The sequence below is a fragment of the Cetorhinus maximus genome, chromosome 8 (assembly GCF_964194155.1).
Source record: "Cetorhinus maximus chromosome 8, sCetMax3.hap1.1, whole genome shotgun sequence".
Lineage (NCBI taxonomy): Eukaryota > Metazoa > Chordata > Chondrichthyes > Lamniformes > Cetorhinidae > Cetorhinus > Cetorhinus maximus.
In genome coordinates, this window is record NC_135886.1 from 55,782,614 (window position 1) to 56,298,925 (window position 516,312).

General features: G+C 45.5%; 4 protein-coding genes and 1 long non-coding RNA gene across 11 annotated transcripts; 2 read left to right on the forward strand and 3 right to left on the reverse strand.

Moving 5' to 3' along the window:
- Positions 1-39,112: 39,112 nt before the first annotated feature.
- On the reverse strand, positions 39,113-94,427 carry LOC144683648 (uncharacterized). Of its 2 annotated transcripts, none has more exons than XR_013577309.1 (4): positions 93,874-94,427; positions 45,616-45,704; positions 43,849-44,035; positions 39,113-39,282 (listed from the first exon to the last, which is right to left on the reverse strand). It is a non-coding gene; the product is annotated as an uncharacterized LOC144683648 (long non-coding RNA). The 2 variants fall into 2 exon arrangements; XR_013577308.1 differs by lacking the exon at positions 93,874-94,427 and adding an exon at positions 59,550-59,735.
- LOC144683645 (DENN domain-containing protein 2D-like) lies at positions 53,040-172,651 on the forward strand. 5 transcript variants are annotated; one of them, XM_078546891.1, is made up of 13 exons: positions 53,040-53,142; positions 79,037-79,170; positions 95,920-96,071; positions 113,587-113,699; positions 124,472-124,541; positions 127,172-127,249; positions 128,805-128,945; positions 130,930-131,078; positions 152,687-152,864; positions 164,134-164,175; positions 164,948-165,032; positions 169,751-169,987; positions 170,439-172,651. In XM_078546891.1, the coding sequence occupies exons 2-13, from the start codon at positions 79,053-79,055 to the stop codon at positions 170,492-170,494; spliced, it is 1,419 nt and encodes a 472-aa protein (XP_078403017.1). In that variant the 5' UTR covers positions 53,040-53,142; positions 79,037-79,052; the 3' UTR covers positions 170,495-172,651. The 5 variants fall into 5 exon arrangements, with proteins under 5 accessions (XP_078403017.1, XP_078403015.1, XP_078403014.1 ...); XM_078546889.1 differs by lacking the exon at positions 53,040-53,142 and adding an exon at positions 59,316-59,541; XM_078546888.1 differs by lacking the exon at positions 53,040-53,142 and adding an exon at positions 59,316-59,537.
- Positions 172,652-186,716: 14,065 nt separating this feature from the next.
- Positions 186,717-288,185, reverse strand: dram2b (DNA-damage regulated autophagy modulator 2b). Of its 2 annotated transcripts, XM_078546897.1 has the most exons (8): positions 288,050-288,185; positions 264,226-264,427; positions 252,714-252,781; positions 234,053-234,195; positions 213,160-213,337; positions 204,765-204,847; positions 198,899-198,991; positions 186,717-187,577 (listed from the first exon to the last, which is right to left on the reverse strand). In XM_078546897.1, exons 2-8 carry the CDS (start codon positions 264,354-264,356, stop codon positions 187,467-187,469), a joined length of 807 nt encoding a protein of 268 aa, XP_078403023.1. In that variant the 5' UTR covers positions 264,357-264,427; positions 288,050-288,185; the 3' UTR covers positions 186,717-187,466. The 2 variants fall into 2 exon arrangements, with proteins under 2 accessions (XP_078403023.1, XP_078403024.1); XM_078546898.1 differs by lacking the exon at positions 198,899-198,991.
- Positions 288,186-324,925: 36,740 nt separating this feature from the next.
- Positions 324,926-470,034, forward strand: sycp3 (synaptonemal complex protein 3). Its single transcript, XM_078546899.1, has 9 exons — positions 324,926-325,097; positions 351,796-351,935; positions 360,307-360,394; positions 410,034-410,068; positions 412,607-412,724; positions 421,187-421,286; positions 433,859-433,957; positions 434,639-434,743; positions 466,539-470,034. Exons 2-9 carry the CDS (start codon positions 351,809-351,811, stop codon positions 466,590-466,592), a joined length of 726 nt encoding a protein of 241 aa, XP_078403025.1. The 5' UTR covers positions 324,926-325,097; positions 351,796-351,808; the 3' UTR covers positions 466,593-470,034.
- Positions 470,035-471,718: 1,684 nt separating this feature from the next.
- On the reverse strand, positions 471,719-503,202 carry LOC144683180 (choline/ethanolaminephosphotransferase 1-like). The gene is made up of 9 exons (XM_078546143.1): positions 503,176-503,202; positions 498,239-498,386; positions 493,289-493,430; positions 492,571-492,655; positions 483,969-484,034; positions 482,035-482,166; positions 481,014-481,172; positions 479,960-480,085; positions 471,719-471,856 (listed from the first exon to the last, which is right to left on the reverse strand). The coding sequence occupies exons 1-9, from the start codon at positions 503,200-503,202 to the stop codon at positions 471,719-471,721; spliced, it is 1,023 nt and encodes a 340-aa protein (XP_078402269.1).
- Positions 503,203-516,312: the final 13,110 nt, after the last annotated feature.

Below are 516,312 nucleotides of genomic sequence, written 5' to 3' on the forward strand. Positions count from 1 at the left end.
CACATCCCCAACCTCTCCATTTCCCCTTCATGTCCCCAACCCCTCCATTTCACCCTCATATCCCCAACCCTTCCATTTCTCTCTCGTATTGCATCACCTCTATTTCCCCCTCATATCCCCAACCCCTCCAATTCCCCCTCATATCCCCAACCTATCCATTTCCCTCTCATATCCCAACCCCTCCATTTCCCCGTCATATCCCCAACCCTCCATTTCCCCCTCATATCCCCAACCCCCCATTTCACCCCTCATATCACAAGCTCTCCATTTCCCATACATATCTGCAACCCCTCCATTTCACCCTCATATATTCAACCCTCCATTTCCTCCTCTTATCCCCAACACCTCCATTTCCCCCACATACACCCAACCTCTCCATTCCTCCCTCATACCCCCAACCCCTCCATTTCCCCCTCATCTCCCCAACCCCTGCATTTCCCTTTCATATCCCCAACCCCTCCATTTCCCTCTCACATCCCCAGCCTCTCCATTTCCCCCTCATACCCCCAACCTCTCCATTTCCCTGTCATATCCCCAACCCCTCCATTCCTCTCTCATATCCCCAAACCCTCCATTTCCCCTCATATCCCCAACCCTCCATTCCCCCCTCATGCCGCCAACCCCTCCATTTCCATCTCATATCCCAACCCCTCCATTCCTCTCTCATATCACCAACCCCTCCATTTCCCTCCTCATATCGCCAACCCCTCCATTTCCCCCTCATTTCCCCAACCCCTCCATTTCCCCCTCATATCCCCAACCCTTCCATTTCCCTCTCATATTCCATCATCTCCATTTCCCCCTCATATCCCCAACCCTTCCATTTCACTCTCATATCCCCAGCCCCTCCATTTCCCCCTCATATCCCCAACCCTTCCATTTCCTTCTCATATCCCCACCCTCCATTTCCCCCTCATATTCCATCACCTCCATTCCCCCTCAAGCTCCAAACCCCTCCATTTCCCCATCATATCCCCAACCCTCCATTTTCCCCTCATGTCCCCAACCCCTCCATCTCTGTTCGATGGGTTCAATGTTCCAATATACCTTGATGTTGAGGAACATTTTGTGCCTCTGGTGTGAATTGTAAATGATAATATCGCAAGTGGCTGCCATATCCAGAGGGCAGCAGAATGCCGTGTGGTTTCTGATACACTGTGCTAACAGGCAAGGCTGCTGACTGCCAGTGTGAGCCGGGCACGGTAAGGGGAGGCGATGGCATAGTGGTATTGTCCCTGGACTAGTAATCCAGAGACCCAGACTAATGCTCTGGGGACCCAGGTTTGAATCACACCACGCAGATGGTGGAATTAAAATTCTAATGATGACCATAAAACCATTGTTTTTTGTTGTAAAATCCCATCTGCTGTCCTTACCTGGTCTGGCCTACATGCGACTCCAAGCCCACAGCATTGTGTTTTGACTCTTAAGTGCCTTCTGAAAGGACCTAGCAAGCCACACAGTTGTATGAAACCACTACAAAACCTCAAAAAAAGATATGAAACCAGACAGACCACCTGGCACCAATCGTGGAAACGACAATGGCAAAATCAGCCCTGTCGACCCTGTAAAGTGCTGTCGAGCAGCACTTGCTTAACAATAACCTGCTCACTGATGCCCAACTTGGGTTCCACTGGGGCCACTCAGCTCCTGACCTCATTACAGCCTTGGTCCAGAAGTGGACAAAAGAGCTGGACTCCCGAGGTGAGGTGAGGGTGACAGCCCTTGACATTGAGGCTGCATTCGACTGAGTGTGACATCAAGGAGCCCTAGCAAAACTGGAGCCAATGGGAATCAGGGGGAAAACTCTCTATTGGATGGAAAGTCATACCAAGCACAAAGGAAGATGGTTGTGGTTGTTAGTGTAGTGGAGATGTTCGCTGATGATTGCACGATGTTCAGCACCACTCGCAACTCCTCAGATACTGAAGCAGTCCATGTTCAAATGCAGCAAGACCTGGACAATTTGCAGGCTTGGGCTGACAAGTGGCAAGTAACATTCACACCACACAAGTGCCAGGCAATGAAAATCTCCAAAAAGAGAGAATCTAACCATCACGCCTTGATGTTCAATGGCATTACCAATACTGAATACCCCACTATCAACATCCTGGGGGTTACCATGACCAGAAACTGAACTGGACTAGCCATATAAATATTGTGACTACAAGAGCAGATCAGAGGCTAAGAATCCTGGGATGAGTAACTCACCTCCTGACTCCCCAAAGCCTGTCCAACATCTACAAGGCACAAGTCAGGAGTTTGATGGAATACTGCCCACTTTCCTGGATGAGTACAGCTCTCACAACATCCAAGAAGCTTGTCACCATCCAGGACAAAGCAGCCCGCTTGATTGGCACCACATCCACAAACATTCACTCCCTCCACCATCAACGCACAGTGACAGCAGTGTGTACCATATGCAAGATGCACTGCAGGAATTCACCAAGGCTCCTTATACAGCACCTTCCAAACCCACGACCACTACCATCTAGAAGGACAAGGGCAGCAGATAGATGGGAACAGCACCACCTGCAAGTTCCCCTCCAAGCCACGCACCTTCCTGACTTGGAAAAATACCACTGTTCCTTCACTGTCACTGGGTCAAAACCCTGGAACTCCCTCCCTAACAGCACTGTGGGTGTACCTACAGCACATGGACTGCAGCCATTCAAAAAGGCAGCTCAGCACCACCTTCTCAAGGGCAACTAGGGATGGGCAATAAATGCTGGCCCAGCCAGCGAAGCCCACATCCCATGAATGAATAATAAAAAACACACATCCCAATATGTGAGGTAAAGCATGCCCAGACCCCCTGCAGGTCATCAATGCCTGTGCTTCTTGATCAGCCTCCCATGCTGAGGGAGTGCTGCACTGTTGGAGGTGCTGTCCTTTGTATCAGACACTAAGTCTGGTCCACCCTCTCACATAGGTATGGAAGAGCAGGAGAGTTCTCCTTGGTGTCCTGGGCCAATCCCTCAAACACCGCCTCTGAAAACGCATTTTTGAGCCATTATCACATGCAGTTTGTGGAATCTTGCTGTGCATGACTTATCTAAGACGTGTTTGACATTACAAAAAGCATTTTTTGGCTGTGAAGCTCTTTAGAAAGACCTGGGGTGGCGAAAGGTGCTATAGAAATGCAGTTCTTCCTTGTTCTTTAACTTTCTGATGGTTCCTTTTGCCCCAGTTTCTTCCAGGTCAGTTTCATTCAGGTCAGTTTAGTCCAGGTCAGTTTCATTCAGGTCTGTCCCACGAGTTCAGATGTGTTATATCCAGCTGGAAACAGCTGCAGCCACCTATACCATAAGAAAGGTGTGAGAGAGGAATCAGTGCTGGGGCTCTCACTGGAGACCCTGACCAGCTTCAGAATAGAAGATGCTTTGGTTTGGAAGGCCACCCAAGATGCCTTTTACCAGATTATTTCTGCTAGCATCCTGCTGCCAGATGCTAACCCCAGTCATTCATTAGCAGCTTATGAACTTTGTTGGTAGAATAACAATTGACTTTTTACGTGATGTGTGGTCCAATATTTGGGGGCTATTCCTGGCCAGCTCTATGTCTTGGAAGCATCTCACATACAAGACCAGTTCACTCCAGTTGCTAACCCATTACAATCTGGCCCAGACCAGACATACACTAGCCCTGACAGAATAGCCAAAGGCTACGTTTTACTAATGCAAGTGTTTGTGGAATACTCAGATACATTCTGCAGGTTTTGAAAGCAGCAAGTGTCTTTGATTTGAGAACAATTTTGCATGTAGGATGCGTCTCCATAATAAAAAGCTGAAGTGGATTTAATAAACAACATCTGGAACTGACAGACATATCTTGAGGTTTTGGAAAACAATGTTAAAATGATTTAAAAGTGGAACACTATAATAAACAGAGAATTTCAGAGTTACTGCCATATCTGCCAGGTCCTATCTGTGTGAGTTCTATGAACTTATGAATGCTCAAGCTGTGCATTCTCTGAGATCAGGACTTGCACCTGGTGTGAATTCACTAAGTTTGAGAATGTGAATTCAGTGTGAATTCACTGAACTCGGGAGGGTGAACATTATGTGAATTCACTGAACTCGGGAGGGTGAATGCTGTGTGAATTCACTCAACTTGTGAGTGTAAATGCTGTGTGAATTCACTAAACCCGGGTGTGTGAACGCTGTGGTAGTTCACTGAATTCTGAAGTGTAAATTCTAGGTGAATTCACTGAACTTGGAAGTGTAGCACAGAACCACAGAATCACACAGTGCAGAAGAGGCCCTTCGGCCCATCAGGTCTGCACCGACATGTGAGAAACACCTAACCTACCTAATCCCCTTTACCAGCACTTGGCCCATAGCCTTGAATTTTATGATGTGCCAAGTGCTCATCCAGGTACTTTTTAAAGGATGTGAGGCAACTCACCTCCAACACCCTCCCAGGCAGTGCATTCCAGACCATCACCACCCTCTGGGTAAAAATGTCTTTCCTCACATCCCACCTAAACCTCTTGCCCTTCACCATTAACTTATGTCCCCTTGTGACTGACCCTTCAACTAAGGGGAACAGCTGCTCCCTATCCATCCTGCCCATGCCCCTCATATTCTTGTACACCTCGATCAGGTCGCCCCTCAGTTTTCTCTGCTCCAATAAAAACAACCCAAGTCTATCCAACTTCTCTTCATAACTTAAATATTTCATTCCAGGCAGCATCCTGGTGAATCTCCTCTGTACCCCCTCCAGTGCAATCACATCCTTCCTATAATGTGGTGACCAGAACTACACACAGTACTTCAGCTGTGGCCTCACCAAGGTTCTATACAACTCCAACATGACCTCCCTACTTTTGTAATCTATGCCTCAATTGATAAAGGCAAGTGTCCCATATGCCTTTTTCATCACCCCACTAACATGCCCCTCCGCCTTCAGAGATCTATGGACACACACGCCAAGGTCCCTTTGTTCCTCAGAACTTCCTAGTGTCATACCATTCATTGAATACTTTCTGTGAATTTCACTGAACAGAGGTGTCTGAATGCTGTGTGAATTCACAGAACTTGGGACTGTGAACATTGTGTTAAATCACTGAACACTATCTGAATTCACTGAACTAAGGAGTGTGAATACTGTGTGAATTAATTGAACTCGGGACTGTGAATCCCATGTGTATGCACTCAACTCTGGCATGTGAAGGCTGTGTGAATTCACTGAACTCTGGAGTGTGAACACCGTGTGCATTCACTGAACTCAGGAGTGTGATCATTGTGTGAATTCACTGAACTCAGGAGTGTGAATGCTGTGTGAATTCACTAAACTTGGGAGTGTGAACATTGCTAATTCACTGAACTTGGGTGTATGAATGCTGTGTGAATTAACTGAACTCAGGAGTGTGAACAATGTATGAATTCAAGATTGTGAATTCTGTATGAATTCACTGAACTCAGGTGTTTGAACTCTGTGTGAATTCACTGAACTCAGGAGAGTGAATGCTGTGTGAATTCACTGAACTCGGCAGTGAAAACACTGCGTGTTTTTACTGAACTCGGGAGTGTGAACGCTGTGTGAATTCTCTGAAATTGAGACAGTGAATGCTCTGTAAATTGACTGAACTCAGGAGCATGAACACAGTGTCAATTCACTGAAATCAGGACAGTGAATAATGCTGTGTTACTTCATAGAACACATGAGTATGAAAGCTAACTGAATTCACTGAAGTTGGGAGGGTGAACACTATGTGAATTCACAGAACTCAGGAGTGTGAATGTTGTGTAATTTCACTGATTTTGGGAGTGTGAAGGCTGTGTGAATTCACTGAACCCAGGTGTTTGAATGCTATGTGAATTCACTGAACTCAGGAATGTGAACACTGTGAATTCACTGGATTCAGGTGTGTGAAAGCCATGTGAATTCATTGAACTTGGGCATGTGAAAACTGTGTTAAATTACTGAACCTTGGCTGTGAAAACTTTGTAAATTGACTAAGCTTGGGAGTGCGAATTTTTTAAAAATTCGTTCTCAGGATGTGGGCTTCGCTGGCTGGGCCAGCATTTGTTGCCTATGCCTAGTTGCCCTTGAGAAGGTGGAGATAGGCTGCCTTCTTGAACCGGTGCAGTCCATGTAGTGTAGGTACACCCACAGTGCTGTTAGGGAGGGAGTTCAAGGATTTTGACGCAGTGACAGTGAAGGAACGGTGATATATTTCCAAGTCAGGATGGTGAGTGGCTTGGAGGGGAACTTCCAGGTAGTAGTGTTCCCATCTACCTGCTGCACTTGTCCTCCTAGATGGTAGAGGTCATTGGTTTGGAAGGTGCAGCCTAAGGAGCCTTGGTGAATTCCTGCAGTGCATCTTGTAGATGGTAAACATTGCTGCTACTGGGTGTTGGTGCTGGTGGAAGTGGATCATGGGATGTGGTGCCAATCAAGCGGGGCTGCTTTGCCCTGGATGGTGTCAAGCTTCTTGAGTGTTGTGGGAGCTGCACTCATCCAGGCAAGTGGGGAGTATTCCATCACACTCCTGACTTGTGCCTTGTAGATAGTGGACAAGCTCTGGGGAGTCAGGAGGTGAGTTACTCGTCCCAGGATTCCTAGCCTGTGACTTGCTTTTGTAGCCACAGTACTTATATGGCTAGTCCAGTTCAGTTTCTGGTCAAGGGTAAACCCCAGGATGTTGATAGTGGCGGAGTCAGTGATCGTAATGCCAATGAACATCAAGGGTTGATGGTTGGATTCTCTCTTGTTGGAAATGGTCATTGCCTGGCACTTGTGTGGAGTGAATGTTACTTGCCACTTGTCAGCCCAAGCCTGGATATTGTCGAGGTCTTGTTGCATTTGGACATGGACTGCTTCAGTATCTGAGGTGTCGCGAATGGTGCTGAACATTGTGCAATCATCAGTGAACATCCCCACTCCTGACCTTATGATGGAAGGAAGGTCATTGATGAAGCAGCTGAAGATGTTTTAGCCAAGGGCACTATCCTGAGGATGACCCGCAGTGATGTCCTGAAGCTGAGATGACTGACCTCCAAAACCATCTACCTTTGTGCTAGATATGACTCCAATCAGCAGAGAGTTTCCCCCTGATTCCCAATTACTGCAGTTTTGCTAGGACTCCTTGATGCCACACTCGGTCAAATGCTGCCTTGATGTCAAGGGCAGTCACTCTCACCTCACGTCGGGAGTTCAGCTCTTTTGCCCATGTTTGAACGAAGGCTGTAATAAGGTCAGCAGCTATGGACCCTGGTAGAACCCAAATGGGCATCAATGAGCAGGTTATTGGTCAGCAAGTGCCACTTGATAGCACTGTTGATGACCCCTTCCATTACTTTATTAATGATTGAGAGTAGACTGCTGGGGCAGTAATTGGCTGGGTTAGATTTGCCTTGCTTTTTGTGTACAGGACATACCTGGGCAATTTTCCACATAGCCGGGTAGATGCGTGTTGTAGCTGTACTGGAACATCTTGGCTAGGGGCATGGCATGTTTTGGAGCACAAGTCTCCAGTACTATTGCCAGAATATTGTCAGGGCCCATAGCCTTTGCAGTATCCAATGCCTTCCGCTGTTTCTTGCTAACATGTGGAGTCAATTGAATTGGTTGAAGACTGGCATCTGTGATGCTGGGGACCTCCGGAGGGGACTGAGATGGATCATCCACTCTACACTCCTAGCTGAAGATTGTTGCAAATGTTTCAGCCTTACCTTTTGCACTCATGTACTGGGCTCCTCCATCATTGAGGATGGGGTTATTTGTGAAACCTCCTCCTCCAGTGAGTTGTTTAATTGTCCACCACCATTCACAACTGAATGTGGCAGGTCTGCAGAGCTCAGATCCGATCCTTTGGTCGTGAGATCACTTAGCTCTGTCTATCACTTGCTACTTATGTTTTTTGGCACACAAGTAGTCCTGTGTTATAGCTTCACCAGGTTGACACCTCATTTTTAGGTATGCCTGGTGCTGAGGGGCTGAATTGCCTACCCCTGCTCCAAGTTCTTATGTTCTTATGTCCTTTTGAAGGCTGTGTAAAATCACTAATGTCGGGAATGTGAAGGCTGTGTGAATTCACTGAACTCTGGAGCATGAATGTTGTGTGAATTCACTGAATGTGGGAGTATGAATGCTGTGTTAATTCACTGAACTTGGGGCAGTGAATGCTGTGTGAACTCAGGAAATCGGGAGTGTGAACACTAACTGAATACGTTGAAGTCCAGAGTGTGAATGCCGTGCTAATTCATGGAACTCACCACCATGAATGCTGCATGAAATCACTGATGTGGGGTATGTGAAGGCTGTGTGAATTTTCTGATATCGGCTTTGTGACCACGGTTTGAATTCACTGAACACAGAAGTGTGAACGCGGCGTGAATTCACTGAACTCAGGAGTGTGAACACTGCATGAATTCACTCTTCCCAAGAGTGTGAAAGCTGCATGAATTTATTCAACTCTGGCGAGCAAATGCTCTGTGAATTCACTAAACACAGGAGTGTGATCACTGGGTCAATTCACTGAACGCAGGAGTGTTTACACTGTATGAATTCACTTAGCTCTGGAGCATGAATAGTTTGTGAATTCACTGAATTCGGGAGTGTGACTGCCATGTGAATTCACAGAACTTGGGGCAATGAACGCTGTATAAATTCAGGAAATCTGGACTGTGAACACTAACGGAATACACTGACGTGTGAATTCATGGATCTCAGGAACATGAATGCTGAGTGAAATCAATTATGTCGGGATTGTGAAGGCTGTGTGAATTTCCTGAAATCGGGTGTGTGAACACTGTGTGAATTTACTCAAATCGGGAGGGTGTACGCCTTGTGAATTCACTGAACTAAGTAGTGTGAATGCTGTGCATATTCACTGAACCCAGAACGTGAACGTGAGTGCCGTATTAGTTCACTGAAATCAGGTGTACAATCACTGTGTGAATTCACTGAATGTGAGTGTGAATGTTTGTGAATTCAATGAACTCAGGAGTGTGAATGCTGTGTGAATTCACTGAACCCGGCAGTGTGAACGTTGTGTGAATTCACTGAATTCGGGACAGTGAGCGCTGTGTGAATTCATGTAATCGGGAGTATGAACACTAATGGAATATACTGACATCTAGAGTGTGAATTATATGTGAATTCATGGATCTCAGGACCATGAATGCTGTGTCAAATCGCTAATGTCAGGAGTGTGAAGGCTGCAATAAACTTCTGAAATCTGGAGTGTGAACGCTATCTGAATTCACTGAACTTGGGAGGGTGAGTGCTGTATGAATTCTCTGAACTCAGGAGTGTGAATGCTGTGTGAATTCATTGCACTCGGGAGCTTGAATGTTATGTGAATTCACTGAACTTGGGAGTGTGAATGCTTTGTGAATTCATTGAACTCAGTATTGTGAACACTGGGTGAATTCAGATGTTCTCGAGAGTGTGAACGCTGCATGAATGCATAGAGCTTTGGCGTGTGAATGCTCTGTGGATTCACTGAACTCAGGAGCATGAGCACTGTGGAAATTCACTGATCTCAGGAGGATGAACACTTTGAGAATTCATTGAAATTGGGAATGTGAATGCTGTGTTAATTCACTGAACTCGGATGTCCAATTGCTGTGTGAATTCATTGAATGGTGAGCATGAACACTTTGTGAATTCATTGAACCCTGGAGCGTGAACACTGTGTGAATTCATTGAGCTCAGGACAGTGAATGCTGTGTCAATTCAGGAAATCGGGAATATGAACACTAACTGAATGCACTGAAGTCTGGAGTGTGAATGCTGTGTGAATTCAAGGAACTCAGGACCATGAATGCTGTGTGAAATCACAGATGTCAGGAGTGTGAATTTACTGAAATCGACAATGTGATTGCAGTGTGAATTAACTGAACCTGGGAGTGTGAACGCTGTGTGAATTCACTGAACCCGGGTGCGTGAATGCTGTGTGAATTCAGTGAACTCGGGAGTGTGAATGCTGTGTAAATTCACTGAACTTGGGAATGTGAACACTGCCTGAATTCTTCCCTCCCAGGCGTTTGAAAGCTGCATGAATTCATTCAACTCTGGCATGTGAATACTCCGTGAATTCACCGAACTCTGTAGCATAAATACTTTGTGAATTCACTGAACTCAGAGTGTGACTGCTGTGCAAATTCACTGAAATTGGGGCAATGAACGCAGTGTGAATTCTGGAATTCGGGAGTGTGAATACTAATGGAATACACTGATGTCCAAAGTGTGAATGCTGCGTGAATTCATGGGTCTCAGAACCATGAATGCTGTGTGAAATCACTGATGTTGGGAGTGTGAAGGCTGTGTGAATTTACTGAAAATGAGAGTGCGAACACTGTGAATTCATTGAACTCGGGTGTGTGAATGCTTTGTGAATTCACAGAACTCGGGGCAGTGAATGCTGTGTGAATTCAGGAGACCGGGAGTGTGAACATTAATGCAAAACACTGAAGCCGGAGTGTGAATGCTGTGTGAATTCATGGAACTCAGGACCATGAATCCTCTTTGAAATCACTGATGTTGGGAGTGTGAAGGCTGTGCAAATTTACAGAAATCAGGAGTGTAAACGCTGTGAGAACTTACTGAATGCTGGAGTGTGAACATTGCATGAATTCACTCTTCCCAGGAGTGTGAAATCTGCATGAATTCATTCAACTCTGACATGCCAATGCGCTGTGAATTCACTGCACTCAGGAGTGTGATCACTGGGTGAATTTACTGAACACAGGAGCGTTTGCACTGTGTGAATTCACTCAACTCTGGAGCATGAATACTTTGTGAATACACTGAATTCAGGAGTGTGGCTGCTGTGTGAATTCACTGACCTTGGGGCAATCAACATTGTGTGAATTCAGGAAATTGGGAGTGTGAATCCTAATGGAATACACTGAAGTCCAGGGTGTGAATGCTGTGTGAATTCATGGATCTCAGGACCATGAAAGCTGTGTAAAATCACCGATGTTGGGAATGTGAAGGCTTTGTGAATTCAATGAAATCTGGAGCATAAATACTTTGTGAATTCACTGAAATTGGGACTCTGAATGCCATGTGAATTCACTGAAGTCAGGAGTGTAAATGTTGTATGAATTTACTGAAGTCGGGAATGAGAACACTGTGTGAATTAACTGAACTCGGGAGTGAACGCCATATTTGTTCACTGAACTCGGGTGTGCAATCATTGTGTGAATTCACTGCATGGCGAGTATGAACATTTTGTGAATTTATTGAATTGGAGGGTGTGAATGCTATGTGAATTCACTGAACCTGGGAGCCTGCATCCTGTGTGAATTCACTGAACTTGGGGCAATGAATGCTGTGAGAATCCGGGAAATCAGGAGAGTGAACACTAACTGTATACACTGAAGTCTGAAGTGTGAATGCTGTGAGTATTCATGGAACTCAGGAGTGTGAATGTTCGGTGAATTCACTCTTCTCGGGAGTGTGAACACTACATAACTGCACTCAACTCTGGCATGTCAATGTTCTGTGAATTCACTGAACTCAAGACTGTGATTACTGTGTGAATTCACTGAACTCAGGCGCATTAAAACTGTGTGAATTCACTTAACTCTGGAGCATCAATACTTTGTGAATTCACTGAACTTGAGGCAATGAATGCTGTGTGAATTCCATAAATAGGGAGTGTGAACACATACAGAATACACTGGTGTCCGGCGTGTCAATGCTGCATGATTTCATGGTTCTCAGCACCATGAATGCTATGTGTAATCACTGATGTTGGGAGTTTGAAGGCTGTATGAATTTACTGAAATCAGGAGTGTGAACACTGTGTGAATTTATTGAAAATGGGAGTGTGAATGCTGTGTGAATTCACTGAGCTTAGGACATTGAAGACTGTGTCAATTCAGGATATCAGGAGTGGGGACACTAGCAGAATGTACTGAAGTCCGGAGTGTGAATGCTGTGTGAATTCATGGATCTCAGGACCATGAATGCTGTGTGAAATCACTGATGTCGGGAGAGTGAAAGCTGTGTAAACTTACTGACATCAGGAGTGTAAACGCTGTGAGAATTAATTGAACTTGGTTGTGTGAATGCTGTGTGAATTCACTGAGCTTAGGACAGTGAAGACTGTGTCAATTCTGAATATCGGGATTGGGAACACTAACAGAATACACTGAAGCCTCATGTGCAAATGTTGTGTGAATTCACGTAACTCAGGACCATGAATGCTGTGTGAAATCACTGATGTTGAGAGTGTGAAGGCTGTGCAAATTTACGGAAATTGGTAATGTGAACACTGTGCGAATTCACTGAACCCAGGACAGTGAATGTTTCATGAACTCAGGAAATCTAGAATGTGAACACTAATGGAATACACCAAAGTCTGGAGTGTGAATGGTGTGAGAATTCATGGAACTCAGGACCATGAATGCTATGTGAAATCACTGAAGTCTGTAGTGTGAAGGCTGTGTGATTTTAATGAAAACAGGAATGTGAATTCTGTGTGAATTAACTGAACTCGGGAGTGTGAATGTTTTGTGAATTCACTCTTCTCGGGAGTGTGAACACTGCATACTTGCACTCAACTCTGGCATGTCAATGCTCTGTGAATTCACTGAACTCAAGTGTGTGAACGGTCTGTGTATTTACTGAACTCGAGAGTGTGAACACTGCATGAATTCCCTCTTCCACGAGTGTGAAAGCTGCATGAATTCATTTAACTCTGGCATGTGAATGTTCTGTCAATTCACTGAGCTCAGGAGTGTGATTACTGTGTGAATTCACTGAATTCAGGAGTGTTAAAAGTGTGAATTCACTGAACTCTGGAGCATGAATACTTTGTGAATTCACTGAACACGGGAATGTGAACACTGTGTGAATTCACTGAACATGGGAGTGTGAATGCTGTGTGAATTCACTGAGCTTAGGACAGTCTTCACTTCAATTCAGGATATCGGGACTGGGAACATTAGCAGAATACACTGAAGGCCAGTGTATAAATGCTGTGCGACTTCATGGAACTCAGGAACATAAATGCTGTGTGAAATCACTGATGTCGGGAGAGTGAAGGCTGTGTAAACTTACTGAAATCAGGAGTGTGAACGGTGTGAGAATTCATTGAAATTGGTTGTGTGAATGCTTTGTGAATTCAATGAAGTCAGGAGTGTGAACACTGTGTGGATTAACTGAACTTGGGAGTGAGAATGCCATGTTAGATTACCGAACTCGGGTGTGCAATCACTGTGAGAATTCACTGCATGGTGAGTGTGAACAATTTGTGAATACACTGAACTAGAGAGTGTGAATGCTGTGTGAATTCACTGAGCCTAGGAGCCTGAATGCTGTATGAATTCACTGAACTTGGGCCAATGAATGCTGTGAGAATTCGAGAAATCGGGACAGTGAACACTAGTTGAATACACTGAAGTCTGGAGTGTGAATGCTGTGAGAATTCATGGAACTCAGGACCATGATTGCTATGTGAAATCACTGAAGTCTGTGTGATTTTACCGAAAACAGGAGTGTGAATGCTGTGTGAATTAACTGAACTTGGGAGTGTGAATGTTCGGTGAATTAACTCTCCTTGGGAGTGTGAACACTGTATAATTGCACTGAACTCTGGCACATCAATGCTCTGTGGATTCACTGAACTCAGAAGTGTGATTACTGTGTGAATTCACTGAACTCACTGGCGTCAATACTTTGTGAGTTCACTGAACTTGTTGCTATGAATGCTGTGTGAATTCTGTAAATTGGGAGTGTGAACAAAAACAGAACACACTGATGTCCGGTGTGTGAATGCTGTGTGAATTCATTGATCTCAGGACCATGAATGCTGTGTGTAATCACTGATGTCGGGAGTTTGAAGGCTGTGTGAATTTACTGCGATCAGAACTGTGAACACTGTGTGAATTTACTGAACACGGGAGTGTGAATGCTGCGTGAATTCACTGAACTTTGGACAGTGAGCACTTTGTCAGTTCAGGAAGTCATGAGGGGGAACACTAACAGAATACACTGAAGTCCCATGTGCAAATGTTGTGTGAATTCACAGAACTCAGGACCATGAATGCTGTGTGAAATCACTGATGTTGAGAGTGTGAAAGCTGTGCAAATAAACAGAAATTGGGAGTGTGAACGCTGTGCGAATTCACTGAACTCAGGGCAGTGAATGCTTTGTTAATTCAGGAAATCGGGAAAGTGAACGCTAATGGAATACACCAAAATCCGGAGTGTGAATGCTATGTAAATTCATGGAACTCAAGACCATGAAGGCAGTGTAAAATCACCGATGTCAGGAATGTGAAGGCTGTGTGAATTCAATGAGCTCTGGAGCATAATTACTTTCTGAATTCACTGAAATTGGGACCCTGAATGCTGTGTGAATTCACTGAAGTCAGGAGTGTGAATACTGTATGACTTAACTGAACTCAGGAGTGAGAATGCCATATTAGTTCACTGAACTCGGTTGTACAATCGCTGTGTGAATTCACTGCATGGCGAGTGTGAATGCTGTGTGAATTCACTGAACCCGGGCGCCTGAATGCTGTATGAATTCACTGAACTCGGGAGTGTGCCTGCTGTGTGAATTCACTGAACTTGGGGCAATGAACACTGAGAATTCAGGAAATCGGGAGTGTGAACACTAACTGAATGCGCTGAAGTCTGGAGTGTGAAGTCTGTGTAATTTTACTGAAAGCAGGAGTGTGAATGCTGTGTGAATTAACTGAACTCAAGAGTGTGAATGTTCGGTGAATTCACTCTTCCCCAGAGTGTGAACACTGCATAATTGCACTCAATGCTGGACTGTCAATGCTCTGTGAATTCATTGAACTCAAGAGCGCAAATATTGTGTGAATTCACTGAACTTGGGAGTGTGAACACTACATGAATTCCCTCTTCCCAGGAGTGTGAAAGCTGCATAAATTCATTCAACTCTGGCATGTGAATGATCTGTCAATTCACTGACATCAGGAGTGTGATCACTGTGTGAATTCACTGAACTCTGGAGAACGAATACTTTGTGAATTCACTGAACATGGGAGTGTGAATGCTGTGTGAATTCACTGAGCTTAGGACAGTGAAGACTGTGTCAATTCAGGATATTGGGACTGGGAATACTAGCAGAATACACTGAAGGCCGGTGTATAAATGCTTTGCGAATTCATGGAACTGAGGACCATGAATGCTGTGTGAAATTACTGATGTTGGGAGTGTGAAGGCTGTATAAACTTACTGAAATGGGAGTGTGAATGCTGTGAGAATTCATTGAACTTGTTTGTGTGAACGCCGTGTGAATTCAATGAAGTCAGGAGTGTGAACACTTTCTGAATTCGCAGAATCTGGGGCATTGAACACTGCATGAATTCAGGAAGCCGGGAGTGTGAACATGAATGGAATACACTGAAGTCTGGAGTGTGAATGCTGTGTGAATTCATGGAACTCAAGACCATGAATGCTGTGTTAAATCATTGATGTTGGGAGCGTGAAGGCTGTGCAAATTTACAGAAATTGGGAGTGTGAATGCTGTGCAAATTCATTGAACTTGGGACAGTGAATGCTTTGCAAATTTAGGAAATCGGGAATGTGAACACTAATGGAATGCACCAAAGGCTGGTGTGTGAATGCTGTGTAAATTCATGGAACTCAGGACTTAGTTATGATGGATTGGGAAATGTTACTTAAAGGGATGATGGTTGATAGGCAATACCAAATGTTCAAAGAGCGCATTGGTGAACTGCAACAATTGTTTACTCCTGTCTGGAACAAAGGAAAAATAGGAAAGGTGGCCAAATTATGGCTTACAAGGGAAATTAGCGATAGTATTAAATCCAAGGAAGAGGCATAGAAATTGGCCAGAAAAATTAACAGACCTGAGGATTGGGAGCAATTTAGAATTCAGCAAAGGAGGATCAGGGGATTTATTAAGAAGGGGAAAATAGGGTACTAGAGTAAGCTTGCTGGAAACATAAATCTGTAACTGTTTCTATAGGTATGTGAAGAGAAAAAGATTGGTGAAGACAAATGTAGGTCCCTTACAGTCAGAAACAGAGGGATTTATATTGGGGAACAAAGAAATCGTTGACCAACTAAATACATACTTTGGTTCTGTCTTCACAAAGGAGGACACAAATAACATACCAGAAATGTTGGGCAACACAGGGTTTAGTGAGAGGGAGAAACTGAAAGAAATCAGTATTAGTAGGGAAATGGTGTTGGAGAAATTGATGGGATTGAAGGCCGATAAATCCCCAGGGCTTGATAATCTACATCCCAGAGTACTTAAGGAAATGGGCCTAGAAATAGTGGATGCATTGGTGGTCATCTTCCGAGATTCTTTAGACTCTTTTACAGTCCCTACAAATTGGAGGATAGCTAATGTAATCCTACTATTTGAAAAGGGAGGTAGAGAGAAAACAGAATTATAGACCAGTCAGCCTGACGTCGGTAGTGGGAAAAATTCTAGAGTCTATTATAAAAGATTTAATAGCTGACCACTTGGAAAACAGTGGCAGAAGTGGACAGGGTCAGCATGGACTTACGCAAGAGAAATCATGCTTGACAAATCTACTGGAATTTTTCGAGAATGTAAATGGTAGAGTTGATGAGGGGGGAGTCAGTGGATGTGATTTATTTGGACTTTCAGAAGGCTTTCGACAAAGTCCCACATAAGAGATTAAAGTGTAAAATTAAAGTGCATGGGATTGGAGATAGTGTATTGAGATGGATAGAAAACTGGTTGGCAGACAGGAAACAAAGAATAGGAATAAATGGGTCTTTTTCCAAATGACAAGCAGTGACTAGTAGGGCCCCACAGGGATCGGTTTTGGGGCCCCAGCTATTCACAATATATATTAATGATTTAGATGAGGGAAGTAAATGTAATATCTCCAAATTTGCAGATGACACAAAGCTGGGTGGGAGGGTGAGCTGTGAGGAGGATGTAGAGATGCTTCAGTGTGATTTGGACAGCTGAGTGAGTGGGCAAATGCATGGCAGATGCAGTATGATGTGGATAAATGTAAGGTTATCTACTTTGGTAGCAAAAACAGGAAGGCAGATTATTATCTGAATGGCTTTAAATTGAGAGAGGGGAATATGCAACGAGACGTGGGTGTCATCATACACCAGTCACTGAAGGTAAGCATGCAGGTGCAGCAGGTGGTAAAGAAGGCAAATGGTATGTTGGCCTTCATATGGAGAGGATTTGAGTACAGGAGCAGGGATGTCTTGCTGCAATTATACAGGGCCTTGGAGAGACCACACTGGGAATATTGTGTGCAGTTTTGGTCTCCTTATCTGAGGAAGGATGTTCTTGCTATAGAGGGAGTGCAGCGAAGGCTTACCAGACTGATTCCTGGGATGGCGGGACTGACATATGAGGAGGAATTGAGTCGGTTAGGATTATATTCATTGGAGTTCAGAAGAATGAGGGGAGATCTCATAGAACCCTATAAAATTCTAACACGACTAGACAGGGTAGATGCAGGAAGGATGTTCCCGATGGTGAGGGAATCCAGAACCAGGGGTCACAGTCTGAGGATATGAGGTAGACCATTTAGGACTGAGATGAGGAGAAATTTCTTCACCCAGAGAGTGGTGAGCCTGTGGAATTCTATACCACAGAAAGTAGTTGAGGCCAAAACATTGTATGTTTTCAAGAAGGAGTTAGATATAGCTCTTGGGGCGAAAGGGATCAAAGGATATGGGGAGAAAGCGGGAGAAAGCCGGAGCAGGCTTTGAGTTAGATGATCAGCCATGATCATAATGAATGGTGGAGCAGGCTTGAAGGGCCGAATGGCCTCTCATGCTCCTATTTTCTATGTTTCTATGAAGGCTCTGTTAAATCGCTGGTGTCGGGAATGTGAAGGTTGTGTGAATTCAATGAACTCTGGAGCATAAATACTTTGTGAATTCACTGAAATTGGGACTCTGAATGCTGTGTGAATTCACTGAAGTCAGGAGTGTATGGCTGTGTGAATTCACTGAAGTCAGGAGTGTGAACACTGTATGAATTAACTGAACTTGGGAGTGAGAATGCCACATTAGTTCACTGAACCCGGGTGTGCAATCGCTGTGTGAATTCACTGCATGATGAATGTGAACACTTTGTGAATTCATTGAACTAGGGAGTGTGAATGCTATGTAAATTCACTGAACCCGGAAGCCTGAATGCTGTATGAATTCACTGAACTCGGGAGTGTGACTGCTGTGTGAATTCACTAAACTTGGGGCAATGAACGCTGTGAGAATTCAGGAAATCGGGAGAATGAACACTAACTGAATGCACTGAAGTCCAAAGTGTGAATTCTGCGTGAATTCAAGGAACTCAGGACCATGAATGCCGAATACCATGAAATCACTGATGTCAGGAGTGTGAAGGCTGTGTAGATTTACTGAAATCTGGAGTGTAAACACTCTATTAATTCACTAAACTCGGGAGTGTGGCTGATGTGTGAATTCACTGAACTTGGGGAAGTGAATGCTGTGTGAATTCAGAAAATCAGGAGTGTGAACACTAATTGAATATGCTGAATTCCAGAGTATGAATGCTGTGTGAGTTCATGGATCTCAGGACCATGAATGCTGTGTGTTACCACTGTTGTCAGGAGTTTGAAGGCTGTGTGAATTTACTGAAATCAGGGGTGTGAACACTATGTCAATTTACTGTGCACAGGATTTTTACTGCAGTGTGAATTCACTGTACCTGGGGCAATGAACGCTGTGAGAATTGAGGAAATAAGGAGGGTGAACACTAATTGAATGCACTGAAGCCTGGAATGTAAATGCTGTGAGAAGTCATGGAACTCAAGACCATGAATGCCGTGTGAAATCACTGAAGTCGGTAGTGTGAAGGGGGTGTGATTTGACTAAAAGCGGGAGTATGAATGCTGTGTGAATTCATTGAACTTGGAAGTGTGAATTTTTGGTGAATTCACTGTTCTCGGGAGTGTGAACACTGCATAATTGCACTCAACTCTGGCATGTCAATGCTCTGTGAATTCACTGAATTCAGGAGCATGATCACTGTGTGAATTCAATGAATTCAGGAGCATGAACACTTTGTGAATTCACAGAAATTGGGACTGTGAATGCTGTGTGAATTGACTGAATTAAAGAGCAAGAATGCTGTGGGAATTCACTGAAATTCGGAGTGTGAATGCTGTGAGAATTCACTGATCTTGGGTGTGTGAATACTTTGTGAATTCAATGAACTCAGGAGTGTGAACATTGTGTGAAATCACTGAACTCAGGAGCATGAAAGCTGTGTGAATTCACTGAACTTGGGAGTGTGAACATTATGTGAATTCACTGAACTGGGGAGCGTGAATGCCGTGTTAATTCACAGAACTCAGGTGTGCAATTGCTATGTGAATTCACAGAATGGCGAATGTGAACACTGTATGAATTCACTGAACTCAGAAGTGAGAACGCTGGCTCAATTCACTCTTCTTGGGAGTGTGAACGCTGCATGGATTCACTCAACTCTGGTATGTGAATGCTCTCTAAATTCACTGAACTCAGGAGCGTGATCACTGTGTGAATTCACTGAACTCAGGAGCTTGAACGCTGTGTGAATTCAATGAATTCAGGAGCATGAACACTTTGTGAGTGCACTGAAATTGGGTTTGTGAACACTTTGTGAATTGACTGAACTCAGCTGTGAAAACACTGCGTATTATCGGGATTGTGAATGTTGTGTGAATTAATCAAACTTGGGTGTCAACATTGTGTGAAATCACTGTATCTGAAGCTGTTACCTCATTGTAATTTCATTGAAGCCAGAAGTGTGAATGCTGTGTGAGTTCACTGAACTCGGAGTGTGAACACTGTGAATTCGCTGAACTAAGGAGTGTGGATGCTGTATTAATTCAGTGAACAGAAGTTTGCCTTTGCTGTTAGAATTCACTGAATGCAGAGTGTGAACGCCACATGAATTCACTTAAATCAGGAGCATGAATACTGTGTGAATTCGCTGAACTTGGGACAGTGAACGCTGGGTCAATTCAGGAAAAAGAGAGTGTGAACACTAACTGAATACGCTGAAGTCTGGAGTGTGAATACTGTGTGAATTCATGGAACTCAAGACCATGAATGCTGTGTGAAATCAGTGATGTTGGGACTGTGAAGGCGTTGTGAATTTACTGAAACTGAGAGTGTGAATGCTGTGTGAATTCATTGAACTCAGGAGCATAAGCACTGTGTGAATTCACTGTATTCAGGAGCATGAATACTTTGTGCATTCACTGAAATTGGGACTGTGAACACTGTGAATTTACTGAACTCGACTGTGAAAATGCTAACTGAATGCACTGAACTCTGGAGTGTGAATGTTGTGCGAATTCATGGAACTCAGGACCATAAGTGCTGTGTGCAATCAAAGATGTTGGGAGTTTGAATGCTGTGGGAATTCACTGAAATTGGGAGTGTGAATGCTGTCAGAATTCATTGAGCTTGGGTGTGTGAGTGCTCTGTGAAATCAATGAGCTCAGGACTGGGAAGTCTGTGTGAATTCACTGCATCTGGGAGTGTGAATGCTGTGTCAATTCACTGCAGTTGGGAGTGTGAATGCTGTGTGAATTCATGGAACTCAGGACCATGAATTCTGGGTGAAATCACTGATATTGGGAGTGTGAAGGACGTGTGAATTACTGAAATTGGGAATGTGAACCCTATGTGAATTTGCTGAACCTGCATCTGTGAATGCTGTGTGAATTCACTGAACTCAGGAGTGTAAACATTGTGTGAATCCACTGAATTCAGGAGCATGAACACTTTGTGCATTCACTGAAATTGGGACTGTGAAAATGCTAACTGAATGCACTGAACTCTGTAGTGTGAATGCTGTGTGAATTCATTAAACTCAGGACCATTAATGCTGTGTGCAATCAATGATGTTGAGAGTTTGAACACTGTGGGAATTCACTGAAATCGGGAGTGTACATGCTATAAGAATTCACTGAGCTTGGTTGTGAAAATGCTCTGTGAAATCAATGAACTCAGGACTGTGAAGTCTGTGTCAATTCACTGAAGTCAGGAGTGTGAACGCCTTGTGAATTCACTAAACTTGGAAGAGTGAATGCTGTGTAAATTCACTGAAATTGGGGGTGTGAACATTGTATTAATTCATTAAACATGGGTGTGAAATCGCTTTGTGAGTTCACTGAATGGCGAGTGTGAATGCTTTGTGAATTTATTGAGCTCAGGAGCGCGATCACTGTGGGAATTCACTGAATGGTGAGTGTTAACGCTGTGAGAGTTCATTCACCTTGGGGCAGTGAACGTTTTGTGAATTCTGGAAATCGGGAGTGTGAACACTAATTGAATACACTGAAGTCTGGAGTGTGAATGCTGTGTGAATTGAAGGAACTCAGGACCATGATTGCTATGTGAAATCATTGATGTCGGTAGTGTGAAGGGTGTGTGAATTTACTGAAATCAGAAGTGTAAATGCTGTTTGACGTCACTGAACTCAGAAGTGTGAACACTGGATGAATTCCCTGTTCTCGAAATTCTGAACGCTGCACGAATTTGCCCAACTCTGGCATGTGAAGGCTCTGTAAATTCACTGAACTCAGGAGTGTGAACGCTGTATTAATTCACTGCACTCGGGAGCATGAACACTGTGGTAAGTCACTGAATGTGGGAGTGTGAATGCTGGGTGAATTCACTCATTTTGGGAGTATGAAAGCTGCATGAATTCACTGAACACTGGCGTGTTAAAGCTTTGTGAATTCACTGATCTCAGAAATTGTGAACACTTTATTAATTCAGTGAACACAGGTGTGCGATCACTGTGTGAACTCATCGAATGGGAGGTGTGAATGCTGCATGAACGTACTGAACACTGGAGCATGAAATTCATGGAAATCAGAAATGTGAGTGCAGTAAGAATTCACTGCGCTTGGGTGTGTGAATTAACTGAACTCAGGAGTGTGAAAGCTGTGTGAATTCAGTGAACTTGGCATTGTGAAGTCTGTATCAATTCACTGAAGTTAGGAGTGTGAACGTCTTGTGAATTCACTAAACTTGGAAGAGTGAATGCTGTGTAAATTCACTGAAATTGGGGATGTAAACGCTGTATTAATTCATTAAACATGGGTGTGAAATCACTTTGTGAGTTCACTGAATGGCGAGTGTGAATGCTTTGTGAAGTTATTGAGCTCAGGAGTGCGATCACTGTGGGAATTCACTGAATGGTGAGTGTTAACGCTGTGAGAGTTCATTCACCTTGGGGCAGTGAACGTTTTGTGAATTCTGGAAATCGGGAGTGTGACCACTAATTGAATACACTGAAGTCCGGAGTGTGAATGCTGTGTGAATTGAAGGAACTCAGGACCATGATTGCTATGTGAAATCATTGATGTCAGTAGTGTGAAGGGTGTGTGAATTTACTGAAACCAGAAGTGTGAATGCTGTTTGACATCCCTGAACTCGGGAGTGTGAATACTGGATGAATTCACTGTTCTCAGAATTCTGAACGCTGCACGAATTTGCCCAACTCTGGCATGTGAAGGCTCTGTAAATTCACTGAACTCAGAAGTGTGAACGCTGTATTAATTCACTGCACTCTGGAGCATGAACACTGTGGTAAGTCACTGAATGTGGTAATGTGAATGCTGGGTGAATTCACTCATTTTGGGAGTATGAAAGCTGCATGAATTCACTGAACACTGGCGTGTTAAAGCTTTGTGAATTCACTGATCTCAGAAATTGTGAACACTTTATTAATTCAGTGAACACAGGTGTGCGATCACTGTGTGAACTCATCGAATGGGAGGTGTGAATGCTGCATGAATGTACTGAACACTGGAGCATGAAATTCATGGAAATCAGAAGTGTGAGTACAGTAAGAATTCACTGAGCTTGGGTGTGTGAATTAACTGAACTCAGGAGTGTGAAAGCTGTGTGAATTCAGTGAACTTGGCATTGTGAATGCTGTGTTAATTCACTGAAGTCAGGAGTGTGAACACTGTGCGAATTCATGGACCTCAGGACCATGATTGCTGTGTGAAATCACTGATGTTGGAACTGTGAAGGCGATGTGCATTTACTGAAATTGGGCATGTGAACACTGTGTGAATTCACTGAACTCAGGAGCATGAACACTTTGTGCGTTCACTGAAATTGGGACCGTGAACTCTCTTTTATTTCACTGAACCCGACTGTGAAAATGCTAACTGAATGCACTGAACTCTGTAGTGTGAATGCTGTGTGAATTTATGAAACTCAGGACCATTAATGCTGTGTGCAATCAATGATGTTGAGAGTTTGAACACTGTGGGAATTCACTGAAATCGGGAGTGTATATGCTATAAGAATTCACTGAGCTTGGTTGTGAAAATGCTCTGTGAAATCAATGAACTCAGGACTGTGAAGTCTGTGTCAATTCACTGAAGTCAGGAGTGTGAACGCCTTGTGAATTCACTAAACTTGGAAGAGTGAATGCTGTGTAAATTCACTGAAATTGGGGGTGTGAACGCTGTATTAATTCATTAAACATGGGTGTGAAATCGCTTTGTGAGTTCACTGAATGGCGAGTGTGAATGCTTTGTGAATTTATTGAGCTCGGGAGTGCGATCACTGTGGGAATTCACTGAATGGTGAGTGTTAACGCTGTGCGAGTTTATTCACCTTGGGGCAGATAACATTTTGTGAATTCTGGAAATCGGGAGTGTGAACACTAATTGAATACACTGAAGTCCGGAGTGTGAATGCTGTGTGAATTGATGGAACTCAGGGCCATGAATGCAGTGTGAAATGACTGATGTCGGGAGTGTGAAGGCTGTGTGAGTTCACTGTACCCTGGAGTTTGAATGCTGTATTAATTCAATGAACACAGGTGTGCGATCACTGTGTGAATTCATCAAATGGGGAATGTGAACGCTGCATGAATTCACTGAAATTAGAAGCATGAACACTGTGGGAATTCACTGAAATTGGGAGTGTGAATACAATAAGAATTCACTGAGCTGAGTGTGTGAATGCTCTGTGAATTCACTGAACTCAGGAGTGATCACTGTGTGAATACACTGAACTCAGAAGCATGAACAATTTGTGAATTCACTGAAATTGGGACTGTGAATGCTGTGTGAATTAATTGATCTCAGCTGTGAAAACGCTGTGTATTTTCACGCAACTCGGTTTTGTGACCACTGTGTGAAATTATTAAACTTGGGTGTGGCCACATTGTGTGAAATCCCTGTTTCTGTGACGGTGAACACTTTGTAAATTCACTGAAGTCGGAAGTGTGAATGCTGTGTGATTTCACTGAACTTGGGAGTGTGAACACTGTACAAATTTAGTGAACACAGGACTGTGATTGCTGCGTGAATTCACTGAATGGCGATTGTGAATGCTTTGTGAATTCACTGAACTTGGGAGTGCGAACACTAACTGAATACACTGAAGTCCGGAGTGTAAATGCTGTGTGAATTCATGGATCTTAGGAGCATGAATGCTGTTTGAAATCACTGATGTCAGGAGTGTGAATGTTGTGTGAATTCACTGAACTCAGGAGTGTGAACACTGTGTGAATTCAGGAAATCAGGAGTGTGAACAATTACTGAATACATTGAAGTCAGGAGTGTGAATGCTGTGTGAATTCAAGGAACTCAGGACTCTGAATGATCTGTGAAATTCAATGTAATTGGGACTGTGAGTACTCTGTGAATTCACTGAACTTGGGAGTTGAACTGTATGTTAATTCACTGAAGTCGGGTGTATGAATGCTCTTTTGAATTCACTGAAGTCGGGAGTGTGAACATGGGGTGAATTCACTCAACTCAGCTGTGAAAATGATGTGTATTATCACTCAATTTGGGATTGTGAATGCTGTGTTAATTAATTCAAATCAGGCATGCCAATACTGTCTGAAATCTCTGTACCTGGGTCTGTGAACACTTTCAAAATTCACTGTAGTCGGGATTGTGGTTGCTCTGTGAATTCACTGAAGTCCAGAGCATGAACGTTGTGTGAACTCACTGAAATTGAGACAGTGAATACTGTGATTTCACTGAACCCGGGAGAGTGAGCACTAACTGAATTCACTGAAGTCTGGAGTGTGAACTCTGTATGAATTCATGAAACTCAGATGTCTGAATGATGTGTGAAATCACTGATGTCTGGAGTGTGACGGCTGTGTGAATTTACTGAAATCGGGAGTGTGAACACTGTGTGATTTCACTGAATCCGGTAGTGTGAATGCTGTGTGAATTCACTGAACACGGGTTTGCAATCGTTGTGTGAATTCACTGAACTCGGGATTGTTAACACTTTGTGAATTCACTCAGATCCAGAGCAGGAACACTGTATGAATTCACTGAAATCAGGATAGTGAACACTGTGTGAATTCACTGAACTTGGGAGAGTGAACATTGTGTGAATTTACTGAAATCAGGACAGTGAACACTGTGTGAATTCAGTAAACTCAGGAGTGTGAACACTGTGTGGATTCACTGAACTCTGGAGTGTGCAAACTGCTTGAATTCAATGAAGACATGAGTGTGAATGCTGTGCAAATTAATTAAGTTAGGAGTGTGAACGGTGTGCAAATCGACTTAAGTTTGGAGCGTGGTCGATGTGTGAATTCACAGGGCTCGGGAGTGTGAACGCCATGTGAATTCACTGAAATTGGGATCCCAAATGCTCTTATGAATTCACTAGCTTGGGAGTGTGAACAACATGTGAATTCAATGAATGCCAGAGCGTGAATGTTATGTGAATTCACTGATGTTGGGATTGTGTATGCTGTGTTAATCAGTGACCTTTGGCATGTGCATGCTGTGTGAATTCACTGAACTCAGGAGTGTGAATGCTGTGTGAGTTAATTGAACTCAGGTGTGTGAACACTTAGTAAATTAACTGAACTCGGGAGTAAATTAACTAAACTCGGGAGTTTGAACACTATGTGAATTCAATGAACTTGAGGCTGTGAACTCTGTATTAATTCATTGAAGTTGGGAGCATGAAAGCTGAGTGAAATAATTGAAGTTGAGTGTGTGAGCACTGTGCAAATTCACTGAAGTCAGGAGTGTGAAGCTGTGTGAATTCACCGAACTCAGAAGTGTGAGTGCTGTGTGAATTCACTGAAATCTGGAGTGCAAATGCTGTTATAATTCACTGATCTTGGGAGAATGACCACTGTGTAACTACATTGAACTCAGAAGTGTGAATGCTGGGTCCTTTCTCTGAACTCAGGATTGTGAAAACTGTGTGAATTGACTGATTTCCAGAGCATGAGCGCTGTGTGAATTCGATGAAATGGGGACTGTGATCACTGTGAATTCACTGAACACGGGAGAGTGAGAGCTAACTGAATTAACTGAAGTCATGAGTGTGAACGCTGTGTGAATTCATGGAACTCAGGACACTGAATGATGTGGGAAATCGCTGATGTCAGAAGTGTGAATGCTGTGTGAATTTACTGACATTGGGAGTGTGAACACTGTGTGATTTCACTGAACTCGAGCTTGTGAATTCTGCGTGAATCCACCAAAGTTCAGAGCATGGACATTGTGTGAATTGACTGAAATTGGGACAGTGAACACTGTGAATGCACTGAACATGGAGGAGTGAGAGCTAACTAAATTCACTGAAGTCAGGAGTGTGAATGCTGTGTGAATTCATGGAACTCAGGACTCTGAATGATGTGGGGAATCACTGATGTCAGGAGTGTGAACGCTGGGTGAATTTACTGAAATCAGGAATGTGAGCAATGTGTGGTGTTGCTGAACTCGGAATTGTGAACACTGTGTGAATTCACTGAAGATTGGAGTGTGAAATCTGTGTGAAGTCACTGATAACAGGACAATGATTGCTGTGTGAATTCACTGGAATCAGGACAGTGAACACTGTGTCCTCTCATTGAACTTTAATTGTGAACACTGCCTGAATTCACTGAAGTCCAGAGTGTCAACACTGTGTGAGTTCACTGAAATCAGGAATGTGAATACTGTGTGATGTTGCTGAACACGGGAGCATGAATGCTGTGTGAATTCACTGAACTCGGGAGTGTGAACACTGTGCCCTTTCTTTGAAATCGGAATTGTGAACACTGTGAATTCACTGAAGCCTAGAGTGTGAACACTGTGTGAAGTCACTGATATCAGGACAGTGATTGTTTTGTGAATTCACTGAAATCAGGACAGTGAACACTGTGTCCTTTCTTTGAACTTTGATTGTGAACACTGCCTGAATTCACTGAAATCCAGAGTGTGAACACTTTGCGAGTTCACTGAAATCAGGTCAGTGAATGCTGTGTGAATTCACTGAACACAGGATTGTGAACTCCATATTAAATCACTGAACCTGAGACTGTGAACACTTTGTGAATTGAATGAAATTGGGACTGTGAACGCTGTGTGAATTCACTGAACTTGGGAGGGAGAACGCTATATGAGTTCACTGAAATGTGACTGTGAATGCTGAGTGACTTCGCTGATCTCAGGAGCATGAACACCGTGTGAATTCACTGAAGTCTGGAGCATAAACAATGTGTGAATAAACTGAAATCAGGGCAGTCAACGCTGTGTAAATTCACTGAACTCAGGAGTGCAATCGCTGTGTGAATTCACTGATGGGGAGAGTGAACGCTGTGTAAATTCAGTGAACTCAGGAGCGTGAACACTGTATGAATTCACTGAAGTCATGAATGTGAAGGCTGTGCAAATTCATGGAAATTGGGAATGTGAATAGCATGCAAATTCACTTATGTTGTGAGTTTGATCACTGTGTGAATTCCCTGAACTCGGGACTGTGAACACCATGTGAGTTCACTGACATCACGACTGTGAATGCTGTATGAATTCACTGAGCCTGGGAGTGTGAACGCTTCTTAAATTAACTGAACATGGGAGTGATTTAACTGAACTTGGGAGTGTGAATGTGAGTTAATTGAACTCAGGCATTTGAACACTGTGTGACACCATTGAACCTGGGACTGTGAACGCTTTGTGAATTCACTGATGTTGGGAGTGTGAACACTGTGAAAATTCACCAAACTCAGGAGCATGAAAAATTTGTGAATTCACTGAACTCAAGAATGTGAAGGCTGTGTCCTTCCTTCGAGCTCGTGAACACTGTGTGAATTTACTGAAGTCCAGAGTGTGAACACTGTGTAAATTGATTGAAATCAACACTTTGTAAATTAAATGAACTTGGAAGTGTGGATGTTATGTAAGTTAATTGAACTCAGGCATGTGGACGCTGTGTGAAATCACTGAACCTGGGACTGTGGATGCTTTGTGAATTCACTGATGTAGGGAGTATGAACACTATTTGAATTCACTGAAATCCAGAACATGAACACTTTGTGAATTCACTGAAATTGGGAATGTGAACGCTGTGTGACTTCACTGAACTTGGGGGAATGAACACTGTGTGATGTAAGTGAACTCGGGAGGGTGAACATTGTTTGAAGTCACTGAATTGTGACTGTGAATGCAGTGTGACTTCTCTGAACTCAGGCGCATGAACACTGTGTCCTTCCTTTGAGTTCTGGATTGTGAACACTGCGTGAAATCACTAAAGTCATGAATGTGAAGGCTGTGCAAATTCAAGGAAATTGGGAATGTGAATAGTGTGCAAATTCACTTAAGTTGTGAGTTTGATCACTGTGTGAATTCCCTGAACTCGGGACTGTGAACACCATGTGAGTTCACTGACATCAGGATTGTGAATGCTGTATGAATTCACTGAGCCTGGGAGTGTGAACGCTTCTTAAATTAACTAAACATGGGAATGATTAACTGAACATGGGAGTATGAATGTGAGTTAATTAAACTCAGGCATTTGAAAACTGTGTGATACCACTGAACCTGGGACTGTGAACGCTTTGTGAATTCACTGATGTTGGGAGTGTGAACACTGTGAGAATTCACCAAACTCAGGAGCATGAAAAATTTGTGAATTCACTGAACTCAAGAATGTGAAGACTGTGTCCTTCCTTCAAGCTCGTGAACACTGTGTGAATTTACTGAAGTCCAGAGTGTGAACACTGTGTAAATTGACTGAAATCAACACTTTGTAAATTAAATGAACTTGGAAGTGTGGATGTTATGTGAGTTAATTGAACTCAGGCATGTGGACGCTGTGTGAAATCACTGAACCTGGGACTGTGAACACTTTGTGAATTCACTGATGTAGGGAGTATGAACACTATTTGAATTCACTGAAATCCAGAACATGAACACTTTGTGAATTCACTGAAATTGGGAATGTGAAACTGAAATCAGGACAGTGATCGCTGTGTGGATTCACTGAACCCGGGAGTGTGAACTCTTCATGATTTCACTGAAGTCATGAGTGTGAACACTGTGCAAATTCACTGAATTTGGGAGTGTGAATGGTGTGTAAAAACATTTACATTGGGAATGTAATCGTTGTGTGAATACACTGAACTTGGGACTGTGACTGCCACGTGAATTCACTGAAATCAGGAGTGTGAACGTTGTATGAATTCACTGAGCTTGGGAGCATGAATGCTATGTGAATCCAATGAACTCGGGAATGTGAACATTTTATAAATTAACTGAACTCGGGACTGTTAATGCTATGTGAGTTAACTGAACTCGGGCATGTGAACACTGTATGAAATCACTGAACCTGGGACTGTGAACACTTTGTAAATTCACTGATGTCGGGAGTGTGAACACTCAGTGAATTCACTGAAATCAAGAACATGAACACTTTGTGAATTCACTGAAATTGGGATTGTGAATGCTGTGTGAGTACAATAAATTTGGTATGGTGAACACCATATGAGTTCACTGAATTGTGATTGTGAACACTGTGTGACTTCACTGAACTCAATAGTGTGAACTCTGTGCCCTTGCTTTGAACTCGGGATTGTGAACAGTGTGTAAATTTACTGAAGTCCGGAGTGTGAAGGCTGCGTGAATTCACTGAAATCTAAACAGTGAATGCTGTATGAATTCACTGAGCTCGGGAGTGTGAAAACCATGTGAATTCACTGAAGTCATGAGTGTGAATGCTGTGCAAATTCAGTGAAGTTAAGATTGTGAATGGAGTGCAAATTCACTTAAATTGGGATTACGAACACTGTGTGAATTCACTGACATCAGGACTGTGAATGCTGTATGAATTCATGGAGCTTGGGAGTGTGAATGCTTTGTAAATTGCCTGAACTCAGGACTAAATTAGCTGAAGTCGGGAATGTGAATGCGATGTGAGTTAACTGAACTCAGGCATGTCAGCAATGTGTGAAATCACTGAACATGGGACTGTGAACACGTTGTGAATTCACTGATGATGGGAGTATGAACACTGTGTGAATTCACTGAACTCAGGAGCATGAACACTTTGTGAATTCACTGAAATTGGGAATGTGAACGCTGTGTGAATTCACTGAACTTTGGAGAATGAATGCTGTGTGACTTCACTGAAATTGGGAGGGTGAGTGCTGTATAAATTCACTGAATTGTGACTGTGAACATTGTGTGACTTCATTGGACTTGGGAGAATGAACGCTGTGTGACCTCACTGAACTCGGGAGTGTGGATGTTGTGCCCTTGGTTTGAACTCGGAATTGTGAACAGTGTGTGAATTCACTGAAGTCCAGAGCATGAATATTGTGTGAATTAACTGAAATCAGGACAGTGAACACTGTGTAAATTGACCGAGCTCAGGAGTGTGAATGTCGTATTATTTCACAGAATCCGGATGTGTGATTGCTGTGTGAATTCACTTTAATAGGGAGTGTGAATGCTGTGCAAATTCACTGAACTCGGGGGTGTGAACAATGTGTGAATTCACTGAAGTCATGATTGTGAATGCTGCACAAATTCAGGGAAGCTGGGAGGGTGAAAGGTGTGATAATTCACTTATGTCAGGAGTGTGATTGCTGTGTGAATTCACTGAACTCGGGACTGTGAACACCATGTGAATTCACTGACATCAAGAGGGTGAATGTTGCATGAATTCATTGAGCTTGGGAGTGTGAACACTTTGTAAATTGCCTGAACTCGGGAGTAATTAACTGAAGTCAGGATTGTGAAAGCAATATGAGTTAATTGAACTCGGGCATGTGAACACTGAGTGAAATCACTGAACCTAGGACTGTGTACACTTTGCGATTTCACTGATGTCGGAAGTGTGGTCACTGGGTGAACTCACTGAACTCAGGAGCAGGAAAACTTTGTGAATTCACTGAAATCGGGACTGTGAATGATGTGTGAGTTCACTGAACTCGGAAGAATGAATGCTGTGTGAATTCACTGAACTCAGGACCATGAACACTTTGTTAATTCACTGAAATTTGGACTGTGTGAATTCACTGAATTTGGGAGAATGAACACTGTGTGACTTCACTGAAATCGGGAGGCTGAACGCTTTATGAATTCACTGAATTGTGACTGTGAACATTGTGTGACATCACTGAACTTAGCAGAAGGAATGTTGAGTGATTTCCTGAACTCAGGAGGATGAACACTGTATGAATTAACTGAATTGTGACTGTGAACGCTGTGTGAATTCCACTGAACTCAGGAGTGTGAATGCTGTGCCTTTGCTTTGAACTCTGGATTGTGTACAGTGTGTGAATTCACTGAAGTCCGGAGCAAGAATACTGTGAATTAACTGAAATCAGGATAGTGAACACTGTAATTGACTGAACTCAGGAGTGTGAGCCCCTTATTAATTCACTGAACCCAGGTGTGCGATCGTTGCATGGGGAATGTGAATGTTGTGTAAGTTCACTGAACTCGGGAGTGTGAACACCATGTGAATTCACTGTAGTCATGAGCGTGAATGCTGTACAAATTCATGGAAGTTGGGAGTATGAACGGTGTGAAAATTCACTTAAGTCTAGGAGTGTGATCGCTGTGTGAATTCACTAAACTCGGGACTGTGAACACCATGTGAATTCACTGACATCAGGAGTGTGAACACTGTATGAATTCACTGAGCTTGGGAGTGTGAACGCTTTGTAAATTAACTGAACATGGGACTAAACGAACTGAACTTGGGAGTGTGAATGCCATGCGAGTTAATTGAACTTGGGCATTTGGGAAATCACTGAACCTGGTACTTTGGACACTTTTTGAATTCACTGATGTCGGGACTGTGAACATTGGGTGAATTCACTGAACTCAAGAGCATGAACACTTTGTGAAATCACTGAAATTGGGACTGTGAACGCTTTGTGAAATCACTGAAATTGGGACTGTGAACGCTTTGTAAATTCACTGGCGAGTCTGAACACCTTGTGAATTCATTGAACTCCAGAGTGTGACTGCTGTGTGAATTCCCTGAACTTGGGAGCATTAACGCCATATTAATTCACTGAACTTGGGTGTGCAAACACTGTGTTGAATTCAGTGAATGGTGAGTGTGAATTAATTGACCTCGGGAGTGTGGATGCTGTGTGAATTCACTGTACTCGGGAGTGTGAACACTTTGTGGATTCATTGAACTAAGGAGGGTGAATGCTGGGTGAATTCATTGAACTCAGGAGTGTGATCACTATGTAAATTCACTGAACTTAGGGTCGTTAGCACTGTGTGAATTCACTGAATTCAGAAGCATGAACACTTTGTGAATTCACTGAAATTGTGACTGTGAATGCAGTGTGAATTTACTGAACTTGGGAGAGTGAAAGCTGTATGAATTCACTGAATTGTGATTGTGAACGCTGTGTGGCTTCACTGAACGTGAGGGAATAAATGCTGTGTGACTTCACTGAACTCAGGAGGGTGAATGCTGTATGAATTCACCAAATCCTGACTGTGAACACTGTGCGACTTCACTGAACTTGGGGGAATGAACGCTGTGTGGCTTCATTGAACTCGGGAATGTGAACCCTGTGTGAATTCACTGGAAGTCTGGAGCATGAACGCTGTGCGAATTCAGTGAAATCAGGACAGTGAACGCTGTGGGAATTCACTGAACTCGGGAGTGTGAACGCTGTATTAATTTAGTGAACACAGTTGTGTGATTGTTGTGTGAATTCAATGAACTATGGAGCATGAATGCTGTAGGAATTCATTGAATTTGGGAGTGTGAATGCTGTAAGAATTCACTGAGCTTGGGTGTGCGAATGCTCTGTGAATTCAATGAGCTCATGCATGTGAACATTGTGTGATTTTACCAAACTCAGGAATGTGAATTCTGTAAAGTTGGGAGTGTGAACGCTGTGTGAATTTACTGAAGTCAGGAGTGTGAATTCTATGCAAATTCACTGGACTTGGAAGCTTGAAGGCCATATTAATTCACTGATCTTGGGCGTGCAATTATTGTGTGAATTCACTGAATGGCAAGTGTGAATACTTTGTGAATTCATTGAACTCTGGAGTGTGGATGCTGTGTGAATTCAAGAAATCAAGAGTTTGAACATTAACTGAATCCACTGAAGCCATGAGTATGAATGCTGTGCAAAATCATGGAACTCAGTTCCATGAATGTTGTGTGAAATCACTGCAATCGGAGTGTGAAGGCATTGTGAATTTACTGAAATTGGAAGTATGAACCCTGTGTGAATTCACTGAAATCAGGAGTATGAATGCTGTGTGAATGTACTGAACTTGGGAGTTGAATGCTGTGTGAATGTACGGAACTCGGGAATGTGAACGCTGGGTGAATTCACTCATCTCAGGAGTGTGAACACCTCATGAATACACTCAAATCTGGCGTGTGAATGTTCTGTTAATTGATTGAACTCAGGAGTGTGATCACGGTGTAAATTCACTGTATTCAGGAGCGTGAACAACGTGTGAATTCACTGAATTCAGGACCATGAAAACTTTGTGAATTTGCTCAAGTTTGGACTGTGAATGTTGTGTGAATTCACTGAACTCAGCTGTGAAAACACTATCTACTTTCACTCAATTCTGGATTGTGAGCACTGTGTGAATTAATTAAACATGGGCATCTCAACACTTTGTGAAATCACTGTATCTCGGGCTTTGAACACTTTGACAATTCACTGAAGTCAGAAGTATGAATTCTGTGTGAGTTCACTGAACTCTGGGGTGTAAAGACTGTGTGAATTCACTGAACACAGGTGTGCAATCTCTGCGTGAATTCACAGAATGGGGAATGTGAACACTCCATGAATTCACTGAACTAGGAGCATGAATGCTGTGGGAATTCACTGAATTTGGGAGTGTGAATGCTGTAAGAATTCACTGAATTTGGGAGTGTGAATGCTGTAAGAATTCACTGAGTTAGGGTGTGTGAACGTTCTGTGAATTCAATAAACTCAGGACTATGAACATTGTGTGAATTTTCCGAACACAGGACTGTGAACTCTGTGAATTCAGTAAAGTTAAGAGTGTGAACGCTGTGCAAATTCACTGAAGTCAGGAGTGTGAACGCTGTGCAAGTTCACTGAAGTCAGAAGTGTGAATGCTGTGTGAATTTACTGAAGTCAGGAGTGCGAATGCTGTGCAAATTGACTCTACTTTGTGAATTTAGTGAATGGTGAGTGTGAATTGATTGAACTCGGGAATGTGGACACTGTGAATTCACTGAACTCGGGAGTATGAACATCTTGTGAATTCACTGAACAAAGGAGGGTGAATGCTGGGTGAATTCACTGTACACAGGAGTGTGAAAGCTGCATGAATTCATTCAGCTCTAGTGTGTGAATGCTATGTGAAGTCACTGAACTCAGGAGTGTGATCACTGTGTGAATTCACTGAATTTGGGACTGTGAACGCTGTGTGACTTCATTGAACTCGGGGGGGGGGGTGGATGGTGAATGCTGTATGAATTCTCTGAAATGCGACAGTGAACACTGTGTGACTTCAATGAACAAAGAAGTGAGAACACTGTGCCCTTGTTTTGAACTCGGGATTGTGAACACTGTGTGAAATCACTGAAGTCCAGAGCAAATACACTGTGTGAACTCAGTGAAATCAAGACAGTGAATGCAGTGTGAATTCACTGAACTTAGGAGTGTGAATGTTATGTGAATTCATATGAAATCGGAACAGTGAACAATGTGAACTCACTGAACTCGGGAGAGTGAGGGCCAACTAAATTCATTGAAGTCAGGAGTGTGAACGTTATGTGAATTCATGGAACTCAGGACTCTGAATGATGTGTGTAATCATTGATGTCAGGTTTGTGCAGGCTCATTTCAAATTACAGAGCTTCAGTTGAAGGTTTTTTCAAAAATCATTTTTCAAAAACAAAGAGGCACTAAGAGAATGCTTTAGGATGGATAGTTTTGGTTTGTCTGTATTATTGGAAGTGTTGTTGGATAAAATTGTTTTGGAATGGTTTTTTTTGTTGGTGGTTTTTATTTCAGGATTTTGACCAAGAGTACACTGTACTGGAACAGATAGCAGAAAGGGGAGGTGGGAATTAGGGAGCAACTGCGGTGTGGGGATGACACTGCAGGGAATGAAGCCTGAATATTTCATCATGGACAGCCCATCCAGGCATCTCAGATGTTTCCTGTTTTTGCTTCCTCTTCTGCGTGAGGCAGCCTCCAAACACCTGGTGGCAACAGTTGTGCCCACATGATAACAAGATTATGGAGGGTGTAGGAGACCACAGTGAGCTTGGAGACACACTCAGGGAGTAATGGAGGACTCCGCCTGAGCAATCCAAGCTGCAGAACTGTTGCTTCAGGAAGCCAATGGTTTGCTTCACCATGTTCCTTGTAACTTCATAGCTCTTCATTTAGACACAATGTCCTGGCAAGGTCAGGTGACAGTGGGGAGACAGTAGTCAGGTTAGAGCAGCAATCCTTTGTCACTCAGCAACCAGCCTCTAGTACATCATGGCGGGCCAAATTGGCTGGTGGGTACAATTGACTGGCACTGGACGAATGTATCATGGCTGCTGTCAGGTTAGAGGGCATTCATCAAGAGGAGCTCCTGGGCATGGCCATACATCAACTGGGCATTAATAGATAGTAGTCCTTGCAGTTCCTGTACCTCTTCCTGTTAACACATGGCACCCAGAGAACCTTGCGCATGCAATCATTTATACTAGGCTAACATTGTGTATGCCATTGGGAATTCCAGAAAATCCACGCATTTGCTGCTCCTGCTTTTCTCTAATCAGTGAAGTGAAGTGCCCTCCACTTCTATACAGGGCCTCTATTGTTTCATTGAGCTAGTGATGGACAGAAAACTCCACAATGTTGCTCCTGCCAGGAAGGATCCGCTGGCATTGAAATTAGGGCACCGGTGACCTTGACAACTGCTGGCAATGCTGTCTTTGCCCTGCTCTGAGGTTGGCAGTTGGGTTATAGGAGGTGGTACAGTACAGTGAGCATCTCTTTGGTGAAACCTCACACATTGCTCCTGGCTGAGGAGGAACAGGAAAAGTGTTTCCTAAGCTCCTCAGTGGCTGCAGCTTTCTAGAGCCCTCCTCCTCCTCCTCCTCTCTCTGGGCACTGCTTCTCCTCTCTGCTGCCTCTGCTCCATCTCTAGATCATGCTGCAGTCCATGAGGGACTGTAACTATAGCCCCCATTATTGAGGCAGGCTTTCCCCTAACAGACTAAACAACTCATCTGACCACCTTGTCAAGATCCAGCACCATTCCCTTGAAAATCCAAAACTTCACAAAACACCTCCAATAACATGACACACAGTACATCCATTAACAGTCAAAATCCCTTTCAATAATATTAGTGGTGGGTTGGGACGGGGCGGGGCGGGGGGGTGGGGGGGGGGGTGGTGGAGTGGGGGGAGGTGGGGTTGTTGGGGGGGGGGGGGGGGGCGGGGAGGTGGGGTGGTGGGGGCGGGGTCTCCTCATACAGCTGAATGCATATGCAGCTGGCAGTGAATAGGAGTGGGTGTTAAATGGATCTGCCCAAACAGCAAATCAATGTTAGAGGCTGTTTCATGTCATGATCCACACAGTCTGCGTGTTTCCTGCTCACATATGCCACAGTCATGCTGGCACCATGTCAGTCAGGATGTGTCATGTGGGTCGTGCTGCAAGTGATGGGAAGTGTGCCAGCTTCAAGGCTTCTGGTGGTGTCAACAGAGCTCCAAGCTGCAGAGGCGAATATTGCAGCCTCTCAGTTCTGGTATCATTCAATAAATCTTTTTTGCATCTTATAGTGCCACTAGAAAGTTTACTGCACTGATACCTGGATTGGGCGGCTTGTCTACTGAGGAAAGGCTAGACAGATTAGGCTTGTATCCGCTGGAGTTTAGGAGAGTAAGAGGCGACTTGATTGATACCTTTAAGATCCTGAGGTGTCTTGACAGGGTGGATGTGGAGAGGATGTTTCCTCTTGTGAGAGAACCTAGAACTAGTGGCCATTGTTTAAAAATAAGGGGTCGCTCATTTAAGATAAAGATTAGGAGAATTTTTTTCTCAGAGGGTTGTGAGTCTTTGGAACTCGCTTCATCAAAAGTTGGTGGAAGCAGAGTCTTTGAATATTTTTAAGGCAGGCCTAGATAGATTATTGATTAACAAAGGGGTGAAAGATTATCAGGGGTAGGCAGGAATGTGGGGTTGAGGTTACATTCAGATCAGCCATGATCTTATTGAATGGCAGAGCAGGCTCAAGGGGCCAAGTGGCCTACTCCTGCCCCTAAATCTTAAATTTGTATGTTCATATATCCTTTTTAATAATATGGAAACCATAACTGTTCACAGTAAGAGTTTAAAAATGCCCCCTTTTTAAAATGGTACAAACAATAAACTGAATTATCAGTAAAACAAAGTAGCCACTTAAAGTACAATTTAATTCTAGTGTGTGGATGATGCTCTCCAGTCCCTCTGGTGGAGGATCACAAGCATACCAGGAGACACTGCACTTGCTCATTCCAGGGTCAAGTGAACACAGTCATGCCAAATGCCTCCCTCAACCGTACATTGCAGGACCAGAGGGTAACCACCTTTTTCATGCCAGGAACAGCCCTACATGGGGTTTTCCAACCTACCAACTCCACAGCACGAAGTGACCAAGATAAGGAGCCTGAGACTGAAGCGCAGCCAGATGTTGAGGAGAAACATCTTCAATTAGTGCATGAGGGGCTGCAAATTTTCACACTGAAATATCAATGGGGGCTCATCCAGGCCACTGAAAAGGATGAGGATTACTCGGGCAACCAAGAAGAGCCAGACAAATGGCTTTCTCGCCCCCTGGTGTTTGAATGCAGTAAGTGATTTCTCAGTGTCTAATACAGTATAAAGCCGACAGAGAGATCCATTGACACACAAATCCCTCACTGAAACCACAGGTTAATTCTGTTGTTATAGTGTCAGGTGCCTGTGCTTCCCCTGTTTTATCAGCAACTTCCCTCACTCTCAGGCAGAGGTCACAAGAGATCTTTAATTACATGCGACTATAATTGTCAAAGCTGCAGTAAGGGGATGAGCTGTCAATGCATCATCCCATCATATACCCATTGACTTCTATTCACAGTAACAAACTCAAAACACGAGCAGTGTGAAGGGTCAGACATGTTCCACTACAGAACCAGTCAACAAAGGGTCCAACACATTCCCTACTGACCCGGTCAGTATGGAGGGTCCAGATACGTTCCACTACTGACCCGGTCAGTATAGAGGGTCAGATGCATTCCTCTACTGACCCGGTCAGTACAGAGGGTCAGACGTGTTCCTCTACTGACCTGGTCAGTACAGAGGGTCTGACGTGTTCCTCTACTGACCCGGTCAGTAGGGAGGGTCAGACGCATTTGTCTTCTGACCCAGTCAGTACAGAGGGTCAGATGCACTCCCCTACTGACCCAGTCGGTACAGGGGGGTGGGTGTCAGATGCATTCCACTACTGACCCAGTCAGTATGGAGGGCCCAGACACATTCCACTAGTGACCCGATCAGTATGGAGGGTCCAAACACATTCCACTACTGACCCAGTCAGTATGGAGGGTCCAGGCGCATTCCATTACTGACCCAGTCAGTATGGAGGGTCCAGGCATGTTCCACTACTGACCCGGTCAGTACAGGGGATCTGAAACTCTCTGACCACAGCAGGAGGTGATTAAATACAGAACATCTGGGACCATAAGCATTGAATTCTGCCCCTCTGTGTTCGGTATCTTGACAGTAATGATGACTTCATTCTGTGTCCATCCTCAATGCTCCATCTGTCCTATCAGATCAGGACCAATGGTTTGACCAGTAGACGTCACTGTCTCAGTGGATACGGGGACACTGTATTACTCACACACATGGACTGTAGTATCAAATGTCTATCACACAACAAATGTTATTTTAATTTTCAAACATCTATATCAACAGGAACAACATTTTTCTTGAGTGCCTTGTAAGGGATGGTGGTGTGTGTCAGCTTCACCCCTGACTTCTGAGCGGTCCGAATCGCTCCCACTCCCTGGGTTCTAGACCTTGGACTTATTTGAGGGTTGGGACAAAGTGCAGCAGACAACTGGTTTTGGTGCAAGAAAAAAAACTGTGTTTATTGAAGTCACAAATGAACTTATAACGTTAGGATTACACTGAGATTATACAGACCTACAAAGTACACTTAGCTAAGAATGGGGAACAAACGGCATAACGAGGGAAAATCAAGCTACTAATCCCCTTACCCTTGTCCCACCCCCAAAACCTAACTAAATTGAACTAGGAGAGGTCAGGGATCATGCTCACCAACCAGGGTTCCTTGATAGTTTGAAATCCAGCCAGGTAAGCTGGTTGCAGTTTTGGGGTACACTCTTTGTGTCCTCTGGGGCCTGGCATCCCCACGTGGTCCTGGTCTGTGAAATCCGCGCAAGTTCTTCAGTTGGGTGGAGGGCGCGGTTGTGGGTGGTCGATCTTCATGGAGGGCTGCGATTGCGGCCTTGTTGTCTTTGGTTGAGCCTGCCACCCCGTGCCCCTCGCCGTGATGTTGCCTGCGGGCCTGCAAACCTCCAGATCTCCTTCCGCCGCTTGGCTCAGCTACCTTCCCTGCTTAAACTCTGCTTCAACCGCTCCAAAACTGCTCACCCTACAGCTTTTAGTAGTTTAGTAAGATGTTCTGGTAGAGGGGGAATTTCGTAACCGAAATGTGTGACAGAGCTCTGCAGGTTGGTAATGATTTCCCTAACAGTGAGGTGAACAGTGGAGGGTTCAGGAATGGGGACAATCCGCTCCTGGGCCACTAGAACTTCTGCTTCGGGTTTAAAACAAAAACTGCTGTCACTTACCGGACACTGGATGTGCTGTCCAAGCTGGTAGTGGGGCGCACTTGTGGTAACACAATATGTCCCACCCCCTATATATGCTACCTGTGGGGGAACATGGCCTTGTGCCATTACCTCCATGGTACAGTTTATAGGCTGTGCACCAGCAGTTTTAAACCCGCACTGTGGTCTGGAATAGGCGTTCATGTGCTGGGGACACAGTACTACGTGTGCACCCCAGCTCTGGCACCCAGAGAGGTCTGTACCTGTCATCATGTGCTCCCACTTTATGACGTAAGGTGGGACCGCTGCGAAACAGACGTGTGCACCCCCTTGAATGACTCCAATGTTCTCCACCCTATATACCGGTGCAAGTCGGGCTGTCCCACCCATGACCGGCATCCTCACTACTATACCCATGATGGTGTGGTTGGAGCGCCCATAATCTACTGGGACAGGGTAGGCTTCAGGGGCTAGGCAGAACTGACACGAGCTTAGTGAATCCTCAAATGGGTGGAGGGCTGCGAGGTGCTTGTTGCTGATCCAGGAGGGGACTAAACTTTAAATCCTCCAGGTTGCTGCGGCCCTCGCCCAGCAACCATGCCCCATACAGCACGCACACCTCATTCTGTGCAGCCTAGTCTGATGCATTCCTATCCTCTCGAATGAGTGCATTCACTGTTTTGGCGTGCTTTTCCAACTCAGCAATAATCTCCTTTAAATGGACCATCATGGCCTGGTCCTCGTGTAGCTCTGAGCCTATCACTGGGTTCTCCTCTGTTAAGATTTTTCGTAATTGTGTTTTTAAACCGTTTATATGTGTCTGCAATTCTATGACATAGAATATGCTGTGAAAACATCATTCCAGGTTCCCCTTCTTTGTCTCCCTGCATTGCTAAAGTACTCAGTGTGGGTAGTGTTCAGTTCTGTTTTGTCTACATTGGCAAAATCGAACTCGTAGAATTTCCTGAACATTTCTCTTAACAGGGCCTGGTATAGCTGTTCTGTCTCCTTGGGGCACCACTCAGGTAAGTGTACCTCTGTGAGGTTTAGAATCACGGAGGCTACCGTGTAGTGTACCCCCTGGTATAGCACCTTTTCGGTCGGCACTAGTACCAGCCCATTCCCTGGTCCCGTGGTGGTGACAGGGCACTTCTCCATATGTGTCCTTACTGTCAGGGCCGTGGGCAGGGGCTTTTGGGCGCGTGCCACGAGTTCAGTGGCCTTAACTGAGACTGGAGAGGATGGGGTTATGCAAGTGTATAGTTGGGAATCCCATTCCACCCCCTTCCCCTTGCCCAGCCATGCTGCGGAAAAGATAATGGATACGCCCGTGGGGCAGGTCTTCCGCGATCCCCACATGCAGACATAGATTCCCTGTTCCGAATTCCACCACTTGTCCCAGCACACGCTCACCCCCCAATGGTTCCCGGTAATGGTCCGATGGGTGTCATTCCCCAGTCGCTCCCAGTCAGCTGTACCGTCCCCCATGTCTCTGCTCAGCTTCCTGAGCCACCACCACCTTCCCAGGGGAATCTGTCCTCTGCAGGTCAGGCACATGCGTTTCCCCTCAGTGACCCCGACCCGTGTGGCCACAGCCTGTCTGCTGGGGCAGGGGAGGGAGGCCTCCCCGTAGGTGAACCCAGTCTGACTGGAGTATCGGGTGGAGTTAGGTCCCAGCCACCCTGGCCATCTTCCCACATGGGAATAGGTAGTGATCTCCTCCACGTTACCTTCGCTGCCCCTCACAGTCACAACCGGTGCTCTCTCCCCTGAGCACCCAAAAATGTGGGAGTCCTCCACGTCACCTCACCTCCCAGCGGCCATTCCTATCAGGGCGAGTAGGAGTATTCCCCCCATCCTATCGAAATCCTTTCTGTAGGGAGACATAAGAGCATATAGCCAGGTCCCGAACAGATTCGCTGGCTTGGGTAAAGCATAGTCGAGTCTTGCAACCTCGACTCAATACAAACACTCTTAAACAATAATACTTAAACTACCAACCACCTTATTTAAAATTTAACTAAAACACCCAAACTTAACAATCTCAAAATTAAATAACAAAGCTATGTACATCCGCCGCCTGTCCCTGGGTGGCCAGGTTAATCCCTGTTCGGGCTACAGCACACTACTCCCTTCAGTGTGGCCGGCCGGTCCTGTACCTTTGGTCCCTCACAGCCTGCAGCTGCTGGCTGGGTACTCCTGTCCTCAGATCGATCCCTGACTTGAGGGGCTGTCCTTTTAAACTGGGGGGGCCGGTGACCACGGTTTCTTTGGCCGTGGATGTCGTGGGGACCTTCTAGGGACTCTGGCTGGTGGGGGTTTTCTGGCTGGTGGGTCTTCAACCCGAGCCACTGTCCCCTCTTGTGCGGTCTGGGGAATCTCCACTGCCGCTGACTGGGGATTTCTATCCTCAGGTTGTACCTCTTCTAAACCTCTTCTAGCAGCCTGCCAGTGAACCTGTTTAAGGTGTTCAAACAGATTCCTGACAAAGCTGTCCCGGTTCACCTCTCTGAGCTGACCCTCCGTGAGCACTGGGGCTAGCACATGGGTGGGGGTCCGCATAACCCTACCAGTCATGAGCTCGTGTGGGGAATACCCCGTGCTTTTTGACTGGCTGGCTCGGATCCCCATTAGCACCAACGGTAAGACTTCTACCCATTTTCTAGGCGAGTGTCTCTTTCCTCAGCCTTTCTTTCAAGGCTCTGTTCATAAGTAAGGCAGTACTTATAGCCTCCCTGGGCGGTGGGTAGAGGCCCAATGTAATCGACCTGGATCGACTGCCATGGTCCCTCTACCCTCCTGATGTGTCCCATAGGTACCTTCCTTTTGTGCGGGTCAGGGTTGTTAGCAGCACACACCAGACAACTCGCGGACATCATCCCTGAGTCCTGGCCACCATCCTGCCTGTTCCACCCGCTGCCAGGTGGTCTCAGGCCCGGGATGCCCCACTCCTGGACCCTCATGGGCCAGTTGAAGGAATTCCCTCCTGTGCTGCTGCGGTACTACCCATTGCTCTCCCTTAAACAGCATGCCTCCCTTTACAGAGAGGGCTGCTATGCTGTAAAGGCCCTCTACCCTTTCCCCTTCTGCCACTGCACTGAGGATTGCCTTGAGGACGGGGTCTTGGGTTTGGACCGTCTTAAGGTCCGGGGTTAAAGCTACACCTGCACTCCCCCGTGTCCCATTCCTACCCGTGACTGCTGCTATAGGACGGGACCCATATTGGTCCCAGAAAATGCCTGTGCGGGCACCCTCCTTAGCTAGCACGTCGGCCTGCCGGTAGCCCTCACTCCGGGGTTCTGCGGAGGAATGGGCTTTCACCTTATGGATGAAAACCTCCCCTTCCTCCCCCACTGCTGCTAAGATTTTCTCCAGCAAGGGTTTCACTGTGAGGGGTCTCCCGTCAGCGGAGGTGTATCCGCGGTGGGACCAGATGGCCAGGTTCTCCGTACACGAATTGCAGCCTTTAACATTGTAACATAAAGTGGCTGACAAATTTGAAAAGGCCCAGTGCTCTGCATTAAACTTGCAGGAAGAGCTGGAGAAATGGAGAACAGCTTGGGTCAATGTCACTTTTGATGGAGAGGACGTAGTTCAAGTAAAGAAAAGACTGAACAAGGAAAAGAAAATGACCAAGGACCTAGGCCAAGCTGCTGTAAAAACATAGCAGCTGCTGAAGGCCACCCCAGGAACCAGCAGACACCAGACAAACAGCCACAAACAACCTGCATGTGTACCATAGGAAGACCGGGAAGTTATTGCGATTATGGACCTGAACTTGAACAGAGTGGCAATCAGACTCGATTGCCACTCTGCTCCTAGTTTCCTACCTCAAAATCCAGGCGATCCTTTCTCACTCGTCCTTCCAACTCCGGTCATGCAGGAACTGTGTAGAGCAGCACACTCCTGAGGTCTTCAGTCAAGGGCTGCAGAGTGGGATGTAAGGAGGCCATGCCTTTCTTTAACAGCACTGGCTGTCGTCAAGCAGGTATGTTTAAAGGTCCAGCCACTTTCAAGCTAGGGAGAAGGTAGGTTTGTGAGATAAGTGGGTAAGATTGGGGTTGGGGGTTGTCAGGTGACCAGCAGGTTAGGGGTGCGGGTGGGCAGGTGCCGGGTGATCAATGGAGGGGGTGCAGGGGGTGGTCGGTCAGTCATGGGGACGGGTTGGGTGGTCAGTGGCAGGGGGTTCAGATTGTTGGGGGGGTCATGTGGTTGGGGGTGGTCGGTGGTGTGGTGGGGGTCGGGTGGTCAGTGGGGGTGTTGGGTTCGGTTGTTCAGTGGGGAGGGGTCGGGTGATCAGTCGGGTGGTAGGTGGTGAGGTGGTGGTTGGCTGGTCAGGAAGGGTGGTCCGTGGGGTGCGGAGGGGATGGTCAGTGGGAGGTGTCAGGTCGTGGAGGGGAGTCCCATGGTGGGGTGGTTGGGGGGGTTCTGTGTGGGGGTCAGTACTACAGTTACCAAGCAGTTAGAAGTGGTTTTAATTCTTCTAACTTTTCCTGGGTAACTTTACTGTAAGATAGTCAGAACCATCCATACTTATGATTTAAGCCATACTTTCAGATGCTTCCCATTGTAGGCAATTGCTCGACATAAGGTTGAACTTCCTGGGCAGTTGCCAAGCAATCCTTACTTTGGGGCCCCCAGGGGGGATCGGGGCTTCCCCAACACACCCCATCCCACCGCCCCCACACCAACCCCCCACACCCCCACCCCCCCCACCGGTGGATGATGAGGTTCCTCCTACTGTTAACCTCCTTCACCAGCACCTCCAAGGCTGCAAGTGTAAATTGGGGACCCTGGATCATTTAGCTGCCATTTCATTGCTATTCAGAATGAAGCTGGATGTAGCCCAGAGCACCTTCCCTTTAAGAGGTGCTGACTAACATTAACCAACACCATTGACATGTGATTTCCTAACCCTTCCCCCATTAGATGAGCTACTAAGGTTGGCTGACTTGATTTTTTCACTCTAAGGCAGCACGAGAGGCCATTTTATTCACCAAAGTCATATGATCAGAGTTCCAAGTTGGCCTGTCTCTATGCTGTAAAACTCTATTTAACTCTACGTGATTCAAAACACACACTTTTCAAATGGTCATAGGGCCAGAGTTCACAACCAATCATCAATTTGTGTCAGTGTGAATTGCAGTAATTACAGCTCTGATCACAGTGATACACCACAGAAAATTTCTCAAGTGTGAGGAAAAAGGAAGTTGATTGGCAAATAGAATTTCACCAAAAGGAAGTGTCTTTATTCACAGGAAGTGGTTACCTCGCTCAAAATGGTGTAACTGGAGATGTGTTTTCTTTTTTGCTCAGCTTTTGATTGTAAAGTTAGCTGTTACAACACCTCACATTCTGCTATAGGAAGACCATCAGAAACTGATCATTGGGTGATTCAAGATGGCTCCTGAATAGTCAGATCCCTGGGGAGCCCCTTACTATACACCTCAATTCTTGGATATCTACTGCCATCCTTTCTCCCTCAATCTCCTCTCTTCCACTGTTTAAATCCTCCTGACTCTAATAGTGGGTGCATTTCAATCCTAACGACACGTTAAGTTCTAAATTAAACAGTGCCACCCAGACCCATGCCATACCTTCTTTTTGCTTTCCTCAGTTAGGACGGATCTTTGCTCAAATTCAGCTTCCAAGTTCCTGGACTGCTCTGGACATCAAGGCTGCATTTCTGCACTGGACTACCCCATTAGGCACAGCTCCTGTGCCTCTGACCTGCTGTCCCCATTACTTCCATTTTAAAGTAACTTCGCAATCGCTCCTCCACCACTGCTATTCCCTGCTGCTGAGCTTGTAGCTGACCTACTGGTTTCATGGTTTCTCATCTTCAGCTACAATCTGATCCTGGCTAGAAAGTCACCCCCCTGGGCTGAAGGCCATTTCTCCACTGCTTCTAGACCTTATGGTGATCTCCAACATGATCGCCACTTCTTTGTGCTGGCAAATTTCATTGCCATAAAATACCTCCACCAGTGTCAGAATTTTCACATCCTCTCTCCAGCAAATAGCTTCTGGACCTCACTTGTCTGTCACACTTGTCTCCAAACTTGGACCAATCATTCCTCAATACCGCATACTGACTTATGTCAACTTTATCCCCCCACAGGATCTCTGATTTTAAGTCTGTACTCTGTCCTATTACCTCCTCCCTATTTACTACCAGGATATTTATATCCTAAAATTTGCTTTGTAACCAAGGCCTATAAAATTTGAGCTTTTCCTGCGTCCATTCACGTGTGTGTTTTGTACATGCCGCTTCATGTAAGAATTCAGGTAGCCAAAGGGTGAACTGAAACCTAGTCTTTATACAATTATCAGCTCTTATTTAGAGCCACACATTACATATTGTGTGCCTCCAACCCAACTATCACAGTTTTAGCCAGCTCCTATATAAATATATAATACAGGTGAGTCTCAATTAATGTCTACCAGCTAAATACAATTAGCTCCCAATTTGATAAACCTTTAAGAGTCCCTACCCTCTTTAAATAAAACTGAAAATTATGTATACACAGTCACGAATACAAAAAAAAGACTTCCCTAGTCTGTACAAATCAGTACATTGTGAGACAATCCTTCTCCTAACAATGGGCAGAATCATCCCAGATTTACACAAAGTGCAGTAGCGGGCAGGAAAAAGGACGTTTTACCCATCGGCTGCAATGCTGACTTTTTGCGCCATATTGCCCCATTCTCACCTCATTAATTATGCAGCCACAGGTAACACACTGTCTCATTGGTGGGCAGCCTCCGAATCGCCCACCACGCCATTACCTCGCCACTTCCTCATGCAGTTGCCATATTTAAACTGCAGCCAGACGCATACTTCTCAATGCCTGCAGCCCAGGAGGGCACCAGGGAAGACATGGCCCCAAAAGCCAAGAAGAGTGCAGCCCCCCGAGTCAGTGGTGCTTCCCTGGAACACCATCGGGACACTGTGAAGTCCCACCACAATGTCCTCTACCCCTAGTCTGGCCACAGGAGGCCCATCAGGCTCACCATTCCGACTTGGGAGGTGGTGGCAGAGGTGGTCAGTGTCAATGCTGCACACAAAAGGTCAGCATCTAGTGCAGAAAATGGATGAATGATCTCATCCGTGTTGCCAGGGTAAGGTAACCATCTGATCACTCTAAACTCACACACTCACAAGCCCATCACACATTCATTGGCATCTCACTCACTGACAGTACACGGTCAGTACACGTACGGGGGTGAGGGGTGGGGGTGGTGAGGTGGGGGGTGGGGATGTGGGGTAGTGCGGTGGGGGTTTGGGGGGGTGGGCGGGTGCTACAGTTGGGGGGGTGGAGGTTTGGGGGTTGGTGATGTGGGGGTGGGGGGTGGGGGATGGTGAAGTCGGGAGGGTGCAGCAGTGTGGTAGGGGGTGGGGGATGGGGTGGGGTGAGGTAAAATCCCAGCCTGGAAATCTGACAAGAAAAAAGATTGCATTGACACCACCTGGAGTGAGTGAGTATAAAGGTAAGCTTTTAATTCAGTTTAACTTCAATTAAGAACGATAAAGTAAAACTCGATCAAACAATTAATATAAAAATCTAAAGCCATTTAGATAGAACTATAGCACCATAGAAAAGTTACAGCACAGAAGGAGGCCATTCGGCCCATCTTGTCCATGCCAGCCCGAGGACACCCACGTGCCCTTTCTAATCCCACCTTCCTGCACCCGGCCCATAGCCCTGCAGCTTACAGCAGTTTAGGTGCAGATCCAGGTACTTATTAAAAGAGTTTAGAGTTTCTGCCTCTACCACCAACTCGGGCAGCGAATTCCAGACACCCACTACCCTCTGCGTAAAAAAGTTCTTCCTCATGTCCCCTACACCTTCTGCCACTTATCTTGAATCTATGTCCCCTGGTTCTAGAATTCTCCATCAAGGGAAACAATTTTATCCTGTCCACTCTATCTATTCCTCTCATAATTTTGTACACCTCAATCAAGTCACCTCTCAGCCTTCTCTGTTCTGAGGAAAATAACTCCAACCTATCCAATCTCTCCTCGTAGCTACACTTTTCTAACCCTGGCAACATTCTTGTAAACCTCCTCTGCACTCTCTCCAGAGCTATTACATCCTTCCTGTAATGTGGTGACCAGAACTGCACACAATACTCCAGTTGTGGCCTCACCAGTGTTTTATACAATTCCAACATTATGTCTTTACTTTTATATTCTATACCTCTGCCAATGAAGGAGAGCATTCCATATGCCTTCTTCACAACCTTGTCTACTTGAACTGCTGCCTTCATGGACCTGTGTACTTAATAATTAAAATTAGTGTTCAATTAATTAATCAAATCTCATGGGTAAAGTTAAAGTTAAACAACAAGATAGTAAACTAAAGGGTTCTAAATTTTGCAGTAAATTAAAATGAGATAGATATGTGATAAGAGTTAAGTAAAAACATTTAAGTTCCCATAAAATAATGTCAACTCCACCTCCCTATCTCTCTGTCCCTATATGGCCTGTCTGTCCTAATATCTCCTTATGTGGCTCCGTATCAGATTTTGTTGGAGTATTGCTCCTGTGATGTACTTTGGGATGTTTTAAATCGCTATGTAAATACAAGTAGTTGTTGTCAGTGTAGGTAACTATTTTCATCGCTGTTTACTACATTTCCAAGTTTTGCATCATCTGCAAACTTTGTAATGCCTGTATACCTAAGTCCAGATCATTAATGAAAGTCAAAAAGAGCAGTAGTTATAGCACTGACCTTTACAGAATCACAGAATCAGAGAATCACACAGCGCAGAAGAGGCCCTTCAGCCCATCGAGTCTGCACCGACATGTGAGAAACACTGCCTTGGGCACCTTATTGAGCTATAATTGCCATGGTGTGGCAATCACAGTTAGATTGTCACTCCACTCCTATTTACTTAGACTAAAATACAGCCCCAACTTTCTCGCCTGACCTTCTGACTCGGACTGGGTGAGAAATGTGCAGTGCAGCAGATTCCCAAGGCCTTCTGTCCAGTCCAGTAGAGTCAGACAAATGAAGGCGCGCCCCTTTTATACACTATCTGCTGCCATAAAGCAGGTCCAGCTCCTTTGAGAAGCCAGGGAGATGGTAAGTGTGTAAGGTAAGTGGGTAGCGTGGTGGGGGGAGGGCCATGGAGGATGGGGGTGGGGGTGGGGGAGGGGAGGTTTCAGGTGGTAAGTCGAGGGGGTGGGTGTGATCAGTTGGGTGGGGGGGGTGGTTGGTTGAGGGTAGTCAGGGAGTTGGGCGTAGTCGGGGATCTGGGAGGACAGTTTGGGCATGGTAATCGAGGAGGGGGGAGGTGTTGGTGGGGGTGTGGGGCAGTCTGAAGTCCTGTGGGAGGTTGGGAAGGTAGTTGGGGTTTCACGTGGGCGGTTGGGGTTGTCAGTACTATAGTTCCCCAGCAGTTAGATGTGGTTTTAATTCTTCTAACCTTTCCTGGGTAACCATTCCTGTATGACAGTCGAATCATCCAAAGTCTGCAACTTAAATCAGAGAATCGGATCGTTCCCAGTGTAGGGTAAATGCCCAATGGAAGTTTGAGCTCCCCAGGCAATTCCCATGCAATCCTTCCAGGAGGCATGGGGTTCCTCCCCCAACGCATCTTTGGGGTGCCCCTCTAGATATGACGCCTGGAGATCAGAAATTATATAATTATTTCCAGTGAAAAACAATTGTTCACAACTACTCTGTCTCTTAGCCATATCAATGTTAACAATGTCCCTTTAATGCAGTAGCCTCAATTTTGCTAGCCTTACATTAACACTTTACAACTTAGCCACCTTACAATAACAACTTTCAAACACTTTACAGCATCTTATGTTAAGAAACAGAGACAGTTTAAGTAAGTTCTATTGGTATTTGTAGGTGTCAGGAATGAGTTTTAGCTTTAAAGTTTAAGTTTGAATTATATTTCTGTACCTGTGTTTTAAGAACGGTCAAATGGAGTTTTAGTTTTACTTTAAAAAGGTGCTGCATTTCTAATGAGGTTTTTTACGACTGTTGCAGCTAGGTTAAACAAGCAAGAGTAGATGAGTTGGTCTGTTGCCTAGCAACAGGGGCCTGGAGTAGCAGGTCCCTCCCACAGACAAGCACAGAAAAACTATAGAAACAGCAGTTTTAAGTTAAGTTTGAAGCCAGGACCCCAGGGAGACTGGGCAGTGGGGAGGGAGCTGCAGATTTCCCAAAAGAACAAAAAGGTCCCAAGGCCAAAGGAGTGAGACAGAAACAAGGGAAAGTCCCAAGCAGAGCTTCTAGTCAAAAGGGAGGACGGGAACATGGAACAGGTCCTGTTAAGTGAAGTTAAGAGCGAGGGGCAGAGATAAAGACTCCAAGCTTCAGATTTAAAGAGACAAAAGCTGCAGAAAGCAGATGTAAAGTGAGAACAGCTTCAAGAGGCCAGTAGGTCCAAAGAGACAATTGAAGGTCTGTAACTCTTTGCTATGGGCATGTGAATCAGTGGTACTGTTAATGGCTGAGTCAATGAGAGAGAGTACATGGAAGATGGCATGAATGCATGCGGTGACCCAGAGGAGAGGAACATCGGAAGGAGAGTTCGAAACCCTGGAGGTGAACCCTTGTTGAAGGCATCTGAGAGAAAGCGTCGGTTTGGGAGAAGATTCCAAGGCAAGTTCTTGGAGATTGGAAACCTTGTGTGAAAGACAAGTTCAGTGAGACTGACTGACTCACGTGTGACAAGCATCTGGGTAAAGTTGATGAGATAGCATCTCATAGCATCTGTTTGGGGTGGCATCTGTCACTTGCTTTCAGAGTGTGGTGTGTCTGACCACAGGGTGCAATTGGTTTACATTGGCTTTACTTACTGTGAACATTAGAGTATAAGATAGCTTTTGTAACTTGTGCTATCCTTACAAATCTGTATATATCTGTGAAGGTATAATTGTGGGTGAAGGAGTATTGTAATATAGTTCATCTTTCCTTGTTTAATAAATCTTTTATGCTTTTGTTAAAAGTTAATTAGCTGACTCTGTTCAGTAGCGACTCTCCACGCATCTAAACAACAAATAAAAGTTAGGATCTATCAAGCTGGGTTCCACCCAGGGATCAGGCTTGTCCAGGGGTAACCTCAGCTGGGATTGTAACATTTATAGCAACACCCCACAACCGCATTATTCAATTAGGCTTTACAATTACTTAAACAACATCTTATAACAGCACCTTACATTTCAAAAATACTGCAACAACACTTTACAACAAGATTTTGCAAGACCTTCAATAATTATTTATAATAACAGGTTTGAACATTTTACTACAACTTTAACACCTGAAATCACCTTACACTATTAACTCACAGTACAGAAAAATATGTTGGAACAGGAAGAGAAATGGAAGAGAAATATTGAAGAGAGATGAAGTGATTGATAGTCTCAAAGGAAAGAGGATGAGGAGAGACAGCAGAATAAAATCATGACAGGTGTCATTAGTGACTGTGGGCTGAGCATTCACTACAATGATGATCTCATTTCAGTAATGACCTTTACCTCCATGGGTGAAAGGTGGGAGTGAGGGTTTAGAGCTTGCATCTAGGAGTGACATATAGGAGAAGGGGGGTGAGGAAGTGATTAGTGAGAACCCTGTTAGTGAAGATCCTGAAGACCTTGTGGGCCCATGAGATGAAAAGGTCAAGAGGGTGGACAGGTATTTGTGAACAGGAGAATCAATATGTGGAGTGAAGCTGAAGGAGACTGAGAGCAAGGAAGCAGAGAAAGGTATTTCCAAGTGGAGATTAAGAATCACAGAGCAGACCCTGAGGGTATAGAAGAGTGAGCACATTTGCCGGAAAAGGCATTGGGGGAATAATAAATAGGGAGGATCTTGGCGAAGTGTTGGGAGGAATGGTATAAAAGCAAATGTTTAAACATGCAGAGGGAGCCAGAAAAATAAGGGGCTTAGCAGAGATAGCACTCGAGGTGAGTCCCATTTGGTTATCTTAGGAGAGGGACGGGGTAAGGCATGAAGACAATAGGGCAGTATTGACACTGATACCTTTTTTATTTATTATTCATTCATGGGGTATGGCCAGCATTTATTGCCCATCCCTAATTGCCCACGAGAAGGAGGTGGTGAGCTGCCTTCTTGAACTGCTGCAGTCCATGTGGTGTAGGTACACCAACAGTGCTGTTAGGGAGCGAGTTCCAGGATTTTAAACCAGCGACAGTGAAGGAACAGCGATATGTTTCCACATCTGGATGGTCTGTGGCTTGGAGAGGAACTTCCAGGTGGTGGTGTTCCCATGTATCTGCTGCCCTTGTCCTTCTAGATGATACTGGTCATGGGTTTGGAAGGTGCTTTTGAAGGACCCTTGCTGAGTTTCTGCAGTGCATCTTGGAGATGGTACACACTGCTGCCACTGTCAGTCGGTGGTGGAGGGAGTGAATGTTTGTCTGTGAGGATGACTATGTCAGGCTGTTGCTTGACTAGTCTGTGAGACATCTCTCCCAATTTTGGCACTAGCCCCAAGATGTTAGTAAGGAGGACTTTGCAGGGTCGACAGGGCTGGGATTGCCGTTGTCGTTTCTGGTGCCTAGGTTGATGCCGGGTAGTCCATCAACTTTCATTCTTTATATATTTCATAGAGGTTTGATACAACTGACCGGCTTGCTATTTGAGAAAGCAGTTAAGAGTCAGGGAGTCACATGTAGACCAGGCCAGACCAGGTAAGACAGATTTCCTTCCCTAAAGGACATTGGTGACCCAGATGGGTTTTTAACAACATTGGTTTCATGGTCATCATCAGACTTCTAATTCCAGATTTTTATTGGATTAAAATTTCACCATCTGCTGTGGTGGGATTCAAACCCGGGTCCTCAGAGCATTACCCTGGACCTCCGGATTACTTGTCCAATGGCAATACCACTAGGCCGGCCATCACCTCCCCCTGTTTTGGTTTGGGCTCAATGCAGCAACATACGACTTCACAATGAGGACAGAACAGGAAGAGAAACTGGCAGACCGCAATAGCAACTGGAGGAGGGGAGCCGGTTTACTCACAGTTACAAAATATCTCAGACAGCTGCTGGATCCATTTAACATAGCCAATCTAATATAGCCAGCAATCTACTATCTAACATAAGTCTTCAATGAGGAGTTACGATTCATTTTGAGGTAATGATTCTATTATATTTGATTCTCTCTCTCTTTGTAACAACCTCCCCACGTGGTGGCAAAGCTCCGAATTCAGCAGATAGCTGACTTCTTAAATATGTCATCCGGTTTTAGAACAGATGTCAAGAAAAGAGTAAAAACTTACAGTGTATAGATTACAATCCCACGTAACTTTTGTGACAATCTCTGTCTGTCTTTTGTCTCTATATCTCTGAATTAGGATTAATGTTGTGATATGTGGATCAATGCCCAGAGTTTACCATGAGCATTACTCCCTGCATAATCTTTGACATAGCTGACAGACCAGGCTTCTCACCTGCCAGACAGGGTTGAGTTTGAACTCCAGTTCTAGTAGTGAAAGTCTAAAAACTCACTAGGGGTGCAATCCTCCCCTTCCCATCCCAATAGTGTAGTTTACCCTCACTAATAGATGCATTGATGCCACTGAAAGGGAACACTTAGTGTAAAAAGGGGGGGGGGGGTGGGAGGAGGGTCCATTCACCAACAATGGGCACAGACAAAGTCGAGTGAATAACAAAAGTTGGAATGAATCCCACTTGTTACCCTCTCACTCTGGTGCAGAGAAGGTGAAAGGGGTGGTGAAGCAGTTTCACTATTACACAGAAGGGTTGACTTTGGAGTGGCAGGGTTCTGCTGGACCCTCCAGACCATGCCCAGATATTGGTCAAAACAGGACAAGTAAATGTGTTTTGGTTTTGCTCCCAGCACTAATGACATGCCAAAATAAACAAGAGCCAGCATTCCACGGTTGGCAGGAGCCCACCTTCCAGTTCTGAATCTCAATGCTAAGTGTTGTCAACCCTCCAGGAATGTCCTGGAGTCTTCAGCAGTAAAAGATTAATCTCCTGGACACGGGGACGTTCAAAAATGTGTCTGACTTTTTTTCATTTTGCGTCAATTTTTAGTTATAGGAATATAGGAGATGGGATTTTAAAAAGGCTGTTTAACAGACAGTGAAGCATTATCCAGTTGGATAATTAACAGCCTGCTTGTTTTCCCAGGGGCACAGGAAGTGGGCCACTGTGAGAACAAAGGTGGTGGCAGAGTGGGGTGGAACAAGGTGGTGTGGGGTGGAATGGTTGGAGACTGCAGCTCCTGTGAGGAAGCCTCCAGCAAATGTCCAATCTGAGTTAGAACCATAGAAACATTACAGCACAGAAGGAGGCCATTCAGCCCATCTTGTCCATGCCAGCACGAGGACCCCCACGTGCCCTTTCTAATCCCACCTTCTTGCACCCGGCCCATAGCCCTGCAGCTTACAGCACTTAAGGTGCAGGTCCAGGTACTTTTTAAAAGAGTTTAAAGTTTCTGCCTCTACCACCAACTTGGGCAGCGAATTCCAGACACCCACTGCCCTCTGCGTAAAAAAGTTCTTCCTCATGTGCCCCCTACACCTTCTGCCACTTATCTTGAATCTATGTCCCCTGGTTCTAGAATTCTCCACCAAGGGAAACAATTTTATCTTGTCCACTCTATCTATTCCCCTCATAATTTTGTACACCTCAATCAAGTCACCTCTCAGCCTTCTTTGTTCTGAGGAAAATAACTCCAACCTATCCAATCTCTCCTCGTAGCTACACTTTTCTAACCTTGGCAACATTCTTGTAAACGTCCTCTGCACTCTCTCCAGAGCTATTATATCCTTCCTGCAATGTGGTGACCAGAACTTCACACAATACTCCAGTTGTGGCCTCACCAGTGTTTCCAAACCCAAACACCGCAACCAACAGGCTTGGCCTCCGGGTGTGTGGGTGAACAGGCGGAGGCAGATGCCAGGCTGTAAAGACACTGACAGCTAACATGCCACAGAAGGTTGGCACATCCAGGGGCAAAGATGGTGGGCTACAGTCTGAAACTTGTGGGCAAACTGCAGTGTGGACATATAGGACATTATTGTATAGTGGCACAGTGGGTAGCTCTCCTCACAAGTGGCTCATACCAGCTTCAATTCAGAAACTTGCCCCCTCACCTGTCTACAGACAACCGCCTGCATTGAGAATTTCCATGGAAATTCACTGCCACTGCTGTATGGACAAGCCTGTTAATGGACTGAGCTACCCTTTTGAGCTTTTACAAAAGCTTTCGAAATGTTGACTGTCTATTGTGACACTCGGCTTTTATGGGCTACTATGACTTTAAGTGTGACTTACACCCAATCTTCCATCTCCACCTCCAGCATCCTTCCAAGAGCTGTCTGAGTTTGCATACTGCTGTGAATAATTATGCAAATGAGCGTACAGTGGAGAATTCAGGCCGTAAGATATAATACAGGTTGTCATGACATCATGTTGCTTGATACAATGCCACAGAACAGACTTATGAGCAAAGTTATAGCAAAGTTATAAAAGCGACAGTAGCAACATGGATACGGAATTGGCTCTGTGGTTTGAAAGTGTAAAAAGACAGGAAATGGAGCATGGTGGTGAATGGTTGTCTTGTTGGTCTGGAGGAAGGTTCCTCAGGGTTCGGTGTTAGGAGCCCTGCTTTTCCCCATTTATAGTAATGACCCAGACATTGGTGTACAGGGCACAATTTCAAAATTTTTGAATGGCAGAAAACTTGGAAGCATTGTGGTCCGTGAGGAGGACAATGTGGAACATCAAAAGGACAGAGACAGATGGTGGAATGGGCAGGGAATCCTTAGGAGGGATATTATTGCCATAGAGGGAGTACAATGAATGTTCACCAGACTGGTTCCTTCCGAAGGTAAGGGGATAAAAACTGCACATAGTATTCCAGGTGCAGGCTAACCAAGGTTCTCTACCAAGATATTGCTACTCCTGCATTCAAATCCTCTTGTGATAAAGGCCAACATACCTTTTGCCTTCCTAATTGCTTGCTGCACCTGCATGTTATCTTTTAGTGACTTATGAACAAGGACTGCCCTATGAAGAGAGATTGGGGAAACTGGGGCCTGTATTCTCTAGAGATTCGAAGAATGAGAGGTGATTTCATTGAAGCTTACAAAATAATTAAAAGGAAAAACAGGGTAGATGCAGTGAAGATTCTTTGGTTGGGAGTCTAGAGCAAGGGGACACAATTTCAAATAAAGGGGGAAACCACTCAGGACCGAGGTGAGGAGAAATTCTTTTTACTCAAGAGAGTTGTGAATCTTTGGAATTCTCTACCCCAGAGGGCTGTGGAAACTCAGTCATTGAGTATGTTAAAGTTAGAGACTGATAGATTTATAAACAACAATAACAAAGGGATCACAGAATCACACAGTGCAGAAGAGGCCCTTCAGCCCATCGAGTCTGCACTGACATGTGAAAAACACCTGACCTACCAACCTAATCCCATTTACCAGCACTTGGCCCATAGCCTTGAATGTTATGATGTGCCAAGTGCTCATCCAGATAATTTTTAAAGGATGTGAGGCAACCCGCCTCTACCGCCCTCCCAAGCAGCGCATTCCAGACCGTCACCACCCTCTGGGTAAAAAGGCTTTTCCTCACATCCCAACTAAACCTCCTGCCCCTCACCTTGAACCTGTGTCCCCTCGTAACTGACCCTTCAACTAAGGGGAACAGTTACTCCCTATCCACCCTGTCCCTGCCCTTCATAATCTTGTACACCTCGATCAGGTCGCCCCTCAGTCTTCTCTGCTCCAACAAAAACAACCCAAGTCTATGCAACCTCTCTTCATAATTTAAATGTTTTATCCCAGGCAACATTCTGGTGAATCTCCTCTGCATCCCCTCCAGTGCAATCACATCCTTCCTATGATGTGGTGACCAGAACTGCACACAGTACTCCAGCTGTAGCCTCACCAAGGTTCTATACAACTTCAACATGACCTCACTACTTTTGTAATTTATGCCTCGATTGATAAAGGCAAGTGTCCCATATGCCTTTTTCAACACCCCACTAACATGCCCCTCTGCCTTCAGAGATCTATGGACACACACGCCAAGGTCCCTTTGTTCCTCAGAATTTCCTAGTGTCATGCCGTTCATTGAATACTTCCTTGTCAAATTAATCCTTCCAAAGTGTATCACCTCACACTTTTCAGGGTTAAATTCCATCTGCCACTTATCTGCCCATTTGATCATCCCGTCTCTATCTTCCTGTAGCCCAAGACACTCAACCTCACTGTTAACCACCCGGCCAATCTTTGTGTCATCCGCAAACTTACTAATCCTACCCCCCACATAGTCACCTATGTCGTTTATATAAATGACGAATAATAGGGGACCCAGCACAGGTCCCTGTGGTATGCCACTGGACATGGGCTTCCAGTCACTAAAGCAGCCTTCTGTCATCACCCTCTGTCTCCTACAACTAAGCCAATTTTGAATCCACCTTATCAAATTACCCTGTATCCCATTTGCATTTACCTTCTTTATAAGTCTCTCATGTGGGACCTTGTCAAAGGCTTTGCTGAAATCCATATAAACTACATCAACTGCACTACCCTCATCTACACACCTGGTCACCTCCTCAAAAAATTCAATCACATTTGTTAGGCATGACCTTCCTCTGACAAAGCCATGCTGACTATCCCTGATCAAACCTTGTCTCTCCAAGTGGAGATAGATTCTCTCCTTCAGAATTTTCTCAAATAGTTTCCCTACCACTGACGTGAGACTCACTGGTCTGTAGTTCCCTGGCTTATCTCTACAACCCTTCTTAAATAGCAGAACCACATTAACTGTTCTCCAGTCTTCTGGCACCTCCCCCGTGGCCAGAGAGGAATTAAAAATTCGAATCAGAGCCCCTGCGATCTCCTCCCTTGCCTCCCTCAGCAGTCTGGGACACAAATCATCTGGACCTGGAGATTTGTCCAGTTTTAAGCCTGCCAACACCTCCAATACCTGTCTCTCCCTAAATCAATAAGCTCAGGAACTTTGCTGTCTCTCTCCCCGAGTTCCATACCTTGATCCTCATTCTTCTGAGTGAAGTCAAATGTGAAGTATTCATTCAACACTCTACCGATGTCCTCTGGCTCCACCCATAGATTGCCCCCTTGGTCCCTTATGGGCCCTACTCTTACCCTGATTACCCTCTTCCCATTGATATTCTTATAGAATATCTTGCGATTTTCCCTACTTTTACCAGCCAGAGCTTTCTCATAACCCCTCTTTGCTCTCCTAATTGCTTTCTTAAGCTCCACCCTGCACTTTCTGTATTCCACTAATGCCTCTGCTGATTTGCTCCCCTTGTACCTGCTAAAAGCCTCTCTTTTCCTTCTCATCATATCCTGAATATCTCTGGTCATCTATGGTTCTCTGGGCTTGTTACTCCTTCCTATCACCCTAGAGGGAACATGTTGAGCCTGTACCCTCCCCATTTCCTTTTTGAACACCCTCCCACTGCTCCTCTGTAGATTTCCCCACAAGTAGCCGTTCCCAGTCTATCTTGGCCAGACCCTGTCTTATTTTACTAAAATCCGCTCTCCCCCAATCCAAAACATTTTTTTGCAACTTGTCTATTGCTTTGTCCATAACAAGCTTAAATTGTACCATATTGTGGTCGCTATCACTAAAATGCTCCCCCACCACCACCCCAGCCACCTGCCCGGCCTCATTCCCAGAATTAGGTCCAGCACTGGGCCGTCCCTTGTTGGACCCTCTACATATTGACCTGAAAAGTTCTCTTGTACACATTTCAAGAAATCCACTCTATCCAAGCCCTTAACATTATGTCGATCCCAATTAATTTTGGGAAAGTTGAAATCACCTAATATAATTACCCTATTGTTGTTTTCACACATCTCTATGGGGATAGTGTGGGGAAAAAGGTATTGAAGTGGATGATCAGCCATGATCTTATTGAATGGCAGAGCAGGCTCGATGGGTTGAATGGCCTACTCCTGTTCCTATGTTTTGTTCTTTTATCACCTCCTCCTTCCCTGCCTCCATGCTTCCTTAAAACCTGTTACCTCTTTGGCTTTGACTAAAACTTTGACTCTTCTGACGAAAAGGTCATCAACTCTGTTTCACCCTGCAAAGATGCTGCCTGACCTGCTGATTATTACCAGCATTTTCTATCTTTATTTATGATATTGTAGTCTGCTTGGTCTTCAATGTCCTATTTTATAAGTATTATGGTATTGTAGGTTTTCCTGTCTGCAGTGCCCCACATTAATAGGTGTTATGGTACCTACATTTGCCGTGCCTTGGTGTCCCACATTTGCAGGTAATACGATAACCCTGAGAGGTAGAAGTAATGAAGATTTCTGTGGTTTGAAAGTGTGAAAAGAAACTAAAAAGCAGCCTGAAAGAATTGCCCCGGTCAAGGTGAACAGAACTTAAAGCAAGGAGCAGTCTGACCCAGCTCATGGGCAGACTGGAGAGTGACTCCATCAGTCCACAAAAAGTACAAACCTACAAGAGAAATTACTGCAGGCTGCTTGTAATGGCCACTGAAAGACAGTAGGTACTTACATTTCTGTAACGCCTTTCGCAACCTCAGAATGCGCAAAGCACTTTACAGCCAATGAAATACTTTTGAAATGTAGTCGCTGTTGTAGTGGGAAATTAAAGCAAGCCCTCACAAACAGCAGTGTGACAATGACAAGATAAGAGATGTTGATTGAGGGATAAATATCGGCCAGGACAGTCTGCAGAACACACCTGCTCTTCTTTGAATAGTGGCTGTGGGATCTTTAACATCCACCTGAGCAGGCAGGTGGGGCCTCGCTTTAAAAGAAAGCACTCCCTCAGTACTGCACTGGGAGTGTCAGCCTAGATTATAGACTCCAGTCTTTAGAGTGGAGGTGTAAATCCAACAGCTTTCTTTCCTGGTTCTTTCACTCTGCAAGTCACCTGAAAAATTCTGTTGTCTGGAGCTGCCCATGTTTAACAGTGACTGTAGGCAGCTTGTTTTGATTAAGAAATGTTTAAATGTTCTGCTATATCCACTCCACACCTGAGCTAAGTGGTGTGGTGTCCACCAGGAGATCATCAACAGGTTGTGTTTCACATCATTGGTTACAAAGTTTCCCTTTTTAACTGCCTGGCAGGAGTCAAGAGGTTGGGAGAGGGAAACTGCGGGCAAGGGAGGATAGGGAGAGGAGAACCTGCTGGTTGGGGGGAGGGGAAGGAAATCTGGCACGGGGAGGGGAAGGAAATCTGGCATGGGGAGGAGAAGGAAACCTGGCATGGGGAGGGGAAGGAAGCACAATGTGAGGAAGAAGTGTTAGGGATGGCTGGGAATTCAGGAGAGGACAAGGGAGAGAATGAGAGAAGTCTGGGCGCAGGGGAGGCCCAAGGTTTCCTTGTGGAGCCCTCCTACAGCCTTTGACCAACAAGAGAAGCCAAACACTAAATTACCTGAGTTTCCTTGGCCTCTTCCAGGCCTGGATTCATCTGGTGCCACGACAGCCTCCCCACACAGACCTCAGGTTAAATTTACAATCCGGTCCCAATTATGACATGGAGCCTGAACTAAAGGAGGACCCTGCTGCCTTCCTGTGGGTGTCCCTCTCACCTGCTCAAAAACACAGTTTAAAATTGCATTTTGGGGGATCAGAGGGCCAAAATCCCTGTTGTGGCCATTTTAATTCCTTAGAAGTAGTTGTGGGGGGGTGGAGGGGTGAAGGGGTGAGGAGGTGGGGCCTGGAGTTCCAGGCCTTTTGTTTCTAACTCACTTGTACAACCCAGGTTTTTGAGTTGTACATTACATTACACCCAAGCAAGCATTCAGCATTCAATTCCAGCTGTGTCAACCTCTTTCACTTACCAGTTCCTCAATGCAAAAACCCACTTTCGGGACACAAGCAAGTCAGGTGATTGCATGCAATGGCAGTGGAAACCTGGAACTCTCTCCACCTAAAATGGTGTGGACGCTTGAGGCAGGGGTATGGGGGGTGGGGGAATGGAGTGGATCGTGGTCAACTGGAACTTTCGAGACTGAGATCAATAGATTTCTGTTGAGTATCAAGGGATATGGAGAGAAGGCAGGATAACAGTATTGAAGCACAGAGTAGCCATTATCTGATTGAAAGACAGAGCAGGCCATGTGCCTGAATGAACTCCTCCTGATCCTATGTTCAAAGATTGGGTGCACGGCTTTCCATTGGAAACTGTGACCAATTGCTACTCCCATCCCTCCATGGACTCAACTGGCTGAGTTTGCATCCCAAAGAAAGAGGCTAAAAGTGAAGAGTGTAATAATAACTCTAACCTGTGTTCTAACGTTGCTTAGGTTCATCCTGAAGATAAACAGGCTGCAGGACCACAGCTATTTTTAATGTACAGATCTGTAACCAGCTGTAAAACAGTAAGCTGATTGGTTAGGTGCTATCTGTGAACTTTCATTATTAACAGCACAAAGTAACCACATAAGGGAGTTCACATCCGCCACATACATGTGTACACGTTAACAGACTGACCTAGTTTCTACAGAGCTTCGCATGGCCTGCACCAATGCTCCAACCCCTTTGATCTCCTACCACCATTTCCTGTTGCTTGCAATCAGGATCCTAGTCTGGTAAGTCTTTCTAACTCTTGGGATGTCTATTTATAGGTGGGATTTGTCATTTGTCTTCAGTCTGGTTTGCTTCATCGCCTCCTGCGATTTGATTATGTTTTAGAATTCAGAGGAAGTCCAGATTCATCCAAACATTTTGGCAAGTTGTAGCTTGATGCCCCTTGTCGCACTGTCCAGCTGTGTTACCAAGGCAAAGCAGTAACCAGCAAGCCTCCAGACTCTACCAATACTCCCTTTGAGATGGGAGCTAAATGATCAGTAAGAGGCAAGGGGGCCTATGAGGGGGTTATATATGCTCAGAGACACAGGAAAAGGCTAGAATACTCAAATGAGTACTGTGTATTGAGGTTTACTAAAAAGGATGCTGACAAAATGTCAGTGGAAGCAGAGATGGTAGAGGTAATCGATGGATGAAAATTGATAGGCAGGATGTACTGGGAAGGTTGGCTATGCTTAGAGTGGATACATTGCCAGGCCTGGACGGTTTGCATCCAGGTTCCTAAGGAAAGTGGGAGTGAAGATTGCAGGTCTGATCATAATCTCCCCGAGATACAAAGAGGTGCCAGAGGATTGGAGAGTAGCAAATATGAACCCTTGTTCAAGAAAGAATGTAAGGACATTCCGAGTAACTACAGGCCAGTCATTTTGACATCACTGGCGGGTAAGGTTTTAGAAACAATAATCAGAGAAAAATGAACTCACTTGAGACGTTTGACTTAATGGAGGAGAGCCAGCACGGATTTGTAAAGGGCAGATTGTGTTTCACTAATCTAATTGAATTTTTTGAAGTGTCACAGAACCACACAGTCCAAAAGAGGCCCTTGAGCCCATCAAGTCTGCACTGACATGTGAAAAACACCTGACCTACCAACCTAATCCCATTTACCAGCACTTGGCCCACAGCCTTGAATGTTATGACGTGCCAAGTGCTCATCCAGGTACTTTTTAAAGGGCGTGAGGCAACCCGCCTCCACCACCCTCCCAGGCAGTGCATCCCAGACCGTCACCATCCTCTGGGTAAAAAGGTTTTTCCTCACATCCCCCGCTAAACCTCCTGCCCCTCACCTTGAACTTATTTCCCCTTGTGACTGACCCTTCAACTAAGGGGAACAGCTGCTCCTTGTCCACCCTGTCCATGCCCTTCATAATCTTGTACACCTCGATCAGGTCGCCCCTCAGTCTTCTCTGCTCCAATGAAAACAACCCAAGTCTATGCAACCTCTCTTCATAACTTAAATGTTTCATCCCAGGCAACATCCTGGTGAATCTCCTCTGCATCCCCTCCAGTGCAATCACATCCTTCCTATAATGTGGCGACCAGAACTGCACACAGTACTCCAGCTGTGGCCTCACCAAGGTTCTATACAACTCCAACATGACCTCACTACTTTTGTAATCTCTGCCTCGATTGATAAAGGCAAGTGTCCCATATGCCTTTTTCACCACCCCATTAATATGCACCTCCACCTTCAGAGATCTATGTACACACACACCAAGGTCCCTTTGTTCCTCAGAACTTCCTAGTGTCATGCCATTCATTGAATACTTCCTTGTCAAATTACTCCTTCCAAAGTGTATCACCTTACACTTTTCAGGGTTAAATTCCATCTGCCACTTATCTGCCCATTTGACCATCCCGTCCATATCTTCCTGTAGCTCAAGACACTCAACCTCACTGTTAACCACAATCTTTGAGTCATCCGCAAACTTACTAATCCTACCCCCCACATAGTCATCTATGTCATTTATATAAATAACGAATAAAAGGGGATCCAGCACAGATCCCTGTGGTATGCCACTGGACCCAGGCTTCCAGTCACTGAAGCATCCTTCTGTCATCACCCTCTATCTCCTACAACTAAGCATCAGGGGAGGTTGATGAAGGGAATACAGTGGATGTTGTTTATATGGCTTTTAAGGAAGTGTTTGACAAAGCATCACATAAAAGGTTGGTTTACAAAACTGAGGCTCATGGAGGGCAAGTGTCAGCTTGGGTAAAAAAAAATTGGTTTAAGGACAGAAAATAGTGAATCATGGTGAATGTTTATTTTTCAGACTGGAGGATGGTAGACAGTGAATATTTAAATTTGCCAATGATACCAAATTTGGAGGTGTCAGAAGCAGTGTGGATGCAACAAAATATAGATAGGCTAGTAGAATAGACAAACAAGTGGCAGATAGAATTTAATACAGAGAAATGTGAGGTGAATCATTTTGGCAGAAGGGATAGGAAGAGGCAATATATACTTAATGACACAGTTCGAAACTGTGCAGGAAAATGGGTCATGTGTGTTCATGTGCATTGATCTATGAAGGAGGCAGGACATTTTGAGAGTGGTTAGCAAAACCTATGGGGTCTTGGGTTCATAAGTAGAGACATTGAGTGTAAAAGTAGGGAAATTATGCTCAAATAGTAAACGAAAGTGGAAGACAGCAGAAACAAACACCAGCATCAAAGAGTCATGTGGAATAATGTTAAAAAGGCAGAATTAAAGGTGCTCTATCTGAATGCATGCAGCATTCACAAGATAGGTGGATTGATGGCACAAATAGAGGTAAGCGAGTGAGATCTAATTGCCACTATGGAGGAGTGGCTGCAGGGTGACCTTCAAATATTGAAGGATATTCAACATTAGAACTGTCAGGCAAAAAGGAAAGGGAGCTGGGATGGTGCTGATAATAAGGGATGAGATCAGTTCATTTGTGAGGATGCATAATCAGTTTGGGTAGAGCTAAGAAACAGCAAGGGGACAGAAAACATTGGCGGGAGTTGTTTAAAGGCCACCAAATTGTAGTGGTAATGTAGGGCACAGTATAAACCAGGAAATTAGAGATGCATATAATGTGGATAATACAATAATCATGGGGGACTTCAATCTACATACGAACTGGGTAAATCTAATGAGCACTACTGCTGTGGAAGACGAATTCCTGGAATGTGTATGAGATGGTTTTCTGCAGCAGTATGTTGAGGAACCAACGAGGGAACAGGCTATTTTAGATCTAGTATTATGGAATGAGAGACGGCTAATTAATAGTCTTGTTTAAAAAAACCCTAAGGAAGAGTGACCATAATACGATAGAATGTTAAGTTTGAAAACAATGTAGTTTGTCAGCATCTTCACCTTCTTGAGACCCTGCTTCCTCTTGCTGCTCAGACCCTTGCATTTAGTGACGTGTCCTTTACATATTTCCCCCCATCCCAAGGCCAGCAGGCAAGTGCTAAACCCTTCACCTGGCCTCCATCTAGTCATAGTAACCCCACCCCTCCCCTTCCAGGTGAAGGACATCCTGGAGGACCAGAGATGGGTGCACCTCCTGTTCATACATTGCTCTTTGTCTAGGGTGATGAGAGCCATGTGCAAAGTGTTACTCACAATAAGAGGTTGTGGTGGAAGAATTAATCCAGGCTGGTCTTTTGGTTCAAGCTGGTTTATTTTCAAGAGAACTCCTCAATGCTACTGAATTCCAAGTAGCTGCTACAGAAAGTGTTCCAGCTGTATGTTTTTATTGTATTTAGATGGGATAATCAATGCCCATCACCTGCTTAACTAGTAATTGTCTTTGACAAGGTGATTGCTATACAGTGTGATTATTTATACATTGATACAAGGAGCCTCACATGGACACTATTTCGCCTGCCTCTACTACCCTTGAACCTCAATAGAGAGACCAGTGCCTGGGCAGCATAGAAAGACTAACCACATGAGCCCATTGTCAGCCATGACCATGCATCCAGGAGGATGGAGGTTTGGAGGCCAGCTGTGCCCCTTGAAGGCTCCACCTCCCTCCTTCCCTTAACCCCTGCCTCTGACTGCAGCCGATGGCGAATGGCACAGAATGAATGGCAGCTCCAGACCTTGCTGGGATCTCGATGTTATGAGACCCATGAGTCAGGGACAAACCTGCTGCAATGTGGCCTTCACCATAGAGGGAAGAACACAAGTGAGCATCTTTGACATCCAGTTGTCTCATAATTATCAGGGTGCCCCTTTAGTCTGCCACTTGTGCCGACCTTGAACACCACCCAACTGAAAAGACCCTCCTCCCACCTGGACAGATCTCACTACGTGGTCAAGGTCAGTTTGGAAAAATGGTGTGTGTCACCTTCCAAACTTGCTCCACCACCTTTTACCCTTCCCCTGTCACGCACCAACTTACCCCATCACCACAGACCCACCCAATATCACCTTTCCTCTCCCCTCTGCCACCTTTGAACCTCTGGCTGCCACCCTGGACCCTATCACAATCCATCCCCACATGCCTTTCCTCCCCTTAGAGCTGACATCCGTTACCATGCCCATGCCCACCCTGACTCTTTTTTTTAACTATTTGTTCATGGGATGTAGGCATCACAGGCCAGACCAGCATTTATTCCCCATCCCTAGCTGCCATGGTTCAGAGGGCATAAGAGTCAACCACATGGAGTCACATGTAGGCCAAATCAGGTAAGGATGGCAGATTTCCTTCCCAAAGGACATTAGTGAACCAGATGGGTTTTTACATGGTCATTGTTAGAATTTTAATTCCAGATTTTTATTGAATTCAAATTCCACCATCTGCCATGGTGGGATTTGAACCCAGGTCCTCAGAGCATTACCCTGGGTCTCTGGATTACTAGTCCAGCAACAATACCATTATGTTATCACCTCTGCCCCCTTAAGCCACCTGTCTTGTCCCTCTCTGTGACCCACCCAATGAGACCTTCCCACTCTCACCATGGACCTGCCAGCCTACTGCATCTCAGTCCCAACTCTGACTGTGACTGTTCCCTCCTATCACCAGTACCCTGAGTACACCTCCCAGGATCCCTCCGTGGCCTTCTAAGACACTCCCCTGCACCCCACTCCCCGCCCACCACAACTTCCTTGGACACTCTCCCCACCCTTCCCCGCTAAGCCTGCCTCCCCTGTCCAGCCTTCGTTCTACCTATTCAACCTACCCCACCCATCTTCACCTGCCTTCCCGTCCAGCCTTGGTGCTTGCGTTTGCTGACGGCACTTGAGTGAAGTTATGCGAGATCCTCAAGGTGGAGAAAGAAACATCGACGGACCTCAAAGTGGTGGAAGAGGTGAAGCTTGCCAGGTGCATGCCGCTGATATCCAGTCGTAAAACTGAACATTCTAATTCCCTGCTGGCGGGGAACTTAATTTGGAGGGGAAGTTAATTATGCTGAGATGGCCTTTTAATGAGCATGCATGAGATGCTAATACATGCAAATGGGGTTCCCGACATTGCTCGTTGGGAAGCTCAACCCATCTTTGACCCACCTTGAAAGTCGGGAGAACAAAATTCCAACTGTTTATCACCCAGTTGGGAAAGATTTTTTGCTTCCTGCCAAATTTTGTGCCCTGCACAGGAGTGGAAAATTCCACCCTCCATAGATTCTGGAATAGTGCCTGCAGATTGGACGGTTATTTTTGATTTGTTCATGGGATGTGTGCGTCACTGGCTAGTCCAACATTTATTGCCCATCCCTAATTTAAGAATCAATCACATTGCTGTGGATCTGCGTTCACATGTCAGCCAGATTTCCTTACCTAAAGGGCATTAGTGAACCAGATGGATTTTTATGACAATTGGCAATGGTTTCATGATCATTTTCAGATTCCAGATTTTTATTTTAATGAAATGGTGGGATTTGAAGCTGGAGCCCCAGAACATTACCCTGGGTCTCTGGAATACTAGTGTAGTGACAATACCACTATGCCACTGTCTCCCCTTAGGAAGGTTGCAAATGTAACTCTGCTATTTAAGAAAGGAGGGGGAGAGAAAACAGGAAACTACAAACCTGTTAGCCTGACATCAGTAGAGAAAATGCTGGAGCAATTGGGCAGTAACTTCCAAGCTCCCTAGCATCAGATAGGGGGAATACCCCAAGGATGCACTGGGAAATCCCCTTCGGAGGTAAGGTTTGCAAGGCAATTGCCCAGAAGTGAAAACATCCCCTGGACAATTGCCCTGCACTGAGAGCCATCCGAAAATATGATTTAAGTTGCAAACTTCGGTTGGTTCTGACTGGGTTACACCAATAGTTACCCAGAAAAAGTTAGAAGAATTAAAACCTCTTCTAACTTCTGGGTAACTATTGTACAGACCCACACTGACCCCCCGACAGGAATCCCCCACATCCATGAACCCTGCAGGGGTCTCCCTCCACTGCCCCCTGCCGCCAACTTCCCCCACACAGGACTTCTCACCCCCACAGGCACTCTTCCCTAGCCCCTCTGCCAGGCCCGACTCTCACCACCACCGCAGGGATCAGTACTTGGGCCCTGACTGTTCACAATCTATATCAATGATTTGGATGTGGGGACCAAATGTTATATTTCCAAGTTTACAGATGACACAAATGTGAATGTGAGTTGTGAGGAGGATGCAAAGAGATTTCAAGGGGATTTGGACAGGATAAGTGAATGGGCAAGAACAAGGCAGATGGGATATAATGTGGATAAATGTTAAGATCCGCTTTGGTAGGAAAAACAGAAATGCAGAGTATTTCCTAAATGGTGAGAGATTGGGGAGTGTTGATGTCCAAAGAGACCTGGGTGTCCTTGTTCATGAGTCACTGAAAGTTAGCATGCAGGTGCAGCAAGCAATTAGGAAGGCAAATTGTTTGTTGGCCTTACTTCACTCAGTATCCTGGAGTATTGTGTCCAGTTCTTGTCACCTCACTTTAGGAAAGATATGAAGTGCTTGAAGGGGTTTAGAGGGGATTTATCAGGATAGTTATAGGGATGAGGGAATTTAGCTACAAGGCTAGGTTGGAGAAGCTGGGTTTGTTGTCCTTGAATCAATGGATAGTGAGGAAAAATTTGATAGAGCTTTGCAAGTTTATGACAGGTTTAAATAAGGTAGACAAAGCAAAGGTGCTCCCACTAGCAAATGTTACAAGTACTAGGGGATACGTATTTTCGTTTTATGCAAGAGATTCAAGGGGGGAGGTGAGGAAGAACTTCTCTACACAGCGAGCGCGAATGACTTGAAACTCTTTGCCTGTCAGGGTGGTGGGGGCAGAGATGATCAATGATTTCAAAAGGAAGTTGGATAAGCACTTGTGGGAATTAAGCTTGCAGGGATAGAGCTGTGGAATGGGGCTGACTGGGTTGCTCTGATGAATGCCACATAGACTCAATGGGCCAAATGCCCTCCTTGTGTGCTACAGTGACTCTATGAGTACTCCATGGTAAATGTCCACTGGTGGTACTTCCCCTCTATAAGAGACAATACTGGACTCTTACTGGCAATGATGCAGCTCAAATAGAAACCCTTCAAGTGCTCACAACCCTTACTATGATTCTTCTACATCTGCAGTCTTTTGGTATATGTCCTTGAATGTATTGGCATTGATGCTGTAAAAGTAAGTGGGACTGTAATAAACAGAAACTAGCACTAGAACAGTATTAGACACAAAGTGGCACTGAAACCTTCATAGAAACAAGATAACACTAGGGCTGTAATAATCACATTGGTGGGCCTTCTGCTGTACTCACAAACTCTCAAAACCCTTTCTAAATGATCAAACACTCTTTGGATCACTGGAAAAGAATGAGACACTGGAATACCGGCACACTCCTGCCACCCACACCCCCCTGGAATATGGCACACTCCTGCCACCCACACCCCCCTGGAATACCGGCACACTCCTGCCACCCACACCCCCCTGGAATACTGGCACACTCCTGCCACCCACACCCCCCTGGAATACCGGCACACTCCTGCCACCCACACCCCCCTGGAATACTGGCACACTCCTGCCACCCACACCCCCCTGGAATACTGGCACACTCCTGCCACCCACACCCCCCTGGAATACTGGCACACTCCTGCCACCCACACCCCCCTGGAATACCGGCACACTCCTGCCACTCACACCTCCCTGGAATACTGGCACACTCCTGCCACCCACACCCCCCTGGAATACTGGCACACTCCTGCCACCCACACCCCCCTGGAATACTGGCACACTCCTGCCACCTACACCCCCCTGGAATACTGGCACATTCCTGCCACCCACACCCCCCTGGAATATGGCACACTCCTGCCACCCACACCCCCCCTGGAATACTGGCACACTCCTGCCACCCACACCCCCCTGGAATATGGCACACTCCTGCCACCCACACCCCCCTGAAATACTGGCACACTCCTGCTACCACACCCCCCTGCATTTATTCATACCCTCTTGAGGATCCCCTATAAATACTGGCAGCAAACAAGATGATAGAGAGAGGTGAGGTTCACAGAATCACAGAATCTCAGTGCAGGAGAGGCTATTCGGCCCATCGAGTTTGCACCGACATGTGAGAAACACCTGACCTACCTACCTAACCCCATTTACCAGCATTTGGCCCATAACCTTGAGTGTTATGATGTGCCAAGTGCTCATCCAGGTACTTTTTATAGGATGTGAGGCAACCCGCCTCCAACACACTCCCAGGCAGCACATTCCAGACCGTCACCACCCTCTGGGTAAAAAGGCTTTTCATCACATCTCCCCTAAACCTCCTGTCCCTCACCTTGAACTTAGGTCCCCTTGTGACTGACCCTTCAACTAAGGGAAACAGCTGCTCCCTATCCACCCTGTCAATGACCCTCATAATCTTGTACACCTCGATCAGGTCGCCCCTCAGTCTTCTCTGCTCCAACGAAAACAACCCAAGTCTATGCAACCTCTCTTCATAACTTAAATGTTTCATCCCAGGCAACATCCTGGTGAATCTCCTCTGCACCCCCTCCAGTGCAATCACATCCTTCCTATAATGTGGCGACCAGAACTGCACACAGTACTCCAGCTGTGGCCTCACCAAGGTTCTATACAACTCCAACATGACCTCACTACTTTTGTAATCTATGCCTCCATTGATAAAGGCAAGTGTCCCATATGCCTTTTTCAACACCCCACTAACATGCCCCTCTGCCTTCAGAGATCTATGTACACACACACCAAGGTCCCTTTGTTCTTCAGAACTTCCTAGTGCCATGCTGTTCATTGAATACTTCCTTGTCAAATTAATCCTTCCAAAGTGTATCACCTCACACTTTTCAGGGTTAAGTTCCATCTGCAACTTATCTGCCCATTTGATCATCCCGTCTATATCTTCCTGCAGCCCAAGACACTCAACCTCACTGTTAACCACCCGGCCAATCTTTGTGTCATCTGCAAACTTACTAATCCTACCCCCCACATAGTCATCTATGTCATTTATATAAATGACGAATAATAGGGGACCCAGCACAGGTCCCTGTGGTACCCCACTGGACACGGGCTTCCAGTCACTAAAGCCGACTTCTGTCATCACCCTCTGTCTCCTACAACTAAGCCAATTTTGAATCCACCTTATCAAATTACCCTGTATCCCATTTGCATTTGCCTTCTTTATAAGTCTCCCAAGTGGGACCTTGTCAAAGGCTTTGCTGAAATCCATATAAACTACATCAACTGCACTACCCTCATCTACACACCTGGTCACCTCCTCAAAAAATTCAATCAAATTTGTTAGGCATGACCTCCCGCTGACAAAGCCATGCTGACTATCCCTGATCAAACCTTGCCTCTCCAAGTGCAGATAGATTCTCTCCTTCAGAACTTTCTCCAATAGTTTCTCTACCACTGACGTGAGACTCACTGGCCTGTAGTTCCCTGGCTTATCTCTACAACCCTTCTTAAATAGCGGAACCACATTAGCTGTTCTCTAGTCCTCTGGCACCTCCCCCGTGGCCAGAGAGGAATTAAAAATTTGGATCAGAGCCCCTGCGATCTCCTCCCTTGCCTCCCTCAGCAGTCTGGGACACAAATCATCCAGACCTGGAGATTTGTCCACTTTTAAGCCTGCCAACACCTCCAATACCTTGTCACTCCCTATAACAATTTGCTTAAGAACCTCGCAGTCTCTCTCCACGAGTTCAATACCTTCATCCTCATTCTCTTGGGTGAAGACGGACGTGAAGTATTCATTCAACACTCTAGCAATGTCTTCTGGATCCACCCATAGATTGCCCCCTTGGTCCCTAATGGGTCCTACTCTTTCCCTGGTTATCCTCTTCCCATTGATATACTTATAGAATATCTTGGGATTTTCCCTACTTTTACCAGCCAGAGCTTTCTCATAACCCCTCTTTGCTCTCCTAATTGCTTTCTTAAGCTCCACCCTGCACTTTCTGTATTCCACTAATGCCTCTGCTGATTTGCTTCCCTCGTACCTGCTAAAAGCCTCTCTTTTCCTTCTCATCATATCCTGAATATCTCTGGTCATCCATGGTTCTCTGGGCTTGTTACTCCTTCCTATCACCTTAGAGGGAACATGTTGAGTCTGTACCCTCCCCATTTCCTTTTTGATCACCCCCTACTGCTCCTCTGTAGATTTCCCCACAAGTAACTGTTCCCAGTCAACCTTAGCTAGATCCTGCCTTATTTTACTAAAATCCACTCTCCCCCAATCCAAAACATTTTTTTGCAACTTGTCGATTTCTTTGTCCATAACAAACTTAAACTGTACCATAGAGATAAAAACAAAAAACTACTGCGGATGCTGGAAATTCAAAACAAAAACAGAATTCTGCTGAAGGGTCATGAGGACTCGAAACGTCAACTCTTTTCTTCTCCGCCGATGCTGCCAGGCCTGTTGAGTTTTTCCAGGTAATTCTGTTTTTGTTTTAAACTGTACCATGTTGTGGTCGCTATCACTAAAATGCTCGCCCACTACCACCTCAGCCACCTGTCCGTCTTCATTCCCCAGAATTAGGTCCAGCATTGCACCGTCCCTTGTTGAACCCCCTCTACATATTGACCTAAAAATTTCTCCTGTACACATTTCAAGAAATCCACTCTATCCAAGCCCTTAACATTATGTCTATCCCAATTAATGTTGGGAAAGTTCAAATCACCTAATATAATTATCCTATTGTTATTGTTTTTACACACCTCTGCAAATTGTGCACATATTTGCTCCTCAATTTCCTGCTGACTATCTGGGGGTCTATAATAAACAACTAACAATGTGGCTGCCCCTTTTTTATTCCTAAGCTCTACCCACAAAGCTTCATTTGATGCCCCCTCCAAGATATCATCTCTCCTTACTGCAGTAACTGACTCTTTAACTAATGATGCAATGCCTCCTCCTCTTTTACCCCCTCCCCTGTCTCGCCTGAAGATTCTATATCCCAGAATGTTGAGCTGCCAATCCTGCCCTTCCCTCAACCACGTCTCAATGATGGCTACTATATCACAACTCCACGTGTCAATCCTCACCCTTAACTCATCCATTTTACCTGTAATACTCCTGGTATTAAAGTAGAGGCCATCCAGCCTTGCCTCACTCCCTTGAAGCTTATTGCAGCTGCACTTCCTCTGACTTGATTACTTTACTGTATTATGATGTGTCCCTACTCTGCTAACATTCTGTGTCCCCTCCCCCTGCCGAATTAGTTTAAACTCCTCCCAACAGCACTAGCAAACCCACCCGCAAGGATGTTAGTCCCGCTCTGGTTCAGATGTAGACTGTCCTGCTTGTACAGGTCCCACCTTCCCCAGAAACGGTCCCAATGATCCAGGAATCTAAAACCCTCCCTCCTGCACCAACTCTTAAGCCACGTATTCACCTGCGCTATTCTCCTATTATGGTGTAAAGGGAGAGAGAAGGACTCAGTTTGAGGGAGAAGAGATGGAGAGTGCTTCTTTTAAGGGCATACATATTATATACCCTGGGGGTGGTGGTGCCCTCTCCGATACAAGGTGTGCTCAGTACCCACCCTGGGCTAAGCGCCTGTGTCTGTGAAACCCTACCAATCAGCCCTGCCTCAGCAGCAGACTGGTCAGTGTTACTGGTGCAGTTGAGGTGGAGAAGGTGTTAAGCTCTGCAGGGAGCTCTCCTTCTGCCCTGGGTAACTTTTTAACCCCTGCCCCAGTTCCCTCTGCTAAGTTTCTCTGTTTTTCTTTTGTTCTGGCTCTGGTTGTTCATGCAGACATGTTCAGACGAAGCTGAAACAAGACACTGTACCGCACCTGTGCTGGCAGGGCCCCAGGCTCTGGGTTTGGCTCATTTTACAATATTGTGCCTTTACCTGCCAGCAAGGTAAGTGAACTGACAGGGAACGAGGGGGACAATCAATGGAGCTCTCTACCCTCCAACAGACTCCTGCAAACACATAACCATCCCAGACCTCCACTCTCCCACCATTGGGCACAGGGCACATTAATCCTCACATTGCACCATCTTTAGATTCCAATTGGACAGTGACAGACCCTTTATTACCCGATTGGATTATTCCAGACTGTCAATCAAATCGACTTTTCCCCAAATGTCCGATATTTCTGAAAATGTTCAAAGAAAATAAATAAAACACATGTTTTTAAAGTGTCCTTATGATTTTTCTCTTCAGTTGCTTGTAGCAGTGGCCTGGGGTATAAACTTTAATTCACAAGGTGGCAGCACAATCTGGGAGGATTGGCAACTCCACTCCAGAACAAGGGGCCATAAATATAAAATACAACAAATATTTGCATTTATGTAGCACCTTTAACATTGTAAAACATCCCGAGGTGCTTCACAAGCAATAATCAAACAAAATCTGACACTGATTATATAAGGAACTATTAGGGCAGGTGAACATAGGCTGAGTCAGAGGGCTGGAGTCAAGGAGCATGTGAAAGGAGGAGAGAGAGGTGGAGGGAAGAGAGAGGTGGAGAGGCCATCGCTTTGGGCTCAGTCAGATGACTGCACAGTTGCAAATGGTGGATTTACATCAGGGGTGCTTGCGAGCCCAGCATTGGAAGGTTCTAGGGCTGGAGCTACAGAGGCAGGGAGGGTCTACACAATGGGGGATTTTCAAAAAAGGGTATTAAATTTAAGCTAATGTGTTACCCGACCACTAATGGATCAAATAAAGAATTTAACAGGAATGTCTTTCCATTGCGAGTGATGAGAGCTTGGAGCTTGCTACAATGTGGAAGGTGATACCCTGATGGGGAAACTTGATGCATACATGAGAGAGAAGAGAATATGGAATATGGGGGTACAGTTGGAAGAATTCGTTAGTGTGGATGGAGGCTTGTGTAAAGTATAAGCAGTGAAATAGATCTTTATCACATGCGTCACTGAACATGAGCAACAGTAATGATACATTGCACAATAGATAAACACAGTATGAACTTTGCAGTTATAAAATATAAACTCAGATTCAGGGCTGGAGAATGAGAGGCAGGGAGGGGTTGTATTATGCTAGGAATAGGACAGAGTGAATTTGAAGAAGTGACTCTTTCACCCTCCCATCAACTCTCTGTTCCCACACGATGAATTAGTTCAGCCCTTCCGCACCACCTGCCCCCACTCTTGTTCTGGCTCTCTTAGTCCTGGAAACAGATGTGGAACTGTGCCATGCTGCCACAGAAATATTCCCTGACCTGTGGCCTCCCGTCTCAGGCTCATTGAGGCTGGGGGTTGTGGAGGCGGAGGAGGTGACGTTGACGGACCATGTGTAAGAGGCAGAGAGGGAGCGAAGGAAGGAGGGGGAAGGTGGAGGGGAGAGAAAAGGGAAGGGGGGGTAGAGGGAAGGGGAAGAGAATAGAGGGAAGAGGTGAGGAGAGGGAAGTGGAGGGGGGGAAGCTGGAGAACAGGGAGGAGTCAGGAAGGGGAGGGGAGGGAATAGGATGGGGTGAAGAGGGAGATTTGGAGATGGGGGGTAGGAAGAGAGAGTGGAGGAGAGGGACAGGGAACAGACGGGTGGGGAGCCGAGTCCAGAGTACAGTTGCCAACCCTCCATGGTTGTCCTGGTGTTTCCAAGAATTTAAGTTTAATCTCAAAGAGCTGTGAGCAACCCAGGAGAAAATTTAACGGGCCATTAAACACCTTTTTAAAAAATTTTCTTTGAACGCTTTTGTTTATTAATTGTAAGCAGATGGGAAGTGGTTAGACAAGTTGGTGCAGAGGGCCATGTGGTGAAATCTTAATCCCACAGACTGGGATACAAAACTGGATTAAATAGTGGGAGAGAGAGCAGCAAACAAAGAGAGAGAGAGAGAGAGAGAGGGGGGGGGGGCGCGGAAACAGAGGGTCAGAGACACACAGACAGTGAAAAAGAAAGAGACAGAGACAAAGAGAGAGAGAGAGTGAGAAAGACAGTGGAAAAGAGACAAAGGGCTGAATTTTGTCAGCCCATTGGAGACGGGTTTGGAGGTGGGAGGAGCGGCAGTATGGTGGGACAAGGTATCAGGAGGGGAGTCTGATGTCTTCCTGCCACCATGGCATATTGTCAGCAGTGAGAGCCTCAGTGGCACAGCTGCCCACTGTACAGCCTATCAAGGCACTTTCAGGAGGGCCCACCGCCCCATGAGGAACCACCAGGTAAAACCTTGGCGGTCTCCCAGCAGGTTCCTGGGGTTTTGGGGGGTATCTCCTTGATGAGTATTCCATGGACCATGGACCTCTGGTAGCAATGGCCACCCCTGTTCCCAGCCAACATTGGTGCACCATGAATCCCACCACCATCCCCAGTCCATAGTGCCTATCTTACTGGCTATTCTCTTAAGATACTTAATTGGCTGCAAGGGCGGCTGGCTATTGAGACGTCCTCTCGCTGGTGACGCAGCCTCAGCAATGCCACTAGCAATAGTGCTGCCAAGCTTCCAGCTCTCTGATTGGCCCAGCAGCTGTTTGGGGCACCGGCAGTGGCATGTTAATTGGCTACCACCACCAGGGTCCCACTGCCTGCCAGAGCGGAGTTGGCTGGCTTGTGTCTTTGGCAGTGGAACTTTGACAATCAGCAGAAAAAATCAGGTCAAAGCGTATTGGAGAGACAGAGTGAAGGAGATAAAAGAACATATTGAATTGTAGTGCACAGATTGGTTGAGGCACTGTATGGGCAAGGAGAAGAGACATAGAATAGCTGTATTGGGCTGAAGAGGAGGCAGTGAGACCCTGCTGACCTGAAGGGAGCCGTGAACAGACAGTGAACACACCCAAATTTGATGGAACAAAATCCTTAAATTGAGAGAGAAAAAAATATTTGTAGTTTTCCAAAGACTGTGATTGATTGTGTTTCTTGCACACGTCCAAGCTTGATACTAATTTCAGTGCCCAAAACTATATTGATTCACAGAGATTTTTGACATAATTTGTGACTGTCTTTTTTTAAAGAAAGTTAATAATACAGGCTGTTGGCAATGTATATTGTGGATTGTTCCGCTACCTGAATAGCAAACTAGAGATTTCCTCAGTCGATCAGACAAGCTATGTCACAAATCCACAGGCATTCAGCTGACAGCAACAGACAGTTCATGTGCAGCGAACTCGACACTTCCTCGATGGGAGGCAAAATGCAATCAACTCCAACACTAATCCCCATATTCACCAGGTTCACAGATCAGTTGTCAAGAATTCAGCTACAGCAGCAGAGCACTTAAATTCAAAACCATCAAATCAAACAATTTACTTCATTGCAGCCAGTTCTTAAACAACTTCCCGAAATACTTACAACACAGAACCATTGATAACATCATCATGCTAATTCTCTTTGTTTACTGTTCATTTTAAATCACTTTCATCATTATTTCTACAGGAACACTGGGACAGGAGGAGGCCATTCAGCCCCTCAAGCCTGTTCAACATGCAATTAGATCATGGCCGATGTGTACTGTACCTTAATTATGTTTACCTCCTTAATTCTGCATCCCTTGCCTAACAAAAACCTATCAATTTTGGTCTTGAAATGCTTTGAACCCTGGCTTTTGGGGAAGAGTGTTCTAGCATTCCAATATCCACTATTCCACTATGAAGAACTGCTTCCTGACATGACCCAGAACAGCCTATCTTGAATGTTCAAGTTCTGGCCCCTTATTCTGGACCCCATCCACCAGAAAAAATAGTTTCTATTGACAGAATCATCTCACTTAATCATCTTAAAAAAACCTAAATTAGGACACCCTTTCACGTTTTATTCAAAAGAAAAGATACAAATATCCTTTAATCCCGATATCCTGAATTCCTGTATAAACGCTATAAGCACAACTAATTCCCAATATCGTATATTATCACCATTCCCAATATCTGACACACATCATTTTTATTTCTGACACTGCTCCCATTATCCTATCCTGAATCCCAATCCCATTAAATCTTTGTCATCTGAGGTATGGGCACCTCCCACAACTCACCCACCGCTGGAAGACCCGTTTCGCTCTGCCCCCTTTTCCCACCCGTGGGAGACCACTACCCCACTTCCACTCTCTGCTCCCTGGGAGGACCCTGCATCCCCCCTTGCCTCCCCTAACATCCTGGGAGGTCCCTGGCCCCTCCTACACCATCCGCCTGGGAAACCCTATCCCCTCACCAACACCACACCCACTGCAGGGCCATGACTACTGCTTTCCCCTCACCTCACTGCTGGAGGACGCTTCCCCTCACCATCCCTGGGGAAGAATTGGCCCCCTCTGCCCTTCCACCCAGCCCCTGCAGGAACCTACTCATTCCCCCTCCACCCCCCCAGCAGGATCCTGCCCATCCGCACCCCCAATCCCTGCCCGCTCGAACCCCCACAGGGCCCTGCCCATTCCCCCCTCCCCCTACCCCTACCCACAGGCTTCCCTCATTCCTGCCCCTCCCCCTACCCACAGGCCCCTCCCCCCTAGGCTCCCCCTACCCACAGGGCCCCCCCATTCCCTCCCACCCCCTACCCACAGGGACCCTCCCACCCCCTACCCACAGGGACCCTCCCGCCCCCTACCCACAGGGACCCTCCCGCCCCCTACCCACAGGGACACTCCCGCCCCCTACCCACAGGGACCCTCCCGCCCCCTACCCACAGGGACCCTCCCGCCCCCTACCCACAGGGACCCTCCCGCCCCCTACCCACAGGGACCCTCCCGCCCCCTACCCACAGGGACCCTCCCACCCCCTACCCACAGGGACCCTCCCACCCCCTACCCACAGGGACCCTCCCACCCCCTACCCACAGGGACACTCCCACCCCCTACCCACAGGGACCCTCCCGCCCCCTACCCCCTGGGCCCCCCCAATTCCCTCCTTCCCCCTACCCACAGGGCCCCCCCATTCCCTTACCCACAGCTCCCCCCCTCCCCCCACCCAGAGAGGACCCTCCCCAGTTTGGGTTCTGCCGGGGTGGTGTTGGTTTTATTGCCCCTATCGGATCTCTGTGTCCCGGGGCGGGTGGATGCTGATGGACTCCCCGCCTGTCCGCTCCCCGGGGCGGGGCTGCCGGTGAGAAGGAGCCGGAGCCCGAGCCCGGAAATAGGGAGCGGAGAGCCGGGGAGAGTCAGGTGAGGGGATCCGCGGGGGGGCGGTGGGGGAGGAGAGAGAGGAGGCAGCGGGGAAGGTCCGGGCACTGACTCCGGACTGGAGCCGGTTCCCCTGCTCCCGATCTGCTGATGTTTCTTCGCGCTCCCGCTGCCGGTTCCCAGTTCACCCCTGTTTGTGTTGTTTTGCAGAGCCCGAGCTGGCGGCATGAGCGAGTTCACATCGGCTTTCCGGAGGAGCTTCAGGCGGCTCACCTGGCATGGGGGGCTTGGGCGCCCCAGAGCAGGGGGGACACTGGGGGCAAGAGGTCGGGGCACAGAAAAAGGTCAGTAGATTATGGAGAGTGAGACTGAGTGGTCAGTGGAGTGGGATTGAGTGATCAACTGGGATTGGGTGAGACAGTGGAGTGGGATTGAGTGATCAACTGGGATTGGGTGAGACAGTGGAGTGGGATTGAGTGATCAACTGGGATTGGGTGAGACAGTGGAGTGGGATTGAGTGATCAACTGGGATTGGGTGAGTCAATGGAGTGGATTGAGTGATCAACTAGGATTGGGTGAGTCAATGGAGTGGGGATTGAGTGATCAACTGGGATTGGGTGAGTCAGTGGAGTGGGATTGAGTGATCAACTGGGATTGGGTGAGTCAGTGGCGTGGGATTGAATGATCAACTGGGATTAGGTGAGTCAATGGAGTGGGATTGAGTGATCAACTGGGATTGGGTGAGTCAGTGGAGTGGGATTGAGTGATCAACTGGGATTGGGTGAGTCAGTGGAGTGGGATTGAGTGATCAACTGGGATTGGGTGAGTCAGTGGAGTGGGATTGAGTGATCAACTGGGATTGGGTGAGTCAGTGGAGTGGGATTGAATGATCAACTGGGATTGGGTGAGTCAATGGAGTGGGATTGAGTGATCAACTGGGATTGGGTGAGTCAGTGGAGTGGGATTGAGTGATCAACTGGGATTGGGTGAGTTAATGGAGTGAATGAGTGATCAACTGGGATTGGGTGAGTCAATGGAGTGGGGATTGAGTGATCAACTGGGATTGGGTGAGTCAATGGAGTGGGATTGAGTGGTCAACTGGGATTAGGTGAGTCAATGGAGTGGGATTGAGAGATCAACTGGGATTGGGTGGGGCAATGGAGTGGGATTGAGTGATCAACTGGGATTGGTTGGGTCAATGGAGTGGGATTAACTGATCGTCTGGGAATGAGTGGTCAATACAATGGGATTGGGATGATGTATTGAGTAGGATTAGAAGATCTGTGAAGTGATATAGAATGCTGCATGGATTGCAATTGATTGTTGTGCAGAATAGGATGGGTTGGTGCATTGACTGATCTGGAGAGCGGGTTGAGAGGCCTGTAGATTGAGATTGACTCATTTATGGAGTGTGATTCAGTGGTTTAATGTTTGCAATCAATGATTGCTGTACAGAGAGCCAGAATAGTCTCAATGAATGGACTTCTCCTGTGCCACAATTACTCTGTGACAAATGGTGCTTTGGTTCAAAGACAGCACTGACAGTACAGCTGTCCCTCAGTACTGCACTGGAATGTCAAGTTTCTTTAAAGCATGCCATGAACCCATGACCTCTGTCTCAGAGGCGAGTATGCTACCCATTGAGTAAGGGTGACACCTGAAAGAAAATGAGAAGTGAAGCCCCTCACCTCCCTCACACTGGTATGTTGGTATCAGTGTCAGAGGTATACAGGGACCCTATGCTGTGCTGGAGTGTAGAGACCCTCACCACCCCACCCCATATTGTGCTGAGCTGTGTCCGAGGTCCACATGTTGACAACCAGTTGTGAGTATGGAAAGTCCCAGAGATTCCGCAACTTGGAACACCAGTGCTGGGAACATCCTTATTTATGACTGTGGAATGAATGATGCCAGAATACAGAAAGGTTGCTATAGCAATCTGATATTTTCCAGGAACGTGATGTCACTATTCCAACACGACCTTTTTGACCCTTATTTTTTGGCTGTACACAGACTGTCATTGCAGAGTGTGCATTTATCTATATATAGCAATGTAACAACAACTCTCAACTGCTCCTGCCCTATGGAGTTTTGATAAAGTAAATAAGGAGAAACTGCTTCCACTGGCAGGAGGGTCAGTAATCAAGTTGTTCTGATCTAGATATGCTGCCTGAAAGGGTGATGGAAGCAGATTCAAAAAAGAAAAGACAGAAGTTAAATTTATACAGCCTTTCATGACTTCAGGATGTTCCAAAATGCTTCACAGTATTTTTGAAGTGTAGTCACTGTTGTAATGTGGGAAACATAGCAGCCAGTTTGTGCACAGCAAGCTCCCACAAACAGAAATGAAATAATTGACACACAATCTATTTTAGTGATTTGGATTGAGGGATAAATATTGACCAAGACACTTGGGATAATTCCCTTCTTCTGTGAATAGTGCCATGGGACTTTTACATTCATCTGAGAGGGCAACTGGAACCCTGGTCTAACATCTCACCCAAAAGACTACACCTCTGACAGTGCAGCACTCCTTCAGTACTGCACTAGTGGGTCAGCCTGGATTATGGACTTAAACCCTTGAAGTTGAACCCACAACCTTCTTGTTCAGCACTACCACTGAGCCCCAGCAGACATCCACAGATTAAATAAAGTAACCCACTTGGTTGAAATCCAATCCACTACCTTAAAATCTTGCTTGAACAGCCTTATTGAATTTTTTGAAGAGGTAACAGAAAGAATAGAATAGACAATGGTAATGTGGTAGGTGCAATTTATCTGGATTTTTAAAAGACCTTTGATAAAGTGCTGCATAATGTACTAATGGATAAGGTTAGAGAATGTGGAGTTAGGAGACAAGTGGGAGAATGGATTGCTGGCTGGCTTCAAGACATAAAGCAGAGAGTGAGAGTATAGGGTGTCTATTCAGAGCGTCAGAGGGTGGGAAGTGGAGTTCCACAAGGATTACTGCTGGGATCACTGCTGTTCACAATTTACATTAACAATTTGGACTTTGGAATCAGACATACAAATTCAAAATTTGTGGATGGAACCAAATTGGCCGGGGGTGGGGGGGGGGAGCATAGACAATGCAGAGGAGGATAGCAACAGATTACAGGAAGACATTAATAAACATGCAGAATGGGCAAATAATTGGCGAATGAAGTTTAACACAGGTAAATGTGAGGTAGTACATTTTAGTAGGAAGAATAGGGAGGTGACTTATTATTTGGAAAGAGCAAGTCTAGTTGGAATAGAAAGATAAAGGGATCTCAGAGTACAAATACATCAATCACTAAAAATTACACCACAGATTAGCAAGGCCACTATAGGTTTTATTTCTAGAGGGATAGAATTGAAAAGTAGGGAAGTTATGCTAAACCTCAATGGAACCTTGGTTAGACCACACTTACAATACAGCATGCAATTCTGGTTGCCATATTAAAAGGTTTTAGAGGCACTGAAGAGGGTGCAGAGATGATGTCCAAGGATGATATCAGAAATGTGTGGGTATACATATCAGGAAAGGGTCGACAGGCTGGGTCTCTTTTCTCTTGAAAAAAGAAGGCTGAGGGGTGACCTAAAATTATGAAAGGTTTTGATAGAGTGGATACAGAGAGAATGTTTCCTCTTGTGGGGAAGAGCATAACTAGAGGTCGTCAATATAAGATAGTCACCAAGAAATCCAAAAGGAGATTCAGAAAATACTGCTTTACCCAAAGAGTGGTGATATTTTGGAACTCACTACCATAGGAAGTGATTGGAGTGAGTGGTATTGATGTATTTAAGGGGAAACTGGGCAAGCATATGAGGGAGAAGGGAATAGAGGGTTATAATGGTAGATTTCAATGAGAAACAATAGGAGGAGGTTCAAGTGGAGCATAAACACCAGCATGGACTAGTTGGGGAGAATGGCCTGTTTCTGTGCCGTTAATCCTATGTAAAAACCATTTCCTGCAAGTTCCCCTCCAAGCCACTCACCATCCTGACTTGGAACTATCTTGCCGTTCCTTCACTGTTACCATGTCAAAATCCTGGAGCTCCCTCCCTAACACCATATGGACTGCAGCAGCTCAAGAAGGCAGCTCACCACCACCTTCTCAAGGGAAGTTAGGATGGGCAGCAAATGCTGGCCTAGCCAGCGACACTCACATCCCATAAAAAAAAAGTCAAAATGAATTTAGATATATACTTGAAAAGAAAAAATTGCAGGGCTATGTGGAAAAAGGTGAGTGAGACTAATTGAATCTTTCTTTCAAGGAGCTGGCACAGGCTCAATGGGCTGAATGACTTCCTTCTGTGCTGTAACATCCTAAGATTTGATCTGACAAGCTTTTTGCTCAAACTGTTCTTTTAAACCGACAAGTCCAGAGAAGAACAGCTTGTTCAGTGTGTGAAATGGGAAATTGGCAAAAGTTTGGATGGATTTGCGTTCCCCACTCAAATGTCCTGAATGAAAGGAACAGTACCCCTGGGACATCATCTTCCTCCGGGCAGGAAAGAGGGGAGAATGTAGTTCTGGGTGGCACACAGGGTTGAAACATTTATTTAGCTTAGAGGTTCTCCAGGCACATAACAGATTCAGACAAGATGTCAAACTGAGCCCCTGTCTGCCTACTCAGGTGGATGTAAAAGATCCCGCAGCACTATTTAAAGAATAACAGGCAAGGTCTCTCCAAAGCCCTAGCTGATACTTATTCCTCATCCAAAATTGCTAAAATGGATGATCTGGTTATTATCATATTGCTCTGTGTGGGCCCTTCCAATGCACAAACATTTCCTGCATTACAACAGTGTCCTTCAAAAGTACTTCATTGGCTGCAAAGCACTTTGGCTCGTTCTGAGGTTGTGGAAAAGTCACCATAGAGATGTGACTCGAGTGACTCTGGAGACCCATGCAGAATATCTGGGCTTTATGTTGCTATTGGTGAGACCACAGTCCCATTCAGTCACGTGCAACTTCTTATCTGGACTGAATGCTCTCTTATCATTCAATGAGTAGCATGTTTTTCTCAATGTTCCCTCCTCCTCTCTGGAAGGGGCCTATACTTGTAGAGTTGAATCTCCCAGGTGTCGACCACCTTCCTGTACCTCAGCCAAGTGGCCGTTCACCCAAAATCCAATCTTTAGCAGGTATCACTGGATAGCCCGATAGGAGGTAGCAGCCAGGCTGGGTTTTACCCCACCAAATCCTCTCCAGTTCAGGGGTTATAAGTCCTATGGCCGCTCCAGCTGATACCATTGACCAAGAGTTAGTCCAGGACTTTCCACAGTGTCTCTCTTAGCTTAGTGCTGACATTTTACCTATGGGTCAGAAACTGTGGGTTCAAGTCCTACTCCAGAGATGAGCATATTATCCAGTACTGAGGGAGTGCTGCACTGTTGGATAAAACATTAAACTGGGGACCATTTTCCCTCTCAGGTAGATGTTGAAGATGAGCAGGGGAGTTATCCTCGGTGTTTTGGTCAATATTTATCCCTTAACCAACATCACAAAAAAGATTGTGGCCCTGTTTGTGGGATCTCCCTGTGTGTAAATTTACAGCTTTGTTTCCTATACTGAAACAGTGACCATGCAATGAAAGTGTTTCATTGGTTGTAAAGCACTTTGGAAAGTCCTGAGGTTGTGAAAGGTGCTATAGAAATGCAAGTCTTTTGGTTTTTTTCTCAATCTGTGTGACTCTCATGAGGTGTGAGCATCGATGAACACAGGTGCTTAGGGAACTCCCAACACTGTTCATAGTGCAGAATGGAAAAAATCTCTACCATAATTCCCCTAACAATCCCAACACTGCAAGGGAATTGGCAAAGCAGAAAGGAAAGTGAAACAAATTTACAGCATTCTTTCCTCTGATTCAAGCAACAACTTGCTTTTATATAGCACCTCTAACATGGTAAAACTTCCCCATTTGCCAAACAGAAAAGTATTTGAGCCAATTTTGACACCAAGCCACAAAAGGAGATAATAGGACAGGTGACCAAAGGCTTGGTCAAAGAGGTCGGCTTAAGGAATGCCTTCAAGGAGGAGAGGGAGGTGGAGAGACTTAGAAGGAGGCCATTCAGCCCATCAAGACTGTGGCAGCTGTCTGCAGAGCATTCCCATCAGTCCCATTCACCCACTCTGGCCTCGTAGCCCTGCAAGTTTATTTCCCTCAAGTGTCCCGGAACTTTCCTTTCGGAATCATTGATCATCTCTGCTTCCCTTATAGCAGCAAGTTCCAGGTCATTAGCACTCACTGTGTAAAAAAAATCTCCTCCTCATATCCCTCTGATCTCTTGCCCAAAAGCTTAAATCTGTGTCCCCTTAATCCTTGTACCACTAGCTAATGGAAACAGCTTTTCTTTGTCTACATTATCTAAAGGTGTACACAATCTTGTCCACCTCTATCAAAACTCCCCTTAATCTCCTTTGCTCCAAGGAGAACAACCCCAGCTTCTCCAACCTAATCTTGTAACCAAAACCCCTCATCCCTAGAACCATTCTGGCAAATCACCTCTGCACCCTCCCAAGGACCATCACATCCTTCCTAAAGCAGAGTGGCCAGAACTTGATGCAATATTCTAGTTGTGGCCTAACCAGGGCTTCATAGAGGTTCAGCCTGACTTCCCTGCTTTTGTACTCAATAACTCTATTTATGAAACCCAAGATCTGATATTTTCCAGCTACTCTCTTAATATGTCCTGCTCCCTTCTAACATCGATGCACAAGGGCAATTAGGGATGGGCAATAAATACTGGCCTAGCCAGCGATGCCCACATCCCGTAAATGAATTTAAAAAAATTATCTCCCAGGTCTCTCTGTCCCTGCACACCCTTTAGAGCTGTGTCATTAGGTTTATGTAGTATTTTCCTATCCCTTCAGTCAAAATGCATCACCTCACACATCTCTGTATTAAATTCCATCTGCCACTTGTTTTCCCGTTCTGCTAGCCTATCTATGTGCTGTATCATCGTCACTGTGGCTACACCCCCAAGCTTGGTATTATTGGCAAATAAATTTCACTGTCAATAACCCAGTCAATTATACATATCAAAAAAATCAGTCCTCCTATCACTGACTCTCGGGGAGCCACACTGTCTACCATCCTCCAGTCTGAAAAATAACCATTCACTGTTTCTGTTCTTAAGCCAATTTTATACCCAAGCTGACACTAACCATCCTTCTCCATGAGCCTCAATTTTGTTAACCAGCCTTTTACGTGGTACTTTGTCAAACACTTTCTTAAAATACATGCAGACAACATCCACCACATTTCCCACCAACCTTCCCTTTCACTTAATCAAAAAATTCAATTTGTCAAACACAAATCTGCACTGGCTCTCCTTAGTTAACGCAAACTTCTCCAAACATCTGTTCATTTTTTCCCTGAAGATTGTTTCTAAATCCTTACCTACATTTGATGTTAAACTGACCGGTCTGTGGTTACTAGAAAACTGTCCTTATACCCTTTCCTGAACAAGGGTGTCACATTTTCCACTTTCCAATCTCCCAACACCTCCCCAGTATCTAGGGAAGATTGGGAGATTATTGTAAGCCCTTCTGCCATCATCATCCCAACACCCCCACCCCCCTTAACAATCTCGATGCAAACGCTCTGGATCAGACTTTTCCAGTCTAAGCTCGACCAGCCTTTCCAGTACATCCTGCAGTTTTCACCTCATCCATTACCTCTACCATCTCCACTTCTACCAATATTTTATCAGCATCTTCTTCCTCAGTAAACAATGATAAAATGAACTCATTCAGTATTCCAGCCTTCCCTGCGCCTCTAAGCACATATCACCTTCTTTGCCAGTAGCCTCCCCAACCACGTCTCCTCTTACTGCCTGCTTCCTATTTGCACGCTGGTCGAATATTTTTGGGTTCCATTTTATGTTAACCGCCATTTCTAGTCTTATTTTCCTCTTCACTTCCCTTCTCCAATTATTGTATCTGACCTGGTTCTTGCTTGAAGAATTCATCTCGCATGCATCATACCATTTAAAAATTTTTAAAATCATATTCTCTATGCCCCTCGTCATACAAGGAGCCCCGGCTCTGGTTCCCCTAGCTTTCACCCGTGACATGGCAGTTTTTGCTGTCAACCTTTAGTTCAATTTTACACTGGCGAGATTCCCTCCAAATCCATTGTAATTTATCCTTTTCCAATTTAGAAGTCCACCTTTAGATTGTTCCTTGCTCTGCTCCATTGCTAAGCTAAACCTTAAGATACAATGATCACTCTTACCTAAGTGTTCCCCCACAGGCTTGGTCCACTTGGCCTACTCATTCCCCAACACCAGATCCTGCAATGCCTCCTTCCTAGTTGGATTGAGAACATACATTTCAGAAATTCATCCTCCTCCTTACCCTTGACTCTAACATTATCCCAATCAATAATTGACGAATGAAAGTTCCCCTATATCACTAGCCTATAGTCCTTGTACATCTCTGTGATTTCCTCTCTCACTATTTGGAAGCCTAAAGAATACCCTCAGTTATGTGATCATACCTTTCTGCTTCTCAGCTCTAACCAAATGGATTCTGTTCTTGGCCCCTCAAGGACATCCCTTCTTTCCAACACTACAATGTCTTCCCTAATCAATACTGTTACCCTAACTCCCTGTTTTCCATCAATATCTTTTCTGAACACTTTATATCTTTAAATATTAAGCACACAGTCCTCACCATTTTTAAGCCACATTTCTGATATTGCCACTTCATCGTATTCTCACATGGCCATTTGTGCTTGTAGCTCACCAACTTTATTCACCATACTTTGTGTGTTTACCTATATGTATTGTAAACCTGTCTCTGTATCCCTTGGGATCCTTCTTAGTCCGCTCCATTCTAATATGGTACTACTGCCTTGTCCAGTACTGCCCAACACTCTCACTTTAAGCACCTTTTTCCTCTTTTGCACTTCTGCATGCTGGTGCCCACTGCTCACCAATTTATTTTTAACTCTCCCCACCCACATGAGTCAACCTCCCCAAGATGGTATTGGTCCCAGTCCCATTGAGGTGCAACCCGTTCCTTTTGAATAGGTGCTTTCTGCCCCAGATCTGGTCCCAATCACCCAAGAACTTGAGGCCCTCCCTCCTGCACCATGTCTCGAGCCATACGTTGATCCTTGCTATCTTACAAGTTGTACTCTTGCTAGTGGTGGTGCTGGGAGTAATCCAGAGATTCCTACCTTCGAGATCCCACCTTTCAATTTCCTCTCTAGCTGCTGAAAATCTGACCATAGGGCTTCGATAACTGCACTCTTTATCTCCTTGCCTCTTGGAGGCAACACACCATATGGGACTCACCATGACGGCTACGGAAATGCCTGACTGTCTTTACTCTTAACTTTGGAATCCTTCTGGGTATCATCACCCCCAGTCTTCCTGTATTACTGATTTTTACTGAGATTTGACTATTTTGAACTGGTTTTTCCTTCTGAGGAGGTTTGAAAGTGGCACATGCCCCAAATTTCCCTGCACTTGCTGCATCTTCCTACATTTCCGGATGGCCTATCTACTGTGTGGAACTCCCTCTGCCTGTGGGCTGGCCACCTTCTGCAACATCCAGGAAACACAGCTGCCCTGATGTTCCACAGTGACTCCAGCTGCCCCAGCAGTTTAGAAACCCTAAGTTTGAGCTGAAGCAGGTGGAGACATTTCCTACACATGTGGTCCTGCCTGTCCCACATGCTGTCTGATTGTAAACAATAGGTTTCAGCTGCCCATCCATCATGCAAAGAAAAACAAAACCTTTGCTCCCTAATTTAAAATCTAGTTAAACTATTAATTTCAATTAAAAACACTCATTATAAGTTGTTTCTGTAGTGTAGTGGTTATCAAGTTCGTCTTAAGTTTAAGTACCCCCTCATTATCCAGTTTTATTAGAGGAAAATTAATTTCAGAATCCTCATTTCTTCTTTCTCTTTATCTACCACCACTAACACCTCATTTCAAAGTTTTTAAGCATAAGTACATGTCACACCCTCTGCTTCTTTCTTCTATCTGGAGTATTTATTGAATGATTTACTTCACTCAGTTTCTTTTCAGACCCACTAAACTTTGTCTTTAATGATTCATCCAGCATGGGTAACAGAACCAGCACTTTTTCTCCAGCAACAAAATTCCGAGCTGTAGCTTCCTGTCTGCTTTCACTTTCATCACTTGCTGTGATATCTTTAAATGTTCCCTAGCTAACTCACACGCTCTGTCTAATCTCTCTCTGAAGTTTGATATGTAATCTGGGAGAGTAGTTTCTGAATTTTGACCCACCAATTTCTCATAAATCAATTTCAGTAGTCCCCTTACCTCATGACCATAGACATAATTACATGACACACCCTCTGCTTCTTTCTTCTGTTTGGAGTATTTATTAAATGACTTACTTCACTCAGTTTCTTTTCAATCCTGTAAGACCCACTAAACCTTGCCTCTAATGAGTTACCCAGCAATGGGTAACAGAACTAGCACTTTCTCTCCAACAACAAAATTCCAAGTTGTAGCTTCCTGTCTACTTTCACTTTCATCACTTGCTGTGATATATTTACATGTTCCCTAGCTAGCTCACACGCTCTGTCTAATCTCTCTCTGAAGTTTGATACGTAATCCGGGAGAGTAGTTTCTGAATTTTGACCCACCAATTTCTCATAAATCAATTTCAGTGGTCCCCTTACCTCATGACCATAGACTAGTTTGAAAGGACTAAAACCAGTCAATACGTTAGGAGAAAAGCAAACTACTGTGGATTCTGGAAACCTGAAACAAAAACAGAAAATTCTTTAAAAACTCAGCAGGTCTAACAGCATCTGTGGAGAGGAAAAAAAAGAGTTAACATTTTGAGTCCTTATGACTCTTCTTCAGAGCTGAAAGATGCATTGGGAACATCACTAATAACAAATAACAAGAATGGAATTCCTCTATTCCAATCCTGTGGATAATCCTGACCATACACTCTCATCATAGTTTTTTTGGTTGGGCCCATCTTTCCAAAGCCCTATTGTGACTCGGGATGATAAACTGTTGACTTAAATTGTCTCATCACAAACTGTCCATTACTTCCTTAAACAGCTGTGACACAAAGTTTGAACCCTGATTGGATTGTATTTCTTGAGGTAAACCATATCTTGTAAAAAATTTAGTTAACTCTTCACCAATCTTCTTTGTTGTAATGTTTCTCAAAGCTATTGCTTCAGGAAATTAGGTAGACACATCCATTGTTGTCAATAAATACTGATTTCCACTTTTAGTCTTGGGGATTAGTCCTACACAATCAATCACGACCGTAGTAAAAGGTTCTTCAAATGCTGGAATTGGACTTAAAGGTGCTGGCTTAATCACTGCTTGTAGTTTCCCTATCACCTGACATGTGTGACGTGTTCTACAGTATTTGACTACATACCTATGCAATCCAGGCCAATAAAAATGTTCCTGTATCTTCACCTGTGTCTTTTTCATTCCTAAATGTCCCCCATTGGAATTTCATGAGCTATCCTCAGAATTTAATTTCTATACCCTAATGGGATAACAATCTGATGTACCTCCTTCCAGCTTTTCATTTGCTGAAACATGACACAGCCTCCATTTTCTCATTAAAGTATTACCCTTAAGGTAATAACATTCTGGAATACATTTTCCCTCTGTTTCTGACTAAGCTGTCTGATATAAATGTTGTATTTGCAAATCTTTTCTTCTGTAACTCCACTTGAGATAAACACGTCAGATGAATTGTCCTTTAGTCTTACTGAACAATGTTATCAAACACAGTGTCAGCTAATTTAATTTCAACACCTTGTTCCTGCCTTTGAACTGCCTGTCCTTCCTATTTTTCTTATTTTAACCTATCAGCCTGTGATCTCATTATCACACAATCTGGAAACAATCCAAGATGCTCTCTCTCTTAACACTTTTGTTGATGACACCTTACAGATTGCTCAGTTACCATAGGCATCAACCACATTTGTGATCTAGCTATATCATTGCCCAGAATATAGTGAACCCCTGCAATAGGTAATTTTTCCACCACTCCAGCAGTCACTTCGCCTGTTTTCCACTTACTCTTTAAATTTACCTTCCACAATGGAATAGGTTTAGCATCTCCTTGATCCCCACTTATTATCACATGTTCCTGCAATACACACTCTGAACAACAAATATCACCATCCCACCACATTAAGGATTGACTAGCCTCTGTGTCTTTTAACATTTTAATACCTTTACCTACTCTACCCTGTACACATGGAAATACTTTCCCTTCACATACAAAATCTTTAAACATTTCTGAAACCTGCTCCTTGAATTATTTTTGGTAAATTGTAAACACATTTCCACTTCTTTACCTTTCACTGATTCTCCCTGTTTCACCTGCACACAAACCATTGGTTTCTCCTGTGCCAGAACCTCAGAACCCACAGTACTTCTAAATCCAGTACCTTTCTGCACCCCTATAATTCCTACAGATTTTCCCTACAATTTCCAGCATGTGTGTCCAACTTTATTACAATGAAAACACCTCAATTTTCATGTTTTCATGTCACTTCTACCCTCAGCACCTTCCTTCCTATTCTGAGAAAAAACGTCCTGGGAATTTCCACCTACTTCTTTTCCCTGACTACCCACCTTGCTTTCACCTTCCCACTTTCTATCTTTTTCTGATTTAAAAGGGTGACAAAAAGAAGGTTTAACTCCAAGAACTAACTCATAATCACCAGCTATCTTTGCTGCTTGTCTTACAGTTTGAACCTTCTGTTCCACTACATGTGTTCTCATTTCCGAAGGAATTGAATCTTTAAATTCTTACAAAAGAATTACTTCTTTAAGAGCTACATATGTTGTCTTTATTTTTAATGCCCATATCCACCAGTCAAAATTACTTTGTTTTACTCTTTCAAACTCAGTATAAGTTTGCCCAGGCTGTTTTCTCATTTTCCTAAATTTCTGCCTGTGTGCCTCAGGAACCAACTCATATGCACTCAAAATAGCCTTTTGCACCACATCCTAATTCACTGACATTTCTTCTGACAGCGAAGCATAAACCTCATGTGTTCTACCCACCAACCTGGATTATAACAACAATGTCCAGTTTTCCTGTGGCCATTTCATCTGTTTGGCTAACATCTCAAATGAAATAAAGAATGTTTCAACATCTTTTTCCTCAAACTCTAGAAGAGCTTGTACAAATTTAAACACCTCCCCACTGGATTTTAGGTTAAAGGTTTTTTCCTCATCAGAACTTTCCTCAGAATCTGAGCTCTCTTTTTTAACTTCCAGCCTTTTAAGCTGGTATGCCCTTTCTTCTTCCTTCTCTCTTTCCCTTGCCTCACTTTCTTTATCCTTCTCTCTTGCCTGGAATTCCAGTTCCAGATTCCTTTCTTTCTTCGGCCTTTCTGCTTGCTCTCTTTGAAATGCCCTTTCTTTATCTTTTTCTGCCCTTTCCTTTTCTGCTGCCTCTTGCACAAGTTTTTTCATTTCCTTTGCTTGTTCAAATTCAAGTTTCTTCATTTCTAACTGAACTCTCACTACCTCCAGCTGTGACTCACTAGTGTCAGGTATCACTTCCAACTTTAAATGCTGTGCTATACCTTCAATTATATCTGCTGTCTTAGCCCCTGCAGGTAACCTTAATTGTAATTTATCCACCAATTCCATTAACTTAACTTTAGTTACCTTTTGTAAACCAGCCAAAGTTATAACTTCAACTCCCAGGCAAGTCTGAGAAACTGCCAAAGCTATATTGCAGTCTCACCACTTAAAAAAACCTCATATCAACTCCTGAATTCAAAGTGCTTCTCATACTCGTAACCTTAAGATTCACGAACCCCAAAAAAGTGAATGAATTTCAAATATATTCCACAGAGCCCCCAACTATGTTATGACACAGCAGATGGTAAATGCCGAGCTGTTCAAACCCCAGAGGGAAACTTGAAACAACTATCACAACTAATTTTTAATCTGTATAAATTTTGAGATGCTTGTCCTGAATTCAGTAGTAATAAGACCACCAAGACTTATAGGTTTTTATAAAACCAGATTAAACATTTATTGATAAGAGACATGATTTTAAATACATACATAGATCTACATGTTACTACTATGATAACTTCTAAATCCCCCAATCAATCTAACTCTCAGTTACACTTTTGTTAAGGCAACAGTAAGACACTCAGATTTTAAAAGACTCAGTCAAAGAAACATGATACCCTGAACAAGTCAACTTCCGAGTGAGTTTTCTTAACTTCAGTCCATGGAGACGGCAGCTTGAGGCATAGATGTTGAAGGCTTTTCATACTTGTAAGATCTTACAAATGCCTTCCCTTACACACAGCCTTCACTCCTTCTTTATACATATTGTCCTCTTTGAATGCAATTACCCATTGTTTCACTATGGACTTTATTTCCCTGATAATAAAACCCTCATATAGCACTAAGTTTTACCAGTAAACTTTGGGAAAAATAAACACACTGTTTCTGAACTTCACCTGGCGAGGTGACACATTTCACCCCTCCTTTGAAAACAATCTAGCCTGGTTTATTTCAAAGTGCAAATGTTCCCTTGACACCTATGTTTCTAAACTTCCCCATGTTTATCTAATTAACATTGCAAACCTACTCTCTCTTATCAAACCACCCAGACTAGCTGACTCTAATTTAATTAAATCGCACACGCACACACATAGACACATCCCACTATTACTCTATTTTACAATAAATTCCAATAACATTATGAAAATTATTATATCTTTTCGACAGTGATGTCACTGCCCGCCCTCTTCCCACCCCCGCCCTGGCAGCACTGAGCTTTCCAATGAGTATTTCACACTGGCTGGCCGTTAATTGGCCAGCCAGCGTGAAATCGCGGTCGGAGGCCGATCGCAGTCAGTGATCCACTTGCGGACCACTCTCAGGCCTGCTGATCACACACGCCCGCCAACGGAAAAATTCAGGCCTATGACTTCACTTACTTTTATACATCTAGGACTGAATTTTTTTTAAATTTCACACCTCCTAGTTTAGACCAATGCCCTAGTTTGGAGGGAGAAAGAGATCAGAAAAAAAGAGATACTCACCAATGAGTCACTTAGCTGCTTTCCTGTAATGCTAGGCTTTGATTTTTCCAAATGCAGTCCGTCCTCTGCCACCATCCACTCCGGCCCCATTCCTCCTGGTCTCGGGCCTGCTCCAGGCCGCGGCTCTTTTATCCATTCCGGGCTCTCACAGTTCCCACTCCTCCTGGTTTGGGGAGGGAATTCCAGACTTGGGGTCCAGGCAGTAGATGCCACAGTTTGCAATTCTGGAGCAACAAAAGTTGGTGATGTGCATGAGTCCAGAATTGGAGGAATGCAGCTCTCTCCCTGAAGGTTGTAGGGTCCTGGAGGTTGCAGTGATGGGAAGGGGGCGGGGGCGGCAGCAGACCATGGAGGACTTTGTAAACAAGAATGAAAATTTTATGTTCAAGGCATTGCAGCATGAGGAGCAAATGTAGGTCAGCAAGTAGAGGAGTGATGGATGAACAGTGTGATGCAAATATGAGCAGTGGAGCTTCATATCCAAGGACAATGACCCATGGTGGTTATTCATGGATATGTTGCACAGTCCATGAGCCAATTTGCTCCCACTTTGTGTGCTGTGAGCCCAGACCAATGAACATGAGGATGCAGCCTCAGCAACACTCATCCATATTTTGATCTCCCACACCAGCTTCTCTCTGATTGAGACTGCCAATTTAACATTGAATTCTGGATCATCTTACCCTGTCATCCTGTTTTCATTCTGGACTTTTGCTATAATCGATCTCATTCCATCGCTCAGCCAATAGAAAGAGAGAGAGAGAGAGATTCCTGTGTTCCATGCGGGCTGGATTTGAAGTGTGTTTAGTAATTCAGCATCAGTTCCATTTGTAACTGAATATTAAGACTTCAGTAAAGGAATCTAAAAAAAAAACATTCCTATCAAATCCATTAAAAGGCAGCCGGAGTGTAACGGACTGTGGCTGCATCTTCCTGCCTTGGGACTGAGCTGCTAACATCAACTCTCAGCTCTTTTACTCTTGTCCTGTACTGCCCTGTACCCCAGAGCCTTAATCAAAATATCCCAGCTTCCCAGCGCCCTGGATAACAGCGTTCACCAGTGCCGAGTCACAATCAGTTTATGAATCAGGAGGGAGGAGGAGTATTTCTTTGTTAATGTGGGAACGCCCCAAACCTTCTTTACATATAAGAGGAACAGATTCAACATAAGTAATCATTGACGGTGAGAGACGGCACAGGGTTAGAGATCAGTGACTGTCAGACACGGAACAGGGTTAGAGATCAGTGACTGTCACACACGGAACAGGGTTAGAGATCAGTGACTGTCAGACACGGAACAGGGTTAGAGATCAGTGACTGTCAGACACGGAACAGGGTTAGAGATCAGTGACTGTCAGACACGGAACAGGGTTAGAGATCAGTGACTGTCAGACACGGAACAGGGTTAGAGATCAGTGACTGTCACACACGGAACAGGGTTAGAGATCAGTGACTGTCAGACACGGAACAGGGTTAGAGATCAGTGACTGTCAGACACGGAACAGGGTTAGAGATCAGTGACTGTCACACACGGAACAGGGTTAGAGATCAGTGACTGTCAGACACGGAACAGGGTTAGAGATCAGTGACTGTCAGACACGGAACAGGGTTAGAGATCAGTGACTGTCAGACACGGAACAGGGTTAGAGATCAGTGACTGTCAGACACGGAACAGGGTTAGAGATCAGTGACTGTCAGACACGGAACAGGGTTAGAGATCAGTGACTGTCACACACGGAACAGGGTTAGAGATCAGTGACTGTCAGACACGGAACAGGGTTAGAGATCAGTGACTGTCAGACACGGAACAGGGTTAGAGATCAGTGACTGTCACACACGGAACAGGGTTAGAGATCAGTGACTGTCAGACACGGAACAGGGTTAGAGATCAGTGACTGTCACACACGGAACAGGGTTAGAGATCAGTGACTGTCAGACATGGAGCAGGAGAGGAGATCACTGACAATATAAACAGGATGTTGAGATCAACCAGAAGGAATTTAAGACCGAAAGTCAGAAATTGCGTATTCTGTATTTCTAAAACAGGCATCGAGAGAAGCATTTCAGTTGAAGAGAAGACGCCAGAACAAGATGTGTCCCGATATTCAGCACAGTTCTTCTTTGAATATCTAGTGGTTGTTTCTCTAAAGAAGTCCAGTGCAACATACGAGCCACAGATAACCTACCAATTTCCGAAGGTGAGTGAATAATTGTCTTAGTCCTTCATTGTGCAAGAACCTGTCCGTCTGCCTGTACCTTGTATGTGGTAGGAAGTAAGAGATATCATTGAGGAATGCATTTAGTGAAGATCGACAGGGAACTTCCTCATGGCTGTCAATTCCTAATTAATCCATTTCATCCTAGAGGAAATGGTAGAACATCATACAGTGCCAGTTTTGGATGGTCAGTCTGTGTTTCAGACATCCCTGATTTAGTGTAGTCCAGACTGGAGGAGGTGGTTTGGTTGTGCTATTGCCACTGGACTAGTAATGCAGAGACCCAGGGCAGGATTTTTGGGTTGTCGGGCGTGCGCAGCAGGCGGGGCTCGGGTTCCCCGTCCCAGTCCGCTGCCCGCAATGCCCCCTGACCGCGATCTCACGCTGGCTGGCCAATTAACAGGCAGCCAGTGTGAAAGGTGCACTGGAAAGCTCAGCGCTGCCGGGGTGGGGGCAGGAAGAGGGTGAGTGCAAAAGTGTATGCATGCGCGGGGGAGAGCACACTGAAAGTTCCCTGAAGGCAGGGAGCTGCCTGAAGGAGCTGACCTGTTTTAAATTGAAAAATAAAGGTTTTTAAAATCTGAAAAAAATGTCCTGACGTGGGACTAACTCACAATAACACGAACAGAATACAAATTCTGCCCAAAAATGTATATTTATTTTTTATTTAATTGTGGAAACCTCATCCCACCTGTGGATGAGGCTTGCTAAAAAATCAAAAGGCTGCTTGGCCGATTTGCCCACCCGCCAACCATAAGGTTGTACAGGCAGTGAGAAATAGGTTTAAATTCATTGATTAAGGGCTTTAATAGGTCACTTAATTGTCGGCGGGCGTGCTGCCGACTCTCTCGTGTGCCCACCAACTGAAAAATTGTGCGAGTGCGCAATGACATCGGGACACTCGCCCAACGCCCAACGCGCCCGCCCGTGGGATGTAAAACCATGCCTCTAGTATAATTCTCTGGGGAGCTGGGTTCATGCCCGACCATGATGGTGGAATTTGAATTGAATAAAAATCTGGAATTAAGAGTCTAATGATGACAATGAAACCATTGTTGATTGTCGTAAAAACCCATCTGGTTCAGGAATGCCCTTTAGGGAAGGAAATCTGCTGTCCTCACCTGGTCTGGCCTACATGTGACTCCAGGCCCACAACAATGTGGTTGACTCTTAAATGCTCTCTGAAATGGCCTAGCAAGCCACTCAGTTGTATCAAACCACTAAAATGTCTAAAAGGAATGAAACCAGACGGACTACCTGGCATCAACCTAGGCACCAAAAACAACATGTTATGGCCGATGCAGTTGGTAAAGTGGAGTTATTTAAAAATCCCAGAGGGAAACTTTAAACAACTGTCATAACCTATAATTTTAAGTGTTATGTTTGAGATGCGAACTTAAATTCAGGAATCAAACCATCAGTTCTTGAGGCTTTACATTAAACTAAATGAAACATTTTATTAATTTATACAGGTTAAAATATATGTACACATAGCTACAAATTACTACTATCATAACTTTTAATAAATTCCCAAAATAATTTCCATTAAGGCAACAGCAACTCATAGATTTAACCAAACACCAGGCAGAGCATTTTCACCTTACAAATTCAAAATGAGGTTCTTTTCACTGTGGAGCTAGTTGGAGGCTTGCAGCTACCTTTTGATCTTACATTGCCCCTGCCTGCACACCGAAAACTACTGAAGTTATACCTACCACCACTGATTGAATTAAAATTCTCATTGTCTCACCAGTCTTTTTGAACCTTACTTTTTACCAATGAAACCGCATTCACTGTACCAATTTTATTAGTAATCTAAACATATTGCTTGGTAGCTGTTAGAAAGGCATCAAGTTTTCACCCCACTTCTTGAATGTTCTATTCAAAAAATGCAAATGCACACTCTCTCTCTTACATATCAAAACTAGTACATACCAAAGCATCCAGACTAGCTGGCTTCAATCCAATAAAGACATACCCATAGACTAACCTCTATTTTAAAAGAAAAATATTTTCCAAAACATTATATACATTAATAACTTCATGACATCCCCTCCTTATCAAAAAATAAACCGTCATAATTCTAAAAGACCACTTCATTTTAATAACCCATCTCACACCATCTCCTATACTCATTACACTATTATATTACCAGATACATGCATTAACATAAATATATATGCAAGTCCTTGGTGTCAACAGAAATTGCTCCAGTTCTGTGCCCAGGTTTTTTTTTTAAATGTCCCATTTTCCTTTAAGCTTCAAACTCTTGATAACGTATCTGCGAACAGACTTTCTCTTCCAGCAATACGTATAATACGTAGATTAAATGGTTGTAATAATAGACTCCGTTTGAAAAGCCTTGCACTTTTGTCTTGAAATTTGTCCAAAAACGTCAAAGAATTATGGTCTGTATAAACAGTTGTTTCTGATGAATTGTTTGCAACATAAATTTCAAAATGCTGCAATGCTAACGCTCAAATGCTCAAAGTCTCTTTCTCAATCGTTGAATATCTTCTCTGATCTACATTCAGTTTCCAGGAAAAATAACTATTGGTTTTTCAATTCCAGTGTCAGCTTCTTGTAATAGTACAACCCCAATGCCTATATCACTTGCGTCAACAGCCAACTTGAATTGCTTGGCATAATTGGGTACTGCCAACACTGGTGTCATAGTTAATACAGTTTTCAAACTAACAAATGCCTCCTGACACTCCAGTGTCCATTGAAATTTCTTGTTCGTTTTTAATAATTCAGTCAGTGGAGTAACCACTTGTCTAAAGTTTGGTACAAATTTCTGGTAAAACCCACTCATGCCCAGAAATCTCAAAACTTCTCATTTTGCTGTAGGCACTGGGAAATCCATGATAGCCTTGACTTTTGCATCTATGCAAAGTATAATGTCATTGCTGTCACAGAGACATGGTTGAGAAAGGGGCAGGATTGGCAGCTCAATATTCCAGGATATAGGGTCTTCAGGCTATACAGGGAAGGAGGTAAAAGAGGAGGGGGTATCGCAATATTGATCAAGGAATCAAATACAGCAGTAAGGAGGGATGACATCTTAGAAGGCTCCTCAAATGAAGCCATATGGGTAGAACTGAAAAACAAAAAAGGAGCAATCACATTGCTGGGAGTGTACAATAGGCCCCCAAACAATCAGAGAGAAATAGAAGAGCAGATATGTAGGCCAATTTCAGAGAAGTGTAAAAGTAATAGGATAGTAATAGTGGGGGATTTCAACTTCCCCAACATTAACTGGGTTAGTCACAGTGTGATAGGTTTAGAGGGAGCAGAATTCTTAAAATGCATCCAGGAGAGCTTTTTAAGCCAGTACATAGAAAGTCCTACAAGAGAGGGGGCGGTCCTGGACTTAATTTTAGGGAATGAAGCCGGGCAAGTGGTAGAGGTATCAGTGGGGGGGCATTTTGCAGATAGTGATCATAACTCCATTAGATTCGAGGTTGTTATGGAAAAGGACAAGGATGGGCCAGAAGTCAGAGTTCTAAATTAGGGGAAGACCAATTTTAATAAGGTCAGATATGATTTGGCCAGAGTGGACTGGGAGCAGCTACTCTAGGTAAATCTGCGTCAGAGCAGTGGGACTCATTCAAGAAGGAAATAGGGAGAGTACAAGGCCAACATATTCCAGTGAAGACAAAGGGTGGGACCAACAAATCCATGGAACCCTGGATGTCGAGGGATATACAGGATTGGGTAAAGAGATAAAGGGAGGCTTATGGCAGAAACCGAGGGCTCAAAACAGCGGAAGCCTGAGAGCAGTATAGAATGTGTAGGGGGGAACTTAAAAAGGAAATTAGGAGAGCAAAAAGGTGGCATGGACAAGCATTGGCAGGTAAAATAAAGGAAATTCCAAAGTTATTTTACGAGTACATTAAGAGTAAGAGAGTAACTAGGGAAAGAGTAGGGCCCATTAAGGACCATAGTGATAATTTGTGTGTGGAGCCCGAAGACGTAAGTAGGGTTCTAAATGAATACTTTTTGTTGGTGTTCACAAGTGAGAGGGATGACATGGGTATGGAAATCGGGCAGAAGGACTGAGATATATTTCAAGAAATTAGCTTAGAAAGAGAGGAGGCTCTAAGTGGTCTGGCAGGCTTAAAAGTAGATAAATCTCCAGGCCCAGATAAAATGTATCCCAGGCTGTTGAGTGAGGCAAGGGAAGAGATAGCAGGGGCACTGGCAATAATTTTCAATACCCCTCTGGCCACAGGAGAGATGCCAGAGGACTGGAGGACAGCCAATGTGATACTGTTATTCAAGAAGGGAGGAAGGGATAAACCAGGGAATGACAGGCCAGTCAGTCTAACCTCAGTGGTGGGGAAACTAATCTACACTTGGAGACGCAGGGATTAATCAAGGGCAGTCAGCATGGTTTTGTTAAGGGGAGGTCATATCTGACCAATTTGATTGAATTTTCCAAAGAGGTGACCAGGTGTGTAGATTAGGGCAATGCATTTGACATAGTCTACTTGGACTTCAGCAAGGCTTTTGATAAGGTCCCACATGGGAGACTGATAATGAATGTAAGAGCCTATGGGATCCAAGACAATTTGGCAAATTGGATCCAGAATTGGCTGAGTGGCAGGAAGCAGAGGGTGATGGTTGAGAGATGTTTCTGTGACTGGATGCCTGTGTCCAGTGGGGTTCCACAGGGATTGGTGTTGGGTCCCTTGCTTTTTGTGGTATGTATAAACAATTTAGCCTTGAATGTAGCAGGATTGATCAGTAAGTTCGCAGATGACATGAAAATTGGTGGGGTTGTAAATAGTGAGGAGGATAGCCTTAGATTACAGGAGGATATAGACGGGCTGGTCAAATGGGCTGATCAGTGGCAAATGGAATTTAATCCGGATAAGTGTGAGGTGATGCACTTGGGCAGGGCAAACAAGGCACGGTAATACACAATGAATGGTAGGAACCTGGGAAGTACCGAGGATCAGAGGGACCTTGGTGTACATGTCCACCACTCCCTTAAGGTAGCGAGACATGTAGATAAGGTGGTTAAGAAGGCACATGGGATACTTGCCTTTATTAGCCAAGGCATAGAATATAAGAGCAGGGAGGTTATACTGGAACTGTATAAAACATTGGTTAGGCCACAGCTAGAGTATTGCATGCAGTTCTGGAATCCGTATTATAGGAAGGATGTGATTGCACTAGAGAGATTGCAGAGGAGATTTACAAGGATGTTGCCTGGGCTGGAGAGTTTTAGTTATGAGGAGAGATTGGATAGACTGGGGTTATTTTCCCTGGAGCAGAGGAGATTGAGGGGGGTCATGATTGAGATGTATAAAATTATGAGGGGCATAGGTAGGGTAGACAGGAAGGAACTTTTCCCCTTGGTGGAGGGATCAATAACCAGGGGGCTTAGATTTAAGGTAAGGGACAGGAGGTTTAGAGGGGATGTGAGGAAGAATTTTTCATCCAGAGGGTGGTGGGAATCTGGAACTCACTGCCTGAAAGGGTGGTATAGGCAGTAACCCTCATAACATTTAAGAAGTATTTGGATGTGCACTTGCGATGCCACGGCATACAAGGCTATGGGCCTAGTGCTGGAAAATGGGATTAGAATAGCTAGGTACGTGTTTGACCGGTGCAGACTCGATGGGCCGAAGGGCCTTTTTCTGTGTTGTAGACTATGACCCTATGACTATCTATGACTCTATGACTATCTCTCGGAGCCACCTTACCATGTCCAATGGTGTGGCCTAGAAACATAATTTGCACTTTTGCAAATTCACTTTTAGTCAAGTTCATCACCAAATTAGCTTCTTGTAGTCGAGTAAATAATTCTTCCAGATGCTGTAAATGCTCCTCCCACATCTGACTGAAAACAATTAGATCATCAATATAAATCGCATTCACTTTTCAATAGTCCACACACAGTCTTTGTGTTCCATCCAGTTTCGGTACCAGTACAATAGGCGATGGTGTGCCCTGGCGACGTATTTCTTCCGTCAGGTGCACGGCCTGAATTATGACGTGCAGCTCCTGTTTATAGAGCAGAGGGGCCTCGGTGGCTCCTTGCAGGCGTTGCCCGTCTTTTACCAGGACCTGATCAAAGTCTGGAACATGGACGCCCCGCAACGCAGCTCTCCCCCATCAGGAGTAGCAGCTATCGTCAGAGAGCCTCTACTCAGGAATCTGCCCCTCCGTCCTTTTCAGTGGCTGGCGGAGAGGAGGGCTGTGGCTGCGGGGGTGACCAGGATCGGGGACGTGCTTGGTGGCGGAGGATTGGGCTGGATGCTCCCGCAGGAGTTGGCGCGTCTATGAGTGTCCAGCTCGCGGCCGATGCCATCCGCGACCTAAGAACGGTTGTGCTCAGACCCGACATAATTTTAGGTCTCGACGTGGCCCAGGTGCGCAGTGGTCTTCCGCCTGAACGTTCCCCTGTTCGGACGGAATTCCACATTGACCCCAAGCCCTGAACCCTCCCTCAAGTGCCGGTGCCCTGCAATATGAGCCGCCTCGGGGACATGCCCTCCGTGCTATTTGGCATGGCACAGAGGAGCTTTCTGTACGGACTGCTGCTGCACACCTTCCATTTTCTCGCCCTCGTCCGCCGCCCGGACACGCCTTGGTGTGCCTTGTTGCCATCCAGCGGCAGAGGCCCCCGTTGGGAGGCCCTCTACGGAGGTGTCCTCCCGCTTTCTATCGGGGACCTGGGTTGGAGGGTGTTGCACGCAGCAGTCCCCTACAACTGGAGAATGTGTAGGTTCACGGACTCCTGGGACACCTGCCCTTTTTGTGGTCTTGTGGAGTCCGTGGACCATGCTTATATAGGGTGTGATAGGCTGCACTCCCTTTTCAGTTACTTGAAAAACCTTTTATTAATGTTTTGTTTGCACTTCAGCCTCACGCTCCTGATCTACGGACACCCGGTGCGGAGGGGGGCCGGGAAGGAGAAGGACCTCCTCGTGAACCTGCTCCCAGGCCTGGCCAAGTTGGCCATTAACAGGTCCAGGCAGCGGGCAATCGAGGGGGTCATCCTACCAGATTGTTTGGCCTTCTTCCGCGGCTACATTCGCAGCCGGGTGTCCCTGGAGAGGGAGCACACGGTGTCTGTCGGCACTCTCGAGGCCTCCGTGCCCAGTGGGCACTGCGGGGACTGGGGTGTTTTATCGACCCCTTTAATCACATTTTGGTTTAATGTTTGTAAGTTTCCTTTAAACTTTGTCCTTAGTTTTACAGCTGACCTGACTTAGGGGCTGTGTTTATTTTATCCCTCATTTTGTTCATTTTGTTTAATTGGTTGACTCCTAAAAGAGTTACAATAGGCGAACTCCAGTTACTGCAACTAGACTCAATGATATCATTTTGGAGCATGAAGTCAATTTCTTTTTATACTTGTGGTTACTTTGCCAGATTTAATCTATAAGGTTGTTGCCTCAATGAAGATGATATTTCTATACAAACATCATGTGAAGTTAAATGTGTCTTTCTCAGTTTATTTCCACAAATAGGTTTGTGTGACTGCAATAGCTTTTCCAAAGCACTTTGACCTTGCTTGGAAGATAATTCAATATTTCATTTAAATTTTCAAGCACCCCCTCATTATTCAATTTGAATAGAGGAAAATCAATTTCAGGGTCCTGCATTTCTACCTCTTTCTCATCATCCACCACCACTAACACCTCCTTTTGTTCCTTTTTCTTGTCAAAGCACTTTTTAAGCATATTTACATGACACACCCTCTGCTTCTTTCTTCTATCTGGAGTATTTATTAAATAATTTACTTCACTCAATTTCTTTTCAGTCCTGTAAGGCCCACTAAATCTTGCATTTAATGAATCCCCTAGTACTGGTAACAAAACTAATACTTTCCCTCCAGTAACAAAAATGCAACTTTTAGCCTTCTTATCTGCTTTCACTTTAATCAGTTGCTGTGATATCTTTAAATGTCCCCTAGCCAACTGACATGCTTTGCTCAATCGTTCTCTGAAATCTGATACGTAACCCAGGAGAGTAGTTTCTGAATTTCAACCCACCAATTTCTCACGAATCAATTTCAGTGGCCTCCTTACCTCATGACCATAAACTAGTTCAAAAGGGCTAAAACCAGTCGATGCATTAGTAGCGTCTCTAATAGCAAATAACAAACTTGGAATTCCTGTATCCCAATCCTGTGCATAATCCTGACAGTACGCTCTCATCATAGTTTTTAAAGTTTGATGCCATCTTTCCAAAGCTCCTTGTGACTCTGAATGGTAAGCTGTTGACTTAAACTGTTTTGTCCCTAAACTGTTCATTACTTCCTTAAACAGCTGTGACCATGAAATTTGACCCCTGATCTGATTCTATTTCTTTAGGTAAACCATATCTTGTAAAAAAATTAATTAACTCCTCCACAATCTTCTTAGTTGTAATATTTCTTAAAGGTATCGCTTCAGGAAACCTGGTAGACACACCCGTTATTGTGAGTAAGTACTGATTTCCACTTTTAGTCTTAGGGAGGGGGTCTACACAATCAATCATGACCCTGGTAAAAGGTTCTTCAAATGCTGGTATTGGAATTAAAGGCACCGGCTTAATCACTGCTTGTGCTTTTCCTGTTACTTGACATATATGACAGGTTCTACTGAATTTGACTATATCTACAAGTAGAGCTGGATAGAGGGCCAGTGATAGGTGGACATAACCAAAAGATGTCACAGACAAAAGGACAAAGAGGTGTTGAAGGTGGTGATATTATCTAAGGAATGTGAAAATTAAGGGTAGAAAGCAGGACAAGCAAGGTACTCGAAACGTTAACTGTGTTCCTCTCCGCAGATGCTGCCAGACTTGCTGAGTTTTTCCAGGTATTTTTGTTTTTGTTTTGGATTTCAACACTTGACCTTCTTCTTGCCTTTGAACTGCCTCCTTATCTTATTTATTTTGTTCTTCCTGATGAGCCTTTGATCTTGTTATCACACAATCAGGAAACAATCCAGGATGTTCCTTCTATAGCACTTCTGCTGAAAACACTTCTACAGGCTGCTCAACTACCATAGGCATCACACGCATTTGCGATCCAGCTATATCAGAATAAATTGAACTCCTGCAATGGGTAATTTTTCAACCACTCCAATTCTAACCTCACCTATCTTCCATCTACTTTTTAAATTTATCTTCCACAACAGAATAGATTTAGCATCTCCATGAACCCCACTCATTATTACCTTCTCCTGCAACACTCCCTTTGAACAACAAATATCACTATCCCACAACATTAAGGGTTGACTATCCCCTGTGTCTCTTAATATTTTAACATCTTTACCTACTCCACCCTGTGCACATGGAAAGACTTTCCCTTCACATACAAAGTCTTTAAACATTTCTGCAACCTGCTCCTCGGAATTCTCTTGAGTAAACTGTGAACACATCCCCACGTTCTGCTGAAGGGTCATGAGGACTCGAAACGTCAACTATACTCTTCTCCGCCAATGCTGACAGACCTGCTGAGTTTTTCCAGGTATTTTTTATTTTTTGTTTCCCACTTCTTTACCTTTTACTGATTCTCCATATTTCACCTGTACACAAACCACTGGTTTCTCTTGTGTCTGAACCTCAGAACCCACAGTACTTTTACTTCCAGAGCTTATCTGTACTCCAATAATTCCAACAGATTTTTTCTGCAACCTCCAAAACACTAACTTCGTATGCCCCACTTTATTACAGTGAAAACGCCTCCATTTTCAAATGTCACTTCTACCTTCAGCACCTTCTGTTTTATTCTGAGAGAAAACTTCCTGGGAATTTCCAGCTACTCCTTCTCTTCCCTGACTACCTGCCTTCCTTTCACCTTCTCACTTTTTATCCTTTTCCATTTTGAAAGGGCGATGGTAAAAAGGTTTAGTTCTATGAACTAACTCATAATCATCAGCTATCTCTGCTGCTTGTCTTACAGTTTGAACCCTCTGTTCCTCCACATGTGTTCTCACTACCGAAGGAATTGAATCTTTAAATTCTTCCAAACGAATGACTTCCCCAAGCGCTGCATATGTTGTCTCTATTTTTAACGCCCGTGTCCACCGGTCAAAATTACTTTGTTTTACTCTTTCAAACTCAATTTAAGTTTGCCCAGGCTGTTTTCTCATATTCCTAAATTTCTGCCTGTATGCCTCAGGAACCAACTCATCTGCACTCAAAATAGCCTTTATCACCACATCGTAATTCACTGGCATTTCTTCTGAAAACGAAGCATATACCTCAAGCCCCCCTACCTAATAACTTAGACTGTAATAATAATGTCCAGTTCCTGTGGCTATTTCACCTGTTTAGCTAGCTTCTCAAATGAAATAAAGAATGCTTCAATCGCTGTTTGCTCAAACTTTGGAAGAGCTTGTACAAATTTAAGCATATCCCCACTGGGTTCTACTCTGGAGTCAAATCCTTCCTCACCTACTGACGTCTCTTTTCTAACTGCCAACATTTTCAGTTGGAATTCTTTTTCTCTCTCTCTTTCTCTTTCCTCCTTCGCCATCTTCGCAATTTCTAATTCCCTGTTAAAAGCCATTTCTCTGCCTTTCTTCTAATTCAAGCTTTTTCATTTGTAACTGAAGTCTCACTTCCTCCAGCTGTGACTTGCTAATGTCAGGTTTCACTTCCAATTGTCGATGCTGTGCTATTCTTTTAACTATATCAGACTTCCTAATTTCCGCAGGTAACCCCAATTACAGTTGTTTAAAGTTTGTCCGCCATCTCTGTTAACTTACTTTTGGTTATTCTCTCCAACCCAATCAGAGTTATCTCTTCTACTCTCAGACAAGTCTTAGCAATTACCAAAGCCATCTTGCAGTCTCGTCACTTCTAAAATACCTCACCAACTCCTGAATTCAAAGAGCCTCTCGTACTCGTAAGCATTACGATCCACCAATCGAGGAATTAGAAATATAATTTATCCTGGCACAGCCCCCGGTTGTTATGGCCGATGCAGTTGGTAAAGTGGAGTTATTTAAAAATCCCAGAGGTAAACATTAAACAACTGTCATAACCTATAATTTTAAGTGTTATGTTTGAGATGTGACTCTAAGTTCAGGAATCAGACTATCAGTTCTTGAGGTTTTACATTAAACTAACTGAAACATTTTATTATTTTACACAGGTTAAAATATATATACACATGGCTATAAATTACTCCTATCATAACTTTTATCAAATCCCCAAACTAATCTCCATTAAGGCAACAACAACCCATAGACTTAACCAAACACCAGGCAGAGCATTTTCACCTTACAAATTCAGAATGAGGTTCTTTTCACTGTGCAGCCAGTTAGAGGCTTGCAGCTGCCTTTTGATCTTACATTGCCCCTGCCTGCGCACCGAAAACTACTGAAGTTAAACCAACCACCACTGATTGAATTAAAATTCTCATTGTCTCACCAGTCTCTTTGAACTTTACTTTTTACCAATGAAATCCCATTCACTGTACCAATTTTATTAGTAGTACAAACATTTTGCTTGCTAGCTGTTAGAAAGGCGGCAAGTTTTCACCCACTTCTTGAATGCTCTATTCAAAAAAATGCAAATGCATGCTCTCTCTTACATATCAAAACTAGTACATACCAAAGCATCCAGACTAGCTGGCTTCAATCCAGTTAAGACATACCCATAGATTAACCTCTATTTTAAAAGAAAAATGTTTTCCAAAATATTATATACATTAATAGCTTCTTGTTACAACAACAGCAAACCCAGCCCTGCCAACCTTACAAAGTCCTCCTTGCCAACATTTGGGGTCTTGTGCCAAAACCGGGAGAGCTGTCTCACAGACTAGTCAAGCAACAGCCTGACGTAGCCATACTCACAGAATCATACCTTAGAGATCATGTCCCAAACACCAACATCACCATTCCTGGGTATGTCCTGTCCCACCAGCAGGACAGGCCCAGCAGAGGTGGTGGCACAGTGGTATACAGTTGGGAAGGAGTTGCATTGGGAGCCCTCAACGAGCTGGACCTCATGAAGCCTCATGGCATCAGGTCAAACATGGGCAAGGAAACCTCCTGCTGATTACCACGTACCGCCCTCCCTCAGCTGGTGAACCAGTGCTCCTCCATGTTGAACTAGAACGCAGAATGTACTCTGATGGGGGGCCAAAGAGTGGCTCGGTAGCACCACTACTGACCGAGCTGGCGGAATCCTAAAGGACATAGCTGCTAGATTGGGTTTCCAGCAGATGGTGAGGGAACTAAAAAGAGGGAAAAACATACTTGGCTCCATCCTCACCAACCTGCCTGCCGCGGATGCAACTGTCCATGACAGTATCTGTAGGAGTGACCACCGCACAGTCATTGTGGAGACAGAGTCCCACATTCACATTGAGGATACCCTCCATCATAATGTGTGGCACTACCACCGTGCTAAACGGGATAGATTTCAAATAGATCTAGCAACTCAAAATCGGGCAATCATGAGGCGCTATGGACCATCAGCAAAAGCAGAATTGTATTCAACCAAAATCTGTAACCTCATGGCTCAGCATATCCCAGGTTCAATGAAGAGTGCAGGAGGGCATGCCAGGAGCAGCACCAGGCATACCTAAAAATGAGGTGTCAACCTGGTTAAGCTACAGCACAGGACTACTTGCATGCCAAACACCATAAGCAGCAAACAATAGACAGAGCTAAGCGATCCCACAATGAATGGATTAGATGTAAGCTCTGCAGTCCTGCCACATCCTGTCGTGAATGGTGGTGGACATTAAACAACTCACTGGAGGAGGAGACTCCACAAATATCCCCATCCTCAATGATGGGGGAGCCCAGCACATCAGTGCAAAAGATAAGGCTGAAGCATTTGCAACAACCTTCAGCCAGAAGTGCCAAGTGGACGATCCATCTCGTCCTCCTCCAGAGGCCCCCAGCATCACAGATGCCAGTCATCAGCCAATTCGATTCACTCCGTGTGATAGCAAGAAACGGCTGACGGCACTGGATACTGCAATGTTTATGGGTCCTGACAATATTCCGGCAATGCTACTGAAGACTTGTGCTCCAGAACTTGCTGAGCCCCTAGCCTAGCTGTTCCAGTACAGCTAAAACACTGGCATCTACCTGGATGCTATGTGGAAAATTGCCCAGGTTTGTCCTGTCCACAAAAAGCAGGACAAATCCAACCCAGCCAATTACCACCCCATCAGTCCACTCTCGATCATAAGTAAAGTTATGTGAGGGGTCATCAACAGTGCTGTCAAGTGGCATCTGCTTAGCAATAATTTGCTCACTGACACTTAGTTTGGGTTCTGCCAGGGTCACTCAAATCCTGACCTCATTACAGCCTTGTTCAAACATGGATAAAAGAGCTGAACTTCCGAGGTGAGGTGAGAGTGACTGCCCTTGACATCAAGGCCACATTTGACCGAGTGTGGCATCAAGGAGCCCTAGCAAAACTGGAGTCAATGGGAATCAGGGGTAAAACTCTCCGTTGATTGGAGTCATACCTAGCACAAAGGAAGATGGATGTGGTTGTTGGAGGTCAGTCATCTCAGCTCCAGGACATCACTGCAGGAGTTTCTCAGGGTAGTGTCCTAGGCCCAACCATCTTCAGCTGCTTCATCAATGACCTTCCTTCTACCATAAGGTCAGAAGTGGGGATGTTCGCTGATGATTGCACAATGTTCAGCACCATTCGCGACTCCTCAGCTACTGGAGTGCAGCTCCAACCACACTCAACAGCATCCAGGACAAAGCAGTCCGCTTGATTGACACCCCATCCACATAAATTCACTCCCTCCACTACCGACCCACAGTAGCAGCAGTGTGTACCATCTACAAGGTGCACTGCAGGAATTCACCAAGGCTCCTTAGAAGCACCTTCCAAACGCACGACGTCTACCATCTAGAAGGTCAAGGGTAGCAGATAGATGGGAACACCACAACCTGGAAGTTCCCATTCAAGCCACTCACCATCCTGACTTGGAAATATATCACCATTCCTTCACTGTCGCTGGGTCAAAATCCTGGAACCCCCGTCCTAACAGCACTGTGGGTGTACCTACACCACGTGGAGTGCAACGGTTTAAGAAGGCAGCTCACCACCACCCTCTCAAGAGGCAATTAGGGATGGGCAATAAATGCTGGCCTAGACAGCGATGCTCACATCCTATGAATGAATAAATAAAAAAGACAGTGCTTCCAGGATGCGCTATGTGTCTGAGACGATGTGTCAAGTTTCCAGGGCTGGGTTTTGACTGTCTGGGGGGCAGTGTGTCATGGGCCAAGCATACCAGGGACAAAGGTGAGTGTCTGGAGAGGGGGGGGAGAGTTTCCGGGGAGAGGGTGTTGAGTGTCGGGGGAGAGGGTGTTGAGTGTCGGGGGAGAGGGTTTTGAGTGTCGCGGGAGAGGGTGTTAAGTGTAGCGGGAGAGGGGGTTATGTGTTGGTGGAGAGGAGGTTGAGTGTCAGGGGAGAGGGGAGTGAATGTCGGGGGAGTGGGGGTTGAGTGTCAGGGGAGAGGGGGGGTGAATGTCAGGGGAGAGAGGGTTGAGTGTCGGGGGAGAGGGGGTTGAGTGTTGGGGGAGAGGGGTTTGAGTGTTGGGGGAGAGGGGTTTGAGTGTCGGAGGAGAGGGGGTTGAGTGTCGGGGGAGAGGGGGTTGAGTGTCAAGGGAGAGGGGGTTGAGCGCCGGGGAGAGGGGGATGAGTGTCAGGGGAGAGGGGGTTGAGCGCCGGGGAGAGGGGGTTGAGTGTCAGGGATGAGTGTCAGGGTAGAGGGGGGTGAATGTTGGGGGAGAGGGTGTTGGGTGTCGAGGGAGAGGGGATTGAGTGCCCGGAGAGAGAGGGTTGAGTGTCAGGGGAGAGGGGCGTGAGTGTCAGGGAAGAGTGGAGTGAGTGTCCAGGGAGAGTGGCTGTGTCTGGTGAGAGAGGGTCCGATGAGGGCATCCTTGTTTCTAGAATTGTGCTGGGCTATCATGCCTGTTTTTTGGGGCAGGGGATGTGGGGGAAGTGGGCAGGGGGTGAAGGGGAGGGGGTGGGGTGTGTGGGTGGGCAGGGACTGAAGGAGAAAGTGGTAGAGGGTGTGGGGGAGGGGGGGGAGGGGTGTTGGGCATTGGCCTGGATCTGATCTCTGGGGTGGGGAGTGTTGGTCTGGATCTGATCTCTGGGGTGGGGAGTGTTGGTCTGGATCTGATCTCTGGGGTGGGGAGTGTTGGTCTGGATCTGATCTCTGGGGTGGGGAGTGTTGATCTGGATCTGATCTCTGGGGTGGGGACTGTTGGTCTGGATCTGATCTCTGGGGTGGGGAGTGTTGATCTGGATCTGATTTCTGGGGTGGGGAGTGTTGGTCTGAATCTGATCTCTGGGGTGGGGAGTGTTGATCTGGATCTAATCTCTGGGGTGGGGAGTGTTGATCTGGATCTGATCCCTGGGGTGGGGAGTGTTGGCCTGGATCTGATCTCTGGGGTGGGGAGTGTTGATCTGGATCTGATCTCTGGGGTGGGGAGTGTTGGCCTGGATCTGATCTCTGGGGTGGGGAGTGTTGGCCTGGATCTGATCTCTGGGGTGGGGATTGTTGGTCTGGATCTGATCTCTGGGGTGGGGAGTGTTGGTCTGGATCTGATCTCTTGGGTGGGGAGTGTTGGTCTGGATCTGATCTCTGGGGTGGGAAGTGTTGGTCTGGATCTGATCTCTGGGGTGGGGAGTGTTGGTCTGGATCTGATCTCTGGGGTGGGGAGTGTTGGTCCGGATCTGATCTCTGGGGTGGGGAGTGTTGATCTGGATTTGATCTCTGGGGTGGGGACTGTTGGTCTGGATCTGATCTCTGGGGTGGGGAGTGTTGGTCTGGATCTGATCTCTGGGGTGGGGAGTGTTGGTCTGAATCTGATCTCTGGGGTGGGGAGTGTTGATCTGGATCTAATCTCTGGGGTGGGGAGTGTTGATCTGGATCTGATCCCTGGGGTGGGGAGTGTTGGTCTGGATCTGATCTCTGGGGTGGGGAGTGTTGATCTGGATCTGATCTCTGGGGTGGGGAGTGTTGGCCTGGGTCTGATCTCTTGGGTGGGGAGTGTTGGCCTGGATCTGATCTCTGGGGTGGGGAGTGTTGGCCTGGATCTGATCTCTGGGGTGGGGAGTGTTGGTCTGGATCTGATCTCTGGGGTGGGGAGTGTTGGTCTGGATCTGATCTCTTGGGTGGGGAGTGTTGGTCTGGATCTGATCTCTGGGGTGGGAAGTGTTGGCCTGGATCTGATCTCTGGGGTGGGGAGTGTTGGTCTGGATCTGATCTCTAGGGAGGGGAGTGTTGGTCTGGATCTGATCTCTGGGGTGGGGAGTGTTGGTCTGGATCTGATCTCTGGGGTGGGGAGTGTTGGTCTGGATCTGATCTCTGGGGTGGGGAGTGTTGATCTGGATCTGATCTCTGGGGTGGGGAGTGTTGGCCTGGATCTGATCTCTAGGGTGGGGAGTGTTGGCCTGGATCTGATCTCTGGGGTGGGGAGTGTTGGCCTGGATCTGATCTCTGGGGTGGGGAGTGTTGGCCTGGATCTGATCTCTGGGGTGGGGAGTGTTGGTCTGGATCTGATCTCTGGGGTGGGGAGTGTTGGTCTGGATCTGATCTCTGGGGTGGGGAGTGTTGGTCTGGATCTGATCTCTGGGGTGGGGAGTGTTGGTCTGGATCTGATCTCTGGGGTGGGGAGTGTTGATCTGGATCTGATCTCTGGGGTGGGGAGTGTTGATCTGGATCTGATCTCTGGGGTGGGGAGTGTTGGCCTGGATCTGATCTCTGGGGTGGGGAGTGTTGGTCTGGATCTGATCTCTGGGGTGGGGAGTGTTGGTCTGGATCTGATCTCTGGGGTGGGGAGTGTTGGTCTGGATCTGATCTCTGGGGTGGGGAGTGTTGGTCTGGATCTGATCTCTGGGGTGGGGAGTGTTGATCTGGATCTGATCTCTGGGGTGGGGAGTGTTGACCTGGATCTGATCTCTGGGGTGGGGAGTGTTGGCCTGGATCTGATCTCTGGGGTGGGGAGTGTTGGTCTGGATCTGATCTCTGGGGTGGGGAGTGTTGGTCTGGATCTGATCTCTGGGGTGGGGAGTGTTGGTCTGGATCTGATCTCTGGGGTGGGGAGTGTTGGTCTGGATCTGATCTCTTGGGTGGGGAGTGTTGGCCTGGATCTGATCTCTTGTGGGGGATAGTGTTGGCTTGGATCTGATCTCTGGGGTGGGGAGTGTTGGCCTGGATCTGATCTCTTGGGTGGGGAGTGTTGGCCTGGATCTGATTTCTTGGGTGGGCAGTGTTGGCCTGGATCTGATCTCTGGGGTGGGTAGTGTTGGTCTGGATCTGATCTCTGGGGTGGGGAGTGTTGGCCTGGATCTGATCTCTGGGGTGGGGAGTGTTAGTCTGGATCTGATCTCTGGGGTGGGGAGTGTTGGTCTGGATCTGATCTCTGGGGTGGTGAGTGTTGGTCTGGATCTGATCTCTGGGGTGGGGAGTGTTGATCTGGATCTGATCTCTGGGGTGGGGAGTGTTGATCTGGATCTGATCTTTGTGTTTTTCCATTCCTTTCAGAGAGAGAATCTGATGCGTTCCCAGAAGGAGGAAGAGGAAAGTTTACTCAAAGCGATCCCACTATTTTGTTTTCCAGATGGCAACACCTGGGCCCCACTCACTGAATACGAGAGGTTTGTGTCCATCTCGTTTACTCTGCATTGGAATTCTATAACTTATATTTCTTGAGTCCACATTTGAAAGAAAGAGCTTTGTGGCCTTAGAATGTCCCAAAGTGCTTCACAGCCAATTAATTAATTTTAAGGTGTGGTCACTGTTGTAATGTAGGAAAAACTGCAACCAAGTTGTGCACAGCAAGCTCCCACAAACAGCAATGTGATAAAAACCAGGTAATATTTTACTGATCTTGACTGAAGGATATAGTTGGCCAAGGACACCAGGCAGAACTCCCTTGCTCTTCGTCCAATGATGCCATGCAGACAGAGTCTTAGTTTAACCGCTCATCCGAAAGACAGCACTTCCAATCGTGCCGCACCACTTCAGTACTGCACTGAGGGTTCACCCATCAAGCACACACAGGGCAAGTACAGCACAGATTAGATACAAAGTGAAGCTCTGGTAAAGAGAATCCCTGGCCTGTGTTGGGAAATTTTAGGTCTGTGTTCAGATGTTTCGGCTCTCAGGCCCTGATAGAGATAGGGAGCCCCAGGCCTGTGTCAGGCAGCTGTTAGCTGATATTTTTTACGGCTCTTCCCTCAGGCACTGTCTCCTTCAAATTTGTCGCCACCATCCCTCTCCTCAAATAATCCACCCTCCCCTCAAATAACCCACCCTCTCCTGAAATACCCCACCCTCCCCTGAAATAATCCACCCTCCCCTCAAATAACCCACCCTTTCCTCAAATAATTCACCCTCCCCTCAAATAACCCACCCTTTCCTCAAATAATTCACCCTCCCCTCAAATAACCCACCCTCCCCTCAAATAACCCATCCCCTCCTCAAATAACCTACCCCCTCCTCAAATAACCCACCCCCTCCTCAAATAACCCACCCCCTCCTCAAATAACCTACCCTCTCCTCAAATAACCCACCCCCTCCTCAAATAACCCACCCTCTCCTCAAATAACCCACCCCCTCCTCAAATAACCCACCCCCTCCTCAAATAACCCACCCACTCCTCAAATAATCCACCATCTCCTCAAATAACCCACCCTCTCCTCAAATAACCCACCCCCTCCTCAAATAACCCACCCCCTCCTCAAATAACCCACCCTCTCCTCAAATAACCCACCCCCTCCTCAAATAACCCACCCCCTCCTCAAATAACCCACCCTTTCCTCAAATAATTCACCCTCCCCTCAAATAACCCACCCTTTCCTCAAATAATTCACCCTCCCCTCAAATAACCCACCCTCCCCTCAAATAACCCATCCCCTCCTCAAATAACCCACCCTCTCCTCAAATAACCCACCCCCTCCTCAAATAACCCACCCCCTCCTCAAATAACCCACCCACTCCTCAAATAATCCACCATCTCCTCAAATAACCCACCCTCTCCTCAAATAATCCACCCCCTCTTCAAATAACGCACCCTTTCCTCAAATAATCCACCCTCCCCTCAAATAATCCACCCTCCCCTCAAATAACCCACCCTTTCCTCAAATAACCCACCCTTTTCTCATATAACCCACCCTTTCCTCAAATAACCCACCCTTTCCTCAAATAACCCACCCTTTCCTCAAATAACCCAACCTCCCCTCAAATAACCCACCCTTTCCTCAAATAACCCACTCTTTCCTCAAATAACCCACCCTTTCCTCAAATAACCCACCCCCTCCTCAAATAACCCACCCTCTCCTGAAATACCCCACCCTCCTCTCAAATAACCCACCCTCTCCTCAAATAACCCACCCTCTCCTCAAATAACCCACCCCCTCCTCAAATAACCCACCCCCTCCTCAAATAACCCACCCCCCTCCTCAAATACACCACCCTCCCCTCAAATAACCCATCCTCCCCTCAAATAACCTACCCCCTCCTCAAATAACCCACCCCCTCCTCAAATAACCCACTTTTCCCTCAAAAAATCCATCCTCTCTTCGAATAACCAACCCACTCAAAATACCCACCCTTGACTCCTCCATCTTTGCAAACTACTGCCCATCTTCAACCTCCCTTTCCTCTCCAAAGTCTTATGTTTAACAGTATGCAGTTGGTGGGCATTACTGGAAATTCACTTGACCCCTATCAATAAACACAGACTGAACCGTGGTGTTTGCGTTAGAAGGTGCATGCTTGCAATTTGTAACTCTAAATAAATATAGAAGTGTATCGAGACTGGCTCCAGTTCTATCCTTCTCTGGAATAGAACATGGCAGCAGAGTTTGATTACCTAAAGGTTGGACGCCAAGAAAACACAAATCAGACAGAAAGCTGGAATCCTATTAACCATTATGAAAAACGGCAGAAAATAAGTGTAAACTGTCAGGGTATGATTAACTTCCAAGTCTGAACTATCTGACCAGTGGAAGAATTAACTGGATATGTTAACACAGGTTGTGCCCCAACCAGAAAGGAAACAAGGTATGGCCTTGCTATTCTTGCTTCCTGAAAGAAGTAAAATCAGATGTATTTTGTGAGGCGGATGTCCATCATTTGGATACTGATGAAGGTTTGGAACTTTTATTAAAGTCCCTGGATGAAATTTATAAGGAAGATGATCTGTTAAATGTCTAGGAGGTATCACTAAATTTTGATAGATTTCAAAAAACAGATATTAATTCCATTGAGGAACAGATCAAGGATTTTAACAGATTGTATGGAAGATTGATGAAATTCAATTTGGGGATCTCTGGGTCAGTGCTAGCATTTAAATTGCTGGATTGTGCGAAGGTGTCTCAGATGGACAGGCTTCACATTTTAACTGGTATTCAGTTCTTGGAGAGGAGAGCCTGTTGGATCAGATGTCTGCTGCTCTGAACAAAATTCCTGGGGAAATAATTGTTTCCTTCAGCCCTTGTGGGACAATCCAGAGTGGCATAAAGGATAGAGGACTCAATACTTGCCAGATTTTGAAGTTGCCCTGATACTGGACACAGGCATCAATATAATGGAAAGGTTAAAGACAGGTAGAATGAGGATGAAAGTATCTTTAGCAGATCTATCTATTACAGCAGAAGGCAAAATTGGAACAATAATAATAGACAAATGAACCCTAGGAACATGTAATAGTTAATAGATACTGCAGGTGTGACTCCAAGTATCATTTTGCAATGAACTGTCCAAAGCAGAGAGGCAGGGTCTTCGAAATGACATGATACAGAGAATTCTGAGGAAAAGAATGAAAATAATGATGAAGCTGAATGAATTGTACGGCACACAGGAGCTTTTTTATGGGCTGGTTTAACTGTGCTGTGTTAGATAGTACTTGCACTTCGACAATACATGGAACAGATCAATTAAAATGTTACCTTAATTCATTAAATAGTGAGGATCATCACAAAATTGAATAATACAAAAGTACTACTTGTGTTAGGGTTGATGATGACAAAGCCTTAAGATCACTAAAGAGAGTTGTAATTCCATGTAAAATAGTTATAGTAAGCCATTTTATCAGTATTGATATTGTCTCCAGCAAGATACCTATGCTGTTCAGTAAATCTAGAGTCATAGAATAGTTACAGCACAGGAGGAGGCCATTTGGCCCGGTGTGTTTGTGCTGGCGTTCTGAAGAAGCAACTCACCTAGTGCCACATCTCTGTCTTTTCCCCTTTTCAGATAATGAACCAATTCCATTTTGGAAGCCCCGATTGACCCTGTCTCCACCACAGTCTCAGCCAGTACATTCCAGATCCTAACCACTCGCTGCGTGAAAAGGTTTTTCCTCATGTCGCCATTGCTTCTTTTGCAAATTTCTTTAAATCTGTGCCCGCAGCTTCTTGATCCTTGCACTAATGGGAACAGCTCTTTATCTACTCTGTCCAGACCCCTCATGATTTTGAATACCTCTGTCAAATCTCCCCTCAGTCTTCTCTTCTCCAATGAGAATAATTCTAACTTCTCCAGTCTATCTAAGTAACTGAAGTTCCTCATCTCTAGAACCATTCTCAGGAATCTTTTCTGCATTCTCCTGAATGCCTTCACATCCTTCCTAAAGTGTAGTGCCCATAACTGGATGCAATACTCCATTTGAGTCTGAACCAGTGTTTTATACAGGTTTAACATAACTTCCTTGCTTTTGTACTCCATGCCCCTATTGATAAAGCGCAGGATGCCGTGTGCTTTATTAACTGCTGTCTCAATCTGTCCTGCCAACTTCAATGATTTATGCACATATACACCTATATCCCTCTGCTCGTGTATCCCTTTAGAATTGTACCCTTTACTTTATATTGTCTCTCCATGTTCTTCCTACCAAAATAAATCACTTCACATTTCTCTGCATTAAATTTCATCTGCCACCTTTCTGCCCATTCCACCAATTTATCTATGTCCTTTTGAAATTTGACACAATCCTTCTCACAGTTCACAATGCTTCTAAGTTTTGTATCATCTATAAATTTTTTAAATTGTGCTCTGTACACCAATGTCTAGGTTATTAATATATATCAGGAAGAGCAAGGGTCCCAACACTGACCCCTGGGGAACCACACTATATACCTTCTTCCAGTCTGAAAAACATCCATTAACCACTACTGTCTGTTTCCTGTCACTTGCCAATTCTGTATCCATGTTACTACTGTCCCTTTTATTCCTTGAGCTCTAATTTTGCTCACAAGTCTGTTGTGCGGTACTGTGTCAACTGCCTTTTGGAAGTCCATATACATCATGTCAACAGCATTGCCCACATCGACCCTCTCTGTTATCTCATCAAAAAACTCAAGCAAGTTAGTTAAACTCAATTCTTAACAAATCCATGCTGGCTTTCTTTAATTAACCTGCATCTGCCCAAGTTGACTATTAATTTTGTCTCAAATTATTGTCCCTAAAAGCTTCCCCATCACTGAGGTTAAACTGACTGGCCAGTAGGTGCTGGGCTTATTTTTACACTTTTTTGAACAAGGGTGTAATGTTTGCAATTCTCCAATCCTCTGGCACCACCCCTGAGTCTAAGGAAGACTGAAAAATTATGGCCAGAGCCTCCGCAATTTCCACTCTCACTTCCCTCAGTATCCTTAGATGCATCTTATCTGGTCCTGGTGCCTTATCAATGTTAAGTATAGACAGCCTATCCGTTACCAGCTGCTTATCAATTTTACACCCTTCTAGTGTTGGAATGACATCCTCTTTCACCATAGTCTGGGTAGCACCTCTTTCCTTGGTAAAGACAAATGTAAACTATTTATTTAATACCTCAGCTATGCTTCCTGCCTCTATGCGTAAATCCCCTTTTTGGTCCCTAATTGGCCCTAGTGTTCCTTTTACCACCCTTTTACTATTTATATGTCTGTAGAAGACTTTTAGATTCCCTTTTATGTTAATTGCCAGTCTCTTTTCATATTCCTTCTTGCTTCTCTGATTTGCTTTTTCAATTGCCCTCTGAACTTTCTATATTCAGCCAGGTTCTCGGTTGTATTATCCACCTGACATCTGTCATAAGCACACTTTTCCTGCTTCACCTTAATCTCTGTCTGTTTCATCATCCAGGGAGTTCTGGATTTCCCCTTCAGGGGAATATACCTTGACTGTACTTGATCTGTCTCACCTTTAAAGGTGACCTATTGCTCACTTACCATTTCACCTGTTGATAAATGCATGGTAAAGGCACAAATGAAACTTGAAAAATGAAAAATAAGACAATTATTTTTGGAAAGTTAGTGAATTTGCAGTTTACCCATTCTAGGCATTATTGTATCCCTTTAACAAAACCTGATGTTTCTCATCAGTGTTAAACAATGGCATCAGGTGGTAAGAATTAGAGAGAAGAAAAACTAAAATTATCTTACAGTTACATCGACAATTTGCTCCCCCTACTTATCAAAGATTAAAAATCCTGATAAAATGATGTACATGTGGTTAAGGAATTGTATATTAGTGTGTCAGTCGTGGCTCAGTTGGTGACACTCTCACGCCTGAATCATAAGGTTCCAGCTTCAAGTGACACTCCAGGCGGAGCTTGACCCATTGCACTATTTCAAAGAACCAAGAAGTTCTCCTGGTGAATATTTATCCCATGATCAACATCACAAAAACAGATTATCTGGTCATTATCACATAGCCGTTTGTGGGAGCTTGCTGTGCACACATTACCTGTTGTGCTTCCTACATTATAACAATGACTACACTTCAAAAGTACTTCATTGGCTGATGTGGATCGCTCATGCAAAGAATTCACTTTGGATGATTGGAGGGTATGGTCCCTATCGATTGTCCTAGGGAGAACCCAAAATTACCTTCTGTGCTAGACAATTGTCCTCCCTACTCCAGGAGGTATTACAGTTAATTCAATTTCTGCACATTTGAATGCTTTACATGAAAGGAGGCAGGCTTTCATCAAGGCTGAGGTTCTCAGAGAAAATTCAGAGAACTCTGAGGCATCATAAAACCCCATTTGAGTCAGCATTTAATTCATGAGATTTGTTGTATTACAAAAGATGGGCTCATAGGGAATGGAAAGTTCTGGTAAGGTAATAATGATGGTAAGACAGTAATTATCAAGTGTAGCAATTGAAATTGTTGAGGTTTATTTCTGTTATTAACAAAATGGAAACCAGAACTGTGCACAGTACTGCAGGTGTACTCTGAACTAGGCTCTATACAAGTTTAACGTAACATCTCAATTCTAGGCAGAGATAATTCTGATAGAGGTAATGGATGGGGAGAAAATTGATAGCCAGTCTTTCTGATACATTCTGCCTATGTGTAAGAATAGATAATTTGCCTGGTCTGAATGGCTTGCATCCCAGGTAGCTAAAGGAAGTCGGGATAGAGATAGTGGAAGGGCTTGCCATAATCTTCCAATCTTTCTTTGATATGGTATAGGTGCCAAAGTGACAAATGTGACACCCTTATTCAAGAAAGGGTGTAAGGGCAGTCCTAGTAACTACTGACCGGTCAGTTGAACATCAGTGGTGAATAAGGTTTTAGAAAAAATAATCAGGCAAAAAATTAACAAGAACTTGGAGAGATGAGTTAATTAAAGAGGGCCACATGGATTTGTAAAAGACAGATCATATTTAACTAATCTACTTGAACTTTTGGATGAAGTAACAGAGAAGTTTGATGAAAGGAATGTGGTGGATGTTGTTTAAATGGATTTTAAGAAAGTGTTTGACAAAGAATCACACAAAAGGCTGGTTAGCAAAATTGAGGTTCATGGAATAGGAGGGTTAGTGTCAGCTTGGATTAAAATAAAATTGGCTTAAGGACAGAAAACTGAATTATGGTAAATGGTTATTTTTTGGACTGGAGGATGGTAGATAGTGTTTCCCAAGGGTCAATGCTAGGACCATTACTTTCTTTGGTGTATATATAAATGAACGACTTGGATATTGGAATACAGAGTAAAATATCAAAATTTGCCGATGATACCAAACCTGGAAGTGTAGCGAACAGCGAGGATGTTACAAATTGACAGCAACATGACAGACTAGCAGAATGCACAGACAAGTGGCAGATGGGATTTAATATAGAGAAATGAGGTGATGCATTTTAATAGTAGGAATTGGAAGAGGCCATTTTGACGTAATAGCCTAGTTCTAAAGCACGTGCAGGGACAGAGGAATCTAGGGGTTCATGTGCATGAATCTTCAAGACAAATTGGGAGAGTGGTTAGCAAAGCATATAGGATCTTGGACTTCATAACTAGTGGCATTGAGTACAAAAGCAGGGAAATCCACAACTAGAGCATTATATCCAGTTCTGGTCACCGCATATTAGGAAGGATGTGAGGGTTCTTGAAAGGCTGCAGAGGAGATTTACCAGAATAGTTCCAGGGATGAGGGAGTTTAGCTACAAGGTTAAGTTGGAGAAGCTGGGCTTCTTCTCCTTGGAGTTAAGGAGATTGAGGGGAGATTTGATAGAGGTGTCTACGATACTGGCAGGTTTAGATAGTGTAGACGAGGAAAAGCTGTTCCCAAAATGACTAGGGGACACAGATATAAGGTTTTGGGCAAAGGGTATAGGGGATGTGAGGAAGAATTATTTTACGCAGCACCTGGTAGGTGTGTAGGTGGTGGAAGTGGAGATGATGAATGATTTCAAAGGGAAATTGGATGGGCTCTTGAGGGAATTAGCTGACTTGCTCTACCAAGAGCAACATGGTCTCGATAGGCTGAATGGCCTCCTTCTGTGCTGTCTTTTTTTTATTCATTCCCGGGAGGTGGGCTTCGCTGGTTGCGCCAGCATTTATTGCCCATCCCTAATTTCCCTTGAGAAGGTGGTGGTGAGCTGCATTCTTGAACCGCTGCAGTCCATGTGGTGTAGGTACACCCACAGTGCTGTTAGGGAGGGAGTTCCAGGATTTTGACCCGGCGACAGTGAAGGAACGGCGATATATTTCCAAGTCAGGATGGTGAGTGGCTTGGAGGGGAACTTCCAGGTGTTGGCATTCCCATGTATCTGCTGCCCTTGTCCTTCTGGATGGTGACAGTTGTGGGTTTGGAAGGCACTGCCTAAGGAGCCTTGGTGAATTCCAGCAGTGCATCTTATAGATGGTACACACTGTGCATCGGTGGTGGAGGGAGTGAATGTTTGTGGATGTGGTGCCAATCAAGCGGGCTGCTTTGGCCTGGACAGTGTCAAGCTTCTTGAGTGTTGTTAGAGCTGCACTCATCCAGGCAAGTGGTGAGTATTCCATCACACTCCTGACTTGTGCCTTGTAGATGGTGGACAGGCTTTGGGGAGTCAGGAAGTGAGTTACTCATCGCAGGATTCCTAGCCTCTGATCTGCTCTTGTAGCCACAGCATCTATATGGTTAGTCCAGTTCAGCTTCTGGTCAATTGTAACCCCCAGGATGATGATATTGGGGGTTTCAGTGATAGTAATGCCATTGAACGTCAAGGGACGATAGTTAGATTCTCTCTTATTGGATAAAAGCAAAATACTGTGGATGCTGGAAATCTGAAACAAAAACAAAAATAGCTGGAAAAACTCAGCAGGTCTGACAGCATCTGTGGAGAGGAATACAGTTAACGTTTCGAGTCCGTATGACTCTTCTTTAGAACTAAGAAATATAAAAATGAGGTGAAATATAAGCTGGTTGAGGGGGGTGGGACAGGTAGAGCTGAATAGAGGGCCAGTGATAGGTGGAGGCAAAGAAGAGATTGACAAAGGTGCCATAGACAAAAGGACAAAGGGGTGTTGACGGTGGTGATATTAGCTGCGGAATGTGCTAATGGTGACATTAAGGGTAGAAAGCAGGACAAGCAAGTGACAGATAGCCCTAGTGGGGGTGGGGTGGGGGGAAGGGATCAAAATAAGCTAAAAGGTGGAGATGAAACAATGGATGGAAATACATTTAAAAATAATGGAAATAGGTGGGAAAAGAAACATATATATATTTTAAAAATTATAAATTATTGGAAAAGGGGGGATCGGAAAGGGGGTGGGGATGGAGGAGAGAGTTCAGGATCTGAAGTTGTTGAACTCAATATTCAGCCCGGAAGGCTGTAAAGTGCCTAGTCGGAAGATGAGGTGCTGTTCCTCCAGTTTGCGTTGAGCTTCACTGGAAGATTGCAGCAGTCCAAGGACGGACATGTAGGCATGAGAGCAGGGTGGTGTGTTGAAATGGCAAGCGACAGGGAGGTCTGGGTCATGCTTGCAGACAGACCGAAGGTGTTCCACAAAGCAGTCACTCAGTCTGCGTTTGGTCTCTCCAATGTAGAGGAGACCGTATTGGGAGCAGTGAATGCAGTAGACTAAATTGAGGGAAGTGCAAGTGAAGTGCTGCTTCACTTGAAAGGAGTGTTTGGGCCCTTTGACGGTGAGGAGGGGGGAAGTAAAGGGGCAGGTGCTGCACCTTCTGCGGTTGCATGGGAAGGTGCCGTGGGAGGGGTTTGAGGTGTAGGGGGTGATGGAGAAGTGACCAGGGTTCCCCCCCAAGAATCTACCTCGGCCTTAAAAATATTCATTGACCCATCTCCTCCAATTAAATATTGGAAAGACTAAAGCTATTGTCTTCAATACCCGCTACAAACTCTGTTCCCTTGCCATTGATTCCAACGCCCCTCCCTGGCAACTGTCTGAGGCTGAACCAGTGTCTTCGCAACCTTGGTGTCACATTTGACCCTGAGATAGCAACTACATACCTGCGCAACACTAAGACTGTCAACTTCACCCTCCACAACATCACTTGCCTCCAGTTCATCTGCTGCTGAAATACTCATCCATACTTTTGTTAGTTCTAAACTTGACACTCCTGCACACTCCTGACCAGCTTCCAGCTTAATAAACTTGGAAAAACTTCAGCACATTCAAAGTTCTGCTGTCCCTATCCTGACTTGCACCAAACCCCCTTCACATATCCACTGTGCTTAGTGACCAACACTGGCTCCCAGTTCAGCAATGACTCATGTAAAATTCTTATCCTTGCTTTCAAATCCCTGTATGACCTCGTCCCTCCTCATCTCTAATCTCCTTCAGCCCCACAATCCTCCAAGTTAGCTGCACTCATCTGTTTCTGGCCTCTTGAGCATCCTCTATTTTAATCGCTTCACCCTTGGCAGCTGTTCAGCTGCCTGGACTCTTAGCTCTAGAATTCCCTGGCTAACCCTCTCCATCTCTCTCTCTCTCCTCCTTTTAGATGCCCCTTAAACCTACCTCTTTCACCAAGCTTTTGGCCAACTGATCTAATATCTCTGATGTGACTCTGAGTCAAATTTTGTTTAATAACTATCCTGTGACACTCCTTGGCATGTTTTACTACATTAAAAGTACTATATAAATGCAAGCTGTTGTCAGTCTATGGTTATTCTTATACAAAAAATGTTTTTTTGTTTCTTTTAGTGAAACCTTCTCCTTCGTCCTGACCAACATAGATGGCAGCAGGAAGTTTGGCTACTGCAGACGCCTCTTGGTGAGGTCCAGCTTTGTTCTCTAGTTTGCTACTTTCTTTCTCCACATCCCAGTTTCCTCCCACAGGTTGAAAATCATTGCAATGTTTCTCATTGGGTCTCAAAAGCAGGATAGGTTAAATCAGTGTGGTGAAGGGGGAGGGATGGACTGTCTTCATCAGATGTTGTTTAGTCCACACCAAAGCAGCCTTAATCCATGCTGCGAAAGTTGTTGTTCCAGACTTCAGTCCAGGTTTTTCCAGACCATCCTGCACCCAACTCCAATCCAGTGTTGGGATTGAGGGCTTCGGTCCTCCAATAGACAGGATAGGAAAGTGACTGAGACTGGGAGGTTTGCAACAATAATTACAATGCAGCAGATTATCTCCTCCCATGGGGGCATGTCCAAGGTGGAGGGGCTGTCTCTGTTATGTTATTGATTACCGGTGCAGTCAAAATGATTGACAAATGAGTAACTCACATCCTGACTCCCCAAAGGAGTGCAGCTCCCACAACACTCAACACCATCCAGGACAAAGCAGCTCGCTTGATTAGCATCCTATGCAACACCTTAAACACTTGCTCCCTCCACCATCGATGCACAGTAGCAGCAGTGTGTGCCATCTACAAGATGCACTGCAGGAACTCACCAAGGCTCCTTCGACAAGACCTTCCAAACCCACGACCGCTACCATCTAGAAGAACAAGGGCAGCAGATAGATGGGAACACCACCACCTGGAAGTTCCCCTCCAAGTCACTCACCACCCTGACTTGGAAATATATTACCGTTCCTTCACTGTCATTGGATCAAAATCCTGTAACTCCCTCCCTAACAGCACTGTGGGTGTATCTACACCACATGGACTGCAGCGGTTCAAGAAGACAGCTCACCACCACCTTCTCAAGGGCAACTAGAGACAATGTCCACACCCAGCAAGATTTAAAGTAAACAAAACAAACTTTGGAACAAGTGCCAGACTCGCATGTCAGAGTTGAGCTGAGCACCTTGTGTCAGTAGGAGGTTCCTGGTCTGTGTGTGTGACCTGACTGCCTTTCAGATGAGGTGTAACTGCTGCCCCACTAACAGTGTAAGTGCTTCCCCTGTACTGACCCTCTGAAAGAGCTGTTCTCGCTCAGTACTGACCCTCTGACAGTGCAGCACTCTCTCAGTACTGACCCGCTGACAGGGCAGCACTCCCTCAGTACTGACATTCTGACAATGCAGTGTGCCCTCAGTACTGACCCGCTGACAGGGCAGCACTCCCTCAGTACTGACCCTCTGATAGAGCTGCTCTCGCTCAGTACTGACCCTCTGACAATGCAGCGCTCTCTCAGTACTGACCCTCTGACAGTGCAGCACTCCCTCAGTACTGACATTCTGACAGTGCAGTGTGCCCTCAGTACTGACCCGCTGACAGAACCGCCCTCACTCAGCACTGACCCTCTGACAGTGCAGCACTCCCTCAGTACTGACCCTCTGACAGAGCCGCCCTCGCTCAGCACTGACCCTCTGACAGTGCAGCAGTCTCTCAGTACTGACCCTCTGACAGTGCAGCACTCCCTCAGTACTGACCCTCTGACAATGCAGCACTCTCTCAGTACTGACCCTCTGACAGTGCAGCACTCCCTCAGTACTGACATTCTGACAATGCAGTGTGCCCTCAGTACTGACCCTCTGACAGTGCAGCACTCCCTCAGTACTGACATTCTGACAATGCAGTGTGCCCTCAGTACTGACCCTCTGACAGTGCAGCACTCCCTCAGTACTGACCCTTTGACAGTGTGGATCTCCCTCAGTACTGACCCTCTGACAGTGTGGAGCTCCCTCAGTACTGACCCTCTGACAGTGTGGAGCTCCCTCAGTACTGACCCTCTGACAGTGCAGCACTCCCTCAGTACTGACCCTCCAACAGTGCAGCACTCCCTCAGTTCTGATCCCCTGACAGTGCAGCACTCCCTCAGCACTGACCCTCTGACAGTGCAGCACTCCCTTAGTACTGACCCTCTGACAGTGCGGAGCTTCTTCAGTACTGACCCTGTGACAAAGTAGCAGTCCCTCAGTACTGACCCTCTGACAATGTAGTGCTCCCTTGGTACTGCCCCGCTGACAGTGTAGTGCTCCCTCAGTACTTACCCTCTGACAGTATAGTGCTCCCGCAGTACTGACCTTCCGACAGTGCAGCACTCCCTCAGTACTGACCCTTGGACAGAGGAACAGCCACTCAGTACTGACCCTCTGACAGTGCAGCACTCCCTCAGTACTGACCCTTGGACAGAGGAACAGCCACTCAGTACTGACCCTCTGACAGTGCAGCACTCCCTCAGTACTGACCCTCTGACAGTGCGGAGCTCCTCCAGGAATTGCTAAGGAGAGGAAAACCAGCCATGGGTGACCCTGCCACTAATTGTGGCTCAGTGAATGATGACAAAAAGTGCCGGGGGAGTTGATGGTTTTGCATGAGGGGAGCATTAACTTTAATTTAGAGCACAGAAACAGGCCATTTGACCCACCTGGTCTCTGCTTGAGTTTATGCTGCACAGCTTAGGGTCTGAGACAGTCAAGGAGGTGGAAGTGAAGAAAGGAGGGAGGAGCAATGGTTAAAGATGTGCCATGTTTTTCCCGAATAACCGACTAACTCTCCCTGTGTACAGCCACGTGGAGGAGAAGCCCGACTGCCAGAGGTTTTCTGCATCATCAGCTGCCTGGGCTGTTTCGCCCTTTTCTCCAAGGTACGTTCCTTCTGTTTTGCTAGTTACTATTTCACTCTTCACAGAGTCGGTCAGACTGCTGAGGCCTTTTAAAATGGCGGACGGGTCTGGGAAAGGGGGTGGAGCATGGACCGCACAGGCACTTCCCGTGAGCTGCTGGGTCATTTAAAGTCAGGCTGAGTTCAGACAGATCCCATTTTCACTCTTCACCCAGTGTGGCACCCACTAATTTATGGCGGTGACATAAACACTTCTGAAGGCCTGAGATAAGATGTGTATCCCTTGTACAGAGCTCTGAAAAGTAACATTTTAAACACTGAAACCTTACTTCAGAGACAGAGATAGGTGATAGACCACAAGGGAGGGAGGGGCTTTGAACGAGTAAGGGCTGATCTGTGTGACCCTCCGGATTATTTCTTGCTTTGGGCAGCCAATTGGGAGACAGGCCGCCAGGCTCCCTGGGTGAAGAGTGTTGTGAAGGAAGCTGAAAACAATGGCATGGCGCCTTCCCACATCCAGGCGATAGAGAAAAGACAGCGGCAGCAACATATGGTACGACGCCGGGGTACCCGGCCAGGAATTGGCAGAGTCAACACAGAGTGCACAGGAAGGAGGAGGAGATCTTACTCCAAGCGAAGGATGTACCATATATACATGAGAGAGAGGCAGTGGGGGTGAAGGCTCTGAGATGCCTGTGCCATGGTGGATAAAGGCCTCGTGCCACAGTTACTCGAATCCCAGGCCCTGCCTGATGTACTCAAGGTTATGGTGGCCCTCAATTTCTATGCAGCTGACTCCTTCCAGGGGTCTGCCGCGGACCTCTGCAACTTCTCTCAAAAGGTGACCCACTGTCACCAATGCATCCTTTGCTTTGGTGGGGGAACATATCAACCTCCCCACAGATGTGATGTTGCAGATGCAGAGGGAAATGGGCTTCGAATCCATAGCTAGTCTCCAATTTCCCGTAAGTTCAAGGAGCGATAGACTGTATCCACATCACTACGAGAGCACCCAGCAACAGCTGGGCACATTCATGAACAGAAAATTGTTCCATTCCATCAAACGCACAGGTAATCTGCAACCACAGTAAGGCACTCCTGCACATATGTGCAAGGTTCCCGGGCAGCTGTCATGACTCATTCATTCAGAGGCAGTAACACACCACAACTTTTCCAGCCCAGACCCTAGGCCCATGATTGGCCTCTGATACCCATTAAGGAGGTGACTGCTTACTCCCATGAGTTGACCAGAGACTGGACCCCAACATTGATACAACAACAGTCACTTGTAGACAAGAATCATCAAGCAGGCCGATGGCCTGTTAAAGTTGCGGCTCAGGTGCCTTCACTGCTCGCCAGCAGCACTTCAGTTCTCACCTGATGGTGATAGAGTTTTGGGGTGGTGTTACAGGACCGTGTGGGAGGATTGTTTACAGGTCTGTGGGTGGGTGAGTTTGTGGAGGTGGAGAGGATTTTGGGCCCTGTTTACAGATGCTCTTCGCTGACCAGTGTGGCGTGTTGTGTCGAGGGCTTGTCAGTGTGTTCTGGTGATAATTTGAGTTCACTCCTCTCTCCAGATTCTCGATGAGGTTGAGAAGCGGAGGCAGATCTCTTTGGCTGTGATTTACCCCTTCATGCAGGGGCTGCGGGAAGCAGCATTCCCAGCTCCAGGAAAGACTGTCTGTGTGAAAAGCTTCATTCCGGAATCGGGAACAGAGGTAAGTCTTCAGACCAGTGGAGTTATGAGATCTTTCACAAGCCATGTGACATTCATCACAGGATGTGGGCGTTACTGGCCAGGCCAACATTTATTGTCCAACCCTAGTTGCCCTTGAGGAGATGGTGGTGAGCTGCCTTGTTGAACCGCTGCAGTCCATGTGGTGTTAGGGAGGGAGTTCCAGGATTTTGACCCAGTGACAGTGAAAGAACGGCCGATATATTTCCAAGTCAGGATGGTGAGTGACTTGGAGTGGAACTTCCAGGTGGTGGTGTTCCCATCTATCTGCTGCCCTTGTCCTTCTAGGTGGTAGTGGTCATGGGTTTGGAAGGTGCTGTCTAAGGAGCCTTGACGAGTTCCTGCAGTGCATCTTGTAGATGGTACACACTGCTGCTACTGTGCATCAGTGGTGGAGGGAGTGAATGTTTGTAGATGGAGTGCCAATCAAGTGGGCTGCTTAGTCCTGGATGGTGTTGAGCTTCTTGAATGTTGTTAGAGCTGCACTCATCCAGGCAAGTGGGGAGCATTCCATCATACTCCTGACTTGTGCCTTGTAGATGGTGAACAAGCTTTTGGGAGCCAGGAGGTGAGTTACTCACTACAGAATTCCTGTCTGCTCTTGTAGCCAAAGTATTTACCTGACTGGTCCAGTTCCATTTCTGATCAATGGTAACCCTCAGGAAGTTGATAGTAGGGGATTCAGCAATTGTAATGCTGTTGAACATCAAGGGGCAATGGTTAGATTCTCTCTGGTTGGAGATGGTCATTGCCTGGCACTTGTGTGCCACAAGTGTGACTTGTCACTTTCAGCTCAAACCTGAATGTTGTCCAGGTCTTGCTGCATTTGGACACAGACTGCTTCAGCATCTGAGGAGTTGCAAACTAAACACTTTGATCAAAATGACAGCAGTGGGAATTTGATTTTCATTTATCTTAGTGTATTTAACTTTGAACTGTGGCTTGCTGCATTGAATTAGACATTGGCCTTTCACATCCCACACTGGGAAGTTCTAGTCTCCCATCCAGCTGGCTGTAATGTTGGTATGTGAACTGAGTTTGCACAGTCACAAACCTGACACAACTTTGATGCAAAATTGCAACCTCACTCCAGGAGGCCATGAAATTTGTGAAGTTTCAGGAGACCAGCACGACTGTTGACTCACAGAAATCTTCAAATGTTTCAAACACTTCTAACTTGGGCTCCAATGGTTGGAGGGAGCCTCCTTCTCCCACTAACATCCCCGATTTTACATGCCCCAGTGGAAAATTCTTCCAACAAAAGTGGCCAAAACCAGTTTTCAAATGAAACACCTTTTTCCAAAAAAAATTATTCTGCAACATTATGAATAGGAGTACAGAGAAACAGGGAGAGGCCATTCAGCCCTTCAAGCCTGTTACACAGGAACATGAGGAGACCATTCAGCCCCTTGAGCCTATTACACAGGAACAGGAGGAGGTCATTCAGTCCCTCCAGCCTGTTACACAGGAACAGGAGGAAGCCACTCAGCCCCTCGAGCCTGATACATAGGAACAGGAGGCAGCCATTCAGCCCCTTGGTGATACACAGGAAGAGGCCATTGAGCCTCTGGGGGCTGTTACATCAGGATAGGAAGGGACCATGCATGGGAATACAAGCCACACAGAGGCATGATTGAGCTCTGCTCACAGATAGGGGAGGTTCAGAGACCGGGCAGTCAGTAAACTCATTGCCATGGTGAATGAGTGGCCTTCTGTAGACTGTAATGGACTCGTGCTAGTTTCTGATACTTTTTCAATGTTTTCTTGCTCACGATTGAAACCCAGACTTGATCCAACATTTTACAATTCATTGTAAATTAGGCCTTTAATGCAGCCCTAAACACTGCTAATAAAACAGGTTTCAAGCTGTGTGGTAGCAGTGAACAGAGACACTAATGATTGATGAGCTCCAAAAGATTCGGAGGGTAAAGAGTGTGTGAGTTATTCAGCTCGTTTCTCCTCTGCAGATCATCAAGCTGACACGGCCCTCTGACTCCCGTCTAGAACACGTGGACTTCTCCTCTCTCCTCAAATATTTATCTGAGGAAAATGTCATTCACATCTTCGCCTCATTGTTGCTGGAGCGACGAGTGATATTCCTGGCAGAGGAGCTCAGGTACAAGAGAGAAATTAAAATATAGTCGGCAGGACAATGTGAATACACTGGGAGAGGGATGTAATTACACTGGGAAGAGAGAGTTAAATACAATGGGGAGAGGGAGGTAAATACACTGGGGAGAGGGAGGTAAATAGACAGGGGAGAGGGAGGTAAATAGACTGGGGAGAGGGAGGTAAATAGACAGGGGAGAGGGAGGTAAATAGACAGGGGAGAGGGAGGTAAATAGACAGGGGAGAGGGAGGTAAATAGACTGGGGAGAGGGAGGTAAATAGACTGGGGAGAGGGAGGTAAATAGACAAGGGAGAGGGAGGTAAATAGACAGGGGAGAGGGAGGTAAATAGACAGGGGAGAGGGAGGTAAATACACTGGGGAGAGGGAGGTAAATACACTGGGGGGAGGGAGGTAAATACACTGGGGAGAGGGAGGTAAATAGACAGGGGAGAGGGAGGTAAATAGACAGGGGAGAGGGAGGTAAATAGACAGGGGAGAGGGAGGTAAATAGACAGGGGAGAGGGAGGTAAATAGACAGGGGAGAGGGAGGTAAATAGACTGGGGAGAGGGAGGTAAATAGACTGGGGAGAGGGAGGTAAATAGACTGGGGGGAGGGAGGTAAATGCACTGGGGAGTGGGAGGTAAATACACTGGGGAGAGGGAGGTAAATTCACTGGGGTGAAGAGAGGTATATACACTGGGGAGAGGGATAGAAGTGCACAGGGAGAGGGATGAAAATACACCGGGAGTGGGATGAAAATACACCGGGAGTGGGATGAAAATACACTGGGAGTGGGATGAAAATACACTGGGAGTGGGATGAAAATACACTGGGAGTGGGATGAAAATACACTGGGAGTGGGATGAAAATACACCGGGAGTGGGATGAAAATACACTGGGAGTGGGATGAAAATACACTGGGAGTGGGATGAAAATACACCGGGAGTGGGATGGAAATACACTGGGCAAGGGGAATGTAAATACCCTGTGGATAGGGGTGTAAATACACTGGGAGGAACGTGTAAATACACTGGGGAGAGGGCTGTAAATACACTGGGAGAGGGCTGTAAATACACTCGGAGAGGGAGGTAGATACACTGGGGAGAGGGGTGTAAATACACTGGGGAGAGGAGGTAAATACGCCGGGGACAGGGAGATAAGTACACTGGGGAGAGGGAGTTAAATACACTGGGGAGAGGGGTGTAAATACACTGGGGAGAGGAATGTAAATACACTGGGGAGAGGAATGTAAATACACTGGGGAGAGGGATGTAAATACACTGGGGAGGGGGATGTAAATACGCTGGGGAGAGGGATGTAAATACGCTGGGGAGAGGGATGTAAATACGCTGGGGAGTGGGATGTAAATACACTGGGGAGAGGGATGTAAATACGCTGGGGAGAGGGATGTAAATACGCTGGGGAGAGGGATGTAAATACACAGGGGAGAGGGATGCAAATACGCTGGGGAGAGGGATGTAAATACGCTGGGGAGAGGGATGTAAATAGTCTGGGGAGAGGGATGTAAATACACTGGGGAGAGGGATGTAAATACACTGGGGAGAGGGATGTAAATACGCTGGGGAGAGGGATGTAAATACACTGGGGAGAGGGATGTAAATACGCTGGGGAGAGGAATGTAAATACACTGGGGAGTGGGATGTAAATACGCTGGGGTGAGGGAAGTAAATTCACTGGGGAGAGGGATGTAAATACGCTGGGGAGAGGGATGTAAATACACTGGGGAGAGGGAGGTAAATACACTGGGGAGAGGGAGGTAAATACACTGGGGAGAGGGAGGTAAATACACTGGGGAGAGGGAGGTAAATACACTGGGGAGAGGGAGGCAAATACACTGGGGAGAGGGAGGTAAATACATTGGGGAGAGGGAGATAAATACACTGGGGAGAGGGAGGTTAATATACTGGGCAAAAGGTGGTAATTACACTCGGGAGAGGGGTGTAAATACACTGGGGTGAGTGAGGTAAATACATTTGAGAGAGGGAGGTAAATACGTTGGGGAGAGGGGTGTAAATACGTTGGGGAGAGGGAGGCAAATACATTGGGGAGAAGGAGTTATATACACCTGGGGAGAGAGGGGTAAATACACCGGTGAGAGCGGTGTAAATACACTGGGGAGATGCAGGTAAATACACTGGGGTGAGAGGGGTAAATACACTGGGGTGAGAGGGGTAAATACACTGGGGAGAGAGGGGTAAATACACTGGGGAGAGGGAGGTAAATGCATTGGGGAGAGAGAGGTAAATACACTGGGGAGAGGGAGGTAAATACACTGGGGTAAGAGGGGTAAATACACTGGGGAGATGGTTGTAAATACACTGGGGAGAGGGAGGTAACTTCACTGGGGTTAAGAAAGGTATATATATTGGGGAGAGGGATAGATGTGCACAGGGAGAGGGATGAAAATATACCGGAAGAAGGATGTAAGTACACTGGGCAAGGGGAATGTAAATACCCTGTGGATAGGGGTGTAAATACACAGGGAGGAACGTGTAAATACACTGGGGAGAGGGCTGTAAATACACTGGGAGAGGGAGGTAAATACACTGGGGAGAGGGATCTAAATACACTGGTGAGAGGGGTAAATACACTGGGGAGAGAGGGGTAAATACACTGGGGAGAGAGGGGTAAATACACTGGGGAGATGGGTGTAAATACACTGGGGAGATGGGTGTAAATACACTGGGGAGAGGGATGTAAATACACTGGGGAGAGGGATGTAAATACACTGGGGAGAGGGATGTAAATACGCTGGGGAGAGGGATGTAAATACGCTGGGGAGAGGGATGTAAATACGCTGGGGAGAGGGATGTAAATACGCTGGGGAGAGGGATGTAAATACGCTGGGGAGAGGGATGTAAATACACTGGGGAGAGGGATGTAAATACACTGGGGAGATGGGTGTAAATACACTGGGGAGAGGGATGTAAATACACTGGGGAGAGGGATGTAAATACACTGGGGAGAGGGATGTAAATACACTGGGGAGAGGGATGTAAATACACTGGGGAGAGGGAGGTAAATACGCTGGGGAGAGGGATGTAAATACGCTGGGGTGAGGGAGGTAAATACACTGGGGAGAGGGAGGTAAATACACTGGGGAGAGGGAGGTAAATACACTGGGGAGAGGGAGGTAAATACACTGGGGAGAGGGAGGTAAATACATTGGGGAGAGGGAGGTAAATACACTGGGGAGAGGGAGGTTAATACACTGGGGAGAGGGAGGTTAATATACTGGGCAAAAGGTGGTAATTACACTCGGGAGAGGGGTATAAATACACTGGGGCGAGTGAGGTAAATACATTTGAGAGAGGGAGGTAAATACGTTGGGGAGAGGGGTGTAAATACGTTGGGGAGAGGGAGGCAAATACATTGGGGAGAAGGAGTTATATACACCTGGGGAGAGAGGGGTAAATACACCGGTGAGAACGGCGTAAATACACTGGGGAGATGCAGGTAAATACACTGGGGTGAGAGGGGTAAATACACTGGGGTGAGAGGGGTAAATACACTGGGGAGAGAGGGGTAAATACACTGGGGAGAGGGAGGTAAATGCACTGGGGAGAGAGAGGTAAATACACTGGGGAGAGGGATGTAAATACACTGGGGTGAGAGGGGTAAATACACTGGGGAGATGGTTGTAAATACACTGGGGAGAGGGAGGTAACTTCACTGGGGTTAAGAAAGGTATATATATTGGGGAGAGGGATAGATGTGCACAGGGAGAGGGATGAAAATATACCGGAAGAGGGATGTAAGTACACTGGGCAAGGGGAATGTAAATACCCTGTGGATAGGGGTGTAAATACACTGGGAGGAACGTGTAAATACACTGGGGAGAGGGGTGTAAATACACTGGGGAGAGGGCTGTAAATACACTGGGAGAGGGAGGTAAATACACTGGGGAGAGGGATCTAAATACACTGGTGAGAGGGGTAAATACACTGGGGAGAGAGGGGTAAATACACTGGGGAGAGAGGGGTAAATACACTGGGGAGAGGGGTGTAAATACACTGGGGAGAGGGAGGTAAATGCATTGGGGAGAGAGAGGTAAATACATTGGGGAGAGCGAGATATATACTCTGGGGAGTGGGAGATATTTACACTGGGGAGACGGAGGTAAATACACTGGGGAGACGGAGGTACATACACTGGGGAGAGGGAGGTAAATACACTGGGGAGAGGGAGGTAAATACACTGGGGAGAGGGAGGTAAATACACTGGGGAGAGGGAGGTAAATACACTGGGGAGATGGTCGTAAATACACTGGGGAGAGGGAGGTAAATACACTCGGGTTAAGAGAGGTATATACATTGGGAAGAGGGATAGAAGTGCACAGGGAGAGGGATGAAAATACACCGGGAGAGGGATGTAAATACACTCGGCAATGGGAATGTAAATACCCTGTGGATAGGGGTGTAAATACACTGGGAGGAACGTGTAAATACACTGGGGATAGGGGTGTAAATACACTGGGAGGAACGTGTAAATACACTGGGGATAGGGATGTAAATACACTGGGAGGAACATGTAAATACACTGGGAATAGGGGTGTAAATACACTGGGAGGAACATGTAAATACACTGGGGATAGGGGTGTAAATACACTGGGGGGAACGTGTAAATACACTGGGGATAGGAGTGTAAATACACTAGGGGGAACATGTAAATACACTGGGGAAAGGGATGTAAATACAATGGGGGAGAGCAGTAAATAAACTGGTAGAGAGATCTACAAATACTGCAGATAATGATGTGTACGTTTTATGTGTAGGAGGTGTCAACCTCAGAGCTGCTGTCTCTGATGATGGACATGAAAGTGTTCCATCCAAAACACACTGACACTGTTGGCCTGTGGTTTTTACCTACGTAGGGGTTTCGCACGCACAGAGTCCAAACTCTATTGAGAAGGCAAAGCTCATCAGTCCTGCTGCTTTGCGTCATCATTGACATTGCAGGCTTGCAGCCTAATCTGAAAGAATTAAGCTCTTGCAGAGAATTTTTATAGCAAATTGTGACTTTATGGGAAATTGCAGAATATCACCAGTTGCTGGGGAAATGCACTTGATCTTTTGTCATTGATAAAATGAGCCTTTCAAGCTTGTGTCACAAGTGACCCCCCTGAACAAGCTCCAAATCTTAGGTCTTTTTAAAATCATTGTCAGCACCCTTGCTTCTGGTCAGAAAATTGTGGGTCCGAATCTCACCACAGAGGTTAGAGTGCACAATCCTCAGTTCAGAGTTCTTCTGGCCCATGAATACCTTGTTTAATTGTCAAGTTCCTGCAACCTCACGGATCAGTAATCAGGTTTAACGCATTCAATAACTGACATTTATAGAGCACTTCTAACATAGCAAAACTGCCCCCAGGCACTTCACGCACGGATAGGAATAAATAGTCACCAACCTAAAAAACACGTCAGGAGAATGGCCAAATGCTTGGTCGAGAAGTTGGGTTCTAAGGAGGTGGAATGCATTTGGGATGGGATTCCAGAGTGTGAGTCTAGATAGCTGAAGGCATGGCCGCCAGTCAGTGAAAGAATTGCAGACGGGGAGGCATTGGAGGAGCACAGAGGCCAAGCGGGGGGTGTTGTCAGACTGAAGGAGATTCTATTCCCTAAGGCAGTGCTCAATATCGATAACAAAAACAGAATTACCTGGAAAAACTCAGCAGGTCTGGCAGCATTGGTGGAGAAGAAAAGAGTTGACGTTTCGGGACTACACGACCCTTCAACAGAACTGAAGTATAGTTAGGAGAGGGGTGAAATATAAGCTGGTTTAAGGTGGGGGGCGGGGGGAGAGAAGTTGAGGGTGGGGTGGTTGTAGGGACAAGCAAGCAGTGATAGGAGCAGATAATCAAAAGATGTCACAGTCAAAAGGATCAAAGAGGTGTTGAAGATGCTGATATTATCTAAGAAAAGTGCTAATTAAGAATGGATGGCAGGACACTCAAGGTACAGCTCTAGTGGGGGTGGAAAGATTGACAAGGTATTAGTTGTAGATTTAAAAATAATGGAAATAGGTGGGAAAAGAAAAATCTATATAAATTATTGAAAAAAACAAAAGGGAGGGGGAGGAAACGGGGTGGGGATGGGGGGAGGGGGAGTTTAAGATCTAAAGTTGTTGAATTCAATATTCAGCCCGGAAGGCTGTAAAGTGCCTAGTCGGAAGATGAGGTGCTGTTCCTCCAGTTTGCGTTGGGCTTCACTGGAACAATGCAGTAAGCCAAGGACAGACATGTGGGCAAGAGCGCAGGGTGGAGTGTTAAAATGGCAAGCGACAGGGAGGTTTGGGTCTTTCTTGCGGACAGACCGCAGGTGTTCTGCAAAGCGGTCGCACCTAAATGTTCTACAGAGGCTGTCATTGAATTTTTGGAAGAATCTGTGGAACAGAAACAAGGGAGAGCTAGTGTGAAACTGACCAATCACAAACTGATTAAACATTTGTGAAAGTCTAAATGAGTGAAACGCCAGCGAGAAATCCTGGAACTGGATTCAATGCATCTGGAATCCAGGGCATAACTACAACACCTGAATCATGCCTTTCTATCATTTTGACATCTGTTGCTGTGTACTGTTTGCAAAGTTATCAGCCTTGTAATCTCTGCAACCCATGCGGGTTAGGATTGTGCTTGGGGTTTGACAGTTCAATACCACAAGAGTCTCAGGAGCATTGAGCGAGTGCGCAAGAGTTCATGTGACCAGCAAGTGACAGGTCCACACCTTTGTAGACAGGCTGAGCATCGTCAGTACTGTTGAGGGTCCTACCGGAAAGTGGTTGCATTATAGATAGCTCCTAGTACGCCACAATATTCTAGACGCAATCAGCATTTGGCACTGAGCTCACATCAGCAACCCACATGCGAAATCAGTTTACAATGCAGAAACAGCCAATAAATCTTGAGGCTCTTTCTGAGCCTCATCTGTGATAGTCACCAAGACCAGAGCTTGAGGGATAAATGATTAGGACAGGTTGTCATCCCTTGAGCTTAGGCGGTTGAGGAGTGATCTGATCAAGGTGTTGAAACTGATGAAGGATTTCATAGGGTAGGAACTATTTCTTCTAGTGTGGGAATTAAAAACAAAAGGGACATAATCTTAAAATTAGATGTGACTCCAGGATGGAACATTGGTGTCAAGGTCCAGGGTCCTGCAAGCAGATTTGAGTAGAAGAGACAAATTACATATCAGAAATAGAAGAGTAACTAAAGGGCCAATGAGAGTGAGAAAATTAAGGTAATTAGTCTCAGTAGAAAAACTTTAGGAAACTCTCTTATAGGAAGTCATAACAATGCAGTTAGAAAATCATAGTATGATCAGACAGAGCTAACATGGTTTTACAAAAAGGAAATCGAGTATGACAAATAAGTTACAGTTTTTTGAGGAAGTAACTAATAGGATAGATAAAGAAGAACCAGTAGATGTAGTATAAATAGTCCTTTGGTAGTACAGAACTTGAGAATGCTGGAAAAAGAGACAGTCAAAGCTTTTCATCCCGCACTCATCAGGACACTTAGCAAAAATACCAATATAAGGGAAAAACAATAATTTATACTGTATGCGAAGGGAGTGCTGATTGGTTGGCAAGTGGAATCTGATTGGTAGAGGTGTTGCCATGCTTGACCCTGATTGGTAAAGGCTGAGGAACGAACCAGCGAGTGGTTGTCACTTTTTTGTTTAGCTGAAACAGGCACAATGTATGTATATGTTCATTCTGTCTGCAAAAGAACAGGGCCCTGTATATTAATATATGTAGCTTCCAGTACACGCAAATGCACCACATTGTGAGCCCAACTGACAACCTTAAATTGGTCGTCAGTGTAATTGTTAGCACACTGAGAATTATTCAGCAAATGTTGTTGAAGGAATCACATCTAATGATGAGTGCAAGGTGAAAAGCTTTGACATGTCTCTTTTTTCAGTAGATGTAGTATACCTGGATTTCCAAAAAGCATTCAATAAAATGCCACACAAAAGATTAATCTGCAAGATAAGGGCTCATGGAGTTGGGGTGATAATACAGACAGGGATAAATGGGGCATTTTAAAGTTGGTGGGCTGTAACTATTGAAGGGCTGCGCGGATCAGTGCTGGGCCCTCAGCTAGTTAAAATTTAGATTAATAACTTAGATAAAGAGACAGATGTAAGTTTACATAGGTAAGTTTCACAGAGTTACAGAAGGAGGCCATTCTGCCCATTGAGTCTGCACTGGCTGTCCGAAAGAGCATTCTACCTAGTCCCATTCCCCTGCTTTATCCCTGTAACCCTGCATACTCTTTCATTTTAGGTAGAAATCCAATTCCTATTTGAATACCTCGATCGAACCTGCTTTCACCAGCCTTTCAGGAAGTTCATTCCAGACTCAAACCATCCTCTTGATGAAAACATTTTTCCTCACATCACATTTACTCCTTTTGCCAATTATTTTGAAATCTGGGCCCTCTATTTCTTGAAGGTCTCTTGAGTGGGACAGCTTCTCACTATATACCCTGCCCATACCCCTTAGGATCTTGAATGCCTCTGTCAAGTCTCCTCCGAGCCTTCTTTTCTCCAGGGAAAACAGTACCAACCTCTCCAATCTATCCTCATAGCTACAGTCCTTTATCCCTGGAATCATTCGTATTAATCTCCTCTATACTCTCTCCAATGCCTTCACATCCTTCCTCAAGTATAGCAATCAGAACTGGGCGTAGTACTCAGATGAGGCCTAACTAGTGTCTTATACAAGTTCAACATGACCTCCTTACCTTGTACTCAATGCTCCTATTAATAAAGCCTAAGTTACTAAATGCTTTATTAACTTGTCTCTCAACATGCCCTGCCATCTTCCATGACGTATGTACAAATACACCCAGGTCCCTATGTTCCTGCACCTCCTTTAGTTTCTCCCTTTATTTTATACTGGCTGGAATTTTCTGGCCTGTTCGCGTCAGGTGTCATGGCAAATGGGGGGGGCACAATATGACAAGACGGCTAAAAATCAGTTTTACGCAATCGTGAAACTACTTTGCGATCGTCCGCTCCACCCGTCAATGGTGGGCCGCGTTTCCCACCGCCAGACATCGGGAACGTCATTTTAATACATTTACATCTAATTACAAGCCCTGCTCACTGGGATCACCCCCCACCCCACCCCCACATCACATATACCGCTCACGTCTGTGTGACTTCAGAACGGCGTGACTTCACACTGCCTTTAAAAGGCGTGCACCTGATGATCTGAACTTCGAGAGGAACTCGGAGGTGAGTGCACACAACCTTGCACAGCGCTCACAAGCATCACCTGTAGGACATCAAGGTTGAGGCGCTGTGCATTCGCAGGGGTGGGGGAGGCACAGTCAAGTTGCTGTTTCCCGGCTGGCTTTCAGTGTGGTGCTGGGGCAAGGGCTCCAGTGTGGGTCAGACCAGGTGGAGGGTGCTGTGCAAGGCAGCACAGACAGACTTAAGGAAAGACCCAAGCACATGCCGGGGGGAGGTAGGGGGATGGGGGATGAGGGAGCAGCCATGCACTAGGAAAAGTTTGTCAAAAGTGAGCATTCTTCCGCAGCTGAGACCATTCAGCTGCAGTTCCCATCCAAGTCACTCACCATCCTGACTTGGAAATATATCATCGTTCCTTCACTGTCACTGGGTCAAAATCCTGGAACTCCCTCCCTAACAGCACTGTGGGTGTACCTACACCACATGGACTGCAGCGGTTCAAGAAGGCAGCTCACCACCACCTTCTCAAGGGCAATTAGGGATGGGCAATAAATGCTGGCCCAGCCAATGATGCTCACATCCCAGGAAAGAATTTTTAAAAACTCCATCGACATGTTTGGAGTCGGGCCTCTGAAGCTGATCTGCCCACTCAAGCAATGCAAAAGCATGAAAGTGCCACCAAATGCTCCAGAACTTTTCACCCCTCTGGCACAGACTGCAAATTAATGTTTGTTTTATGAGACAGCAGAACAATTGGCCGACTGGGCAAGTTGTAGAATCCCCTTGCTAAAGGTGGCCATGGCACATTCACTGGTGGAGTTGCTCACAGCCCCTTGCAATGTCATCATCCTGGTTTGGACCAGTCTCCCCCATGGTTCAAGCTAACAGTGCAGCCTTGCAGTGCGGGTTAGGAGAATGCCTGTGCCTGAGCTAACAGCACAGCATGCAGTCCAGTGGGCAAAGCTGCTGCCAATCGGTCAGGTGGAGTGGGGCAGAGGAGGGTGGGGTTTCAGACAGCCAAAGTGCACGACAAACTGGCCATCCAAGTAGTGGCCAGCACTCTCCGGCATGTGTGAAGGGGCCTTCAGACTTAACCAAGAGAGGTTCTAAGTACACCCAATGCAAACCTACGCGTCTCTCTCTTTGATCCTGCAGGAGGAGAACATCAGGATCATGGAGCCTGGTGATTTAGTGGTTTGCCTCATGGCCCCTAGGAAGCAGAGAAGAAGAAGGAGAGAGCGGTGGAGGCGTCTGGCTCAGCAAAGGGAGGAGCACTTTCCTCAAGATGAAGACGGCTGGGCCTGCTGCGCACACAGCTGAACATCTATGGAAAGCCGTCTCTCATAGGCACCTCGCTAGACACAGGGCCTGTAGACGGCGCCTTTCATTCATGCAGATGACCAAGACCCAGTGTTGCCAAAGACTCTGCATGTCTAGGAAACTGGTCGAATCTGCCAGCTGCTGTAGGATTTGGCACCACGGGGACATGGAGGGCATCCACTGCCAGTGGCTGTGAAAGTGACCGTGATGCTCAATTTTTACACCAGTGGCTCCTTCCAAGGCTCCAGGGTGACCTGTGTCGGATCTCGGAAGTCTCCAAGCACAAATATATCCAGGAGGTCACGGATGCCATCTTTGCAAAGGCACAGAACTTTGTGCATTTCGCCTGGGATCAGGAAAGCCAGGAAGCAAGAGCGCTGGGACTTGACCAGATCTCAGGTTTCCCACAGGTGCAGGGAGCCATCGACTGCACTCACATGGCGCTTAGATCTCCGTGGTAACAAGTAGTCAACTAGGTCAACCCCAAGGGCTTCCACTCGCTGAATGTTCAGCTGGTGTGTGACCATCACAAACACATCCTACTGGCCTGCGCATAGTTCCCAGGGAGTGTCCATGACTCCTGCATCCTTAGCAGGTCTCAGATCTCTGACATCTTCTAAGGTCCAGAGAGGCTGCAGGGTTGGTTCGTTGGGGACAAAGGCTACCCAGAGAGGATGTGGCTGATGATGCCCGTGTGGCGGCCTCAGACTGTGGCAGAGCGATGGTATAATGAGGCTCATGCCACGAGCTGGACTTTGGTGGAGAAAATGATTGGCATTTTGAAAATGAGGTTCTGGTGCCTCAACAGGTTGGTGGAGAACTGCAATATGGTCCCCAGAGGGTATCGCGCATCATCATCACTTGCTGCGCATTCCACAACCTGACACTGCAAAGGGGGGAGGACCTACCTGAGGAGCAGATGGAGAAGCTGCACGTCTCCTCCGATGAGGTGGATGTCGAAGGGGATGAGGGTGAGGAGGTCCTCGAAGGTGAGGATGCCGGCGATGAGGCCATCGCACTGTCCAGACAAGGCAGGCGCGCTCGGGAGGCCCTCATAGCCTCAAGATTCATGGAGGATGATGACGAAATGTAGTGAGGACAGTCCTGACATCCTCACCTTGCATTTGTGAACGTTTGACCCCTCAGTGCTCAGGCTCATGTCATGGAAACGCAGCGGAGGCCCTAATAGTCACTAGATTCCTGGAGGATGATGACAATGACATACAGTGAGGACACTCCATAGATCTTCACATAGGGCTATGAATGTCTTAGTCCTGTCTGGCTGAGGGCAGCTCATGTAATGTGTACAATAGTGCACATTAAGTACAAGTGATTAACACCCATGCCGAGGCTGTACAACTAGATCTTCTTTAACTTTCTAACCCTGCCGCTACTTCTTGGTGCTCCCTGAACATCCACAGCGGAGGTGGAGGTAGCCTGCTGACAGTGACACCCTGTCTGTGGTGACTTTGTCGGGTGTCCTCTGGAGGGCCGATTCTTGGAGGGCCCCAGCCTGCTTTCGGGATCCTGCTGTGTGGCAGTGACACCCTCCTCAGCCTGTGGAGCTGGAGCTGCAGAGGTCACAGGAAGAGGGAATTTGGATGGACCCCACACTCCTGGGTGGATAGCCCTGGGGTGTGCTCCTGCTGATCCTCCTCCCTATGGGTGCCTGAGGGTCCCTGGCTGACTCCTTGAGGAGAAGGGGTAGCTGGAGTGAGATCGAACTGTTCCGCACCCCTCTCATGTTGAAACTGTTGGAGACCAACTATGGTATCAGCAATGGAGTTAAGCCCGTGCAGCAGTGCCGGACCGATGTCCTGGACCAAGGTCTCCATGGCAGCCACCATCCTACCAGTGTTGGCCTCAGTGTATTGGCAAACTGGTGCTATCACCTCAGCCTGAAGGTGGATGGACTCCTCCGTCATGCTTGCAACCTGAGGAGTGCAGTGGACATCCCTTCCTGATGTTCCTGAGCTTGCCTTTGCAGCTCCAGCAACTGTGATATGACTAAGTCCAGAGGCTCCTCATCTGACTCAGACTCGGCAGATTTCTGGCCTCTAGTAGTCCTCTGAGTGCAGAGAAGTAAGTCCCTGCCTTCACCTGCTGTGGACCAGAAAGTGCGATGTGCTCACCAGATTGTTACTCCAAGGCTACTCTAGAACTCTGTCCCACCGAGGTGTATGTCTGTGCTGGTGAAGGGTGTGGGTGAGGGTGTGGGTGAGCGCTGCGAGGGGTCTTTAGTGACAGTGTCATCAGATTCTTCTTCTGAGGTGCCTTCGGGGCTTGAGTTGACGACCAGGCACATGGACCCCCCTCGGCTGCTTCCCAGATGTGCCTATGAAAGCAAGGAGAGATAATTAGTGCATGGCAGGGGACTGCGGAACAGGGGGACTGACTCACAGCATGGTTGTATGATGGATGTCGCACTGCTGGATCCTCACTTGGTTGAGCACCACCGACCTCACTGTCAGCACAGGAATGGTCCAGATCGTCGCCGGCCAGCAAAGCTTTGTTTTCAAAGTTTGTGAGGACCTTGAGGTCAGGAATTTCTCCACCAGTCTGTGGCCTCTGCCTTTTGTTGTGTGCCAGCTTGTCCTGCATGAATACAGATGGAGATAGTGTAAGCAGGACAACTGCCAGGTCAAATGATAAGAATGCCTGGCATGTGTAGGTGGTGAGTGGTGCCGTGGACGGGATGAGGACACAACCTGCAGGGCAGGTGAAGGTGTGAGTGAGAGATTGGATGGTGATGTCCCTTGAACTGGCAGTGAGTGAGATCCCTGTGGATGTGTGATGGGTTTGTGAGTGTGAGAGTTGAGAGTGATGAGAAGAGTGACTTACCCTGGCGGAACGGAAGAGATCATTCATCCTCTTTCAACACCGGGTGGCTGTTCTCTTTTCCAGAGTGTTGGTGCTGACCACTGCTGCCACTGCCTCCCATGCTGGATTGGTGACCTTGCTTGCTGGTCTTCACCCAGACCGTGGGTAGAGGACTTCACGGTGAACCTCCTCAGTGTCCAGTAGGTGCCCGAGGGTGGAGTCACTAAATTTGGGGGCAGCGTGATTCCTCCCTTTGCCAGCCACGACTTCCAGTAGCTTCCGATGCCTTAGAGAGAGCTAGCTCTCTGCAGGAGTACCCTTTAAATGTGGTGACAGATTACCGAAGGCCTGAGGTAATGGCAGGGCGGGTGAATTAGGGGCGACCCCGCCAGCAATCCGGCGTGTTTCCTAGGAATGCATTATTAATGATGTGCCGAGAATGGAATGATACAGCGCAAAAAGCCATCATTGTGGACAGAGGGTAAAACAATCCTTTTTCCCGCCCACTACTGCATTTTGTGCAGATCTGTGACAATTCTGCCCACTGTCTCACCATATTCTTCCTGCCAAAATGAATCACCTCACACTTCTCTGCATTGAACTTCATCTGCCACTTGTCTGCCAAATTCACCAATATATCTATGTCCTTTTGAAGTTCAAGACTATCCTCATCACAGTTGACAATGTTTCCAATCTTCGTATCATCTGCACATTTTGAAATCATGCCCTGAACACTACAGTCTAGGTCATTAATATATATCAGGAAGAGCAAGGGTCTCAACATTGACCTCTTGGGAACTCCACTATAAACCTTTCTCAAATCTGATAAACAACATTTATCACTACTCTCTCTTTCCTGTTGTTCAACCAATTTCTTATTCAAGTGCCTACTTTCCCCTTTATTCCACAAGCTAGAATTTTGCTCACAAGTCTCTTGTGTTGCACTGTGTCAAATGCCTTTTGAAAATCCATATATACCACATCAATAGCATTGCCCTTATCAACCTTCTCGATTACCTCCTCCAAAAACCCCAGCAAGTTAGTGAAACACAATTTCCCCTTTAGAAATCCATACTGGCTCTTCCATATCAACCCATATTTTTTGAACAAGGGTGTAACATTTGCAATTTTCCAGTCCTCTGGCACCTCCCCTGTGACTAATGAAGACTGGAAGATTATCACTAGTGCCTCTGCAATTTCCACTCTCCCTTCCCTTAGTAACCTTGGATGCATCTCATCTGGTCCTGGTACCATATCTATTTTAAGAAAAGATAGCCTTTCTAACACCTTCTCCTTCTCACTTGTAAATTCTTCCAGTGTACCAGTTACCTCCTCTCTCACCTCGGCCTGGGTAGCATCTTCTTCCTTTGTAAAGACAGATACAAAGTACTCATTTAATACCTCCGCTATTTCTCCTGCCTCCACATGCAAGTCCTCTTTTTATCCCTAATCAGCCCTATTCTTTCTCTTACCACCCTTTTACTACTTACATGCTTTAGCAGACCTTGGAATTTCCTTTTATGTTCGCTGCCAGTCTCTTTGATGCTCTCTCCTTGCTTTTCTTATTAGTTTTTTCACTTCCCCTCTGGTCCTATATTGAGCCTGATTCTCCATTGTATTTTCCCTGACATCTGTCGTACGTGCACTTCTTCCTTTTCATCTTCACCTCTATCTCTCTCATCATCCAGGGTGTTCTGGATTTATTTGTCCTAACTTTCCCCTGCAAGGGAATATACCTTGACATTGCCTGCAAGACCTTTTCTTTGAAGGTGACCCATTATTCAGACACCATCTTTTCTGCCAACATTTGATTCCAACTCACTCGACTCAGATACATTCTCATCCCATCGAAGTTGGCTTTCCCCCAATTAATTATCCCTGCTTTGGATTGTTCTCTGTCCTTTTCCATGATTAACCTAAACCTTATGATACAATGGTCTTTGTCCCATAGAGGCTCTCTCACTGATATTTGATCCACTTGGGCCAACTCATTCCCCAGAACCAAGTCCAACAGTTCCTGCCATCTCATTGGACTGGAAACACACTGCTGCAGAATATTATCTTGAACACATTCCAGGAGGTCACATCCTCTTGACACTTTGCACTATTCCTATCCCAGCCTATATTTGGATAATTGAAGTCCCCCATTATGATTACTCTATAATTCTTGCACCTCTCTGTAATTTCTTTGCAAGTTTGTTTCTCCGCATCCCTTCTACTAGTTGATGATCTATATACTACACCAATCAATGTTATCACACCTTTTTCATTCCTTTCCTCTAGCCAGAGAGATTCCTTCCTAGAACACCCTCTCTCTCCAGTAGTGTAATACCATCTTCAATCAATACTGACACTGCCCCCAACTTTTATCTTTTCCTATCTCTCCTAAACACCTTGTACACAGGAATATTTAACACCCAGTCCTGCTCTTTTTTGAGCCAGGTCTCTGTTATAGCAATAATATCATAATTCCATTTGTCAACCTGTGCCTGTAGTTCACCAATCGTATTAACCACACTCCGTTCATTCACATACATGCACATTAAGCCTGATTGAGGTTTTTTTTTTCACTTTCTGCTTTATTCTGACCCCATCTGATAACTAACTATTGCCTATTCTAATTCTATCAAACTCTCCAAGCATTTTATTTACCTTGATACTACCCTTTGATATATCCTTATTATCAGTTAATACTTCTCTAATTCCAGTTTTTCTCCTCTGCACTCCGAATTTCCCTTCAGGTTCCTATCCCCCTGCCAATCTAGTTTAAACCCTCCCCGACAGCACTAGCAAACCTCCCCTCATGGACATTAGTCCCAGTCCTGTTAAGCTGTAACCCATCCTTCTTGTACAGATCCCACCTGCCCCAAAACCGATCCCAATGTCTCAAGAATCTAAAGCCCTCCCTCCTATTCCATTTCTCCAGACATGTGTTGAACTGATCAATCTTCCTACTCTTATGCTCCCTAACATGTGGCACTGGGAGTAATCCTGAGATTACTGCTCTTGAGGTCCTGCTTGTTAATTCCCTTCCTAACTCCCTGAAATCTGCTTTCAGGACCTCAGCCCTTTTCCTACCTATGTCATTGGTCCCAATGTAGGTCACAATCTCTGGGTGCTCACCCTCCCTGAAATGAATGTCCTGCAGCCACTCTGTGACATCCTTGAGCCTGGCACCAGAGAGGGAACATACCATCCTGGTGTCATGTCTACGGCCACAGAAATGCCTGTATGCCCCCCTAACTATGGAATACCCTACCACTATAGCACTTCTGCTCTTCCTCCTCCCCTCCTATGCAGCTCAGCCAATCGTGCCACGAACTTGGCCCTTACTACAGTCCTCTGAGGAACCATCTTGCTTATCAGTATGCAAAATGGAAAAACGGTTAGAGAGTGAGATAGCCTCAGGGGATTCCTGCACTCCCTGCCTGTTTCTCTTAAATACTCTGCCAGTCACCCATTCCCTCACCGCCTGTGTACTTCTTAGCTGCAGTGTGACCACCTCTCTAAGCATGCTATCCATGTAATCCTCAGCCTTGCTGTAATCCAGATGCACCACAGTGACGCCAGCCGGCACTCGAGTTCCGCAACCCGGACTCACATTTCTGCAGCTGGTGACACTTGCTGCAAATGTAGTCATTGGGGGAACTTTGTGCCTGCATGATTTCCTACATCCTGCAGGATGCACATTCTACATGGTGGAATTGCACTGACATACCTTAAAGTTTAAAGTGTTTACTACAGAATGGTAAAATATAACAACTCACCTGTCACCCACCAATCATCTCCTCTGTGCCGAGTCCAGAAAAGCCTATACTTACCAACCAATGAACTTATAGGACTCCTGCAATATCACTTTTAGATTTTATCTGTAAACTCCCGACTTTCTCTCTCTCTCTCTTTTGCTTTATGGGCTGCTATGACATTCAGTCAGCTTCTGCCCCTGTAGCAAAGTAAGAGCCAGCTACTGGAGACTGAGGAAAGGTAGAAAAAGAAAAGAGCACTTCCTTCCCCTCTTTGCCAAACTCCCTCACTCACCAAACTCCAACTTAAGCACTCTAATGCACCCAAAGCAGCACTCATTTGCTGACGATTCAAAGCTTGGTGGAAATGCAAGTTGGTGAGGACGTAAAAGAGACCGCAAAGAAATATACAGACAGGTTAAGTGAGTAGCCACAAGGTGGCAAATGAACTAATGGGTGGAATCTTGTTGAGGCATCAGGAATCTCGCCTACTGGCTAGAGAGCTGGTGAGAGACCTGAGCTGCTTCTTTTCTGGAAGGCCCGCCAAACCACAAGCCAATCAGGCAGTGGAGAGGCCAAAAGCAGGCCTTCCCCTGGAATCAAGACTTGGGGGTGGAAGTCTCAGCTACTGAGAGATGCCGGCCAATCAGAGGTCAGCAGCTCTTGTGTGCAGCAGCCACCGGGAGGGCTGCTGCCTGAAGGACAGGCTCTGGAGTCCCAGGATCACAGATGACGCAGACCACAGGTAAGTAATGTGAGGGGGGTGGGGGTTACAGGGAGAAGGGTGCAGGGGGCCATCAGCAAGGGCAAGGGATTGCTCTCAGTGCAGCCCTCTTTCTTGATGTGCAGTCTCTCAATCAGGCACTAAGTGTCTTTGATCGAGGGCCCCTTGCTGCCCTGCACCAGGAGGTGACAAGCTGGCCACACTGTTTTAGCTGCTGTGCACTCCGCATGGTGACGGACCCACCTGCAGCTGGGTAAACACCAGCAGCAATAGGATGAGGACCGATCAAAGACACTCAGTGCCCGATCGAGGAACTGGACATCGAGAAAGGGGGTCCCGGTGAGAGCAATCCCTCTGCCCTTGCTGCTACCCCCTGCACCTTTCTCCCTGTGACCCCCACCCCACAAACACCCCCACACTACTTAGCTGTGGCCTGGGTCACTCCACGATCCTGGAGTGTAATGTGGGAAAATGTGAAGTTGTTCAACTTTAGCAGGAAGAATAAAAAAGCATTACTTAAACTGAGAGCGACTGCAGGATTCCAAGGTGCACCGGGATCTGGGTGTTCTCGTGCATGAGTAACAAAAAGTTAGTATGCGGGTACAGCATGTAATAAAGAAGGCTAATGGAATGTTATCCTTTATTACAAGAATAATTGAACATAAAAGGAAGGATGTTATGCTTCAGCTATACAGGGCATTGGTGAGACCGCACCTTGAATACTGTGTGCAGTTTTGGTTTCCTTATTTAAGGAAGGATGTAAATGCGTTGGAGGCGGTTCAAAGGAGGTTTACTAGATTGATATCTGGAATGAGGAAAGGTTGGACAGGCTGGGCTTGTTTCTACTGGAGTTTAGAAGAGATTTAATTAAAGTATATAAGATCCTGAATAGTATTGACAAGGGGGACTTGGAAAGGATGTTTCCTTTTCTGGGTGAGTCCAGAACAAGGGGGCACTGTTTTATTATTAGGGGCCGCCCTTTCAGGACAGGGATGAGGAAAAATATTTTCTTTCAGGAGCTTGTACGACTTTGGAATTCTCTGCTTTAGAAGGCGGTGGAGGTGGGTCATTGAATATTTTTAAGGCAGAGGTAGATAACTTCTTCTTAGGCAAGGGAATCAAAGGCTATCGGAGTTAGATGGGAACGTGGAAATCGAAACACAAGGAGATCAGCCTTTGATTTTTTATTGAATGGCGGAGCAGGCTCAAAGGCTGAATGGTCTACTCCCCCTATTTCTTATGTTGTATGATATGGATCAAAGTTGAATAAATGGAGTTGAGTTCCAGATGAACCATGATCTAATGGGCAAGTTCTGGCGGTTGAGTAGGCCCGCCCAGTTTCTATCAAACTGGTATTCAATGATGTCATCAGTGAGATGCACACAGCATATCATGGGTCCTCAGCCAATCACACTTCCTCCAGTCTAAGAATTTGATGGCTAAGTACCACAAATATCCCAAGAATAGGGCTCAAAAAAATCCAAAAGTCCAGCCCAGTGGAACGGGAAGAGAGTCTCTCCATCTGCAGCTGGGGCAAGTACTTTTCAGGAATTCAACCTAGAAGTCAGTTTGTTTGAGCCCACATAAACACCTACAGGTAGGACTATCCCCCTGACTATACTGTCCCCTACTACCACTGCATTCCTATTTACTGCCCCCCACCCCCCACCTCCCGCTTGCATGACTTCCTATACTATGGTGTCATGGTCAGTTCACTCATCCACCCTGCAGCCCCTGCTTCCACCCCCACAAGCTACATGAACCTCAAACATGTTGGACAATTACAAGGGCAGAGACTCCTCCACTTCTACTTTGTCAATCTCCATACCTGCCTCACTCGCAGTCACACCCTCCTGTCCCTGACATTGACTGAATTAGAAGACCTCCTAAGAGGCGTGACCGCCTCCGGGAACAAAGCGTCCGAGTAACTTTCCCCCTCCCTGATGCATCACAGTGTCTGCAGCTCAGCCTCCGGTTCAACGAATCTGAGCCGAAGCCCCTCAAGCCGCAGACACTTACTGCAGACGTGTTTGCCCTGGATCAACCCAGCATTCAGGAACGCCTATAATTCAGTAGTCGCAACAGATCACCTGCGCTACCATCTTTATTATGTGGCAATTAATTTATTATTATTTTCTTAATTTATAGTTGATGAATCATGCTACTACCAATGAGCTTTGCTACCGCTGGTAAACCTTACCAAACAACTCCCAAACAAAGGAATTGCCATTAATATATCACTTTTTGTAACTTTTGCTTTAACACAAATCAAAACCGACGCAAATTAAACATGAATTAACAGGTGAAGGAAATGTCAAATAAAAAAGTAAATTTTACCTAAACTCACCAGTACAACAAGATACATCTTATAGAACCAGATGCATTCTCCTTCAGCATGTATGCAGTAGATAGCTACACAAATCCACAAGATGCCCTTCTTTATTCACCTAGGATAGTTCAGGAGACCTATCTAACAACAGCTTTCACCTGCCAGTTTTGCAGTTGGATCATCATCAGCAAGGCACACATATGAACGCCTTCTTGCTCGGGTCATGACAGTCTGATGGTGTAGCTTTCCAGAGTAACATCTGGTTTGACCACTTCTGGTAAAACACCCAGCTCTTAGGTATCTCTGAGTTATTCGTCTTGCAGGTTTTAGACAATTTTAGCCCACACAGAGGCTTCCAAGAGCTCTTGCACCTGGGTGCTGATCACCTTCTGCCTCCAGCTTTCCTTTGTATCTGATGGCTGCACGACTTTCATATGTTAACTTCCTTCCTACTGGTACTGCTTCCAGGTCAGGGTTATCTGCAGGTCATATGGATCAGTATTTCTTATTATCGAAGAAAATTACAATTGCACCCTTTCCAATTGATGCAAATTCTAAAAAAATCCCTTTGAGACACTCTTAGCAACAATTGCAGATTCCCTGGACATTTTAAGGAAATTACAAATTTTCCTTACTGTACTGCGTCTGGTCAAACAGCATCATAAGACGGAACTTTACTTTGTATTTAACCCCGTGCTGTACCTGCCCTGGGACTGTTTGATGGTGACAGTGTAGATGGACCCCTACTCTTTATCCAACCCTGTGGCATATCTGCACTGGGAATGTTTGATGGGGACAGTGTAGAGGGAGCTTTACTCTGTATCTAACCCCATACTGTACCTGTCCTGGGAGTGTTTGATGGGGACAGTGTAGAGGGAGCTTTACTCTGCATCTCAGAGTTATATACTCTACCCTCTACCCAACAGTGATTGATGCTGGTGCTGGGTACCTGAAATAGAAAGAGCCTTCAGGAGTCAATATGAACACTTAGGTAGTTGCTACTCAGATGGGAGTCAAAGTAATTACTGGTTGAATTCATAGAGCACAAATCTGAAGTGAGAAGGACAAGGAGAGTGTGCTTTGGATGAGGAATCCGAAAGTGGTTGGTGGGTACGGGGGTAGAGGAGAGCTGGTTTGGTTGTGAGAGGGTCATGAAGAAGGTGGGATATTGTAAATGCAGTGCAGGACAGGATATCATGAGGAGGGGGTAGTTAAGCATCTGTTGACATTGGAGCCCTCTCGAACATTTTGTTACCCTAGATTGAAGCTAATTTCTGTGGCTGGAACACGTTTGAAAGCAGAACGAGGTGACAACATGATTTCAGTAACAAGAAGTAAGATCACAAGTTTCATCACCCACCAATGAATTGCTAGCTTCCTGTTGGGCTATGGTTTAATATCATCTGTTGATGAGCTGTCTCTAACTTTGGGATCTTTCTGCTTCCTCCTCCTCCAGCATCCTGTCTCAGTGTATCCATGGCATTGCTGCCCTGCTCTACCCATTCACCTGGCAGCACACCTACATCCCAGTCCTGCCCAAGGTGATGCTGGACATAGTCTGCTCTCCAACACCTTTTGTAGTGGGAGTCCAGCGACAGTTTCTGGAACAGCTGCAAGAGCTGCCCATCGAGGAGGTAAGTGCAAGGACTGGGCCTTTGACTCACTGCCATAACTTAGACAAAGGTATAAAATTATTGACAAAAACAAAAATACCTGGAAAAACTCAGCAGGTCTGACAGCATCTGCGGAGAGGAACACAGTTAACGTTTTGAGTCCGTATGACTCTTCAACAGAACTAAGGAAAAATAGAAAAGAGGTGAAATATAAGTTGGTTGGGGGGGGTGGGTGGAGGTGTAGGACAAGTAGAGCTGGATAGAGGGCCAGTGATAGGTGGAGATAACCAAGAGATGTCAGACAAAAGGGCAAAGAGGTGTTGAAGCTGGTGATATTATCTAAGGAATGTGATAATTAAGGGTAGAAAGCAGGACGAGCAAGGTACAGATAGCCCTAGTGGGGGTGGGGGGAAGGAATCGAAAAAGGCTAAAAGGTAGAGATAAAACAATGGATGGAAATACATTTAAAAATAATGGAAATAGGTGGGAAAAGAAAAATCTATATAAATTATTGGAAAAAAGGGGGATCGGAAAGGGAGTGGGGATGGAGGAGAGAGTTCATGATCTAAAATTGTTGAACTCAATATTCAGTCCGGAAGGCTGTAAAGTGCCTAGTCGGAAGATGAGGTGCTGTTCCTCCAGTTTGCGTTGAGCTTCACTGGAACAATGCAGCAGGCCAAGGACGGACATGTGGGCATGAGAGCAGGGTGGAGTGTTAAAATGGCAAGCGACAGGGAGGTCTGCGTCATGCTTGCGGACAGACCGAAGGTGTATAAAATTATAGAATGGTTACAGCACAGGAGGCCATTCGGACCATCATATCCCTGCCAGCTCCCTGCAAGAGCAGTTTAACGAGTCCCACTCCTTCACCTTTTCCTCAAAGCCTGTGATTTTTTTTTCAGCTGCTTCTCCAATTCCCTTTCGAAAGCCTGGATGTGTCTGTAGCACCATCTCAGGCAGTGCAATCCCGATCCTAACCACTCACTTGTGTCTTTGGCTCTTTTCCCAATCACTTAAATCTGTCTCCTCTTGCTCTTGACTTTTCTGTCAACAGGAACAATTTCTTCCCATCTTCTCTGTCCAGACCCTCTATTAAATCTCTTCTCAAACCTCCTCTTCTCTAAGGAAAACAGGCCCAGTTTCTCCCATCCATCCACATAACTGAAGTCCATCGTCCCTGGAATCATTCTCGTGAATCTTTTCTGCAACCTTCCTAATGCCTTCACATCCTTCCTAAAGTGTGGTGCCGGAATTGGACACACGGCCCCAGCTGAGGGTGAACCAGTGTTTTATAAAGGTTCATCATCATCACTTCCTTGCTTCTATTTATAACTCCCAGGGATGCCGTATGTTTTATGACCTTACTAACTTCTGTCGCCACTTTTACTGATTTATGGTCTGAATTTTTCAGTCGGTGGGCAGGCTCGGCGGGAGTGGGCAGGGGCAGCCGCGGAGCCAATCACCACCCGCGATCAGTTCCGCGCTGCCATTTTACACGGGCGGGCCAATTGAGGCCCACCCAGCGCACGATGCGAGCCATAGCGCTCGGCAATACCTGTGCGGGCGGGGGGAGGAGGGAGAGTCGGGGCCAGCGCTCTTTCGTGCATGCGCGTGATAGAGCGCTTCAATCCCCCTGAGGCATGGAGCTGTCTCAGGGAGATTGAATCAATAATTAAATAATTAAATAAGTGGAGAAAACAATTTAATTAAACGTGTCTCCTCGTGTGACTGTGTCACATGAGATGGGACATGTTTTTATATCTCAGAATTTTTATTTATTTATTTACTAAAAGCTTTAGGAAACCTCATCCCGCTCGTGGATGAGATTTCCTAAGAAAGGCGAAGGCCACTTGGCCTTTTCACCTGCCCGCCAACTTTAAGGTTGGATGGGCAGCATTAACAATGACATTAATTACTTCCTTCATGGCCTTAATAGGCCGTTTATAAATTGGTGGGCGCCCACTGGAGTCAGCTGCGCGCCCGCCGACCGAAACATTGCAAGACAGTGCGATGATATCGGGACACACGCCTGACGTCATCACGTGTCATTTTGATATTTCATTCGGCGGGCATGTGCCAGAGGCGGCTGCACACCCGCCAAACTGTCAACGGCCTATTAAGGCCATTAATAAAGCAATTAAACTAGTTAAGAACGCTGCCTGTCCAACCTTAAGGCTGGGGGGCAGGCGAAGAGCCCAAGTGGCCTTCGCGTTTTTCAGGAAACCTCATCCACGGGCGGGATGAGTTTTCCTGAACGTTTAACAAAATAATTAAATAAATTTGAAACACATGAGGTCTATTTTCACCTCCCTTGCTGGGTGTTAATGGTCAGTAATCGACCCAATGATGGGGTTGGTGGGCTTCCTGCCCCTGTTAATACAGACAAGCCATTTTGAAAAGGGGCCTGCACTTGATATCCAAAGTGCCCATCTGAACTGGGCAACAGGTTCCTTTGAATGAGGGAATTGTAATGCTGTGTTTGGGCTGGTCACGCCCTGTGCCATGCTCGCTCTGACCAATCACGCGAGCAATGGAATGGAAAAGGTCAAAGGTCAGTGTTCAATTATGGCTCAGGGCCCCAGAAGGACAAAGTGAAAAATGATCTGGGCCATTGCCACCACAGGAACCCCACCTTCCTCCCTAGGGCCTCAACTCTCCACCCTGGGACTCCCACCCTCTACCCTGGGATCCTCCGCCCTTGGACCCCACCCTCCACAAGCAAGATCTCCAAGCTCTACCCTGTGACCTCCACCTTCCAACACTGCAATCCCTTCCCCTTCACTCAGGGACCAAGGTTGCCTGTAAGCTGCGTGTGTGCACATCCATGCAGCAACTCAGAATGTAGTACACAGGCTGCTCCCATGTTGCTATCTTTAAGATAGTGCTTGTGCATGCAGCTGTGCAAGAAAATGTAAAGATACCACACACTCAGATGAACACTCCGCGCACAGGGAAAAACAGAGAAGACATTGCCCTAGACCCCCACCCTTCAATATTGTGACTCCCACCGCCCCCCAATGATGATTGAAGCTCCCTCCCCACTATTACTCATCTTGCGGGCAGCTGCACTGGTCTGATCTTGAGACCGCAATCCAGCAAGCTGTCTATAGTTTGTGGCCACATTTAAGTGAGGCCAGGGCCTCAAAATAACAGGGGAGGGGGCTTCTTCACCTATAGAATGGACCACCAACCAAAGTTCAAAATGGACTGTCCTCATTCAGCTTGTGGGCCTTCTTCTGTTCCCTGACCTTTCTACTCTTACGTTGTCCATCTCTGTTTTATTTCATTTTGTGTTTTATATCCATGTTAATGCTAGGACACTGGCCGGTAACCACATGCTGTTCTATAGCTGAGGGCAGAACGACACAGGCCAACTGACCTTTGACAGCGGTTTGGTTGAGTGCCTTGGTGAGCCTGTGTGATTGAGCCACACTGAGTGAGCTGGACATTCAGTTGGTCCAATATGAGTAACACAATACTGACAGAAAGAAGAAAGAGTTATTTTTGTAATGCATTTCAGAACCTCAGCACTTCCCAAAGCACTTACAGCCAATCAAGTACTTTAAAGTGAAGCCGGCATTGCAATACCGGAAACGCAGCAGCCTTTTTGCACAACAAGATCCCATAAACAGCACTGTAATAATGGCCAGTTGATTTATCTTACTGATGTTGGTTAAGGGATAAATGCTGTCACTGGGAAAAGTCCCCGGCTCTTTTTCAAATTAGTGTCATATCATCTTATCTAAGCTGCTGAGAGGGCAGATGGGACCTTGTTTATGATGCCAAACAGCAGCATCTCCAACATTGCAGCACTCCCTCAGTACTACACTGAGGCATCAGCTTAGATTTTGTGTTCAAGTCTCTGGAGTGGGATCTGAACCATCGACCTTGTGACTTGGAGGTGAGATTGTTAGTCAGTGAGCCACACTAAAACTGTTTTCACTGCCTGCAGGGTCAGTAATCAGAGGACCTGTAATCTGAGGGATTCGGATGGGCCCCACACCCCTGGAATCACTTGGATGGATGGCTCCGAGGCTACCTGCTGATCCTCCTCCCTATGGGTGCCCAAGGATCCCTGGCTGACTCCTTGAGGAGAAGGGGAAGCTGGAGTGAGATCGAGCTGCCCAGCACCCCTCTCGCGTACACACTGTTGGAGACCAACTATGTCCTCAGCAATGGAGTTCTGCCCGCGCAGCAGTGCAGGAGTGACATCCTGGACCAAGGTCTCCATGGCAGATGTCATCCTGCCAGTGTTGACCTTGGTACCAGCGCTATCACCTCAGACTGAAGGCGGACGGACTCCTCCATCGTGCCTTGCAATCTGAGGAGTGCAGCGGACATCCCTTCCTGATGATCCTGAGCTTGCCTTTGCAGCTCCAGCAACTGTGACATGATTGAGTCCAGAGGCTCGTCATCTGACTCGGACTCAGCAGTGTTCTGGCCTCCAGCAGTCCTCCGAGTGCCGGACACCTGGGAAGTCCCTGCCTCCGCCTGCTGTGGATCAGACAGCGCGATGTGTTCACCAGATTGTGATCCTGATGCTACTCTAAAGCTTGGTTCCACCGAGCTGTGCGTCTCTGCGCTGGTGGAGGGTGTGGGTGAGCGCTGTGACGGGACCTCAGGGAGGGTTTCAGCAGATTCCTGTTCTAAGCTTCCCTCGGAGCTTGATTAGACGCCCTGGGTCATGGACTCTGTCGGCTGCTCCCCAGATGTGCCTGTGAAAGCAAGGGGAGATAATTAGTACATGACAGCGGCCTGTGAAACAGGACATATCACTCACAGCATGGTTGTCTGATGGATGTTGCACTGCTAGATCCTCACTTGGTTGAGCAGAGCCGACCTCACCATCAGCACAGGACCGGTCCCGGTCATCAGCGGCCAGCTGAATGCTCTGTTTTCAAAGTCTGTGAGGACCTTGATGTTGGGCATTCCGCCACCAGTCTGTGACCTCTCCCTCTTGTTGCATGCCAGGCTGTCCTTCATGAATAGAGATGGGGAGAGTGTAAGCAGGTAAATGGGATGCCTGCCAGGCCAGATGATATGTATGCCTGGCATTTGTGGATGGTGTGTGGTCCCATGGATGGGATGAGGACATTGACGGTGTGTGTGAGAGAGTGAATGGCGATGTCGCTTGAACTGGCAGTGAGTGAGGGCCCTGTGGTGCGATGTGTGATGGTTTGTGAATGTGTGTGAGTTGAGAGTGATGAGAAGAGTGACTTACCCTGACGGAACAGAGGAGACCATTCATCCTCATGTGGCACTGGGCGGCTGCCCTTGAATTTAGGGGGTTGGCACTGACCAATGCTGTCACCGCCTCCCAAGCTGGATTGGTGATGTTGCTGCCCTTCCTGCAGACAGAGCAGGGGTAGAGGACATCATGGCGAGCCTCCACTGCGTCTAAAACGCGCTTGAGGGACACGTCATCAAACCTGGGGGGCTTCAGTCTTCTTGCCTTTTGGGGCCATGTCTTCCAGCAGCAGTCCTGGACTGGGAGCATTGCACTTTAAATATAGTATCCGGCGTGAGGAAGCGGCGAGGTGATGGTGTGTCAGGTGAATGAGAGCCTGCCCGCCGTGGAAATGCAGTGTTTCCCGGGAATGCATACTCAATGCGGTGGGATTGGGATGATACGGCGTGAGGAGCTGCCATTGCGGCCGGCAGGTAAAGTGTCATTTTACGCGCCTGCTGCCGCACTTAATGCAAATCAGGGACGATTCCGCTCTATTTAGCAGAAAGAGGGTGAAGTTGAATCAAAGGGGAGCCCTGGGTTTGTAACTGTAAATACACTCACTGGGAATGGGAGTGAGTCTTTCCCTTTGCTCACATTCCCTGGGAAATGCTGGTTGCTTTACAAAATATTCATACACACTGTAATACCCCCACTCTAATATTCATACCTACTTTAGTATTCATACCCACTCTAATATTCATATCCACTCTAATACACTCATTCTAATATTCATACACATTAATCCTTTCATTGAATCTTACAGCATGAAAGGAGGCCATTCAGCCCATCATGCATATGCAAGGTCTTAGAAGGAAGCCAAGGCAATTGGAAAAAAAAGGGAACTGAGCAGCTCAGGCCATTGTCCAGGTATTGTGCTCCTCAAATTTGAGAATGTTTTTCAAAAAGAACTCTAGGTTCAGGCTGGTCAGATCCTTTAGAGGATGGAGGGATTTGCATAGAGCTGACAGTGCAGAAACAGTGTTTTATGCAGCAAGTGGTATGAACCTGGAACTCGCTGCCCACAAGGGTGGTGGAAATGGAAACAATTGATGATTTCAAAAGGAAATTTGACAGCCACTTGAGGGAAATAAATCTGCAGGGCTACAAGGATTGAGTGAGGGGTGGGACTAACTGCATTTGACCTGCAAGAAGCTGGCATAAACTCAATGGGCCAAATGCCCTCCTTTTGTACAATAATGACTCTGTGATTCTGCCCAGCTGACTCTCCTGATGTTTATAATGCAACTGAGCCACCTCCTATTCTCATCACTTCTTCCCACAATGCCCCCGTATCTCTGTATTATCATCTCCCTCATGTGGACATCCTATCAGTACATCAGTGTTTCAACAGCTCCACAAAGTTCCCCATTATCATTGCTCTCGGGGCAAAGAAATCCTTCATAACTTCCTTCCTTGATCTGCTTATGGCCACCTAATATTCATACACATTGTAATATTCATACACACTCCAATACACCCACTCTAATATTCATAGCCACTCTAATACACCCACTCTAATATTCATACACTCTCCGTTATTCATACACACTCTAATACACCCATTCTAACATTCATACACGTTCAAATATTCATACTCACTCTAATATTCATACCCACTCTAATATACCCAACTCTAATATTCATGTCTCTCTAATATTCATACCCACTGCAATGTACGCACACTAATATTCATAACTACCCTAATTTACCCACTCTAATATTCATACACACTCTAATATTCCTACCCTCGCTAATATTAATACCCACTCTAATATACCCACTCTAATATTCATAGCCGCTCTAATATTCGTACTCACTCTAAAATTCATTCTCACTCTAGTATTCATACTCACTCTAGTATTCATACTCACTCTAATATTCATACCAACTCTAATATTCATACCTACTCTAATATTCATACTCATTCTAATATTCATACTTATTCTAATATTCATACCCACTCTAATATTCATACCTACTCTAATATTCATACTCATTCTAATATTCATACCTATTCTAATATTCATACTCATTCTAATATTCATACTTATTCTAATATTCATACCCACTCTAATATTCATACCCACTCTAATATTCATACCTACTCTAATATTCATACTTATTCTAATATTCATACCCACTCTAATATTCATACCTACTCTAATATTCATACTCATTCTAATATTCATACCTACTCTAATATTCATACTCATTCTAATATTCATACCTACTCTAATATTCGTACCCACTCTAATATTCGTACCCACTCTAATATTCCTACACAGTCTAATATTCATACCTACTCTAATATTCATACCCACTCTAATATTCATACCCACTCTAATATTCATACCCACTCTAATATTCATATATTAGAATATTATATGAATATTCTATTCATAGAATAGAAATTATAAAAAGCTTCTGACTATCAACTCTGTCCATGCCACTCATAATTTTGTAAACTTCTATCAAGTCGCCCCCTCAATCTCTGTCACTCTAGTGAGAACAATCCGAGTTTCTCTAACCTCTAACGTAGCTGCTCTAATATTCATACCTACTCTAATATTCGTACCCACTCTAATATTCATATACACTCTAATATACCCACTCTAATATTCATACCTACTCTAATATTCACACCCACCCTAATATCCACAACCACTCTCGAATTGCCCACAAGTTGGAAATGTTTCTCCACATCCATCCCATCATCCTTCCTAATTTTAAAGACTTCTATCAGCTCTCCTCTTCGTCTTCTGTTTTTCAGTGAAGAGAGTTCCAGACCCTTCAATCTTGCCTGATACTTGCATCCTCTCAATCCTCAGAACACGTTTGTAAATCTTTCCTGCATTTTCTCCAGTGCCTCAGTGGGCTTGCTCTTGTGAAGGAACTGGAACTGCACACAGTACTCCAAGTGCAATAATCAGGGCTCTATATCAATGTATTTTTGAATATAAAAGCTGGGAAGCCATGCTGCAGCTGTATAGAACCTTGGTTAGGCCACACTTGGAATATTGCGTGCAATTCTGGTCGCCACATTACCAGAAGGATATGGAGGCATTGGAGAGGGTGCAGAGGAGGTTTACCAGGATGCTGCCTGGTCTGGAGGTTATTAGCTATGAGGAGAGGTTGGAGAAACTCGGATTGTTCTCACTAGAGCGACGGAGATGAGGGGGCGACTTGATAGAAGTTTACAAAATTATGAGTGGCGTGGACAGAGTTGATAGTCAGAAGCTTTTTCCCAGGGTGGAAGAGTCAATTACTAGGGGACATAGATTTAAGGTGAGAGGAGAAAACTTTAGAGGAGATGTGCAGGGCAAGATTTTTACGCAGAGGGTAGTGAGTGTCTGGAATTCGCTGCCAGAGGAGGTGGTGGAAGCAGGTACGATAGTGGTGTTTAAGAGGCAGCTTGATATATACATGAATAGGATGGGAAAAGAGGGATACAGACCCCAGAAGTGCAAAATGTTTTAGTTTGACAGGCAATATGATCGGCACAGGCTTGGAGGGCTGAAGGGCCTGTTCCTGTGCTGTACATTTCTTTGTTCTTTGTTCTTTGTAACATTAGCGCCTACCTGACTTGTCAGAAAGTCCAATTTCAAGGCTGTCCAGCGCTCCCTGCATGAGGAACCTGGTTGAGGATTGGATGAGAGATGGATGACTGAGTCTCACTCCTGAAAAACCATCACAAGGCCCATTTCACACCCTCGTAAAAAAAAATCTCAATTCTTTCCCGAACCTGTGGATCTAGCTGTCATTCTGTGATTGATTACAATCTCCGGTCTGAAATTGGCACACCTCCAGCCCTCTGCAGTTTCTTTCTAACATTGCTGACTCATTGCATTGAGCCTAAATCTTCCAATCAGAGGAAGTTAATCCAGGCTTTGGTCTCTAATGATGATGAAGAGGCAAAGATTCAGTTACTACAAATTAGTGATATGAACTGACAAGTGTATGTGAAATGGAATCCACATTTTAACCTCCTAAGTTTCACTTGTGTATCATCGCAGGTGCCCATTGGCCAATCTGTCCACCGCACACCCCGCCCAAAGAACTCCTTATCCCTTTTAATGAATTGACCAGCAGCCTTCTTCAACTTTTTGAAAGCTGAGTTTAGCATTACTCAATCACTCAGTGGCTTTGTATTTCCATTGATTGCCCACGTTTGCGGCTGTCCTACCCATCAGCCTTATTATTGCATAGAATCATAGAATACTATAGCGCTGAAGGAGGCCTTTCACCCCATCGAGTCTGCATTGGCTTCTAAGCAATGAGGGCACTGTTGAGTGTTGAACGGTGTAGCTGCCCTTAGCCGAGCTGCACACCCCTCCTTGTTTTATAACTCAGGTGCAGTGCTGAAGGAGGCCATTCAGCCCATCGTGTCTGCACCAGCTCTCCCAGTGAGCAATTCCCTTAGTGCCGTTCTCTTACCTTCTCCCTGCAATTTCTTCCTTTTCAGATAACAGCCTAATTCCATTTTGAAAGCCTCGATTGAACCTGCCTCCATCACACTCTCAAGCAGTGCATTCCAGACCCCATCCACTCACTGCTTTAAAAAGTTTTTTCTCATGTCACCATTGCTTCTTTTGCCAATTATTTTAAATCTGTGCCCTCTCGTTCTTGATCCTTTCATGAGTGGGAACAGTTTTTCCCTATCTACTGTGTCCAGACCCTACATGATTTTGACTACCTCTTTCAGATCTCTTCTCAGCCTTCTGTTCTCCAAGGAAAACAGTCCCAATTTCTCCAATCAATCTTCATAACTGAAGTTCCTCATCCCCGGAACCATTCTCGTGAATTTTTCTGTACTCTCTCCAATGCCTTCATATCCTTACTAAAGTATGGTGCCAGAACTGGACACAATACTCCAGCTGAGGTCAAACTAGTGACTTATACAAATTCACCATAACCTCCTTGCTCTTGTACTCTACGTCCCTATTAATAAAGCTGAAGACACTGTATGATTTATTAACTGCTCTCTCCACCTGTCCTGATACCTACAATAAATTATGCACATAAACCCTCAGGTCCCTCTGCTCCTGCACGCCCTTTAGAATTGTACCCTTTATTTTATATTGTCTCTCCATGTTCTTCCTCCCAAAATGAATCACTTCACATTTCTCCACATTGAATTTCATCTACCACCTACGCTCATTCCACCAACTTGTCTACACCCTTTTGAAGTTAGACACTATCCTCCTCACAGTTCATAATGCTTCCAAGTTGAGTATCATCCACAAATTTTGAAATTGTGCCCTGTACACCAAGGTCTAGGTCATTAATATACATCAGGAAAAGCAAGGGCCCCAATACCGACCCCTGGGGAACGCCACTGAAAACCTTCCTCCAGCCCAAAGAAACATCTGTTAACCACTATTCTCTCTTTCCTGTCACTTGGCCAATTCCGTATCCATGTTGCTACTGTCCCTTTTATTCCATGAGCTATAACTTTGTTCACAAGTCTGTTGTGCAAAGGCCTTTTGGAAGTCCATGTACACCACATTAACAGCATTGCCCTCATCAACCTTTTCTGTTACCTCTTCAAAAAACTCCAGCAAGTTAGTTAAACACAATTTTTCCTTAAGAAATCCATGCTGGCATTCCTTAATTAATCCACATTTGTCCATGTGACTATTAATTTTATCCCAAATTATTGTTTCTAGAAGTTTCCTCAACACCAAAGTTAAACTGACTGGCCGGTAGTTGCTGGCCTTCTTTGAACAAGGGCGTAATGTCTGCAATTCTCCAGTCCTCTGGCACCACTGAAAAATTATGGCTGGTACCTTATCAACTCTAACTACTGCCAGCCTATCCAATACCACCTCCTGATCAATGTTAAACCCATTTAGTGTCTGAATTACCTCCTGTTTCACCATGGCCTGGGTAGCATCTTCTTCTTTGGTAAAGACAGAGGCAATGTATTCATTTAATACCTCAGCCATGCCCGCTGCCTTCATGTATAAATACTCTTTAGGGTCCCTAATTGGCCCCACTCCTCCTTTTACCACTCTTTTACTATTTATATAACTCTTTCAGTTTTATATCTTTTTATTTTAGTGTTTAATGGTGGACTTGCATTCGGGGAAATTCTTGAAAAAAGTAAGTAACCGCTTTCTTTATGTGGATCTTTCTATAAACGTCTTGTAGATTTCTGGATGGTTAGTTGGTAGTAACTGTTTACAAAGAGCTTGGAGGCCTGTACCGCAGCCTTGGGCAGGATCCCTCATTCCCCTCTGCCCCCTTTAGTGAGCGGGTTTATTCACAAATTAAAACAGAAAGTGCTGGACGTGTTCAGCAAGTCTGGCAGCATCTGTGGAGAAACAGAGGGCGGAATTTTACGCCGGTGGGATCCTACGGCCTCACCAAAGTCAATGGACTTTTGAATGGCTCGTTGCACTTTACAGCCCCGCCCCCGCCACACTGGGGCCATAAAATTCCGCCCTGAGTTAACATTTCAGGCCCTGACCTTTCATCATAATGTCATCTCCCCACAGTTCTTCAATTGTGAGATGAGAAAGTATCCATGTTCCTCATTGGAGGTAGAATATGTCCAATTGAAAGGGGGAGTCAAACTACTTAAGAATAAGTAAATGCGTGACAGTTATTCAGCAGTGAATGTTATGATTCCTTGTTCCCTGTAGAGAGCTAACCATGATGGATGTGATTGGGTGTGATGCTCATGCAGGTTTGTGAGCCAATCCAATTGCTACTTTATTCTCTTTATTGGATATCTGACTGGCCACTAGACCTGGACTCCAGCCAGACACTCTAGTCACACACAGCTCTACTCCGGGAATGCTCAATGTACAATGTACCCATTGGAGGTACTGGACTGTGGGAGAATTTAATATTTTGCCCTTTTTCACTGCAGGTTGGTGATGAGAATGACATTCTGCCCCACAAGCTGTACAAGGAGCTTCTGAACTCTCTGCAAAGCCAGAGAAATTCCTGCCAGTGTAAGAGGCCCCAATGTTGTTCACCTCTCATGTAATGGACCCTTTGACCAATGAACCTCTGTTCTTTAACACTTTGCTGGTTGGTTTCATCTACTTTGAATGTGTCCACACTTGGTCTGCTCTGGCACAGTGCATTTCCTAAAATGAAACTAACATTAAATGATCATCTTTGTCAATTTCTCCTTAGTCCCCACCTATCGCTGACCTTCTATCCAGCTTCACCTGCTCCACCCCCCTTAAACTGTATAAATTTCATCACATTTCTACTTCTCTGTAGCTCTGAAGAAGAGTCATATTAAACTCGAAATGTTAACTCTGTTTCTCTCTCCAAATTGCTGTCAGACCTGCTGAGTTTTTCCAGCATTTTCTGTTTTTATTTCAAATTTCCAGCATCTCCAGTATTTTGCTTTTATTAAATGATCATGGTTGGATTTTACTGGATTCCTAGTTTGTTTTCAAACTTTTACTAATAGCTCATCATCTGATTTTATCTCTCTTGGTCCTCTCTCTATCTTCCTTCTCTGTATCGGTGGCCTCCTGCACACATCATCCATCCTTATATATCTAATGATCACTCCACTTGGCAGCATCATCTTTCTTCAGCTCCCACTCTTTCAGAGCTTCCAACACCCATTTTCTTTGAAGTATAACAGGGAAAGCTCTTGCCATTTCCCTCAGTCTTTCTTCTTTCTCTTAAATTAAGGCTCCACCTATCCACATTCTTGGTCTCACTCTCTTTTCTGATCACCAGTGAAACTCTTTGTGTCCTCCACCACTAAAACTCAGATTTCTCTTTGTGTCTTCTTTTCTTTTCAATCCCTTCTAACTCAGTATCAAGTCCAAGGTCATCCAGGACTTGAATCTTACACCCAAACCTGAGAGAGTCACTTTTCTTGGACACGGTGATGAGATGCAGGATAAAGCTTGTTATTTGGTCAATCCTCTTGTTTCTGGTCTCTCTTTATACTGTGAACAGTGGCCCTTTGAGCTTTACTTCCTTTGAAGCTCCAAATGAACAATGCTGCTCCCTCTTCACCTTCCTGCATCCTCACTGTATTGAAATGAAAACTGATTGCTTTGCCTCCCTGAACTCCTTATTTCCTGACTATGGAACTCTCCATCACTGTCTGTCTCCCCTTCTTCTTTCAAATACAATTTCTGGTTCCCTTTGCCTTTTCTGTCTTTCAGTGGTTGTGTTGGTTTGTGAATCAATCCAAACCTATTGGTTCAAGGTGGACTGCTTTACATGCTTGTTTACTTCTGATTAACATTTCCAAACCACCCCAATAAGTATTAATTGAAACAAAAAAGCATATTGTTGAAGACACTGTTAATAAACCATTGATCATTCAGTTGGAATGTTTGGAAAGACTGAACTAACTGGTAACAGAGCTATCACCATAACTCCGTAGGGGCCATCACCATAGGGGTCACACCCCTAGCCAAGCTGTTCTAGTACAGCTACAACATTGGCATCTACCCGGCAAGGTGGAAAATTGCCCAGGACACAAAAAGCCGGACAAATCCAACCTGGCCAATTATCGTCCCATCAGTCTACTCTCCATCATCAGTAAAGTAATGGAAGGGGTCGTCAACAGTGCTATCAAGCAGCACTTGCTTAGCAATAACCTGCTCCCTGATGCCCAGTTTGGGTTCAACCATCACCCCTTGATGTTCAATGGTATTACCATCACTAAATCCCCCACTATTTAACATCTTGGGGGTTACCTTTGACCAGGAACTGAACTGGACCAGCGATATAAATACTGTGGCTGCAAGAGCAGGTCAGAGGCTAGGAATTCTGCAACAAGTAACTCACCTCCTGACTCCCCAAAGCCTGTCCGCCATCTACAAGGCACAAGTCAGGAGTGTGATGGAATACTCCCCACTTGCCGGATGAGTGCAGCTCCCACAACACTCAAGAAGCTTGACAAAGCTTCTCATCCAGGACAAGGTGGCCCGCTTGATTGGCACCACATCCACAAACATTCACTCCCTCCACCACGGACACACAGTAGCAGCAGTATGTACCACCTACAAGACACGCTGCAGGAATTCACCAAGGTTCCTTCAACCGCACCTTCCAAACCCACGACCACTACCATCTAGAAGGACAAAGGCAGCAGAACGATGGGAACACCACCACCTAGAAGTTCCCCTCCAAGTCACTTACCATCCTGACTTGGAAATATATCGCTGTTCCTTCACTGTCACTGGATCAAAATCCTGGAACTCCCTCCCTAACAGCACTGTGGGTGTACCTACACCACATGGACCGCAGCAGTTCAAGAAGGCAGCTTACCACCACCTTCTCAAGGGCAACCAGAGATCAGTAATAAATACTGGCCCAGCCAGCAGAGCCCACATCCCTTGAATGAATAAAAAATAGTGAAGCTAGCAGATGTCAATTCTTGTCGTACCTATTAGTTTACTGCTGCATCATCACACTCTTCCCTGAAGAAGAGTGTGAAATAGCCTAACAATTCGCAGGCTCATTAATGTGACAGACCTTCATCTTTATCCCAACTGATAGTGTGGTGGGGCAGCGGATTACTTCTACTGGAGGAGGGTTTCCTCGATTTTCACAACCCATATGATCAGGTGGGGCCACCCACACCCATCAGACACATGCATCCCACTGGATATCAATCCAGACCTCTGATCCGGAGCTCCAGTCTCCACTCACCATGACTGGCCTTTTGAACCTGGCACCTTCCTCCTCAGCATTGAGCCAATGACTCACTGTGTGGGTTACTCGTTATAGAAGATGACATGCACTTGGCATATTGGCATGCCACAGGCATAGCTGCATAAATCTTCATAGAATCTTATGGCACAGGAGGCCAGTCAGCCCATTGTGCCTGTACCAGCTCTTTGAAAGAGCTATCCAATTAGTCTCACTCCGCTGCTCTTTCCCCACAGCCCTGCAATTTTTCCACTTCAGGTATTTATCCAATACTTTTTTGAAGGTTATTACTGAATCTGCTTCCACTACCCTTTCAGGCAGAGCCTTTCTGATCACAAGAACTTGCTATGTAGAAAAACACTTTCCTCATGTTGCTCCTGTTTCCATTAACTTTTACTTTAACTCTGGTTATCGGCCTTTCGTCTACCTTTAGGGGAAACTTTGGAAGCAATTCTGAGGGACAGAATTAATCTACACTTGGAGAGGCAGGGATTAATCAAGGACAGTCAGCATAGCTTTGTTAAGGAGAGGTCATGTCTGACCAATTTGATTGAATTTTCCGAAGAGGTGACCAGGTGTGTAGATGAGGGCAATGTATTTGATGTAGTCTACTTGGGCTTCAGCAAGGCTTTTGATAAGATCCTGCATGGGAGACTGATAATGAATGTAAGAGCCTATGGGATCCAAGGCAATTTGGCAAATTGGATCCAGAATTGGCTGAGTGGCAGGAAGCAGAGGGTGATAGTCGAGGGGTGTTTTTGTGACTGGATGTCTGTGTCCAGTGGGGTTCCACAGGGATCAGTGTTGGGTCCCTTGCTGTTTGTGGTATATATAAATGATTTAGACTTGAATGTAGGAGGGTTGATCAGTAAGTTCGCGGATGACATGAAAATTGGTGGGGTGGTAAATAGTGAGGAGGATAGCCTTAGATTACAGGAGGATATAGACGGGCTGGTCAGATGGGCTGATCAGTGGCAAATGGAATTTAATCCAGTTAAGCATGACGTGATGCACTTGGGCAGGACAAACAAGGCACGGGAATACACGATGAATGGTAGGACCCAGGGAAGTACCGAGGATCAGAGGGACCTTGGTGTGCATGTCCACCAGTCCCTTAAGATAGCAGGATAGGTAGATAAGGTGGTTAAGAAGGCATATGGGATACTTGCCTTTATTAGCCGATGCATAGAATATTAGAGCAGGGAGGTTATGCTGGAACTGTATGAAACGCTGGTTGGGCCACAGCTAGAGTATTGCGTGCGGTTCTGGAATCCGCATTACAGGAAAGATGTGATTGCACTAGAGAGAGTGCAGAGGAGATTTACCAGGATGTTGCCTGGGCTGGAGAGTTTTAGTTATGAGGAGAGATTGGATAGACTGGGGTTATTTTCCCTGGAGCAGAGGGGATTGAGGGGGGACATGACTGAGATGTATAAAATGATGAGGGGCATAGATAGGGTAGACAGGAAGGAACTTTTCCCCTTGGTGAAGGGATCAATAACCAGGGGGCATAGATTTAAGGTCAGGGGCAGGAGGTTTCGAGGGAATGTGAGGAAGTATTTGTTCACCCAGAGGGTGGTGGGAATCTGGAACTCACTGCCTGAAAGGGTGGTAGAGACAGAAACCCTCATAATATTTAAGAAGCATTTGGATGTACACTTGCGATGCCATGGCATACAAGGCTATGGGCCTAGTGCTGGAAAATGGGATTAGAATAGTTAGGTACTTGTTTGACCGGTGCAGCCTCAATGGGCCGAAGGGCCATTTCCTGTGCTGTAGACCGCTATGACTCTATAAATGTGAGCTGTTAAATGGAGAAATTTAGCATTTTACTTACTATTGTAAAGGATTCTGGTGTAAGGCACCCTCATTGAAAAGTGAACAAGAAAGCATGATGCATGTTAAGGTTTGATGGTCTGGTTTTTAAGAGCCTGCAACTGAAGATTGTTGTGTGTTTGACAGAATGTAGTGAACTATCCTGTGGTAAGGTGGTGCTGTTATTAATCTATCCCTATATTGTATTGCCCAACAGCCAGCCAGGAGTTGAACAAAATGGTGACAAATACCTTTGTGCTTTTCTTTATTAAAATCGTTGGGCATTATCCTGCTCACCTTAAACGAAAAGACAATGAGACCACCTTCCAAGACAAGCAATTCCGCAAATCCGTCACATCTAAATCCATCCGCAGGTTTCTCAAAACCTTCATGGTGACGCAGACGTTCTCGTTGTTTATTCAGGAGCTCCAGGGACGCCCTTGTTCTCAGGAAGGTAAGACAACACAATCAGGTGACTTCTGCTGACCATAGGGCCAACCCATCGCCCGTCCGTCCTGTGCAAGCCTAGGACATTGGCTATCTGGCTCTGCACCACCCAGAACAACACTATTTCTGTCCCATTCCTCTCAGGCCACTTTTCATCCTTAGCCCATCGCATCCCATCCCCAGCCAATTCTCCAAATCACAGTGTGCGATAAAGCACAGGGCATCACCAAGGAGTTCAAACAGAAACACCAAATAAACACATTCTGCCCTTATTCAGATTTGAAAAAAGGTCAAAACCCTTGCAGAAGAAAGGATGGATACGACCCATTCAAACCTTTCATGGGTCCTGCAGACCCTATGCACACTCTACTCTATCATGGACCCTACCCATTTACTTAATCCTGCACTACAGCCTGTCTACTCTGTACCCTATCTAACCTCCCTCCCTCTTTCTCCAGGGTTTTTCGAGCAGAAGATAAGAGAGCATCAGGAGAGCAGAAATAAAGTAAAATAGGTTACTTTATACCGAAGAGAGGAGCTGACATCAGGAGGACCATCGATTGTTAGGCTGCAACCTCTCCCCGGCCTGTCAAGCAAAGGCCAGAAATACAGAGCCACTAAATGCTCAGGGTCAAAGAAGGAGGCGGATACCTCAAAAGCTTGTCGTCATTGCAAGTGGCTTGTAAATATTGAATGTTTGTATTTAAATAGACTAATTTCTGAACGGACTATTTGGAAGAGAGAAAGCGATATAGAGGAGATCTTTGAATATTTTAAACAATGGTTTCATTGACTTGTTTTCTTCCTGTCCTCAAACTTTATTTTGTCTTTTTGTTTCGTGAATGTGATATCAATGCCAGGCAGGTAATGTTTGAAACCTCATTCTGTGCTGCTCCTGCATGACCACTGATTCAAGGGTCAATTCGAACCTGACCAACCCATTGGGTGGGCAGATCCTGATCGAATGGGTTACTGTACCATCCTGTGATCCTGATCATTTTCATTCTAAACTGCAGGTGGATGAGCCAACTGCTTGAAGCAGTCTCATATTTAAACTGGATCCTATTATGGACCAGGACCCCGATGCAATTTTAACCAGGGCCTGAGTGGGGAATCAGCTATGACTCTGCGTTTAGGCAGTGGAAAGTCGGAAGACAGGTCAGTCTAAGGATTTCCCATGTTGTGTCAGATGCTTAGTGCAGCCTCCCCTGCCCCTAGACTCCCTGTTCTGAAACACCTCCCCTCCCCCGCTCCTCACTGTATACCAAGAAACGGGGGGCGGGAGGGGGGGCTGCCCGTCACAGCTGTTTAGCTTTGTTTTCAGTTATTGTGCTCCACAACATCATTAGCTGTGGCTCAGAGGTGACACTCAAACCTCTGAAACAGAAGGTTGTAAGGCAGCATTTAACAGCTGGCGGCCATCCCACCCCACCACTGAAAAGGTTGACAGGGAGCTTTCTCCCGCTCGCCAAGAATGCTAATTGGCTGAGGTGGAAGTCCTGCCTATGAGAGCTACTAACCATCTGATTGGCCAGCAGTGCTCTGGCCCCAGCAGCATCACTGGGAGTGGTGGCCAATACTGGGACTGCATCCAGTCTGAGTGAAGAAAAGTCAGGACCTGGATAGGAGGTGAGTCTGGCCAGGGTGCTCTTGGTGGGCCCAGGACTGGAGGACCTGGGGAAGAGATGTAAAAGCAAGGTGGGGAGGGGCACGGGCCAGGACGGGGGAATAAAGGACCCCTAATATCGCAAGGGTCAGTGAATAGAACACCGCCCCCTTTCCCACCTGAGGCCCAAGCAAGCTACCCTATCAGGTTCCCCACTGATCAGACCTTCTCCTGCCGGCTGGAAAATTGTGGCCAGGACAGGAAGTGGTTCTTCAATGACTGTTAATTAGGCTGCCTTAGGCCTTGCCCAGCACCTGGAAACCTGCAGCATGGTCATGGGCGGGCAGTTAGGTGGCAGGAAAGTCACCTGCAAAATTTTTCGGGACCCTCGTCTGCACACCCTCCAGTGGGGTGGCCATAACATGCTATCCATGGATTCAATTGCCACTCCAGAGACTTGAGAGCATAATCCAGGCTGTCACTCCAGTGCTGAGGGAGTGCTGCACTGTCAAAGGTACTGCCTTTCACTGAGATGTTAAATCAATGGGCGTTTACTCTGTCCAGTGAATGTAAAGAATCCCATGGTACTATTCAAATAATTCAAAGCTCATCCTGATGCATTGACCAACATTTATCCAACATCATTAAAACAGATTATCATTTTTTTATCACACTGCTGTGAAGGACTTTGGGATATCTGATGATTAGGAAGGTTGCTATATAAATGCAAGTCTTTCTTTCCCTGCACACCCACTTCAGACAGGAATTGGACCACTAGTTAAAATAGCTCGGGCCTGAGCGTGTTTCATCTGATTGAAACCCATTTAGGGTTATAAAGGATCCTGTGGTTTCTTTGCTACTGGGGCCTTTCTGCCGAGGTGTTCTAGAATTCAGACTGTTCACTGTGATGTGATAGAGACAATTGTTAATTGTACACTTACTCCGTTAACTTGTCCTTTCTGATTCTACTGTGAAATTTCTACCAATGCACAAAGCATGGTGACACACTGGCTATACATAAACAGCACTGGAAATGGAGATTTTGAATAAAATTCTTTATTGAAATCTTTTTGCTATAATGAAATAAGACAAAGGAATACTCAGACCAGGAAAATTCCAAGTCTAATTCCTGCTCTAAATCACTTCAAAACACATTTTGGAATTTCAAATAATAACCTGGGTGAAACTTTGTGTGATACCTTGTTAAAAATGTAACTGTTGAGCTAAACTTGGCTCTCAAAGGATTAAATTGACAGGTCAGCAGGACTGCTCTTTTCAGGTACAGCCATTCCTGCCCAAAGTCAAGTGACCTTTGGCTAGTCCGTCATCTCTTCCATCCTGTTCATGACAATTCCTGCTGAGGGCGGGACTAGAAAGTCCTGGCCCTGGTCTTTCTCCCTGTCCAGCCACTACTAATTCACATTAATAGTGTTGGTGACAACCCAATTCATTTGAGCTCCGCAGGGTCATTACCAAGTTAGGCTGGAAGGTTCTGCTCTTGAAGGGAAATAGCACAGTCAGTTTCAGTTTTCATTATTGGGACATTGCAACAGAGGTAGTGCCTGTGTGAGAAACTGGGAATGTCCGATGGGGATACAGGACACCCGGGGATATCTATGTGTGCTGGATTATACATAGTGGATGAAAGTGCTGAGATTGATGTTTCGTGGGCAGCATCACTCCAGGATCTGCCCACCTCGGGAGAAGTGTTCCTGGATCGGGTGGTGTGTGACCCCCCTCAATCTGAGCTCTGGATGGCCCTGCAGTGCTGTCTGTTGAGCCTCATCAATCTTCCTTCCTCTGACGAGCAAGCAGAGTTCTCGTCCACATGGCTCTCCTCCAATTCCATCACTCTCTGCAGGACCATGTTGTGCAGGATTCAGCAGACCAGAAGAATGCAGGACATCCTTGCAAGGTCTTTGCTGGACTGTACCCTCCCTCCCCACACCCCCTCCCCAACTGGTCAAGGCATCGGAAATTCATCTTCAGGAGGCTGACGGCCTCTCAATATTGGCCCGTGTGGTGAAATGGCAGTGTTTGTGTCACACCTGTGGAGAGTCACACAGATATCAGCAGCCATCTCTTTAATGGATAACCCTTGTCAGTCAGGAGACATCCAGAGGTAGTCTGCTGGTATGAACAGCTGAGAAAACCATAACTGCCTGAGGATAAATGATGAATCATGGCAGCTTCCAGGAAACCTAGTGTACACCGGAAGAAACTGCTTGCAATGGCCACACACTAAACGCACATTGAATGAGTGAAACCCCTGTCTGTTGGTTGGCACATGGGTACTGTCGATCATGTGCTGTACCTGGGGGGAGTGCTGCCATGGAAACATTCCCACAGTCCTTTGTGCCTGACTGGCCCCATCTGTGGTAAATCTGGTGAAGTCCAGTACCCACAAATAGAGGCCATACATCACCTGAGTATTTTTTATTCACTCCTGGCATCTGAGTGTCACTGGCAAGGCCAGCATTTATTGCCCATCCCTAATTGCCCTTGAGAAGTTGGTGGTGAGCTGCCTTCTTGAACCGCCGCAGTCCATGTGATGTAGGTACATCCACAGTGCTGTTAGGAATGGAGTTCCAGGATTTTGACCCAGCAACAGGGAAGGAACGGCCGATATATTTCCAAGTCAGGGTGGTGAGTAAGTAAGAGGCGCACAGTCACAGAGGGAAGGCTTCGGCCTGGGTGAGACAGAGACCGAGTATATTTGGGAATTTGGTTCAAAATGGGAATTCAACTGGAAAATCTTTTTCAAGTTCAATTTTAGAGTAAGAGTTAGATTCTGACCGAGAACTAGCAGCCTTTTAAGTAAGTTAAATTGCTTAGTTAAACAGGCAACTGCCTTATTGGCAGTTAACTGTCAATCACCTGAAAGACCTTGTCCGAATAGGTGCCTGAATAGGTGTTGATTACGGTAGCAGGAAGATAAACTAGAGAGTGACTCATCACAGCTTTATATAAGAAAGTGACTTTTAAAGCGCACAGTCAGCAAGGGGCACATGGAGGGGAGTGCAGGAGCCTCGGCCCTTGCAATTGTCCAACAAGGTTGAGGTTTTTTCAGCTTGTTTAGATGGGAGTGGGGGCTGAAGGGTGGATGAGCTAATTGGTCATGGCACCGTGGTACAAAAAGCTATTCAAATGAGGAGAGTTACAAGGAATGCAGTGGTGGTAGGGGATGGTATAGTCAGGGGGATTGACACTGTTCTCTGCAACAAAGAGCGTGAGTCCAGACGGCTCTGCTGCCTGTCCGTTGCCAGGGTTTGGGACATCTGCTCGTGGCTGGCTGGAAAGGAACATGCAGTGGGAGGGGGAGGACCCAGTCATTGTGGTCCACATAGGCAGGACAAAGAAGGAGGTTCTGCATAGTCAGGAGGAGGCACTAGGCACCAAATTAAGAAGCAGAACCTCAAAGGTCATAATTTCTGGATTATTATCTGAGCCATGTGGAAATTGGCACAGGACAAATCAGATTAGAGAGATGAATACGTGGCTCAAAGATTGGTGTGGGAGAAGTGGGTTCCAGTTGGTGGGGCACTGACACCAGTACTGGGGAAAGTGGGATCTGTACTGTTGGGGCAGTCTACACCCAAACCGTGCTGGGGCTGGAGTCCTCACGAGCTGCATAACTAGGGAAGTAGAGAGAGTTTTAAACTAAATAGTGGGGGCAAGAGGTCAAATTTGAGAAGATGTGGTAAATCAAGGAGTAGAGACAAAGCAAAAGAGAAAGGTATTATTACAGGAAATGAAAAACAGACTGTGACAGGAAGGGATAGAAGAGTACAAATCTCACAGTAAATCACCAGATGAGACTAGAGATTATAAAAAGAATAAAAGGCTAAAACTAAAAGCTCTGTATCTGAATGTACAAAGCATTTGAAACAAAACAGATGAACTGAGAGTGCACCTACAAAATAAATAAGTACAATTTGATAGTCATTACAGAGACATGGCTGCAGTTTTTCCGGGTATTTTTGTTTTTGTTTGACATAGATTCAAGTTAAGTGGCAGGAGGTGAAGGGGGGACATGATGAAGAACTTTTTTACGCAGAGGGTAGTGGGTGTCTGGAATTCGCTGCCCAAGTTGGTGGTAGAGGCAGAAACTCTAAACTCTTTTAAAAAGTACCTGGATCTGCACCTTAAGTGCTGTAAGCTGCAGGGCTATGGACCGGGTGCAGGAAGGTGGGATCAGAAAGGGCACCTGGGTGTCCTCGGGCTGGCATGGACCAGATGAACCGAATGGCCTCCTTCTGTGCTGTAACTTTTCTATGGTTCTATGCAGGGCTGGATTTTCCAGCAGGCTTTGGGAACTTAACCTCAGGACCAAATGAGGGTTCTGAATAATGAGGCCAGTGGTTCAACTTTCCCGGAGGCAACTTCCCCATTAGCTACACCCTCACACAACACCCCATTAAGGATGTGGGTGGGGTCTCGATGCTCAAGGCACAATTTGAGGGCTGGTAGCTCTGGAGCCTCAGCAGCAGAGGTGGGCACTGCTAAGGCAGGTCAATGTTCCCTCACTGGGTCAAAATTCTGGAACTCTCTCCCTAACAGCACTGTGGGTGTACCTACACCACATGGACTGCAGTGGTTCAAGAAGGCAGCTCACCACCACCTTCTCAAATTAGGGATGGGCAATAAATGCTGACCTAGCCAGCGACGCCCACATTCCATTTTATTTCCTTCCCCCAGACCCATGGCGAGCTATTAACCTCAGCAGCCTCTTTTAATATTGAAGACCTCTTTTATCAGGTGGTACCGCGTCCCCCCCTCACCAAATAATAATCTCACTGTTTTATCTGGAAATTCAGGAATGCATAGTCCCTTTCTCAAGCTCTAACCAGATTCCCAAAGGTTCCGTAAGGGGCAGGATCAGCCACACATCAGTCACTCTATGTGGGTAAAGACCAACAATCTTCAGTATTTGGTGCCCATGCCTGAAATGGGCATTAAGTTTTTACATATTAAATTAGGAGGACAATATCAATTTGAAGCTTCCACTGCAAAATTGCTTTACCCTGAGGCAGCCAATAAGATAGGTCTACCTGGGTCCATCTCGGTCTAACTGGGTCCATTTAGGTCTACCTGAGTGTAACTAGGTCCATCTGAGTCCACTTGGGGTCTACCTGGTAAAGTACAACTCGCAGTTTTGCTTGTGTAAAAACCTCACCCAAAGACTTTGTTCTACTGGTAGAGGTGGACCATTTTTAAGAGCCCTGTAAGTAAGTACGAGATTATTATTTTTCATGAATCTCCCACAAAGGTTGGTGGATGCTGGTGATCAATGAATCTTTGCAGACTGAGATTGATTGGATTTGTTAGGATAAGGGAACAAGGGACATGGAGCAAAGGCAGAGAAATACAAACATTTTCGAGGTGGCTTGTGTGTTATGAGGCTGTTTCTGCTCCTGAGCTACCTGTGGTAATGCACCAACCACAACTTGTTCACTGACATAAAATGGAAAACACCACTGAAACGTTAGCTCTGCTCATTTCCTGTGTTCCAATCACAACCTCCTGGAAGATGTAAGCAATATGTTGCAATTTTGTTCACATTGAAGTGATGTTTCTGCTCATTTTCTGGTGCTGGGGAAGTTATCCAGTGAGCAATGTCAAGCTTCACTCTCTGACAAAGAAAACTTCTATCAGACAACATTATCTTGGAAGCTGTGACAATACGAGACTGCACCTGCATACCAGGCCCTGAACTTCATACTGTCAGCCATACAACACATGGGTTGGCAGAACCAATACCAAATCCTGGTTGAAGATTGCTGCGCACCCTAAGATCATAAAATATAGGAGCACGAGTAGGATATTCAGCCCATCAAGCCTGTTCTGCCATTCAATAATATAATGGCTGATCTGATTGTGGCCTCAACTCCACTTTCCTACCTGCCTCCCATGACCTTTGACTCTTTTGTCTATCAAAAATCTGTCCAGTTCAGCCTTGAATATATTCTGTGACCCAGTTTACACTGCTATCTGTGGAGGAGAATGCCAAAGACTAACGACCCTCTGTGAGGAGAAATTTATCTCCGGCTTATTTTGAAACTGCCTCCTAGTCCTAGATTCCCCCACGAGGGAAAACATCGTCTTGGCATCTACCCTGTCAAGCCCCCTCAGAATCTTATATTTCAATAAGATCACCTCACATTCTTCTAAACTCCAATGAGTATGGGCCCAACCTGATCAACATTTCCTCATAAGACAACTCCTTCATTCCAGGAATCAATCTAGTGAACCTTCCAATGCAATTATATTCCTCCTTTAGTAAGGAGACCAAAACTGTACACAGTACTCTAGGTCCGGCCTCACCAATGCCCTATACAATTGTAGCAAAACTTTTCTGCTTTTATTCTCCATCCCCCTTTCAATAAAGACCAATAATCCATTTGTCTTCCTAATTACTTGCTGTACTTGCATGCTGACATTTTGTAATTCCTGTACAAGGACACCCAGATCCCTCTGCTACATTCGTCCATCTCTCTCCATTTATGTAATATGCTGCTTTTCTATTCTTCCTGCCAACGTGGACAACCTCGCATTTTCCCACAATATACTCCATCTGCCAAATTTTTGTCCATTCACTTAACTTACCTTTATCCCTCTGCAGACTCTTTATATCCTCCTCACAACTTGCTTTCCTATCTTTGTATCATCAGCAAATTTGGCTACAATACCATCTGTCCCTTCATACAAGTCATCAATATTGATTGTAAATAGTTGAGACCCCAGCACTGACCCCTGTGGATCTGCAGTAGTTAGATTGAAAACCTGAAAATGACTTTTTATCCCAACTCTATTTCCCGTTCGTTAGACAATCCTCTATCCATACTAATATATCACCCCCAACACCATGACCTCTTATATTGTGCTTTTACGTGGCACCTTATCAAATGCCTTTTGGAAATCCAAGTGCACCTCATCTACAGATTCCCCTTTATCCATCTTGCTTGTTACTTCCTCAAAGAACTCATAAATATGTCAAACATGATTTTGCTTTCACAAAATCATGTTGACTCTGCCTGATTGTATTATGATTTTCTAAATGTTCTGCTAATACCTTCTTAATAATGGATTCTAGCATTTTCCCAATGACAGATGTTAGACCAATTGGCCTATAGTTTCTTGTTTTCTGTCTCCTTTCTTGAATAGTGGTGTTGCATTTGCAGCTTTCCAATGCACTTGGACTATCACAGAATCTAGGGAATTTTGGAATATTACAACCAATGCATCCACTACCTCTGCAGCCACTTCCTTTAAGATCTTACAATGCAGGCCTTCAGGTTCAGGGGACTAGTCAGACTGTAGTCTGATTAATTTTTCTAGGATATTCTTTTGGGGGGAGGGTGAACAGCCAGAGGCCGTGGTCCTCATTGGGGCCAATGACATCAGTAGGAAAAGGGCTGAGGTCCTGAAAGCAGATTTTTTGGAGTTAGGAAGGAAATTGAAAAGCAGGACCTCAAGAACAGTAATCTCAGGATTACTCCCAGTGCCACGTGCTAGGGAGTATAAGAATAGGAAGATTGAGCAGTTCAACATGTGTCTGGAGAAATGAAATAGGAGGGAGGGCTTTAGATTTCTGAGGCATTGGGGTTGGTTCAGGGGAAGGTGAGACCTGTACAAGAAGGGCAGGTTACACCTTAACACGAATGGGATTAATGTCCTTGAGGGGAAGTTTGCTAGTGCTGTAGGGGAGCATTTAAACTAGATTGGCAGGGGGATAGGAACCTGATGGAAAACTCAAAGTGGAGAGGAGAAAAACTGGCAGTGGGAATTAAAGAAGTATTAACTGATAATGAGGATATGACAAAGGGTAGTATCAATGTAAATAGAATATTTGGAGAGTTTGATAGAATTAGAATAGGCAATAGTGAGTCATTAGATGGGGGTCAGAGTAAAGCAGAAAGTAAAAAAAACCTCAATCAGGCTTAGTGGCATGTATGTGAATGCATGGAGTGTGGTTAATAAGATTGGTGAACTACAGGCACAGTTGACAAATAGAATTATGATATTATTGCTATAAGAGAGACCTGGCTCAAAGAAGGGCAGGACTGGGTGTTAAATATTCCTGTGTACAAGGTGTTTAGGAGAGACAGGAAAGGAAGAAAAGTGGGGTGGGGGGGTGGGGGGGGGGCAATGTCAGTATTGATTAAAGATGGTATTTCACTACTGGAGAGAGAGGGTGTTCTAGGTGGGGTCAAGGACAGAATCTCTCTGGCTAGAGGTAAGGAATGAAAAAGATGCAATAACATTGATTGGTGTAGTATATAGACGATCAACTAGTGGAAGGGATGCGGAGAAACACATTTGCGAAGAAATTATAGAGAGGCGCAAGAATTATAGAGTAATCATAATGGGGGACTTTAATTATTCAAATATAGACTGGGATAGGAATAGTGCAAAGTGTCCAGAGGATGTGAGCTCCTGGAATGTGTTCAAGATAATATTCTGCAGCAGTATGTTTCCAGCCCAATGAGATGGCAGGAACTGTTGGACCTAGTTCTGGGGAATGAATTGGCCCAAGTGGATCAAATATCAGTGAGAGAGCCTCTAGGGACAAAGACCATTGTATCATAAGGTTTAGGTTAATCATGGAAAAGGACAGAGAACAATCCAAAGCAGGGATAATTAATTGGGGGAAAGCCAACTTCGATGGGATGAGAATGTATCTGAGTCGAGTGAGTTGGAATCAAATGTTGGCAGAAAAGACTGCGGCTGATCAATGGGCCACCTTCAAAGAAAAAGTATTGCAGGTAATGTCAAGGTATATTCCCTTGAAGGGGAAAGGTAGGACAAATAAATCCAGAGTGCCCTGGATGATGAGAGAAATAGAGGTGAAGATGAAAAGGAAGAAGTGCGTGTACAACAGGTGTCAGGGAAAATACAATGGAGAATCAGGCTAAATATAGAAGGACCAGAGGGGAAGTGAAAAAAACAAATAAGAAAAGGAGAGAGCATGAAAAGAGGCTGGCAGCGAACATAAAAGAGAATCCCAAGGTCTTGTATAAGCATATAAATAAAAGGGCGGTAAAAGAAAGAGTAGGGCTGATTACGGACAAAAAAGAGGACTTGTACATGGAGGCAGGAGAAATAGCAGAGGTATTAAATGATCTCTTTGCATCTGTCTTTATAAAGGAAGAAGATGCTATCCAGGCCAAGGCGAGAGAGGAGGTAACTGGTGCTCTTGAATAATTTACAATCGAGAAGGAGGAGGTGTTGGGAAGGCTATCTTTAATTAAAATAGATAAGGTACCAGGACTGGATGAGATGCATCCAAGGGCACTGAGGGAAGTGAGAGTGGAAATTGCAGAGACACTGGTGATAATCTTCCAGCCTTCCTTAAACACAGGGGATGTACTAGAGGACTGGAGAATTGCGAAGGTTACACCCTAGTTCAAAAAGGGCGTGCAAGGATAAAGCTGGCAACTACAGACCAGTCAGTTTGACTTCAGTATAGGGAAACTTCTGGAAACTATAGTTCGGGACAAAATCAATAATCACTTAGACAAGTACAGGATAATTAAATAAAGCCAGCATGGATTTGTTGAGGAAAAATCGTGTTTGACTAACTTGCTGGAGTTTTTTGAGGAGGTAACAGAGAAGGTTGATAAGGGCAAAACTGTTGATGTGGTGTATATGGATTTTCAAAAGCATTTGATACAGTGCCACACAACAGACTTGTGAGCAAAATTGTACCTCATGGAATAAAAGGAAAAGTAGACACTTGGATAAGAAATTGGCTGAGTGAGGGGAATGCATAATTAATGCGGCGGAACTGGGATGATATGGCATGAAAAGCCACCATTGCGGCCGGCGGGTAAAATGACATTTTAACCACCCGCTACCGCACTTAGTGCAAATCTGGGACAATTCTGCCCATTGTTTCCCCTGACTGGGGAATCTAGAAATTGAGGGTGGTGGACACAGTATCAGGATAAGAGGTCGATCATTTAGTACTGAGATGAGGAAGACTTCTTCATGCAGGCTGTGAATCTTTGGAATTATCTACCCCAAAGCGTTGTGGATGCTTCACTGGAGATATTTAAGGCTGAGATGGACAGATTTTCTGACCTCTCAGGGAATCAAAGGACGTGCGGAGTGGGCGGGAAAGCTGAGTTGAGGCCAAGGATCAGCCATGATGATATGGAATAGTGGAGAAGGCTCGACAGGCCTTCGGGTCTACTCCGGCTTCAATTTCTTATGTTTTGAGACTGACTGAACCCTGAAACCGAGTGAACACTGCATTCCGTGATTGACTGAACCCCGAGACTGACTGAACTCCAATAGTGACTGAACCCTGATACTGACTGAAACCCGAGACTGACTGATCCCTGAGTGACTGATCCTTGAGTAACCGAACCCTGAGACTGACTGATCCCCGAGACTGACTGAACCCCGAGACTGACTGAACCCCGAGACTAACTGATCTCCAAGTGACTAAACCCTGAGACTGACTGAACCCCGAGACTGACTGAACTCTGAGACTGACTGACCCCTGAGTGACTGAACACTGAGACTGACTGATCCCCGAGGCTGAATGATCCCCAAGTGACCGAACCCCGATACTGACTGAACCCCGAGTGACCAAACTACTGATCACCGAGTGACTGACTGATCCCTGAGTGACTGAATCCTGAGATGGATTCAAAGTCTGTCACACTAGCTGAGACTGGCTAAGTGCAGAGCTGAGAGTGAAGCTGTCTTGACCCTATTCTGCTTCACAAGGTGGTACATTAGACAAAGCCATTGGGGAATGATGCTGATTGAAACAGAGCAGTGTATTCACGCCATTAGTACAAAATATTCAACAGCAACTTATCCTGCCTCCAAGTTGTGTTTTCCTTCCTTGTGACATCAGTGGGTGAACATAGGATTTACTCATTGATCAAGACAGCTGTTGGTCACATACAGGATGGAATCTTCCAGTAACAGCAAGGTTGTCGGCAGTGGCAATTCCGCTCATAGGTGGGCCGACCGGACATGCGAGGTCAGTCAGTTAGGTGTTCATACATGAGGAGCATAGCGAATCATGTGGCGACGGGGGGTGGGGGTGGGGGGAGGGTGGACAGGAAGTCGATGCCCATGCCATTACCTCACAAGGTCAAAGATCCAGGTGTCATGTTTAAAGGGTACCTGAACAGGCATTCATTCCCAGCAAGCCAGCAACATTATTCTCACTCTCTGAGGTATTGCCACTCCCTCAACCTGCCACCTAGGTCCCTGGAGCTACTGCTACTCCCTCCCCACATATCAATTCTTGGGGCTGCTGCCACCCCGTACGAAAGTGGGAAATATCGGAGTGCAGAGCGGCCCCATGGTTCATCAACGACTCTCTGAAGTTGTCCTTCAGGCTGTCTGGGAATGGCAGGCAGTCCCGTATCCCAGGGATGTCAGAAGGAAGCTCTCTCCTTTTCTGAGCATTTTTGACCAAAGCGGGGCTCTAGACATATCATCGGCCACATCCAGATCTCCACCCAACCTGTGGTCAACTCCATTTTCGAGGTTCACTGCAGGGAACTCTTCTTGTTGAAGCAGCCATGTCTGTGGGCACTCACAGTGACCCTGGAACTGGAGCCATTGCCCTATATCCTCCCTCAATCACCTTTCACCTTTCCTCCATCACCCTCAACCCTCATTCCATCACTCTTGCCCTGCCTTCGCTGACCCTCAATCCATCCCCATCGCCCTTGGCCAGCTATCATTGACACTCGAGCTTCCCCCCAGCACAGTTGAACTGCTCCCCCGTTGGCCTCAATCTGCCATCCATCATTCTCCGCCTTTCCCCTTTCATCCTTGACTTCCTTCTATTACCCTTGACTCTTAGGGCTTCAGCGCTGACCTTTCCTGTTTAACCCCTGCTCTCCCCACATTTGTGGAAGAGCATTATCTTCTTTAATTGTATCTTTCCTGAGTGTGTGACTGATGTAGTGTTTAGATCTTTCAGGGTGAATAAATCACCCTCTTTGTTTAAACCCATGAAGCTCTGCTGCTGATGCTTTTAAGATGACCACACACTTAACGGGGGTTTCGAAACACACATATCTAATTTTTCCAAATAAACCACACTGATTACAGACAGAAAGAAAAGGATTTGGGGGGTTTCAGTTTATATCTCCTTCCCTGTCTGTAACACTCCTCTAGTAGTTGAAAAAAGCACCCCATAAAGTCCACCAGGGGAAGATGACCTCGCCTGCAGTACGCCATGTTTAAGCAGTCGTGAATCTGAAGGCATGTGTTTCTCCTTTGCTGATTACTCAATTAGAAAAGTACACTTAATTCTGGCAAGGTTGCCTTTTAATAGGTGTGCATGACATGCAACTGTATTAAAAAGATTCCCGAGGCTTGGCGTCGGGAAGCTTGATCCGCTGTCAATCTGCCAAAAACTTAATACCGTAGTTTCATCCCATCAACAGAAAGCTGACTTTGGGTTCCCGCACAATTAAATTACCCATTCCCCACCACCCCCCACTTCATTTCCCATTCCCAGGAACTTCACAAGATTCATCAGGCAACATCAGATTTGCCTGTAACAAGGTACACCTTCATTCCAAATGAATTCAGACGAGAATTAAAGGGATTAGAATCTGTCTGGTATAAACATTCACTCCCTCCGCCACTGACACACAGTAGCAGCAGTGTGCACCATTTACAAGATACACTGCAGCAACTCACCAAGGCTCCTTGGGCAGCACCTTCCAAACCCACGACCACTACCACCTAGAAGGACAAGGGCAGCAGATAGATGGAAACACCACCACCTGGAAGTTCCCCTCCAAGTCACTCACCATCCTGACTTGGAAATATATCACCATTCTTTCACTGTCGCTGGGTCAAAATCCTGGAACTCCCTCCCTAACAGCACTGTGGGTGTACCTACACCACATGGACTGCAGCGGTTCAAGGAGAAAATTTGCAGCTTGAAAATTAATTTATAAATAGTTCCTGTAAGTTAGAGGTTAAGTCGGTGTCAGCTAATTTGATGTAAAAATGATTTGTGAATTGAGGAAGTCTTGTTCAGTCGAAAGAATAGTTCCATCCTGACCAAACTGGAAGCAGTTTGGGAGATCTTTGGCCCCAGACTCAGTTCAGCATCTGTTGCATGGTTACACAAGCCCAACCCCCTCAGCTTTGAAGCAATGCAGCTGTATCTCTGAGCTTACACAGAAAGAGAACTTCAGGTAGGCCTTGCTATTTGACTGGGGCACTAGGCAGTGTTAGCTATAACTCAAATTGATACTCTTACCTCTGAGTTACAGATTGTGGGTTCAATTCCTACTCAAAAAAATTGAACACAATTCGGCTGACACTCCAACCCAATGCTGAGGGTGTCTGCACTGTCAGAGGTGCTGTCTTTTGGATGAGATGTTAAACTGAGGCCCTCCAAGGTGGGTATAAACGATCCCACAGCATGACTCAAAGAAGAGCAGGGGCTCCCCAGTGTCCCCGTCAATTTTTTGATTATCTGACCATTTTGCTGCGTGGGTGCCTGCTGTGCACAAATGGGCCGCTGCATTCAGACAGAAACAAGATTTCAAAAGCATTCAGAGATGTCCTGAGGTGGGATAAGGTACTACAGCAACGGAAACCCTTCTTTCAAGTATGCACCAGACAGATCCAGGAACTGAGAGCTCTCTCTCTCTCGCAGCCTGCAGGTAACATTGCAGTGACTGGAAGATATTTCTTGTGATTTATAGTCACCTGCAGCACAGCTGGGAGTGTTACCTCCTGTGTGATGTTAACTATTTAATTTTGCCGTTCCTATTGAGCAACAAATAGTTCAAAACAGAACATCAAATCCAGCACGCCCCCCACTGCCCATCTACATTCTCCCGTCTCACTGACTCAACCCAACCACCCCCATTTACTCTTCCCCTGCCCCCTCACTGCCCATGTACACTCTCCCCTAATTCCTGAAGAATAGCTTGGTAATGTAATGAAGCAGGAATAATTCCCTTTCTCCCTTTATTTCTCTCCCTCTCTCAGTTCATTCACAAGTTGAGTGAATGCAGCTCCTATCTTTAGGTGTAAAAAGTGACCAGTGAAGTCATGGCTACAACTCGTCTGGGTGAGAGATTGAATGTGAGGCAGATTGAGAGATTAGGAGTGAAATTGAGAGTGGGTGAAAGAGACAGATTGAATATGAGAGAGTGGATGAGTCAGAGTGGGACAGAGTGGGAAAGAGTGTGAGAGAGATTGAGTGAATGAGAGATTGATAGAGTCTGGAAGAAAAATTGAGCGTGTGCAACTGAGTGTGAATGTGGGGTTGATGATTGTAAGAGAGACTGACTGACAAGAGTCTGAGAAAGATTGGGGTGCAGTTCCTGTTGGAAGTGAATGTAAATTTAAGGAGGTGCTGATCCCAGGCTTATGTAGGCCTGTCTGTTGAGCTGTTCTCTAATGGCCAGCTCTGTATTTAATGGGGAAGGTAGTTTGATTTGCAGCTTGTTCCCTGCACACAGGCAAGTCACGGTTTGTATGTTCTAATCTTTGGAAAATACCCAATAAAAGCTGGATTTCCAGTAATAGCCCATCAACCTGTATCAGCTAGAACTCTTCCCTCGGCTTCCAGTAAACAGTAACATAGCAGTGAGACAGCTTGAGATGCTATAGGGATGAGGTCAAAGTTTGCAGTTTCTGGCCTTACCCTCTAGCCCGTCAGCCAATCACTGATTAACTCTTCCCCACATTTCACCTTCAGAGATTTTGCTCTCAGCAGGAATGGGAATGTTTGCAGTCAGAAACCTTTTCTTTGTCTTGTTCTGTTTTGAGTATTTGTGCCCTACTCACCCCATCCTCACTGGCCTCACACAAAACATGGGTTAGATAAACAGTAAATCTATAAACACTGTCCCCATCAAACACTCCCAGACAGTTAGATATAGAGTAAAACCTACTCCATACAACCCATCTATGCACTCGACCCCTTATCTTGGGACCTGTGTCCCACAATAGCTACCCCAAATCCTCTCCTGGTGCATCAATTTTGTAGGAAAGCATTTGGTGCTGTGTTCGTGAGTTGAGACTGTGACCAAACTCATTTTATGAGTTCATTTCAGCAGGAAAGGAGAATTTCATCTCATTATGGAATGGATTTGAACCCAAGACACATGATTCCCAATCTCAGTTAGCAAATTAATTTTTACTGCATGATGACGATAATTAAACTCTGACTATTTGAATATCAGGGCTGACAATATTCATCCTGGAGGGTTGGAATGTGTCTCCATGGTAATTGGCAGGGCCTGAAGCTGCTGTTCTCAATCCAGCCAATTGTCACAAGGCCAGTTTGAGATTTGTGTTCATAAATTCTGTTCCTCTTTCACCCTGTCATTCCACGGGTTATTAAGTAACCATCAGCAACCAACACACCAGACCTCAGGGTATGAAAGATGATGACAAACACCTTGCCAGGCAACTAGGCAGATTCTCCCTGCATTTCTCCTTGCATCTCTCTGTAGAATTACTGACCCATGTCCCCTTAAATCATACTTTTTTGTGCACTCCTTTGATGTTCTTCATTAATTCTGGCCAATCAGGGTTGGTGAGGCCACTTGTTTAGCCCAACAGAAGTCTCCTCTGCTGCAAAGCATCATGGTCTGTGGCCTAGTCAGCTAAAAATGCCTCAGGTGATAAAGGACAGTGTTAGAAACATCAGCAGTCTAATAGTTATTACATTTTGTTCATAATTAAACTCTAAACTCGTTTCTAATTAATATCTTAAAAATTACAAACATTCATAATTCACCTGTGATATAAAAATTGGTTTAAAAAGTCAAATTAAAACAGCCGAGCTGTTGGGCAGAGGCTGGGCACTTCAGGCTGGTTGGAAGGATAACTCGTGGTGAGGGGCTGGTGCTGTGTTCACAAATCACAGGCTCCCTGCAAGGAGTGGACTATGCTCTCCAATGTGCGTGTGCCCTGGGAGTCTGTCATATAGAGTCTCACTGTGCAAATCCACTTCAGCGTGCAAGGTGATCTTCTGTTCAAGTTGAGAAAAGGAGAGAGGATTAGAAGGCGTTAGAAGGAATTGCCACATGCAACAGATTTCAAATCAAGAAACTAGGATGTTTATTTTTTTAACCTATTACCAGCCCTGTATTGCTGCATATAGTTATGGCTTTCTTTGGAGATAGTCACAAACAAAAACAAAAATTGCTGGAAAAACTCAGCAGGTCTGACAGCATCTGTGGAGAAAAAGACAGTTAACGTTTTGAGTCCTTATGACTCTTCTTCAGAACTTCTTCAGAACAGTCAAATTAAAACAGCCGAGCTGTTGGGCAGAGGCTGGGCACTTCAGGCTATTTCAGAAGAAGAGTCAGTTCTGATGAAGAGTCATACGGACTGGAAACGTTAACTCTGTCTTTCTCTCCACAGATGCTGTCAGACCTGCTGAGTTTTTCCAGCAATTTTTATTTTTGTTTCAGATTTCCAGCATCCACAGTATTTTGCTTTTATCTTTGGAGATAGCCGTTTGGTAGTACAGAACTTGAGTATTTCTGAGGAAAGAGACTTTGTCAAAGCTTTTTGTCTTCAGGACAAGTGCAAAAATACCAATATCAGGAGAAACAACCACCTCATCCAGTATAAAGTTGTTGCTTCCCTGACATTGGTATTCTTGTGATTGTCCTGATGAGTGCAAGACGAAAAGCTTCAACAAAATGTCTTTTTTCAGCAACACTTTCCTTGGACTTGAGCAAGTTGCCGGACTGGATCTTACAGGGCAGGCCGAAGCAGATGCTGAACTTTTGGAGGTGCCATTATTTGGATGAGATCCTGTCTGCCCTCTCAGGTGTGTTAAAGATCCTGTGCCACCATTCTCAGAAGGGAAAGGAAGTTCTCTGCAGTGTCCTGGCCAATATTTATCCCTCAGCCAAATCAGAAAAATGAAATCAGATTAATGCATCATTCCTGGAGTAAAATGAGAAGCTAACAGCACGGAAAGCAACCATTTGGCCCATCCTGCTGTGCTGGCTCTTTGAAAGGGATATTTGACCCATGCACTGCCCCTGCAATGTTTCCCCCTGAAGTACTTATCCAGCTCTCTTTTGAACAGTACCACTGAATCGGTTTCTACTGCCCTTTCACGCATTGCATTTCACATTATAATGACTCGCTGCATAAAAACATTTGTCCCCATTTCCCCTCTGGTTCTTTTGCCAGTGTCCTCTGGTTACTGACCCTCCTGCCAGGGAAAACTGTTTCACCACATAGAGCTTTCAAAATTCCTCTCCTTGCAGCTTGCGGGATGTAACTGACACAAAGCTACCGTCTCCTTTGCTCATGTAAGTGACTGCCTTTCAAACAGGATCACACTCCTGTATGAGGATCACTCGTTACATCCTGATCAGTCGCACTATAAATGGAAAGAAAAGAGTGATGTGCATTTATGTAGCACCCTTTTTGGCTTCAGGACATCCCAAAGTATTTTGCAACCATTGAAGTGCCACTCTCGTAATGTCAGAAACGTGGCAGCCAGTGTGCAGTCAGCAAGCTCCCAAAAACAGCAATGAGATGAATGAGATAATGAATGAGATTTTAGTGACGTTTTTTGAGGGATAAATATTATCCAAGTCAGAACTCCTGTTCTTCTTTGAACTAGTGCTTTTATATCTCACCGAGAGAACACATGTTGCCTCGAGTTTAATAATTTGCCTGCACTTGCTGGCCCTGGAACATGCAGTTGCAGTGCCTGTGACAGATCAAACTAAGCCTGAAAGGAACAGTTGTTGTTGCCATGCTCGCTGCCTCTCTCACCACCCCACTCCTGAGCCCTAGCTGCCTCACTAGCGCTGGTAAGTGTTGAGAGGGGTGGCAACAGGGGTCAGGAGCGCGACAGCGGGAGGGAGGTGAGTGGAGCGGTGAGTGGAAGGCGAAAGGTCATGAGCGGGGAGTTGAGGGGATTGGAGGGTGCTCAACAATGAGTCAGCAACAATGAAGTCAGTGGTGGGAGGAACCATGAATGTGCCAGCGGAAGGAGTCCAATTCATTGTCAGCCATGTCAGGAGTTAGAGTGTAACAATTTTTTGGAACGGTGGCATCTCTGACAGTGTAGCACTCCCCCAGTGGTCCATTAGGAGTGGGGCCTGAATCCATGACTTAGGGCAGAATTTTCCATGCCTGTTGGTGTCGGGCATCAGCAGACATTATGGTGCGAAGCCCAAAAATCAGTTTCACGATGTTGTGAAACCAGTTTGCAATTGTCCGCTCTGTCTGTCAATGGCGGGCCGCATTTTGCACCGCCAGACGTCAGGAACTTCATTGTAATACATCTGCTTATCATTATAACCCCTGCTCACCAGAACCATCCCCCCACGCTGGATCATCCAGGCACGTTGGTGTGGTTTCACAGCGGCATTATAAAGTGTGCACTTGACGGGCTACACATCGAGGGGGAACTCGGAGGTGAGTGCACAGTAACGTTGCGCAGCACTCGCGAGGGTCACCTGTTGGACTTCAAGGTTAAGGCGCTGCACATTCAGATGAGGGCACAGGCAAGTCACATTTTCCCGGCTGGCTGACAGTGCGGTGCTGGGGCAAGGGCTGCCCTGCAGTTGGGTTGGGTTTGGGGGCGGAGGGGACAAGGGCAAACGCATGCGGCGGGGGAGGCGGCAGGGGGTAGGGAAGTGGCCACACATTAGGGAAACCTTGCATAAACTGACCATTCCACTGCAGCTGAGACAGTTCAGTTGCAGCCACATTGACATGCTTGGAATCGGGCCTCTAGTTTATCTGCCTAAGCACACAACGCAGAGGCCTGAAAGTGCCACCAATGCTCCAGAGCTTCTCACCCCTCGGGCACACACTATAAACTGATGAGCGTTCTAGTGGACTGCAGAACAATTGGGCAACTAGTCACGTTGTACAATCTCCTTGCTAAAGCTGGGTGGAGGTGCTCACAGCCCCTTGCAACGTCATCATCCCGGCTTGGACCAGTCTCCCCCATGATTCAAGCTAACAGTGCAGCCTTGCAGTGTGGGTTAGGAGAATGCCTGCGCCTGAGCTGAGAGCACAGCATGCAGTCCAATGGGCAAAGCTGCTGCCAATCGGTCAGGTGGAGTGGGGCGGAGGAGGGTGGGGTTTTGAGCAACCATGCAACGCACTAAACTCTGGCCATCCAACTGATGGCCAGCACTCTCTGGGATGTGTTAAAGGGGCCTTCAGACTTAACCAAGAGAGGTTCTTAGTATACCCAATGCTAACCCACGTGTCTCTCTCTTTCATCCTGCAGGAGGAGTACATCAGGAGCATGGAGCCCGGTGACCCAACTGTGTGCCTCATGGCTTACAGAGAACGGAGACGAAGGAGAAGAGAGTGACTGAGGCACCTGGCTGGGCAGAGGGGGGAGCAGCACCATCAGGAAGGAGGTGTGACTGGGGCTCCCGCACATGCTCCTGAAGAGTTACAGCAAATTGTCACTGCTCTGTGCCTAGCAACACCCAGGGTCTATAGACGGCATTTGTCATTCCTGCAGATGACTGAAAAGCAGTGTCACCAAAGATGCACATTTCTAGGGAACTGGTCGGTCACATCTGTCACCTGCTGCAGGATTTGGCGCCACGGGGACATGGAGGGCACCCACTGCCAGTGGCGTGAAAGTGACAGCGGTGCTCAATTTTTACACCAGTGGCTCCTTTCAGGGCTCCACAGGTGACCTCTGTGGGATATCACAAGCCTCCACCCACAAATGCATCCATGAGGTCACAGCTGCCACCTTTGCAAGGGCACACAACTTGGTGCATTTCACTGAGGACCAGAAAAGTCAGGAAGCAAGACCGCTGGGATTTGCCCAGATCTCAGATTTCCCACAGGTGTAGGGTGCCAATGACTGCACTCGCGTGGCGCTCAGATCTCCGTGGTAACAAGCGGTCAACTATTTCAACCGCAAGGGCTTCCAATTGCTGAATGTGCAGCTGGTGTGTGACCACCACAAACACATCCTGCAGGTCTGCGCACGGTTCCCAGGGAGTGTCCACGACTCCTACATTCTCAGTCAGTCACAGATCCCAGGAGTCTTCCAGGGTCCACAGAGGCTGCAGGGATGGCTCCTCAGGGTCAAGGGCTACCCGCAGAGGCCGTGGCTGATGATGCCAGTGTGGCAGCCTCAGACTGCAGCAGAGCAATGGTATAATGAGGCTCATGCTGCAACTCACAGCTTGGTGGAGCAAACCATCGGGATGCTGAAAATGAGGTCCCAGTGCCTGGACCGATCTGGTGGACCCTGCAATGCAGTCCACAGAGGGTGTCACACATTGTCATCATCTGCTGCACCCTTTACAACTGGCGCTGTAACAGGGAGAGGAGCTGGCTGAGGAGGAGATGGAGAAGCTGCACGTCTCCTGCAATGAGGGGGGAGGGCAAGGATGTCCTTGAAGGCAAGGATGACGGCGATGAGGTAATCGCATTGTCCAGATGAGGCTGAGGCGCTCAGGAGGCCCTCATTGTTGCCACAATCATGGAGGATGATGACAACATGCAGTGAGGACACTTCATAGATCCTCACATTGCATCTGTGAACGTTTAACTCCTGTTTAGTTGTTGACAATGCACATACCCTTTATGATAAGACTCCTGTCATGGAGATGCAGTGGATACCCATAGTCCCTCCATTCCAGGAGGATGATGATGACATGCAGCGAGGACACTCCATAGATCTTCACATAGCCTCTGAGACCATCTGACTCCTGTCTGGCTGATGGCAGATCGCTTGCACTCTGTGAACAGGGTCATTTCATGGAGGTGCAGCAGGGAAACTTTAACTTCTCCTGATGCTACGGCATCCTTCATGATCTGACCCCTTCAGGACCACACTGCCACCGGACGCAGATGCTGATGAGATGGGGTCAGCTGCACCTCAAAGATGCTGGGAGCACAGAGAGAATGACAGAACTCTGTGCCACCGGCCCAGGACATTCTGGCAGCAATGATAAGCCCCATCGAGGTGCAGATATTACTGATGTGTCCAGTTACCGTAAAGGCGGTACCATCAGTGAGCTGGGAAGGTTGTACAAGGCACACGGAAGAGGCACTGGACTGAGACACATGCCTTTATCTTGTGCAGGAACCAAGGCTTCACATCTGAGTGACATGAACACTGCTCATCATAACAAGGAGCCATAGGCAAGGAGACATTCTTGGGAGTTTATTGACAATAATGAACATTATATACAAGTGATTAATGTCTGTGCCCAGGCTGTGCAACAACATATGATCTTTCCTAACCCTGCTACTACATCTTGGTGCTCCCCGGACATCCACAGCAGAGGTGGAGGCAGCCTACTGACTGATACCTCCTGTCCGTGATGACCTTGACAGGTAGCCTCTGGAGGGCTGAGACCTGGAGGGCTCCCGCCTGGTTTCAGGGTCCTGCTATGTGGCAGTGACACCCTCCTCAGCCTGTGGAGCTGGAGCTGCTGGGGATACAAGAGGGGGAGATGCGGATGGGCTGGACTCTCCCGTAGTTACCTGGGTGGATGGTCCTGGGGTGTACACCTGCTGATCCTCCTCCCTATGGGTGCCCATGGGCCTCTGGCTGACTCTGCGAGGAGAAGGGGAGTGAGATCGAGCTGCCCCACACCCCTCTCGTGTACAGACTGTTTGAGGCCAAATATGGCATCAGCAATGGAGTGGAGCCCGCACAGCAGAGCAGGAGTGACGTCCTGGACCAAGGTCTCCATGGCGGCCACCATTCTGCCAGTGTTGACCTCGGTGCATTGCAATGCTGGTGCTATCACCTCAGCCTGAAGGTGGACGGACTCCTCCATAGTACCTTGCAATCTGAGGAATGCAGCGGACATCCCTTCCTGATGTTCCTGAGCTTGCCTTTGCAGCTCCAGCAACTGTGACATGACTGAGTCCAGAGGCTCCTCATCTGACTCCGACTCAGCAACGTTCTGGCCTCCAGCAGTTCACCGAGTGCCGGGGACCTGGGAAGTCCCTGCCACCACCTGCTATGGATCAGAAAGTGCGATGTGCTCACTAGATTGTGGTCCCGAGGCTACTCTAGAACTAGGTCCCACCGAGGCGTGTCTCTCTGCACTGGTGGAGGGTGTGGGTGAGCGCTGTGATGGGTCTGCAATAGGGTTTCAGCAGATTCCTTCTGAGGTGCCTTCAGAGCTTGAGTCAAGGACCTCAGCTGTTTCCCAGATGTGCCTGCTAATGCGAGGAGAGATAATTAGTGCATGGTAGGGACTGCGGAACAGTGGAACTGACTCACAGGATTATTGTCTGATGGATGTTGCACTACTGGATCCTCACTTGGTAGAGCACCGCCGCCCTCACCGTCAACACAGGACAGGTCCAGATCCTCGCCGGCCAGCTGGATGGCTCTGTTTTCAAAGTCCGTGAGGACCTTGATTTCAGGCATTCCGCCACCAGTCTGCAACCTCTCCCTTTTGTTGTGTGCCAGCTTGTCCCGCAATGAATAGGGATGGAGAGAGTGTAAGCAGGATGCCTGCCGGGCCAGATCATAAGTATGCCTGGCATGTGTGGATGGTGAGTGTCCCCATCCTGTCCATGGAACCAATGAAGCTGTGTGTGAGAGAGTGAATGGTGATGTCTCTTGCACTGGCAGTGAGTGTAGGCCCTTTGGATGTGTGATGGGTTTGTGAGTTTGAGAGTTGAGAGTGATGAGAAGAGTGACTTACCCTGGCAGAACAGAGGAGATCATTCGTCCTCTTGTGGCCCTGGGTGGCTGTCCTCTTTTGCAGGGCACTAACTACTGCTGCCACTGCCTCCCAAGCTGGATTGGTGATGTTGCTTCCCCTCCTGCAGCCAGAGTCAGGGTAGAGGACATCACAGTGAGCCTCCATTATGTCAAAGGCATTTGAGGGACGCATCATTGAACCTGGGGCTGTACTCTTCTTGCCTTTCGGGGCCATGTCTTCTGTGCAGCAGTCCTGGCCTGGAAGGTGTGCGCACAGCTGCACATTAAATATGGTACCCGGCGTGAGGAAGTGGCGAGGTGACGGCGTGGCAGGCAAATTGGAGGCTGCCCACCAGCAAAACGACGCGTTTCCCAGGAATGAATGGTTAATGAGGCGGGATTGGGATAATACGGCATGAAAAGTTGCCATTGTGGCTGGTGGATAAAATGTTCTAATTCTTGCCCGCTAGTGCTCTTAGTGCAAACCGGGACAATTCTGCCCTTTGAGTTGAGAGTGATACCACTGAGTAGGAGAGTAATGTGAGTATTTAATAGTGAAGGGAAGTGATCCTGGTTCATGTTAGCACATGTGCTTGTGTAGTGTTTATGTGGGCACTCACAGGCTGTTGGCCTGTCTAACTAGTTCCAGGTCAGTTGTATACAGACTTTCCCTGAGGAGAAGCTGGTAGTGAGTGAGGCCAGTCACCAAGCTCACGCAGCACCTCCAAGCTGCAGTCATGTGATTACTGACATAAAACCCGAATCCTCAGCCCCTTAAAGGACATGACCCCAGTCTGCTTCACCGCCCGATTCATTGTAATGTTAATGGGAATGAAATTGAGTTTGTGGGGTGGGCACTAGACTTCATGCACCCCTATTACAGGCATAAACGGAGCACAATGATAGCCAAAGTCCTACCCCAAAGTAATTCCTGAAAGATGTTAGGACCTAACATTGGGTGTTTGATGGCAAAAATAGCAGCATAGAACATTCTAGAATTCCTCATCAACATCAGTAATGGAGAGGGCAAGTTAGTGTTCCGACTGGCTGTGGGTGGAGGGTCCCTCAGCCGAAACAGAATCACTCAAGGCTCTCAGTTCACCCACAGTGCAGTTTCAGAGAGTTTGGTTTCATTTTTTAGAGGTACAAGTCAATCTCATGCAAACTAGCATACAGGAAGACAGGTTCAAGTGTAGTCAACAACAATTTATATTAATATAGGATCTTTAACACAATGAAATGTCTCAAGATGCTTCACAGCAACATTATAAAACAAAGTAAGACACCAAGCCACATAAGGAGGTACTTGGTCAGATGACCAAAAGCTTGGTCAAAGTGGTAGGTTCCAACAAGTGTCTTAAAGGAGGAGAGAGAGAGGTTGAAGGGTGGAAAGGTGTGGGGAGGGAATTCAAGAGCTTAGGGCCCAGGCAGCTGAAGGCACAGCCACCAATGGTGCAGCGATTAAAATTGAAATTTCAAGAAGTCAGAATTAGAGGAGCGCAGATATAAAAGAATTAATATTTATTCTTTCATAGGATGTGGACATCACTGGCAAGGCCAGTATTTGTTGCCCATCCGTAACTGCCCTTAAACGAAGTGTTTTTTTTCCAGAGGGCAGTTAAGAGTCAGCCACATTGCTGTGTGTCTGGAGTCACATGTAGGCCAGATTGGGTAAAGATGGCAGATTTCCTTCCCTAGTGAATCAGATCGGTTTTTACGACAATTGATGATAATTGCATCTAGCTTTCAATTCCAGATTTTATTAATTGAATTTTAAATTCCTCAGTGCTGGGATTTGAACCTGTGTCCCAGTACATTAGCCTTGGCCTCAGGATTACTAGCCCAGTGATAGTACCACTATGCCACCATTTGCCTCTAATTAAGAACAGAAGATCATCATTCAGCCCATTGAGCCTGCTCCACCATTCGATAAAGCCATGGCTATCCTGCTTGTGGGCTCAACTCCACTTTCCTGTCTGTCCCCCATAACCCTGGACTCCCTTGTTGATCAAAAATCTGTCTAACTCAGCCTTGAATATATTCAATGACCCAGCCACTCCTGCTCTCTGGGTATGAGAATTCTATAGACTAACAACACTCTTAAGAAAAAAATTCTCATCTCCGTCTTAAATGGGAGACCCCTGATTTTTAAACTGTGCCCCCTAGTTCTAGACCCTCCCACAAGGGGAAACATCTTTTCAGCATCCACCTCGTCGAGTCCCCTCAGGATCTTATATGTTTCAATAAGATCACCTCTCATTCTTCTAAACTCTATTGGCTCAACCTCCTCAACCTTTCTTCAAAAGATAACCCCTCCATCCCAGGCAACTTCTCTGAACTGCTTCTAATGCTATTATATCCTTTCTTAAATAAGGAGACCAAAACTGTACATAGTAATCCAGATGCAGTCTAAAACTAAGGCCCTGTACAGCTGCAGCAACATTTCACTAATTTTATACTCGATTCCCCTTGCAATAAACACCAACATTTCACTTGCTTTCCTAATTTCTTGCTGTACCTGCACACCAACCTTTTGTGTTTCATGTACCAGGACTCCCAGATCCCTCTGTACCTCAGAGTTCTGCAATCTCTCTCCACTTAAATAATATGCCACTTTTCTATTCTTCCAATCAAAGTGGACAAGTTCACATTTTCCCACATTATACTCCATTTGCCAAATTTTTGTCTACTCACTTAACCTATCTACGTACCTTTGTAGACTCTATGCCCTCTTGCCAACTTACTTTCCTATCTGTCTTTGAGTTATCAGCACATTTAGCAACCATACATTTGGTACTTTCATCCAAGTCATTGATGTAGTTTGTAAATAGTTGAGGCCCCAGCACTGATCCCTGCGGCACTCCACTAGTAACAATTTAACAACCTGAAAACGACTCATTTATTCTTACTCTCCACTTCCTGTTAGCTAACCAATCCTCTATCGATGCCCCTACAACATGAGCTCTTATTTGCGTAGTAACTTTTGATGTGGCACCTTATCAAATGCCGTTTGGAAATCTGAGTACAGCACTCAGGTTCTCCTTTATCCACGTTGCTTGTAACATCCTCTAGGAACTCTATTAGCCAAACATGATTTCCTTTTCAGAAAGCCATGCTGACAATACCTGATTGTATTATGATTTTCTAAATGTTCTGCTACTACCTCCTTAATAATGGATTCAGCATTTTCCCTATTAAAGATCTTAGGCTAACTAGCTTCTAGTTTCCTGCTTTCTGTCTCCCTCCTTTCTTGAATATCTCCGAGGGTTATGGGGCTGGAAGAAATTACAGAGAAAGGGAGATATGAGACCATGGAGGGATTTGAAAAGGGATTTAAGGAGCAGAATTTTAAAATCAAGATGTTGCATGTCAGGGAGCTAATGTAGGGTGAACAAGACTTGGTGCAAGTTAGGACAAAGGCAGCAGAGTTTTGGATGTCATCAACTTTACAGAGGGTAGAATTTGGGAGACCAGCCAAGGATGTGTTGCAATAGTCAAATTTAGGAGTGACAAAGACATGAATGAGGTTTTCAGTATTAGATGAGATGAGTCTTAAAGTCATGTGGAGTAGGAGGGTGGTGAGAGAGGGAGCGAGGGTGTAATTGGGCAAAGGTAATTATCTCCACTGTAAAGTACTATCCTTTGTCCTTACCTTTTTCTAACAACTTACATTTATATATCACCTTTAATGTAGTAAAACATCCTGAGGCGCTTCACAGGAGTGTTATCAACTAAATCTGACACAGAGCCAAAGGAAAGGTAATCAAAAACTCTGTTAAAGTAGTAAGTCTTAAGGAGGGTCCAAGAGGACGAGGATGAGGTGGATAGACAGAGAAATTTATAGAGAGAATTCCAGGGCTTAGGGCCTTGGCAGCTGAAGGCATGGTCATCAATGGTGGAACACAGTAAGTGGGGGATATGCAAGAGGCCAGAATTGGAGGAGCAGAGAGATCTCAGAGGTTTGGAGAGCTGGAAGCGATTACAGAGTTAAGGCAAAAGTGAGGTCATGGCAGGATTTGCAGATGAGGATTTATAATTAAACAGCAAAACTTATTGCAATTTGGGAAGCAGACAGTAGAGTTGTTTTGACCACAGTTCTGCACAATATGGATTGAGGAGCTGGGAGTCAGCAAATTGAGGCATGACAGCACTGCCACTGGTGGGAGGCTGTAATTAAAGGGTGACAAATTCACACAGGAATGATCCCAGCATAAATGCGGACATTAGAATCTATAATAGGGGAAATGTTGACACAAGAAGTGGGACAATGAAATTAGGGTTCTGTAGACAGTCAAGGTATTTTTACTACAGTTTTCAAAAATATATAGTCTGAAAGGGACATCCACTGGGAACAGGAAATACAAGTTAAATTCTGAGTTGAATGTGGAATACCAAAGAGCTAAGCCAACAATATTCTGGCAATACCTTCGGCAGCAGAATTGTTTTTGGGCTCTGCCTGGCTTGTGGGTCTGATTCAGCTCAGCTGAGCCTAGACATTTGCCAGAGCCCTTGTGACCACTCCCACATGCAGTCTGGCGCTGATTTGACACACAAACATCTTCCTCCCATATTGGTGAGACTGTGTTTCAAGGCACAAGTTCCTCTGAGCTCCACAACGTACATCAGTATTAACTCGAACCTCACTCAGTGAAACTCACCTGAAAATCTCGGATATAAGTCAGGAAGAAGCAGAGGAAGGAGAAGGCGAGAGACCATTCCGAGATCGTACTGACCAGATGCAATGTGTAGCCCTGCCAAAAGACAAACAAACCCGGAGGCCAAAATTCAGCATCTAACCCAGAGTACATCCTGCCTCAGTCCACACTCACTGGCCACTGCATTAATTCCTCGGCAACCAGCACAGTCTGCCCTCCAAACTCAGTGCCCCATTAATTTCCTCTGGGGGGAGGGGAGCAGACCAGAACAAGGGGCATAATCTAAAAATTCAAGCCAGGCCGCTCAGGGGTGATAGCAGGAAGCAGTTCTTCACACAGAGGGTAGTGGAAATCTGGAACTCTCCCCCGAAAGGCTGCGTATGCTGGAATAAAACTCAGGTGGATGGATTTCGATGGAAAAGGGAGGGCAAAGAGCAAAGGTCAAAGCAGTTAAGAAAAGGTCGATCGCACTGATTGAGTGGAAAGGGCTGAATGTCCCACTCATGTTCCTATGTATCAGGTTTGAGGGGTTTGAATGACCTATTTACCAGGCTTTGATCCTGGTTTCCTGCAATCTGTTCCCCATTTCAATTTTCCTATACTCTATTCCCAGTTTTCTGGGCTCTGTTACTGGTTTCTAGGGCTCTGGTCATCATTTTCCCAGCTCTATTTCCCACTTCTGGGGTTCTGCTTCTGGTTGATCTTTATCTAATCAGATAGTGAAGAGGATTGTCAAAGGATACAGATAGTGAAGAGGATTGTAAAAGGATACAACGGGATATAGATCGGTTGGAGACTTGGGCGGAGAAATGGCAGATAGAGTTTAATCCAGACAAACGCGAGGTAATGCATTTTGGAAGGTCTAATACAGGCAGGAATTATACAGTAAATGGCAGAACCCTTAAGCGCATCGACAGGCAGAGGGATCTGGGTGTACAGGTCCACAGGTCACTGAAAGTGGCAACGCAGGTGGATAAGGTAGTCAGGAAGGCATATGGCATGCTTGCCTTCATTGGCAGGGGTATTGAGTATAAAAGCTGGGAAGCCATGCTGCAGCTGTATAGAACCTTGGATAGGCCACACTTGGAATATTGCGTGCAATTCTGGTCGCCACATTACCAGAAGGATATGGAGGCATTGGAGAGGGTGCAGAGGAGGTTTACCAGGATGCTGCCTGGTCTGGAGGTTATTAGCTATGAGGAGAGGTTGGAGAAACTCAGATTGTTCTCACTAGAGTGACGGAGATTGAGGGGTGACTTGATAGAAGTTTACAAAATTATGAGTGGCATGGACAGAGTTGATAGAAGCTTTTTCCCAGGGTGGAAGAGTCAATTACTAGGGGACATAGATTTAAGGTGAGAGGAGAAAACTATAGAGGAAATGTGCGGGGCAAGTTTTTTACGCAGAGGGTAGTGAGTGCCTGGAATTCACTGCCAGAGGAGGTGGTGGAAGCAGGTACGATAGTGGTGTTTAAGAGACAGCTTGACAAATACATGAATAGGATGGGAATAGAGGGATACGGACCCCGGAAGTGCAAAATGTTTTAGTTGACGGGCAATATGATCGGTGCAGGCTTGGAGGGCCGAAGGGCCTGTTCCTGTGCTGTACTTTTCTTTGTTCTTTGTAATCCACATTTTGCCCATTCCTCATCACTCTCCTGATGCTGATGATGATAGGAGAAACGTTACAAATCACAGGAACTTAAAAGTTAGGAGCAGGAGTAGGCCATTTGGCCTCTCGAGCCTGCTCCCCATTCAATTAGATCACGGCTGATCTGATCGTATCCTCAACTCCACATTCCACTGACCCCTGACAATCTTTGACTCCCTTGTTATCTAACTCGGTCTTAAAATTATTCATTGACCCTACCTCCACCGCTTTCTGGGGAAGAGAATTCCAAAGATGCTAGACCCTCAGAGAAAAAAATTACTTCTCATCTGTCTTAACTGGCAAACCCTTTATTTTTAAACAGTGACCCCTAGTTGTAGCCTCTCCCACAAGGGAGACATCCTTTCAGTATCTGCCCTGTCAAGTACCCTCAGGATCTTATATGTTTCAATAAGATCACCTCTCATTCATCTAAATTCCAATGGATACAGCCCAGCCTGTCCAACCTTTCCTCAGAGGATAACACCTCGCCCCCCTCCCCCCACCCTGCCCCGCTCCCGAATCCCAGGAATCAGTCGAGTGAACCTTCTGCCTCAAATACCTTTATATCCTTTCTTAAATAAGGAGACCAAAACTGTACACAGTACTCCAGATGTGGTCTCAACAACGCCCTGTACAACTGTAGCAAAATATCCCTACTTTTATATTCCATTCCCCTTGCAATAAACAATAGCATTCCATTTGCCTTCCTTATGCCTTACTGGACCTGCATACTAACTTTTCCTGATTCATGGACCAGGACACCCAGATCCCTCTGTACCTCAGAGTTCTCCAGCCTCACTCCATTTAAATAATATGCTGCTTTTCTATTCTTCTTGCCAAAGTGGACAAGTTCACATTTTCCCACATTATACTCCATTTGCCAAATTTTTGCCCACTCACTTAACCTATGTCCCTTTGCAGACTCCTTACGTCCTCTTCACAACTTACTTTCCTATCTATCTTTGTGTCATCAGCAAATTTAGCAACCATAAATTTGGTCCCTTCATCCAATTCATTGATGTAAATTGTAAATAGTTGAGATCCAGCACAGGTCCCTGTGGCACTCCACTCATCACACCTTGCCAACTCGAAAGTGTCCCATTTATCCCTAGTCACTGCTCCCTGTTAGTTAATCAATCCTCTATCCATGCTAATATGTTACCCCCTACACCATGAGCTCTTATTTTGTGTAGCAACCTTTGATGTGGCACCTTGTCAAATGCCTTCTAGAAATCTAAGTACAGCACATCCACAGATTCCCCTTTATCCACATTGCTTGTTCTTCCTCAAAGAACTCCAATAAATTAGTCAAACATGATTTACCTTTCACAAAGCCATGTTGACTCTGTCTGATTGCATTGAGATTTTCTAGGTGCCTTGCTATAACCTCCTTAATAGATTCCAGCATTTTCCCTATGACAGAAGTTAAGCTAACTGGCTTATAATTTCCTGCTTTCTGTCTCCCCCCTTTATTGAATAGGAGAGTCACATTCACTATTTTCCAATCTGATGGGACCTTTCCAGAATCTAGGAAATTTTGGAAAATTAAAACCAATGCATCTACTATCTCGGCAGCCACTTCTTTCCAGACTCTAGGATGAAGTCCACCAGGACCTGGGGATTTGTCAGCTTTTAGTTCTAATAATTTTCTCAGTACCCTTTCCCTGGTGAATGTAATTGTTTTAAGTTCCTCCCTCGCTTTCACCTCCTGATTCACAATTATTTCTGGGATGTTATTTGTATCCTCTACAGTGAAGACAGGTGCAAAATATCTGTTCAATTCATCCACCATTTCCTTATTTTCCATTATTAATTCCCCAGACTCTCTCTCTAGAAGACCAACACTCACTTTACTTACTCTTTTCCTTTTTAAATACCTATAGAAACTCTTACTATCTGTTTTTATATTTCTAGCTAGCTTTCTCTCATATTCTAATTTCCCCCTCCTTATTCATCTTTTAGTCATTCTTTGCTGTTCTTTATATTCTGTCCAATCTTCTGACCTGCCACTCATCGTTGTGGAATTATACACTTTTTCTTTCAATTTGATACAATTGTTAGCTTCTTTAGTTTGCCATGGATGGCGTGTCCCTCCCTTAGAGTTTTTCTTTCTCACTGGAATGTATCTTTTGTGAGTATTCTGAAATATCCCCTTAAATGTCTGCCACTGCATTACCACTGACCTATCTCTTAACCTAATTTCCCAGTTCATTTTAGCCAATTCCGTCTTCATGCCTTCATAATTGCCCTTATTTAAGTTTAAAACACTAGTTTTAGATCAATTCCTCTTTCTCTCAAATTGAATGCGAAATTCAAACATATTATGACCACTGCTCCTGAGGGGTGCCTTCATTATGAGGTCATTAATTAATTCTGTCTCATTGCACATTACCAGATCTAGCATCACCTGCTCTCTGGTTGGCTTTAGAACATGCTGCTCTAAGAAACTGTCCCTATGAACTCATCATCCAGGTTACCTTTGCCAATATTTGTTCAATCTATATGTAGATTAAAATCACCCATGATTATCGCTGTACTTTTCTCACAAGCTGCCATTATTCCTTCCTGTATACCCTGTCCTCCAGTGTGGATACTGTTAGGCAGCCTATAAAACCACTCCCACAAGTGACTTCTTAGCTTTACTATTTTTCATCTCTACCCAAACTGATATCTACATTTTGATCTCCAGAACCAATGTCATCCCTAATTAACAAAGCTGCCCCTCCACCTTTAGCTAGCTTCCTGTCCTTCCTAAATGTCATGTACTCTTGAATATTCAGGTCCCAGTCTTTGTCATCCTGCAGCCATGTCTCTGTAATGGGTGTCAGATCATACGTATTTAATTCAATTTGTGCTGTCAATTCATCTGTTTTGTTACAAATGTTATGTGCATTCAGCTAGATAGGCCTGAGTTCATGTCACTGGGCAGTTTCTGTAAAGCCTTTGGTTCCACAGGAGCAATTATTATGAAATCCTGCTCGCATCACATAATTCCCTATATTTGCTCCTGTGTCGCGAGTAATGCTGGAGTGACTTGTGTGGTTGTACTCATTCATAACATTAATCCTCTTCTGGGTATGACTCAGGAGCTAGTGGCTCTCCAAAACCATGCAGTGGTAGCTATTCACATTTGAATCAGTGGTACGAGAGGTGGCAGGATATTGAACTATGGAAGCCATCGTCGGAAGTCAATTTCTGTCCTCACCTTGCTTAGGAACACGTGTATTTGTAAAAGTAAATAAGGCAAAACATTAGGTGGGATATGAATGATCTGTCCTTCTAAATTCTTATCACATTTCCTGAAGCTGAACACTGGGAGTTGCTCTGCTTCCAACTCCAAGGTGAAATGTTCTGCTAGAGCACTCAATGTCAGTATCACAAACTCATGCATTATATTGTGGTGACAGTTGAAATGTGAAGTGTTGCTTTATTCTGCTCCAGCATTACGCCTTAAACTCAATGTTAAGCTCTTCCTGCCAAATTAACACCAAACTGTGCAAACTAGTGTAGTTTCCTGCCTAAAATCAGTATCCATGTATAACTGGGTTGATTAGTTTTTTTCTTAGTCTGACATTCATACAAATCTCAACTGCAAAGCTCATGGGAATAGAGTTTGCACCTGCCCGATAACAAGTGCACATCCTGCTAAACTCAGCCCAAGGATGTGAGCCCATGCTAGGAAAGCTTTGTAGCACCAATTTGAGGGGAAATGCATTTGCAGAGATAACCTTGGATCACAATGGTTAACGCTGTCACCTACTCATGAAATGAGGATTTTTTTTTTTCTTTGCCAAGTACTGAAGAACTTGTGGTCCCTGTGGTATCAGCCCTCAGCAGTGGGGGAAGGGGGAATAATGATTCAAACCCGGAAACATTTACACTATCGACACAGCCTGTGTGGGATGGAAGCAACTGCATGGATTAAGATAGGGCTTTCTAAACTGTAGCTCACTGCCCCCAGTGGGGTGACGAGATGAGACTTTGGTGTCAAGAGCTCCGAGGCAGCACTGGCTGCTCTCTGAGGCCCAATTCCTGCTGGAAAAAAAGCCTGTGAAAAGTTGTGTTCATTGTTTTTGAAGGAGCTCAGCCTTTTCATCTACTCCCCAAATGGTCAACTCCTGTTCCCCGCCCTCCCCACCACTCAACCACTGAAGCCTCCCCCACTCCCCACTCAATGACTCCTGTACCCCCAAATTTTCACTTTGGGGTCAAAGCTTACCTTATCTGTAGGGTTCCAGTGGAGCTTCTTTGCCATGTCAATGGTTGGGATTGTTGTGTAGAGAGTGACAGAGGAGATAAACACTGGAAGGGTGGAAGTCATGGAAATGAAGTGTAACATCAGACAACTTTTGAAATCAGTGACTTTATACATCTTAAACTAGAGCTGCCTGAATTCAGCAAAGGTCAATGGCCATATTTAAATGGAATGAGGCTTTCAGGGGATGAGTAGGGAACTCTGCACGTCGATGTCCAATTGGTGTGATTCTCTAAAACATCAATTGGTAGAATGTATGAAATAGGAGCAGCTGAAGACCACTCGGCCTTTGACCACAACCTCATCCCCATCTCCCTTCATTCCCTTAGAATGCAAAAGTGTATCTATCTCACCTTTGAACATACTCAATGATTGAGTGCCCACAGTCCTCTAGGTAGAGAATTCCAAAGATTCACAACCCTAACAGAAGAAATTTCTCCTCATTTCACTCCAAAATGACCAACCCCTTTTCCTGAATCTGTGGCCCCTAATTCTAGATCCCCCAGCCAGAGGGAACAGCCTCTCAACATTTACCCTCCCAAGCCCTCTAAAAACTGACATTTCAATGAGACCACCTCTGATTCTTCTAAATTCCAGACACTAAAGGCACATTTTAGTCAATCTCTCCTCACAAGACATCCCTCTCTCTCCAGGAATCAATCTGGGGTGAACCATGATTCTGCTCCCTTTGAAGGCAAGTATATCCTTCCCTAGGTACAGACACAAAACTGTACACAGTACTCCAGGTGATCTCAACAAAGCCATTTGGAGTAGGACTTCCTTATTCCTGTAATGCCTGTAGTGTAGCCCCGAGGATCTGGATGCAGTGCGAAAGAAGTTCAATGACCTCACAGTAGCGGTCAAGGTTAGTGGATGCATCTTCTGCACTCATCTCCGTCCCCTTAAGTCCAAGGGTCGCAAACTTGAAAGTATATGATGGACAACCGGTTTAGCCATTCACCGCCAGATCTGCCTGGACCTCATAAGGCACTATCTGGTCCTGTTCTCATCTGTTCAAACTGCTCACTATTGCAGCAACATCCTAGAATGCAAAAATAGCTCTTGCTTCTCTTCTCTATGGCAAACTGTCTTCTTAAACCTCTCTCCATTGCCCCTCCACCCTCACCTCCAACAACAAGTGCAAGAACCTCATGGATTTCTTTGTCAATAAAACTGAAACTGACTAATCAGCTGTCTCTGTCGCTTTCCTCCCTTCCATAGGCCAACCTGGCCAAACGTCCTCTAAAGCTCTCTGCTCACCCTGGCCCTGAACTTGCATCTTTTTGCTAGTTTCTCTCCTATCTCCCCTCGTGCTCTTTCTGAGCTCATCTAGTACATGAGACCCACCTCCTGCTCCCTCGATCCTATTCTCACTAAACGGCTGATCACTCAATTTCACCTCCTGGTTCCTATGTTACCTGATATTAACGCTTCTCTCTCTTCAGATTTTGTCCCGCTCTCCTTCAATTGTGCTGTCATCATCCCTCTCCTCAAAAAATCAACCTTTGACTCCACCATCCTTGCAAACTATTTCCCATCTACATGCTGCTCCTGGGTGACTTCATCTAAATGCACAGCACCAGTTTTCACACGTACGCTGCTAATACCCAAGTCAACCTCACCACCATCTCTCTCTGAACCCCTCCACTGTCTCTAAATTATCAGCCTGTTTGTCTAACATCCAGTGCAGAATGAGCAGAAATTTCTCCAATTAATTATTAAGAAGGCAGAAGCTATTGTCTTTGGTCCTTATTTTTATTTGTTCACGGGATGTGGCGTTGCTGGTGAGGCCAGCATTTATTGCCCATCCCTAACTGCCCTTGAAAAGATGGTGGTAAACTGCCTTCTTGAACTGCTGCAGTACATGTGTCCTTCTAGGTGGTAGGGGTTACCGGTTTGGAAGGTGCTGTTGAAGGAGGCTTGGCAAGTTGCTGGAGTGGATATTGAAGGAAGTAAGAGTGGAAATCGCAGGGGCACTAGCCATAATCTTTCAGTCTTCCCTAGACTCAGGGGAGGTGCCAGAGGACTGGAGAATTGCAAACATTACGCCTTTGTTCAAAAAAGGTTGTAAGGATAAGCCCAGTAATTACAGACCAGTCAGTTTAACTTCAGTGGGCAAGATTCAGAGAAAATTATTCAGGATAGAATTGGTAGTCACATGGAAAAATATGGGTTAATAAGGAAGAGCCAGGATGGATTTCTAAAGGAGAAATCGCGTTTAACTAACTTGGAGTTTTTTGAAGAGGTACTAGAAAAGGTCGATGAGGGTAATGCTGTTGATGTGGTGTACATGGACTTTCAAAAGGCATTCAATACAGTTCCACACAACAGGCTTGTGAGAGACGTTATTGCTCATGGAATAAAAGGGACAGTAGCAACATGGTTAGAAAATCAGCTGAGTAATAGGAAACAGGGGGTAATGAGCAATGGATATATTTTGGGCTGGAGCAAGGTTTGTAGTGGAGTTCCCCAGGGGTCGGTATTAGGACCCTTGCTTTTCCTGATATACATTAATGATCTAGATCTTGGTGTGCCGGGGACAATTTCAAAGTTTGCGGATGATGCAAAACTTGGAAGTATTGTAAACTGTGAGGAGGACAGTGTAGAACTTCAAAAGGACATAGACAAGTTGGAGTGGGCAGATAGGTGGCAGATGAAGTTCAATGCAGAGAAGTGTGAAGTGATGCATTTTGGTAAGAAGAACACGGACAGACAATATAAAATAAGGGGTGCAATTCTTAAGGGGGTGCAGGAGCAGAGAGGCCTAGGTGTATGTGTGCATAGATCATTGAAGGTGGCAGGATAGTTAATAAAGCACAAGGTATCCTGGGCTTTATTAAAAGGGGCATAGAGCATAAGAGCAGGGAGGTTATGCTGAGTTTATATAAGACATTAGCTAGGCCTCCGCTGGAGTATTATGAACAGTTCTGGGCACCACACTATAGGAAGGATGTGAACACATTGGAGAAAGTGCAGAAGAGGTTTATGCAGAATGGTTCCAGGAATGAGAAACTTGAGTTATGAAGTTAGATTGGAGGGATTGGGACTGTTAAGAAGAGATTTGATAGAGATGTTCAAAATCATGAAGGGGCTGGTTAGGTTAGATAGGGAGAAACTGTTCCCGCTCATAAAAGGATCGAGGATGAGAGGGCACAAATTTAAAGTGATTTGCAAAAGAAGCAAATGTGATGTGAGAAAAAACTTTCTCACACAGTCAGTGGTTTGAGACTGGAATGCACTGCCTGGAAGTGTGGTGGAGGCAGGTTCAATCGAGGCATTCAAGAGGGCATTAGATGATTATCTGAATAGAAAGAATGTGCAAGGCTATGGGGAAAAAGGAGAATGGCAAAAAGTAGGAGAATGGCACTAAGTCATGATGCTCATTTGGAGAGCCGGTGCAGACACAATGGGTCAAATGGCCTCCTTCTGTGCCATAACAATTCTGTGATTCTGAGTGCACCTTGTTGATGGTACACAGTGTTGCCACTGTGTATCGGTCATGAAGGCAGTGAATATTGAAAGTGGTAAATAGGGTGCTGATCAAGCGGGCTGCTTTGGCCTGGATGGTGCCAAGCTTCTTGAGTGTTGTTGGAGCCATGCTTCTCCAGGCAAGTGGGGAGCATTCCATCACACTCCTGACATGTGCCTTGTAGATTGTGGACAGGCTTTGGGGAATCAGGAGCTGAGTAACTTGCTGCAGAATTCCCACAGTTGCCTACAAAGATGAGTTTAGTCAATAGTGCCTTTTGTCTATTTGTTACAGTAAACATCTTAAAACATGAAATCTTATCATCTAATTCTTTCAGCTACTCACTGGAAGTTCGAATTTCTTTTTAGAAGTTAGCAGTCTCCATGGGGATCTTAACAAAGCCTGGATATTGCCGAGGTCTTGTTGCATTTGGACATGGACTGCTTCAGTATCTGAGGAGTCGCGAATTGTGCTGAACATTGTGCAATCATCAGTGAACATCCCCACTTCTGACCTTATGATGGAAAGAAGGTCATTGATGAAGCAGCTGAAGATGGTTAAGCCAAGGACACTACCCTGAGGAACTCCTGTAGAGATGTCCTGGTGCTGAGATGACTGATCTCCAACAACCACAACCATCTTCCTTTGTGTTAGGTAGGTATGGCTCCAACCAGTGGACAGTTTTCCCCGATTCCAGACTTCACCAGGTTGGCACCTCATTTTTAGGTATGCCTGGTGCTGCCTCTGGCATGCCCTCCTGCACTCTTCATTGAACCAGCTTGATGGTAGTGGTAGAGCAGGGGATATGCTGGGTCATGAGGTTACACATTGTGGTTGAGTACAATTCTGCTACCGCTGATGGCCCACAGCGCCTCACTGATACCCAGTTTCGAGTTTCTAAATCTGTTCCAAAATGCTCCCATTTAGCGCAGTGGCAGTGCCACATAGCACAATGGAAGGTACCCTCAATGGGAAGAAGGGACTTTATCTCCACAAGGACTGTGTAGTGATCACTCCTAACGATACTGCCATGGACAGATGCATCTGCAACAGGTAGATTGGTGATTTCCTCTTGTTGGTTCCCTCACCACCTGCCGCAGACCCAGTCTAGCAATTATGTCGGCCAGCTCAGTAAGCTCGGTTAGTAAGTGGTGTGACTGAGCCACTCTTCATGATGACATTATGACATTGAAATCCCCCACTCAGAGTACATTCTGTGTCCTTGCCACCTTCAGCGCTTCCTCCAAGAGGAGTACTGATTCATCAGCTGAGGGAGGGCGGTGCATAGATGGCAGTCAGTCAGTAGGAGGTTTCCTTGCCCATGTTTGACCTGATGCCATAAGGCTTCATGGGATTCAGAGTCACTATTGAGGACTCCCAGGCAACTCCCTCCCAACTGTATACCCCTGTGCCGCCACCTCTGCTGGATCTGTCCTGCCAGTAGGACAGGGCATACCCAGGGATGGTGATGGTGGTGTCTGGGATTGTCTGTAACGTCTGATTCTGAGAGGATGACTATGTCAGGCTGTTGCTTGACTAGTCTGAGAGGCAGCTCTCCCAATTTTGGCACAAGCCCCCAGATGTTAGTCAGGAGGACTTTGCAGGGTCGCCAGTTGAGATTGCCGTTGCTGTTTTCGGTGTCTGGGTCAATGCCGGGTGGTCCGTCCGGTTTCATTCCTTTTAAGCTTTGTAGCAGTTTGATACAACCGAGTGGCTTGCTAGGCCATTTCAGAGGGCATTTAAGAGTCAACCACATTGCTGTGGGTCTGGAGTCACATATAGGCCAGACCAGGTAAGGACTGCAGATTCATTTCCCTAAGGGACGTAGTGAAGCAGATGGGTCTTTCTGGCAATCTTACAATCTGATATTACCTTTCTAGCTACTTTACTCTATTTTCTCCCTCTTTATCAATATTGTGATCATCGTTTGCCGGTATCTAAAATTCTCCCAACTCTTAGCATCTTGGAATCTAAAATTATCCTTAATCTCTTCAGTTCATCACAGATGGATCACGTTCCCTGTGGAATTTTTCTCAATGGAACACAGATTCACTGAGAATTATGAAATATTTCTTTAAATGTTAGCCATTGCTCCACCACCATCATACCTTTCAATCTAATTTTCCAGTCAACCTGACCCCTCATACCGATGTAATTGGTTTTATTTAAATTCAGTGCTCAGGTTTCACATTTATGTATAGAATCTGCACGGTACCTGGGAACTAACAGAGTGTCAGATTGGAAGAGGTTGTACCTGGGAATTGAGTGGATGTTGTTTGATAAGAAAAAAAGAGGACAGAGGAATTCAGAGTATATTTGATCAAATTTTCCTTGGTCTAGGGGCCTCATCATGAGTAGCACGGCAACCACAGCGGCAGTTTATTCACGAGCTGCTGCCTGTAAAATCAAGGGGGATGTCCAGCTAGTCAACCTGCATGTTTCCGACACGCATTACAGGCTGCTGACAGGATTCAGGCCTCTGCCCATTGAGAGAGAGGGGCAGAGAGAGCGCGAGGGGGGCAGAGAGAGCGCGAGGGGGGCAGAGAGAGCGCGAGGGGGGCAGAGAGAGCGCGAGGGGGGCAGAGAGAGCGCGAGGGGGGCAGAGAGAGCGCGAGGGGGGCAGAGAGAGCGCGAGGGGGGCAGAGAGAGCGCGAGGGGGGCAGAGAGAGCGCGAGGGGGGCAGAGAGAGCGCGAGGGGGGCAGAGAGAGCGCGAGGGGGGCAGAGAGAGCGCGAGGGGGGCAGAGAGAGCGCGAGGGGGGCAGAGAGAGCGCGAGGGGGGCAGAGAGAGCGCGAGGGGGGCAGAGAGAGCGCGAGGGGGGCAGAGAGAGCGCGAGGGGGGCAGAGAGAGCGCGAGGGGGGCAGAGAGAGCGCGAGGGGGGCAGAGAGAGCGCGAGGGGGGCAGAGAGAGCGCGAGGGGGGCAGAGAGAGCGCGAGGGGGGCAGAGAGAGCGCGAGGGGGGCAGAGAGAGCGCGAGGGGGGCAGAGAGAGCGCGAGGGGGGCAGAGAGAGCGCGAGGGGGGCAGAGAGAGCGCGAGGGGGGCAGAGAGAGCGCGAGGGGGGCAGAGAGAGCGCGAGGGGGGCAGAGAGAGCGCGAGGGGGGCAGAGAGAGCGCGAGGGGGGCAGAGAGAGCGCGAGGGGGGCAGAGAGAGCGCGAGGGGGGCAGAGAGAGCGCGAGGGGGGCAGAGAGAGCGCGAGGGGGGCAGAGAGAGCGCGAGGGGGGCAGAGAGAGCGCGAGGGGGGCAGAGAGAGCGCGAGGGGGGCAGAGAGAGCGCGAGGGGGGCAGAGAGAGCGCGAGGGGGGCAGAGAGAGCGCGAGGGGGGCAGAGAGAGCGCGAGGGGGGCAGAGAGAGCGCGAGGGGGGCAGAGAGAGCGCGAGGGGGGCAGAGAGAGCGCGAGGGGGGCAGAGAGAGCGCGAGGGGGGCAGAGAGAGCGCGAGGGGGGCAGAGAGAGCGCGAGGGGGGCAGAGAGAGCGAGGGGGGCAGAGAGAGCGAGGGGGGCAGAGAGAGCGAGGGGGGCAGAGAGAGCGAGGGGGGCAGAGAGAGCGAGGGGGGCAGAGAGAGCGAGGGGGAGAGAGAGCGAGGGGGGCAGAGAGAGCGAGGGGAGCAGAGAGAGCGAGGGGGGCAGAGAGAGCGAGGGGGGCAGAGAGAGCGAGGGGGGCAGAGAGAGCGAGGGGGGCAGAGAGAGCGAGGGGGGCAGAGAGAGCGAGGGGGGCAGAGAGAGCGAGGGGGGCAGAGAGAGCGAGGGGGGCAGAGAGAGCGAGGGGGGCAGAGAGAGCGAGGGGGGCAGAGAGAGCGAGGGGGGCAGAGAGAGCGAGGGGGAGAGAGAGCGAGGGGGAGAGAGAGCGAGGGGGAGAGAACGAGAGGGGGAGAGAACGAGAGGGGGAGAGAACGAGAGGGGGAGAGAAAGAGAGGGGAGCGAGAGAGAGGGGGAGGGGGAGAGAGAGAGAGAGTGGGGAAAGAGAGCAAAACAATGAAAGAGGGTAAAAGTCAGAGAGAAAAACAAAGAATGAGCAAGTGTCCAGGCACACATCTAGTGAACAGATTGTAGTGATTAAATTCAATGAAAAGGATCAATAAGAGCTGCTTCTGATCTTCTGCGTACACTCCCCAGGTACAACCCCCTTCCTCCCCCACCCCCCAACCAAACTAGATACTCCCCAGATTCAACACCCCCCAATCCAGACACTCCCCAGGTACAAACCCCCCCCCAATCTAGACACTCCCTAGGTACAAACCCCACCTCACCCCCAATCCAGACGCTCCCCAGGTACAAACCCCCCAATCCAGACACTCCCCAGGTACAACCCCCTCCAATCCAGACACTCCCCAGGTACAACCCCACCCAATCCAGACACTCCCCAGGTACAACCCCCCCCAATCCAGACACTCCCCACGTACAACCCCCCCAATCCAGACACTCCCCAGGTACAACCCCCACCCCCACTCCAATCCAGACAGTCCCCAGGTACAAACCCCCCAATCCAGACACTCCCCAGGTACAACCCCCCCCAATCCAGACACTCCCCAGGTACAACCCCCCCCAATCCAGACACTCCCCAGGTACAAACCCCCCAATCCAGACACTCCCCAGGTACAACCCCCCCCAATCCAGACACTCCCCAGGTACAACCCCCCCCCCACTCCAATCCAGACAGTCCCCAGGTACAAACCCCCCAATCCAGACACTCCCCAGGTACAACACCCCCAATCCAGACATTCCCAGGTAAAATACCCCCTCCCAATGTGACACTCCTCTTGACCCTGGGACAATCTCTCCCATTGCGAATCTCCTACTGCCCACCAGCCTCTCCTTGTTGGGCATGCCTGTTGTTTCTAGGGGAAGCCTCCTTCCTGATGGGAGACTCCAAGACATTGACCGTTCTGAAGGATACTGCTGACGATGCTTCCTGCACACCAGATTAAAAGCACACAACGAATCCAGAAGATTCCAATGCCATGGATGAGAGGCTGCATCTTGTAGGATATAATGGTCTGCAGCAGCAGGTAAATAATCCCTATCCCAAATGTCAGCACAGCCCCTGTGACATGGGCTTGAATTATCGTGGTTTTCTAAAGAGAAAAAGAGCAGAATAACAAAATGACAAAGAGACACTTGAAGCCTTATGGATCTACAAAATGCACAACAGATTCATATCAATTTAAAGTTTAAAGAGCTCTCAGAAACTGTAGTGTTTTCTCACCATCAGTTCTGCGGCCCTGCTCAATGTGACAGGCTATGGAGATTCACAGCTTCTCTTAGAATTGCAGTCATGGGCAAACAATGATGGTTTCCTTTTGTCCACCAGTGCTGCCCTCATTCATATCAATACTAGAATTGATACATCACTTTAAAGTCTCGGTACACTTTGTGATTAATACACAAAAATTCCATTGTTAAATTTTGCCTGACTGTGATGGGACAAGTATCATTTAGTTAGTTGCTTGGTAGTACAGAACTTGAGTAATGACTCAACCAACGAGAGTCAACTTACCTATTTTGAACTTAAACTAAAGCTTGGGGAATAACTGTGGTGCATTCTCCATGGCAATGCCTCGAACAATCAGACTCCACTTGCCAACCCATCAGTACCCTTTGTTCATGCAGTATAAATTGTTGTTCCCTTTGAAATTTGGTTTTCCTGTATTTGTCCTGATGAGTGCAAGATGAAAAGCTTTGACAGCATGTCTCTTTTTTCAGCAATATCATTTAGTTCTACCTATCCCACAGTAAAGGGTACATGTTGTATTAAAGGATAACACCAGTCAGGGAATGAGGCTGTAGTGAACCACACAGACAGTTGTATGCATTATTATTGTATGCAGCTCTTCATTAACCATACAATTGCTAACTTTAGTGATTTTAAAAATTCTTACATGTGAGCATCGTTGGCAAGTCTAGCATATGTTGCTGATCCCTGATTGCCCTTGAGAAGGAAACAAATGCTGACCTTGCCAGCGACACACATTCCGTGCAAAAATAAAAACAGGCTATAAAAAATAGGCAAGTCGGAAAAGCTGTTGCATTCTACAATATTTTCAGGATGATTGTAAACCTGTTACAAAGAATTAAATGGAAATTACAACTTGTAAACACATTATTTAATCCAACCAGTTCATGTTGCGATTTATCCTACATACTATCATTGTCCTAGTCCCGCAGACCTGCACTCTGTTCCCAGATTCCTTTACTACAACTATTTTTAATATTGGCATGATCTCTGCTTCAATCACTATCTCCTCTAGAGCCTTTCACAGCCTCAATAGCCTCAGTGTAAAAAAGACAATCTCTTTACATATTATCTGACTCTATTCAGTGGTTTACAGTTAACTGACAGATATACAGCTATTAAAATAGTATAGACAGACAGACAAACACACAGCTGAACAACAATTAAACACTGGGTTATCAAGTCAAAAACACTGGGTTATCAAGTCAAAAACACTGGGTTATCAAGTCAAAAACACTGGGGAAAACTTTGATAAACCCTCTTCTCTCCACTGTCTTAAACACTTAACACATCTTCACCGACTGAAACATTGACACACCTTTAGTCCAAGGTCACCAAATGCTCTTCACTTCCATCTTTGGCACATCCACCCAAATGACATGCAGCTCCAATTATATAAATCCTTTCAGGCCAGAGGGATCTTTCTGCACTTGACTATACGTGCAAAATTCACAAAATCTATTCAATTAGCTCCTCCTTCTCCTTCAGGTACCATGCCCTAAGAGGGTGTTGGTGACCACAGACTTCTAGTGGATTGGTCCATGATTATGCTTGGCAAAGTCCTGCAGTGGTTTGCCGTTGCCTTCTGCAGTATCGCAGTCCAGGAAACTTTCCAGCTCTTACTGCCTGCCATCAGGCACATTGGATTTCTACAACAATATAATCAAATAACAGATCACACAGTCATTAATAAAGCAGCTTTATCACATCACACTGAATGCTTTCGGGTTGTAAGTTTGCCATTAGCACTGTCTATGCCTGTCTTTTCCATTGGAGGATAGTTACTGTTTCGTTGATTAATTGTGCAGTCTATTCTTCTGTTGCTGCAGCTTGGTTGGGTTACTGTCGATTGGTTGGGTTACTGTCGATTGGTTGGGTTACTGTCGATTGGTTGGGTTACTGTCGATTGGCTGGGTTACTGTCGATTGGCTGGGTTACTGTCGATTGGCTGGGTTACTGTCGATTGGCTGGGTTACTGTCGATTGGCTGGGTTACTGTCGATTGGCTGGGTTACTGTCGATTGGCTGGGTTACTGTCGATTGGCTGGGTGCTCTTAGTTCAGTGGGACCCACCCTATCCCACTCCAGAGACTTGAACACATAATCTAGGTTGGCATTTCAGTTCATTACTGGGGGAGCACTGCACTGTAAGAGATACTGTCTTTCAGCTGAGGTGTTACCAGATGTCTGCCCTCTCAGGTGGACTTAAAAGATGCCATGGCACTATCCGAAGAAGCGTCCTGTGCAATATATCACAAATCAACATCAGAAGGACAGATTATCTGATCATTTATCTCATGGTTGCTTATGGGAGCTTGCTGTGCACAAATTGAGTGGAGTGTTTTCTACATCATGGCATTTCCAAAATACTTTGTTGGTTGTCAAGTGGAATGGACGGAAAAATTTTTTATTTATATAGCACCTTTCACAACCACAGAACAGCCCCAAAATGCTTCACAGCCAATGAGGTACCTGTGAAATATAGTCAGTGCTGTACCAGAGGCAAGCATGTGCACAGAAAGATCTCACAAACAGCACTGATGTAGCAGATAATATGATTTTGATGATAGTTGGAGTGATAAATATTGGCCAAAATACTGGGAAAAGCTCCCCTGCTCTTCTTCAAATAGGTGCCTACAGTTCAGCTGAGGGGTTTAACATCTCATTCAAAAGACGACACTTCTATCAGTGCACAATTCCCTCACTACTGCTGTGACTTCCTTTTCTATTTCCAATTCTATTTCATTATTTAGATTTTGGCAGGTGTGGCGGGAGTGGGGGTGGGGACTGGTTGGGGAATGTGCAACAAGATTGCTGCTGATGTCCTGTTTCATCTAGTACTGACTCAGACAGACTGACTTGAAACTTTACAATCTATCTTCTCTTTGTTGAAGACAGGGGGTTTAGATAACATGAGCATTGCTTAGTGGGTAAACATCAATTTGAAAGTCAAATTGTGTACTGTAAATGACTTGTCTAACTTTTCCATGTTTAATATAGTAATAATAATGGAGACTTTATCCTTATCCAACCATGAACCATTTCATTTAGGTTATTACATAACCCATCCCTTGCTTTTTTAAAAGCAGTTATTAAAAAGTAATTGCATGTTAATAATATACAGGTTAGATAAGACCAATATCACAAGTTACAAAGCCTCAGTTAGCCAGTTCCTTGCTGCTACTTCTGCCTCTAGCACTCCAGCAGCGCTGGTGATTTGAGTCATTCTTAAATGATCAGTAATAAGCAAGGCCGTAGCCACCCTTGTATACAATCTTTTCTGGTATAACTATAATACCAGTAAGGATTTACTCAATATTCCAAACAGAGTTGGCAAGGTTGCACTGATTTGGAGCCAATGAAGTCCATTCAACTCAAGTACATAGCCCAGGTTTTCATTATGATGGAGAGCCTCTCTGCAGTGGCAAAAATCGCAGAAATGGCTGGAAATGCTAAGTCCTGCTCCCAAACGTGGTATGTTCCATTTTTGCGGGAGCGGGACTGGAGTCGGGCTGAGGTTCATGAATATGTGGTTTGTGGAGGCGGCTGGCCGTTTAAATCACCAGCTGCCTCCACTGGAGTGGCATTTTGGTAGGTCAGGTGTGTGAAACCCAGAGTGTGTCAGATTAGACCAGGTAAGAGTGGGTGGATTTGTTTTGATAGCCAGGGTACCATCCCCCTTTATAGAGGTAAGGTACCCCTTTGGATAGGGTCCCAGGACACCTTTGGGATAGGTTAGGCACCCATTGAAATTGTCAAAAGTAAACATGATTGTGTGTAAAAAGTGCATCAACTCATCAGAGCTGTCAAAGGATACTAGCTGAGTTGGCATGGAGGGGGTAAAGGCAAAAGGTAGTGGGTGGGGCAGCATGGGTTGGCATGAGTTTGCATAGGTTCTAAAATGGGTGATGGGTAGAGCGGCATGGGTTGACATAAGGGGTATGATGGGCCATGGGGGTAGGTGGAGGGACATGAGGTGGCACAGGTTGGTATGTGGAGTGTGTGGGGGGGCAAGGGGATGAAGGGTGAGGGCTGTTTAAGTTTTATTCTTTTATCTTATTTAATTCAACACAGTGCACAAGCACAGAGGCAGGCCTTCTGCCCAGCCTGCCTCTGCTCCCACATTCGTTCGGGGGGCAGCAGACCTGACTTCCAATCCAGCCCACAACCCTGAAACGAAAATCCAACCTGTGGGTGGGCACGTTTAAAGTTTGGGTTCACAGAGCCGGGAATTCTTCTGTCGCTGCTCACCAGGCCAGAGAGCGAAAATCTGGACAATACTGTTCAAAATGATGGAGGATTTTGATAGAGTAAATAAGGAGGAAATGTTTCCACTGGCAGGAGCATCAGTAACCAGATTTAAAATAATAGGCAAAAGGATGAAGAGGGAGGTGATGAGAAATGTTTTTGTGCAGCGAGTGGTTGTGATCTAGAATGTGCTGCCTAAATGGATAGCAGAAGCAGATTCAATAATAATTCTTGAAAAGAATGTGGATATATACTTGAAAAGGAAAGATTTGCATGAATATGGGGGAAAAGCAGGGGGAGGGCATGGTCTTCGCTTTCAAGCAGCCAGTACATGTATGGTGGGTCAAATGGCCTCCTTCTATGCTATAGAATTCTATGATTCCGCTTCTCAAGACGATCAAGTTACTTTTGCCTTGAGTTTAGCCTCCAGCTCATTGTCCACCTCCCCATTGGGCAACATCAATGGGATTCAATTGCTGCACATTGAAAGCTCCAATCAGAAGAACAGCTTCCACCATAAAGATTTATAGAAAGGAGACTGTCAAGGCCACACGCTGTCAAGCCATTTACAATTCCTAATAGGTGGACTCAGATGAAGAGATATAAACTAACTATTCATGAACATGAAGTACATAATCTTCAACATGGATATTTGTAAAATCTCTAAACCCACAACCACTACCATCTAGAAGGACAAGGGCAGCATGGGAACACCACCACCTGGATGTTCCCCTCCAAGTCACTCACCATCCTGACTTGGAAATATATCAACATTCCTTCACTGGCACTGGGTCAAAATCCTGGAACTTCACCCCTAACAGCACTGTGGGTGTGCCTACACCACATGGACTGCAGCCGTTCAAGAAGGCAGCTCACCACCACTTTCTCAAGGGCAATTAGGGATGGACAATAAATGCTGGCCCAGCCAGCAAAGCTCACATCCCGGAAATAAATTAAGAAAAATAAACAGCATCCTGTTGAACCTGTTTGGTGATTCTGACAAATTCTCATTTGGATTGGATACCCCCTGCTGGTGGAATGTTTTAAAAATTGTCATTTGGTTGGTTAATGACCTGTGTCTAAATGGCAATGAGCTTTCTGCCAGTTCTGTTCTGTGAATGAGAAAGGCATGGCCACTCTGTGTGATTGACTCCAGTTGCTATAAGATTGTTTAACTCCTTTCCTCTCTGCCCAGTTTTGAAGTTCTTGGTTCTTCTGATGAAAGATGTAGGCCAAACCCACAAGCAATCAGCACCATCTGACCCCTCTAATTCATAAATTAGAATAATACAACATAGAAGGCGGCCATTCAGCCCATCAAGTGCACTGGTTCTTTTGAAAAGCAATCCAGTTAGTCCCATTCCCCTGCTCCTTCCCTTATTCCCGCAATTTTTTCTCCTTCACGTATTTATCCAATTCCCTTTTGAAGGCAACTATTGAATCTGTATCCACCAACCTATCAGGCAGGTGATTTCCAAATCCAAACCACTCGTCGAGTAAATTAGACTTTTCCTCAAGTTGCCCATGGTTCTTCTGCCAATCACCTTAAATCTGTGTCCTCTGGTTATTGACCCTTGAGCCAGTATATATCTCTAAACCAACAGCCAGAATAGATTATCTGGTAATTGTCTCATTGGTGTTTGTGGTAGTTTGTTGAGGATAAGCCACATTTGCTGCATTACAAACAGTGACTAAACTTCAAATGTACTTCATTGGCTGTGAAACGCTTTGGGGCATCCTGAGGTCATGAATGGCTCTGTAGAAATTCTCCCTTTCTCTTTCTTTAAAGAAAATGATAAAGTATATCTGTGCATTGGTCAAAAGCCACTAAACAAAGCCTGGTAATGTAATCTCTACCTCATCTGAATCACAGATCACTTTCTGCTTGAACTAGCAAGCCCAAAACCTTTCACGATTCTGCATCTAAAGAACAGGTTTGGGCATGTTACATTTGATGAAGGTTTGAGTCTGCTCATTATCTGTTCAACACCGTTTGGCAGGTAAAAGATTGGGGGCTTGTCCTGTGGAGTCTCTCCAATTCCTGAAAAATTCAGAGACGTTTTCACTTGAAAATAGGGAGGGAGTTGGCTTGTAGCAAATTGCATTTTCTTCTGTTATGCAATTGGACTGGATCATGTCTGAGAATGGATGGCATGCTGACGCAACATCAACAGCAACACCAACCTGCATTTATATAGCACCTTCAATGTAGTAAAACATCCCAAAACATCACAGGAGCGTAATCAAACAAAAATGGAGAATTAGCCATTGGAAGGGGACTTGAGAACAGGCAGCAAAAAGCTTGGTCAAAGAGCTAAGTTTTAAGGAGTGTCTGAAAGAAAAAGATAGAGGTCGAGAGGTGGAGAGATTTAGGGAGGGAATTCCAGAGCTTAGGGTCTCACCAGGTGAAGGCACAGCAACCAATCTAGGAGTGAAGGTCAGAGTCAGAGATGGGCAAGAGGCCAGGATTGGAAATCAAAATCAGATGCTGGAAATCTGAAATAAAAATAGAAAGTGTTGGAAATATTCAGCAGCTCTGGCAGCATCTGTGGAAAGGGAAACAGAGTTATTGGGCGGTATTTAATAGAGGCCATGGGAGTCTCGCCCGCAGGCTGGAGAGCTGGCAAGAGTCCCCCATTGCCTATTATGGCAAAGGCCTTTCGCATTAGAAACATTGGAAGTAGGAACATAGATGCCAATCAGGCATTTAACTGGGCAGCAGTAGGGCCTTCCCCAGGGTCAAGGTTTCCTGTGGGGAGGTGGGGGTTTGTGGGGAGAAGTCCTGCCGGCTGAGAGCTGCAGATCAATCACAGTGACACTGGGGAGGCCACCCAGGGTCCGGGATCACCATGGACCCAGGTACAGGTAGGTGGGGGGTCACGGGGGAGAGTGGGGTGTCAGCAGCAAGGGCAGGCAGGTGGCTCTCAGTGGGCCGCCCCTTCCTGATGCCGGGTCCCTCAATCAGGCACTGAGTGCCTGACCACAAGGAACCCCCCTCTCCCCCCCCCCAAGATGCCCACAAGCAAACATGCCCACTGCACCATAGAAGAAAACACCATTTGCCACAAGTCAACTCCTTCCCTATTTGAAAAGATGTAAAAACATTGGAATTTCTTCAGGAATTGGAGAGACTCCAAAGGGAAAGCACTATTTTCTACCTTCCAAAGAGTGTTGAACAGATAGTGAACAGTGTTTCTCGGGCTCTCCGCATGGTGTTCCCTGGACAGACTTAACAAGGGTAGCGGCAGGAAGATGACAGGGCACCACCCACCCCTCGCCCCCATTTAAAAGCACTCCACCCCCAAGCCGAGGGCATTAAATTCTGCCCATGTTTCAGGTTACTGACCCTTCATTAGAAGTTGGAAATGTAACTGATTTTAAGCGAGTGACAGTGCAGAGGCAGGTGGAAAGAACAATAGTCAGTGATAGGTGGAAGGAAGAAAAGATTCAATGTTATAAGGGCAAATGATGCAGACAAATAGAAATGGTAATGGAATGAATAAAGAAGAGGTGTGAGTGGGAATAGCAGAAGCATTCAGATGAATCAACACTGTGACAGTTCTGGTCTCCATATTATAAAAAGAATACATAGATACTGGAGAAGGTGCAAAAGAAGGAAAGATTTAAAAAGGTGGCACCAGAACTAGGAGGTTATATTGATCAGCAAAGTGGGCCTTTCTCTCTAGAAAAGGGTAGGGTGAAGGATGACCTAATAGAGGTCTCTCAAATTAGGAGGGAATTTGATAGGGTAGATATAGAGATGTTTCCACTTGTAGGAGAGTTTAAACTTGGGGCTATAAATATAAGATAGTGGCTAATAAATTCAAAAGGGAATTCAGGAGAAACATCTTTACCCAGAGAGTTCTGGTGGACGGTCATCGACCTGAGTTGTTAAGTCTGTGGGCGGAATTTAATGCCCTCTTGTATAGTGAGTTTGGTTGGGTGGGAGGAGGGGGGAATAATCAGGATGGGGAGCCCACCACCTACACCCCAATTAAGCCGATGGTGGGAAGGCCTGTGGATGGCTTTCCCACGCTGCTGCCAATTGAGTTCCTTGAGTGGCCAATAAATGTCCACTTAAGGGCCTCATCCGTCCACTTTTGGTATTAAGCCAGTGGTGGGCAGAAGGCTCACCATGCAGGAAGCCCAAAAAGCAAACCCTGGTGTGATTGCTGTGGTTTTCCAGGAGGGCGGGCGGGGGAGGGGGGAGGTACCACGTTCAAAGACACACTGTGCTTGGTCATGGGACCTGGTTTTGGGAAGGGAGGGCCCACTGAGACCCTCCATTTCCTCCATTAAGTACCGACCTGTTTCTCTCTCTCTTTCTCTCCACAGATGCTGCCAGACCTGCTGAGTGTTTATAAACTTCAATCAAATTGCCCAAGTCTGTTTCTCTGAAATATAAAGACACACTCCTTTAAACCTGTCTATGTAACTAAGACATTTTAAACTGGGAATTATTCTCAAAGTCCTGCTACTACCCCGAGGAGACATAAAATACACATAATATTCAAACTTGAGTGTTGCTGAAAAGAGACATGTGGAAGCTTTTCGTCTTGCACTCAGCAGGACACCTCGCAAGAATACCAACATAAGGGGGAAACAACAATTTATACTGTATGTGAAGATAATGCTGATTGGTTGGCAAGTGGCGTTGCCATGGAGAATGTACCAGTGATGGAGACTGATAGTTAACTGCCAAGCATTGTTTGAAATTTAAATCAGGCAGCTTGACCCTGATAGGGCAATGCCTTGACCAGAGGAATGAGCCAGTGAATGACTTGTCACTTACTTTGTTTAGCTGTAATGTGTGTACATGATGAGCTACCACGTGATATATATGACAGTGTTCATTCTCATGATTTGCTACGTCCGCATATGTATGGGCTGCCCAAGACACACAAAAGTGATGTCCCTCTGCGCCCTATCTTAGCCAAGACCGGTTCTGCACAATATGAGTTGGCCAAATGGTTGGGCGAATTGTTACAGCCAGTTTTGACCAAGTTTTCCACATTCACGGCAAAGTGTTCCTTCACATTTGCGAAGGCTATACAGGACTTGCATATCGAGAGCAATGCTGTGTCCATGTGCTCATTTGACATTGCTGGCCTACTCACCAATGTTCCACTTAAGGAAGCCACAGATATTTGTGCTGCAGCACTGTATCATGGTGATCTAAACCCGCCATCATCGCGTGAATCTGTAACAAAAACAGGATTACCTGGAAAAACTCAGCAGGTCTGGCAGCATCGGTGGAGAAGAATCTGTATTCATTGAACTTATGAACTCGGCAAATCGTGCAGTTGAGTTCAGTTTTAATGACACCTGTTTGCCCAAATAGATGGTGTTGCCATGGGATGCCCTCTAGGCCCAGCTCTCGCAAACATCTTTGTTGGGTTCCATGAGAAACATGTCTTTGACGGAATGACGCCTAACATCCTACCTCTCACATATTTCCAATATGTGAATGATACGTTTGCTATATTTTAATCCGCAGCTGCATGTAACAATTTCCTTACATGTCTTAATGGGCTCCATCCTGCGCTCAAATTCACCTTTGAAATGAAACAGTCAAATAAACTCCCCTACCTTGACGTACTAGTTGAGAAATCTGCCAGGGGGTTCCCTATCACGGTCTAGCGCAAGTCTACCTTCACTGGTCAATATACATGTTGGGATTTTTACACTTCCCCACACTATAAGATTGGTCTTATCTGCAACCTTGTAAATAAGGCACAAGCCATTTGTTCACCATGCAAGCTTGATGCTGAACTGGGTGCGTCAAAGGCATCGTGTAGGATAATGGCTGCCCTGATCAGACCATTTCACTCTGTATATCGCGCAAAATCATGTACGGCCCAAGGCCATCATTTTCAGCCTTGAAAAGTGCCCAGTTTACCTCAGATTACCCTGGAAGGACAAGGTATCTCAAATGTTTGAGCAACAGGTGAAGCTAGCTGTTTCACGCTGCTACTTTGCAGTAGCAACACGAGTGATATTCGCCACTAACAGGATGCTGCCGCCAAGCCAAAAAGACATTCTGTCTGTCACACGAATGAGTAATGTGGTGTATGAATTTCAGTGCCAGTGTGATGCTAGGTATGTAGGCCGTATGTCCTAAAGACTGGTGGATCGTATCAAACAGCATGTCCCAGCCACTGTTCACAACAGGCAAAGTACAGACTCAGAGGTGAGCTGGCAAGATGGATACAGAATTGGCTTGGTCATAGAAGACAGAGGGTAGCAGTGTAAGGGTGCTTTTCTGAATGGAGAGCTGTGACTAGTGATGTTCTGCAGGGATCAGTGCTGGGACATTTGCTGTTTGTGGTATACGTAAATGATTTGGAGGAAAATGTAACTGGGCTAATTAGTAAGTTTGCAGATGACACTAAGGTTGGAGGAGTTGCAGATAGTGAAGAGGATTGTCAAAGGATACAACGGGATATAGATCAGTTGGAGACTTGGGCGGAGAAATGGCAGATGGAGTTTAATCCGGACAAATGTGAGGTAATGCATTTTGGAATACAGGTAGGAATTATACAGTAAATGGCAGAACCTTTAAGTGCATCGACGGGCAGAGGGATATGGATGTACAGGTCCACAGGTCACTGAAAGTGACAACGCAGGTGGATAAGGTAGTCAGGAAGGCAAATGGCATGCTTGCCTTCATCGGCAGGGGTATTGAGTATAAAAGCTGGGAAGTCATGCTGCAGCTGTATAGAACCTTGGTTAGGCCACACTTGGAATATTGCGTGCAATTCTGGTCGCCACATTACCAGAAGGATATGGAGGCATTGGAGAGGGTGCAGAGGAGGTTTACCAAGATGATGCCTGGTCTGGAGGTTATTAGCTATGAGGAGAGGTTGGAGAAACTCGGATTGTTCCCATTAGAGCGACGGAGATTGAAGGGTGACTTAATAGAAGTTTACAAAATTATGAGTGGCATGGACAGAGTTGATAGTCAGAAGCTTTTTCCCAGGGTGGAAGAGTCAATTACTAGGGGACATAGATTTAAGGTGAGAGGGGAAAAATATAGAGGAGATGTGCGGGGCAAGTTTTTTTACACAGAGGGTAGTGAGTGTCTGGAATTCGCTGCCAGAGGAGGTGGTGGAAGCAGGTACGATAGTGGTGTTTAAGAGGCAGCTTGACAAATACATGAATAGGATGGGAATAGAGGGATATGGACCCCGGAAGTGCAAAAAGTTTTAGTTTGACAGGCAATATGATCGGCGCAGGCTTGGAGGGCCGAAGGGCCTGTTCCTGTGCTGTACTTTTTTTTTGCTCTTTGTTCTTGTACCTAACCAGCCTATGCTTGCAAAACTCAAAACACAGTGTCCAACATTAGATGTGGTTTCGCAGTTGGACAACATTTGCTAAATAGCCCACATTGTGCTAAGAATTACGCTGATAACCAATTTTAGATTGTCAGTCGGGCTTAGTGTGGCGCATTTGCGTGTACTGGAAGCTACATATATTAATACACAGGGCCCTGTTCTTTGCAGACAGAAAGAACATGTACACACCTTGTTCCTGTTTCAGCTAAACAAAATAAAGTGACAGCCATTAGCTGACTCATTCCTCAGGGTAATGCCTTGACCAGAGTCAAGCTGCCTGGTTTAAATTTCAAACAATGCTTGGCAGTTAACTGTTAGTCACTGTCACTGATGCATTCTCCATGGCAACGCCACTTGCCAACCAATCAGCAATCATCTCTTTACATACAGTATAAATTGTTATAAAAACAGAAAAGGTTGGAAAAACTCAGCAGGTCTGACAACATTGGTGGAGACAGAAACAGAGTTAACATTTTGAGTCCGTATGACTCTTCTTCACAGCTCAGACTCTTTCCCTTCAATATAAATTGTTGTTTTCCCCTTATATTGGTATTCTTGCGAGTATCCTGATGAGTGCAAGATGAAAAGCTTAGACATGTCTCTTTTTTCAGCAATTCTCTAAGTTCTGTACTACCAAACGAATATTCTAACTGTGGCCTAACCAAGGTCAAAATGCTCCAATTTGTCTTAAAGTGAATTGTCCAGGGGGAAAACAAAATCTAGAAGCCAGTTTTGATAATTCCCAGCATTGGTCAGGAACCTTTCAAAATTCAATAACTGTAACACCCAAATCTCATTTCATTCATCACAGTTTTAATTCTGTTCCCTGGAACTTAGTAATTGGCTTGTCCACGTACACAGCTTTACACATATTCAAGCCAACCAGGACGACCCCACCCAGGGCAGGGTCAAACTGGACGATCCCACCCAGGGCAGGGTCAAACAGGGAGACCCCACCCAGGGCAGGGTCAAACTGGACGACCCCACCCAGGGCAGGGTCAAACTGGACGATCCCACCCAGGGCAGGGTCAAACTGGACAACCAGAGCAGCTGCTGACTCAGGCATGAGCAAACGGGTCATGTCAGAAAAAAGATTCATTTTCAATGTCAGTATATCAGTAATGGCTGGATGTTCACACCACCATGTCCACTTTGCTGCATTTGACAGGATATCACTGGGTGGAACAGTGATTAAACCTCCAGGAATATGTCCATTCAGAGTTGCCAACCCCCTTGGCATAGGGCTTCTGCAGGAAAAGGCAAAATTTCTGCTTCACCTGCTGGTGGGGCTGTTTTTTAAATTGATGAGGTAAATATTAACTAAATGGTTTGCCAGATGAGCAGAGTCTGAACACTGGACAGCTGATTTCCTACACTCCCCTCTGGTGGCAGGATTAATATTGCAGCTCAGTTGCCCAAACCATCCTCGTCCCAGCTCCTGCATCACATTAAAAACCGGAATTTCAATCCAGCCTGTCTGATAACTCATTGAAATGAGGGGTAGGGGGGCAGGTCGAGCTGCATCTCAGTCTTATCCACCCCCCCCAACCCTGCCATTCAGGTGGAATTCAGTCAGGATGTGGCTACTCACCCCCGAAATACAGGAGCCTGTTTAACATGCTGATTGGGGAGGTGTAGTGGTATTGTCATTGGACTAGTGACCCAGAGACCCAGGGTAATGCTCTAGGGACCTGGGTTTGAATCCTGCCACGGCAGATGGTGGAATTTGAATTCAATAAAAATCTGGAATTAAAAGTCTAATGATGACCAGGAAACCATTGTCGATTGTTGTAAAAGCCCATCTGGTTCACTAATGCCCTTTAGGGAAGGAAATCGGTCATCCTTACTTGGTCTGACCTACTCGTGACTCCAGACCCACAGCAATGTGGTTGACTCTGAAATGGCCAAGCAAGCCACTCAGTTGTAACAAAGCGCTACAAAGTCACAAAAAAGGAATGAAACCGGACGGACCACCCGGCATCAACCGAGGGACAGGAAACAACAATGGCAGTCTCAGCCCTGTCGACCCTGCAAAGTCCTCCTTACTAACATCTGGGGACTAGTGCTGAAATTGGGAGAGCTGTCTCACAGACTAGTCAAGCAACAGCCTGACGTAGTCACTCTCACGGAATCATGTCTTACAGATAACGTCCCAAACACCACCATCACCATCCCTGGGTATGTCCTGTCCCATTGGCAGGACAGACCCAGCAGAGGTGGTGGCACAGTCAGGAGGGTATTGCCCTGGGAGTCCTTAACATCGACTTTGGATCCCATGAAGTCTCATGGCATCAGGTCAAACATGGGCAAGGAAACCTCCTGCTGATTACCACGTACTGCCCTCCCCCAGCTGATCAATTAGTGCTCCTTCATGTTGAACATCACTTGGAGGAAGCACTGAGGGTGACAAGGGCACAGAATGTACTCTGGTTGGGGGACTTCAATGTCCACCACCAAGAGTGGCTCAGTAGCACCACGACTGACCGAGCTGGCCAAGCCCTAAAGGACATAGCTGCTAGACTGGGTCTACAGCAGGTGGTGAGGGAACCAACAAGAGAGAAAAACACACTTCACCTCATCCTCACCAACCTGCCTGCCACAGATGCTGTCCATGACAGTATCGGTAGGAGTGACCACCGCACAGTCACTGTGGAGACCAAGTCCCAGCTACACATTGAGGATATCCTCCATTGTGTTGTGTGGCACTACCACCGTGCTAAATGGGATAGATTTTGAACAGATCTAGCAACAGAAGACTGGGCATCCATGAGGCGCCGTGGGCCATCAGCAGCAGCAGAATTGTACTCGAACACAATCTGTAACCTCATGGCCTGGCATATCCCCCACTCTACCATTATCATCGAGCCAGGGGATCAACCCTTGTTCAATGAAGAATGCAGGAGGGCATGCCAGGAGCAGCACCAGGCATACCTAAAAATGAGGTGTCAACCTGGTAAAGCAATAACACAGGACTACTTGCGTACCAAACAGCATAAGCAGCAAGTGGTAGACAGGGCTAAGCAATCCCACAACCAACGGATCAGATCTAAGCTCTGCAGTCCTGCCACATCCAGATGTGAATGGCGGTGGACAATTAAACACCTCTCTGGAGGAGGAGGCTCCACAAATATCCCCATCCCCAATGATGGAGGAGCCCAGCACATCAGTGCAAAAGGTAAGGTTGAAGCATTCACAACAATCGTCAGCCAGAAGTGCTGAGTGGATGATCCATCTCTGCCTCCTCTGGAGGTCCCCAGCATCACAGGTGCCAGTCTTCAGCCAATTCGATTCACTCCACGTGATATCAAGAAACGGCTGAAGGCACTGGATACTGCAAAGGCTATGGGCCCTGACAATATTCCGGCAATAATACTGAAGACTTGTGCTCCAGAACTTGCCACACCCCTAGCCAAGCTGTTCCAGTACAGCTACAACACTGGCATCTACCTGACTATGTGGAAAATTGCTCAGGTATGTCCTGTACAAGAAACGCAGGACAAATCCAACCCAGCCAATTACCACCCTATCACTCTACTCTCGATCATCAGTAAAGTAATGGAAGGGGTCATCAACAGTGCTATCAAGTGGCACTTGCTTAGCAATAACCTGCTCACTGACACCCAGTTTGGGTTCCACCAGAGCCAATCATCTCCTGACCTCATTACAGCCTTGGTGCAAACATGGACAAAAGAGCTGGACTCCAGAGGTGAGGTGAAAGCGACTGCCCTTAACATCAAGGCAGCATTTGACCAAGTGTAGCATCAAGGAGCCCTAGTAAAACTAGAATCAATGGGAATCAAGGGGAAAACTCTCCATTGGTTGGAGTCATACCTAGCACAAAGGAAGATGGTTGTGGTTGTTGGAGGTCAGTCATCTCAGCTCCAGGACATCATTGCAGGAGTTCCTCAGGGTAGTGTCCTCAGCCCAACCATCTTCAGCTTCCTTCCATCATAAGGTCTGAAGTGATGATTGCACAATGTTCAGCACCATTCGCGACTCCTCAGATACTGAAGCAGTCTATGTCCAAATGCAGCAAGACCTGGACAATATCCAGGCTTGGGCTGATAAGTGGCAAGTAACATTTGCACACACAAGTGCCAGGCAATGATCATCTCCAACAAGAGAGAATCTAACTATTGCCCCTTGACATTCAATGACATTACTATCATTGAATCCCCCACTATCAACATCCTGGGGCTTATCATTGAACAGAAACTGAACTGGACTAGCCATATAAATACTGTGGCTACAAGAGCAGGTCAGAGGCTGGGAATCCTGCAACGAGTAACTCACCTCCTGACTCCTCAAAGCCTGTCCACCATCTACAAGGCACAAGTTAGGAATATGATGGAATACTCCCTACTTGCCTGGATGAGTACAGCTCCTACAATACTTAAGAAACTCGACACCATCCAGGACAAAGCCCCGCTTGATTGGCACCACATCCACAAACATTCACTTCCTTCACCACTGATGTACAGTAACAGCCGTGTGTACCATTTACAAGATGCATTGCAGGAACTCACCAAGACTCCTCAGGCTGCACCTTCCAAACCCATGACCACTGCCATCTAGAAGGACAGAGGCAGCAGATAGATTGGAACACCAACACCTGGAAGCTCCCCTCCAAGTTACTCACTGTCCTGACTTGGAAATATATCACCGTTCCTTCACTGTCACTGGGTCAAAATCCTGGAACTCCCTTCCTAACAGCACTGTGGGTGTACCTACACCACATGGACTGCAGCAGTTCAAGAAGGCAGCTCACCACCACCTTCTCAAGGGCAACTAGGGAATGGCAATAAATGCTGACCTATTCAGCATATGAATGATTAAAGAAAAAATTATGCAGCTCAGTTATGTCATTGACTGAGGTCTGTGATTGTAACACCAGACATGAAAAGACTCCCTTTGGTACCAAAATCACTAACAAAACCCAACAGGAGGCAGCAGAGACTAAGACTAGTTGCTTTGTTTGAAGTTCCTTTGATGAATCCTCGAGGGCTGGGTGTAGGAACAGAAAATTCTCCCTGGGTTTCACAAGGAGGCCTGGCCTTTCACTCTCCACCTCTATCCCAGCATTGCCATCAGTGGGTGACCCAGCCATCCCTTCAGCTACAGCTCTAACCTTGTACCAGAGACCGAGTCATCAGGTTTGATCCAACTCCCATTCCTCACCCCACCCACTGGCCTTCTCATCATTCTCATTGGTTTTAGGCAAGAGATAGATCTACCTTTGCTTAAATGAGGTCAGGGAGTTTAAATGGCCCACACCTCACGCTGAACTCTCCAGGATGGGGGTAGGGGTGGGGTTGGAGAGTTGGGGTTCAGGGCTTACCAATCTCCCCACTCCAACTCAAAACTCGAGCCGAAAGATCAGGTTGCAAACCCTCCAGGGTTACCCAGGAGTCTCCCAGGATGAAAGCTTAGTCTCCAGGGTACTGCTGTATGTGACCAGGGAGAAAATTCATCGAGATATTTAAAAACTGTGTTTCAAATTATTTGGAAATTTCTTATCTATATATGTCATAGGAATAAGGCTATTTTAGTGTTAATGAAGAATCTTCCAATCGAGTAATTAATCTGTTGATGTTCTGATTGGTGTGGGTAGGCACAAGGATGGACTTGTTGCCCTACCACTGAGGGGAGAGTGCAGGGTGGGGTCATCAGAGGAAAGCAAAGAAACCTCCAAGAATACAACCAGCCAGAGTTGGGAAGCCTAGTTCATCAGTGAGCCACACTACCCACTTTTGTACTGACAGGTCCCCTGCCTGACTCAGACAAGCAGGGACAATGCTACCGTCTATGAAGAATTCCCCCATTCCAGCATAGATTAGGTCCAATTGCTCATGCTGATATTATACAACCCAAGTAGGCCTGTGAGGGAGCACACAGATAAACAACCGACATACCCCAAACATAAGCTTACTGCCCTAACCAAAGAAAGACATTCCTTTCCGCTCTCCGCATCTATCACCCCAATCACCAACTCCACAGACCCCAAACACCATCTCAACCGACTCACAGTAAGACCTGGCCCCAATTCCTGAACTGGGAGTTTCAGCCCAGCATATGGAGTCCAGGAGATACCATTTTGATCCTTTAACAGTGTTGCCCGCCGCCCCATCACAGTGAAGTATATCAGTTAGACTCATACTTGGAGCAGTCACTCTCTTTACCTGCTGTCCCAGACACTGTACACAGGCTCTATAGTTTATGTAACTGTATCAAACATGCCCCTGCATGAACTCTTCAAGCAAACGTTTGATACAAGCTGTTAGCTTCACTTAACTTGGAGACAGTGATAGATGTGCAAAGAGCACAGTGTTCTTCAGTTCTTACAAATGAATTGAAGGAACCAGCGTCCATGAGAGGAACAAATTGCTAGGCCACAGTTCAGGTCTACGCTGCCAGCGAGGGCAATAATAACTGAGGTGTATAGCTTCATGTGAATTAATGTCTGTAGACTGGTCTTTGTGGAACCAGGTAATGACCATTCAGTTCCCTGGCTGTTTGCTCCACAGTTTGGTTCCTGTCCTTTGATTTACATTTATCAGCTCACTAGATTACTCCTCTAAGAGTGATGCATTCAAGTTTTATCAGAAAGAAAGAACTTGCATTTATATAGCACCTTTCAGAACCTCAGGCTACCCCAAAGCACTTTACACTCAATGACATGTCTTTGAAGTGTAGTCACTGTTGTAATGTAGGAAATGCAGTGGCCAGTTAACACACAGCAAGCTCCCACAATGGGAAAATCAATTTTTATTTTCGTGAAGTTGCTAAGGGATATATATTGACTAGCACACTGGGAAGAACTCTCCTGCTCTTCTTCAAAATAGTACAATGGCAACTTTTATTGCCACCTGAAAGTTGGTTTAAAATCTCATCCAAAGACAGCACTTCTGGCAGTGCAGTGCTCCCTCAGTAAAGCACAAGTCTTCAGTCACACTGACATCACTAAAACAGTAAAGAGATTTCTTAGCCTGGGGCGGGGAAGTAGTTTTTTTCTGAATATGCAATGAAGAATGTTCCACAGATGAAGCCCTGTCACACAGAAATACAGATGGACAACACTACAGTGGGATAATGGGAGATAGCACAGGTCTAAGTGCATCACTAAGACCCAGGAACCAAAATACTCGGCCCTGCCCGTTCCAAGGAACTGATGGGGACCTTATTTCTCAGGCCTTTTGGACACCGATTGTAGCAGATTCCCCTTGAGTGAAATCCAGACCTAGAAAACATGCCAAATGGGGGCACAGGCCAAGCGTAACAATGATCATTTTGTAAAGGATCCAAGAACTGGAATTTGGGCAAGATTCGGGCTGCATCTCCTATATCACAAATGACTGAAAATACTACAGCTGGGACCTGACTGGCACAGGTTAAAACATTAATGTAATTTACAGCGTTAGGGATTTAAAAACAGTTAACATGAAACAATGGCTATCAAGGACAATAGCCATCTGAAATCTCCAGAGACAATTAACAGGGTTTTGCTTAGCCTTCCCAAGTTTTAGAAGCCCATTAATATTAAGCAAATATCAGATCTAATTTATATCAATCTTGGATTGATAATCTTAAATTTCTTCCTTAGCAATGAGAACTTTGGAAAGGAGATGGTGATAGCATTGAGGTGTAGTATATATGCACACCAAATTCTCACACAATTCTAATCATCTAAACAGACACACTTTACACTATCACTGCTGAAAAATGGACATTTAATTAATTTGAGGGTAGGGCTGTAAGTCAAAAGTGATCAGTATAAAGATTCAAGTAATGCTAATTCACAATGTCATAAAACAAATCTCATGGATTTCCAATGAGAAGACAATAGCACAGGTTAGGATCTTCCTATCACAGCTCATTTACACGTTGTTTTCCACCCATTTAAAAACAATTGCCTAAAAGTTAAATGCTGGTGAACCCCAAAGTGGACAAGCCTGACCCTATTGTCCTACAGTTGGCTGGTTTCACAACAATCATATGGTCATTTCCGACATATATAAATATGGAAAATGCATCTACTGCTGACAGAATCCGTTTATAATCATCTGAGGCAGAGAGATTTCCTGTAAGCTGGGGCAACATTCTGTCACTGTCCTGGGAGTATTGGATGGAGACAGTGTGCAGGGAACTTTACTCTGTATCTGCCCTGGGAGTGTTTGATGGAGACAGTGTAGATGAAGCTTTACTCTGTATCTAACCCCGTGCTGTACCTGTCCTGGGAGTGTTTGATGGGGATAGTGTAGAGGGAGATTTACTCTGTATCTAACCACGTGCTGTACCTGTCCTGGGAGTGTTTGATAGGGACAGTGAAGAGGGAGCTTTACTCTGTATCTAACCCTGTGCTGTACCTGCCCTGGGAGTGTTTGATGGGGACAGTGTAGAGGCAGCTTTACTCTGTATTTAACCCCATGCTGTACCTGTCCTGGGAGTGTTTGATGGAATAGGGAGCTTTACTCTGTATCTCACCCAGGCTTTACCTTGTCCACCAAGTACTGATGTTGACACTGGGCATATGAAATTGAAAGTATTCTATCCCTGGTATTAAAATTGCTCAGCTCAAAGAGCATGCCATTCCCAGCTGGAGCCACTCCATCGTGATGAGCAGCAGATAGCATGCCAAGCTATGCTCACTATGATGGTGTAACTCAGCACAGATCAGCAATTAGAAGCTAGGATTTTATGTGCATTTATCCAACCCAGTACAGGTGTGCCAGAGAAATTAATTTTAAAAGTTCTGATGGAAATGTAATACTTAGAAAGTTATGAGGCTTATCTCACTTGTGGGCCAAATCCTGAGAACTACTTGTGACTACTTGTGCTTCCCCTAGTTCTCTCAGTAACTCAGTTAAACTGGGTTTCCATGGTTACCACCAAATGTCAATGTCCAAATTAACCAATCACACCACTCCTCTTTGCTCTCTATCAGTGCTGCACTCAAACTCCATGCAAACAGATCATTACCTGGAAGTTTGCCACGATACAGAGTCCCAGGCAGCTGATGAGGCCCAACACAAAGCCCAACCGATTCAGTTTAAAGATGGTGCGCTCATCCTCCTGGTTTAGAGCCTCCACCTGTTTGTACCGTACGTACATGGTCATAACACCTGAGGGAGAAGAGACCAAGAGACATCAGTGGGTGAACTGCAATCTACAGGCAACTTGACTTCAATTCAGGTGACAAGGTGCAGGCAGGTACAGTGGTGCAGGGATTATGTTGCTGGAATTAGTAATCCAGAGGCTTGGACTAATCCAGAGAACATTCATTTAAATCCCACTAAGGCAGTTTAAAAAAACCTGGAAATAAAAATCTGGTTCCACAAATTTGTGCCATCACGACAATCACCTATTTACTCTTCTGTCACATTACCCAACTCCACCTCAGCTCATCTGTGACTGAAACCCTCATCATAAGAAATAGGAGTAGACCATTTGGCCCATCGAGCCTGCTCTGCCATTTAATAAGACCATGGCTGATCTGACTGTGGTCTTAACTCCACTTTCCACAGGCCCATAATCCTTGATTCCCATTTCGATCAAAAATTTATCTAGCTCAGCTTTCAATCTATTCAATGACCCAGCCTCCATTGCTCTCTGGGGTAGAGAATTCCAAAGACTAATAACCCTCGAGAGAAGAAATTCCTCCTCATTGCTGTCTTAAATGGGAGTCCCCTTATTTGAAATGGTTCCCCTTAGTTCTAGATTCCCCACCAAGAGGAAAAGTTCTCTCAGCATCTACTCTGATCACCTCTCATTCTTCTAAACTCCAAAAAGTATAGGCCCAACCTGCTCAACCTTTCCTCTTAAGACACTCCCTTCATACCAAGAATCAGCCTAGTGAACCTTCCATGAACTGATTCGAAAGCAAGTAAATCTCACCTTAAGTCAGGAGGCCAGAACGGTACACAGTTCTCCAGCTGTCTCTCACCAATGCCCTGTACAGTTGTAGCAAGACTTCTCTACTTATATACTTCAACCCCCCTTGCAATAAAGGTCAACATTCCATTTTCCTTCCTGATTACTTGCTGTACATGCATACTAATATTTTGTGATTCATGTACCCAGACTTCCCTGTACGAACATATGAATTAGTAGTAGGACTAGGCCATTCAGCCCCTTGGCCATGCTCCCCCATTCAATAAGATCATGGCTGATTTGACTGTGTCCTCAAATCCACATTCTGCCTACCCCCGATAACCTTTGACTCCCTTGTTAGTCAAGAATCTATCTAGATCTGCCTCCAAAGAAGGCTAATAGGAAAGCTAATAGAATGTTATCACTGATTGCGAGGGAAATTGATTACAAAAGTAAGGAGGTTATGCTTCAGTTGTACAGGGCACTAGTGAGACCACTTTTGGAGTTCTGTGTACAATATTGGTCACCTTATTTAAGGAAGGATGTAAATGCGTTGGAAGCAGTTCAGAGAAGGTTTACCAGACTAATACCTGGAATGGGTGGGTTGTCCTATGAGGAAAGGTTGGTCAGGTTAGGCTTGTATCTACTGGAGTTTAGAAGATTAAGAGGCAACTTGATTGAAACATATAAAATCCTGAGGGGACTTGACAGGGTGGATGTGGAGAGGATGTTTCCTCTTGTGGAAAAATCTAGAATTTGGGGTTAGTGTTTAAAAATAAGGGGGTCACCCATTTAAAACAGATGAGGCAAAATTTTTTCACTCAGAGGGTCGTGAGTCCTTGGAACTCTGCTTCCACCACCTTTTCAGGAAGAGAGTCTTTGATTATTTTTAAGGCAGAGTTGGATAGATCTTGGTAAGCCAGGAGGTGATAGGTTATCAGAGGTAGGCAGGAATGTGGGGTTGAGGTTACATTCAGATCCACCATGATTTCATTGAATGGTGGAGCAGGCTCAATGGGCTGAAAGGCCTACTCCTGCTCCTTGTTCATATGTTTATATGTAAAAATACTCATTGCTCCTCCACTGCTTCCTGGGAAGAGTGTTCCAAAAATTCACAACCCTCTGAGAAAAAAACTTTCTCCCCATCTCCATCTTTAAATGGGAGACCCATTATTTTTAAACTGTGTCCCCTAGTTAGAACCATGGAAAAGTTACAGCACAGAAGGAGGCCATTCAGCCCATCTTGTCCATGCCAGCCAGAGGACACCCAGGTGCCCTTTCTAATCCCACCTTCCTGCACCCATAGCCCTGCAGTTTACAGCACTTAAGGTGCAGATCCAGGTACTTTTTAAAAGAGTTTAAAGTTTCTGCCTCTATCACCAACTTGGGCAGTGAATTCTAGACACCCACTACCCTCTGCGTAAAAAAGTTCTTCCTCATGTCCCCCTTACACCTTCTGCCACTTATCTTGAATCTATGTCAAACAAAAACAAAAATACCCGGAAAAACTCAGCAGGTCTGACAGCATCTGCAGAGAGGGACACAGGTGACATTTCAAGTTCGTATTACCCTTCATCAGAACTAAGACATATAGAAATGAGATGAAATATGAGCTGGTAGAAGTGGGTGGGACAGGCGAACTCAATAGGGGGCCAGTGATAGGTGGAGGCCAAGAAGAGACTGCCAAAGATGTCATAGACAAAAGGACAAAGGGGTGTTGATGGTGGTGATATTATCTAAAGGATGTGCTAATGGGGACATTAAGGGAAGCAAGCTAGTGGCAGATGGCCCTAGTGAGGGTGGGGTGGGGGGAAGGGATCGAAATAGGCTAAAAGGTGGAGATGAAACAATGGATCGAAATAAATTTAAAAATAGGAGGGAAAACAAAAAAATAGTGTGTTAAAAAATTATAAATTATTGGAAAAGGGGGGATCGGAAAGGGGGTGGGGATGGAGGAGACAGTTCATGATCTAAAGTTGTTGAACACAATATTCAGTCCGGAAGGCTGTAAAGTGCCGAGTCGGAAGATGAGGTGCTGTTCCTCCAGTTTGCATTGAGCTTCACTGGAACAATGCAGCAAGCCAAGGACAAACATGTGGGCATGAGAGCAGGGTGGTGTGTTGAAATGGCAAGCAACAGGAAGGTCTGGGTCATGCTTGCGGACAGACTGAAGGTGTTCCACAAAGCGGTCACCCAGTCTGTGTTTGGTCTCTCCAATGTAGAGGAGACCGCATTGGGAGCAGTGAATGCAGTAGACTAAATTGAGGGAAGTGCAAGTGAAGTGCTGCTTCACTTATGTCCCCTAGTCCTAGAATTCTCCACCGAGGGAAACAATTTTATCCTGTCCACTCTATCTATTCCCCTCTTAATTTTGTATACCTCAATCAAGTCACCTCTCAGCCTTCTTTGTTCTAAGGAAAATAACCCCAACCTATCCAATCTCTCCTCGTAGCTACACTTTTCTAACCCTGGCAACATTCTTGTAAACCTCCTCTGTATCTAGTGAAGATTGGAAAATCATCCTCAGAGCATCTGCTATCTCCTCCCTGACTTCCTTCAGCAGCCTCGGAAACAATCCATCTGGCTCTGGTGACTTATCAACTTTCAAGGATTTCAACCCTTCGCATACTTCCGCTCTCTGTATGACTACCCCGTCCAATATCTCGCAGTGTTCCTCTTCGACTACTATATCTACATTCCTCCTTTCCTCTGTAAACACGGAGACAAAATATTCATTCAAAACCCTTCCCACAGCCTCTGCATCTACACACATGTTTCCATCTTCATCTCTGATAGGTCCCACTTTTTCCTTAACTAACCTTTTAGCATTAATGTATTGGTAAAACATCTTTGGGTTATCTTTAACTTTACTTGATAATCTTTTTCCATGCGTTCTCTTTGATTTCCTTATTTACTTCGTCCCTGCACTTCCTATATTCGTCTAGGCTATCTGCAGTGCTTAGTTCTTTGTGCCTATCGTACGCTTTCTTCTTCTGTTTGATCTTCCCCTGTATTCCTCTACACAACCAGGGGTCTAGATTTGGCAGTACCAATCTTATTTTTGTCTACTTTGTACAATTAGGATCTCGCTTTTTAGTGCTTCCCACTGTTTTATCCTCCAGCAGTGCTGTCCAGTCCACCTCAGCCAAGTCCCTTCTCATTTCTGCAAAATTTGCCTTCCCCCAGTTCAAGACTTTTACTCCTGCCTTATCTCTGTCCTTTTCCATGGTAATGCTAAATCTAACTGAATTGTGATCACTGCCCCGATATGGTCGCCCACTGCCACTTCACCCACTTGGCCTTCTTCGTTCCCCAAGACTAGGTCTAGAATTGCATCTCCTCTCGTTGAGTTTGTCACTAATTGGTTGAAAAAATTTTCCTGGGCACACTGCATGAATTTTTCTCCCTCAGTGCCCTTTATATTGTTTGAATCCCTGTTGATATTAGGATAGTTGAAGTCTCCTACTATTATTGCCCTCTTGTTCTTACAAGCAGAAATTTGCCTACATATTTATTCTTCTATCTCCCTTTCACTATTTGGGGGTCTGTAGTATACTCCCAGTAGTGTGACTGCCCCTTTTTTATTTCTAAACTCAATCCATAAAGCCTCGTTTGTTGACCCATTTAGTATATCATTCCTTCTCACAACTGGAATTGATTCTTTAACCATTAGTGCTACCCCCCAACCTTTTTTATCTCCTACTCTATCGTGTCTGAAGACTCTATAACCAGGGATATTAAGCTGCCAGTTTTGTCCCTCCTTTAGCCAGGTCTCCGTTATAGCAATGACATCCTGCTGCCATGTGTCTCTCCTGTGCCCTTAACTCATCAACCTTGTTTGTAATACTCCTTGCATTGAAGTATAAACAGTTTAACCCCATCAATTTCCCTTGCTGGACACTTTTTAAACTTTGCTTCTCCTGTAACTCCATGTCTATCACAAGGTCCCTAGCTAATGTTCTACCTCCATTTTTCTGATCTGAATCTGACCTATCTGATCCTACTCCTGGGATCCCATCCCCCTGCCACACTAGTTTAAATACCCCCCAACAGAACTAGCAAAAGCCCCCGCAAGGACACTGGTCCCAGCTCTGCCTGGGTGCAGCCCGTCTAGTTTGTACAGGTCCCACATCCAGGACAAAGCGGCCCACTTCATTGGCACCACAACCAAAAACATTCATTCCCTTCACCACTGACGCACAGTAGCAGCAGTGTGTAGCATCTACAAGATGCACTGCAGCAACTCACCAAGGCTCCTTAGACAGCACCTTCCAAACCCACGACCACTACCATCTAGTCGGACAAGGGCAGCAGATAGATGGGAACACCACCACCTGGAAGTTCCCCTCCAAGTCACTCACCATCCTGACTTGGAAATATATTGCCGTTCCTTCACCGTCACTGGGTTAAAATTCTGGAACTCCCTTCCTAACAGCACTGTGGGTGTAACTACACCACATGGACTGCAGTGGTTCAAGGAGGCAGCTCACCACCACCTTCTCAAGGGCAATTAGGTATGGGCAAGAAATACTGGCCCAGCCAGCGATGCCCAGTCTTTTAACTGCCAATGGATGCAGGCCCAGCCTTTTCAACCTTTTCTTTTTCTTTAATGCAGACAACATAGCCTTCTGGATTCTTGCTCTCGGCTGGGGAGAACAGTGTCTATCCCCCTGACTATACTGTCCCCTATTACCACTACATTCCTTTGTCCTCCCCCTAGTTGAATGATTTCCTGTACCAGGGTGCCATGGCCAGTCTGCTCATCAATCCTGCAGACCCTGCTTTTGTCCACACAGGTTGCAAGCATCTCAAGCCTGCTTGACAATTGCAAAGTCTGGGGCTCCTCCACCTCTGTTTGCTCAGTCCTTTTTACCTGCCTCACTCATGGTCACACCCTCTTCTCTGTCATCGCTGACTAAAACAGACCACCTTATTCTAAGAGGTGTGATTGTCTTCTGGTACAAAGTGTCCAGATATTTCTCCCGCTTTCTGATGCCGTACAGTCTCTGAAGTTCGGCTTCCAGATGAATAATCCTGATCTGGAATTCCTCTAGCTGCTTACATTTTCTGCAGGCATGTTTGTCCTGAATCACATAGGTGTCCAGGAGCTCCCACAAACATACATACGAACATACAAATTAGCAGCAGGAGTAGGCCACTCAGCATCTTGAGCCTGCTCCACCATTCAATAAGTTCATGGCTGATCTGATTGTAACCTCAACCCCACATTCCTGCCTACCCCCAATAACCTTTCACCCCCTTGTTAATCAAGAATCTATCTAGCTCTGACTTAAAAATATTCAAAGACTCTGCTTCCACCACCTTTTGAGGAAGCGAGTTCCAAAGACTCACTACCCTCAGAAAAAATTTCCCCTCATCTGTATCTTAAATGAGTGACCCCTTATTTTTAAACAGTGACCCCTAGTTCTAGATTCTCCCACAAGAGGAAACATCCTCTCCACATCCACTCTGTTAAGACACCTCAGGATCTTAAAGGTTTCAGTTAAGTCACCTCTTACTCTTCTAAATTCCAGTGGATACAAGCCTAACATGTCCAGCCTTTCCTCATAAGACAACCCACCCATTCCTGGTATTAGTCTAGTAAACCTTCTCTGAACTACTTCCAACACATTTACATCTTTCCTTAAATAAGGAGACCAGGATTGTACATAATACTCCAGATGTGGTCTCACCATTGCCCTGTACAACTGAAGCATAACCTCCCTACTTTTGTAATCAATTCCCCTCACAATAAATGAAAACATATTATTACCTTTCCTAATTACCTGCTGTACCTGCATACTAACCTTTTATGATTCATGCACTAGGACACCCAGACCCCTGTGAATCTCAGAGCTCTACAATCTCTCGCCATTTAGATAATAAGCTTCCTTTTTATTATTCCAGCCAAAATGAACAATTTCACATTTGCCCACATTATACTCATTTGCCAGATCTTTGCCCACCCACTTAACCTATCTATGTCCGTATGTCCCTTATGCCCTCTTCACAATTTACTTTCCTACCTATTTTTGGATCATCAGCAAATTTAGCAACCATTTCTTTGGTCCCTTCATCCAAGTCATTTATATAAATTGTAAAAGTTGAGGCCCCAGCACTGATCCCTGTGGCACACCACTCGTCACATCCTGCCAACTTGAAAAAGACCCATTTATGCCTACTCTCTAAGTTCCTGTTAGCCAGCCAATCTTGAATCCATGCCAATATGTTACTCCCTATACCATGAGCTTTTATTTTCTGCAATAACCTTTGATATGGCACTTTATCAAATGCCTTCTGGAAATCTAAGTATAGTACATCCACCAGTTCCCCTTTATCCACAGCACATGTGACTCCTTCAAAGAACTCCAATAAATTGGTTAAACATGATTTCCCTTTTACAAAACCACATTGACTCTGCCTGATTGCCTTGAATTTTTCTAAGTGCCCTGCTATAACATCTTTAATAATAGCTTCTAACATTTTCCTATGACAGATGTTAAGTTAACTGGCCTGTAGTTTCCTGTTTTCTGTCTCACTCCCTTTTTGAATAAAGGAGTTACATTTGCTATTTTCCAATCTAATGAAATCTTTCACAAATCTAGGGAATTTTGGAAAATTAAAACCAGTGCATCAACTATCTCACTTGCCACTTCTTTCATGACCCTCGAGTGAAGTCCATCCGGACCTGGGGATTTGCCAGCCCACAGCCCCAACAATTTACTTAATACCACTTCCCTGATGATTGTAATTTTCCTGAGTTCCTCCCTTCTTCCATTTTCTGACTTAGAGCTATTTCCTGGATGTTACTTGTATCCTCTATAGTGAAGACCAAAGCAAAATACCTGTTTAATTCTTCTGCTATCTCCCTACTTTCCATTATCAATTCCACAGAAGCACTTTCTGTAGGACCAACGCTCACTTTGTTAACTCTTTTTTTTATTCAAATATCAATAGAAACTCTTACTATCCATCTTTATATTACTAACTTTCTCTCCTTATTCATCTTTTTGTCATTCTTTGCTGTTCTTTATATTCTTTCCAATCTTCTGACCTGCCACCCGTCTTTGTGTAATTATATGCTTTTTCTTTATATTTGATACCGTCTTTAACTTTTTTAGTTAACCATGGATGGTGGGCCTTCCCCTTGGAATTTTTCTTTCTCATTGGAATGTATATATTTTGTGTATTCTGAAATATCCCTTTAAATATCTGCCACTCAACCTCTATTGATAAATCCCTTAACCTCATTTGCCGTTCACTTTAGCTAGCTCTGCTTTCTTGCCCTCATAATTGCCCCTATGTTTAAAATACTAGTCTTGGTTGCACTCGTTTCTCCCTCAAAATGAATGTAAAATTCAATCATATTATGATCGCTGTTACCTAGGGGTGCCTTCACTGAGGTTATCAATTAATCCTATCTCGTTGCCCAATATCAGGTCTAGTATAGCCTGCTCTCTGACTGGCTTCAGAATGTGCTGTTCTAAGAAACTATCCCAAAAACATTCTATGAACTCCTTATCTACGCTACCTTTGCCCATCTGATTTTTCCAGTCTATATGTAGATTAAACCCCCCATGATTATTGCTGTACGTTTCTGACAAGTTCCCATTATCTCTCCTTTTATACTCTCTCCTGTGTAGTTACAATTAAGGGGTCTGCACAGCACTCCCACATGTGACTTCTTGCCTTTATCATTTCTCATCTCAACCCAAACCGCTTCTACATCCTGGTTTCCTGAACTTAGGCCATCCCCCTCTGATGTGCTTATACTATCATTAATTAACAGAGCCACCCCTTCACCTTTTCCTGACTTCCAGTCCTTCCTAAATGTCATGTACCCTTCAATATTCAGGTCCCAATCTATGTCATCCTGTAGCTATGTCTCTGTAATGGCTATCAGATTGGACTTATTTATTTCTATTTGCTTTATTAGTTCATTATCATTAGTTTATTGTTTTGAATGTTATATGCATTTAGATACAGAGCCTCTAGTTTTGTCCATTTGTTATTTTTGTAGTGTCTAGCCTTATCTGCTGATTTACTCAGATTTGTACTCTTTGTCCCTTTCTGTCAGTCTGTTCATCATTTCCCACATTAATACCAGTCTCTCTTGCCTTGTCTCTACTCTTTGGTTTACTGCACTTTCCCAAATTTGATCCCTTGCCCCCACTATTCAGTTTAAAACCCTCTCTACTTCCCTAGTTATGCAGCTCGTGAGGACACCAGCCCCAGCACGGTTCAGGTGTAGACCGTCCCAATGGTACAGATCCCACTTACCCCAATACTGGTGCCAGTGCCCCACAAACCAGAACCTACTTCTCTCACAGCAGCCTTTGAGCCACATATTCATTTCTCTAATCTAATTTGTCCTATGCCAATTTTCGCTTGACTCAGGTGATAGTCTAGAAATTATTACCTTTGAGGCTCTGCTTTTTAATTTGGTTCCCAGCTCCTCATACTGACTATGCAAAGTGTTCTTCCTCATCCTGCCTATGTTGTTGGTACCTACATGGACCAAGACCATTGGATCCTCCCCCTCCAACTGCAAGTTCCTCTCCAGCCCTGAGCAGATGCCCCGAACCCTGGCACTGGGCAGGCAACACAGCCGTCAGGACTCTCGCACTTTGCTGCACAGAAGTGTCAATCCCCCTCACTATACTGTGCCCTACTACCACTAAATGCCTTTTTGCTCCCCCCACTTGAATGGCTTCCTGTACCACGGTGCCATGGTCAGTTTCCTCATCCACCCTGCAGCCCCCACACTCATCCAAACAAGCTGAGAGAACCTCATACGTACTGGACAATTGCAAAGGCTCACACTCCTGCCCTCTGGGTCCCCTTACCTGTCTCACTCGCAGTCACACCCTCCTGTCCCTGACCACTGACCAGATCAGAAGACCCTATCCTAAGTGGTGTGACAGCCTCCTGGTATGAAGATTCCAGGTAACTTTCCCCCTCCCTGATCACTATGTCTGCAGCTCAGCCTCCAGCTCAATAACTCTGAGCTGAAGCTCCTCAAGCCAATGACACTTACTGCAGACATGTTTGCCTGGATCACACAGGTGTCCAGGAGCCCCCACATTCTGCAGTCACAATGCATCATCTGCCCTGCCATCTTTATTGTGTGTCAATTAATTTATTTCCTTAATTTATAATTAATAAACCCTGCTACTCCTAATAACCTTCACTACTGCTAGTAAACCTTACTACAGCTAATAAAGCCTTACGATTACTAATAAATTACATGAGTTTTGTAGATAAGCAAGCAAAATATTCACCAATCTCATCTCTTTTCCTGTGATGTCACACTTTGATTTCTCTCAGAATGCGGCCGCTCCACTCTTCAGCGACAGACTAGGACTGGGCTGGATTGGATTGCTCTTCAAGGTGCTGCTGACTGCCTCCAGGTCCTCCTTTCACCTGCTATACTGCAACATTCTGCAATCTCTCTCTCCATTTAAATAATATTCTGCTTGTCTATTATTTTTGCAAGATAACCTCACACTTTCCCACGTTATACCCCATCTGCCAAATTTTTGTCCATTCATTTGACCTTTCAAAATTCCTTTGCAGACTGTTTGTATCCTCCTCCCAACTTGCTTTCCTCCCCATCTTTGTATTGTCAGCAAATTTGGCTACAATACAGTCTGTCCCTTCATCTGCCCCAATATCCCCTTACGTGGATCAGTGTTAAATCTTACTTTACAGCCTTCCTGTGAATTGCCTTGGGACGTTTTATTTCATTAAAGGTGCCATATAAGTACAAGTTGTTGCTCAGTAAAAGCGAGCATGAAGCGCTCAGATTTTTGTAAAACTCGTCTAGTTCATTGATGTCTTTCAGGGAGGGAAATCTGCCATCCTTATCCGGTTCGGCCTACATCTAACCCAGCCACTCAGCAATGTGATTGACTCTTAACTCAGTTGTATCAAAACAACTGTTTGGAAGATAAGGCACCAGCATCTTTGCAGGACAACTAGAGGTGGCCAATAAATGCTGGCATTGTCACTGATGCCCACACCCCATAAGAACATAAACACATTTGAAAGAGGAGAGAATCTGGGAGCATTGGGAAAGAGAAGGACAAGGAAATCAATGGAAAAGAACAGGCAGTTTGAGCCTCGCAGCTTAATCTAAAATAACAACATTATATCTCTTCACAATTCTCTTCATTTACAGGCTAAACACCTCAACTCTATACTGACTTTCCTCATAGCTTCAACCTTGGGGATCAGCCTGGTGGTAACTCCTCCTGTACTGTCTGCAGCCTTAAATTATAATTTCACAATGCAGTAGAATTTGTGAAGCAACCTTGAGTGAATGAGCTTCCCCAGAAGGACAATGTCTCCATTAGACAGTAACTGCTTCAAGCTCAGCCCCATCAAATAGAACAAAAAAAAAATTAACGTAGAAACAACTGACAGAGCGGGATTTTGAACCCCCACTACAATGGTCCAATTTCTTACAGCAAGAGATACATAAAATGTACACATACATTTTATATGATGCAAAATTGAACCTGCATCCAACAGGTATGGATGTCGGGGAAAGACAACATCAAGTGTGACTATGGTGCTTCTGTGGTCAAATTGCCACCAACACCCAATGCCATGGTTCATCCATAAGTAAAAGTCACTTCGACTAAGTGGGAGATGTGTGTCTGTCCATGGAACTCTAGGAGTTGCTTAAGGAAAGAAGAGTGGAAGATTTATATTAAATGATAACAATATTGAGGCCTTTCTGTGGGAGATTGTTAATTTTATTCCAATGGAGATAATCCTGCGCTAAACTCGGTCCTGATTCAAACCCAGACTTCAGATGTAAAGGCTCAGGGCACTCCTGAATCAGCTGATCCCATTTATAAAGGGAGATGGAGAGTTTCACTTTTGTTCTTTCTGTACTGTGGAAATATATTGATCTGATTCTGTACAGTGCATTTATATAATCAATTTAAATGAGGAAAATCTCTGGTTCAAAGCCAATCCTCATATCGGTTCTTGAGAGAGGGAAATCCTACATCATGCATTCCATCGGCCAAAGTACAGGATGAGGGCCCACTGTTTGATCCCTGGCCCTCGCTGTCCTTTACCTGGATATAGAGCAGGAAAGGATATACTCCGGACTGTAAGGACCAATAATGGGAGTAGCCATTCTTTGGGTCGGATGGTGCCATGTGATATTTTATGTCCACCAGATTCCTGGCAATACTTATCCTTCAAATAAAACAAGTTATCCAATCATTATCGCATTGCTGTTTGTGGAATCTTACTGTGCACAATTTGACTGCCACATTTCTCTACATTACAATAGTGACTACACTTCAAAAGTCCTTCCCTGACTGTGAAGTTCATTGGGATGTGCTGAGCAAGCCACCATCGTGAATGGCGTAATATTAGTGCTAATTTTTCATTTATCTTCAACCAGTGACATTAAACCCGGATATATGTGTAAAGTGAACACATGACACAAACCAAACCTTGTGATGATGATTAAGCTGTTTAAAGCACATTACAAAATCACAGAGCTCCTTCAGCTGCTGTCTTTGGTAGTCAGTAGACTGCCGGGAATTCTTTCACAGTGGGGCATAGTTTGTAGTTTGTTCATGACAATGCTACTTTGGAGAACCAAAATTATAGATGAGAAGTCACAGAAGGACATGTAGGGTCGTCTCTGTAAGACCAGGATTGTTGAGCTTCTAACTGCAGCATTTTGATCATACACCTCATCACATGGTGCCAACAACTCACGAGTCCAGTTCTTCGAAGTTTAGAAATTGATTTAAAAGAGGGACAGGGTGGGATTCAGGAATACAGCAGTGGGATTCACAATTAGACAACTCAGACAAAAGCAAAATACTGCGGATGCTGGAAATCGGAAATATAAACAGAAAATGCTGGAAAAACTCAGCAGGTTAGGCAGCATCTGCAGAGAGAAACAAGTTAATGTTTCAGGTCGATGACCTTGTACCAACTGGGATTCAGCAACATTCAAGAGGTTCAAGAGTATACAAATGTGATTCAGGATTAGAGAACTAGGATTCAAGGATATACAAACTGGATTCAAGTGTATACAAGAAAGACTCAAGAATTTAGGATTCAGGAACATGTAAGAGGAGTTTAACAATAACAGTTTTCATCATTTAGCACCTTGAACTTAGTAAAACGTTCTAAGATGCTTCACAGGAAAGTTATTTTTAAAAATTGGACACCAAGCCATGGAAGGAGATATCAGGGCGGTGACCTAAAGCTTGGGCAAATGGGTAAGTTTGAAGAAGCATCTTGATTGAGGAAAGGGAGGTAGAACGGTTGAGAGGTTTAGAGAAGGAATTCCAGAGTGTTGGTAGCTGAAAGCACAGCTTCCAATGGTGAAGCAAAGAAAATTCAGGCTGGATGAGGTCATTCAGATAGGATTGAGGATCAGACAACTCAGATTTGGGAATATAAAGTAGGATTCAGGAGTAGACAATCTGAAATTAGGACTATGCAAGATGTGTTCATGTATACACAAATGAGGTTCATGTATGTTGCAGCAGGATGATTGAGGGCCGCTACATTTCTGATGTGGGCTCTGGCCCCCGAGTAAATGCATTGGCCCCTTTAGCAATGTCTTCTTTAAAGATACTTGCACCTGGAGTGAGAGGGGGCTTTCCCCAGCCAGCTAAGCATTAAAGGGGAAGTTCAGGGGAAGGAAGGGCTGAGAGAAACTGGGAGTTGAAGAGGCAAAATATGTATTTTGTGATCTTGTTTTGTGTTATGGGCATTATAGGATATGTTTGGAACTTGGATTGATCAAGGGTGACTGATGATCATCATTATGATCATGGCAAAGAATGCTCCAAGATGTAACAATATCCAAGTGGGGTTCAGGAATTGCCAAGTTTGATGCAGCTCAAATTAAACTGAAAAAATTTAATGCAGCCCAGTTAATGGCCTTGTTTGGTCAGACGATCATATGACAATGGATTGGAGAGTCAGCCAAATTATGTACAGTCTTGGCTTCAGAAGATGCATTTACACATGCCATTCAATCATTTTGGTCCTTAAATCGCATCACCAGCAGCCATATTCCATTTAAAGACCCAGACACGGTCAACACCTACAAGGAGTACGTCTACCAACCCTCTCTCATTCAGACCACGATAGTTCTGATGACATAGAATCCCCAGAGACTCCCTTCTCTGAACCCTTTAAACAGTCTGGTAGGTTCTGGAAACACTGAGAAAACTGTTTCATTCAGAGAAAACTTTTCTTGTTTCCTTTATATATTAATTCTCAGTGTGTTCTAACAGCCAAACAGAAAAAAACTGGCTAGCCGAACGCAATTTAATATAATAAAAAGGATTATGCATGAAATTAAATTACACCCTTTATTATGATCCTCAGAAGGACTGATATTTTTTTGAAAAATGAATCCCAATGACACCAATTGAAAGAAAACCACTGGACAAGATTTCACTTTTTAAACCAAACAGCTAAAATCAACATAATTGAATTATTAATTAACAAAAAGTATTTAAAACAAGGAGGTAAATTTTACTTTAAATAGTCGACACAACAAAGATACACCCCACATAGTTAGAAACATCGCATTACTTCCCACACAAATGTGGGACCACGTACAATCTCAGTCTTTCCAACACAGCCTCTGTTTTGTAGGATTTCTCACTTGCCATCCAATCATTTCGGTCATTGAATCACATTCACCAGCACCCGCATTCCATCCGAAAACCCTTGACACGGTCAACACTGACAAGGCGTACATCTATGAACCCTCTCTCATTCAGGTTATGACAGTTCTCATAATACAGAATCCCCAGAGATTCCCTTCTCCAGCCTCTTTAAACGGTCTGCTGGGCTCTGGAAACACTAAGAAAACTGTTCCATTCAGAGAAAACCTTCCTTTACGTCAAGTCTCAGTTTGTTCCAACAGCCAAACTGAAAAAAACTGGCTGACCCAAACCACTGCAATTAGCTTTCCATTACCCTTTGCTTCTTAATTGTTCAACCTAAAGCGGCATGGGCATTTCTTGGAGCTGAATGCTGTCACAATCAGGAAACCAATTAACCCTCTTTTAGAATAACATAGAAACATAGAAACTAGGAGCAGGAGTAGGCCATTTGGCTCTTCGAGCCTGCTCCACCATTCATTATGATCATGGCTGATCATCCAACTCAATAGCCTGCTCCCACTTTCACCCGAAATTCTTTGATCCCTTTTGCCCCAAGAGCTATATCTAACTCTTCTTGAAAACAATGTTTTGGCCTCAACTAGTTTCTGTGGTACCAAATTCCACAGGCTCACCACTCTCTGGGTGAAGAAATTTCTCTTCATCTCAGTCCTAAATGGTCTACCCCATATCCTTAGATTGTGACCCCTGGTTCTGGACTCCCCCACCATCAGGAACATCCTTCCTGCATCTACCCAGTCTAGTCCTGTTAGAATTTTATTGGCTATGTGATCCCCCTCATTCTTCTGAACTCCAGTGAATATAATCCTAACTGACTCAACATCTCCTCATATGTCAGTCCCAGGAATCAGTCTGGTAAACCTTCACTGCACTCCCTCTATAGCAAGAGTATCCTTCCTCAGATAAGGAGACCAAAACTGCATACAATATTCCAAGTGTGGTCTTACCAAGGCCCTGTATAATTGCAGCATCCCTGCTCCTGTACTCGAATCCTCTCGCAATGAAGGCCAACAAACCATTTGCCTTCTTTACCATTTGCTGCACCTGCATGCTTATCCTCAGCGACTGGTGTATGAGGACACCCAGGTCTCGTTGCATTTCCCCTCTCTCAATTTATAGCCATTCAGATAATAATCTGCCTTCCTGTTTTTGCTACCAAAGTGGATAACCTCACACTTATCCACATTATATTGCATCTGCCATGCATTTGCCCACTCACTCAACTTGTCCAAATCACAATGAAGCATCTCTGCATCCTCCTCACAGCTCACCCTCCCACCCAGCTTTGTGTCATCTGCAAATTTGGAGATATTACAATTAGTTCCCTCATCTAAATCATTAATATATATTGTGAATAGCTGGGGTCCCAGCACCGATCCCTGCGGTACCCCACTACTCACAGCCTGCCATTCGGAAAAAGACCCATTTATTCCTTCTCTTTGTTTCCTGTCTTCCCACCAGTTTTCTATCCATTTCAATACACTACCCCCAATCCCATGCGCTTTAATTTTACATGCTAATCTCTTATGTGGGACTTCGTCGAAAGCCTTCTGAAAGTCCAAATAAACCACATCCACTGGCTCCTCCTCATCAACTCTACTAGTTACATTCTCAAAAAATTCCAGTAGATTTGTCAAGGATGATTTCCCTTTCGTAAATCCATGCTGATACTGTCCGATTCTGCCACTGTTTTCCAAGTGTTCAGCTATTAAATCTTTTATAATGGACTCTAGAGTTTTCCCCACTATCGATGTCAGGCTGACTGGTCTCTATAATTTCCTGTTTTCTCTCTACCTCCCTTTTTAAATAGTGGGGTTACATTAGCTACCCTCCAATCTGGAGGGACTGTTCCAGAGTCTATAGAATCTCAGAAGATGACCACCAATGCATCCACTATTTCTAGGGCCACTTCCTTAAGTACTCTGGGATGTAGATTATCAGGCCCTAGGGATTTATCGGCCTTCAATCCCATCAATTTCTCCAACACCATTTCCCTAATAATACTGATTTCTTTCAATTCCTCCCTCTCACTGTGTTTCCCAACATTTCTGGCATGTTATTTATGTCCTCCTTTGTGAAGACAGAACCAAAGTATGTATTTAGTTGGTCAGCCATTTCTTTGTTCCCCATTATAAATTCCCCTGTTTCAGACTGTAAGGGACCTACATTTGTCTTCACCAATCTTTTTCTCCTCACATACCTACAGAAACTTGTACAGTCAGTTTTTACGTTCCCCACAAGCTTACTCTTGTACTCTATTTTCCCCTTCTTAATCAATCCCTTGGTCCTCCTTTGCTGAACTGTAAAGTGCTCCTAATCCTCAGGTCTGTTGTTTTTTCTGGCCAATTTATATGCCTCTTCCTTGGATCTAATACTATCTCTAATTTCCCTTGTAAGCCATGGTTTGGCCACCTTTCCTATTTTACTTGTGCGCCATACAGGAATAAACAATTGTTGCAGTTCACCCATGCACTCTTTGAACGTTTGCTGTTGCCTATCCACCGTCATCCCTTTAAGTAACGTTTCCCAATCCATCATAGCCAACTCGCGTTTCATACCATCATAGTTTCCTTTATTAAGATTCAGGACCTTAGTCTTAGAGTCAACTACGTCACTCTCCATCTTGATGAAGAATTCTACCATATTATGGTCGCTCATCCCCAAGGGGCCTCGCACAACTAGATTGCCAATTATTCCTTTCTCATTACACAATACCCAGTCGAGGATGGCCTGTTCTCTAGTTGGTTCCTCAACGTATTGGTCCTGAAAACCATCCTGTATACACTCCAGGAATTCCTCCTCTATGGTATTGTTACTAATGTGATTTGTCCAATCTATATGCAGATTAAAGTCACCCATAATTTCCTGTTTAATGCCATTTCCAACATCACCACTAGAGTTTGGGGGTCTATATACAACCCCCACTAATGTTTTTTGCCCCTTCGTGTTTCGCAGCTCTACCCATACAGACTCCACATCGTTGGAGCTAATATCTTTCCTCACTATTGCGTTAGTTTCCTCTTTAACCAGCGATGCAACTCCACCACCTTTTCCTTTTTGTCTGTCCTTCCTAAATACTGAATACCCCTGGATGTTCAGTTCCTATCCCTGGTCACCCTGCAGCCATGTCTTCGTAATCCCGACTATATCATATCTGTTTACATCTATTTGCGCGGTTAATTCATCCACTTTATTGCGAACGCTCCTCGTGTTCAGGCACAAAGCCTTAAGGCTTGTCTTTTTAACATTACTTGTCCTGTTCCCACTATTTTTCACTGAGGCCCTGTTTGATTCTTGCCTTTGATTTCTCTGCCTACCACTTTTCTTATTCCCCTTTCTGTCTTTTGTTCTTGTCCTTGATTCCCCCTCCTCTGACTCCTTGCATAGGTTCCCATCCCCCTGCCATTTTAGTTTAAACCCTCCTCAACCACACTAGCAAATATTCCCCCTAGGACATCAGTCCCAGTCCTGCCCAGGTGTAACCCGTCCAGTTTGTACTGGTTCCACCTCCCCCAGAACCGGTCCCAATGTCCCAGGAATCTGAAACACTCCCCCTCACACTATTTCTTCAGCCACATATTCATCTGATATAACCTGCTATTTCTACTCCCCAGCTTACTTTGGTTTTAAAGGGGCATCACATAAAAAAAATACATGCTTCCCAAAACACACAGGTCATCACACGTTATCCTTGAGGGCGATTTCATCAGCTACTGGCATTACTCTGCAGTGACCCAACTTGAAATTTTCAGGCATAATCCATTGCCCTGTGACAGGATCACCCACACTGTCCTCCCCAAGCTGATTTAGCGATTCTAAAGCATTCAAACAAGATAATAAGATAACTAAAAACCATCCAGTAAGCATGCTGAAATTTCCCTTTATTACAGGGAGGATGCAGGAAAATTGATCTTGTATTAATAAGGGAAAAAGGGTTAAACACATTCACCACATCCCACTCCCATCATCATTCAAAAGTTCCAATTAAAGTATTCAGAGTTAAACATCTGACAGCTCTCTACACAAGAGAAATTTAAGAAGAAAACAGAAGTATTCAGGATGTAACTAGAGTTGGTTCTTACCTAAGAAGGCAGAAATACTCAGCATGATCCCAAACACACATCGTTCAGGTGGAGTTGTGCCAGTGTCACTGTGAGAGATAAACACAAGATGGTGAGTACCCACATCCAGCTGTAACCCCCGGTCTGAGAAACAGATAGAGCCCCATGCCTCAAAGAGACGCACACTGCCCTTTTGATAGACTAATTGTTAGTGTATGGCCTCAGGATCGCTAAGCAGAAATCATCACAATAAATGCACCTTTTAGGGAACTACTAATGTAGTGAAGAAACATGTGGCCCAGTGAAACTAAGAACAAAAATAAGTACAAAGTCCCAATAACAGTCTGAATGTCCAGTGTGCAATGTCTCATCTTGAGAGACATTTATAGACCAGCTTTCCTGCTAGCCGATGATTTAAGGCTTGTAACAATATCAGGTATGAAGAGTTTTACAGCATGTAACTAGGGAAACAGTGTGTGTGAAACAAGGAGTCGGATCAAACTGCAGAATGTGAGTTGAAAGGCAGAAGTTGAGAGTGAGTATTGAGTAGGTTTAGTCATTTGCATGCCTCAGGACTATTTTAAGCACTGTCAGATGTTGAAGTTTCACATCCTGCTTGAGCCAGGTGGCCTTGAGATCGACACTCTAACTAAGAGGTTTACAGTGTTGTATTCAAAGCCCCATCCACATCAGAGACTTGTAGACTGGCCATGGTGACTGTGATGTGTTCAATGGTGTCTCCCCCACCGCCCCAGCCAAAGGCCACTGTCAGCATTGCCCACTTTCTCAATTTGCATCTTGTCCTGATCGCTTCTCGGCCTTTTGGCTAAGATCAAGTGTTGCAGGGGCGACACCATGGTCTTACCAAGGCAAGGTCGGGATGGAAGGGCTATAACCAATCGCAATCCAAATCCATACCGTGGATTACCTATCACCGTCCGAGTCACGGTGAACCACAGCGAAGGAGGATCACCTATGGATCGGGGCTTCTTCACCAGGAGGATCCTGTTGAAGGCGTGCGGCTTCCAAGCTCCGGAGATCTTCACCCTGCATGACTCCCGCAAAGGTGGTTATTTTGACGTGACGTTCAAGCGGGTGGCAGACTGCGTCCGGCTCCTGAGGGTGTTCGAGGAGAAGAGAGACCTGCCGGAGATGAAGATCCTGACGGCGGAGCCGCACTTTTCTCTGCCGTTGCAACGGGAAAGTGTGGTTATGGTGCATGTGTACAACCCCTTCGTCCCTGTCGCCGACGTGGTCACCTTCCTCACCAGGTACTTCGATAAGGTGGGGAGCGGCACCGAGATTCGAGACGACTTGGGGATCTGGACAGGCAAACGCCTGTTTAAGGTCACGCTAAAGACCGATGGTAAGGGAGCCATTTTCCACCCTCCTTCCAGTTTCGCTATCGGGGGAAACCGTGGCTACCTGGTCTACGCTGGGCAACCCAAGCATTGTCGCTCATGCGGCAAGGCTGGTCATGTGGCGGCCAACTGCAGCGCCTCCCTCTGCAAGATCTGCAAACAGGAAGGGCACCAGACAAAAGACTGCAAACAGGCCAAGTGCTGCAACCTGTGTGGCGAGGCAGGTCACCTCTACAGGACCTGCCCCAAACGCTGCCGTACTTACGCACAGGCAGCCAAAGCCGACCAGGGGGAAGCAGAAGAAATGTTTCGTGTCACTCCAACCACCAAGGCCCCAGGGAGCTCAACGGGACAAAGGAGGACACAGAGAGAGACAAGGTGGAGAAAGAGATCGAGGCAACAGAGAGCCAATCAGCAGCACTACCCCCTGTACCTCCCAGTCCTCAGGACAGCGAATCAATGGAGGAGGAGGCAGCAGTGGAAAAGCAGCAGGGGGAGTGGTGGACGGTGAAGAACAAGAAAAGTAAGAGGGAGCGAAGAAGAAGCAAAGGCGTTTCCCAGAGAAGCGGCAAGAGGCGTCTCCCATCCGACACGGATGACAAGGGCAGCAGCTCTTCGGATGATGAAGTGCCAGGGCGGCACCGACAGAAGAGGCGGCAAAGCTCCAGGGCGTTGGAGGACGAGACACCCGAGCTCCAGAAAATTGGAGACAACAAGGAGACCAGCGCACCCCAACTTTGCCTGCAACCTGAGGAGGCCAGTGCACCACAGCCCCTGGAATCTGGGAGCAGTGAGGCAATCATCGCACCCCAGCTCCAGGAAGCCGGGAACAGCAACACCCCAGAGGGGGTGAGTTTTGGAGAAGCTTCTCCAGCAAAGGTCATCTCAAAACCCACTCTCTACGTGAACCTCCAGATGCCACCGGAGCAGAACACGGCCAAGGAGATCTACCTCAGCCCATCCAAAGTGAAGGAATTTTAGCTCACTACGGGTATGAAGGAGCAGACTAAAGGTCTGGGACTCTCAGAGACAGTGGGTTTGGTAGGAGAATAAATGCTTTAAAATGGGTTTAAAGATTGTATCCATAAATGTGCGTAGCATTAAATCTACTACGCGATGTGTTGCGACCTTGGACTACCTAGCCAAGGTCAAAGCTGACCTGTTGTTTCTGCAGGAGTGTGCGATACCGCACCTCAGCTCCTACAGGCAATGGTCACGATGGTGGTCCCACGGGCCATCGATCTGGTTGGGCGGAAACGACTCTCGTTCCTCCGGCCTGGGTATTCTGCTGCGGGGAGGCAACTTCACCGTCTCCGAGGTCAAGGAGGTGGTGGGCGGGCGACTCCTCGTAGCAGACGTAATGTACAAGAACGCTCCACTCCGGTTAATTAACGTGTATGGCCCGGCACAAGGGGCTGAGCGGCTGGAGGTTTTTCAGCAGCTCCCACTGCTGCTGGCGACCTCCAGGCCGGTCATTCTGGGCGGTGACTTCAACTGCATCATCGATGCGGCTGGACGATCCGGCAGGGCCGGCAGCAGATTGGACGCTACGTCCAGATCCCTGATGGAAACAGTTAAGGATGCCAAGCTGCATGACGTCTTCAGCAACCCTGCAGACGGAGCGCAGCGTAGATACACCTGGTCGCGGCCAGACGGGTCCATTCGTTCCAGGATAGACTTCCTGTTTGTGTCCCGTGCATTCACAGTCAGATCCACCGAGGTCAAGCCGGTGTTCTTCTCTGACCACTGCCTCCTACTGGCGGACTGCCACTTGGAGAAGGACCTGAGGGTGGGCAGGGGGGCATGGAAGCTAAATGTGCAACTGCTGACCCCAGAGAACATTGAGGAGCTCAAGAGGGATTACAAAGGTTGGAGAACCGTGAAACCCCTCTTTGAGTCCCTGACACACTGGTGGGAAGCGACCAAGGGAAGCATCAAGAGGTTTTTCATCCTCAAAGGCACCCAGAAAGCTAGAAAGGAACAGAGGGAAATGTCCCGACTCCAGAAAAAGATGCAGAATCTGCTCCGGCTGCAGTCGATGGGGGTCGATGTCAAGGAGGAGCTCCAAGAGGTGAAGGGCCAGCAAGCCTCGCACTTTGCCTCGGAGGCCTCCAAGATCATCTTCCGTTCCAGAGTCCGCTCCGTGGAGCAGGATGAGACGTGCTCACGTTTCTTCTTCCAAAAGGTACACAGAGAGCGCTCTGTGATCAGCAGCCTGAAGGAAGAAGACGGCTCAGTAAAGTCATCACGGTCCGACATTCTGAGGATCAGCAAATCCTTTTATGCCGGATTGTATGACGTGAAGCCCACGGACAGCATGGCCTCCCAGTCCTTCCTGTCCTCTATCACGGAGGTCTTAGACCACAGTACGCGGGAGAGCCTGGACAAACCGCTAACTCCTGATGAACTGACTAAGGCCCTCGAGTCCTTCGAGAAGAGTAAAACCCCCGGAAGCGACGGCTTGCCGGCGGAGTTGTATTGGGCTCTGTGGGACTTGATCGGCCCAGACCTGCTAGGAGTGTACGAGAGTATGCTCCTGGCCGGTAGTATGTCAGAATCCATGAGGAAAGGCATCATCACCCTCATCTACAAGCACAAGGGGGAAAGGGAGGAAATTAGAAATTGGCGACCCATTTCACTGTTGAATGTGGACTATAAGATTCTGTCCAAGGTCATCGCCAACCGGGTCAAATCCGCTCTGGAATTGGTGATTCACCCTGACCAGACCTGCTCTGTGCCAGGCAGGAAGATCTCTGACAGCCTGGCGCTGCTTAGGGATACGATTGCCTATGTACAGGACAGGGGTGTGGATACCTGCCTCATCAGCTTGGATCAGGAGAAGGCCTTTGACAGAATATCGCACACCTACATGGGGGATGTGCTCTCCAAAATGGGGTTTGGGGAGGGAATTCGAAATTGGATCCAACTGCTCTACACTAACATCAGTAGCGCAGTCTCAATCAATGGGTGGGAAACAGATAGCTTTCCGATTAAATCTGGAGTCAGGCAGGGCTGTCCTCTCTCGCCTGTCCTTTTCGTGTGTTGCATAGAACCCTTTGCCGAGTCCATCAGGAAGGATCCGGGCATAAGAGGAGTGATGATCCCAGGCAGTGGAGGCACTCAGGTAAAAGCCTCCCTGTACATGGACGACGTCGCCGTCTTCTGCTCGGATCCGCTGTCGGTGCGCAGACTGATGCACATCTGCGACCAGTTCGAACTGGCCTCGGGAGCCAAGGTAAATCGTGGGAAGAGCGAGGCCATGTTCTTTGGGAACTGGGCTGACCGATCCTTTGTCCCCTTCACTGTCAGGGCTGACGGCCTGAAGGTGCTGGGGATATGGTTCGGAGGGACCGGGGCATGCGTTAGAAACTGGAAGGAGCGAGTGGCTATGGTGAAAAGGAAACTGGGCATGTGGGAGCGACGCTCCCTCTCCATTGCGGGAAAGAACCTGGTCATCAGGTGTGAGGTACTCTCGCTGTTGCTGTACGTGGCGCAGGTCTGGCCCATTCCAGACTCCTGCGCGATGGCGATCACTCGAGCCATCTTCCGCTTTATCTGGAGGTCGAAAATGGATCGTGTCCGCAGGGACGCGATGTACAAGCCTCTAGATAAAGGGGGAAAAAACGTGCCCAACATCGCCCTCATACTGATGGCCACCTTTGTGTGTGGCTGCATCAAGCGGTGCGTAGACCCTCAGTACGCAAACACCAAGTGTCACTACGTGCTGAGGTTCTACCTGTCCCCGGTGTTGCGAAGGATGGGTCTGGCCACGCTGCCGCGGAACGCTCCAAGTAGTTGGACCGTGCCGTACCACCTGTCCCTGGTGGAAAAATTTATGCAGAAAAACACCTTTGACCACAAGTCCATCAGGCAGTGGTCAGCACGTAACGTCCTAGAGGCCCTGAGGGAAAAGGAGAGGGTGGACCCTGTGGGATGGTTCCCCGAGCAGACTGTCAAAGTCATTTGGCAGAATGCCTCATCGCCAGAACTTTCCAACAAGCACCAAGACGTAGCTTGGCTGGTGGTGAGAAAGGCCCTCCCCGTCAGATCCTTCCTACACGCCAGGAGGCTCACCCCCTCTGCACGTTGCCCTCGAGGTGGCTGTGGTGGGGAAGAGACCGTTGTTCACCTCCTTGTGGATTGTGCCTTTGCAAAGAAAGTCTGGAGAGAGATGCAGTGGTTGCTGTCGAGGTTCATCCCGAGCAGTTCTGTGACACAGGACTCTGTGCTCTACGGGCTGTTCCCAGGGACACACACCGAGACAAACATCAACTGCAGCTGGAGGATCATCAACTCGGTGAAAGACGCGCTTTGGTCTGCCCGAAACTTGTTGGTCTTCCAGCACAAAGAGTTGTCCCCGACCGATTGTTGCGGACTGGCACAATCCAAAGTCCAGGACTACGTGCTGAGGGACGCACTAAAGCTTGGGGCAGCTGCCGCAAAGGCGCAATGGGGAAGGGTCGCTGTCTAAGACCTTTCTACCACAGCGCACCGAGAGACTGGGAACTGTTTAGAGCCCCTCGGGCTGTACAGATCAAAATGAAAGGCTGTAAATGATTGTAATATTGTTTGTACTGATGCACCTGGTGATACATCTTGTAAAAGTTTAACCTGGATTGTACCCTTGTAATGTTGTTTCTGAAATGGTTTGGAATGTGATTGAAGATATTTTATGAATAAAGTATATTTTTACCAAAAAAAAAAAAATCACACTCAAAATTGAAACAGTGCCTGGATTAACCTTTCCTGCTCCACTTAGCAAATTATATTTTTCTAAGGTCCTCTCTCCTTCGCCTCCTCTCAAATAGGAGTCAGCCTTCGGATTAATGGAAGCATTCCTGTGTGAGCTGCAGGTTTCTGTTCCCATGCCATGGCAGGAGCAAGTGCCAAGCTAGGAGAGGAGAGGTGGTGCACGGAGGTCAGGCAGCACTCTGGCTATCTGGCTGCGGAGCTCAGCATTGGGTTTGCTTTGTTTATTGCTGCTCTGCATTGATTGGTCTGTGTAGAGTCTGCCAGCCATGGCTCAGTGTGCAGCACTATTCCAGAGACCAAGGCAAATAATCCAGGCTGATACTTCAGTGTAGTACCAAGGGAGAACTGCACTGTCAGAAGTGCTGTCTTTCAGATGCAACTTGAAACCAAAGTCACATCTGCCCTCGGGCGAATGGAAAAAATCCCATGTCATTGTCGGAAGAAGTGCAGAGACCAAGTGAAATTGTCCAAAAATCAGACTAGCGGCAGGTGAGAAGTGCTGTTTCGCAGGGATCAGTGTTGTTGAAGCTGCACTCATCCAGGCAAGTGGAGAGTATTCGATCACACTCCTAACTTGTGTCTTGTAGATTGTGGACAGGCTTTGGGGAGTCAGGAGGTGAGTTACTCATCACAGGATTCCCAGCCTGTGACCTGCTCTTGTAGTCACATTATTTATATGGCTGGTCCATTTCAGTTTCCGGTCAATGGTCAGGATGTTGATAGTGGGGGATTCAACGATGGTAATGCCATTAAATGTCATGGGGTGATGGTTAGATTCTCTCTTGTTGGAGATGGTCATTGCCTGGCACTTGTGTGGTGTGAATGTTACTTGCAACTTGTCAGCCCAAGCCTGGATATTGTCCAAATCTTGCTGCATTTGGGCATGGACTGCTTCAGTGTCTGAGGAGTCGCAAATGGTGCTGAACATTGTGCAATCATCAGCGAACATCCCCACTTCTGACCTTATTTTGAAGTGAAGGTAATTGATGAAGCAGCTAATGGCTGGGCCAAGGACACTACCATGAGGAACTCCTGCAGTGATATCCTGGGACTGAGATGATTGACTTCCAACAACCACAACCATCTTCCTTTGTGCTAGGTATGACTCCAACCAGTGAAGAGTTTTCTCAAAGGGTCATGAATCTGTGGAATTCATTACCTCAGAGTGCAGTGGATGCCAGGACGCTGAATAAATTTGAGGAGATAGATTTTTAATTAGTAACGGGTTGAAAGGTTATGAGGAGAGGGTGGGAAATTGGAGTTGAGGCCAAAATGAGATCAGCCATGATCGTATTGAATGGCGGGGCAGGCTCAAGGGGCTGAATTGCCTACTCCTGCTCCTAGTTCTTATGTTCTCACGTGTTGTAACTTCACCAGGTTGACACCTCATTTTTAGGTATGCCTGGTGCTGCTCCTGGCACACCCTCCTGCACTCTTCATTGAACCAAGGTTGATACCCCAGCTTGGTGGTAATGGTAGAGTGGGGGATATGCTGGGCCATGAGGTTACAGATTGTGGTTGAGTACAATTCTGCTGCTGCTGATGGCCCACAGTGCCTCACGGATGCCCAGTACTGAGTTGCTAGCTCTGTTCAAATTCGCTCCCAATTAGCATGGTGGTAGTACCACATAACATGATGGAGGGTATCCTCAATGTGAAGGCGGGACTTTGTTTCCACAATGACCAATACTCCTATGGACAGATGCAACAGGTAGATTGGCAAGGACAAGGTCAAATATGTTCTTTCCTCTTTTTGGTTCTCTCACCACCTAGTAATCCCAGTCTGGCAGATCTTCAGAACCTCATGGCCAGCTCGATCAGTCGTGGAGGCCTCCCAGGGCAACTCCCTCCCAACTGTATACCATTGTGCCACCACCTTTGGTGTGTCTATCCTGCTGGTGGAACAGGACATACCCAGGGATATTGATGGAAGAGTTTGGCACATTGTCTGTAAGCTATAATTGGGTGAGTATGACCAAGTCGGGCAGTTGCTTGACTAGTGTAAGGGATAGCTCTCCTAATTTTGGTACAAGTCCACAGATATTAGTGTGGAGGCCTTTGCAAGATCAATTGGGCAGAGTGTGGCTTTATCGTTTCTGGTGCCTAGGTCCATGCCAGGTGCTCCTTCCAGTGTTATTCTTATTGAACATTGCTCTAGCTGTTGGATACAACTGAATGGCTTGCTTGGCCAGTTTGGGTATTTAAGAGTCAACAACATTGCTATGGGTCTAGAGTCGCATGTAGGCCAGACCAGATCAGGATGGCTGCTTTTCTCCCCTAAAGGACATCAAGGATCCAAATGGGTTTTTACGACAATCTCATAGTTTCATGATCATCATCACTGAGAATTGTTTTTTATTCCAGATTTATTAATTGAATTTAAATTTAAATTCCCCCACTGCTGTGGTGGGGATTTGAACTTGTATCTCCAACCTCCACCGCTTGGTTAGAATTTGGAGCTTCCATGAGGGAGAATGAAATAAGATTTACTGCTTGATTAAAACAGAAAGAAGGAACAAGTCACAGAAACGGAAGGAACTTGACAGAGGGGACATGGAAAGGCAGCAAGAGTTCTGGGAGACAGAGAGAGATGGGGAGAGATTTGTCCTAAACAGTCAGTTTTAACAGGAAGGGTGGTGTTTAACAGCCTCAAGTCTATATTTGGTTTCACTGTGCATCATGTCTCAGACAGACTGATTAACCCTTTCCTCAGCCTTTTGTATTAGTCTGGCTGCATTTTTGAAAAGCATTTACTGTCATCACAAAACAACATTACACAAAAATGGAAGTGGTGTTTAGGAACATTTCAAGTGCTTAAGGTAACCTCCTGCTTGAAATGATTCCAGACTGTGCTGCCTGATTACAATTCGGCAGATTCTGATTAAATCCTTCACACTTAGATCTCTCTCCCTAACAGCACTGTGGGTGTACCTACACAACATGGAATGTAGCAGTTCAGGAAGGCAGCTCACCACCACCTTCTCAAGATCAATTAGGGATGGGCAACATCCATGGCCTCGCCAGCAACCACCACATCCCACGGAAGAATAGAAACCTTTAAGCACAAGGTTTTTATTTTGTCTCAAATTTCACTAAAACTAAAATCAGCACACAGTCACGAAACACCAATTCAGAATTCCTTATGCTTAAAGAACAATAATAAGCAATCCAGAAATAAAAATGAAAAGTGCTGCAAAAACTCATCAAGTCTGCTCCCAGACCTGCTGAGTTTTTCCAGCACTTTTAGTTTTTATTTCAGATCTCCAGCATCCACAGTATTTTGCTTTTAATAAGAAATTCAACTCCAACTCCCTTGATCAGTTGGTTAAACGCATATCACAATGTGGCTATAAGTCTTAGTGACCAGAAAAATCCTTTGATCTGTGCTTAGATGGCTGGTTTACAATGGGACAGCTGTAGATGCATGACAATTAACCTTGGTATAAATGAGTTTGAATAGGAAAAATCAGCCAGTCTCCCTCACCGCCCAGTGATCCCTACTGAAAAAAAACAGGCATGTGAAGATCATCTGTGCACAGATGGAGCTTGGCTGTGATTGCCCCCCTCCTCCTGTGGACACCTCCTGGTATTCACTGCCTGGATCTAGACAGCCCACACGGGTGAGGGGTTGGGGGTTGGAGGTTGGAGCTGTGGAATCAAACCCGAGTTACAGCCAGTGTTTATTGGGTGGGGGGGCGGGAGAAACTCGAGGAAAAAGAAAAGATCAGCATCAACTTTAATGAGCAAATGTCCTAAGTTTCTCACACAAAGGATGGTGGAAGTCTGAAACTCTCTCCGCGAAAGGCTGTGAATTCTGGAGGTCAATTGGAGTTTTCAAGACTAAGTTGAATAGATTTCTGCTGGGTGAGGATATTGAGAGATATGAGATACAGATCAACTGTGATCTCACTGTGGAATAGATTCAAGGGGCTGGAAGGTCCTCTCCTGTTCTTATATCTCTTCCTCACAGAAGTAGTGACCATATCCTCAACACATTACTAAGAGCCCTAAAGCCTTATAAGAACATACAGAAAAAGACAAGCTCAGGTTAGCTGGTCTATTGAGCTGTTGTGTCCGGTGTCAGCCCCAATTAAGACTCCCCACAAACGATCGAGGATTAAAAAGGAACATGCTCCGCCTGAGTGTGACAAACCTAAAGGAACTGGACCTGCTGCATTTACTAAAGTCAAACACACCAGCAACAATAACACTGAGATAGTTCCATTGTCACAAGAAAATGGTGTACTGCCTACAATCTAACAACTGATCCTTTTATTTAATTTGCTACCTTATTTTCTATTGCTTTCTGCTGTCAGCTGAACAGGAACATCCACCGACCTACATGCAATTTGCTTTTATATAGCGCCTTAAACACAGCAAGATGTCTGAAGCACTAAACAGGAAAGTTATCAGTTAAAATTAGAGATCAAAGAGATAGAAAATATTAAGAAAGACAGCAAAAAGCTTGGTCAAAGAGGTAGGTTTTAAAAAGTGTCTCAAAGAAGGAAAGTGAGGTAGAGAGGCGGAGAAGTTAGGAGGGAGTTCCAGAGCTTGGGCCTAGGCAACTGAAGACCAATGGTGGAGCAATTAAAATTGGTGATACACAAGAGGCTGCATTGAAGGATTGCAGACAACTAGAGGTTGCGGGGCTGGAGGAGATTATAGAGATAGAGAGCAGACAGACCATGGACAGACTTGAAACCATTTTGAGAATTTTAAAATTGATACTTGCCAGACAGGAGGCAATGTAGGTCAGTGAGCACAGGGCTAATGGGTGACTTGGGTGTGGTGCAAGTTAGGATATGGACAACAATGTTCTGGATGATCTGAAGTTAATGGGGAGCACAGGGTACCAAATAATCTCAGAAATAAAAGATGCAAGTGCTGGTGGTCTGCAGCAAAAGTCAATGTCTTGGTTGTGACCCTTTGCCTCCCCAGGCTGGAAGGATGTCTATGGGTCCCTCTCTCAGTCTGACTGGCCTCCTCTGCATTTCCTGGGCTACAAGACAATCAAACAGAAGGAAAGCCAATCCCAAATGTTCAAGTCTCAGTAAAAATCAGTAATACTGGCACCAGTCTTACTGGAGTTCCATTTTAAGGTGTACAAGACCAGTTCGGACAAGTTTTACTTTTTTCCCCACTTTTTTTATTAGTGGGGTGGGGGGAACTCCTGGAGAGGGGCTCTAAATCCAGGCAGATAATTTCACACGTTCAACAGCAAAATCCTGCGGATGCTGGAAGTTGGCAATAAGACAGCGCATGCTGGAAACACTCAGTAACTGCGCCAGTTGCACGGGATCATCTTTCAGCCACTGACCTTTGGTCAGATGCTAACTGACCCGGGACAGTCAGCAGTTAGTATATTGTCAGGAACTATGCCGCCAGCAGCTCGTTTCGTTTAAACTCTCGCTCTTACTGACCTGATGTAAGGCACCAGAGGGTCGACGTGTCGGAGCAGGACGGCTGTAATGAAGGAGAAGACGAAGGCAGCAGCTGACCAGATGACCAGTGCAGCTGGAAGGAAGCTCATCCCCTGCTGGAACCACCACATCTTTGCTAGCCCGAGGCTCGGACCGTCCGAAGAAAGGTCAGCCGCCTGCCTTCCAACTCCCCAAGCACAGTCTGCAAGGATAAAGAAATAGCTGGACAGGCCTTTCAGTGATTCTGAAATGAAGACAGTGCAGACACAGCACCAACACTGGGAGCCAGTCTCATTCTACAGCAGTTCATTACAGACACAAATCAGTTTCACTTTCTCAGGTTTTCCCTCCCACACATACAGGAAACAGATCTTCCTCTCTCCAACTTTTAACCCTCTCAAGCTGACGTGTGGGTGGCTCATAGTGCAGCTTCAGCCCAGGACCTGCGATCTTTGAAGGTGGCAGGTCAAGTCGGAGAGGCTGCTAAAAGGCATGTGGAATCCTTATCTTCTCAGTTGAAGCATTGGGTACAGAAGCAAGTTCTGTTAAATCTTTATATATCACGGGTTAGGCCTCAGCTGATCAGCTATATTATGTTCAATTCTGTACACTTTAAGGATGGCAATGAAGGTGCAGAGATTGGTCGTTGACAGGGCCCTCAACCGTGTCCGGCCCATATCCCGCGCATCCTCCCTCACGCCTTCTCCTCCTTCCCAGAAACATGATAGGGTCCCCCTTGTCCTCACTTATCACCCCACCAGCCTCCGCATTCAAAGGATCATCCTCCGCCATTTCCGCCAACTCCAGCATGATGCCACCACCAAACACATCTTCCCTTCACCCCCCCTGACGACATTCCATAGGGATCGTTCCCTCCGGGACACCCTGGTCCACTCCTCCATCACCCCCTACTCCTCAACCCCCACCTATGGCACCTCCCCATGCCCACGCAGAAGATGCAACACCTGCCCCTTCACTTCCTCTCTCCTCACCGTCCAAGGGCCCAAACACTCCTTTCAAGTGAAGCAGCATTTCACTTGCGTTTCCCCTAACTTAGTCTACTGCATTCGCTGCTCCCAATGCGGTTTCCTCTACATTGGAGAGACCAAACGCAAACTGGGCGACTGTTTTGCAGAACACCTGAGGTCTGTCCACAAGAAAGACCCAAACCTCCCTGTCGCTTGCCATTTTAACACTCCACCCTGTTCTCTTGCCCACATGTCTGTCCTTGGCTTGCTGCATTGTTCCAGTGAAGCCCAACGCAAACTGGAGGAACAGCACCTCATCTTCCAACTAGGCACTTTACAGCCTTCCGGGCTGAATATTGAGTTCAACAACTTTAGATCTTAAACTCCCTCCCCCCATCCCCACCCCGTTTCTTCCCCCTCCCTTTTTTTTTTCAATAATTTATATAGATTCTTCTTTCCCCACCTATTTCCATTATTTTTAAATCTAAAACTAAAACCTTGTTAGTCTTTCCACCCCACCCCCACTAGAGCTGTACTTTGAGTGTCCTGTCTTTCATTCTTAATTAGCACTTTTCTTAGACAAATATCTCCTCCTTCAACACCTCTTTGATCCTTTTGTCTGTGACATCTTTTGATTATCTGCTCCTATCACTGCTTGCTTATCTCCACAATCACCACACCCTCAACTTCTCTCTCCCCCCACCCCCCCACCTTAAACCAGCTTATATTTCTCCTTTCTCCTAACTATGCTTCAGTTCTGCTGAAGGGTCGTGAAGGCTCGAAACGTTAACTGATTTCTTCTCCACCGATGCTGCCAGACCTGCTGAGTTTTTCCAGGTAATTCTGTTTTTGTACTGGAATGGTGTCCGGGTGAAGGATCACAGGAAAACTGGAGATAACTCAGCAGCTCAGACAGCAACTTCTGTTTCTCTCTCTAAAGATCACGTTTCAGATTCTGATGAAAGGTTTTCGACGTGAAATACTAACTCTGCTTCACTCCCTAGTACCCACCCCTGGAGAACACCACTGGGTATCTTCATCCAGTCTGAAAATCAACCGTTCACCACTACTCTCAGTAACTCTGCCATGTTGTGTGCTACTGTCGCTTTTGTTCCATGAGATTTAACTTTGCTAACACCCTTATCAAACACCTTTTTGAAGTCCTTGTACACCACCATCATGACCTTCATCAACCCTCTCTGTTACCGCATCAAAAAAATCAAATTACTGAAACACTATTTACCTTTAATAAACCCCTGCTGGCTTTCCTTAATCAATCCACACTTGTCGAAGTGACTGTTAGTTTGCCCTAGAAGCTTTCTCACCACCAAGGTTAAACTGACTGGCCTGCAGTTGCTGGGCTTCCTTATATGTTAGCTGCCATTCTCTTCTCATATTCTCTCTTTTCTTAAATGTTCCCCTACTGATACTTGATTCATTTGATCCACATCATTTCCCCAGAACCACATCCAGCAATGCCTCCTTCCTCATTAGACTAGAAACACAATGGTCAAAATAAAGTATCCTGAACACAGTCTAGAAACTCTCATCTCTGCCTTTACACTATCACTATCTAAGTCTATGGGCGGAATCACCCCAGATTTGCACTAAGTCAGGTAATGGGTGGGAAAAAGGACGTTTTACCCGCCAGCCGCAATGGCTGCTTTTCACGCTGTATCGTCCCATTCCCATCTCATTAATAATGCATTCCTGGGAAACACGCTGTTTCCATGGCGGGCAGGCTCTCATTCACCCGTCACACCATCACATCGCCGCTTCATCACACTGGATGCCATGTTTAAAGTGCAGCTGTGCGCACACCTCTCAGTGCTTCCAGCCCAGGACTGCTGCAAAGGAGACATGGCCCCGAAAGGCAAGATGACTGCAGCCACACCCCCCCACCCCCAGTTTAGTGACATGTCCCTTGAGTGCCTTTTGGACGCAGTGGAGGCCCACTGTGGTGTCCTCTAATCCCGCTCTGGGCAAAGACCAGCAAGTAAGGTCACCAATCCAGCATAGGAGGCAGTGGCAGTGGTGGTCAGCACCAACACTCTGGAAAAGAGGACAGCCACCCGGTGCCACTACAGGATGAATGGTCTCATCCGTTCCGCCAGGGTAAGTCACCCTTCTCATCACTCTCAAGTCTCTCACTCCCAAATCCATCACACATCCACAGGGATCTCACACCTCAAGGGAGAACACCACTAACTCACACACACACCCTCACATCTCCATCAGGCTCATATCCTCTGGAGCTCAGGTCCTCATCCTGTCCATGGCTTCGCTCACCACACAAACATTCCACACAGTGCCACACTCTCTCCATCTGTTTTCATGCAGGAGAAGCCTGCTCACATCAGCAGGGAGAGGTCCCATACCAGGGGTGGAGTGGCCCACATTAGACCCCTCACTCACTTTGAGCAGTGTGTCATCGCGCTGAGTGGTGAGGACGTGGACTGTGGCAGCGGTGACAGTGAAGCTGGCAGTGAACACCTTCATGATGATCCTGCACCACACCATCCCTCTCTCAATGCAACCGTGAGTGCTCTCTCTCCTGTTTTTGACTCTGCTGCCATGCACTCATTATCTCTACTTTGGTTCACAGGGACCTCTGCCAAACGACTAACAGTCTCAGCCAGCCAGTCCCTCAGCTCCATCCATGTCCTCACTTCCAGCCAAGAGGACTCCCCCTCCATTGAAGAGCTGGAAATAAGCAGCCTGGAAGACCCGTCACAGTGCTTACCCACACCCTCCACCAGCACAGAGACACACACCTTGATGGGACCTAGATCTAGAGCAGGCTGAGATTCACAATCTCGTGGCCACCACACAGACATGTGTCTGCAACAGGAGGAGGCGGGTTCAGCCAAGCTCCCCGGCACTCAGAGGACTGCTGAGGATTAGGCATCTGTGGGGTCTGAGTCAGATGACAAGCCTCTGGATTTGGCCTTCCAACTCATTGTGGAGAGTCAGCAGAAGGCAGGGGAACATTACACAGAGCTGTTGGATGCCCTTTACAGAGTGGCAAGCAAGCTGGAGGAGTGTGTCTGCCTGCTCTCTGATGAAGTAGTGCCCACATGTGCACGTTTGGAAGTCTCCATGAGGAGGATGGCAGACGCCATGGAGACCCTGGTCCAGCAAAATGTGGAAATGCTCACAGACCTGCATCTCCATCATGGGACCAAAGGGTGAGTTCCTGCAGTGACAATGCGAGAGGGAAACAGGGCACCTCAACATCCGTCCAGGTGCTCCTTCCCCTCAAGGAGTCAGGCCAGGGCCCTCGGGGGCACAAAGGGAGGAGGAGCAGCAGCTGGACACCCCTAGGTCATCCACTCAGGAATCTCAGAGGCTGCCCTCTCCCTCTGAGTCCCCTTTGCCTGTGACCCCCCTCAACCTCATCCTCTATCACCGCAGAGGGAGCAGCTGGCCCACAGGAGGACAGCCAAAGCAAGCCGGGGCCCTCGAGGCCTCGGCTCTCCAGAGGTACCACACCGAAGTCATCAGAGGCAACAGGGCAACCATTGCACAGGCTGTCTCCACCCCTGCTGCAGATGTCAGGGCAGCACCTAGAAGTCTAAGGATTGAAATGTTAAGAAATTCTGATCACAGTTGGTTGCATGAGTGAAAACATTTTGTCACTTTACAATTTGGAAATATATTCACTTTCATGGAATAATGTGTAAGAGTGTCTTTCAGATTCATGTAGAGGCTTCGCGGGTCCTCCCACTGTATACCCCTCTAGCATCACCTTCCACCTCCCCACCGTCACCTACCAACCACAACCCTTTTCTTTTCAGGATGTCCAGGTGAACGTGCAGGTTCCCTTCCTTTTCGAAAATCCCACCCTCAACCACATTAACCTCCCCGACCTCCTCCTTCCCACTCCCAGGGTCCGTGTCTGCCTCTGAGTCCCCACCAACTACCCTCGTCATCCCTTCTACCGGTACCATCCCACCCTACCGCCTCACTCTGCCCTCAGCCACACTCACCATTCCCTCAATCCACACCCACCCTCAGTTTTCTCCCCAGGAGGTAGTCATAGACTCAACAGAGCCCTCCCTTGTACGTTCACCTGGACATCCCCTCCTCCGGACCCCTTCCCCCCTTGGGTCTCCTTCTCCCCCCACCCTAGATTCCTCCGATTTAGTCCTTCCCCCTTCTTGACTCCATCCTCCACCCTTAATCCTCCCCCTCTATGGACTCCTCCCTCCCACCCCCCTCTCCGGACCTCTTTCACCTTCCTCTCCACCCCCTCCCGGACTCCTTCCCCACCCCAGACTCCTCCCTTCCCCCACCCTGCACCACCGCCCCCCCGGACTCCTTCCCCCCCACCCCCTGGATTCCTTCCCCCCTAGACCCACCCCAGACTCCTTCCTCCCTCCGCACCCCGCACCCCAGACTCCTTCCTCCCCTGCCCACCCACCCCAGACTCCTTCCTCCCCTCCCCACCCACCCCAGACTCCTTCCTCCCCTCCCCACCCACCCCAGACTCCTTCCTCCACCCCCGTCCCCCCCAACCCCGGACTCCTTCCTTACCCTCTCTGGACTCCTTATCCTCTCTGGACTCCTTACCCTCTAAGGACTCCTTCCCCCCTCCAAACTCCTTCCCTTTCACCTTCCTCTCCAGTTGCCATCTTCTCCACCATTAACCTCTTCTCTCTCCGTACTCCCTTCCCACTCCCAACCCCCCCCACCCCGACACCTTCATTCCCCCTCCCAACCTCACCACCCACAACACACCTTCCTCTCCCAGCCCCCGGTACATCTTTCTCTCCCAAACTCAGCTGGACCTTCCTCTCCACCCCATCGGTGATCATCTGTGGTGAGCAGACCCTCAACAGTGACTTTCTACCTTCCGTATGCTGCTGCAGAATCCACCCAGCATGCGATGGATGTTCCTCCAGGATCCCGTTGCTGTCGGGCTCCAGCATCTTCTGCTGCTTGGATGTCCGTGATGTCAGCAAGATCCTGACGGTAAGTCCTGACTTCTGCTGTCACACTTGTCAAGACATGTTCTGCACCGGCGTGTTTTCTGGCCACATGGGTGGACGATCCAGCATGAGGGGATGAGTCCGGCAAGCTGCCCTTACAATGATATGCAGATGTATTACAATGAGGGTCCTGATGTCTGACAGCCGGAAACGCTGCCCACCATTGACGGGCTGAGTGGACGATTGCAAACTGGTTTCACAACATTGTGAAACCAGTTTCTGGCCTTTTCACCATATTGTCCGCTCGCGCCGCTGAGCACACCCAACACCAGAGGGCATGGAAAATTCTGCCCTTTATTAGGTAATTAAAGTCGCCCATTATCACAACTCTTTGATTTTTGCACCTCTCTAATTTGCCTGCAAATTTGCTCCAGCCCTGTAAAAAATGGAGCATGGAGCACTGCTCCCACCCACCCACCCCCCACCCCATTCCCGGTCTGCTGCCTGGAAGCTCCATCCCTGGAAATTTCCAGTCTGCATCAGCACGGTGACCTTAGAAGGCCCTTCATGATGACCAATTGACTGCCTGCTACCACGGGCAGGTAGCTCTTCCTCCCGAAATCACCACGTTCCAAAATGATCCAGAGGCAGGAACATTCCAACATGCTGCCCAGTGGTCCCACCACCTCTGGTCCCACCTCCAGAGCTATTTAAAAATTCAGCCCCCTGCATCCAATCCAGGAATATTTAGTATCCAGTCCAGCTCTTTTCTAAGTCAGGTCTCCATTATCACATCATCATATTCCCACATGGCTATCTGTGCCCATAGCTCACCAACCTTATTTACTCCACTTTGGCATTCACATACATGCACTACAAACCTAATTTATATCTTCTTGTTTTGTCTCTTACACTAGTGCTATCTCTCTCTTCCAAGCCTTTGTGAATTTTGTTTCTCTTTTCTAATATTACATCCTGGTGACCCTCTCCCCACCGAGTTAGTTTAAAACCTCCCCAACCAACTGGTGAGCTCATTTTACAGGTCCTACCTCCACTAGAATTGCTCCCAAAGTTCCATAAATCTATATCTCTCCCTCCTGCACTCTCTCCAGCCACACATTCACCTGCTCTATCCTAAAATTTGCCTGTAGAACCTCATCCCGCTTTCTACCTATGTCATTGATGTCAATACGGACCACAACTGCTGGCTGTTCACCTCCCCCCTTAGGGTGCTCTGCAGCCACTCAGTGACATCCTTAACCCTGGCACCAGGGAGGCAATCATCCTGGATTCACATCAGAGTTGCAGAAACCCTATTGATTCTCCTGTCACTATTGCTTTTCCAATTTTCCTCCTGTTCTCCTGTATAGCTGGGCCAGCTGGACTGCTGCAGACTTGGCATTGACTGCACTCTCAGGGGATCCATCGTCCTCACCAGCACTCAGAACTGAATGCCAGTTGGAGAATGAAATGCACTCCCTCACTAATCTTCCTTGACTGTCTGGAAGTCATCCATTTCCTCTTTGTGTGCATGCCTTTAAGCTGCAGAGTGACCACCTCCAGAAACGTGCTATCCATGTAGCTCTCACCCTCACAGATATGCTACAGTGACATTGGCTGCTGCTCAAGTGCTGAAACCCAGAGCTTCAGCTGTTCAAGTTGACAACACTTCCAGCGCATGTGGTTGTCCAGGACACAAGAAGTTTCCTCAAGTTCCCTCATGGAACAAGATGTGCAATTGATAGGACTGAGGCACTCTACTATGCCTCTGTTTATTAGACTACCAACTAACTTAACAGAAATAAACTTAAAGCTTAAAAAATCTTCATCAGCTACTACCACTTCTTCCCTTGCACTAACATTTAAGTGTGTTTGAAACTTCTCTCCTGAACTCTCATACTTCCTTACTCTGGGATCGCTGATTCAAGTCAACTTACTTTTTAAACTTTAAACTAATTTGTTGAACCAGATGAATTTATAGGTAACTTAAGTTTTTACCTGTGAACACTTCTTGTGCTTTGACATCACTTTGCAACTTTTTTCTTGCTGTCATTTATCCCAACCCCCACTCTTCTTGCTCCCTCCCAGCTTCTGCTGCTTCGCCCCAGGTTCACTCACGTTAGGCACGGGTGGATCACTTTTCTCATGCAGTTTTTATTTCTCAATGGAATTTAAATTTGTTAAGAATGAAACATTTCAATGAATCTACAGTATGTCTACTGTTAGAAGTTCTCTGTCCTTTGTCATTTATTATCTTCACCCATAATGATATTACATTCTGCTCTCTGCTCTTCCAAGCCAAGATCCTGCCTCACAGCTGTCTGAATGTCAATATTTATCAGGACTACCCTGCTTTCCTTTTCCATTCTGAGTTTTTGAAACACAAAATATCCAAGAATATTTAGTTCCCAACATTGGCCACCATGCAACCAACTCTGTGAAAGCCATTAATTCATCTATCTTATGATGAATGCTTTGAGCATTCAAATAAAGGGCTTCTAATTTTAACTTTTTACTATTTTGCTCTGATTTGACCTTATTCATTGATGTGCTCTTACTATTGAACTCTATCTCTGTCATGTTCTCTTTATCTTTACCCAAATCACCACCCTGTTGTATGGCCTTGACTTTTCCCTTTAGATTTATACATTTCCCCTCACCTGAAGCCCCACTATCCCTCAGGTTATCGGTTTGAAACCCTAAACACAGCCCTAGGTTGAGATTTTGCGGTGCCGCCCCGTTGGGTTTCCCTGCACCAGATGCGGCGAGCCATTCAAGTCCCCGTTGAGATCCCGTAAAATCTCGACCTAGTTAGGATACTGATCCCAACCTAATTACAGTGGAGCCCATCCTAGTGGAACAGCTCCCTCATTCCTCATGGTGCCAGTGACCCATGAATTCAAACCTCTGACTCCCACACCAGTGAACCACATGTTTAAAACTCAGATTTTTTTTGACACAATGCCAATTTGTGTACGGCTCAGGCAGTAATGCAGAAGCTGGAACACAAGAAATAGGAGCAGGAGTAGACCTAACCCTAACCCCTAATCCCCTGAGGCACCAAAAATCTGCCTATCCCAGCCTTAAATGTATTCAACGATGGAGCATTCACAACCCTCTGGGATAGAGAATTCCAAAGACTCACGGCCCTTTGAGTGAAGAAATTGCTCCCCTTCTCTTTCCTAAATGATCGGTCCTTTATCCTAAGACTGTGCCTATGTTGTAGATTCCCCGACCAGTGGAAACAATCTCTCAGAATCTACTCTATCAAGTCCCTTCAGAATTTTGTAGGTTTTAATGAGATTGCCTCATATCCTCTGCAATTTAGAAGAACAAAAGCCCAATTTACTCAGCCTCTCATCATGGGACAACCCTCTTATCCCAGGGACCAATCTAGTGAACCTTCACTGTACTGCCACCAATGAAGGATATCCTTTCTTAAACATGGAGACCAAAATTGCACACAGTACTCCAGATGTGGTACTCTAGGTCTCACCAAAACCCTATACAATTGTAGCAAGATTTCTTTCTTCCTGTACTCCAATCCCCTTGCAATAAAAGTGAACACACCATTTGCCTTCCTAATTGCTTGCTGCAACTGCATGCTAACTTTCTACGTTTCTTCTACGAGCACACCCAAGTCTCTTTGAACTTCAACGTTTACAGGTTTTACATATTTTCAAAAAATATTCTGCTTTTCTATTCTTATGACTGAGGTGAATAACTTCACACTTCCCTCCAACTGCCATCCTGTTGCCCACGCAGTTCATCTGTCTATATCTCGTAGCAGCCTCTCCGTGTCCTCCCCACAGCTTACCTCTCCACCTAGCTTGGTATTATCAGCAAACTTAGATACATTACTCTCATGTTTCTTCATCTAAAGTCATTAATATAGATTGTAAATAGCTGAGGCCCCAGCACTGATCCTTGCAGAACTCCGCTATTCACTGCCTGCCAAGATAAAAAAAGTCCCATTTATGCTCACCTTCTGCTTTCCATCCATTAACCAATCCTCTATCCAAGCTAAAATATTACCTCCAACTCCATTAGCCGTTGTCTTGCCTGTTAACCATTTGTGTGGCACCTTATCGAATACCTTTTGGAAATCTAGGTATATTACATCTTCTAGTTCCCCCTTATCTATCCGACTAGTTACATCCTCAAAAACTTTAATAAATTTGTCAAACAGATTTTCCCTTTAGTAAAACACTTGTTCTAATCATACTATACTTTTCTAAGTGCATTGTTAAAACTTTCTTAATGATAGATTCAAGCATTTTCCCAACAACTGATGTTGGGCTAACTGGCCTGTCATTCCATTTTCTCTCTCCCTCCTTTCTTGAAAAGCGTTGTAACATTTGCCAACTTCCAATCCAATGGGACAGTTCCTGAATGTAAGGAATTTTGGAAAATCATAGCCAGCACATCCACTATCTCTGCAGCCATCTCTTTTAGAAGCCTAGGGTGTAGGCCGTCAGGTCCCAGGGAATTGTCAGATTTTAGTCACTTAAGTTTCTCCAATACTTTTTCTCTGCTGATATTAATTTCCTTAATTTCCTCACTTGTTTTAGCCCCTAGGTTACCATCTATTTCTGGTATGAAACTTGTATTTTCTACTGTGAAGCCAGACACAAAATACTTGTTCAATGACTCTATTCCTCATTCCCCATGATAATTCTTCCTGTCTCTGATTCTAAGGGACCAATACTTACTTTAGCTACTCTCTCCCTTTTTGCTTTTGCAATCTGTTTTCATATTTCTGGCTAGTTTACTATCATTCTATTTTTTTCTCTTTTTATCAACTTTTTACAAACCAGCCCTCTGCTAGTTTCTAAAACACTCCTAATCCTCAGCCTTAATACTGTTTATTTTTTGTAATATCGTAAGCCTCTTCTTTTAATCTGATACTATCCTTAACTTCCTGAGTAAGCCAAAGATCGGTCTTTCTAGCTGAGTTTTTTGTTTTTCCATGGAATGTATTTTTGTTGAACATTTTTGAATTGTTCCTTTAAATCTTTCCCACTGTTCATTTACCTTTTAGTCTATTTACCCAATTAACCTTAGCCAGTTAAGCTATGTAATTGTATTTGTTTCAGTTCAAGATTCTTGTTTGCAATTGGGGTATGTCACTTGAAACTTAACATGGAATTCAATGGTATTGTGATCACTATTTCCCAGTGGATCTTTTACTATGACATTACTAATTAACCATGCTTCAGTCCACAATATTAGATCTAAGATAGCTTTATCCCTAGTCAGTTCCACAACCTATTGCTCCAGGAAACTTTCAGGAAAACATTCTACAAACTCATCTAGACATCTCTTGCCAATTTGTTTGTCTCAATCTATGTGAAGATTAAAGTTCCCCACAATTATTACATTTCCTTTATTACAAGCTCCAATAATTTCTTGTTTAATGCTCTGTCCAATGGTATATCTACCATTAGGGGGCTAATCTACTATTAGCAAAGGGGAATGTGGTAGTGATAGGGAACAGTATAGTCAGGGGGATGGATACTGTGTTTTCTGACTCTTGCTATTCCTAATTTCCACCCATACTGATTCTACTTCATGATCTTCTGAAGCCAGATCTTTTCTCACTGATCCTTTACAATCAGGGCTTCTCCTCCTCCTTTGCCATTCTGTCTGTTTTTTTCGAAATATTGTATGCCCTGGAATACTTATTTCCCATTGTTGATCACTTTGTGACCATGGATCTGTAACGGCAAATTAGATCAAAATCATTTACCTCTATTTGTGTCACTAATTCATCCATCTTATTGCAGATGTTTCATGCATTCAGATAAAGAACCTTTAATTTCTTTTTTTTAAACTTCTATTCCCTTATTTGCTGATGTACATTTTTTGTTAAATGCTCTGTCCCTTCCTGTCCCACTCTGCTTCTCTTTACCCTGATCGCTATACTGTTCTGATGCCTCGACATTTCTCTTCGGATTTCTAAATCTCCCTTCACCCAAACACTTCACCCCCACCCCCCTACCACCTTTGTTAGTTCAAAGCCTTCTCCACAGCTTTAGTTATACAACTGGCCAGGACACTGGTCCCAGCCCGATTCTGGTGGAGCCCATCCCAACGGAATAGCTCACTCTTCCATGAGTACTGATGCCATTGCCCCATGAATTGAAACCCCTTCTCCCCACACTGCCCTTTGAGCCGCGCATTTAACTCTCTAATCTGTTTTATCCTACGCTAAGTAGAATCTGGCTCAGGTAACAATCCAGAGATGACTACCTTTGATATTCTGCATTTTAATCTGGACCCTAACACTTCAAAATCTCCTAGCAGAACATCATTCCTGGTTCTCCTATGTCATTGGTTCCCACATAGACCAAGACAAATGGATCCTCCCTCTCCCACTTCAAATTCCTCTCCAGGTGCAAAGAATGTCCTTAACTCTGGCACCTAGCAGGCAACACAACCTTTAGAGTTCCCAGTGGCAGCTGCAGAGCATGGTATCTACCCCCCTGACTATACTATTTCCTATCACTACCACATTCCTCTTTGCTCCCCCCACTCGACCACTTGAGTGGCATCCTTCACCATGATGCCATAGTCAGACTGCTCATCCAACTTGCAGTCCTTTTCCTCATCCATACAGGCAGCAAGCACCTCGTACCTGCGGACAGAGTCAGGGGATGAGGTTCCTCCATCACTACATGCTGGTTCCCATTACCTGCGTGACTTGCAGTCACATCCTCCTGCCCCCAACCACTGACCAACTCTAAAGTTCTGCCTAACCTAAGGGGTGTGACTGCCTCCTGGAATACAGTGTCCAGGTAACTTTCCACCTCTCTGGTACAACAGTGTCTGCAGCTCGGCCTCCAGTTCAATGACTCTGAGTTGAAGCTCCTCAAACCAGACATTTTTGTCCTGGATCACACTGGTGTCCAGGAGTTCCCACATTCTGTAGTCACAACACAACACATCAACAGTTCTGCCATTTTTTACTTTTCTTAATTAATAAACCCTACTACTCCTAATAACTTTTAATACTGCTAGTAAATCTTACTGCTACTAATAAAACCTTACAATTACTAGCAAATTATAAGACAACACTCACCAACCAATTACTTAGTTGTTTCCCTGTGATGTCATACTTTCATTTCTCACTGAAAGCAGCCGGTCCACAATCTGAGCCCCCCCTTAACTCTTTTAGGCCTCTCATCAGGCCACTCGCTCTCTCCCTCCCACAGTCTTTTAAGCCTCTCATTGGGAAGGTCTCTCACTCCCGCCCGCTGGGTCTGTCCCTCTCACCGGGTCTCTCGCCCTCTCCCCCTCCCCCCCGGGTCTCTAAGTTCAGTTATCTCACTGCTGTTTGTAGGATCCTGCTGTTTTTTTCCTACATTACATCCTCGAAAGTATTCCATTGGCTGTGAAATGCTTTGGTATGTCCTGAGGTTGTGAAAGACTTTCTTTGAGCCTCTGACTGTGTCCCTGATTGCACAGTGACTGCGCCAAGTCTATTATGTTGCATCATTTGATAGATTGTGTCAACAGAAATATCACTGCCATAGCACAAGCATAGTCATCAAAGCTGCAATGTCACAATTTATCCTCGAACTATGTCGTTTTAGCTTTTACAAAAGAAGTTCAGGGAGTGTGGATCACTAAGTGCATCTGGTGCCCAACTTAGCTTTATTTGGACCTACCCTCTGTAGAGAAAAGGGTTAACGTCAAAAACATACAGGATGCTGATGTCAGATCACATGACTGGGAAGAGAGAATGATCTGGAAGGAGGAGAAGCTCCAACCTCATGTAGCGGTCCAACTGTGTAAATAAAGAGTAATGGTTTTGAGAAAATACAGACTCGAGCAACATACTTTGGGAGAATAGACAATTCCCAAGATCCCCATCTAGACCCTGACCACACAGTAAAACACCGTGCAGACTGTGTTTGGGGGCTCCAAACAGGCTTCCCGTGCTAGTTGCTCATTTGCTTCATTTCAGCAGTTGTTCCGATCATGATGAAGAATGTACTCAGTCACCAATAGTTACTGTTGTACAGCAGCAAGCATCTGCTGAGCTCACAAGGCAAGAAACTTAAAGACCAATTCAAGTTTATTGAAGAGTGCAGTTGTATCATGCGTTTTCAATACAGAGCCATATTCAACAAAAGCTGAAGCACATGCCATAATACAAAGCAGATTTTTGGAGCAAATGAGCCTACCCACAAGCATGGTGTTGCACTCATTCAGCTTTTTACCAACACTAGAGTTCCTAGCTACACTAGAGTTCATGCAGGCAGACAAGGCTCATATAAATTAACCTCTTCCTTTATTTGCTGCAAATACGCTAGTGTAATCTGTGAGGAAAAGTACCTTTACAAATGAACGTTTCTGTCCAATATCTCCTTTAGTGTTTCTAAGATGAAAATTAATTTTAAAAGTGAATTAGCTGTACCCTCGAATCAATCTTTTGGAATTTCTAAAGAAGTAAACAATATATTAATCTGTTTAGAGGTAGATTTCAGGACGATTCAATCAGCCAGTTTCCCACAGCGCTATAAATTACCTAGACTTTCATCAATTACAGTCAAGTCAATTACATCAGCAATTCCCTTGTTTCTTCAAAATGTTTAAATCATTGCAAAATTTGCAGACAATTGTCAAACAGGGAATTTTAAACAAAATCAAAACAAAAAAAACTAAGATTGTTTTTCACACTCCTCAGTAAAATTGATTAATAGCATAATTTGCATTCTTAATGGCATGAAGCTTTTGCACTTGTGTTTAGGGTTCTGTTTTGGCAATCCATGTCAATTAAGATACACAGGCGAAGGGTATTGTTTAATTGAGTACTTTGGCCATCAAGACTTGAGCTGGTCCAAGTCGAGTGGAATGCCTGAGGTGGTGGCTGGGCTAAGGATCCGCCTCATGCTGCCAGGGGAACTGGCCAAACACACCGTCTCTGAAGGCCCCAAACCAGTCACTAAATACACCAACTCCATTTAGGTCGATCATTCTAAAGATGATAAAAACAGGTCCGACTATTGCACCAGCCACACAGAGCCATGTAAGGTGCTGGTGACCTTCCTTGGACTGAAGCACTGGAGAAGCAATGATTGGTCGCACTATTGCAGAATAGTGGTCATTAATGAAACCCTACGCCATTGTTTATCAGAAATTATGGCCGAGTATAGCTATCATGGCTTCCACAAGATATCATATGGAGGTAAAAAGGCAGTAAAAGACAAGTCTTCCAGTCGAGGACATTGATACCACTGCTGAGGTACATGGACTTATGCTAGAATCATGTGAAGGACTGCTGAATGAAATGGGTTACAGAAGAATGACTGTCATCTGGAAGCATACTGCGTGTTTTGTTCAAACTTGTACAATGTTTATGAAATTATAGCAATAAATGTTGCTTTGAAAATATAAAAAAAATGGTCTAGGCAGCGGGGGTTGGCGGCCCGACTGTCTGCCCTGCTTCTGCGGCTATGTTTGCGGCCTGATGGACCTGGAGAAGAGTATGCAATGTCCACTGGCATGATTGAAGTCATCCATGGCCAGTGGGTTCCGCGGGGGCTGGAGTGCATCATTGGCCCCTAGAACCACATTTTAGTTTCATTTGGAAAGTTTCCTTTCCAAATTTTTCCTTAGTCACAGTGCCCTTTTAAGGAGCTGTCAATTTGTTCAAATCAGTTTATTTGATTAATTGTTCTTAGTTTATTAGGTGTACTCAAACGAGTATAAAGACGGACTGGTGGGCAGGGAGGAGGACCTCCTTGTGAGCCTGCTCTTGGGCCTGGCCAAGCTGGCCATCAACAGGTCAAAGCAGCGGATTGTCTAAAGGATCGCCCGGCCCGACTGCCTGCGCCACTTCCGCAGCTGGGTGCCCCTGGAAAGGGAGCACGCGGTGTCCGCCGGCACAATCGAGGTATTTCATGCTCGGTGGGCACCGCAGGTGCTGGGTGTTTTGTTGACCCCCTTTAATCACATTTTAATTTGATGTTTGTAAGTTTCCTTTGAGATTTTGCTTTTCTTTTTGCAGTATCCCTCTAAGGGGTTGCCTTTTAATTTGTCCCTTAATTTGTTAATTTAATCTATTTGGTTTAATCAAAAAGAGGCAAAAGAGTATAAAGACAGACTGGCGGGAAGGGAGGACCACTTCCTTGTGAGCCTGCTCCTGGGCCTGGTCAAGTTGGCCATCAACAGGTCCAGGCAGCGGGCAGTCGAGGGGGTCATCCAGCCCAACTATCTGCCCCTCTGCGGCAGCTATGCTCATGGCCGGGTGCCCTGGACAGGGAGCACGGGTTGTCCACCAGCAGGCGTGAAGCCTTCCATGACCCGTGGGCACCGCGTGGGCTGGAGTGCTTCCTCAACCCCATAAATGACATTCTGATTTCATTTAGTAAAGTCCCTTTAAATTTTTCTTTAGTTACAGTTGGCTTAATTGGCTTTTTTTCCAACTGGTAAATTATTAATTTGTTAAATTTGTTTAATTGATGTACTCAAAAGAGCATAAAGACAGACTGGAGGGCATGGAGGAGGACCTCCTTGTGATCCTGCTCCTGGGCCTGGCCAAGATGGCCATTAAGAGGTTCAGGCAGCGGGCAGTCAAGAAGGTCTTCCAGCTGATTGTCTGCCCTTCTTCTGCAGCTACGTTCACGGCCGAGTGTCCTTGGAGAGGGAGCCCACTGTGTCCAATAGCACGCTTCAGGCCTTTCCTGACCAGTGGGCACCGCGGGGTCTGGAGTGCATTATCAGCCCCAAAAATGACACTCCCATTAATTTTGTACAGTTCCTGCAAATTTTCTTTTGGTTACAGTGCCCTTTAAAGGCCTATCAATTAGTTAATTGGCTTTCCTTTATTGGTTGATTTTTGTTTTTACCAGTACTCAATATAATATAGAGAGACTAACCTTCTTTAAGCCTGCTTCTGGGCCTGGCCAAATTGGCCATTAACAGGAGGCAGACATATGTAAACAATGAGGAAAAAGACGACTTTAAAAGGACTTGGATATAACAGTGGAATAGATGAAAATGTGGCCGATCAAATTCAATGCAAGAAAGTGTGAGGTTGGAGTTAAATTCTCGGAAAGAAATACGCTTTGAATCAGAAAATCAGGAGCCTATCCATGTGCAACACTTTAGCACAATCCAACAATTTGAAAGCAAGCACTGAACTAGGAATTTCCAAATTGAATTTCTGTAATCTTATATATAGTCTATTAAAGTAAATTATATATTCCTCTATGGAATAACCATCCATCTTTCTAAATTTATCAAAGTCTAACTGTATCTCATTTAATAATGCATCTCTCTTGCAAATTTTATCCATATAAGTTAATAGAAGCTCCAAACCTTCAGTGTCCAACTGACAGCAACCTTCATGGCACAAATGGGACATTTGGTGATGTCACAGAAGAGTGAGGACTCATGGTCACAGCCTTTCAAGATCGTTCAGATATGGGCTCAGGCGAGAGTACAACAGAAATATCAGACTAAAGATACGTGGATGGAGACATTTATGGCAGATCTGACTTATGACAGGATTCAAGTAATAATATCAGACAAAAGAATCCCAGGAATGCCTGGGGAACTATTAACAGATGCTGCAGATGTGATTCAAAATATTATGTGGTAAATTGTCAAAAAATGGAACAACAGGGTTTTCTCATACATTAAATTCACAAATTAATTTTCAGATCAAAGTTCACATATGAACATTTATCCTACATTTTGTCACTAATACACTCAGAATGGGAGAGATCTTTAACCCTTATTTTATTATGACTATATCAGTAGCTGCCTGTTATATCAAGAATCACTGCCCCTCTACTTGGGTTCAATAGATAGTTGACGTACATGACTCTAGTTTGATACTGGAGGTATTAACTGCTAGACCTTGCATTTGTAGAGAAGAACTTGTTTTTATAGAGCATCTTTCATAACCTCAGGATGTCCCAGGTGCTTTACAGCCAATGAAGTACTTTGGGAGTGTTGTCATTGTAATGGAGGAAACATAGCACTCAATTTTGTGTCAAAAAGTATGACTGAGAATAAAACAGTACAACAAAGGAAGAGGCCATTTGGCCCATCAGGTCTGCATCAACTCTTTCAGAAGTAATCCACTGCCCGCTCTTTACCCGTATCCCTGAAATCTTTTGTCCTCCTTCAATTATTTATTCTCTTGAGAGGGCAATTATTGAATCTGTATGTACCACCCCATCAGAAAATGCATTCCAAATCCTACCACTTGATGCTTAAACATTTTTCCTCATGTCATCTGGGGTTCTTTTTTGTCAATTGCCTTAAATCTGTTAATCTGTCCTGACATCTTCAGAGGTATGTGCCCAAACAGCCCGAGCACCCTTTTGTTGCACTCCCTTTAAGATGGGGCCATTTTACCAGGTATTTTCTCCTTCATTCTTCCAACCTCACACTTTCCTGCATTGAATTTGATCGGCCACATTTTCACCAATTCCACTGTCATATCCAAGTCCTTTTGAAGCTGTCTATTTCCTCATTGTTTACGGTACTTCAGTGTTAGGAAATAAAGATAGTTTTAAGTAAGTTATATGTCTATTTGGAGGTGTTAGAAATAAGGTATATCTAAATTTAATTTGTATTTTTGTTTTTTGTGGATTAAAAGGATGAAATCTGAGTTTTCGTTTCACTTTAAAATATGTCTACATTTTAATAAGATTTTATGACTCTTGAAGGGGAGTTCAAACAAACAAGGTAGAAAAAAACTGTGCTGAGCAACAGGGGTCCAGAGAGGAAGGACACACACACACACACACACACACACACACACAGAGAGTAACCGAAAGCAGTTTGAGTTCAGTGCTCAAAAGTTGAAAGGAGTTGCCAGCAGAAGCAGTATAGGTAAGGGACAGATAGCAAGTCCCAAACTAAAATTGAAGCCAGCTGCCAGGAGAAGCAGGACACAGGAGAGGGAACTGCAAGGAGCAGGTTCCAGAAACTAAAGAAGAAAGTCCCAAAATCCTGGGGATTGGAAAAGGAAAGGTCCCAAGAGGACAGTTAAGTCAAAGGACAAGGATAGGAACCTGGGGCAGGATTTTTAGTTCAACAGGTGCACGCAATTGGTGGGCCTGGGAGTGGCCAGGGAACAGACCACCGACCATGATTGACCCCCAACCGCGATTTCACACTGGCTGGCCAATTAACGGTCAGCCAGCGTGAAAGGCACACTGAAATGCTCTGCGCTGCCAGGGTGGGGTGGAAGGAGGGTGGACGCTGACGTAAGCGCAGGTGCGGGGGTGCATGGAATGAAAGCTCCCTGAAGGCAGAGATCTGCCTCAGGGAACTGAAGAATTTAAAAACAATGAATAAGGATTTTAAAATGCAGAAAAAAATGTCCAAGCATCAGAATTGTTCACCCGAACATATAGATAGTGAAAATTCTGTCCAAACGGTTTTTTTTAAACTAACAACGGAAACCTCACCCACCTTTGAATGAGGTTTTATCAAAAATGCAAAGTCGGCCTGGCAGATTCGCCCGTCCACCAAACATAAGGTTGGACGGACCATGAAAAATCGGAGTCAATTGGAACTTTAATGGGCTTAATTGCCCTCTTAATTGTCAGCAGGCGCACTTCCGACTTTCGCGCGCGCGTGCCAACCGAAATATCGTGTAAATGTAGGATGCTCTCTCGACGTTATCACATGCTATTTTGTGCTCGAGCAGGTCGGGCACGTACCGACATGCCAAGCTAAAAATTCTGCCCCTGGCAAAGGTCCTGTTAAGTGAATTTAAGAGTGAAAAGCAGAGAAAGGCTCCCAGTTTAAAGGGAGAAAGCTGCAGGAAGAAGACTTAAGGCAAAAAGGTTTGCAAGAAGCCAGAAGATCCAAGGAGACAGACAAAGGTCTGTAACTCTTTACTACGGGCATGTGAAGCAATAGTGTTCTGCTGGCATGGCTGAGCATTTGAGAGAGTGCATAGAAGGAATCTTGAATGCATGTGGTGATCTGGGGAGAGGGACATCAGAAGGAGAATTCAAAACTCTGGAAGTGGACCCTTGTAGAAGGCATCAGAGGGAAAGCATCATTTGGGAGAAGATTCCAAAGCCAGCATTAAGAGTGGAGATTGGAAACTCTCGTGTGAAAGATGGAGTTCAGCGAGATCTGTTGGCTCATGGTGTAACAAGCATCTGGGGGGAGTTGATGAGGTGTTTGGGGTGGCATCTGTCACTTGGTTTCAGTGTGTGGGTGCCTGACCACAGGTTGTCTATTAGTTTACATGAACTGTGTATTTACTGTCAACATTAGAGCACAAGATAGCTTTTGTAACTTGTGTTATCCTTACAAATCTGTATATATCTGTAAAGGTATAGCTGTGGGTGAAGGGGTATTGTAATATAGTTAATCTTTTCTTGCTTAATAAATGTTTTATTATTTTGTTAAAGTTCATCAGCTGATTCCTGTTACTCTGTTCAGTAGCCACCATCGACATTTCTGAACAAAACTTAGGATACATTTAAATAATATTTAAAAATAATGGAAGTAGGTGGGAAAAGAGAAATCTATATAAATTATTGGAAAATAAAGGGGGGGACTCGGAAAGGGGGTGGGGATGGAGGAGAGAGTTCATGATCTAAAATTGTTGAACTCAATATTCAGTCCGGAAGGCTGTAAAGTGCCTAGTCACTAGATCATGAACTCTCTCCTCCATCCCCACCCCCTTTCCGATTCCCCCCTCCTTTTTTTACCAATAATTTATATAGATTTTTCCTTTCCCACCTACTTCCATTATTTTTAAATGTATTTCCATCCATTGTTTTATCTCTACCTTTTAGCCTTTTTTGATTCCTTCACCCCACCCCCACTAGGACTATCTGTACCTTGCTTGTCCTGCTTTCTACCCTTAATTAGCACATTCCTTAGATAATATCACCACCTTCAACACCTCTTTGTCCTTTTGTCTGTGACATCTTTTGGTTATCTCCACCTATCACTAGCCCTCTATCCAGCTCTACTTGTCCCACCACCCCCCTTAAACCAGCTTATATTTCACCTCTCTTCTATTTTTACTTAGTTCTGTTGAAGGGTCATTCGGACTCGAAACGTTAACTGTGCTCCTCTCCGCAGATGCTGCCAGACCTGCTGAGTTTTCCCAGGTATTTTTTTGTTTTGGATTTCCAGCATCCAGTTTTTTGCTTTTATGCTTTCACCAGAATAATACTGGGTTAAATTAGGAGGATAGTTTGCAAAAACTTGGCTTATTTCCTTGAGTTGAAAAGGTTAAGAAATTATCTAATTAAAAGATAATGATTCAATAGGGTAGATAGAAACAATTTCCTCTGGCAGGGAAAATTCAGAACAAATGGGCACAATCTCATGGTACATGGAGCAAAGGTGGTAAATGGAGTTGAAGGTAACCATGGTCTGTTGGCAGAAAAGGCTCGGAGCTCCATGGCACACTCCTATGTACCCCAGTTACCAAATGCCATTTCATATGAGGTAATAGGTGTTCATCAAGTGGGGGTAAAATCTATTCGTGCCTTAAGTGTGAATAGTTATTGGTCTGTACATAATTTTGAGCAATGTCTCTGCAGCAATACTGAGCCCATCACCAAAAGCACACCCTCAATTAACTTAATCAAATCAGCTCCAATTACCATCCACTATTTTGTTACAATAAGCTTGTAATGTGTGTATTACTGCTCAGTAACCTAAGAAGCTGCCTCTTACACATTGCCATATATCTGCACTCTCACAATGCAGGTGGGTCCAAATTGGAAAATTCATTCAAAGTTAAACCAATATATTGAGGCTATGATTAAATAATGCCAAAGGGCCAAGGCCTATAATGCAGGATAGCAGCAAAATCAGAGTGGAGACGAGTTCGATGAAGGAATAGAAAGGCTTAAACCTGGACATCCTGAGGTTGTGAAAGGTGTTACAGAAAAGGTCACCAGAGCAACAAGTGGTGTCTTGGGGAAAATCCAAAACAAAGGGGCACAATTTAAGCATATGGAGCAAAGATGATAATACAGTTGAAGTAAAGAGAGCCATGGCCTGTGGACTGTATTGTAGTCAGATTTAGTGTTACAAAGATAGGTAATTATGAGGAAGATGCAAAGAGTCATAAATGGGTTAAGTGAGTGGGCAAAAACTTTGCAGATGGAGTATAACATGGGAAAATGTGAAGTTGTTCACATTGGCAGGAAGAATATGAAAACAGAATATTATTTAAAAAGAGAGACTGCAGAATGCTACGGTACAGAGGGATCTGGGTGTCCTGGTATATGAATCACACAAAGTCAGTATGCAGGTGCAGCAAGTGATTAGGAAGACAAATTGAATGTTGGCCTTTATTGCAAAGGGAATGGAGTATAAAAATAGGGAAGTTTAGCTGCAACTGTACAGGGCATTGGTGAGACCACACCTGGAGTACTGTGTACAATTCTGGTCTCCTTACTTAACGGGGGATATACTTGCATTGAAAGCAGTTCAGAGAATGTTTACTAGGCTGATTCCTGGGATGAGGAAGTTGTCTTATGAGGAAAGGTTGAACAGGTTTGGCCCATACCCATTGGAGTTTAGAAGAATGAGGAGGGATCTTATTGAAACATCTAAGATTCTGAGGGGACTTAACAGGGTGGATGTTGAAAGGATGTTTCCTCTCTCAGGGAAATCTAGAACTAGTGCGTACAGCTTTTTTAAATAGGGGGTTTCCATTTAAGATGGAAATGAGAAGGAAATTCCCCTCTTTGAAGGTTGTTCATGTTTTGAATTCTCTTCCCCAGAGAGCAGTGGAGGCTGAGTCATTGAATATATTCAAGGCCAAGTTAGATTTTTGATCAACAAAGGAGTCAAAGGTTATGGGGGGGCAGGCAGGAAAGTGGAGTTAACGCCACAATCAGATCAGCCATCATCTTACTGAATAGCAAATAGTGTCAGTGTGAACGGGAGGCTGCTGTTTGAAATGTTCTTGATCATCATGAAGTAACCCAATCTGAATCTCTGTGCTGCCGCAAGTTTGAAGAGAGCAGAATTCCGGCTCAAATTCACAGTGCGTGTTTCAAGACAAATGCTAAAGATTCAAAATTGGTCTTTGCAAAGCGAGTAATAATCTCTCAGACAACCTAAATCTATTTCCAGAAGTGAAAATTTCATTACTGTAACTTCTGCCTCTCACCATAACCGATATGAACCCAATACTGTATGCATCTCAGTCCCAGGGCTGAGAGCTCAGCTGTCTGCCTGTGTTCAGGAATGCTGTACCTAGTCATTTCACATTTCTGTTTTCAATGTAATAGCTGCCATTTTCAAAATACTCTCAGCATGCCTGAGATTTTACCATTCTGATCACATGATTCTCTTCCCCAAAACAGTTTAATACTCATGTCTGACTCAGAAGTTTGAGTTCCAGTCCCACTCAGGATTGGAGCCCATACTCCAGGCTGACTCTCCAGTGCAATACTGAGGGTGTTCTGCATTGTCAGAGATGCTGGTTTTCAAATGAAATGTTAAATAAGCCTCTCATGGATGTAAAAGATCCCACAGCCACTTGTGGAAGTAGAGCAGGAAGGTTCTCCTCAGGATTGTGGTTAATATTTATCTCTCAATTATTTGTAATGTGGTCATTATCACATTGCTGTCTGTGGGAGTTTGCTGTGTTTCCTACACAACAGTAACTACATTTCAAAAAGCACTTCATTGGCTGTAAATGGCTTTGGGGCATCCTGTGACCATAGAAGTTATTATATAAATCCAAGTCTTTCTTCCTTCTGTAGGATAGACTATGTAGTTAAATGATTGCTCCACATCATCCTACAGTTATTCTAGTGCAGGATGAGGCGTTAAGGGAGAAGAGTTAGAGTCAGAGTAAAATCCTCAGCAGAATCCAACTCCCAGAGTCAGTCTAGAGGCTCCAGTGTACAGCTCTAGATTCCAACCCATTACTCAATGATAACAGCTGGGCTTTCTTACCAGGACTGAGATTCTGCAGCCAGAGCCCACACTCACTGGAAGCTCTGCACAGACCCACTCACTGATCCTTCAGGGTACAGGGTTCAGCCTCCCTGTGATCAGTCTCCCGAGCTCAGAGTTCCCTCAGCACTGTCAGCATTAACCTGCTTGTATTCAGCATGATGCCAGTCACCACCTAGTCTCAGTTCTCCAGGTCTCTGTAGAATCAGTGCTGCTCTTAAAAATCTGGCTGCACTTCTGCTTTCAAACTCTTTCTGCTTCAGAAACTCTGTACATTTCCTGGATACGCCTTCTGTCCACTTCAGAATTTACATTTGTTACAGCTGGGTGTTTCCTGCAAGATAACAACAAATTCATCAGGAAAACCAAGAGACAGCTCAAATGTACAAGGACCTACTCCGGCAGACAGCCCCATCTGCAGGATGGGGAGACTCTCAGTGTTAAAACACACAATACCTCAACAGCTTTTATTATAGAGCTGATTTTCCAGGCAACTTTTCTTGGTGGACATATTGAACTTTATTTACAAGACAGCAGCAGCAGCTACACTGTGCATCAAACTTTATAACTAAAGAAGAACTCTTTCCTAGAGGTTCCCCACACTGCTAACTCATTGGTTTACACAGATCGTGTGATCTTACAACACAGGATCATTCTTAAAGCTGCAGTCCTATGTTTATCAAAACTATAATTTCTATATTCCTCCACCTTTAACTTTTCTGTGCATTTTGCATTTACAAGGGTATTTATCTTAAGACATTACAATATTTACACAGGTCATGAAATTACAAGTTCAGTCTTTCAGGTGGTTTCCTGATCCATGTGGAATGTCGCGGCTCCAAGACTTCTGATTCTTTTGTAGGAAACACATTCTCTGGAACCACATTAACATCAGGTACCTCATTAGGCACATGCAGTTCAGTATCTTCCACTCCGACAGTGACATTGGGCATGTCTGTCCTTGGTTGAGCAACTTCAACAGGAACCACAGGTTCAGCAATGGTTACAGGTGGAACATCATTTTGTTGGGGTATCTCCCTTCTTCTTAAATGATCCACGTGCTTACAGGTGATCCAGCCCTCCACTTCCATGTGGTACGACAATGGTCCGTTCACAGAGCTTACTTTACCAGGTAACCACTTTGATCCTCCACCGAAATTTCTTACATATACTGCTTCTCCAACAGGAAATTGTCGCTCATGACTATGCAAATCATGAGTCGCTTTTTGGTTCCCTTGACTTTTCTCCACCCTCCCCTCCAAATTGGGAAGTATCAGGCTTGGTCTTGCTCGAAGATGGCACCTCATCAATAACTCTGCATCCTCTTTCTACAGGTCTTCTCCTTTCTACCACAAAGTTTAGTCCCAGCCTTCTTTGTGACTTCACGGTCAGCCAGACTTCTCTCAGGTGAAATCTCAACTTGTCTGAGTTCGGTAGTTGAGCTACTCATGACTTCATTATCTACTCTCATCTTGGAAAGTTCTACAACTTTTCCTTTCAAGGCCTCTTTAGCTTCATTCAGCTGATTCTTCAGCTCTTTGGTCTCCTTCTTGTATCTGTTGTCTTCATCCTGGAGCCTTGAACATTTCTGTATCTTCTCTGCCAACTGGTTCTTCAGTTTGTTCAGAGTGACTTTAAATCCTTCCTGTTTCTCTTCATACATTTTCAGAGGCACAAACTTAGACCTGAGGGACTCTTGTAGTGTGTGAACAGGTTTTCCTTTACTTTGCAAAGTTCACTTGCTTCATCTAAAATTCTGTAAATCAGCAGAGTCTCCTTGAGTTTCTTCTGCTGTTCTTCCATGTCGTTGTTTAAGACAGTCTTCATTTCTTCAGGTTACTGGATGATTACACACCTCTTTTTCATCCAGTTGCAGTCCTTGGACTCTCCAGGCTCTTTCTGAAGTGCCTTGCCTTGTTCATTTTACAAATCAGGATCTCTTCCTGCTTCCCTTTGAAGTCTCAATGGTCAATCAAGTTCCTCAACCAATTTTGGCCTAGCAGGCTTGGTCCTCTACCTTCTAATATCATCACTGATAGATGCACTGTTTGGTGTCTATAATGAACTGGGGTTGGCCAGGCTGCAACGGCGCTGCAGGGAGAGAGTGGACTAACAAATGCTCCTCTGTCGTTTCTGGAGAAGGCATCCCATTAAAAAAATTGCGAGGTCGCGGACTGGCTAAGCAAATGAAATGGCCAAACAATACCTGAACATTGCTCTTACAGAGTATGTTAGTGGGTAAAGCTCATGAGGTTTATCCTTCACTTTCAGAAGAGGTATTGGTTGATTATGATGCAGTACAAAAGGCTATTCTTAGTGCATATGAGTTAGTCCCTGAGGCATACAGGCAGAAATTTTGGAATAAAAGGAAACAGCATAGGCAGACCTATATTGAGTTTGAGAGGGTAAAGCAAAGTAGTTTTGACCATTGGATATGGGCATTAAAGGCAATGACATTGTATGAAGATCTGAGAGAAATAATGCTCTTGGAAGAATTTAAAGATTCACTTTCACCAGTTGTTAGACCAGAGGGTTAAAACAACTAGACAGAGGTGGCCGATGATTATGAGCTGGTCCATCACCCATCTCCATCATCCCCACAAACCTGAGAAGGATAGAAGATGAGAAGGTGAAAGGAAGGCAAGTAGCCAGGGAAGAGAAGGTACAGCTGGGAATACCCCAGAAAGGAAGGTTGCTGAGGGTGGAAGTGATATTCGAAGGCCTAAGTGTTTCCATTGTAACAAGGTGGGACATGTTTGTGCCGATTGCTGGAAGTTGAGTGGGAAATCCATGGGACTTATTAGGGTACTTTTTGAAAAATTCATTCATAGGATGTGGGCATTGCTGGCTAGGCCAGCATTTATTGCACATCCCTAATTGCCTTTGTTCAAGGACAATTAAGAGTCAACCATATTGCTGTGGGTCTGGAGTCATATGTAGGCCAGACTAGGTAAGGATGGCAGATTTCCTCCCATAAAAGACATTAGTGAACCAGATGGGTTTTTTAACAACAATCTGCAATAGCTTCATGGTCATCAACAGACTTTTAATTCTGGATTTTTATTGAATTCAAATTTCACTATCTGCCATGGTGGGATTCAAACCCAGGTCCCCAGAACAGTACCCTGGGTCTCTGAATATTAGTCTAGTGACAACACCACTATACCACCACCACTTCCCCTTGGTAAGGGTGATTGAGGAAAAGGAGCCTTGACCGAAAGTACAACAAATCAAGTTGCAGCATTAACTGCAGCTCTGAAACAGTGTGAACACTGGTGTGAGTTAAGGAGAGGTGAATGAGATACGTGAGAGTTATGAAGAATTTGTGTTGAGGGGAAAAGTAACCCCTTATCCCTCAAATGAGGCAGCTAAACCTACAATCATACTTAGAGATACAGGAGCCACTCAAAACACTTTTGCTGGGGAAAGCATAACTTTTCCACCAGAGAGTGCATTAAAAGTCAAATTTTTAGTCGATGGTATTGGTGGGGAGTATTTACCTGTACCTTTGTACCGGATGCACTTGGAGTGTGACCCATTGTCTGGGACAGTGATGATAGGGGTTGTTCAGCAGTTACCCATTGACGGAGTTGATTTACTCCTGGGGAATGATTTAGCCGGAATGAAGGTAGTAGCTTCTCCCATAATTAGAGGAAGCCCAAGTGAGGTTAAAGAGATGGAGCAGTTACAGGAAATGATTCCAGGAATTTTTCCTTGGTGTGTGATGACCCGAGCAATGGCTAAGCAAAGTCCATTATCAAAGATCAAAGTGATAATATAGACAGATATTTGGCCGGCTGAAACCTTCTTTACAGACTTAGATAATCCAAAAGAGATGTTTAACAAATCTTCACTAGTTGAGGCTCAACAAGCGGATCCAGAGTTGAGTAAGGTAGCACAATCAGCCCAAACTGAGGCTGAGGCTAAGGCAGTTCCAGAATGTTATTGTATTAGAAATGGAATTCTAATGAGGAAATGGAGGTCTCCTCACAGACCTGCTATGTGGAGTGGACACTTGTTCATCAGGTAGTGGTATTGCTCAAATATCATAAAGAGCTGTTACGGATAGCACATGAAATTCCTATGGCAGGACATGTAGGGATACAGAAAATCCAAGCGTGGATAAACCGACAGTTTTTCTGGCCAGGTCTTCATAAGGATGTGGTGCCGTTTTGTAAAACGTGCCATATGTGTCAGATGATAGGAAAACCACAACGTGCAATAAAACCAGCACCCTTAATTCCTATACCAGTTTTTTGAGGAACCATTCAATAGTGTGTTAGTGGACTGTGTCGGACCGTTACCAAAAACAATAGCAGGACACCAGTATATCTTTACTATCATGGATATGACAACACGATTTCCAGAGGCCATCCCTATAAGGACCATTACGACTAAAGTAGTGGTACAGAAGTTAACTCAATTTTTTGCTAGATATGGATTACTGGTAGAGGTCCAGTCGGATCAAAGTTCCAATTTTATGTCTAAAACTTTTCAGAACATAACGAGTAGTTTGGGTATAAAACAATTAAAGTCCACAGCATATCATCCACAAACACAGGGAGCTTTAGAGAGGTACTATCAAACTCTCAAAACAATGATTAAAGCATATTGTCATGAATATCCCCATGATTGGGACAAAAGACTCGATTTTCTTTTATTTACTACCCGAGATTCATCAAATGAATATAAGACCATAAGACATAGGAGCAGAAATTAGGTCATTTGGCCCATCAAGTCTGCTCCACCATTCAATCATGGATGATAAGTTTCTCAACCCCATTCTCCCGCCTTCTCCCTGTAACCTTTGATCCCCTTACCAATCAAGAACCTATCTATCTCGGTCTTAAATACACTCAATGACCTGGCCTCCACAGCCTTCTGTGACAATGAATTCCATAGATTCACCACTCTTTGGCTAAAGAAGTTTCTCCTCATCTCTGTTCTAAAAGGTCTTCCCTTTACTCTGAGGCTCTGCCCTCGGGTCCTAGTCTCTCCTACTAATGGAAACATCTTCTCCAAGTCCACTCTATCCAGGCCTTTCAGTATTCTGTAAGTTTCAATCAGATCCCCCCTCATCCTTCTAAACTCCATCGAGTATAGACACAGAGTCCTCAAACGTTCCTCATATGTTAAGCCTTTCATTCCCGGGATCATTCTCATGAACCTCCTCTGGACCCTCTCCAGGGCCAGAACATCCTTCCTGAGATATGGGGCCCAAAATTGCTCACAATATTCTAAATGTGGTCTGACCAGAGCCTTATAAAGCCTCAGCAGCACATCCCTGCTTTTATATTCTAGTCCTCTCGAAATAAATGCCAACATTGCATTTGCCTTCCTAACTACCGACTCAACCTGCAAGTTAACCTTAAGAGAATCCTGGACTAGGACTCCCAAGTCCCTTTGCACTCCAGATTTCTGAATTCTCTCCCCATTTAGAAAATAGTCTATGCCTCTATTCTTCCTACCAAGGTGCATGACCTCACGCTTCCCCACGTTGTATTCCATCTGCCACTTCTTTGCCCATTCTCCTAACCTGTCTAAATCCTTCTGCAGCCTCCCCGCCTCCTCAATATTACCTGTCCCTCCACCTATCTTTGTATCATCTGCAAACTTAGCCAGGATGCCCTCAGTTCCTTCATCTAGATTTTCTACTGGGTTTAGCCTTTTTGAATTAAATTACGGACATGAGATAAGAGGTTCTCTGAAATTAATCAAAGAAAAGTTTTTAGGAGAGAGGGATGAATCCTCTAAATTAGATTATGTGTCTGTTCCAGGGACAGCTCACGGGAGCCTGAAAAGTGGCTCAAGAACATCTAAAAGTTTCTCAAACAAAGATGAAAGACTGGGCAGATAAGCAAGCTGCGACCTGAACATTACAACCAGCGGATGAAATGTTAGTATTATTGCCTTTACAGGGTGAACCTCTGAAAACACTGCTCAATGGTCCATACAAGGTAATTAAGAGGGTTAGTAAAGTAAATTATTTGCTAAATACACCAGATCGTAGGAAAAAGAATCGGCTGTGTCATATCAATACGTTAAAACGATAAGATCGTAGGGAGGAAGGTAGGAAAGAGCAGGTCTGTCAGGTTGTAAGCGTAGTGGAGGATGAAAGAGACAGTGAGATTGAGGTAGAAGGAGGTTTAGACAGTTCACAAATTGAACCTTCTACTATCCAGTTCACTAACACTGAATTATTAGGACAGTTAGATACCATATTTTCATACTTAGAGGTTGGACAAAGAGAGGATCTAGTGAGGTTACTAATAGAATTTAAAGGGATCTGTAGGGATTATCCAGGGTCTACAACTTCAGCCACACATGATGTGGATATAGGGGAATTATCTCCTATAGAGCAACATCCTTATTGGTTAAGTCCAGAGAAACAGGCAGAGGTGACAGCAGAAATTCAGTATATGTTAGAAAATCACCTAATTGAGCCCAGTCAAAGCAGTTGGTGTTCTCCAGTAGTGTTACTGCCTAAACCTGATGGGTCAACAGATTCTGTATAGACTACAGAAAGGTTAATGCGGTAACAAAAATGGATTCCTACCCAATCCCAGGCCTAGAAGATTGCATTAACAGGGTTGGCAGTGCCATGTTCTTTATTAAGTAGATTTGTTGAAAGGATACTTGCAAGTGCCTTTAATGTCATGAGCTAAGGAGATATTGGCCAGAATTTTACATTCGGCATGTGGGCGCGTGCCCGACACGCCGGAACATAAAATGACGCGAACTCACACGATATTTCGCTCGGCGGGCGTGTGCCAGAGTAAGCTGCGCACCTGTCGATAATTGAAAGGCCTATTAATGCCATTAACAAGGTAATTAAGTTGAATTTTACGCTGCCCGTCCAACCTTACAGTTGGCGGTAAGGTGAAAAGACCAAGCGGCCTTTACATTTTTTAGGAAATCTCATCCACGAGGGGAATGAGGTTTCCTAAAGCTATTACAAAGTAAATAAAAACTTTCTTTTGAAATTAAAAACCTGTCCCATTTAATGTGACACAGTCACATGAGGGGACATGTTTCATTAAATTTTTAATGTCATTATTAATTTTTTTGATATGCGTTTCAATCTCCCTGAGGTTGAAGCGCTCTTTCAGGCGCACGTGCGAACTGCGCACTGGACGCGACTCTCCCTCCTCCCCCTGCCTGCACAGGCAGCGCTCAACGCTACCGCTTGCAGTCCACGCAGGACAGGTATTAATCGGCCCACCCGCATGAAATCGTGGTGTGGAGCCGATCACGGGCAGCGGTCGGCTCCCTGACCGTCCCTGCCTTCTCCCGCCGAGTCCACACGCTGAATGTAAAATTCTGGCAATTGGCTTTTGTCACACTAAATGGGCTGTACCAATGTTGAGTTATAACATTTGGACTAAAAAATGCTCTGGCCACTTTAAAAAGACTAATACATCAGGTGATCACTAATGTTCCTGACTGTGTGGTTTACTTGGATGACGTATTGGTTTATAGAAAAACAATTTAAAACGACTGGAAGCCTTATTTAAACAATTACAGTCAGCAGATCCAGTAATAAACCTTGCAAAAGGTGAGTTTGCGAAAGCGTGAGTAACTTATTAAGGGCATGTTGTAGGGCAGGGACAGTCTTGCCAAGAACAGCGAAGGTACAGGCTTTGATGGAATTCTCTGTTCCTAAAACTAGATGGGAAATCATGAGATTTTTAGGGATGTGCAGTTTCTATTGTAAATTTGTGCTAAACTTCAGCACAATAGCGGCTCCGCTAACCGATTTATTGCAAAAAAAAGCAAAGGTGGTTTAGTCAAGAGAGTGCCAGGCAGCTTTTGAGAAGCTGAAGGTGATTCTAACTAATGAACCAGTATTAGCCACCCTTAATTTTGCTAAACCCTTCAAGCTGGCAATCGACGCTGGCGACTTGGGGGTGGGTGCAGTCTGATTGCAAGAAGGTGAGTCAGGCAAGAGAAACCGTTGGGGTACTTTTCTAAAAAAAAGTAAATTAAATCGGCACCAGAAGAGATACTTTACAGTAGAAAAGGAAAGCCTGGGATTGTTACATCCTTTAAATGTTTTGAGGTATGTATCCGTCATGGCAGTAAAGACACATTACTATAAACTAACCATAACCCTGTTGTCTCTGTGGGTAAATTTAAGACTCAGAATGACAGACTGTTCTGATGGATCTTGCTAATACAACCTTATAACTTGCAGATTGTTCCTATTGCTGGACACGATAATATAATTGCTGATGCATTATCAAGAATGTAAATTATTTAAAATTGTCTGGAAAGTAAGAAAGTCAGAAAACTGAACAGATTCTGTATAAAGAGTGAATGGCTGAGTGAGTGCATGTTGAATTCTGTTTATATGTTGTACATATCATTTTCTGTACACGTTGCGAAGAAACACATTTGGAAATGGTGTCTCATTTCTTAAGGGTGGAGGCATGTTAGAATCATACCTCTCAAGATTGAAGTTTTCTTTTACAAAATGGAAGGATTTGGCATGATCTGGATGCTAACCTGGGATTTTTTTTAAAAGAAGGTTGTAACTTCACCTTGGAACTGTAGACAAGCAGGCCTCTTCCAAGAAATCACCTGACCTATATGGTACTTGAGAAACAGTTGTTTATTTATTTGGACTGCATGTCATGAAGCTATTAATGTATATAATATTATTGGAAAATATTTTTATTTTAAAGTAGCGGTTTAGTCTGCGGGTGTGTCTTAATTGGATTAAAGACAGCTAGTCTCGGTGCTTTGAAGTGTACTAGTTTTGAGATGTAAGAGAGATAGAGTGCATTTGCATTTTTTTGAATAGAGCATTCAAGAAGTGGGGTGAAAACTGACACCTATCTAGCAGATACCAAGCAATATGTTTATATTACTAATAAAATTGGTACTATGAAAGGGGTTTTATTGTTCGAGAGGACTAGTTCAGAGGTTGGTGATACAATGAGAATTTACAGTCAGTGGATTGTGCTACGTATAACTTCAGCAGTGTTGTGTGTGCAGGACAGAGGCAATGTAAGATCAAAGCCTGTAAGCCTACCACAGTGTCTGCAAGGGACCAAAGTGAAAGGAACCTCGCTTTAAATTTGTAAGGTGAAAACACTTTGCCTGGTGTCTGGTTAAGTTTATGGGTTGCTGTTGCCATAATGGAGATTAGTTGGAAATTTGTTAAAAGTTATGATAGTAGTAATTTGAAGCCATGTGTATATACATTTTAACCTGTGTAAATTAATAAAATGCTTCATTTAGTTTAACGTAAAACTTCGAGAACTGGTGGTCTGATTCCTGAATTTAGAGTCGCATCCCCAACATAACACTTAAAATTATAAGTTATGACAGTTATTTAAAGTTTCCCTCTGGAATTTTTAAGTAACTCAGCTTTACCAACTGCATTGGTCATAACACTGCATGACTGATTGATCTCAGCTCCAGGACATCATTGCAGGAGTTCCTCAGGGTAGTGTCCTCGGCCCCAACCATCTTCAATTGCTTCATCAACAACTTTCCTTCCATCATAAGGTCAGAAGCGGGGATGTTCGCTGATGATCGCACAATGTTCAGCACCATTTGCAACTCATCAGGTCCTAAAGCAGTCTATGTCCAAATGCAGCAAGACCTGGACAATATCCAGGCTTTGGCTGACAAGTGGCCAAGTAACATTTGTACCACACAAGTGTCAGGCAATGACCATCTCCAACAAGAGAGAATCCAACCATCGCCTCTTGCTGTTCAATGGCTTTACCATCACCGAATTCCCCTCTATCAACATCCTGGGGGTTACCATTGACCAGACACTGAACTGGACTAGCCATATAAATACTGTGGCTACAAAAGCAGGTCAGAGGCTAGGAATCGTGCAATGAGTAATTCACTTCCTGACTCCCCAAAGCCTGTCCACCATCTACAAGGCACAAGTCAGGAGTGTGATGGAATATTCCCCACTTGCCTGGATCAGTGCAGCTCCCACAACACTCAAGAAGCTTGACACCATCCAGGACAAAGCAGTTCACTTGATTGGCACCACATCCACAAACATTCATTCACTCCATCCACCACCGATGCACAGCAGCAGCAGTGTGTACCATCTACAAGATGCACTGCAGGAATTCACCAAGGCTCCTTCAACAGCACCTCCCAAACCCACGAACATTACCATCTAGAAGGACAAGGGCAGCAGACAGATGGGAACACTACCACCTAGAAATTCCCCTCCAAGTCACTCACCATCCTGACTTGGAAATATATCACCGTTCCTTCACTGTTGCTGGATCAAAATCCTGGAACTCCCTCCCTAACAGCACTGTGGGTGTACCTACATCACATGGACTGCAGCAGTTCAAGAAGGCAGCTCACCACCACCTTAGAGGGATGGGCAATAAATGCTGGCCCAGCCAGCGAAGGCCACATCTCATGAATTAATTTTAAAAAGTGCTTTAATTAATGAAAAGCTGGGAGACAAAAGGCAATCACATGGGTGAGAGAGAAAAAATCTTAAGTTATGAACCTGCTTGTTTTGAAGGCAGTCTTGTTGGAGAACAAGCTGAGAAAGGAAGGCTACCTTGACTGGCTCCCTCTCTCTGCCTTGCCTAAAATTGTGTGTGGCTATCAACCTGTAGCCAGAGAACCCGCATCTGTGTGTAACCAGTCTGCATTTGGACCTGTAAAGCCAGTGGTGAGAGCTTCCAGGCATCCACCGGGACCAGTGGCCAGTCTTCACACCAGAGGATTCCAGGTCGACAGCATCGAGACCCTGCGGACTTTATCGTTTGTTCTATAATGCCTATTGTCCAAAGCCCATCTCTGCAGAGAGACTATCTGTTCTTCCTTTGTTGCTGTGTGTGTCTGTGTGTGTGTTGGTGTGTGCGTTGGTGTATGTGTGTGTGTCTGTGTGTGTGTGTGTGGGCTGGAGAATTCTTTAGGGAGAGATAGATAGTTATACTGTCTGGTTACAATTGTGTGTTAACCAGTACTTGTAACTTGCTAAAAGAAGTTTTGTTTTAAAATAAATTAATCATTCTGAGTATTTGAAAGGAGCCTGGTCAGAGTCTCTTTTCTTCTGGGTACTAGAGGTACAGGTACACGATTGGCCATTTTGATGAGAAAATTAAACACTTAAATTAATGGTATGGCCTGTGGAGTAGTGGAGTAATTCACACAGTCCTCCCATCTCGGTCATAACAGGGTGCAAAAAGACACATCTTTTTCCACACAAAACATTTAGATCATGGGCAATAAGAAAACACATACATTCTGTCTATTACACTAATACATCAGCAATTTCTTCACCTTTTTTGATACCCTGGGGTGGAAACTATCAGATCCTAGAAATTTGTCTATCATTAATCTCATTAGTTTCTGCAATACTGTTGTTTAACATATATTAAATCTAGTTAGTTCCTGCACTTGATTTATTTTGTTTGCTTTATTCTTTCACGGGGTATGGGTGCTGCTTTCGAGGACAGCATTTATTTCCCAACCCTAACTGCCCTTGAGAAGGTGGTGGTGAGCCACCTCCTTGAACTGCTGCAGTCCATCTGGTGCAGGTACACCCACATTGCTGTTAGGAAGGGAGTTCCAGAATTTTGATCCCACAACAGTGAAGGAACAGCGATATATTTACACGTCAGGGTGGTGTGCAGCTTGGAGGGTAACTTGCAAGCAGTGGCATTCCCATGTGTCTGCTGCCCTTGTCCTTCTAGATGGTAGAGGTCACAGGTTTGGAAAGTGCAGTTAGGGGATCCTTGGTGAGTTCCTGCAGTGCATTTTGTAGGTGGCGCTCACTGCTGCATACTAACCTTTTGCGATTCATGCATTATGACATCCAGATCCCTCTGCATCTCAGGTTTCTGCAATCTCTCAACATTTAGATAGTAAGCTTCTTTTTTATTCTTCCTGTCAAAATGGATAAGAGTTAGAAAGTTGGGAGGAATTTGGGGTATATTCTGAAATACCTGACAGAGGGCAGCCAGCTTTATCTCACAGGTGGATCAGTACAGAAAACGTACTCCCAGAGAGCACATATAAGGCCAAAGCGAGATTAGTAGCCCAAGGCTTTAAAGAGAGACTAGGAGATCAGGATGTCAGAGTGGACTCACCTGCTGCAGGGAAAGTGAGTTTGAAGGGTTTTTTTTTAGCTATTTTGGCATCTTATTCCTGGGAGTGCAAATCGATTGATATAAAGGCTGTGTTTTTGCAGGTGGAGAAATTTCAAAGGGAAGACTTTTTTAAACCACCCAAAGAAGCCGGGGATGTAGAAAGAAAGCTATGGAAATTGATTAAGTGTGTTTATGGGTTGAATGATGCATCAGGACAATGGTATTTTTCTGTGAGGTCTGTCTTGGTGAAAATAGGTTGCATTCAGTTAAAGGCAGAACCCACCATGTTCTACTGGTACCATAAGGAGAAACTAGCTGGGATCTTTATCAAGCATGTTGATGATTTCCTGTGAGAAGGATCTGTAGAATTTGAACAATGGGTAATCAAGAAGATAAAGAAGGAATTCCAGGTTGGAAGTCAGGCTTCTGGGGCCTTTAAATACATAGGTTAAGACATTAAGCAGAGCAAGTTAGGAGTGACATTGAATCAACAATCTTATTTATAAAATGTTAATTATATCCCAATAACTCGTGGTAGATCTTCACAAAAAGTGGATCCTGCTACCAAGGAAAAAATGGAACAGTTGAGAAGTTTGATTGAGAAGTTGAGCTGGACGTGCACACAGACTAGTCCTGACACTAGTTATGATGCGTTGGAGCTGAGTCCCATGATGAAACATGGACAGTTGAGCAAGTTCTGAGAGCAAATAAAACACTTAAAAAAAAGTTAAATTCTGAGAGATGTGTGCTCAAGTTTTCAGTCTTGGGTGATCCAGAAGATATGAGGTTGGTCATTTTTAGCGATGCTTCACATGCCAATCTTCCAGATGGGTACTCTAGCACAGCAGGGTTTATCATATTCTTGGTGGGAAAGAATGATAAACGTTGCCCACTGGCCTGGGAAGCCAAGAAAATAAAAAGGGTAGTGAAAAGCACCGTAGCTGCTGAAACGTTAGCCTTGGTAGAGGCATTAGATATGGGGGTTTACTTGTCCAATATATTGACAGAAATATTATATAAGGGGCAATGTGGGAAAAGTTTGCTTATAGAATGTTAGGTTGATAACCGGTCTCTTTGGGACAACATTCATTCCATGAAAAGTGTCACGGAAAAAAGATTACAAACAGACCGAGCCAGCATAAAGATGTTAGAAAGAAAAGAGATCTCTAAGATAAAATGGGTTGACGCAAGTCACCAGCTATCAGATTGTTTTACAAAAAGAGGTGCTTGCTCTAAAAAATTATTAAATGTGTTGGAAGAGGGGTGTCTCATAATGATGCAATGAAAAAAAAAATGGCTTTTGTTTTATAATTGTGTGTGTTTATATGTGATAAAAGAAATTCAGGAATTATAAACATGGAAATACGTGACCTTATTTCCTTCTGTTAGTTTAAAAAAAGGGAATCTGTTAATATGGCAATCATCTTGTTAAAACTAAATGGTAGTTAAACAGATGATGGGCATTAATTATCCCCTCTAAATAGAATAAAAAGGTACAGCTGCAATGCTTTGTGTGGCAGCAACAAAGAAGTTAATAGCACTAAGGAATTGTCTTGGAGATAAACCAGCTTTAATCAAGAGACCTGCCTGGATTAATTCTTTCACCACAACCTCTTATTGTGAGTAACAGACATGTCCCAGCTCATGTGACACTGTGTGATCAGGGGACATCGCTTAAATTTTTTATTTTCTTTATTTAAATGTTCAAAACTTAAACTAATCTCCCTGAGGCACTTTTGGGAGATTTCTGTGCTCTTTCATGCGCATGCGTGAAAAAGCGCAGGCCCCTACTCAGGGAACCCCCACCCCCTGCCCGCACAGGGAGCGCACAGCGCTTCCGGGTACACGTCACGCTGGGTGGGCCTTAATTGGCCCGCCCATGTGAAATGGTGGTGCGGACCCAATTGGGTCTGCCGAACGGGTCCGTGCCTGCCCCCGCACAACCCGCTTGATGGAGGGAAAATTCTCCCCATAATATTATTGGAATTTATTGTAAAACAGAGTAGCAGTGGGATGTGTCTATCTCAGCCTTGAATACACTTAACAACCCAGCCTCTACAGCCCTCTGCAATAAAGAATTCCACATATTCACTACCCTCTGAGAAGAAATTCGTCCTCATCTATGTCTTAAAATGGGTGACCCCTTACTCTGAAATTATGCCCTCTGGTCCCACAAGGGGGAGCAACATCTCAGCATCTATCCTGTCAAGCCCCTAAGAATCTTATATGTTTCAATAAGGTCGCCTCTCATTCTTCTAAACTCCATTGAGTACAGACCTAACCTACTCAACCTCTCCTCATAAGAAAGTCCCTCCATGCCCAGGATCAACTTAGTGAACCTTCTCTGGGCTGCCTCCAATGCCAGTATATCTTTCCTTAGATAAGGAGGCCAAAACTGTTCACAGTATTTTAGGTGTGTCTAATTAATGCCTTGTATAGTTTTAGCAAGACCTCCCTATTTTTATACTCCATTCCCTTTGAAATAAACGTCAACATTCCATTTTCCTTCCCTATTACCTGCTGAACTTGTATGTTAGCTTTTTGTGATTCATGCACGAGGAAAGTGCATGGGATTGGGGGTAGTGTATTGAGATGGATAGAAAACTGGTTGGCAGACAGGAAACAAAGAGTAGGAATAAAAGGGTCTTTTTCCGAATGGCAGGCAGTGAGGTTATCCATTTTGGCAGCAAAAACAGGAAGGCAGATTATTATCTGAATGGCTATAAATTGAGAGGGGAATGTGCAATAAGACCTGGGTGTCCTTGTACATCAGTCGCTGAAGGTAAGCATGCAGGTGCAGCAGGTGGTAAAGAAGGCAAATAATATGTTGGCCTTCATAGTGAGAGGATTCGAGTACAGGAACAGGGATGTCTTGCTGCAATTGTACAGGGCCTTGGTGAGACCACAACTAGAATATTCTGTGCAGTTTTGCTCTCCTTATCTGAGGAAGGGTGTACTTGCTTCGGAGGGAGTGCAGCGAAGGTTTACCCGACTGATTCCTGGGATGGCGGGACTGACGTATGAGGAGAGATTGAGTCGATTAGGATTATATTCGCTGGAGTTCAGAAGAATGAGGGGGGATCTCATAGAAACCTATAAAGGTCTAACAGGACTGGGCAGGGTAGATGCAGAAGGATGTTCCCGATGGTGGGGGAGTCCAGAACCAGGGATCACAGTCTGAGGATATGGGGTAGACCGTTTAGGGCTGAGATGAGGAGAAATTTCTTCACCCAGAGAGTGGTGAGTCTGTGGAATTCGTTACCACAGAAAGTAGTTGAGACCAAAACATTGTATGTTTTCAAGAAGGAGTTAGTTATAGCTCTTGGGGCGAAAGGGATCAAAGGGTATGGGGAGAAAACGGGAGCAGGCTATTGAGTTGGATCAGCCATGATCATAAAGAATGGTGGAGCAGGCTCGAAGGGCCGAATGGCCTACTCTTGCTCCTAGTTTCCATGACCCCCAAATCCCTCTGTGCTGCAGCTTTCTTCAGTCTTTCTCCATTAAAATAATATTCAGCTCCTCTATTCTTCCTACCAAAGTGCATAAGCTCACATTTTCCTACATTATATGCCAGGTTTTTGCCCACTCACTCAACCTGTCTATATCCCTCTGTAGACTCTTTGTGTCATCCTCACCACTTGCCTTCTCACCAATTTTTGTGTCATCTGCAAACTTACCTGGAACCCTGTCCCATTAGAGGCTAAACCCCCACCTTGTTCCGAACTTAATACTGAAATCTTTATATCCTAACTTACAATCACCCTTCGGTTCGTCTTCTAATGGTTTAGGTCCCTCAGTGGAGTTGACCAGACTCTACCAACTTCCTTGACTGCCTGCAGGAAACAGTGATGTCCTATGATTTCTGTCCCCAATTGGACCATTTCTGCTGCTGGCCTGGCCAACTCATTTCAATGTGCAGGAGTTAGCACTCTTAGTTTTTTCGATGCTTAGTCCAGACAAATGTGATCAGCTCATGCTGGTTGAAACATTAGTCTTTCCATGGAAAATATATCCCAGACCAATATGACCAGCTCTCACATTGTTTAAACAATTCTCCTGCTGTTTTGAGGCAGTGCAGCACCTGGCTCCAAGGTGAATGAAGGTTTGAATATTACTGGTCCGTTCCTTGTGCCATTGTATCTGGTAATCAGTCTCTTAATTGCATTAGTCAATGGCAGATAATGGCATTTCCCTGGTATCACTGTTCCATGATAGCAATCAGTCAATGTCCAAACCCTTTTGATGAGCCACTGTCTTACTAAATGTCTGAATTAACCCCTTGTTGCACAGCCCTGTGCTGTTGGCTGCAGCTTGGTTTCTGTATTGTGTGGTACAAACCATGAGGTCCATGGGTTTGCGTTTCATACTCCATAAATTTCCCAGTTGGAGGGCATTCCAATCCTACAAATGCACTTGCATTAAAGGCCAACAAGCCATTTGACTTCCTAATAGAGTTGTCAACTGTGGTTAAATATATTCCTGGAAGTTTCACCACATGACTTGTTCACATGCTCCAGCCATTAGTTGGCCAACATCTCCATCCTTGTGATGCACTGCCTTCTTATGCCAATTACAAAGCACAAGGCTCATTACCCAAGTGGATGATGATTGATTGTCAGCTAAACAGCCATTTCTTTCCCTATTTTCAAATTTTTCTACCTGGTAAAGAGAAATATTCAAAGAAAATAACAAAAAGAAATTTTTTTTAATGTCCTGATGATTTTTCTCCAGGATTGAACACAGCGGTGCCTTGGAAAATTCTGGCCTATGTCCCAGATTCCTCCATCACCATCCCTGGGCATGACCTATCGGCAGGACAGATGCAATAGAGGTGGCGGCACAGTGGTATACAGTGAGCAGGGAGTTGCCCTGGGAGTCCTCAACATTCACTCCAGACTCATGGCATCAGGTCAAACATTGGCAAGAAAACCTCCTGCTGATTACCATGTACCATGCAGCACCCCACTCCAACCCACTCATCAGCTGATGAATCAGTACTCCCCCATGGTGAACACCACTTGGAAGAAGCACTGAGGGTGACAAGGGCACAGAATGTACTCTGGCTGGGGGACTTCAATGTCTATCACCAAGAGCTCAGTAGCACCACTGACCAAGCTGGTCAATTCCTAAAGGACGTAGCTGCCAGACTGAGTCTGTGGCAGGTGGTGAGGCAACCAACAAGAGGGAAAAATATACTTGACCTCGTCCTCACCAATCTACCTGTCATAGATACATCTGTCCCTGACATCATCGATAGGAGTGACCACCGCATAGTCCTTGTGGAGGCAAAATCCCATCTTCACACTGAGGATACCCTCCATTGTGGCACAACCTCCCTGCTAAATGGAATAGATTCAGAACAGATCTAGCAGCTCAACTGGCATCCATGAGGCGCTGTGGGCCATCAGCAGCAGCAGAATTGTACTCAAACGCAATCTGTAACTCATAGACTGGCATACCCCCACTTTACTATTACCATCAAGCCAGGGGATCATCCCTGGTTCAATGAAGAATGCAGGAGAGCATGCCAGGAACAGCACCAGGCATACCTAAAAATGAGGTGCCAACCTGGTAAAGCTACAACAAAGTCTACATGCATGCTAAACAATGGAAACAGCATGCCAAGGACAGGACTAAATTATCCCACAACCAATGGATCAGATCAACACTCTGCGGGCCTGTCCATCTAGTTGCGAATGGTAGTGGACAATTAAACTACATTAACTCCACACTTAACGTTGACTTGGTCAGTGCTGTTTTGTTGTAACATTGCTGATAAAATAGAGAACATCTATCCTTTTAAAGTCACAATGATCATTATGCGTTGTTTGCCAGAGAGATCCTTAAGACCATAAGACATAGGAGCAGAAATTAGGCCATTCAGCCCATCGAGTCTGCTCCGCCATTCAATCATGGCTAATAAGTTTTCAACCCCATTCTCCTGCCTTCTCCCCGTAACCTTTGATCCCTTTACCAGTCAAGAACCTATCTATCTCGGTCTTAAATACACTCAATGACCTGGCCTCCACAGCCTTCTGTGACAATGAATTCCTTCACCTTGGCTCACAATGGACCCACAGATGGCAGCCTCAGTTTCTGCAGTTTCCAACCAGAAGGATTCAGACTTCTCATAACTGGTGTCCCGGCATCAGACTAGGTTGGTTCAGGTACCATTTAATGTCTCTTCAGCTTGGCTATGGCCAATGGTACATGGAGCAGGTTGGTCGCAGCATGACGCATTTATCAGAAAGCAGTTTTCGCTCTCCCTGCTGTGCCTAGGCTGGGCTGAGGGTGCAGCCAGCAGACACCGCTATAGCCAATCCGCAGCTTGCAGCGGCCTTTCATCTTCCCCTGTGCCCTATTGACTTCAGTTTTGCTCGGGTTCCTTGATGCCACACTCAATCAAATGCTACCTGGATGTCAAGGGCATCTCTCACCTCACCTCTGGCGTTCAGCTCTTTTGTCCATGTTTCGAGTAAGGCTGTCTTTGAGGACAGGAGCTGAGTGACCATGGCGGAACCCAAACTGAATGTCAGTGACGAGTTATTGCCGAGTAAATGCCACTTGATAACACTGTCGATGACACTTTTCATCTCACTTAACTGATGATCGCGAGTAGGCTGATGGGGCGGTAAATGGCTGAGTTGGATCTGTCTTGTTTTTGTGGCCAATTTTCCACATGGGGATATTTATAGCTTCACCAGGTTGACTCCTCATTTTTAGGTATGCCTGGTGCTGTTCCTGGCATGCCCTCCTGCACTCTTCATTGAACAAGCTCCACAACCATCAGTGATAAGTGTTATCTTATTTGCATTTACATTTCTTTTATATTTATGAATTTATTTCATTTTAAAAGTTCTTTCATTAGGAATGTACAGCATTTAAACTTCTAATATTTTTTTCCAACGAGAAATGTCCAAAAGAACCTAACTCCAGTTTATACATTAACTCATGGGAAAATCTGATTCACTTTCATGTTTCGTTTAAAAGTCACACTTTTCAAAAATGCAACTGGAACATTAAGTGAGGATCCCTGTAACCAGAGTAGGAGGCTCCACAAACATCCCCATCCTAAATGATAAGGGAGCCCAGCACATCAGTGCAAAAGTAAGGCTGAAGCAATTGCAACAATCTTCAGCCAGAAGTGCCGAGTGGATGATCCATCTCGGCCTCCTCCAGAGGTCCCCAGCATCACAGATGCCAATCTTCAGCCAATTGAATTCACTCCATGTGATATCAAGAAATGGCTGAAGGCACTGGATACGACAAAGACAATGGGCCCTGACAACATTCCGTCAATAGTACTGAAGACTTGTGTTCTGGAACTTGTCAACTCAAGATTGGGTATCCATGAGGCGCTGTGGGCCATCAACAGAAGCAGAACTATACTCAAACACAATCTGTAACCTTATGGCCCGGCATATCCCCCATTCTATCATTACCATCAAGCCAGGGGATCAACCCTGATTCAATGAAGAGTGCAGGAGGGCATGCCATGCCAGGAGCAGCGCCAGGCATACCTAAAAATGAGGTGTCAACCTGGTGAAGCTATAACACAGCACTACTTGTTTTTCCCACCAGCAAGTGATATAGAGCTAAGCGATTCCCACAACCAATGGATCAGATCTAAGCTCTGCAGTCCTGCCACATCCAGTCGTGAATGGCGGTGGACAATTAAACAACTCATTGGAGGAGTAGGCTCCACAAATATCCCCATCCTCAATGATGGGGGACCCCAGCACGTCAGTGCAAAAGGCAAGGCTGAAGCATTTGCTACAATCATCAGCCAGAAGTGCCAAGTGGGTGGTCCATCTCGTCCTCCTCCAGAGATCCCCAACATCACAGATGCAAGGGTTTTGCCAATTCAATTCACTCCACATGTTATCAAGAAATGACCAAAGGCACAGAATACTGCCAAGGGTATGGTCCCTGACGACATTCTGGTAATAGTACCTAAGACTTGTGCTCCAGAACTTGCCACGCCCTTAGCCAAGCTGTTCCAGTACAACTACAACACTAGCATCTACCTGGCAATGTGGAAAATTGCCCAGGTATGTCCTGTCCACAAAAAGCAGGACAAATCCAATCTGGCCAATTACCGCCCCATCAGCCTACTCTCTATCAGTAAAGTGATGGGAGGTGTCTTTGGCAATGTTATCAAGCAACACTTACACAGTAATAAGTTGTTCACTAATGTTAAGTTTGGGTTCCATCAGGGCCACTCAGCTCCTGACCTCATCACATTCTTGGTCCAAATATGGAGAAAAGAGCTGATTCTAGTGGTGAGATGAGAATGACTTCCCATGACATCAAGGTAATATTTGACTGAGTGTGGTATCAAGGAGCCCTAGCAAAATTGAAGTCAGTGGGAGTCAGGGTGAAAACACTCCAATGGTTGGAGTTGTACCTAGCACAAAGATAGATGGTTGTGGTTGTTGGAGGTCAATCATCTTAGTCCCAGGATATTGCTGCAGGAGTTCCTCAGGGTAGTGTCTGAGGCCCAACCATCTTCAGCTGCTTCATCAGTGACCTTCCCTCCATCATTAGGTCAGAAATGGAGATCTTTGCTGATGATTGCACAGTTTTCAGTACCATTTGCAACTCCTCACATTATGAAGCAGTCCACGCCCACATGCAGCAAATCCAGGACAACATTCAGGCTTGGGCTGATAAGTTGCCAGTAACATTTGCACTATATAAGTGCCAGGCAATGACCATCTCCAATGAGAAAATGTAATAATCTCCGCTTGACATTCATTGCATTACCATCGCTGAATACCCCATTTGTTTGTGTTAAAGATTTCAGTAACTGAACTCTGAAGTCCCTCTATTCCTCTACTCCTTTTCATATTTTACTATTTAGTGTAAGTACACGAACATATGAAATAGGAGCAGAAGTAGGCCATTCAGCCCTTCGAGTCTGCTCTGTCATTCAATAAGATCATAGCTGATGTTTGTGTTTCGAGTTCTACACTCACATCTACCCCCTATAACCCTAGATTCCCTTGCCTAACAAGAATATATCTACCTCTGCCTTAAAAATATTCAGTGACCCTGCTTCCACTGCCTTCCAAAGTCTCTCAATCCTCTGAGAGAAGAAATTTCTCATCTCTGTTCTATAAGAGTGACCTCTAATTTTAAAACGGTGCCCCCTAGTTCTGAACTCACCGACAAGAGGAAACATCCTTTCCACGTCCACCTTGTCAAGGCTGTTCAGGATCTTGCATACTTCAATTAAATCACCCCTCATTCTTCTAAACTCCAGTGGAAACAGAGCCAGCCTGTCAACCTTTCCTCATAAGACAATCCACTCATTCCAGGTATCAATCTAGTAAACCTCCTTTCAACTGCCCCCAAAGCATTTATATTTTTCCTGAAATAAGGAGACCAAAACTGCATGCAGTATTCGAGGTGTGGTCTCACCAAATCCCTGTATAAATGAAGCATAACATCCTTACTTTTATGTTCAATTCCTTTCATAATTAAGGATAACATTCCATTAGCCTTCTTAATTACTTGCTGTACCTGCAGACCAACTTTTTGTGACTCATGCACGAGAACACCTAGATCCCCCTGCACCTTGGAATTCTGCAGCCATTCTCCATTTAAGTAATACTCTGCTTTTTTATTCTTCCTGCCAAAGTGAACCACTTCGCATTTTCCCACATTACACTCCATCTGCTTATCCTTGTGACGTCTGCCAATTTAGCTACCGTGCCTTTGCTCCTCTCATCCAAGTCATTGATGTAAATTGTAAAAGGTTGAGGCCCCAGCACAGACCCCTACAGGACTCCACTAGTCACATCCTGCCAATTGGAAAAAGATCCATTTATACACATGGCTGGCTGGCAGAAAACAATCTTCTATCCATGCTAATATGTCACCTAATACACTGAGCTTTTATTTTCTGCAATAACCTTTGATGTGACACCTTATCAAATGCCTTCTGGAAATCCAAATACAGTATGTCTACAGGCTCCCTTTTATCCACAGCACATGTTACTCCTTCAAAGAACTCTAATAAATTGGTAAAACATGATTTCCCTTTCATAATACCATGCTGACACTTCCTAACTACCTTGTGTTTTTCAAAGTGCCCAGTATAACATCTTTAATGATTGACTCTAACAACTTCCCCACGACAGACATCAAGCTAACTGGCCTATAGTTTCCTGTTTTCTGCCTCCCTCCCTTCTTGAATAAAAGGGTTATGTTTGCTACTTTCCAGTCTGATGGAACCTTTCCAGAATTTAGAGAATTTTGGGAAATTAGCATCAATGCATCTACTACTACATTAGCCAACTCTTTTAAGAACTAGGATGAAGTCCATCAGGACCCAAAGACTTGTCAGCCCACAGTTCCATCAGTTTGCTCGGTACCGCTTCCCTAGTGATAGTAATTTCACCAAGTTCCTCTCTCCCTTCCACCTCCTATTACTGGAATGTGTTTTGTATCCTCTATAGTGAAGACAGAAGCAAAATATTTGTTCATTTCATCCAGCCGTTTCCTTATTATCTCCCCATTCTCACTTTCTCGGTAACCAGCACTCACTTTACCTACTCTTTTCCTGTTTAAATACCTGTAGAAACTCTTGCTATCTGTTTTTACATTTCTAGCTAGCTTCCTCTCATCCTCTCTTCCTTCCTCCAAAAAGGTATCACCTCACATTTCTGTTCATTGGCTGGAATTTTCTGCTCCCATAGGCATCATGGCGGGCGGGGGATAGAATTCAGCGGGAGGGGCAGAAATTGGTTTCACGCCAGCGTGAAATCACAGTGGGATCATCTGATGGTGATGGTAGAACGTGAATCCCGTTGGGAGGCCTGCATGAATCCAATTTGCATCCCGCTAATGGCAAAGTGGGGGTGGGATTTTCATGAAGGTAGGGAACGCGCACATTCGTGAAGGAGAAGGGTCCGGCTGTAGGTTAATGGTGGGGAGGTCGAACGTGATGCCAGGGGGGGTCAACTGTGATGGGGGAAAGGACATGGGTATTGGGGGAGGGGGAAAGGATGGGGGAGCTTACGAGAAACTTGACTACGGCCATGTTTTTCAAATTGAAAGTGAGCGGAGCCTCCTGTTGGGCAGGCACAGGTGCTGCATGGGAGTGTGATCAGTGGGTTGTGGAGATGCAAGTCAGCTCAGATGGACAACTGAAAGTGAACTCCGGCAGGCAGCACTGAAAGTGCTCGGGACATTGAGGTGAGCGTGATGGGCAAAGGCTCCACATGCGTGGGAGAGTGCTTGCACAAGGCTCCAAAAGCCCCTGCCACAGACACACTTCTCCCTCCAGAATCAATCATGGTCTGGCTGTTTGCAGTTGAACTGCTAGTCGGGGAAAGGCCGGGGGATGCAGGGGGAGGACTCGCGAAGCCTGTAAATGAAGCTGAAACTAGGAGCAGGAGTAGGCCATTCAGCCCTTTGAGCCTGCTCTGCCATTCAATATGATCATAGTTGATCCTCCATCTCAATAGCATATTCCCACTTTCTCTCCCTACCCCTTGATGCCCCTAATATCCAAAAAATTATCAATTTCTTTCTTGAATATACTCAGTAACCCGGCCTCCATAGCCTTCTGTGGTAGAGAATTCCACAAGTTGACCACCCTCTGAAGAAATTTTTCCTCATCTCAGTCCTAAATGGCCTGCCCTGTATCCTGAGACTGTAGCCCCTGGTTCTAGACTCCCCAACCAGGGGAAACATCCTCCCTGCATGTAGTCTGTCTATCCCTGTTAGAGTTTTATGTTTCAATCAGATCCCTTCTCATTCTTCTAAACTCTAGTGAATACAGGCCCAGCCAAACCAATCTTTCCTCATACGACAGTCCTGCCATCCCCGGTATCAGCCTAGTGAACCTTTGCTGCACTTCCTCAATGGCAAAGTATATCCTTTCTTAGGTAGGGAGACCAAAATTGCACACAATACTCCAGGTGTGGTCTCACCAAAGCCTTGTATAACTGCAGTAAGACATCCCTACTTCTGAACTCAAATCCTCTTGCAATGAAGGCCAACATACCATTTGCCTTCCTAATTGCTTGCTGCACCTGCCTGTTTACTTTCATTGACTGGTGTACAAGGACAACCAGATCCCTTTGTACATCCACATTTCCCAATACATCACCATTTAAATAATACTCTGCCTTTCTGTTTTTCACGCCAAAGCATAAAACTTCACATTTATCCATGTTATATTGCATCTGCCATGTGTTTGCCCACACACGCAACCTATCTAAATCGCCCTGAAGCCTCCTTGCATCCTCTTCACAATTCATAACTCCGCCCAGTTTCGTGTCATCAGCAAACTTGGAAATATTGCATTTGGTTTCCTCATCCAAGTCATTTATATGTATCGTGAATAGCTGGGGCCCAAGCACTGATCCCTGCTGTACAACATTAGTTGCTGCCTGCCATCCGGAAAAAGACCCATTTATTCCCACTCTCTGTTTCTGGTCTGTCAACCAATTCTCAATCTATGCCAGTATATTACCCTCGATCCCATTTGCTTTAATTTTGCCCATTAGCCTCTTATGTGGGACCTTATCAAAAGCCTTCTTGAAATCCAAATACACCACATCCACTGGTTCTCCCTTATCTATTTTACTCCAGTAGATTAGTTAAGCATGATTTCCCTTTCATAAACCCATGCTGATTTTGTCTAATCCTGTTAATGCTTTCCAAGTGTTCTGTTACCACGTCTTTTATAATAGACTCTAACATTTTCCCACTACTGACGTTAGGCTAACTGGTCTGTAATTCTCTGTTTTTTCTCTCCCTCCTTTTTTAAATAGTGGGGTTACATTTGCCACTCTCCAATCTGTAGGAACTGCTCCAGGTTTTATAGAATTTTGAAAGAGGACCACCAATGCATCCAATACTTCCAGGGCCACTTCCTTTAGTACACTGGGATGTAGATTATCAGCCCCTGGGGATTTTTTAGCATTTATTTTCTCCATTAATTTCTCTAGCACCATTTTTTTTACTAATACTGATTTTCTTCAATTCCTCCCTCTCACTAGACCTTTGGTTCCCTAACATTTCTGGGAAATTATTTGTGTCCTTTTTTGTGAAGACAGAACCAAATTGTGTGTTCAATTCTTCTGCCATTTCTTTGTTCCCCATTATAATTTCCCCCGTTTCTGACTGTAAGGGACATTTGACTTTGCTAATCATTTTCTATTCACATATTTATAGAAGCTTTTACAGTCAGTTTTTATGTTCCCTGCAAGTTAACTCTCATACTGCATTTTCTCCTTCTTGATCAACCTTTTTGTCCACTCTTGCTGAATTCTGAACTTTTCCCAATCCTCAGGCTTGCTGCACTTTCTGGCAATTTTATGTCTCCTCTTTGGATCTAATGCTATTCCTAATTTATTTTGTAATCCACGGTTGAGCCACCTTTCCTGTTTTATTTTTGCACCAGACAGGAGTGAATAATTGTTATAATTCATATGTTCTTTAAATATTAGCCATTGCCTATCCACCGTCAATCCTTTTAGGAAGGTTCCCCAATCCATCAATGCCAACTCGCGCCTCATACTGTCGTAGTTCCCTAGTTTCGGATTCAACTTCTTCACTCTCCATCTTAATAGACAATTCTATCATTTTATGGTCACTCTTCCCCAAGGTAAATTAATCCTTTCTTATTGCACAATATCCAGCCTAGGATAGCCTGCTCTCTAGTTGGTTCCTCAACATATTGGTCCAAAAAACCATCACGTACACATTCCAGGAAACCCTCCTCCACAGTGTTATTGCTATTTTGGTTTGTCCAATCTATATGTAAATTAAAGTCATCCATGATTACAATTGTACCCTTATTGCATGCATCTCTAATTTCCTGTCTAATGCCTTCCCTTACATCTTTGTTACTGTTTGGGGACCTATAGACAACCCCCACCAATGTTTTCTGCCCCTTGGTGTTTCTTATCTTCACCCAAACAGATTCCGCATCATGATTTTCCGAGCCAATATCCTTCCTCACTATTGCATTGATTTCCTCCTTTACTAACAGTGCTACCCCCCCTCCTTTCCCTATTTGTCTGTCCACCCTAAATATTGAAAACCCCTGGATGTTCAGTTCCCATCCTTGGTCACCCTGCAGCCATGTCTCCATAATTGCAACTACATCATAAACGTTTATATCTATTTGCGTTGTTAATTCATCTACCTTATTGCGAATGCTCCACGTGTTAAGATACATTGCCTTTAGACTTGTCTTTTTAATCTTGTTAGTCATCTTAGCTTTATTTTGCACAATGACCCCATTTGTTTCTCGCCCTTGTTTTTTCTGCCTTCCACTTCTTTGCTTCTTACTTTTCTGTCTTTCATTTCTATCCTTGTTTCCTCCTCCTCTGTCTCCCTGCTCAGGTTCCCATCCCCCTACCATTCTAGTTTAAACCCACTGTGACAGCACTAGCAAACACCCCCAAGGACATTGGTCCCGGTCCTGCCCAGATGCAGCCTGTCCTGTTTGTACTGGTCCCACCTTCCCCAGAACCGGACCCCCCGGTCCCAGTGTCCCAGGAATCTAAATCCCTCCTCTTTACACCATTTCTTCAGCCACGTATTCATCCGATATATCCTGTTAATTCTACTCTTGCTAGCACATGGCACTGGTAGTAATCCTGAGGTTACTACCTTTGAGGTCCTACTTTTTAATTTACATCCTAACTCCCTATATTCAGCTTGTAGGACCTCATCCCTTTTTTTTACCTATCTCGTTGGTACCAATAAGTACCACAACCACTGGCTGTTCACCCTCCCCTTTCAGAATCCCCTGCAGCCTCTCCGAGACATCCTTGACCCTGGCACCAGGGAGACAACATACCATCCTGGAGTCTCTTTTGTGGCCACTGAAACCCCTGTCCGTTCCCCTTACTATTGAATCCCCTATCACTATTGCCCTACCACTATTCTTCCTCCCCTTTTGTGCAGCAGAGCCACCCATGGTATCATGGACTTGGCTCCTGCTGCTTTCCCCTGAGGAGTCGTCTTCCCCAACAGTATCCAAAACAATATATCTGTTAGAGAGGGGGACGGCCACAGGGGACTCCCGCACTACCTGCCTTCCTTCACTCTACCTGGTGGTTACCCATCCTCTTCTGCCTGTTCATTCTTTACCTGCGATGTGACCACCTCACTGAACATGCTGTCCACACCAATCTCAGCATCGCAGGTGCTCCAAGGTGAATCCACCCGCAGCTCCAGCTCCGAAATGCAGTTAGCCAGTAGCTGCAGCTGGACACACTTCCTGCACACATGGTCGCCAGGGACACTGGAAGTGTCCATGACTTCCCACAAAGCGGAGGAGGAGCATATCACAGGTGAGAGCTCTGCTGCCATGACTTCCCTTTAGACTAAGCTCATTAGTTACTCCCTTTAAAGAACACTAACTACACTAGGGGCCTTATTCCACCCCAAACGTTCTCACTATAGTCAAATGTCCTCATCTTATTTTGTTTACGCTAATGGACTGCAGCAGTTTAATTAGTAGAAAAAGTAAAAGTAGAAGTACTCACCTGACCCTACTTACCAATCAGCTGCCTCCCCTGCGTCCCGTCACTTTTTAAGTTATGGCATCACTTCGAACTCCACTGCCTGAAGGCCTTGAGGGTATGCCTCTCCTCTCCAATCTCGGCCTTTGTTATCATGCCCTTTTATACTACTCTTGCTGGCCTCTCTTCTCCAGTCGAAAACTCACCTTCTTCCAACCCTAACAACAACTTTTAGTTGATTGCTAAGTTAAAGAAAGACTAGTCTTTAGATAGAATTTAACCCTGAAACTCCCTCAGTCACCAATCTCCAACTGAAGCTCTCTACTGCAGCCAAATACAGAACTCTTGTGCAGACCTGAAAGACAGCATTACACATTATTCAGTGAAAGTGAATATATTTTCAGATTATAAAGTGACAAAATGTGTTCATCCATGCAACTAACTGTGATCAAAATTTCTTAACTTTTCTAGGCGTACCACTTCTTCTAGGTGCTGCCCTGACATCTGCAGCAGGGGTGGAGACAGCCTGTGCAATGGTTGGCCCTGTTGCCTCTGATGACTTTGGCATGTGTCTTCTGAAGAGCCAAGGCCTCGAGGGCCCCGACTTGCTTTGGCTGTCCTCCTGTGGGCCAGCTGCTCCCTCTGCAGTGACAGAAGGCAAGGTTAAGGGGGTCACAGGCAAAGGGGACCCAAATGCAGAGGACAGCCTCTGAGATCCCTGAGTGGATGACCCAGGGGTGTCCAGCTTCTGCTCCTCCTCTCTTCAGGTGCCTGAGGGCCCTTGCCTGATTCCTTGAGGGGTGGAGCACCTGGAGGGACGTTGAGGTGCCCTGTTTCCTTCTTCCATTGCTACTGCAGGAACTCACCCATTGTTACCATGATGGAGTGCAGGTCTGCGCGATTCTCCACGTTCCGTGGGACCAAGGTCTCCATGGCATTTGCCAACCTTCCCATGGAGACCTCCATGCACGCACGTGGGCACAACTTCATCAGAGAGCAGGCAGACGCACTCCTCTCTGTTGAAGGCCTCCAACAGCTCTGCATGATGTTCCCCCACCTTCTGCTGACTCTCCAGGATGAGTTGGAATGCCAAATCCAGAGGCTCATCATCTGTTTTGGACCTCACAGATGCCTCTTCAGCAGTCCTCCGAGTGTCAGGGAGCTTGGCTGAACCTGCCCCCTCCTGCTGCGGATGCATATCCATGCCGTCACACAAAATAGCGAATCCGAGCCTGCTCTAGATCGAGGTCCCACCGAGGTGTGTCTCTCTGCACTGGTGGAGGGTGTGGGTAAGCGCTGTGATGGGTCTTCCAGGCTGCTTATTTCCAGCTCTTCAATGGAGGAGGTGTCCTCTTGGATGAAGGTGACGACCTAGACTGAGCTGAGGGACTGGCTGGCTGAGGGTGTCGGTTGCTTGGCAGAGCTCCCTGTGAACCAAAGTAGAAATAATTAGTGCATGGCAGCAGAGTCAAAAACAGGAGAGAGAGCACTCACAGTTGTGTTGAGGGAGGGGCGATGTAGTGCAGGAACTTCACGTGGGTGTTTGCTGCCGACATCACCGTCACTGCAGGCACGGTCCACGTCCTCACCCGTCAGCGCGATGGCATGCTCCTCAAAACGAGTGAGGGGCCTAATATTGGCCACTCCACCCCCAGCCTGGGACCTCTCCCTCCTGTTGTGAGCAAGCTTCTCCTGCATGGAAACAGATGGAGAGAGTGTGAGCAGGACACATGGCACTGCATGGAATGTTTGTGTGGTGAGCGGAGCCACGGACAGGACGAGGACACGAGCTCCGGAGGATATGAGCCTGATGGAGATGAGGATGTGTGTGTGTTAGTGGTGTTGTCCCATGAGGTGTGAGATCCCTGTGGATGTGTGATGGGTTTGTGAGTTGAGAGTGAGGAGGTGTTTGACTTACCCTGGAGGAATGGATAAGAGCGTTCATCCTGCACTGGATGGCTAACCTCCTCTGAGCTCCGGTGGTGCTGACCACCACTGCCACCACCTCCCCGGCCGGATTGGTGACTCTGGTGGTCCTCCTGCGGCCTGACCAGGGGTAGGGGATTTTGTGGCGGCCTTCCTCTGCGTCCAGCAGGTGCCCCAGAGAGAGGGCTGCTATCACCTTTGCTTTTGGGGCCATCTGTCACCTGCAGCACCCTGATGTCCATGGAAATCTCATGTCTAATCTAACAAGTGTTTCAACTTAAATTTTAAGCATGAGTGATGTCTTAATGCCATCTGAATCATTATCTGAGGATTACACTGGGCATCCAGCAGACAAAGAGCACCCAGGGGAAAGCGCTTTAAGAGGTTGACAGCCAGGCCCATTAGACTGGAGGTTCTGTATAGGCTGTTGACAACCTAGTGACATCTAAGTTTACTTTCCTTCCATGGTATAGCAGGGCTCCACTGGGAGCTGGAAGCCATCTGCTAGCTGTTCCGAACAGCAACTGGAGGTTCAGGAGCAATGTCCCAGCCCAATTGGTTTTGTTCTGATTGGCCTGTTCATTTCAATGCGCAAGGATTTTTTTTTTGTGCCACTGCACATCACAATATCTTAAAAGGAGACAACTTGTGAGCTGCCTGCACATCCATGCACGTGCACAGTAGAGGGAACATCCATTTGGCATTTGGACTCAATCTCCCTCCCACGATTTGTGGCGTCCATTCACAGGTTCAATGCCTGTTCATCATGCACCCATGGCCCATGCAAATCAGCTGAAACCAGAAACTCTGCTGGGATGAGGGTGGGAGGAGAGGAGCAGGTAGAAAATTAGGCCAGAGATCTCTTGAAACTGTGCTGCAGTGCAGTATTAGTAACATGCAAACACCTTAATTGAAATTTAATAGTGAAATTTAATAATCTAAAATAACCATGGCAATCTAATTAGGCGGGGGTGGGGGGGTTTACTTCTCATCCTGACCTAAAGATTAATTGAGTTAAATGTACTTTGTGCTGGGTATCAATGAGCCACATGGAATGGCCCTCCCATCAGCAAACCTCTGTGTAAAGTTCACAGAGACATTTGACATTATTCAAACAGATGTTGCATGCCTCAGATCGCTGTTCAAAACAGGATCTGCTTAGCAGACTTTTGAGTGTTAAAAACATACTTTTTCATGTCTTGTGCCCAACAATGAGGTTCAGGGGATAGATTTGGTTTATGGATGTAAATTGCACAATGACTGCATTGTTTGTTTGCTGAAGAAACAAAACTGCTGGTTTGTTTTTGAGAAACATTGCACTCCGAATGCCGCATTGATACAAATGATCTTATCTCAGGTTTAACTCATTGTGAACAAACTACATGTTTCTTTATTGAATTATTTTAAATATCTTTCTTATAATTCCCTAAATTAAACAGTTTTAGTAGTTGATTTTAATTGTGAAGTGTTTGCCATGGCAGATAAAATTTGGTTTGTGAACTGAAGTGGAACATGCTGGTATTGTTACATGTTATTGGGTATCAACTGATATGTCCAGGGCACAATATCCTACAGTACTTTGTCCATTACATGTCATTGTTTTAGGGAGTGAGGGGTTGCTTACAAAAGTAGACTTTTTGTACTAGCTCTACCTCTTGATAAATAAACCAAACACCTCTATTAAAATAGTATACAGGAACATTTTAAACATTTGTTCTCCAACAATAACTTCATAAGGACATTAAAAAAAGAAGCAGGGGTAGACCATTTGGCCCATCAAGCCTGCTCTGACATTCAGTCTGATCATGGTTGATCTTTGACCTAAATTTTATCTCCTGCCTGCTCCCCGTGTCCCACAATTCCCTTAGAGTCCAAAAATCTATCAATCTTTGACTTGAATATACTCAACGACTGACCATCCACAACCCTTTGGTGTTGGGAATACCAAAGATTCACAACGCTCTGAGTAAAAAAAAAAAATCCTCATCTCAGCATTAAATGATTGACCTCTTAGCCTGACGCTGTGCCCCCATGTTCTAGGCTCCCCAGCTGGGATAAACAACCTCTCAATGTTTACTCCACCAAGCCCCCCAAACTTAAATATCCCTGAAATGGGGACACGGAAGATTACACTTCTATTAAAGGAGAATTGATCAAAATGGTTTAACTTTGAATATCCTTACCAATAACACAAGGCAAGTAGGCCAGATTGGTATAGCTTTTGTTACAGGACCAATGATCCTGCATCTGGACTAATAATCCAGAGAATGGAAGTTCAGATCTCACCATGGTAATATGAGAATTTTAATTCAGATTTTTAAAAATCTAATTTAAAAGACAAATTCAGAGTCTGTGTGAAAGAGTGAAGAGTCAGATGGGATGCAACATCTCTGGAAGGGTGAGGAGGAGCCAATGGGGTATATAATGGGGGTAGTTTCAACTTCCAAGAATGGGTGGGTTTGGGTCAGATGAGAAGTGAAATGTTCAAAACCTGAATGCGAAACAAAGCCTGTCTCGAACTGTGTCACAAAAATATAATAATTCTCATAATATTATTGTGATTTATTGTAAAAGTAGGTTAATAGTTGGGTTTGGAAAGTTTCTGTGTCTGTGGGGGTGGGTGGTTTAATTGAATTGGAGGCAGCTGGTCTGGAGGCTTTGACTCATCAAAAGAAGCTAGGTTTGAAATGCTAAATATGTAAACATGGCTGAAATTTTAGAATGTGAGATGAGGGTAATTTGCATTTTTAGATAAATTGAGGTAGTTTGAACTTCAAAGAGATGGTAGAATGTTACACCTAGCCAGAGAGGCTAGGCCAAGCAGTGTGTTTATTTTTCCCAAAGGTTACTGACAATATTAGCACCATGAATAGACTTATATCATGAGAAAGGTAAAGTTCCAAAGACATGTGGGAACAATGGAATTTGCATTAAAAGGGAGAAACATATATAAAGGAGTTTGAAGCCATGGGTCAGAGAAGTCATTTTCAGATCTACCAGAAGTGTGAAAAGCCTCCTGTATTTGTGCATTAAGCTACTGTCTACAGAAACTGAAGCTGGGAAAAGCTACTTTGAATTCTACTGTCCAGGGTATTGTGGTGACTTGCCTGGATCTGTTTAAATTTATTTATTTTTTACCGTTGCCTTAACAGGGTTGTAACTGGAAGACAGATTAGTTAGGAGTTTTAGGAGTTATTATAGTAGTAATTTGTAGACCTATATATGTGCTTGAAATCTTTTCTTTGTTAATAAATGTTTAATTTAGTTTTGCAAAAAATCTCTCGAGTCTTGGTGGACTTATTACTACTGAATTCAGGGCACGCATCACAAAATAAATACAAATTGTGAAATCGTTGTGACTGCGTGATCAAGTTTCCCTTGTGGATTTGATCCGCCTAGGACACATCATCTGCCACATCATAACAACTGCCTGCTTCCGATTTCAATGGAGGGCAAAGGGTTGGTGATCAAGCAAAGTTGCAGGAAGCATTTTTTAAAGACGTTACTTACCTTTGTTTTATCAGTGTTTCTATTTTCAACCCATGATGGCCGTGTTTCCTGGGCCTCGGGAAAGTAAAATGAGGCGAAAAGGACCATATCCATCAGGTAAAAGCCTTTTATAGCACTGCTTGAAGGTCAAGAGGAGCAGGAATGTTTCCATCTGAGTCCAATATCAAACCCTACACATCCCCCATTCATCCCCAATCTCTCCCCAACACCCTCCTCCCAATTTTATACCCCACCTATTTGATCATCCCGAGTCATCTGACCCGTGCTGTTCCTACACTCCCAACAGTTGATAACCTACCAACTCCAGGCTGCAGCATTTTCAGGATTCCCTCTCTGACAGGCAGCAAAGCCAGTCCATCGTTCTGGCTACTGTGCAGGTAATCCATCCAATAAAAAGAAACTTGTGGCATGGAGTTAGAACTGCAGATTGTTTGGGAAGGGGTGTGTTTTTGATTTTGCACTGCAGGAGGTGCTTCATAAGATCGGTAGATCATTTAGCCCATTGGAGTTAAGATACACCAATAACCTATTTATAATGGTGAAGCAGATCCATTATCTTTGCTGCATATCATTAGTACCCTTAATCCTGAAAGCTTCAATCGACCCTCAATATCCACTGCCTCTGGAGGCAGAGTTCCAGATGTCAGAGTTCCAGACTACAATTTGTATGAAAATATGCTTCCTGGTTTCACTCCTGAATATAACCAAGCTTAGATTAGCAAATACTTTTCATATCCCAGGAAAGAGGCAAGACAATTGCTGGGAATTCTTATAGAGAATCTCCCAGTGAGCAGCTGCGGGGGAGGACTGGGAATACACTAACTAGTCTCCATTGGGGCTGGGATTTTTGCCTGACTTCTTGTGCAAATCATCATAACATCAGAGTAACCAGGCTGACTGTAATTTCCTGGTTTCTTTCTCTCACTTCCCTTAACAGCAGGCCCATCTAGCTCAGTGGGTAAAGCATGAGAGTCTTAGGGCCCAATTCTAACTAATTTAAAACCCATTTATTTACAGAGTTATAATCCATCTCTTAATCTACAGCTTGTGGGTTAGGATGCAGGTGCATCAGGCAATTCGGAAAACAAGTGTCATTTTGGCCTTTATTGCAAAGGGATTGAAGCACAAAAATAAGAAGTCTTGCTACAGTTATATAGGGCTTTGGTGAGACCGCCTCTGGAATACTGTGTGCAGTTTTGGTCTCCATATTTAAGGAAGGCAGTACAGCGGAGGTTCACTAGTTTTGTCCCCTGCATGAGAGTGTTGTGCTATGATGAGGGGCTGAGTAAATTGGGCTTATATTGTTTGGATTTTAGAAGAATGATAGGTCATCTCATTAAAACATAAAAGATTCTGAATGAGTTTCACAGGGTAGACACAGAGAGGTTGTTTTCCCTGGCTGGGGAATCTAGAACATGGGGCACAGTCTCAGGATAAGGGGCTGATCATTTAGGACTGAGATGAGGAGAAATTTATTCAAAGGATTGTGAATCTTTGGAATTCTCCACTCCAGAGGGTTGTGGATGCTCCACTATTGAATATATTTAAGGCTGGGATAGACAGATTTATGATCTTTCAGGGAATTAAGTAATATAAGTAGTGGGCAGGAAAGTGGAGTTGAAGCCCAGGATTAGCTATGAACATATCAAATGGCAGAGTAGGCTTGACAGGCCACATGGTTAGGGTGAACAGATGTCCCGGTTTTTCACTAAACGTTCCGCTATCTTGATTACTCCAGGTTGCTCAAGTGTCTGGGTTTTTGGCTCCACTGAGTCCCCTCTCCTTTTAACTTGCTGCTCGTTTCATTTCATACCCATTGGTAGCATACCTGGGAAAACCAAACATAACTTTTTTTAAAGAGTATATCCTTTTTAAATTGTATATTGTTAAAAAATCAGCCAGTCAGGAGTCGGCTGGCAAGTCACACGAGGGGGCTTCGTCCAGTTGGAGGGAACATTGGGCCGGTGGAAAGTCAAAGGCCGTCCGGGAGATGGAACCTTATCAAAGGTCTCGCTTTTTATAATTTCTCTTTATATTATTATATACTTTATTTTTTTAAATCACAGCGTGCTTTTCCCAATGGGTGTACAAGTGTGTATTTATTTTATTTTCCTATCTCTCTCTCTCCCCAGTCCAGATTCAATATGTTTCTTAATATGGTAAGGTAAAAAGCCCAGAAATGTAGGAATGTTTAATGGAGATGAGCAAAGCAGAGGCCTGCGATAGCAATCAGTGTGATTGTGACTGAAACAGATGTGTGAGAGCTTGTTGGTCAAGGCGCACATCCATGTCATTTCCAATTGTTTTAGAAAAATACTTATTTACATTGCTTATGTTACCCACAATCCTCTTTTAAAAGGTTTTTTCACATTTCTTTTACTACACTTGCTCCCCCAGTCCCCCTCATTTTTCTGGAGTAAATGTTTGCGCAGATAATACTGTAGCATGATAACTGCATGAGACCCTTCTATATTTGTTACTAATGTATGTTTGTGTTCTTTTAAATGCTGTTGGGGGGATTTTAAGGTTTGTATTGAAGGGAAGCATTGCTGTATAACTTTAATTTGAAAGACAGCAACTTGTTTTTAAAAAGCTGCAGCTTTCTGAGGGATGGTAGTGGTGATGCATCTATACTATCTAAAATACTAGATTTTAGATAGTATCTATACTATCTAAAATACCTTAGTTGCTTGGTGGTAATTTGCAGCTTTGGATGCATACAAAATCTGCCACAGTAGAGCTACATTCGGTAGTCTAAAATCCAGCTTCTAGCTGATAACGTCTATTGTTAGAACCCAGCGCGCAAATAAAAATAGATGAGGCTTGTAAATGGAAACTGATCTTCCCATTGTGCATTGCACAGTAATGTTAGAGCAAAATAAAGGATTCTGACTGCTGTCGGGCGACAAATGGATCCTTGGTTCCGTTTTTTAAAAAGAAATTGAGGAACAAATATAATATAAAGTCTGTGGTTCATAACTGCTATCTTCAATAGTGGGTGATCAGGTTGCCAACTCCGGCTGGACAAATTCCCAGATGTCAACACGTGACTGCCGACAAAAACAAAAATACCTGGAAAAACTCAGCAGGTCTGGCAGCACCTGCGGAGAGGAGCACAGTTATCATTTCGAGTCCGAATGACCCTTCAACAGAACTAAGTAAAAATAGAAGAGAGGTGAAATATAAGCTGGTTTAAGGCCGGGGGGGGGGGGGGGGGAGGGGCGGGTAGGACAAGTAGAGCTGGATAGAGGGCCAGTGATAGGTGGAGATAACCAAAAGATGTCACAGACAAAAGGACAAAGAGGTGTTGAAGGTGGTGATATTATCTAAAGGAATGTGCTAATTAACGGTAGAAAGCAGGACAAACAAGGTACAGATAGGAGGGAGGGGGTGGGATGAAGGAATCAAAAAAGGCTAAAAGGTAGAGATAAAACAATGGATGGAAATACATTTAAAAATAATGGAAGTGGTGGGAAAAGAAAAATCTATATAAATTATTGGAAAAAAATGCCGACCTCCAGCTGCTCCTCTCAGACTCCTGCCATTGGTCACCCACCATGTCAATCATCAGGGAGCCCCGCCTTCCCATTCTTTTCAATATGTCCCGAAATTGACATTTAAAAATCTGGTCATCCTGCACATGATCTACTCCTGCTTCCACTTCTTATCTTTTTCTGGGTTCCAACGCCATGTTGGGTGATTATGTTTAATTTTTGTTATTTAAAAGTGAACGGAAAGTACGTGGAGTTTGACGACAAAGAAACCCCCAAAATGGCGGATTCACCGCCAACAACGACGCTGCACCGCACCTTCGCATTGGATGCAGGCACGTCACATGACGCACAATGCGGCTGCTCATTGGCTATTGATGTTGCACGAGAAGCCAGACTCTTTACCGCCCTGATGCAGCTCCGCGAGGAGATTAGGTGCCGGAGATTTCTCCCAGCGGCCGGAGGGACTGACATGGCCACAGTGACCAAATCCGAACCGGGGTGGGGGCTGTCTAACTGAACAAGGTTTATTATTGAGGTGAATCAGTCAGCTGGGCATGAGTTTTGGGGCAGTGGGCGTAACCATACGCCAGGTGAATAGGCGCAGGTGGCGGGAAGAAAATCCAATAAGTGAGAAAGAGACAGACCAGGGCGAGAGAGTGAGTGTGGTAGGAGGGAGGGAGGGGTAGGAGGGAGGGAGGGGTAGGAGGGGGAGGTGCGAGGGAGGGAGGGGGAGGTGCGAGGGAGGGAGGGGGAGGTGCGAGGGAGGGAGGGGGAGGTGCGAGGGAGGGAGGGGGAGGTGCGAGGGAGGGAGGGGGAGGTGCGAGGGAGGGAGGGGGAGGTGCGAGGGAGGGAGGGGGAGGTGCGAGGGAGGGAGGGGGAGGTGCGAGGGAGGGAGGGGGAGGTGCGAGGGAGGGAGGGGGAGGTGCGAGGGAGGGAGGGGGAGGTGCGAGGGAGGGAGGGGGAGGTGCGAGGGAGGGAGGGGGAGGTGCGAGGGAGGGAGGGGGAGGTGCGAGGGAGGGAGGGGGAGGTGCGAGGGAGGGAGGGGGAGGTGCGAGGGAGGGAGGGGGAGGTGCGAGGGAGGGAGGGGGAGGTGCGAGGGAGGGAGGGGGAGGTGCGAGGGAGGGAGGGGGAGGTGCGAGGGAGGGAGGGGGAGGTGCGAGGGAGGGAGGGGGAGGTGCGAGGGAGGGAGGGGGAGGTGCGAGGGAGGGAGGGGGAGGTGCGAGGGAGGGAGGGGGAGGTGCGAGGGAGGGAGGGGGAGGTGCGAGGGAGGGAGGGGGAGGTGCGAGGGAGGGAGGGGGAGGTGCGAGGGAGGGAGGGGGAGGTGCGAGGGAGGGAGGGGGAGGTGCGAGGGAGGGAGGGGGAGGTGCGAGGGAGGGAGGGGGAGGTGCGAGGGAGGGAGGGGGAGGTGCGAGGGAGGGAGGGGGAGGTGCGAGGGAGGGAGGGGGAGGTGCGAGGGAGGGAGGGGGAGGTGCGAGGGAGGGAGGGGGAGGTGCGAGGGAGGGAGGGGGAGGTGCGAGGGAGGGAGGGGGAGGTGCGAGGGAGGGAGGGGGAGGTGCGAGGGAGGGAGGGGGAGGTGCGAGGGAGGGAGGGGGAGGTGCGAGGGAGGGAGGGGGAGGTGCGAGGGAGGGAGGGGGAGGTGCGAGGGAGGGAGGGGGAGGTGCGAGGGAGGGAGGGGGAGGTGCGAGGGAGGGAGGGGGAGGTGCGAGGGAGGGAGGGGGAGGTGGGAGGGAGGGAGGGGGAGGTGGGAGGGAGGGAGGGAGGGGGAGGGAGGGAGGGAGGGAGGGAGGGGGAGGTGGGAGGGAGGGAGGGAGGGGGAGGTGGGAGGGAGGGAGGGAGGGGGAGGTGGGAGGGAGGGAGGGAGGGGGAGGTGGGAGGGAGGGAGGGAGGGGAGGTGGGAGGGAGGGAGGGAGGGAGGGGGAGGTGCGAGGGAGGGAGGGGGAGGTGCGAGGGAGGGAGGGGGAGGTGCGAGGGAGGGAGGGGGAGGTGCGAGGGAGGGAGGGAGGGAGGGGGAGGTGCGAGGGAGGGAGGGAGGGAGGGGGAGGTGCGAGGGAGGGAGGGAGGGAGGGGGAGGTGCGAGGGAGGGAGGGGGAGGTGCGAGGGAGGGAGGGGGAGGAGGGAGGGAGGGGAGGTGGGAGGGAGGGGAGGGGGCGAGGGAGGGGAGGGAGGGGGAGGTGCGAGGGAGGGAGGGAGGGGGAGGTGCGAGGGAGGGAGGGAGGGGGAGGTGCGAGGGAGGGAGGGGGAGGTGCGAGGGAGGGAGGGAGGGAGGGGGAGGTGCGAGGGAGGGAGGGAGGGAGGGGGAGGTGCGAGGGAGGGAGGGAGGGAGGGGGAGGTGCGAGGGAGGGAGGGAGGGAGGGGGAGGTGCGAGGGAGGGAGGGAGGGGGAGGTGCGGGGAGGGAGGGAGGGAGGGAGGGGGAGGTGCGAGGGAGGGAGGGAGGGAGGGAGGGAGGGAGGGAGGGGGAGGTGCGAGGGAGGGGGAGGTGCGAGGGAGGGAGGGGGAGGTGCGAGGGAGGGAGGGGAGGTGCGATGGGGGGAGGGGGAGGTGCGAGGGGGGGAGGGGGAGGTGCGAGGGGGGGAGGGGGAGGTGCGAGGGAGGGAGGGGGAGGTGCGAGGGAGGGAGGGAGGGGGGGAGGGAGGGAGGGAGGGAGAGGTGCGAGGGAGGGAGGGAGGGAGAGGTGCGAGGGAGGGAGGGAGGGAGGGGAGGGAGGGAGGGAGAGGTGCGAGGGAGGGAGGGAGAGGGAGGGAGGGGGAGGTGGGAGGGAGGGAGGGGGAGGTGCGAGGGAGGGAGGGAGGGGGAGGTGCGAGGGAGGGAGGGAGGGGGAGGTGCGAGGGAGGGAGGGAGGGGGAGGTGCGAGGGAGGGAGGGAGAGGGAGGTGCGAGGGAGGGAGGGAGGGGGAGGTGGGAGGGAGGGAGGGGGAGGTGGGAGGGAGGGAGGGGGAGGTGGGAGGGAGGGAGGGGGAGGTGGGAGGGAGGGGGAGGAGGGAGGGAGGGGGAGGTGCGAGGGAGGAGGAGGTGCGAGGGAGGGAGGGGGAGGTGCGAGGGAGGGAGGGGGAGGTGTGAGGGAGGGGGAGGAGCGAGGGAGGGAGGGAGGGAGGGGGAGGTGCGAGGGGGGGAGGAGGAGGGAGGTGCGAGGGAGGGAGGGGGAGGGAGGTGCGAGGGGGGGAGGGAGGTGGGAGGGAGGTGCGGGGGAGGGAGGTGCGATGGAGGGAGGGAGAGGGAGTGAGGTGGGAGGGAGGTGCGTGGGAGGGAGGGAGGTGCGGGGGAGGGAGGGCGAGGGACGGAGTGGGAGGGCGGGGGAGAGAGGGGGAGGGAGGGACGACGGGGAGACAGAGGGGGAGGGAGGGACGACGGGGAGACAGAGAGGGGGAGGGAGGGACGACGGGGAGACAGAGAGGGGAAGGGAGGGACGACGGGGAGACAGAGAGGGGGAGGGAGGGACGACGGGGAGACAGAGAGGGGGAGGGAGGGACGACGGGGAGAGATAGTGAGTATTATGATGGGGAGAGAGAGATTTAGGTACGACGGGGAGGGAAAGAGTGAGGGAATGAGGTATAGCGGGGGGAGAAAAATAGGTACAATGGAGAGAGGGAGGTTATGACGGGGGGGAGAGGGAGCTAGGTACGACGGGGAGAGAGAAGGAGTGAGATTACGACGGTGAGAGGGAGAGAGGTTATGACAGGGACAGAGATGGGGGGAGAGGGAGGGTATGACGGTGAGAGAGGGGAGGGAGGTTACGACGGGGGGAGAGAGGGAGGGAGGTTCGATGGGGAGAGAGAGGGGGAGGGAAGGACAACGGGGAGACGGGGAGGGAGGGACGACGGGGAGAGATAGTGAGTTATGATGGTGAGAGAGATTTAGGTACGACGGGGAGTGAAAGAGTGAGGGAATGAGGTATAGCGTGGGGAGAAAGAGAGAGGTATAATGGAGAGAGGGAGGTTATGACGGGGAGAGAGAAGGAGTGAGATTACGACGGTGAGAGGGATGGAGGTTATGACGGAGAGAGATGGGGAGGGAGGGTACGACGGTGAGAGAGGGGGAGGGAGGTTACGACGGGGAGAGAGAGGGAGGGAGGTAAGACGGGGAGAGGGAGGGAGGTACGACGGAGAGAGGGAGGGACGACGGGGAGAGAGAGAGAGAGTGAGTTATGATGGGGAGAGAGAGTGAGTTATGATGGGGAGAGAGAGTGAGTTATGATGGGGAGAGAGAAAGTGAGTTATGGGGAGAGAGAGAGTGAGTTATGATGGGGAGAGAGAGAGTGAGTTATGATGGGGAGAGAGAGAGTGGGTTATGATGGGGAGAGAGAGAGAAAGTTATGATGGGGAGAGTGAGGGAGAGAGAGTGAGGTACGACGGGGAGAGAGTGAGCTACGACGGGGAGGGGAAGAGAGTGAGGGAATGAGGTATGGCGGGGGAGAGAGAGAGGTACGACGGAGAGAGGGAACTTACGACGGGGAGAGAGAGGGAGGTTACGACGGGGGAGAGAAGGAGGCAGGTATGACGGGGGGAGGGTGGGAGATTATGACGCGGAGAGAAAGGGAGGGAGGTTACCGTGGAGAGAGAGATTGGGAGGGAGGGCATGACGGTGGGAGAGAGGGGGGGGGGAGGTTACGACGGGGATAGAGAGAGAGAGGGATGTTTGACGGGGAGAGGGAGGGAGGTTTGACGGGGAGTGAGAGAGGGAGGGAGGTTTGACGGGGAGTGAGAGGGAGGGAGGTACGACGGGGAGAGAGAGGCAGGGAGATACGACGGGGAGAGGGAGGTACGACGGGGTGAGTGAGAGTGAGGTAGGAAGGAGAGAGAGTGAGGTAGGAAGGAGAGAGAGTGAGGTAGGAAGGAGAGAGTGAGGTAGGAAGGAGAGAGAGTGAGGTAGGAAGGAGAGAGAGTGAGGTAGGAAGGAGAGAGAGTGAGGTAGGAAGGAGAGCGAGTGAGGTAGGAAGGAGAGCGAGTGAGGTAGGAAGGGGAGCGAGTGAGGTAGGAAGGGGAGCGAGTGAGGTAGGAAGGGGAGCGAGTGAGGTAGGAAGGGGAGCGAGTGAGGTAGGAAGGGGAGCGAGTGAGGTAGGAAGGGGAGCGAGTGAGGTAGGAAGGGGAGCGAGTGAGGTAGGAAGGGGAGCGAGTGAGGTAGGAAGGGGAGCGAGTGAGGTAGGAAGGGGAGCGAGTGAGGTAGGAAGGGGAGCGAGTGAGGTAGGAAGGGGAGCGAGTGAGGTAGGAAGGGGAGCGAGTGAGGTAGGAAGGGGAGCGAGTGAGGTAGGAAGGGGAGCGAGTGAGGTAGGAAGGGGAGCGAGTGAGGTAGGAAGGGGAGCGAGTGAGGTAGGAAGGGGAGCGAGTGAGGTAGGAAGGGGAGCGAGTGAGGTAGGAAGGGGAGCGAGTTACGATGGGGAGAGAGAGAGAGAGTTACGATGGGGAGAGGGAGAGCGAGTTACGACGGGGAGAGGGAGAGCGAGTTACGACGGGGAGAGGGAGAGTGAGTTACGACGGGGAGAGGGAGAGTGAGTTACGACGGGGAGAGGGAGAGTGAGTTACGACGGGGAGAGGGAGAGTGAGTTACGACGGGGAGAGGGAGAGTGAGTTACGACGGGGAGGGAGAGAGTGAGTTACGACGGGGAGGGAGAGAGTGAGTTACGACGGGGAGGGAGAGAGTGAGATACGACGGACAGGGAGAGAGTGAGGTACGACGGGGAGAGGTTGGGAGAGAGGTACGACGGGGAGGGAGAGTGAGGTATGAAGGGGAGAGAGGGAGGGAGGGAGGTACGACGGGGAGAGAGGGTGGGAGGGAGGGACGACGATGAGAGAGGGAGAGAGGGTGGGACAATGGGGTGAGAGAGAGTGAGGTACGAAGGAGTGAGAGAGTGAGGTATGACGGGGAGGGAGGGAAAGTGAGGTACGACGGGGAGGGAGGGATTGAAGGAGGTTAGGATGGGGAGGGAGAGGCAGGCAAAAACTGCAGATAATGATGACAAAAAGCTGTAAATAATGATGTATGTACAGCTTGTTCTTTTACATCATGGTTCTGTTCAACATTTTGCCTTCTGATCTCACCAAATAGATGAGCTGTTTTCTTTATTCATCACGGAATGCATTTTATTGACAGAAAACTGCAGTATAATGTTTCTGCCTAGTTTCGAACTGGAAACCTTTTGTAAGTTAGGTGAACGTGATAGCCACTACTTAAAAAATTTAAATTCTACCAGCTGCCATTTGAACCTGTTTCCACAGAGCATTAGCTTGGCCCTCAGAATTATAAGGCCAGTACTTGTACCGTTACAACACCATCTTCACAGGTATAATTGACAAGGGTTTCATGGTGATCATTAAACTTTTAATTCCAGATTTTTAGTGAATTCAAATTTCACCATTTGCTGGTGTGATTCAAACCTGGGTCCCCAGAGCATTCGCCTGGATTACTAGTCCAGGGATAATATTGCTACACCACAGCCCTTCTCCCATATATAATGTAATAATTAAGAACTTGTTAAGAGGGGTGTTGAGATTTTCACAGGGATGCATGGGCTGTACATGCTGCCTGGGGCAGACCTGCTGAATGGAGGTAGATACAAAGTGATGAACCAGTTATGTCCGTTCCAGGGAATTGGTTGGGTGAATGGCAGAGAGGGGGACTTGGCCACTGGACAGGTACCATTAATTCAGTGTAGTTGCTTTGGAGAGTGTGTGATAAGTCCTCAGGCATTCAGGGGAGCTAAGAGGAGAGGGCAAGGCTGCCAAACATAATTTGGGGGCCACCTAAGCAGAAGGAAGGCTGTAGCTGTCAAAGCTGACAGCTCCCAGGTTTTGGGCCCAGTGGTGATGAGGGGCAACACACTCCACAGGAAGAGCATCAGGAGGGCAGGGATGAGGGGCAGGAAGGACATAGGTCATACCTCAGCATAGGATCTTCCGACAAAGATGGAGATACCTGGAGATGACCAAGTATTAGTGCTGCTGGAGACTGCAGTGCTCCCGATAGATGATCACAGGGATCTGTGACTTCATCACAGAAGACCTCACATGACATAGCACTGCTCGCCAAGTCCTGTAAGTACTTGGGAGATAACCCTTGAAGTGATGGCTACTCATCCCTCTGTGAGAGCCCCTGACAGAGGTGCTATGACCAAAGCCATCTGCTTGCAAGGACAACCACTGAGCCAGCCATCGGACTTCAGAAGATTGATTTTTGGTGCTTAGGCTGGTCAGGTCTGGCCCTGCAGCACACACCTGTGCAAGAGTCTCTCTCTTCATGGTGTTCTGCTGCACTTGTTCCCTGGCTGCACTGGGAGGTGTCAGGGCTGGGGTCTCATCAGGATGCAATTAATGTCAGGGATCACCTAATTCGGGCACATTTCAACTGAGCATTGCTTTTTGGTCCCTGCTCCGAACTATTCTGTAGCTGCTGATTCTATCCCTCTCTCTGGTAACAGACTGAGATTGAGCCAGTCTGTTTGCAGCCTTGGTTTCACATTTGATCCTGATATGAGCTCCTGATCTCATTTGCACGATTACTAAGACCACTTATTTCCACTTCCATAACATCACTTGACTTCATCCTTGTCTCAGCTCACCTGCAGCTGAAACCCTCATTCATAGGCCCTTGTCACCTCTAGACTGACTATTCCAACGTGCTGCTGGCTCATGTCATACCTTGCACAAAGAAAGATGGTTGTAGTTGTTGGAGGTCAGTCATCTCAGCTTCAGAACATCACTGCAGGAGTTCCTCAGGGTAGTGTCCTCGGCCCAACCATCTTCAGCTGCTCCATCAATGACCTTCCTTCCATCATAAGGTCAGAAATGGGGATGTTCGCTGATGATTGCACAATGTTCACCAATCGCGACTCCTCAGATACTGAAGCAGTCCATGTCCAAATGCAGCAAGACCTGGATAATATCCAGACTTGGGCTGACAAATGGCAAGTAACATTTGCGCCACACAAGTGCCAGGCAATGACCATCTGCAACAAGAGAATCTAACCATCACCCCATGACGTTCATTGGCATTACTATCACTGAATTCCCCACTATCAGCATCCTGGGGGTTACCATTGACCAGAAATGGAACTGGACTAGCCATATAAATACTGTGGCTACAAGAGCAGGTCAGAGGCTAGGAATCGTGTGACAAGTAACTCACCACCTGACTCCCCAAAGCCTGTCCACCATCTACAAGGCACAAGTCAGGAGTGTGATGGAATACTCTCCACTTGCCTGGATGAGTGCAGCTGCAACAACACTCAAGAAGTTTGACACCATCCAGGACAAAGCAGCCTGCTTGATTGGCACCCCATCCACAAACATTCACTCCCTCCATTACCGACGCGCAGTAGCAGCAGTGTGTACCATCTACAGAATGCACTGCAGGAATTCACCATGGCCCCTTCGACAGCACCTTCCAAACCCATGACCTCTACCATCTAGAAGGACAAGGGCAGCATGGGAACACCATCACCTGGATGTTCCCCTCCAAACCACTCACCATCCTGACTTGGAAATATATTGCCATTCCTTCACTGTCGCTGGGTCAAAGTCCTGGAAATCCCTCCCTAACAGCACTGTGAGTGTACCTACACCACGTGGACTGCAGCGGTTCAAGAAGGTAGCTCACCACCACCACCTCAAGGACAACTAAGGGTGGGTGATAAATGTTGGCCTGGGCAGCGACGCCCACATCCCATAAATTATTTTTTAAAAATTCTACCATCCGTAAACTTGAGGTCATCCAAACTCAGCTGCCTGAGTTAGCAAGTCCCGTTCCCTTATCACTCCTGTGTTCGCTGACCTTCATTGGCTCCTGGTCAAGCAATGTGAAGTGAAGAGGACATGAGGCTGCAAAAAGATATCGATTGTTTAAGCGAGTGGGCAAAGATCTGGCAAATGGCATATAACGTGGGAAAGTTAAATTGTCCATTTTGGCAGGAAGAATAAAAGAGAAGCATATTATCTAAATGGTGAGAGATTGCAGAGCTTTGAAATGCAGAGGGTTCTGGGTCTTCTAGTGCATGAATCACAAAAGGCTAGTGTGCAGGTACAGCAAGTAATTAGGAAAGCTAATAGAATGTTATCATTTATTGCAAGGGGAATTGAATGCAAAAGTAGAAAGGTTATGCTTAAGTTATACAGAAGACCACACCTGGAGTACTGCATACAATATTGGCCACCTTATTTAAAGATGAATATAATTGCGTTGGAAGCAGTTCAGAGAAGGCTTACCAGACTAATACCTGGAATAGGGAAAGGTTGGACAGGCTAGGCTTGTATCTGCTGGAGTTTAGAAGAGTAAGAGGCAACTTGATTGAAACATATAAGATCCTGAAGGGTCTCAGGGTGGATGTGGAGAGGATGTTTCCTCTTGTGGGAAAATCTAGAACTAGGAGTCACAGTTTAAAATTAAGGGGTCAGCCATTTAATACAGCGGTGAGGAGAAAATTTTTCACTCGGGTCGTCAGTCTTTGGAACTTTCTTCCTGAAAAGGCAGTGGAAGCAGATTCTTTGAATATTTTTAAGGCAGAGCTAGATAGATTCTTGATAAGCAAGGGGTGAAAGGTTATTGGGGGTAGGCAGGATGCAGATTTGAAGTTAGTGTCAGATCAGCCATCATCTTATTAAATGGCAGAGTAGGCTTGAGGGGCCAAATGCCTACTCCTGCCCCTTGTTTGTATGTCTTGATTTTCAAATTCTCATACTTGTCTTCAAGCCCCTTCGTGGCCTTGCCTTCCCTATCTCTGCAATCTCTTCCAGCTGCATAACTCTCCAAGACAACTGCAGTCTAATTCTGGCCTCTTGTGCATTCCCAATTATAATTGCCTCACCATGGTGGCCGTGCCTTCAGCTGTCTGGGCCCCAAACTCTGGTGTTCTCTTTTTCTTCCTTTAAGACATACCTTAAAACCTACCTCTGACTGCGCTTTTGATCATTTGACTGAATATCTCCTTGTGTCGCTCGGTGACATGCTTTGTTTTAAAATGCTCTTGTGAAGAGCCTCGGAATATTTTATCTCATCAAAGGTGCTATATAAATATAAGTTGTTGTTGTTGAGTCCTCATGAACAGCGTAGTCTGGAACTCACTCTGAGCTATCTGTGCTAATACTTCCATTGGAGACGCAGCCTGGAACATGTAAACTCTTTCCGGCAATGAAGGATCCACATCGTCCCAGAGGTTTCACCATCACTGTTGCAGAGTCCGTGCATTCCTTCATCACCTCTTGTCAGCTTGCTTTTATTAAGGGCAGGACATGTCTGGCTTCATGTTTCAATATTTACATGATGTTCATAAAGGAAAGCAGTGCACAGTTGTAGGAAGAAGACATTCCAGTGACCCACTTAGTGACCTGACACTGTGGCCCTGCTTGACAAATGGTCGATCAGAGGGGCCAAGGAGGCTAATGATGGTGGTGATAGCACCCTGTGAGGAGTTGCACCCTCATCCTTGGTGACATCCTCAGCTGTGGCTGGCACTCCAGATGGTTGTAGGCGAGCAGCAGCTGAAGCACAACTGGCATCTCCAGATATCCTTGCTCCATCAGTACCACTAGTGGGTCCAGGCTACGGAATGTGACCTGCATCGTATGCATGTCAGTGCACAGTTCCTGTATGCCCTCTAGATGCTGTGGCATATGGCTCTCCATGAGGATGGCCAGTGCCTCAATGGAGGAGCTCATGTGCTTACAGCCCTGAGGCATTGTGATGCACATGAGCTGGATAGACTCCTCCATTCTGTACCCTCAGGGGCACAACCTCAGGGCACTCTGACATGTGGGGACATACCTGTTGCTCCTGGTTTAGGTATTGCCTCCTTTATTGTGATGCCTGAGACCTTGCAGCTGTGCTCAGCTGTCCAGGGCTGTGTTGGTCCTCCATTCTCTAGAAGGGCCTGCCCACTGTTGCCTCTGCCTGACACCACCTCCTGCTCACTAGTGCCATCCTCACCCAGTGCCACCCTATCTAATAGCACACAAGGACCCACCGAGGAGAATGTCTGTGCTGATGGATGGTGCGCTTGTTTGGAGTGCTGCTGTTGCTGCTCTTTGCCCAATGATGTTGAGGGAGATGGTCTCCTTGCCTCGACGTCTGCACCTGTGGGCGACGCAAAGAGATCATGTGAGCTAGTCTTGGAGAGCAGAAGCCTCTCGAGTACTGAGGCTTCTCAATGTAATGTGTTCAGTATGCTGTCAGACAGGCTGGAGTGCAAAGCTCTCCTTTAATGAGTGCAGTGCCCTCTCTAATCACCATGTCCATCATAAGTGCCCATTTCACCATGGATGACTTCCTCATGTTCTGTGATCCTGGTGATGTCCATGGTTCCTTCCTCCTTGGCTGTGATCACGTGAAGGTAGGGGTGCTCCTGGGCTTTATGAGCCCGTTTCTTCTGCAAGGATAAAGGAGAGTGTGATAAGTCACTGCTGTTCTCTCTGGCCAGTGCCAACTGGTCCAATTCTCTAGAAGCTGAATGTCTCAGTGTTGGCAGGTCCTTGACAGTACTCCGACTCTGAGCCATTCTGAGGGGTCAGTAGGTGCTCTGGGCACATGCTCCTTCCATGTTCAGGAGAAGTTTGAAACATGGGCTCCTCAGTTGTGCCTGCTGGACAGTGAATACGCAGACGTCTACCCTGAGAGGTGGGAGTAGCACTTGCCTTGTCAGAAGTTATCAGATCATTGAATTTCTTCCAACACTGGATCCAACTTCTGCAGCCCACACTTCTGCTGACTGTGTCAGCTGTAGAGTCATAGAAAGTCTACAACACAGAAAGAAGCCATTATGTCTGCACCAGCCAAAAAATGAGCCAACCGGCTCAATCCTACTTTCAAGCATTTACTCTGTAGCCCTGCAGGTTATGGCACTTCAGGTGAATATCCAACACCTTTTAAATGAGTTGAGGATTTCTGCCTCTACTACCCTTTCAGGCAGTGAGTTCCAGACCCCACGACTCTCTAGGTGAAAACATTTCTCCTCATCAGAAAGGGACTTGCGGACACCAGACTATGCCAGAGTGAGACGTAGATTGAGTGAGGAGTTGGGAATTTGCTTCAGGCGGGAATCTGGTGCAAAGGGGGAGAGAGGTGCTCCTTTCAACCTCTAGAGCCCTTAATGGGGATGAGTTCCCTTCCTTGTCTCCAAGCTAGGTGAGTGCAACTTTCTATTACTTTAGCTGTGTAAATTATTAACTAATTGACTAATTAAATAAATAAGATTGGACAGAAATGGCAGGGCTGGTGGTGTGCCTTGACTGCAGCATGTGGGAATCTGGAATGCACTGCAATCCTGGACAGCTATATCTGCAGTCTGCTGCTTAGGCAACTTCATCTCCAGGTTGCTGACCTGGAGTCTAAGTTACGGACATTGTGGGGCATCAGGGAGGGGAAAGAGTTACTTGGACTCTTTGTTTCAGGAGGCAGTCATTCCCCTTAAGTTAGGCAGGTTTTAGAGTTGGTCATTGGTGAGAGACAGGAGGATGCGACTGCGAGTCAGGCAGGTAAGGGGAACCAGCATGTAGTGATAGAACAAAGAACAAAAGAAAAGAACAGCACAGGAACAGGCCCTCCGGCCCTCCAAGCCTGCGCCGATCATATTGCCTGTTAAACTAAAACATTTTGCACTTCCAGGGTCCGTATCCTTCTATTCCCATCCTATTCATGTATTTGTCAAGCTGCCTCTTAAACACCACTGTCGTATCTGCTTCCACCACCTCCTCTGGCAGCGAATTCCAGACACTCTCCACCCTCTGCGTAAAAAACTTCCCCCGCACATCTCCTCTAAAGTTTTCTCCTCTCACCTTAAATCTATGTCCCCTAGTAATTGACTCTTCCACCCTGGGAAAAAGCTTCTGACTATCTACTCTGTCCATGCCACTCATAATTTTGTAAACTTCTATCAAGTTGCCCCCAATCTCTGTCGCTCTAGTGAGAACAATCTGAGTTTCTCCAACCTCTCCTCATAGCTAATAACCTCCAGACCAGGCAGCACCCTGGTAAACCTCCTCTGCACCCTCTCCAATGCCTCCATATCCTTCTGGTAATGTGGCGACCAGAATTGCACACAATATTCCAAGTGTGGCCTAACCAAGGTTTTATACTGCTGCAGCATGACTTCCCAGCTTTTATACTCAATACCCCTGCCGATGAAGGCAAGCATGCCATCTGCCTTCCTGACTACCTTATCCACCTGCGTTGCCACTTTCAGTGACCTGTGGACCTGTACACCCAGATCCCTCTGCCCGTCGGTGCACTTAAGAGTTCTGCCATTTACTGTATAGTTCCCACCTGTATTAGACCTTCCAAAATGCATTACCTCACATTTGTCCGGATTAAACTCCATCTGCCATTTCTCCGCCCAAGTCTCCAACCGATGTATATCCTGTTGTATCCTTTGACAGTCCTCTTCACTATCTGCAACTCCTCCAGCCTTAGTGTCATCTGCAAACTTACTAATTAGCCCAGTTACATTTTCCTCCAAATCATTTACGTATACTACAAACAGCAAAGGTCCCAGCACTGATCCCTGCAGAACACCACTAGTCACAGCTCTCCATTCAGAAAAGCACCCTTACACTGCTACCCTCTGTCTTCTATGACCAAGCCAATTCTGTATCCATCTTGCCAGCTCACCTCTGATCCCGTGCGACCTTACCTTCTGTACCAGTCTGCCATGAGGGACCTTGTCAAAGGCCTTACTGAAATCCATGTAGATAACACCCACTGCCCTTCCATCGTCGATCATCTTTGTCACTTCCTCGAAAAACTCGATCAAGTTAATGAGAAACAATCTCCCCTTCACAAAACCATGCTGCCTCTCACTAATACACCCATTTGCTTCCAAATGGTAGTAAATCCTGTCATGAAGAATTTTCTTCAATAATTTCCCTACCACTGACGTAAGGCTCACCGGCCTGTAATTTTCTGGATTATCCCTGCTACCCTTCTTAAAGAATGGAACATCATTGGCCATTCTCCAATCCTCTGGGACCTCACCCGTAGCCAGTGAGGATACAAAAATTTCTGTCTAGGCCCCAGCAATCTCCTCCCTTGCCTCCCTCGGTACTCTGGGGTAGATCCCATCCGGCCCTGGGGACTTATCCACCTTAATATTCTTCAAGACGCCTAACACCTCTTTTTTGATCTCAACATGATCCAGGCTATCTACACACTCTTCCCTAGACAAATCGACCACTAGTCCTTCTCTTTGGTGAATACTGATGAGAAATACTCATTTAGTATCTCTCCCATTTCTTCTGGCTCCACACACAGATTCCCACCTCTGTCCCTGAGTGGGCCTACCCTTTCCCTGGCTACCCTCTTGCTTTTTACATATGTATAAAAGGCCTTGGGATTTTCCTTAATCCTGGTTGCCAATGAGTTTTCATGACCCCTTTTAGCCCTCCTGACTCCTTGCTTAAGTTTCTTCCTACTTTCTTTATATTTTTTATGTTGATATTTTCTTTCTTTATATTGATAAACCTCAACCCCTAACTTTGTCCATCAGGCACAAGGTGTTTGCTACCTATGTGGATGAGGAGAAGGACTGAAAGGTGTGTGAGCAGACTGACCACGCCATGGTGATGGATGCCATTCAAGTGGGGGGAGCGAAGAGGAATGTGGTAGTGGTAGGAGACAGTACAGTAAGGGTGATAGATACTGCTCTCTGCAGTCGAGAGTGTGAGCCCAGACGGCTGTGTTGCCTGCCCGATGCCAGGGTTCGGGATATCTGCTCAGCTGGAAAGCAGCTTGCAGTGGGAGGGGGGAAGATTCAGTGGTCATGATCCATGTAGATATCAACGACATAGGGAAGAGGCTCTGCATAGAGAATATGGGTGGAATTTTCCAATCCCGCCAAAGTCAATGGACTTTTGAATGGCTCACTGCATTTTACGGCCCCGCCTCCGCTGTGATGGGACTGTAAAATTCTGCCCACTGAGGAGCTAGGCACTAAATTAAAAAGCAGAACCTCAAAAGTAATAATCTCTGCATTATTACTTGAGCCACGTGCAAATTGGTGTAAGGTAATTAAGATTAGAGACATGAATGCGTGTCTCAAAAACTGGTTGGGAGAAGTGGGTTTCGATTCATGGGGCACTGGCGACAGTACTGGGGAAAGTGGAAGCTGTAATGTTGGGGCAGTCTACACTTGAACTGTGCCGGGTCAATTGTTCCAGCGAGTCGCATTACTAGTGAAGTAGAAAGGGCTTTAAACTAACTAGAGAGGGGAAGGGATCATATAGGGGAAGATTGACTAAATTAAAGGGAAATGATAAAGCAATAGATCAAAGTAGCAATGAAGTTAATCAGTAAGCAATAAATGGTAATCAGAGTATGGCAGGAAGGTACAGTAATTGCAAACTTAAGAGTGTGCCATCAGATGGAGTCAGAGATACAAAAATAGCAAAAAAAGCTGAATTAAGGGCTCTGTTTCTGAATGGCTGCAGCATTTCCATAGAACAAATTAATTGTCAGCTCAAATAGAAATTCATATGTATGACCTGATAGCCTTTACAGAGACGAGGCTACAAGGAAGCCAAAGCTGGGACCTGAATATCCAAGGGTATGTGACATTCAGGAAGGGCAAGAAGCTGGGAAAAAGTGGTGGCATAGCTCTGTTAGTTAAAAAGGGCATTAGTACTGTAGTGAGAGATGACCTTAGTTCTAAAGACCAAGGGTAGAATCAGTTTGGGTGGAACTAAGAAACAGCAAGGGGCAGAAAACATTGGTGGGAGTTGTTTATAGGCCACCAAACGGCAGTGGTAAATGTAAATTACAATATAAATCAGGAAATTAGAGGTGCGTGTAACAAGGGTAATACAGTAATCATGGGGAATTTCAACCTACATATAGACTGGGTAAACCTAATTAGTACTAATATTGTAGAGGACAAATTTTCTAGAGGAGTACATTGAGGAACCAACTAGGGAATGGGCTATTTTAGATCTAATATTGTGCAATGAAGAAAGGGCTAATTAATAATTATTGTAAAGGAACCTTTAGGAAAGAATGACCATAATATGATAGAATTTTACATTAAGTTTGAAAGTGATGTAGTTAAATCAGAGATTAGGGCCTTAAATCTAAACAAAGGAAACTGTGATGGTATGAGGAGCAAATTGGCTATGATAAATTGGGAAACTATATTAAAAGGTATGATATAGACAGGCAATGGCTAATATTTAAAGAACTAATATATGGTTTACAACAAAAATACATTCCTTTAATGCACAAAAACCTAGCAGGAAAATGTTCCAACCATGGCTAATGAAAGAAATCAAGGATTGCATTAGGTGAAAGGAAGAGGTGTATCAAGTTTTCAAAAAAATGCTAAGCCTGAGAATTAGGAGCATTTTAGAATTCTACAAAGGAGGACCAAGAAAAAGATTAGGAAAGGGAAAATAGAATGTGAGTAAACTAGCAAGAAACATAAACGGATTGTAAAAGCCTCTATAGGGATGTAAAAAGGAAAAGATTAGCAAAAATAAATTATGGGTCCATTACAAGCGAAGTCAGGAGAATATATAATGGGGAATGAGGAAATGGTAGAGAAGCTAATCTAGTCCTGCTTAGTCTGGGTGGGTGGTCTCCTCCCACCACCCTCCACGTAAAAGACCTCCTTAGTCTCCTTTACCGTCTCCAGAAGACACCCAGGTCCGTATCAGCAAATTGAGGCACTGCCCTCCTGGGGAATTCCAAGATGCTCTTATCTCCTACAGCCAAAGTAATGACTGCCTTGTTTAGTTTAAACAAGCCTGCATGTTTTTAAAAATTTTTACTCTTTATTAATTTTTTAAAAAAGCGCATACGTGAACTGCGCGCTAGGCCCGCTCTCCCTCCTCCCCCTCACCCACACAGGTAGCGCTCAGCACTGCCGCTCATGATCCACACAGGGAGGGCCTTAATTGGCCTGCCCGCGTGAAATCGCGGAGCGGAGCCGATCGCGGAGGCGGTCGGCTTCCCAACCACCCCTGCCCTCTTCCATTGAGCCTGCCCGACGAGGGAAAAATTTTGGCCCTGTTCTTCAGTTTCTGACAGCGTTGGTAACTCTTTGCCTTTGAGTTTTCGTGCAGTCAGCTTGATAGGTCCCATACCATGTTTTCGCATCTGATCACGTCACAAGCAAAAGAATTGTGAAAACCTGTTCTTGAGTGAAATTATGTCGGACTTCTGGGACCTAAAGCAATTGAAAAAAGTTATCCTGTTCTATTCAGAGACTAATTTCAGAAGAAAGTGAATTCAGTGCCTCCTGTGTCTCAAAAAAGGTGGTCTGTTTGTTGCCGTGATAAACATGTTAACTTGCAAGAGAGACTATTTTCTGGTGCCCATGAAAGCTTTGAGTGAGGGTGTGTGTATATGCAAATATTTTATTGTTCTGTTTCTAAGAACCAATATAAGATGATCCCACTGGATAGCACTATGTCAATGTTGGATATAAGGTAGGCTTACCCTAATGGGTATATTTGTCCTTTATCAGTAGCTCCAGAGGATTATCTTTTTTTGTGAGGAGGAATGTAGACTTGACCTTTTTTTTGTTTTGGCACTGAAAGAATGCTGCAATGTTAGAATTTGCAACTTTTGACTGGATGGTTTGGGTGAATATGAAAGTTCCCAAGGCACCACCATCAAGAACAGATTCAGGTTATCTGGTTCATCATTTGCTTCTTGATACCTTGCCTTGTGTAGGTTGAATCCTATGTTTACCTTTCTAACTTCTTGAGTTCACTGCCCAACGGCAGGTCTGACCCACAGTGCCATGACTTCCACCAAGAGCAGAGCAAGGCGACAGGTCCCGAATCCACCCCAGCCTGAATGGGAATTGAACCTAGTGCTCTTGGCACCATTCTGATTCACACCGGCATTGGAGGAAGTTCAGAGAAGGTTCGCTAATCTGATTATTAGGATGAAAAGGTTGTCTGCACTAAGTGCTGTCTTGGGCTGCAGTTGAGTGCTTCAGTTGGAGATTGGTGAATGGGGAAGTTTTAAGGGTTAGTTTAATTTAAGGGTTAATTTCTATCTACAGTCTAGTCTTTCTTTAATTGAGCAATTAACCAAAAGTTGCTCTTTGGTTGCGAGAAGGTGAGTTTTAGTCCAGCTTTAAAACAGGGCTCATTCAGGCTCTGCTTGCAGCTAGTTAATTGTATAACTGGCTTAAACAGATTTGCAGAAGCTAGATGCAGGAAGCATAAAAGCAGGCCATCTGCAGTGCTGCCTTGTCTGCATTGAATGTTGACTTGGGCTGCATTTGAGTGGAGTTGGTGAGTGAGGGAGTTCGGTGAAGAAGGAAGGAGTCGATCCTTTCATTTTCTACCTTTCCTCAGAAAGAAGAGCAGCGGCCTTGGTAGGTAGGACTTGGTGAGTATGTCTACTGTCAATATTCTCTAAACTAGAGAAAGTAAAAGTAAAGGGAGTAATTTAATGTTAAGTCATGGCAGGGCACATGGAATGCTCCTCCTGTGCGACGTGGGAAGTCAGGAACACTTCCAATGTCCGTGGTGACCACGTGTGCAGGAAGTGTCTCCAGCTGCAGCTACTTGAAATCTGTGTTTCGGATCTGGAGCAGCAGCTGGAGTCACTGTGGAGCATCCTCAGGGCTGAGATCTTCGTGTAAAGCACATGCAGTGAAGTGGTCACACCGCATGCAAAGAGTGCATAGGCAGAAAGGGAATGGGTGACCGCTAGAGAGAGTAAAGGCACTAGGCAGATAGTGCAAGGGTCCCTTGTGTCCATCTCCCCCTCTAACAGATTTTCCATTTTGGATACTGCTGGGGGAGATGGTTTCTCGGGAATGCAGTGAGAGCCAAATCCATGGTATCGAGTGGCTCGGCTGCAGGGGGTGGGGGAGAAAAAAGTGTGGTAGAGCAATAGTGATAGGGGATTCTATCATAAGGGGAACAAATAGATGTTTCTGTGGCTGCAGACGTGACACCAGGATGGTATGTTGCCTCCCTGGTGCCAAGGTCAAGAGTGTCACTGAGCGGCTGCAGGACTTGTGAAGGGAGAGGGTACACAGCCAGAGTTTGTTGTCCATATCGCTAGCAATGACATAAGTAAAAAGAGGGATGAGGTCCTGCAAGCACAATATAGGGAACTAGGAAATAAAGTGAAAAGCAGGACCTCAAAGGTAATAATCTCAGGATTACTTTCAGTGCCACGCGCTAGTGAGATCAGGAATAGGAGAATAGACTGGATGAATACGTGGCTGGAGAGATGGTGTAGGAGGTAGGGATTTAGATTCCTGAAGAATTGGGACCGATTCTGGAGAAGTTGGGACGTGTTTAAGCTGGACAGATTGCACCCCAGCAGGACCTGGACCAATATCCTCACAGGGATATTCGTGAATACTGTGGAGGAGGGTTTCAATTAGAGCAGCAGGGGGATGGGAACCTGAGCAGGGAGACACGAGAGGGAAACAGAGTTAGAAATGAAAGACAGACAAATAAAAAGTAAAAGTGGAAGGCAGAGGAAACAGGAGCTGGCAGCAATTGGGGCCATAGTACAAAAAAAGCTATGTAAAAAGACAAGTCTAAAGGCACTGTATCGGAATGCACGGAGCATTTGCAATAAGGTATGAAAGAGCGCAAACACATGTAAACGGGTACGATATGATTGCGATTACAGAGGCATGGCTGCAGGATGACCAAGGCTGGGAACTGAATATCCAAGGGTATTCGATATTTAGGAAGGACAGGGAAAAAGGTAAAGGAGGTGGCGTGGCATTCTTAGTTAAGGATGAATTCAGTGCAATAGTGGGAGAGGATATTGGCTCAGAAAATCTAGATGTAGAATCAGCCTGGGTGGAGCTAAGAAGTAACAAGAGGCGGAAAACATTAGTGGAGTTGACTGTAGGCCTCAGTAGTGGTAAGTTAGGGGATGTTATTAAACAGAAAATTGGAGATGTATGTAACAAGGCTGCAATAGTAATCATGGGTGACTAATCTACACATAGACAGAGCAAACCAAGTTAGCAGTAATGCTGTGGTGGATGATAGAATTCTTCCTTAGGTTGGAAAATGAAGTCGTCCAATCCAAAATTAGGGTTCTAAATCTAAACAAAGGAAACTACCAAAATATGAGGCGTGAGTTGGCTAAGTTAGATTGGGGAACTTCATTAAAAGGCATGATGGTAGATAGACAATGGCTAATATTTAAAGAACGAATGTATGCATTGCAACAGTTATACATTCCTTTCTGGCATAAAAACACAACAGGAAAAGTGGCCCAGCCATGGCAAACAAAATAAATTAAGGATAGGATTTGATCCAAGAGGAGTCATATAAAGTTGTTAGAAAGAGTAGCAAGCCTGAGGATTGGGAGCAGTTTAGAATTCAGCAAAGGAGGACCAAGAGAATGATTAAGAGGGGAAAAATAGAGTGTGAGAGTAAACTTGCAAGGAACATCAAAGAGGACTCTAAAAGATTCTGTAAGTATGTAAGAAGAAAAAGATTGGTGAAGACAAATGTAGGTCCCTTACAGTCTGAAATGGGAGAATTTATAATAGAGAACAAGGAAATGGCAGAGCAATTAAAGAACTATATTAGTTCTGTCTTCACGGAGGAAGACACAAAGAACTTCCCAGAAATACTAGGGTCCAGTGAAAAGGCGGAATAGAAGGAAATGAGTATTACTTAAACAATAAAGCTGGAGAAATTAATGGGACTAAAAGCAATAAATCCCCAGGGCTTGATAATCTACATCCCAGGGCACTAAAGGAGGCGGCCATGGAAATAATGGATGCATTGGTTGTCATCTTCCAAAATTCTGTAGATTCTGGAACAATCCCAGCAGATTGGAGGATAGCAAATGTAACCCCACTATTAAAGGAAGGATGGAAAAAACAGGGAATTACAAACTGGTTCGCCTAACATCAGTGATAGGGAAAATGCTAGAGTCTGTTATAAAGGATGTGATAACTAGACACTTAGAAAATGTCAACGGGATTAGACAAAGTCAACATGGATTTATGAAAGGGAAATCATGTTTGACAAACCTACTGGAGTTTTTGAGGGCATAACTAGCAGAATAGATAAGGGAGAACCAATGGATGTGGTGTATTTATATTTTCAGAAAGCTTTTGATAAAAGTCCCACATAAGAGGTTGGTGTGTAAAATTAAAGCACATGGGATTGGGGGTAATATGTTGGCATGGATTGAGAATTGGTTAGCAGACAGGAAATAGAGAGTAGGAATAAATGGACCTTTTTTGGAATAGCAGGTGGTGACTAGTGGGGTACTGCAGGGATCAGTGCCTGGGCCCCAGCTATTCACAATATATATCAATGATTTGGATGAGGGAACCAAATGTAATATTTCCAAGTTTGCTGACGATATGAAACTTGGTGGGAGTGAGAGTGGTGAGGAGGATGTTAAGAGGCTTCAAGGCGATTTAGACAAGTTGAGTGAGTGGGCAAATACATGGCAGATGCAGTATAACGTGGATAAATGTGAAGTTATCCGCTTTGGTAGGAAAAACGGAATGGCAGAGTATTATTTAAATGGTGATAGCTTGGGAAATGTTGATGTACAAAGGGACCTGGGTGTCCTTGTACACCAATCACTGAAAGCAAGCATGCAGGTGCAGCAAGCAGTTAAGGTGGCAAATGGTAAGTTAGCCTTCATTGCAAGAGGACTTGAGTACAAGAGCAAGGATGTCTTACTGCAGCTGTACAGGGCCTTGGTGAGACCACACTTGAGTGTTGTGTGCAGTTTTGGTCTCCTTACCTGAGAAAGGATATACTTGCTATAGAGGGAGTGCAGCGAAAATTCACCAGATTGATTCCTAGGATGGCAGGATTGTCGTATGCAGAGACATTGGGCTGACTAGGCCTGTATTCACTGGAGTTTAGACGAATGAGAGGAGATCTCATTGAAACATATAAAATTCTGACAGGGATGGACAGACTGGATGCAGAGATGATGTTTCTTCTGGCTAGGGGGCCTAGAACAAGGGGCCCCTGTCTCAGGATACGGAGTAGGCCATTTAGGACTGAGAGGAGGAGAAACTCCTCCATTCGAGGGTGGTGATCCTGTGGAATTCTCTACCACAGAGGGCTGTGGAGCTGAAGTCACTGAATATATTTAAGAAAGAAATAGATTCCTAGACTCTAAATGGGGTATGGGGAGAGAGCGGGAGTATGATGTTTAGATAGAGGATCAGCCATGACCATAATGAATGGCAGAGCAGGCTTGAAGGGCCGAATGACTTACTCCTGCTTCTGTTTTCTATGTCTTATGAGGAAAGGCTGAGGTGATCTTATTGAAACATTTTGAGGGGGCTTGACAGGGTAGATGCTGAGAGGATGTTGCCCCTCATTGGGGAATCTAGAACTCGAGGCCACAGTTTAACAATAGGCCACCAATTTAAGATCGTGATGAGCCTGAATTTCTTCTCTTAAAGGGTCATTGGTGTTTGGAATTCCCTACCCCAGAGAGCACTGGAGGTGCCTTGAATATATTCAAGGCTGAGTTGGACAGATTTTTGATTGTCAAGGGAGTAAAGTTATATGGGGATTGGCAGGAAAGTGGAGTTAAGGCCACAATCAGATCTGCCATAATCTTAATTAATGGAAGAGTTTGCCCAATAGACCGAATGGCCTACTCTTCCGCCTATATCTTATGATTATTGCTGAAATAAGAGACATATCTAAGCTTTTCGTCTTGCACTCATCAGGACACTCACAAGAATAGCAATAAAACAGGAAAAACAATTTATACTGTATGTGAAGAGAGTGCTGATTGGTTGGCAATTGGCTTTGCCATGAAGAATGCACCACTGATGGTGACTGACTGTTAACTGCCAAGCATTGTTTGAAATTTAAACCAGGCATCTTGACCCTGATTGGTCAAGCATTGTCCTGAGGAATGAGTCAGCGAATGGCTGTCACTTATTTTGTTTAACTGAAACAGGCGCAATGTATGTACACGTTCTTTCTGTCTGCAAAGAACAAGGCCCTGTGCATTAATATATGTGGATTGCAGTACAAGCAAACGCTCCACACTGCGAGCCCAACTGACAATCTTAAATTCGTTGTCAGTGTAGTTCTTAGCACACTGGGGATTGTTTAGCAAATATTGTCCAATCGCGGAATCCAATCTAATGTTGGATACTGTGTTTTGAGTTTTGCAAGCACGGCTGGTTGTGTGCAGTCTGTACCCTGCCTGTTGCGAACAGTGGCTGGGACACATTGTTTCATACGATCCACCAGTCTTTGGGACGTATGGTCTACATACCTAGCATCACACTGGCACTGAAATTCATACACCACATTATTCATTTGTGTGATAGGCAGAACATCTTTTCACCTTGACAGCAGCATCCTGTTAGTGGCGAATACCACTCATGTTGCTACTGCATTGTAGCAGCGTGAAACAGCTAGCTTCACCTGTTACTCAAATTTTTGAGATACTTTGCCCTTCTTCCAGGGTAATCTGAGATTGGGCACTTTTCAGGGCCGAAAGTGACAGTCTTAGGCCGATTCATGAGTTTGTGTGATATACAGCACGAGATGGTCTGATTGCCTGACAATGTGTTGGAAGTAGATTCAACCTTGGCTTTCAAAATGGAATTGGATAATTATCTGAAGAGAAAGAATTTGCAGGGTTACATGGGACTAGCTGTGTTGCTCTTTCAGAGAGCTGGCACAGATACAAAGAGATCAATTACCACCTTCTGTGCTGTTACCATTCTATAATTCTGTGCAGTAACTGATGTATGAGCAAATGTGACAGCCACAGTTTACATAACAAGATCCCACAAATATGGTGAATCATGAGTTAGTCTGTTTTTAGTGGATCAAAGAAGACTACCGACCAGGCCAGTAGAGAAAAATAAGACAAGGGCATCTTCATATCTTCAGGACCATGTAGACTGGCCTCCGTTTAAAATCTCATCCAAAGTACAGCAGCTCTCAACAATCCTTCCCCACATTAATGCACTTGAGTGTCACTTAGATTATGCACTCGAGATTCTGAGAAGTGCTTGAACTTGGAATCTTTATATTTGGTCGAGAGTCAGCTGAGCCAAGGCGACCCATTCACAACTAGGTTGTCAGCATAGAAACTTCAGGAATAGAATAGTTGATTAATCATATTTAAATGCCTGGAGGATTGTGTTCTCCACTTGGGATCGCATTTAAATTCCTCTATACTCTCATAGAGAGCTGCCAGATGGAACAACTTATTGTCGTCAATGGGGAAAGGAAAATCCAGCAGACAGCTAGCATCTGATGGATAAGATATTGATTACCATCACTCTTACTGGTTAAGGCTAACATGAGGAAGAAAAAGGCAGCTGAAATGTGGATACCATATAACGGTACAGTTGTTGATTTTGGTATGAACCAAAATGATACAAGAGATTGTTGCCATTAGAAAGCTATCCGCATGTTGGCTTTAATGCATTTTAGTGGCACTTTATTGAAAGGTTCTAGTGAGAATTTCCTTTAGTTAATGAATTCCAGGATTTTGGAAATGTCAGTCCTCTAGCAAACAACGCCAGCCCTTCCTGCCAATGGTCTGAGATTTTTTTTGATTTGTTCGCTCATGGGATGTGGGCATTGACCAGCATTTATTGCCTATCCCTAATTGCCCTTGAGAAGGCGGTGGTGAACAGCCTTCTTGAACCGCTGCAGTCCATGTGGTGTAGGTATATCCACAGTGATATTAGGAAGGGAGTTCCAGGATTTTGACCCAGTGACAGTGAAGGAACGGTGATATAGTTCCAAATCAGGATGGTGTGTGGGTTGGAGAGGAACTTCCAGGTGATGTTCCCATGTGTCTGCTGCCCTTCTAGATGGTAGCAGTCATGGGTTTGAAAGTGCTGTCTAAGGAGCGTTAGTGAATTCCAGCACTGCATCTTGTAGATGGAACACACTGCTGCCACTGTGCTTTGATGGTAGAGGGAATGAATGTTTGTGGATGTGGTGCCAAGCAGGCTGCTTTGTCCTGGATGGTGTCAAGCTTCTTGAGTGTCGTTGGAGCTGCACTCAACCAGGCAAGATGATCGAGAGTAGACTCATTGGGCAGTAATTGGCACGGCTGGATTTGTCCTGCTTTTTGTGGGCAGGACACATCTGGGCTATTTTCCACATTGCTGGGTGGGTGCCAGTATTGTAGCTGCACTGGAACAACTTGTCTAAGGTGCAGAAAGTTCTCGAGCACAATTCTTCAGTGCTGTTGCCGGAATAATGTCAGGGCCTATAGCCTTTGCAGTATACAGTGCCTTCAGACATTTCTTGATATCATGTGGAGTGAATCGAATTGGCTGAAGATTGGCATCTGTGATGCTGGGGACCTCCAGAGGAGGCCGCCATGGATCATCCGCTCGGCACTTCTGGCTGAAGGTCATCGCAAATACTTCAGCCTTATCTTTTGCACTGATGTTCTGGGCTCCTCCATCACTGAGGATGGGATATTTGTGGAACTGGTCACTCTCACCTCACAGCAGGCAGTCATTCTCACCTCGCCCTTTGAGTTTAGCTCTTTCCTCCATGTTTGGACCAAGAATGTAATGAGGTGAGGAGCTGAGTGGCCCAGACAGAATCCAAACTGAGCATGTTAATGCTGTGTAAGTGCTGCATGATCGCGCTGTTGACAGCACCTTCCATCACTTTGCTGATGATCGATAGTAGACTAGCCGGGCAGTAATTGGCCAGGTTACATTTGTCCTCTTTTTTTTGTGGACAGGACATACTTGGGCAAATTTCCATATTGCTGGGTAGATGCCAGTGTTGTAGCTGTATTTGGAACAGCTTGGCTAGGCTTGTGGCCTGTTCTAGAGCCCAAGTCTTCAGTACTGTTACTTAAATGTTCTCCCAAAGGACCCAAAGCCTTTGCAGTATCCAGTGCCTTCAGCCCTTTCTTGATATCATGTGGAGTGACTCGAATTTGGCTGAAGACAGACATCTGTGATGCTGAGGACCTCAGGAGGAGGTCAAGATGGAACATTCACTCTACTTCTGGTTGAAGTTGGTTACAAATGCTTCAGCCTTGTCTTTTGCAATGATGTGCTGTGCATCATTGAGGATTGGGGTGTTTGTTTAATTGTCCATCACCATTTTCAACTGGATGTGGCAGGATTGCAAAGCTTAAATCTGATCCCTTGGTTGTGGGATCGCGTAGCTCTGTCTGTTGCATGCTGCTTCTGCTGTTTGGTACGCAAGTAGTCCTGTGTTGCATCTTCACCAGGTTGACGACTCATTTTTAGGTATGTGTGGTGCTGCCGCTGCACTCTTCATTGAAATTAAGATCTTCATTGAGATTAATCCAATCAGTTCACAACCTTGGTGTCACATTTGACCCTAAGATGAACTTCCAACCTCACACTTGCGCCATCACTAAGACCACCTATTTCCACTTTCATAACATCCCTGTCTCAGCTCACCTGTTGCTGACACCGTCATTCATGTCTTCATTACCTCTAGACTTGACTATTCCAGTGCACAGCTGGCTGATCTCCCACATTCTACTCTTAGTAAAATCATCCAAAACTCTGCTACTTGTGTCTTCAATTGCACCAAGTCCCATTCTCTTATTACCCCTGTGCTCGCTGACCTATATTGGCTCCTGGTCAAGCAGCGTCTTGGTTTTAAAAACTCTCATCTCTGTTCTCGCTCAAATGGCATTGTCCCTCTAATCTCCTCCAAATCCACAAACCTCCAAGATATCTGTGCTCCTCTAATTCTGGTGTCTTGAACATCCAAATTTTAATAAGTTTAATTGCTCCATTATTGGTGATCATGTACTCAGTTACTTTGGCCCTAAGTGCTGGAATTTGCTCCCTAAACCTCTCCTCTTCTCTATCTCACTTACCCCCTTTAAGACACTCCTATAAACTTACTTCTTTGACCAAGCTTTTGTTCATCTGACCTAATATCCCCTTAAGTGGCTCAGTGACATGTTTTGTTTTATAATGCTTCTGTGAAGTGCCTATATATATAAATCATATATATAAATTGTTGTATATATGCTGCTATCTGTAATCCCCTGGGTCAATTCTCATATATTTGTAGAAATTAAATGACACTTTATATTGCAATTTGTTTCAGAGTGCAACCTATCCAGTGTAATACCATGACCTGAGTTCTAATACCTCAGCTAGTGTCTGAATTAGCTGTAGAGTTTTAACTAAAAACTTAAGGAAAGCTAATGACCAATTGGCTGTCTATCATTATGAATTAACTTGTGCAACTAATTTTGAGGAGTGCATTGGTATTTTGGATTTCCGTTCCCCTCTGTTTTGGATGTATGTTAAAAATATGTTGTACCTTTTTACTTGCTCTAAGGTTTGACTGAAATATGGCTAATAAAGGACGAAGAAATCCTGTTAAAAACCAGAAAGAGAAAGCAACCTATGATTCACTGTACGAATTCAATGAAGACAATGCAAAAAGGTTGGGGAGCAGCTATGAGACCGAACAGCTAGGTAAAGCACAGTTAAGTTATTTTAGAAATTATGTTTTAATTACATTCATGCTTCATTTTGTTCCACACTCCCAACAGTATCCATCATTGCCTACAGCCAATGAGCATGACTGTGATAGTTTGGACTTTTTCCAACACTTCCCAACACAAAAAGGGCAGTTTCCACAAGCACACCAGGTGTCCTATAATCAGTCTGTGCCCTTAAATGGTGCTTTGTGTGGAAGAGAGAACCCAAGCTTAACAATTGCCCCCTAATTACAGAGATGAGATGCCAGACTAAGACCTGGTCTGTTGGGTGAGGTGGATCCAAGACATATGTTAAATGAGAGCAGGCAGATCTGAGGTCCTAGAACATTAAAAAGTTGTTGTAGGACTCCAGAACTCCCTGCTCTTATTGATGATGGATCTGTGTATCTTCATACATGAATCACAAAAAGTTAGCATTCAGGTACAGGAAGTAATTAGGAAGACAAATGAAAGGCTAGCCTTTATTGCAAGGGGGAGTGGGGAAGTCTTATTATGACTATATAGTATAGGGTGTTGGAGAGACCACAGCTAGAGTACTGTGCACAGTTTTGACCTCCTTATTTAAGAAGGGATAAATTTGCATTGGATGCAGTTCAGAAAAGGTTCATTTGACTGATTCTGGGATGAAGGGGTTTCTTATGAGGAAAGGTTGAGCCTTTACTCCTTGGAGTTTTGAAACCGGATTCTGAGGGGGCTTGACAGGGTAGATGCTGAGAGGATGTTTCCCCTTGTGGGGGAAATCTAGAACTAGGGGGCATAGTTTCAGAATAAAGAGTCTCCCATTTAAGATGTTGATGAGGAAGATTTTTTCTCATCGGGTCTTTGATCTTTGGAAAATTCTACCCCAGAGAACAGTGGAGATGACATCATTGCATATATTCAAGGCTGATGTGGACAGATTTTTGAGCTCCAAGGGAGTGAAAGATTATGGGGGACAGGCATGAAAGTGGAGTTGAGGCCACAATTACATCAGCCATGATCTTAATGAATGATGGAGCAGGCTTGAGAGACTGAATGGCCTACTCCTGCTCCTATTTCTTATGATCTTATGGTGGAAGGTTACTGACTTGCAAATGGCCTTGGACAGCAGACCCGAAACAGGTATAAAAACAAAAAACTGCAGATGCTGGAAATCCAAAACAAAAACAGAAATACCTGGAAAAACTCAGCAGGTCTGGCAGCATCGGCAGCGAAGAGCAAAGTTGACGTTTCGAGTCCTCATGACCCTTCAACAGACGCTGCCAGACCTGCTGAGTTTTTCCAGGTATTTCTGTTTTTGTTTTAGACCCCAAACAGGCCCTGCTTCAGAATATGCCATCATAGGCGGGCTGCAGCAGTCTTGGCTGGCTGGTTGCCAGGCAACAGCTAGGACACTGGCAGAGGTGGCTGCAGTGATGCTGTCACCCTGAGACAGTACAGCAGGTTTGTGCTCTGTGAAGCCACCGCCAATCTCCTGGATAACGGATTGAAAGACTGCTGGGACACCCTGGAATTCCGTTTGAGTACTGGTATCCTGAAACATGATAACAGCAGTTTGAGCTTCCACTGCGCTCAGATCCTTGGGTGGGACAGTGGTAAGATACTTTTCTCTATGTACCCAATCAGCCACATAACAACGTGTCACACTTCACATAGACGTACCTTTGGAATCCCAGGAATACTCTATACGTAGTGTGGAGTTAATGCACCTTTAGAACTAGGTTTGTTTGTAACCAACTGATTAACCTCCAACAACCAATTGCCTTTCTTTTGGCTGAGAGAGTCCAGCGTGAATCAAGTTTTGGTGTCCTGGAGCCAATTCCTGCTAAGTGTGGACTACATTGATAGTGTTACACCAAAGAGGTAACAAGGTTGGTTTGCATTAGGAATTCTTCTGAAACTGTAAGGCTGTTAGCTAAGGTAGAGATGAAGAACTTTACCCTGGATTTGGCTTTGCTATATCAGAGTAGGAAACACTTGACGCTGAAACTGGGTATTCAAAGTAGGCATGTGTTGCATTACCCAGCTCATTACTTTTATGCTCAAAAATTCACCCAGTTGCATATTTGCACAGACGAGGATTAGTCCGAGGACAAATATTTGAGGTGTTCGATATAATTGACTGAATTAGAATTGGTATGAGTATGGTGGGAAATCACTACCTTAAATAAGACAGTTTTAAATTTAAAAGAAAAACTTGATGGTCTGTCGCCCACAGTGGTACAGGAACTTGAGGATAGGTAGGAGTAAGTGAAACAGCAGCTTTTAGTTGAGGAATCATCTTGTTTGGAGTATTGTGTGGCATGCACAAATGATTCCATGACAGAAGTTACTTTTTGTATCAAGGATAATATTCACTGTACTTATAAATGGTTGGGCAAACGGAGTGCAGCCGACTAATTGAGTGAAGACTTGGAGTTTGCTGAGAGGGGAAGTTTTAAGTGTTAAGTTTGTTCTTAAATTTTGCTCTTAAAACCTAATCTGGTCTGTAATTAGCAGTAACTGGAAAGCACTGTGTTAGCAGGCTAAGTTCTTTCTTTCTTGCAGTTTAGACAGGGTAAACTCACTCTCAGCTGTAGGAGCTGAGTAATTAATTAGCTAATTGGTTGAATCTGGTTACCATAGCCCCAGTTCAGTTTACTATAAATTCAGGGATCTTTAGTGCAGCCTTGGCAAATGAAGTGTAGCTGAGCTAACTGAGTAAAGACTTGGAGTTTGGTGAGAAGGGGAGTTGGGGGAGGAGGTGTTCGTTTCCTTTTTCTATCTTTCTCATCCCTTAGAAATTGGTTCTTGCTCTACTACAGGGAAAGTAGCTAGCTGTTTGGTGAGTCTTTGCTAAGTGGGTAAGTTCTACTCTATCCCTAAGATTTAAAATAGCACACAGTTTGGTGGTAAAGTTAATAAAATATGCAAGAAAGCAGCATAAATAAGTGATTAATATAATTACGTAGTTATTTAAAATACGTTAAGGATGGCAGGACAGGTGGTGTGTCAAGGCTGCAGCATGTGGGAGCTCCTGGTAACGTGATTCAGGGCAAGCACGTCTGCAGTAAGCGTTTGTGGCTTGAGGAACTTCGGCTCAGGTTCATTGAGCTGGAGACTGAGCTGCAGAATCTGCGACACATCAGAGAGGGGGAAAGTTGCCTGGATGCCTTATACCAGGAGGCAGTCACACCACTTAGAAACATAGAAAAATAGAAGCAGGAGTAGGTCATTCAACCCTTTGAGCTAGCTCCGCCATTCAATGTGATCATGGCTGATCCTCTATATCGATGCCACACTCCCACCCTCTCCCCCTACCCCTTGATGCCTTTAGAGTCTAGAAATCTATCCACTCCCTTCTTAAATATATTCAGTGACTTGGCCTCCACAACCATCTGTGGTAGAGCATTCCACAGGTTCACCACACTCTGAGTGAAGAGGTTTCTCTTAATTTCAGTCCTAAATGGCCTACTCCATATCCTGAGATTGTGAACCCTTGTTCTAGACCCCCCCAGCCGTAGGAAACATCATCCCTGTGTCCAGTCCGTCCAACCCTGTCAGAATTTTATACGTTTCAATGAAATCCCCTCTCATTCTTCTAAACTCCAGTGAATATGGGCCTACTCGGCCCAATCTCCACTTATACAACAATCCTGCCATCCCAGGAGTCAGTTTGATGAACCTTTGCTGCACTCCCTCCATGGCAAGTATATCCTTTCTTAGGTAAGGAGACCACAACTGCACAGAATACTCCAGGGGCAAAATTTTTAGCTCGAAGGGCAGGCGCGTGCCTGAAGCGTAAAATGAAACGTGTTGACATCAGGCAAGCGTCCCGACATCAATGCACAGTCGCACTCTTAAGTAAAAGCTTTCTGAAGATCCAAATAACGGTTCTCCCTTATCTATTTCCCTTTCGTAAATCCATGTTGACTTTTTTTTAATTTGCTCATGGGATGTGGGAATCGCTGCATTTATTGCTCATCCCTAATTGCCCCTGTTCAGAAGGCAGTTAAGAGTCAACCACTTTGCTGTGGGTCTGGAGTCACATGTAGGCGGGGAGATTTCCTTCCCTAAAGGACATTAGTGAACCAGATGGGTTTTTACAACAATCGGCAATGGTTTCATGGTTGTCATCAGACTTTTTATTGAATTCAAATTTCACCATCTACCATGGTGCAATTTGAACCTGGGTCCCTAGAGCGTGACAATATCACTATACCACCGCCTCCCCCCTTTGTCTCATCCCGTTGACATTTTCTAAGTGTCACATCCTTTATAATAGACTCTGGCATTTTCCCTGCCACTAATGTTAGGCTAAGAGAAAATTCCCTGTTTTCTCCCTCCTTTTTTAAATAGTGAGGCTACATTTGCCACCCTCCAACCTGCCGGGACTGTTCCAGAACTTACAGAATTTTGGAAGATGACAACTAATGCATCCATTATTTGCACGGCTGCCTCACAGAATCACAGTGCAGAAGAGGCCCTTCGGCCCATTGAGTCAGCACTGACAAGTGAGAAACACCTGACCTACCTACCTAATCCTATCTAATATGCCTTTTTCACCACCCCACTAACATGCCCCTCTGCCTTCAGAGATCTATGGACACACACTCCAAGGTCCCTTTGTTCCTCAGAACTTCCTAGTGTCATGCCGTTCATTGAATACTTCCTTGTCAAATTACTCCTACCAAAATGCATCACCTCACACTTTTCAGGGTTAAATTCCATCTGCCACTTATCTGCCCATTTGACCATCCCGTCTATATCTTCCTGTAGCCCAAGAGACTCAACCTCACTATTAACCACCTGGCCAATCTTTGTGTCGTCCACAAACCTACTAATCCTATCCCCACATAGTCATCTATGTCGTTTATATAAATGACGATTAGGGGACCCAGCACAGATCCTTGTGGTACTGGCTTCCAGTCACTGAAGCAGCCTTCTGTCATCACCCTCTGTTTCCTACAACTAAGCCAATTTTGAATCCACATTATCAAATTACCCTGTATCCCATGTGCATTTGCCTCCTTTAGTACCCTGGGATGTAGATTATTGAAGCCTGGAGATTTATCAGCTTTCAGTCTCATTAATTTCTCCAGCACTGTTTTTTTAGTAATACTAATTTCCTTCAATTCCTCCTTACTAGATCCTTGGTTCCCCAGTATTTCTGGGAAGTTATCTGTGTCTTTCTCCGTGAAGACAGAACTAAAGTAATTGTTTAATTACTCTGCCATTTCCTCTTTATAAATTCTCCCATTTCAGACTGTAAGGGACCTACATTTGTCTTCACTAATCTTTTTCTTTTTACATATTTAGAGAAGCTTTTACAGTCCGCTTTGATGTTCCTTGCAAGTTTACTTTCACACTCTATTTTTCCCCTCTTAGTCAATCCCTTGGTCCTCTTTTGCTGAATTCTAAACTGCTCCCAATCCTCAGGCTTGCCACTCTTTCTAGCAACTTCATATGACTCCTCTTTGGATCTAATACTACGCTTAATTTCCTGTTAGCCATGGATGGGCTACTTTTCCTGTTGTGTTTTTGCACCAGAAAGGAATGTATAACTGTTGCAATGCATACATTCATTCCTTAAATATTAGCCATTGTCTATCCACCATCATGCCTTTTAATGAAGTTTCCCAATCTATCTTAGCCAACTCATGCCTCATACCTCTATAGTTTCCTTTGTTTAGATTTAGGACCCTAGTTTAGGATTGGACTACTTCACTTTCCAACCTAAGGAATTGTCACAGTTCCCTTAAGGACCCCACACAAGATTATTAATTAACCCCTTCTCATTGCGCATAACCAAATCTACAGCCTTTTCCCTAGTCAGCTCCTTGACATACTGGTCTAAAAAACCATCTCGCACACAGTCCAGGAATTCATCCGCCACAGTATTATTGCCAATTTGGTTTGCCCAGTCTATATGTATATTAAAGTCATCCATGATTACTGTTGCAACCTTGTTACATGCATTGCTAATTTCCTGTTTAATACTGTCCTCTACCTTACCACCACTGTTTGGCCTATATATAACTCCCACTAATGTTTTCAACCCCTTGTTGCTTCCGAGCTCCACCCAGACTGATTGTACATCTAGATTTTCTGAGTCAATATCCTCTCTCACTATTGCACTGATTTATTCTTAACCAACATTGCCACTCCACCGGCTTTTCCTTTGTCTGTCCTTCGTAAATATCAAATACCCTTGGATATTCAGTTCCCAGCTTTGGTCACCCTGCAGCCATGCCTCTGTAATTGCAATCATATCATACCCGTTTACATCCATTTGTACTGTTAATTCATCTACTTTATTACAAATGCTCTCTGCATTCAGATACAGTGCCTTCAGACTTATCTTTTTACACATCTTTTTAGGATAGGTTGTTCTGATTTGATCAGTGGCTAGGGACAGGAGGGTGCTCCTTGGGTCCAGGATTAATGGCGAAAGCCAGCCTGGTCCGCCCCCCATCCCTTCCTTTCCCCATCCCAGCTGGGTCCAGCTTGGTGGAGAAATAAGCTTGGCTTCAGTTATCCTATTCCCCCCCCACCCCAGGACCCAAAATCTGGAAAATCCCCATACCCAGTACACACCTGGCCCCGAGTTTCCCAGATACGGGGTCCGGCACCTGTACTTGAGGGGATTTAAATGTATTGTATGGGCTTTTATCAGTGAGTTGTTTTTTTTTATATATACTGAAGTCTGTAATAGATACTTAAAACTTTGTTTTATTTAATCTCCACATGGCTCCTGAGGTCTGTCAATGGTAGATACTGAGTGCGTTGGCATGGCAGGTGTAAGAGCAATAGGTGGTAGGTGGGTAGATGGGCATAAGTTGGTGTGGAGAGTATGAGGGGCATGGGTTGGCATGGATGGAGCATGGGGAGTGGGTGGAGGGGGTTGAGGAGATGTGAGGGATGAAGGCTAGAGGGCCTAACAGCTTTTATTACCACTGGGAGCCAGATCATTGAGGTTGGCCTTGTAACCAGCCCGCCTTGGCACCCCCTGTGGCTGCCTCTGAACAGTTTCCGGGGGCAGCGGGTGTCACGCAGCATGCACCTGCACCCCCATCACCCCCCACAACGACAATCCGGCCACTTGGGGCAGTTTCTCCCGAGGCGGATTTGGCGAGTTGGAAAATTTCCTGACTCTGGGCAATTGCCTTGGGAGCAAAAATCCAGGCCATGGAGTCAAAGCAAAACAATCAGCAAAGTCTGCAGGGTATTATCTATATATTATGAATAAGAACTGAAATGGAGCTGCTCCACCAAGTCAGTGTCAGACCTAATTCAGGGTCAGAATTAGTTGGTAGTTGCTGAGTTGATGGTTTGAATGTGAAGACCCTACAGAAAAATCTGAATTCCAAGGCATGATAAAATCAACCCTGGATCCTACTCCTGATCACTTCTTAGTGACTTATGCTGAAAAGTGTGGAGTTAAAACATGATTGGGCTCCACAATGATGCCCTTTATGACTGAAAATCCTTCCTGGGCAAATAGGCTACTGCACTGAAATGGAAACAAGGAGAATACAGCACAGACATAGAAACAAGGGAAATATTGCTCAGATATAGAAACGGGGAATTCTGCAGAGATATAGAAAGAGGGGAATACAGCACAGAATTAGAAACCAGGGAATACTGCGCAGATATAAATCTGTGTGAGATTTGTAATTACTTAATAAAGATAATAGAGAAACTGATTTCATGTTAACATGCTTGTAACTACTATCACACAGGCTAATTTTACTCTTTGCTGTCTGTACTCCACCCTTAAATAATGTCAATTTGGAGGAGCCATACAGAACTGCAACCAGCACTTTTGAGAGGATGTGCTGATCCAGAATTTGCAGAGATGTTGGCATCAATACCATACAAAATACCAAGGGTTTTATGATACGAGTCATCCAGCAGTCTACACGAATGGACTCTTCCTATGCTGTAAAACTTCCATGGTTCTATGGAATTATTCAGACATTTTGAGTGGCACATTACATGGAATTTATTAGTGCCTGTGATGTGTTTAAACTGCAGCCACCAGTACAAAAGTCCACATTTCCTCCTTTATTTAAAAATCTGTACACTGAGCTGTTGAGAAGGAATTAAATGCATTGCTACAGTAGCTAAGAGAAAAGGTCATACCCTTGTTTGTTATTCAGGTGATTAGAGAAGGAATGCATTTTTATGTAGAAAATAAGTACAGCCAAGAACTCAATCTGCTGAGATTTAATATTTAAATTATAGATTTAACCTTTCTTTGTTTTGAGTGAAATATTCAACCTGATGTACAAATAATGTCATGCGATTTCATCAACCAGCTTTAGAGTGAAAATTTTAGCATTTCTGTGTAAACTGCCTTTTTCATGGAATTTTTGTATTTATAGAGGAGGGCACGATGCAACTTGGGAGGAAACGGTCAGCGCCCAGTGCAGTGACTGATCAGGAAGAGGAAATGGATGACATAAATGTTGGGTATGACAATCTGAGCAGAGCACACTTAACATTTATTTTGTACATGGTGCCATATAAATGCATGTTTATATAGCTGAACTCAAGAACGAAGGAGAAGGGGAAAAGGAGGTACAAGTTAATAGAAATTCTCAAGTGTTTTTTTATAAACCAAAGGAGAGGGATTGTCAAACAGCTTGGTTTTGCATGCTATTTGAATAACCAAATGTTGTCTCATCTTTTTCTTTGATTTCCCCATCATTTTGCATAGCTAGTTATTAGGAAGCACAGTAAGAAGTAGCACATGTAGAGCAAGGAGTTCTTGATTGTAATGCTACTGAATTATTTTTTGAAAAAACCCTTCTTGTTTAAACCTCTGCATAATTCCCTGAAAGTGTAAATGTGGGTGGATAAAGCCATAGAAAAGATCAACAACAATTTAGATTTTCTAGAGACACAGGGCCTGGTATTTACAGATTGGCGGGGAGAGAGGATAGTAGTGGTCGGGAAACCTGGAATTACGGCGAAGGCAAGACCTTATTTTTTTCTCTTTTTTTCTCTGTTCCTCAGCAACCAGCTAGATTGAAGGTTGTCAGGACGGAATGCCTGTGCTGGACAGTAGGAGACAGAATGGGGAGACCATGAGGGGGTGGGGTGGGGTGTCAATGGATTGTGGTGGGGGGAAGTTGATGGCTGCAGGTTTGCTTGGGGGACCAGGGAGAAGAATTCCTGCTCCCTCTGGTCCAAAGGTAGTGTTCTAAAAAGCACAGCTACTGGAACCTTCCCTTCTGCTGCTGGGTTTCTCAAGTCCTTGTAGATCCAGCCTGCAGCCATTCAGTCCAGAAGGTTGCTAAAATCTAAGGGATGCAGCCTCAGTAATGTTATTAAATTCTTCTTTCCTCCTCCCTCTCGCAGGTTCCTTGCTTGCACTGGATAAACTAGAAGTAGGTGTTAACAGATTGGGGCTGAGTTTCAGATTAAGAAGTTGACTACCTCTATCAAATCTTCTCTATTCTCTTCTCTAGGAAGAACAACCCCAGTTTCTTTAATCTATACACGTAACTGAAGTCCCTGTAACTGCCCTCGTAAACCTTTTCTGCACCCTCTGTAAAGCTCTCACATTCTCCCTAAAGTGTGGTGCCCAGAATTGGACACATTACTCCAGTTGAAGGTTATTTAAAGGTTCCTTCCTTGCTGTTGTATTCTATTCCTTAACCACTTTCTCAACCTGCCCTGCCACCTTTGTGTATGTATATCTCCAGGTATCTCTGTTCCTGCATCCCTTTAGAATTGTGCCCTTTATTTTATATTGCCTGCAACCAAAATGAATGACTTCATGCTTCCCTGTATTAAATTTTATCTGCCATATGTCCTCCCATTTCACCAGCTTATTGGTTTGATGAGGTTTTACTTACTTTGAGTGACTTGGAGATAGTCAGCATATAGTTTTTATTGAAACTATTTATTAAAAACTATTTACAAAGACTTCATGGTAAGTACTTTGTTTTCTGGACACAGACTGTTCTGTCTTCCTCTTTTGGAGCCTCTTGGTCATCTGACTCTGACATCATGTTTACATCATCATTAACATCATTTTCTCATTAACATAACTCTGCATATCCTCCCCAAGTACAATCTCAAAATTGTTACATTATTTTGTTAAGCTATTTACATTACATTCCCACCCTCTGTTAACCTCCTGTACTGCTTACAGTTTCCACTCAACTCTAAATTATCTAAATGGTGAGAGATTGCAGAGCTCTGAGATTCAGAGGGATCTGTGTCCTCGTGCATGAATCACAAAAGGCTAGCATGCAGGTACAGCAAGTAATTAGGAAAGCTAATAGAATGTTATCGTTTATTGTGAGGGGAATTAATTACAAAAGTAGGGAGGTTATGCTTTAGTTGTGCAGGGCACTAGTGAGACCACATGTGGCGTACTGTGTACAGTCCTGGTCTCCTTATTTAAGGAAGGATGTAAATGTGTTAGAAGCAGTTCAGAGAAGGTTTACTAGACTAATATCAGGAATGTCTTATGAGGAAAGGTTGGACAGGTTAGGCTTGTATCCACTGAAATTTAGAAGACTAAGAAGCAACTTGATCAAAACCTTTAAGATCCTGAGGGGCCTTGACAGAGTGGATGTGGAGAGGATGTTCCCTCTTGTGGGAGAATCTAGAACTAGGGGTCACTGTTTAAAAATAAGGGGTCACTCATTTAAGACAGAGATGAAGAAAAACATTTTCTCAGAGGGTTGTGAGTCTTTGGAGTCTTCCTCAAAAGGCAGTGGAAGCAGAGTCTTTGAATGTTTTTAAGGCAGAGCAGATAGATTCTTGATTACCAAGGGGGTAAAAGGTAGGAAGGAATGTGGGGTTGAGGTTACAGTCAGATCAGCCATTATCTTATTGAATGGTGGAGCAGGCTCGAGAGGCTGAGTGGCCTACACCTGCTCCTAATTCGTATGGTCGTATGTCCCACTCCCAAGTCGTTGTTGTCTAAGGCTACACAGTGTTCTCAGCTCTCTTGAAGGACATGTAGGATACAAGTTTCCAATATTTTCTCCATGGAAGGCAAATACATTGGTGGAGTGGGATAGCAGTTTCTCACTGGCTCCTTGGCTGTGACCTTTACGATAACCTGAAAACCAACCAAGAAAAAACTGATTCAAAAGAAAAACCTTCAGGACTCGAATGATCACAACCCCTTTAAAAGGAAGACATGAATCGACGTTCTCTCTGTAATTTTCTTCTGTTTTGCATACTAGGGAAAGGTGAAAACATCGGCTTGAGAAAATGAAGGACTTTCAGCTCCTATGAAGAACTTTGCAGCTGTATCATTCACTGCTACTTGATGACAAGAGAAGTACTCAATAACTGAGACATAAATGAATTGGATAGATGAAAAGAAGAATGAAGAACATCCTGAAGACACTGCAAGATAGGACAGGAAGACTTCCCTGCTACTCTTAGGGTAGGAATTACACTTTCTGTAAGTAGTGGTATTATTTCCATGCTTGCTTCAGTGTGAGACTGCTGTGCTGCAGACAATGGCATTGCGAGGTTAGCATGAGAAAGCAGGATTGCACCGTCATCAACAATAGAATAAACCTCTGAACCTGGATCTGTATGAAGTTCTTGCGTAGTACACTTCAGTTGTAGAAGCTCTGTGGATTGGACCTCTACTTCTTTAACTGAAAGAAGATTTGAGTGCATCCATGACTTGCCGGTGATATTCAAGTATGAGATGCAGCTAAGTAGACAAATTCACCTCTTATTACCTTCTTCAACAAAAGAATGATTCTCCTCAAAAGGAACAACAAAGACTTCAGAGTCATTGGCAGTGAAGCCAGAAAGTGTGGTAAGATCTAGGACCTCTTCTCCCAACAGGTCATCTTCTATGACAGCTTCATTTGCTTCAACTCTGTCCCGAAAGAGCCAACCAAGGCCTAGAGCTCCTCTTGCGGAGGTCACCGTCTTGTTTAGTACATCCTGTTTCCATCTCTCCTAGCCTGTCTTCAAAGAGAAGTGAGAGATTTGCAATCACCTCCTGTGGCCCAGCGGATGGTGTTTCTGCAATAAAGACTGGCTTACTGCGTAATGAGTGGACTTTCATTTCTGCTGCAGTGATGGGCTTATCCAGCCCTTGGAACACCATTGGAAATCCATCCCTGAATATTTCTCCATTGTTCTCTATTGTTTCCTCATCCCCTTTTTTTTAAAGACCAACCCCTAAACACGCTGACATGCTAAGCAAAGAAATTTGCTAGTTCTGTAAGATATAAAAAGTTCAATTAATTTCTTCATCTTTGTGACCTTCACTTTCAGGTCTGTGACTCCCGGCCCTTGTAACTTCAATTCAGATAGTTGGATTTCTACTTCCTTAAGCCAGACCTGAAGCCAGTCCAATTTGTTGGATAAAACTCTGAGTCCAGCCCCAGTGTCCAGTTTAAATTCTGTTCTGTACCCTTAGACTTCCAGTTGTATAGACAGAACTGCTTATCAGGGATCTTTGATTTCTCCAAGGAAATTGTCAGGTTGAAATATTGCATTACTTCAAAATGGTTGGAAGCTTGTTCTAGTTTTCTTCCTCTAATTTGAACTTTGGATCTACAGAATTGTTTGAAATGCCCTGTCTTGTCATGGAGAAAGTATTCGGCTCTGACTGCTAGATAGACTTTGCAGTGATGCTGCTTTTTGGCGTCACACCTGGAACATTTTAAAATGGGTGACTTCTTCCCGCCCCTTCGGTGCTTTTGAAGGGCTTTTTTGAGGGCTTTTCAGTGGGTGGGACTCCAGACTTTGGGCCTACATACTGGATCGACCCCTCCCAAGCCTTGACGTCTTCCCGAAGTAAACCCCGATTCTGCTGTCGCAGCTCCGCTTGCCTCGCGGCCTTCGGCCTTCTCTAACATTAGATCCTTTTTGGTTTGCAGAAAGTCCGACAGCACATCATTGAGCACGCCGACTGTGATGCTATCGCAAATTAATTCATGCTTTAAAGCTCCATAGCATCAACTACTAGCGAGTTGATACTGTAGTAATTAAATGAATCATTGGATTCACCAGCTTTTGGCTCCTTTGTTTGAATTTCGCCTGTTCACTGACAAAATTCTTCTCGGGGTAGAAGTAGTTATCAAAGGCCCTTATAACCTCCTCGTAAGATGCAGGGGTCTCCTCGACTCCTTGTTGCGGAAGGGCATCATCAGCTATGGTCCCAATTGCATATAAAAGGGTACAAACCTGGTGTTTTGGATTTTTTTCTTGTAAGCCCAAAGCTGTTCGGTACCTTTCAAACTATTTCCTCCAGAGCTTCCATCCTTGCTGTGGACCCTCGATGTGTTGGAAGGGTTGTGGAAGGGGTAGTGGCTGTTCAGTGGCTGCCGGCATCATGAGGGGTTCACTGTCCCTTATCAAGGTACATTTTATTTTGCCCTTCATTGTGAAGTCGAGCTGTTCTAAGGTCTTCACTCATAAACTGTGGTCTCCAGAGCTGCTATCATGTTTTGATGAGGTTTTACTTACTCTGAAGTATTTGAAGATAGTCAGTATATAGTTTTTCTTGAAACTATTTATTAAGAACTATTTACAAAGACCTCATGGTATGTACATTGTTTTCTGGACACAGACTGTTCTGTGTCTTACTCTCTTGGAGGTCTTGGTTATCTGACCCTGATGTTATTCTTACATCATCAACATTTTCTCATTAACATAACCATTAACCCTTTATGCTAAACCTGTATCCTCTTGAAATCTATCACTAGCCTCCTCACAGTTCATAATATTTCTCAAGTTTCATGTCATTTGCAAATTTTGAAATTGTGTCCTGTGCACCCAAATCCTACCGGGTCCTGGGGAACCCCGTTATATGCTTTCCTGCAGTCCGAAAAGCAACTGTTCACTACTACACTATTTCCTGTTACCCAGCCATTATTAAAAAATTCACTGATTGGATGTGGGGATCACTAGCAAGGCCAACCATTGTTGCCCATTCCGAATTACCCTTGAGAAGATGCTGGTGAGCTGCCTTCTTGAACTGCTGCAGTTCATGTTGTGTAAGTACACCCACAGTGCTGTTAGAGAGGGAGTTCCTCGATTTTGAGCCAGTGGCATTGAAGGAACGGTGATATAAATCCAGTCAGGATGATACGTGGCTTGAAGGGGAGCTTGCTGTGTTTCTATGCATCTGCTTGTTCTTTTATTGGTCGCGATCATGGGTTGGGAAGATGCTGTCGAAGGAGGCTTGGCAAGTTACTGTAGTGCATCTTGTAGATCAGTGGTATTCACCAGAAAAATAGTGAGGATCAATTAGGATATTGAAAAATTTTAACCAGACTGCAAGTAGATTTTAAAAATACTTAATTCATTCCAAGCCCCTGCACCCTCCAGCCTACTATCCCCAACCCACCCTCACTGTACATGGCCTGGTCCCTCGCTGATCCTGGGCCTCTAGTGGGTATGTTACCGGCACTTATCACTGCCACCCCCGCTATGGTATTGATGGCAATGAGGAGCTGCCAGGTGCTGGCCAGCAGCTCTCAGGCAGCGGGATTAGCTTCCTGGGGGCCTTGATCCTGGGGAAGGCACGCTGCTGCCCACTTAACTGCCTGACTGGCACTTAATATCACAGGCCTTCCCCGGAAGAGGTGACATGTGAGCCCTGCAGCTAATGGGTGAAGCCTCGTCTCCTGCATTACATTTTTTCTCCACTCTCTCCCGGGTTGCTGGAAAGACGAGTGTGGGCTGCAAGTGGTCTAAGGGCCATATATTGAATACTGCTTATAAATGGTACACACTGCATCCCCACCAACTCCTCGGAGTCCCTGGCTTGTGACCAACCAAAATGGAGAAGATTCATTCTGTAAGTCACCGAATACATTGAGAGACTTCATGGGGAACACACCGAGGCGAAGTCAAAGCGTCAAATAGAGCACTCAAACCTCCGAAAAAAATTCATCCACCTGACCTTCCAAGCACCACTGTGCCCCCTCAGGGCAGAGTCTGCAGCTCGTGCATTGGACTTAGCAGCCATCACAAAACCCCTCAAAACTGAGTGTGGAAGCAAGACATCCTCGATCACAAGGGACTGCCTAAGAAGAAGACACACTACAACCACTGTGTGCTGGTGGTATGGTGGAGGGTGTAAATGTTTAAGGTGGTGGATGAAATGCCGATCAAGCAGGCTGCTTTGCTTGATCTTGGATGATCTTGGACCTTGGGTGTTGTTGGAGCTGCCTTTATCCAGGCAAGTGGAGAATTCTTTTTAATCTTTAATGTTTGATGGGATCTGGGGGTCACTAGCAAGGCCAGCATTTGTTGCCCATCCCTAATTGCCCTTGAAATGAATAGCTTGCTAGGCCATTTCAGAGGGCAGTTAAGAGTCAACCACATTGTCGGCCAGACTGGGTAAAGACGGCAGATTTCCTTTCCCTGAAGGACATTAGTGAGACAGATAATTTTTACAAAAATCAATGGTTTCATGATCACCATTAATAAGACTACATTTATATTCTAGATTTATTAATTGAATTTAAATCCCACCAGCTGCCATGGTAGGATTTGAACCTACATCCCCAGGGCATTAGCCTGGGACTCTATTAATTCAGTGACATTACCACTGCACCACCATAACTCTGTATTCCATTATGGTACTGACACGTGCCTTGTAGATGGTTGGCAAGCTATGGGGCATCAGGAGGTGAATTATCACTGCAGAATTCCCAGCCCCTGACTGATGTCTATCGCCACAGTATTTATATGACTGATCCATTTCAGTTTCTGGTCACGACTAACATCCAGAATATTGATGGTGGAGGATTTGATGATGGTAATGTCATTGAATCTGTTGGAGATGACCATTGCTTGGCACTTGTGTGATGAGAATGTTACTTGTCACTTATCTAGTGAGTCCAGCTGCTGCTCAAGTTCTGAAATCTAGAGTTCAAAATCCTCAGTTTGACAACACTTCTTACACATGTGGTTGTCCAGGATATGGGAAGCCTCGTGGAGTTAACATATGGCACAGGATGTGCATTGAACGGGACTGAGGTGTCATACTTCTATATATTAGTCTAACTAAATTTAACGGAAATAGACCAAAGATTTATTAAAATCATATCTGAAATGTTTATATAGATTATTCAATAAATAATAGTAAGCTACAGATTCTTTGCTCTGAGTTTGACGCAACACCTGTGCTGAAAGCAAGAATTAAACTGAAATACTGACCCACAAGTCACTGACCTCCTGTCCTTTGACATCACTCCTTAATTTCTCTTGTTGATTTTAAAGCTCAAAGAAGAGTCATATTGGACTCGAAACATTCTGTGTATCTCTCCATAGATGCTGCCAAACCTGCTGAGTTTTTCAAGCACTTTTTGTTATTATTTCAGATCTCCAGCATCCACAGCATTTTACTTTGATTCTGAAGATTTGGCTCCTGACACTCAGCTCCTCTCACTGTCCCTCAGCGCTGCTCTCGGGCTCCTGACTCTCAGCTCCTCTCATTGGCCCTCAGCGGTGCCCTCAGGCCTGACTCTCAGCTCCTCTCATTGGCCCTCAGCGCTGCTCTCAGGCCTGACTCTCAGCCTCTCTCATTGTCTCTCAGCACTGCTTTCGGGCTCCTGACTCTCAGCTCCTCTCACTCACCCTCAGCGTTGCTCTCAGGCCTTACTCTCAGCCTTTCTCACTGTCCCTCAGCGCTGCTGTCGGGCATGACTCTCAGCTCCTCTCACTCACCCTCAGCGTTGCTCTCAGACCTGACTCTCAGCTCCTCTCACTCTCCCTCAGCGCTGCTATCGGGCTCCTGACTCTCAGCTCCTCTCATTCTCACTCAGCGCTGCTCTCGGGCTCCTGATTCTCGGCTCCTGACACCCTGCTCCTCTTAATGTCCCTCAGCGTTGCCCTCAGGCTTGACTCTCAGCTTCTCTCACTGCCCCTCAGCGCTGTTTTCGGGCTCCTGACTCTCAGCTCCTCTCACTCTCCCTCAGCGCTGCTCTCAGGCCTGACTCTCAGCCCCTCTCACTGTCCCTCAGCGCTGTTTTCGGGCTCCCGATTCTCGGCTCCTCTCACTCTCCCTCAGCACTGCTCTCAGGCCTGATTCTCAGCTCTTCTCACTGTCCCTCAAGCGCTGCTCTCGGGCTCCTGACTCTCAGCTCCTCTCACTCTCCCTCAGTGCTGCTCTCAGGCCTGACTTTCGGCTGCTCTTCCTGTCCCTCAGCGCTGCTCTCAGGCATGAGTCTCAGCCTCTGTCACTGTCCCTCAGCACTGCTCTCGGGCTACTGACTCTCAGCTCCTCTCACTCACTCACTCACTCACGTTGCTCTCAGGCCTGACTCTCAGCCTTTCTCACTCTTCCTCAGCGCTGCTGTCGGGCATGACTCTCAGTTCCTCTCACTCTCCCTCAGCGCTGCTCTTGGGCCTGAATCTCAGCTCCTGTCACTGTCCCTCAGCGCTGTTTTTGGGCTCCTGACTCTCAGCTCCTCTCACACTCCCTCAGAGTTGCTCTAGGGCTCCTGAATCTCGGCTCCGGACTCTCAGCTCCTCTCACTGTCCCTCAGCGTTGCCCTCAGGCCTGACTCTCAGCTCCGCTCACTCTCCCTCAGCGTTGCTCTAGGGCTCCTGACTCTCAGCTCCTCTCACTCTCCCTCAGCGTTGCTCTAGGGCTCCTGACTCTCAGCTCCTCTCACTGTCCCTCAGTGTTGCTCTCAGGACTGACTCTCAGCTCCTCTCACTGTCCCTCAGCGCTGCTCTCGGGCTCCTGGTTCTCGGCTCCTGATTCTCAGCTCCTCTCACTCTCCCTCGGTGTTGCTCTCAGGCCTGACTCTCAGCTCTTCTCACTGTCCCTCAGCGCTGCTCTTGGGCCTGACTCTCAGCCCCTCTCATTGTCCCTCAGCGTTGCCCTCAGACCTGACTCTCAGCTCCTCTTATTCTCCCTCAGCGCTGCTCTCAGGCCTGACTCTCAGCTCCTCTCATTCTCCCTCAGTGCTGCTCTCGGGCTCCTGATTCTCAGCTGCTCTCACTCTCCCTCAGTGCTGCTCTCAGGCCTGACTCTCAGCTCCTCTCATTCTCCCTCAGCGCTGCTCTCAGGCTCCTGACTCTCAGCTCCTCTCATTGGCCCTCAGCGCTGCCCTCAGGCCTGACTCTCATCTCCTCTCACTCACCCTCAGTGCTGCTCTCAGGCCTGACTCTCAGTCTCTCTCACTGTCCCTCAGCTCTGCTATCGGGCTCCTGACTCTCAGCTCCTCTCACTCTCCCTCAGCGCTGCTCTCAGGCCTGACTCTCAGCCCCTCTCACTGTCCCCCGCCACTACCCTTGGGCCTGACTCTCAGCTCTTCTCACTCTCCCTCAGCGTTGCTCTCAGGCCTGACTCTCAGCTCCTCACATTCTCCCTCAGCGCTGCTCTCAGGCCTGACTCTCAGTTCCTCTCACTGTCCCCCACCGCTTTTTTCGGGCTCCTGACTCTCAGCTCCTCTCACTCCCTGAGCGCTGCCCTCAAGCCTGACTCTCAGCTCCTCTCACTCTCCCTCAGCGTTGCCCTCAAGCCTGACTCTCAGCTCTCACTCTCCCTCAGCGTTGCCCTCAAGCCTGACTCTCAGCTCCTCTCACTGTCCCTCAGCGCTGCCCTTGGGCTTGCCTCTTAGCTCTTCTCACTCCCTCAACGTATCTCTCAGGCCTGACTCTCAGCTCCTCTCACTCTCCCTCAGTGCTGCTCTCGGGCTCCTGATTCCCAGCTCCTCTCACTCTCCCTCAGCGCTGCTCTCGGACGTGACTCTCAGGCCCTCTCACTCTCCTTCAGCTCTCATCTCGGACCTGACTCTCTCAGATCCTCTCACTGCCCCTCAGCACTGCTCTCGGGGCTGATTCTCAGCTCCTCTCACTGCCCCTCAGCACTGCTCTCGGGCCTGACTCTCAGCTCCTCTCACTGCCCCTCAGCACTGCTCTCAGGCCTGACTCTCTCAGCTCCTCTCACTGCCCCTCAGCACTGCTCTCGGGCCTGACTTTCAGCTCCTCACATTCTCCCTCAGCGCTGCTCTCAGGCCTGACTCTCAGTTCCTCTGACTGTCCCTCACCGCTGTTTTCAGGCTCCTGACTCTCAGCTCCTCTCGCTCTCCCTGAGCGCTGCTCTTGGGCCTGACTATCAGCTCCTCTCATTGTCCCTCAGCGCTGCTCTCGGGCTCCTGATTCTCAGCTCCTGACTCTCAGCTCCTCTCACTGTCCCTCAGCGCTGCCCTTGGGCTTGCCTCTCAGCTCCTCTCACACTCCCTCAGCGCTGCTCTCAGACCTGACTCTCAGCCCCTCTCACTCTCCCTCAGCTCTGCTCTCGGACCTGACTCTCTCAGCTCCTCTCACTGCCCCTCAGCACTGCTCTCGGGCCTGACTCTCAGCTCCTCACACTCTCCCTCAGTGCTGCTCTTGGGCCTGTCTCTCAGCTTCTCTCACTCTCCCTCAGCGCTGCTCTAAGGGTCCTGATTCTCGGCTCCTGACTGTCAGCTCCTCTCACTGTCCCTCAGCGTTGCCCTCAGACCTGACTCTCAGCTCCTCTCACTGTCCCTCAGCGCTGCTCTCGGGCTCCTGACTCTCAGCTCCTCTCATTGGCCCTCAGCGCTGCTCTCAGGCCTGACTTTCAGCTGCTCTTCCTGTCCCTCAGCGCTGCTCTCAGGTCTGACTCCCAGCCCCTCTCACTGTCCCCCGGCACTGCCCTTGGGCCTGACTCTCAGCTCTTCTCACTCTCCCTCAGCGTTGCTCTCAGGCCTTACTCTCAGCCTTTCTCACTGTCCCTCAGCGCTGCTGTCGGGCATGACTCTCAGCTACTCTCACTCACCCTCAGCGCTGCTCTCAGGCCTGACTCTCAGCTCCTCGCATTCTCCCTCAGCGCTGCTCTCAGGCCTGACTCTCAGTTCCTCTCACTGTCCCTCACCGCTGTTTTCAGGCTCCTGACTCTCAGCTCCTCTCATTGTCCCTCAGCGCTGCTCTCGGCTCCTGACTCTCAGCTCCTCTCACTGTCCCTCAGCGTTGCCCTCAAGCCTGACTCTCAGCTCCTCTCACTGTCCCTCAGCGCTGCCCTTGGGCTTGCCTCTCAGCTCCTCTCACACTCCCTCAACGTATCTCTCAGGCCTGACTCTCAGCTCCTCTCACTCTCCCTCAGCGCTGCTCTCGGACCTGACTCTCAGCCCCTCTCACTCTCCCTCAGCTCTGCTCTTGGACCTGACTCTCTCAGCTCCTCTCACTGCCCCTCAGCACTGCTCTCGGGCCTGACTCTCAGCTCCTCTCACTGCCCCTCAGCACTGCTTTCGGGCCTGACTCTCAGCTCCTCTCACTCTCACTCAGCACTGCTCTCAGGCCTGACTCTCAGCTCCTCTCACTGTCCCTCACCGCTGCTCTCAGGCCTGACTCTCAGCTCCTCTCACTCTCCCTCAGCGCTGCTCTCGGGCTCCTGATTCTCGGCTCCTGATTCTCAGCTCCTCTCACTGGCCCTCAGCGCTGCCCTCAGGCCTGTCTCTCAGCTCTTCTGATTGTCTCTCAGCGCTGCTCTCAGGCCTGACTCTCAGCTCCTCTCATTCTTCCTCAGCGCTGTTCTCGGGCTCCTGATTCACAGCTCCTCTCACTCTCCCTCAGCGCTGCTCTCGGACGTGCTCTCAGGCCCTCTCACTCTCCCTCAGCTCTCATCTCGGACCTGACTCTCTCAGATCCTCTCACTGCCCCTCAGCACTGCTCTCGGGCCTGACTCTCTCAGCTCCTCTCACTGCCCCTCAGCACTGCTCTCGGGGCTGATTCTCAGCTCCTCTCACTGCCCCTCAGCACTGCTCTCGGGCCTGACGCTCAGCTCCTCTCACTGCCCCTCAGCACTGCTCTCAGGCCTGACTCTCTCAGCTCCTCTCACTGCCCCTCAGCACTGCTCTCGGGCCTGACTTTCAGCTCCTCTCACTCTCCCTCAGCGCTGCTCTCAGGCCTATCAGCTCCTCACATTCTCCCTCAGCGCTGCTCTCAGGCCTGACTCTCAGTTCCTCTGACTGTCCCTCACCGCTGTTTTCGGGCTCCTGACTCTCAGCTCCTCTCACTCTCCCTGAGCGCTGCTCTTGGGCCTGACTATCAGCTCCTCTCATTGTCCCTCAGCGCTGCTCTCGGGCTCCTGATTCTCGGCTCCTGACTCTCAGCTCCTCTCACTGTCCCTCAGCGTTGCCCTCAAGCCTGACTCTCAGCTCCTCTCACTGTCCCTCAGCGCTGCCCTAGGGATTGCCTCTCAGCTCCTCTCACACTCCCTCAACGTATCTCTCAGGCCTGACTCTCAGCTCCTCTCACTCTCCCTCAGCGCTGCTCTCAGACCTGACTCTCAGCCCCTCTCACTCTCCCTCAGCTCTGCTCTCGGACCTGACTCTCTCAGCTCCTCTCACTGCCCCTCAGCACTGCTCTCGGGCCTGACTCTCAGCTCCTCACACTCTCCCTCAGCGCTGCTCTTGGGCCTGTCTCTCAGCTTCTCTCACTCTCCCTCAGCGCTGCTCTAAGGGTCCTGATTCTCGGCTCCTGACTCTCAGCTCCTCTCACTGTCCCTCAGCGTTGCCCTCAGACCTGACTCTCAGCTCCTCTCACTGTCCCTCAGCGCTGCTCTCGGGCTCCTGACTCTCAGCTCCTCTCATTGGCCCTCAGCGCTGCTCTCAGGCCTGACTTTCAGCTGCTCTTCCTGTCCCTCAGCGCTGCCCTCAGGCCTGACTCCCAGCCCCTCTCACTGTCCCCCGGCACTACCCTTGGGCCTGACTCTCAGCTCCTCTCACTCTCCCTCAGCGTTGCCCTCAAGCCTGACTCTCAGCTCTCACTCTCCCTCAGCGTTGCCCTCAAGCCTGACTCTCAGCTCCTCTCACTGTCCCTCAGCGCTGCCCTTGGGCTTGCCTCTTAGCTCTTCTCACACTCCCTCAGCGCTGCTCTCAGGCCTGACTCTCAGTTCCTCTCACTGTCCCTCACCGCTGTTTTCAGGCTCCTGACTCTCAGCTCCTCTCATTGTCCCTCAGCGCTGCTCTCGGGCTCCTGATTCTCGGCTCCTGACTCTCAGCTCCTCTCACTGTCCCTCAGCGTTGCCCTCAAGCCTGACTCTCAGCTCCTCTCACTGTCCCTCAGCGCTGCCCTTGGGCTTGCCTCTCAGCTCCTCTCACACTCCCTCAACGTATCTCTCAGGCCTGACTCTCAGCTCCTCTCACTGCCCCTCAGCGCTGCTCTCGGACCTGACTCTCAGCCCCTCTCACTGCCCCTCAGCACTGCTCTCGGGCCTGACTCTCAGCTCCTCTCACTGCCCCTCAGCACTGCTCTCGGGCCTGACTCTCAGCTCCTCTCACTGCCCCTCAGCGCTGCTCTCAGGCCTGACTCTCAGCTCCTCTCACTCTCACTCAGCACTGCTCTCGGGCCTGACTCTCAGCTCCTCTCACTGTCCCTCACCGCTGCTCTCAGGCCTGACTCTCAGCTCCTCTCACTCTCCCTCAGCGCTGCTCTCGGGCTCCTGATTCTCGGCTCCTGATTCTCAGCTCCTCTCACTGGCCCTCAGCGCTGCCCTCAGGCCTGTCTCTCAGCTCTTCTGATTGTCTCTCAGCGCTGCTCTCAGGCCTGACTCTCAGCTCCTCTCATTCTTCCTCAGCGCTGTTCTCGGGCTCCTGATTCCCAGCTCCTCTCACTCTCCCTCAGCGCTGCTCTCGGGCCTGACTCTCCGCTCCTCTCACTGTCCCTCAGCGCTGCTCTCGGGCGCCTGACTCTCAGCTCATTTCACTGTAGCTCATCTCTGCTCTTGGGCCTGACTCTGAGCTCCACTCATTCTCGCTCAGCGCTGCTCTCAGACCTGACTCTCAGCTCCTCTCACTGTCCCTCAGTGCTGCTCTCGGGATCCTGACTCTCTGCTCCTCCCACTCTCCCTCAGTGCTGCTCTTGCGCCTGACTCTCATCTCCTTTCACTCTCCCTCAGCGCTGCTCTTGGGTGCCTGACTCTGAGCTCCTCTCACTCTCCCTCAGCGTTGTTCTCAGGCATGACTCTCAGCCACTCTCACTGTCCCTCAGCGCTGCCCTTGGGGCTGACTCTCAGCTCCTCTCACTCTTCCTCAGCGCTGCTCTCGGGCTGCTGACTCTCAGCTCTTTCCACTGTACCTCAACGCTGCTCTCGGGCCTGACTCTCAGCTCCTCTCACTGTCCCTCAGCGCTGCTCTCGGACCTGACTCTCAGCTCCTCACTCTCCCTCAGCGTTGCTCTCAGACCTGACTCTCAACTCCTCTCAGTGCTGCTCTTGGGCTCCTGACTCTCAGCTGCTCTCACTCGCCCTCAGCGCTGCTCTTGCGCCTGACTCTCAGCTCTTCTCACTCTCCCTCAGCGCTGCTCTTGCGCCTGACTCTCAGCTCCTCTCAGTCTCCCTCAGCGCTGCTCTCGGGCTCCTGACTCTCAGCTCCTCTCACTCGCCCTCAGCGCTGCTCTTGCGCCTGACTCTCAGCTCTTCTCACTCTCCCTCAGCGCTGCTCTTGCGCCTGACTCTCAGCTCCTCTCAGTCTCCCTCAGCGCTGCTCTCAGGCCTGACTCTCAGCTCCTGTCACTCTCCCTCAGCGCTGTTCTCGGGCTCCGGACCCTCAGCTCCTCTCACTGTCCCCCAGCGCTGATCTCAGTCCCCTGACTCTCAGCTCCTCTCACTGTCCCTCAGCGCTGCTCTCGGGCACCTGACTCTCAGCTCTTTTCACTGTAGCTCATCGCTGCTCTTGGGCCTGACACTCAGCTCCTCTCAATGTCCCCCAGTGCTGATCTCAGTCTCCTGACTCTCAGCTCCTCTCACTGTCCCTCAGCGCTGCTCTCGGGCGCCTGACTCTCAGCTCTTTTCACTGTAGCTCATCGCTGCTCTTGGGCCTGACTCTCAGCTCCTCTCACTGTCCCCCAGCGCTGATCTCAGTCTCCTGACTCTCAGCTCCTCTCACTGTCCCTCAGTGTTGCTCTCGGGATCCTGACTCTCTGCTCCTCTCACTCTCCCTCAGCGCTGCTCTCGGGCTCCTGACTCTCAGCTCCTCTCACTCTCCTTCAGCTCTGCTCTCGGCCCTGACTCTCAGCTCCTTTCACTGTCCCTTAGTGCGGCTCTCGGGCCTGATTCTCTACCCGCTGGGTCTGGCTTTGTTTTCCACTGCTCCTCCCGATCTTGCTGAGTTGTTTAGGCGATCTAGAGTACATTGTATTCTTTTGAGCACAGCATTAGAGAGGAAGGATTCAAGACATGTGGAGCATTCAGTGTAGATTCACTGGAATGATATCAGGCATTGGAGAGTATAGTCATGCAGAGAGTCTGGGACTATTCTCGCTGGAGCAGAAAAGGCTAAGAGAAGACTTCAAAGGGTCTTTAAGAATAGAAGGGTTTTAACCAGATGAGCTCTGACGAGGGGAGATTCATCAATTCACAACTGTCACTAAGAAATAGAGGAGAGGGATTAGGAGAAATTTTAGTACACTGAGGGTTGTTGCAATGTGGACTTGCTTTGTCATGGGGAGTTGGTGAAACAGAGACCAATGAATCTTTTAAAGTAAAATTGGATAAATATTTGAGGCTGAGGAAGATCCCTGTGGAAATGAAGTTGACTTGGATTGTTCTAGTGAAGAGTTGGTATTGACCCGAGTCAAAGGCCTGTGCTGTAGCCCTAGCCGTAGTTGGGGCACATGGGGTTCTGTGGTGATCTTCCAATAAACAGCTTCATAATCAGAGTATGTTAATGAACTGCGAGTAGCTAAAACAAACTTTCACAATTGTACCAGATATCCTGGCACTTGAGGGCGCTGCAGTCAACTGGTTTTCCCATGTGTATGTTGTGTGATGCTTTGGGCTGTGTGCGAGTGCTGCTGCTCATCTCTGGTACAGTCATCAGTTGTTAACTGTACACAGTTCATTGAATGGAATCACTTTGTTGCTCAATTTTTATTTTCTGATTTATAATCCTCTGAAAGATGACTCTCAGATCTGGCAACACTTCCAACAAAGCAGACAAGAGAGGACTTTATTTCAAGTGTATTTGTACTTTAATCGTGTGTAAGATTGCATGGCATACAGCCAATGCCTGCTCCAACGATTGAAATGTGCATATTTGGAATGCTGTTGGAAGCCATGCAACCTTACAGGATTAGTGACATTCAGCAGACAGCACATGGTGCACAGTAATGCTAGCTTCACTCACATAAGCATTTTCCACACTTAACGATTTATAAATAGATGATAAGTTAGTGCTACTAATAGCACCTTGTTCAAAAATGATGACTTTAAATTGTATCATGTCTTCCAGCAAGGCTAGTCTGCTGATGGCATTCCATTTCGAGTATATTTAGAGGGTCACATTCAGGCCTCTTATTACTTTGTTTTTGAAATAAAATAATTATTGCTTTTTCACTCAAATTATGTAATAATGATGTTGTTTGTGCCATATGTGGCAACAATCTCCTCCGCTGACTTGCTATATATTGGTGGATATTGTTTGCTTGTAGGATTGCAGCTGTTAACAGTACTTCATACACTGTTCATTGGGTGGCATTGTGAATTTATAGGTTTGCCACTTTTAATTGGAGGGTACATACAAAGTATGTTGTATTTTCAGTAGATTTATTTCTGATTTTTAGTTTTCATTTCCTCCCCTTTCCCATCTGAAGATATTGCTTTGATTCCATAGCACAAAGCACTATCTGCTACCTCACCTGCGGGACGTTTGTGCATTTGTGAGTGCCAACAGGTTGCACAGCTTAAAGCCAAAACAGTGGAGCCGGCTGCTACATTTCCTCCAACACTCACACATGCAGTTCCAACAGATGCCATGGGATAAGTAACAGCAGCAGTAGCCTTGCCTGGATTTATTTTCTTTCTTTCTGTCCTCTCCCTCTTTATCCCCACCCCAAAACTAAGGCACAGATGCCAATTGTGCCTCTACTTCTACTCCATCTGAGATCAACTATGTCTTTACAAAGCATAGATTGAACCTAAGATCTGGAAAGCTTAGGTACTTAGCCAGCAACCTCACTGAGCCAACAAGGAATCCTGTCCCTTGGCCTCTGTGGATTATGATGGGTTTTGCGTTCTGAAGAAATTATCATATGAAACTCTCTAATGAGAAGGAAAAATTCCAGGGGGAGAACCCACCATCCGTGGTTAACGAAAAATGTTAACGATAGTATAAAACTTAAATAAAAAGCATATAATTGCGCAAAGATGTGTGGCAGGTCAGAAGATAGGACAGAATGACTATAAGATTAATAAGGAGGGAAAAATTAGAGTATGAGAGAAAGCTAGCTAGAAATATAAAGGCAGATAGTAAGAGTTTCTATAGATATTTGAGAAAGAGAAGTGTTAACAAAGTGAGCATTGGTCCTATAGAAAGTGAGGCTGGGGAGTTAATAATGGAAAATAGGGAGGTGGCAGATGAATTGAACAGGTATTTTACATTGGTCTTCACGACAGAGGATACAGGTAACATCCCAGATATAGCTATAAATCAGGAATTGGAAGGGAAGGAGGAACTCAGAATTGCAATCACCAGGGAAGAGGTACTGAGCAAATTGTTGGAATTGCAGGTTAACAAGCCCCAGGGCACTGCTGGACTTCATCCTAGGGTCTTAAAAGAAGTGACTAATGAGATAGTTGATGTGTTGGTTTTAATTTTCCAAAATTCTATAGATTTGGGGAAGGTTTCATTGGAAATTAGCTAATGTAGCTCCTTTATTCAAAAAGGGAGGGAGACAGAAAAGTGGAAACTATAGGCCAGTTAGCTTAACATCTGTCATAGGGAAAATGTTAGAAGCTATTATTAAAGATGTTGTAACAGGGTACTTAGATAAATTCAAGGTTATCAAGCCGAGTCAACATGGTTTTGCAAAAGGGAAACCATGTTTAACCAATTTATTGGAGTTTTTAGAAGAAGTAACATATGCTGTGGATAAAGGGAAACTGGTGTATTTATTGTACTTAAACTTTCAGAATGCATTTGATAAGGTCATTGTGGAAAATAGAAGTTCATGATGTTGGGGGTAACATATTAGCATGGATAGAAGATTGGCTAGCTAACAGAAAACAGAGAGTAGGCATAGATGGGTCATTTTCTGGTTGGCAGGATGTGATGAGTGGTGTGCCACAGGGATCAGTGCTGGGGCCTTAACTTTTTACAATTTATATAAATGATTTGGATGAAGGGACCGATGGAATGGTTGCTAAATTTGCTGATGACACAAAGATAGGTAGGAAAGTAAGTTCTGAAGAGGACCTAAGGAGGCTACAAAGGGACATAGATAGGTTAGGTGAATGGGCAAAGATCTCGTAAATGGAGTATAATGTGGGAATTTGTGAGATTGTCCATTTTGGCAGGATGAATAAAAAAGCATATTATCTAAATAGTGAGAGATTGCAGAGCTCTGAGATGCAGAGGGATCTGGGTGTTGTGGTGCATGAAATCGCAAAAGATTAGTATGCAGGTACAGCAGGTAATTAGGAAAGCTAATAGAATGTTATCGTTTATTGCAAGGAGAATTAAATACAAGAGTAGGGAGGTTGTGCGTCAGTTATACAGGGCATTGGTGAAACCACATCTGGAGTGCTGTGTAGAGTATTAATCTCTGTATTTAAGGAAAGCTGTAAATGCAATCAAGCAGTTAAGAGAAGGTTTACTAGACTAATACTGTTACGACCAAGTGGGGTCCCCCAATTTGTTATGATCCTGGACGAAATACCCCAAATTGTTAACTTCCCAAACGGGACCCCAATTTTGTTATGCTCCCGGGTGAAGAGGAATGAGCTGGCTCCCTTTCTTTATTCAACTCCCTCGGTTGGTCGCAATAAGGTTAATTTAAAAGGAATCCCTTCCCACGTGGATACCTTTTCCCAGTCCAAAAGTATTCATGCTTTAGAAGGAGCCAATTTGATCAGGCTTTCTTGAGTCAGAGAAAGAGTAAGTTTATTAGTTACTAAACCCTGGAAAAAATAATTCAAATGCAACACCCATACACACAGATCAGAGATGAGAAGTTGAGTCCAAAAATAAAAGTTTAAAAAGATAGTCTTTGGCTTGTCCATGAGGAGTGGATGGCAAAACGTTGCGGCCATTAAGTTCTGTGATTCCAATAGAGCTGACTTTGGTAGTTGAGCAGTTGGTTTGGAGACACTTGGCTCTGCAGGTTATCTGAAAGAGTTGTCCTGTTTCCTTTTTGACTGTGGCTTTGCTGACTTGCCTCCAGCCACAGAGAGATAGGAAAGAGATACCTGCAAGCTGCAAGGATGCCTAGTTGTTGTTCTTCCTTAGAATAAAGAAGGCTGAGAGGTGACTTGATTGAGGTGTACAAAATTATGAGGGGAATAGATAGAGTGAACAGGATAAAATTGTTTCACTTGTTGGAGAATTCTAGAACCAGGGGACATAGATTCAAGATAAGTGGCAGAAGATGTAGGGGGGACATGAGGAAGAACTTTTTTACACAGAGGGTAGTGGGTGTCTAGAATTCGCAGCCCAAGTTGGTGGTAGAGGCAGAAACTCAACTCTTTTTTAAAAAGTACCTGGATCTTCACCTTAAGGGCTATAAGCTGCAGGGCTATGGGCTAGGTGCAGGAAGGTGGGATCAGAAAGGGGACCTGGGTGTCCTCGGGCTGGCATGGACAAGATGGGCTGAATGGCCTCCTTCTGTGCTGTAACTTTTCTATGGTTCTGCTGTGACCCTCACAGCACACGCTAGCACACCAGAACTAAAACACACAGATCAGGTTTGCAGCTAGCTCTTTAACCCCATTTCTTGTGTATTCCTGGAAGGGAAAAACAAACATGTCTTTCACCCATAATCTGCTTTTTTTCACTCAGGCCATTACCACATTCTGAGATATAACTCAATAGGAGATGATTTCTGCTAAAATGTGGTAATCTGTCTCCACAAGTACAGGAGATTAAAGTTCAGTCTTTTACATTGCATCTCTTCCTTTCAAGTGTCTCTGTCTGAAGTGGCCCTTACACCTTTTTAGGTGCGATATTCCATGTTCTCTCTTGGCTAGCCGGTCAAGTATAATCCACAGAGGAATTTTCCAGCAAGTGGTTACTTTACATTCTTAGCCAGCTTTTGTTTATATGTCTTTTTGAAAAAACACGTGTCCCTTAAAGTTCAGTATGCCAGTAAGTGATTTGGGGCTGTGATCTGCTGTAGTGACATTTCCCCACACAATGAATGAAATGAGATTAATTCTCATTTCATTGCAAAGGGAGAAAAAAAATTCTAAAGGAACAAACACACACATTCATTCTCCCAGCCTTGGTCAGTATTATCTCTTCAGGTCTATCTGGGTCTCTTTAAGTTTTGGACAGGGCGCCTGGAATCACATTTGATTTCCTGGCAATGTGGGTGATTTCTAGGTGATACGGCTGGAGAAACAAACCCCAGCTGAATAACCTGGCATTCTGTGTCTTAAGCCTTTCCACAAAGGTTAACAGGTTGTGGTCAGTATAGACTGTGGTCTCTCTGTATCCATTTCAGACCTATATCTCAAAGTGTTTGACAGCCAGGAATAAATTGAGGGTTTCCTTCTCCACTATGGAGTACCTTTTCTGATATTTGTTTAGATTTTTGGAGAAGTACCTGATTGGTGTCTCTATCCCTGATTCATCTTCCTGGAGGAGGACAGCCCCTACCCTGATGTCACCCTCATCGATGGCTACTTTAATTGCTTGGCTAAAGGTCGGAGCTGCAGGCACAGGCTCACTGATTAAGATGGCTTTCAACCTTTTGAAAGCTGTCTGGCATTTCTCAGTCCATACTATGTTTGCATTTTTCTGTAGTAGGTCTGTTAGCAGGGCAACTACTATGCTGAAGTTTGGGACAAACTTGTGGTAGAGCCCACACATCCTCAAGAACCTCATGTTTTCCTGTTTTGTTTTGGGAATGGGGGACTTTAAAAAAAATTTTTACTGTGGGTGTTGCTGGCTGGGCCAGCATTTATTGCCCATCCCTAATTGTCCTTCAGAAGGTGGTAGTGAGCTGTCTCCTTGAACTGCTGCAGTCCATGTGGTGTAGGTACACCCACAGTGCTGTTAGGGAGGGAGTTCCAGGATTTTGACCCAGTGACAGTGAAGGAACGGTGATATATTTCCAAGTCAGGATGGTGAGAGGCTTGGAAAGGAACTTTCAGGTGGTGGTGTTCCCATCTATCTGGTGCTCTTGTCCTTCTAGATGGTAGTGGTTGTGGGTTCGGAAGGTGCTGCCTAAGGAACCTTGGTGAGTTTCTGCAATGCATCTTGTAGATGATGCACGCTACTTTTTGTACCTTTGAAGCCCTGGACGTACTTGTCCTTGACCCACTACATGTCCTAGGTAGGTCAGCTGAGCCTTAGGGAACTTGCCTTTTGCAAGATTGACCAGTAGGTCAGCTGGTTGTACTTCTTGGAAGAGGGCTTACAGTTACTCCAAGGGAGTTTCCCAGGTGTCGCTGTTCACTAGGAGGTCATCTTAAGTACACTATTCAATTGGATAAGCCTGCCACTACCTTGTTCATCAGCTTTTGAAAGATGGCTGGGGCATTTCAGAGTCCAAATGGTATGACTCGACACTGGTATAACTCATCTGGAGTTACGAAGGTGGAGATTTCCTTTGCATGGGCAGCCAAGGGAATCTGCCAGTGTCCCTTAAGTACATCTATCTTTGTAATGTCAGCTGCTTTATCTACCCAATCTATGCATTCATCCAGCCAGGGTATTGGGTAGGAGTCGGCTCTGGTCACTGCATTAACTTTTTGGTAGTCAATACAGAATCTTTTGGAGCCATCAGGCTTGGGCACGAGCACAACTAAGGAGCTCTAGCTACTGCTACTAGGCTCTCTTAGTTGATGCCCCAGCATGTAGTTAATCTCCTCCCGAACATGGGCCAGCTTTTCTGGGCCCAGACAATCGGGATGTTACCTTATGGGAGGGGCCTCTCCCACATCCACAACTCTGCATGAGTCTTTAAATGCAGTGAGCAGCCTGACAAACCGTCCATTCCAGGCATTGTCTTATGAGGAAAGGCTTGACAGGCTAGGCTTGTATCTACTGGAGTTTAGAAGAGTAGGAGGAAACTTGATTCAGACATTAATTTCTGGCGACTTGACAGGGTGGGGCAGAATTTTCCATGCCCGTTGATGGCGGGCGTGAGCGGACAATTTGGTGGGAAGACTAAAAATCAGTTTCATGATGTCGTGAAACCAGTTTATAATCGTCCGCTCCACCTTTTCCGCTGGCGGATGTTGGGAACTTCAATTTAATACATCTGCATAACATTATTAGCCCTGCTTGCCGAAATCATCCCCCCACGTCAAATTTAGCGCCCACTTCGGCGGGAAAACACGCTAGTGCAGAACACATCTTGACAAGTGTGACATGCAGAAGTCGGGGCCTTGCTCACGTCGCAGACATTCGAAGAGCAGAAGATACTAGAGCCCTACAGCAACCGGATCCTGGAGGAACACGTGCATCATGTGGGTGCATTCTGATGGACGTGGGTTTGCCACAAAGCAACTCACAGCAGGTGGAAGGTCACTGTTGAGGGTCTGCTTCTGGATGTCAGTGTCTTGACCATGATCTGGTACGGATGATCATCAAGGGGCTAGGGAGGGAGGTCCAGCTGTGAGTGGGAGAGGAAGGTGTAATGGTGGAGGGGGGAGGTTTGTGTGCGGGCACGTGTGTAGGAGAGGAAGGACTTTGTTTGATGGGAGGCAAAGTTGTACCGGGGGGTGGTGGGGTATAAGGTTGGCGGGGAGGGAGTACAGGGGGGTTAATAGGGGGGGGAATGCAGTAATGGGGAGACTGAGGGTGTCGCTTAGCAGAGCTCTCTGTGAACCAAAGTAGAGATGATTAGCGCATGGCAGCAGAGTTAAAAGCAGGAGAGAGGGAGCACTCAGTTGCATTGAGAGGGATAATGTGATGCAGAATCCTCATGTGAATGTTTGCCGCCAACTTCAGCCTTGCCACAGGTACAGTCTATGTCCTCATGAGTCACCGCAATAGCTCACTGCTCAAAATGAGTGAGGGGCCTAATAACAGCCACTTCCCCAGTCTGGGACCTCTCCTTGCTGCTGTGAGCCAGCTTCTCTTGCATGAAAACAGATGGAGTGAGTGGGAGCAGGACACATGGAAGTGCATGGAATGTTTGTGTGGTGAGTGGAGCCACGGACGGGATGGTGACGTGAGCTCCACTTGATATGAGCCTGATGGAGATATGAGGGTTTGTCTGAGAGTGAGTGGTGATGTCCCTTGAACTGGCAGTGAGTGAGTGAGATACCAGTGAATTTGTGATGGGCTTGTGAATGTGTGAGTTGAGTGATAAGATGGTTGACTTACCCTGGCAGAACTGATGAGATTGTTCATTCTCTCTGCACTGGATGGCTGACATCTTATGGGCAGAGCGGTGGCATTGCCCACCACTTCCATCGCCTCTGAAGCCAGATTGGTGATATTGCTGCCCCTCCTGCGGCCAGAGCGGGGGTAGGGAATATCACGGTGGGCCTCAGTGGCATGTAAAAGGCATTCCAGGGACGCATCACTGAATTGAGGGGCTGCAGTCTTCTTGCCTTTCGGGGCCATGTCTTCTCTGCAGCAGTCTTGGGCTCGATGCACTGAGAGATGTGCATGCGGCTGTACTTTAAATATGGCGCCTGGCGTGACGTAGCGATGGGGATGACGGTGTGGCAGGCGAACCGGAGGCTGCCCGCCAGTGACCTGGCGCGTTTCCTGGGAATGCACGATTAATGAGGTGGGATTGGGACGATATGGTGCGAAAAGCCACCATTGCGGCCAGCGAGTATAATGTCCCATTTCCTGCCTACTCTCGTACTTGTGCAAATCTGGGATTATTCCGCCTGTTGAAAAGGATGTTTCCTCTTGTGGGAGAATCTAGAACCAGGAGTTACTAGGGGCCATTATTTAAAAATAAGGGGTCGTCCATTTAAGACAAAGAGTGGAATCGTCCCAGGTTTGCACTGTCTAGTAGGCGGGAAAAAGGACGTTTTACCCGCAGGCCACAATGGCGGCTTTTCATGCCTTATCGTCCCAAACCCGCCTCATTATTCATACATTTCCGGGAAACACGCTGTTTCGATGGGGTCGGGCTCCGATTCGCTTGCCATGCCATCACCTCGCCGCTTCATCACGCCGGGTGTCATTATTAAAGTGTAGCCGTGCGCACACCTCTCAATGCTTCCAGCCCAGCACTGCTGCACAGAAAACATGGTCCCAAAAGGCAAGAAGACTACAGCACCACCCCCACCCCAGGTTTAGTGACATGTCCCTCGTGAGCCTGCTGTGATGTCCTGTGTCCCCGCTCTGGCTGTAGGAGGGCCAGCAACATCACCAATCCAGCTCGGGGGGGCGGTGGTCAGTGCCAACGCCCTGTAAAAAGGAGGAGAGCCACCCAGTGCCGCAAGAGGATGAATGATCTCATCCCCAGGTAAGTCACTCTTCTTATCACTTCCAATTCTCACAATTACAAGCCCATCACACATCCACAGGGATCTCACTCACTGCCAGTTCAAGGGGCATCACCATTCACTATCTCTCACACACACCTTCATTGTCTTTATCCCATCCATGGGGCCACTCACCACCCACACATGCCAGGCATAATTATCATTTGGCCTGGCAGGTGTCCCGATTACATTCTCCCCATCAGTATTCATGTAGGACAAACTGGTATACAACAAGAGGGAGAGATCGCAGACCGGTGGAGGAATGCCTGAAATCAAGGTCCTCACGGAATTTGAAAATAGTCATCCAGCTGGCCGGCGATGATCCGGACTGGTCCTTTGATGATGGTGAGGTCAGCAATGCCCTACCAAATGAGGATCTTCCATCAGACAACCATGCTGTGAGTCACTTCCCCTGTTCCACATTCCCCTGCCATGCACTAATTATCTCTCCTTGCTTTCACAAGCACATCTGGGGAACAGCTGACGGAGTCCACAACCCAGGGCCTCCAATCAAGCCCCGAAGAAACCTATGAAGAGGAATCTGAAGGCACCCTCATTGGAGACCTGCCACAACGCTCACCCACACTCTCCACCAGCGTAGAGACATGCACCTTGGTGGGACCTAGCTTTAGAGTAGCCTTGGGATCACAATCTCGTGAGCACATCGCTCTGTCTGATCCACAGCAGGTGGCAACAGAGACTTCCCAAGCCTCTGGCACTTGGAGGACTGCTGTAGGCCAGAAATCTGTTGAGTCCAAGTCAGATGACAAGCCTCTAGACTTGGTCATACTTCAGTTGCTGGAGCTGCAAAGGCAGTCACGGGAACATTAGAAAGGGATGTCCGCTGCACTCTTCAGATCGCAGATTAATGAGGTGGGATTGGGACGATAGGGCGCAAAAAGCCGCCATTGCAGCTAGCGGGTAAAACGCCTTCAGCCTGAGGTGATGGTGCATTGGCATGCTTAAGGTCAGTATTGGTAGGATGGCGGCCGCCGTGGACACGTTGGTCCAGGACGGTCCTGCACTTCTGAGTGGGCTGAATTCCATCGCTGATGCTGCAGTTAGCCTCCAACAGTGTGTACACGAGAGGGGTGCGGGGCAGCTTGAGTTTCCCCTTCTCAATGAGTCAGCCACAGGCTATCGGACACCCATAGGGAGGAGGACCAGCAACTTGACACTCTGGGGCCATCCACCCACCTGAATCTGGGAGTGCCCAACCCATCCGGATCTCCTCTTCCTTTGACCTCAGGCCCAGGAGGGTGCTACGGTCACACAGCAGGATTCTGAAAGCAGGCCGGGGCCCTCCAGATCTCGGCCCTCCAAGGACGCCTGCCAAGGCAACACAGACAGGGTGTACCAGTCAGCAGGCAGCCTCCATCTCTGCTGTGGATGTCAGGGGAGCTCCAACATATAGTGGCAGGGTTAGGAAGGTTAAGAAGATGTAACTCTTTTGTTACAAACCAAATAAACTAAATTAACAAAATCAGGGATAAATTAAAAGGCAGCCCCTTAAAGGGAAATTGCAAAAACAAAAGACAAAATTTAAAGGAAATTTACAAACATTAAATCAAAATGTGATTAAAAGGGTCAATAAAGCACCCCAGTGCCCACCGAGCCTGGAAAGCCTTGACGGTGCCGGCGGATACCATGTGCGCCTTCTCCAGAGCTACACGGCCCCGAACGTAGTTGTGGTAGTGGGGCAGACAGTTGGGTCGGATGAACCCCCCCCACTTTGCTCGATCGTCCGCTGCCTGGACCTGTTGATAGCCAACTTGGCAAGGACCAGGTTCACGAGGAGGTCCTCCTCCTTCTCCACCCCTCTCCGCACCAGGTTCCCATAGATCAGGAGCGTGGGGCTGGAGTGCGAACAAAACAAAAGCAGAAGGTTTTTCAAGAAACTGAAAAGGGGCTGCAGCCTATAACACCCTATATATACATGGACTCCACAAGGCCACAAAAAATGCAGGCATCTTGGGAGCCTGTGAACCGACACATCCTACGGTTGTATGGGTCCACTGCGTGCAACACCCTCCACCCCAGGTCCCCGATGGTAAGGGGGAGGACACCTCCGTAGAGGGACCTCCGCCGCTGGATGGGAACAAGGCACGCCATTGTGTATCCGGGTGGCGGGCGAGGGCAGGGAAGTGAAGGGTGTTTAGCAGCAGCCCATACAGGAAACCCCTCACCGCCGTGCTAAAGGACACAGAGGCATTTCCATGAGGCGTCTCAGGTTGCAGGACTCTGGTTCCCGAGGGAGGGCTTGGTTGGGGCCAATGTGGAATTCCGTCCGAACAGGGGTTTGCTTGGATGGGATCCCACTGCTCACCGGAGCATCCTCTAGACATTGGAGCGAGCACACAGTTCTAAGGTCATGGGTGGCATTGGTCGCAAGCCAGACATCCACCGACGCTCAATGCGCCAACTCTTGCGGAAACATCCAACCCACTCCTCTGCCACCCAGCACGCCCTCAATTCGGATCACTCTGGCAGCCACAGCCCTCCTCTCCACCTGCCACTGCAAGTGGCGGAGATGCGGATTCCTGAGCTGTGGCTCTCTGACGATAACCACTACTCCTGACGGCGGACAGCTACGGTGCGAGGCGACCATGTACCAGACTTGGTAAATGTCCTGGTTGTTACTCACAATAAGAAGTTGTGGTGGAAGAACTAATCCAGGCTGATCTTTTGGTTCAGGCTGGTTTATTTTCAAGACAACTCCTCAGTGCTACTTGAATTCCAAGTGGCTTCCACACAAAGTGTTCCAGCTGTATCTTTTCATTCTGTTTAGATGGGATAATCAATGCCCATCACCTGTTTAACTAGAAATTGTCTTTAACAAGGTGATTGCCATACAGTGTGATTCTGACACACTGACATTCCACTTTTTCTTAAAATTGAAATTTTGGAAAAAAAAACAAATAGGAGATAATGTCACGTATGTCCACATCTATAGTTCCCGTATCCCCTTTACCAAATGTATGTATTAAAAAAGTTGTTTTCTTTCATTGCATCATTATAACATAAGATACCCCTCTTCCAATACATTTAATAATTTCTTAGAGAAGGCACTTCTTTTGTAAAATAGCCTGATAGTTGGTGACTTGTGTCAACCCATTTTATTGTAGAGATCTCTCTTCTCTCTAACATTTCTTTTATGTTGGCTCGGTCTATTCTTAGTCTTTTTTCAGTGACACTTTTTGTGGAATGAACGTTGTCCCATAGAGACCGGTTATCAACATAACATTCTATGCGTAAACTTTTCTCATATTGCCCCTTATATAATATTTCTGTCAGTATATTGGACAAGTAAACCCCCATATCTAATGCATCTACCAAGGCCAGCATTTCAGCAGCTTGGGTGCTTTTCACTACCCTTTATTTTCTTGGCCTCCCAAGCCAGCGGGCAACATTTATCATTCTTTCCCTACAAGAATATGATAAACCCTGCTGTGCTAGAGTACCCATCTGGAAGATTGGCATGTGAAGCATCGCTAAAAATGACTAACCTCATATCTTCTGGATCACCCAAGGCTGGAAACTTGAGCACACATCTCTCAGAATTTAATTCGAAGTGTTTTACTGGCTCTCAGAATGTGCTCAACTGTAGCATGTTTCATCATGGGACTCAGCTCCAACGCATCATTACTAGAGTCACAACCAGTTCAACTGCCCAGTGAAACTTCTCAACTGTTCCATTTCTTCCTTATTAGCAGGATCCTCTTTGTGAGGATCTAACCTGAGTTACTGGGATATGATTAACATTTTCTAGATAAGATTGTTGATTCAATGACACTCCTAACTTGCTCTGCTTAATGTCTAAACCTATGTATTTAAAGGCCCCTGAAGCTTGACTTCCGACCTTGAATTCCTTCTTTATCTTCACGATTACCCATTGTTCAAACCAGAAAATCATCAACGTGCATGATAAAGATTCCAGCTAGTTTCTCCTTATGGTACCAGTAGAACAGCGCAGGGTCTGCCTTTAACCGAATGCAAACCATTTTCAACAGGACAGACTTCACAGAAAAATAACAAACTCTGGACGCATCATTCAGTCCATAAACACAATTGTTTAATTTCCATAAGCTTTCCTTCTACATCCCTGGCTTCTTTGGACGGTTTCAAAAAAACTCCCCTTTGAAACTTCTCCCCTTGTAAAAATGCAGCCTTTATATCAATTGATTTGCACTCCCAGGAATAAGATGCCAAAATAGCTAAATAAATCTTCAAACTCCCTTTCTCCGCAGTAGGCGAGTCCACTCTGACATTCTGATCCCCTAGTCTCTTTTCAAAGCCTCGGGCTTATCTGTGCCGTCTGGGAGTACCTTTTCTGTACTGGTCCATCTGTGAGATAAAGCTGGCTGTCCTCTGTCAGGTATTTCAGAATATACCCCAAATTCCTTCCAACTTTCCCGTTTGGCTTCCTTTATCAGCTTATTTTCCACTTTATTAACAGCTATTAGAATCTCGGTCCTAAGGACTTCTACTCCTATTGAGATTCATAGCTTGCTCTCTAGTCCTTGTTCTTGTTAAGCTACGGCCTCTACTCACATTCCTCTCCCTTTCTGGACTACTACGATCTGATCTTTCTCCCGTGCGAGCAGAACCCCATTCGCAAGTCAGTGATTTTTTTCTAGGACCACGATCACTTTCTAGTCCACTGTCAGAACTCATACTGCACTTTTCTGGGTTTCCACATCTTTACCTCGGTTTGCCAATCGACAGGTCTTGTCTCCTGTCCTTCATCCTGCACATTTAGCCAATGTTTGTATTTATTAGTGGCCTTTCTTGCTCTCCCTATGACGGTGGCATCCCTCCACACACTGGTCCCCTTTGGCATGTATGTTACCTTAGTTCCTACTTTGGTAGTTGCTCTTTTGGACGAATAGCATTATCCTGTACCTCAGTGTTACTTTGTTTATAGTCAGTCAGCCCTGTATCTGCTATCGTCTGCTCCGCATAACTACCCAGTGTGTGAGTATGTGAAGTGCATGGTGCCTCCTCGTGTTCTATGTCCTGTTCAGAACCTATAAAGCATAGTCAGTACCAATTAGCCGTGAAGAATGTACCGTAACAGTTTGATTACCATGTTGCACAATTACTGCTTTCCCATCATTCCCAATAACCTTGCCAAGTCCTTTCCACTCTTTCTGGCCATCCCTTTTATAATATACCATGTCTCCTTGTCTAAACTATATTCTTGATCGTCTTATGCGGTGCCGTAGGGCCCGCCGAATTTTCTCCAAAACCTGATTTAATGAAAGCTTTTCTGCCCGCATGTAAAGTGTTCAGATGGACAGAAAAAGTGGAGCTAATACTCGTCCCTTCTAGAGCAGGGAGAGCATCTGACAACACCAAAGGCAACTTTGGATTTCTCCCGTACACCAACTGATACAGACTGTACCCCCCCAACCATTTGCAGAGAGTTATTTGCGTGCACCACCCATGCTAGCGCCATTTACAATTTACAATCTGGTTGATCAGCTAATATTTTATGTAACATGTCATCTATTACTGCATGGTTTCTTTCACAAAGGCCATTACTAAATGGGCTCTCAGCTGCAGTGTGCATAACTATGATGTTTAAATTCTCGCACATATCTTGAAATTCGTCATTGGCGAATTCCCCACTATTATGTGTGAGGAACTTTGTTGGTGTTTCTAATCCTGTTCCTATCCATTTCTCCATGACCTTATCGACAATGGTCCTTTTGTCTTTAGTATGTATCACAATGGATAGGCTAAATCTGGTTGCCATATCTATGAAGTGTAGTAAAAAAATAGCCCTATCCTTGTTCCAAACTTTCAAGTCCATTGCCACTGCATGGTTAAACTTCCAGGCTAGTGGCTAAGCTCACAACAGGTCGTGGTGATGTCTTGCGATATTTAAAGCAAATTTCATCTGAGCCGCCTTCATTGCAGATCGACTCAGCAATAGCAGTATCTTGCTAGAAACCACATCAGTACTGATAAACAGATTGACCCCTGCCATCTTACAAGGGAGGACCACCCGTTTGGAGGATGTTAATGTATTGTCATCTCTGAACCTGAAGCAGGTAGAGCTTTCATACTCCTTGACCTTCCGCCAGTCTGCCGCATCGAGAAACTCCAGATAGCAGTCAAGCCAGTCCATGCCACACACCGTAGAAGTGCAACCACTGTCCAGAACTGCACAGTTGAAGGAATCTACCATCAAAGTACTCATCACCCGATTCAAACTCTCAGTGATCAATACAATCCCATCATGGCAGTTACCATCAACATTTTCAGTTTCAGATGAATCCGTCTCGTGGGTCACTTCAAAAACGTGATTCCTTCGTTGTGGGCAGTTCATCGCGTAATGATACTGGGAATCACACCGAAAACACTGATTAACCATTCCACGTGCATTTTTAGGGGTTAAACGTCTACGGTCACCATCCCAAACACGCTTCTTGTCCCGACTCTCAAATTGCCTAGGGTTATGACCATTTTCAGACCTCTTGTCATTAACCCCATCTTTGTATTGGAATCCTCGTCTAATATTTGGCTGACCTCGAAATCTGGCCTCCATTGAATCCTCTATCCTTTGTTTTACAGTATAGTTGTTTGCATTTGCTAAGAAAGTGGCAGGGAATGACTGTTTCCCCAGAAATTTTTAGGGCACCAGCCATTTGATCTAAGAGAGATTCTTTCCCCCGGAACTTAACCCTTGTTAGCACAAAAAGACTATCAACATGGGAAATGCATGCACAGTCCAATAATTTAAATGCCAATATTGATTCCGGAATTACAAGTTCAATCTCTGTAGTCTCCTTTATCAAAATTCATGATATATTCTTCCATGGACTGATCATCTGATTTCCTAAACCTATGAAAGGTCACCCAAGCTTCATATGCTTCCAATAGCTCATCTTTTTTGTAAAACTTATTCAAAAATTGTAACAGATGGTTCAATCCCTCTTCATGGCCCAAATCATCCACTTTCCACTCTGAAAATATTTTATTCCTTATCTTACTTTTGGCTGGTAATGATAAAGCCAACGCCAAAGCCATACCTTGCTTCTTCCGGGGTATGGAAGTAACCCGGGTCCGCATCTCAACTTCAGCCTTCCATTACTGATAAGGTTAGAGTCAGAAAAAATTGGTGGATGGTCAAAGCTTGCGATTATGCACCATCCACCCGCCATTCTGTAACCTAAATTTTTAGCAACAGTACACTTCTTTTCCTTCAAAGGATTGAGACAGAAAGCTTCATATACAGCAATCAATCAGCAAAGCTTAAAGTTCATCCTCTGCTACCATGTTACTTACAATAAGCGATGTGGTGGAAGAATTAACCCAGGCTGGTCTTTTGGTTCAAGCCAGTTTATTTTCAAGACAACTCCTCAGTGCTACTGACTTCCAAGTAGCTTCCACACACAGTGTTCCAGCTGTATCTTTTTATTCTATTTAGATGGGATAATCAATGCCCATCACCTGTTTAACTAGTAATTGTCTTTAACAGGGTGATTGCCATACAGTGTGATTATTTATACATTGACACTGGTGAAAGACAGGCAAAAGCCACGTAGGCCACTCAGGTCTACAAACAGGAGCTGCACATCATAATTCATGTCGTGCACCTGGCGGCAAAAATATGTCTCCAGGGCACACCATTTGGGAGGAGGCTCTACGTAAAGGTATTTCTGCAGGGCCTGAAGACAGAAAGTCACCACTTGCGTGCATAGGCACACCAGCGACTGACCGCCCTCCCTTAGCGGGAGACTCAGAACCTAATCACAACCGAGTGCAGCCTTTCGTCCCAGAAGAATTAGATTAGCATTTCTCTCTGGATTTTTGTAACAAGCCGGTCCCACAACATGGCGGCAATCAGCTGGTTTATGACCAGAACTTGACCCCAGTAAGACAGCAATCCTGTCCAGCGCTGCAGGCGAGTGGTGACTTTGGCCTCCAGCTCCTGCCAGTTCGCTGACCAGGATTCCTCGGCAGAGCAGAGATGGACCCCTGCTCCAGGTGAAAAGCCTGAGCTCCTTAGGTAAGGGGTCCATCTGCCGCTAACCGACCAGGAGTCCAGAATGCTTGGCCCAGTTGACCCTAGCAGAGTAAACCTCCTGGCACTCGCGCATCCTCTGCAGGTCTGTGAACATGAGGAGCACTTCATCAGCATAAGCTGAGAGGACCACTCTGATGCCCGGCCCACACAGAACTAATCCCGACAGTCTCGTCTGCAGGAGGCGTAGGAAAGACTCCATGCAGATAGAATACAATTGGCCAGACGGGGCAGCCCTGACGCACTCCTCTCAAAGCAAAGGGGCACCATCAGGGACCCATTAACCTGAAGTAGACACTGCAGCAGCGTAAAGAAGTCGGAACCGGGCTATGAAAAGCATCCCAAACCCGAATGCTCACAGAGTGCCAAAGAAATATTCGTGATCCATCCTGTCAAATGCCTTCTCCTGGTGAAGAGACAAGAAGGCGCTCAGCAGACCAGTCCTCTGGGACAGGTGGATTATGTCCCAGGCTAGATGAATCTTGTCAAAATTGGTCCAGCTCGGGACCATGTAGGACTGGTCAGGTTTGATCATGTGGTCCAGCACGGTGCCAAGGCAAGAAGACATTGCCCTGGCAAAGATCTTGTAATCCGTGCTGAGGAGGGAGACCGGGCGCAAGTTTTTAAGGAGGCGGAGGTCCCCCCTCTTAGGCAGCAGAACAATGATTGCCCTGTGCTGTGAGAGGGCATCTCTCCGGTCATGATACTCTCCCCCAGGACCCCCACGTAGTCGTTCCCTAGGACGTCCCAGAATGCCGTGAACGTGACTGCAGAAAAGGGGCAGACAGTCAAACCAGATGAGCCCTTCGATCGCCTGCTGCCTGGACCTGTTAATGGCCAAGTTGGCCAGGAGCAGGTTCAAGAAGAGGTTCTCCTCCCTCCCCACCCCTCTCTGCACCGGCAGCCCATAGATTAGGAGCGTGGGACTGGAAGTGCAAACAAAACAACAGTAAAAGAGTCTTCAAATAACTAAAAAGGGGGTGCAGTCTACAAGAGTAGTCAACGGACTCCATAAGGCCGCAATAAAGGCAAGCATCTTGGGAGTCCGTGAACCAGCACACCCTACAATTGTGATGGACTGCTGCGTGCAATACCCTCCCCACCATGTTCCCGATGGAAAGTGAGAGGACAGCCCCATAGAGGGCCCTTCACTGGGGACCTCTGCCATCGGATGGCAACAAGGCACAACAGGGCTTGTCTGGGCAAGGGCAAGGAAGTGAAGGGTGTGCAGCAGCAGCCCATACAGGAAACCCCTCTGCACCGTGCTAAAGGGCACGGAGGGCATTTCCACGAGGCGACTCAGGTTCCGGGGCACCGGCTCTTGAGGGAAGGCTCAGGGCTTAGGGCTAATGTGGAATTCCGTTTGAACAGGCGTATGGTCGGACGAAAGACCACTGCACACCTGTGCCACCTTGAGCCCCAGAATGTCGCCGGGGCTGAGCACAACCATCTTGAGGCCATGGATGGCATTGGCTGCGAGCCGGACGTCCGCTGACCTCGCGATGTGCCAAGCTCTGTGGAATCATCCAGCCCACTCCTCCACCACCCAATACGTCCCCGATCCTGGTCACCCCAGCAGCCACAGCCCTTCTCTTTGCCAGCCACCGAAAGTGGCGGAGGTACAGATTCCTGAGCAGCGGCTCTCTGACGATAACCGCTACTCCTGGCGGTGGAGAGCTGCAACGCGAGGTGACCATGTGCCAGACTTGGATCAGGTCCTGGTAAAAGACGGGCAACGCCTGCAAGGATCCACAAGGGCCCCTCAGGTCTACAAACAGGAGCTGCAGGTCAAAATTCAGGCCGTGCACCTGGCAGAAAAAATACGACGCCGGGCACACCATCTCGGAGGAGGCTCTACGTAAAGGTATTGCTGCAGGGCCTGAAGATGGAAAGTCGCCATCTGAGTGCGTAGGCACACCAGCGACTGACCACCCTCCCTAAGCGGGAGACTCAGAACCTCAGTAGTGACCCAGTGCAGCCTTTTGTCCCAGAAGAAGTCGACAAGCATTCTCTGGATTTTTGTAACAAACTCCGAGGGAGGTGTCAAAGTGGCCAGCTGGTATCACAACATGGCAGCAATCAGCTGGTTTATGACCAGCACTCGACTCCGGTAGGACAGCACTTGGAGCAGCCCTGTCCAGCTTTGCAGACAAATGGTGACTTTGGCCTCCAGCTCCTGCCAGTTCGCCGGCCAGGATTCCTCAGCAGGGCAGAGGTGGACCCCCAGGTAGAGGACACTGGTCCTACTCCAGGTGAAAGCCCCGAGCTCCTCGGGTAGGGAATCCATCTGCCACTGACCGACCAGGAGTCCAGAATACTTGTCCCAGTTGATCCTGGCAGAGGGCGCAACGGAACAGACCTCCTGGCACTTGCGCATCCTCCGCAGGTCAGACGGGTCAGTGAACATGAGGAGCACTCCAGTGCCTGGCCCGCGCAGAACTGGACCTGACAACCTTCTCCGCAAGAGGTGCAGGAAAGGCTCCACGCAGGTAGAATGCAATTGGCCAGACAGGGGGCAGCCCTGATGCACTCCTCTCCCAAAGCGAAGGGGCGCCGTCAGGGACCCGTTAACCTTAACTAGACACTCTGCGGCTGCATACAGAAGTCGGATCCGGCCGACAAAATGAGTCCCGAACCCCAAGGCTCGCAGAATCCAGAATGAATATTCGCGATCCACCCTGTCGAATGCCTTCTTCCGGTCAAGAGACAGGAAGGCGCTCGACAGACGAGTCCTCTGGGAAAAGTGAATAATGATCTGGACCAGATGGATATTGTTACAAATGGTACAGCCCAGGACCACGTAGGACTGGTCAGGGTGGACCATGTGGTCCAGCACGGGTGCCAAGGTGAGAAGACATTGCCCTGGCAAAGCTCTTGTAATCCTTGCTGAGGAGGGAGAGTGGGTGCCAGTTCTAAGGGTGGTGGAGATCGCCCCTCTTAGGCAGCAGGGCAATGACGGCCCTGCGCCATGAGAGGGGCATCTTCCTGGTCGTGATACTCTCCCGCAGGCATTGTGGGCAGGCGTCACAGAGTCTGTCATTCTCTCTGTGTGCTCTCAGCACCTTTAAGGTGGGGTTGGCACCCACCTCGTCAGCATCTGTGACCAGTAACTCTGTGCTTCTGAAGGGATCAGGTGCTGAAGGTGGACAAAAGATCAGGTGCAATTAAAATTTCACAGCTGCACCTCCATGATATGACCCTGATCGCAAAGCATAAGCACACTGCCCTTGGCCAGACAGGAGTCAGACATTCTCAGAGGCTATGTGAAGATCTATGGAGTGTTCTCACTGCATGTCGTCATCATCCTCCTGGAATCGAGCAGCTGTTAGAGCCTCCACTGCATCTCCATGACTGGAACCTTATCACAGAGGGTATGTGTGCTGCCATCAGCCAAACTGGAATCAAACACAGGTGTGGGAACACCACCACCTGGAAGTTCCCCTCTAAGCCACTCACCATCCTGACTTGGAAATATAACGCTGTTCCTTCACTGTCGCTGGGTCAAAATCCTGCAACTCCCTTCTTGTAGTACACTGTGGGTGTACTTACACCACATGGACTGCGGGTGAAGAAGGCAGCTAACCACCACCACCTCAAGGGCAACTCGGGATGGGCAATAAATGACGGCCCAGCCAGCGAAGCCCACATCCCGTGAATGAATAAAAAAGAAAAAACGTTCATAGATGCAATGTGAGGCTCTATGGTGTCTCCTCACTGCATGTCATTATCATCCTCCACAAATCTAGCAGCTATGAGGGCCTTCCGAACGCATCTGCCTCATCTGGCCAGTGCGATGGCCTCATCGCCTTCGAGGACCTCCTCACCTGCATCCCAGTTGAAGTTCTGTTTTTCAGAGGAGACCTCCAGCTCCTGCATTTCCTCCTCAGCCAGCTCCTCTCTCCATTGCAGCACCAGGTTGTAAAGGGCGCAGTAGACGATGACGATGCATGACACCCTCTGTCTACTTATTGCAGGGATCCACCAGACCGCTCCCGGCACCGGAACCTCATTTTCAGCATCCCGGTGGTTTGCTTCACCAAGGTGCAAGTTGCAGCATGAGCCTCGTTGTACCTTTGCTTTGCTGCAGTCTGAGGTGTCTTCAGCCTCTTCCTCTGTAGGTAGCCCTTGTCCCTGTCTTCCATGCAGCCTCTCTGTGGACCCTGGAAGACGTCAGGGACCTGTGACTGACTGAGAATGTAGGAGTTATGGACGCTCTCTGGAAACCATTTTCAGACCTGCAGGACGCCTTTGTGGCGGTTGCATACCAGCTGCACATTCAGTGAGTGGAAGCCCTTGCGGTTGACATAGTTGACCGCTTGTTGAGACGGAGATCTGAGCACCATGTGAGTGCAGTCGATGGCATCCTGCATCTGTGGGAAACCTGAGATCTGGGTGAATCCCAGCGCTCTTGAATCCTGGCTTTCCTTGTCCCAGGCTGAATGCACAAAGTTGTGTGCCTTCACGAAGATGCCATCTGTGACTTCCTGGATGCATTTGTCTGTGGAGGCTTGTGATAACTTACAGAGGACACCTGTGGAGCCCTGAAAGGAGCCACTGGCGTAAAAATTGAGGACTGCGGTCACTTTCACAGCCACTGGCAGTGCATGCCCTTCATGCCCCTGTTGCACCAAATCCTGCTGCAGGTAGTTGATATGACTGACCAGTTCCTTAGACATGCACAGTCTTTGGCGACACTGGTTCTCGGTCATCTTCAGGAATGACAAGCGGCGTCTATAGATCCTGAGTCTAGCTAGGTGCTGACCAGCAACGGTTCACTGTGTCTTTTCAGCGGCATGTGCAGGAGCTCCAGCCACCTGTTCTTTCTGAGGATGCTGCTCCTCTCTCTGCGCAGCCAGGCACCTCCGCCGCTCTCTTCTCTGTTATTTCTGCTCTCTGTAAGCCACGAGACATACAGCTAGTTCACCAGGCACCATGCTCCTGATGTACTCTTCCTGCAAGATGAAAGAGAGAGATGCGTTGGTTAGCTTGGGTGTTCTTAGAAACTCTTGATTAAATCTGAAGGCTCCTTAATGCTTCCTGGAGAGTGCTGGCCACCACTTGGATAGGCAGAGTTTAGTGCGCTGCATGGCTGCCCGAAACCTCAACCTCCTGTGCCTCACTCCACCTGACTGATTGGCAACAACTTTGCCCACTGGACTGCTTGCTGTGCTCTCAGCTCAGGCACAGGAATTCTCCTAACCTGCACTGCAAGGCTGCACTGTTAGCTTGAACCATGGGGGAGGCTGGTCCAAACTGGGATGCTGACATTGCAAGGAGCTGTGAGCGCCTGCACCAGTGACTGCTCCATGGCCAGCTTTCGCAAGGAGATTGTACAACATACCCAGTTGTCCAGCTGTTCTACAGTCCACTAAAATGCTCATTAGTTGGCAGTCTGTGCCCGAGGAGTGCAAAGCCCTGGAGCACTTGGTGGCACTTTCATGCCTCTGCGTTGCTTGAGTGGGCAGGTAAGCTAGAGACCCGACTCCGAGCATGTCAGTGTGGCTGTGTCTGAACTGTCTCAGCTGCAGAGGAATGGTCACTTGACACAAAGTTTCACTGATGTGTGGCCACTTCCCTCCCACCCCCCACCCAGCATATGCTTGTGCACTACCATCAATCACAGGCCAGCCCTTGCACCCTCCACCTCACCTCAACCACAGGGCAGCCCTTGCCGCCCCCAAACTCACCTCAACCTTGATGTCTAACAGGGGACCTTCGTGAGAGCTGTGCAATATTACTGTGCACTCACCTCCGAGTTCCCCTCAAAGAGCAGCCCGCCAAGTACACGCCCGATATATGCTGTTGTGCAATCACGCCAACGTGCTATGATCCAACGCGGGGGTGGTGGTTCCGGCGAGCTGGGCTTATAATGATATGCAGATGTATTACAATGAGGTTCCTGACGTCCGATGGCGGGAAACGTAGCCCACCATTGACAGGCAGAGCGGACAATTGCAATTGGTTTCACAATGTTGTGAAACTGATTTTTGGCCTTCTCGCCACATTGCCCATTCACACTGCCGAACATGCCTGCCGTCAGCAGGCATGAAAATTCTGTCCAAAGATGAGGGGAAATGTTTTCTCTCAGCGAGTCATGAGAGTTTGGAATTCTCTTCCTCAAAATGTGCTTGAAGCAGACTCTGAATATCTTCAAGGCAGAGGTAGATAGATTCTTGATAAGGAAGGGGGTGAAAGGTTATTGGGATAGGCAGGAAGGTGTAGCTGAGATTAAAATGAGGTCAGCCATGATCTTATTGAATGGCCAAGCAGGCTTGAGGGGCTGAGTGGCCTACTCCTGCTCCTAATACGTATGTTCGTCTGAAACCCCAACAATAAGACAAATACTTATTACTGATGATGTTTGAATTTCAGTTTGAGATTTTGTCGAGTTTAAAAATATTCAGCTCTAAAGAGGATGTTGCCACTGTGGGGAAGACTAGACCTATGGGCCAGTTTAAGAATAAGAGAATATATTCAATGCTGGGCAGAGTGGCTCTGGTGAGGATATCATTTTTTGTGATGTAGTCCTGCCATTTGACGTTCATCATGTATTGAAGACAGCATTGATGGACGTGCTCCAGCAATCACATTTATTTTCTATACAGAACCCTTGATTCTGACCCATACAAGAGGGTGGTGATGATAACTGCTCAGTATACTTGAGTTTCAGTTTGAGAGATACATAGTGAATGGTTTTGCCAGGTATGCTTTGAGAGGCTGCCAAATCAGCTGCTGACCTTGGACAGTTGATTGTCCATGCCCTTGTTGACAATGTTATCTAGATAGCTAAACTGTTCAACTGCATTGAGCCTGCTGCTGTCAACCTCAGTGCAGTCGATTGCTGATCTGTTAATGCTGATCTGCAGTGGATTATAATATCCTCAGGGCCAAGGTTGATATAGCACTTCTGTTTTCTTCAACCTAATAGTAAGGCCAAAGGCATTTGCTGCATCAGAGAAACAATTTAAAATGAGCTGCAATAAAAACAGGAAATGCTGGATATACCCAGCAGTTCTGGCACCAACTGTGAAAGGAAAAACAGCTTTGAGGCGGAAATCGCAAGTTGGGCTATTTGCTGACATCACAATCCCACCTCTGCACAGCAGTGGCCAGCCACTGGTATGTTGTACATGCTGTTGGCGCACCAGAATATAATCCAAAAGGTACCAATGCTTTGAGCATGGATGCCGCCAGGTGGTCTTAAATCTGGCTTTCTGCTAGAATAGCCAATTAGTGATGTTGAGTTGATGCTCCATGCAGAATGCCAATAGAAGTCGATCATTATCATTACAGTTACCAACGCCATATCTGCCCAAGACACCTTGCCAATGCTCTTGGTCACACCCAACTCTTGCATTAAAATCTCCGAGTCCTTGGAGTCAACCTTTAGTAGGAGGTTGTGCAGGTCATGGTAGAAGCCTACTTCGGCTTGTAGGGTAGGAGCATATATGCTGATAATGCTGGTGAGCCGTCGGTCCTAGATTGGTAGTCATAGGGATGTGAGTCAATCAGAAAAAATAATGGGAGGTTCTGAAGCCTGCTGGAAATCTTAATCAGAAATCCAACACTTGAGAGGACATAGAAAATAGAAGCAGGAGTCGGTCATTCGGACCTTCGAGCCTACTCCACCATTGAATGTAATCATGGCTGACTCTCTATTTCAATGGCATACTCCTGCTCTCTCGCCATACACTGCTCTCCCTATACCCCTTGACGCCTTTAGAGTCTAGAAATCTATCTATTTCCTTCTTAAATATATTCAGTGACTTGGCCTCCTCAGCCTTCTGTGGTAAGGAATTCCACAGGTTCACCACCCTCTGAGTGAAGAAGTTTCTCCCCATCTCAGTCCTAAATGGCCTACCCTGTATCCTGAGACTGTGACCCCTCGTTCAAGAACCTCCAGCCAGAGGAAACATCATCCCTGCATCCAGTATGTCCAGCCCTGTCAGAATTTTATACGTTTCAATGAGATCCCTTCTCATTCTTCTGAACTCCAGTGAATACAGGCCTGTTGCATCAATCTCTCTTCCTGTGACAATCCTGCCATCATCTTTACCTTTCCCTGACCAGGAACGTGTATAACCTGCTCCATTTTTTTTATTCATTCATGTCATGTGGGTTCCGCTGGCTGGGCCAGCATTTATTGTTCATCCCTAATTGCCCTTGAGAAGGTGGTGGGTGAGCTGCCTTCTTCAACTGCTGCAGTCCATGTGTTGTGGGTACACCCACAGTGCTGTTAGGAAGGGAGTTCCAGGATTTTGACCCAGCGACAGTGAAGGAACGGCGATATATTTCCAAGTCAGGATGGTGAGTGACTTGGAGGGGAACTTCCAGGTGTTGGTGTTCCCATCTATCTGCTGCCCTTGTCCTCCTAGATGGTAGTAGTTGTGGGTTTGGAAGGTGCTGTCTAAGGAGCTTTGATGAATTCCTCCAGTGCATCTTACAAGATGGTACACACTGCTGCTACTGTGTCGATGGTGGAGGGAGTGAATGTTTGTGGATGTGGTGCCAGTCAAGTGGGCTGCTTTTTCCTGGATGGTGTCAAGCTTCATGAGTGTTGTGGGAGCTGCACTCATCCAGGCAATTGGGGAGTATACCATCACACTCCTGACTTGTGCCTTGTAGATTGCAGACAGGCTTTGGGGAGTCAGGAGGTGAGTTACTCGTCGTAGGGTTCCTAGCCTCTGACCTGCTCTTGTAGCCATAGTATTTATATGGCTAGTCCAGTTCAGTTTCTGTTCAATAGTAACCTCCCAGGATGTTGATAGGGGATTTTATTGGAGCAGAGAAGACTGAGGGGCGACCTGATCGAGGTGTACAAGATTATGAGGGGCATGGACAGGGTGCATATGGAGCAGCTGTTTCCTTAGATGAAGGGTCAGTCATGAGCGGACACAAGTTCAAGGTGAGGGGCAGGAGGTTTAGGGGGAATGTGAAGAAAAGCTTTTTTATCCAGAGGGTGGTGACGGTCTAGAATGCGCTGCCTGGGAGGGTGGTGGAGGCGGGTTGCCTCACATCCTTTATAAAGTACCTGGATGAGCACTTGGCATGTCATAACATTCAAGGCTATGGGCCAAGTGCTGGTAAATAGGATTAGATAGGTAGGTCAGGTGTTTCTCATGTGTCGGTGCAGACTCGATAGGCTGAAGGGCCTCTTCTGCACTCTGTGATTCAGGGATGGTAATGCCATTGAATGTCAAGGGACATTGGTTGCATTCTCTCTTTTTGGAGAAGGTCATTGCCTTACACTTGTGTGGTGCAAATGTTACTTGCCACTTGACAGCCCAAGCCTGGATATTGTTCAGGTCTTGCTGCATTGGACATAGACTGCTTCAGTATCTGAGGAGTCGTGAATTGTGCAGAACGTTGTGCAATCATCAGCGAACATCCCCACTTCTGACCTTATAATGGAAGGAAGGCCATTGATGAAGCAGCTGAAGATGGTTGGGCCTACGACACTACCCTGAGGAACTCCTGCAATGATGTCCTGAGATGACTCCCAACAACCATAACCATTTTCCTTTGTGCTAGGTATGACTCCAATCAGTGGAGAGTTTGCCCCCTGATTCCCATTGAGTCCAGTTTTGCCAGGGCTCCTTGATGCCACACTTGGTAAAATGCTGCCTTGATGTCAGGGGCAGTCACTCTCACTTCACCTCGGGAGTTCGCTCTTTTGTCCATGTTTGAACCAAGTCTGTAATGAGGTCAGGAGCTGAGTGGCCCTGGCGGAATCCAAACTGGGTGTCAGTGAGCAGGCTTTGCTAAGCAAGTGCCGCTTGATAGCACTATTAATGACCCCTTCCATTACTTTGATGACCGAGAGTAGACTAATGGGGCAGTAATTGGCCGGGTTGCCTTGCTTTGTGTGTATAGGACATACCTGGGCAATTTTCCACATAGCCAGGTAGATGGCAGTATTGTAGCTGCATTGGAACAGCTTGGCTAGGGGCATGGAAAGTTCTGAAGCACAAGTCTTCAATACTATTACCGGAATATTGTCAGGGCCCATAGCCTTTGCAGTATCCAATGCCTTCAGCCGTTTCTTGATATCACGTGGAGGGAATCGAATTGGCTGAAGACTGGCATCTGTGATGCTGGGGACCTCCGGAGGAGGCCGAGATGGATCATCCACTCGGCACTTCTGGCTGAAGATTGTAGCAAATGCTTCAGCCTTATCTTTTGCACTGATGTGCTGGGGTCCTCCATCATTGCGGATGGGGATATTTGTAGAGCCGCCTCCTCCAGTGAGTTGTTTAATTGTCCACCACCATTCACAACTGGATGTGACAGGACTGCAGAGCTTAGATCTGATCCGTTGGTTGTGGGATCGCTTAACCCTGATTATCATTTGCTGCTTATGCTGTTTGGCATGCAAGTAGTCCTGTGTTATAGCTTCACTAGGTTGACACCTCATTTTTAGGTATGTCTGGTGCTGCTCCTGGCATGCCCTCCTGCACTCTTCATTGAACCAGGATTGATTCCCTGGCTTGATGGTAATGGTAGATGGTAGCTGATGGCCCACAGCGCCTCATGGATGCCCAGTCTTGAGTAGCTAGATCTGTTTGAAATCTATCCTATTTAGCACGGGTAGTGCCACACAACACGATGGAGGGTATCCTCAATGTGAAGCTGGGACTTCGTCTCCACAACGACTGTGCGGTGGTCACTGCTACTAATACTGTCATGGACAGATGTATCTGTGGCAGGTAGGTTGGTGAGGATGAGGTCAAGTATATTTTTCCCTCTTGGTTCCCTCGCCACCTGCTGCAGATCCAGTCTAGCAGCTATGTCCTTTAGGACTCGGCCAGCTCGGTCAGTAAGTAGTGCTACCGAGCCACTCTTGGTGGTGGACATTGAAATCCTCCATCCAGAGTACATCCTGCACCCTGGCCACCCTCAGTGCTTCCTCAATATGGAGGAGCACTGATTCATCAGCTGAGGGAGGGTGGTACATGGTAATCAGGAGGTTTCCCATGTTTGACCTGATGCCGTGAGACTTCACGTGGTCTGGAGTTATTGTTGAGGACTCCCGAGGGCAACTCCCTCCTGACTGTATACCACTGTGCCACCACCTCTGCTGGGTCTGCCCTGCCGGTGGGACAGGACATACCCAGGTATGGTGATGGTGGTGTCTCGGACATTATCTGTAAGATATGATTCCGTGAGGATGACTATGTCAGGCTGTTGCTTGACTAGTCTGTGAGACATCTCCAATTTTGGCGCTAGCCCTCGGATGTTAGTAAAGAGGACTTTGCAGGGTCGACAGGGCTGAGATTGCCATTGTCGTTTCCAGTGCCGAGGTCGATGCCAGGTGGTCTGTCTGTTTCATTCCTTTTTTGTGACTTTATAGCAGTTTGTTATAACTGAGTGGCTTGCTAGGCCAGTTAGTCAACCACATTGATGTGGGTCTGGCGTCACGTGTTGGCCAGATCAGGTAAGGAAGACAGATTTCCTTTCCTGAAGGAATTAGCGAACCAGATGTGTTTTTACAACAATTGACAATGGTTTCACGGTCATCATTAGACTTCTAATTCCAGAATTTTGTTGAGTTCAGATTCCACCATCTGACGTGGCAGAATTCGATGGGATTCCCATTACCCTTGGTCTTTGGATTACTGGTCCAGAGACAATACCACTATGCCATCACCTCCCCATGTTCTGTCACTGACCCTTACTTTGTGAAACGAATTTCACTGAGTGCTGTGATATTAGTGTGCAGCTGCCAAGCTCTCTGGCTACAAGTGCAGAATGTCTTTCAGGTGTCTGTAGTCGTCTGAATCTGAGGTTATGTGAACATTTCAACATGCAAGATTCAAGCTGTTTCAACTCTCCTGGTTTTTATTTTCATTATTCTTTTGTACCGCTGGGAGAGATGTCCATTGGCTGTGGTCGGCCAACCAGATGAGTTCTGACAAAATGACAATATTTCGACCACCTTTTCTATGACCGCCTCCATTCGATCAAACAGTGCTATCCCTAAATAAGACTGCTTGGCATCTCAGGGTACTGCCGAATGATATTGTGTTTCAGGTCAACATCATATGACCCATACTATTGAGGCGCCTACATGCAGGATTGAAGCTGTGACCACCAGTGCAATGTTAAACCTGCCATTTTCCCAAATCCCCCATCACTGTCGGACTTCCCGCTTGTGCCAATTCTGTTTAAAGTGAAAATCACGCAGACTAATCCCACTCTTCAGGCCAAGGGCGAATCGTCCCAGATTTGCACAAAGTGCGTTAGCGCGGGAAAAAATTTGTTTTACCTGCTGGCTGCAATGGCGGGTTTACGCGCTGTATCGTCCCATTCTCACCTCATTAATTATGGAGCCACAGGATATACGCCGTCTCACTGGCAGGTGGCCTCCAATTTGCCCACCATGCCATTACCGCGCTGCTTCCTCATAACAGGGCACCATATTTAAACTACAGCCATACGCACACTTCTCAATGCTTGCAGACCAGGACTGCTCCGGTGAAGACATGGCCCCAAAAGCCAAGAAGAGTGCAGCCCCCTGATTCAGTCATACGTCCCTGGGACACCTTCTGGCCACCTTGGAGTCCCGGCGCGATGCCCTCTACCCCCGCCCTGGCCACAGGAGGCCCATCAGTCTCACCGTTCCAGCTTGGGAGGCGGTGGCAGAGGTGGTCAGTGACAATGCTGCACACAAGATGTTGGCATCTAGTGCAGAACACAGATGAATGATCTCATCCGTGCTGCCAGGGTAAGGCAACCATCTCATGACTCTAAACTCACATACTCACAAGGCCATCACACATTCATTGGCATCTCACTCACTGTCAGCTCAAGGGACATCACCACTCTCACACAAACCCTCATATCTCCATCCAGCCTCATCTCCTCTGCAGACTGCCTCCTCAGCCCTCACTATCTTGAGGCCACTTGCACAGATGAACATGTGCCCCCCCACACACACACCCTGGGATACCCCCTCCCCTTGTACAGCCTTCACCCTGCAGCCTCTTCCCTTGCCTGAGGCCACTTCTTCCCCTTCCCCTAGCAAACCCTAGCCTGGTAGCTGTTGAAAGGCCACCACTCTGGTCAGGTTGGTAGAGACCTACCTGTGAGCCCCATTATAAATTATGTGGCGCTGTCTGTGAAGCCTGGCGCTGATGACTGCGAGTGCTGCCCAAAGCAAGGTTAGGCAAACATGCCTTGAAGCCCCGAGCGAAGTGCAGCTGGCCAGGTGCACGTTGCTTATGTACAATTGTGAAACACGCCAGCATGCAATCACGCCAAGGTGCCCAGATGATGGGGGAATGATTCTGGCAAGCAGAGCTTATAATGAGATGCTAAAGCATTGAAATTAGGTTCCTGATGTGTGGCGGCGGGAAATGTGGCCCGCCATTGATAGGTGGAGTGGGTGATCGCAAACTGGTTTCATGATGGTGTGAAACCAATTTTTGGCCGCCTCGCCATATTGTTCTGCCATTTTGGGCACCGCCAGGGCCACTCAGCTCCTGACCTCATTACAGCCTTGGTTCAAACATGGCCAAAAGATCTGAACACCCAAGGTGAGGTGAGAGTGACTGTCCTTGACATCAAGGCAGCATTTGACTGAGTGTGGCATCAAGGAGCCCGAGGAAAACTGGAGCCAATGGGAATCGGGGGGGAAACTCTCCGCTGGTTGGAGTCATACCTAGCAAAAAGGAAGATGGTTATGGTTGTTGGAAGTCAGTTACCTCAGCTCCAGGACATGATTGCAAGAGTTCCTCAGGGTAATGTCCTTGGCCAAACCAAGCTGCTTCATCCACCATAAGGTCAGAAATAGGGATATTTGCTGATGATTGCACAATGTTCAGCATCATTTGCGACTCCTCAGATACTAAAGCAGTCCATGTCCAAATGCAGCAAGACTTGGACAGCATCCAGGCTTGGGTTGACAAATAGCAAGTAACATTCACGCCACACAAGTGCCAGGCAATGACCAGCTCCAACAAGAGAGAATCCAACCATCACCCCTTGATGTTCAATGGCATTACCACCACTAAATCCACCACTATCAACATGCTGGGGGTTACTATTGACCAGAAACTGAACTGGACTAGCCATATAAATACTATGGCTAAAAGAGCAGGTCAGAGGCTAGGAATCCTGTGATGAGTAACTCACCTCCTGACTCCCCAAAGCCTGTCCACCATTTACAAGACACAAGTCAGGAGTGTGATGGAATACTCTCCACTTGCCTGGATAAGTGCAGCTCCCACAACACTCAAGAAGCTTGGCACTGTCCAGGACAAAGCAGCCCACTTGATTAGCACCACATCCACAAACATTCACTCCCTTCACCACCGACACACAGTAGCAGCAGTGTGTACTGTCACAAGATGACTGCAGGAATTCACCAAGGCTCCTTCGACAGCACCTTCCAAACCCACGACCGCTACCATCTAGAAGGACAAGGGCAGCAGACACATGGGAACACCACCACCTGGGAGTTCCCCTCCAAGTCACTCACCATCCTGACTTGGAAATATATCACTGTTCCTTCACTTGTCACTGGGTCAAAATAATGAAACTCCCTAACAGCACTGTGGGTGTACCCACACCACAGGGACTGAGGCAGTTGAAGAAAGCAGCTTACCACCACCTTCTGAAGGGCAACTGGGGATGGGCAATAAATGCTAGCCCAGCCAGCGAAGCCCACATCCTGTGAACGAATAAAAAAACATTGGTGTGGATTTTCACCGAATCGGGTTGACCCCGGAGCGCTTTAAAAATGACAGATGGTTCCTGATTCCAGAATTCCCGACCCCATGCCTTTCAACGGCATGGGCTGCTTCCTGCCAGTAGCCCGCATCCAACACGCTCGAGCCTTTCACACAATTCCATTGCTGAGATAGTTATCTCCTACTCCTTGGCAATTTTCATGGAGTCGGGCCAGGTTTTTAAAGAGTTGTGGTTCATTGCTCCTTAGAGGAGTTGTGAACCCTAGTGTGCACGAGGGGATCTTTTAAAAGGTGAGTTTAATAGTCCCCTTCATACCCTCTAATGCCACCCCCTGCCCTTCCAGCAACACCTCTGTCCCCTCATGTTTTCCTGCTACCTCCGTTCCAGGCTCAGGTGACTTTCATGAAGAAGGATGGGGAGAAGGGGAGTAGGTGGGCTAGCAAGCTTTCCCAAATCAAATTGCAAACCTGCCCACACCAGAGATTAGGCCATTTAGCCACTTAAGGCACTCATGAGGAATTTGCCTTTGATCCTTTACAAATTTTTTAGGCGTAGGCAGTCTTTGAGAGCTGTCTAATTCAGACCAGTTCAAGGGTGGCAAGAACAGGGTCGGCTGCCTTTTGAGTGCAGAAGATCATCAGTGAAGAGGCATAGTGGAGCAGAGCGGTGCCTACCCCATCACAGGATAAGTTTAAAAACAATATTATGAATTCTCATGTTCCTACCCTATCCCTGTGTTTTCATCTGTCCTCTGAAATGTGTAAAGTCCGCACATTGCATACTTCCCACTCTAAAAGTTACTGTCCAAAGTGAAGCGAGCCAGACGGTGGCCCACATTTCCAGTGACCCGTCTCTTTCTCCCCACGACTCGCCCCACTATTTGTCTGGCAGACCTATCTCCAACCCAATTGACAGCTTGCCTTCACCAAAATATCAGAAAGTTTTTACTTTTCATCTGGGGTGCATTTGTGACCCGGAAAGAAACATGGCCCCTGATTCGCACCTCAAAAATCCAGCCCATGGTATCTACTCTGTCCAAACCTTTCATCATTTTGAGAACCTCTATTAGTCAGCTTCTCTTCTCAAGGGAAGAACCTCCATCTTGTTCATCCTTTCCTGATAAGTTTAACTTAGCTGTTTCTGTGTTATCCTCGTAAATTTTTTTCAACCCTCTACTTCTGTAGCCTTTTTTGTAATATGGTGACTCGAACTGTACACAGTGCTTCAAGTGTGGTCAAATCAAGGTTCAATACAAATTTAGCATAACTTCTTTTCTTTCCAATTCTATTTACTAGAAATAATCTCGAGTGCTTGTTTTGCTTCTCTTAATGGCCATATTAACCTGTGTCACTTTTAATGATTTGTGTATTTGTACTCCCAAATTCCTTTGCTCCTCTACCACATTTAGATTCTTATTTTCTAGTATGTGCCCTCGTTATTTTTCTTATCAAAATGTAGTAACTCATGCCTTTTTGTATTAAAATGAATTTGCCATTTAAATGCCCATTTCACAAGTTTATTAGTGTCTTTTTGTAATTTGTTGCAGTTCCTTTTGTTCTTTTTACCATCTCTCCCCATCTCTCTGTGTACTTCCTTGTCTTGCTCTCCCTTGCAGTCTGTGTGCATAGTGTATGCCTCTTTCCTCATCCTTAATTTTTCATATTGATTCATGGTGTCTCATTTGTGTTTGTTCTTGCGTTTTAGCAGGATATATTTTTCCTAGTCTTTGTTGAATGCGATTTTATATATTTCCCATTGCTGTTTTATATCATTATTTGCCAATATTGTTGTCAATGTACGTTCAGAATTCCCCCATCCCATCAAGCACCACCCCCACCCTGAAAAGAACCACATTTAGCTTTGCTTTAATTTCATAAACAAATCTGAGCATACAGTCTATAGAGGCTGCTGTTAACTGATGTTGTTAGATCTGAATATGCTCTGCCACCATTCGATGGCCAGTGCAGATGAATAGACATGGATTAATTGCTCTTATCTGTTTGTAGTGGTGATGTGGCCACCATGCTTGAACGGTTTGGAGGTGAGTGCTTTTATATTATGTTAGAATATTGGAACAAAAACTCCTATGGTATAACATCGCTTTAAAAAAAAGTAGTAAAAACAGAGAATACTGGAAGTACACAACAGGTCAGGTAGCATCTGTGGAGAGAGAAACAATATTAAGGGTTGCAAGTTGATGAATTTTCATCAGAACTGTTCTTATGTTTCTCTGTTTCAGAGTACTTCCAGCATTTTCTATTTTTATTTCAGATTTCCAACATCCACAGTATTTTGCTTTCTTTTTAAATAATGTGTTTTGGTTTGTTGAACGTTTTTGAGGAAATCACTATTTTTCTCGTAAAGAGTAAAAGGAATTATGCTTAGTTTAATTTTTTTTGATTTTTGCGGCACAGGAACAGACACCACATGCTTGTCAAAAATAATAAGTGATAGTATTTCAAATGATGCTAAACAAGAACTCTGAGCATTCACAGAATGCCTATAAACACTTGTGTATTAAAGCAGCTGTTCTAAAGCAGAGCCAGGGTTTAACTTGTATCAGATGCTAGCCCCACAACAAATTATAATAATTCTCCTTCTTAATACCAACCCACTTTCTTCCCCACCCCCAAGCACCACAGGTATAATTATAGAGGCTTCTCGAAGGGGAAAAATACAAGAAGGGAACACACCCAACACCTCACCCTGAATGTATAAAGAAAAATGCATAAATCTGTTTGTAGTGAGGCTATATCAGTCTCAATCTCCTGATCTTTTCCAAGTTATATTCTAAGAACCACAATACCAAAGTGGGTGTAAAAGAAACTTTGAGAATTTAAGCAGTATTGAATCCTTCCTCAGTTGGCGAGCATTCTATCGTATGAAGTAAATTAGTTTTTCATTTCCACCATTCCATCCTGGACAGTTATCGCCTAAACCATAGGAACCACCTTACACTGTGGAGTACTTAATAATTTGCCCTTGTAACTTTAAGTGTGTTTGCAAGCAACTATCCTATTTATTTATAAAAGAGCTCATTGACTATCAGCTTTTGCTGGGATTCGCTTCCAACTATCCATTATGTTGGAAAAAAAATTCTAATCTCCAAGTCTCACAATGTTCATATTATTTATACCATAATCATCTTAAACATCTGGATCAAGTATAAAATATATCCAGCTGATAGCTCATGTAACAGGAGCAGGGGTCCGAACTTGCTGTCCACATTCCAAATATTGGAGCCACTCTGGGGTGTTTACTAATTGGAGATGTCTCTTCGTTTAAGAGACTGTAGACATGGAGACTCAGTACGGATGAATTGAGATATTCTGAGCTTTGTTATAAATATTGGTGACCTTTTTTTATATCTTCTGTTTGCTGATAAGACCATGAAACAGAAAGTACTTTCCCTAGGGTCCGGAGTGTCTGAACTTTTTGCCTCGACTTAAAGTTTTAGGTAGATGCAATCACAAGTAAGGTTGAAATGAATATTTCCATTAAATTGCATATATCTCATGCTGCTAACACTAAGAGATCGAAGTGGTTTAGTATTTATCTATCAATGAGGCAATATCACTAAAAACACACTTTGCAAAATTCCAGGCCCATACAATTCAACAAGTAAGAAACATAAGCACTAATAGAACTGAGCTACCAGGGCTTACAGACTGATAGCACTCACTAGCTACAGTTTAGGTCTCATATCCCTAGATTCTCTTCCTTTAGGGATGGACATATCCTTGCTCACCAAAGCATCAGTGTCCATTTGAAAGTGTGTTGTGCAAAATTACACACAAGCTATAGAATATAAAACTTAAGAGGTATATCATAAAATGTTGTTAAGGTTCTTAGAGTACTGCAGTATAGGTTTCACGCTATAGGAAGGATATTGTGGCTTTAGAGAGAATACAGTGCAGGTTCAATAGGATGTTGTTTGGACCGAGGAAATATAAAGAGAAAGACTTAAAAATGTGGATTTCTTTTTCATTTGAATAATGCAGGTTATGGTGAGATAATTGAAGTGTTTCAAATAATGGAAGGGTAGATAGAAGCAGACAGTTTCCAGTTGAGGGATCTAGAATGATGTGCCATAGATACAAGAATAAATGTAAGAGATTTAGAACTGAGAGCAGAAGTGCTTCTTTACTGAGTTGTTAGGTTGTGGAATTCACTTCCAAGGTTAGTGGTTGAGGCCGAAACTATGTCAACATTCAAGTACAGATGGCTAACAGAAAGGCATATCGGAACAGGGTGGATAAATGTTGTTGAAACCATTTGCTCATGGGGAAGGTAAATGCTGACACAGCCTGGTTGGGCCTAAAAGCCTGTTTATTTGCTCTTTTATATATGGAAGGCCCCCTACTGTTCCTCTGAACTGAGAAATAAGGTGAACAAAATTGAGTAATAGCTATTCCTGGCCATGAATTGAGTAGAATGCTGATATTGACAGGCGACTCTAAAAATTGAGGCGTTTTTGGGGACGTTCATCTAGGGCTGTGAGTTGACACTAAGAGGTTAAAGTATAATAGCAGACAGGTTGGTTTTGCAGGTCATCTCATTCTTGTTCATCCCTGTGCAGCTGATATTAATAAGGCTATCTTGGCTAAGAAGAAACGACTGGAGGTGTACACCAAATCTTCGTTAAAGACCAGCAACCAAAAGATAGAGCAAGTGTGGAAAGTGCAACAAGAAGAAAGGTAATGCAGAGGAAATTTATTTCAATGCCTGTTCGTTTATTCTGCAAACGTATATAAATTCAAATGCACATGAAATATGACATAGAGAAAGAAATTGGCTCATATCCCTTAATGCCACTCATGGTAATTCTACGCTGGGATTATGGAGGCATATCCTGCAGTTTTCAATATTCTACCTCACAGTTCTGATCCCAAGGGGACTCTCACCAAAGCCAGAATTTTTCACAATTCATTGTGATTGTGTCTTGTACATTACCGTGCTATCTGATACTTCAGTTAGATTTCTTTTAGCTAGATACCTGATACCCGTAGGATTCATCATGCTTAGCAGCCTCCGAACCAAACTATTAAGAAACCCACGTGCAATGTTTCTAATTCAAAAGCAAAAGATTGCAGATTCTGGAAGTTTGAAATAAAAACAAAAAATGCTGGAAAAGCTCAGCAGGTCAGGCAGCATCTCTGAAACAGAGTTGACGTTTCAGGTCAAGATGACCTTCCTGTTTTTTATTATTCGTTTGTGGGATGTGGGCGTCGCTGGCTAGGCCAGCATTTATTGCCCATCCCTAATTGCCCTTGTTCAGAGGGCATTTTTTTTAAAAGTCAACCACATTGCTGTGGGTCTGGAGTCACCTGTAGGCTAGACCAGGTAAGGACGGCAGATTTCCTTCCCTAAAGGGCATTAGTGAACCAGATGGGATTTTTATGACAATCGGCAATGGTTTCATTGTCATCATTAGACTTTTAATTCCAGTTATTTATTGAATTAAATTTCCACCATCTGCCATGGCGAGATTCGCACACAGATCCCCAGAGCATTATCCTGGGTCTCTGGATTATCAGCCAAGTGACAATACCACTATGCCACCACTTCCCCATAAGCAAAGTTTCTGTTTGCCTGCTATGGAATTCGTAGACTTGCCTTGTAAAACCATTTACCTAAATTTAGAGATTTAGTGCAAGTGGGTTTAGCACAGGTTTAGCTTTGCTTCCTAGCCCCAAAGTTTATGAGGAGCTACTGTTAGGAACTAACTGTATAAATGAACACTGTTTGCCAGCACGGAACACTGATAAAATTTCCACTGTTTGTTGAGATAGGACTTTCTCTTAGAACACTGCTCCAGGCAAGCCTGCTGGCCAAAGTGGGAAGAATTCTAACCCTAGTGATGAATGTACCTCTTCAGGTTGCATTAACAAGCTAGTCAGGCTAGGTCAATCAGGAGCATTGCAGACTTAGCTAGCTTAGATAGAGGATTTGCATATCTGACACACATAACTCAGCTGCCATCTCTTGTGACATTTTGAGCCAATGCAATCCCAAAGTTTTTCCAGCCTTTCCCCTCCTCCAACTTGTTGGTGACCTGTGGAGAATTTTATTTACCTAGAAAGTAGTGAGGATCTGGAACTCACTGCCAGAAAGAGTGGTAGACGCCGAAACCCTCATCCCATTTTAAAGCATACTTGGATAATGTTCTTGAAGTGCCATAACCTACTGGGTAGGGACTAACAGCTGGAAAATGGGAGCAGGCTGGATAGCTCTTTTCCAGCCAACACAGACATGATGGGCTGAATAGCCTCCTTCTGTGCTGTAAAACCTTTGTTCCTTCCTCTAGACGGCAGTACACCCACCTAAATGTGGAGTACATGGGGAAATCATAATTGTAGAGTTATCGAAAAAGGATTAAAGGTTCCTGACAATTGACATTCTCAGCAAGCACCAGTTTTCTCTGAACTTACCTTCCTCTTTGCCACAAATATTTGCACAGGAATGGCATCAGAGAAATCTATGATTGTTTAAATGGCTTTATTCATTCTTTGGGAAGATCATGATTTTTACACATCGTAATATGTATGGCCAAGATAATCTGACTGGCTCACCAAATGAACCTTCCACCCCTGTTCTGCCATTTCTGCCCCATATCTTGCATTTTATAGCTTGTCTTTTGGATTACTTTTTTTTTGCAGTAATAGACTCACATTTCCAGCGATTGTCTTTTTATTGTTAGTACTGGGAACATTTGAATTTTGCACACTGTGTATTGATTGTAATGTATGCAAACCTTCCTGTACTTTCCAGCAACATTGAACTTAAATCTCAACTTTAACCCTCAGCAGAATGATTTTGTACAGAGTGTTGGATGACAATTCACAGTAGCACCAGATGCAAGACCTCTCGCTTCCATTTCTGACTGCAGCACTCTGAATTTTCCACATCGGTTATTTGTATGATTACTCAGATATCCAATCTGACTGCAATTATGATCATTTATCTATGAATTTCCGCCCTCACCCTGCTTAGCCTGGGCTGGCTTGAAATCACATCAGACTGAGGGGATAATATACTGTCTTTGACAGAGATGGCAGGCTATGGAAAAGTTACCAGAGATACAACATTCATTTTGATCTGATTCAAACCATTGAACCCATTATGTGTTTTGAAACTTTCTCAATATCTAGCTTTAAATTGAGCTCCATGTATGTACAGGCATTTACATTCCTTGACCACCTGCTTTAGGAAGAGAGCCTGAAACAATAGTCCAATTCATTTATAATATTAACAACTTTGCCCTTCAACCAGCTTATATACATTGAAGTCCAAGAATCCTGAAAAAATGCCTCTTGATTTCTGCTCCTAGCGTAGTCTCCCGCCTCACAAATATATTGATGTACTTTCACTATGTTTAAGACTGACCATATCTTCCTGATATCAATTTTGTGGTAACTTACCCACTGCCATATGCCACTGAGTTCACCTGTTTAGATTTATCAGACTTGGAGCCTTGAGAAACATCTGGGGCTAAATTTTCAGGTGGCGTGGGACTGGAGGCAGGCGGGGGACAAAAATACTGGCATCTGGCAAACACTGGTGCTGGTTTCCCAACACCATTCCTGGTGCTGGCAAGTTTCACCAGGCAGGGAAAGGGCTGCCCGGAGACCTCGCCCAATCCATTAAGAAGGCCAATTAACATTTTTGAAGAGCTCATTGAGAACTCGTTAAAAGGCATGTTCTGATTTAAAGGGATGCACGGGCTGCTATCATGGATAGACCAGCTGAATAGAGGCAAACACAGCAGGGAGCCAGTCATGGCCAGCCCAGGGAACTAGTTGGGCCCCATGAAAGGGTAATCAGTGCAGAGGGGTCTTGGCCATTGACACAGAGTGCCAGTGGGTTGGTGCTGGTTGCTGTGGGGTTTTGACTGCATGTTTGGGTAGTGCAAGGGTCATCACCCTCCTGGCATTGCAGGAGCATAGAAGGGGGCAGTGTTGCCAAACACAGATTGAGGGGCGGGGGGCACATGAGCACAAGGAAGGCTGCAATTGACAGTGGGGCATGACTGTCAGGTTTTGGGCCCAGTGGCAATGAGGAAAGCACCCTTCACAGGAAGGTGTTGAACATCAGGAGGGCAGAGGAGAGGGATGAGGTGCAGGAAGGACATTGGGGCCATACCCTCAGCATGGGATCTACTGCTAAAGATTGAGCTACCTTGAGATGATTGAGAACCAGTGCTGCAGGAGAGTGTGGTTCTCCAGGCAGATGATCACAGAGATCTGTACCCCAATCGCCGAAGACCTCACATGTCACAGCACTGCTCGCTATGCCCTACCAGTAGCCATCAAAGCCACTGTGGCCTTGAACTTCTTCACTTCTGGCTTCTTCCAAGGATCAGCCGCAGGCCCGGGTATCATCTCGTGAAATGCTGCACAGCACTGCACCTTGCAGGTCACTAATGCCCTGGTTGCCAGCACAGGGCAGTATATTGAATTCCAGACAGATACAGCCTCGCAGGGACAGAGAGCAGTGGGTCTTCACTCCATCACTGGATTTCCCCAGGTGCAGAGCATCATTGATTGCACCGATGGGGCCATCAAGGCACCCAATGGCTGACCAATCAAATTCATCAACAGGAAGAGCTCCCTCTCTCTCAACATTCAGCTGTCTGTGACCACAAGAGCTTCCTCCATGTGTGCACTCACTTTCCTGGCACCTGCCATGACTCTTTCATCCTCTGTGGGTTCAGGCTGCTGCAGGTGTTCACTCCACCCCCCAAACCCCATGGATGGATCCTAGAGGACAAGGGATATTCCTTGAAGAGATGGCTACTCACCCCTCTATGAGAGCCAGTGACAGAGGCACAGAGACGCTACAACTGAACCCATCTGCTCACCAGGACAACCAGTGAGCCGGCCATCGGGTTTCAGAAGATTGGCTCTGGCGCGTGGGCTGGTCGGGTAGTGCCCTGCAGTGCACTCTTGCAAAGGCCTCACTCATTATGGTGGTCTGCTGTGCTTTCCATAGCATGGTCCTCCAGGCAGGTGTGGACCTTGAAGATAGTGAGCCCCTGGAAGAGGACAGTTCATCAGAGGATGAGGGGGAGCAGAATGTGGAAGAGGAGGAATTAAATGAGGAGGAGAGGGAAGATGCAGAACACTGAGTTACGCTTGCTACACAAGGAAGTGGCCCGGGCCTGCTGTGGGGCTCAAGGGTCTCGTCAAGATGCCATTAAAGACAGGAATCATCTGATTCAGGATTGTTTTAAGTGGCCCAGGATAAACGGCATGGTATGGAACTTACTTTCAGTTGCCTGCGCTAACATTTCTATTGAGGATGTAGCCTGAAATATGTAAACTCTTTGTGCCAATGAAGGATGTGCAGCACATCTTCCCAGAGGTTCCTTGCTTGTCTCCATCCCTTTTTTAATGCTCTGTCATTAATAAAAAGAAGCTCATATGCCTGTCTTCATGTGTCAGTATTTATATGGTGCTCATAAAGGAAAACAATGCATGGTTACAGGTAGAAGACACACCAGTGACCCACTGATGCTCTGCCCCAGACATTGGCCTCTGTACTTAGCCATTTCTATGTGGTGCTCCTCTTGTGGCCTTGGAGGAGATGGAGGCAGCCTGCTCATTTGTCTCATCTTGCGACTGAGATGCACATGGCTCTGGTTTTGTCCTTGGCCATTTCTTATTCAGCTCCCACCCTCCTTTCATATCTGGATTCATTTTCCTTTTTCCATCTGATATCTTAAAAAGTGTAAAGCGCTGCCATTCTCATCATTTGGCAAGCCAGAAATTTCAAGTTTTTTTTAAATGACAAAGTTCTTCGTTTTTAGTGATTTGGCTCATGATTTTTGCATTCTGGATGGAGTTAGGATTGCCACACTTGACCATCAGTTCATTGAGAGCGCTGAGGCAATCAAACCCATCTATGAGCCGAGTCTCTCACATGGGACCTAACTCAATGTTTCCCCGGCCCCAGATGTACATGAGCTCAAATTCTGGGGCTCGATCCGGTCTCTCTGTGACAGAGCTGCTTTTATACTGAACACACAGGGATCTGCACATTGCTGATTCTCTTGCTGCCAGCATCCTGAAATAAAATGTGGGATTCACCAAGCCTGGCTGCTGGAACCACTTAGTAAAATAATACAGTTTGAAAGATTAAATACACAAAACCTTTTCAAATAAGAATTTAAGAAGAAGAAGAACTGTACAACCTACTAACATTTGACAAAACTGCTACATTTCAGTGGATTTGAGATATTTTTCTCATGTCCAGCACAAAACACCATATTTCACTGACAACCCCAAGTTTCTTGTGAAGCAAACATAGTGTTTTTGTAGGTAATGAGAGAAGTACTGGTTACTATCTGTACACTGGAACTGTAACTCCAGCTCTCTTCGACTGACATACCAAACTGACAGGCTATATATCTCACATCACAGCTGCAGATCAACCTTAATGAGAATAAAATTAGAAAGAACACAAATCAAAACAACAGCAGATAGAAACATCTTAGTTTCTTGCTTATATACAGAATTTACCTCAAAACAATAAAAGGTCTCTAAATTCTGTGAGTCTTGCAAGTAGTACTTACTTTGAATCGACATTTGTGATCATGACGTTTATACATGAAATTGGATACTTAAGAAGTGTTATGTAAATCCTACTTGAGCATTGCCTGGAAATTCACTATAGAAACCTCAGCACTTGGCCTCAGTGATGCCCCCATTTGCTTTGGACTGCTACAAAAGAAAAAAAGTTATCTTTTCCAATAAAATCTGTCAAACCCAAATAATGTTTAAGGCAAATAAATTGCCTGATAAGTTTTTCTGATATAAAGGTTACATTTATGAAAAGAACACTTCACTCCCATGATGCTAATTAAGCATTCCACCTCATCAGGGTCACGCAGATCTCTTCACAGCGACACTGATATGTTAGTTGCAGCATTTATTTTCTCTCGTACAGAGAAACAACCCTTCTACAAAATTCCTCTGGAAAATAATGGAGATATTTTAAACTTTCCATAGTTCCTCAGGCTATGAATCCCCGTAAAGAAATTTTTAGCTCTTTTGTGGTTTGAAACCACAGATCCCTATTCTTTCTCAACTTTACAAATGACCTGAATTCAGAAATTATGGGCAGAATTTTACGTTCGGTATGCGGGTGCGCACCTGACACGCCTGAGCATAATATGACCCATAATATGGGCTTGCATCCCGACATCATCGTGCACTCATGCGATATTTTGTTCGGCGGGCATGCACCAGAGTCGGTTGCGTGCCCGCCGATAATTGAAAGGCCTATTAAGGCCATTAACAAGCTAATTATAAACAAATTAACACTGCCCATCCAACCTTATGATTGTCGGGCAGGCGAAAAGGCCAAGCGGCCTTTACATTTTTTAGGAAACCTCATCCATGAGCGGGATGAGGTTTCCTAAAGCAAATAAACATTAACTAAAAACTTTATTTTTGAATTAAAAACATGTCCCAGTTCACATGACAGAGTCACTTGAGGGGACATATTTAAAAAATTTTTTACTGTCTTCGTTAATTTTTTAAAAAAGCGCTTCAATCTCCCTGAGGCAGTTCAGTGCCACAGGGAGATTAAAGCGCTCCTTCGCGCACCCGGCCCGCCCCCACCCCCACCCACACAGGTAGCACTGAGTGCTGCTGCTCACAATCCACACAGAGCGGGCCTTAATTGGCCTGCCTGCGTGAAATCGCGGTGCGGAGCCGATCACGGCAGCGATTGGCTTCCCGACCGTCCCTGCCTCCTTCCGCCGAGCCCGCCCAACAAGGGAAAAACCCTGGCCTATCTGTCAAATTTATCAATGATGCTAAAATGGGGAGAGCAACAAAGACAAAGAACGCACTTAAAGATTCAAAAAAGGAATTTGATAATATTTATTGAATTGGTAAACAAATGACAAATAAAATCTAACACTGGGAAATGTAAAGTGATACATACATGTGTTAATACAAGTATAATATATATAGTCTTTTGAAAGTCCTGGGGATGTGGCTAAGCTAATACAGCATGGAAAGATATACTCAGAATAGTGGAAAAAAAGTTTCACAGTGATGGATCAGACCAATAGCAGAGACAATGGCTTGAGGAACCTAGCTGATTGCTCCACTTAAAAGATTTTTCCATTTCTTTCCAACTACAGCAATTGGGACTCAAGTATAACAATAAAGAAAATTATTTTCTGAATAACTTAGAAGAAGACATTTCACTCATAGCTTCAAAGAAGTGCAGTATCCATGACTGATCCATCTATCCTATTTCAGATCTTAACGATCTCTAGATCTAGATTTTTATTTTTGTTTATGTGTGCAGGCATCTTCATCTGTATCAACTTGACTTCAAAAGAAAATATTAATCAGCTCGGCATTCTGGATACTCAAGTTCCCTACTCAACATACCACCTATCTATAAGGACTCTATGAAGTGTGTGAAAGATTTAGATCAAGGATGTGCCCAGTTTACAGAAGTTGCTGCAGGGTACTGCATGAGTTGGAACTTGTATTGTTTTGGAATCTTTTGAAAGTACTGCTAAAGTGATCCATTATCTATCATTCTGCCGATTGTTCAATTTTGCTTATGTGTTATTTCTGTGTCATAAAGAAATTGATTTAGCCTGAACCATCAATGTTGATCAGGAGTGCACTGTTCACTTGTACTTTTTCTGGTACATACTCCAACAATAGAAGGTTCGTAGTCTGCCTGGAGGTCGACTGTCTGAAATACTTGGTTGTAGGAAGTGCTTGCTGTTTGTGCATTTTATATTGAGCAGGACTACAGAATATTGGGAGGTAGCCTGAATCCTAATATCCACCAGTGCCCATATCAAAGGATCTGTCCCACCTTTTGATGAGAACCAGGAATACTAAGGGGAATCTACTCCACATATCTACTGCTCAGAATAGAATATTGTTTGAAAACTTTGGCCCAGATCGAGATTCATCAGTTTTGTACTTCAAGTCTTTTGTTTTTTTTCTGCCCTTCTGAAGATGGTGATAAGAATCTGTGTGCGTTGCCGTTCCTGACGTATGAGGTGATGGTAACTGGTGTTAATAGTGATGGATGCTGTTTTCCAGGTTTGGTCACTGAGTAGCCATTGGGTGCATTGTTCATGCTATTATTTTTTGCTTTACATTATTTTATTTGTTAGGCAAAAGCTGACCGATGATTACTGTAAGCAGTTTACTGGAATCTTCCAGCAATGGGAGAAAGATATTCAAAAGGCCAAGGACCAAGAAGAGAAAATAGAAGTAAGTGTCTCGACATTATCTTAATAATGTTATTTTATTGTCTGTTTAACCTATCAAATTTATATGCACAAGATTTCTTCAGGATGTTACTTAGGACTGAATGAAGCATGAGTTTCTCACGAGTGGATAAGAACAATGAAAATTAGCATTCAGTAATTGAAACTATGAACAATAGTTAACTTCTTTAAGGTGAAACTAGCACAGCTTCTATAGCTTAAGCTCCACTAAGAAAACTGTTCTACAGTTTGTTCATCAGCGTCCTCCATATAGCTCGGGGATAAGCTTAGATTGGCAGTGGAGAGAACATTGGAGCAAGTGGAGGACAGTTGGCTCTTGGAGCCTGTTCTGTCATTCAGTGAGATCATGGATGACCTGTGACCTAACTCCACATACCCATCTTTGCCCTATACTCCTTAATACTTTTGGTTAACAGAAATATATCAACTTAGTTTTGAAATTAAGAATTGATGTGGCTTCAGTTGCTGTTTGTGAAAGACTTCCAAACTTCTGTCACCCTCAGCATGTAGAAGTATTTCCTAATTTCACTCCTGAAACATCAGGCTCTAATTTTTGCATTGTGCTTTCCAGTCCTAGACTCTGCAAGCAGGGGAATTAGTTTCTATCTATGCTATTTGTGCCCCTTAGTATCTTGAAAACTGATCAAATCACCTTAACTGTAAAAATTCCAGTGAACACAGTCCTAGTCCGTGTAATCTCTCACTGTAATTTAACCTTTGAAGTCCAGATGTCATTCTAGTAAATCAACACTGCAGTCCCTCCAGTGTCAATATGTCCTTCCTAAGGAGTGGTGTGCAGAATTATTCCCAGTACTCCAGGTGTGGCCTAACCAGGGCTTTGCATAGCTGAAGTATGACTTCTACGCCCTTGTATTCTAGATTTGTAGAAAGAAAGGCTACCATTCGATTAGCCTTTTTGATTATTTTCTACACCTGGTCGTGACCTTTTCCTGAACAGTGTACCCGGACCCAAGTCTCTTTGGACCCCCATTGTTTCTAGCTTTGCACCAATTAGAAAGTACCTTTTCCTATTCTTTTTAGATCAAAGTGGATGAAGTCATATTTGCCTACAGTGAAATCCATTTGTCAGTTTTGCTCATCCAATTAAGCTACCAACATCTCTTTGTAATGTTATGCTTCCATCTGCTCTGCTTACAATGCTTGTACATCTTTGTGTCATTGGCAAATTTGGATATTTGGTTTACTATTTCATCATATTTTTTTTAAATTCAGCATTTATTGTCCATCCCCAATAGCCCTTGAAAAGATGGTGCCTTTTTGGGCTGCTGCAGCCCATGTGGGGTAAGTACATCCACAGTGCTGCTAGGAAGGGCGTTCCAGTATTTTGACCCAGCAACAGTGAAGGAATGGCTACATATGTCCAAGTCAGGATGGTGAGTGGCTTGGAGGGGAACTTACAGGTGGTGGTGTTCTCCATCTAACTGCTGTCCTTAGCCTTCTAGATGGTGAAAGTGAAAGTCACCATAGTCCCAGAGTCATTAGAGAGAGACAACTGGTGCTGAGTTTAACCTTAGGGTCACCATACTTCAGGTGAGGGGTAAGGTTGAGAAGGTAGGACCTTCATGGATGACCTCAGCAGGTACAGGAATTGAACCCACGCTGTTGGCGTCACTCTGCATCACAAACCAGCCATCCAGCCAACTGAGCTAACCAACCCCCAATGGTAGCTGTTGTGAGTTTGGAAGGTGCTGTCTAAGGAGCCTTGGTGAGTTGCTACAGTGCATCTTGTAAATGGTACACACTGCTACCACTGTATGTTAGTGGTGGAGGGAGTGAATGTTTCTGGATGGGGCACCAAACAAACAGGCTGCTTTATCTTGGAAAAACTCAGCAGGTCTGGCAGCATCTGTGGAGAAGAACACAGTTAACGTTTCGAATCACAGTTCTGTTGAAGAGTCATACGGACTCGAAACGTTAACTGTGTTCCTCTCCGCAGATGCTGCCAGACCTGCTGAGCTTTTCCAGGTATTTTTGTTTTGCATTTCCAGCATCCGCAGTTTTTTGCTTTTATATAAGGCTGCTTTATCCTGGCTGGTGTTGAGCTTCTTGTGTGTTGTTGGAGCTGCACTCATCCAGGTAAGTGGAGAATATTCCATCACACTCCTGACTTGTGCCTTCTAGATGGTAGACAGGCTTTGGGGAGTCAAGGGGTGAGATACTTGCCACAGAATTCCCAGCCTCTGACCTGCTCTTATAGCCACAGTATTTATTTGGCTGGTCCAGTTCAGTTTCTGATCAGTGGTAACCCCAGGATGTTGATAGTGGGGGATTCAACAATGGTAATGCCATTGAATGTCAAAGGGAGTTGGTTAGATTCTCTCTTGTTGGAGATGGTCATTGCCTGGCACTTGTGTGGCACGAATGTTACTTGCCACTTATCAACCCAAACCTGGATATTGTCCAGGTCTTGCTGCATTTGGACATGGACTGCTTCAGTATCTGAGGAGTTGTGAATGCTGCTGGACATTGTGCAATCAGTCTAAATCGGTAATAAATATGGTGACTAGTTGAGGCCCCCACTCAGATCGTTGGGACCCAACTAGTCACAACATACCATTTAGAATACTTGTCCATTATCCCTACACGCTGCCTCCTGTTGCTCAGTCAATTTCAAGTAGGACAATAATTTTCCTTCAGTTCAATGAGCTTCAACTTTAGCTAACAGTCTCTCATGAGGGACTTTATTAACAGCCTTCTGAAAATCCACATAAATTACAATCATATACAGTCCACTGCCCACCACTTCAGTCACCTCTTCAAAAAATTCAGTTTGATTCTTCTAGTATAACCTATCTTTACAAATTCATGCTGGCTGTCTTTGATCATCTGAGAATTTCAAAGTGTTCAGTCACCATATCTTTAATTATAGACACTAGTAATTTCCCAATGACTGACGTTAGGCAAACTGGCCTATAATTTCCTGATTATCCTCTCTCACCTTAATTAGCAGAGTGATAAGTGCCATTTTCTAATCTAAAGGAACGGTTGCCAAGACAATTGGAAGACTATAGTTAAGACATCTGCAATGTTCTTACATACTCCTTTAAACCATCTGGTCCTGGGGTTTTCTCACTTTTCAGTGCCATTATTTTCTTCATTATTGTTATTTTGATTATGCTAATTTTGTTGAGCCCCCATTCCTGATTCAATGTTAGTTTCTTTGGAATGTCTGGCATGCTGTTGTCACAGACAGAATTCTGCCCATAATCAGTATGTTTTACATGGAAAGAGGTGTGCCTTTTCTCACCCTTGGAGTGTGTATTCCAGTTTAAATAATTTAGCAGCAAGCTTTTGTGTGTTTAAAATCAAGAAGGCTATTTATTCTCACACGCTTGCCCCAAATTAACACAACAGCCCACACTTGTGCATGCACACACACACACACACACACACACACACACACCCAAACAAAGATTGGATAAACTAGTGCACTTTTACAGTTAATTCAGTCTCGGGTTTACAATTTCTGGTCTCCCATGTAGCAGGCCTGTGGTTTTATGAATGGATTCGATGATTTAAAGTTGACATGAGGGTCTTGTAAAGCGAAGGGTTCACAGCAGGTTGCAAGGTTTCTTGTAGTCGAATATCTAGGAGATTAGTTCTGAGATTAACTTTGAACTTTGTCTTTAAGCAGTTTTTCTTTCTATCAATTAAAGTAACTGCAGTGCAAACAAGTACACAACTCTTCCCCTCTTAAGTACCTTGCTGGTCAGGTGATTTCTTGGAAAAGGCATGCTTGCTCCAGTCCAAAGGTGAATTTATGACCTTTTTTAAAAAAAATCCCAAGTCTCCAAATAATGCACTGTCTTTCCAAATTTTTAAAAGAAAATATTGTCCTGGACGATATGGTTCTAACAGAATCATGGGCAAAACTCTCCTCTGATTGGAGTCGTACCTAGCACAAAGAAAGAAGGTTGTGGTTGTTGGAGGTCAGTCTCTCAGTGGGAGGACGTCACTACAGGAATCCCTTAGGGTAGTGTCCAAGATCCACTCATCTTCAGCTGCTTCATCAATGACCTGCCCTCCATTATAAGGTCAGCAGTGGGTATGTTCGCTGATGATTGCACAATGTTCTGACCATTTACAACTCCTGAGATACTGAAGCAGTCCGTGTCCATATGCAGCAAGACTTGGACAACATTCAGCATCTTAAACATTCACTCCCTCCGCCAATGGCATAGAGTGGCAGCAGGTGTACTACATATAAGGTGCTCTGCAGCAACTCACCAAGGGTCCTTTGACAGCATCCCCCAAACTTGCGACATCTACCACCTAGAAAGACAAATGCAATTGATACCAACATCCCATGAAAGAATCAACAACAAAAAATTGGGGATGGCAACAGGTGCTGGCTTAACCAGTGACACCCACATCCCATGAAAGAATTTTTTAAAATGTTCAGTGCACCGTTAGGCTGTTAACTAAATCTGTCTCATTACTCATTACTGAATATAATTTGGCCTTGTTCGTTCTAGGACATATTACTGCAGAAAACTACCCTGGACATACTAGAAATTCACTGTCTTTCTGACATGTCATAGTCTGCTTATCTCAATCTATATGAAAGTTAAAATTCCGAATTAAAACCATGCTGCTTTTGCTATTTGCTTGTCTAATCTCTGCATTTATGCAATCTATCACTTCACAGCTGCTATTTAGGACATTATGCACAACTCCTACTATAATCTTAAAGTCTAATTCCACCCATAAAATGTAGAGCCATAAAATCTCCACCACCTGCTTGAAATGACCTGAATATTGGTGGCTTGGGGTGCATCTGGTGATGGTGATGTTCTCGGCTGTGATTGCACACAATCACTCTGGCTTTGCAGTGGGTGTGTGAAGTAGTGTCTAAATTTGCTCCAGTCCTCTGATCAAAATGAAAATCAAGTGTGAATAGAGAATGCCACTGGCAGATACATCAGTCAAGTATTCTGCCATATCCAGCAGAGGAAGCCCCAATATTCTCTTTGGGGAGGCAGTGGTGTCGTGGTATTGTCACTGGACCAGTAATCCAGAGACCCAGGGTAATGCTCTGGGGACCTCTGGGTTTGAATCCCCCCCACAGCAGATTAAAATCTGGAATTAAAAGTCTAATGAAGGCCATGAAACCATTGTCGATTGTCTTAAAAATCCATTTGGTTCACTAATGTCCTTTAGGAAAAGAAATCTGCCCTCCAGACCCACAGCAATGTAGTTAAGTCATAATCGCCCTCTGAAGTAGCCTTGCCAACCATTCAGTTGTAACAAACAGCTAAAAAGTCTCAAAAGGAATGAAACCTGACGGACCACCTGGCATTGATCTAGGCACCGGAAGTGACAATGGTAAACTCAGCTCTGTTGACCCTGCAAAGTCCTCCTTACTAAATTCTGGGGGCTTTTGCCAAAATTGGGAGAGCTTTCTCACAGACTAGTCAAGCAACAGCCTGACATAGTCATACTCATGGAATCACACCTTATAGACAATGTCCCAGACACCATGATCACCATCCCAGGGTATGTCCTGTCCCACCGGCAGGACAGACCCAGCAGAGGTGGCAGCACAGTGATATACAGTCAGGAGGGAGTTCCCCTGAGAGTCCTCAACATTGACTCCAGACCCCATGAAGTCTCATGGCATCGGGTCAAACATGGGCAAGGAAACTTCTTGCTGATTACCGCATGCCATCACCCCCCCACTCAGCTGATAAATCAGTGCTCCTCCATGTTGAACACCACTTGGAGGAAGCACTGAGGGTGGCAAGGGTACAGAATGTACTCTGGGTGGGGGACTTCAATGTCCACCACCAAGAGTGGCTTGATAGCACCACTACTGACCAAACTGGCCTAGTCCTAAAGGACATAGCTGCCAGATTGGGTCTGTGACAGATGGTGGGGGACCCAACAAGAGGGAAAAACATACTTGACCTCATCCTCACCAACCTACCTGCCGCAGAGTCATCTGTCCATGACAGTATCGGTAGGAGTGACCACCGCACAGTCCTTGTGGAGACAAAGCCCATTAAAGATACACTCCATCGTGTTGTGTGGCATTACCACCATCTAAATGGGAAAGAATTTCAAACAGATCTAGTAACTCAAGCCTGAGCAACCATGAGGCACGGTGGGCCATCAGCAACAGCAGAATTGTATTCAAACACAATTTGTAACCTCATGGCCTGGCATATCCTTCACTCTACCATTACCACCGAGCCAGGGGATCAACCCTGGTTCAATGAAGAGTGCAGGAAAGCATGCCAGGAGCAGCAGCAGGCATACCTGACAATGAAGTGTCAACCTGGTGAAACTACAGCACAGGGCTACTTGCGTGTCAAACAGCATAAACAACAAGTGACAATATTCCAGCAATAATACTGGATTGAGGTTACAATCAGATCAGCCATGATCTTATTGAATGGTGGTGCAGGCTTGAGGGGCCAAGTGGCCTACTCCTGTTCCTAATTCGTATGTAACCTCAACTCCACATTCTCGCCTACCCCCGATAACCTTTCACCCCTTGCTTATCAAGAGTCTATCGACCGCTGCCTTAAAAATATTCAAAGACTCTGCCTCAACCACCTTTTGAGGAAGAGAGTTCCAAACTCTCACAGAAAGAAATGTTTCCTCATCCCTGTCTTAAATGGGCGACCCCTTAATTTTAAACAGTGACCCCTAGTCCTAGATTCTCCCACAAGAGGAAATATCCTCTCCACATCCATCCTGTCAAGTCCCTTCAGGATTTATGTGTTGTAATCGAGTTGCCTCTTATTCTTCTAAATTCCAATGAATACAAGCCTAGCCCATCCAGCCTTTCCTTAGAAGACAACCGGCCCAGGGTATTAGTCTAGTAAACCTTCTTTGAACTGCTTCCAAAACATTTACATCCTTCCTTAAATAAGGAGACCAATAATGTACACAGTACTCCAGATATGGTTTCACCAATGGCCTGTACAACTGAAGCATAACCTCCCTACTTTTGTAGAACAAAAACAAAAATACCTGGAAAAACTCAGCAGGTCTGACAGCATCTGCGGAGAGGGATACAGTTGACGTTTTGAGTCCGTATGACCCTTCATCAGAACTAAGACATATAGAAATGAGATGAAATATGAGCTAGTAGAAGGGGGTGGGACAGGAGATAGGTGGAGGCCAAGAAGAGACTGCCAAAGATGTCACAGACAAAAGGACAAAGGGGTGTTGACGGTGGTGATATTATCTAAAGGATGTGCTAATGGGGACATTGATACTTTTATATTCAGTTCTCCTCACAATAAACAATAACATTCTATTAGCTTTCCTAATTACTTGCTGTACCTGCATACTAACCTCTTGTGATTCATGCACCATGAACATACGAACAAGGAGCAGGAGTAGGCCATTCAGCCCCTCGAGCCTGTTCCGCCATTTAATAAGATCATGGCTGACCTGATAGTAAGCTGAAATCTGCATCCCACCTACTGCCGATAACCTATCACCCCCTACCACCCCCACACCTTGATCTCTCTCTGCATCTCAAGAACTCTGCAGTCTCTCGTCATTTAGATAATAAGCTTCCTTTTTTATTTCTCCTGCCAAAATAGACAATTTCACGTTTTCCCACATTATACTCCATTTGCCAGATATGTGCCCATTCACTTAACCTATCTATTACCCTTTGTAGTCTCCTTATGCCCTCTTCACAACTTCTTTTCCTACGTATCTTTGTGTCATCAGCAAATTTAGCAACCATACCTTCGGCCCTTTCATCCAAGTCATTTATATAAACTGTAAAATGTTGAGGCCCCAGCACTGATCGTTGTGGCACACCACTCATTACATCTTGCCAACCAGAAAAGGACCCTTTTATGCCTACTCTCTGTTTCCTGTTAGCCAGCCAATCTTCTATCCACGCCAATAAGTTACCCCTTACACCAAGAGCTTTTATTTTCTGCAATAACCTTTGATGTGGCACCTTATCAGATGCCTTCTGGAAATCTAAATACAGTACATCCACCAGTTCCCCTGTATCCACAGTATATGTTACTTCTTAAAAAAATTCCAATAAATTGGTTAAACATGATTTCCCTTTCACAAAACCATGTTGACTCTGGCTGATTACCCTGATTTTTTCCAAGTGCCCTGGTATAATGGGTGGAATCGTCCAGTCCCATTGGCAGTGGATGGCATGGTGAGCGTGAGTGGATAATATGGCAAAAAGGCCAAAAACCGTTTTTATGCCGCCATAAACCAGTTTGTGATCATCCACTCCACCCATCAATGGCAGGCTGCGTTTCCTGCTGCTGCACGTTGGGAAACTAACTTCAATACTTTAGCATCTCATTATATGTCCTGCTTGCTGGAATCATCTGCCCTCACTGGATCATCTGGGCATACATGCTGACATGTTTCACAACTGTACATAAGCAACATGCACCTGGCGAGCTGCACTTCGAGGTTTGTTTGTCTACCTTGCTTCGGGCAATACTCATCATCGCCAGGCTTCACAGGTAGTACCACAAGTCTTTAAGGGGGTCTCAGGGGCAGGTCACTACCTACCAGATCAGCTGTAAGGCGGTTGTGGTTTTTCAACGGCTGCAGGGCTAGGGCTTGCTTGGGGAAGGGAGAGAAGTGGTCTCGGATAAGGGAAGAGGCTGCAGAACGATGGCTGTACTGGGGAAGTGGGGTATCCCAGGGTGTATGTGTGTGGGGGCACATGTTGATCTGTGCAAGTAGCCTCAAGATGGTGAGGGTTGAGAAGGCAGTCTGCAGAGGAGATGAGGCCAGATGGAGAGGCCAGATGGAGATGTGAGGGTGTGTGTGAGAGAGTGAGTGGTGATGTCCCTTGAGCTGGCAGTGAGTGAGATGTGACCTTGTGAGTGTGTGAGTTTAGAATGAAGAGATGGTTGCCTTACCCTGGTGGCCCGGATAAGATCATTCATCTGTTTTCTGCACTAGATGGCAGACATCTTACGTGTGCAGCATTGGCACTGACCACCTCTGCCACCGCCTCCCAAGCTGGAGTGGTGAGACAGATGGGCCTCCTGCAGCCAGAGCTGGGGTAGAGGACATGGCGCCGGGACTCCATGGTGTCCAGAAGGTGTCCCAGGGATGCGTCACTGAACTGGGATGCTGCACTCTTCTTGGTCTTTGGGGCCATGTCTTCACCGGTGCCCCCCTGGACTGCAAGCATTGAGAAGTGTGCATGCGGCTGCAGTTTAAATATGGCGCCCTGCATGCGGAATCGGTGAGGTAACGGTGTGGCGGATAGATTGGAGGATGCCCACCAGCGGGATGGCATGTTTCCTCTGGCTGCATAATTAATGGGATGATACGGCGCGAAAACCCACCATTGCAACCAGTGGGTAAAATGACTTTTTTCCCACCCGCTACCGCACTTAGTGCAAATCTGGGACAATTCCACCCGATGTCTTTAATAATTGCTCCTAACATTTTCCTATGACAGATGTTAAGCTAACTGGCCTTTACTTTCCTGCTTTTTGTCTTTCTCTCTCGAATAAAGGAATTACATTAGCTATTTTCAACCGAATGGAATCTTCTCCGAATCGAGGGGCAGCAATTTCTGGTCGGCAAGCGGGGGGCGGGGCCTGCTCGCCAACACGTAAAATGAGTTGAGGTGACGTCGGGTGTGAATCCCGACGTCAATACGCGTCATTTAGATTCTCAGTTCGGCCACTTAAGCCCTTTAAAAAAGTAATTTACCTAATTAATGGGCCTGCCCATCCAACCTTACAGTTGGCGGGCAGGCGAAGAACTCAGGTGGCCTTCCGAAAAAGCATGAAACCTCATCCACGGGCGGGATGAGGTTTCATGAGGGATTTAAAATGTTCAGAAAATTTTTAAATAAAAGTAATGGACATGTCCCAGCTCGTGACAGTGTCACATGAGGGGACATGTCAGGAATATTTTTTCTGCCTTTAAAAACATTTTCACACTTGAGTCGATTTCCCTGAGGCAGCACTTTGCCTCAGGGAGATCTGTGCGCTCTTTTGTGCGCATGCACGAAAGAGCACTCCCAGCTCAGGGAACCCCCTGCCCGCACAGGGAGTGCACAGTGCTTCCGGGCGGGCGTCACGCTGGGCGGGCCTTAATTGGCTTGCCCACGTAAAGTGGCGGCACGGCCCCAACCGGGGGTGTCGATCAGGAACCCGCCTGTTCCCGCTCCCACACAACTATCTCACTAGCCACCTCTTTTAAGATCCTAGAATGAAGTCCATCAGGACCCATGGAATTGTCAGTCCGCAGCACCAACAATTTGCTCAATGCTACTTCCCTGGTGGTTATAATTTTCTTGAGTTTCTCACTGCCTTCCATTTCCTGATTTACAGCTATATCTGGGATGTTACTTGTATCCTCTGTAGTGAAGACATGCAAAATACCTGTGCAATTTATCTGCTATCTTCATATTTTCCATTATTAATTCCCCAGACTCACTTTCTATAGGACCAACGCTCACTTTGTTAATTTTTTTTTAAGCATCTATTGTCTTTATGTTTCTAGCTAGCTTTTTCTTGTACTCTAAATTTTCCCTTATTAATCTTTTAGTCATTCTTTGCCTTTTTTTATTCTGTCCAATGTTATGCCTTCCACCCTTTTTGCACACTGTATGCTTTTTCTTTAAGTTTGATACTATCTTTAACTTTTTTAGTTAACTATGAATGATGGGTCATCCCCTTAGAATTTTTCTTCCTCATTGGAATGTAACTATTCTGTGTATCCTGAATTATCCCCTTAAATGTCTGCCATTGCATCTCTATTGATCTAATTTGAACCTTAACCTAATTTGCCAGTTCACTTTATCTAGCTCTGCTTTCATGCACTCATAATTGCCCTTATTTAAATTTAAAAAACTAGTCTTGGACCCACTCCTCTTCCTCAAACTGAATGTAAAATTCAGTCATATGACCGCTGTTACCTAGGGGCACCCTCACTGTGTGGTTATCAATTAATCCTATCTCGTTGCACAATACCAGGTCTAGTATAGCCTGCTCTCTGGTTGTTGTCAAAATGGGATGTTCTAAGAAACTGTCCCAAAAACATTCTATGAATTCCTCATCTAAGCTCCTTTGCCCATCTGATTTTTCCAGTCAATATGTAGATTAAAATTTCACATGACTATCGCCATACCTCTCTGACAAGCTCCTATTATTTCTTCCCTTATACCCTGTCCTACCATGTGATTACCTTAAGAGGCTTGTACACCACTACCACAAGTACTTTATCATTTCTCATCTCTACCCAAACTTTCTGTATTGTGGTTTCCTGAACTTAGGCCATCCCTCTCTAATGTGCTAATATCATAGTTAATTAACAGAGCCACCCCTCCTCCTTTTCCTAGCTTCCTGTCCCTCCTAAATGTCATGTACCTTTCAATATTTAGGTCTCAATTTGTGTCGTTCTGCAGCCATGTCTCTGTAACTGCTATCAGATCATACATGTTTATTTCTATTTGTGGTATCAATTCATCTGTTTTGTTTTGAATGCTCCGTGCATTCTGATACAGAGCCTTTAGTTTTGTCCTTTTATTATTTTTGTAACCTCGAGCCAAATCTGCTGATTTACTCTTAGATTTGTCCTCTCTGTCCCTTCCTATCAAGGCCTTTTTATCATTTCCTACGTTAGTACTGTTCTCTCTTGCCTTGTCACTACTCTTTGATTCACCACATCTTCCCAAATTTGATCCCTTGCCCACGCTAGTTTGTTTAAAACCCTCTCTACTTCCCTAGTTATGTGGCTCACTAGAACACCAATCCCAGCATGGTTCAGGTGTAGACCGTTCCAATGGTACAGTCCCCACTTTCCCCAGTACTGGTGCCAGTGCCCCACAAACCAGAACTCGCTTCTCCCATACCAGTCTTTGAGCCACTCACTAATCTCTCTAATTTTATTTACCCTATGCCAATTTGCACGTGGCTCAGTGATAATACTGAGATTATTAACTTTGAGGTTCTACTTTTTAATTTAGTGCCTAGCTCCTCATACTCTCTATGCAGAACTTCTTTCCTCATTCTACCTATGTCGTTGGTACCTACATGGACCATAACGACTGGATCCTCTTCCTCCCACTGCAAGGTCCTCTCCAGCCCAGAGCAGATATCCCGAACCCTGGCACCTTAACACTTCACATTTAACAATGTGAACCGATCCAAAATGCTTGTGTGGTAGGATTTTGTTTAAGTTAAATGTACAGTGACGTGGTGGTGCTTTGTATAATAATGATAGTATAGATCACTATCTGGGAGCAACATGTCATTCCCCCGAACTCCAGACCTTACCAGTGATGTTATAGACCTGTGCACACCGAAGGGCAGCAGCTCTACACAGATGCAGGTGGAATGAATGGAGCTTCCCCAGTCGGCCACTGCTTTGCACTTTCTGACAATTGACTAACAATGTCCCAAAACTAGGTGTGCCACCATAGGTGGTCCCAGAACTGGATGCAGCACTGAATGTAAGCATAGAACTGGTTGTGACACATTGTTCTGTAAGAAAGGGAGGAGGACAATTAAGAGGAGATAAACTGGAAGAAAGGCCTATTTCCACTTGTTTCTGCTACAGAACCTGTTTAGGCAACAACAGAAGCTTTTCCAGCAGATGAGAGTGGTCCAGGGACAAAGGCTGAAGAGCATCAAGCAGCTGTTTGAACAGTTTCTGAAGGTAAACCTTAAAGGATGAATGACCAAGAAACATTTGCTGAAACATTGTGTGTTTTTTATAATACTACAGACTCTGTAACAAAATAAATTATTCTCAAATTAATTTTGACGTAGATATAATCATCATTATCTTTAATTGAAAATTTAACTTCTTGTTTGTCTCTTTTTGCCCCCTCCCCACCATGCGTAATAATATCCTCTTGTCTGGATACAACCTCTGGTTTGTCACCCAAGGGGCCATTGTCATATATGAAGTTCTTACTAAAATAACAGAGTCTGTGCAGATCAGGGAGGAATTTGGGACTTGTCTAGAACACAGATCGAGCGATTAAGGTGGCCCTTGTGAATATCATTATAAAGATGTTAATTGTTCAATAATTGTGCATGAACAATTCTTGTTAATATAGTGCCTATAAATTAGCAAAATATCAAAAAGTGTTGGCTGGGGACAGGTGTCGTAGATGAGACTACTGCTGGGCTATCAATGCATGTTGCAGATATTTCTTAACTCTTTGGATAATTGCACATGTGTAAATTCACAGAGTTTCCAGTCAGTTGTCCTGTCAGTTGCTGAGCCGTGTGTGGTGTGCTCTATGTACTGTTTAATCAATGATAACTCCACAGTTGTGCCAGGTTGTTGGTGAATGCGATAAAATTCTGATGCTCTTAATATTAATCTCAGAATTTAGAGGAACTGGAGAAGAATCACACAGAGCAACAGTCAGCTGTACAGACTGAGCTTCGTAAAGAGATGGCCCTCTTTCAGAAAAGGATCTTAATGGATACTGTAAGTAATATTGAAACATTATTTAACTTTAGAAGAGGCATTCAGTTTGTTCAGTAATTCCTTTACATAGTGCAGTCCCACCAGCCTCCACATGGCAAACAAATAGTAGAATGACAAATCACGGAAGGAGGCCATTCGGCCTGTCATACTTGTGCCAATTAATTTCAATTCCCTTCTCTTTCCTAGAGACCTACAGTTTTTTTCTCCTTCAGGTATTTATACAATTGCTATTTGAAAGTTATTATTGAAGCAGCTTCCATTGCCCTTTCTGTGTTGTGTGCAAAGTCCTAGTAGAGTGCATCAGTTTGTAACAGCCTGTGCACTTGTTATGGGTAACTCTACTGCTGGTGTATGAGACTGCATATATGAGAAGTGCTTTTCTAATGAAAAAGTAAATCTCTTGTGATGTAACAAAACAAATTCTAATCATTTATTTTACTGGTTAGCAAACTCCACTAGGAAAAACTGCAAACTTGAAATCAATGTGAAGTACTGGAAGAATATTAGTTAGTAGAGCCTCTTTCTCTCCGAAAGCTGATGGATTTGCTGTATATTTCCAATATTTTTTTAAAAATTCTCCTGAGAGGGATCTATCCTGGCAAGTAGTAACTTGGTCTATCATGTTCCAATATGGATACTGGATCATGTTGTGTTCCTGGATGGATACTGGATCACACATGTTCCAATCTGGATACTGGATCATGCATGTTCCAATGTGGATACTGGATCATGCCATGTTCCTGGGTGGATATTGGATCACACATATTCCTGGATGGATACTGGATCAAGCGCTTTCCTAGATGAACACTGGATCACACGTGTTCCTGGATGGATCCTGGATCACACATGTTCCAATCTGGATACTAGATCAGGCATGTTCCTGGATGGATACCCAATCAAGGTGTGTTCCTGCTGGATACTGGATCACATGTGTTCCTGGAGGAATACTGGATCATGCACATGCCTCGATGGATACTGGATCACGCCCTGTTCCCGGGTGGATACTGGATCACACGTGTTCACATTTGGATACTGGATCACCCGTATTCCAGGATGGATACTGGATCGCACATGTTCCAGGATGGATCATGCATCACACGTGTTCCTGGATGGGTGCCTGATCAAGGCTTCTTCCTGGGTGGAAACAGGATCACACATGTTCCAGGCTGGATACCTGAACATGCGCATTCCTGAATGGACTCTGGATCACGCCTGTTCCTGGATGGATACTTGAACATGAGTATTCCTGGGTGAATACTGGATCGCGCACGTTCCTGTATGACAACTGAATCACACATCTTCCTGGATGGATTCTGGATCTCACATGTTCCCATTTAGATACTGGATCACGTGTTCCTGGATGGATACCCGGATCAAGGCCTGTTCCTGGGTGGATACCGGATCACACATGTTCCTGGATGGATCCTGGATCACACATGTTCCCATTTAGATACTGGATCACGTGTTCCTGGATGGATATCAGGATCAAGGCATGTTCCTGGGTGGATACTGGATCACGTGTTCATGGATGAATACAGGGTCACACACGTTTCTGGATGGATACTGAATCACACATGTTCCTGGATGGATACTGGATCACACATGTTCAAATCTGGATGCTGGATCAGGCATATTAGAATGTGGATACTGGATCATGTTGTGATCCTGTGTGGATACTGGATCACACACATTCCTGGGTGGATCACAGAATCAGTGCAGAAGAGGCACTTCGGCCCATTGAGTCTGTACCGACACATGAGAAACACCTGACCTACCTACCTAATCCCATTTACCAGCACTTGGCCCATAGCCTTGAATGTTATGACGTGCCAAGTGCTCATCCAGGTACTTTTTAAAAGATGTGAGGCAACCCGCCTCCACCACCCTCCCAGGCAGCGCATTCCAGACCGTAACCACCCTCTGGGTAAGAAAGCTTTTCCTCACTTCCCCCCTAAACCCCCTGCCCCTCACCTTGAACTTATGCCCTCTTGTGACTGACCCTTCAACTAATACTGGATCACATGCGTTCCTGCATGGATACAGGATCATTCAGTTTCATAGATGGAATAGTGGATCACATGTGTTCCTGGATGGATACTGGATCACACGTGTTCCTGGATAGATACTGGATCACGCACGTTCCTGAATGGGTACTGGATCACACGTATTACAGGATGGGTATCTGATCAAGGTGTATTCCTGGGTGAATACAGGATCATGCATGTTCCTGGATGGATACTGGATTATGTGTGTTCCTGGATGGATACCTGAACATGTGTGTTCCTGGTGAGTACTGGATTACGCATGTTCCTGGATGGAAACTGGATCATACATGTTTCTGGGTGGATAGGGGGTCAAACATATTCCAGAATGCATACTGAATCACACGTGTATCTGGACGGTTACTGGATCACATGTGTTCCTGGATGGATACAGGATCATGCGTGTTCTTGAATGGATACTGGATTATCCATGTTCCTGGATGGATACCTGAGCACATGTGTTCCTGGGTGAATATTGGATCACACGATTCCCTAGATGGATAGTGGATCGCATGTGTTTCTGGTTGAAAACTGGATCACACACGTTCCTGGATGGATTCTGGATCACACATGTTCCCACTTGTATACTGGATTACACATGTTCCTGGATGGATAACTGAACATGTGTGTTCCTGGTGAATACTGGATCATGCACGTTTCCAGATGGATACTGGATCATGCATGTTCCTGAATGGAAACTAGATAATACACGTTCCTGGATGGATACAGAATCTCACATGTTCCTGGATGGATACTGGATCACATGATTTCCTAGATGAATAATGGATCACATGTGTTCCTGGATGGATACCTGGACATGCGCGATCCTGGATGGACACTGGATCACGCCTGTTCCTGGATGGATTCTGGATCAGACATGTTCCTGGATGGATACTGGATTACAACTGTTCCTGGATAGATACTGAATCACACATGTTCCTGGATGGATACCTGATCAAGGCATATTCCTGGGTGGAAACAGGATCATACATGTTCCAGGCTGGATACCTGAAAATGTGCGTTCCTGGATGGTTACTGGATCACGCCTGTTCCTTGATGGATACTGGATTACACCTGTTCCTGGATGCATACCTGAACATGTGTGTTCCTGGATGAATACTGGATGACACATGTTCTTGGATGGATTCTGGATCACGTATGTTCCTCGATGGGTACAGGATCACGTGTTCCTGGATGGATACCTGCTCAAGGCGTGTTCCTAGATGGAAACTGGATCACACATGTTCCTGGCTTGATACAAGATCATACGTATTCCAGGCTGGATACGTGAATACATGCATTCCTGGGTGGATACTGGATCACACATGTACCTGCATGGATACCAGATTATGCATGTTCCCGTATGGATCCTGGGTGAACATTGGAACAAGCATGTTCCTGGGTCGATGCTGGATCACACACGTTCCTGGATGGACACTGGATCATGTGTGTTCCTGGTGAGTACTGGATCACACATGTTCTCAGATGGAAACTGGGTCATACATGTTCCCGGGTGGATGCTGCATCACACATGTTCCTGGATGCATACTGAATCGCACGTGTTCCTGGGCGGTTACTGGATCAAAGTTGTTCCTGGATGGATACAGGATCATGCGGGTTCCTGGATGGATACCTGAAGATGTGTGTTCATGGGTGGATATTGGATCACAAGTGTTCCTGCATGGATACTGGATCACATGATTTCCTAGATGAATAATGGATCACCTGTGTTCCTGGATGGATACCTGGACATGCGCGATCCTGGATGGACACTGGATCACGCCTATTCCTGGATGGATCCTGGGTCACACATGTTCCGATTTAGATACTGGATCACGTGTTCCTGGATGGATATCAGGATCAAGGCATGTTCCTGGGTGGATACTGGATCACAAATGTTCCTGAATGGATCCTGGATCACGTGTTCATGGATGAATACAGGGTCACACATGTTTCTGGATGGATACTGAATCACACATGTTCCTGGATGGATACTGGATCACACATGTTCAAATCTGGATGCTGGATCAGGCATGTTAGAATGTGGATACTGGATCATGCTGTGATCCTGTATGGATACTGGATCACACACATTCCTGGGTGGATCACAGAATCAGTGCAGAAGAGGCACTTCGGCCCATTGAGTCTGTACCGACACATGAGAAACACCTGACCTACCTACCTAATCCCATTTGCCAGCACTTGGCCCATAGCCTTGAATGTTATGACGTGCCAAGTGCTCATCCAGGTACTTTTTAAAAGATGTGAGGCAACCCACCTCCACCACCCTCCCAGGCAGCGCATTCCAGACCGTAACCACCCTCTGGGTAAGAAAGCTTTTCCTCACTTCCCCCCTAAACCCCCTGCCCCTCACCTTGAACTTATGCCCTCTTGTGACTGACCCTTCAACTAATACTGGATCACATGCGTTCCTGCATGGATACAGGATCATTCAGTTTCATAGATGGAATAGTGGATCACATGTGTTCCTGGATGGATACTGGATCACACGTGTTCCTGGATAGATACTGGATCACGCACGTTCCTGAATGGGTACTGGATCACACGTATTACAGGATGGGTATCTGATCAAGGTGTATTCCTGGGTGAATACAGGATCATGCATGTTCCTGGATGGATACTGGATTATGTGTGTTCCTGGATGGATACCTGAACATGTGTGTTCCTGGTGAGTACTGGATCACACATGTTCTCAGATGGAAACTGGATCATACATGTTCCCGGGTGGATGCTGCATCACACATGTTCCTGGATGCATACTGAATCGAAAAGTGTTCCTGCATTGGAACTGGATCACATGATTTCCTAGATGGATAGTGGATCACATGTGTTCCTGGATGGATACCTGAACATGCGCGATCCTGGATGGATACTGGATCATGCCTGTTCCTGGATGGATACTGGATCACACGTGTTCCTGGATGGATAGTGAATCACACATGTTCCTGGATGGATACTGAATCACAGGTGTTCCTGAATGGATGCTTGGTCACACGTGTTCCTGGATGGATACAGGCTCACACGTGTTCCTGGATGGATACTGGATCACATGTGTTCCTGGATGATACCTGATCAGTGTGTGCTCCTGGGCGGAAACAGGATCATACGTGTTCCAGGCTGGATACCTGAAAATGCGCGTTCCTGGATGGTTACTGGATCACACCTGTTCCTTGATGGATACTGGATTACACCTGTTCCTGGATGGATACCTGATCAAGGCGTGTTCCTAGGTGGAAACTGGATCACACATGTTCTGGCTTGATACAAGATCACACGTATTCCAGGCTGGGTACGTGAATGCGTGCATTCCTGGGTGGAATCTGGATATCACATGTTCCTGCATGGATACCTGATTATGCATGTTCCAGGATGGATCCTGGGCGAACATTGGATCAAGCATGTTCCTGGGTCGATGCTGGATCACGCACTTTCCAGGATGGACACTGGATCATGCGTGTTCCTGGTGATTACTGGATCACGCATGTTCTCGGATGGAAACTGGATCATACATGTTCCTGGGTGGATGCTGGAGCACACATGTTCCTGAATGCATACTGAATCGCACGTATTCCTGGGCGGTTAATGGATCAAACTTGTTCCTGGATGGATACAGGATCATGCACATTCCTGGATGGACACTGGATCACACATGTTCCTGGATGGATACTGAATCACAGGTGTTCCTGAATGGATATTGGGGGTCACGTGCTCCTGGATGGATACAGGATCACACGTGTTCCTGGATGGTTACTGGATCACATGTGTTCCTGGATGGATACAGGATCACATGTTCCTGGATGCATACCTAATCAAGGTGTGTTCCTGGGTGGAAACTGGATCACACGTGTTGCTGTCTCGATACATGATCACACATATACCAGGCTGGATCACACGTGTTCCTGCATGGATACTAGATTATGCATGTTCCCGAATGGATAACTAAACACGTGTGTTCCTGGGTGATTACTGGATCATGCATGTTCCTGGATGGATACTGGGTCACACGTGATCCTGGATGGATACTGGATCACACATGTTCCTGGATGGATACAGGATCACACCTGTTCCAGGCTTGAAAACTGAACATGTGTGTTCCTGGTGAATACAGGATCATGCACGTTTCTGGATGGATACTGGATTATGCATGTTCCGGATGGAAACTAGATCATACACGTTCCTGGATGGATACTTGATCACACGTGTTCCTGGATGAATACTGAATCACACGTGTTCCTGAATGGATACTGGGTCACATGTGTTCCTGGATGGATACTGGATCACATGTGTTCCTGGGTGGAAACAGGATCCTACGTGTTCCAGGCTGGATACCTTAAAATGCGCGTTCCATGATGGTTACTGGATCACACCTGTTCCTTGATGGATACTAGATTACACCTGTTCCTGGATGGATACCTGAACATGTGTGTTCCTGGGTGAATACTGGATGACACATGTTCCTGGATGGATTCTGGATCACACATGTTCCCATTTGGATACTGGATCATGTGTTCCTGGATGGATACCCGATCAATGTGTGTTCCTGGATGGATACCGGATCACACATATTCCTGGATGGATAAGTGAACATGCATCCATGCATTCCTGGATGGACACTGGATCACACTTGTTCCTGCATGGATACTAGATTATGCATGTTTCTGAATGGATATCTGAACAAGTGTGTTGCTGGATGATTACTGGATTACACATGTTCCTGGATGGATTCTTTATCACACATGTTCCCACTTGGATACTGGATTACACATGTTCCTGGATGGATAACTGAACATGTGTGTACCTGGTGAATACTGCATCATGCACATTTCTGGATGGATACTGGATCATACATCTTCTTGGTTGGAAACTAGATCATATACATGATCCTGGATGGTTACTGGATCATGCATATTCCTGAATGGATGTAAGATCAGACGTGTTACTAGATGGACGCTGGAACACATGTGTTCCCACTTGGATACTGGATCACACGTGTTCCTGGATGGATACTGAATCTCACGTGTTCCTGATTGGATACTGGGTCATACGTGTTCCTGGATGGATACAGGATCACACCTGTTCCAGGCTGGATACCTGAACCCACGCATTCCTGGATGTACACTGGATCATGGGTGTTCCTGCATGGATACTGGATCATGCATGTTTCTGGATGGATACTGGATCATGCATGTTCCTGGATGGAAACTAGAACATACATGTTCCTGGATGGTTATTGGATCACATGTGTTCCTGGATGGGTACAGGATCACATGTTCCTAGATGCATACCTAATCAAGGTGTGTTTCTGGGCAGAAGCTGGATCGCACGTGTTCCTGATTGGATACTGGGTCACACGTGTTCCTGGATGGATACAGTATCACACTTGTTCCAGGCTGGAAAACTGAACATGTGTGTTCCTGGTGAATACAGGATCATGCACGTTTCTGGATGGATACTGGATTATTCATGTTGCGGATGGAAACTAGATCATACACGTTCCTGGATGGATACTGGATAACACATGTTCTTGGATGGATACTGAATCACACGTGTTCTTGGATGGACACTGGTTCATGCTTGTTCCTGCATGGATACTGGATCAGACATGTTCCTGGATAGATACTGGATCACACGTGTTCCTGGATGGATACTGAATCACACATGTTCCTGGATGAATACTGAATCACATGTGTTCCTGAATGAATACTGGGTCACACGTGTTCCTGGATGGATACAGGATCACATGTGTTCCTTGATGGATACTGGATTACACCTGATCCTGGATGGATACCTGAACATGTGTGTTCCTGGGTGAATACTGGATGACACATGTTCCTGGATGGATTCTGGATCACACATGTTTCCATTTGGATACTGGATCATGTGTTCCTGGATGGATACCCGATCAATGTGTGTTCCTGGATGGATACCGGATCACACATATTCCTGGATGGATAAGTGAACATGTATCCATGCATTCCTGGATGGACACTGGATCACACGTGTTCCTGCATGGATACTAGATTATGCATTTTTCTGAATGGATCACATGTGTTCCCACTTGGATACTTGATCACACGTGTTCCTGGATGGATACTGAATCTCACGTGTTCCTGATTGGATACTGGGTCATGCATGTTCCTGGATGGATACAGGATCACACCTGTTCCAGGCTGGATACCTGAACCCACGCATTCCTGGATGTACACTGGATCATGGGTGTTCCTGCATGGATACTGGATCATGCACGTTTCTGGATGGATACTGGATCATGCATGTTCCTGGATGGAAACTAGATCATACATGTTCCTGGATGGTTATTGGATCACATGTGTTCCTGGATGGGTACAGGATCACACGTGTTCCTGCATGCATACTAGATTATGCATGTTACCGAAAGGATAACTGAATATTCCTGCATGGATACTGGATTATGCATGTTTCTGGATGGATACCTGAAAACATGTGTTCCTGGGTGAATATTGAATCACACGTGGTTACTGGATCATGCATATTCCTGAATGGATATAAGATCAGATGTGTTACTGGATGGACACTGGATCATGTGTTCCCACTTGGATACTGGATCACACGTGTTCCTAGATGGATACTAGATTTCGCGTGTTCTTGGATGGTTACTGGATCACATATGTTCCTGGATGGGTACAGGATCACGTGTTCCTGGATGGATACCTGGTCAAGGCGTGTTCCTAGGTGGAAACTGGACCATACATGTTCCTGGCTCAATACAAGATCACATGTATTCCAGGCTGGATACGTGAATATGTGCATTCCTGGGTGGACACTGGATTACACATGTTCCTGCATGGATACCAGATTATGCATGTTCCCGGATGGATCCTGGGTGAATATTGGATCATTCATGTTCCTGGTTAGATGCTGGATCACGCACGTTCCTGGATGGATTCTGGATCACACATGTTCCTGGATGGATACTGGATCACATGTGTTCCTGGATGGATACTGAATCACACGTGTTCCTGAATGGATACTGGGTCACACGTGTTCCTGGATGGATACCTGATCAAAGTGTGTTCCTGGGTGGAAACAGGATCATACGTGTTCCAGGCTGGATACCTGAAAATGCGCGTTCCTGGATGGTTACTGGATCACGCCTGTTCCTCGATGGATACTGGATTACACCTGTTCCTGGATGGATACCTGAACATGTGTGTTCCTGGGTGAATACTGGATGACACATTTTCCTGGATGGATACAGGATCACACATGTTCCCATTTGGATACTGGATGATATGTTCCTGGATGGATACCGGATCACACATGTTCCTGGATGGATAAGTGAACACATGTGTTCCATAGAACCATAGAACACTACAGCACAGAAAACAGGCTATTCGGCCCTTCTAGTCTGTGCCGAAATATTATTCCGCTAGTCCCATTGACCTGCACCTAGTCCATAACCCTCCAGACCTCTCCCATCCATGTATCTATCTAAGTTATTCTTAAAACTTAAGAGTGAGCCCGCATTTACCATGTCAAATGGTAGCTCGTTCCACACTCTCACCACTATCTGAGTGAAGAAGTTCCCCCTAATGTTCCCCCTAAACCTTTCCCCATTCACCCTAAAGCCATGTCCTCTCGTGTTTATTTCTCCTAATCTAAGTGGAAAGAGCCTACTCGCATTTACTCTGTCTCTACCCCTCACAATTTTGTAAACTTCTATCAAATCTCCCCTCATTCTTCTACGCTCCAAGGAATAAAGTCCTAACCTGGTTAATCTTTCCCTGTAACTCAGCTCCTTAAGACCTGGCAACATCCTAGTAAATCTTCTCCTGGGTGAATACTGGATCATGCATGTACCTGGATGGATACTGGATCATGCCAATTCCTGGAAGGACCCTGGATCATACGTGTTCCAGGACCGATACTGGATTACGCATGTTCCTGGATGGATACCTGAACATGTATGTTCCTGGTGAGTAATGGATCACGCATGTTACGGATGGAAACTGGATCACTCATGTTGCTGGATGCGTACTGAATCACATGTGTTCCTGTACGGTTACTGGATCAAACGTGTTCCTGGATGGATACAGGATCATGTGTGTTCCTGCATGAATACTGGATTATGCATGTTCCTGGATGGATACCTGAACATTTGTGTTACTGGGTGAATACTGGATCACACATGTTCCTGGGTGGATATTGGATCACAAGAGTTCCTGCATGGATACTGGATCTAAGGTGTTCGTGAATGGATACTGGATCACACTTGTTCCTGGATGGATGCTGGATCACACGTGTTCACATTTGGATACGCGATCACCCATGTTCCAGGATGGATACTGGATCACACATGTTCCAGGATGTATCCTAGATCACATGTGTTCCAGGATGGATACAGGATCACACATGTTCCTGGATGGATACCTGATCAAGACGTGTTCCTGAGTGGAAACAGGATCACATGTGTTCCAGGCTGGATACCTGAACATGTGTGTTCCTGGATAGGCACTGGATCACGCCTGTTCCTGGTTGGATACTAGATTACGCCTGTTCCTGAATGGATACCTGAACATGTGTGTTCCTGGGTAAATACTGGATCACGCATGTTCCTGGATGGATTCTGGATCACACATGTTCCCATTTGGATACTGGATCATGTGTTCCTGGATGGATACCCGATCAAGGTGTGTTCCTGGTGGATACTGGATCATACATGTTCCTGGATGGATACCGGATCACACATGTTCCTGGATGGTTACTGGATCATGCGTATTCCTGGATGGAGACAGGATCACGTGTTCCTGGATGGATACCCGATCCAGGCCTGTTCCTAGGTGGAAACTGGATCACACGTGTTCCTGGCTCGATACAGGATCACACGTGTTCCAAGCTGTATACAGGATCACACGTGTTCCAGGCTGGATACCTGAATACGTGCATTCCTGGATGGATATTGGATCACACATGTTCCTGCATGGATACCAGATTATACGTGTTCCCGGATGGATACCTGAACACGTGTGTTCCTGGGTGAATACCGGATCATGCATGTTCCTGGATGGATACTGGATCACACACGTTCCTGGATGGATACTGGATTACACACATTCCTGGATGGATACTGGATCACACATGTTCCTGGACGGTTACTGGATCACGCGTGTTCCTGGATGGATACAGGATCACATGTGTTCCAGGCTGGATACCTGTACACACGCATCCCTGGATGGACACTGGATCATGCGTGCTCCCGCATGGATACTGGATTATGCATGTTACTGGATGGATACCTGAACACGTGCATTCCTGGATGGATATTGGAGCACGCGTATTGCTGAATGGATACTGGATCATATATGTTCATGGATGGGCACTGAATCATGCATGCTCCTAGCTGGATACTGGATCACACCTTGTTCCTGGATGGCTACTGGATCACATAATGCTTCTGATTGGATACTTGATAACACCGTGTTACCGGTTGGCTACTGGATCACACCGTGTTCCCAGTTGGATACCGGATCACACCATGTTCCTGCTTGCATACTGGATCACACCATGTTCCCGCTTCCATACTGGATCACTCCGTTGGCGGAATCTTCCATATCTGCTGGGGACAGGTGTGTTCCACAGCATGAGCAGACAATATGGCAAGATGGCCAAAAATCGGTTTCACAACATTGGGAAACCAGTCTGCTCTGCCCATCAATGGCAGGCCGCATTTCCTGCTGCCGGACGTTGGGAACTTCGTTATAGTACACCTATTTATTATTATAAATCCACACCCCCCCCATGCTGGATTGTCTGCTCACGTCAACGTGATTGCATGCTAGTGTGTTTCACAACAGCATATATGAGGCGTGCACTTGGCAGTCTACACTTTGAGGGGAAATCAGAGGGAAGTGCACAGTAACATTATGCAGCACTCACAAGTGTTGCCTGTTTGATTTCAAGGTTGAGGCGCATTGGGGGCAAGGGCTGCCCTGCGGTTGAAGAGGCTTGGGGGGGGTGGGGGCGGGTGCAAGGGCTGCCCTGCGGTTGAAGGTAGTGCACAAGCACGAGTGGAGGGGAAGGAAGTGGCCATGCATTAGGGAAACCTTGTATAAAGTGACCATTCCTCCACAGCTGAGACAGTTTACTGTATATGGAGTTAGGCCTCTAGCTTATCTGCCCACTCAAGCAATGCAGAGGCTTGAAAGTGCCACCAGTGCTCCAGAGCTTTTCACCCCTCAGGCACAGACTGCAACTAATGAGCATTTTAGTGGACTGCAAAACAGTTGGACGACTGGGCATGTTGTACAATCTCCTTGCAAAAGCTGGCCATGGAGCAGTCACTGGTGGAGGCACTCACAGCCCCTTGCAATATCATCATCTCTGTTTGGACCAGTCTCCCCCATGGTTCAAGCTAACACTGCAGCCTCGCAGTGCGGATTAGGAGAATGCCTGTGCCTGAGCTAAGAGCACAGCATGCAGTCCAATGGGCAAAGCTGCTGCCAATCGGTCAGGTGGGGTGGGGTAGAGGAGGGGTGGGGTTTCAGGCAGCCATGCAGCGCACTAAACTCTGGCCATCCAAGTGGTTGCCAGCACTCTCCGGGATGCATTAAGGGGCCTTCAGACTTAACCAAGAGAGATTCTTAGTAAACCCATGCTAACCCACGAGTCTCTCTCTTTCATCCTGCAGAAGAAGTACATCAGGAGCATGGAGCCTGGTGATCTAGCTGTATGCCTCATGGCTTACAGAGAACGGAGACGACGGAGAACAGAGTGATGGAGGCACTTGGCTTTGCAGAGGGAGGAGCAGCACCCTCAAAAAGAATGGGTGACTGGGCTCCTCCTGCACATGCCGCTGAAGGGCCACGGTGAGCCGTCGCTGGTAAGCGCCTAGCTAGACCCAGTGTCTATAGATGCCGCTTTTCATTCCTGCAGATGACTCAGAACCAGTGTCGCCAAAGACTGCACATGTCCAGGAAACTGGTTGGTCACATCTGCCAGCTGCTGCAGGATTTGGCGCCACAGGGACATGGAAGGCATCCACTGTCCATGGCCGTGAAAGTGACCACATTCCTCAATTTTTACGCCAGTGGCTCCTTTCAGGGCTCCACAGTGACCTCTGTGGGAAATCACAAGCCTCCACCCACAAATGCATCCAGGAGGTCACGGACGCCAGCTTCTCGAGGGCACAAAACTTTGTGCATTTTGCCTGGGACCAGGAAAGCCAGGATGCAAGAGTGATTGGTTTTACCCAGATCTCGGGTTTCCCACAGATGCAGGATGCAATTGACAGCAGTCACGTAGCGCTCATATCTCCATCCCAACAAGTGGTCAACTATGTCAACCGCAAGGGCTTCCATTCGCTGAATGTGCAGCTGGTGTGTGACCACCACAAAGGCGTCCGTCAGGTCTGCACACAGTATCCAGGGAGTGTCCACGACTCCTACATTCTCAGTCGGCCACAGATCCCTGAGGTCTTCCAGGGTCCACAGAAGCTGCAGTTTGGCTCCTCGGGAACAAGGGCTACCTGCAGAGAATGTGGCTGATGACACCCGTGCAGTGGCCTCAGAGTGCAGCAGAGCGAAGGTATAACGAGGCTCATGCTGCAACTCGCAACTTGATGGAGCAAACCATCGGAAGCTGAAAATGGGGTTCCGGTGCCTGAATCGGTCTGGTAGAGCCCTGCAATATAGTCCACAGAGGGTGTCACACATTGTTGTCACCTGCTGCGCCCTTTACAATCTGGTGCTGCAACGGGGAGAGGACCGAGAAGGAGATGGAGGAGCCAGAGGTCTCCTCAGATGAGGAGGATGCTGATGGGGATGAGGGTGAGGAGGTCCTTGAAGGCAACAGTGATGGGGATGAGACCCTCGCACTGGCCAGACAAGGCAGGAGCATTCAGGGGGACTCATAGCTGCTAAATTTGGAGGATGATGACGACATGCAGTGAAGAGATGCCATAGATCCTCACATTGCATCTGTGAATGTTTGACTCCAGTCTGCCTTATGGTAACGCACGTACCCTCTGTGATAAGGCAGTTGTCTTAGAGATGCAACTGAGGTCCTGATAGTCTCTCGATTCCAGGAGGATGATAATGACATGCAGTAAGAACACTCCATACATCTTCACATAGCCTCTGCAACTGTCTGATTCCTGTCTGGCCGAGGGCAGCTTGCTTGCACTCTATGATCAGACGCATACATGAAACTTTAAAAGCATCTGATCCTTTCTTACCCTTCAGTACCTGACCCCTTCAGGAGCACAGCATCACTGTACACAAATGCTGACGAGATGGGGACAAGCCCCATCTTAAAACTGCTGAGAGCATACAGATAGAATGACGGAACTCTGTAACGCCTGCCCACGACATTCTGGCAGCAATGACAAGCACCATCGAGGTGCGGGCATCAGTAATGTGCCTTGGGAGTGTGAGACTGGACCATTACTTTGGTCTGAAAGCTGCACAAGGCACAGGGAAGAGGCCCTGGACTGAGACACCTGCCTTTATCTTGTGCAGAAGGGTTTCACAGCTCCGTGACACAAACACTGCTCATCAGAACAAAGAGCCATAGGCAGGGAGACATTCTTGAGAATTTATTTACAATAGTGAACATTATGTACAAGTGATTAACACCCATGCCCAGGTTGTGCAACTACATCTTCTTAACCTCCCTAACCCTGCTGCTATGCCTTGGCGCTCCCCGGACATCCACAGTGAAGGTGGAGGCAGCCTGCTGACTGCTACGACCTGCCTGTGATGATCTTGATGGGTGTCCACTGAAGGGCCGAGATCTTGAGGGCACTGGCCTGCTTGCCGGGTCCTGCTATGTCATTGGCACCCTCCTCAGCATGTGGAGTTGGAGCTGCTGGGGTCACAGGAAGAGAGAATTCGGATGGGCCCAGGGTGTGCACCTGCCGATCCTCCTCCCTGTGGATGCCCAAGGTCCCCTGGCTGACTACTTGAGGAGAAGGGGGAGCTGCACTGAGATCAAGCTGCCCCGCACCCCTCTTGCGTAAGCACTGTTGGAGGCTAATTATGACATCAGCGATGGAATTCAGACCATGCAGCAGCGCAGGAGCGACATCCTGGACCAGGATCTCTATGATGATCGCCATCCTACCAGTGTTGTCCACAGTGTGTTGGCTATCACCTCAGCCTGAAGGTGGACGGATTCCTTCATCACGCCTTGCAATCTGAGGAGTGCAACAGACATCCCTTCCTGATGCTTCTGAGCTTGCCTTTGCAGCTCCAGCAACTGAAGTATGACCAAGTCCAGAGGCTTGTCATCTGACTCGGACTCAGCAAATCTCTGGCCTCCAGCAGTCCTCCGAGTGCTGTCGTTCGAGTGCTGGAGACTTGGGAAGTCCTGACCACCGCTTGCTGTGAATCAGAGAGTGCGATGTGCTCACCAGATTGTGATCCCAAGGCTGCTCTAGAGCTAGGTATCACTAAGGTGTTTGTCTCTGCACTGGTGGAGGGTGTGGGTGAGCGCTGTGATGAGACTTCAAGGAGGATGGTGCCTTCAGATTCCTCTTCAGAGGTTTCTTCAGGGCTTGACTGGAGGCCCTGGGTCGTGGACTCCGTCGGCTGTTGCCCAGATGTGGCTGCAAAAGCAAGGAGAGATAATTAGTGCATGGCAGTGGCCTGTGAAACAGGACAAATCATGGTTGCCTAATGGATGTTGCACTGCTGGATCCTCACTTGGTTGAGCACAGCTGACCTCACCGTCAGCACAGGACCGGTCCAGATCATCGCCAGCCAATTGGATCGCTTTGTTTTCAAAGTCCATGAGGACCTTGATTTCAGACGTTCCTTCACCAGTCTGTGATCACTGCCTCTTCTGTGCCAGCTTGTCCTGCATGAAGACAGGTGGAGAGAGTTTAAGCAGGACGCCTGCCAGGCTAAATGATAAGTATGCCTGGCATATATGGGTGGTGAGTAGTCCCATGGATGGGATGAGGACAGTGATGGTGTGTGTGAGAGAGTGATAGTGATGTCCCTTGAACAGGCAGTGAGTGAGATCCCTGCAGATGTGTGATGGGTTTGTGAGTGTGAGAGTTGAGAGTGATGAGAAGAGTGACTTACCCTAGTGGAACAGAGGAGGGGGGGGTGGTTGCTGTAGTCTTTGCAGCAGTCCTGGGCTGGAAGCACAGAGTTGTGTGCACAGCTGCACTAAATATGGCACCTGGCGTGAGGAAGCTGCGAGGTGATGGCGTAGCGGGTGAATGAGAGCCCGGCCACCATCAAAACAGCATGTTTCCCGGGAATGCATAATTAACGAGTTGGGATTGGGAAGAAACAGCGTGCGAAGCCGCCATTGCGGTTTGTGGGTAAAACATTGTTTCTCCTGCCTGCTACCGTACTTCGTGCAAATCTGGGAAGCTTCTGTCCCATGTTTCCGGTTGGCTACTGGATCACACAGTGTTCCCATTTCAATGCTGGATCACACCATGTTCCCATTTCAATGCTGGATCACACGGTGTTTCTATTTCAATACTGGACCACACCATATTCCCATTTCAATACTGGATCACACCGTGTTCCCATTTCAATTACTGGATCACACCGTGTTCCCATTTAAATTACCGGATCACACCGTGTTCCTGGTTGGAAATTGAATCACACCATGTTCCTATTTGGATACTGAATCACACCAGCTCCAATTTGGATTCTGGATCACACCACGTTCCTGGTTGGATAGTGGATCACACCTTGTTCCCATTTGGATTCTGGATCACATCATGTTCCCATTTGGATACTGGATCACACCGTGTACCCATTTGGATACTGGATCATGTGTTCCCATTTGGATACTGGATCATGTGTTCCCATTTGGATACTGAATCACACCATATTCCCATTTGGATACTGGATCGCACCGTGCTCCCATTTGGATACTGAATCACACCATGTTCCCATTTGGATACTGGATCACACCGTGTTCCCATTTGGATACTGGATCACACCGTGTCCCAATTTGGATACTGGATTAGACCCACTTCCCATTTGGATACTGGATCACACCTTGTTCCCATTTGGATACTGGATTAGCCCCACTTCCCATTTGGATACTGGATCACATCGTGTTCCCATTCGGATACTGGATCACACCCAGTTCCCATTTTTATTCTGGGTCACCCGTGTTCCTGGTTGGATACTGGGTGTCACCATGTTCCCATTTGGATACTGGATCACACCGTGTTCCCATTTGGATACTGGACCACACCGTGTTCCCATTTGGATACTGGATTAGACCCACTTCCCATTTGGATACTGGATCACACCTTGTTCCCATTTGGATACTGGATTAGACCCACTTCCCATTTGGATACTGGATCACACCATGTTCCCATTCGGATACTGGATCACACCCAGTTCCCATTTTTATTCTGGGTCACCCGTGTTCCTGGTTGGATACTGGGTCACACCATGTTCCCATTTGGATACTGGATCACACCGTGTTCCCATTTGGATACTGGACCACACCGTGTTCCCATTTGGATACTGGATTAGACCCACTTCCCATTTGGATACTGGATCACACCTTGTTCCCATTTGGATACTGGATTAGACCCACTTCCCATTTGGATACTGGATCACACCATGTTCCCATTCGGATACTGGATCACACCCAGTTCCCATTTTGATTCTGGGTCACCCGTGTTCCTGGTTGGATACTGGGTCACACCTTGTTCCTGGTTGCATACTAGATCAGACTGTGTTCCCATTTGGATGCTGGATCATGCCATGTTCCATGTTCTCGGTCTCTTAGTCTAAGTCATTAATACAGATTACAAATAACTAATGCCTCAGTACTGATATCCACTAGTTTCAGCCTGCCAACTTGAAAATGTCCCGTTTATCCCTATTCTTTACTTTCTGTCCATTAACCAATCCTCTATCCAAGCTAATGTCACCCTCAACTCCATGAACTTTTGTGTGGCACCTTATCAAAAGCATTTAGAAATCCAAGCGTACTACATCTACAAGTTCCCATTTGTGTCTACCCCTAAAAGTGCTAACAAATTCGTCAAACACAATTTCCCTTTCATAAAACCACATTGACTTAGAAAACCACAGAATGATTAGAATAAGTGCATTGTCAAGACTTCCTTAATAATAGATTGCAGCACTTTCCTGACAACTCATGTTAGGCTAACTGATCTGTTGTTCTCTGTTTTCGCTTTCCCTACTTTCTTAACTAGTGATTACATTTGCTAACTTTTAATCTACTGGGACCATTCCAGAGTCTAGGGAATTTTAGAAAATCATAACTAGTGCATCCACTATCTCTGCAACTACCTCTTTTAAAACACTGGGAAGTAGGCCATCAGTAGGCCATTCTGGGGATTTGTTGGATTTTAGTCACTGAAGTTTCCCTTAAGTAAACTGAGGTGTGGTTTGGCAAAAGTGTAATGGAAACAGCTACTTGAAGTTAAATCAGTGTCAGAGCAGTGGGAGGCATTTAAAGAGGAGAAAGAGAGGGTTCAGAGCAAATATGTTCCTACAAAGGAAAAGGGTGGCACTCCCAAACCTTGAGCCTTTTGAATGTCGAATAAACAAGGTGGGATAATGCAAAAAAGGGATGCTACCATCGGCCATTATCGACTCCACTACTGACAGCTCAATACTGCAGACAACCTAAAAAGAGTCCATTTTATAGAAAGTGCAGGGGTGAAATTAAAAATAGAATTAGGTAATTAAAGAGAGAGCATGAAAAATATTGACAAGTAAAATCAAGGAAATGCCAAATATGTTTAATAAATACTTAAAAAGCAAGAGGATAACTAAGGGGAGTGTAGGGCTGATTAGGGACCAAAAAGGGAACCTGTGTATGGAGATGGAAGACATGGGCATGATTCTTAATTCTTTGTGCCTGTTTTCACAAAAGAGAGGGGCGATGCAGACATTATAATTAAGAAGGAGGAGTGTGAAATATTGGATTGGATAAACGTTGCCAGTGAGGAAATATTAAAGTCTTTAGGATCTTTGAAAGTGGACAAATCGCCAGACCTGAAATGTAATTCAATTAAATGCTTTGAGCATCATTTTTCAATCCTCTGGCTACAGGCATGGTGCTGGAAACTGTTAATGTTGTACAGTTGTTTAAAAAGGGAGAAAGACTGAGTAGCTACAGGCCAGTTAACCTAATGTCAGTAGTGGGTGAATTTTGGGGAAAAAATTCAAGACACAGTACAAATCATCATTTAGAAACAGATTAATCAAGGACAGTTGGCATTGATTTGCTGTGGGTGATGTTGTATCTGATTTATACTTTTCAGATGATACAAAAATTGACTGTGTGGTTGATATTAAGTAAGAAAGCTAAAGACTGCAGGAAGATAGCAATGGAATGGTCAGGTGGGCAGAAAAGTAGCAAATGGAATTCAACCTGGAGAAGTGTGAAATAGAGGTAATGCAGCTGGGATTGTCACATAAGGCATAGGAATACACAATAAATGGTAGGATACTGAGAAGCGTAGAGGAGCAAAGGGACCTTGGAGTCAATGTCCACAGATCCCTGAAGGTAGCTGAACGGGTAGATGAAGTGATCCTTTATTAGCCGAGGCATAGAATATGAGAGCAAAGAGGTTACACTTGAATGGTATAAAACACTGCTTAGATCACAGCTAGTATGCTGCATATAATTCTGGACACAATGCAGGAAGGTTGCAATTGCATTAGAAAGAGTACAGAGAAGATTTAGAAGGACATGGTCAGGAATGGAGAAATTTAACTATAAGGAAAATTTGGATAAACTGGGTTTTTCTTTGAAACAGAGGTGGCAGAGGGGAGATTTAATTAAGGTGCATAAAATAATGAAGGGCCTAGTTAGAATGGATAGAAGGACTTATTTCTGTTAGGTCATTAATCAGGGGGGAAATATTCCCTCTAAGCTATGCGGAAGTTCCCGTATGGGCTCAGCGCAAGCTGGCCCTTTTAAGTTACTGCGCAGGTGCACCACCTAGAACACCACTGCCTGGAAGTTCCCCTCCGAGCCACTCACCATCCTGACTTGGAAATATATCGCCGTTCCTTCACTGTCACTGGAACTCCCTCCCTAACAGCACTGTGGGTGTACCTACGTCATATGGACTGCAGCGGCTCAAGAAGACAGCTCACCACCACCTTCTCGAGGGCAATAAGGGATTGGCAATAAATGCTGGCCTACCCCGCGATGCCCACATCCCATGAATGGATAGAAAAAAGTGCAGCCAGGAAAAAATATTTAAAGGGTCCACATACTTTGGTTAATAGGCTACGCACTACAAAAAATACTAGAGGGAATGTTGTAGCGGGGATAGATTTAAAGAAGGGGAGTTGAGTAATTTTTTTCACTCATGAGTATGGTAAGGATTTGGAACTCTCTTGCCCTCTGTCATCACATTTTCAAAGCACAAAGACATGCATGGGAAATTCTGGCTGTGGACCAAGAGCTTGAAAGAAGGACTAGGCTGGATAAGTTTTTTTTCGGTTGATATAGACATGATAGACTAAATGGTTACTTTCTGTGCCATAAATTTCTGTGATTCAATGATGGTTGATTGCATCTGTCTTTGACATTTTGTGCCAGTAATATTCAGTCTGGCATCAGAAAATGTCCTTATAAGAGAAGATTTAATATGTCATGTTGTGAAAATTTGGATTAACCCCTCGCACTCATCTCAGACATGGTGTTTGGTAGAAGAATTGAGGGGGAGATGAAGAAAAATCTTTTCACCCAGAGAGTGGTAGTGGCCTGGAACTCACTGCCTGATAGGGTAGTAGAAGCAGAAACCCTCAGCTCATTTAAAAGGTGTCTGGATATGCACCTCAAGTGCTGTAAACTCCAAGGCAACGGAGCAGAGTAGCTGGAAAATGGGATTAGGCTGGGTGGCTCGTTTCTCAGCCAGTGCAGACATGGTGAATGGAGTGGCCTCCTGTGCTATTTTTTTATATTTTCTAAATTTTCTAAATATTTGAAAAAGAGGAATGTGCAGGGATGTGGGAAAAGGCAGAGGAGTGGCAGTACATTAATTGCTCCTTAGAAAAACCAGCACAGACACGATGGGCTGAATGGCCTTCTGTGCTGGAACAATTCTGTGGTTCCATTCTATTCTATGATACTGCCTGCTCGCTAGGCTCATTTTATATTCCAGCTACAACATGCTGGGCAAATGCAGGCTAATTGATGAAAGCCAGCATTAATTTGTTAGGGGCAAATTGTGTTTAACTAACTTGTTGGAGTTTTTTGATGAGATGGCAGAGGGCTGGTGAGGGTGATGCTGTTGATGTGGTGTACATGTGCTTCCAAAGGACATTTGAGTGTTACACAACAGACTTGTGAGCAACGTTAGCTCGGAATGGATGGGACAGTTGCAACACGGATATGTAATTGAATGAGTGACAGAAAACAGAAAGTGGTGGTTAATGGACTTTTTTTGAACTAGAAGAAGGTTTACAGTGGAGTTCCCCAGGGATCGATGTTAGGATCCCTGCACTTCCTGATATTTAGTAATGAACTGGACCTTGGTGTACAGAGCACAATTTCAAAATTTGCAGACGATACAAAATTTGGAAGAATTGTAAGCTGTGAGGAGGAAAGTGTACAACTTTGAAAGGGCATAGACAGGTTGGTGGAATGGGTGGACAAGTGGCAGATGAAATTTAATGTAAAGAAATGTGATGTGATTCATTTTGACGTGAAGAACAGGGAGAGACAATATAAAATAAAGGGTGCAATTCTAAAGGTGGTGCAGGAGCAGAGGGACCTGGGTGTATATGTGCACAAATCATTGAAGATGGCAGGATAGGTTGAGAGAGTGCTTAATAAAGCATAGAACATCCTAGACTTTATTAATAGGGGACTAGTACAAAAGCAGGGGTGTTATGTTAATTTTGTAAAGAACATTGGATTGTTATCTGAAAAGGAAGAATATGCAGTGCTGCAGGGAGAAAGCAGGGGAGTGGCAGTAGGTGAATTGCTCCTTCAGAGAGCCAGCATAGACATGGTGGGCTGAATGGCCTCATTCTGTGCTGTAACCATTCTGTAATCTTGTCAACCTATAGCATGCAACCAGATGATGTGATATATCCAGTCAACTAAAATTCTAAATTAGGTGTCAGTGTGATTCAGTTGGTAGCATCCTAGCCTTTGGTACACTTTGAGTCAGAAGATTGTGGGTTCAGGTCCCTGTCCAGGACTTGAGCATAAAAGTCAAGGCTGACGTCCCAGTGCAGTACTGAGGGAGTACTGTCCTTCAGCTGAGATGTTAAACTGAGTCCTTTCAGGCAGATGTAAAAGATCCATGGTATTAAAGAAAAGTGAAGTTCTCACCAGAGTCTTGGGGGGAGAAGGTGGTGTAATGTTAACGTCGCTGGACTAGTAATCCAGAGGCCCAGGCTAATGCTCTGGGGATATGGGTTCAAATCCCACCATGTCAGCTGGTGAAATTTGAATTCAGTTAATAAATCTGGAATATAAAGCTAGTCTCAGTAATGGTGACTATGATCATTGATTGTTGTAATGTCCCTTTAGGGAAGAAAATCTGCCATCCTTTCCTTACCTGGTCTGGCCTACATGTGACTCCAGACCCACAGCAATGTGGTTGACTCTTAACTTCCCTCAGTTTAAGGGTAATCAGAGATGGGCATCAAACACTGGCCTTGCCAGCGATGCCCATGTTCCATGAAAGAATAAAGTCCTAACCAGTATTTTTCTTTCAATCAACATCACTAATACAGTTCATTATCACATTGCTGTTTGTGGAAGTTTGCTTTACGCAAATTGGGGACCACATTTCCTACATACTAATAGTGGCTGACTTCAGAACATAAGAAATAGGAGCAGGAGTAGTCCATTCCGTCCCTCTAGTCTGCTTCACCATTCAGTAAGATCATGGCTCAGTCTTGAATATATTCAATGACCCAGCCTCCACTGCTCTCTGGGGTAGGGAATTACAAAAATTAATGACCCTCTGAGAGAAGAAATTCCTCTTCATCTCTGCCTTAAATGGGAGGCTTCTTATTTTTAAACTGTATCTGCTAGTTCTAAATACCACAACAAGGATTCTGTCAGTATCTACCCAGTCAAGCACTCTCCCCGCCCCCACCTCCCAGAAACTTAAAGGTGACTACTGGGCCCAGGATTGGAGGCCTAACACCTCAGCTTCAACTCAGCAGAGTAAGCGAGTTCCAGTTGATTTTAAAAAAGTGTATTTTGAATCTCTATTCTAACTCGCTTTCAGATTAAACGTAAATAGGAGAAATATTTTACAGATTGATAAATTAAAGACCAGAAGGAAATTTAAAAACAAATTGAAAAACTAATTAAATAAAATAGAGATGCAAGGCCAGGCGATGTGTTGTAGCTGCATGATGTGGAGCTGGTGGACCCCCATTGTGGTTCCTAGTGACCACATCTGTAGCAAATGTTAGTTGCTCGAGGAACTCCAGCTCAGAGTTGATGAGCTAGAGTCTGAGCTTTGGACACTGCGACACATCAGGGAGGGGGAGAGTTACCTGGACGCTGTGTTTCAGGAGACAGTCACACCCGTTGGATTAACTACCTTAAAATTCGGCCAGTGGTCAGGGACAGGAGGGTGTGACAATGAGTGAGGCAGGTAGAGGGATCCAGGAAGTAGCATAGCAGGAGTCTCAGCCTTTGCCCTTATCCAACAGGTTCAAGATTCTTGCTCCCTGAGCAGGGACTGTAGGGACAAGAGCAGGGACTGTAGGGAGGATGAGCAAACTGACCATAGCACCATGGTACAGGGAGCCATTCAAGTGGGGGGAGAAAAGAGAAATGTAGATGTAATCAGGGATAGTATGGTTAGGGGAATAGATACTGTTCTCTGTAACCAGGATCAAGAGTCCCGAAGGCTGTGTTGCCTACCTGGTGCCAGGGTTAAGGATATCTCATCTGGGCTGCAGAGGAACTTGGAGTGGGAGGGGAAAGATCCAGTTGTCGTGGTCCACGTAGGTACCAATGATATAGGTAGAACGAGGAAAGAGGTTCTGCTGAGGGAATACGAGTAGCTAGGGGCTAAATTAAAAAGCAGAACCAAAAATGTAATAATCTCCGGATTTCTACCTGAGCCACGAGCTAATTGGCACAGGGTCAATAAGATTAAAGAGGTAAATTCGTGGCTCAAAGATTGGTGTGGTACAAATGGGTTTGAATTCATGGGACATTGGCACCAGTACTGGGGAAAGAGGGAGCTATTCTGTTCAGATGGGCTCCACTTGAATCATGCTGGGACCAGTGTCCTGGTGAATCGCATAACTAGGGTTGTAGATAGGGCTTTAAACTAAATAGTTGGGGGGGAGGGTTCAGTTGCATGGAAATATAAAAAATCAAAGTTTAAAGAGAGGGTAAGAGTGCAGGTTAATGACGAGGCTGATTGTTACCAAAAAGTGAAAGGAAGGGACAGAGTGTGTGCATATTGCACCAAAGAATCATATAAGAGTAGGGAAAATTGACAATAGGGCAAACTTAAAGGCTTTGTATCTGAATGCGCGTAGCATTCGGAATAAAACTAATGAGTTAACAGCGCAAACAGAGATAAATAGGTATGATTTGGTGGCGATTACTGGGACGTGGTTACAGGGAGAACAGGTTTGGGAGTTGAATATCCAAGGGTACTCAGTGTTTCGGAAGGATAGGCAGGAAGGAAAAGGAGGTGGTGTAGCTTTGTTAGTAAAGGAAGAGATCAGTGCGATAGTGAGGAATGATATAGGCACTGGAGAACAAGATGTAGAATCAGTCTGGGTAGAAATAAGAAATAGCAAGGGAAAGAAGTCCCTGGTGGGAGTAATCAATAGCTCCTGAAACAGTAGTTCAGCAGTAGGGTACAGTATAAACCAGGAAATACTGGGGGCATGTAAGAAAGGCATGGCAATAACCATGGGTGATTTTAATGTGTTTCAATAAGATCTCTTTTCATTCTTCTCAACTCCATTTGAGTATAGGCCCAACCTGCTTAACCTTTCCTCATAAGACAACTCCTTCATCCCAGGAATTAGCCTAGTGAAAATTCTATGAACTGCTTCCAATGCTAAGATATCCCTCCTTAAACAAGGTGATCACAGTTCTCCAGGTGCAATTTCACCAATGCCATGTACAGTTTTAACAAGACTTCCCTACTTTTATATTCTATCCCCCTTGCAATAAAGACCAACATTCCATTTGCCTTTCTAATTACCTGCTGTACCTGCATGCTAACTTATTGTGATTCATGTGCAAGGACAATCAGATCCTTCTGTATTGCAGCATTCTGCTGTTTCTCCATTTAAATAATATTTTGCTTTTCTAATCTTCCTTCCAAAGTGGATAACCTCACATTTCCTCACATTATACTCCATCTGCCAATTTTTTGCCCAATCACTTGAACTATCTATATCTCGTTGCAGACTCTTTGTATCTTCACAACTTGCTTTCCTACCTATCTTTGTATCCTAATCAAATTTGGCAACAATGCACTTTGTCCCTTCATCCAAGTCATTGATAAATAGTTGAAGCCCCAGCACTGAACCCTGTGGCACTCCACTAATTAAAGTTTGCCAACCTGAAAATGACCCATTTATCCTGATTCTGTTTCCTGTTCCACCCCATCCCCACTAAGGCCATCTGTCACTTGTTCATGTTGTTCTTTCCAGAGTGCTTACCCTTGTCCTGCCATTATCACATTCTGCTCTCTGACCTTAATGCCACCACTAGCACCTCCTTTAGCCAGTATCACTTAACACCCCTTTGTCCTTATGTCCATGACATCTCTGGCAATCTCTCCTTTGCCTCCACCTATCACTGGCCGCCTATCCAGCTTCACCTGCTCCACCCTCCTTAAACAGTATAAATATCATTACATTTTACTTCTCTTCAGCTCTGAAGAATAGTCATAAGGACTCATAGAAACTAGAAGCAGGATTAGGCCATTCAGCCCTTCGAGCCTGCTTCGCCATTTGTTATGATCATGACTGATCATCCAACTCAATAGCCTGCTCCCACTTTCTCCCCATACCCTTTGATCCCTTTCGCCCCAAGAGCTATATCTAACTCCTTCTTGAAAACATATAATGTTTTGGTCTCAACTACTTTCTGTGGTAACGAATTCCACAGGCTCACCACTCTCTGGGTGAAGAATTTTCTCTTCATCTCAGTCCTAAATGGTCTACCCATTATCCTCAGACTGTGACCCCTGGTTCTGGACTCCCCCATCGTGAACATCCTTCCTACATCTACCCTGTCTAGTCCTGTTAGAATTTCATAGGTTTCTATGAGATCCCCCCTCATTCTTCTAAACTCCAGCGAACATAATCCAAATCGACTCAATCTCTCCTCATATGTCAGTCCCGCCATCCCAGGAATCAGTCGGGTATACCTTCGCTGCACTCCCTCTATAGCAAGTATATCCTTCCTCAGATAAGGAGAGCAAAACTGCACACAATATTCCAGGTGTGGTCTCACCAAGGCCCTGTACAATTGCAGCAAGACATCCATGTTCCTGTACTCGAATCCTCTGGCTATGAAGGCCAACATACCATTTGTCTTCTTTACCGCCTGCTGCACCTGCATGCTTACCTTCAGCAACTGGTGTACAAGGACACCCAGGTCTCGTTGCACATTGCACTCGAAATGTTAACTGTGTTATTTTTCTTCACAGATGCTGTTAGACCTGCTGAGTTTTTCCAGCATTTTCTGTTTCTGTTTCCTGTTTGTTAGCCAGTCTTTGATCCATATTAATATATTATCTCCAATACTATGAGTTATTATCTTGTGCAGTATCCTTTTATGTGGCATCTTATCAAATGCCTTTTGGAAATCAGAATACACAACACCTACTGGTTCCCCTTTATCCACTCTGCTTGTGACGTACTCAAAGAACTCTAATAAATTTGTCAAACGCAATGCCCCTTTCACAAAACCTTGTACTTTGCTTAATTGATTTATGATTTTCTAAATGTCCTGCTTCCTTAATATTAGATTCCAGCATTTTCCCAATGACAGATGTTGGACTAATTGGCCTACACTTTCCTGCTTTCTGTCTTCCTCCTTTCTGGAATAGTGACTGTGATTTTCCAAACCGCCGGGACCTTTCCAGAAATCAGGGAATTTTGGAAGATTGCATCCGCTAACTCTGCAGCCACTTCTTTTCAGACCTTAGGATGCAGGCCATCAGGTCCAGGGCACTTGTCAGCCTTTAGTCCCATAAGTTTCCCAGTATTTAGCATCCTCAACTTCCTTAGAGATGGGGGAGATAGTGCATAGTGGTAATGTCATTTGACTTGTAATCCAGAGGCCCAGGCCATAACTCGGGTTCAGATCCCACCCATCATGGTAGCTAGTGGAATTTAGATTCATCTGGAACATAAAACTAACATCGATTGTTGTTAAAAGTCTATCTGGTTTACTAATGTCCTTTAGAGAAGAAAATCTGCCATCCTTACCTGGTCTGGCCTACAATGTGACTGCAGACCCACAGCAATGTGGTTGACTCTTAATTGTCCTCTGAAATGGTTTAGCAATCCACCCAGTTCCAGGGCAATTAGGGATGGGCAGCAAATGCTGGTCTCGCCAGTGATGCCCACATCTCATGAAAGAATAAAGAGTGAGCCACAGACGGTTCATCCTTCTCGTAGAATTTTTCTTTTCAATGGAATATACTTTTGTTGAGAATCATGAAATGTCTTCTTTAAAGTATTCCATTGGCTGTTAAATACTTTGGGATGTTCTTGTAGCAGGCCTTTCTTTTTATTGCAGGTAGCATGTGGAATAAAACAACTAAATTAGAAGCATAAATTTAGCTTAAAGTGTGTAATGTTGTGGCCATCCCTGAGATTTGGCTACAACTGGACATGATTGGGAGATAAATACTGCAGGATGTACATCTTTACAAAGGCAGGGAAATGGAAAGGATGAAATAGCCATATTAATAAGATTGAATTCAATATACGTTTTGAGAGGAAGAAGGGTGAGTCACGAACCAAGGTTTTAAATTTAGGCAAGGCTGATTTTGGAGGGATGAGGCAGGAATTGACCATAATAGACTGGACAGAACTGCTAACTGTTGAAACTACATATGAACTGTGAACATAAGCCATTTCACCTTCGAGCCTGCTTACCATTGAATAAGATCATGGCTGATCTGCCACCTAACTCCATAAACCCTCTATACCCCATATTCCTAAATACCTTTGATTAACAAAAATATATTAATCCCAGATTTAAAATTAACAATTGAGTGAGTGTTAATTGTCATTTGTGAGAGTTTCAAACTTTTTCACTCTTTGTGTGTAGAAGTTTTACCTAATTTTCTTTTTTATTCATTCACGGGGTGTGGGCTTTGCTGGCTGGGCCAGCATTTATTGCCCATCCCTAATTGCCCTTGAGAAGGTGGTACTCCTGAAAGGTCTGGCTCTAATTTTTAAAAAATGCCCTCTAGTCGTAGACTCCCCAACCAGTGGAAATAGTTTCTCTTTGTTCCCCTTGATATATTGAAAACTTCCATCAAAACATCCCTTAACCGTCTAAATTCCAGGTACAAAATCTTAGTTTGTGCAATCCCACCTTGAAATCCTGGCATCATTCTGGTAAACCTACACTGCATTCCCCCAAGGCCAGTAAATCCTTCTTAAGGTGTGGTGCCTATGCTCACAGGATTCCAGGTGTGGTCTAACCAGGGCCTTGTATAGCTGAAGCATGACTTCTACCCCCTTGTATTCTAGTCCTCTAGATATAAAGGCCAGCATTCCATTAGCCTTTTTGATTATTTTCTGTACCTGTTCACGACATGTTTCATGTTTGAGTGGGCAATGTTCAAAAAAATACTTAGTAGAATACGAGATCTGTCCATAACTGAAGGACAAAAGCTCTTCTTGTGTCGTTAAGCAATCTTGGTCAGCAAGAGAAGTGAGAGATGGTATGAACCTAAAAGAAAGAGTTCATACAAAAGCAAAGAACAACAGAGATCCTGTAGACTGGGAGAGATAAAGAACAGCAAAGGGTTAGAGAGAAACACAGAAATAAATGGTAGAAGTCTCAAAAAGCAATAAGAAAATGCTCATGATGGATATCAAGGACAATACTAAAGATGTTTACAAGTATATTAGAAATAGGGTGGTTAAGGATACTGTGGGCCCTTAATGACAGAAGCAGGTGATATTGTAATTGAAAAGCAGGAAATGGCAGATTTTATCAGTCTTCACAATAGATGCTGAGGATGAAATAGCAGAGATATAGGGAAAGCGAAAATATAAATCAAGGACAGGAACTAACGCAAAGCAATGGTATTAAAAGGAGGTCTGGAAATTGTTGATGTGTTAGCCATGATCTTCCAAAGCTGTTAATTCAGGAATTGTCCTCTTTGATTGGAAAATTGCTATTGTCATTCCATTATTTAAGATGGGTCAGAGAAAGGAGGAAACTACAGGCCAATTAGCAATTGTAGGGAAGTTACCAGAATGTGCTGTTAGGAAACAGTGACTGAGCATTTAGATAAATATGAGCTGATGGAGAGAGCCAACATATGTTTGTAAAAGTCATGCTTAAGGAACTGAGGAGATAACTAAGGGAGTTACCAGGAATGTTATTTATATTTACATCCAGAAAGCGTTCAACAAGGATCCACTTAAGACACTACTAACAAAAATGAGAGCACATGGGATTGGTGGCAACCTCTTGGATTGGACAGGGAATTAGTTAGGAAGTAGGAGACAGAATTGGAATGATGGGTATGTTCTCATCTTGCCAGTTTATGACTAGTGATGTCTCCCAGGGATCTGGACCTCAGCTTTTCACTATATTTATAAAGGACTTGGATGAAGGAATGGAGAGCTGTAGAACCAAGTTTGCTTATGACAGTTGATTAGACGGTAGTCAATTTTTTCAGGAGTTAAGGTGTCAGCTTACATTGTCCATGTCTCTGACTGATACAGGAGGGCAGGTAGCACTACAGCTCTGTAGACCATGAGCTTGTTGCCGGGTTTGAGGTCTTTGTCATCAAACACTCTTTTCCTTAGACAGCCAAAGGCTGTGCTGGCACACTGGAGGTGATGGTGAGTTTCATCATCGATATCTGCCCTCACTGAGAGGAGGCTCCCAAGGTATGAGAAATGATCCACATTGTCCAGTGGTTCACTGTGGATCTTGATAGTCAGGAGGCAGTGTTATGCAGCGGGAGCAGGCTTGTAGAGGACCTTTGTCTTCCGGATGTTTAGCCTATGGTCCATTCTTTCATACACCTCAGAGTGCACCAACGATAGTTTGACCTCTGCGTGTGCATATGCAAGCGTCATCAGCATACTGCAGCTCAATGACAGAGATTGGGATGATCTTGGTTCTGGGATGGAGGTGTAGGTTGATAGTTTCCCGCTCGTCCTGTAGAGTAGCTCCACTCGAGCAGGGAACTCCATGGAGATGGAGTGTTGTGACGAGGAAGTGTTATGACACAGCAGTTTTTAAAGGCTGAGTTATTTAAAATCCCAGAGGAAAACTTTAAACAACTGTCATAACCTATATTTTCAATTGGTATGTTTTGAGTTGCAGCTCTAAATTCAGGAATAAGATCACCAGTTCTCGAGGTATTTATAATCAAACTAAATGAAACATTTATTAATTTACAACAAATTAAACACATACACATGGCTTCAAATTACTACCATAACTTTTTTTAAATTTCCAAATTAATCTCCACTAAGGCAACAATAACCAGTAGACTTAAACAGACACCGGGCAAAGCGTTTTTGCCTTATGAATTCAAAATGAGGTTCCTTTCAATTTGGATCCTTTGCAGACAGTTGTTGGCTTACAGGCTTAGATCTTACATGCCTCTGACCTGTACACAAAAAAACTCCTTTCTGTTATACCCAGCCTTTCTCTTTGAATGTAAATTCTCATTATATCATACCAATTTTATTAGTAATATAAACATTGCTTGGTGTCTCCTGGCTAGGTGCAAGATTTCACCCCCAGTCTTTGAATGCTCTATTCAACAAAATGCAAATACACCCTTTACCTTACTGTCTACATCTCAAATTATACATCAAAACATCCAGACTAGCTGGCTTTAATCCAATTAACACACATATTCAGACACAGACTAAACCTCTATTTAAAAAAAAATTCCAATAACATTATATACATTAATATCTCTACATGACAGGAAGATGGAAAAGTGTGTTGGTGCCTTGCTTTACCCAGTTTTACCAAGCTTTGTCACAGCAAGCCATTACCAGGAGGGCAGAGGAATAATTTCAGGGTCGGCTTTTAAACATCCCTGAAAAAAGTGCAACACCCCCACCAATTTTTGGGAATCTCTTGCTCGAGACCACCCAAACTGAAGAAACATCCACCAAGGTGTCAACCATTTCAAACATCAAACACTACCTGCCCCACCTGTGACAGTGTGCACAGATCCAGCATTGGTGTGTGTGTGTGTGTGTGTGTGTGAGAGAGATTTCCAGCTGTTGTGGCGTGACTTCTCAGCTGGGTTAAAGCATGCACAATGGCCAAATTAGCATGGGCAATTTTTACATGTAGAATGTTGAGCACCAAAACTTCTGCAGATTCGATGACATCTTTCACTAGCAAACATGAGACATGTGCACTTAAACTGTCCTTCCAACATCAAGGCAGCTAATCTAAATCCAGTTGATGTAAGAGGTGTGTACAAACAGTTGGGTCAGTCCTTTCAGGGAAAACATAGTGTAGAGTCTTTTAACAGGCAGTTTGTATTCCTGTTGATTAGTTACATGCTCTTTTTCTGCTCCACCACCCAGCAACAGCAGGAAATGGCCTCAGTGCGGAAGTCCCTACAATCCATGCTTATGTGATGTCATTCAGTGGATACAAACCTTCCACACTGCATGGAAGCCATTCAACTAAAACAACTGATTGTGTTCAGTAATAACTGAGTTTATAGTTGCGATTTTAAAATGGTTAGTTTTAAAGCTGCTTTCATGTTATTGTATCAAAGATTTAGCTTTTCAGTCCTTGCCCATTGTGTTGGTGAAATTGTTAACCAGAATAAAACAAACTCAATTTAACCAATTTAGATAATTCTATCTTCACTCTCCCTCTGCATAATTACTGTTGTATACATTTACCATAGATTGCTTATAAGTCAACCTGTGAAGCTTCAAAAAATTCTTTCAAAACAGTAGACAACCTATAAGCTAAAATGTGAACCACTAGGGAGTATGTAGGTGGCTGCCATTTTGAAATGTGGGGAAAAAAAAACACTGGTAATTCTAAGTAAGTCAACGTGAGACATTTTATTTAATGAAATAATTTTACAAAGATAGTTGGAACCACAATCATAACCTTTTAAAGACATCAAATTAATCATTTTAGCATCGGCCACAAAGAATTCAGAGTTCATCCAGAGTCACTTTGGCATCTTCGTAAGGATCTTACTTGATCAAATTTAGAGCTTTCAGTTTCAGAATCATGCCTCCACAAAAAATCATCTTCCACTCCATCCATTGAATTGGATATTCTGCATTTTTTTAAACAATCTGATGCCATTTTGTGCCGTAATAGCATCCCATGATTTGATTAATTTAATCCATTTGGCACAAACATGATCCTTTAATGGCTTGCTCAGGCACCCACCTAAAAGGTTGAGCTACCAACATTAGACCCACCCCCATATAACTGCAATGTGGATGTTATTTCTTTGCAGGCACCTCTTGATCTCATTGGTTATCTGGGATATGAACATGTCCCACACTAATAAGCTGCACCCTTTATGTAGGCACATTCCACACATTGATTCACAATTTCACTGTATCCTCATCCATCCAATCGTTGTCATGACATGCATAAAAACTCCTGCAGGGAACTTGATGTTCGACATGGTTTTTATGTTCAAAGATTACCTTAGGACATGATTCATAGTAATACTAGCTTGATTGACTGATGGAACACAATTAAAGCCTGTGGTTTTCACCAGAGCTGTTTTTGAACCTTTCCACTCCAGTGTGAGCATGTTTGCTGAGCATATTAAAATTCATCAGCATTTCAACCATATTGTTGATGCAACATAATGGGTGCTCGTGTTTTTGCCACTGTCTGATGAAGAATCACTGACTGATAACTTTGGCCGAGGTTTCTTGTTAGACTGAAATCACTGAGACTGTCTCAACATTAGATTTTTAAATCCCATAAAGCACTACATCAACAAGATGTTGCTGGACTCTGTTTGATTTGGTTCACTTGAGTGTATAAACGGCTTGTTATGTAAGCAATGCTGGCAAAGTCACATTTATCAGCCAGCTGCACTGAGAGCATTAAGATTTCACCATGTAGTGTGGGACTGAGGTCACCTTGAAGCAAGGTCAGGGCAGGGTGACAGATTCCAGTTGGGTTTCATCCTCATTCTTGGTAGCTTGCTGGGGATTTGGGGAGGGGTGGGGGGTTGCGGTGGTGGTGACAGGACACCTGAAGACAGTCACAGTGCTAGGCACTAGAGAAATGGACTTAAGCCCAGAGTTAGAGAAGCTGAGTGTTTATGGGCAAGATAGGTGGGTGGCAACAAATTTTATATTAGATTGGGTGATGGACACTATAGAATTTGACTACAACGCACACTAACCATGAATAAAGCAATCTTTATTTACACCAGCACTTGGTATTTATTTTTATTTAGAAAGAACAGAAAATTACAATTAAGCATGAGTAAAATCAAGAGGCTCATCAGTGACACAAAGGCAAAATTAGGTGAGAACCATCTGTATGTTCACAAAACAAACCAGATTTCTGCAAAAACAAATTAATTTTCCATTATATCCAGTTGCTCCAAGTAAATGGGGCTGGTGCATTGGGGGACCTGTTATACAACACATCATTGGATCATTCCTGTTGCATAACACTTCTTTAGATTCTTCCAGTTACATTACTTTGTGCAGAAATAGTTAATTCCAAGAAAAAGGGATAAGTGAGAGAAATGCTTTGGTTCATTTTATAAATCCATCTGGCAGTAAATGTGGTGAGACACCGGGCTGTGGCTGGGTTTGTGATGTTAGGACTGCAGCCTCACCACTAACAACTAATCAAAAACTGAACACTTCAGTATTGTACTCGAGATTCATCTCCCTCCCATCCCATCCATATCTTTGATAATACAGGACAGCCCTGCACATTGCACACAGGGTTTACAAAATACTGTCAGGAATGCAGTCATAATACTTATGTGGCAACCGTTCAATGCTATTCGAAGGCAACAACCCATTGTAAATGGTGCCATGGAAAGTTCACTGTTGTCAGATACTTGCAAAGTTTCGGTATTTTCATTGATGTGAACTGGCTGCATGCCCAGCACCTTTTACCACAGTGAAATATATCCTATGGAGATGCCAATTCCCACTATAACAAATTATTAGAGGCCAAAGATTCCTTAAGTCATTTAATCTCAAGATCACTTCAGAGTCTAAGGGCCAATGCAGTGATGATAATCTGAACATGGCTGTCCCCACCCCTGTACTATTAATCAGCCACAGCCCTGTACCACTCACAACACTGGGAGCAGTATATACTCAGAAAAAAGCTCTTCGATAAGCCAAAGTATATGCTTTGTAAATACACGATCAAAATAATTGAGAAAAAAAACCACCATCTCTTTTAAACTCAGAAGGTATTTAATGGACAAGTTGAAACTCTGGTGGATCAATGCCCACAGGGAAATCAGGGAGAAGCTTGTTGTTCTCCACAGTTACTGGATGATAGTCACAGGAGTTTACATTTTCTAGCTAAAGCAAGGCTCCTTGGTATCAAAAGAAAGTAGTAACAAAGTGACATGTTTAGCTCAGAGATGCTTTTGATCCTAATTATTGCCAGTTTTCCTTGTCCTGATACATGGGAACAAGAGCAGGTATTTGGCAAAGCTCCTACCATAGGCAGCATGTACAGAGCAGGTTAACTTTATTGCACCTTTCCTCTATGCTATAGAACCACAGGCAAAGATTGGTGCTGGTATAGGCACCAATCCACAGCTTCTTCTGATAGTGCCAGTATCCCAAACCTGTAAGCTTCAGCTCCACACAAAAAAAAAATCAGTACTTCATGAATGCTGCTGAAAACAAAATATGTTTGCTGTCCACCAAGATTTAGAACTACAGGCAGCAATGTTGGCGTACAACAGCACAAAGCCATCTCAGACACCTGGCATAGGAACTGATCGCACTTCATTAGCAAAACAAGTGTGAAGGAGTTAAGCAAACCCCAAGTTACCACCAAGGTGATGGGAGCTGCACAATGTTTCTCACCTTCAGTAGACAGCCAACGATGTTGAAGCTTTTACCACTTCAATATTTGAAGCCTTTTCAGCCTCTACCTCCTATTGCTGATTGGAAAAGCTTGTGCTGACCTGGAATCTCTCTGCAGGCTTTAACGTCAGCTTGTCATCACTCATCTTCATGCCAGACTAGCATGTGTCAGAAAGCACAGTAACTCAGATACACAGCATTGGTATCTGCATAACTGCCAGCATATCGACATTTGGACACTTTTAGGTTTGATTACATCCATCTATGAGGTAAAGGCTTACAAGACCCAAGTTCAGATGGATAAAGTGCTTCCTGCAACACAAGAGGTGAACAGCAGTCCCCATCATCATGCAGGATCACTTTTTAACAAAGGGGTACTGTGATGTATTACCCACACACAGTAAAGATTCTTTGTTCTAGCACACCGGTGTGAAGAATGATCCTACAGGACCGGAAATAAGATGTACAGGGCCAGGTTAGGCCCGGTGCCTGCTCAGTTTCCACTGGCAGAAAGTTGGTCATTGCATCTTTCAGTGATGTTTAACAAACACTGGTCAAGGGGATACACATACTTTAAGGAATGAGGAGAGAATCTTATATATTTGAAGAATTTCCCAAACGTGAAGATTGCTCAGTGTAAGCTCCTCAGTGAATGTTACAAATTCATTCCTTTAATGGCAACACTAGGTTAGAAACAGAAAGGTGCTATGGGTTCAGGTTACTAGTTAGGGAAGTGTGGGCTGACCTTTGGAATAACAAATCTATGAGGCAGGGGTGACGGGGTTATGGGATTACTGGATCCCCGAGACACCAATTTTGAAACTGAAAGCACTATTTTTGTTAAAATGGACACAAGATTGTGGAAGAATGTAGCAAATAAAGCAGTGAACAAAGTAGAAACGTTACACAAATTCTGCTCCTTAAAGTGCCAGTTCAGCCCAAATTAGGCCCTTCCCTTTAATTACCCACCCCTGTACAGTTTGAACATTAACAGCAGCATCTCAAAGACAGCTTCACTGGTGTAATTGGGCCATATAGTCCCAAAAAGAGCATCGCAAAACCTTTTATAATCCATGGGCACCACAGGTGCTAGTGCCACACTTGCATCCTTTAAATTTTAAGATGACTGTATTAGGTTGTTAAAGGCTTTTTGTCGTTCCCTTTCCTACAGCCCACCCAGCTCACAGTTACTGCCTGCAAGGTTCCAGATTGGCACAAAACATTTCTTCTCTGCAGTTCTCACCTGCAATATGGCTCATCTGTTTTTTTCAAGGTAGTTAAGTTGCAGGAACTTCCATTAAGCTCATTAGCAAACCTCGAGCACTGTAACAGGCCTGTGGACAGTCAACAACTCCATCAGATCAAAAGGGTTGAAGAAAAGACAACACACGACAGTGCTGCTTATTTTCTTTCAGGTCCATAAAGAATAGACGCACATCATGTTGGTTCCTGAGCTGCCAGTGTTACAGGGAGACATGCATGCAGGGGTGAGTCAGTCCTTCCCATCACAGTCAGCTAGTTTAGGAGTGTTAGGCTTCATTCAGAAACTGAAGCTTAAACAAAACAAAAAAGTGCACACAATGATCGAACCATAAATTAATAACTTGTTCACTTTTTCTCCCAATTCCATATTTTTCTATGTACATTCCCTCAGTCGTGTGCTGGAGTTTTCTCGTTGAGCACAATGGCTTAAGTCACTTGTGATGGTTCTGCTCCTGGAAGCTGACTGGCGAGGAAGGGGGGCTGATTTTGAAGATGTTAATGTGAAGGTGGGAAGCAATTTGATTACAGACACCCACCGAGTAACGGATTAGGTCAAAGAGAGACCAGACCTATGGGTCAAAGAGGAGAAAAAAAAGTCAGCAAAGAAATGAATGCAGTGGTTCCTTAATCACTGGACATACATCTTGATCTACTGCCCCAATCTATTTCAGACTGTTGGAAGCTGCTGGTCGTGTAACTATAAGGGTGCATCTACAATTTTGACAATAAAAGCTTAGAAGCTGAGTGCAGGGGAATCCTGTAGAACAGTGTGTTAAGTGGTAGAACAAGCATCAAGGAACATCCCATCATTCATGAGATGTGGGCACCACTGGCAAAGCCAAAATTTGTTGCCCAACTTTAACTGTTGAGGTGGTGGTGGTGAGCTGCCTTCTTGAACCGCTGCAGTCCATGTAGTGCAGGTATACCCACAGTGCTGTTAGGGAGGGTCGATGTCCAGAAGTGAACAATATCCCAGATGGAGCCTTACCAAGACTCTATGACTGACACTTCCTTTTCTTTTTAACTCAAGGTCTGGAATAAAGGCCAACCAAATTAGCCTATTCGATTAATTTTTGAACCTGGCTACTGGTTTTTAAATGGTGACCCCCACCGGGACACCTTTGTTCCTCCAGAACCCCAAGTCTCTTGCCATTTAGAAAATACTCCAATTTATCTTTGAGTCCAAAGTGGATGACCTCACAGTTGAACTCCAGTTGTCATAATTTTACCCAATTAACTTGTTTATAACCCTTTGCAACTTGCTGCTCCCATCGGTACTATATATCGTTCCTAACTTCTTGTATTCCACTAACTTGGACATGCATCTCTCTATTTCTAGATTCACGTCATTAATAAAACACTGAAAAGTTCAGGCCCCAGAACAAATCCTTGGAGAAAATCATGTCATTTTGTGACATTGAGAAAATGTTCCCTTGATCCCCATAATCCAACTCCTCCTTCACAACCAATTTCCAGCTCAATAGGTTACCTCCAATTCTATGTACTCTCATTTTTACTAATAATTCCTGCATGGAACTTTATCGAATGCCTTTTGGAACTCAACAGCTGGTATTCATATGGCACTTTAAACTTAAAGAAACATCCCAATGGGCTTCACATGAATATTGTAAACCAGCATGACAAGGGGATATTAGGTCAAGTGACCAAAGCTTGGTCAAAGAGGCAGGTTTTAAGGAGTGTCTTAAAGGAGGAGAGTGAGGTAGAGAGGTGTGGGGATGGAATTCAAGAGCTTGGAGCCAAGGAATCTGAAGGCATGGCCACCAATGGTGGAGCAATTAACAATGGGAATGCATAGGGGCCAGAACTAGAATCTATCTCCGACATTTCCCTTAACTTCTTTGTCTCCATTTCCGCAAATACTCATTACAAGCCCAACTACTCCCACAACTACCTCAATGACACCTCCTCACACCCTGCTTCCTGTAAGGACTCCATTCCATTCTCCCAGTTTCTCCACCTCCGTTGCATCTGTTCTGATGATGCTACTTTCCACAAAGGTGTTTTTGACATGTCTTTCTTTTTCCTGAGCTGAGGTTCCCCCCACCACCGACTGTTGTTGACAGGGCCTTAAACCATGTCTGACCCATTTCCTGCACCTCTGCCCTCACCCCTTCCCTCCCAGAGCCACAATAGGATTTCCCTTATCCTCACTTTCCACCCCACCAGCCTCCATATTCAAAGGGTCATCCTCCACCATTTCCACCAACTCATGATGTCACCACCAAACATCTTCCCCTCACTTCCTCTGTTAGCATTTCGACAGGACCATTCCCTCCATGACAACCTGGTACAATCCTCTGTCACCCCAACACCTCATCCCCTTCCCACTGCATCTTCCCATGCAATCGCAGGTGGTGTAACACCTAGCCCTTTACCTCCTCACCGTCCCAAACACCTTCCAGGTGAAGCAGCAATTCACTTGCACCTCTTTCAATTTAGTCTACAGTATTCACTGCTCACAATGCAGTCTCTGCTACATTGGGGAGACTGAATGCAGACTGGGTGACCACTTTACAGAACATCTTCACTCAGTCCACAAGTCCCTGTGCTTGCCATTTTAATTCACCATCTTGCTCTGCTCAGATTTCTATCCTCAGCCAGCTACAATGTTCCAGTGAAGCCCAACGCATCTTCCAATTAGGCACTTTACGTCCTTCTGGACTTCAGTCAACAATTTCACGACCATAAACTGCGTCTTCCATTTTGTTTTTTTTTTACAATCCCAGTCCATGGCCCAGTCAGCATCTTGTTCTCATATTTTGCTTTCAGAAAGTGCAGACCCTTGTTCTGCTATTAACATGTTCTGCTGTCTGATCTTTACGCCACTATTAACACGTGCTTTAGTCTTTAACACCGTTTGTCTCGTGTCCATGACATCTTTGTCTTATCTCTCCTGACTTCCAACCTATCCCTGACCTATTTGCTCCACTGCTCCCTTGTCAACAGTATGAAACCCATCACATTTCCACCTCTCTTCAGCTCTAAAGAGTCATAAGGACTTGAAACACTAACTGTTTCTCTCTCCACAGATACTGCCAGGCTTGCTGAGTTGTTCTAGCATTTTCTGTTTTTATTTCAGAATTAGAAGAGCGCAGATATCTCTAAGGGCTGTGGAGCTGGAAGAGATTAGAGATAGGAAGGACAAAGCCATGGAAAGATTTGAGAACAAGGATAGGAATTTTATAATCAAGACTTGCTTTACCAGGAGGTCAGTGTAGCTCAGCAAGCACAGGGGCGAGAGGAGAACAAGACTTGTTGAGAATTGAGACACAGGCAGCAGAGTCTAAGGAACAGGTGAACAGCTCTGAAGAGTCATATGGACTCAATGTTAACTGTTTCTCGCTCGAAAGATGCTGCCAGACCTGCTGAGTGTTTTCAGCATTTTCTGTTTTCAATTTAGGTTTAACAGGCTGGCTACAAGTTCAGAACATTGTTACTTGGGAATCAGATGGATGCAATACTTGTTAATTACAGTGATACTGCCGATTTGAATAGGACAATTTACATTGAAATAGAGCAGTTAATCACAGCAAACGGATGAAAACCAGGCAGGTAATCACAGCAGAACAGGAAGAAGCCCTTATATAGCTAAGCCAGTGGAAGACAAATTGGGAGCACGCCAACCAACCAACAGCAATCATGCACCAACTAACCAATCCACATCCAGAAAAGGATTGTGGATGAGCTCTTTCAAAAACTATCCTGTATGTAAATCCCTGAAGAAGTCCCACACAAGAGCACTCCAGAAAGACAGATGATGTGTGACAGGAAGAGTCCCAGTGAACCAAGCAGGAAGATCTCAGTCAAAGATTCTCCCTAAGTGACGTACAGTTATCTCAGACTGACCTCCTGAAGAGTAACTGATTTAATCAAAACTGTTTAGTTTAAAATTCTCAATACAGGTGTTGGGTCTAATGTAAGTTTGCGTCAATCAGAATTCTCAGTCTCTGACCTTAACAGGTAAAATCACAAGAGTTTTGGACGACCTCAAGTTTGCAGAGGATAGAACGTGGGAGATCAGCCAGGAGTGTGCTGGAATAATAGCCCAGGGGCAGGAATGAGGGTTTCAGCAGATGAGCTGAGGCACCCAACATGGTTAAAAACCAGAGTCTCTTATCTACATTAGTGACCACCGTAAAAATGAACCAGGTTTAACAAAGCCATGCTAGCTCTCTGATCAGCTCATTCGTTAAGTACAGATTCTAACAGCTTCCCACATCTTACATTAAATTAATAGGCCTGCCATTACTTGACTTCTCTCCTACTCTTAAAATTTCCAATCCAACGGCAGTTTATGACAGCTACTCGCAACTTCCTTACCCTTTTGTTTCAATACCCTGGGGTGAAAACTCAGGTTCCGGAGCCCATTACACAAACCCTGCCTTCATCAAATCCAGTAGACAAACAATGAAGAACACTTCTTTCACCATGCCTACACACCCATTACAGCACCCACTTCCCCCTCACCAGGCACATACCAGCAGACCTTCACCAAGCCCATGTCCCCATGAAGCAACTGGCATGGGGGCACATTGCAGTCCCTCTCTATCAATTTGAGTCCCCTAACAGAACACATCACCTTCACCTATGGCCAAGGAACCTACTACAGTATCACCTTCACCAATCCATGGGCCAATTACAGCACATCTCTCCATCTGAAACAGGAACCAGTACAGTAGACCCTCCCTTTACCTAGAGCCAGGGTCACAATGCTACCCCAATCTTCCACCAAGCACACCACTTCTATACCAGGCCATTACCTACTGACAAGAAACCATTCCATCAACAAGCACTGGGTCCTATTACAGCAAGCCAATACTTAAGCTGCCAGAGCACGTCATCACGGCACACCTCCCCGTCACCGGGCCCAGGGCCCTGCTACGGCACACCCTCCACCCCCTTCACCTGGCCCAGGGTCCTGCTACGGCACACCCCCCACCGGGCCCAGGGCCCCACTACAGCACACCCCCCCACCAGGCCCAGGGCCCTGGTACGGCACACCCCACCCCCCCACCCCCGTCACCTGGCCCAGGGCCCCGCTACAGCGACCCCCCCCCCCCAACCGGGCCCAAGGCCCCGCTACAGCACACCCCCCCACCCCCGTCACCTGGCCCAGGGCCCCGCTACAGCACACCCCCCCCCACCCCCGTCACCTGGCCCAGTGCGCTATGGCACATCTCCCCCACCGGGCCGAGGGCCCCGCTACAGCACACCCCCCACTGGGCCCAGGGCCCCGCTACGGCACACCTCTCCATCACTTATGGCCTTTTGCAGAGCTGCATTGGATTTTCTGTTGCTTCCTCTGCAGCAAATGGACAGAAAGAAATTAGGCACGTCGAACTGTTTAGCAAGCACTAGGCCCTTGCTACAAGACTCCAGTTGCATCCCTCTTATTGTGGGCAGTGAGAGCAGCACCTGACAGTTTGAGTCAGACAGCCCATGAGGAAAATCACAGACACAGGCTTGCAACCATTCATCTCACATTGAGGATCGGCTGTGAATTGAAGCTAGACCATAAGACATAGGAGAAGTCGGCCATTCAGCTCATTGAGTCTGCTCTGCCAGAGAATGAGATCATGGCTGATCTGATAATCCTCAACTCCACTTTCCTGCCTTTTCTTCATAATCCTGGATTCACTTACTGATTAAAAATCTATCTCAGCCTTGAACATACTTAATGACCCGGCATCTACAGCCCTCTGCGGTAAATAATTCCACAGATTGACTACCCTCAAATTCCTCCTCATCTGTCTTAAAATGGGTGACCCCTTACTCTGAGATTATGCTCTGGTCCTAGAATCTCCCACAACGGGAAACAACCTCTCAGCATCTACCCTGTCAAGCCCCCTAAGAATCTTATATGTTTCAATAATGTCGCCTCTCATTCTAAATTCCAAAGAGTACAGGTCCATTTAAAGAGGGAAGCAATCAGGTTAATGCCAGAATATCTACAGATGTTGCAGTGATCTACCCAAGGGCAGCTCCACTGTTCATTTCTCCACCCTCATGCTCTTGCACTTTCCTCTTCAGTCATCCATTTTGAACTTCACGATGTCTAACGTTGTCATTCTCTTTCTCCCTCTTGTACATCCCATCAATCTGCCCTATATCACCACCTTCACCGAGTTCTCTGCCTTAGAATCTGGTCAATCCAACCATGTTGCCTTTTCTTGATATTCACTATCTTTCCTCCTCCACCATCCTGAGTTCTTTATTACTCTCATGAGCACAAGGAATAAGAGTAGACGACCACATGGCCTGTCAAATCTGCTCAGACATTGAATATGATCACAGCTGTGGACTTAACTCCACTTTCCTGTCCACTTCCCACATCCCTTGATCCCGAGACACCAAATATTCCAGCCTTAGATGTATTCAACAATGGAGCATCCACAACCCTCTAGGGTAGAGAATTCTAAAGATTTACAACCCTTTGAGTGAAGTAATTTCTCCTCATCTCAATCCTAAATGATCGGCCCTTTAACCTGAGACTGTGTTTTAGATTCTTTGGCCAGCAGAAACAACCTCTCACCCTCTACTTTATCAAGCCCTTTCAGAATCTTGTATGTTTCAATGACATCACCTCTCATTCTTCTAAATGCCAGAGAATATAGTTCCTCTCATTATATAACAGCCCTTTTATCTCAGTGACCAACCTAGTGAACCTTCACTGTACCACCTCCAATGCAAGTATATCTTTTCTTAAATATGGAGAGCAAAACTACACACAGTACTCCAGGTGTGGTCTCACCAAAGCCCCGTAGAATTGAAGACAGACTGCTTTATTCCTGTACTCCAATCTCCTTGCAATAAAAGTCACCATGCCATTTCCGATTGTTTTATGTGCCTGCATTCTAACTTTGTGTTCTTTGTATAAGCTCACGAGTAAATGCTGATGTTCAGAAAAACAAGTTTGACACCTTTTAAAAAATATTCTGCTCTCAGCTCACATTTCCACCTAGCTTTGCATTGTCAGGAAATTTAGATACATCACTCCGTCTCAGTTAATGATTTCTATGTAGACTACAACAACAAGATCCTTCTCCTCCCACTACAGGTTCATCTCCAGCCTTGACATGTCCTTAACACTGGCACCGGGCAGGCAACACAACCTTTGGAGCTCTTGGTCACGGCTGCAGAGAACAGTATCTATCCCCCTGACTATACTGTCCCCTATCACTACCATATTCCTTTTCGCTTCTGCCCTCCGCTCTCACAACTTGAATGGTAATTTGTACCATGATACCAGGATCAGTTTGCTCATCAACCCTGCAGACCTTGTTCTTATCTACACAGGTAGCAAGTACTGTGTACCTGTCGATCAAAGTCAAGGGCTGAGTTTCCTTCATCACTACCTGCTGAATCCCCATGCCTGCCTGATTCACAGTCACAACCTCCTGTCTCTGTCTATCGACCAACTGTAATGTTTACTTCAGTGAAGGAGTGTGACTGCCTTCTGGAACAAAGTGACCAGGTAACTTGCCCCCTCCCTGATGCCCAACGATGTCTGCAACTCTGAGCCAAATTTTCTCAAGTTGCAGACACTTACTGCATTATGATTGGCTGGGACTGCAGTGCATTCCACAGATTCCCCACATGCTGCAATCACAGCACACCACCATCCCTGCCACGTCTGTCTAACCTTATTTATGTCATTAGTCAATTAGCTATTAATTTACACAGCTAAAATAATAGCAAGTCCCTTAGCTTGGGAATTAAAGAAGAACTCACCAGTTACTGGAGGCTGAAAAACAAACAAAAACGAAGTAACTTCTTTCCCCCTCTGCACCCGAACTCCCACCTGTACCAAACTTAAGTCAGGAGTTGCACTCAAGCCTCCTCTCACTCTCCAGCTGGTTTGCTCCATCCTTCTCCAGAAACACATTTCACAACTTTTCTTTGGATGCCTGCTTTTCTTAATGTTCATGTTTGAGCCCCATACAAGACACTCCCAAGTCTTGAGAATTCTTTTCTTAAGACCTCTACTCATTCCTATGCTGAACAATGCATCCGGTGTCATTGCTATTCTAGCTCTGACTTCTTTGTCGCAATTTAAGTACCTGGGAAGCACCTTGTCAGAAGATCTATAGATAGCTTTCAATAAATATCAGCCAGATTTAAATCCACATTTAGAAATGCCTGCCTTTTAGGTAGCAAGAGGTCAGAAAGTTGCAGCTGTCAAATTAAATCTGTTAACTAGTGGTTCTGGTAATGATTTGAATCTATGGGCAAGTTTAGAAGCAAAAACAAAAATTGCTGGAAAAACTCAGCAGGTTTGACAGCATCTGTGGAGAGAAAGACAGAGTTAACGTTTCGAGTCCATATGACTTTTCTCCAGAACTAAAGAGTAGAAATGTGGTGAAATATATATTGCTTAAGGTGGGGTGGGACAGGTGAAGCTGGATAGAAGGCCAGTGATAGGTGGAGGCAAAGGAAAGATTGTAAAAGATGTCAAACAAAAGGTCGAAGGGGTGTTGATAACAGTGATACTGGCTAAAGGAGGTGCTAATGGTGACATTATGAGTAGAAAGCAGAATAAGCAAGTGACAGATGGCCCTAGTGGGGGTGGGGCAAGTTTAGAAGCATCTGAAAGTAACAAATTAAACTCCGGTTTAGGACACAGGTTATTGGCTCTGCTGCTGTCTACTTACCAAAGCAATCCAGAGCACCAAGTACTCGTTTATAAAACTGTTGAAGTATTGGTCCAGGAAGAGGAGCCCCGGGCCAACGAAGGCTGTGTCCTGCAAATGCATCTCACTTTTTGTCATATGGGCCACCTGTAATCAGGAGAATCTATTCACTTTACCTGCAACTGGTTTAAAATAACAATCACTGGTTCCAAGGTTAGCAATTCAATATCATTAGATTAATAATTGCACATATGTGGAAACCTTTCCGGCTCTCGGGATGTCTGCTGGGAACGCTTTGGTGCAAAACGAAAGGGTGCAAGCCTGCACCTCCTAGTCCCCTCGCAGAATTCCCCAAAGTGCTTTACAGCCAATGACATGTTTGAAGTGTAGTTACCAGTTTAGAAAACGCAGCAGCCAATGTGTTCACAGCAAGAGCCCACCAAAAGCAATGAGACCATGGGCAGACCCTGTGTTTTCGATATGTTGGTTGAGGGATAACTATTGGTCAGGAGCCTGTGAAAACGTTATGTGCTCTTTCACAGCCACCCAGGGGGGTCAGATAGTTGAAAAGAGTGCAACATTTTAACACTGAAATACGGCACCTCCTTAAATACTGCACTGGGCTGTTCAACCAGATGGAATGATCAAGTCCCTGGGGTGGTATTTGAACCCACAACCTTCTTCTGACAGAAGTGAGAGTGGGACCAACTGAGATGCTGCTGACACATACAATCCACAATGCAAACCAAGTTCAAATAGGGCCAACATCAAAAGATAGCTTGTTAAGGAATGACCAGGTTCAACTATCACCACAACCTATCATAATCAGTTTTTAAGATATTTAAAGTTGCAATATCTAGATCTTAATGATGACACTGACTGCATTAAAGATGTTCACCAGCCTCCCATGTGTGTTATCAGAGGCTATCAAGAGGCTTTTCAGCAATTACTTGGGATGGCACCCCCTGAAGATCCAGACTTTTGGTCAGGTAGGTTATGGCCTTGCTGCCAGTACTGAGGGATCGGGGTTTGTATGGGTGGAGGAAAGCAGCTGCCCACAGTAAAGGATACATACCACTAATTTATTGGTTATTTTTGCAGAGACAAAGCCAAAAGCGAGGATGTAGAGGCAGGGATTATTCTCAAAGAGTCGGCTGGTAGATTTCTTGTAGATCATCAGTGCCAGTGTTATAACTGCCCCTATGTGCAGGAATGGTGACAGCACACTTGTACCCTGTGAAACATGATGATACACATGATTAACAGTGTCAATCGTCACCCGCTCACGGCACAGGGCATGCTCCAGTCATCCACCCCACTCAGTATCTCAAGATATGGCCCAGAACCACTGGGGGCAGTAAATCATGATTGGAAAAATAAAATTAATGTGCAGTCAGGAAGAAATGAATAAACCACTCCCAACTGTCCATTAACTTTGTAATTCCTGCATTCCCTGAATTTCCACCTTACAAACATCTCTCTCTGCTCCATCACAACTGTACAACACTCTCTAACCATCCATCTCCACATTCCCTTTACCTCTGTTTTTCTCTGTATTTTTCTGCAACATGGCCAGGGTCAGACAGCAGTGTGAAATTGGGCACTTGGAGCTTCATCTTTACCCTAGTCATGCTATGGTCTTACTATGCCCTTGTTCAAGCTGTGCGTTGATTCCCGAATGGATTTGACAAGGCTGTGTATCTTTTGACCCTGCCCCTTTCAGGACCTGATGCAAGAATAAACATTGTAGGCTTGTAGGGAATGCTTGAAGTTTGTATATGCACACTAGCCCATCTGTTTCTTTCCCCTCAGTTCTCCTACTGGTAGTATCAGAATCAGCTTGCAGTCTGATCTTGTTTTCTGGTTGATCCATCTTTTTAATATCTTCCTCCTGCTCTGTTCCCCTCCATAGTCTCTCTTTCTCCAACCCGTCACTGATACCCCCAACCTCATCCACTGCTCCCTTTCCCTGATCGGTCCCCTGATTTCTCACCCTCAATATCTCAGCTACCACTCATCTCAATTAACCAATTTCTGTCACCCCCATGCTGGCCTGACCCCGCCCCCTCATCATGCGCAGATGAGCAGTCACTTACTGCTATGGTGGAGCCATTCTTGCCAACACCACCAGTGAAGATGACCGTGAAGTAGTTAGTGCAGGAGAAGATGCCACCTGCTACCACAAGGAGAGCAGGCACGATTTTAACTTGAATTTCCAACACTGGGATCTTGACAGGAAAAAAGATTAAAAAGATAAAATAAGAATAACAGAAAGCATCTGGAATTCCCTGCTCAAACTGCACAAGTTAACTATGGTGAGAAGACCCTTGGCCCATTCATCTTAAAGATCCAATAGTTCCTTCCTCCAACTGCAGCATCTAAATTAGAGTGATTTCAGGGTTTTTCCCTCCACAGTGATTACTGTGTGAACCGGAATTTCCTGATATCAGTCCTAATATTGCCTTTTACAATTTTGAACCTTTGTCCCTCGCCTTGTCTAACTCTCAATAATATTCTAAGTTAGCTTTTTCAATACCCATATCTCCCCCTGTAAAAGCACCTCCTGAATGTCTCTTTTTCTAGGCTGTAAGCCCAAGTTTCTCCAATTTACCTTCAGGACTGGACAACATCCAGACAGCAGCTGTTTCATTTAGAAAACTGCACTAAAAATTATATTCAAACACTAGTGTGCATCCTCTCACACCCTAGTGGGTGAAGGAAATTTTCTGTTGCTTAATGAAGATGACCCCCTACAAGGTTATCTGGCACTAAGCATCCATCACATACCATGGTATTGAGGTAGGGGTGTTAGGGAACAGACAGAGAGCCCAATCAGAGAAGGAAAGTTCAGTTTCCAGGACTGACCTGCTAGTTAGTTAACTCTAAATCTGATGAAGATATACTGATTAGTCTCAGTTACCATCTTTAACTGATACCCGTTTTAAAGGTGTAACCAAAGTGGATCGAGTGAATGCATCTTAACCAAACCATTCAGAATTAGGAATTGTTGGCACACTGATCAGCATTTGTTACTTCTGGCATTGTTTCAGTTCTGTGTCATGGAGGTAGCAGGATAAATGGCACAAACATTGGACACTGCTCTACCCCAAGTTTTGGGGTCTTGGATGATCAAGACATGGAGTTGGTTTTGTGCTATCCAGATAGGTGAAAGTGCAATCAATGCTGCAGCTGATGAAGCAGTGCCAACATCCATATCAAACCACAGATAGATTTCCTTCAGAGTCTAACAGATGGGAATGAGGAGGTTGACCAGAGTCTGCTTCAATCTACAGATGAGACAAGAGCCAAGGTCAAACTAGGACAAAAGTCCTGTTATGTTCAGTAAAAGAATAAGATCCCCATGCATCACCTCTGCTGATGTGGGCAAAGATATTCCACTTCTACCCCCACCCACTCAACAACCCATGCATTCACCAGGGCCCCAGTAAAATGGCCTGGTTACTTTTCTTAGCTTTCTCAAGGTAATGACTCCTTCTGCAAAATCAGTTCCAATGGTTCCACTCCTGCTCTGGGACCTCTCCAATCCTGGTGTGGAAAGTGATTAGGAGCTGGAACCTCTAGCTGCTTGCTTCCCCATCCTTTAACCCCCAGAGGTGAAGTAGTCAACTGTAACATCCCTTATTGTAGATGGAGCTCAGATCTACCACCCAGGTGGGATTAAGCCTGGGCTCAAACCTGTCAGCTTTGCATTCTGCACATTTCAATTCCACAATGAGCCCTTGAGAGAGAGAGAAAGAAAGAGAGGGAGAAAGATTGAGTTCTGAGGAATGGGACAAAGACTTGAGTGTTGTACAATACTGCTCGGTGTATTATACTACTCATCTAACGGTCTCAGTTTGGAAACACAAGCTCCCAAGAAATAGATCTCTACAAGATAATCTGTCCCAGTTAATAGCACAGAAGTTTTGGACCCACCTGATCTGCACAGAGAAGAGGCAGATACTGAATTTCTTACCGAAAGTGGATTTTTGTTAGGTACTGTGTGTGGTTTCACAGTTGGCCCTCTCACCATACGAGATACAATCGCTAATTCAGTTGCCAGGAATTCACCCTGTGCGGACTGGTAAGTCTTCAACTGGGGAAATGCAAGTAATCAGAATATAGGAACAAGTAGTGAAGAAGCCATTCAACCCCTTGAGTCTATTCCACCATTCAATGGATCAGGGCTAATCTGGATCTGAACACCACCGATCCACCTTGGCTCCATATCTGTTAATGTCCAAAGCTGCTAAAAAAACCTATCAATCTCAGATGGAGTATCTTCTGCTTTTTGTGGCAGTGTTCCACACTTTTACCACCCTAAGGTGAGCTGCTGGGAACTGTACACAGTAACTCCAGAGGTGGTTTACCCAAGGCTTGGTACAATTGTAACTAAATTTCTCCCCTTTATATTCTAGGCCTCCACTATAAAGGTATTATCCTTTGATTATTTATGTACCCAACTACTACATTTTAGTGACATGTGCAAATGGACCACAATATCTTTGGGCCCCTGCCATTTCTAGCTTTTCATGAAAGAATACTCACATGGCATTTCTTTAGTCAAAGACTGATGATTGCACAATTACCTGTGTTCAAGTCTACTTGCCGGAGTTTTGCGCACTTAATTCATCGATCAACAGTTGTTATTTTATACTCCACCACCCCCACCCTATTTTCTATACCACCAATTCTCGTGTTCGTGCTTCACTATTGCATTATCCAAGTCATTACAGAATCATTACGGTGTAGGAGGCCATTCAGCCCATCGTGCCTGCACCAGCTCTCTGAGCATTTTAACTTAGTGCCAATCTCCTGCCTTTTCCCCTTAACCCTGCACATTGTTTCTATTTAAGTAATCATCCAATGCCTTCCTGAATGCTTCAACTGAACCTGCCTCCACCACACTGACCAAACCTTGCATCAGGTTCATCTACAAGATCTTGCAATACACATTATCATCTGCCCATGGCCCTACATTGACTGGGAATAACTTAGTGCTAGGGGTTTGGATGGTGCAGAATTTGTAAGGTGCATCCAGGAGGGCTTCCTGAGACAATATGTAGATAGTCCAACTAGGGAAGGGGCAATACTGGACCTGGTATTAGGGAATGAAACCGGCCAGGTGGCCAAAGTTTCAGTAGGGGAGCATTTCGGGAAAAGTGGCCATAATTCAGTAAGTTTCAAGGTACTGGTGGATAAGGATAACAGGAGTCCTCGGGTTAAGGTGCTTAATTGGGGGAAGGCTAATTATAACAATATTAGGCAGGAACTGAGGAATCTAGACTGGAGGCAGATGTTTGAGGGCAAATCAACAACTGACATGTGGAGGGGGGGCTTTCAAACATCAGCTGATAAGAATTCAGCACCAGCATGTTCCTGCTAGGCTGAAGGATAAGTATGGCAAGTTTCAGGAACCTTGGATAATGAAGGATATTGTGAGATTAGTCAAAAAGAAAAGGGAAGCATTCGTAAGGACTAGGCGGCTGGGAACAGATGAAGCCCGTGGAGAATATAAAGAAAGTAGGAAGAAGCTTAAGCAAGGAGTCAGGAGGGCTAAAAGGGGTCATGAAAACTCATTGGCAACCAGGATTAAGGAAAATCCCAAGGCCTTTTAAACATATGTAAAAAGCAAGAAGGTAGCCAGGGAAAGGGTAGGCCCACTTAGGGACAGAGGTGGGAATCTGTGCGTGGAGCCAGAAGAAATGGGAGAGATACTAAATGAGTACTTCTCATCAGTATTCACCAAAGAGAAGGACTTAGCAGTCGATTTGTCTAGGGAAGAGTGTGTAGATAGCCTGGATCATGTTGAGATCAAAAAAGAGATGTTAGGCGTCTTGAAGAATATTAAGGTGGATAAGTCCCCAGGGCCAGATGGGATCTACCCCAGAGTATTGAGGGAGGCAAGGGAGGAGATTGCTGGGGCCTTGACAGAAATCTTTGTATCCTCACTGGCTACGGGCGTGGTCCCAGAGGACTGGAGAATGGCCAATGTTGTTCCATTGTTTAAGAAGGGTAGCAGGGAAAATCCAGGAAATTACAGGCCAGTGAGCCTTACATCAGTGGTAGGGAAATTATTGGAGAAGATTCTTCGTGACAGGATTTACTACCATTTGGAAGCAAACGGGCGTATTAGAGAGAGGCAGCATGGTTTTGTGAAGGGGAGGTCGTGTCTCACTAACCAGACCGAGTTTTTCTAGGAAGTGACAAAGATGATCGACGACGGAAGGGCAGTGGGTGTTATCTACATGGATTTCAGTAAGGCCTTTGACAAGGTCCCTCATGGCAGACTGGTACAGAAGGTAAAGTCGCACGGGATCAGAGGTGAGCTGACAAGATGGATACAGAATTGGCTTGGTCATAGCAGACAGAGGGTAGCAGTGTAAGGGTGCTTTTCTGAATGGAGAGCTGTGACTAGTGGTGTTCTGCAGGGATCAGTGCTGGGACCTTTGCTGTTTGTAGTATACGTAAATGATTTGGAGGAAAATGTTACTGGGCTAATTAGTAAGTTTGCAGACGACACTAAGGTTGGAGGAGTTGCAGATAGTGAAGAGGATTGTCAAAGGATACGAGATATAGATCGGTTGGAGACTTGGGCGGAGAAATGGCAGATGGAGTTTAATCCGGACAAATGCGAGGTAATGCATTTTGGAAGATCTAATACAGGTAGGAATTATACAGTAAACGGCAGAACTCTTAAGTGCATCGACGGGCAGAGGGATCTGGGTGTACAGGTCCACAGGTCACTGAAAGTGGCAACGCAGGTGGATAAGGTAGTCAGGAAGGCATATGGCAAGCTTGCCTTCATCTGCAGGGGTATTGAGTATAAAAGCTGGGAAGTCATGCTGCAGCTGTATAGAACCTTGGTTAGGCCACACTTGGAATATTGCATGCAGTTCTGGTCGCCACATTACCAGAAGGATATGGAGGCATTGGAGAGGGTGCAGAGGAGGTTTACCAGGAAGCTGCCTGGTCTGGAGGTTATTAGCTATGAGGAGAGGTTGGAGAAACTCGGATTGTTCTCACTAGAGCGACGAAGATTGAGGGGCGACTTGATAGAAGTTTACAAAATTTTGAATGGCATGGACAGAGTAGATGGTCAGAAGCTTTTTCCCAGGGTGGGAGAGTCAATTACTAGGGGACATAGATTTAAGGTGAGAGGAGAAAACTTTAGAGATGATGTGCGGGCAAGTTTTTTACGCAGAGGGTAGACAGTGTTTGGAATTCGCTGCCAGAGGTGGTGGTGGAAGCAGGTATGATAGTGGTGTTTAAGAGGCAGCTTGACAAATACATGAATAGGATGGGAATAGAGGGATACGGACCCCGGAAGTGCAAAATGTTTTAGTTTGACAGGCAATATGATCAGCGCAGGCTTGGAGGGCCGAAGCGCCTGTTCCTGTGTTGTACTTTTCTTTGTTCTTTGTACATCAGCCCCATCACTGTGAAAACCTTCATCCATACCTTGTCAGTCTCTGTATTTACACCTACAGAATCACAGACTTGTTATGGCTCAGGAGGCTGCCATTCGGCTCATCGTGTCTGAACCAGCTCTCCAAATCAGCAATAGCTTTAGTGCCATTCTCCTACCTTCTCCCCATAAACCTGCACCTTCTCTCTTTTCAGATAACAGTCTAAGTCTCTTAACTCCTTTCAGTCTTTTCTTCAATGAAAATTTCTTCGATCTATATTACAACTGAAGTTCCTCATTCCTGGAACCATGTGAATCTTTTCTGCACTCTTTGGAGGGAATTGAACAGAAGGATGAGGCTGACCAGTTCTTCTGAGGAACTCAATAACAATTGCAGATTTTACATGATGTAACTATTAAATCATCTTAATTTAGGATGAGCATTTTAAGATCACAGTATGGCTGAACTTGAATCGAATGTAAGTCAGCAAGTCTGATGGGTGAATGGGATTTGCTGCAAGTCAGGATTCGGGCAGGCAGCAAAACTTTAGATGAACTGAAGTTTACGTTGGGTGGAAGAAGGGGGGGCTAGCCAGGAAAGTATTAGTATAGTTAATAAATGGAGTAGTTGAAGCCTCAGCATAGATCCTTGTTGGACACCTTCAGTTGGAGTATACATCCATTATCTTTACTCTTGCCCTCCACCACCTAATCAATCTCCTAACTAGGTCAATAATTTGCCTTCAACTCCAAGACATTTCATTTTAGCTGACAGTCTCTTATGTGAAACTTTATCAAATGTCTTCTATGACCACCACTTTACAAATTCATGTTGGATCTCTCTATAATCAGCACAATTTTCTTTTAACTGTTCAATCACTCTGTCCTTAATTATAGATTCCAATTATTTGTCCACAACAGATATCATACTAACAGGTTTGAAATCTCCTGGTTTCCCCCTCATTCTTCTTAAATAATCGAGTTACATTTGGAGCAAGCCAGACTCAGGGATAAAGAACAACCCTCGCCATACAGACATAGCATTCCTTGGGTACCCTACAGGGGCCAAAGGGGAAAATCCACCCTTACTTAACTAACAAGCAATCCCTCCCACCAGCATGTAGTACCAACCGCTAACTGTCTTCGAGAAGGTGATGGTGAGCTACCTTCCAGAAGCATTGCAGTCAGCATGAAGGTGCTGTTAGAGGGGACGGGGGAATTTGTGGAGGAGTTCTAGGATTTTGACCCAGTGAAGTTGAAGGAATGAAAATATATTTTCAGGTCAGGATGATGTATATTTTGGAGGGGAGCTCCAGGTGGCAGTGTTACCATGTGCCCACTGTCCTTGTCTGTCTAGGTGGTAGAGGTCATGGGTTTGGAAGGTGCTGTCAAAGGATGTTTGGTGAATTGCTGCGGTGCATCTTATATATGGTACATACTGCTGCCACTGCACACTGGTGAGGGAGGAAGAACAAAGAACAAGAATAAAGAAAAGTACAGCACAGGAACAGGCCCTTCGGCCTTCCAAGCCTGCGCCGATCATATTGCCCATCAAACTAAAACATTTTGCACTTCCGGGGTCCATATCCCTCTATTCCCATCCTATTCATGTATTTGTCAAACTACCTCTTAAACACCACTATCGTACCTGCTTCCACCACTTCCTCTGGCAGCGAATTCCAGACACTCTCTACCCTCTGCATAAAAAACTTGCCCCCCACATTTCCTCTATAGTTTTCTCCTCTCACCTTAAATCTATGTTCCCTAGTAATTGACTCTTCCACCCTGGGAAAAAGCTTCTGACTATCTACTCTGTCCATGCCACTCATAATTTGGTAAACTTCTATCAAGTCGCCCCTCAATCTTCGTCGCTCTAGTGAGAACAATCTGAGTTTCTCCAACCTCTTTTCATAGCTAATAACCTCCAGGCCAGGCAGCATCCTGGTAAACCTCCTCTGCACCCTCTCCGACGCCTCCATATCCTTCTGGTAATGTGGCGACCAGAATTGCATGCAATATTCCAAGTGTAGCCTAACCAAGGTTCTATACAGCTGCAGCATGACTTCCCAGCTTTTATACTTAATACCCCTGCCAATGAAGGCAAGCATGCCATATGCCTTCCTGACTACCTTATCCACCTGCGTTGCCACTTTCAGTGACCTGTGGACCTGTACACCCAGATCCCTCTGCCCGCCAATGCACTTAAGGGTTCTGCCATTTACTGTATAATTCCTGCCTGTATCAGACCTTCCAAAATGCGTTACCTTGCATTTGTCCAGATTAAACTCCATCTGCCATTTCTCCGCCCAAGTCTCCAACCGATCTATAGCTCATTGTATCCTTTGACAGTCCTCTTCACTATCTGCAACTCCTCCAACCTTAGTGTCGATGCAAACTCACTAATTAGCCCAGTTACATTTTCCTCCAAATCATTTATGTATACTACAAAGTGAATGTTTAAAGTGGTGGATAGGATTAAGTGGGCTGCTTTGTCCTGAATGGCACTGAGATTCTTGTGTTGTGGGAGCTGCACTCATCCAGGCAAGTGGAGAGTATTCCATCACACTCCTGACTTGTGCCTTGTAGATGGTGGACAGGCACAGGAGGGGGGCGTCAAGCGTTAAGTTACTGGCTGCATAATTCCCAGCCTTTGACCTGCTCTTGTAGCTAATGTGTGTGTGGCTGGTCCAGTTAACTGCTCAAGGGTAACCCCCAGGGAATTCAGTGATGGTAATGCAACTGAATATCGAGGAGAGATGGTTAGATTCACTCTTGGTGATAGCCATTGCCAGGCATTTGTATAGCATAGACATTGCCTGCCACTCATGAGCCAAAGCCTGTATGTTGTCTAGGTCCTCTCGCATACAGCATGGACTGCTTCAGTATCTGAGGAATTGCGAATGGTACTGAAGGTTGTGCAATCATCAGCAAACACCGCTACTTCTGACCTTATGATGGAAGATCAATGAAGCAGCAGCTGAGATGACACCAACCCTCTGGTCTTAAAACCTCCCTTACGTAGCTCTGTCAAATTGTATAATAAGACACTGAAGTACCTTGGGGTATTTTATTACCGTAAATACATTTCGTAATGCAAATCGTTGTTAATATTTTCAGATCACAAAACTGGAGAGTTATACTGGTGAAGCAGGCAGTGTGTGTGGGGGAAGAGTTTAATCCAGCACCCCTCCCCATTCAGTATTACCGTTTCTATAATCACCTCAGTAAGTGGCACACTGAAGTCGGTCAGTATCCCCAGGTTTGCACTGTGCTGACCCAGGTCCAAAACTCATCTGACTTGCACCCCCTTCAGACATCAACCTGGATTCCGCTAGATCAGGATCCCAGCAACACCACTAACCCATCTGGTCTAATTCAGGGGTGGGGAACCTTTTTCTTTTTACGGGTCATTCACACAGATAAAATCAGTCGCGGTCCACACACAAAAATAAACTTAATTTAAAAGTGGAAAGGCAGAAACGCTCAACTCACCCACTGTTTTAATGTGATGGCTGAATTTGAATATTATATTGTCACATATTATTATAGTAATTTAGCTGACATTTCCATCTAAAGCAAATTTGGAATGATGGTGATAAATGCTATTTTGAAGGTGCTACTGTCATAGGTTTATATTTTTAGACATCATGCTGCAGGCCAGTAACGGACTGGATCCGGCCCACAGGCCATAGGCTCCCACCCCTGCTTTAATGGATCAGGATTCCAGCCAGACCACAAATCCACCTGGTCTCTGCTTGACCTACGAACTACCGTGGGTTATCCCTATTTGCCACACTAGGAATCAGATACACTGGCACGATGCTCAAGAATTGAGAAAACTGCAGAGTTTGGCACATAAACTGTTCATAGATCAGTGTTTAAAATGGAGCTGGCAAAAACAAATCACAAACCATCACTGCATTAAATAGAACAAGACTCCCTAAAATGTAACTGAATGAGTGCCCCACACTCAACCAGGAATCTGGAGGTAGATTTCCAGGCATTAGTGACAGGAGACAGCAAATCAGCTGGGAACAATAATCAACAGCTTCTAAACCTGCAGCTTTATGTCGCCTGCATTCTCTCCAGGAAAATACTTTAGTCTCTACCCCAGACAAGCCCCTCTGCCCTCCCATCTCCCCATCCTTTCCCAAGGTAAACAGGGTCAGAATTCAGACATGCTATTAATTACCATTGATTCCCAAAATGCAGTTCCTCCACTCGCAGCCAATAAAAACAGGGTAATTATGAAGATTTGAACTTCAGTCACATCAATTCTGATTGGGTGAGAAAAGCAGAAATCAGTATTAGAGCCACTCATTGGTAGTTAGTGCATCCCAAGCAAAGCAACTGCAGCTCCATCATGCACCAAACCAGAGTAACTCGTTCCATTAGACCCCTTTGCACTCTCTAATGCTCCATTTTTTCAACACACCATTCGCAATTCATCAGCATGACGTCTCTGACTATTAAGAGTGGCTCACCCCTTCAGCAAAAGAAGCGATCTGCACCACGTTAGTCAATCTCTGCTCGGGGTAGTGACTGCATTATTGTAATCGGCGTCAATGCCTTTAGGCTGAGAAAGATAAGGATTCCTTCTCCTGAATGCCATCCAGCTGTCTCTGAAGCTGAAAGTGCGTGCCTGGTGAGGGGAGTTGGGCGTTTAAAACTGGGCTCAGCTGGGTCTCTTGCTGCTACCCGATGCCATTGCAAAGAATGGCTGTTTGAGTAAGGCACCAGCATACCACCAGGGGCTAAAAAACAATTAATACCCCAACAAGGGCTCATCACCACAAGAGGACGAAGGCAGACAGAGGTTAAGTACAAGACATCCTACCATGCCTGGTGCTACAGTTTAAAAAGATACCTTGCAAACTATCAAAAGCCTAGACTACCTCCCCTCTCCACACACACACACACACACACACCCACACACACACATACACTTAGCTTCTGAGCCCCAAGAATTTAAGATGGTGTTTCACTTCACCTAGCCAATTTTAAGAATTTGGATGCAGTGCAGCTTTAATGAAAGCCATGTGTTTCTGCACTGGAGTCCCTGCAGCCCTTTCAAGGGTTAATCGTCAATGGTGCATGGCCACATGATAGGAATCGAGGGGGTCTGAAGAGGTGAAAGGTGTTACTGATTGGCTACGGTGTGTGATAGAGCAACAGTCTGATTGGTTACAGTCAACATGCAGTCACCCAAAAGGCTGGTGTTTACCGGAATATTCCACAGTGAAGGCCCCACAATCACTGTCACAACTTGTGCAACTACAATACAGAGCTGAGCTTCTGTGACATCGAATCTGTCAGTTAGAGAATAATCATAAAACAATGAAACACCACAAGCAAGACAAAAACAGAACGAGTAGCAAAGATACACTGTCCAAGGGTAAGTCTGCTCAGTGGAACAGTTGTAAGACACACTGGGTTCACAGTGCAGGTCACTTCCATGTTAAGAGAGACCCAGCCCTTGGTGTCAGGTTACTGACACAGCACTGAGGGACAACACTGACTGCAGTTAATGGCTCGACCAGAGGCAGAGTCAAAAACAAAGGCAGTAGAGTTTAAACTTGGGTTCTTTGTAATAAAGAAAAAGTAGGTGCCCGACCATGTGCCTGGTTCCTAGTTAAAAAAAAACACATCCGAGTTGAAGCTCATTTGTGTTTGAACGTCATTGATCACCTACAGATCAGTGAGCAACTGATCTTTCCATACCTGCACAGATAGAAGAACACACAATGTTACATACGATATGCAACACAAACAGGCCACTCATCCCAAGCAGTTCATTCACCTGCATGCGCCCGCTTGCTCGCACCCACCTGCCAGCGCCTGCACGCGCCCACCCGCCTGCGCCCGCTTGTCTCTCTTTGCGGATCTGGATTTCTATAAGGCAGTGCGCTTCATTATCTCCCCAGCACCCATTTAATACTCACATCCCAAAGCGCAGTGTCCCAGAGACATACGTCTGCCAGTGTGCACAGTAGAACATGAAGACCCCGGCAAAGCAGCAGAAGAACATCCAGTCTGGGTTTGTGCCCAACTGTACAGCGATGCAGATTCCCAGGACCACAAAGACTGTGGGATTGAAATGGACAGAGTATTATCAATGCAGAAAGGAAATGGACCACAAGGATTCAAGTACACCCTCCACATCTGGAGGTGGTCTAGGATAATCCTCCCCAGTCACTGCAGCCTCAAAAACAATTCTGTTAAGGAATACGATATCTAGGATTAAACCAGGTATGCCAGCCTGTCTAGGAGCAGGGAAGAGCAACATCACACCGTCCAGCCTTTTCAATTCAGCCACCGGGGATATCACAATAGACATCAAGGAATCAGGCATGTTGTTCCCTAAACCACCAACCCCGCCACCCCATCGCTCTCAAGTAGTGGATCGGGAACAGCTCTCCCTCTCGAAATGGCACATTAGGGGGCTTCACACTATGAAGATGGGAATGTAGCGAGAAGCTAGAGCTGATCTATCAAACAGTGACAGGCTCATCAGGGTTTAAGTCATTAATGACTAAGGTCACATCATGAAAACATAGAAAAATGTCAAAGCTATAAAGACATATCTGAATGTGTGAAGAATGTGTTACAAATTAGACTAATAGCAGAGATAGAAATTAATAGATTTGACCAATAGCCATGACAGAGTCATGGCTGCCAAGTGACCAAGGTTGGGAACTAAACATTCTGGGATACTTTATGAGATAGGCAAAATAGAAAAGGAGCTTTGCCCTAATAAAGGACAGGATAAAGACAGTTGAGAGAAAAATCAAGTAGAAGAATCAGTTTGGATGAAGCAGAAAACATTGGTGAGAGTTGTTTATCAACCACTAACAATAGTTGTAGTGTAGGGAAGAGATCAGGAAATTAGAGGCGCATGTAATAAGGGTAATATAGTAATCATGGGGGACTTTAATCTTCATATAGGCTATGTAAATCATCTTTGCAATAATAGTGCGGGGGACAACTTCTTGGAATGCATACAAGATAGTTTTCTAGATCTGTATGTCGAGGAACCAACTAGAGAACAGGGGATTTTGTATCGAGTACTGTACAATGAGAAAGAGTTAATTAATAACACTGCAGAAAGGGGCTTTAGGGAAGAATGACCATAATACAATAGAATTTTAGCCTAAGTTTGAAAGTGATTTAGTTAAGTCCAAAACTAGAGTCTTAAATCTAAACAAAGAAAACCATATGCGGTTAAAGTAGATTGGGAAGCTAAATTAAAAGATGTGACAGTAAACAAGCGACGGCTAGCATTTAAAGGATTAATACATAACTTGAAACAAATATACATTACTTTAAGCCATTAAAAACCTTCAAAGCCATAAAAAAATGATCCAATTGTGGCAAACAAAAAGAGGTAAGGATGGCATTAATTCAAAGAGGCCTATAAAGTTACCAAAACGATTAGCAAGCCTGAGGATTGAGGGCATTTTAGATCTCAGCAATAGGGGACCAAGAAATTGCAAAGGAAAGAGAAAAGAGAATGAGAGCAGACGAGCAAGAGACAAAAACAGATTGTAAACTTTTCTGTATGTATGTAAACAGGAAGGGATTAGGAAGCATCGGCCCATTAGAGACAGGGACAGAAGAAATTATAATGGGGAAATGGAAATGACCGAGACATGAAACAAATATTTTGTACCAGTCTTCACAGTAGGAGACAAAAAAACTTTCTGGAAATAATGGGGAACCAAGGGTCTAGTGAGAAGAACGAACTTAAATCAATATAAGGAGAGAAATAGTACTGGAGAAATTAATGGGACTAAGTGGCGTCAAATGCCCCAGACCTGACCACCTGCATCCTGGGGTTTTAACACTGGGTGGCTGCAGAGATAGTGGATGTATTGGTTTTGATCTTCCAGAATTTCTTAGATTCTAGGGCAATTTGCAGAGGTTGGAAGGTAGTAAACATAGCCCACTATTTCAGAAAGGAGGAAGAGAGAAAGCGCAAATAGGCCTGTTAGCCTAACATAGCAGTAGGCAAAATGCTACAATCTACTAGGGATGTAATAACAGAGCATGTAGAAAATCATCTGATTGCGCAGAGTTCACACAGATTTATGAAAGGCGACTTGTATTTGACATATTTAAGAGTTTTCAGGATGTAACTAGTAGATAGATAAAGGAAACCAGTGGATGTAATGTACTTGGCTCTTCTAAAAGTATTCAATAAGGTGTCACACAAGAGGTTATTAAAGAAAATTAGGGCTTGGGATTGGGTGGTTGCGGGGGCGTAATATGTTGATTGGCATGGATTGAGGATTGGTTAGTGAACAGAACAGTGTAGGAATAAAGAGGACATTTTTTGGGTTGGCAGGTGTTACTAGCAGGGTACAAGGATCAGCACTTGGGACTTCAGCTATTTACAATCATTATTAACGACTTAAATGAGGGGACTGCATGTTAAAATATCCAGATTTGCTGAGGATGCAAAGCTAGGTAGCAAATTAAGCAGTGGAGAGGATACAAAAAGGCTGCAGAGGGATATAGGCAATTTGAGTGAGTGGACAAGAACATGCCAGATGGAATACAATGTGGCAAAGTGTGGAATTATCCACATTGGTAGGAATAATAATGAGCAGAATATTTTTTGAATGGATCAAGACTGGGAAACGTGTGCAGAGGGACCGGGTGTCCTACATTAATCACAAAGCTAACATGCAGGTACAGCAAACAATCAGGAAAGCAAATAGTTCTGATTTTGGAGGGATTGGAGTAAAGAAAGCTTACTACAATAATGCAGGGCATTGGCGAGGCTACACCTGGAGTCATGTGCACAGTTTTGGCCTCCTTATCCAAGGAAGGGCATACTTGCTCCAGAGGGAGTACAACAAAGGTGCACTAGACTGGTTCCGGGATGAGGGGAAGAACTTGCAAGAATGAGAGATTATCTAAACCAGCATCGGGCAGAGGCCACCTGGCATGCCTGACCTGCACTGGGCAGAGCTAAGATAGGTCATTACACTGTGATCAGGATTCCTAGCTTATAAATTCTATTGCATGTATTGATTGGGCATGCTCCAAGGCCCTTCATGTGTCTCAGTCTCATCCTAGGTTACTTCAACAGCATGCAGTCTGTCTAGTACTCATTTTCACTCCCCTTGTGCAATGCTTTTTGTGCCTGAATTAAATTTCATCTCCCATTCATCTTCCCACACATATATTTTGTTCAGCTCACTCTGTAATGTGTGTTGCCAACTCAGATTCTACTGCCCCTCCCATTTGGTACAATTTGTAATTTTGACCAATTTATCTAGGATTTCGGAATTAAAGCCATTGATATAAATTAGAAACAGCAGCGGCCCCAACACCAATTACTGAAGTATCCCAGTCTGTACTTTCCTAATCTCTGACAACTCCTCTAACCCTTGTTTTCTATCCTTCAGCCAATTTCGCAACAACTGCCTTCAGCCTCATGGCTTTGAGTTTGATTAATGCCCTTTCACAGAGGGATTTGTTAAATGCCTTTTGAAAGTCTAATTTTAATAAGTCATAGCATTTCACAGCCCAGTTGGGGTTGTTGCTTTAAGAACTCAGACAGGTTGATCAGGCTGGTGACTGCTGGATCCTAAGCTATTATTGTCCTGACAATCAATTCCTTCATTCAAGATGAGATGGTTGCTGGTGTCCTCTCTTGAATGTGGGCATCACATCAGAATGTATCCCTCAAAATGATCACCAGTATCTTGCGAACCTCTGCCTTTGTCTCAGGAAAGATTGAAGAAGCTGAGGTTCTTTTAGAAAATAAAAGGCAGATGACCTAATAGAGGTCTTTAAAATTATGACTGGGGTTGGTGGTGGTGGGGCGGGGGGGGGGGGGGGGGGTGTGTGTGTGTGTGTGTGTGTGTGTGTGTGTGGGGGGGGCTGTGGGATGTAGCGAGGATGTTCCCATTCAAGAGAATCTAAACCTGCTGGGAATAAATAGATAGCTATTAATAAATTCAGTGGGGAATTCAGGAGAAGCTTTACTACAAGTGGCTAGAACATGGAACTTTTACCACAGGGAGCAGTCGAGGCAATAGCATAGATGCGCTTAAAGGGAAACTGATAAACACAGGAGACAGAAAGGAATAGAAGGTTATGCCGATAACGTGAGATGAGATTAAGTATGGTGGGAAAAATGTTTGCATGGAGCATAAATATTAGCATGGACCAGTTCAGCCAAATGGCCCATTTCTGTGCTGTTAATTATATGTAATTCTCTCAGTAGTCTAGGTTAAATACTGCCTATCCCTGTTTAGAGCTTGTCTGGGATTTCCATTTCCTCTACGTCAATGTCATTGATTTTACTTAAGTTACATCTGTTTGGGAAAGAAATATTGTTCACATCTTCTCTTTTGAACACATGGAGTAAGGAATCATGTTTACTATCTATGCCTGTCGTTAATGATTTTCACCTCTTCTGTTACTTCCTTTTTTTGGATAATATCGTGGGATGTGGGTCCTAGTCCTGATCCCTGGGGAACTCCACTGCTCCTGCAATCTGGAAACAAAAAGTTCACCAGCATTCTGTTTCCTGTCAGCCAGCCAACTTGGTGCCAATACTGCCACTGTCCCTTTCATTCCACGGGCTTCTCTCTTCCCACATGTCACTATTCTTGTTCATTCCCATCGTCAGTGAAAGAAAGTTTGACAAAATGCAATTACATGGGGCATCAGATCCTCCTCAGCAGGAGTGAAAGCACAACTTTATTTCACTAAGCTTGAATAGGGGATCCCATCTGAATCCCTAGATTTGCTTTCTAGCCTCATTCCAGTATTGGGCTTGCTGTGCTTTCTTAAAGTACTGGTTATAATAACTGGTGATCACACACAAAAGGTTTCTGTATATTCAGTACATAAAATACAAGTAAGTGAGCTCTTACCGGTGGAAAGTGAATCACAACCATGATCAAACAGCTCTCCAAGAGGACTACTGCTATTGGTTCTTCTAGCCTGCTTCCCATCTATAGCATCGAGTGTCTGGTAGATAAAAAGGCCCAGCGCACAGGCGAGGTACGCCCATAGAGGTGCCTGCAGAGGACAGAAAACACAGAATGAGCCCAAAGACAGCAGCAGATTGACACACCAATAGCAAAGTGAAGGGATGGATTAGGAAAAACACAAGAAACCCACCGACAGAGCTTTAAAGTGACATTAGTTTAAATGACTTTTTGCATAAACAATGCACTTGATCACAAGTAACAGCATGTAAAGAAATAACTAAAGTTATCATAGCAACTGCACTTCATTGACCATAAAGCATTTTAGGATGTGCTTAGGTCCTGAAAGGTGCTATAAAAATGTAGGTCAGTCTTTCTTTTATTAAATGCCTCAATGTACTTGGACTCAGATGTTTGAGCTGGAGGCATGTCTAACAGGGGATAGGATGGATAATATTCCAGCAGATGCCTCCCTTCCTACCCCAGGAGCTATATACAGTGGCACTACTGAAATCTGGAGCTCAGCGGTACAGGTCTAACAGTATGCTCCAGGAGATTTATATTTTTGAGTTTGGAAATTATGGGGGTGATGATGGAGGAAGGCAGTGATATAGCCTGACTTTAATTATCAAGACAACTGAGGCAACAGGAAGCACTCGAGGCAAAGCCTGAGCAGGACAGGATAGACCAGGTATTCATAATGAAGGATAAAAGCCATACACAGGAAACAGTCAGTCAATAATCCAGGGTTCCAATCAATTCAAGTGAGGCAACAATCAAATTTTGAAACAAAAACAGAAAATGCTGGAAAAACTCAGCAGGTCTAGCAGCATCTGTGGAGAGAAATAGAGTTAAGGTTTTGAGTCCAATATGACGCTTCTTCAGAATTTATTTCAGATTTCCAGCACCCGGAGTATTTTGCTTTTATTTTAATCAAACCTCACGATGTTGGACATGACTGCTGTTGGAATATAGGAACTAGAGGATGCCCTTCAGCCATTTGAGCCTCTTCTGTACCTAAACTCCAAACATAACGACGATACCCAATGAAAATCCATCCATCTCGGGTATACTAATATAGTGGTTTTGTTATTGGACTAGTATTCCAGGGGCCTGGAGTAATGATCCAGAGATGAGTTCAAATCCACCACATTGCTGAGGAATTTAATTTCTGTTTGTTAAATCTGGAATAAAAAGCTAGTATTAGTAATGGAGTTACTGGGTTGTCGTAAAAAAACCATTTGGTTCACTAATGTCCTTTAGGAAAAGGAATCTGCCATCAGTGCAAAAGGTAAAGCTGAAGTTTTCACAACCAGCTCTGACCACAAGTGCTAAGTGGTTCATCTATCTTACCATCCTCCCGAAGTCCTGACATCACAAAAGCCAGTCTTTAGCCAATTCGATTCACTCCATGTGAAGTAGTATTAGAACTGGATATAGCTAAGGTTATGGGTCCTGACAATATCCCAGCTATAGTATTGGAAGACTTGTGCCCCAGAATGAGCTGCACCCTTAGAGAAGCCATTCAGCTACAGCACTGGCATCTATCCAACAATGTGGAAAATTGCCCAGTGTGTGCTGTTCACAAGAGCAGGACAAATCCAATCCGGCCAATTATCAACCCGGACGTCCACTCTCAATCAAGAGCAAAGTGGTGGAAGCTGGTGTGGGCAGCCCGGTACTTACTCACCCAGAACCTACTCACTAACGCTCAGTTTGGGCTCTGCTAGGACCACCCGGCTTCAGCCCTCTTTACAGATTTAGTTCAAATATGGACCAAAGAATTGAATTCAAGAGGCAAGGTGAAAGTGTCTGCCCTTGATATCAAGGCAGCTTTTGACCAAGTGTGGCATCAAGGATCCCTAGCAAAAGAGAAGTTAACTGGGCAGGGTTTGGGGGGGGGGGGGGGGGGAGAGAGAGAGAGAGAGAGAGAGAGAGACGGGGGACGGGGACGGTGAGAGAGACGGACTCTCCACTGGTTGGAGTCATACCTAGCACAAGAAAGATGGTTGTGATTGTTGGAAGCCTATCATATCAGTCCCAGGGCATCACTGCAGAAGTTCCTCAAGGCAGATATGGACAACATCCAGGCTTGGATTGATAAGTGACAAGTAACATTCGTGTTTCACAAGTTCAGGCATTGACCACCGCCAACAAGAGAGAATCAATCACCTCCATGACATTCAACAGAATTACCATCCTGATTTAGAACTATAATCATCATTCCTTCACCTTCACTGGGTTAAATCCTGGAAATCCCTCCCTAACAGCATTGCAGATGTACCTACACCACATGGGCTGCAGTGGTTCAAGGCAGCAGCTCACCACCACCTTCTCAAGGGCAATTAGGGATGGGCAATAAATACAGGCCTAGCCAGTGACACTCACATCCCATGATTGATTAAATTAAAAGTCTTGAAGGTTTCAATTGGACCTCAGCATCCACAGGCTTTCAGAAGAAGAGGGCCCCATATTACCACTCCACTTGTGTGCAAAAAATTGCTTCCCGATTACTTTCTTAACTGTAATTCTGAACTTAAGTCCCTTTGTTCTGGGGTGCTGATCAGCCATGATCTCATCGAATGGCAGAGCATTCTCAAGGGGCTGAATGTCTCAGTCCCATTGCTGTATTATAAATGCACCTTGAGCAAGTGATTGGTCTCCTGATGTACATGGAAACCAATGGGTCAAATAGGTGGCCACTGGTCATGTGGAAATCCACATTTGCAGCGACCCCATTTACCTCAAGATGCCACTGCTCACTAGTATGATTGCTGGGTCCTGGCCAGAGTTTGCCTCCATTTTACTGCAGGGTGCATGACTGGTGGCAGGATCACCATCATCCTGGAAACGTGGTCCAGCTCAGAATGGTTTCAGAAATGGAGTGCTCTCAGGCTCTAGGGCCTGTTAGAATCATTAAACTGTGAAACTACCCGTTAAAATAGTCTGTGCGCAGAGTCTCCAGTTTCTTATTTTCCACACAGCTGCATTGTTTTGCTAGGCTGGAGTAGAGAGAGAGAAGTCACATTTTTTGCAAAAGAAGTGTTGCTAATGGGAAAAGTTGATAAGTAGCCCTGAATAGACTGGAGGCAGTGACTGCATTTCACTGTGAGCCACAATCTAATCTATTGAAAACACTTGGAAGAAACTCTTTGGCAGCACCCCTGCATTTTCTAGCAAATGAACAGCCGATAAACCAAAGGTTGAGAAGCTGAGACATGATCCACGGTCCTCTAGAATATTTTAAGCAACTTTCAGCTTTGATGAGCGCTGGCTGGAAATATGCTGTGTGCTGCTCCTGTTTTGCTGCATTTACAGTTGTTTGCATTTATACAGCAACTTTAAAGTAGTAAAACATCCCAAGAAGCTTCACAGAAGTGTTATCATAGTGTGTCACCAAGCCATACAAGGACATGTTAGGGCACATGACCACAAGTTTGCTCAGAGATGGATGAAGAAGCATCTTAGAAATGGGAGAGGTGTAGAGAAGCAGAGGGGGGATTCCAGGGCCACGGCAGCTGAAGGTACAGCCACTAATGATGGACCAATTAAAATCAGAGATGCAGAATTGAAGGGACAGACATGTTGGAGGGTTGTGGCGTTGGAGGGGTGAGGACATGCAGAAATTTGAAAACAAGGATGAAGACCTTAAAATTGATGCTCTGCTTAACCAGGAGCCAATGTAGGTCAATGAGCACGGGATGATGGACCAATTGGATTTGAACGGACTCAGGTCAAATGCAGCAGAGTTTTGGATGGTCTGAATTTTAAAGAGGACACACTTCTAAAGTATGTCAGGGACAGAGGGGCATAGATCTCTAAAGGTGGCAAGACATATTGGGAGAGTAATTACCAAAGAAATTGGATCTTGGGCTTCATATATAGAGGTATAAGTACAAAAGTAGGACAATTATGCTGAACCTTTATAAAACTCTGATTAGGCCATAACTAGAGTACTGCGTGAGTTTAGTTTCCTAAAACAACACTTTAGGATGGATGTGATCACAGGCCCTTGAGGGAGGTTGGGGGGGGGGGGGAGAAGAGGAGTGGAGATTTACCAGAATAGTTCCAGGGATGAGGGATTTTAGCTATAAGGTTCAGGCAGAGAAGCTCGGATTAGAAACATAGAAAATAGGATCAGGAGTAGGTCATTCAGCCCTTTGAGCCTGCTCTGCCATTCAATATCATAGCTGATCCTGTATCTCAATGCCATACTCCCACACTCTCCCCATACCCCTTGACCCCTTTAGCATCGAGAAAGCTATTTCCTTCTTAAATATATTCAGTAACTTAGCCTCCACAGCCTTCTGTGGTAGAGAATTCCACAGGTTCACCACTACCTGAGTGAAGAGGTTTCTCATCTCCATCCTAAATGGCCTACCACTATCCTGAGACTGTGATCCCTTGTTCTAAACCCTCCAGCCAGAGGAAACATCATCCCTGCATCCAGTCTGTCCAGCCCAGTCAGAATTTTATACGTTTCAATGAGATTCCCTCTCATTCTTCTAAACTCCAGTGAATACAGGCCTAGTTGGCCCAATATCTTCTCATACAACAATCCCACCATCCCAGGAATCAGTCTGGTGAACCTTTGCTGCACTCCCTCTATGGCAAGTTTATCTTTTCTTAGGTAAGGAGACCAAAACTCCAGGTGTGGCTTCACCAAGGCCCTGTATAGCTGCAGTAAGACATCCTTGCTCCTGTACTCAAATCCTCTCGCAATGAAGGCTAATATACCATTTGCCTTCCCAACTGCTTGCTGCACCTGCATGCTTGCTCTCAGTGATTAGTGCACAAGGATACTCAGGTCCCTTTGTACATCAGCACTTCCCAATCTATCACCATTTAAATAAAACCCTGCCATTCAGTTTTTTTCTTACCAAAGTGGTAACTTCACACCTATCCATGTTATACTGCATCTGCCATGCATTTGCCCACTCACTCAACTTGTCTAAATCACCTTGAAACCTCCCAACACCCTCCTCACCACTTACATTCTCTCCAAGTTTCATGTCATCAGCAAGCTTAGAAATATTACACTTGGTTCCTTCATCCAAACCATTGAGATATATTGTGAATAGCTGGGGCCCAAGCACTGATCCCTGCAGTGCCCCACTTGTAACCACCAGCCACTCCGAAAAAGGCCCATTTATTCCTACTCGTTTCTAATCCAAGCTAACCAATTCTCAATCCATGCCAATATATTACCACCAATCCCATGCACTTTAATTTTACACACTAAGTCCCACTATGTGGGACTTCATCAAAAGCTTTCTGAAAACTCAAATACACCTCATCCACTGGTTCTCCCTTATCTATTCTGCTAGTTATGTCCTCAAAAAACTCCAGGAGGTTTGTCAAACATGATTTCCCTTTCATAAATCCATGCCTTTGTCTAATCCCACTGATATTTTCTAAATGTCCTGTTATCACACCCTTTATGGTAGACTCTAGCATTTTCCCTACTACTGGTGTTAGGCTAACCGTTCTGTAACTCCCTGTTTTTTCCCTCCCTTTTTTAAATAGTGAGGTTACATTGCCACCCTCCAATCTGCTGGGACTGTTCCAGAATCTACAGAATTTTGGAAGATGACAACCAACGCATCCATTATTTCCATGGCCACCTCCTTTAGTACCCTGAGATGTAGATTATCGGGCCCTGGGGATTTATCGGCTTTCAGTCCCATTAATTTCTCCAGCATTATTGTTTTAGTAATACTAATTTCCTTCAATTCCTCCTCACCAGCCCCTTGGTTCCCTAGTATTTCTGGGAAGTTATTTGTGTCTTCCTCAGTGAAGACAGAACTAAAGTAGTTGTTTAATTGCTCTGCCATTTCCTTGTGTTATAAATTCTCCCGTTTCAGACTGTAAGGGGCCTACATTTATCTTCACTAAACATTTTCTTTTGACATACTTATAGAAGATTTTACAAGCTGCTTTGATGTTCCTTGCAAGTTTACACTCGTACTCTATTTTTCCCCTCTTAATCAATCTCTCGGTCCTCCTTTGCTAAATTCTAAACAGCTCCCAATCCTCATGCTTGCTATTCTTTCTAACAACTTTATATGTCTCCTCTTTGGATCCTATACTATCCTTAATTTGTTTTGTTAGCCATGGTTGGGCCACTTTTCCTGTTGTGTTTTTGTGCCAGAAAGGAATGTATAACTGTTGCAATGCATACGTTCTTTCCTTAAGTATTAGCCTTTGTCTATCCACCGTCATGCCTTTTAATGAAGTTCCCCAATCTATCTTAGCCAACTCACGCCTCACACCTTTATAGTTTCCTTTGTTTAGATTTAGGACCCTAGTTTGAGATCGGACTACTTCACTTTCCATCCTAATGAAGAATTCTATCATGTTACTGTCACTGTTTCTTAAAGAACCCTGCACAACAAAACTTATTAATTAACCCCTTCTCATTGCACAATACCAAATCCAGGATAGCCTACTCCCTAGTTGGCTCCTCGACATACTGGTCTAAAAAACTATGTTGTAAAACTCCAGGGATTCATCCACCACATTCTTATTGCTAATTTGGTTTGCCTAGTTTATATGTAAATTAAAGTCACCCATGATACACCCTTGTTACATGCAACTCTAATTTCTTGTTTAATGTCATCCCCTACCTTATTACTCCTGTTTGGATGCCTATAGACAACTCACACTAATGTTTTCTACCCCTTGTTGCTTCTTAGCTCCACTCAGACAGATTCTAGATTTTCTGAGCCAATATCCTCTCTCACTATTGCACTGATTTCATTCTTAACTAACAACGTCACACCACCTCCTTTTCCTTTTGCCTGTCTGTCCTAAATATCGAGTACCCTTGGATATTCAGTTCCCAGCCTTGGTCACACTGTAGCCATGTCTCTGTAATTGCAATCATATCGTACCCGTTTACATCTATTTGCGCTGTTAATTTGTTTACCTTATTGCGAATGCTCCGTGCATTCAGATACTGTGCCTTTAGACTTGTCTTTTTAACATTTTTACACATTTTTTTGTACTATGGCCCTATTTGCTGCTAGTCGTATCCTCTGCGTTCCATATTTACTTTCTACTTTTCTGAGTTTCACTCCTATCTTTGTTTCCCCGTTCAAGTTCCCATTCCCCTGCCTGTCATGAAGCTATTAATGTATAAATTATTGGAAAATATTTTTCTTTTAAAATAGAGATTTAGTCTGCGGGTGTGTCTTAATTGGATTAAAGCCAGCTAGTCTGGGTGCTTTGATGTGTACTAGTTTTGTTATGTAAGAGAGAGAGAGACTGCATTTGCATTTTTTTTTGAATAGAGCATTTAAGAAGTGGGGTGAATTCTGGCACCTAGCAAGCAGAGACCAAGCAATATGTTTATATTGCTAGTAAAATTGGTACTATGAAAGGGGTTTTGTTAGAAGAGGCAGGTGATACAATGAGAATTTACATTCAATGGGCTGTGCTAGATATAACAAGACAACCTTTTTGTGTGTGTAGACCAGAGCCAATTTGAGATCAAAAGCAGCTGTAAGCCTCCAACTTTCTCCACAAGAACCAAAGTAAAAAGATCATTTTGAATTCATAAGGTAAAAATGCTTAGCCTAGTGTCTGGTTAAGTCTAAGGGCTGCTGTTGCCTTAATAGAGATTAGTTTAGAAATTTATTAAAAGTTATGATAGCAGTACTTTGTAGCCATGTATCTGTGTTTAAAGTGTTGTAACTTAATAAAACGTTTCATCTAGTTTAATATAAAACCTCTCGAGAACTGGCGGCCTGATTCCTGAATTTAGAGTCAAACATAACATTTAAAATTGTAGGTTATGACAGTTGTTTAAAGTTACCATCTGGGATTTTTAAACAACTCAGCTTTATCAACTGCATCGGTCATTAACACTGCCAATCTAATTTAAACCTCCCCCCCAGTACTAACGAATACCCCTGCGAGGATATCGGTTCAGTCCTGCTGGGGTGCAACCCATCCAGCTTGTACAGGTCCCATCTTCCCCAGAATCTGTCCCAATGCCTCAGGAATATAAATCCGTCCCTCCTACACCATCTCTCCAGCCATGCATTCATCTGGTCTATTCTCTTATTCCTGATCTCGCAAGCATGAAGCACTGGGAGTAATCCTGAGATTACTATCTTTGACATCCTGCTTTTTAATGTATTCTTTCAGGACCTCATCCCTCTTTTTACCTACATAATTGGCACCAATATGGACCACAACCTCTGGCTGTTCACCCATCCTACCATCGCCTCCCCAGTGAGATAAAATTTGATACCAAGCCACAGATACGAGGACAGGTGACCAAAAGCTTGCTCCCCCTTCAGAAAGTCCTGCAGCTGCTCAGCGACCCCGGTACTAAGGAGGCAGTATACCATCTTGGTGCCAAATCTGCGGCTGCAGAAACGTCTATTTGTTCCCCCTATGATAGAATCCGTGCAGCTGAGCCACTCCCTCTGCCACACCACCCCCGAACCCCCGTGCAGCTGAGCCACTCCCTCTGCTGCACCACCCCTGAACCCCCGTGCAGCTGAGCCACTCCCTCTGCCGCACCACCCCCGAACCCCCGTGCAGCTGAGCCACTCCCTCTGCCGCACCACCCAACCCCCGTGCAGCTGAGCCACTCCCTCTGCCGCACCACCTCCCAACCCCTGTGCAGCTGAGCCACTCCCTCTGCCGCACCACCTCCCAACCCCCGTGCAGCTGAGCCACTCCCTCTGCCGCACCACCCCCGAACCCCCGTGCAGCTGAGCCACTCCCTCTGCCGCACCACCCAACCCCCGTGCAGCTGAGCCACTCCCTCTGCCGCACCACCCAACCCCCGTGCAGCTGAGCCACTCCCTCTGCCGCACCACCCCCAACCCCCGTGCAGCTGAGCCACTCCCTCTGCCACACCACCCAACCCCTGTGCAGCTGAGCCACTCCCTCTGCCGCACCACCTCCCAACCCCCGTGCAGCTGAGCCACTCCCTCTGCCGCACCACCCAACCCCCGTGCAGCTGAGCCACTCCCTCTGCCGGACCACCTCCCAACCCCCGTGCAGCTGAGCCACTCCCTCTGCCACACCACCCAACCCCCGTGCAGCTGAGCCACTCCCTCTGCCGCACCACCCAACCCCCGTGCAGCTGAGCCACTCCCTCTGCCGCACCACCCCCAACGCCCGTGCAGCTGAGCCACTCCCTCTGCCGCACCACCCAACCCCCGTGCAGCTGAGCCACTCCCTCTGCCACACCACCCAACCCCCGTGCAGCTGAGCCACTCCCTCTGCCACACCACCCAACCCCCGTGCAGCTGAGCCACTCCCTCTGCCACACCACCCAACCCCCGTGCAGCTGAGCCACTCCCTCTGCCACACCACCCAACCCCCGTGCAGCTGAGCCACTCCCTCTGCCGGACCACCTCCCAACACCCGTGCAGCTGAGCCACTCCCTCTGCCGCACCCCCCAACCCCCGTGTAGCTGAGCTACTAGCGGTGCCATGGACTTGGCTCTTGCTGCATTCCCCTGAGGAACCATCTCCCCCAGCGGTATCCAAAATGGAAAATCTGTTAGAGAGGGAGATAGACCAGGGAACTCCTGCACTACCTGCCGAGTGCTTTTACTCTGCCTGGCAGTCACCCATTCCCTTATTGCCTGTGCACTAACTGCGGTGTGACCACCTCACTGTACGTGCTATCCATGAAGATCCCATCCTTGCAGATGCTCCACAGTGACTCCAGGTGCAGGCCCAGCTCTGAAACACAGATTTCAAGTAGCTGCCACTGGAGACACTTCCTGTACACATGGTCGCCCTGGACACTGGAAGTGTCCCTGACTTCCCACATCTCACAGGAGCATTCCACTTGGCCAAGCTGCCCTGCCATGACTTACCCTTAAATTACTCCCTTTACTTTTACTTCCTCTAGTTTAGAGAATATTAAGGACAGAAGAAATGCTCACCAGGTCCTACTTACCAAGGCCACCGCTTTTCTGAGGAAAGGTAGAAAATGAAAGGATCACCTCCTTCCCTCTTCAGCCAACTCCCTCTCTCACCAAACTCCAACTGAAGCACTCTAATGCAGCCCAAAGCAGCACTCCCAGTGCAGACAAAAGCAGCACCGTAGATGACTTGCTTTAATGCTGTCTGAATCTAGCTTCCGAAAACCTGTTTAAACCAGTTAACTAATTTACTAGCTGCAGCTGTAAGCACAGCCTGTATAAACCCTGCTTTAAAGATGGACTAAAAATCATCTTCTCCCAACCCAAAGAGCAACTTTTAGTTAGTTGCTAAATTAAAGAAAGATTAGACTTTAAGAGAGAAATTAACCCTTAAAAGTCCCTCTCTCACCAAACTCCAACTGAAGCATTCTAATACAGCGCAAAGCAGCACTCCAGTTTTCCTTGGAGCAAAGGAGATTCAGGAGAGATTTGATGGAAATGTTGCAAGTGCAGGTGTACAAGATAATGACAAATTGAAATAAGGTAGGCAAAGATGTTCATTAGCTGATGGTACAAGGAATAGTAGTAACAACCTAGAACTCACTGCTCACAAGGGTGATGGAAGTGGAAATGATCAATGATTTCAAAAGGGAATTGGATGGGCACGAGGGAAATGAGCTTGCAGGACTACAGGGATAGAGTGAGGGAATGGGAGTGACTGGATTGCTCCATGGGGAGCCAGCATGGACTCAAAGGGCTGAATGGGATTTGTCTGTGGCATTATGACACTATGACAAGGTGGGAGGTTGGTGAAATTCTGATGAACTCATGGCACTGGAGCCAGAGCAGCTACCAGGAAATTGCTGACTTGTGTGGAAGACAAACTCACTTTGTCCCCTTACTTAGGTACTTTCCCTCCCCTCCCCTTTCAGCAGTCCAAAGGAGCCATTCCCTTTGCAACACTGCTGCACTCCTCAATCATCCCCACAATCCCATCCCCAATGCAAGTGCAGGAAATGCAACAGCTGCCTTTAACCCTTCACCATCCAAACAGTCCACTCAAGTGAAGCTGAATTTACTTGCTTTTCTTTTAACTTAGGATACTGTATTTGCTGCTAATTTACTAGCTGCAGCTGCGAGTCTGTATATCCCCTGCTTTAAAGCTGGGTAAAGCTGGACTAAAAATCACCTTCTCCCAACCCAAAGAGCAACTTTGTGTTAGTTTGCAGAAACTAGATTGAGACAGCGGAAAAGCAAGCCATCTAAAGTGCTGCTTATAATGTGGTCTCATCAAATGCAGATTGGAGTACTACTTTCCAGAACACCCACACTCAGCTCATAAGCATGACCCCAAACTTTCAGATCTTGTCATTTTCATTTGCTGCCCCGTATCATCAGCCTCCTACACTGCTTCATTGATGCTCAATAAAAGCTCAGGAAACAGCACCTTTAGGAGCAGAGTGTGACAAGGCCAAAGTGGGATGAGGTACGAGTGCTAACTTGGAAATCTGGTGCAGGTGGGAATCTCTCTGCTAAGTTTTTCTCAAGCTTTAATTTAGATTAGCAGTGAGACTTTGATGTCGAATTTTAAAACCAGAAGTTACTTAAGAAGCCTAGTTAACAGAAACTGCCCGGCAGCGGCAGTTATATGTTAATCAGCAGAAACTAAAGAGGTGATTGATGAATTAAGATTGTATCCCCTAAACACAGGTAGTTTAACCCTATTTCTAAACTTGAATACTAATTAGTTAAATTAAACACAATAAAGGTGGCAGGGCAGGGTGATCCACCACAACCACATCTGCAGTTCATGGAACTTGGCTCCAAGTTGATGAGCTGAAGTCCAAGCTTCGGACATACGTGATGCATCAGGGATGGAGAAAGTTCCCTGGAGGCAGTCACACCACTTAGGCTAGGTACTTTAGATTAGGTCTGTGGCCAGGGACAGGCGAGTGTGATTGAGTGCAGCAGCTATGGGGATCCAGAGGAGCCTCAGACCTTGCAATTGTCCAACCAGTTAGAGGTTCTTGCAACTTGTGTGGAGGAGAGCAGGGACTGCAGGGAGAACGAGCGAACTGACCATAGCGCCATGGTGCAGGAAGCCATTAGAGTGGGTGGTGTAAAAAAAAGAATGTAATTGCAGTAGGCGACAGTATAGTTAGGATAATAGATACTGTTCTCTGCAGCCAAGAGCTTGAGTCGCAAAGGCTGTGTTGCCTGCCCAGTGCCAGAGTTAAGAACATCTCCTCAGGGCCAAAGAGGAACTTGGCAAGTGGGTGGGAAGGATCCAATTGTTGTGGTCCACGTGGGAACCAATGACATAGAAAGGACTAAGAGGTTCCTGCTGAGGCAGCATGAGCAGCTAGGGGTAAAATTAAAAAGCAGAACCACAAGGGTAAGAATCCCCAGATTACTACCAGAGCTCTGAACCAAATTGGTGTAGGATAACTAAGACCAGAGGATTGGATACATGGCTCAAAGATTGGTGTGGGAGAAATAGTTCTTGATTCATGGGGCATTGGCATCAGTACTGGAGAAAGAGGAAGCTTTACTGTTGGGACAGTCTTCACCTGAACCACGTTGGAACCAGTGTACTGGATAACTAGGTCTGTAGAGAGGGCGTTAAACTAAATAGTTGGGGGGGAGGGTTCACATGAAGAGAGATTTGGAAAGTTAAAGAGAACGGAGAAGGCAATAGTGCAGGGTAGCAATAATCAGAGTGTGACACGAAGGGACAGAGTATACAATAAGAGTGCATCGGCAAATCAGGTCAGTGTAGGAAGAAATGGTAAAAAGGTAGAATTAAAAGCTCTATGTGTATGCTCGCATCATTCATATGATGGATGAATTAACAGCACAAATAGAAATAAAGAATATGATATGATGCCATTACAGAGACATGGCTGCAAAGTGATCACTGCTGAGACCTAAATATTCAAAGTATCAGGCATTTCAGAAGGACAAGAAGAAAGGAAAAGCAGGTGGCTTAGCTCTGTTAATAAAGGTGAGATCAGTACAATAGTGAGAAATGACCATGGTTTTGGAGGATCAAAACGTAGAATCAATTGGATGGAGATAAGAAATGGCAAAGGAAAGAAGTCACAGTTGGGAGTGGTTTATAGGCTCCCCTGACAGTAACTACACTGTGGGACAGAGTGAAATCATCAAGAAATCATGAGGGCTTGTAAGAAAAGTACTGTAATAATTGCAGGAGATTTTAAGCTTCACACAGATTGGAGAAATCAAAGTGGCAAAAGTAGCCTGGAGCGTGTATTCATAAGAGTGCATTCAGGACAGTTTCTTAGGACAATACATCGCGAAACATACCAGGAAACAGGCTACGTTAGACCTGGTATGTGTAATGAGGGTTAACAACCTCAGTAAAGGATATTCTAAGAGTGATCATAGCATTAAATTTCACATTCAGCTTGAGGGTAAGAAATTTGGATCTGAAACTAGTGTCTTACCCTTGCAATTGCCTTTAAGTTTATGAACACAGTTGGCTAAAATGGACTGGGAAAATAGGTTAAAAAGGTAAGACAGTAGAGAAAGAGGGGCAGATATTTAAGGAGATATTTAATAACGCTCAAAGATACATTCAATTGAGAAAGAAATACGCTAAGAGGAGGTTGCAGCACCTGTGGCTAACTAAGTTAAGGATGGTATTAAATTGAAAAAGATATACAATGCTGCAGGAAAATTTTACACCCACCAGTTCCTCACCCCAGTGTTATACAGCTTCAAATGCCAACTTGGGGCGTTCAAAATCGACAGTTGCCTGATGAGTTTTTCAGTTAGACCTACTACAAAAAAAATCACTATTAAACAAAGCTCAATTGCTAACAATGAGATGCAGAAAAAGTTTCTTTGAAAAACAGTCGCTAGGGAGTCAGAGAGAAGACAAAACTTGTTGAGTGACAAAACCAAGTCAGGCACACTTCATGTAATGATCACACCAGCAGCTCCAATACTGAACTAAATGACAGCACATCCATATGAACAAGCAAGTCCATTAGACTGACACAGGTACCTAGCTAGTGACAGTGGAACAGTCACTACATACCAATAACACGTGTCCTTCTAGATTACTTCTAGCAGTAACCTAGCTGATTGGAATTTACCAGGAAACAAACAATTCTGCTCAAGTTATGTCTGATTGCTTGGTTTTGTTAATGATATTTGAATTACGTATAATACTTTGAGTACAACATAATATGCACTTTCAATTTTGTGTACCCAACAATTGCGGATTTTACACAAACATTATCCTGAATATACCTATATGTAAATAGAGTACAATGATGCAGCACAAAACAAGACTTTGAAAGAGTTATCCAATTATCCCCTGCTCTTTCCCCATACCCTTTCAAATTTTTCCCCTTCCAGCGTTTCTTCAATTCCCTTTCAAAAGTTTCACTAGTCTGTCTTCTGAAGAGTGACGTGCTAGACCATTTCACAGGGAAGTTAAGAGTCAACCATCTTGCTTTGGATCTGGAGCCATATGTAGGCCAGGGGAGGACAGCAGATTTGTCCTTGTAAGGACATTGGTGAACCAGATGGGTTATCATAATCTGGCAGTTCCATGGTCATTACTGATATTAGCTTTTAATTCCAGATTTAAATTAATTGAATTTAAATTTCCCAACTGCCAGAGTGAGATGTGAACTCATGCCTGCATATCATTAGTCCAAACCTCTGAGTGGTAACCCAGTAACATAACCACTATGCTACTGTACACCTAGTTTCCTGTCCTTTAGCCACATTTTAATCCACACAATCATTGCCTCTGTATTCGCACGGGCTTCACTTTTGCTAACAAGTCTATTATACATCGCTTTATCGAACATCTTTTAAAAGTCCATTTACATAGCATCTACTGCACTGCCCTCATCAACCAAACATATGAATTTGGAGGAGTAGGCCATTCAGCCCCTTGAGCTTGCTTTGCCATTTGCTAAAATCATGGCTAATCTGATTGTGGCCTCTACACACCTGTCTACCCACTATACCCTTTGACTCCCTTGTCAGTCAAGAATCTAACTCAGCCTTAAAAATATTCAATAACCCAGCCAGCACCACTTTCTGGGGAAGAGAATTCCACAGACTCACAACCCTCAAATTTATCATCTCTGTCTTGAATGGGAAACCTTTTATTTTTAAACTGCGTCACCGAGTTCTCGTCTCTCCCATAAGAGGAACATCCTTTCAGCATCCACCCTCTCACTCTTCTAAACTCCAGTGAGTATGGGCCAACCTGCTCAACCTTTCCTCATAAGACAACCCCTTCATCCCAGAAATCAGCCCTAGTGAACATTCTCTGAACTGCTTCTAATACAAGTATACCTTTTCTTAAATAAGGAGACCAAAACTGTACACAGTACTCCAGATATGACATTGCAATAAATTACATTTTATTACTTCATCAAATCAAGTTAGACAAACATGATTTGCCTTGATGGCATTCTCGCCTTCATCATCTAATCCATGTTATTTCCAAATGATAACTTTGCCTCAGATTATTGTTTTTAAACTTTCTCCACCAACTGCATTCAGCTGACTGGCATGTAGTTGCTGGGTTTCTCTCTCTCTCTCTCTCCCCACCCCCCATTTCTTTACAGCCTTCCAGCCCTCTGCCACCACCCCCATATCAAAACAGGATTGGAGCCTCCATTATTCTCAGCTTCCCTCAGTATGCATTTCATCCAGACTGGGTCACTTTTCTACTCTGAACACTGCAAACTTTAAACCTCATCTACTTTTATCCAATCCAATCCTCTTTCTACCACCTCTGATCTGTGCCATTTGCTGCATCCTCTTCTCTAGTGAAGAGGAAAGAAATTTATCCTCTTCTCTAGTGAAGAGGAAAGAAAAGGTACTCATTTAGTACCTTTGCCATGCCCTCCTCATCCTCAAAAGATCTCCATTTGATTCATAATCAGCCCTCCCCTTCCTTTGACTACCCTTTTGTATGTAAATTTATAAAATTCTTCTGGGTTCCATTTAATGTTACTCATCAGTATACTTAAATATTGTTCAGAACGGGTTGAGTGAGAACTCTACCACTTGCCAGCAGTGATCAGACCAGGATACTAGTGTAAGGGGTTAGCATACATGACACACTACCTATTAATTTGTCCAGTAGCAGTCAGGTAGTCTATTAGTTAGGACATTACTGTCATGTTATGCAATATATAACTGACCTATTTAATGGCAACAGCTCAGTGTAATGTATTTTATATTTTACCAATCCATTTTAAAAAGGAATCTAGTAGGAGAGTTATTTCTTTCGCATTTATTCTGTAACACACATTCAGTATTAAGGTATATTAAGATAGATAATATATACCGTATAACGCTGTCCAGTGCTGGTCAGGTAATACACATTACATTAGTAATATTAGGCAATATTTCAATATAACATCAGGCATGTTACAATATAACATCTATTTCACCAGTGACTTGTTCAATGACGGGATTTTAAGTGTAGATATAAACTGCAATCAGACATTTTTATATATTGTACAGTGTGTATATATCTTGTACTTTAACATAGATTTTGAATCAAAAGATAGATCAGAATATTTATTAAATGGCAAAAAGCTAGAATCAGTGGTAGTCCAAAGAGATCAAGGGGCCCATGTATATAAATTAAAATATAGTTATTAGGCACCTCAAAAAAAATCAATTTAGTCTTTATATTTACAGACAGGGAGCTTTACTACAGCTGTACAAAGCCCTGGCTACACCATGACTAGGAGCACCGTGTACGGTTCTAGAAGGATATATTGGTCTTGGGAGGAGTGTAGCACAGAAAGAACATTTATACACATTTATAAAGTGCTTTTCCGGCATCTCAAAGCACTTTACAGCCAAAGAAGCAGTTTTTGAAGTGTAGTCACTGATGTAAGTTAAAAAACCGCTAATTTGCACATAAGCTCCCACAAACAGCACTGTGATAACAATCAGATAATCTGTTTTTGTGCCATCGATGGAGAATAAATATTGGCCAGGACACCAGCAATAACTGCCCTACTCTTCTTCAAAATAGTGCCATGGGATCTTTTACATTCACCTAAGGCGGCAGACAGGGGCTCAGTTTAAGGTCTCATCCAAAAGATTCACCAGGTTATCAAGCTCCACAGGTTAGACTGAGAAGCTTTGCCCATTGACAGTGCAGTCTAGGCTATAACCTTAAACTCAGAGCCAGGAGAGTAGTTAAGAAACACTTCTTCACACAAAGGGTAGCAGAAGTGTGGACCTGTCTCACAAAATGCTAGCCCAATTATTCATTTTTAAATCTTTGACCAATCTTTTTTGTAATCAAGAGTATAAAAGATAAATGGAGTAAAGGCAGGTGGATGGAGTTGTAATACGGATCAAATGGTGGGACAGGCTCAAAGAGCTGAAACACCTCCTCACGTTTCTGTGTTTCTGCTTTTGTGATGGCCAGGCCACGTATCCAAATATTTTCCACATTCCTAATTGGGTCACTGGGCAGGGGATTCTATCCTGATTATAATATGGAGTTTACCTGTTCTGGGTAAACTAGCTGCAGGAGTGTAGTGCCGCCGATATATTGAGAAGTGTTGTCCTATAGATTCTATAGGTTACCTGTTCAGTAGCCGCAGGGGAGTGTAGTGCCGCCTTAAAATTGTAAAGTATTATCCTACACATTCTATGGGTTTACCTGTTCAGTAGCTGCAGGGGAGTGTAGTGCCACCTATATATTGTGAAGTGTTATATACATTCTATAGGTTTACCTATTCAGTAGCTACAGGGGACTGTAGTGCCGTCTATATACTGTAAAGTATTATCCTATACATTCTATAGGTTTAGCTATTCAGTAGCTGCAGGGGGGGGGACTGTAGTGCCGTCTATATATTGTGAAGTATTATCCTATAGATTCTGTAGGTTTACTGTTCAGTGGCAGTCGGGCAGTAGATCATGAGGATGAGGTGGTACAGACATTAAGAGCCAGGCCGATGGATGGTGATGACGTTGGGAGCTATCCAGAGCGGGAGCCGGCGGACCAGCCACTCCCACCAGGCCTGCATCAGGGGCTCCAGCAGCGAGGCCCCGGCGCTCCGGTACCGATGGTCCTCCAGGCGCTTCAGCTGCTGCC

Excerpts from the sequence above, each read along its gene's own strand:
- LOC144683645 (XM_078546888.1), top strand. The coding sequence starts at position 59,443 with ATGGGCAGACTGGAGAGTGACTCCATCAGTCCACAAAAAGTACAAACC. Across the intron at positions 59,538-79,036 it reads GTAATGGCCACTGAAAGACA|AGCCCGAGCTGGCGGCATGA; the intron begins GTAGGTACTTAC and ends GTTGTTTTGCAG. Across the intron at positions 152,865-164,133 it reads AAGAGCTGCCCATCGAGGAG|TGTTTAATGGTGGACTTGCA; the intron begins GTAAGTGCAAGG and ends TTTTTATTTTAG.
- dram2b (XM_078546897.1), bottom strand. The coding sequence starts at position 264,356 with ATGTGGTGGTTCCAGCAGGGGATGAGCTTCCTTCCAGCTGCACTGGTC. Across the intron at positions 204,848-213,159 it reads TGCAGGAAGCATCGTCAGCA|TGTTTATCTCCTCTGTCACT; the intron begins GTATCCTTCAGA and ends CCACCCTTCCAG. Across the intron at positions 187,578-198,898 it reads CTTATATCCGAGATTTTCAG|AAGATCACCTTGCACGCTGA; the intron begins GTGAGTTTCACT and ends CAACTTGAACAG.
- sycp3 (XM_078546899.1), top strand. The coding sequence starts at position 351,809 with ATGGCTAATAAAGGACGAAGAAATCCTGTTAAAAACCAGAAAGAGAAA. Across the intron at positions 412,725-421,186 it reads AAAGTGCAACAAGAAGAAAG|GCAAAAGCTGACCGATGATT; the intron begins GTAATGCAGAGG and ends TTTATTTGTTAG. Across the intron at positions 421,287-433,858 it reads ACCAAGAAGAGAAAATAGAA|AACCTGTTTAGGCAACAACA; the intron begins GTAAGTGTCTCG and ends TTTCTGCTACAG.
- LOC144683180 (XM_078546143.1), bottom strand. The coding sequence starts at position 503,202 with ATGGATAGGTGTGAAGTTACCACTTTG. Across the intron at positions 498,387-503,175 it reads GGTGTGAAGTTACCACTTTG|GCACCTCTATGGGCGTACCT; the intron begins GTAAGAAAAAAA and ends TGTCCTCTGCAG. Across the intron at positions 493,431-498,238 it reads TTGTGATTCACTTTCCACCG|TCTTTGTGGTCCTGGGAATC; the intron begins GTAAGAGCTCAC and ends TCAATCCCACAG.